Below are 543798 nucleotides of genomic sequence, written 5' to 3'. Positions count from 1 at the left end.
ATTGTTTTTGCAAAATTTTAAAATGTTATTGTTTTGGCAAGTTTAAATTAAAACTCTATGAAAACTTGTGTGATATTCCTTTAAAAAAACACCTAGTATAGGGGTGAAAATAGAACTTTAATCAAATAAAAAACTAAATGAATAAATTGTATTATTTACAAATTAGAATTGTAGTTCTCGTCATTTACCCATGGCTATAACTTTATTATGACTCTTATTTATTTTATAGTCTCAAGTATTCAGAAATCATGCAAAATAAATTAAGCAGTTTTACTATGATAAAACCATGGTTTATTTTTGTAAGGGTTGTGATATGCACATTTTTTGTTGAAGAAATTATAAAGCCTGTGTCATCTATAGCAACAAGGTGGCCAAAAATGAAAGATTAAGTGAATATTTGAATGAAATGTTTGGTCAGTAGCCTAAACAAGGATTTGATTGTCCTGTAAGTCTAACAGCTGCAATTACAAGGCATTTGGCTCCCTTTGCAGGCATTTGTAATAACACGTACATAAATTGTTTATTTTGTATTTGCCTACATTACATATTTTAACAGGAATGTGCCTGAAAGTGATAAACGGACCCTGTTTTTACCTAAATGTTTTATAATTTATTTTAATATATATTAAAAATGTATAAGGTGTATATTGTAGCTGACACCTAAATTAACACATTACAATTGTTTTATGACTGCAAGTCTTTCTCCTCAAATGCTATTGAGCTTCAAATTTGCGTTTGAGTCCATGTGAAAAAATGGAATAATTTCCATATGATTTACAGTTTATTTGAATAAATATCAAACATTAAATTCAATTGTGCATTATAGCTGACACCTAAACGAACAATTACAGTTGTTTTTGTGACTAAGTCATTCTCCTCAATCAATCAATCAATCACTTTTATTTATATAGTGCTTTAAACAAAATACATTGCGTCAAAGCACTGAACAACATTCATTAGGAAAACAGTGTGTCAATAATGTAAAATGACAGTTAAAGGCAGTTCATCATTGAATTCACTTATGTCATCTCTGTTCAGTTTAAATAGTGTCTGTGCATTTATTTGCAATCAAGTCAATGATACCAGGCTGCAGCAAAGTCAGATTGTGCAGAAGAATCATCTGTTTCCTGTGGTCTTGTCTTGGTGCTCCTCTGAGACAAGGTCTTTACAGGGGATCTGTATCTGGGGCTCTAGTTGTCCTGGTCTCCACTATCTTTCAGGGCAGTAGAGGTCCTTTCTAGGTGCTGATCCACCATCTGGTCTGGATACGTACTGGATCCGGGTGACTGCAGTGACCCTCTGATCTGGATACAGACTGGATCTGGTGGCTACGGTGACCTTCTTGACCCCCTCCTCTTCTCCATATACACTACATCACTGGGTCCTATCATACAGGCATGTGGCTTCTCCTATGATTGCTATGCTGATGACACACATCTCTCATTTCAATCAGATGATCCCACAGTACCTGCAAAGATCTCAGGCTGCCTGGCGGACATCTCGGCATAGATGAAAGAATATCACCTACAGCTCAACCTGTAAAAGACTGAGCTTCTTGTCTTCCCTGCCAGTCCAACTCTACAGTATGTTTCTCCTTCCTGTTCTTCTACAATTAACTCAACAAAAAACTGCACAGATACAGATATTCTAACAATCTGTTGATAAACACACACCTTGTGTCTTCTGTTTCTGTTTGAGTCCACTTGTTCTACTCCGCCACGGTCTGCGGATTAAAGATTAAAGCGACAGCTGAAAACTCTATTCTTTCAAAGCTACTTAACTTTATAAAAAACATTTATTTATTTATTTATCCCTTCTCTTTCTAACGTGTACTTATTTTGAACAATGTCTAAAACTTGTTATTACAAGCACTTCCTGCGTCTGTTTGGCTCTTTAAGAAGATTTGCTTTATGTATCCCCCACCTGTAAATTGCTTTAGATAAAAAGAGTCTGAAAAATTACTAAATGTAAGCCAGAGACAAGAGGTAAGTGATTAAACAGGTTTATTTATTGATGGAGCAGCTGAACAGATTGAGTAAGCAGAGAGCAGGGGAGTAAATTAACACGGATAACGGTTCTTGGGTTCTTATCTATGATGATTAAATCTATGTCCTTATGCAGGTAGATTGGAGATGAGCAGGAACGAAAGAGAGCATCGAGGAAACGTTGGAACAACTAAAGGAGAAAATAGACCGGTAAGTAGGCAGGTAATGTTCATCGAGGTGATATGCAGTCCAGACCCTCCTTCACTGGACCAGTCAGCATGGGACTGAGTCAATTACAGAGACATAGGGGGCTGGTGACTGGTTGCAGGTGGTCTGGTGTGTGTCAGGGCTGTTGATTGTGACTGTAGTGATTCCCTGACACTTCCTCGGTTTATATGTGCAAGCAAAAAAAATTTAATTGTGGTTTTCCTCCAATGTCTTTTGAGAACAGAAAAATGCTAAGAGGAATTTACCAAAACGAGAAGTAAAGAATAAAAGAGGCACTGTTCTTAGGTTGTAAACCTTTGATACTCCATTTAAACAGCCACACATTTCACGGTAAGTATTTCATATTTCATGGTAAATTGTCTTTAAAACATGTAGTCATATAAAATGAGCTGCTGTTTAGATTTTTGGTCTTCATGAGATTTCAAACTAGGATCATTTCATGTGAAATTCCTTATGATATTTTCAAAAAAAAAAAAATTAAATCTGAAATTAAGACGTTTAATTGTTTACAAATATTTCTAGATCTGTACAGAATGAGAATTTTACAGTAAAACAAATGTAAGTACTGTGATCATATTAACATCAATGTGTTAGTAATTATTGATTTTCTTTGCACAAATGGGAGAAGATAAGACACCAACAAGCTGATTGTCCAGATGCACTTACAAATTAATTGTTATAATACTTTGTTATAATTTTTATTGTACTGAACCTTATCTGTAACGGTTTTGTTTTGATAAAGGTTTTCATTTATTTTATTTTTCTTATCATCCTTATCATACTATTTTTTTTAGTTTATATTAGTGTTATTTAAAGCACATATCAGAAAATGAAGGTTTAAGTTTGATAAATATATTTTCTTATCTTCTATAATGTCAGTATGTGTATTATTATTATTATTTTTTGTAATCATTACTTCCTCTTTGTTTTGTTTGTCCTTGGATGAAATCATGTGAAACTGAATACAAAACTGAGTTCAGTCATATTTGTTTTCCATTTATGTACAAATTATGTCTGCAAAGACTAAAAACAAGAAATAGAACATAAATTTGAATATAAATGTCAAACACTTTCTTTCAGTATAAAGATTATACTACATTGAACTATAGATTTACTTTTTATTTTATGAGGAAAGTGAGTAGATCTCTCTCTTTTACTTCAAGGGTTTATTGTGTATTTTAGTAATTCATGTGTTAAAGCATTTAAAGGCACTACAGCATCCTTTAATGCATAAAACAACCTCTATTTTAGGAAATGAGAAATGGAGGATACTGCTTCTAAAATGAGTTCACCATCTCCTGAATCAAGTTGTGTGCCATTAAAGAGTGATCAGTCTTTGATGAATCATAATATTGAATTGAATGATACAATGGCCTCTGGTACCAGGTGAGACACTGTTTTGCATGCACACACTTTTATCTGAATAAACTACAGAAGTACAGTATCAACAATGGGTAAATGTATATACGTGGTGTATACTGAGTTTAGTTAATTCAGTAAAATGCCATTTTTGTCTTTTGTTGTTATCAGAAGGACACAGAGATCAGAGTCTCCAGAAGCCAGCTGTGTTTCTGTGAAGAGTAACGCATCCATGGATCACCCATTTGAATTTAGTGATGGACCAGTGACCTCTGACCTTCTGTTAGTATGAACATGAAGTTGCAAATTCACTATTGTTACAACCCACTCATATAAATTCTGCAACAAAAAAGAGGAATTAAACATTAACAACAAAAAAAAAAAAAAAACAATCAATGCAAAATATTTTTATTTAACTAATACAACAACAGTCAGTAATGATAATAAACGTTAGTCAAGTCACCTTTATTTATATAGCACTTTAAACAAAATACATTGCGTCAAAGCAACTGAACAACATTCATTAGGAAAACAGTGTGTCAATAATGCAAAATGATAGTTAAAGGCAGTTCATCATTGAATTCAGTGATGTCATCTCTGTTCAGTTGAAATAGTGTCTGTTTTTACTTGCAATCAAGTCAACGATATCGCTGTAGATGAAGTGACCCCAACTAAGCAAGCCAGAGGCGACAGCGGCAAGGAACCGAAACTCCATTGGTGACAGAATGGAGAAAAAAACCTTGGGAGAAACCAGGCTCAGTTGGGGGTCAGTTCTCCTCTGACCAGACGAAACCAGTAGTTCAATTCCAGGCTGCAGCAAAGTCAGATTGTGCAGAAGAATCATCTGTTTCCTGTGGTCTTGTCCTGGTGGTCCTCTGAGACAAGGTCTTTACAGGGGATCTGTATCTGGGGCTCTAGTTGTCCTGGTCTCCGCTGTCTTTCAGGGCAGTAGAGGTCCTTTCTAGGTGCTGATCCACCATCTGGTCTGGATACGTACTGGATCCGGGTGACTGCAGTGACCCTCTGATCTGGACACAGACTGGATCTGGTGGCCACGGTGACCTCGGAACAAGAGAGAAACAGACAAATATTAGCGTAGATGCCATTCTTCTAATGATGTAGCAAGTACATCGGATGTTATGGGAAGTGTTTCCGGTTCCGGTTTACCTAATTAATGCAGCCTAAAAATCCTTTAACGGATTTGGATATTAAAAGCATATTAGTATGTTATGTGTATGCCAGGTTAAAGAGATGGGTCTTTAATCTAGATTTAAAATGCAAGAGTGTGTCTGCCTCCCGAACAATGTTAGGTAGGTTATTCCAGAGTTTAGGCGCCAAATAGGAAAAGGATCTGCCGCCCGCAGTTGATTTTGATATTTTAGGTATTATCAAATTGCCTGAGTTTTGAGAACGTAGCGGACGTAGAGGATTATAATGTAAAAGGAGCTCATTCAAATACTGAGGTGCTAAACCATTCAGGGCTTTATAAGTAATAAGCAATATTTTAAAATCTATACGATGTTTGATAGGGAGCCAGTGCAGTGTTGACAGGACCGGGCTGATATGGTCACACTTCCTGGTTCTAGTAAGAACTCTTGCTGCTGCATTTTGGACTAGCTGTAGTTTGTTTACCAAGCGTGCAGAACAACCACCCAATAAAGCATTACAATAATCTAACCTTGAAGTCATAAATGCATGGATTAACATTTCTGCATTTGACATTGAGAGCATGGGCCGTAATTTAGATGTATTTTTGAGATGGAAAAATGCAGTATTACAAATGTCTAGGGATAATGAAGAAAAAAAGAAATATAACCTCAACAAAACTTTAATTATATGTTATAAGAAATGCCAAGGAAAAATACATGTCAACAAGATCCAGAGAAACCACCTCACAGAGAACCTATCCTATTTAACACAAAATACTCGTATATACTCTAAATAAACAATTAACATGGGGAAGACCAATCAGAAACAGACACACTCTACCCAATAGGATCCAGAAAATGTCAAAGGTTTCATATGGTCAGTGACTAAATAGACTCAATGAAGTAACATTAAATATACATTCATAATTGCATATGCTTTGAAGTCACATCTGGTAACGAATATTATTATTTTTTTCAATATAATATCATTGTAATCACTGTCATTGTTATTTTATTACTTTTATATTATTTAAACAGGAAAGAGATATATGAGCCAAGCCGATATTTTCCATCCTCTACATACCATTATCAGACTCATTTCAGAGAGAAAAGAAGTAACGAAATCCTGCAGACACAAATACTAGAGACTGGAGACCAGAAGACAGTCAAAGACCAGCACAAAATCAACATGAAAAAAAGGTATGAGAAATTAATTGAAGGAAGCAAACTCCAAGAGAAGGAAACCCTCCTGAACAGGATCTACACACAGCTCTACATCATAGAGGGAGAGAGAGAAGGAGTGAATGAAGAACATGAGGTTTTACAGATGGAGAAAACAGCCAGAACAAATCACTCACAAAACACTCAAATTGACTGCAATTACATCTTTAAAGCCTCCGCTGAAGCAGGATATGAGGAGAAAGAGCAGATCAAGACTGTTCTTACTAAAGGCATCGCTGGAATCGGAAAAACCGTCTCTGTGCAGAAGCTCATTCTGGACTGGGCCGAGGGAAAAGCCAATCAGGATGTAGATTTCATGTTTGTGCTTCCATTTCGAGAGCTGAACTTGATCCGAGATCATGAGTACAGTCTTCACAGACTTCTGCTGGACTTTCATCCTGAACTTCAAGATCTGGACTCACAGATTTATGAGGAGTGTAAAGTTGTGTTCATCTTTGATGGTCTGGATGAAAGCAGAATCACACTGATGTTTTCAGACGCTCAGAAAGTTTGTGATGTGACTGAGACTTCATCAGTGGCTGTGTTGATGTCAAACCTCATCAAAGGAGAGCTGCTTCCCTCTGCTCTCATCTGGATCACCTCCAGACCAGCAGCAGCCAATCAGATCTCCTCCGAATACATCCACCGTCTGACAGAAATTCAGGGATTCACTGAGCCTCAGAAGGAGGAATATTTCAGGAAGAGAATCAGTGATGAGCATCAAGCCAGCAGAATCATCTCACACATCAGAAGAGCAAGAAGCCTCCACATCATGTGCCACATCCCTGTCTTCTGCTGGATCTCATCCACTGTGCTTCAGAAGCTCCTGGAAGAAAATCTGAGAGCAGAAATCCCTCAAACTCTGACTGAAATGTACATCCACTTCCTGCTGATTCAGATCAACACTAGGAAGCAGAAGTATAAAGAGAGAGATTCAGATATACTCCTGCAGTCCAACAGAGAAGTGATTGTGAAACTTGCTGAAGTGGCTTTCAAACAGCTGATGAAGGGCAATGTGATGTTCTATGAGGAGGACCTGATTGAGAGCGCCATAGATGTCACTGACGTCTCAGTGTATTCTGGGATTTGCACTGAGATCTTTAAGCGGGAATCTGTGATTCATCAGAGGAAAGTCTACAGCTTTATTCATCTGAGTGTTCAGGAGTTTCTTGCTGCTTTCCATGTGTTTTACTACCACATAAGTAGCACTACACTAGCGTGTTTTGATTTACTGCACAAACTCCATGAAAGAGTAGTGGACAAAGCCATTGAGATTGAGAATGGACAGCTGGATTTGTTCCTACGGTTCCTGCTGGGCATCTCCCTGGAATCCAATCAGAGACTCTTACAGGATCTACTGACACAAACAGAGAACAGCTCAGAGAGCATCAGAGAAATCACACAGTACATTAAAGAGAAGATTAAAGATGGACATGGACTCTCCACTGAAAGATCCATCAGTTTGTTTCTCTGTCTGCTTGAAGTGAAAGATCAGACTCTGTCCAGAGAGATTCAGGAGTTTGTGAAATCAGACAAACACACAGAGAAGAAACTATCTCCTTCTCACTGCTCAACAATCGCCTACATGCTTCAGTTATCAGAAGAGGTGTTGGATGAGCTGGACCTTAAGAAATATAACACATCAAATGAGGGGAGAAGAAGACTGATACCAGCTGTGATCAACTGCAGAAAAGCTCTGTAAGTGTTTAGAGGTCTAAGGGTATTTTTGGGGCCTGGAAAGTTTTGTCATGCCCTGACATTTGTGCTTTGTTTCAGTTACTTATAAACATCTAATGACTAAATTCTAATATCACTGTAATCAGCGCAAATTTTCCTATAATAATTTGTGAGCAGCACGTATGTACATGATTGTGATTTTGAAAAGAAAACAAAAAAGTTATGCGTGGTTAGTGAAAACTAAAAACGTTAAATCACTTGAATAAGGCCATAAAACACATTGTGGTGGAGAGAGTGATCACACAGACAACAGTAATGCAATAAAGTCCCCAGAGGGGTGGTTTATTGAGCAAGGGTTGCAAGTAGACTGTGCAGTGCTCTGGTGCAGGAGTCCTGGTTGTGCAGCTAAAAGTACCCGTGGGTGCTGTGTGATGTGCTGTTCCTCAGACACCTGAATCTGAAAGAGAGCCAGAACACAGCGTTAATCTCATTCTGGAGTCGAAGCTCAACTTCCTCTCCTTTCCCTTTGCTTAAAAGTTGTTCTGCTGATGAGGTTCAGGTGTTGGTGACCACCATGCACTCCCAAGTGATTGCAGTGTGAGCGCTGTTTCCTGGACGACACTAATCCCTGGTTAGCTGGCTCGCCACACTATAGAGAACATTGGTTCCCGGGACTTTTGAGAACTGGAGCTTGTAGCCTAGAATTTTTCTTTCTAAACTATTTGAAAATCATCTTGTTTAATCCGTCTCAGAAAACAATATATTGATAAAAATATTCTAAGACACTTTATATTTGTAAAAGTCATATGTGAGTAGGCATCAACTATCGTGAATATCATTGGAATTACACCTTGGAAGACAAAGGCCTGCATAATGACATGCATAATGAGCATTTCAGTCAGGTGGGTCACAAAGAAGGAGGATTTACAAGAAAGAATATGAGAACAAAATAAATATATACTTTTGTGTTTGTAGTTTATTTATAATATTTTTAATTATCCCACAACATAGTTTAATATTCACATGCGAGTGCAGTTAAACAGTTTATTAAGAACAATCAAAGCTGACTTTCAAAGCTGAATTTTTTTGCATCATTGCTACAGTCACACAATCCTTCAGAATGCCTCAACCATGTGAAGGAAATGTTACGCCCCTTAAAACTGTAATGCAGTGTGTTCCTGACAGGTAGAATAAAATGTCAGGACGCCAGCGTGATGAGACAAAACCAATAAATCCCATTACAAATGAGGCATTTTTTGTATACAGTGGGGACATAATTACTGATTATAATAATAATAAAAAAGTAAGTTGTGTTGCATATCGCGCTGCATAAAAATAAAAACATGTCTGCATTTGTGATCGGAGAAATGGCAAGCAATAAGCTGTTCTCTACACTGCTCAAAACTGGCAATCGTCAGTGGCAAATTCATTACATATGAAAATGTACTTACAGACTGTGAGTCAGAAGCAGCAGCAAGAATATAAGTTTCGCCGCCTTTCTTTGGATGAACATTAAAGCAGCATAATGTTAATTTTGCCCACATCGTGACGTAAACATGTGACATTTTAGAGTGAGTCATTTTAGGTATGAGTGGTTGATAGTTAACTTTTCATAAATAAAATATCTTTGGATTTGAGACTTTACAGACCTTCTTTATGCACCAAGAGCTTGTGATACTCCATAATAAAAAATAAAAAAACACATCATATGACTCCTTTAATCAAAATTCCTTATGAAAGGAATTACAGTTTTTGTGCAGAGTAATACATCTTATGTCTATTTTCAGAATGTAGTGAATCTGATATTAGTCAAATAGTAGTTGTAGAAAGATAAGTATTTAATTATCATGCATTTTTCACTTTTTTTAGTCTTGCTGGCTGTAATCTCACTTCTCAGGATTGTGAAATTGTGTCATTATCCCTACAATCCTCCAACTCTGCCCTGAGAGAGCTGGATCTGAGTAACAATGTCTTACAAGATTCAGGAGTGAAGCTGCTCTCTGATGGACTGAAGAGTCCCAACTGTCAGCTGCAAATACTGAGGTATTAAGGGTAATGTATAGTTAGTCTGTCCTAATGTTGATGTGTGTTTGTAGATAATATGTCTGTAGATTATCTGAATGTGTGTGTCTGTAGGTTGTCAGGCTGTATGGTGACAGAGGAAGGCTGCGGTTATTTGTCTTCAGCTTTGAGGTCTAACCCCACACACCTGAGAGAGCTGGATCTGAGCTATAATCACCCAGGGCAATCAGGAGTCCAGCTGCTCAAACACAAACTGCAGGATCCAGACTACAAACTGCAGATACTTAAGTATGTTTATCAGTAAAAGTATTATCTGGTTTTACAGTAGATTCTTAAATAATATTAATCTTGGTTGATTAAAAAAAAGCTTGAACAAATGTGAATCATGACAACTTAGATGAAATGCCTAATTAAATTATTACCAAATACATAGTCCATGTAACTTCATGTTAATTTCTATGGAGTTTCATGTTTTAATTGACTTCGCAGTAATAAACATGTGTGTGCAAGTGTGACAAGGGTAATCTAATGCTGGGTTTAGACTTCCTAATATTTTTGTCACAGATGTGATTGATTATGGAGGATAAAAGAGCGTCACAGACACAGCAGTGATTGCCATCCACTGATATATTGTATATGATAAAGTGCTAATTTTTTTGCATTTCCCATCAACATCTCAGAATATTTATGAATTACCACAACACTCTACATCAAATGGATTGTGCCAAAATTGAAATTAAAAACAGATTTTTTTATAAGAGAAATGTTTAAAAAATTTTTTTGATCACTCATTATTTTAACGGTGCCACTACTTAACAAGATAGTAAAACTATTTCATTTCAGTTATCATTTTATTGATCATTTGTTATTTTTTGTGTTTGTCTCCATTTAGTTTGGACCATGGAGGACATTTCAGGGTCAGACCAGGACTGAGAAAATGTAAACCCTCACTCACAGACAAACACATACTTGTTGGTGGTGATGTCATTCATATTCTAATGAACCTCATCTCACATGCAGACATATACAAGTTATGACACACACATCCCATGTACACACATGCACACACTAAGCTAAAAAATGTCACTGTTATTATAATCTGCTGTCTTTGTGTCCAGATGCCTGTGATCTCACACTGAATCCAAACACAGCACATACTCAACTCATCCTGTCTGAAGATAAAAAAGAAATAAAGTGTGGAAAAGATCATCAGCCATATCCTGACCACCAAGACAGATTTAAGCTTTATGAACAGGTGCTGTGTGTTGAGAGTCTGGCAGGACGCTGTTACTGGGAGGCTGAATGGGAAGGGTCAGGTCATATAGCAGTGACATATAAGGGAATCAACAGGAAAGAAGGGAGTGACTGTCGGTTTGGACGCAATGAAATGTCCTGGAGTCTCTTCTTTTGTGATAAAATGTATACTTTTTGGAACAATAATAAGACCACGGACATTCCTACCCTTTTGCCCTCCTCTAATAAAATAGGAGTGTATCTGGACTGGTCAGCCGGCACTTTGTCCTTCTACAGTGTCTCTGACACACACACACTCACACACTTACACACATTCAAAACCACATTCACTGAACCTGTCCATGCTGGATTTACAGTTTATCCTGATTCATTAGTGTCTCTGAGTCAGATGAACAACAGAGTCTCATTTTAAAACCCATTTCCATCTTGTAAGAAATATAGATTGCATACAAACAAAATCACAAATAATTACAAATATTACAAACACCAGTCCAGAGTGCTTTCAGCATATTGTTGCATTTTAACATGAGCAGTGTTTGGGAGTAACACATTACTTAGTAGCACGTTATTGTAATTTGATTACTTTTTAGTAACATTGTAGACATTGCTGACAGAATGCAGTGTTTTACAATCTAGGGATTGTAAAAAGGATGTACAGTAGCACACACACTGTCAAGTCAAGTGCCATTGGATTAGAGACCTAATTATGCATATGTTGATTGTGTTATAAGAGAGTTTTGTGAGATTGCGATGAACTGAGATGTCTTTTAGAGATTATAAATGCAGCTCTCTTTGCTAACATTCTGCCAAACTATGCACACAGAAGCCACTTGCTTTAGTTAAAAATAACATTTGTTATAAAAGCATCAACATTCACAGAACACTATTTTTTTAGGAGCCTGTATGATGGGAGTAATCAGTTATCAGTAATTTGATTACATTTTCATGATGCAAAACTTTCACTTCTGATAGTTGAATGTTGCTGGAAATTGCAGAATATCACAGTGTAAACAGATATATAAGAAAATGTTTGGGCCCACTTACCACAGTTGCTTGTTGGCTGGTCTCAAGGTTACAAGCTTCTTAGCAGGTCCTTTGCCTACCTGTAAGTCAGTCCTGCCATCCTCTGCTATCAGTCAAAGGATTAGAAGCTTTAGCTCAGATAAGACTGTTTTCTCTGCTTTCTTTGATCACCTCATTTTTGATTCTCCTATGTTGGAAGCTTATTCTCAGTTCCCTTAATACATTGACCTGCTTGTTTGAATTTGTGTGTTTGTTTCCTTGACCAGCTGTAACAATTGTGACCAACCTCAAATTCAAAGTGTGGAGTCTGAAGTCACTCTTTGTGTGTTTGAGGAAAAGCAACAGACATTCATAATACCATAATGAATGCACAGACACTATTTAAACTGAACAGAGATGACATCACTGAATTCAATGATGAACTGCCTTTAACTGTCATTTTGCATTATTGACACAATGTTTTCCTAATGAATGTTGTTCAGTTACTTTGACGCAATGTATTTTGTTTAAAGCGCTAGATAAATAAAGGTGACTTGACATGACTTTAAATTTGCCCCGTTAGTGTCGTGAAGCTATTTTTATGTTGCTGTTCAATCAGTGGGATGATGTGGTTGATGCTCAGGAAATACTCCAGCACAGCCACCACATGTAACTTTTAACAAGATTCACTTGTTTAAAACACCCTAAATTGTATTAATATGTACTATATAACCATTATATTTGCTAGTTAACATCAAAATAAATACAATTCTTATTTATTATTGCCGCGAGCGATCACAGTTTGAGTATACTGTACACACCTCTTTTTTAGACCAGCACACCCATGTGCGCAAAAATGAGTGCAAATGCATATGCTAATTAAACGACGTGGTGCTGGACGAGAAAATCCGAAAGGCGCCGGACTGAAACTAGCAAACACTTGCCCTGTGCCTTGCGTTGCATTGCATTAGATGTATGATAGGGCCCACTGTATCTGTCACATGAGTCTTTTTTACGTGGACATGTAGTTTGTAGATCAGTTTGGTTCCTGTTTCCCACTGTCTTTTAGTTTGATTGTTTACACTTGACTTGTTAATCTTGTAAACCTCAGTGTATTTATGCCATTGTCTTTCCTGTGTTCATTGTCAGGTTTTGTCTAGTGATGGTTGTTTTGTTGTACTCAGTTTAGTCTCTTGTGTATCTAGATTTCATGGTGTCTTACTTTGTTTATTCCTTATTTATATTTGCTTTTATTTTTGTTTCAACACACTGCAGTTGGATCCAGTTATACCTCATTTCTTTGCACACTTAACAGTGTCTTCAACAAATCTTTTGCACTGACTCAGGTAAGTTGTGTTTACTTATAATATCAAGTATTTGCACCTTGACAGTTTTAGTAATTAGAACTTATAAACTTTAGTTGGAACAAATTTATGTAAGGTGACATTTTTCATATTAAAAGTTCATAATCATTTAATTTATCTTTGTGTGTAATATTTTTTAAATGGAATCAGTTAATTTGTATTTACTTTTATATGAAAAAAAGAACATTTTTGTTTCTGCACACCATGGATCAAGAAATATTGGGTCCTCTGTCATATTTCATGAGGTATCCATCAACCCATCCATGGGTATCACTGTGTCTGTGTCTGCTGCAACCATGACACCGGTACACTGTAGTGTAATATAAGTGTTTATATATATATATATATAAACATAAGCTGCCGCCACTGATACACAAGTGAGAGATCACTCCAGAAGACTGGATGCTAATGCTGTTCTCCGTGTTCCCTTGCAGAAAGCTCATGACCGATCAGCACCCCCACGCACGGACACGCCGCACCTGGGACACCACCACGACCTGGTGCAGCACTTCCTACTCCTGACCACGAAACTCTCACACCCAAATAAATCCACCACTCCATCCAACACTGTCTTGTCCCCCCGTCCGGAGTCTAAAGCTCGTCTGGCCATCACGTGTGTCCACCCAAGAGGTGGCGGCACGGCGGGTTACCATTTCGGCCGCCCCGGGATCCTGGCCGCTTGAGGTGGGGATCGTCACGGACCTTCCGGTGCCGATGCTCCTCAGAAGGGATTGGCCCGGATTCGACCGCCTCCTCCTCGCCGCCACCCAGCCTGTCAGCCCCTGTGGGAGTCACCAAAGACACCTCCGGAAGAAGGGGGACCGACGTCGTCCCGTGCTGCTGGCATCCGACAGCGCGAGAGAGGGTGAGTCCCCAAGTGTCCCTAACCTCTATCTTGATGTCTTCCAGCAGGTGTCGGGAGAGGGCAACTTCAGCAAGGCCCAGCACGAAGACGACCGGTTGAAGCACTGTTGAGCCCAGGTCTGGGTCATCGAGGGGAAGGAGGTCCGGCCAGGGCCCCATCCGGTCCCACACTTCATCATCACTTCATCGTCAAACGACATCGCCTCTTGGATGTCGCAAGAGAGGCGTGGGAGCAGCAGCCAGCCGGCCACCGGTCGTCAATCAAGCATATCCGTCTGATGCGGAAAAGGATAGACAGAGTGATGCCCTTGATCCGGGAACACCTCAGTCAAGCGCAGCGGGCCCAACAACGCCACTATGATCGGGCGGCGCAGCCACGGGAGTTCCAGCCCCGAGACCACATCCTGGTCCTGGTCCCCAATGCGGCTTGCAAGTTCTTGGCCACCTGGCAAGGGCCGTATACCGTGACCGAGAAGGTGGGCCCGGTCACCTACAGGGCGTGTCAACACAGGCGAAGATGGGAAAGCCAGTTGTGCCATATCAACCTGTTAGAAAAGTGGTTTGGAACCCAGACCCAGCTCTCCGCCCTTACCACCTCCTTTCCGTGGTTGTGGACATGCAGCCCCAACTGTCCACCACCCAGAAGACGGAGCTGCAGCACCTGGTCGGTCAGTTCCCCAATGTGTTCTGCCCCCTCCCTGGGCGGACCAACGTGGTACAGCACGACATCCGAACACCACCAGGACTCATCGTGAGGCAGCGGCCCTATCGTGTCCTGGAGGCTCGGCGACACGCCATCGAGGAGGAAGTTAAGGAGATGTTGAAGTTAGGGGGATCGAACCATCTCGGAGGCCCTGGTCCAGCCCAAACGTCCTGGTCCCGGTCCCGAAGCCTGATGGCACCCTCCGGTTCTGTAATGACTACCGCCGCCTGAATGAGATCTCGGAATTTGACGGCTATCCAATGCCCAGAGTGGACGAACTCCTCGACCGACTCGGGAGGGCCAACGCCCGGAAGTGCCACCTCGCCTGTACCGAGGCCAAGTATCTGGGGTTCTAGGTGGGCCGCGGCCTGATTAAACCCCAGCAGAAGAAGGTAACGGCTATCCTCTCCGCACCACGTCCCAGCTCCAAGATGCAGGTACGGGCTTTCCTGGGGTTGCCGGGGTATTACCGTTGCTTCATACAGACAGACAGCCCTCACGTCAGAACCAGTCCTGCGGGCCCCAGACTTTAACTGTCCCTTTCTGTTGCAGACAGACGCCTCGGACACAGGATTGGGAGCTGTCCTCTCCCAGGTACAGGACGGCCAGGAACATCCCATACTCTACATCAGCCGGAAGCTAACACCCATAGAACAGCGCTATGCCACGGTAGAGAGGGAGGCATTGGCCATCAAGTGGGCATTCCTGGAGCTGAGGTATTATCTATTGGGAAGGAAGTTTACCTTGATTACTGACCATGCCCCTTTGCAGTGGATGGCCTGGGAGAGATATATCGACCACACCCAGAAACACACGGGCGAAATGACGTCTTTAAAAAACCGCTAATTCAGCTTGAATGCGAGTGACCATTGGCTCGTTTTGTAACCACTCGAAGGTGATTGGGCTCTCGGGCGAGATACCATTTGTCAGTCTCTTTCGAACGTAGAACGTGATCGACTGAAAGGGAACATAGTATTCATTAATATAGTGTTTTGTTTTACTTTCTCAAGAATTATTATTTTTTGTTGTTGTGCTATTTAACTCATTTTTAATGGTTAACATCTCATTTCATTAATTCTAATGGATTCTTAAAATTCATACACACACACACAAACACACACACACACACACACACACACACACATATATATATATATATATATATATATATACAGGTTCTTCATACTGGTGGTCCGCTGCTATTTAACGCTGAAGCAAGCCAAAAATGGAATGAAGCACACACACACACTTTGTAATGTAAAATAAGATCTGAATGTTCTCAGAGCTGAAGAGGTTCTGGATGTAGTAAATTCCATAATTTTCATGGAATTTTAAATTCCATGATAAAAGGATCAACAAAAAGAATAACTGACAACACATGATTTTGTCAAGCATGCCAGTTGATAATATATTTTAAAATAATATTAATAATAATAATAATAATAATAAAAATAACATAGCATTTTATTCTGTTCTGCTTTCATATATCTGTTCATTGCCTTTGTGATTGCAACATCTCTGACAGTGACACTCACTCGAAGAACTATTAAAACAGCTATTGATAAACCCAACGTGAGATCCACTGAAATACCCAGGGTAAAACCTTATGATTATTGTTACCCACATGGAAAGAACCTGTATGTGGATATTTGTGCATATATGAAACCTATATGCAGTGTATATGCACATATATGCTGCATATATGCACATATATGATAATATATATGCTGCATATATGCGCATATATGCTACATATAGGCAAAATTGAGGTGCATATATGTGCATATACAGGAAATATAGGTCTTCTTCATATCCACGTATAAGCCCTATACATACAAGTCTTCTATTTACCTAATGGCAGGATCTGGTCATTTTGTAGCTCATATCCAATCTTTTACTGTCATACATGATGCCTAGCTCATATTTTCTATTATCAAGGCAAAAATTAAGAATTAACACACACAAAAAAATAATAATAAAATAATGCAAGAACTTATGTATGTGTGAACATGTGAAATTGGTATCACCTTTAATTGGCATGTTATGGAATTTAACTATGGCAATATATTAACATGATATACATAGCCGGACAGTAACTGAGTACATTTACTTGAGTACAGTACTTAAGTACAATTTTGAGGGATCTGTACTTTACTTGAGTATCATTTTACCATTAAAAAGGCCAAACTTGAAATGGAACTACTGGAGCATCACCTTAAGGTGAAAATCATATGTGAACATGAACTTTTTTTTTTTTTAAGTGTATAAAGCAATAATTCCAAATCTGTCATGTCGCTTTTATTTCAGGATATGAATAAATAGAACACATTAAATAAAGTGATTTTGACAAATTATGTCTCGAAGCATTCTGCCATCTCTGTGGTCTGCTAGATTCAATGGGTGTTCTGGGTCATCTCCATCAGGACATGGGGGGTGCCTCTCTCCTCTTATTGTGGCAATATTGTGAAGTACCACACAAGCAACTGTGATGTCACATGCTCTATTTGGAGTGACCCTGAGCCCACGCAGACACTGAAACCTATCCAGAATGCCTATCGTCCTCTCCACCTTGGCCTGTGTTCTGCTGTGAGACCGGTTGAAGCGTGTCTGTGGCCCGGGCTCAGGATCACGGTAGGCTGTAATCATCTAGGGGAGGCAAGGATATCCTCTGTCCCCCAGCAAGTAACCATTTAATGTTTGAGGTGTTTTGTAAATGTAATAAAGACTGCAAGCATTTGTCTAACAAAACGTACCCTGTTGAAATTTGTTGCACAGACATGACTCTCTAAATATTCTGGCATCATGTACAGACCCAGGCCATTTTGCCTCAACATTAGTGATGATGTGGGTTGCATCACATATTACCCCCGGTGTAGAGCAATAAGTTTATTATTTGTAAAACCAATCTTAAGGAGCCAAAATAGCTATTACCAGCACATTGATGATATGCACAGACTTCCTATTAACATAGTCTCCCTCATTGATAGATGGAGCTTTAATAGGAATGTGGGTGCCATCAATGCACCCAATCATATTTGGGAACCCTGAAATTAAGATTAATTATAAGTTTAAGAAGTCTGTGTATCCTTTACGTGTGTGTGCAGTCAAAATAAACGTATTAAGAAATGTATTTTAATTGAAGTAGATGACAGAATACCTGCCACCCTGTGGAATTCTTCTTTAATAAAGCGCACGTTTATGGCTTGGGAACTGTACAAAAGTGTGTAGAAACCGTTTCAGTGCAATGCATACTGTACGAACGGCTCTACACACTGTTGCCTTCCCCACATGTTCTGCATCGTCCACATTATAGAGAAATCTCCTAGTATCAAAAAAGCGCAGAGCAATACAAATAATTTGTTCGGCGCTAAGCGCTGACCTGCGGTTTGTCACGTTTGAGATGTGTGGTTTTAGTAGGTTTGTTAAATAAATTAACGACTCCCTAGAAAAACGATAGTGTTCCTCAACTTTATGATTAAAGAAGAGATTGAGCATTTGATCATGTTTTTGTTTTGTTCTCAACAAGAAAAAAAAGAAGTAACTTACTAATACACAGAGGCAAACTAAAGGGAAAATTACAACAGAATTATCAAAACTCTGTTTAATTGTTATTTTTTTAATTATGAAAATAACTGACTTATAATAAAGACACATAGCTGTTTTTAGAGTAGTTAAAGCATTTGTGTTGGAAGATATTGCAGATTGTATTTTATTTGCTGTTGATTTCTGTCTACCCATTTCATACTGCATTTTAAAAACCCAGTTAAGTTTCCAAGTTGTCACTGATCTAATTCACCTGATCTGTTTGACATGACATTGACATGAAATGACTTTTTTTTCATTCCCAGCAACAATGCATAGTATCTGTGAGAGGAACTTGAAAGAAGAACTAGGTTCAGCCGCTTGGAAGTAAATGTGCTGTAGTTTTTGGAAACTTGTATCCTCAAACCACAGTGTTGGCCAAATGTGTCAAACATGTCCATAAAAGTGAAGCCAAAACATTACAGTCCCCACCTGGTGGCTGGCTGCAGTATAGGTCACAAACCTCACCCTCTCCATGTAAACGAAGAGTTTTAAATAATCTAAATAATCAAACTCAGATATTTTCCAGCATTTTAGGTAGTTCTTGTCATGTTGATGTTCAAGTGTTCATCTTGATGATAATTTTGCCTTTAGTGAGTTATTTGAAGGTGTAGTGTCTTGATGGTGATCTTGTGAATTGGGTCTGCAGAAGTTTGGACCGGACTAGTGAACTCTTGATCACTACTGCTCAGACTGAGAGCCCGCAGAATGGGTATATAAGGAGCAGCGCGAGCCACTCGCATTCAAGCTGAATTAGCGTTTTTTTAAAGACGTCATTTCGCCCGTGTGACTGAGATGTTTTAGCTTCACTTTTTACAGTGGAAGTAGAGATGTCTTCAATCTTTCTATAGTCTATGACTGCGTTGACCAGGTGTGAATGTCTTTGTAACCTTTAGGCAAAGGTGGATAAAACTGATGCCAGAGAATGAATTACAGAACACATCAGACAAAGACCTGCAGAATGCAAAACCTGGTAAAGTACCAACAAAACTTTTTGTCTTTTTAACCCTTGAATGACCACTCCTGTGTATTGTGATGTAAGATGTGCCCACAAGGCTAATAATCTGACATAATACTACAGGTGTGTATATACCCATTGCATCTGAACTGTCACTTCTGATCTGCTTTCTTGTCTTGCAGTGAAGTGTTTTGCCACTCAAACAACACCATCTTGAAGGGAAATGACATTATAAGATTTCCACAACTTGCTGTAACCAGCTTTAACCCATTGAAGATCCAGAGCTATCCTAAACTTTGTTTGAATCTTGTAAAATATTCTAAGGTTCAGTTCAAATAATAAAATTTAATTTCAGGTTACAATCTCTCAAGCAGCAATGCTTCTACAGCAGAGAATACAATTTTGACATATCATCATATAATAGAGGCTTTCTGTACTGCTTATGGGAGACCCACACGGTGAAAACATTAAACATTAAAAATAAAGGCTTGGTCTTTTGTATCCTTAATATTAAAGCTACACAATTAAAAAAAAAAGTTCTGATAAAAGCATATGAAAAGCAGATCTTTCTATCTTTTTGTGAAGAGAATATGAACATTTGCACATCTAAATGGGGTGTATGCCCATTCCCTTTGAAAACAAGTTGTAATCTGAAGAGCAAACAGCAATTTCCATTCCATTTCTTTGTTTTTATTTCAACAAAGCCACACACACTACAGAGCAAGTTCTTGTAAACTCAGCACTGGAATCAAAAACCTCCCAAACATGAAAAAAGTAATAAAACACAGACACAGGGTGATGTCTCTGTAGGAACAAATAGTACCACACTTCTAGTGGATCATAAGAAATGACTAATAGAGATTATTATAAATAAAGCCTATTATAAATGTTATGAGGGATGAACTCAGAAAGAATGGGCAAGCTGGATCCAAATGCAGAGTGATATTTATTGAAAACTGGAGTCAAAATATTACAAAGCACCAAGGTACATAAGGAGCCAAACTGGACATAGGGAGCAGGAATCATAGGAATAAATATAATTTAATTATTACTATGGATTATTATAAACCAATATGTTTATTTATATAAAAACATCTCAAGTGCAGAACATTTGAAGTGACTTTGGCATCACCTGATCTAACTGAAGTAACATTTTACATTATTTTCTCGATCCTTTCACTGTTTCCATATGTATGCATCTTGTGAATCTTGTTTCACAGTTTATCCATAAAATTACCAAAGACAGCTTTGCAGACTACATCAGGAGTAAGATTAAAGATGACACCGAACAAGACAGTTATGATGAGCATAACTAACTTTAGGTTATTGAGTGGTGCTCCTTGATTTAGTTTTGGGCCTGTTACACTTGTCTATGTTTTGCACTGCTCCTGTTCTTCAGTGAGCACTTACGAACCAGGAATCTGGGAGACAAGTCAGAGGGAGTCATTCATTGTGTCAGACGTTTGTCTTTTACTGTATTTTAACCAAAACAAGTTCTCTAAAAATACCACCTTAATTAGTTTTACTAACAGAATGTTAATGTACTGTTTTGGTGTCTGTTGTTATGATACTCTTATTCTTGTTATTCTTCTTATGTTTATTTTTCATGTGTTTTCACAGTTTTGGCTCTAAAGTGGTCATGATCAACTGGCATTATATTTAATAACCAGATGCAAGATTTCACAGATTTTCATTTTGAAAAAAAAAAAAAGTGAATCTGATTAAACCAGGTATTTATATAAAAAAGGTCCAACAATAATAAATGACACCACATTTGAAATAAACATGCACATTTTATTATTATATTTTTATGTTTATCATTATTATTATTATTTTTAACAAAGTTAAAAGGCCACTTTCTTCAGTGTCTCCCACAATAATAATAATCAACCAACAAGTCAAAATGGTGGTTGGAGCTTCAGGTGGGAGACAAATCACATCTGCAGTTGCTCAGGTAAACAAAACAACAGATTTCAGAAGATTTGCTTTAAATGTCATAACAGATCTAGAGCACATTTCATTTGGCATTCACCTTGCTCAGTATGTACTTAACAATATATTTGTTGTGATATGAAATGCATGTGTTTGTTAAATTGTTTAAAAATGTTGCTTATATTTTTTTCCCTCATCTCAGGTGATCCTGAACTACATGTTATATGATGTTCAGAAAGCTGTTACAGAACCCAGAGCTCACAATCAGGTGTTTGCTGGTTTTACAGCTGCAAAGAAGACAACGTGCACCCCTCGTCTTTTTTGTGCCACTTGATTTTTAAAAATCCTTAAAGTGTCTATTTTCATAATCTGCCAGGGACCAAGCTGAAAATAATGTCCCAAAGGGTTCTTTTTTAACCCTTTGCACCAAACCCGAAAAATCTAAATATTATATAAAGTAGCATATGTTTTGATGTAAACAACTCACAGAGACAAATGGACACATTTTTCAATACAATTCTCACCCAAGAAATTGTTATTTGTCATTTGTCAAAAAGAGCAAAACAAGTTAATTTGACAGTGATTTTATTATACTACTAAACGATTTATTTTCCCTGTAAACCTTTTATAGCAGTATTGGTGATAGCCAATTGTATCCAAAGGACTCTAATATCAATGGAATCTGTTCACAAATATCCCTCATGTGGTATGGTGAACTGACTTCTTCACAGAGTCTGTGATACTTCTCGATACCGAAGGCCACCAACTGCCAACTGCAAATCCCCAAAATTCAAAAACTTACAGTTTATGCCCAGTCAGCTTTTTTTAACCTTTTTTTTCTTGTATTTTTTTTATTTGTTAAGTAAATTTGCTTTGTTTTGTTTACTTCAAAAGTAAAACTATTTTAAATATCTTCAGGTTCAGGATAGGTGAAGTAAAAGGTTAAAATAAACCACATTTCAGACTGCTAAGTATAATAAAAATGCTGTCAAATTAACTTGTTTTGCTCTTTTTGACCACAGATGGGCAAGATGTTGTAAAACATGACAAATAACAATTTCTGGGGTCAGAATTGTATTGAAAAATGTGTCCATTTGTCTCTGTGAGTTGTTTACATCAAAAGTTATGCCACTTTACATCATATTTAGATTTTTCGGGTTTGGTGCAAAGGGTTTAAAATTAAGCATTTTGGACATTATTTCAGCTTGGTACCCAATTTAACCCTAAAATAGACACTTGAATGATAAAGAAATAACAGGTTGTGGAAAAAAAAATCACCCTATGCGCTTGAGAGAACGAAAAAATATTTGATCGTCTACACATTTTTGGCCATTTCTTGCAATTTTCGTCTAAAAATAAGGTCAATATGTTGTCAAATGTCAAAAATAACCAATCCATTAAATTCCTGGGGTCAGAATTGTATGGGAAAATGTGTTCATTTGTTTCTGTATGTTGTTTACTTCTAATGTTATGCCACTTTCTATATCATTTTTTGATTTTTCTGGATCCGGTCGGGTGCAGCAAAGGGTTAAAAAGACCCCTTTGGGACATTATTTCAGATTGGTACGTGGCAGATTATGAAAATAGACAATTTAAGGATTTAAAAAAATCAGGTGGCACAAAAAAGCCGGGGGTTGTGCGTGGACACCTATTTCCATCTAGACTAAATAATACAAAATTGGTTTACTCTGCACTTGTGTGTTAAACATTTGGGATTCATAGCCTTCTTAAAAAGTAAATTCTGAATACACAACAGCACAAATAGACAAGGCTAAACCTAGTACCATAGATGCATGGCAATGTTTTTCTTCCAATATTTTGGACTATATGAAGGAATGACCATGAAAAGCTTCTTCTTCTTTCAGATTGTAAAAATTTTGATGTGTCTGTTACTCTCCTTTACCTGTTTTGTCTGTTTGAATTTATGTTTTATAAAAAAAAAAAAGAGTGCAAAACAAGCAGATACATAACAGATGACCTGATGTGATCTGTGATACGCGGTATTTTGCCCCAGTTAAGGCTTAGAAAAAACAATGAATAAAAAAATATATTTCCACATAGACTAATCTATATATCTATATCTATATCTATCTATCTATCTATCTATCTATCTATCTATCTATATATATATATATATATATATATATATATATATATATATATATATATATATATATAACTATATCTAGTGTGTATTTTCTGGTGGTAATGATTGTATAACACAACTGTGTAATAAATGTAGCCTATTGGTTTGAAATGAATGCGGATATAAAAGTGTGTAAATCCATTCTTCGCTCATAATAAGCAGGAGGGTCAATATTATTATTCTAAAACTAGAAAGTGACTGGGTTTATCTGGGCAGAGGGAGCCTTTATGATTTTACTATAGTAAAAGTGTAGTAATCATGTTTTTTGTCGTATCTATTGCCATTTTTATAACCATAGGTTTACTACAAATACCATGGTGAAACTATGGTTAGTGTCTCGTTTGTGATTACCATGGTTTTTTATTATAGTAAGCATGTCTGTTTTTTTCTTTTTTTGGGGGGGGGGTGTATTTGTATATATGTATTTGTTTATTTTAGGTTCTATTTGTAGAAAAACCAGGTGCAACGTGAACTACAGTATCTACTGTAAATGAGCATGTGTCATGTATTATTATTTAATCACACTATTTCAGTCAAATTAGATTTTAAACCTATTGGTACACAGAATTAAAAAAAAATTGCTCATATTTGCTTTTGTGATAAATGTGTTATTAATGGCCAGTTTGTGTCATGTAAATGTGATTTGTCTTTAAATGGCATGTTTTTACTTACCCACATGCATTGTAACAAAAAATATTGATATCATATTGAATTTCTTGTACTTAAGAGTTCATCTCATATCTGTTTGGATAATTACAGTCCTTTCTAACAAGCTCAAAATGTTCATGTTTTATAATGTGCAAATAACACATTTGCTTTGGGCTCAACATAATTTGATCTTTGATTTGCCTGCAGTCAGTGAACATGCATTAAAAATGGCTCTTCAAACCTACATTTTCATTTTTTTTTCTTCACGGGTGCTGAACATTATCTCTGTGTGCTGTTTAAACTTGCACCGTGCTTTAAGCAGGTTGCCTGCTTCCCAGTTCATCACAGGCATTTAAAGTCTGTTTACACTGACACCATATCATGTTTGGGTTGTTGTTTAGGAGTACAAAGGTCACCTGGATACAAGTATAATTTACAATTAAATGTGAATTTATTAACCGTGTTAAGCTACACACCTCTTCAGCAGCCGGCATATTGCTGAACACCCATGTTATTTGCATAATATGTATTGAAAGGTGCTATTGACCAATGAGAAAAAAACACATACTGCCTCTCACGTCTAATTTGGCTTACACGTCACAATACAAAACTCTCAACCCACTTGAAAAACCAGTTTCGGTTTTCAAGAATGTTCTAGTTTCGTTTAAAGTAAAGCTTTCCCAAGGATAAGTTTTTTTTGTTTAGTTTTTTTTTTTTTCAGAGCAAGTACAGAACAAGAAAGGTTTTTTTATGGTAAGTTAGCAAATACACGGTTCTCTAAGAATGTATCACTATAGTTTTTTTGCTCATTAATACACAAAAATGAAAGTACATACAGTTGTTTTACACAAATCAGCTTACTGTTACTGACTGCTTATTCTGCAGGAGTGAATCAGTGAGAGATGATGGCGTATGTTTCAGAGCAGCTTCTGGCTGTTCTGGATGATCTAGAAACAGAACAGTTGAAGAGGTTTAAATGGCACTTAAAGATTCAAAAGAGCCTTCCAGCTGCTGCTCTGGAGAAGGCAGACGCTCTTGACACAGTGGATCTACTGATTAAGAGCTCTGGACCAGAAGAAGCTGTGAAGATCACGGTGGACATCCTGAGGAAGATGAACCATAACAATCTGGCTAAAGAGTTAGAGAACAAACTAAATCAAGGTAATAGTTTAAAGTGAAACTGAACTTTAATGTGTCATTAATAATAATAATAATAATAATAATAATAATTTAACTAAACTAAAAAGTTGATATTTTCATATATTTGAAATATGAAAAAGGCCCTTTAAAACTATTTTAATATAATTAATGGTTTACAAAAATAAATGAATAACTGCTGTGTATAAGCTGAAGTTCTCCTCTTGCAGATGTGTTCATGTGGTTTAATGTCACTGTATCCTTCTGATCTGTTTCTCTCTCGCACAGTTCAGACTGAGAGCAACATTGAGGATCCTGTGCTTGTTGGACACGAATCAAAACTGATGAGAGGTAAATATCAACCCAAAATTTAAGTCAGTTCTCACAGATGTGGCCTTTAAGAATGCAAATTTTCTTTCGCACGTCATCACGGGTATATTTGGTAAAAAGTACTTGGAAAATCTGTTTGTAATACTGCCATTTATGTATCAAGGTATTTTACTATTATAATCATGTATTTGCCTGTGAAGCCTGCATGAGAATGGAACAGGAAGACATATGGTGAAGTTGCACATCCACTTTTGACATTAGACAAAATATACGATGAGGCCTCTTCCTTTCACAAAACATAAATTGAGGCTTCCTGTCTGCTACTATTTATGTATGAAATGTATAGAACATGCCTTGCGGAAAAACTGTATAAAAGAATGTGTAGTCACAGATTCTTTAGATTCTCTGCGAAGTGTCTCGGCTTCATTATCTCTGATAATATATTCTCTCTTCTGACATCAAGACCTCAAGACTTTGAAAGTGATTTCTCACAGAAACAACAACAATCAGCAATTCTTTACAGGCACAATAAGAAATGCAACATAACATAACTGATATTATAATAAAAACAAAGTCAATTGGGGAAGTCGTGGCCTAATGGTTAGAGGGTTTGGTTAGAGGGTTAGACTCCCAATCGAAGGGTTGTGAGTTCTAGTCTCGGGCCGGATGGAATTGTGGGTGGGGGTAGTGCATGAACAGTTCTCTCTCCACCTTCAATACCATGACTTAGGTGCTCTTGAGCAAGGCATCGAACCCCAACTGCTCCCTGGGCGCCGCAGCATAAATGGCTGCCCACTGCTCCGGGTGTGTGTTCACAGTGTGTGTGTGTGTGTTCACTGCTCTGTGTGTGTGCATTTCAGATGGGTTAAATGCAGAGCACAAATTCTGAGTATGGGTCACCATACTTGGCTGAATGTCACTTCACTTTCACTTTCAAAGTTGTGAGGCTGACATTGTCAAGTTGCAATTGCAAAGATACCACTAAAATAATAAGCTAAAAAAATATTTTAATAATGACCAATAAAAATTAAAAAAAGATTATCGTGAGTTCTAGGCACCTAGAAAATTGTGCTGTTTGTATAGAGTAAATAAATCAAAAGAAATAACAGGGGCTCTGCTTTTAACCCTTAAATACCTATAAAATATAATATCTGTTTTCCAATTTAATATAAGTAAAAAGCGTATAGAGTCGCTAGCGACACAAGGTAAGAAATAGATTAAGTATATTTTACCTGTTCAACAATTAAATATCTAATGACTCCATAAGTGCACTTCACCTTTATTCCTCAAGGCTACGATGACTGATACGCGATGATTATGATATAATCGTCACTGTCATTTGATGGGGGATGTTGCGAATAATCTGCCAGCAATCAAAATATTGTTTCTGGAGGCACTGAACAATTATAGTTTTGAGCATATGGTTGAGATTGTGAATATGATCCAGATGCTGAATGTACTGGGAAAAGCGCTCTGACGATGAAAGCGATGCTAAAGTAATCTGCTGTAATTAAACCCTTACAACTTTCCAAATATAATGAAATATGCTTTATTTTATTCTTTCGTAATTTTTATTTTTATTCTTTTGCATGTTATGGGCAGGGTTCCGTGCATATATTACAACTGCCCATGCATAAAAGTAATCCATATAACTTCAGTAATTTAACCCAAGTCTTCTGAAGCAATGGGATTTGTATGATGGACAGAATGAAACCTGAGTAATATTCTCTTATATCAAATCACATCTTTAATCAGTTCAGGTATACAGTAATGATTTGGGCTCCATAAACAGCAGAGCCATTTTTTCAAAATATCCTTTCTCTGTTGGAGAATTTTTATTGTGCTTTCATAAATGGTATATTTATGTAGAACATCACATTAGAAATGTATTGGGAATGGGTGCAGGGTTAATTTTCTCTTGCCATGAGATTAAACTCTGTTCATGTCTTGATTTCCACAGAAAACAACAGTGTTCCAAGGATCAGGGACGACTTCCTACAATGTAAGTCAGAAAGAAAACAATCAGTAAGTGGTTGTCTTCTTGTTCTGCCTGTGAAGATTAAAGAAAACATGACAAGAGTTTTAATTGATGCAGTAAATTATGATCGCCTGGGATTCCTGGTAATCTGGTGCTACACTGAACATGAGTTCAGCTGCATGAAATGATCGAACACATTCGTAATTCCTGATTCTGATGTGTTTGATCTCCATCAGATTCCCATCAGTTCACTCTGGATCCAAACACTGTGAATAAACGCCTACGTCTGTCTGAGAGCAACAGAGTGATTACACACACAGGCACAGAGCAGCCGTATCCTGATCATCCAGACAGATTTGATGATTGGGAGCAGGTGTTGTGTAGAGAGAGTGTGTCTGGACGCTGTTACTGGGAGACTGAATGGAGTGGACGTGTGTATATATCAGTCTCATATAAGAGCATCAACAGGAAGGGAGTCGTTGAGTGTGTGTTTGGACGTAATGATCAGTCCTGGAGTTTGTACTGCTCTCCCTCCAGTTACTCACTCAGACACAATAACATAGAAACTAAACTCCATGTAAAGCCCATCAGCAGGAGAATAGGAGTGTATGTGGATCACAGTGCAGGAACTCTGTCTTTCTACAGCGTCTCGGACACAATGAGCCTCATCCACACAGTCCAGACCGCATTCACTCAGCCACTCTATCCTGGGTTTACTGTTTATAAAGGATCAGTGAAACTGTGTTGATGAATCGCTATAGATTACACAGTCTCTTCTTTTCTCTTAATGACATTAATACTGCAGCTGAACCTCTGTCACTGAAACAACATGTCAGAATTAATGTGTGTAATAAATCTCCATTCTTTATTCATTCATTATTAGAAGAGTATCTATTGAACCAATAAGTTGTGTCAGTAACACCTTCAGGAAACCAAGCTTTTACACAAAATTGTAATTTTCCAATTCATGGGTAACACATGTAAACAAAATACATAAATAAATCAATAAAAAAAGTTGTTTTATTTAGTAAAATGTTCTTGTATTTCTGTTCATCTTTCTTAAGTTTCCTTTTAAGCTTAATTACTCACTCTTATTTTTTCCTTAGTTAATTATTGTTGTCACCTGTTGTCTCTTTTAGTTCCCCTTTTTGCTTTTTGTTTTTCAGTTCTTTCACGAGTTCACATTACATCTAATCTGAAGGCGAATAGTAGGCATATTTTGGCGTGCTGTCCTGGGGGAGGGGTCTGTGCCCGGAGCATAGCCCAAACCCAAATAACTCCCCAAAAGAAGCTTAAAGGGCATAGGACAGCAGCCATAGAGCTAAATTTAGTTGCCCCCCAAAATTTGCGTATTGGGAAGAAAAATGCAGAGTGACCGGGAGAGCCCGTGCAGTGTTCGACGAGAGCTGCGGCTCGCAATGTCTTACCGACGAGCCCTCCGAGCCGCTTATGAGAGGAGCACGATGCCGTATATCAAAAAATTAGGGACTCTTGCTGCCTCCGAAGGGAGCTGCGGCTCTGCTGCACTGGAAGAGGAGCCCTAGTCCGATGCTGAGAAGGCAAAGAAAAGCGACTGTTGGAGGGACTCCCGCCGCATCCGAAGGGAGCTGCGGCTCTGCTGCACCTGAAGGGAGAGCCCCGTCAGATGCTGAATAGGCAATGAGATTCGATCCACGGTTCGGTGCGTCGGATGAAGGGCTCCTAATGCAACCAAAGGGAGCCGGCGGCTGTACCCCATCGGGAGGGAGATCCCTATCCACCGTTGAGGCTGCAACATAACTCAAATGGGGGGTTCACACTGCGACCGAAGGGAGCTGTGGGTCTGCTGCACCGGAAGAGGAGCCCTAGTCCGATGCTGAGAAGGCAAAGAAACACGACTGTTGGAGGGACTCCCGCCGCATCCAAAGGCTCTGCTGCACCAGAAGGGGGAGTCCCCCATTGGCACGTTTTTTCACCTCGGAGGGTTCTCCCAGCCTCCGTAGGGTGTTCGCAACCCTGCAGCGGGAGTGCTGCTCCTGAGGGGAGAGCCCTGATTGACGCTAACTGGAATACGACTGTTGGAGGGACCCTTGCTGCATCCGAAGACTTGCTCTGCTGCACCGGAAAGGCGAGTCCCCCTTGCGATGCGAGGCATGGCTTGATGCAACTGATGGAGGACTCTCACTGCGACCGAAGGGAGCCAGCAGCTCTGTTCCACCGGGAGGGAGAACCCTGTCTGCCCTTGAGCATTTTTTTTTAAATGTCTGATGAACAACAACCGAGGGCCTCTATCGGATTATGTGAGAGGCCCCTTTTGAGCTGCTTACGTTTAGGGCTGAAACAATTCTAATTCCTCGAGTAACTCGATTACAAAAAAATTATGTAGGCAAATTCCTCTGCCTCGAAGCCTTTTTAAATTTATTCTAAATATCACATCATGTTCTTTCGCAATGATTATTATTATTTTTTTTAAAATGTGACAACGCATTTTTTGTTGGCGGAAGGAGACAATCGCTGCGTCCGAAATCGCGTACTGCAAGGAGTCAGCAGTGTTTTGATTTGAGGGCGTAAAGAGAACGTCGTGGCATGTGTCCATTGCAAGATAGAGCTGGCAAGATAGAGACTAGGGCCCTACAATTTCCGCGATGCAGAAAACGTGCAGGGAATCGCGGAATCAAGTCATAAAAACAGAATTTACAGTTGAACGCGGAATGGCACAGAACTTGCCAATCATTCATTTTTTTAAATTTTTTTATTGAATTAATCAAAATAAGTAATTGCACTTACATCAAATTCATGATGTGGACTAATATCTCTAAATATTAAGCCAGAACAGTCTATTTAAATGTAAATCCTGCATGTTCTGTGTGTCTCTGTTAATGAATGGAGCAGAAGCGCGACTTCCTTTATCACACACACTGAAGCGCACGTGACGCTTGCGGTAATTTCTGCGTCTACTGTCTCACTAAATAAGGACTTGAACACATGAACACCATCTCCAGAACTGCTCTGACAGTCAGTTCATGAGCATTTGATCATTTGATTTAAGTAAAACTAGCATCACATCACAAACACAGAACTGAAAAGGTACGTCAACCCATCAAAATAAAAGTCTGGTGTCCTGACATTTTATCCTACCCGTCAGATTTACTGTGCATGCGCACATCAATATAATTAAGCAAAAACACATTTTATCCTATTACTCGATTAATCGATGGAATTTTTTTTTTAGAATACTCGATTACTAATATTTTTTTACCAAAGTCGTTAATGAAGGGAGGATCCAGCACGAATTTAGATTGAGCATTCCGGAGTTGGACATAAAAGCGAGCCTGATGAGGTTGAATTGGATAATTTTTTTTTTGAGGCTCCTACGGGAGCGAGAACTGCTGCGGCAGTAGGGAAGGATGGAAAGGGCTCCTGCGGGAGCAGACACTGCTGTGTCAGTGAGGAATAAACAGAAAAGGCTCCTGCGGGAGCAGACAATGGTACGGCGGTGGGGAGATATAGAGAAGGCTCCTGCGGAAGGATGGGTGAAGTGAGGATTGACCGTTACAGATATATAGGGCATGTTAGGAGAGTTAACTATGGTATATAAGGAGTTTTAGTGAAGGGATGGACTGGCGTTAGAGGGGTTGGCTGAAGAGGGTGTGTGTGTTTTAATTTTTTTTTAAATTTTTTTTTTTATAAAATAAGGCAGCCTTATGCTAATGGCTGCTACGTGAGCTGGTTAGAAGTAACAGGATGGAAATACTGGGATGTGCAGGCCCATGTTGCAAGTAAAAGTAGCTTCGTGCTTGCTTCGGCTGCTGTAGTTGTTGGCTGATTTGACAATTGTTCAAACCTTGTCTGAATTAATACAATCCTGTTGGAAAAGCATCTTTTCCTCTTGTTTTGGCCTTCAGGCCCTTTTAAACGGCCTCCAGAGCAGATAAATTTGGGATGCTGTTTAACTCTTGTAATATGGACTGTGGAAATAGAGGCTTTTGAAACGATGTAGCATGTTTTATTTTTTTAAACCATTGTACCAACAGACATGTCTATAGCAGTAACGTTAATTGCAGTAATGTGATATTCAAATTCAAGCCGTTTCTAAAGATATTTACTTTGCATGATTTTCATATTACAGTCCTAAAAAGACAATACAAAATTTACTCACACTTGCTGTTCTGCAGCCAAACACGAGGCAGTTGTGTTTTTTTTTTTTTAATTCTGAGTAATCATGCCAGTAAATGGTGAAATATGTCCCTAAATTATTGATCCTGCCAGAATAATTGCATGAAACTTATGTCTGTATCATCTCAGTAAGGTTTAAACATGCATAGTAAAGCAAATGTAATGTCTTTAGACATTTCGGTGTGGATGACAACTCTGGAAAAATGCCTTTGCTTCGTGGTTAAAAAGTGGCATCGTCATCCGACAGAGTTAAGTCATAACGTCGTTTAACAAACTTTAGCGTCTTCATAATCGCATTCTGTATATGAAGTCTATTTAAATTGTTCAGATGAGCAAAGCTCGAGGTTTTCTTGAATAATTAGCATTTTAATTGTGTGGTCAGACAGTTCATATATTGGTCTATATATTCACGTTCATAAATCGGGGATTAAATGTGGAATTATGTTTTGTATGCTAAATATGTAAACAATCATATGTGCACAGTACCTATAACTGGGCTTTACATTTTGCAAGATTGACATGCTAAATGGCTAACTGACCCGGTTTACTCTCATTAATTTTATTAAAACAAGATATGTCAAATGTTTATTGCGTTTACGAACGACATGTATCCATTTAATCAACTCGACATGTATTACAATATAGACATATGAAACTCGCTCATTGTGGATGACAACTTTGGAAAATTCTTCATAAATGAGTGTAAACTGAGAACGATTAATTCGCCTATAAAAGATTTATTTAAAAAAAAAAAACGATTCTTTCACGAACGACATATCACTACAACGCACGGTCTTCGCCGCTAGTGGAGGCAGCATCGAACTGCGCCACGGCTGAAAAAGCGAGAGAGGCTTGCTGCGGTGAGAACTGGAGCACAGCTGCGATCCAGCATTATAAGAGAGCCCGGTCCTGGAGGGACAATCGTGTTGTCGAGTGAGGCGAGCTCGGGTGGTTGGTGTTCAGCGTATAGATATCTTCGTCGGAAGGAAGATTGGGCCTGTGATAAGATGACAGACAGAGCGAACCGAATGCTGACAAACCGTCCATGCCGAAAAACTGTTGTGGGACAGGAGGTATGAAGACTGGATATATATATGCTTGTGTGCTAGTTAAGATGATTAGCTAAACGAGATGCACAAGGTGCCAAGTGGGATGATTATCTGATCGTGCTCCTCCCGAACTTTGTTAATTAAACCACATTTGTCAGTTAAGTAGTAACATTTGTCAGTTAAATAGTAACCATTGTTACATTTTCTGTGTAGTCTTGTGAATATTCTTTGTGATTTATCATGCATCTTTTCAGTAATAGGATTTACATGACAGATGAACCAACCTAAATCTTAAACAAGAGATTTGAGTTTTGCTGAGATCATCAGAGATTCAGACATCTCATCTGGAGCGGGATGGAATGACAGCCTTGACCAGATGTTGCTGTTGGGGGAGGATCACTGTCCATGTGCTGAGTTTGCAGATTATACCCTATGATTGTGTGGATCCTCTCTTACCATGGGAGTCATTGATGATGACAACAACACCTTCTCTGACTCCTTGGGCCATTTTCCATCTCCAGCAGCCATCATTCTGCTCACTAAAGACAGGAATCGTCATCCCTGTCTGGAGTGTCCTAGAGAGCATGAGAGATCCTCCATTGTGAACCTGACTTCAACACCTGAGCCAATGCCCACCATAACATTTAGAATGTGGAATGCTACCAGGTCTACACTCAGTAGTGTCTAATGTTATCCTACTCAGAATATGTGCCATTCCACAGCTAAAATAATTTAGTTCAAAATCAGCCAAAAACTCAAGAAAAAAATATGTTTTTGGCCAAAAGGAGAGTGTGAAAGGATGTGGAAAAAGTATGAATATTTTACACTGACTGAACTGCTGTGAAGAGAGAGATGAACAACAAGCCGAGCCAGATAATGACTCATTCACGAGTCAAGAACCGGTTGCATCGGTTTTCGGATGACCAGTAGTTCTTTTTCTGACAGTTCAATTCTATAAACCGCTTGAAGAAAACGGTTCACCGGTTCTTTTGCGCTCGACATAATGGCGTCATTGGCATTGACTGCAAGCCTTCGGTTTACCTGGCCACATAACATTAGCATAGAATCAGTTCAGAATCAATCACCAAAATAATCAGTTCGGTTCAGACGCTCTTTGTGTCGGTCTGCTTCACGCTGAATCACACATGCGCAGTATCATCAGCTCCTCGGTTCTCGAATCGGACGCGTCCGACAGAAACGGTTCTTGACTCGAGAACGAGTCATTATCTGTCTCGGCCCGGTGTTAATCTTCAGTTCTCTCTTCACAGTAGTTCAGTCAGTGTACTGTTTGAGTAAATGAATTACTCCGGGATATTGGTTTGTTTGAACTCAGAGGGAGTGTCAGCCACATTAAAATAGTTAACAGCTTAAGTCATTTGTGGATTAATGCGTATTGGAGACGCGAACTGTTTCAAACAATTCAGTTCGATTTGGTGAACTGGTTGAAAAAGATCCGGTTACATCGAATGATTCGCTTGCGAACCGGATATCACAAACTGCTATGTTTTGAAGAAAGAACATTATTTAAAACAATAGCTTATTGCACTTTGGATATTCCAATAAATATGGAGAATCCAAAGAAACTGGACAATAAGAAAGAAGATGCTCAAGAAACGAGACTGTCATTATCGTACCCGCTGCCATGGTTCCATGAAGAAATTGAAAAAGGATTTCTCAGAGTTCAGGAATTGACTGATGCCTGAGTAAGTTCACATAATCCTAGGAGAAAATGGGTAATGAGCTACAATCAATAAATCTGAGACTTTTTGATGTAGAAACAAAGCAGTTGGAGATGGATTAAGGGAGGGGCGAGTGGTTTTTCTTTTGGATTAACATTTCTCAATTCTGTCAAGGGAATGTTGATTTTTTTTGTTGAATTGTTTACTAAAATAGAGCATCACAGTCCCGCCCACAGCCAAGATTTACAAAAAAGAGTTTTAGAGCATGTGTGAGGATAACCAGCTACGGCTGAACTCATAAGCATACAACATATCATTTTGAGTGAAAAAAATAATAGAAAATCCAAAAAAAGTCAAAGGTACAAGACAGTGTACATATTTTCATTTCGAGCGCAGGAACTACTCATCCCATAAACCACGGCGCCTAACTGAATTCAACTGAAGCCACAACTGAAGCCACAACCTTCGCGAACGAGCCTTTTGAGGGACTTCAAATATGACGACGGCTGCTCACGCAAAATTTTTCCTCCAGTGAATTTGATTTTTTATAGTGAATGTGCAGTAATAGCAGTTCTTTCAGTATTAATCGTGTAAATAAATAGTGTTATATATGTATTGTGTATTGATTTTTAGATTTATCATCGTGTATTTTATATTGTGTGCGTGTGAAAGTGGTTAACGATAACGTCAGCAACATGGTGCAGTGCTTTGTACCTGACTGCAATCACTGCTCAGTCGTCAACACACGTCGTTGCCATTACACAAATGTTCAGTAAATGCACAAAAAGGTATGCTTAGGCTAAATATTGTTTTGACAGTGGGATTATAAAATGCTTGATATGACTCATACCGTATGAAGGCTACAGTAGCCTAGCTAAAGTGGACGATAATGCTAACGTTACCAACCTCCCTGCAAAACTCTCATGGCAGCCAAGGAGCACATGATTGCAAGAAAGCTAATGATGATGAACCGACCTCTATCTTTGACCATTCATTGATTGCCTTATTTGTGACTTGAAGTTATGCCCAAAGTAATCGTGGTGTAACTAATTTTAGTAGCTGATGTAGTTACAAACTACTGTAAGTAGTAGTTACTAAGCCTCTAGTGTCGACTTTTAGATATAAATTACACAGAGCTGATGCAACCTCGTGCTGGTATGCTAACGTTAGCTACAGCAATGATCATCATCAAATCAAAAAAACATTTATAATCCTCTGCGATCACGACGATGTTTGACGATGTCGTTGGTGGGACAAAAGTAAGAAGGCTGCCGAACGACTCTTGCCAGAGAGGAAGTAGTATGACTCAAGTGACTTGAAGGCTTTCAGCTCCTGTGAAGTGTATTCGAATACTGTATGCACGAGATAGTTGTAAATATGCGGATAAATTACAGCTGGCAATAAGGACGGATCTTTACTTAAGGCTATTGGGTCTATTTGATATGGGTCCACACCAATCAAGCTTATCTTCTCTTTATATCGACGAGATGGAGCCATTAGGCTCCTACTCCCCTCAACTACAATCAGCAAGTGGCTAGGGGCAGGACAGATGTTATGTAATGTTATGGCCGCTGTTAGCTACTTCCGGTGTTTGCGAATAAGCCCTATATAATATGTTAGCTGGAATTTCAATAGGTTAAATCAAAGACTTAAAAGAAAAAAAGTAATTGTTGTTAGAGTATAAATAATATCTGTAAAATGCTAAAGCTCAAAGTTCACTGCCAAGCGAGATATTAGATTTAACAGAATTCGCCTACAAAAAACGACCCGTTTGGACTACATCCCTCTAGTTCCTGTAGTAATGACGTCACTAAAACAGTTTTTTTGACTAACCACCGCCCACATGAATTCACAAAAAGGGGGCGTGGTCTTGTTGCGCTCCGACGGAGAAGAAGGAAGAGCTGTTTGTGTTTGTCGCCATGTTGTTGAAACGCTGTTATTTTCATCTCTGAGTCCAATCACCTTTGTTTGGGCTTCCCAGGAACGCTGTACTTGGAGACTAATGGTTACAATTTATATTTAACTCGGTTCCTGAAAATTATAATGCACATGTAAAACTATGTGCAGCTCATTTTGCTGAGGACAGCTTGCTGTGGACAACTTTCTCAATCTCAATCAGTTTAATGCTGGATTTGCACAAAGATTATTCTTGAAAGATGGAGTAGTTCCCTATTTGTCTGGAGAAGGCGTTGTTTATGGACCACAACTGGTAAGTGTATTTTATTATTTAAGTTGGTGCGTTTAACAGTTTCTGTAACTTATTACACAAAGGGCAACGCTGTTTAGCTTTGTTAACTAGATGCTAGGGCTGTGCAAAAAAACAAATTTTTGTGACAGTGAAAACAGCGGTATACAGATAGGTGAATTGTGTGAAAAATACTGTGTTTTTTTACACGCGAAACATGAACACATGTTATATTGCACACTGTAAACACAATCAAAGCTACAAAAAAGCGCGTAAAACGGGACCTTTAACAGGAACTCATCTATGGAGGGGTATAAGAAACAAATTTAATGAAATACACTAGTTTAGGGTCAGTATGATTTTAAACATCTACACATTCAACATATATGAATCAGAAATGTTTTTTGAGCAGCAAATCAGTATATTATAATGATTACTGAAGATCATGTGACCCTGAAGACGAAGGAATGATGCTGAAAATGCAGCTTTGATCACTTTGATAAATAAATTAACTTTTGAGTAGTTCACGTTTATTGTAGGTTTTTTTTTTTTTTTTTTTTTTTTTTTTTGATGATGATGCTTCAGCTTTTTGTTTCTCCAGCTAGAAGTTAAATTGACTTTGTCTGTGGCAGCAGGGAAGATTTCCTTTTTCACAGTCATGTTCCTGTCATGAGATGGATAGAATCACATCTTCATATGTTCAAATAAGACTAATGGCTCACAAAAGTTTACAACAAACTACTTTCCCTCACATGGCTTTGCAGGTAGAGCTAAATGTGCGCCACCATGGGTCGCTCTCCTCTGTGCATGTCAAATTCTGGTCCATGTGTTTCTGAAGAGCAGAAAGCTATGGATTTACAACCAAATCATGAGTCTCTTGTTCTTGTTCACTCACAGTTCAGTAATTTACAGGAGTGACAACTGCATTCTACGCAGTGAGTACAGAACCGAACTAGTTGTTAATGATGTATTTAAATGCAGTCATATGTAAAATCTTAGTTTCTGTATGTGCGGTGCAAGAAATCAAAAGGTACATTCTGACTCAGTGTTGCCATACCTTAAAAAAATACAAATATGTTATCTTGGAAATAAGCCAAATAGCAAAACACAGTGACTGAAAAACAAAGCCCAAAGGTGCTTAATGAGTGTTGCTTTTAATAAGAAGACATGGGGAACTTTCACTTCCAAACATGAAAACATGATGGCGCTGTTGATAGCTAAAATCAACGAACATAATTAGGTTTTGGTCACCGTAATATTACTTTGGTTCAAAATAGTGAGATCAAAGACGCATGATGCCAAATGCTATGGTTAGCAAGGTAACAATCATGTCAGTTTCCAGGGCTATTTCTAGTGATAATGTAGGCGGGATACACTCCCATATTTAATGCATTTGTCACTCCAGAAACCTTACAGTGTGTACATGGCCATAGTCTCCTGGCAGACACATGGAATAACCAGATGTGAGATGAGGTCAGCTGGAACTGTGTTTAGTGTGTAAAAATAAATCTGACCTGTGCAAAATCATATGTCACGTCCTCACCAGCTTCTTAACACCAAGCTTTTATCTTCTCTTCAAACTCCTGTAAAATGAACAGAACTGGAAGTGACACACGGTGAAATAATCAGTTCACGACGAATAATTTAATAAAAAGGGAAGGTTGTATGTGAATTCATGACGGGATCAAACAGCTAACGTTAGTCCAGATACACCTACTGCAGCGGAGTTGTGTGTGATAGTTGATAGTTTTCACTGTTCAACCTGACAAACAAACCTCTTGTAAAACATTGGACGAACACCCCAAACATCTGCATGCAAAAACATATTTTTAATTCAACAATTACGTGTTTCTTTTAAGTGTTTCATATGACGCTAGTACGTACTATGGTAAGCACGCGTTGGTGGTATAGTGGTGAGCATAGCTGCCTTCCAAGCAGTTGACCCGGGTTCGATTCCCGGCCAACGCAGAAACCTTTTTGTGTTTTGAGCAACTTTGGACGATCATTAGGCTATAACGTTTTAATAATCGTCCTAATTCTAGGTTAATAGGACATTTCACACTACAGCTATAAGGACAACGACAGAGAAAAACAATACCGTTCTTTCATAGCAATTTTATTGTATTTTTTTTATGGCTGATGAACGAGAACAGATGCGGAATAAAGCGTTGCATCGATGTGAATGTATTACATTATTACAACGTTATTCCTGTGGGTTTGAGCAAAGAAATAGCGAAATGTATTAATAGCAAAACTTTAGTCAAACTTCAGTGATAATTAATGGAGAGAGTTTAACATCACAAATACTGTTATAAAAAGTAAAAGCTATTTTATAAAAATTCAAATCACCACCAATATTTTAGCAAATAAATACAAGCTTTGGCCTCAACATGTCACTGGAACAGAACTGGGGTGAACTCTTTTTTAGGCATTTTTCAAATGTGAGTTTGCACTGTAATGCTTTAATCGCTGCTGTCCTGAAAGTACAGATTCACATATTGTAAGATATGATCAACGGCTTTGAGCAGGAGAATGTCAGTGTTTTCGTCCAGATCCAGCGCGGAGCAGTAGTTCTTCACCGGGACGATGTAGGACGTGGCCATTCCCAGCAGCTCTCCGGCCTTCACCATCTAGACGGGTCAGGAGAGACACCGTGAATCAGGAGCCGTGAATCACGAGAACAGGACCAATCATCACACATCACATACCGCCTGCTGAACAGCCTGGCTCCTGTAAACCCTGGTGATGTCACTTCTGCTGGCGCTGCACACCTGGTCCACATGGGTCAGTACGGCCACCTGGTGCACCCCTGCAATTCAGAAGATATGAACCATGACTTAAGAAGCACTGAAGACCGTTCACGCCAAAAACAGCCAACAGCACTGTGTTTATTATGAGCCCGTTTCCACTGTGAGAAGGCTTTCTCTGGAAGCTAATGTTGCACGCATGAGTCATTCCTCAAACACAGCTCACCTAAGTTGCTGATGTGCTCTCTTAACTGCTGGAAGATTGCGCCAAAGCTTTTGGCGTATGAGCCGACCCTCGAGCCGTCTACCACGAACACCACACAGTGCACTTTCTCATTAGTGCTCGGTTTCCTTACGAAGCCCGCAGTCTCTGCTCCAATCGGCTGCTCAGGACTGAACTGTGTAAAGACGAGGTTTTACAGTAATAACAGTACGGTTAACTACACAGTCTGTCAACAGAGTTATGAGACGAGATCAGTGTAAAATACTTGTAATTTTAATATAAAAAGAATGTCATGTTCTACGGTAGGGTAAAAATGTTAACTGATAACTATATTATACGAAAAATCAAATCACATTTCAAAACTTAGTGAAATTTTTGTAAATGTAGTATTACAGCATTAATTTACCCAAGAAAATAAATGCAATTTCTACTCTCTAGAATTTGTAACACTTATGTTTATTCTGTAGAAACAGGAATTAAATAGTTACTTGGTATTTATTTATTAGTATTATTATTAGTTATGGGCACTGATATGTGCTATGTTACATTTAATGTTACTTCATGTGTTTTCAGATTGGGTTGAGTGTATTTTCTGTTCACACTGACGGAATTTATAAGCCTTTGCTTTCTTGCTCAGAAATCGAGATTCACTGCAGTTTTGTTTTCTCTTAATTTATTTTCTAAATATTAATAAAAAAAAATAAGTGTTCATCTCAGATAAGCTTTTAACTTAACAAAACCTAAATATTTTCCAGATACTATTTTAACAACTGATAATATAAAAGACAATTATTTAAATGTAGAACATTTATTATTATTTTATTTTTATTTATTTATTTTTTTGTAATATTATTACATTTTATATTTTTCTCCCAGCTGCCTTTACATTTTAACAAGAGAGTCCTTGCCAAAGCAATCAACATATTTTGAGGAGCCTAACATCAAAAAGTTTAAAAACCCTAATTTAGTTTATATTTCTTATAATTTAAATTTCATAGTCATAATGCGCTCTTTTATTTGTGCCATCTGTGTACAGAGCAGATTTAAATATGTAAAGTAGATTGGAATATGAATATTATACAGTTTAATAACATATACATTCATGAACTGTAAAATATACATGCCCTTCACACCGAAGACAATATTTATAATGAAAATGATATTGTCATCCACAACAATGTAAGACAACTTTTGTCGCCTGTCACTTTAAATCCCCAAACTCTATAGAAGTTGGTGGATTCTAATCAGCTGGAAAAATATCTTTCTGAAAGTGTTTGCAACAATATCGTTCATCTGTGTCCTTATTGTTATAGTTGGTGTAGACTTCATACAATCAGAATAATTCAAACGTAACCATTGTTTTTAATGCTATCCTGTAAATCCTGAAGTTTTGAGACTGTTTTTACTGTGTATTTAAATGCATGTATGCCTGTTATCCAGCTGAAGTGTACCTGGTGTCCCTCTGGAGCGTGTCCTTTAATGACAGACAGTGCATCGTGAAGAGTGAGTCCAGTGCCTTCTCCTTCACCTACACCCATCAGGTCACACAACACCAGAGCTGTGGGCTCGTCTGCTTTCTCTCCCGCTCCTCGGATGTTGTAAGAGCGAAGCTGAGAAACAGAACAAAACGAACTACTTCTTCCCATAAATAGACCGCAAAATATAGCTTGAACCTCTCAAAACACGAAGCGGAAATGACCTTCCAAAAATGCTGATCGTCAGCCTCAGATTCAGCTTGACCACAAAGCTTTTGCAAGTTCTAGTCACGTTTACCTTCTTGGTGAAGCTGGTGGAGTTTGAGGAGCCCACCATGGCCCTGTTGATGACCCGGCCAGAGAAGACGGACTGGACAGAGCTGATGAAGCTGGACTTGCCAGCTCCGACCGGACCGATCAGCAGAACCCTGGCCGTGCTAACAGTCTCACCGGCCGGATGAAACGACCTGACGCTCTCCATCAGTGTCTCTCTCACGCTGAACACACAGCTGAAGTCAAGGCCACTGGCACCTGGATGTCAGAAATACTCTGTTTCATAGTGCGGGCTCTACTTACTCTGCACCCCACTTCATTCTTCTCCAGTCATTTTCCAGCAAGAATGGAAAGTCTGCTAAAGTATAAAAACCGATAGTTATGTAGTGGGCAGTGTTTATTTAAAGTAGTGGTTGTTTAAATAATTCTATACCATACCTCCAAGAGAGAACTTGGGTTCTGTCCGTTTTTTATTCTTATCGCGATCAGATTTGGTGTCTGAGGATGTGGCTAGGATAGCAAACGTGGGTACAGCAGCTGTGGTGAATTTGGTGCCTGAAGCTGGGACTGAAGAAACAAGGGGCACTGCAGATGTGGTGCTGGATTTGGTGTCCGAAGATATGTATGTACCAAAAAATGACATCCTTGATCAGAGAAGGGGATGTCTGCAGATGTGCCTGGAATCACAGTCAGTGCAACAAAAGATAGTGAGTACACTCTTAAACCTGCCTGCACAGAACGGAACCGAGAAGATCTGTGGTTGCACTTATCTTATAAATGTTCAGAAGTGTTACTGTACAAATGATGATTATTATTATTATAGCGCGTTCCAGTCAAGCGTTGAAGGAGTAGAAAAAGCGGAAACTGACAGAGTTCTGACAATAAGATTTCACCACTGACATATTAAATGAAAAGCATATATCATATATATTTATCTTTTATAGTTCAGAGATTGAGCTGATGTTTTGTGAGGAACTTAAGTAGGCTAGGCGTTACTTAAATTAAAACAAAATAACATTGAACTTTTTTCTTTTTTTTTTTTTTATCATTAACATAACTTACCTCAGTAAAGTTGTTTTTAGGGAGTCGAGATGTAAGTAGTCAGAACCGTTCAGTGGTGCATTACCAGAGTTACAGCGAGGGTTACCGTGGTATTACTGTATTTTGAGGAACATAGGGACTCGGGTAACGTTAGGTGTCTGCACATGAAATTAAAACATACAAGAACAAAGTGAAAGAGAGCCGAGCAACTAAAGTGTTTCATTACTGAGAAAGCGAAAGTATTGTGTTGTGTGGTGTGTGTTTGACATCTGGCCAGTAGAGGGCTGTCATTTCATAATGATTGAACAAGGAAAAGCCAGTATTAGTCACCAACGCAATAAAATACTAAGGAAAAAAATATAGCATGTCTTTAAGACTTTATTGTATGACTAATTTCGCTAAAGACGCATATTGTTCCAGAAGATGATTCTACTGCGCGAGATGATATGTTAGGTGCTGAATAATATATTAAACACAACTGTACTGAGCAGATTTCATTCAGTTTCGCACAAACTTGAAACCTCAACTTGCACTAACACATTTCTGGTCTTTGATAAATATCTTTTCACTTAGGTCTTTATCTGGGTTTAAAAAAAGATTCTAACCAAATTATTATTCTTTTTCTCACATCTATATGGTTGTAGGCATCATACAAATGAACACAGACCTTGAAATGTGCAGTTTTCTTGAGCATTTTCAGAGTACTTACATCACTACAGAAAGACAACAACAACACAACTGTACTGTCATTCTTAATTTATCAATTTTATTTAACATTAGAAAATATGCTTACATTTTGGAATACAGTACTGAAACATAAGCTTGTTTTTTTGCTTGCTTCTCCTAAGGAAAATGTAAAAAAAAAAAAAAAAAAAAAAAAAAAAAAATCTGAAACAGTACTTGTACCTCAGAAAAAACAAAAACAAATATAGGCTCAGGAAAAAATAAAAATAATAATAATAATATATATATATATATATATATATATATATATATATATATATATATATATATATATAAAATAAAAGTGCAATTATGAAAAGGTAAAGCTTGAACTGTTCCATTAACTTTTTTTTTTTTTTTTTTTTTTTACGGTCCGAACAAATAAGAAAATGTTTTTATGGAAATATCTCCACCTAATCACAATTCAACAGTTTATTATTAAGTATAGCAGCCACTGCTGTGACAATGTACACATTGGTTGAGCTTGTCTCATGACATTCAATAAAAATCTGAAAAGCAAGGTGATCAACATAAAGTATTCATAACTCAAATTAATTGTCATGAACAACAGTCTGCTTTAGTGTTTGTCAATGATGGCAAGAACAAAAAGGCATTCAGCTTTGTACACATATAGGCCAAGTAAACGAGACACACACACACACACAAAGGCATAGACTAATATTCTCCACTCTCAATAAATGCAAAATCAAATTGTTGTCTTGGCTTTTACTATATATATTTTCACAAAAGTACTCACTTTGCTACATAGTGTTCACAGAAGTCATTTGATGCACTAAAATAATCTGACCATGCTTACATTTTGAAACCACACTTTCCGCTGTATGTTTTAATCTGAAAATCTAATGAAGTGTTTATCTAGCTGCTATAGCTCAGTTTCTGCTCATTTATTGACAAAGGTGGTTCAGTTCTGGCAAACAAAACATTACACTTTAATTGCCTTAATTTTCACCCTAAAAGAAAACAAACTTGCTGAAGGTGAAAGGAAAGAAAGAAAAACACTTCATGATTTAGTGCAGGATCTGTACAGTGAAACACTGGAATACAGACATCAAGTGTAACCCAGATGTCTATCTTTATTCTGCCATGGTTTTCTAAACTGTGCAAAATGTGTGTGTAGGACCATGAAGTATGGTAAATCGTTCAGTTGAGACATGCTAGATAATCAACAAAAATGCAATGAATAAAATAACACGAACAAATGTAAAACTGCTAAAAATAGGCATAAAAAAAGAAAGAAATGGCAACACTGTCAACCCTGTTCACACAGAATCCACCACATTTTAATAAGCAGCTAGCGAAGAAGTTAACATTACAGATGGTCCTGATCAATTCATCTGACATGCTTCATTCTGCTGCTCAAGGTAAAATGTGTGAAGAAAATGAGAGACAATGTTGTGAGAGTGAACAGAAGTGCTCTAGTGACAGGCAGAGGTGTGGTTCTTCAGGTGTCTTTAAAACTCCACTTTGCATGCTGGGAAGGTCTCGTCCTGCATGGCTACGGTGCTGTTGCTCCCAAGTACCGTGATCGCTAGATCTCTCTGTCGCTCGTGGGTCTCCTGGTACCAGCTGTGCATAGTCAGCGAATCAAAGGTGGGGATCAAAGTCACCTGCAGGTGAATAGAGAAGCTATTAAACAACGGTCGAGCTGTGCAGGGAGCTGACATGATGAGATGACCAGAACTTTCATTTAGGGGTGAACTATTCCTTTAAAACTTTCTCAGAAGGTTCTGCATTGGGCGTGTACTACTGTTATGTTCTGCTGTTGTACACCTAATGTAAAGCGCCCTGAGATTGGGAAAGGTGATGTTTAAATAAAACATCGGTTTACCTGCACATCTGGCCAGGATGCTTTGCCCTCTAGAAGAGAGTTGAGAATAGACCTCATGACTGTTTCCTTGTGCGGCTCATCTCCACTAATTATATAGCAGGACGAACGAAGGCGCCGGAAAAACTCCACATCGACAGTGGAAGCTGCTGAGCCAGAGGGCAAATATGCCAAGTCCAAATAGATGGGTACTGAACTTGAATTTGCACTGACAGAACCTGCAAAGGGAAGCAATAACATTATGCAGATTTGGACTTCAAAAGCACATTCACTGGTCTCCCTCCCTCTATATTCATATATTTCGATTTATATGAAAAGCTTTGGACCTCAGTTTTTCTGTTTTTGAACACTTCATGAAATGTAACGCTGTTATTTATGTGTAGCTGGTTTATATTCAATAAACACCAGAGTTACAAATGGACAATATATTCCCGGGGCTCAGGCCACTGGTTTAAATTGACCAGACTGATTTTCTTGAAAATAATTCCTGAAGGCAGTCATTGATGCGTTACCCAAGATGGGTAACACTTTATAATAACTGCATGCTATTAATCATTAGTTAAGCATTAGGAAACAGTTAATTCATCATTTATAAAGCATTAATAGACATTTATAAGCAGTTTATAAACACAGATATAAATGCTTTATACCTGATTTAAAAGCATATCTATAATGTATTTAATAATTGTTTTTTCATACTTTATTAATGATCAATTTATCATTTCTAAATTAAGTATAGCATTATTTACACACCAGTTATTAAGTAGTTGTCAGTGGTTCATAAGATCACTTAGAAATTGTAAGTAAATGATTAAAAACTATTTAAATGTGCATTCATACATCTTTTTATTCAGACATATAGTAATAGTTACTTTAGTGTTAATAAATGGTTTATTAACATGTATTTCTACTGTAATTCAGGGTTAATTCAGGTAGTTATAAAACATATGTAGTTATTAGTTAACTATTTTTGTAAGCTCATCTAAAGTGAGGACTATTTATGCCTTGTAAAGCTTTTACAAATGAGATTTAAAGGCTGTTAATATTTCTGTTCTGTATCACTGTGTTGTGTTTGTTTCTGTTTTTTGTTTAGAAGATAACTGAGCTTTTAAATATCCTTAATAAATGCTTTACAAGGCATAACTAGTCCTCACTTTAGATGAGCTCACATAAATAGTTAACTGACACTACTAAATGCTTTATAACTACCTGAATTTAATACATTTATTGTGATCTTATGAATCACTGGCAACTCCTAAATAACTGGTTTGTAAATAATGCTATATTTCATTGAGAAATGATAAATTGATCATGAATAAAGTATGAAATTACACATTATAGATATGCTTTTAAATCAGGAATAAAGCATTTATATCTGTATTTATAAACTGATTATTACTGTATATTAATGCTTTATAAATTATGAATTATCTGTTTACTAATGCTTAATTAATGATTAGTAGTGTGCAGTTATTATAAAGTGTTACCAATTTGGGACTTGTACAGACTGTAAGTCCAGTTCCAATTTTTGTGCATATGCGATTGGAATCCAATCATATTAAGCAAATGTGAATGGCAAAGAAACAACAACAACAACCTGAAATTCCCATTTTTACAAATCAATTTTAAGCTACATTCATATGTGGTTTGAAATACTATTCAAATCACATTTCTGGAAATCCAATTCAGTCAGATTTGTGCTCATCGAAGTTTGCATAGCTTTTATGGCTTTTTCACTTTTTAATGCAATTTAAAATGTAAACACATCAAATGCCTTTGTTTTTTTAAACATGCTGAATGTCCTTGCAGCAATAAGGTTTTGTGGTTTGGAAATTACAAATTATGATCTACACACTTATTTGAATAAAGCAGCAAATTCCACCTACGTACATTTCTCCCGATGCCTCAAGACATAATAATCCAGTGCAATAACGTGATAATGTAAGACAACATCTGTATCGCAAGCCCTGTTGCCGTTGTTTTATTTTTTACCATAGGCATACCAATCCACAATCATTGCCATTAAAACCAATGCAGATATTTTGTTAAACAAAAGAGCATCACAAGACACAAAAAATCAAATCTGATCTATCACTAATCTATCACTGATAAAGCCTATCGAATATCCTGACCAATCCCCGACAAATGTAAAATGTTTATTTTTCTGAAAAAAAGAACAATGAGCACTTACTGGATGAGGACTTTGAATGCACTAGTCTAGATCCGCTAACAGCATTGCGGGATGCAGGTCTGGTGTCCAGACTGGATGTTGGTCGAATAGTTCCACTGGTGGACACCTGAGCACCAGTCTTTGTCTTTCCACCCTGTGTTACAATGTTTGCAGATGAAGTCTTTGTGGACACAGGTGCTGTTTTTTTGGTCTTTGATATTACATTCTTGGAAGAGCTACCCTGACCATCAGCCTCTGGGTCAGCCATGCAGGCACCAGGCTGCGGTGGCAGTGGTGGTAAATCCTTCATTGGGGCAGGTGGAGGATCTTCAGAGACACGCTGGGAATTGTGGTGTACCGAATGACTGCTAGGATGGTCATGAGGATGATGTGGTGGAAAGATGTCACTAGGGTCCTCATCAGAGTCCAAGTCCTCAGTAATGGAGGGACACTCTTCAGTGGCTGGTGGCACATTAGAATCAGAAACCGAGATGAGAGAGACACTGACAGAGGACGTCGTCTCCTGACCTTCCAGAGACTGATGACCGCTACTACTGCACTGGTAGGGCTGTCTAACTGGCTCAGGAGAGTGGTCAGGACTTGGGGCAGCAACCTCCGAAGAGAGCCCCTGTTGGTCCTCTGGAGATTTGGAATGTTTAAACTCACAGGGAGAAACCAGACATAGATCAACATCATGTGGAAGGATGTCAATCTGTGGTCCAAAGAGGTGATTCTCTGATTCATCATATGCGTGGTGACTATTATGAGATGTTTTTAAAGGTAAAGACAGATCTGTTTTGGGGTCACGGTCTGCTAAATGCCCATTAGTGTATGCCAAGCTGCCCAACACATCCTGTGAAGGACAAGCAGGCACTTGTTCGAAGGAAACCGATAATGAATCATCTAATTCAGTGGAATGTGGAGAGCCAACTTCTGCAGGAAAGGAAGTGATGCTGGGAGTGTCTTTAAGAGAAATTGAGGAGAGAAAGCTTGATTGTCTATCTTGTGATGATATGGAGCCGTTTTCTATATTGCTTCTTGCCATTGAGTTCTTGCAGCTCCTGAGACCTAACTTGCAATCTTCTCCAGAGACTCGAGAAGAATTGTCAGGGGATTGTGGGTAATGGCCTGAACTGTTCTTCCCAGAGTCTGTGGGGGAAAATAACTCAAGGGTTTTTTCATCCGAGCTTGTACAGACATTGTCTTTGAGGCATCCATCAAGCTCCGTTGGTGTCATATCAAAATTAACACTTTTCTCACTCTTAAGAGACTTTGCAAGTGGGGAGGGAAGTCCAATACCACTGTTTGAGCCAGGGGCCTCATCCATACTGCGAAACTTCTCTGGACTTTCATCAGTACCTGTTGTAGAGTCATTTACCTGCTTGTCATTGTTCTCAGAGGTACATTGTGTTCTTGAGCTCACATGGTTGCCTTCAACATCCTCCAATGGCCCATGTTCATTCTCCATCCCCAACTTTTCCAACTGGGCAGTAATGTCCTCAGGTGTAGAGGTCTTTGACTGGACTGCACTTGAGGGTTTGTCAGGCTCCTTTTTGTCTGGCTTTGGCTTCCCTTTGGTCAAAGGATCCTTTTTAGGGAGCATCAAATCTTTCTTTAGTGAGCCAATCTTGCCCACTGTCTTTCTTGCCTCTACATTGCCTGGCAAATTTCCAGTGGCTTTCTTAACATCCTTGCCAAGAGTTTTGGTAGTTTTTTTGTCTTCTGGTTTGACCTCTTTCTTAATCTCCTTTTTCAAATCAGGTTTAATATCTTTCTTGGGCTTTGCACCAAGATCTTTTTTCAAGGGTTCTTTCTTTTTCTCTACATTCTCATCTTTCTTTGCTATACTTGATGGTGGCCTTTCCTCTTTCTTCCTAACTTCCTTTTTCTCATCTTTAGCAGGTTCTTTCATAGCCACTTGCTTTTCAGGCTTAGAAGTTCTTTCTTTCCCATCATCTTTTGGCTTTGCTTTTTCCTCACCCTCTTTCCCTTCTTTTGAAACCGTGTCATTAGTGGGTTTAATCTTTGTCTTAGTGTCTTGCCTTTTCAAATCTACTTTGCTTACCTTGTCTTTGAGTGAAGCACTACCAGATCGAGACTCTTTGGAAATACTCTTAAGGCTTTCCTTGCTTTCAGCACGCTTTGGCTGTTTATCCAGTTTTGATGCCTCAAGGTCTTTCAAACTAACTACCGGGTGTTTGAGGAACTCTAGATGCTTTAATTTCCCCAAACCCTCGAAGATCTTGGATTCTGGAGTGCACCCAGGAAACAGAACACGAATGATCTTTTCTTGAGGATTAGCTGGATGCCATACCAACAGTGCACAAATGGACACCATACACTCTAGAGGGATTTCTGAGGTCTTTATATTCTGAGTGCCAGCAGGCCAAGTCTGCAGGAAAGCCTCTAGTTCTTTGCTACCTTTGACTGGATTGAGTACATAAAGATCTAGTCGACCTACACCCATCTTCTGGAAAAGAGTTACCGGCTCGACAGCTGGCCCAGCAGAGCGACTGAGCCGTTTCGGAAAAATTGACAAGCTTTCTAAATGTTGTAATGTTAGGGAACCCTGATCAAAATTTCGAAGGACCCTGGAGTCACTCTGTAATGTTTTAAGTCTTTGTGAAGCATTGAAAAATACAACCCCTATTTCAGGAGATATCCGATTCCTCTGCCAGTCTTCATTGCTCTGTGATCCAGCGGACTCCTCTTCTTGTTGTTCAGCCACTTTTCTGTGAAGTAGGCTGTTTATACCAGGTAGATTATCCACACCGACATGGGTGAGCAATACTGAGTCCACTCGGTCTAGATGTCTCACCAGTTTCCAAAAACAAGACCGAGTATCAGACCCCCCATTGACTAAGACATTGAAACCATTCACAGCAAAGAAGGCACAGCCACCTCTTCCTCCAGGAAACACATAGCAGCAGGGACGGGACAGTTTTAGGAAGCCAACTGTACTAGGTGCCTCAAGCAAGTCAAAAGGCAGCTGAGGTTCAAGAGACTCTGACAAATACTCTGTAAACTCCTGAAGGCCCTCCATTTCTGGGAGCACTAACGGAGGGTTGGTTTTAATTTCAATATAATCTTGCAAATTATGTTTTTCTAACTGAGAACATTTCCACATCCCAGATTCGGGACAGATCAGAGTTAGGCTGGCTTTCTGAGAAGGGTCTGCAGAGGTGAGAAGATCTCCAATCTGTTTTGAGAACAAAACAATTACATTAGAATATTAATATAAATTAGTTGTTTTTGACTATTTAAATAGTAAAATTACAAAATAACCAACTTGTTTGACATGTTTGACTGACCTCTTCATCTGTAAATATGTGGATAAAGTCATTTAATGAAAAAGACCCTATTTGTAACACAAGGTCTCCAATGTCTTCAACACATCGGCCAGCAAGAATTAGCAGCTTGTGAAGAGACGTATCGGAAATGAGCCGACGAACCTATAAAAATAAAGATGAGCATTGAAATGTTCTTTGACTTTTTCAGTTAAATTTTGTAAGATAGCTCATAATAAACTGTACAAACAGTATTTAGAACACAAATTGAGATACAAAACAACATTTTAAGAACATTTAAAAGAGAACACTTGGTTGCTGCTCTGGACAGCGAATAAATATCAAGAGCAAATATAACCGAGCAAGGTACTTCAAGGAATGTGTCAACATTTTCCTGTATTTACACGGTCTAACGCTGAGTAAATACCAGTCAAATAGCTTTCATACATTTATTAGAGAAGAACTGCAGTGGGCAGAGAACAGTGAAGGAACTGCATGTGTGTGTAATCATACAGCAAAACCAATATTTAACAGTTTAAACAAAAGGGAATCAAGGTATTGAAATTACATCATAAACGCAAATGTTAATTTCACTTTGATTTAGGGTTGGGTGCAAGGAAAGCTAAGCAAAACATAGTTTAAAACATCGTTTAGAAGAGTGCAAACTAAAACGGGACAAGACTATAGAAAAAGTGAAAACAAAAAACATTTTTTTTAATTAACTTTATAAATATTTTAAGCTCTGATAAGGCTTAATTTATTAACATAAAACTATAATACTTGTGAATCCTTTCTAGTCTTCCAATTTGCAAAACTAGTCTAAAGGTGCAGTAACAATTTACCGTTGCTCTGTGAAATTACACAGGCAAATTCCATTCATAATAGGAATTCAAAAAGTTGTCTGCTCAATGCATAAATGTAAACTGCAAACTACACAAAGCACTTCAACACTCACCTCTGAACAAACCAAATCATGAGATGGGTTGACTATCACTTTGGTCTCAAGCACATCCCCACTGTGCTGCAGGGTCTTCTGTCCTGTGGATAGGGACATAGAGTGTGGTCTATTAAAAAGTGTGTGTATGACCATAAACAGTTATTATTTTAAGTTTTAGTATGTAAAAGCTGCATACAGTGGGTAGAGAACAAACATGGCAGCAAACAGGAAACCCCCCCCCCCACATTTGCTTTTCATGCTAACTTTCTAATGTGCCTTTCAATTAAAGGTGCAAAATGCAACAAATCAAACAAAAGATGCAAACATAGAAATTCAACATAAACATGCAGCAAGGACAGAGTTTGTGTTCACAATGATGCCTGCTGTGAAGTTATGTACCATTTACTGGATATATGGAGCATACTATAGAACCTGGAGTTAATGGCCCGAATGGTGCAAGGACCACAAGCCAGCCAGCATTTATGAATCGCAGTATGCTGCATCATGTGGGTAATGGTATATTGCTATAGTAAAAAGGTTTTATTTTACTTCCTCAAACAATCATCAATGATGAAAACAATTGTATTTATATGCAGTTGATTAGGAAGTACAGAGGTAACAAAATGGATTTTTGGCTGCATGACATTGTTCCTGTCTTTTCCACAAACAATGAGTAAACGTGAACTGCAGATAATTCTAGCTCTTCTCTGCACCATGACTAGTTGAAAACACATGGTAGGAAGCATCGCTTTCCTTCCTGTATGCAGGCGCAGCTCTATGACAACATCTTTACAGTCTCTAGTAGTCACAGATAAGTTGAGAAACAATATGTAGGGCTACAGACTAACATATTAGAGTGAAGCTGTACAGATTATGGCAGTGGGACCTTTAAATTAAACGTTAAAGGACACAAAAGCAATAATAGTCACATTAACCAGACAACATATATGCATCTGTTCATACAGGATATGACACTAACTATTTTAAGAATCAAAGAAACACAAAGCAATACAGAAAATTATATCGTAGCTAGTACCACTGTCTTAAGGACATCTAAAATTGTACATATTTTGATTACATTTTCCATGAAAAGACAAGATTTACGGTGGTAAAATACCATGTGGAGAAACGCTCCACAAACTAAGTATAACAGCTCGTGTTGTCAAATGAAGGGTGCCAGAAGAAAATTCCAAAAGAAGTAGGTTTAAATGATAACAAGGGCGAAGAACAAACACATACAGAACTTAGCTTTACTTTACGCTACAATACTTTAAGGAACGACAACAAGAACTTAACAGACAGTGTTTATAAACACAAGGAAAGTAATTAGAAGAACAGAAACGGGTGGGAGTAATCAATTAACTAAAAAAGAAAAGTGAAATGACCAAATAAGAAAAACTAAAGGAACAAGAGAACCGGAGTATATGACTGTGACATTTCTGCCCCCTCCCGGAAGGCTCGTCCAGAGCCGTAACACCTGGGAATGGGGGTGGGCGCCCTGGAGGTTGGTGCAGGACAGGAACAGGGTGGAGTTGAGGAGGACCTCCAGGGTGGATCTGGGGACTCGGGTGGCATTGGCAGATCTGGACACTTCTCTGGACACTTGGGAGGACATGGCGGAGTTGCCTCAGAGGCCGTTGACTCAACGCCTGCTTCAGCCTCTACGGCTGGATCTGGATCAGGAGCCCTACCTGGGCTTGATAGAGGATCGGGAGACTCGATCCTCGGGAGCCTCTTCTGTGCCGAACTGGGGATCGGGAGCCCATCTTGGGCTTAGGCTGGGCGGAACCAGCGGAGACACAGGAGACTTAGGGGTGAAGGAGGTTCAGGGAAGTGCTCTAGAGGGAAATCTGGGGAGAATGGGTGCAGAGAAATCTGGAGGTACTGCCATATCCATGTTACTATAGCTGGGGGCTGGTGATGGAGGGTTATCAGGAGGAGAGGGCAGGATCATGGATGGCGGCACTAGCATTGCTGAAAGCAGCGGCCTAGACATCACCACTGGCTGTAGCACTGACAGGCTGAGGGAGCTAGCTGAGCATGTGAGGCTACTGGGGTGGTTGGGTTTGGGCAGGCGGGAGGAGTGGTATGCAGAGGTTTCTGTCTCAGGGTGAGCAGGTGCAACACGGCTCGTTCCTGAGGGGACTGCCTTTTTGTAATGGGTTTTATTGGTTTTGTCTCATCTAGTGATGTCCGGATAGCGAATTAATCTTTCTATTTAACCTGATCTTCAAACTCAAACCAGTTCACCAAATCAAACTGAATAGTTTGAAATACGCACTAATCCACAGATTATTTCAGTTATTCGGTTTATAAACGTGCCTTACACTCCTCTGACGCAAAATAAACCAATCTCCCAAGTTATTCAGTTACTCCTAACAGTACATTGACTGAACTGAACCGATGATGGGATGTGCACGAACAGCACTGGATAGCTGTCCGATCAGAGCAAACCTCACTTATTTAAAATAATGAGCTTTGTAAAAATCGGTGAGTTTCAGAAAGGTAGGGCATAGAGGAGAAACTATAATGTACATTATATGGAAAATATTGTGTTTTTTAGCCTTACTGAGCACCACTAGTGCATAGTGCCAAAGCAAATACAATTCAGCTAGAAAACAATGCCATGAAAACAGAACCTGCAGAAATCGAATCTCAGCACTGTTGTTGTGTACCACCAGCATAATACCACTCCAATGAAGCTTTCCTGCGTCCCTCCACCATGACTCTGATCTTATCGAGCAGTAATTATGTGTGTGGAAGCCCTTTCTCTACCAGCCATTACAGACAACTGAAGCACAGACCATCACATCTGGACCAGCAACAGCTCTTCAGAACAGATACATGAGAACCATTACAGAAACATATGGGAATAACAGTGCACTATTCATGTTGTGTATGGGACACTGTCAAATGTATTGCAGGCTCTTGTACAAACACGCACCCGGCTGGTCCTGTTCTCTGCCATTAGTGTAAATAGGGGCGAGGGGTTTAATCTGATCTACAGTATCTGCAGCGTTCAGGACATTCTGCTGGGACCAGCTGCTCTGACAAACAGATCACAGCCTGCTCTGTGAAGCGCTGGGATATTCAGCTGAATCTCTACCTTGGCAGTAGTTCAACTAAAACTATGGGTTACTAGCAAAACTATCTAATTACACAGCAACTATATGAAGAGGGATATTGATATGTTTTTAAAAATTCTTAGAATTTATGCTTCTTTCTTGCACAAAAGCAGATCTCTATTTGCTTGACAGCATTACACTTAAACATGTATATCACTAAAACTAAAACTACACACAGAATCAACATACTTGTTTTTTTTTTTCAACTCAACAACGAAATACAAAAATTATCATCCCTTAATAGTGCTCTTTTAATGGACTGTCCAAACAAACAAATTTGCAAAATAAAAAAGACACAAGAAATCAGTTTAATTTTTCACAAGTTCCATTAAGATTTCCAGTTATTGTATATTTATGCTTAGTCAAAAAGGGTGTCAAATAAAGTGAATTAATAACATAAATTTTACCAAAAATACATATTATTATATTACTATTATGTTCTATTGTTCTTGAATTTGACCTTTTATTTTAAAGATTTAAAATTAAAAATTAAAGATTTTAATACCTATTTATTTCTAAAGCCCTGTGAGTTTGTGTGTATTTGACAGGTTAAATAAGCATCTCACTTCAAAGGAATTTCACAAATCTGTGAAATTCAACATTCTACAACTAATTCCATTTTTATTTGTCAGATTTTCCACAAAATGGAGATCACAAGGCCCTGAATGTTGTCAAACTACACCAAATGGAATTATATAACGGCAGCCTTTTCAAACTGGACGAGAGTTCAGTTAAAGGCTGCTTCAGGTCTGCTGGAACAGAGATGGATCTTTTCTCTAGTTTAAGATGGATACATTTAGCATCTTTGGAGCTTGAGCAAAAAAAGCTCACTACTCACAAAACGTACACAGACTCCATCATCTGTCGAACGGACAGCATCAGTGTGATCAGAGCGATCTGCTCCTGACATTCCTGAACAGCTGCTCAAAGATTAGTCAGCCTGGAAAGGACTGGGTCACTATACCTGTCACATTCAGCAGAAAACAAGCCTACATGAAAACACGGATCCACAGATGGCAAGAGAGCTGAGGTTAAAGACAGGCACAGTGACGGGGTAAAGACTAGACATGGTCGTGATGGTGGTAGGGCCCTTTGAATCTTTTCTTTTTATTTTTCATTTGATTTTCCTCAACTAAATTGCATTTTTTTCTATTTACATTTTAATAGTTTACGATCTAATGGCATAATTGTACAATTTTAGTAAAAAAATGCAGTAAACCAAAAATCATTTCTTATCAGTTGAATGCATAATATATCAGTTTAACAATTATTTTTCTACAACAATAAGGCCCTATGAATTTATTTTTCATTTATAAACTTTTACATTCTGAAATACTTATAGTAATTAAATTAAGGCTTAAAACATTATCAACTTAATTAATATTTTAAAATCTAACCAAGTGAAAAAATGAACGATTCCTTTTATTATTTAACAAAGTGCTGGACAACAGAGGTTATGTTGAAATTAAAACATGGAAGAAAAGCTTTATGGTAGTCCATAAAAAAAAAAATAATAAAATAAAAAAAAAGAATAATTGCATTATTATTATTTTGAAAAGTACATTCTGCTTTGTAGTAGTAATATCTCTGTCATGATTTCTTCAAGTTAAACCAAACTTTTATTTTGACGTGAAGACCATTGAGTTTCTTTATATATATGAAGTTTTTAAGTCTTTTAAGCATTTTTCAATATCCAACTAATCCATATGACTCTCAAATGTACATACCTTTTGATTTATAAATTCAAAAACTGTCAAAATGTCATGACATTCTGCGTTATATTGTAAATGTCACATATACAATTTGCGTAAATTTTATGGTTGATTTCCATGTTTCCCTGTGTGCAAAGCTGATAGCTTTTTGAACTTTTCCCCAATCATCACTGATCCTGCTGCTTCAGCACAGTGCCTTCATTGTACACAGCAAATCAAACACTGACAGTTTGAGCTCCCTGTGATTGAAAAAGCACACACATCAATTCTTAAACAACACACAGAAACATGAGTGCAGCAGTGAAAGGCAGTGTTGTCCTGGTCTATGACGGGACGCTCATGAAGAACGGTTTGAGCTCGAGGGGAAGACTTTCACAAGCACTGTTACAGGGTACGAGATATGAACTAATCTCATCTCAGTCTTATTTTACATAACACTTTATCATTCTGTGGTCGATTCTGCTAGAATTATATTCACTATCATTCTGTATCGAATTAAATGCACACTTAGTAAATAGTAATATACAATGAAACATGGTTAAAAACTACTTTTTCCCCCCCTACCATTTGCAATTAAAATATCTGACATTAGTTAATGCATTAGTTAAAATGAACTATATTATTAATCTTAGTTTAATGTTATTTTCTGCATGTTATAAAACAATTTATTTCCATGATTTTAAATGATACATTAACATTTGTTAATGCACTGTATTATGAACGCATTAAAAATGAACAACACTATATTTATAAAGTAACATATTTAGATTAATAAATGCTTCTAAATCTACTAACATCCACAAAGTGAATCTTATTGTACAGTGTTCCTAAAATATCTTCACCTTGAACTACATTTTGTCTTATGAACAAAGTGAGTTCACTTGATCAAAGAATCATCAGAATTATTAAATCCAGTCATTTTTGAGCTCGAAAGTCTTTTGAAAACAAATATTTTTCAATTTGTAATTAATTTTTTCTGAATCAGGCTTCACAGGTCAGCCTTGAGATTTCACAATTTCACAGAAAAACGGGACTTCTTGCCTTTATTTGGGCCTTCATTCAATTTAGACTAACTAAATATTATTTACACTTTTATATCCAGAACACTTCAACCCAAATATTTCAAAAATCGATGTGTTTCAGAAAGGAGGGTATAGATGAGAAACAATAATGTACGTTATGTGGAAAATGATATGTTTTTGAACCTTAAACCACATAAACACATTAACTGTAACCAGCTCAACACAGTATCTAGCCAGAACAGAGCCACTTTGAAACAATAATCAGCTGTTAATTACTCACAGCCAGGATGGCAGCAGAAGGATGCTAAAAAAAAAAACCCTGCTGATTTAACCCTCATTAAATACCCTCAATAATAAGTAAGAGATTTCAGTGGTGTCTCCCTTGGTGAAGTCAGTCAATGATCACTCACACACAGCATCAATACATCACTGATGCACAATCACATCTCCACGCCTCTGACAGAACTGATTCAGGGCCAAAGAAGATTCCTCTGGACAGCACAGGTTTAATATAAAGTGGTAAAGATGATTCAGGCCTGGAGAACGTCAGCTGCTCCATCAGCTGTTGGTCTTTTCTGCTCCGCTCCAGCCTGCAGACTGACCTGAAGGGACTTTCCCTTTCCCATGAAGGACATGTTTGTTTTCCCATTTCTTTGCTGATTCATGATATAAAGTTTCAGGCCAGCATATAGTCTGCACACATGGAATCACTCTTCACAAACTTTATTAACTCCTTGACTCTCGACCAAGAGTAAAGTACTATGTGAGGAACAATTACATTCATTAAAATCAGATTTAGAAATATTTCTATATATCACTCTTGCAAAACTTAGGCTTTAACTTTAAACTTTTGCATTTCCCTGCAAGACTTTGCATTCTCCCCAAAAAAACTTTGTTCACTCGCAAAAACTTGTGTGTTCCCCTAAAAAACTTAGCATTTGCAAAAAACTAAACTTGCATTAAATTTGCACAACTATCCTTACGTTTCTCTGAAAACTTTGCATCTGCTTGCAAAACCTTTGCATGAACTCAAGAAACGTTTGTGTTCACTCTCAAAGAATGCAAAGGTTTTGCTAGCAAACTCACCATTTCTTAATGAAACAAAACGTAGACTATAATTTCATCATCTCATATTCTTCCCCATCACTATGTCCCTTCAGGGCCTCCATATAAGACTCTGGGCTTATAGTTTTAATGAATCCAATACAAAATGCAAAAAACAGACAAGGGTAAAGGATGGATAGATTGTTTGATTCTTACCTTTGAGGTCTTCAGAGAAGGACGCCGAGTGTCTTGAAATAAAGAGTTTCAGCTGTTGGTCTATATTGCAGGCGGTCAAGTCGATGTCCCAGGAGCGAATACCTACACAGAAATGAATCCGCTCCAGTCAGACTGCAGTCATGACAAGCACAACTCAATTATCACTGTCCACTGAACAAACTGACTTTGTGCACTTTCTAGACACACTGACTGCATTTATGAACCACCTGGTCAGATGTTTATGCTGTGTCTTTGGTTAAAGAAATGCGTAGGTGAACTGAAGCTTTCAGGGTTTTTGTGAAAACATGAGATCAAGAACAGTTTTTCTTTAGATACATATTTTACAACCAAGCAAGAGGTCAGAGTCAAACTTGGTTTGAGTTCTTGCTCTCTGGACAGAAATAAAGAGAGAGAGAGCAGGAGAAGTTATACTCAATTCAACAGCAAACTGGAAAAAGCTTCTTTTTTTCCCCAAAATAAGATGACCTCTTTCTACCTCTGACTCACTTTAAAAGAACCCTACTACTGCAATGGAAGCATTTTTTCCTCGTATACTGCCCAAACTAAAATTTTAAGCAGTAGTGGAAGGCAGCAGTATGCTTTGACAGTAGTCTTTGTGTTTTCCAGTAGAGCAGCTGAGTAACAAGCCTCTGACTAATGATATAGTGTGACAAAACACACACGTGAACCACGGAAGCTCAGGAAATGATCACGATCTCATGGAATGTCTCTCTCAGGTGTCGCAATCAGAAGTTCAGTTTATTTTAGAAGATCACATGAATTCATGATTTGATCATGACATGATTTCCCCATTGAAATATTTAAGTTGTGATTTTATACATGGTGTGTTTTCTAGTTTAATTGTTGTATTTAGTATTTAAGTTATCTGTTCAAGCGTAATGATGTCTGCCTCAAGTCCTTTTATTTAAAAAAACAACAACAGTAAATAGTAAATAAAAATTAAATTAAAATAAAGAAAAAATAAAGCGGTTTAATACTATTTATTACATACATTTATAGTCCAATATATGTTAAAATATATTGCCCTTTAAATTAGCTAATTAGCTTTAAATTAACGGGTTTAAATGGGTTTCAAAGTGCGAGTTTTTGAAAATTATACCATTATCGTCTCCTTGTAGACTATAAAAACGTGAATTTGTTAAACCCGTGAACCATGCATATTTCGGGTTCACTCTGTAGCTTTGCGTGCAGACGCATGGTGTTACTCTATAGTGACATCGCCACCTACTGGCCTGACATGAATAATACAGCGTTTTTAGTTGTTTTAGGGAATCGCTTAGACAATGTTCTCATCTGTACACAAATTTTTTAATAAATTTCAATAAAACCCATTTCTGTTTCTAGTACAATTGTTGTCGCGTAAACGTATCCTTAGTAGCTACTTGGGAAGACAAGTACTATTTCCAAAAAAGGTCTGTTCTCATGCACTTTCAAACCAAACAGCTTTCTGTTGGTCAACATGGTGAATTCGTTTGACCAACTCAACCCGCGTGGGGACATATTACGCAATCAATGTGAAATTCCCAATCGCACGGATTCCTACTGAAATAACTGGAATTCGCTGTGAGAATATGCCAAACAATGGTGAACGTGAGCGCATCTTAACAACTTCAAATTACAAAGTAGCCTGTTTCTAAGTAGCTTTTTTTTTCTGTGGTTGCTAGCATATTGGTAGGGCGCTTCTCAAGAAGCCACACAACACACGTCGTCATTCATGCCTGTTGAACAAACGCTGCACACTTACGTTTGCACACTGTGGTGTGTTTCAGAAGGATAAAGAAGTGCGGGAGCTGAACGCGTTTTAAGGAATGTGGTGCAGACAGTTTTCGTGATTTACAAACCAATTGTGGTCACACTTTCAGTAGGGCTCAACAATGCCCGAAAAGATAAAAACAACAAGAATTCCTTCCTATTTAAAGTTGCTGACAGCATTTAAAGAAGAAAGCTTCTTCCTGTCAGACTAGTGAGGTGGATGCTGCAGCGTCTGACCTGGAAGAGAAGGAAACACTGGCCACAGTCACAAAGAGGATGTGTGTGTGTGTGTGTGTGTGTGTGTCAGTCACACGACACTTGTGTATAACCACAGAGGAAGAGACCGATGATTAAGCGGATGATAAGAGAAAAATAACTACAGTAATCCCAGCAGCACACCAACAATCATCTCTACCCAGCCTGGTCTCAAGTCTGACGGTGTAAAAGTCTATAAACCCCCTCTAAAAGCCAAGGGGTGGAAGACCAGGCAATTAGATGTCCCACACAACTTTGAAGCATCCAGCACAATGAGGAAGGACAGTCTGCAAACACAAGACTGGCTATATATAACTGCAAAAGAGCTGCTTCACTTTTCAGGGACATTCAACAGAGAAAACAAGCCCGTGACGCACACCAGCTGCTATATGAATGTGCTGATCTTTCTTTCATAAGAGGGAGTGTTCAGATTGGAGGATTGCGTTTAGACCGTCTGAACAGGGAAGTCACGTTGGCTCAACCATGCTGAAGTAAGTGAGCTGCATTATTGATGATCTGTTGAGCAGGCTGGCTCTGTTTGTGTGCTTTGGGATCCAGGGGCCAAGAATCTCTCACAGAATTGTAATTAAATTTATATGCATTTAGCAGACGCTTTCATCCAAAGCGATTTACAGTGCATTTAGGCTGTCAATTTTTACCTATCATGTGTTCCCGAGGAATCAAACCCCCAACCTTGCACTTGTTAACGCAATGCTCTACCACTTGAGCTACAGGAACACTTTTTACAGGAACAATTCACAGAAAAACCATGAAACACTGAAAAACAATAACATAATTTACACCTCAGAGATTACAGGAAACATCTCTCTTTGCAAACAGAGGCGAAGCTCTGAACGGACACGGATGGTAGACTCTGTCGTCTCTCTGGCACCGACCACCTTCAGAGTCAAACTTCTCGTGCTGATTTATGACCCTAATCTGGTTTAACGCCTTGCCTGGAAGCGGAGAGCCCTGCTCAACAGTTAATATGTGCATGAGCCCTCTGTGAGCATTCATCTCATTCCAGTTCCTACTCCGCTCACAAAATGAAAACGAGGCCAAGGTCACATGAACAAAAAAGTGACTCTCTGGAGTTGATATTTGGTTACATTCCTGCCATGTGACAGCTTTCAAGAGACTTTCAATGGTAATTCGACAACTCATCTACTCATCAACATCACTCAGGTTTTAATGTCTGACTATAAGCAATACAGTACTTAAAGTTAAAATACATCTAAACTAGTAATATACACTTTAAATTAAAAACAACTATGGCTCTTATTCTTTATATTTAAACATATCTGTGCAAACAATAATAATAATATTAATAATAACAACAACAATAATAATAATAATAAAGCTCTAGACACATGAGCGACAAAAAGAGACTGTCGTCATTTATCGAATTAATTTGTTACATTGTTTCACGCGGTTATTCTCTTCGTGACGTCAGCTCGGAGCGTGATGGGCGAGAGCGCGCTCTATCATCGTCCTACAGTAAGACTTTACCTCTGTCAATCTCTGACACCAGTAAATCCACAAACCGGGCCGGACCGGGCTGTCCCACAACGACCAGCAGAGAGTACTTGTCGCTGCAGAAGCCGGCTCGAGCGCTTCGGCTGGAGCTCTCCATGCTTGCCAACTCGCCGCTGTGCTCCGACGCCATGATGCAAAGTTTACACGGAGTCGCGAGCGGATGGACCGTTTGACTCGGTTCTCTCTGACGATTCGGTCGAACCGATTCTCTCTGGATCTTTTGCAGAGAACATGACGTGAGGGAGAAAATGGAGCAACAACATCACTGATCTCAGTGAACAACATATTTGACACATTATTATTATTATATTTAAAGATGTAAGGGTGTTAAACAATGATAGTTAGAGCGAATTAATTTTGTACGCGTACATTTACAGGGTACAGAATACGAGCGAATACATTAGCTTATATATCCATATCGATAATAATTCAATGGAAAACATGGTGATAACAGCCAAATATTAAATGTATGTCCAAAAACAATGAAAAGCAAAATTGCTGCTCGTGGACTTCTGGCAAACAATTTAGATTCGATTCGGTTCACTGAAATTAATCGTTCGAACGAACCGACCTCCTTAAATGAACTGGACATCCCAGCTCAAGGAAACACCCACAGTTTATATACAAGGGGGCGGGGAATAGTGGGTGACGTCATTTTCGTCCAATCAGTTGATAAAGAGATCGCAAACTGGCATTTAGGAAATATTTTAGAAAAAGATAACTGGGTCTAGGATAGAAGTTGGTGTGTTGGATGTGCTTTTTTTGTTTTCACAATGACCTCTATTTTATTAGGGAAATGCTAGAGAAGTCGGCTCTTCACAAACAAAGCTTCTACGTTTTATAAATGACTTTTTATGCACAAACATTTTGGAACTAAAAAGAAAAAGGAGCTGATATATGAAATTTTTTTAATAAATGTGCTCTACATGTCAGATTCAAGGAATGTGTGATGAATGTTTTATTGCTGGTCACAATTTCTTTCTTTCTTTCTTTTTTTAATGTTTGCTTCTAATGAATGGTAGTTTGCTGCAGTGTGGCAAATGATTTTACAAAGCAAGGATATTTCATGTAGACTCCTAACTGGTTATTATGAGGAACAAGTGCATGCCTAATAATGATAAAATGGTACTGATAGCATTCCACTGTCATGTCAAACACAGAGTCCTGTCTTTTTATGAAAATACATTTGAATATATTTGAATAAACTAATCCCTCAGTTTAACTTTTACTAGTCTAGTTAGACTAATGGGATAGCTCTGATATGACAGCAGTCCCTTGTTCATTAAGGTTTCATTTTCAGGGGCTGTTACTGATTGAATAAGCTTTGCACCTCCTAGTGCACGAACACGACATTACAAGATTTTAACAGTCAGTTTAGAATAACATGAAACATTTGTACCACCACATCGTTTCATAGAGCAATCAGGCTTTGAATAAAAAACAGAGATGTGTAGAAAAATGCATGCATTTATTTGATTCATAAAACATGTTACAGCAGTGATGGGGAAACAACACGCATCAGTACAGTAGAGTAAAAGGCAGGACTGTGCCAGTGAGGCATGTTTTCACAGACACTGGAGGATGGAGAAGCTACAGCTGGTTCCTCCTGGACAGCTGCACAGCTTCCCGAAGCGAGCGCCTTTACGAACCGCACACTGCTCACCCGCACCACACTAAACACACCAGTGCATCGCTTCTTTAATGGACAGATTTCATCTCACATCATTACATTAGGAAGCACAACCCCAATCCTTTTATTTTGAGGGGATTTTGCTGTGTATTTACTAAACACTGCAGAAATATGTGACAAACGGTTATAAATGTATCTATTAAGCAATATTTTTAGACATATAATCACAGTGTCCTTTCTCTGAACAGAGTGTTTCAACCAAAGCATGATTTCGCTGATACACAGCTCATATCCAGAGTTCAAAACGTCCTGCAGGATATCAGCGACATAGTTACAAGTGTATTATATTTATGTGTCAAATCTGTGACTTACCGAGGACACCCAGCCAAACCTCTTCTCCGCAGTGGGAATCTGTTTGTTCCTCAGCTTTATGAGAACTTCCTGAAGAGCTTCAATCTATAAAATATAAGGTTTGTTCCTAATGAATTAATCTGTCAGTGCTGTAATTTTGGACTGATTTCTAGTGTCTGAAGCGAGGTCTTACCAGCTCTTTCTCCTCCTGAGCCTTCATGTCATCGTCTGGGGAGCGGATCTGTAGGAAGTCATCACAACTGACCAGCAGCATTAAGACGGAGCAGGTTAGGGTTAGAAGAACGATCCGATCACTAACCATGGTGTCGAGGAACAGGACTTGATCTGAGACAGACGTCTTCTGGAGTAACAGAAGAAGGACCATCTCAAGCTCTTATAAGCTCAGTGTGCAATGACACAAATCAATCATAATGAGATGCTGTAGATGTCACGGGGTCATGACCCCACCGTCCAGCTGAGAGCGTCAGCGTGATGATTCATACGCCTGACCCGTGAACCTCAAACATCACACCACTCATGTACAGCTAACCTCATCTTCTTGATTTCCGGAGAAGATCATTTCATCACAAGAGAACCAGCTGCAAACGATTCCTTTAGCAAATCTGTTTGGGCTTTGTGTGTCATGTGGGTTAAGAGTGTAAATGAAACATGCATGTCACAGTGCTAAAGACAAAAAGATGTAAACGCCTCAGCATGAACAAATAACTATAATAAGTGAACAATTAGATCACCGTGACTTTAATACATTTCTCTGATAGTTCCACACCTGTTAAAACGATTCACGTTTAATGTAGTTCATCAGGTTTACTAAATATAATCTGGATGTATTTTTATAATAAATATTTGTACATAAAAATATGACTTATTTGATCATAATTATTTGATTATTAGTGTATATATCCATATATGTCACTGTTATGGGACTGGAAAAACACTGGAAATCTGCTCCCCAAAAGCCCAACGTTACAACATTAAAACATTTCCCTAAAAACAGACTAAACAGTCAAAAATGTAGAAAACCACCTACAACAACATTTAAAGGTGAAATAACTTATAACTGTAGTTTATAATTATATTAAAGCAATTATTTTAATAAATAAAAACACCAGTCAAAGACACTTACCTGCCCAAAAAACATTATTAACCAATATTCGTCATAATTTATTTATTTATATGTTAGTTCATTTGTTTTTTTGAGTGTAATAGGGCTTCCTCTTTTATAGCATTAGCTGAGGTAGATTTTCTATCCTTTGTAAAATGGTAAGTATAATTGAATTTATTTAAAGACAGAGCCACAAATCGTTCTGTAAGCCATTGTTCAGTAAAAATATAAAAAGTAGCAATTTAATGTTTGTTCCCCCTGCTGTACCAAACATGTATCCAATTTCAACCACCATCTTTGTGTTCCACACACCCCTAATTTTTTCATTAATATCATGTATATTATTAAGTATTATGTCTTGTTATTAGAGTAGCTAGTTTTCCTCAATTAAAAAGAGCTAGAGAGCAGCACTCATGTCAGAAGAAGAGAATGTGTGCAGTCATTAATTATATATGCTTAGTATTCAAATTATACATGATACTTACTAATTATGATATACTAATGTAACTAATTTTTTTCTTTTCATTTCCTTTCAGCCTGTGAGTGAGAAAGACTGGCGAGATTTACTAAAAGTATCAATTATTGTACATTCATTCACTCATCTGACATTTACATCACAGCACTCTTCTGTATTGTACTTCTGTTATTAAAATATATTCTGTGATTACATTTTTGTGTTTAAGATGATACAAGAATACCATATAATGTTCATAAATCAGCCTGTTTTATGATCTGGCTCACTTCAGGTTTGGGTTCAGTTCTGGCTAAAGACACTTTAGCTGTTGATTTGGGCCAGATCTGATCGAGCCGAAGGAAATTCGCTTGCACACAAAATTCCTGATCGCGTGAATTCATATTGAAATGTCTATTTCTCCAGCAGGAATTCAGTCAACAATGGTAGATGTGATCAATCTTTAACTCACAGTTTATGTCTTGACCAGCAGAGGGCCAAGTCCTCCATTTATATAGACATGCAACACAGTTCCACCAGTATCTTGGTCTTTATTGTTTAATATGAGACAGTGTACTGTGAATTAGTGTAGAATACACAAACAAATGAATGAAAAACATCATGAATGACATTCTAAGTAGGTATGTTTGTTGATTTTCCTTTGGTTCTTCTTCAGGTGATGTTTAAACACACACACAGGCTCAGTTCACTGCTGCGGTGGGGTCTGGCTGTGGAGACTCTGTAGTGTTGGGAGGAGCGATGCTGACAGCGAGAGGCTTGAACTCTTTCCAGGGTTTGCTGGGACAGTTGAGCGTTGAGCTGGGGCTGGGGCTCGTGCCGATGCTCTCCTTGGATTCCTCGGAGGATTCTTTGACTTGCGTCGGTGGACTCGGTTTTACGGTAGGCTGGATCCTAAGAGGAGACCAGCCTGGGGGACGTTTAAATCTAGCGACGCGCTAGAGACAGGATGATGGGCATGAATGGGTTTACTGAAAATCTCTAGCAATGATGTGAAAATGATCAATATCGTTTAATAAAAATAAGCCAGATGTAAAATAACTGATGGGGTCGTTCACCTTAACAAATGTTGCCTGACATCCAACATGCACTTCTGGGTCCTCGTGCCTCCAAGGAGCCACATCCACAGTCGAGTTACACTGCAAGACCTCCTAAACAACAGCCTGAGGTGAGAGACTACACGTACACTTCCACTGTTTTTACTTCTATCTTTCTATATAAGAATGTATTACGGTTTCAACAAAAATATGAAGAAGCAAACGGTTTTCAACATTGATAATAATCAGAAATGTTCCTTGAGCAGTAAATCAGTATATTATAACGATTTCTGAAGATCACTGAAGACTGGAGGAATGATGCTGGAAAATGTGATGCTGCGCATCAAAGGAATAAATAACATCTGAACAGATATTCACATATAAAACAGCTATTTAAATTGCAATACTATTTCCTAATATTACCGTATTAACTTTATTTTTGACCAAATAAATGTAGTCTTGGTGAGCAGAAGAGACTTCTTCCAAAAACATTTAAAAATATCATTCAGAAACTTTAACGTTTTGAATGATATTATTTTTTGGGATACAGCCAAGCCTGTAGAACAGCATGAGGAATTATAAAAATGGACATGTATATTTGTAATTAATATTTGAATTAAAGGTGCTGTATGTAAGTTTTTGACTCTTCTAAAGCATAAAAATACAAGAAACATGGTAAGTGAACACTTGTTTATCTGAAAAACAATGCTTCAGTTATTCTTCTATGAAAATGTGTGTTCCGGCCTACTATGTTGGTGTTTGTTTTGGTTTGGGCAGTTTACTCAATTGTATTTCAGCACTCCAGGTCGCCAGCTGTTGGAAACACAGCATATTTCATTTCATTCATCATCAAGTGCACTCGTTCCTGTTGGTGTCGTCAATCTGGCAACCTGCCTGTGTGTCAAGTCTGATGAGGAGGGGCCAGGTGAAAAAACCCTCTCCAATATTTTGAATTTAGACTGCAATACCTAGCTTAACCACTCGGTGTCAATCCTACACACAGCACCTTTAATCAAATCAGTTCATTTGCTAATAGAGAAAACAAGTTTTTACTGCTTTTTGACAGTACCGTATTTTCCTGCATTGGGTGGCACTCCTCAGTAACTACTTTGAATTCTGGTCTGGTGCAGTTGCTCTTCTCAACCTCAAACTGCAATTTATACCTGAATCCAGCAACCACCTGCACACAGAGAAGATTTATAACACCACAACATTACCCTCGATGGTCCTGAGGTCAGCCAGCCGCAGCCAACAGCCCAAGCCAACAAAAAAATCAGCCCCGTGGATTAAATGAGGTGATTTCACATCATTTTTGTCCATTTGGAAAACACCTGGTTTTATCCGTGAACACGTTCCCTGGGAATCATTCAGCTGAGCGGCAGAATCATGAAAAGAAATCATTTACCTGTTTTGTTGCTGATGTCAAGTCCTTAAAGATGAAGAAATGCATGTGATTGATCAGGCCGTTGGCCTTCGACAAAGAATGAATGAGCGGTCCCCTCAGTTCCTCGAGATGTAAATCGATCTTTTCAGGGCAGCCCAGACAAGGGGCGACTTCAGAGGAAACATGTGGCTCAGCTGTTGGAGAACGTTTAGGAAAGAGAGTGAATCAAATCTGATATATACTTCGATAGATGCTAGCCTTTAGCTTTCAAAACAAATAACTGACAAATTCCTGGTGAAGAACAGTACAAAAGGGAGATCCACCAATCGTAGTAGTCAGTATTGGAGATGGAAATCACACATTTAAACTACTGATACAAATGTCTGTTCTTGAATGTTTCATTTCATGACGGCAATACTAGAAATGAAAAAAGGGGTTCAAGGTTATCCTGAATCTGAGGGAATCTGAATCCTGTCACTGATCAATTTATTTCGTAGTTACAGCGGTTTGAATTTCTATAGGCGGAAAAGTGCAATTACTTTCTTTTTAAGAACTTTTACTATGGAAAAATGGCTAAGTGCACCTATAACGGTAAGGTATAAAAGGGATTAAACAGTCATAATATAACATGCGACATACCTGAACAGTCATGTGACAGTAACTCTTGATCTGCTTCTGTGAACTGGACTTTCGCATGACAGTTTCTGAGTGCCTGAGGAACCACAAAATATACATGGACTACAATCATTGCCAAAGGCTGCTGTTAGAGACTAATTACCTGTGTTGGGGTATAATGCATTACAAATAACTCAAGCAATGTAATCAGATTACTTTTTCAAGTAACTAGTAAAGTTGCGCATTACTTTTAAATTTACAAGAAAATATTGAGTATTTATATATATATATATATATATATATATATATATATATATATATATATATATATATATATATATATATATATAAGTATATATAGAGAGTAATGCCCATTATTTTGTGTTCAAATTGACTGACTTCGCTCCTGTACCCGTGTTGAGATAAATCAGCGTGATTGCAAAAGCAGAGGCGCTTCCTTCAGCCAGAGACTTAATTATTTCACTTTTGGTATGAAAAGCTTTACAGGTGCCAAATATGTGGTAACTTATGGGTTTTTTTGTTATTAGAAAACAACAACAACAACAACAACAAAAAAAAAAGATCTAAAAAAGATCTTACCTTATCTGCTTGTTGCAGATAGTCACACTCTTGCCAAACCTTGTCTCCTCCTGCTGGACAATCTGTCTCTCTGCTTGTGAACCGTACGAACACAACTTCTGCCGATCCATTCTGACCCTGTAAAAACCGTATTATGCTACACTCTTAACAATAAAGTCTCTTTATTGGCATTGATGGTTCCATGAAGAACCTTTAACATCCATGTAACCAGTAAAGTTTCTTAAAAGTGGGAAAAGGTTCTTTTAATTATTAAAATATTCCTCATACTAAGAAGAAAATGGTTCTTTTAAGAGCTGGTCACTGAAAGGTTCTTTGGGGAACCAGAAATGACTCTTCTGTTGCATTGCTACACTCTACACTTTCAAAAAAATCAAGATTTCCGCAGTGATGCCAAAGAAGAACCATTTTTTTCCCTAAAGAAACCTTTCAGTTCTTCAAAGAGCCATTTTGTCTTAGCATGAAGAATATTTGAACAATCTAAAGAACCTTTTGTAGATTGACAAGGTTCCATTGATGTTACAATTCTTCATCGAACCACCATTGCCAATAAAGACTCTTTATTTTTAAGAGTGGAGGAGAACCTACAGCTGCTTAGAGCTGAAATATTGTACAATGCAAAGAGCAAAACTACATCCTACCTTTATAGCCTCCAGGATTTCATAGAGAGCAAGTTGAGAACCTTCAGTTAATATCTTATTATGTGTGGAAAGAGTTAAATTCACAACATCCTCCACACGTTTATCATCACAGGGAATTTTAATGTCAGTTTGTCCATGTCCTCCAGAAGAATAAAGCCAAGCTAGCGCAAAAAGCGCCAAGATCTTGTCCTGCATCATTCTGAAAACCCAACAGTGGAGTGAGAGGGTTCAGAAGTGTCCGCGCTGGACTCTATCCGCCCCTGTAATGATTTACTCACTGTTAGAAAGCTCAGTTCTGTGTCTCTATCTCCAGCTGTCCAAATATGGTGCGACGGTATTCAGCAGATGTAATGCAAATGTTTACTCATCTGAGACACTCTCCACAACACACACAGTTCTCTGAATCACCGCTGCAAAACAATGATAAGAGACCCTCTCTGAGACCTTTAGATGATGGTGCACAAACTGACATTGAGACACATTTTTTTTAATTTTGGAAGAAAATCTGTTCCAAAAGATCAGTCCAAGCGTTTCTGACAAACACTGGCTATCAGGCCAAAAAAAAAAAAAAAGTGTTTGCAAGTCTGATTGTCTACAAATAGATTATTGATTATAGTGTTAATCGGTTTTTGGATTTATTTTACTGTTTTATCTAAACTTTTCATATTATTGAAGTTAAAGTTTATTTTTTAAAGAGCAGTCCAGTGCTTCAAAACAGAGACAAACACACAGCATTCAGCAGTGTTAGAATTCAAAGTTGAAAAGTTGGGTAAGTTGACAAAAACAGCAGTGTGTATTTAAGGCCATACTTTGTCCCCTCTACCTTTGACCCTTTGCTGTGTGTTTTCCTCTCATAGAATTAAAAACATTATCTCACACCAAATACAGAGTTAGTATTTAAACATACTGATTTTACAAACTGACTTTTATGAACAGTTCATTTTGAAAATGTTGTACTTTTAAAGAAAAACGATGTAAAATGCTACAGTAAACTTTACATTAGCGTATTGTTACAATACAGACTGGTCAAATACAGGTGAGTCAAACTGAAGTGGCAATCGTGAAGGGTTAGTGAAAGAGTGGTGATACTGTCCTTTGTCTTTTGCCAAAGTGAAGATCCAAGTGGCAGTGGAGAAGTTGAGATGTAGGAGGATGACGACACATACACACACATGAAGAACACATGAGGTAACTTGGGATCACTGGAGACAGTTAAGTATAACACTGGTAGTCCTTGAATTAACCATGTAGGTAAGTCCTAGTTGCGAACAAGACCAGACAGTGGTTGTGTGTGTGTGTCTTTTATGTGCCAGTTAAGGTGCTGATGAGGTGCAGGTGTGTGTGCTCAGTATTCAGGTGAGGGGGTGTGCTGTGATTGGATAGTGTTGGAGCCTGGCGTGTCTGTGACAGTACCCCCCCCCCCCCCCCTTCCACGGCCCGCTCCCGATGTCGTGGTGGTTTTCCTCTTCTCTGTGGGGCAGGACTGTTGGTATGAGCAGCATAGAAGGTGTCCAGCAGGTTCGGGTCGAGTATGTCATTGCGTGAAACCCATGAGCCTTCCTCGGGGCAATAACCTTCCCAGTCCACAAGGTACTCGAGCTGCCCACCACGGCACCGGGAATCCAAGATTTCATGAACCTCGTAGGCAGCACTGTTGTCCAGGAAGGGGGGTTTCGGCTGCAGCTATGCCAGGCTCTGTGGAGAGAGGAACAGAAGGATGGTGAGGTTTCAGGAGTGACACATGGAATGTAGGATGAATGCGATACTCAGGAGGGAGTTGAAGCTTGTAAGTGACCAGGTTGATCTGCTCCGTGATGGTGAATGGGCCAATGATCCTGGGACTCAGCTTACGACATGATAGACGCAGTCAGATGTCTCTGGTTGATAGCCAGACCTTCTGTCCTGGTTGATAGGCTGGAGCTTCAGAGCAGTCACGGTCTGCTGTTATCCTGCGTCTACGTAGAGCACGTTGTAGTTTGTGGTGGGCTGAGTCCCAGACCCTCTGGCTCTCTTGGAACTAGTAGTCATCAGATGGTATGTCTGGATAGTGGAGGTTGATAACCGAGTACGCACTGGAATTGAGTGAGTCCGGTAGATGGTTGGCACAGGGAGTTTTGTGCATACTTGGCCTAACACAGGTACTGGTTCCAAAAGTCCTGGTGGCCGTGACAGAAGGTATGGAGGAAGCGACCAATCTCTTGGATCTTCCTCTCGATCTGCCCGTTTAACTGCAGCTGGTATCCCGATGATAGGCTGATGGTCACACTTAGGATTGAGAGGAAGGCTCTCCAGACTCAAGAGATAAATTGAGGTCCTCTGTCTGATACAATGTTTTCTAGGATGCCAAAGTACCGGAATATGTGGTTGAACATGAGCTCCGCAGTCTCCATGGCTGTAGGCAGTCCCTTTAAAGGAATCAAATGACAGGATTTAGAAAATCTATCAAAAACCACAAAGATACAGGAACAGTCTTTCGAAGCTGGTAGGTCTGTGATGAAATCCACCCCTAGGTTTGACAATGGTCGGTTGGGAACGGGCAGGGGAAGGAGTTTGCCAGATGGTAGATGATGTGGACTCTTCAAGATTGCACATTCCTTACATCCTTGCACGAACTTCCTGACATCGGATGCGATGTTGGGCCACCAGAAGCGTTCCTTTAGCAATGAGAGGGTTTCATTGACCCCCGGGTGGCCAGTGCCTAATGAGGTGTGAGCAGAGTGAATGAGTGGAGAGAGTCGTGTCCTGTTGTTGCATTGCAAGCCTGGCGGGCAACCCGGCGGAGTATTGGCAGAGTTATTGGTGGAGGGTATGGTCTCCACTGACCAGGTGATTGGGCTGATGATGAGTTTCTCTGGGAGTACAGCTTCAGGCTCTTCAGAGCTTTCCTCAGGTGTGTAACAATGTGATAACGTGTCTGCCTTGACATTTTTGGTTCCGGGTTGATAGGAAATCATGAAATTAAAGCGGGTAAATGGGCTTGTCTGGGATTAAGTCTCTTAGCCACTCACAGATACTCCAGGTTCTTGTGGTCAGTCAAGTCAAGTCATCTTTATTTATATAGCGCTTTAAACAAAATACATTGGGTCAAAACAACTGAACAACATTTATTAGGAAAACATTGTATCAATAATGCAAAATGACAGTTAAAGGCAGTTCATCATTGAATTCAGTGATGTCATCTCTGTTCAGTTTAAATAGTGTCTGTGCATTAATTTGCAATCAAGTCAACGATATCGCTGTAGATGAAGTGACCCCAATTTAGCAAGCCAGAGGCGACAGCGCCAAAGAACCAAAACTCCATCGGTAACAGAATGGAGAAAAAACCTGGCTCATTGGGGGGCCAGTTCTCCTCTGACCAGACGAAACCAGCAGTTCAATTCCAGGCTGCAGCAAAGTCAAATTGTGCAGAAGAATCATCTGTTTCCTGAGGTCTTGTCCTGGTGGTCGTCTGAGACAAGGTCTTTACAGGGGATCTGTATCTGGGGCTCTAGTTGTCCTGGTCTCCGCTGTCTTTCAGGGCAGTAGAGGTCCTTTCTAGGTGCCGATCCACCATCTGGTCTGGATACGTACTGGATCCGGGTAACTGCAGTGACCCTCTGATCTGGATACAGACTGGATCTGGTGGCTACAGTAACCTTAGAATAAGAGAGAAACAGACTAATATTAGCGTAGATGCCATTCTTTTAATGATATAGCAAGTACATCGGGTGTTATAAGTGTTCCCGGTTCCGGTTTACCTAATTAATGCAGCCTAAAAATACTTGATTTGGATTTTAAAAGCATATTAGTATGTTATGTGTAAGCCAGGTTAAAGAGATGGGTCTTTAATCTAGATTTAAACTGCAAGAGTGTGTCTGCCTCTCGAAAAATGTTATGGTTATTCCAGAGTTTAGGCACCAAATAGGAAATGATCTGCCGCCCGCAGTAGGTTTTGACATTCTAGGTATTATCAAACTGCCTGAGTTTTGAGAACGTAGCGGATGTGGAGGATTATAATGTAATAAGAGCTCATTCAAATTCTGAGGTGCTAAACCATTTAGGGCTTTAGAAGTAATAAGCAATATTTTAAAATCTATACGATGTTTGATAGGGAGCCAGTGCAGTGTTGACAGGACTGGGCTAATATGGTCATACTTCCTGGTTTTAGTAAGAACTCTTGCTGCTGCATTTTGGACTAGCTGTAGTTTGATAACTAAGTGTTCAGAACATCCACCCAATAAAGCATTACTATAATCTAACCTTGAGGTCATAAATGCATGGATTAACATTTCTGCATTTGACATTGAGAGCAGAGGCCATAACTTAGATATATATTTGAGATGGAAAAAAATGCAGTTTTACAAATGCTAGAAACGTGGCTTTCTAACGAAAGATTGCTATCAAATAGCACATCTAGGTTCCTAACTGATGACAAAGAATTGGCAAGCAGCCATCAAGTCTTAGACAGTGTTCTAGGTTATTACAGGTTATTACTATAGGTTATTAGTATAATTAACACCTCTGTTTTTTCAGAATTTAGCAGTAAGAAATTATTCATCATCCAGTTTTTTATATTGACTATGCATTCCATTAGTTTTTCAAATTGGTGTGTTTCACAGGGCCGCGAAGAAATATAGAGCTGAGTAATATCAGCATAACAGTGAAAGCTAACTCCATGTTTCTTGATGATATCTCCCAAGGGTAACATATAAAACGTGAAGAGTAGCGGCCCTAATACTGAGCCTTGAGGTACTCCATACTGCACTTAACTCTAAGGAGAGTGCACTTAACTCTACGGTCTAAATCCTGACTGGGAATCCTCACAGTGTCACAGTGTCTGGGTTGTTGTTCCCCGGGGTTCCACTAGATGTCCTCCTTCTCACGGTGTCTGTCCCAGATCACTTCCTGTTCCCTTATATGGTCACCTTCCTCCTTGTTGCGTAATTGATTGTTCCCCCCACCTGTCTCCTGTTTCCAAATTATCCTTCTGTGTATAAATACCCAGTCTGTCTTAGTCTGTGTGACGGAGTCCTTGTTTAATGTTATGTATTATTCATGTCCGTCAACTCTCGTCTTGCCTTGCTCTGCCTTGCCTTGTGTTCGTGTCTTGTTGTATGTGGATTGATGTTTTGGTTTCGACCCCTGCCTGGACTGTTTTCCCCTCTGGATTATCCCTTGAATAAATCTGACTTACCTGCAATTGGTTCTCTCTCGTCATTTCCTGCAACGCGTAACGTGACAGAGACTGTCACAGTGTCTGGGTTGTTGTTCCCCGGGGTTCCACTAGATGTCCTCCTTCTCACGGTGTCTGTCCCAGATCACTTCCTGTTCCCTTATATGGTCACCTTCCTCCTTGTTGCGTAATTGATTGTTCCCCCCACCTGTCTCCTGTTTCCAAATTATCCTTCTGTGTATAAATACCCAGTCTGTCTTAGTCTGTGTGACGGAGTCCTTGTTTAATGTTATGTATTATTCATGTCCGTCAACTCTCGTCTTGCCTTGCTCTGCCTTGCCTTGTGTTCATGTCTTGTTGTATGTGGATTGATGTTTTGGTTTCGACCCCTGCCTGGACTGTTTACCCCTCTGGATTATCCCTTGAATAAATCTGACTTACCTGCAATTGGTTCTCTCTCGTCATTTCCTGCAACGCGTAACGTGACAGAGGGTGGACTCCGGCCTCAACCACGGGGGCGTGTGGGGCATCTGCTCCGCCTTGGGGGGCTCTCGTCCTGACCACATGGCTGTGGTGGTCTTCCACTTGGACCTGGGGGGCTTCCGCCCTGACCACAAAGCTGTGGTGGTCTTCCGCTCCGTCCTGGTGGACTCCGGCCTCGACCACAAAGACGTGGTGGTCATCCGCTCCACCCTGGGGGGTTTCCGCCCTGACCACAAAGCTGTGGTAGTCTTCTGCTCCGCCCTGGAGGGTTTTGACTTTGACCACAAGGCCGTGGTGGTCTTCCGCTCCACCCGGGTGGGCGCCTCAACAGGTCCTTCATGGATTTCTGTGTGTTGTTTTTGTTTCCTGTTATGTTTCTGTCTGTTCCCCTCAGTTAGTCTGGCCCTCCGTCCCTCCCCCTGTACCTCCTCCGGTCCTCCTCCCTCCTGGTCTCCCTGTTTTATGTTTACATTTCTGGTGTTTGTCCCCCATGTGTTCCTTTTCTGGCCCTCCGTCCCTCCCCCTGAGCCTCCACCTGTCCGCCTCCCTCCTGGTCTCCCTGTTTTATGTTTACATTTCTGGTGTTTGTCCCCCATGTGTTCCTTTTCTGGCCCTCCGTCCCTCCCCCTGAGCCTCCACCTGTCTGCCTCCCTCCTGGTCTCTGTGTTGTGTTTTGTCTTGGACCGTCTGGGAGCCGCTCCGTAGAGGGGGGGGTACTGTCACAGTGTCTCTCGTCATTTCCTGCAACGCGTAACGTGACACACAGATACCATTTTTCTCTATGGAATATAATTGTGAGGATACTACCTTTTCTAGTATCTTGGACAAAAAAGGGAGATTCGAGATTGGTCTATAATTAACTAGTTCTTTGGGGTCAAGTTGTGTTTTTTTGATGAGAGGCTTAATAACAGCCAGTTTGAAGGTTTTGGGGACATATCCTAATGTCAATGAGGAATTAATAATAGTCAGAAGAGGATCTATCCCTTCTGGAAGCACCCCTTTTAGGAGCTTAGATGGTATAGGGTCTAACATACATGTTGTTGGTTTAGATGATTTAACAAGTTTATACAATTCTTCCTCTCCTAAAGTAGAGAATGAGTGGAACTGTTCCTCAGGGGGTCTATAGTGCACCGTCTGATGTGATACTGTAGCTGACGGCTGAATGGTTAAAATTTTATCTCTAATAGTATCGATTTTAGAAGTAAAGTAGTTCATAAAGTCATTACTGTTGGGAAATGTCAACACTTGTTGAGCCTTTAATTTTTGTTAATTTAGCCACTGAATTGAATAAATACCTGGGTTTATGTTTGTTTTCTTCTAAAAGAGAAGAAAAGTAATCAGATCTAGCAGTTTTTAATGCTTTTCTGTAGGATAGGTTACTTTCCCGCCAAGCAATTCGAAATACCTCTAGTTTTGTTTTCCTCCAGCTGCGCTCCATTTTTTGGGCTGCTCTCTTTAGGGTGTGAGTATGCTCATTATACCATGGTGTCAGACTGGTTTCCTTAACCTTCCTTAAGCGTAAAGGAGCAACTGTATTTAAAATGCTAGAAAAGAGAGTATCCATAGTTTCTGTTACATCATGAAGTTGTTCTGAGGTTTTGGATATGCTAATGAATTTGGATACATTAGGAAGAAGTGATGGTCCTACCATACTTGTAACAAGTAACTTGTAACAACAATTTTGGCTATATAAAGTTTGCACAAAACTAAATAATGATCTGAGATATCATCACTTGGCTGCATAATTTCAACACTATCAGCATCAGTTCCATGTGACAGTATTAAATCTAGAGTATGATTTCGACAATGAGTAGGTCCTGAAACGTGTTGTCTCACCCCAATAGAGTTGTCTATAAATGTCTATAAATGCTGATCCCAATGCATCTTTTTCATTATCAACATGGATATTAAAATCACCAACCATTAAAACTTTATCTGCAGCCAGAACTAACTTGGATGTAAAAATCACCAAACTCTTTAATAAAGTCTGTATGGTGCCCTGGTGGCCTGTATACAGTAAACAGTACAAACATCGCATTTATCATTAACATTTGTTTCTCTGGATAATGCTATATGAAGCACCATTACTTCAAACGAGTTATACTTGAAGCCTGCCCTCTGAGAAATCCTGAAAACATTGTTATAAATTGAAGCAACACCTCCCCCTTTGCCTTTTAGACGCGGCTCATGTTTATAACAGTAATCTTAGGCGGTTGGACTCATTTAAAATAATGTAATCGTCAGGTTTTAGCCAGGTTTCTGTCAAACAGAGCACATCTAGATTATGATCAGTGATCATATTATTTACAAAAAGTGTTTTCGTACAAAGGGATCTGATATTCAATAAGCCAAGCTTTATCATTTGTTTATCCGTATTGCATCTGGTTTTTGTTTGTTGAATCTCAATTAAATTGTTACTCTTAACTTGGATTGGACGTTTTTTTTTATTTTCTAGTTCGGGGAACAGACACAGTCTCTATAGTGTGATATCTAGGTGAAAGAGTCTCTATGTGCTAAGAACTAACTGACCTCTGTGACGTGAGGCGGCTAGCAGACGATCTGTTTAGCCAGTTTGTCTGCTTCCTTACCTTGGCCCCAATAAGTCAAGTATCCACTTTAAGACTATTTGCCATATTTCTAGAGAAAAGAGCAGCGCCACCCCAGGAGGGATGAAGGCCATCTCTTTTCAACAGGTCAGGTCTTCCCCAAAAGCTCGTCCAATTGTCTATGAAACCTATGTTATTTCTGCGGGCACCACTTAGATATCCAGCCATTGAGTCATGAAAATCTGCTATGCATCTCACCACCACGGTGGGGGACCAGAGAATATTACAGTGTCTGACATCATGCTTGCAAGTCAGATAGTACCAGAAATGGATGTCTTGCTCCCTCCAGCCAATGCCTCCACTCTTTAAGTGCCAACTTGATGACCAGAAGTCTCCCGACGTCATAATTCACCTCCGCTGGGTAGAGCTTGTGGGAGAAGAAGGCACATGGAATGGAGCCTGCTGGGGTTTCCCTGCTGCTGTGAAAGTACCGCTCCTTCACCTGTGGTGGAGGTATCGACCTCCACGGTGAAAGGCTTGTCGAGGTTGGGATGGACCAGGGGAGGAGGGGTAGTGAAGGCTTCCTTAAGGGTGTTGAAGGCTTCTGTGGCAGCTGGGGTCCAGGACATAGACTTGGGCTTATGTCGGAGGAGGCTTGTAAGTGGACTGGTGATGGAGCTGTAATCCTGGATGAAGCGGCGGTAGAAATTGGTAAAACTGAGAAATCATTAAAGGTACCTTAATGGTAGTAGGTGTTGCCCAGTTCCTGATGGCATCCACCTTCCCCTCATCCATCCGGATACCATTGATGTCAATGTTATAGCCATAAGTGTGGTATACGTGCGGTTGCATCTCCAGGACCAGTGATCTTTGCAGAAGAAATCCACTGGATTCCTCCGCCGAACCAGAGAAGGATGCTGGTTTGGCCATGGGACTGGCATGCACTGAAGGCTAAGAAGTGGTGGCGTTGTTACCGGAAGTGTTAGCTGGTGGTGAAGGTGGTGTATTGATGGTTAGTGTTCGACGCAAGACGTCCATAAGGTCCGGAAATGGGTCTAGATGGATCATACTTGTGTCAGCCAGTTTTGGTCCCATCTTCTGTTACATCACAGACTGGTCGAGACGGGAGATCACAGGTAAGGTTGTTTATTGACACAAGCAGAGGAAATAGTGCACAAAGGTGAGTCAAACTGAAGTGGCAACCGTGAATAAGTGAAAGAGTGGTGATACTGTCCTTTGTCTTTTGGCAGAGTGAAGATCCAAGTGGCAGTGGATAAATTGAGATTTCATTAGGAATAATGCACATGACGAAACGAGGGAATAAGAAAGATAATATATATATATATATATATATATATATATATATATATATATATATATATATATATATATATATATATATATATATATATATATATATATATATATATATAATTTATTTTATGTAAAGCACTGTGCTATATAAATAAACTTGCCTTTCCTAAATTTGTTTTTAGTTATGTGCTTTGGAGAGTTTCTTATTTAATACATTATAAATTACCTTTAATACAGAAGCCTATATGACATGCCATACAATGCACACATACTGAATCTATATGAAAATTTTATTTATTCAAGTTATTGTTAACTGAAAGAAAAACACAATTTTTTAATTATCTAACATGAGCAGTGCTTGCTGTGACATTGAACCTTTTGAGGCATTAAATGCATTTTGCTCTAACGAAAAAGTGTGGTAAATATTAGTGACAACTGACCTGTTTGTGGCACTACATTTTGGGCAAGAGCCCAACCTGGCGCCATGAATGTCCAGACCCAAGTCTACCATCATGCCGCTTCTTTTTAATCGAAGAGCTGTCTAGATTGTTTAGAAATTCAATTTAGAAATACAAATCTTGATCTGAAATATGATCTATACCATTATATAGTTATCATACTTGTATCATTACTTGGTTTGCTAATCGTGGGCTTGGCTAAAGATGCTTCCTGATGTCAGTCAACTGCTGACAACATCAAAGCATAACTGTCCTCCTTCACAACCACATGTGCATTATTTTACCACGGCTTCAGAGATGATACCATAAGAGCAACTGACTTGAAACACAAGAGCCACTTTCTTAAAATGACTCGCACAAGTCGCCACATTGCTCTGCTTCTCTTGCTGTCCTCCATGCATTCGCTAGGTGAGCTGATTTGCCTTTTTATTTAAGTCAAAATAGTGTTTTTAATGGTAAATAATCATACAAACTTCGCATATATTCTAATATGATGATTGATAATGAGTTTTATAATTAGAAATGTAGATTTATAAATGGATTTTTAATAACTTAGAAAGTTCTAGTAGGCGTAATTTCTGAGAAACCAGAACAATGCAATACTGTGTCGATTTTACAACATCCATAATTGGTCCTGGTAGCTCTGTATTGGTTAACACTTCAGGAAATGGTGCTAAAGCCCCCCACTGTTTTGTGCTTACAGGAAGCTCTCTAGCCTCAAAGCCTCTTCACCTTTCAGCTTCAGCAGATCAAGTTCCTGTCATCATCAAAAGTGATCCTCCTATTACTAATCTGTCTCAGAGACCTGTTCTTCAGCCCCAAGAAACCGCACCACTTCAGTTTCCGTGCACCTTGAGAAACCCTCAGGGCACAGTGTGTGTGCGGGCCAATCTAGGAGTTGAGTACGTGGTGAGAGAGAACAATGTAAGCTTGTTATTTTCTCAGCATTTTTCTTCAACTTCTTAGCATGTTCTAGCAGGGGGTGAGAACTCACTTGGTTTACCACCAACATTGCCAGCAACTCACTGCACAGTCAGAATAACACCTTCAGAACTTGTATCTTTATGGTAAAAGGGCATCCTCAAGAGTACATGTCGCTAATACATTACATTGTTCATCTCATAACGGGACGAAATAGCTCATAATTAAGACATATTATATATATATATATATATATATATATATATATAATAAATAAATAAAAATACGAGACACACGCAGAGTTCAACAAACTACCAAAGTGATAAGGGAAGTAAGAAAAAGAAAGAAAGTGAACAGAGCACACAAAGTGCGAACAGACATGTTTTTGGTGATCTGTAATGTTCACACCTTTCAAAATGCAAAAAAATTATTGAAAAAATAAATAAATAATAACGACATTGCTCTGCTTCTCTTGCTGTCCTCCATGCATTCGCTAGGTGAGCTGATTTGCTTTTTTATTTAAGTCAAAATAGTGATTTTAATGGTAAATAATCATACAAACTTTGCATATATTCTAATATGACGATTGATAATGAGTTTTATAATTAGAAATGTAGATTTTTAAGACAAATTATACCGTGACAAACTTTGTTTTTAGAGAGTGATCCTTTGTATGAAAGAAGTGCACTTAATTGTATTGAATGTGCACTTACAGGGAACCTCAAATCTTAAGCTTATTTTTAAATCACTACTTGTAAATAATATAATATTAATGGACTAAAAAGCCACTTAAGTGAGTGTCACATCACTCACTCAAGAGTACTCTTTAAGTACACTTTCATGACTGTTTCTTAACACACTTTGGTGTTAACAAGTGCACTTTGTTGATGTCAAATGAAAGGTTTTACATAAAAGTGCATTTTGAATGCCATACAAAAGTACACTTATTCTGATTTGTCAACTAGAATACTTAAACAGACGTAGTCTTTATCAATATTACATTTAAAGTTAATATATCATGCATATATTTAACTACATTACATGCACGTTTCAATAGAAGTTTATTACATAAAATGCACTTAAATCCTTCTTAAGTGGGTAAGACAAAAACACCTAAATGTTTGGCTATGCTAATTTAATATAAATTAAACTATAACAAATGTTCATTTAATAGCAATTAACATGAACTTAAGTATCTGAAAACATTACATTAAGTTGCACTTACGTATAAAGTTTAAAGTATATTATTTATATAATATGCATATATTTAAAAAGTATGCTATACGTCTTTTTCATAATATAGACACCTTAATGTTCCTTCATGTGATGTTTGTCAAAACTATCCTCTCATAATCTCTAGCACAGCCAGTGCTTTAAAACGCCCCCAGTTTTTTTATGATTACTGTATCATCTTCACTGTGTGCATTCATTCAGTACACTCAAAGGGTACAATGTCAAACACAGGCTATGCCTACAAATTCTGTTCATCTTAGATCAACGAAGGGTTTTATATTGTCAATTTAACAGGATTTCCATAGTAATATGATGTTGGCCCAGTAATCACACTGCTTAACTTGTATTCCAGAAGAACTATTATTTCAACATGAATCCCAGCTCAACACGAGCCACGGGATTCTGTGGGAACCAAAAGGCTAATCTCTCCTTGGACTTTGATGGTGGTCATCTGGAGTTCACTTTCGTCAAGGTACCTACAGTAGTTTTTATCTCTTTGATAAGTTTTCTCTCTTGGGTTAAAAGTAAAAAACAAGCTGTCTAACATACAATGCAATATTTCTTTACACTCACAGGAAGGCAATCTCTCCTATGTGAGCACTATCAAAGGTTTTCTGAGACCTGCTCCTCTTTGCAAAAATTGCCAGGGTAAGTATAAATTACACTATTACCTTCGCAAATTCACTCATCACGCTGTCACGATTATTCTTATCCTTAAATTATCTTACTATTTTATCTAGGGCTTGACAATAAAAAGATAAAATGTGGAAAATCTTGAGTTTCACCTACAAGTCGAGAATAAACTTCAAGCACTCGGCGTCTCGATTGAAACCCAAATATTCCCTCACGTTCCTCCAACACAGCCAGTGTTTGCCTTGTTATACACCGCTGTCTGCTTCTGTGTATTTTGGCAAGTCTTCAGATGTATTTTTCCCATGTATAACATCAGCCACGTTTGCAAAAAACAGTTTCTGGCTCAGCCTGCTACAGTAGCCACGCCCCAATCTCTCACTATTGGCTGAGCTGAAAAGAGATGGACAGATTTGAGAATAATGCTCTAATGGTATGTTAACATGACAACAATGTACTAAAAACTGAAGTTTTTACATGGAGATGACAACGTTGCCAAAAAAAAATCCCATTTATAGGATCCACAAATATAATACTACTAACTAAAAATGCTTTATTTTTGGCGATGTCACTTTGTAAAGAAACACTACTTGTCTGCGCACATAGCTATAAACAAAATATGTAATATGCATGTGCATGACATCACCATTTTCAATAGGGATGCACCGATACCGATACTTTTATTTTTGGTACTTGCCGATACCAAGTAGAGATAACAATATTTTTATTGCATTTGTAAATTTTACACCAAAACAGTATTTATAATGTTAGCTGGTTAATTTATTAAATAGATACAGTCAAACCATTCAGACACCTTCAACATTTCACATCATCACAGTTTATTCTCTATAGTTTAGAAGATGTTAATAAAAATATGACAAGAACTCATAATTAAACTGTGTCAGAACAAATTCATCTTGATAATGTTAGATAACTTTGCTAGAAAGGTATGTAATGAATTACAATCAACCAAAAATGATTCAGACAGCTGTATGACAGTATTTACACAACTATCAATACTTAGGGCAATTCTTAGCCTCAATGACTGCCTGTAGTCTCATGGGCATGTTTTCATCCTGGTTCATGCAAACCTGAACTTTAATTTTTTCCGCCAGATTGGTCTGAAAAAATGTTGGTCCCAAATTTTTATCAGTTTACTGGTAGTCCGCTGTTTGAAGAATTTATGGGTATCATTTGTCACAGTGTATTTTATTTTGTTATCCTCACTTACATAAATGAACTATAGCGTCCCGCACAAAATAAACAAAATTAAATCTGGTCTCTGAATAATTTAGTTATATTCTTCGTTTTCACACTTAATAATACTAATAATACAAATAATGCTAATAATGCAAATAATTGATTTCTTTGTTCATTTTTTGGCATTATGGTTCATTTGTAATTTAATGGGATAAGAACTGCTCCATTGCAATGACTTTGTACTGTAATGACGCACTTTGCTGTAATAATGCAGGGAACCACTCATTATAAATCTCCTGTGATAGTTTTCACAAATATAGTTAAAAAAAAGGTATTATTTTATCTGAAATGTGCTGCCACTCATATAATGCAGAAACACTCAAGCCAGCAAAACACACATAAAGCGTGCATCCAAAATGCGAATGCATGTGCTAAGTGAGTGAACATCAAATATCACGTAACAGACGTCTCTCTCTCTCTCTCTCTCTCTCTCTCTACCGTTAAGTAGCTTGTGTATTGTTTTACTTACTTGTTTTGGACATATCCGAGCGAACTTTCCAGTGATGAAATGTATATTCACCCGACAAGCTCGCACATCTCTGCCACTGCGCTCAATCCACTCAGCGTGCTTTATCAGCTTGAAAATATTATAAAGAAAATATTAACATGTGACACATACAAAAGAAACACACTCAAAACTGACGGTGTGTGTTGATGCGGTCAGATTTCATGCATTCAGTTTATAAAGTTTTGGCATTGTGTGCCTTCCATAGTTTTCAAAGGGGTTGCATTTTCAGGTCATCAAAATGATTTTGACATTTAAATAAAAAGGCCAAAATACATAAAAAGTCTACTGTTTTTAGTTGACGTGTAAATGATGACTGAGGGGCTCACTGTTTATACTTTTGGAGGAGATTAACCCACGGATGTCATACTTACAGTATAGTAGTTAATGAACAACTGGGTTTAGAGAATGTAATTTGACAAAACTTCCCCTCTAAGTATTTTATTTATTTATTTATTTATTTATTTTTTCAAATTTAATCCACAGATAAAACCTATGAAGGAGTTATAAATAACGACAAGCTATTCAAAGCAAAAAATGGCCTTAGCTTCCAATGCAAGTCCCAGATGACTCTAATACTGGCGAGTCACTTCAGAGTCAGACTGGTGCCACTGCAGATTCAAGCCTTTGATCTGGCTAATGGAGCGTTTGGAAAAGGTACACACATTGTACACCGTAGAGATGCTATTTTTCATTATCTATATAAATGTGAACATATATATATTCTGTCAACCGGTTTACTTCAGAATAACATGATTTCTCATGTCTTGATTTCAGAGGTGGAGTGCTGGGAGGACTACAGCAAGCGCATGATCCCCATTATTCTGGGTGGTGTAGCTGCGGGAGTATGCCTCATTGCCATTCTGACGTATGTGCTTGTCCGAGAACACCGTGGCCGAGGTTATGAACAACTCTGAGACTCTACATGTGCATTGTGAAGATGAATCAAGAGATTTAATTGTGTGTTTTACATGTGTGCATATTGCTTTACAGTTAAAATCTCTGTAAACAATTAAAATATGGCTGACATGACATACCTTAGATATTGTGTTCATTGTAATATAAGTTATCATTTATAGTATGGAAGTTTTGGGTCTTGACAAGATATGTACATTCAAGGGAATGGTTATGATAAGTGCAAGTTTTACATATGATTATGAAACACTTGACATGGGAAAAAAATCCTGAACAGCATAGAGTATGACAACATGCTTCTTTGTCATTGCTTTTTCAATGTTAGGGTAGAGTGGGGGAAAAGCCCTCTTGGGGTAAAACGCTCCCTACTGTAATCCCTAAATAACCACTGGATAAAGTAAAGATATAAGTCCTTTTTTTGTTCTGACAAGAGTGATGTAGAAGTATTAATCATGAAGCTTGCACTGGTGATTTACTGGAGGATTTCAGTGATCAAATTTTCACCAGTAAGAAATAAAAGTGTTTTTTAAAGCTTGTTGTTTGGCTTGTTGGTGGCATGACTTCATTACTGTAGTTACACTATCCTGAACATCAAATCCTTTGTTTTTCCATTAAATGTACTCTATCTATATTTAAAAATGACCTCAAGTTAGCATCATGTAGCTAGTTAGCTAGCCAGTTAGAATAAGCTAACAATATTTTTCAAACAGGCTATTAAATTTTTTTAAATGAAGATTTTATTACTTTTAATTTGAAGCTTAAACTGCATGTACTCTGACTTTGCTGTAAATCTATGAAGCAAATTGCTTTGTAAGAACAGGGACATTTAACCCCACCTGTGACACTTATTGTTAAACATGTAAACTGTGATATTTTTTCATACTTGGTTTATAATTTAAGTCATTGTGTCACTATGACACCTATTCTGACACATATATAACTATGACACATCTTAAGACGTCTATCAGACGTTTGTACACAACAGTGTATGTCTTATCTTGGCCAATGGTGTAGTCGCACTGGGTTGTACATTATAATTAACTCAAATGATATATAGGGAATTTTAATAATTAATCAGGAATATGATTAATATATATATATATATATATCTCATATGACAGTTATATTAAAGTTATTGAAGATGAAAAATAGGTCAATTGCATATATCAATAACTCATTACAGGGCACTGTAATTTACTCATTAATATGTCAATATTCCATTCTTCATATCAATTACAGTGATATCTCTTACTGTGAATTACCGCAAATCAAACAGTGGTTTGTCCAGCAAATGGCCGTAAGATTAACTTATCGGGCCCTATTTTAACGATCTGAAACGCAAGTGTCAAAGCGTGAAGCGCAAGTAACTTTGTGGGTGGGTCTCGGCGCTGTTGCTATTTTCCCGGCGGGATAAATGGCTCTTGCACCCGGTGCAAATCTAAAATGGGTTGGTCTGAAGTAGTTTCATTATTCATAGGTGTGGTTTGGGCGTAACGTGAAATAAACCAATCAGAGTGTCATCCAACATTCCCTTTAAAAGCAGGTGCGCAAGTTCCATTACAGGAGCGGTTCACAGCCGAGGAGACTGATGTTCTTGTAAGAGCAGTGAAAGACAGAGAAGTTGTGTTGTATGGGGATGGGAGAATAATTAGCCTGAATAATTTGTAAGCTAGTTTTATGCCTATTTTTTTCACATCTTCGTGGCACACCACAATGATTTCCGTCATCTCATGTGTTAATATTTTTTTAGTGTAACAATTTATGATTTGCAAAAATAACTGTTGCATCTGTGTAGATTACATGAGCAAAGTGTATGCGCGTTGTGCACGCTATACATTATGGTCAAGCATGCGCCCTTAAAATAGCATAATGAACAACGCGCAACGCGCCACTGACTTTAGACTAGGTTTTTTCTGGTCAGTGGCGCAATTGTTTAATGGAACAGCAAAATAGCACCAGGGATCGTTTGCGCCGGAACACGCCTCCTTTTTTGCGCTGAACCGCCCAGGGAGTGCAAGTTCATTCACTAGTTTAGCGACGTGCTTCTGTGGAGGGAAAAGCGCGCTTTGCGCGGGTGCAAAATAGGAATGACACATGCGTCGATGTACAAAGTCAATTGCGCTGGGTGCAAGATAGGGCCCATCAACTTTCAATAAAGTTATCACTTCTTATAATTCAAGGAAAAATATTCTCTGGCCATGAAAACATTTTCCTATCATTATGAAATTTTGGTTACTGAAACATAACGAGCTTGTAGCTAAGATCAAACATTACATTGACTCGTGATGTGAGCGTTTTAGACAGAAGCAATCATGAATATATATTGGTTTTTAATAATTGAACTAATAATACATCAAACTACAAATCACACAGAGTAAATACGGATATGACAATACAGACAGTAAACTTTGTACAAGAAATAACGGAATCCAAATGAGGGAGAGAGAGAGAGAGAGAGAGAGAGAGAGAGAGAGAATGAGTGAGACAGGATGAGAGAGAGAGGTGAGAGAATAGGCGCGATCACAGAATAATCGCTCAGTTATGGCAAAATCATAGACAGTAACCCTTGAAAGACAACAACGAATCAAATCACCTTGAAAAGGTAATAGGCAAACTTTAAGCAGCATTTAAATCTCTCCAGAAAATAATACTTGCATGTGGTCTCTTAGTGATTGGGCATGTTCTCTCTTGTCTTTCAGGGCTGCTGTGGAATCGCGCGATATTTGATCGGTCCAACAAAGTAACGTTTCAAAGTTTGTCCCAAGAAATGCCACCTTGCCCTACCTGAAGCAAAATACCTCGGTTTCCGGGTGGGCTGATCTGATCCGCAGGAGGGAAAAGTGGTAGCCATTCTCTCGGCCCCAAGGCCCATCTCCAAGAAGCAAGTATGGGCCTTTTTGGGATTGGCTGGGTACTATAGGTGCTTCATTCCTAACTTCTCCTCCCTAGTGACAGCCCTGACAGACATCACCAAGAAGGGACAACCGGAGAAAGTGAGGTGGGGAACCCAAGAAGAAAAGGCGTTCAAGAGGATAAAAGCGACGCTCACGTCTGAGCCTGTATTGCACGCTCCCGACTTTAACGGTCCCTTCTTGTTGCAGACGGACGCATCCGACACCGGGTTGGGAGCCATGCTGTCCCAAGTACAAGACGGTGAGGAACACCCGGTGGTCTACATCAGCCGAAAGCTGTCCACATTGGAACAATGGTACGCGGCGGTGGAGAAGGAGGCACTGGCCGTCAAGTGGGCAGTCCTGGAGCTGAAGTACTATCTACTGGGATGGAAGTTCACCCTCATCACCGATCACGCCCCTTTGCAATGGATGGCCCGGGCTAAAGATACCAATGCCCGGGTGACGCTCCAGATGGTCCTCCCAGGTCTCCAAGTGGATGAGCTCCTGGGCGATGGCCTTGGAGGTAGCCTTGCGCAATGGAATGGCTTCGGGGTATCGGGTCACATAGTCCACGATGCCTAGTATATGTTCGTGTCCCCGGGCGGACTTTGGCAGCGGCCCTACTAAATCCATTCCTATTCGCTCAAAGGGCACCTCGATGATGGGCAGCGGAATTAGCGGAGCTGGGGGAGGGGTATGCGGCAACGTCCGTTGGCAGTCCGGACAAGCCTGACAGAATTGTTTGATCTCTGCTTCCATGCCGGGCCAGTGGAATCTGGAATGGGCGAGCTCAATGACCATCTGTGTCCTTGTATGTGGGACTACCAGCAGTTTCACCTCCTCCCCTCTCCGCTGCGCGGCACAGTACAGCAGGCCATTCTGGACCAACGAAGTGTGGGGTCGGGTGCGGTGGTGGCTGGACCTCTTTTCCCTCAACCACCCTTACTTGCTTCCAGCAGTGCTTCAGCTGATCATTCCCGAGTTGCTCCTTCACAAATTTTCCCCGCCCCCTAACCTGCTGGTAGACATCATAAAAAAGGTTAGAACTTTGGGGGGGGGGACTCAACATTTCGGGCGCTGTCCGATGCTAGGAGGGCAGGGCACCGTCGGGGAGCTCGGCGGAGGTCTTTTTTCTTCGGGCGGTTCCCGGCAGGGCTGGTAGGCTGAGTCTCTCCCCAGCAGCACGGGTACTTCATGCCGGCTGCCTGCCGAAGGGGCCGTGGCAGGACATGCAGATACCGGTCCATGACGACGCGTTCGGCCACTTGGGCAGCGCTGGGGTCCCCGGTGAGCAACCAGTGGTGGGCGAGGCATTTGAGTTCGGCGGCTTGGGCACGGGCTGGCAACCGACTGTTGTATTCCCATGTTCAGAACAATTGGGCCGCGGCGATGGGTGACAGACTTACACGGGCCAGGATTTCCTTCCGTAGTATGTCGTATGACTTCACGCTCCGTCTCTCCCTGTCGAGTAGCCATATGTTCGACAATTTGCTGCTGTCTAACACTGACCTCCGTCAGGTGTTTGAGGAGTTCCTCCATGGCTGGGGGGGGGGGAGTCACCGCCTGACGAAACACAGAGAAGGACAAAAAAACAAAACAAAAGAAATTGTGAGTTAATAGGGTCGTGGGGCCGGTGATTCTTCAGCAGTGTGCCCGCATTCTCGACCAGTGTTGCGGGCTGAAGAATCACATGGCAGGCTGCAGTGAAAGTTTAAAGTCCCAGAGGGTGTGTTTATTGGTGGTTGTGAACGTGAGGGTGCCAGAAGTGTCCGGTGCTCGTCCTCGGTGCTGCGTGATCCTGTTCGCTGGCCGGCTGAGTGTAAGGGGGAATCGGAGTCCGGTGCTCAGGTGGCGGGCTGGTCGGTCACTCGCTTTCTGGAGAGATAAGAGACACACCATTAACTGGCTGTCTTCTGGAGAACTTTCTCACCCGTGTCTTCTCGGGTGCAGCTTTTGTAGTCTTCTCTTCAGCGTCTTCAGCTGGGACCGATCAGCCCACGGTGATTGTGTGCAGGTGGATCTCTTCCATTGCCAGGGCGACGCTGATAGGTGCCCGGGACACGGCTCACAAAAGGTACTAGTGAGCTGGCTTTTTCCTGTCCTGTTTCCCAGTGGGATCATACAGTTTTATGAGCTGGTCAGGAGTAGGGTTACAGAATCATGACTCTTATTTGAGAACATTAAATTAGGAGAAGCATTTCCAATTTACAAGTCAGCAACTTATAATCCTCACATAACAGGATTAACCATTCTATGCAACACACAAACCTATAAAAAAAAAACATCTTATTAAGGACTTACATAAAGAGCGTAAAGAAAAGTTTGTGTGTGTGTTTAGGAATGTGAGTGTTTCATTTCTCCTTTGAGGTTGCTCACATGACTCTGGAATTTATCATCCAGAGTGTCGTAAATGATTCAAATCCAGCCAGGCTGGCGCCAGGCCAGGCATTTAGTTTAGAGAGAGTTGGGTTTATATGCCTGAATCCAAAATCTACAAGCTTTGGGGTTTGCATTGTTTTAAATTCAACAAACCGTGATTCATTAGTTCAGAACCAATTAACTGCTCATCCGTTACATCGGTTAGTGCGTACGTGTCACCGTCAGATCCATAAACAGAGAAAAGTAAAAGTTAGTTGTGACTACAAAGTACCCAGATAGCACACATACGTCTGCACGATATCTGTTAAAGATTGCTTCATCTGAAAAGCATCGGCTGTGTAAAAACATCTGATAGACGTCCTTAATATGTTAGTTTTACATACTGTAAATTCTAAGTCATAAAAATCTTGAAGACATCTTCTAAACATCTATTTGACATCTGATGGGTTTTATAGTCATACTGCAGATGGGCAAACACTATAAAATAGTTCTTGTAGATGTAGTGCAGAGGTCAAATAGACGCCTCCATGGTGTATGTGTGCTATCAGGAGAGTTTGTCACAACGAATGAGAAGAAATTACTTAAACGGAAAAACCTCCTGAGAATCACAGGTTGTAAAAACAAATAATCATACAAACAATAACAACAAAACTTTTTTTTTTTTTTAAATGTTTTGGTCCATTCGTTCAGATAAGATGTCCCTGAATCTGTGTAAACCAGCACATCCAATGCTGTTGTATTTTTCATCGATATACAGTATAGTGTCATTAAATCGGTGAATAAAATAAAATAAAAAATATTGTTTGGTTGACAAATATATTTAACATTTTGGTAACACTTTAGAATACTGTTTCTTACTTACTGCATAAGTAAGAAACAGTATTCTAAAGTGTTACCAACATTTTTAAAGTCTTAAAATGTAACCCTACTGAAACAGTTCATTTTAAGTGAAGACTCGCATATTTGGCCTATTATGTTAATGTAGATCATTAACATAATAGAGTCGTGAACGAGTCAGTCTATTGTTCGTTATCTGGCTCGGCTCGGTGTTCATCACAGCAGTTCAGTCAGTGTACTGTTTGAGTAAATGAATTACTCCGGGATATTGGTTTGTTTGAACTCAGAGGGAGTGTCAGACACATTAAAAAAGTTAACAGCTTAAGTCATTTGTGGATTAATGCATATTGGAGACACGAACCGTTTAAAACGATTCAGTTCGATTTGGTGAACTGGTTCAAGAAGATCCGGTTACATCGAATGATTCGTTCGCGAACCGGATATGACAAACTGCTTTGTTATGAACTCTCTCACAACAGACACGAAAGAGAAGACAATGCTGAATAAAGTCATAGTTTTTGCTATTTTTGGACCAAAATGTAGTTTTGACTCTTCAAAATATTCTAACTGACCCTCTGATGTCACATGGACTATTTTGATGATGTTTTTCTTACCTTTCTGGACATGGACAGTATACTGTACACACAGCTTCAATGGAGGCACTGAGAGCTCTCAGACTAAATCTAAAGTATCTAAAACTGTGTTCAGAAGATAAACAGAGGTCTTACAGGTTTGGAACGACATGAGGGTGAGTTATTAATGACCTAATTTTCTTTTTTGGGTGAACTATCCCTTTAAGTGTCAAGCTAGTTTATTATAAATCTAAAGAAAATATATAGGTGTACATTGGGTTTGGCTGTATAAGTTAAATCAGAACAGTGTGCACTAATATCAGTCGGTCTGTCAGAAATGACACTCAAACTTTGCTTGAAGTATCATATTTCTCTTTTAACTGAATGCATTGTACTGATATAAAGTTGGTTTGACGTTTAACATTTTGTCTGAGTTTCAACCTCAGAAATCTTCAATAATTCTAAAACAATTTAGCACAATGACAAGAAACATACTGTGTTATAATTGTTTTCAAATGGACACACATTGTGTTTTATTGGTTTAATCTGCCTTGAATTATAACTGATAGACCTTATAACGTAAAAGTGCATGATAGAGGAACAACCTAAATTAAATATTTTTATTTAGAAGACACACCTTTTGAAGTTGAACTTTATTGGTTTGAAAAGACTTTATAAGTTTGAATGTCAAACTCATTGCATCACTTTGCTCTAGGGGGCAGTAACACTGGAGACTCTATAGAAGGTTGCAAAAGCATCCTTTGTATTAAATATCATTTATTAAATCTGTAACAAGACACAGCCTTTGTAGCTGAGATAGAGGATTGTATTTATTTGAAACTAAATGATGTATTGGTTTCATTTTCAGTAGTGTGTGTTCTATTATAGTTCTGTGGCTAAAACCACCATCAAAATGTTCTTCTAGAAACCACTAGCAAGATCCCCCCCTTAGATATGAGAAAGAAAACTGCATGCATTTTTACACTAATTTATTACCAGATATGAATTTAGTTCAATAACATGTATCCTGAATAACAAATGAGAGTAAAACCTTAACGAAAATGTTCTTTTAGTCCCAGGTAACAAAGACACACTTTTTGAAGTTGAAACAGAAGACTTTACTGATTTGAAATGAATGTATTCATTTGAATGTCAAACACCTGCACTATCTTCCTCTAGGGGCAGTAATACTGGAGACTCTTTGGAAGCCTTCACATTTGATTTTTGAAGGTCAATAACATGACATCTGCATCACTTTTGACAATGAAAACTACTGCATAATGTTCCATGACAAACCTGTAACAAGACAGCATTTGTAGCTGAGATAGAAGATTGTATTTATTTGAAACTAACTAACTTTTATTTGTACTTTGTACTGGTTTGCACTCTATCTGCCATGTGCCTTTATTTAACTTTATTTGTATTATTATAATATTTTTTTTGCATGCCCCTATTTGTATAGTTGTATTTTATATTTTATATTTAATCTGTATCTATCTGTATTTTTTATGCTCTACAGTTAGTGTTAACTGTCTTATCAATTCTCTGTATGTATGTGCTGTACATGTGGAAGAACTGACAATAAAGCAGACTTGACTTGATTTGACTAAATTATGTATTCGTTTAATTTTCAATAGTGTGTGTTCTATTATAGTTCTGTGCCTTGTACTACCATCAAAATGTTCTTCTAGAAACCAGTAACAAGACACACCCTTTGGATTTGAGATGGAATACTGTATGTATAAAAAAAAATAAGTGTGTAAACAATTTCAAATTTAATTCAATAGTATGCATCCTGATTTACATATGATAGTAAAAGATGGTTGTAAATATTGTTCTTTAAACAAGTAATAATATACATCCCTTGACATATACATATCAAACTGTGCATTCTAAATTAATTAATTTAAACTTGAACGTCAAACTTGGTCAAGACAAGTGCAATATGTTCCTCTAGGGGGCAGTAAACTGCACAATCTTTGTAATGCTTTGCAAGCTTTTTCTCAATCGGTACATTTCAATATGTTTTGTTGTGCTAGAGTTCTGTGAATAAAACCAACATCTAGATGTTCTGTTATGAATGATATTCGGAAAGAGCAGTCAGAACTCCTTAAGAAGGACTTCGGCGAACTCTTTGAAACACTTCGAAGACTCAAAGTTCAGTCGTTCATAAGTGGACCACTCCCAGCAAGAGGAAATCTATAAAGACAGCCTTCATGCTTTTAATGTGAAACCTTATTAACAGTAACTTAAACAACTCTCGTACTCTTTTTGCCACTGTTGAGAGACTGACAAACCTGAATTAGATTCCCAGTAAAAATGCTCTCAGACAGCAAAGTTTGCTTCCTTCTTTTCTGAGAAGATCATCAATATCAGGAAGGCGATTAGCACATCCTCAAGTAATGCAGAAGTCAGACAGATTCGGCCACAATATCAAAAAGATACTAGGTCTTTTTTTTTTTAAGTGTATAGTCCAGATAATATACACTGAACAAAATTCTAAACGAAACACTTTTGTTTTTGCCCCCATTTTTCATGAGCTGAACTCAAAGATCTAAGACTTTTTTTTGTGTACACAAAATGCCTATTTCTCTCAAATATTGTTTACAAATCTGTATAAATCTGTGTTAGTGAGCACTTCTTCTTTGCCGAGTCATATCAAGATGCTGATTAGACAGCATGATTATGATTATGATTATTCAGTTTTACTGTATTGGGGGGGGGGGGGGGGGGGGGTCCGGAAACCAGTCAGTATCTGATGTGACCACTATTTGCCTCACGCAGTGCAACACATCTCCTTCTCATAGAGTTGATCAGGTTGTTGATTGTGGCCTGTGGGTTGTGTGTTGGTCCACGTGTTCGAAGGATTGAGCTGTTAGGGTTTTTCAACGAAGTACTATTTTTATTCAACAAATATTCATGAAATTGATCAAAAATGACAGTAAAGACATTCAAAATAGTATTTAAAACAAATGCTGTTTTTTTTTTTTTTTACTTTCTAGTCATAAAAAAAATTCTAAAAAGAAAAGTGTCATGATTCTGCTCTCGTGTCCTTGAATTTTTCCTAGTCTTGAGGCAAGATCATGACAGACCCGTGTTTTGTGTACAAGCACATGGCCTTGTCTTTGGTCCATGTGCTTGTGTTGTCCTGTTCCCTTGCCCCGCCCCGCCCCGCCCCGCCCCCCTTTTTATCCTAGTTTTGTCGTGATTGCCTTACCTCTGCCACCTGTTGTGTCTTGATTAGTCTTCTTATTTATATCCCCTAGTGTGCTCTGTCTTGTGCGGTTCATTGTGTTTCTACATGTTTCCTTGTGAGAATGTTATATTGTTACCCATTGAAGATATGTTGTCTAGCTTGTGATTGTTTATCTGTAGAGTTAGTGTTCTTGTGTTAAGAGTCTTTGTTTATCATGTCAACCTAGTCCTGTTAAGTTATTAGTCTCTGCCCTAGTTGTTGTTTTCCCCCTCGTGGGTTTTGTTTTTCCCTTTTGTGATGCCTGTCTGCGCCTGAGTTCCACCCTGACAAAAAGTAAGTCCATAAACATATTCGGCAGCACAACATTGCTAATAATCAGAAATGTTTCTTGAGCAATAAATCATCATTTTAGAATGATTTCTGAAGATCACGTGACACTGAGATTTTTACATATTCCTAAAGAAAAAACATCTGTTTTGAATTATTATATTTCACAATATTAATGATTTTACAGTATTTTTGATCAAATAAATGCAGCCTTGATGAGACTTTCAAAAACATGAAATATGTTTACTGACTCCACACTTTTGAATAGTAAAATGACCAAGTTTAATAGATACTAGATATTAATTTGATGATAAATCGTTTATAGTGTCTAATATTATTGATTTAGTAAATATAATTATTTAAAGTAAATCGACAAATATTAATAATTTTTTTTTCTGGTGAAACAGACATAGGGTCATTAGATAATTTCAGAATGTTAATTTCTTACTGCCCCATTGCTTTTCTTGCAGGTACTGTGGAGTTCATCATGGACGTGCAGCACAACTTTTACTTCATGGAGATGGACAAGTCTGCAGGGGAGCATCCTGTCTCGTCTCAGAGATGATCACGGGGGCAGATCTGTTGGTGTGGCAGTTCAGGGATCTCAAGTCAAGTCAGCTTTATTTTCAGAGGAACAAAATGCCCTGCTCACACATGAAAATATGGGCATGCACACAGAAAATAAAGAATAATCGAAACATATAACTTACACAAATGCATATAGAGCACATAATAATGAGAGGTGCAAATAATATGCCAGTAATAATGCCTATGTAATACAGTGGCTTTTGCAGATTTGTCCACAAGGGGTCGCAGCTTCTTTTTATCTGCTGTGGTGTTTTCATTAATCGGGTGGCAGTGGGGGAGAAGTTGCAATTCTTAGATCGTGTTGCACGGTCATTGTTTTGAAGCCAGAATATACACTGAAGACCCCAATAACTACACTTGTCCAAGCCACTGGGGGATCAGTGCATACACATAGAGAACTACTTCATAGATTAACCATGATTAAGTGTCTGCAGTCAGATTAATAACTGCTTTGATCAGATTCTTGACTAATAGTTCCAGAGGGTCAGTTTATATGAGTATTATTATGAATGCATGAATGATCAGTGTGCGGATTAATGGACGGCTCACCTGATTCTTCTACATATCACTATCAGATCACTATCAGATCATTCTCTTGAAATAGAAACGTCTGCATTATACATGAGCACTAAAGAGATGCCATGGATCATAATGTAGGATTTCAGCATAACAAGCCTCAAACAGAATCTGCACAGTAAGACCTGAATATGAGCGAAGCTCACCAAGAAATGTCTCCAAAAATAGTCAATTATTTTTCACTTGGCACCATTACGATGCATTGCTTCCTGAAAATGTTATTATTTAATAAATGATAAATATAATTTCTTTGCAGAAATGGCTGTCACGGTTGGTAAACCGTGAAAAACTCACACTTCTCTCTGGCAAGGCTGCCTTATGGGGGACGGCGGTGTGGGAAAATCAACACCCGTGTTGTGCCTCGTTCCACCTCCTGTCTGAAGAAATGAAGAGGGTCTTCGACCGGGCCGCAACCGGCAGGGAGGCCGCCCATCGCCTCTCGGAACTCCGGCAAGGATCTTCATCCGTCACCGAATACTCCATCGAGTTCCGCACCCTGGCGGCCGCGTGCCAGTGGAACGAGGCGGCGCAGTGGGATAGATTCCTGCATGGGTTATCCGACCGTGTTCAGCAGGAGATCTACCTCCTCGAGCTGCCCCCTACTCTCAACAAACTTATTGACCTGGCGTTGCGAGTAGACGCCAGGTTTAATCATCTGGGCCGCCAACACAGCCCTTCCAGGTCTCACATCTCTCCTGGTAGGGGGCGCTTGAGTCGAGAGAACACGGTCGGTTCTGTTGATGATCACGAGCCCATGCAGGTGGGTAGAGCTCGGCTGTCCCGGAGGGAGAGGGAACGGAGGAGGTCCCAGGGACTTTGTCTATACTGTGGAGGCTCTGATCATAACACCTACTCATGCCCGGTAAAAGAGCCAGCCCGATAGTAAAATCTGAGGCTACTATCGGGTGGGATCTCCGCTGAGAAGTCCTCACCTACATCATCGACCATCCTTCCGGTGAGACTGCGGTGGAGGAATCAACATCATGAATGTCAAGCCCTTCTGGACTCTGGAACCGAAGGAAATTTCATTGATTCCTCACTTGCACATCACCTGAACATTCCTGTCCTTCCTGTGTCTCTCCCCATCCATGTCACTGCACTCAATGGCCAGGAACTGCCTCACGTCACACACCATACAGAACCCATCACACTCATCACATCTGGAAACCATCAAGAAACCATATCCTTTTTTCTCATGGACTCCCCTGTTGCTCCCATTGTTTTAGGTCACCCCTGGTTGTTCAAACATAATCCACGAGTGGAATGGGGTTCCAACACTGTCACATTGTGCAGTTAAAGTTGTCATGAGTCTTGTCTGGTTTCTGCTTGTCCCGTTGTTCCTGTTTCTGTCTTTCAGAAGGAGACCATGGTTTTGTCCTTTGAAGGAAGTGTTCAGTAAGTCCCGAGCTGCTTCTCTTCCTCCGCATCGTCCCTACGACTGTGCCATAGACTTAGTGTCAGGTAAATCTCCGCCTAAAGGCAAGTTATACTCTCTTTCTATTCCTGAGAGGGAGGCCATGGAGAAATAAATTTCTGATTCCTTAGCCTCTGGCTTCATCTGTCCTTCCTCTTCTCCAGCGGGGGCGGGGTTCTTTTTTGTGGGTAAGTAGGATGGTTTGTTGCGACCATGTATTGATTACCGAGAGTTGAACAACATTACGATTAAGAACAGTTATCCTTTACCACTCATGTCTTCAGCTTTCAAGAGGTTGCAGGGAGCATCTATATTCACAAAATTGGATTTACGTAATGCTTATCATTTTGGTCCGCATCAGGAAGAGGGATGAATGGAAAACTGCCTTTAAAACCCCTAGAGGGCACTTTGAGTATTTGGTGATGCCGTTCGGGCTCTCCAACTCGTGAATGACGTGTGAGAGAAATGGTAGATCAGTTTATATATGTTTACCTGGATGACATACTGATTTTTTCTTCATCTCTTCAGGAACACGTTCAACACGTCAGACGAGTGCTCCAGAGGTTACTAGAGAATGGGCTTTTTGTCAAGGTGGAGAAGTGCGTATTTCATGCACAGTCGGTCCCCTTCCTAGGGTATATCGTTTCGTCTGAGGGAATACGTATGGACCCTGACAAAGTTAAGGCTGTGATAGATTGGCCATCTCCAGACTCCCGTAAGGAGGTTCGCCAATTTCTATCGTCGTTTCATCCGTAATTTCAGTCAACTAGCCTTACCTCTAACAGCCTTGACCTCTCCCAGTACTCCGTTCAGGTGGTCGGACGCAGCTGAGGCTGCATTCACTAACCTCAAGAACCGCTTAGTTTCGGCTCCCATCCTTGTGGCCCCTGATCCCACACAGCAGTTCGTGGTGGAGGCCGACGTGCTGCTTCAGACGATAAGGTACACCCTTGCGAGTTTTTTTCACATCGATTATCTCCTGCCGAACGTAATTATGACATTGGCAATAGAGAGTTGCTTATTTGTGCTGGAGGGCTTAAGGTCCGAAGTTGTCCAATGGGGTCATTGTTCTAACATGGCTTTTCACCCAGGGATAAGTAGAACTAATGGTTTGGTTAGACAACGATTCTGGTGGCCACGTATGGCTCGCGATTTCCGCGATTTTGTTTTGGCTTGCTCAGTTTGCGCCAGTGGTAAGTCATCTAACTGACCTCCTGATGGGCTTCTTCAACCGCTGTCTGTCCCTTCGAGACCCTGGTCCCATATCGCTCTAGATTTTGTTACCGCCCTCCCGCCCTCTAATAGCATGACGGTGGTTTTGACCGTAGTGGACCGGTTCTCGAAGGTGGCACATTTCATTCCCTTGCCCAAATTACAGACAGCCAAGGAGACAGTGGTTACTGTTTTAGATCACGTCTTTCAACTTCATGGCCTCCCGGTAGACGTGGTTTCAGACAGGGGATCTCAGTTTATATCCAAATTTTGGAAAGAGTTTTGCAAATTATTAGGAGCGAGCAATCTGAGCGAGCCAACCAAGATTTAGAGAGGACGTTGAGATATTTGGTTTCCAAGAATCCTTCTTCCTGGAGTCAACAACTCTCTATGGTGGAGTACACCCACAATTCGTTGCCAGTGTCAGCTACGGGCCTCTCTCCGTTTCAGTGTAGTGTAGGGTACCAGCCACCAGCGTTTCCCAGTCTGGAATCTGAAGTCGCGGTCCCCTCCGCTCACGCGTTTGTCCAGAGGTGCCACCGCACCTGGACCAGAGCCCGTGAGACTCTGCTCCGTGTGAGGGAGCGCACTAAGGCCAAGGCCGATCGCCACCGGTCAAAACCTCCCGTCTACGTCGTGGGTCAAAGAGTGTGGCTTTCTCCCAGTAACATTCCCTTGCGATCCGTTTCTAATAAATTAGCTCCTAAATGTATCGGCCCGTTCACTATCACCAAGATCATTAGTCCGGTGACAGTCTGCCTCAAACTACCTCCTGCGTACAAGAGGATACACCCCGCCTTTCATGTGTCCAAAATTAAACCCGTGTTTTATGCACGTATTAATCCGCCTACTCGGGTTCCCCCGCCGCCGCGTCTCGTAGATGGGGAACCGACATATTTGGTTAATCGTTTTCTGGACTCGGAGGGGAAGAGGATTACAGTATCTGGTGGACTGGGAAGGTTACGGTCCGGAGGAGAGGAGTTGGGTACCTGCTAGGGACATATTGGATCACTCCCTTATTGATGAATACAATCAGCAGGTAGGCCCTTCTGGGAACTCTGGGTACTGTCACGGTTGGTAAACCGTGATCTCGGGATGTTTACACTTTGTGGTGAATTCTGTGTGTTCCGTGTCTGCACTAATTAGTTGTGTGTGTCTCCGTTAATTGTATCAGCAACAGCTACCACTCATTACTCAGCCACTATATAATGGCTTGTCTCACGTCTTCTGTTTGTGAGATCCTTGTTTAATGTTGATGTGTTTACCCTGTTCGTATGGCTCTCCGTGTTGTTTGCGTTTGGATGTCTGTGTTTCCCTAGAACCTCATCACTCTTCGCACGTTCACTCAGCCACGGACACTTACCTTCGGCTCTATTCCCCACAGTTCCTATGCCACCTTCTCCTGCTGCCTCACGCCGTCGTCATTCGGATTACCCACCTTCTCTCCACCATCAGCTGGACTTCTCACCGCTTCACCATTCCCTCGGAGTATCGCTGTCTCATCGTCATTGTTTGTTTATGTACAGTATTGTTCAAAATAATAGCAGTACAATGTGACTAACCAGAATAATCAAGGTTTTTCGTATTTTTTTTATTGCTACGTGGCAAACAAGTTACCAGTAGGTTCAGTAGATTCTCAGAAAACAAATGAGACCCAGCATTCATGATATGCACGCTCTTAAGGCTGTGCAATTGGGCAATTAGTTGAATTAGTTGAAAGGGGTGTGTTCAAAAAAATAGCAGTGTGGCATTCAATCACTGAGGTCATCAATTTTGTGAAGAAACAGGTGTGAATCAGGTGGCCCCTATTTAAGGATTAAGCCAACACTTGTTGAACATGCATTTGAAAGCTGAGGAAAATGGGTCGTTCAAGACATTGTTCAGAAGAACAGCGTACTTTTATTAAAAAGTTGATTAGAGAGGGGAAAACCTATAAAGAGGTGCAAAAAATGATAGGCTGTTCAGCTAAAATGATCTCCAATGCCTTAAAATGGAGAGCAAAACCAGAGAGACGTGGAAGAAAACGGAAGACAACCATCAAAATGGATAGAAGAATAACCAGAATGGCAAAGGCTCAGCCAATGATCACCTCCAGGATGATCAAAGACAGTCTGGAGTTACCTGTAAGTACTGTGACAGTTAGAAGACGTCTGTGTGAAGCTAATCTATTTTCAAGAATCCCCCGCAAAGTCCCTCTGTTAAAAAAAAGGCATGTGCAGAAGAGGTTACAATTTGCCAAAGAACACATCAACTGGCCTAAAGAGAAATGGAGGAGCATTTTGTGGACTGATGAGAGTAAAATTGTTCTTTTTGGGTCCAAGGGCCACAGGCAGTTTGTGAGACGACCCCCAAACTCTGAATTCAAGCCACAGTACACAGTGAAGACAGTGAAGCATGGAGGTGCAAGCATCATGATATGGGCATGTTTCTCCTACTATGGTGTTGGGCCTATTTATCGCATACCAGGGATCATGGATCAGTTTGCATATGTTAAAATACTTGAAGAGGTCATGTTGCCCTATGCTGAAGAGGACATGCCCTTGAAATGGTTGTTTCAACAAGACAATGACCCAAAACACACTAGTAAACGGGCAAAGTTTTGGTTCCAAACCAACAGAATTAATGTTATGGAGTGGCCAGCCCAATCTCCAGACCTTAATCCAATTGAGAACTTGTGGGGTGATATCAAAAATGCTGTTTCTGAAGCAAAACCAAGAAATGTGAATGAATTGTGGAATGTTGTTAAAGAATCATGGAGTGGAATAACAGCTGAGAGGTGCCACAATTCGGTTGACTCCATGCCACACAGATGTCAAGCAGTTTTAAAAAACTGTGGTCATACAACTAAATATTAGTTTAGTGATTCACAGGATTGCTAAATCCCAGAAAAAAAAAATGTTTGTACAAAATAGTTTTGAGTTTGTACAGTCAAAGGTAGACACTGCTATTTTTTTGAACACACCCCTTTCAACTAATTGCCCAATTGCACAGCCTTAAGAGCGTGCATATCATGAATGCTGGGTCTTGTTTGTTTTCTGACAATCTACTGAACCTACTGGTAACTTGTTTGCCACGTAGCAATAAAAAATATACTAAAAACCTTGATTATTCTGGTTAGTCACATTGTACTGCTATTATTTTGAACAATACTGTACCAACGCTATATCTTCTCATTAAATCAGTAAACTTGCATCTGCTTCCAGACTGTCCTTTCACCACCCGTCACAATGGCCTTCTCTATTACTTACAATCCAGATGGGACATAAAGTATGGAGGTAAATCTTGTAAAATGCACACATGCACTGTCAAATCGAAAGTATAGCAGGATGGTTTGAGAGATTTCACATAATGAATTTTCACACGTCTTGGGATCATTTGTGGTTGCTAGACTGGAGGTCAGGTGTTTCATGTATCAGGAGAGCTGCAGATGGAGGGGGACGTGACCTACCTGTGGTGCTCTGTCAGTGGAGTGCTGTCCCGACCCAAACTAGTCATCCTGAACATCACCGTACACATCTTTTCAGAGGTGGGTTTCTTCGCACCTTCTATTACACTTCAGCATCAATGTCGAGAATATTCATGATCTTTTGTGTTTGTTTAGGAGGGAAGTGCTCAGGTTCCTAAGTTCCTGGCTGGTGTTAGTGGCTCCGGTGCACAGAGTGGCGCTGTTGCAAACATTGACAGGCACTATCGAAAAGGTATTTAAGGGATCTTATATATAATTTCCATTTGTCAGTCTATTGTTCATTATCTGGCTCGGCTCAGTGTTCATCACAGCAGTTCAGTCAATGTACTGTTTGAGTACATTAATTTCTCCGGGATATTGGTTTGTTTGAACTCAGAGGGAGTGTCAGCCACATTATAAAAGTTAACATCTTAAGTCATTTGTGAATTAATGCATATTATAGATGCGAACCGTTTAAAACGATTCAGTTCGATTTGGTGAACTGAATGATTCGTTCGCGAACCGGATATCCATACTGCTTTTATTTGAACTCTCTCTCACAACAGACACGGAAGAGAAGACAATGCTGTATTAAGTCGTCGTTTTTGCTATTTTTGGACCAAAATGTATTTTCGATGCTTCAAAAAATTCCAACGGACCCTCTGATGTCCACTGGACTACTTTGATGATGTTTTTCTTACCTTTCTGTACATGGACAGTATACCGTACACACAGCTTCAATGGAGGGACTGAGAGCTCTCTGACTAAATCTAAAATATCTTAAACTGTGCTCCGAAGATAAAAGGAGGCCTTACATGTTTGGAACAGCATAAGGGTGAGTTATTAATTATTAATAATTCATTTTTGGGCGAACTAACCCTTTAAGTTCGGTCATCCAACACACGTGAGTGACTGCTCGCTCGCACCAACAGGAGGAAAATGGGTAAGTGTTACTCTCTACACTGCTCTCAGCCTGAGGGATTCCTACTCTTTCAGTCATCGAGGAGACATGGAAAACAGTGCATACCGCAGGAACGGTATAATGGAAAATATTAGTGGTTTTGAAGCCGTGACATTTTCAAATTGAGGTGTACCTTGAAACCGGTAATCAGCCCATTACTACTTTAGAGTTAACTATCAATCAATCACCTTTATTTATATAGTGCTTTAAACAAAATACATTGCGTCAAAGCACTGAACAACATTCATTTGGAAAACAGTGTCTCAATAATGCAAAATGATAGTTACAGGCAGTTCATCATTGAATTCAGTTATGTCATCTCTGTTCAGTTGAAATAGTGTCTGTTTTTACTTGCAATCAAGTCAATGATATCGCTGTAGATGAAGTGACCCCAACTAAGCAAGCCAGAGGCGACAGCGGCAAGGAACCGAAACTCCATCGGTGACAGAATGGAGAAAAAAACCTTGGGAGAAACCAGGCTCAGTTGGGGGGTCAGTTCTCCTCTGACCAGACGAAAACCAGTAGTTCAATTCCAGGCTGCAGCAAAGTCAGATTGTGCAGAAGAATCATCTGTTTCCTGTGGTCTTGTCCCGGTGGTCGTCTGAGACAAGGTCTTTACAGGGGATCTGTATCTGGGGCTCTAGTTGTCCTGGTCTCCGATGTCTTTCAGGGCAGTAGAGGTCCTTTCTAGGTGCTGATCCACCATCTGGTCTGGATACGTACTGGATCCGGGTGACTGCAGTGACCCTCTGATCTGGACACAGACTGGATCTCGTGGCCACGGTGACCTCGGAACAAGAGAGAAACAGACAAATATTAGCGTAGATGCCATTCTTCTAATGATGTAGAAAGTATGGTGTTATGTGAAGTGTTTCCGGTTCCGGTTTACCTAATTAATGCAGCCTAAAAACCCTTTAACGGATTTGGATATTAAAAGCATATTAGTATGTTATGTGTATGCCAGGTTAAAGAGATGGGTCTTTAATCTAGATTTAAACTGCAAGAGTGTGTCTGCCTCCCGAACAATGTTAGGTAGGTTATTCCAGAGTTTAGGCGCCAAATAGGAAAAGGATCTGCCGCCCGCAGTTGATTTTGATATTCTAGGTATTATCAAATTGCCTGAGTTTTGAGAACGTAGCGGACGTAGAGGAGTATAATGTAAAAGGAGCTCATTCAAATACCTAGGTGCTAAACCATTCAGGGCTTTATAAGTAATAAGCAATATTTTAAAATCTATACGATGTTTGATAGGGAGTCAGTGCAGTGTGGACAGGACCGGGCTAATATGGTCATACTTCCTGGTTCTAGTAAGAACTCTTGCTGCTGCATTTTGGACTAGCTGTAGTTTGTTTACCAAGCGTGCAGAACAACCACCCAATAAAGCATTACAATAGTCTAACCTTGAAGTCATAAATGCATGGATTAACATTTCTGCATTTGACATTGAGAGCATAGGCCGTAATTTAGATATATTTCTGAGATGGAAAAATGCAGTTTTACAAATGCTAGAAACGTGGCTTTCTAAGGAAAGATTGCGATCAAGTAGCACACCTAGGTTCCTAACTGATGACGAAGAATTGACAGAGCAACCATCAAGTCTTAGACAGTGTTCTAGGTTATTACAAGCAGAGTTTTTAGGCCCTATAATTAACACCTCTGTTTTTTCTGAATTTAGCAGTAAGAAATTACTCGTCATCCAATTTTTTATATCGACTATGCATTCCATTCGTTTTTCAAATTGGTGTGTTTCACCAGGCTGCGAGGAAATATAGAGCTGAGTATCATCAGCATAACAGTGAAAGCTAACACCATGTTTCCTGATGATATCTCCCAAGGGTAACATATAAAGCGTGAAGAGTAGCGGCCCTAGTACTGAGCCTTGAGGTACTCCATACTGCACTTGTGATCGATATGATACATCTTCATTCACTGCTATGAACTGATGGCGGTCATATAAGTACGATTTAAACCATGCTAATGCACTTCCACTGATGCCAACAAAGTGTTCAAGTCTATGCAAAAGAATGTTGTGGTCAATTGTGTCAAACGCAGCACTAAGATCCAATAAAACTAATAGAGAGATACACCCACGATAAGAGCAGATCATTTGTAACTCTAAGGAGAACAGTCTCAGTACTATGATACGGTCTAAATCCTGACTGGAAATCCTCACATATACCATTATTCTCTAAGAAGGAATATAATTGTGAGGATACCACCTTTTCTAGTATCTTGGACAGAAAAGGGAGATTCGAGATTGGTCTATAATTAACAAGTTCTCTGGGGTCAAGTTGTGGCTTTTTTATGAGAGGCTTAATAACAGCCAGTTTGAAGGTTTTGGGGACATATCCTAATGACAATGAGGAATTAATAATAGTCAGAAGAGGACCTATGACTTCGGGAAGCACCTCTTTTAAGAGCTTAGATGGTATAGGGTCTAACATACATGTTGTTGGTTTAGATGATTTAACAAGTTTATACAATTCTTCCTCTCCTATAGTAGAGAATGAGTGGAACTGTTCCTCGGGGGGTCTATAGTGCACTGTCTGATATGATACGGTAGCTGACGGCTGAATGGTTGAAATTTTATCTCTAATAGTATCGATTTTAGAAGTAAAGTAGTTCATAAAGTCATTACTGTTGTGGTGTTGGGAAATGTCAACACTTGTTGAGGCTTTATTTTTCGTTAATTTAGCCACTGTATTGAATAAATACCTGGGGTTATGTTTGTTTTCTTCTAAAAGAGAAGAAAAGTAATCAGATCTAGCAGTTTTTAATGCTTTTCTATAGGATATGCTACTTTCCCGCCAAGCAATACGAAATACCTCTAGTTTTGTTTTCCTCCAGCTGCGCTCCATTTTTCGGGCTGCTCTCTTTAGGGTGCGAGTATGCTCATTATACCATGGTGTCAAACTGTTTTCCTTAACCTTCCTTAAGCGTAAAGGAGCAACTGTATTTAAAGTGCTAGAAAAGAGAGAGTCCATAGTTTCTGTTACATCATCAAGTTGTTCTGAGGTTTTGGATATGCTAAGGAATTCGGATACATCAGGAAGATAACTTAAAAAGCAGTCTTTTGTGGTAGAAGTGATGGTTCTTCGATACTTGTAACAAGAAGTAGAATTTACAATTTTGGCTATATGAAGTTTACACAGAACTAAATAATGATCTGAGATATCATTCATTTCAACACTATCAACATCAATTCCATGTGACAGTATTAAATCTAGAGTATGATTTCGACAATGAGTAGGTCCTGAAACATGTTGTCTAACACCAATAGAGTTCAGAATGTCTATAAATGCTGATCCCAATGCATCTTTTTCATTATCGACATAGATATTAAAATCACCAACTATTAAGACTTTATCTGCAGCCAGAACTAACTCGGATGTAAAATCACCAAACTCTTTAATAAAGTCTGTATGGTGCCCTGGTGGCCTGTATACAGTAGCCAGTACAAACATAACAGGGGATTTATCATTAACATTGGTTTCTCTGGATAATGTTATATGAAGCACCATTACTTCAACTAAATGTAAGACAATGTGCTTAGCTTTCAGGTTATTGTTTTTAGTACATTACATAGATGTTTTAAATGGTCTTCTGAATGTAACAAAGTGGTGCATAATAAAACCAAGCCTGACAGTTGTGGTCAGAGATCCTACAAAGACAAAACAACAGGAGTGTGTGGAGCCTTTTACTATAAATTACAGAGCAGGAAAACAACCTGCACAGAACCTTTCTGTAGCTGCCTGTTAAACATGCACAACTTTAAAAATTACTTTAGGAAAAATAGCCAAAAAAAAAAGTCTATTTTAACTTCTAACTTCTATTTTATTCTTCTATTTTTGTTATTTATGAAAAGTCACACTTAATCAATCACTGTATTAAACACAAATACACCTTTATAGTATTTTCATAAGGAAGTAATCACAAATGAACATATACGTTTACGAATCCAAGAGTGCTTATGTGTGCGAATGTGATTTCAAATGAATGATTTATCCACTGAGCGCCAATAAACATATCATTACATCATAATAAAAAAAAAAAAAAAAAAACTTTAAATACTATCAATACTTGCTGTTGTGTAATGATGGTATTTTTATCCAAATGTGTTAAGAACGCAAGTTTAACACGAGTAAAATCTGCATTTACTCATCACCTCAGTTCTCTCAAAATGGCGGATTTCCCTGATGAACCATCAGGTGACAAGGAAGTCGACCGGAAGTTGAAGTCGGCCGGGTGCCGCCATCTTGTAGCAGAACTTCACTTGCGTTAGCATCCCATTGACTCTTATTCATTTTGGCATCACTTTGACAGCGAATAACTTTACATCTGAGGCGTTTAAAGACTCCATTTGTCCATTATTTATTTTTAAAGATACCCGGCAATTTATAAAGGGCTCCATTACCTTCTATGTTACATTATGGCCCCGTAGAAACAGTTTTTGTAAAAATAGGCTAACGATTGCGTCATAACCACTCGACTCTCTGTCGCATTACCGTACAGACAGGAGGAGAAGCTCGCAGACAATTAACTTAATATGGCGTACTGGCGTTACATTTTAAAATACTATACAAAATAATTAATCAGAATACTTACTCCTGCTCACTCACGACAAAGAACTCCCCGCTCAAGCTCGCCGTCTCTGCAAGATTAACGACGGCAGTTTGCACGCACAGCTACTAGAAGATTTACATCTGTCAGACAGGTTGCTGAAGTCGCCAAGCTTCGTTTGAGTCTGCGCGTCAGAAACGGAAGTGCTAAAAAACGGGCTTCACTTGTCTCAATTGAGTTCCAATGGGGTCGCTGTGTCCATTTCTTTTACTGTCTATGTGAACCATCGACAGTAAAAGAAAGTGATGAACTGGCGTTAGCACCCTATTGTTAAGCCCCTCCCCTCGAATGCAGATGAGCCAATAGCAGTAGAGTATCAGTAGCGTGGGGAGCGAAATCAGACAGAGCAAATTGTCCCTAAGCATTCAAACCTGTTTTTATCATAGACAGTAAAAGAAATGGACACAGCGACCCCATTGGATTCAACGGAGACAAGTGAAGTCAATTAGAAGCACCCACTTCCTGGTGGTCGAGCGTACTGCGCAGATTCAAACTGAACTTGATGACATAAATGTCACGTGAGCAACCTGTAAGCCTTCTAATCGCTGTGCCAAGGGAAATCTGAATCACCCACCGAATCTTGCAGACGTGCATAATTGGTGCATGTTTGTCCCGTTGCTTTTATGTACTCTCTATGGGCTTCTCCCTTGACTTTATGCCTCCACATCCCCCTGATTGCCTCATAGACAGTAAAAGATTGCCTGCGAACTTCTCCTCCTGTCTGTACAGTAATTTCTCTACTGTGCAACAGGGAGTCGCTGGTTATGACGCAATTGTTAGCCTATTTTTACAAAAACTGCTTAACGTAATATAAAAGGTAATGGGGCCTTTTATACATTTTCGTGTTTCTATAGAAATAATGTATTTAGAATTTAAACGCCTCAGATGTAAAGTTATTCGCTGTCAAAGTGACACCAAAATGAATGGGAGTCATGCTAACTGCAGGTCGGGGTCCGCTAGCCAATGGCAGCGCCCAGGGGTGCTTCAATAAGGGGTGCTTCAGGGGTGCACCCCCCCCCCCCCCCCCCCCCCCCCCCCCCCCCGGTTTTTATACAGTCTATGATTCAAACCTCAAACCCATCAAATCTCACAAAATGATCAAATGTTTCTTCACACCACACGCTGGTGACGCCTGCTGGTCAGAACTGTGTAAATGCAGCCAAAGCTAAGGGTAAAACTTGCATAAAAACAGCTTTTACAAACCAAATGCAAATGCTTTCTTTTAAGTATATTAAATAATAAAACAATAATAAAAAACACATTAAAATGAAGTGTCTGTATTATGTGGGTCTTTAAAATAATTGTATTTACTTTTGTTTGTTTTATGGAGAGCTTGTATAAACAGGAGTGCATTTCCCAAAACCATGGTTGCTAAGTTAGCTACTTTGTTGGTTGCAATGCAATTTCCCATTGCCAACCATCTAAGTTGCTAACAGGTTAGCAACCATGGTTTTGGGAAACGCACCCCAGGCCAGTACTCATTAAGTATTGAGCAACTCTTTAAGGGTGGGTTTTGACACAAATTTCACGATTGGATTCGATTGTCATTCACCACCTTCCGATTCTTTTCGATTAAATATTGATTATTTTGGATATATATCAGGTAACTTACAGTGCTTGCCAAAATTTCTCAAGGAAACAAAAAACCCTCTCAACTAATGCTGTAAAATATTGATGAAAGTAATTTTTTGAAAAAAAAAAAAAAAAAAAAAACAGAACAGAACAGTAAAAATTATCATGAATATGTTATATAGTGCATATATATTTAGCAAAATACCCCTCTCAACAGTTAATTTTTCTGACTGGCTAAAGATTTCAGCATCACCAGAATATGTTTGTTTCTGAGGTAAATGTGACGTTATGTGTCATTGTTTACAAGTCTTTGCGCAGTTGAAACACTGATTGAGCGATTACATGAGACAGGATACGGATTGTAAAGTTGTACCCTTTCTTTTAACTTACCCTCAGTTGTTCAGTCATGTTTATTTCTGCAGGGGCTGGTGCCAGGAGTCAAGGCATGGCATGATGCATATTATATACCAGCAAGCAGATGCAATCAAAATTTGACCCCCATAAATTGCATAATCATTTTCCCATAAAGAAAACACATGAGGAGTGCCCAGCTGTCGATAGCCAATACTGTATATATATATATACACACACACCCACACACACACATACATACATACAATTTTTTCACGCTATGTTGCTGCCTTATGTTTTTATATAGGCTACATATAAAATACTTTTATTATATGCCCATATAATATATATATTATATGCCTATATATAGGGGTGTAACGATACGCGTATTCGTATTGAACCGTTCGGTACGACGCTTTCGGTTCGGTACGCATTATGTATACCGAACGGTTCGTTGGAGTATTTAATTATATTTGAAAAAAAAAAAAAAAAGAGAGAGAGAGAGAAATATAATGATATGCGTTCAACAAGGTAGCCCAATAACCCAAACAACGTAACAGGCAACGCCCCTGACACTCCCGAAGAAGAAAAAAACACCATCTTATATGTTTATGTTAGGCTACTCAGCAGGCGCTCGCTCACTCAGTACGCGCTGAAGGCTCGTTGCAAAATAGCCAATGCGTTTAACAGACTAGAAATGAGAAGATCCTCCAATAACCAACAGGTCTGGTGTTTGGGTGCACTTTGGATTCCCTTTAAGCTATAATGGTGATGGCAAGAGAGTGGTGGATAAAAAAACAACGGTATGTCGCATCTGCAACATGACAGGGTACACCAGCGGGAATACAAAAAAAAAATAAAAAAAAAATAAAAAAAATAAAAAAACACCAGCGGGAATATCTGGGATATATGCGTCAGTACTATCTGGGAAAAGACGAAAAAAAGGAGAAACATGCACGCAGCAAACTATCCCTGCAGCATTTAGACACTATAGCTTACAGGGAATCCAACCCAAACACCAGACCTGTTGGTTATTTTAGGATCTTATATTTCTGGTCTGTTAAATGCATTAGACATTTTGCAACGAGCCTTCAGCGCGTGCTGAGTGAGCGAGCGCCTTAGGGGCCGTTCACATATCGCTCCTAAAAACGCGTGGAAAACGCTAAGCACGTCTTTCTCCTCCTTTCCAAAGCGCTCGGGCAGAAGCGCTCATGAGGCGTCTGTCTTTGCTAAGCAACAATGACGTGCTCTCTCCATGAGACGCGGAAATTTCAGCGAAGGATAAATGGATTTGCAGCTCTAAAAATCGCTTGCAGTAGCTCTGCTACTAAATTTATTTCAAAATTGCAATCCATATACAACTATGATCAGCTGATCCTTCATCTTGGCTGAGCTCTCAACCTTGTTACGGGAAAGGATGAAGCTGATTGGTTGGTTCTTGTCACATGACCCGCGGTGCGCTTGCAGCATTCTGAAAAGTTGAGATATTTTTACATTTTGCTGTATCTAAAACGTATCGAACCGAACCGAACCGAACCGTGACATCAGTGTATCGTATCGAACCGAACCGTGAATTTTGTGAACCGTTACACCCCTAATATATATATATATATACACACACACACACACACGTACATACATACAATTTTTTCAAGCTATGTTACTGCTTTAGGTTTTTATATAGGCTACATATAAAATACTTTTATTATATGCCCATATAATATATATTATATGCCTATATACCTTTGTATACCTTTACTTACCACATCAATCTACACTCCATAATGGCAAGGCAAAAAAATAATCAAAAAAGCAAACAAACATTTTTTTTAACATCTTTGCAAATTTATTACAAATAAACACCTTTAATGATTCCATTGCATAAGTAATCATACCCTTATCTGGGACAGCTGAACTCTAGCTCAAGGACATACTTATTGTTTGTAGATGTTACAACACATCAGATGAAAAGTTAACCTGTGGCAAATTCAATTGAATGGGTATGATTTGGAAAGACACACACATCTTATTAAAAGGATTTAACAGCTGAAAATGCTTATCAGAGCAATAACCAAGCCCTGAGGTGAAAAACGTCCTGTAGAGCTCAGAAAAAGGTTTGCGTCAAGCCACACATCTGTAGAAGAAAAGCATTCAGAAAAGCATTCTGCTTCATTGAATGGTCACTGAAGCATGTAGTTTCTGTAACCTTTAACAGGAGAAGTTTGAATCCACCAGGACTCTTTCTAGAGCTGGCCTCAAACTGAGCTAGTGATGGAGAAGGGCTTTGGTTAGAGTGGTGAACAAGAACCCGATGGTCACTTTAGTTGAGCTCCATGATCATACGTGGAGATAGAAGGAGGAATCTACAGAAGGAGGAACATCACTGCAACAACCCACCGATCTGGGCTCTAAGGCATTGTGGCCAAATCAATCCTCTCCTAAGTGAAGACGTGAATTTACTAAAAAGCACCTAAAAGACCCTAAGACACCAAGAAACAAAATTCTTTGGTCTGATGAACCTCAATTCTAAGCATTATGTTTGAAGGAAACTAGCTCTGCTTATAATTTGCACAATAGCATCCCAAAAGTAAAGTGTGCTGTGGGGCTGCTTTTCAAAAGAGACCAATTCACCAAAATATTGATATAGTCTTAATGAAAACCCAGTCTCGAGCATTCAGAAGCTCAGAATGGGCAGAAGGTTCACCTTCCAACAGGACAGTGACCTAAACACACAGCAAGAGTAGCTTAGAAACAACTCTGTGAATTTCCTTGAGTGGCCCAGTCACAGGCTGGGGTTGAACTCAATTAAATATTTGTGGAGAAACCTGAAAATGTGTGTCTGCCCTCATCCCACCTTACAGAGCTTGAGAGGTGAGGAGAAGAATGGAAGGTAACTCCCAAATTCTGATGAGCAAAGCTTTTCGTATCATACCCAAAAAGACTTGAGACTGTAAAGGTGCTTCAGCTAAGGTTAAGGTTAAGTTAAGGGTGTGAATACTTATGTGCAAAGTATGCACATATTTCAGTTTTGTTATTTTTTAAGGTAATGTATGAAGTTGTGACAGTTCTCTGTTTTTGCTTTGGAGTGTAGATTGCAGGAACCTGACACTGCAGCTCGGGGACGAGAGTAAGTGTTCATGCACCGATGAACACATACACATTATTTTATAAGTACTTTAGTAACATAAAAAGGACATTATTATTTTGATAACTTTTACTGCTTTAAGATCCATTGAATGATTGTAAAACCAGCTGCTGTAATGGAACACAGGACCGCCATATGGCAATGAAGAGAACCGTGCAGAAAAGCTTCAAGTAATGAATCAATATGTGTATGTATTGAAGGCTTTTTTTCTTCATTGTCCAATAATAAATGTTTAAACTGTATATTCACTCAAAGGAATAGGTTGAAAATTGTCAAACTGTGAATGGCTCCTTTTTACCTTTTTATTTATATAGTGCTTTAAACAAAATACATTGCGTCAAAGCAACTGAACAACATTCATTTGGAAAACAGTGTGTCAATAATGCAAAATAACAGTTAAAGGCAGTTCATCATTTAATTCAGTGATGTCATCTCTGTTCAGTTAAATAGTGTCTGGGCATTTATTTGCAATCAAGTCAATGATATCGCTGTAGATGAAGTGACCCCAACTAAGCAAGCCAGAGGCGACAGCGGCAAGGAACCGAAACTCCATCGGTGACAGAATGGAGAAAAAAACCTTGGGAGAAACCAGGCTCAGTTGGGGGTCAGTTCTCCTCTGACCAGACGAAACCAGTAGTTCAATTCCAGGCTGCAGCAAAGTCAGATTGTGCAGATTTCCTCCTCCACAACAGCTCTAATCTCAATGATCCTTTTAATTGCTTTTACATATTCAAGATTAATCCATTGCTTTAGTAATATATTCACATAAATTAGAAGATTTTGTTAAGGTCAGTGGTCACCAATCTTGATTTAAGCTTTTGAGGTCATTAGCATCCTGTAATAATTGATTTGATAAGATTCTTGACTAAAGGTTAAACAAGAATATTATTATGAATGCTTATTATTAAATGGCTCACACAGTCATTCTTCAACATATGAGAACTACAAGAACATTCTCTTGAAATAGAAACAGTTTTTCTGCATTATATATGAGCACTAATGAGAAACCATTGATCATTGTGAAGGATGTCAGCATAACAATCCTTAAATAGATTCACACTGCAAGGCCTGCAGAGAGTCTCATGAAGAAATGTCACCCAGAGGAGATGCAGCACTTTATTATTTCTTTAGCTGAAGTGGCATATTAATTACAAATGAAGTATTAAGGTAATTAAGGTCTTTCGAGTTAAATCAAAAAGTATACAGTAGCATGGTTGTTTGAGATTTCACATGAACCATGCATTGAACTTTCATGAATGTCTGTTTTTTTTTTTTTTTTGTTAGCCCGTCAGCTGGAGCTACCTGTGGTGCTCTGTCAATGGAGTTCAGTCCCGACCCAATGCAGGATCTGGTGCATCCCAAATCCTAGGTCAGTGTCAAACGGCAATACCAAACCCTAATATACATTTAAGACAAATTAATGACAAGGTAGTGTTTTTTTGTTTTCATATTGTCCAAGTACATACATGTAAGTACTTATAATGCAAAGAGTTTTATTATATATAAGACAAATAATGATGGTTCAGGGTCAGTTTAAAACTGCTATTCTATCAGAAACTGATTGAAAATTCATTACTCATTACAAGATCTTAAGCATTACTAATTAATTTGGACTTGAGATTTCAGACTAAAATTTCTTGTAGTTTTGCCATTTGATTTGTGATGTTTTCTCTGAAATGAAACTTTATTGTTTATCTGAGTAAACAGTTATTTTCCACATTGAGTTACTGCTGTCACCTGTAACATTCAGTCCCTGTGGTTATTTTGCAGATTGTCATCGTTTGGAGGATGAAGATGGGTTTGTTGGCCCCATTTTCCATCTTATTTGCTGGGTTGATTTTCCGGGTTAACCTCTGGATGACTGTGGACTGGAGTGCATCTCCCATTAAACATATTTGCAAGTATTTGCATTTTAACAAAACCAAACCACTGAAGTATACAGAGAAAACAGTGATCACAAGTCGTTTTAAAGAGTAGCTGCAAACATTTGTTCTGCCAGAGCCACACTTGAATATAAAAAAAAAAAAAGCTATTGGGAATTACTGCTTAGCAGATTTGCCAATGGTTAACATTGGTCATAATTACACTTAAATAAAAATAAAAGAAAGAGAGTTGGTATGGGATTTACTTGTGAAAATAACTAGAAATTAACTTTTTTCAAAGTAACTCATTGAAGTTAACATGAAATTTGAAAGTAGAAAGACTGAAATAGTATTTTATTTTATTGAACCATACTCCATAAAATCTGACTCCTAACAGCCACCCGGGTCATGGCACCAGATTTCATCCGATACCTGTGAGATTGCTGATACCCTTGCAGCAACTGTACAAAAACTGAAATGTGGAATACCAGTAATCATAATAAAACACTAGATTTTATAAAGATATTTATTCTGCAAATAGAACTTTCATAAACATCAGCAATGAAACATATTCACTGTAAGGAGAGTACAATTAAAAGAACATGTTTACACAAAAAAGATGAAACCGCAACATGGATGACTGACATCACAGCTAGATCAGGTATTTCCAGTCTAGATTGAGTCTTATTGCTAATGTCTCTGAGTAACAAATGACATACTGCATTGCTATATAATTCAAGACAATACATTATACAGCAAAGCACCTCTGCCGTTCAACACAAGATATGAAATAGTAATGATCAGCGGTCAGGAGTCATTTTGGGTTTGAATTTTGATATGAAAAGAGTGATATACCAATAAAAAACTAGATAGAATAAGTACCAAAATAGAGGAAACCAAAATTCATAACGTAACCATACTTCATAAAAATAAAAAAATCGGACTTCCAACTTCCACAGGGTCACGGCACCAGATTCCAACTGATACCTGTGAGATCCAGGGCATCAAGGTCTTTGCATCAAAACTAAAGAAAAAACCCCAAGACTAGACTCCTCAAATCAGGAGCATTTAGGTCCAGTTGACGTAGTCCTCTTTTACACGGTTATTGAGACAGATTGACCCAAGTGTAGCATGCAGTCTGATATCATAAACTTCAATATAGTTGATCTAAGCAAGTTTAAAACGGTTGTCTCAATGCTCCGGCCTTACAATATCCCACGGCCCATGTAGGATGAATTTCATTCCTTTTACTCTGACTATACCCTCATACGTGATTAAATACACACACACGTCCACACGCAAATTAAAAAATAATCAAAACAAAACAGCTTTGACAAGTGGTTAGCAACACAAGCAGAAAAACACGGAACACAGCAACAATGATAAATTAACCGTTGACAATGGTTAGAGATGACAACATAGCATGTGCAAGACAGGAAAACAAGAAATTATATGCAGGCACATGGCAGATGGAGGTTAAAGTGATCGAGTTCAAGGATGATATGTGAGTTTTCAATCAAGTACTCCATCGCGACATTCTTGCATCATGATAATTCTGTACGAACCACAACTCAGGCTGGGTGTACAGGTAGGCATCTAAGGATAGGAGGCTACAGGTTTGTGAGCTAGCGCTACATGGCACTCACATTTAATACCTTGAAAATCAGGCAATTAAAAGGGAAAATTATGGCTTCAAAAAGACCCCCTCGTTTTCCTCAGGAAAGAAGGTGGTTCTTTGCGTACAGTTCCGTGGGTTTGCTAGCAGCAGAAACTCAAGACACACAAATCCTTTGGTTTTTGCTGGAGCCACTGCCTGTCCCTGGTTGCTGATCACATGTGACATGATGCTCTGATTAACAGAGAATCTAAAGTGTGACAGTCGGGCTGGTGACTGGGCACGGGCAGGGGGACGGGGTAAAGGTCAGACATCTCCACACTCTACGAGCGGATCCTTTTTGGGCTGGTGCATTAACAATGAGAGACCTCCATGGGCGAGAGCGTCAGGATGCTCCGGTCGTTGGAAAAGAAGGTGTCCGAGTCACTCAAAGATCTGGAAGGATCAAGGAAATTGCGAACAGTGAGGGGGACAGTGGGGACAGTTTGGAGGTGTCAATTCAAAGCTGCTCGACAATCTGACTGACTGAGAGGAACGTTCAGGACCAGTGTGGGACCTCAATACTAGGGATGCACTATATATATATCAGATTTTAGGGCTATCAGTTTGATTAATATGAATTTCTCCCCCCAAATTAAAACATTATGAAAGTAATATATAGTTTTTCTATTTAGATATATATATATATATATATATATATATATATATATATATATATATATATATATATATATATATATATATATATATATATATATATATATATATATATATATATATATATATATATTTGTAATTGTAAGTATAGATGGTATAAAACATCTGCTAATCATTAACTTGTACTATGACTATATCCATGCTTCAACCAAACATTTTATTTTGCGGATAAAACTGTGAATTTATTAAAAAATATATATATTTTTGGCTATTAATTCTTACTATATCTAATAACATATCCTTAAAAGGATAGTTCACCTGAGAATGAAAATTGTGTGATCACTTACTCACCCTCATGTCATTCCAAACCCATAAGACACAGATAAATATGTTTTAGTAAAATAATTTGGTCCTTCCATTCAAAGTCCATTACACCAAAATTTGAATGCTTCAAAAGTTTAAGACATAATCTAAAAACTGACCAAGACACATAAAGCACATCGAATATGGTAAACATCTTAAAGCTTAAACATGCTTATTTGAAGAGTGAGAACCAATGAGGTTTGTTCTCAAAGATGGCACAAGCACTGTTGAGATTTTGTTTGATTCACTTTTTGAAGCAACAACATTTTGGTTGAACATGCATTTAATGGAGTGTAAGAAATATCTCCAGTTTAAACAAAATCTTTACATTTGATTTGAATATGACCAAAAATATTTCTGGTTTGGATTAACATGAATAAAAAGGGTGAATAACTAATTACATTTTTCATTTTTGTCTGAACAATCCCTTTAATGGGCCTTAATGACTTCATTCTCCAGGAAGTGACATCATATATGTGGAAAAACTTCAGCACAAACCTCACTATTATCAACAGATTTGATAAACTATTGGTTGTGGCATTATTTGGCTTGTCTCACTTTAAAAATGTATTAATTCAAATATATAATTTCAAATAATGATTAAAAGAGATTAAAATGAACTTTAATTTGACACCTCACTAAGAAATATCTCATTTTAGCTCTTTATTTCCATCCTATAAGGTTCCATAATGTTAAAAGTCTTGGGATTGGGTTATTAATTATTGGGCTACCAGAGTATATTCCTGAATATCTGTGCATCCCTTATAAATCTCTCTTTAACTAACAAACTCTTTGTGTATGAAGATTAGCAAGCAGCAGTCAGAGTCAAAGCCAATGGAGAAATAGATGAGTGTGCATTAGTACAAGATGGGTTAATGTGCATGGTTGCAGAAAATAAACAAATACAAACACAACATCCTTCCACAGGCTTGACATTCACATAGACTACATTCGTATGAAAGTATTAACCTTTTCCTAGCCAGAATATGTTGGGTATGGCACCCTATATGTGAAAAAGATCATTTACGTATTAATTCGTAACATAAATCTATTGCTTGTAGAAAAATATGTGTATATAGGTTTATAAAATGTATATTATATTGGTAAACAGTGGAATTAAGCAGCCCTTGAGGATCTAAGCCGTTCCAAAGCTGTATTCCTCAAACGCCAGATCTGCTACTCTTGAACACCACAGGGCATTGTCTTCATCCAATGGACTAACCCATTAAAGTACAGCCATATTACAAATAGATCCATGCTATATATATATATATATACACACATATATATATATATATATATATAAGATAAAGAATACATTGATAGCTACAGTAATGCGACTATCTTTGGATATAAAGAAGTGGTAGAGGGCAAATGTAAATGTTAAAGATGAAGACAACCGTTTTAAGACCTTGAAGAGGTAAAAAGTTTAAATCAGAGTGTATATTTGCATTTATATGGTATATGCAGCTTACTGGCTTCATACGGTAATAAACAATCTCCTTCACTGTCTAAAGCAGTGGTTCTCAACTGGTTTTGCTTAGGGACCCGGATTTTGTTGTTGATATCACATGTGTTGCCCCAGTGTGCCAAGTGATCTAAGTGCACTGAAAAAAATGGTCAAGGTCAAAGAAAAACTAATACATTGTTTGTTTTTCTCACTGTTGGCATCTGCCTATTAAAAGATACTTGTGTGTTTTTTATGGCCCAAGCACCAAAGTACTACTTCGAACTCGTCTGATTTTAACTGAAATAGGCTTAGATAATCTTCAGACCATGCTGGCCAGCTTTTTGATAAAACTAACCATTCTACCTAAAGAAAAAATCTACCTAAACTGTTGGTTTGATTTACACCAAAACTGGCTAAGATCATCTTCCAACCAAGCCAGCAGAAATCGGCTCCAATTTGAGATGAGGATCTTTTGACCTATTTTTCAAATTTAAATGTAGCAACGTGATGTATTTTTGCCTCATTACCCACCAGCTGAGAACCACTGATCTGAAAACACATGGCAGAAAAACAGTACAGATCATTGATGAATGCAACAACATACATGTAATCGTTTAGATGCTTCATTTGAAATCGTAAAGACGGAGACAAAAAAATGGTAAATGAACAGCGATAAAGCGAGTAAGGTGTTTAGTAATACTCTGGGAGGACGCACACACTCTCTGGGATTTGCCCACCAGTTTAACACACTGAATATGAAACGCTGCCATCATGCTATTAGACAGACTGATTTTGACTTCCATGAGGCTCCAAGTTTAACGTAACCAAAAAAGATGAACGAAAACAATCAAGAATCCTCTTGGAGACTACAGTAAGACCCCTATGTGGTCCCCTGTTGAGTTTTTCTTTTTGATAAATGGGCCGATCACAGCTACCATCGGCCAGCCAAAGCAGAAGCCTTCTCTAGTACCCTGCGCTTCAATGGCAGTGTTCTAGCCATTAAACTGGAACAGGAGTCTTATATTTAGCGAGACCAGGTCTCCGTGTACTCATCTCAACACTGTGGAGTAGTTTTGGAAGCGCCCTGCTTCCCAAAGTGCGGATGCCAATAGTCAAAACGATTACGTGAAAACTAGGATTTACGTTAGGCTTAGGAGTGCATTACGGTCGCATGCCATCACAAACCCCTCCACAGAGAGGCACACACGCAAGGCAAAGACTAGGACGCAGATTCCAACACACACTTGAACAGGGATGCAACGTCTCAGAACACATAATGACAGGATGTTCCATGGATCAAGTCAGACAGTCCAACATTCCACGAGCAAATACTTGCATAAATTGGTGCTACAAACGTTTGCTTTGCTAATAACTGATGTCTGAGAATGAGGATGACAAGACACAGCTTCATCGATTATGGACTCATATGGAGGCACAAGATCTTCAGCAGAGAACATTAATCTGCCACATAGAGAAAAGACACGATAAGCGACACCAGCAAAGAAGGACGCACCTCGAAAGAAGGTGAAGACGATGAAAGACAAAGACAATGGGTTGGAAGGGTTGATTCAAAGTAACCTCATGGCATTGTTTTTTTTACACTTCCTTGTATACGTATGTGCCTGGAGCATCCCAGGTAATGAAGCTCACTTGAACTTCTAGCTAATCTTTGTAAAATTAAAGGCAAATGAATTCACCCGTTCCGGTCTTAAATTCTACATTGTAATCATTAGGGAATGCTTTGAGTGCACTGGCGGCCCTCACTCGTCCAGGGCCGCGGGCTCGTCGTGCTCCAGCTTGTAGGAGATGTGTTTACAGCAGAGGTTAGAGAGAGAGAGGTCACACCTGGTGGCCCGAGCGGGGTCACAGCGGGCCATCATTCGCTCCACCAGCCGGCCCAGCCGTGAGCAGACGTTCTGCCCCTCCGAGGAACAGCACATGGAGTCCACGCATCCGATGCCCTGGTAGTCCTCAATAAACTGGAAAAAGAAAGAGTGATGTCAGCCAGAGCACGAAAGAGATGAAACCAAACGGTTCCCAACAAACACCTTCAATCTTCACTGATTTGATGTCCATATTGGGCAATGACTAGATGTCTTAATACTTTGTCATATTGGATACTCTTTACATATCAACATTAATATGTATTATTCGTTCTGTATTTTACAAAAGCACTTCCACAAAAAGGGCACAAAATTGGGTTTGAAACTGAAGGGGTTTAAAAGGGCCTTGCTCTTTATTTTGTAATAAACATTTATTATTGTTTGAAGTCTCCAGTAGTTTGTCATTTCTCTTTTAACTGTGAAACAAAGGCACAGACCAGTATTGCCACCATGTAGACCATGTAATGAAAAGAAATCAAGGCACATGCACAAGCGCCTGCAGATTATGAGTGGACAGCTGAGCACGTACAGTATGCACCTATGGTAAAAACCAAAGTATACATTGGTAAGTGACGGTGAGGTGATTGGAAAGAGATTTCCATGCATAACGTACAGATTTCACTTAAAGAATGAAATTCGATGTAGATTATTTCCATTGCACATTGTTGTTTTATAGATATGTTGCTTCTGACCATATAAAAATAGATCATTCCACCACAATGGAGTTGCAGATTAGGCTTTATGAAGAGATCACACAGTGGCTACATAATTTGGTCTGTAGTTAGTGATAAGTAATAGTGCACCAATTTGTACCCAATTTGAGGAAAAGGCCACATGTTCAAATAAGATAAATGTTTAATAACACCTAAACAGTGTCTCAAACACAGGACATCTGGTCATACCAATAATGAGAGACATAGATTGAACTCAAATCATAAATGCAGTGCATGGTTTTACATATAAAAACAGTGGCAGAGCCAGAGGAGTCTCCACGGTGGCACTGGACATCCCTGACATCTGATTGGCCACCCCAAAATTGAATATGCCAATATTACATTTTCTTTGTTTAATTGTATTTAAAGAAGCATTTATTTTAGCCTCAAAGTCAAACTCAAGGATGTGCTGCATCATTACTTTTCTAACGATAGAGGTCCCTGTAGAGTTCAGTTTAGAAAAACTGAGGAAAATAACAAACTTAATGGCAGGCTTGTTAATTATTCCTGAATAATTCTCACTCCAGGTTGAACTCAGAAGTTGGCAGCCCTGTTTGAAGTAAGCTGAAGTTTTAGGTTTCCTGATCAAAATTATGCTAATTCACTGTATAAGTTAATTTTAGATCTTTTACTCCAACTGCTGATTGATCAGTTGATAGAAATAAGAGAAAGTTTCACTAGACTAACATTTATAGTTAGGTAGGAATGTATAGCTAATGTGGGGTTATGTGAAGTAATCCGCAATCGTATTACAATTAGGATTTATTCATGATCTTTAATGCCAGTTTGGAGTTATACACTGATTTTCTGTCATGGTCTATGGACCCCCTGAATTAGCCTTGGCCACCCATGTATACAACTCTAGCTCCGCCAATGTACAAAACATGAGATCCTGGATTGGAATGAGACAAGGAATGAGACAATGAATGACCATAACATGAATATATTAGAGTGATAAATGATGCTGGCTCTTCAGAACAACAGACATCCTTGAACTCCACAGAAATTACAGTTCCCTTTAACTCAATATCCAATTACTAAGACGACGCTAAAGACCTCCATGTTAAATTACAGCCCCAGTGCTACAACAAGACTTAGTTCAAATCAGATTCCCAATCAAATGCACTCAAAAACCAACCAAGGAGGAAAAACAGTGAATGCAGCCAGAATTAAGGAAGTCAATTCTTTGATCTCTCTCAGGCAACCTGACTAGGCATTATGCAAACTACCAATATTAACATGAAACCCCTCTGGACTCACTTCAGCATGCCTTGCAGAATCAGTCTTGAGACCGATGTGTTTGTTGACTAATGGATAAATGAGGACTTTAGGTGCACACTTCGTCCTAGCAATCTACAAAGATGCTTAACAAATGCACAACTAGCCTTCACAAATACTGTGAATTATATTAGCAGACTCTCTCCAACACTTCAGTCACACCACAAATACAGTCCATGTTTCCTTGATGTTTGGTTAACCCGAGTTCGACCATGTGCTGGGTTAATGATTTAGCTATTACGACATGGACCTTGGCAGTTCTGCTAAAAAAAAAAAAAAAAATCAATATTAGCAGGAACTTGCAGAAAGATGAAATGCTGCATGGCTTCAGTTGGGTCCTGTAACTGTAAATAAAGAGGCAGTTCAAGTTTAATGTGCCGTTCTAATCAACAGCAGAACTGTCCAGTAATTGCTAGAGGCATTGACTAATTAACCAAAGAAATAATCGACAGATCAATAGATTTTCCAAATAAGTGTTGGTTTGCAGCCCTGCACTGCTAGTTTGGTTTATGCATCATTAATTCAGTAAGTTCAGTTGTAGAATGCAGTTGCCACTTGTTCAATAAAAACCATACCCTGAAGAAAATAAAGTACTCAGGAGTGGAGTGACAACCATATTCGCCTGCAGTGTGTACACAGCCATAGTAAGAAAAAAACATCTTATTTTATAACCAATGACCTGCATCATAAGTGTTACTAGCAACCATTAGCGAATCACAGAGCTGTCAGTAACTGTTCATCATTTATGATGGAAAAAGAGCAGCTCATTCACCTGATGATTGATGAAAACACAAACAAATGTTTGTCACATTATACACAAACACAGGGACAGTGATGGAGATGATTGTGGGGAAAGAACAATAGATAAAGATGATTAAGATGACATGACATGCGACTGGATGGTCATGTAACGGACAAAGACTCATGCCACTCAGATCAGCCCTCGCTCCTGGTGACATCACGAGGAGAGCTAGTGTCACATGACAGGATGAGAGGGTCATGGCGGTCACGTACTGTACACAGCCTGATGGGGAAGAGCACTACCTAGGGGAAGGGTGGGGCTGCACCAGAGGTGGAGGAAAAGCAGCGATCAGTGGCCGATTGTCCTCCCCTCTGCTCCCGATTTCAGCAGTGTCATATTCTGAGCTGACTGAAACCTTATCCGCTTCCATCTGGAGGGACAAAACAGCGCGGTAAGTCTCCCAAACGGATGAAAACAGCAGAGAGGTGAACGAGCATGAAACTGGCCCATGTCCACTGCCAGAAAACACTTCTGAATCTGAAGGCTCTGTTCCAAAACCTAGTGAGCTGCCTACGTAGACAGCATTTTAAAACATTGTGGACATGCTGATGTGAAGTCTGTTCCAAAAGGTGAAGAAAGATTCGCAGAGCAAGCTAACTCCTGCAAGAAACGGTTATAATTATAAAAATAGATCGACTATGATTATAATGTACTATTTTAACCAATATTTGTTTGTGCTCCCTATATATTGAATGTGATGTCACATTTACCACTGCTCTGCAAAATTTTGCATATGACAATAAGCCGAAACGAAAGTGGAAAAATACAGTGCAAGATATGGGAATAATGACGATCAAATAAACATCCAAAGCTATTCAAACCAACCCTAAAGAACTGCTTGCCACACTGCCTATTTTTAAATGAATAATTTCATAACATAAATTATACAAAAATGGTTGGGTAGACACCAGCAGAATGAATGTCTTGTCCATTTTGGATCTTTGGTTTCCAAACTTGGGCTTTCAATAAGAGCCCTAGTGTGAAAATGTCCTGAAGTCTTAAAATGCTTTAAAGAAACCAACCAAATAAAACAAAAAGTCACAAGCATGAGGCCTCATGGGAAAAGAGTGGCAATCACATTTCTAAATCTCTACTGAATATACAGGACTCTTTCTTTCATTCACCATGGTTGACATAATAGCAATGTTTTGGCAGCTTGTGGCTGTAAAACAAACACATGGAGGCCAACCGTTGGCTAAAAAACCCTAAAACAACAATTCTTTCATTTGTATACTGCCTTAGAAGCTAGAGCAGGAAGTAGACAGGAAGACAGGTCAATAGGTTTTGGAACAAAGCGAATAGTTAAAAAAAAAAAAAATGTACAAGCCCAACATCAAAGATCTTTTTTCGTTTTTGATTTTAAAGCTGAATTTCCAGAAAGTCAAATTCAGATTTTAAGAAAGCCTTTTCACTGATGTCTGGCTGGAGCTGGACTGGAGATCATTTTCTCTGCTCGTCGGTGGAGACTACAAACAGTGGTTTTGGGAACATGCAGTCCGGATAAACATTTTCAGAAAAAGAAACTCATTAAAAGGCTTCCCAACGCTAGCTGTGAGCTCAAGCTCATGCTGTACGCCGTCTGCTTTAAATCTGACCTACACAATCATGCACTTGCAGGTACGGGTTACGCATGCAGGGTGGTCTGTTAAAGCACGTCAGCTGTTCTTCCTCCACATGCAGTGTGAGGGTGTCTCTCCTACTCTACCTAATCCTGCCCAGCTGATTCTTGGCTCTGGACAGAGGCTGAAGTGCGATGAAGTCATCACCTATAGCCACGCGGTTGATGTACATCTACAGAACACACAGAGAGTCAGTAAAGAGGAAGAGTCACATGTGCAGTTATACACACTCACGCAGTACACCACTATCCACTCACCACACACATTCAGACATGACAGAGACAGGAAACAGGAAACAAGCAGCAGACGCAGAGAGAATGCGCTTTGAAACTATCGGGTGTCATTCGCAGGGCAACGTGTGCTGACGCCACACAAGCGTACTGCATCAACTTCAGCTACCACCTCGCTTGGACATGCAGAAAAAGATGTGAATGTAAGGATTGAAAAGTAGAAAATAAGTGTTGTAATTCTCCTGTGAAGGGTTAGATGCGAATAAAGGGTGGAGCTGACAGCTTTATGTTCAAATCCCAGCTCATCGTCCTCTCTTTTTTGTGATGCTATGAACTATCCTATCCAAATAAAGGCAAAAATGGAGAGAATACACTGGAGGGAAAAACTGGAGAATACAAATTTGATATTTGGCTAAACTATATTCATATATACTCTCTCATTTGGCACAAAACCAAATATTTCAAATATGCAAAACCAATTATTAAGCTGACATTTGTTGGTTAACTATGATTTGTTTAATCAACAAAGCTTAGCATTTCACTCAACTTTTCATTTGCGAAAATGGCATTCAATGGCATTTTGGCATTCAATCCCCAATGGTACTCAGTCCTATGTAAGACAATAACCAAAAAATAAACTATAAAACTACCCACACCCCAAATTGTGAACTTATGAAATTATTTTTAAACTAGCTTAGCTTTTGGTGTTTGATTTTTCGCATCTCAACAGAAAGGCCAGCGCATAATTAAGAGCGTTTCTGGTTTTAAGTGCCTGACATAATTCAAGCAGAATGGAAGAACAAACAGGTGTAATAATCTGGACTGCTAAAACTAAATCCTGTATTATTCATGCCAGGCCAGCAGATGGCGATGGCACTTTGTAAATCAAGGGCCCTATCAGACACCCGGCGAATTGCGGCGACTGCACTATAGACCAACTCAAACCTAGTCTGGCGCAATATTTCTTTGATATTTAAAGAGCGTGTTAGTAATATGCACTTATAGGCGGGTGCACGACACCCGAACTGAACATGTGAAACGCACATTGTCCACATTTCCACAAATTCATGTTTTTTTTTTTTTTTCTAGTTTACACAGAGATGATAACAATATAATTTTCAAAAATGTGCACTTCAAAACCCGTTTTCAAAAGTTTGTATTTTCAGGCCATTGTGTAAATGATTGGGCAAAATGGCATTTTAAAAAACATCAAGCCGCCACTGGTTCATAATGATAGCATAATAGACGGGTGTGCTTTGGGGCTCCGGTTTCTTTTGTGGGTTAATTTAAGGTTAATTTCTCTCACTCAGTCCACTGAGATTAGACACAAGAACTGTAGAGCTGGTTCAAATATATCCAACATCCCTATGATCAGATGATTGGATCAAACTTTAATATTCCCCCGAGTGAAAAACTTAGTTAAAAGCATTCCAGGGCCTTTATAGTAGCACCAAACTAATTCAGTAGACTGGAACTCTGGGAGCTTACACGCCATTGTTTTTATTAACAATATAAATATTTAACTTTTTAAATAAATGTGCTCTACAGAACATTAAAGAATCATGAAATATCAGTGGAGTTGGTGAACTACAGAAAGTTTAGTACTAATCTAGTTTCGCGTAGCCAGATCTACAGACTGACGGCTGAACTTCTGGAATCCATAGCAGCTTTCTTTAGCCAAGCCCCGCCCACAAAGCGGTTTGACCGACACGTCAAACAACCAATCACAGTTCGTTTCAGTCTCCAGGACGTTTCGAGGAATGGAAATGTCGCCACAATAACGGTGTTAACACGTGTATGTAAAACTCTGACATATTTTAAAGATTCTGTGCCGCGAACTTAAAATATTTCACATACTTTTGAGAGTCTAGTGTTTTGATAAGCCCATATTCATCAGACATTTAGACAACGGTCCGTGGACATCACGTCTGAGGCTGAGACTAGTACTTATGTCACTTAGTTTACTTTAGTACCCTGTCAGAAACTACTTATTTCAAAATGTTCACACAAATACTTGTTTACATGGAGCAACGTCTAGGACAAGCAAGCAAGCATATCGCTACAACCTGCCATTGTTTGTCTGGATAATTCAACCAGACATAAGAGGTGTCAGCGTCAGAGGATTTGTAACAGTGCGATGAATGCTGGTGTTGTAGTGATGCAGTGAGTTTAAGTGAAGGCGAGCTGCTGGTGAGAATCATGCAGTGACGCGAGCCACATGCTGTTACTTCATCAGTGTCATCTTAGAAAGCATCAATCAAGTCTGACGCTCACCTGAGATTTCTGCGTGTTGGTGGGCTGCAGGTGCCTGTAAAAGACTTTCTTGATGACATCAGGAAACAGGCAGGTGATGACGATGATGAAGATGGCAAACCAGGCCGAGCCACTGGACAGCAGCTGAACAAAGACGAAGTACATGTCCTGCGTGTGAAGAAATGGCCTAACGGGGAGGAAAACTTCAATTAGACTCCAACAAGCGATTGATAATGCTGTCCGATATCCAACTAATGAGAGATCGGGCAACTGTTACAGAGCCAAGTACTGAGCGCAGCATCTCGACTGCATTCCAGAGTGTGTCGCCAAAGAGCGAACGCTTATCACCTGCAAACCAACAATTCAATAAAAACTATTTAGATAGGAAAATTACCAATTTAGACACTGTTCTCGACTTCCACTTTCTCACACAGGACACACAAAAACAAGCACTTTGACAATTAATCACTCTTTTTTTTTTTTTTTTCAGTGACAGCTTAAAATAAGGTGTCACCTTATTTTGTTATAAATTACAATCTAAGTATATCGATTTAGAAACTTACTGAAACGTTGAAAGTGGCATTGAAAAACCACTAAATTGAATATTGTAAAAGACGCTTCTTCTAAAACAGACCCATAATGCCGATGGATATGGGGTGGGAAAGCATGATTTCAATCAGAGTTCAAATGAATTCGTACAAAAATTGACAAACAAATGGCAATAGCGAATGTTATGCTTGGTTTTCAGAAGGCATGATGGGAAACGCAGGCAATACAGTACCAGATGATGCCGCCATAAAACAAGGAGAAGATGAAGTAGAAGGCGATGGAGCCCCATGTGACAAAGTGGTTCATCCACGTCCAGAAATGTGTCTCTAAGGCCAGCTGTGGAGAGAACGGTGCAAATGAAGCTCACGTCTCGTTTAAAAACCCACGTTTATGTTGCGTTCCCAGATGAACTCACTTTCAGCGTGACCGTAATAACCATCACCGTGAATACTAGAGTGCCAAACGTCCAGTTTCCAAACATCTGCAAGAAACAGACACATATTTAGCCCACTGTGGTTGTTAACATGTCACATGGGGAGGGGTTTCAATTCACCCAATATCAGTAAATCAAGAGAGATTCTGGCTTGTCGGAAGCCATTTGCTGTCATGTAAAGTGAGGGAGCGCTCTCAGATCTGGTCATAACTCAGCCCCATAACTGAGGACGGCAGAGTATCAACATAATACAGATCAGAGCAGCGAAACCAAACCAGAGACAGCTGCTCGTTAGAAAGGACTCATGCATCAACTCTTACCAGTTGCCTGTTAGCTCGCAAAATCTGAGAGCATGCACGGCAAGAAAGAGAAAGAGAGAGAATATGGATAAGTAGTAAAAGCCAACAGTACGGTACAGATGTGGCAGATAACGGTGTAATTAGTTGTACGATTGATGCTTCGTGTCTGTAAGCTGGAGTTAATCGATAGTCACCGAGGCTCAGTAACGGTTATTAATGTCTTACTAAGTGCATTCATTACCTTAAGCACTTCAGAGAGCATCTCTGAGATCTATACAGAAGACAACTGTCACGCTAGCAAAGTAATAGACCTGCCACAGACACACACGAGCGTGAATGAGAGAAGAGGAGAGGAGGAGGAGGAGGAGGAGGAGGTGACGGCGGACACACGCTGACCTGGCCGTTCCCCATCAGCGTGGTGTCTTCTCCCATCAGGATGTAGGAGCCGAAGAAGAAGACGAAGGCGTGGCAGAAGCCCAGGAAGGTCCAGTACAAGAAGGTCTTGAAGGACAGCAGGGAGTTTTTACTGATGTCTCTGATGAAGGGAAAGAACATCATTTAATCCTGATTTGTGGGGAAAATTAAACTAAACAGGCTCATATTCGCAGTACAGCAACACTGACACGATTTACTTTGGAAACAAAGAAAAGGTGCAGGTACGTTTTTTGTTGCTGTTGGTAACTGCTGACTTAAAGGCGCAATATGTAATTTTTCTGCTTTAAAAATAGCAGAAATCACTATATCTATGTTATATATATTTTTTAGTTGTGTACTTACATTATCCCGACAGTTTCCACGAACTTTCAAATCCGGAGAAAATTATAGTTTAATTAGAAGACACGGCACGTTTCTTTATTTACGTTTTATCGCCCGTCTATGGCGTCATATAAACTTTGACCCCTCTAGTTTATCTAACTTCCTGCTGAACTGCCAAATACAAAGATGAACGGAAGCAAAGACGAGACGAAGAATAAAAAGTAGTAGCTAGCCTTGATTGAGACAATTATATTTTATATTTATATTTGTTTATATTCGTATTTAAACCTCAATCAATAACTTAGTTATGGATCATGATTATGCTTTGCCTGCACGTTCTGTGAAGCGCAAACGCACGGGTGAAATAAATGACCCGAGACGGTTTTGGGACAAGAGAAGCAACAAGACACGGTAAATATTAGAGTTGCATTTCCAATATAGAGTTTCGTGACAAGCTGAAACTACAGAGAGATGCCGAACTCGCTTGCATTCTGATAAACAGGTATGCATCCATTCAGCTAACTGTATCTATCCATATATTTTGTGAAATGATGATGTCTTGTGTAAAACGCAGACGCACTAGCTCTCATGTATGGTATAATGTAAATCTACATTTGTTCTATATCTAGCTGGATAAAGTAGCTTCAAATGCAGTTCACTATCTTGTTCGATATCTTAGTATAAACTAGGGCTGAACGATATATCGTTATCGTATCTATATCTAGATATGAACTTTCAAGATATTACTATCGAAAAAAGCAACGATATATATTTCCCCTCTCCGCGCTCGCCCTGCATACAACTCTGGCAGTCACAACAAACACCAGTTTTACGAGTGCCCTTGACTGCACCGCTAAAGCTAGCGCGCACACACTAGGGACGTGGGAACTATATTGTCATTGCTTGTCACGTGACACACAACAGCAGCAACAGCGCTGAATGAATGATGATCTGCTTTTATGTCATTTTTTTCCTTTTTTGTTCAGAATATTCACAAATGTGAATGAAGATCTGATATTCCAATTGTCAAATACATGTAAGTGGAAGTATATTGTTGTTTAAACACCTAAACGATCGCGTTAGTTGATCTGTATGCGCGATGGGCGCCGCCGTGTGCTGCAGTCGCAGTTCAGAGAATCGGATCTGTTGGATTTACAACCTCTATGTTTACAACACATTCATCCACTTCTCCCGAAATACTTAAAAGTAAGTGGCTGGTGAACTGGGAATACATTAGAGTAAACATTGAAGTTACTTACACAATGTGTATCTGATATGAATAAAACGTGTCGAATTATAATGGAAAGGATTATTATTACCTCTTCCATAGACATCAGTGTGTATTTTACAAACTCTAAATGTATTGTTTTTTAGTACTTATGTGAATTTATATGTTTGAAATCTAAAATAAACAGTATGTGGTTAAAAACACTGAAAAGTTGTGATATATGACAGCTCTGAGCGCGCATGTCTCTGGCTAAATTCATCATCAGCCCCCCCCCCCATGCACACTGTACAGAGACAGCGGATAAATTAGAAATAAAGAAATGAGTGCGGGAGATAATGCGGCCGGTGGTGGCAGTGCAGAATCTGACTTGGTGCCAAAACATAAATCATCTTCCATAATTTGGAAGTATTTTGGATTCAGAAAAGACGATGTAAACCAGAGTGACGTGTTGTGCAGGTCGTGCTTAGCAAAATAACACATAGTCATATCGTATTGTATCGATATCAAGATATCTGGCATAAAAATCGAGATATGAATTTTTTTCCATATCGTTCAGCCCTAGAATAAACGTAATTATAATTATTAACGAAAGGCGACCATGTTTTTTTTAACATATATTACTACTAGCTAGAATATTGATTTGATAGGGGTTCTTATAATTCATATATCTCTCCGTTCGAAAAGACGTGATTGTCAAAATACTAAGTTAGAATGAGTGAGGAATGATAGGGAGCGACAGCGCGCGTGATCCAATGAACAACAACTCCCATGAGCCTTACGCTCTTTCCCGACGTCATCAAAGTACGTCTTATGTTATTATTTTGATTGAGTGACCCCTGGTGGCCAAAAATCCCATACTGTAACTATTAAAAATAGTAGAAAAATGTTGCATATAATAAAAGTAACACTGGACCTGTCCTGGTTTGATCATTTTATGCACTTAATTTTAAAACTACAGTATTTTTGCCATTTTTGTTGAACTAACGGCTATTTTGACTATTCTATTCCCCTAGATACATAACTCTGAACTCTGCAGATGTGGGTGTTATCAGCCCCAGTAGAGGAGGGCCCTGATGCTGTACCTGTAAAGCGCTGGTTTGCTCTGCAGAACGTCTGGATGCACCAGCTGCTCAAACAGACTGTACACCAGGATGGGCAGAGAGGTGAAGCAGATATTATACAGCGTCAGATACACGCTGTCATAAAGGGTCTGCCGAGCACAAGAGAGCATGTTAATCATCCACACTGACAACCAAACACCACTCCGATCAAACTGAAACCGCCAGACTTAAGTGACTTCGGCTGATTTCTGACAGGAAGCAACAGCACAGATGTGAATGGGGAACGTACCACACTGATATATGTCAGGGGGAGACACTTACTTGTTGTGAGAACAAACAGAAGAACTGGTATAAAAACTGTGGAGTGATAAAGCACACATTCTACAAGAAAACAAAACAGAGGGTGGTTAAAACACGCATCTCCAGCATCAATCATTCCCCAACAGCTCCCAACGTACCTTGTAGAAAAAGTACTGCACAAGGGTTGCTATTCTGATGTAGTAGAAATGGCCGTGCACAAGCAGCAGTTTGGCGAGGAACTTGAACCGGGCGATTGCATAGTCGCTGTTTCTGACGGCTTGTCTTCCTTCTTTGCCCATGATTCCTGTGAGGAGTTTCATTCAGTTAGCTCGACCTCGAATAGCACGCCACATCTTCTGAGCTCCTGTTGGCCACCTACCGATACCGACGTGAGCCTCTTGGATCATACTGACGTCGTTGGCTCCGTCTCCGATGGCTAACGTGATGGGCTTCTCAGGAGAAGTCTTCAAGAGTCTCACCACCTGATAAACACACCAGCGCTATGAGAACCGGTCAAGACTGTGTCCGACAGGAAAACAGTGTGAAAACAACGGTCTACTCAACAGAGACGGGGTCAGGAGGGGTCAGGTGACTCACCTTGGCTTTTTGGAGAGGTGCCATCCTGCAGCAGAGCACCGCCGAGCAGCTCTTACACACCTCCAGGAAGAGTTTCTCATGTTCCCGCAGAGTCAGGGAAAGGCTGACCCCGTCCACGACCAGCCCGTGCTGGATCACATGATCCTCTCGGATCCTGCACAGACACAGCACAGAAGAGAGATCTCTATGGTGCACTCTGGATGGAGGAGGTGTAAAGAGGAAGGTGTTGTACCTGCGGGCCAGTGTGCGGAGCTGCACGGCACACTCGCGGTCGGACTCCTGCTGCACCAGCTCCAGGATGTTCATGGTGCGATGGAAGTGACCACAAGAGAGGCTCACGCTGACCGCCGTCTCATGCTTGTCACCGGTCAACACCCACACCTTGATCCCAGCCAGTCGCAGAGATTCAATCGTCTCCTGGACCTTGTCCTGCAGCCTGCACACACACACACACACACCGGTCAGAGCATCTGGATCTCACAGCACACAGAAACAACACAAGCACAATCACACATAACAGATTCTGATGTATTGAAGACGTCATGTGATAATGACAGAGTGAATGCAAACTGCGTGACTAGTTTTGAATAAGGTGGTTTTTCTCATGTCAGCTGATAAAAAGTATTCATTTTACTTTTACAATGAATACAAAAAATATTTTCAATAACATATTTTTATTACTTTTATCATTGATATTAAATTTTACCATTGTTCTATTAAACTATTGATCTTATTTTTGTTAATATTTTTTAATAAAATTTTCATTCATTTTTAATTTTACATTTTCGGTTTTACTTTTAAATTTAATAAAAAAAAATATAAATTTTGTTGTGGTTTGACTTGTTTTTTTAAATAAGAAATTTTGCCTTAGCAACTAGCTAAAAAATATTCTATGTATAATAATAATAATAAATTCGAATGTATACATTTTTATATTTTATTTCACTCCAGTTCACATGCATTTTCTTTAGTTTTTTATGGTTTTCATTTAAAGTTAATGAGAATAATGCTGACACACACCACTGATTGGACTAAAACACATTTAATATATATATATATATATATATATATATATATATATATATATATATATATATATATATATATATTTATTTATTTATTTATATTTATAATAAAAACCTTTCACACAAACATTAAACAATGCATCATCAATGATGTTGTGTACATAACCAAATGGGTTTTATTTTTCTGAATTACCTCTTGCTGGAAAGTTGTTTTCTACTGTTTTGTGGTTGTTGTCTAGTATTTTCATCAAACAACATGAAATCAAGGCACTTTTTATCCATTAATTTGATCAAATTATACAATGACTTTATATTATTAAAGCTTTATTTTGTTGTTTATATTTTTGCATTAATGGCCTTCCATGTAAACAATTATAACGGTCAAGCATTCAATATGATTTTTGTTTTATGTTACTTAATAAAATGTATATTGTGGAATGGTTCCTTTATTATGGACTTGTCTGGACACAGTAAACTCAATACCAAATTAGAATAAGCTAAAAACAGTTCAGTAGTATGTTCTTTCGACCTGTTAAATGCATCTGTTCTCCTGGACTTCACACAGTCATAAACAGAGCACACTAGTGGCGTTTCCTCTGGAGACGGCAGAGAATGGCAAACACATGATTTCAGATGTAGTCAGGGCTCGTTGTGTCCCCGAGGCCCGATTAAATGTGCAGATTAACATCAGCTCTTCACACCTGACACACAGAAACAGCTCCCCATCACCAAAGCTAAACTCAGACCATCACGTTTCTCTGACTATTAAGGTACGATCAGTTTAACATTACGTGACACACCGGTTTCAGCAGGAATTCAGGTGCCCTGTCAGATATTAAAAGTTTTCTACACTTATAATACAATAAGCTTTGAAACATTAGAGAAAGGCTTTTATTAGTAACAGAAAGGCAGACGCCAGAGGCGAATACTTTCTCATCTACTGTCAGTTTTCAGCAAATATGCATTTATATCAGTTAAACATATATATATATTCATATCTAATAAACTTGCAAACCTGGTGGATCCGAATATTTATTTCCTGGCTGGATTTTCTGCTCAGTGTTCAGGTTTGGATATAGTTTTCCTGTTATTTTCATACTTGCTGTAGGTAATGACTGAAAAGTAATTTGACCAATAGTGTGCCAGCATTGTACAGTATTGACCAATCACGTCCGCAAGGGCACTATGATGTATTTGTGTCATACTTGTCATTGTATTCATGTTATATTATTGTTCTATTTATGAAAAATACTGTAACATGATTAAGTTGCCATCTAAAGAACATATTTATTCATTTTTTTTCCCCATTTAATTCATTTTCAAATGATTTATTATGATCTAAACGAGTAAATATCGAACATAAATTAAGTTTCAGCAATTATGCATGTTTATATTGTTTAAATGACTGTAGCTGTCTCAACCTCAGCATCAAATTAGAGTGTGTGTGTGTGTGTGTGTGTGTGTGTGTGTGTGTGACTCACTTGTCCTCCACGGCGGTCGCTCCCAGCAGCTCCAGGTCTTTCTCGATGAAGTTGAAGACCTCGACCAGTCGTTCCTCTCTCTGCTGCAGAGCCGTTCTGGCCTCATGGAGCCGCCGGTCCACTTCCTGATACTCATCTGCACTGAAGTGTCTGCAGGCCACCACCAACGTCCTCAAACCCTTCTACAAGAGAGAGACGGGACACACCAACATGACCCTGAGGAAGAAACTCCATTCTACTGATTCAAACCCAAATGAAGGAGTGGATTTGCTGTAGTATACTCAGAACGATGTAACACACAGATAGGTGTACAGGAAAACAGAGAATAAACTGCTGGCCAAGAAGCACAGACACAGAGAGCATTCAGTGTGTGGAGCGGCATTTCAATGTGGCTGCTGTGTCTGAAACATCCCATGAGTCTCAATACAATCCTCCGTGTGTGTGTGTGTGTGTGTGTGTCAGCTGATAATGAGGAGCTAATGAACTGCAGCGCTCTCATCAACCTCATCCAAATGAAAGAAGCTGAACTCAGACCAGACCTCGACATTTCAGCGAGACTTTTAGATGTCTGAAGAAGAAGTTCAGCAGGCGCTCGCACACCCAAATGTTTGAGTATGTGACCGAGCCTTCATAGGAGATCTAGTAACTCGAGTGAAGTCGTGAGCAAGCATGATGTAGAGAGCTCACCAGAGCAAACTCATCCACGTGGACTCTGGTTTTCTCCATCTCGCCGCTCGTGGCGTAGGGCAGAACGGCGGACTCGGCTCCTTTCGTGAATAGCACCTTCTCACCTGACGAGAGACAGAAGGTCATTAGATAACGGGTCAGGCTGCGCTTCAGTGATGCACCGCACGCGTGTGTTCAGAGGCACATGCCTGAGGGCTTCTGCAGAATCACACTCATCCTCCTGCGGTCCGCGTCAAACTCCAGAACGTGGAGCAGTTTGTACCTGCGGCCCGAAAGACAGCTGTTAAACAGACGACTCTGGCTCACATTTAGCGAGCTAAAATAAACAGGAGCGTGTGATGTACTTCTCTGCTTTTCCAAACGTTTTAATCTCCATGATTTCTCCATGGCTTCCCATAAACGTCACCCCCATCCTGCAGTCAAAAGATAGAGTCCACCATATGTGTTTTTCATGTTTTAACAGTCATGGTCAAAAGAAGATATCTGGCACATTGACATAAAAACACACATAAACACACACACACCTCTTGGTGGCTTCCACTAGTGCTTTCTCGTCAGGAGACGAGGCGTAATACTCCATCTGGGGCGAGAAGCCGTTGGCGTGTGAGAAGGGGTCTCCCGGCCCATCCGTCTGATCATAGCTGATCTGAACCGTGTGACACAGTGAGACGGCTTTCAGGAACAACTCCTCCTCCCTGCTCTGAAAGGTGCACACACACACACACACTTTATTGTATTTCATGATGCTATTTTATGTCTTTCTCATTCAATATTCATTAGAAGGCCAAGCAAAGTGTGTCAAAATAGCACGGTGCTACAACTCAAAATCTTTAATCAAGGCATAACTGTATGAACATTGGAAATAAGCTTCCTCTTTTCCTAACATTTCCTCTAAAATGATTTATAAAAAACATTGCCGCCAGCTGCCAATCATCTTTTATTGGCTAATAACGCCAAATCTGAATGGCCTAGTGTTACATACATTTATATATTCGTATGTTGTGTGAAAACAAGTTTGCTCCCCAAATTTTGTGTCCCCAAACTTAAGTCTACCCAAATAAGCTGATCATATCCGTCTTTTTCCAAGTTTTTCTTTCGTCAAACCTTGTCATCCCTGCAAAAAACATTTGCAAAACGTTTACCTTATGTGCGCTGAATATACGCGATGGCCGGATCAACATTCTGTCCAACGTTATAGAACCAATCCAGGGGTTTTTCTGCATTGATCTTTTTTTGGCGGCTGTCAAAGCCTTATTTGATCGGTGAGTGATGTAGAATAGAGTGTACGCGTCTGACAGGGCACGTACGAGAGAGAGCCCCGGCTGCGCGCGCACTCACAGTCTTCAAACAACACGAGCGCTTCTTGCTCTCTCTCTCCCTTGTGCATATTAATCAAAATCTTTAAACACGATAGAAAAAGGGCGAAACACCAAAGTTTCACGCGCGCTCGCGCACTCAAAGTCTTCAAACAACACGAGCGCTTCTTGCTCTCTCTCTCCCTCGTGCATATTAATCAAAATCTTTAAACATGATAGAAAAAGGGCGAAACACCAAAGTTTCACGCGCGCTCGCGCACTCAAAGTCTTCAAACAACACGAGCGCTTCTTGCTCTCTCTCTCCCTCGTGCATATTAATCAAAATAATTAAACACGATAGAAAAAGGGCGAAACACCAAAGTTTCACGCGCGTTAGCGCACTCACAGTCTTCAAACTACACGAGCGCTACAAGTTTCACGTGGAGCATTCGGAGATTTTTTTTTTCTCCATGACAGGCTGCTGGCTCCCACTGTTAATTTTTATTTATTTATTTTTTTGGAAAAGCACTCTCTGTATTAGCTTAAAGCCCTCAAGTTTACATTGGTTACTGTATTCTTTCAATTGCTTTAAACAAGTATTTTGGGTGACCTTTTTTATTGAATGCTAGACATCAAGTTGACATCAACTTTTTTTCAGTAAGCTAGGCATTATGTGTTCAGTAATGTGTTTTCAAGGCGTCAAGGTTTTATTGAATGCTATCTCTATACAAGTGCAAAGTAATGCATTCTTAGTCAGTCTTTTATTTAGTATAATAAAATAAACATATATTGCAATATTAAGGAATTCATGTTTTTTTCATTCAGATATTTAAAGCAACATGTACATGTTAGTAGTCAACTAATGGGGAGATGATCGAAATCAAATTGGTCTGGAAAAAATAATCGTTAGATTAATCGATGCATCGAAACAATAATCGCTAGACTAATAGTTTAAAAAATAATCGTTTATCCCAGCCCTACTCACACAACATAGAAATTCACTATTTTGACTCCGTTTTCCATTTGTAGTACAAACATCAAGTTTGGTGTCTCTGCACCACTATCCTCCCCAGCCGAGCGGTAAAACTGAAGCTTACCAAACAAGGCAGCGATCCGTCTGGAGAGTCTTCAGTCATTCCTTCAGGGACGAGCTTCCCGTTGATCTCCTGGTATTTGATCCCGTTGATAGAACACTCTCTGAACTGCATCTCGTTCTCCGTGAGAGTTCCTGTTTTATCTGTGAAAACATACTCCACCTGCGGGCGCAACATTAGTATGGTTATACTCCTCTCAGGCAGTGTTACAGATCTAATCACACACACACACACCTGGCCCAGCTCCTCGTTGAGGTCTGATGTGTTGACTTGGGCCTTCTGGTCGCTCTCTTCATGATACAGATCCAAGTCCCAGCCGATGAAGAAAGAGCCCAGAAACTTCTGCATCTCCACAGTCACGTACAGCGAGATGGGGATGATGAAGTTGTACAGCACCAGGAACGCCAGGAAGTCGGAAATAAACTTCAAGATCTGTGAGGAGAAAGTCTTAATGAAACCCGATCTGCCAGATATCAATCTAGACTGATATGAGCCTCATAAGCCGACCTGACTGCTGTTTCTCTCCTGGGCGGTCTTCTGGTTGTAAAACGGCTCGTCCCACTTGTTCTCCGCCTGCCAGGCGTACTTCAAAATAGTGCTGAGGATGGCTTCAAACAGCAGGATGCCCAAGTAGATGATGAGAAACGTGTTCATGGATCTGTTTGAGAGAGGCGAGACATGATGTGGTCGTAACGGAGCACTGACGTAAAGCAGAAATGACACACATACTTCTCCACCGCAGAGCGCTTCTGGGACTTGCACTTGTAGTTCAGAGCCATCTTGGACTCCATGCCTGTGTACACGGCCACACCTGCACGATTCAACCATACAGTTACGCTCTACATGTTTCAGAAAGATCCCAACTTTGATTAAAGATTACAAACACAAACTGTTTTCAGGAGTAAAGTGCAGTGATAAAATACGAAATAAGCTCCATTGTGAATCCATGCTGTTGGACCCTAATGGTGTGAATGCCGTACCAAAGATTTCTTTGGTGTTTTTTAATCTTGCTCCTCGAAGCAGGAGGTTCTCTGGTCCTAAAGGTCTGAAAGGAATAACCAAAATTATGAGTAAATGAACAACTGAAATACAATTCACACACATCAGAAGCGTATCGATCTCAGATCTGCAGCTGGTCTTACCGGACGATCTCCTCTCCTTGTTGGGTCACTGTTATTCTCCCGACGAACCTGAGAGGAGGAGAGCAGATGCTGTGTGAGGACTCCCGGGTCTGAGGAGGATTTGGGTGATCTGATGGTGTACCTGTATAAGTCTGCCTCGGGCTGCTGGCACTCCAACACGGCCTGCAGAGACTCCAGCCGCGACACCGACTGAGACACCGCTGTTTCTGGCACCGCATAGTGCGTCTGCACACCAGCACAGAGCTACAGTCATCTCACACATCTCACTTCTGACTTCACACACACACACGCACGCACTGTCAAACCCTAACATCTGGACATTAAACCATTTCTATCAAGACATCAGCCAGACGCAGACGGTGAATCTGTGATCGCTTTATTTGTGAAGTGGTTAAACATTGCAATACAATTTCATGGAAACCTGAAAAAAATGACAATTTCTAAAAGAAATTCAAGAATTGCGACTACTGTGTTTATTCAGAAACCTCTCTGAGAAATTGAGTGAGACGCTGTTGTACAAAGACAATATGTTCAGACCTTCAGGTTGGTCTCTCCGTCCAGGCTGGTGGTGGTGATGTGGCACGTCCCCTCGGCCCGATCCGATGACAAAAGCACCAGATCCGCAGGAAACGTCTCATCTTTGGCTACTCTCACAATATCACCTACCTAAGAGATCACAGGAGGAATATACACCAGCATGACATGACGTCTGAAGAAGCTGTTTATTAACACGACTGGGGGGACAAGGAGGTGTTTTGGGCTGAAACTCACTCGGATATTCTTAGATTTGGTTTGGACCAGACTGCCGCTGCGCACGACAAACACAGGTGCTCCGTTCACTTCATTGTCGGCTTTGTGCCTCAGCCAGTCTTCATATCCCTGTGTGTGAGAGCGAGATTACGAAGAACAGACACCTGACACTCTGGCACAACCCTGCACACACATCCTGATCCATGAACACACGCTCACACACTCACCTGCTTGATGGCAGTCACTGTGATGACAAAGAACAGGGGAAGTCCACTGGTTATAGGGGAAGTGGGTGTGTCTATCATTAACTGTAGAGCAGAGAGAGGATCGGGTTAGAAACTGTGTCATATACTGCCTTTGAGAAAACAAGAGACGTGCTTCATCTCAGAATTTATTTATTTATTTTAATATAAAAAGCTGCCACTGGGACAGTACCCTTTCAAACCCTAACCCTAACCCTTAACCCCAAAGAGGTGCATATAAGTACCTTAAATTTTAAAATGTAATGCCCCAGTGACAGCTTTTGTTCCTTTTTTCTTAAGAGTACTATCTATCATAAATCCAAATGATATTTGTGTTATTACTATGTTGGCAACATAACATATTGTTTATATTGCAATGAGTTTAAAGGTGTGGTCACATGTTCCTAGTTATGCTGATTTTCCCAGATAATATCCGGTCATTCCAGCAGGAATCCAGTCACCGAGTGAATTCAGAGCATAATATCAGCTGTGATTCACGCTCGATGACATGTCGAGAGTTTTGATTGCTGTCGTGTTGTACTTTAACACCACAGAGATGTTTGTAGTCAACATAATCTTTACCGACAGGAACTATATCCAGCACTGATGTCGCTGAACCTGTATTACTTTTTCAAGACACTAAAATAGCTTCAAAATGTATTTACTAAATATGAAAGTCATTTTGCTCTCGAGCTACAGCAGCTCTCCTGTGGGAAACACTGGTGACGAAGATCATCATCATCATCATCATCATCATCATCATCACACGACCTGGGCTTACCTGAACCAAGAAGATGATGAGAAAATAAAAATTGGCGATCCTTCTGAACTGCTCAAACAAATTCTTGGGGATGAAGTTCCATATGGTGTACTACAAAACGCAAACAAAACAGCATGGAGGATTTTACTGCCAAATTCTCAACGTGAGCAGGGAAACACATGCACACATGAGTCAAGGGATTGATGCCTTTTTTTTTTAAGAACCGTTGAGAGCAATCATGCGGTCTGCTCTTACCTTGGAGGAGATGATCCTGTTGTCTGCAAACCTGGGAGGAATATAATGGCCGTGCTGGGGGAACTTGTTTGCTATGTAGACTGTGCGTGTGTCACTCTGATGGGGAGGGTCGAAGCCCTGGGAGAGATGAAGAGAGATGGCTCGGTCAGTGCTGCTAAATATTTCACCTACAGCCACAGACACCAAACAGCCATTGGTGAAACCGTGACAGAAGGAGAACAGTGCACTGAAGAAGCCAAGAGTCTGATGGGAAGGCAAAGTCATTATTAATTCAGTTAGTGTGCAGCAAACAATTCATTACGGAGGCCCTTTCACAACACATGAGAGCTAAATCACTTACTATCGACCTCCTACTGCTCTCTGACGTTCTGTTGGTCTGCAGGCCAGACGCACATCTTCTACTGAGCATCGGAAGCCAGACTGACGCAGATGTGTTTAAGATTCTAAAGATTCATTAGTTCTGTGACAGTGTTCCAAATAGAACATTCTTAAATTCTCAAATAGGTCTAAATTCTTCAGAACATTTAAATGGTAATTTTGGTCTGATGCATTCACTTGCACTCTCTCTAGACTGAACACATTGTGTATGGGCGCTAATATACATATATCCTAAAACGCACAATCCTAAAACTCCAGTCATCTGAAGAGAAATCAACACAAGTGAAAGTATCACATGAAGGCAGGAAGGTTTCCCACACAGATTCCACTCACGTTCACGCTGAAATCAGACGCTTGCTTTGAGAAAGACTTCTGTGTGAACTGTGCTACTGACAATAGACTAAACAACCTGTTTTCTACACAAAATGTACCTGAAATTCTGCTAATGCGACTGCACCTTGAAGAAGTAGTAGTAGTGATGTTTTTAGGACTACTAAATATCATTAACTATTCTCAAGTTAAGAATAAAATACACTAGCCGTTTCATTCTTAAGAATCTTTTGTAAATCTAGTCCCAGATTCCAGGAAGGGTTGAATTTCCTCACACTTGACATCATGTAATGCTTTGGTTTGTGGAACATGTGACGGCTCTTTGCATAGACACAAACTCTCAGTCCACCTAGTGCTTTATGCAAATGTTTCTGCAGCAGCACACTGGAAATATTCCCTTCACTGCTGAACCTTGAGCCTCTGACAGACGGTGTCTGTGCTTCCAGGCTGGGAAATCTCCTCTGTTACACGGCCACGTCATCAGACCCCATCTGCAACACATGCGTTCAATTACAGCCTGAATCTTTTGACTAAACCCTTGTGTGTTTCCATTCCACTTCCCCTCTGCACTGTCCAAGAGTAAGACTCTGGAACGCATTCAGTGTCCCAACATGAACATCTTGTGCTGCTTTCTCAAAACTCATGCCACTGTTCTGTGATTAAGAATCAGTTAGCATGGATTCATAGATCTGTTAGAAGAATACTTAGAATAGATAGAAAAAAAAAAATTTGAGGCAAAAGCTGCATTACTGTCATCAATCTTAACTATGTAACTTTTATCATGATGCAGACCAAAACAATACCACAACTACAAGTATTGGGGTTAACTACAATTACAAAATATCACTTTAACAGTTTATCACAAAACATTCACATTTATACCAAAGCTTGTGCTATAAAGGCCACAATACATAGTTGAAGACCAATCGAACAGAACAAATGAGTAATACAATTTCAAACACAATCTGAAGATGCTCTGGAGTTATTTTGGTAGACTGAAACACCTCACCAAAGAAAACTTTCCTGAAAACTTTCCAACGTGAACTTCCCAGAAAACATCATGGCAGCTGTTAAACTCCTTCAATCTGCCACTGGTTCATGATCATTTCTGTTGTTGGTTGTGTTATCCCGAGAGCAGTGTACGTCACATACATAAAGTGGCAATGAAACAGAATTAGCGAGCTAGCTTTTCTCCTGCATTGGGACCCCATTGTAAAACACACATGGATAATTCATTCACAATAAGATCTGTAATTTTAGGGTGCGTTCACACTTGTAGTTTGGTTCACTTGGTTGATTTGGTCCGGACCAAAAAAAGAAAACAATACATTTGGTCCTGGTCCACTTGGCGTTCACACTGGCATTTTTGACTGTGAACCTAAAGATACTGAAACTAGAGGCATAGTGATACGATCACAACCTGATTTGTCCGGGTGAATGATGTATATTTCGTGACAGAGCTCAACGGACACCCCAAACTGAAGTGGCGCTGCACAGACCGATCAGTGTTTGACATCACAGTGCCGCTTTATTATCGTCTGCTGGACTGCGCGCTCATTGATGCGTGTACTTTTTATTTTATTTTCTCCACCGGCAAACTCACAAAGAGCTCATAAAAGGCACTTTACCTCCTCGTTGCTCAAAGTTTGCCCTCCACTCATTTTTGTTTTGGATACCCCGCTCATTCTACATCATCAAATCATGTTGCATAGCGTCACTGGGTTAATTTTGGTCATTACATTCTGGTTTGATTCGTTTAGAAGTATTTGGTCTGTGTTGTGTTCATATTTCATTCAAACCACACAAGAGTTATAGGAAATCAGGACTCGAGAAATTTGAGGATTTTGCGGTTTTAGCTTTTGAGTTATACATGTATAGTAGGGTTGCACAATTAGTTGAATTTCTAATCGCGATTACAATTATGGATGCCACAATTACGTAATTGTTCAAAACAACAATTGATCGTTCATAGTCCACTTATGTTATTCTGTGTGCTTAAGATTTTTTTCTTTCTACATGTTATCTTAAGGGGTTTTTTTCACATTATTTTAATTTAAACTTTAGTATAACATAATAATAATAATAATACCATTCATATTTTTACTTTTAATAATTTAAAGAAGAAACCAATTTGATGTATAGTTGACATTTGAGACTTTATACTATAGAAAAGCACTAAAAGTTTTTCAGTTAGATTGTTTCCAGCTTGTTTATTTTTTATATAAAAAATGGCATGCAGTTGCATCAAACAATGGTATAAATATCATTCAATGTAAATTGTGATAATTGTAATTAATCATCGCAATTACAATTTCAAGAGAATGTTTGAAAATTATGATTGTTGTCATAATCATGCAGTCCTAATATATATGGTACTATAATGAATCAGGAAACTAGATGAGTAAATGAATTAAATAAACCATACCAGTTGTCATTCTCTTGCTTTTAGGTGAAGGTGCAATAATTCAGATGAAATATAAAAAAAGACATTTCTCGAATGACATCAATCTGGATCAGAAACAACTGCAATTTTGAGCAAAATAATTGTTATTATCTGTTTAACTGGTTTAAACACGGAATTCTTCACTGATTTAAACTAAACTAAAATTCACAGACATTTCTTTAACTTGAACTTCACTAAACCAAAACTTAGGTTGACTAAATTATGATAAACCTAAAAAAAATACACAAAGACTAAACCAAAAAAGCAAATAAATTAACCGTACTTGTTGGGCAGTGCAAGTAACGGATTTGGAATTGAAATTATTTCAATATATTTTGACAACAAGTACAGCAAACAAAGCTGTAATGTATATTTTTAAAAAAATTAAAAAGAAAAAAAGAAACAATAAAGAGGGACATCTGACACATGACAGGGTTCGAAATTTCGACCGTTTTGGTCGCATATGCATCCCGAAATGTAATTTGTGTAACCCTAAAATATATTTGGGAGCATTTGTGTGAGTACACATAATTATTGGGGTCCGACCTGTCTTCATTTCTCTGCTAATGTTCCCAAATTACTCCACAGTATGTGGCTGCTGTGAGCCAATACAGTGACCGCTCCACCCTTTATCTGAAACTGCTCCTGTATGCAACATCTTTGTTTGGATCATCATTTAAATGCTGTGGTTGTCTCTCATGGCTACAGATACAGACTGTAATAGACCAAATAAACGTCTTGTTAATTTTTACTGTCTATCGCTTAAAAAAAAAAAAAAAAAAAAAGTAAGAAAAAGATATTGTAAAAATCGGCTATCAGAATAAGCTTAATCGCTTCTAAAACATGAGCAATCATAATGAACAATCACGAACAAGAAATGCCAAGTGTGTGACAAAGAACTCAGGATCAGGATCAACTGTTCAAGCTTTAAATCATCAGGGTGTTTCCAGTTCTTCCGCTCAATTGGCAGTTATGACACTCCTTAATATACAGTAGGTGCTCCTAAATTTTTGTTGGTGCTCCTAACTTCTTGAACTTGGAAGCACCCGTTCTGCCAAAACAAACAGCTTCAGTGCCACGTAACTCTGCACTTTCAATTGTGTTAATATCATTTTTTTCCTCATGTGCTAATGATCCACATTGCAGAGATAATGAAGCCCAAACTGTAATAATTCAGCACAACAGCAGAAAGAGGCAGCTAATCAAGTATATCAAATTAATTGGAGAGCAAGTGATGCCACATCTCTTCTCCCAAAGCAGAGGGACAAATAGACGTGAGGCACAGCTGTGACGCTTTCCTTTACTGCTCCATGAGTTTAATTCTAAGGCAGTTTGAGAGGACGCTCATCTAACAGTCTGTGACTTTCACTGTGAAGAATGAGTCTGCCGCTCCACTAAAGCACCTTTAATTAAACATTCATTTGGGAAGTTGCAGCTAATGAGAGGAGCAGTCAGGAAGGCCATCAGTGACTCACAGCTACTCCCAATCACTGAAAGCCAATGCACACGAGCTCCTAAACACACATCTCACACAGCTTGAGTTGTGTGAAACATCCGGCTAACTTGCTCCAAACACAAAGGACAAATAAAACAACTTAATGTCCAAAAGAGATCAGATACTAAGGATTTTAGATGACATTCTACTAGACTTGTGCCGTTTTTCAGTTGCGGGTGATGGCGATTTACCGCTAATCAGGGAACCGGCTTTACTGACGAAATGCGCGTGACAATCGCATGCGATATATCGCCCATCCCTAGCACTGATTAGAGAAACCGGCTTTACTGACGAGATGCACATTAATTATCGGCCAATATTTATCATGCACCCCAACATTCGCAATAAAAACAAATATTTGTGCTTAATATAAGCCTGAAGAAAACTAGAATGCCGCTTTCTGCCGTCTATTTCCTTGAACTGAAATGTATTAAGTAAAAATATATTTATCGTATAGCCTTTTTATTCATATATATATATATATATATATATATATATATATATATATATATATATATATATATATTGTCATGATTCTGCCCTCGTGTCCTTGATTTTTCCTAGTCTTGAGGCAGGATCATGACAGACCCGTGTTTTGTGTACAAGCGCATGGCCTTGTCTTTGGGCCATGTGCTTGTGTTGTTTCGTTCCCTTGCCCCGCCCCCCTTGTTAACCTAGTCGTGTCTTGATTGTCCCATCTGTGCCACCTGTCGTGTCTTGATTGTTCCCCCTATTTAGATCTCCTAGTGTGCTCTGTCTTGCGTCGGTTCATTGTTTCACATATGTATTCCTACTGGTCAGTCTTGTGAGAAGTTTACCCTTGTAACCCCCTTTGAGAAGTCTTTGTATTAACGTGAGTATTTGTTTGTAGTTAGTGTTTAAGAGTTTGTTTGCCTTGTTTATTGTGTTTTGCAGAATTATTTAGTGTCTTCCCTAGCCAGTGTTTTCCCCCTCGTGGGTTTTTGTTTTTCCCCTTTTTGTAAATAAACCTGTTTGTGTTGTAAATCCTGTCTGCACCTGAGTTCCTCCTTGCCAAGACCCTGACAGAATGAACCGACCAGAATGGAACTCAGCGGACAGGAGGCAATGCTGGATGCCCGTGCCAGCAGCGTCGAGAGCTGGCGTGCCCGTGCCAGCAGCGTCGAGAGCTGGCGTGCCCGTGCCAGCAGCGTCGAGAGCTGGCGTGCCCGTGCCAGCAGCGTCGAGAGCTGGCGTGCCCGTGCCAGCAGCGTCGAGAGCTGGCGTGCCCGTGCCAGCAGCGTCGAGAGCTGGCGTGCCCGTGCCAGCAGCGTTGAGAGCTGGCGTGCCCGTGCCAGCAGCGTTGAGAGCTGGCGTGCCCGAGCCAGCAGCGGTGGGCGTGCCCGAGCCAGCAGCGGTGAGCGTGCCCGAGCCAGCAGCGGTGAGCGTGCCCGAGCCAGCAGCGAGGAGCGCTGGCGTGCCCGAGCCGGCAAAGAAGAGAGCCGTATTCAAGTCTGCAGTCGTGAGAGCGGAGGAGAGAGCCGCGGCCGACTCTGCAGCAAAGACTTTAGTACAGTCTGTCTCATCTCATAAGGAGATGCCAATTGTCCTAGCTGCTAAGGCCTTTTCTGATTATTTGTCTAGTCTTGTCCGGATTCTAGAAGTCCCCGTCAGTCCTGTCTTGTCCCCAGACCCTGTCCCCAGAAATCCAGAGTGTCCTGCCGTTGTCTCCCCGTGTCCCGTAGATGTCGTCTCCCCGTGTCCCGTGAGTGTTGCCCCTTGTCCTGCCGATGTAGTCATGTGTCCTGTTGATGTGGCCCCGTGTCCCGTTGATGTGGCCCCGTGTCCAGTAGATGTTGTCCCCCCGTGTCCAGTAGATGTTGTTCCCCCGTGTCCAGCTGTCGTCTCCCCGCGTCCTGTAAGTCTTGCCCCACGTCCCGTAAGTGTTGCCCCGCGTCCCTTGTCTGCTCCTGTCATGTCCCCTGTCAGTTGTCCCGAGACCCCTCCCCGCCCCTCACCACCCAGACCTGCCCGTACCCCCCGTCGTCAGCCTTCGTCCTGTCCTCCTAAGATTCCTACCCCACCCACCCGCCCTGGTCTGTCCCCCATGAACTTTGTGGTCCCGCCCCCTCCCCTTCCCTGTTTGTTTTTTTTGATTTGTCACCCTAACCCTGCCGTCGTGTATTCATGTCTGCCTTTGTTATTATTTGTCATGTCTTGTTGGTTTGTGTCGGTGTCCCAGTCCGTCATGTCAGTCGTGTCTCGTGTTTGATGTTCCCTTGAGGAGCGTCTGGAAGCCGCTCCTTAAGGGAGGGGTTCTGTCATGATTCTGCCCTCGTGTCCTTGATTTTTCCTAGTCTTGAGGCAGGATCATGACAGACCCGTGTTTTGTGTACAAGCGCATGGCCTTGTCTTTGGGCCATGTGCTTGTGTTGTCTCGTTCCCTTGCCCCGCCCCCCTTGTTAACCTAGTCGTGTCTTGATTGTCCCATCTGTGCCACCTGTCGTGTCTTGATTGTTCCCCCTATTTAGATCTCCTAGTGTGCTCTGTCTTGCGTCGGTTCATTGTTTCACATATGTATTCCTACTGGTCAGTCTTGTGAGAAGTTTACCCTTGTAACCCCCTTTGAGAAGTCTTTGTATTAACGTGAGTGTTTGTTTGTAGTTAGTGTTTAAGAGTTTGTTTGCCTTGTTTATTGTGTTTTGCAGAATTATTTAGTGTCTTCCCTAGCCAGTGTTTTCCCCCTCGTGGGTTTTTGTTTTTCCCCTTTTTGTAAATAAACCTGTTTGTGTTGTAAAACCTGTCTGCACCTGAGTTCCTCCTTGCCAAGACCCTGACATATATATATATATATAATGCCTAGCTTTACTATGTTTTTCTCTGCTCACAGAAGCGCTGCAGGTGTGTGATTGTGATATGATGAACGTGAATCCTTACGTTCTGTCGTCTGCTGCTTTATTCACATGTAAAATTAATCCTTGGAAAACAATATTTCTAACGGGTCACAGACACTGATCCTTTCGAATTTAATTCAATTCTAATTTAAAATAATCTTGTCAGTTCACATTTAATAATCAGATATTTAGCGTCGGTTAGGAAAAATAACCGAAATGAACATGCCTAATATGTTCCCAGAAGCAATCACTTCTTGGCTATTATGTTAAGAAAGAGCTGTTTCCTTTGCTAATGAATGGTTGTGAGGTTACTCAGCACATTTCATTCACTCCGTCATGTGGAAATGCTCTGAAAATGGAAAAGTCATTTCTTGACAGTCCAACTGCTGTTAGACGCGATGCAGACCCAACCTTATGACACACAGCAGATGTCCTGCCTGTTCACATTTACATACCTACTTTGTTTGCACTGATACTTCACCAGACAAACACTCTGACCAAGAAGCATTATAGCTATTAATCAAATATAATACTAACTCAACAGCCAGAGCTACTAAATATCAAATTGAAAATGTATATACTATGCATGAAATATATATATTAAATACAAATGTATTGAGCTCTTATGAGTATTGTGATTGTGAGCTGGAAGCAGCTGGTATGGCAGCAGATGAGTTTGTGTAAGATGACGTTGGCAGCAGAAAAGCAAACAGAGTGAGATCACATCAGGCTTTAGTGCTCTGCCATAACAAAACACCTCCTATGATTCACTGGGGCATGAAGAAACATAAGCAGCCTTGTGTAAGTTAGGGTAGAAGAATGAAGGAATAAAACATTGTGAGAAAATATCCTTTAATAGGGCCTTTTGCACCGCTAAATGTAACTAAATGTACAGTACTAAAGTACTGGGATGATTTTGGGTGAACTTTTCCCCAGTACCATTTAAAGTGTTGCATTTGCACCAACAGTGTGTACTGGGGACGTGACGTAAGCCGGTCGACAGCGATATAAATTGACACAATATTTACAGTATGTTACACGCCGTTTTAAATCATGGCGGGTGAGGGCATTTCTGAACACAAGTTAGCACACTCCCACTAGTATTTGTAAATATTAAGCCGCAAAACGATTTATATTTAAATATGAATTCTGCGTGTCTCTGTGTCAATGAATGGCACAGACGTGCGGTTTTGTTTACTGACATGAGCATTTGACCATTTCATTTGAGTAAAACTATCCTCACATCATATACACACAGAAAGGTAAAGGTTTCACAGCAACCCGTCAAAATAAAAGTTTGGTTTAACTTTAAGGCATTGCAGCAGAAACAATCTATAATGAACTAACTGAGGCAATATACTAGCAAAGACCCCAAAGGTAGGCAAAGGTAAATAATGTTAAGCTGTTATTAATTGTTTTAAAACTAAAAAATATCCAGGAACTTTTTTTTTTTTTTTAACAAAAGACAAAAACTATTTACACTACTTATTGCAACTAGTGGCAGTTACCTGCACCTCAGTATTATAGTACATTATAAAACAGTATGCAGTAATAACATATTGCAGGGCTTTTTTTATAATTGCTAATGAAAGGGTGTTTCTAATGCAGTGTCTATGGGAGTGACCGTAAATTTGACATAGTTTTCAGTCTGACCGCCATTATCAGTCTCTCTCTATCATTTTTGTTTTGCTATTTGAGCAAATGGTAATGCAAAAAATATATATTTGTGGTAGTCTCCCATTTACTGCTACAGAGGTTTACCCAACTGTGAAGACTTCTGCTGCTGAGAAACCTGGAAATGTCAGGTTTATGTTCTGTTATTTTGACATGCTCTTCTATTTGCTTCACTTCCTGTATCAACGCCCTGTTTAATTTTGGTTTCTGTATAATGAATGTGTTACATTATAACAGACACACAAATATATATGGCAATAATACTGCATATTGCGCAATTGGGCCACTCAAAATTACCACAAGGGAAATTCCTTCAATGCAAAAGCCCTAGTTGTTTAGAGGCCCCAATCGACAGAGCCCACCAAACCTCTGTGACATACTAGATTTGACTCTGGTGCCACTTTCAAGTAAGTTAATGTACCTGTAATTTTCAGTGAATGCACTACTCTCCCTATTTATATTTCAAAATGTCATGGAATAATGCATAATGACATGATTTAGAACGCACCTATCCTTTTCTGTTCATCATGCAACGTCTCAATATATCAGTCAGCATTACAAACACAAGACCTCAGCCCAGACAAGCGAATACATGGATTTGTAACACGATGCCTGAAATGGAGATTCATAAATATAAATCTGCAAACAATGCCTAAAGCCAACATGATGAATCCTGTGATCATACAAAAGTGTCAGGGCACAATAACCAATTGAAAGGGGAGTTTGTTTCTTCATCAGATTTGACACATTGCACAAGGAGAACAAGACACAAAAGGTCATTGCAAAAGAGGCTGGCTGTTCACAGAGCTCTGTGTCCAAGCACATTAATAGAGAGGGGAAGGGAAGGAAAAGATGTGGTAGAAAAAAAGTGTACAAGCAATAGGGATAATCGCACCCTGGAGAGGATTGTGAAACAAAACCCATTCAAAAATGTGGGGGAGATTCACAAAGAGTGGACTGCAGCTGGAGTCAGTGCTTCAAGAACCACTACACACAGACGTATGCAAGACATGTTTCAGCTTCACATTCCTTGTGTCAAGAGACTCTTAAACAACAGACAGCATCAGAAGCGTCTCGCTTCAAAAAGGACTGGACTGCTGCTGAGTGCTCCAAAGTCATGTTCTCTGATGAAAGTAAATTTTGCATTTCCTTTGGAAATCAGGGTCCCAGAGTCTGGAGGAAGAGAGGAGCGGCACACAATCCATGTTGCTTGAGGTCCAGTGTAAAGTTTCCACAGTCAGTGATGGTTTGGGGGGCCATGTCGTCTGCTGGTGTTGGTCAGGCGGCAAAGAAGTTGACCGGAAGTTGAAGTCGGCTGCGTGCCGCCATCTTGTAGCAGAACTTCACTTGCGTTAGCATCCCATTGACTCCCATTCATTTTGGAGTCACTTTGACAGCGACTAACTTTACATCTGAGGTGTTAAAGAGTCCGTTTGTCCATTATTTATTTCTACAGATACACGACAATGTATAAAGGGCTCTATTACCTTCTATGTTACATTATGGCCCTGTCGAAACAGTTTTTGTAAAAATAGGCTAACGATTGCGTCATAACCACTCGACTCTCTGTCGCATTACCGTACAGACAGGAGGAGAAGCTCGCAGGCAATTAACTTAATATGGCGTATACGGGCGTTACATTTTAAAATACTATATGAAATAATTAATCAGAATACTTACTCCTGCTCACTCACGACAAAGAACTCCCCGCTCGAGCTCGCCGTCTCTGCAAGATTAACAATGACAGTTTGCACGCACAGCTACTAGAAGATTTACATCTGTCAGACAGGTTGCTGACGTCGTCAAGCTTCGTTTGAGTCTGCGCGTCAGAAACGGAAATGCTAAAAAACGCTAAAAACGTGCTTCATTTGTCTTAATTGAGTTCCAATGGGGTCGCTGTGTCCATTTCTTTTACTGTCTATGGTGTTGGTCCACTGTGTTTTCTGAGGTCAAAGGTCAAGACAGCTATATACCAGGAAGTTTTAGAGCACTTCATGCTTCCTGCTGCTGACCAACTTTATGGAGATGCAGATTTCATTTTCCAACAGGACTCTGCACCTGAACACAGTGCCAAAGCTACCAGCACCTGGTTTAAGGACCATGGTATCCCTGTTCTTAATCATCCAGCAAACTCCCCTGACCTTAACCCCTTAGAAAATCTATGAGGTATTGTGAAGAGGAAGATGCGATATGCCAGACCCAAGAATGCAGAAGAGCTGAAGGCCACTATCAGATCAACCTGGTCTCTCATAACACCTGAGCAGTGCCACAGACTGATCCACTCCAGGCCGCACTGCATAGCTGCAGTAATTCAGACAAAAGGAGCCACAACTAAGTATTGAGTGCTGTACATGCTCATACTTTACATGCTCATACTTTTCAGTTGGCCAAGATTTCTAAAAATCCTTTCTTCGTATTGGTCTTAAGTAATATTCAAATTTTCTGAGATACTAAATTTGGGATTTTCCTTAGTTGTCAGTTATAATCATCAAAATTAAAAGAAATAAACATTTGAAATATATCACTCTGTTTGTAATGTATGAATATAATATAAAAGTTTCACTTTTTGAATGGAATTAGTGAAACAAATCAACTTTTTGCTGACATTCTAATTATATGACCAGCACCTATATACATGTATATATATGTATATATACACATACACACACACACACACACACACACACACACAGACAAACTTGCTAATTATATCTTGACTACAGTTAGCAACAAATAAAAAAAATATAATAAACGACAGAAAAGTACCTGTATATAATGCTCAAGAAATATTTACATAATAAATGCTTGCTTTAACGACATTTTAAATCATATACGGCGATATTGTTTCATTAAAATCTTAAGTTAATTATATTAGACAACAAACAGAGATATCTGACAGCATAGCAGGCCTAACTTACTAATATATGATATGACAGATGAACAACAGATTAATTCACTAGAGGGGAATTCTGCCTTCAGACCTCGAGAAGTCAACAGGTCAGATCACAGTCCACGAGTGACTGTCAAACTTCTGCAGCGCGAGATCTGTTGCAGCTAACGCCTTACACAACTGTCAGAAAGGAGGAAACAAACTAAACAAACAAATACATCAGCAGACCATACAAACAAAAACAACCCGCAATCACGAGGAGCCGCAAAACGACTTTAAAACAGCGCCGTTCACGTTGAATTAACTCTTTATTCGATCTCTCGATAACGTCATCTGACAGATTACAAAACAAACCATGATTTAATTCAAGCGAAACTTTGACCCGCGGCTTTATTAAACGCACTTCAATTCGTCGCGAGATGATTTAAATAGCCAGACCTTCCACGCTAGCCTTTATAACGAGACTTACCAAAGCAGCAAAGCAGCAAAGTAAGGAAGTTAAGAGTTAAAGGGCTCGTACCAGCTGCTGTCGGATCCAGCGGATCATCCTGTCTGAGCGCGCTCCCGCGACACTGATCCCCGCAGAGGCGACACGAGCGCTCCGCTCCGCATCACAGGACAGACGAGCGAGCACCGCGCACGCAAAGACCCCGGTCCATCCCGCGGCTTGAACCCAACGCGTCGAAGTGGAAACACACACACACCGACTGCGATCGACGGAGACGACTTCTGTCTGACAACATCCCGGAAGTGACGTCACCGCGACCCGAGCGCGTCACACCTACCAAAGGAATTCGTTCTTGCAGTGTTAGTGCAAACCAGTGGGGTAATGTAATAAAGTAATAGTACTTCGTTACAGTACTCAAGTATTTTTGGGGAGAATCTGTACTTGAGTTCGAATATTTCTGTCAACTTTCACTAAAATTAACTATGGATTTATAAGAAACTCAATAGTGTAGTAACCTTTTTTTGGCCTATTGATTAGGCCTACTATTTGTATTACCAGTTTTACTACAGATTTACTACAAACACCATGGTTAAACTATGATTAGCATAGCAAATAATGGTAAATTGGTAGTTACCATTTATCTGTAGTAAAACCAAGTGTATAAAACTTATTAAAAATGGATACTTTTACTCCGATGCATTTCCCCGAAGTATATTCGTTTTAATGTTTTAAATAATTTCATATATCAGTATTAAACGTTTTGTTTGAAACCAAGCATTATCTATGCATTTGTAACTGCAAGAAAAATGCATCCATGTCCCCTCTGAGCTGCATTGAACTGTGTAAGTGAATCTAAATGACAGTTCAGATGCAGATTCCAGACAAGTTCTCTGATGTTGGAATGGAAGAGTCTTTATACCAGATAAAGTGGCTCTTAACACAAAACTGAACATAATCAAACTCTGTGTACGTGTATATATATTCTTTTCATACTTAAGTACAATAAATATCACATATTTTAAAACTTTTACTCAAGTAATATTCTAAATGATGACTTCATCTTCTACCAGATACATTTTCTAGTAACATATCTCTACTTTTACTTCCGTACTTCATCCACTACTGGTGTTAACTCACAAGAAAGAATCACATTTTTATTGACTGAAATACAGACTCTGACATTCCTGACACAGTCATCATCATGTAATTGTCATTTTAAGGGAACATTTCAGCCAAAAATGAAGATTATGTCATCATTTACTCAACCTCAGGTCCTTCCACTCCCATTTGCTCCCACAATAAGCTGGAAAAGGATATATATAAAACATTAACACATTACATATATAAAGTGAAAGAGTGAAGTGACATTCAGCCAAGTATGGTGACCCATACTCAGAATTTGTGCTCTGCATTTAACCCATCCGAAATGCACACACAAAGAGCAGTGAACACACACACACACTGTGAGCACACACCTGGAGCAGTGGGCAGCCATTTATGCTGCGGCGCCCAGGGAGCAGTTGGGGGTTCGATGCCTTGCTCAAGGACACCTAAGTCGTGGTATTGAAGGTGGAGAGAGAGCTGTTCATGCACTACCCCCACCCACAATTCCTGCCGGTAACAGGACTCGAACTCACAACCCTTCGATTGGGAGTCCAACCCTCTAACCATTAGGCCACGACTTCCCAGAAAGTGGGAACAAAACGGGGGGCTCAATATACAGTGGGGCTCAAACGTTTGGGCACCTGCAGGTAAATATTTGTATTAAATGTGCATAAAGAAAAATCTCCAAAAGGCATCAAAATACAGATTAGACATTCTTATAATATGTCAAAAAAAATTAGATTTTTTATTTCCATCATTTACACTTTCAGAATAACAGAAAACAAAAAATGGTGTCTGCAAAAGTTTGGGCACCCTGCAGAGTTTATAGCATGCACCGCCTCCTTTGGAAAGCTGAGACCTGACAGGGTCATTGATTGTTCTCAATCATCATCTTGAACGACCAGGTGATGTCAATCTCAAAGGTTTTAAATGCCCCAAATCATCTGACCTTGCCCCAACAATCAGCACCATGGGTTCTTTTGAGCAGTTGTCTAGAAAACTGAAACTGAAAAAGTTGACGCTCACAAAGCAGGAGAACGCTATAAGAAGAGAGCAAATTCTTTTCAGATGCCAATATCCTCTGTTCGGAATGTAATTAAGAAATGGCAGTCATCAGGAACTGTGGAAGTTAAAGCAAGATCTGGAAGACCAAGAAAAATATTAGAAAGAAATATCCCTCCAGAAAGATCTGGCAGAAAATCAAATTGAACAAAAATCAGTGTTTGAAGTTTGCAAACGAACACAAAGACAAGCCTGATGCATTTTGAAAACAAGTTCTGTGGACAGATGAGGTTTAAATATAACTTTTCGGCCAGAATGAGCAAAGGTACGTTTGGAGAAGAAAGGGCACAGAATTAAATGAAAAGAACCCCTGTCCAACTGTTAAGCAGGGGGGAGGATCAATCATGTTTTGGGGTTGTATTGCAGCCAGTGGCACAGGGAACATTTCACGAGTAGAAGGGAAAATGGATTCAAAAAAATTTCAGCACATTTTGGATGCTAACTTGATGATTGATCTGTGAAAAAGCTGAAGTTAAAGAGAGGATGGCTTCTACAAATGGATAATGATCCTAAACACACCTCAAAATCCACTGGATTACAACAAGAGGCATAAACTGAAGGATTTGCCATGGCCTTCATAATCTCCTGACCTCAACATAATTGAAAATCTATGGATAGACCTTAAAAGAGCAGTGCATGACAGACAGCCCAGAAATCTCAAAGAACTGGAAGACTTTTGGACCCACTTTATATTACGTGGCCTTAACTACTATGTACTTACATTTTAATTAATAATTTAGTACAATGTACTTATTGTGTACATACATGTTTTTACATTGTACTTATATTTAAAAAACAACAACATGCAATTACAACTGTATTTAATTTCTGTAATATCATTTATAATTACACGGTTGACCCATACTTCACACCTTAACCCACCCTTAAACTTAACCATACCTCCAACCCTCTCCCTAACCTTACCCCTATCCCACCTCAATAGCAGCAAAAGTCTTTTACAATACAATGTGAACACAGTAAGTACATTGTACTTATTTTTTTATGTAAGTGCATAGTAGTTAAGGCCACCTAATATAAAGTGGGACCTTTGTAAGGAATATTGGGCGAAGATACCTTAAACAAGAATTGAAAGACTCTTGGCTGGCTACAAAAAGCGTTTTCAAACTGTGATACTTCCCAAAGGGGGCAGTACAAGGTATAACAGTTTTTCTCAGTCACTTTGGTATAGGTGTCCAGTGATGGAGGTGGGGACGATGATCCGGGTCCCGGATGTCCCACAGGTCACCCCTTGTCAGGCTGGCGAGTACCAAATACCTGTGAGTATCAAGGGGAGTACATATCCGGCCTTGGTGGATTCAGGATGTAACCAAACCTCAATCCATCAAAGTCTGATTCAACCGGGGGCATTGGATACAAGCCACGTGATTAAGGTGTGGTGCGTACACGGGGATGTGGTGGAGTATCCGGTTGTCCCAATTATTATCCAATTCCGGGGACAAAAGCATAGTGTAGAGGTGGCGGTTAGTCCCCACCTCCGGTATCCGATAATTTTGGGAAAGGATTGGCCCGCGTTTATGATTTTATTGGGGTCGTTATGTGCGGATCCCTCTTGGGGAAATAAGGCACGGAAGGAGACCGTGCGGGTACAGGTGGGAGAAACTGAGCCAGGACCGTTGGGGTCTGCTTCAGGGGAACCGAACGAAATCGGGAGACTGATTCTCTCGGAGCGTGATGACTTTCCTCTGGAGCAGTCATTCATGACAACGTGCGCAGGTGGTGCGCGTCTTGTCCGGAATGTCAGTTGGTGAACCCACCGGCTGCCCCAAAAGCGCCTTTGTGCCCTCTTCCTTTAATGCAGATCCACTTTGAGAGAATTGGTATGGATCTCATCGGGCCATTAGAGCGATCGGCAAGAGGACATCGCTTTGCATTAGTCATAGTTGATTATGCAACACGATATCCTGAAGCGGTGGCCCTCCGCAACATTTCCGCTAAAAGTTTTGTGGATGCCATGTTTCGTCTTATCTCCCGGGTGGGGGTTCCAAAAGAAATTCTCACCGATCAGGGCACGGCGTTTATGTCACGTACGCTACGCGCACTGTACGGATTATTGGGCATTAAATTGATCCGAACTAGCGTCTATCACCCACAAACCGACGGCCTGGTCGAACGATTTAACTCCAAAACATTCAAAACTCCAAACATTTGGGCGGCTATCAATGGAGAATTTGTTGAGACCGAGCTGGGCGTGGTAGTTCGCAGCCGGCCATATCGCTTACCTGATCATAAGAAAAAAGTAGTTCAGACTGAATTAAACGCTATGCTCGACATGGGGGTAATAGAAGAATCCAATAGTAACTGGGCGAGCCTGATAGTTTTAGTTCCGAAAACGGACGGCTCAGTCCGGTTCTGTGTGGATTACCGCAAGGTGAATGTTGTGTTGAAATTCGACGCGTATCCAATGCCCCGGGTTGACGAGTTGCTTGACCGGCTAGGCATGGCTCGTTTTTATTCGACACTGGACTTAACAAAGGGCTATTGGCAGATCCCCTTGTCTCCATTGTCCAGAGAAAAGACAGCTTTCACAACGCCGTTTGGATTACACCAATATGTTACCCTTCCATTTGGCTTGTTCGGGGCACCAGCTACCTTTCAGCGTCTCATGGATAAGATTCTGCGGCCCCATGCTGCATATGCAGCTGCCTACCTGGATGATATCATTATATTTAGTAATGATTGGCAGCAGCATATGCAGCATCTGAGGGCTGTCCTGAGGTTGCTGAGGGGAGCGGGGCTCACGGCCAACCCAAAGAAATGTGCGATTGAGCGTGTGGAAGTAAGGTATCTGGGCTTCCACTTAGGGCACGGACAGGTGCGTCCCCAAATTGATAAGACAGCCGCTATTGCGACCTGCCCATGTCCCAAGACCAAAAATGAGGTAAGGCAGTTCTTGGGGCTGGCGGGATATTATAGACGGTTTATTCCTAATTATTCGGAACATACCAGCCCTTTGACTGACCTTACTAAAAAGGAGGTGCCAGATACGGTCCAGTGGACGGAGCCGTGTCAGCAGGCCTTTACCCAGGTCAAGGCTGCTCTGTGTGGCGGGCCGTTGTTACACTCTCCTGATTTTTCTCTCCCTTTTCTGTTGCAGACAGATGCGTCGGACAGGTGGCTGGGAGCAGTCCTGTCCCAGGAGATAGAGGGGGAGGAACGGCCGGTGCTGTACATTAGCCGGAAGCTCTCGAAGAGAGAGGCTAAGTACAGCACCATTGAAAAAGAGTGCCTTGCCATCAGATGGGCCGTCCTCACCAAAAGGCAAAAATTATCATCACCTGTTTCATGTTTCAGTAATTGGCGTGGAGAGAGTATAAAACGCAAGGAAAGACGGAAGCAAGAGAGAGAGAGAGACGGACTGCTGACCCGAACCGGAAACAGAAACCGGAAGGAGTAAACTGAAAGTGTTTGGCAAACGTGTCAGAATAGAAGTCACTACTTGGTGTTTGTAAAGTTTCATTATTTTTGTTAAATAAATACGTCAGCAGTCCAGCCGATCCCTTTGTCCTCTTCCTTTCCTCCAACGAACGTACTACATGTACCAAAGCAACTTTTTTGACATATTATAAGAATGTCTAATCTGTAACTTGATGCCTTTTGGAGATTTTTCCATCTTTTCTTGGCTTCTTAATTTTACCTGGATTGCCCAAACCTTCGAGCCCAACTGTGTATATATATTGTGACGGGCACTCCCAGAGGAATCAGCGTCGCCCTAGAAACCAAAGCAAAACACCTGCACATTCTCGTCACCGGCTGATCGGTCACAGCTGCTCCCCCTCAGCCAGCACATTTAAAAGGAGCACATGTTACACTCAGAAGAGGTTCTCGAACCGTATGCAACGCTGGTCTAACCCCTCTCTTCTACCTTCACAGAAAGCAGCGAGTGACCGACAGCCCACACACTTTGGAGCACATCAGGACACCCACTTTCCCCTTGATTGTCACAGAAGAGCACGGAGAGCACACGGGAAGCACCAACCAGTTGAAGGCGGATCAGGACACTTCACCAGACACCCTTCACTTTTCAATAAATCCACCCTCCGGGGCATTTAATTCACGCACCTCTTGTCAAGTGTTTCTTCACCCCGTGACAATATATATATATATATATATATATATATATATATATATATATATATATATATATTTCTTCCAAAAGGGTAAAAAACTCAATAGGTGTAACTCATTTGCTCTGCAATCAAAACTCTTTTGGATGAATTGCAGATTTCAAATGGCAAGAAGCAATTCAATTAATTAGATTGACCTTTTTTGGTTAGTAAATACTGACATCATTTTCGATTTTTGGTTAACTTTATTGGTAGTCTTGAAATAAGCGGAACAGAATACAGTTTTAATAAAGCAATAAACCTCTGCTATTGTTTTACTTTATCACATCCTTATCACTAAAATAAAGCATCAAAGCAGTACTGTGAAATATAGTAACCAAACACAGTCCTCATATCTGTATTACCTATATTTACCTAACCCTATTAAAAATAATGACAGTGGATAATGTTTGATTCTTAAAATAGTTACTAAGATACATAGTACCTAAAAGCAATACATATCTGAATAAATAGCATTAAAGGTCCTAAATAGTTAATCTATACTGAGAGAAAGATGCAATCATGATATTGTGATTCAGTTACTTTATGGGGAACAGATGCAAATGACCGCAGCAGTAGTTCACTGCACTGAAGTCTGTACATACAGTATTAACCTGTCAGAGAGGTCTATGTCATTTCAGCATCCAGCCAGAGACTCTCGATTAGCTTAAAAACATCACAGCTGTCTGAATTTCTGCCCCCAAAGATTATTGTTATAAACACGAGCCGCGTCTAAAAGGCAAAGGGGGAGGAGTTGCTTCAATTTATAACAACGTTTTCAGGATTTCTCAGAGGGCAGGCTTCAAGTATAACTCGTTTGAAGTAATGGTGCTTCATATAACATTATCCAGAGAAACCAATGTTAATGATAAATCCCCTGTTATGTTTGTACTGGCTACTGTATACAGGCCACCAGGGCACCATACAGACTTTATTAAAGAGTTTGGTGATTTTACATCCGAGTTAGTTCTGGCTGCAGATAAAGTCTTAATAGTTGGTGATTTTAATATCCATGTCGATAATGAAAAAGATGCATTGGGATCAGCATTTATAGACATTCTGAACTCTATTGGTGTCAGACAACATGTTTCAGGACCTACTCATTGTCGAAATCATACTCTAGATTTAATACTGTCACATGGAATTGATGTTGATAGTGTTGAAATTATTCAGCCAAGTGATGATATCTCAGATCATTATTTAGTTCTGTGTAAACTTCATATAGCCAAAATTGTAAATTCTACTTCTTGTTACAAGTATCGAAGAACCATCACTTCTACCACAAAAGACTGCTTTTTAAGTTATCTTCCTGATGTATCCGAATTCCTTAGCATATCCAAAACCTCAGAACAACTTGATGATGTAACAGAAACTATGGACTCTCTCTTTTCTAGCACTTTAAATACAGTTGCTCCTTTACGCTTAAGAAAGGTTAAGGAAAACAGTTTGACACCATGGTATAATGAGCATACTCGCACCCTAAAGAGAGCAGCCCGAAAAATGGAGCGCAGCTGGAGGAAAACAAAACTAGAGGTATTTCGTATTGCTTGGCGGGAAAGTAGCATATCCTACAGAAAAGCATTAAAAACTGCTAGATCTGATTACTTTTCTTCTCTTTTAGAAGAAAACAAACATAACCCCAGGTATTTATTCAATACAGTGGCTAAATTAACGAAAAATAAAGCCTCAACAAGTGTTGACATTTCCCAACACCACAGCAGTAATGACTTTATGAACTACTTTACTTCTAAAATCGATACTATTAGAGATAAAATTGCAACCATTCAGCCGTCAGCTACAGTATCACATCAGACAGTCCACTATAGACCCCCTGAGGAACAGTTCCACTCATTCTCTACTATAGGAGAGGAAGAATTGTATAAACTTGTTAAATCATCTAAACTTACAACATGTATGTTAGACCCTATACCATCTAAGCTCTTAAAAGAGGTGCTTCCAGAAGTCATAGGTCCTCTTCTGACTATTATTAATTCCTCATTGTCATTAGGATATGTCCCCAAAACCTTCAAACTGGCTGTTATTAAGCCTCTCATAAAAAAGCCACAACTTGACCCCAGAGAACTAGTTAATTAAAGACCAATCTCGAATCTCCCTTTTCTGTCCAAGATACTAGAAAAGGTGGTATCCTCACAATTATATTCCTTCTTAGAGAAAAATGGTATATGTGAGGATTTCCAGTCAGGATTTAGACCGTATCATAGTACTGAAACTGCTCTCCTTAGAGTTACAAATGATCTGCTCTTATCATCTGATCGTGGGTGTATCTCTCCATTAGTTTTATTGGATCTTAGTGCTGCGTTTGACACAATTGACCACAACATTCTTTTGCATAGACTTGAACACTTTGTTGGCATCAGTGGAAGTGCATTAGCATGGTTTAAATCGTACTTATATGATCGCCATCAGTTCGTAGCAGTGAATGAAGATGTATCATATCGATCACAAGTGCAGTATGGAGTACCTCAAGGCTCAGTTCTAGGGCCGCTACTCTTCACGCTTTATATGTTACCCTTGGGAGATATCATCAGGAAACATGGTGTTAGCTTTCACTGTTATGCTGATAATACGCAGCTCTATATTTCCTCGCAGCCCGGTGAAACACACCAATTTGAAAAACTAATGGAATGCATAGTCGATATAAAAAATTGGATGACGAGTAATTTCTTACTGCTAAATTCAGAAAAAACAGAGGTGTTAATCATAGGGCCTAAAAACTCTGCTTGTAATAACCTAGAACACTGTCTAAGACTTGATGGTTGCTCTGTCAATTCTTCGTCATCAGTTAGGAACCTAGGTGTGCTACTTGATCGCAATCTTTCCTTAGAAAGCCACGTTTCTAGCATTTGTAAAACTGCATTTTTCCATCTCAAAAATATATCTAAATTACGGCCTATGCTCTCAATGTCAAATGCAGAAATGTTAATCCATGCATTTATGACTTCAATGTTAGACTATTGTAATGCTTTATTGGGTGGTTGTTCTGCACGCTTAGTAAACAAACTACAGCTAGTCCAAAATGCAGCAGCAAGAGTTCTTACTAGAACCAGGAAGTATGACCATATTAGCCCGGTCCTGTCCACACTGCACTGGCTCCCTATCAAACATCGTATAGATTTTAAAATATTGCTTATTACTTATAAAGCCCTGAATGGTTTAGCACCTCAGTATTTGAATGAGCTCCTTTTACATTATACTCCTCTACGTCCGCTACGTTCTCAAAACTCAGGCAATTTGATAATACCTAGAATATCAAAATCAACTGCGGGCGGCAGATCCTTTTCCTATTTGGCGCCTAAACTCTGGAATAACCTACCTAACATTGTTCGGGAGGCAGACACACTCTTGCAGTTTAAATCTAGATTAAAGACCCATCTCTTTAACCTGGCATACACATAACATACTAATATGCTTTTAATATCCAAATCCGTTAAAGGATTTTTAGGCTGCATTAATTAGGTAAACTGGAACCGGAACACTTCACATAACACCGTACTTTCTACATCATTAGAAGAATGGCATCTACGCTAATATTTGTCTGTTTCTCTCTTGTTCCGAGGTCACCGTGGCCACCAGATCCAGTCTGTATCCAGATCAGATGGTCACTGCAGTCGCCCGGATCCAGTACGTATCCAGACCAGATGGTGGATCAGCACCTAGAAAGGACCTCTACTGCCCTGAAAGACAGCGGAGACCAGGACAACTAGAGCCCCAGATACAGATGCCCTGTAAAGACCTTCTCAGAGGAGCACCAGGACAAGACCACAGGAAACAGATGATTCTTCTACACAATCTGACTTTGCTGCAGCCTGGAATTGAACTACTGGTTTCGTCTGGTCAGAGGAGAACTGGCCCCCCAACTGAGCCTGGTTTCTCCCAAGGTTTTTTTCTCCATTCTGTCACAGATGGATTTTCGGTTCCTTGCCGCTGTCGCCTCTGGCTTGCTTAGTTGGGGTCACTTCATCTACAGCGATATCATTGACTTGATTGCAAATTAAAACAGACACTATTTCAACTGAACAGAGATGACATAACTGAATTCAATGATGAACTGTTTAAAGCACTATATAAATAAAGGTGATTGATTGATCATGTTTTTACATGTTCAGTTAATGGATGGGTAAACAGACAGACGGACAGATGATAAACAGACAGACAAACAGACAGACAGATAGATGATAGACAGACAGACATACAGATAGATGATAGACAGATAGACAGACAGACAGATGATAGACAGACAGACAGATAGATGATAGACAGATAGACAGACAGACAGATAGATGATAGACATACAGACAGATAGATGATAGACAGATAGACAGACAGATAGATGATAGACATACAGACAGATAAATGATAGACAGACAGACAGATAGATGATAGACAGACAGACAGATAGATGATAGATAGACAGATAGATGATAGACAGACAGATAGATATTGATCGACAGACAGACAGACAGACAGATAGATGATAGACAGACATATAGATGATAGACAGACAGACATATAGATGATAGAAAGACAGACAGATAGATGATAGACAGACCGATAGATTATAGACAGACAGACAGATGATAGACAGACATACAGACAGACAGACAGACAGATAGATAGATGATAGACAGACATACAGACAGAGAGAGAGATAGATGATAGACAGACAGATATACAGACAGACAGACAGATAGATAACAGAAAGAAAGACAGACAGACACATAGATGATAGACAGACAGACAGACAGACAGACAGAGAGATAGATGATAGACAGACAGACAGATAGATGACAGACAGATAGACAGACAGATAGATAGATAGATAGATAGATAGATAGATAGATAGATAGATAGATAGATAGATAGATAGAAAGACAGACAGATGATAGACAGACAGATAGATGATAGACAGACAGATAGATAAATAGATGATAGACAGACAGACAGATAGATGATAGAAAGACAGACAGATAGATTGATGATATACAGACAGATAGATAGATAGATGATAGACAGACAGACAGATGATAGACAGACAGACAGATAGATGATAGAAAGACAGACAGATAGATAGATAGATAGATAGATAGATAGATAGATAGATAGATAGATATATAGATAGATATATAGATAAATGATAGAAAGACAGACAGACAGATAGATAGATGGTAGACAGACAGATAGATAGATAGATAGATAGATAGATAGATAGATAGATAGATAGATAGATAGATAGATGATAGACAGACAGACAGATAGATAGATGATAGAAAGACAGATAGATAGATAGATGATAGACAGACAGACAGATAGATGGTAGATAGACAGATAGATAGATAGATGATAGACAGACAGACAGACAGATAGATAAATGATAGACAGACAGACAGACAGATGATAGACAGACAGACAGACAGACAGACAGACAGATAGATGGTAGATAGACAGATAGATAGATGATAGACAGACAGACGGATAGATGATAGACAGACAGATAGATGATAGACAGACAGACAGACAGACAGACAGACAGATAGATAGATAGATAGATAGATAGATAGATAGATAGATAGATAGATAGATAGATAGATAGATAGATAGATAGATAGATAGATAGATAGATAGATAGATAGATTTTCCTTTATTGTTTAACTTGGTATGATTATCACTCCATTCTCTGAAGGCCACTTCCGTCCAGGTGTCTTTTATAACTCAACAGCTCCAGCTTCAGGAATAAAAGAGAAATACACGAAGTGTCTTTTGATGATGTTCAAGTGCTCGTTTCATTTTTATTGGAGATATAGCTGTTCTGGATGAATGATGAGCGTCAAAAGTAATAATTTCTGTGAGTAACGTTTGTGAGGGACATGTGAAGAAAATGTTAATAAATTAATAAATATTAATACAAATATTTATTATCGAATGATATAATATTACTTGCTTGTAGGCTAAGTGTACGGAGCAGGAAAGAAACAGTAGGCTAAATCGTGCGCACGATTTACTAATTCGTTAAAACGATGTAATCGCACACGATTAATATTGCATTCCCTCGATTACATATAGTTAACTCGTTACACTCAATAGTTTGAAATACATATTAGTTTTAGTCGCTTTGTATTTATTTTATTTATTTATTTTACAACTGAGATGTACTGCATACAACCATTTACCTAAATAGATTTCTTAATTTTACAAGTTAGCTTATTATTTTATCACAATGAAATAATAAAATAATAATAAAAAAATAAAAAAAATCACATTAAACACTATTTCTGGTCTGAGTATTTCAAAAACTTCTTATCTACTGTTATTTTCATGCACAACCATCTCCAGGGTTTACAGACAATGGTCTGAAAAAGAGAAAATATCCAGTGAGCAGAAGTTGTGTGGACGCAAATGCCTTGTTGATGTTAGAGGTCAGAGGAGAATGGGCAGACTGGTTAGAGATAATAGAAAGTCAACAGTAACTCAAATAACCATTTGTTACAACCAAGATATGAAGAATACCAACTCTGAACACACAACACATCAAACCCTGAATCAGATGGTCTACAGCAGCAGAAGACCACACCGGGTGCTGCTCCTGGAAACAGAGACTCCAATTCACACAAGCTCAACAAAATTGGACAACAGAAGATTGGAAAAACATTGGCTGGTCTGATGAGTCATGATTTCTGCTGCAACATTCAGATGGTGGGGTCAGAATTTGGCGTAAAGAACATGAAAGCATGGATCCATTCTGCCTTGTCTCAATGGTTCAGGCTGGTGCTGGTAGTGTAATGGTATGAGGGATATTTTCTTGGCACCTTTGGGACCCTTAGTACCAACTGAGCATCATTTGCCAGAGCCTACCTGAGTATTGTTTCTGACCATGTCCATTCCTTTTTTTTTGACCACAATGTACCCATCCTCTGATGGACACTTCCAGCAGAATAATGCACCATGTCACAAAGCTTGAATCATCTCAGACTGGTTTCCTGAAGATGACAATGAGTTCACTTTACTCAAATGGGCTCCACAGTCACCGGATCTCAATCCAATAGAGCAGATTTGGGATGTGGAGAAACGGGAGATTCACATCATGGATGTGCAGCTGACTGCGTGATAATATGTCAATACTGACCAAAATCTGTTTCCAGCACCTTGTAGAATCTATGCCATGAAGAATTAAGGCAGTTCTTATGGCAAAAGTGGGTCCAACCTGGTACTAGCAAGATGTACCTGATAAAGTGGCCAGTGAGTTTATATGTATTTGGAAACCATTTATACACATTATTTATTAATTTATTTCTCAATAAACAAATTGTTTAAACTAAATTAAGCTCATTCAAACTGAGGTAGACAGATTTGTAATTTGAAATAATTGTTTTAGTCCTTGTGAGTGACAGTTCCCAAATGAAAAATGCCACCCATACTTTAAAACTCACAGGTTTCGTATGAAAAAATTATAATATTGAGAATAATGTTCTAATTTTTACAGCTTTTCCTTATATTTAATAACAGTTTACATGACAAAAAAAAAATTGCCATTAAAAAGAAAAGCACAAGATTAGCACAAGCATGCAAGTAGCAGCAATTAATCTTATTTATTGTTTTATGAAATCTGTTTTGTTTGTGTCATAAATTGATATTTTTCCAGTTCATGAATGCACCGTCTCCAGCTGTATTCATGTTACGTCATGTTGATTGTTTCATGTGGGTGTTGCCGCTGATCGTCTGATCTGCATTTCATTCCAACTGCCTATTTAACACCCTGTCTTTTGTCTCTTGTTTGTCAGATCGTTGTTTGAGGTCCTCCGTGTTAGATGTCTGTTTCTCATGTTCCTGCCTCGCTTTGTCTCCTGTTTCGGTTCGCTCTGGATTGTTACCTTCGCACACGGATTATCGTCACCTCACTCGGATCCACCACCACCGTCATCCTTACCAGCGCACTCAACTCACCTACTCACCAGTCTGTGCTGCCATCGAGGTTCCTGCGTCACTCTCCAACCTTCCATCATCACATCTTGTACAATAAACTCTGTTTACTCGCTTTTGCCTCCTGTCTCATTTACCAAGCGTCACAGAACGATCTGGACACTATGGAGGCAGCGAGTAGTCAACATTCCACCCTCGAAGAAATTCTCAGCGCCAGTGTTCAGAGGATGGACTCCCAGGAGAGGAGTCTTAATGACACTGGTCGCGCGGTTCAAGCCTTGGTGACGCAGGTGTCCGAGCTGACTCAACAGTTCCAGCTACTACGAGCTCCCACTGCGCCGCCCACACCGCCTGTTCTCCCAGTACCATCGGAAACCCCCTCCCAGCCGGAACTACGTCTCCCAATCCCAAAGACGTACTCGGGTGAGCCCAACTTCTGTAGAGCATTTCTAACCCGCTGTGACATTCACTTTTCCTTACAGCCCAGAACCTTTGCTAACGAAAGGGCCAAGGTGGCCTTCGTGTTGACGCTACTCTCTGGGAGGGTGGCATTATGGGGGACAGCGGTGTGGGAGAACCAGGATCCATGCTGGGCCTCGTTTCAGGCACTCTCCGCCGAGATGATACGGGTCTTCGATCGGGCCGTCGCAGGATGGGAGGCGGCCAGGAGGCTGGTGGAGTTACGCCAGCACGAGAGATCCGTCTCGGACTATTCTATCGAACTCCGGACTCTGGCAGTGGAGTGTCATTGGAACGAGGAGGCGCAGTGGGACATGTTCCTGCATGGACTGGTTGACCGCGTCCAGCAGGAGATCTACGCCATGGATCTCCCCACGTCCCTCAACGGACTCATCAAGCTGGCCTTGCAGGTAGACGCATGTCTGACACGGATGAAGAGGGGGAACTTACCTAGCACCACATCCAGGGGACCGGCAGACGTGCGATTTAGCGGTGGGTACGTGGCCAGCCCCTCCTACAATCACAAGCCCATGCAGGTAGGGCGAGCTCGGCTTTCCCGGGAGGAGAAGGAGAGGCGGAGGTCCCTTGGCCTGTGCCTCTACTGCGGGGGAGCCGGACATCAAGCCCACACCTGTCCATTAAAAGGGCCAGGCCCGGTAGTACATATGGGGCTACTATCGGGTGGGATCTCCCCCGAGAAGACCTCATCACCATCATCATCATCCTCTATGCTCCTCCAGGTAAGACTGAAGTGGTCAGCACAGACCCACCACTGTCAAGCACTACTGGACTCAGGGGCAGAGGGTAATTTCATGGACAGCTCATTGGCACACAAGCTCCACATTCCCCTCAGACCCTTTCCGCACAACATCATGGTTCACGCCCTCACTGGACAGCAACTCCCTACCATCTCATACATCACTGAAGACATCACACTCATCACATCTGGCAATCACTCTGAGACTATTTCCTTTCACATCCTTGACTCTCCCCTGGCACCCATTGCCCTCAGACACCCTTGGCTCCTCCTCCATAACCCCAAAAATAGACTGGTCCTCTAATTCCATTCTGTCCTGGTGTAAAAAGTGTCATGAGTCTTGTTTCGTGTCTGCCTGTCCATCTGTGTCTATGTCTGTGTTAAAGGAGGAGGCGGTGGATTTGTCTAACGTGCCCGCTGAGTACCTCCATCTGAAGGAAGTGTTCAGTAAGTCTCGTGCTGCTTCTCTTCCTCCGAACCGTCCATACGACTGTGCCATAGATTTATTGTCATGTAAGTCTCCGCCTAAAGGCAAACTTTATTCACTTTCTGTTCTGTTGATGTCTTCGGCCTTTGAGAGGTTGCAGGGAGCGTCAATTTTCACAAAACTGGACTTACACAATGCGTATTATTTGGTTCGGATCAGGGAGGGGGATGAATGGAAAACCACTTTTAACACCCCCAGAGGGCACTTTGAATATTTGGTTATGCCCTTCGGCCTTTCCAACTCCCCAGTGGTCTTCCAGGCACTCGTCAACAACGTGTCGACTGAGGGAATACGCATGGATCCCGAGAAAGTTAAGGCTGTGGTAGAGTGGCCAAGTGCAGATTCCCGTAAGGCCCTACAGAGGTTTCTGGGCTTCGCTAACTTCTACTGGTGTTTCATTCGCAACTTCAGCCAACTAGCCGCACCTCTGACTGCCTTGACCTCCGCCAAGACTGCGTTCAGGTGGTCAGACACAGCTGAGGCTGTGTTTGCCAAACTGAAGAGCTGTTTCATTTCAGCCCCTATTCTGATTATCCCTGACCCTACACGTCAGTTCGTGGTGGAGGTTGATGCGTCAGAGGTTGGGGTAGGAGCGGTGTTATCACAACGTTCTCCCTTAGATGACAAGGTCCATCCTTGCGCGTATTTTTCATATCGTTTATCTCCTGCAGAACAAAATTATGATATTGGTAACCGAGAATTGTTGCCAGTTAAGATGGCATTGGAGGAATGGCGACACTGGTTAGAAGGATCGGGGGTTCCTTTTATAGTATGGACTGACCACAAGAATTTAGAGTACATTAGCATCGGCAAAAGGTTGAACTCCAGGTAGGCTCGATGGGCACTTTTGTTCGGACGTTTTGACTTTACTATTTCGTACCGCCTGGGTTCCAAAAATATCAAACCCGATTCTTTGTCACGCATTTTTGACCATTCCGAACACCCGTCCACTCCCGAGTGTATTTTTCCTGAGACATTAGTGGTCTCCACTCTCACATGGGAGATCGAATCGAAGGTCAGAACGGCCTTAGAAGGGGTAACAGTGTATGATGTAGCTGTCCATCAGTGTAAACAATGTGCAAAGTAATTAAACCAAAAAGTACACGATTTATAAAGTTATTGGCTTCTAAAGTAAGGAGTCAACTCTGAATCGCTGAAACGAGTCGTTATAGATTTCAGATCTTTTGCCCATCTCTATGTACGTCACTAGGAACACTTTGCATAATAATCTCCGCCTACCGTCTTGGGAGAAATGGAACTCTGACCAGCCACATCACACTAGATTTTATTACCGCCCTCCCAGGGCAACATGGTTGTTTTAACCGGGGTGGACCGGTTCTCGAAGGCAACCCACTTTATTCCCTATTCCAAATTACCCTCAGCCAAGGAGACCGCGTTGACCGTCGTAGACCACGTCTTTCGTTTACATGGCCTCCCAATTGACGTGGTTTCCGACAGGGGACCCCAATTTCTGTCAAAATTTTGTTTGAGGTCCTCCGTGTTAGATGTCTGTTTCTCGTGTTCCTGCCTCGCTTTGTCTCCTGTTTCGGTTCGCTTTGGATTGTTACATTCGCACACAGATTATCGTCACCTCACTCGGATCCACCACCACCGTCATCCTTACCAGCGCACTCAACTCACCTACTCACCAGTCTGTGCTGCCATCGAGGTTCCTGCGTCACTCTCCAACCTTCCATCATCACATCTTGTACAATAAACTCTGTTTACTCGCTTTTGCCTCCTGTCTCATTTACCAAGCGTCACAGATATTGCATGTCATTGGAATGATTTGAAAATGACTTGACAATGGCAGAGTGGATGAGCAATGAGGTTTATGTTTGTAAATAAAACTAGATGTGTTGTGTGCTAATGTGCTGTTTTAGTGTGTTGCAAGACATTTAAGGAGGATGTTGTTTGTGCGCTGCCAGGGACTACTGGTTGCTAGGTGCTTACAGGACTTACAGGCCAAAGCAAAAGAGTCCTGTGTTCTCTAGATATGGAATTCTCCTGCAGGAGTCTGTTGGGATATGTCACTCATTTTAATGTCCCTCATGGTGATGATCAGAAACTGTTTTGAAGAATTTTGGTAACCAAATAGTTTCTGGTCCACATTTTTTTTTTTAATTTTGTTTTTTTTTATTATACATAAGGTAAACATAACACAACAACAGAACACAAAAAAAACAAACAAAAAAAACAAAACAACGACAAATAATAATAGTAATATGTAGAAGTATTAAATAGTATTTAAATAGTAAAAGCATGTATAATAATAATGATAATAATATTTAGTGGTGATGGTGATGTTGATATTGATAAAATCAATAATAACAATAATAATAATAACAACATTTATATCAATAATAATAGCAACAATAATAACAGTAATAATAGTAATAATAAATATGGCGATGATGATATTTTGTATTGAAAGTACAATTGCAATAGTTATATCAATATTAATATAATAACAACAACAATAGTAATGATAATAATAACAACAATAGTAATAAAAAAATGTAAATAAAAAAAATATACTAATAGTAATGCTAAGGATGGCGATTATGATAACACTTTTATCATACGGCAACAGTGATATCAATAATAATTATTGTAGTAATAATGATAATAATAATAATAATAATAATAATAATAATAATAATAATAATAATAATAATCATAATAATAACAGTACACACACGTGTGACATGCACCCACCACATACCACACCTCTCCTAGTCTTTTTTTTGTGTGTCAGTGTGCTTTTTATTTTTTTCCCTTCCTTCCCTTTATTCTTTTTCCCCTCTTTTTTCCTTTTTCTTTTCTCTTTCTTTTACAGTTAATATTTGTATGTATGCCTAAACTAAGGTGGTGCATTAAAAAGGTGAAGTGCATTATAATCAGCATTTGGTGCATTAAAATCATGTGTGGTATGTGTTAGATGTTGACTTGATTTGGTTATCAATATCATTATTATCATCATCATTTCCTTTAACCATTTATTTATTCATTTATTTATTTATTTTAATCATTTAATATATACGTTATACCATTACCACCCTTATATCAAGCAAATTATCATCACATCACCATCATTCCATCACTGTTAAATGTTTCTATGATATTTAAAATATTAATAACCATAATGTCAATAATAATTATAATAATGAAAATACTCACACTATTACTAAAACCTTGTATAAATGTATAATAATAAATAAATACATAATTAATCGGGATGAGTTTGTCAGATTTGTAATAGTTGGATTAGGTCTGATCTGGAGTGTTGAGGTTCCGATATACAGTTGTAATGAGGTGTAAAATATTCTAGGGAGATGTAGTCTATGAGCAAATTTTTCCAGTGTGTTATGTGAATAGTGCTTCGGAATTTCCAGTTCAAGAAGATAGTTTTCTTGGTGATGGCTAAGGCTACAAGGAGCATCCTTTTGTTTGTTATTTCCTGATTGAGAGCTGATAGATCACCTAGAAAACAGAGTAAGGGGGATAATGAGATGTGGGAGCCCAGGAGGCGGGACAGGGATTCAGTGACGTCTTTCCAAAAGTGTTTAATGGGTGGGCAGTGCCATGTGGCATGGATATATGTGTCCGGACAGTTTTGTGAGCAGTGTGAGCAAATTTCTGATGTGAATCCCATTTTAGCCAGCCTTTCCCCAGTGTAGTGTGTTCTATGAAGAGTCTTATACTGTATGAGCTGAAGGTTGGCGTTTTTAGTCATGGAGTAAATATTTTTACTAATTTGAGTCCAGAAGTCGGTTTTAGGAGCAATCGAAAGGTCTTCTTTCCGTTTGATTGTTGGTAAAGTTATATGGTTTTATTTGAATTAGCTATAATTTTGTATATTTTGGAAACAGTAGCATAGCCAGAAAAGAGATTTTGGGTGTGCATATGAAAATCTGGGTGTGCCACATTTATTGTCATATTACTGTGCAAAAGTATGGGATAGTATTTTTGTCGCACTGCTTCCGTCCAACCATACTCGTAGTGGTTATTTGCAGGTCGTGTCAACATGTAGTTAATTGTTCAATGTAATAATTTTCTTCCAAATTCGATAATTTTGAACTTCTGGTACGATACTTGGACATTTCCAATCTGGCAACACTGTCTGTTGATGTTGGGCCCGGGGAGGGAGAAACATCCTCATCAGGTGTAACGTTAATGCCTTGTGTCCGGCTGTCCATCAAGCCAAGGTTTTTTGCTAAAAAAATTAAGAAAGGAGCTCTGCGACATATTGCTAGCTAGCAATGTTCAATCAAAAATGATCTGTTTATATCATAGACTGCTGGGGTCACAGTCAGCTTGTCACGGTTTTCCGCTGCCTGAAGGAATACGGAGTCGAGGATAAACAGAATAAGGCTTTTAATATATCCAACACAGGGGATATCCAACATGGAGCACAGAGGTAGACACACGTAAGTAGCAAGTGTCACAAGTGAGCACAAGTGAGCACAAGTGAGAAGACCCGACAAAACAGAACTGAAGGGACACGGCTTAAGAACAACAGATAATTGGGGAAACACAGGTGGATGGAATCATTAAATTAACAGGGACATGGAACACATGAGGAAGATAATGGACACACCTGGGAACTAATCAAACACGGAAAGACAGAAACTGGGTCACGGGCAAAAACACACTAAATGAGTCCAGGTGTGTGACAGTACTCCCCCCTCCCGGTAGGTGCGTCCTCGCACCGTAGAAACAACAGGGGGAGGCGTGGGTGGGAACTTGGGAGGAGGTTCCGGTGGAGGACGGACTCCCAGGAGGGAGCCAGCAGACAGGGACCACAGAAGGAGGAGCCAGGGAGGAGACGACGGAGGGAGGAGCCAGGGAGGAGACAGGAGCAGGAGGAGCCAGATGGTCCACCAGAGACCAGCCAGGACGGAGATCCAAGGTGGGGTCGACGGCGGGAGGAGCCATGGTGAAGGAAGGGTCGACGACACCAGGGGGCCGACAGGCGGAGACTGCACCGGTGGGTGAGGAGCCAAAGATGGAGCAGCACAGCCGCAGAGCCAGGGTGACGTCGAGGATCCGGAGGGCCTAGGTGGAGCTGAAGGCTCAGGCGACCAAGGTGGAGGCGGGGTCCCGGCAGACCGCTGTGGAGCCGGAGTGACCGAGGATGGAGGTGGAACCGGAGGGAAGGAGGAGCCTGACAGAGCCGGAGGGATGGAGTGACGAGGTGGAACCAGAGGAGTGGAGTCCCGAGGCGGCGGATGGTCGACGACTGACCAAGGTGGAGCCGGAGGGACGAGGGAGCCCGGTGGAGCAGGTGGGATGACAGGCCACGGTGGAGACGAGGGAGCTAAGAGCCAAGGCGGAGCCGCTGGGTCGAAGGACCGAGGAGGAGTCCAGGGCTCGGAGGCTGGAGGCGGAGACAGGGCCTTAACACGCCAAGGCGGAGCTGGAGACTGGCAGTCCAGCGGCGAACCACCGCGCCCCGATGGCGCGGAATGAGGGTGAGCTGCGGGACTGACTGGCACCAGCAGGGATGACGAGGAACTGGCTGGTCTAGGAGGAGGAGAGAGGAGAAGGGTGGGAGGAAGGACAGGAGGATCAGGACTGGACGGAACCAGCGAAAGAGGAGTAGAGGGACCAGCAGGTTTGGGAGGAGGCGGGAGAGGGAGGCTGGGAGGGAATACAGGAGACACAGAAGATTCAGGGCTGGGCGGAACCAGCGGTGAAACAGAAAAATCATGGCTGGGCGGAACCAGCGGAGACACAGAAAATTCAGAGCTGGGCGGAACCAGCGGAGACACAGAAGATTCAGAGCTGGGCGGAACCAGCGGAGACACAGAAGATTCAGAGCTGGGTGGAACCAGCATAGACACAGAAGATTCAGAGCTGGGCGGAACCAGCGGAGACACAGAAGATTCAGAGCTGGGCGGAACCAGCGGAGACACAGAAGATTCAGAGCTGGGCGGAACCAGCGGAGAAACAGAAAACTCAGGGCTGGGCGTAACCAGCGGAGAAACAGAAAACTCAGGGCTGGGCGTAACCAGCGGAGAAACAGAAAACTCAGGGCTGGGCGGAACCAGCGGAGAAACAGAAGATTCAGAGCTGGGCGGAGCCAGCGGAGATACAGGAAACTCAGGGCCGGGCGGAACCAGCGGAAATGGAGCAGAGGAAATGACTGGAGGAGGTAGGAGTGGGAGACTGAGAGGGTATACAGGGGAATCAGGGCTGGACGGAACCAGCGGGGAAACAGGAATATTAGGGATTACCTCCGTAGACCAGTCCATCAGATCCAGAACTTGCTCCATATAACTTTCAGAGACTGTATACAGCTCACCCTCAGTTGCAGGAGTGTGGGCAGGGCTTTCCTCCATGCCCTCGATCTCCACGAGGACTCCCACGATGCACAGTGTTGCCGGCTCACACACCTGGTCAGTCGCGCTCTCGAGATCCGGCTCCCTGTCAGTGGATGGCTCGGACTCTGCGGCTGCGGTGGGCTCTGGCTCCGTGCGGCGTGATGGTGGCTGGCTGGTCTCTGGGTCGGGAGTGGGGCTGGCGAGGTCCTCTATGGGGCAGACGGTGAGAGGTGACCCATTTCTCGCCAGAGTCCACTCCACGTATGCGGCAAAATCCTCTCGAGGACCATCTTCGGACGACAACGCTCTGCATTTGGAGTTCAGGCTGGTGTTGTAGAAGGTGCAGAGCGCGCCGTCCGGGTAGCTGGTGGCATTAGCTAATAGGAAAAACTGTTTGGTATGGTCCTCGAGAGAACGTCCTTCCTGCTTCAGCAGGAGGATGAGGAATTCGGGACGATAGAGGGGATCCATAGACACTAAGAAACAAAAAGACTTTGAAAACACAAAAACAAAACGGAGGGAAAAAACACGCAGTTTTCTATTTTCTTTTTCTGGTCGGGTCTTCTGTCACGGTTTTCCGCTGCCTGAAGGAATACGGAGTCGAGGATAAACAGAATAAGGCTTTTAATATATCCAACACAGGGGATATCCAACATGGAGCACAGAGGTAGACACACGTAAGTAGCAAGTGTCACAAGTGAGCACAAGTGAGCACAAGTGAGAAGACCCGACAAAACAGAACTGAAGGGACACGGCTTAAGAACAACAGATAATTGGGGAAACACAGGTGGATGGAATCATTAAATTAACAGGGACATGGAACACATGAGGAAGATAATGGACACACCTGGGAACTAATCAAACACGGAAAGACAGAAACTGGGTCACGGGCAAAAACACACTAAATGAGTCCAGGTGTGTGACACAGCTGCTGTTTGCTGATTGGTTGGCAGTCCAAATGTCAGCGGATATATTTTAACAAAAATAATTTTAAATGTAAATTACATTTTAACATTTTGAGTATTATGGCACCATATATTAGATTCTTGTTTCTGTGCCCCTGAGAGTATGATTTAAAATGTTCAGTAGCGTCACAGACAGAACCGCCAGATTCAAACTGCTTTCACGCGTTGGCTGGCACTGAGCCAGAGACAGATGCGCTCAGCGCTTGTCATATATCAGTGTTTTCAACCACATAATGTTTGTTTTAGGTTTCATACATTTAAATATACACAATCACTAGTAAAAAAAAAATACATTGGTAGTTTGTAAAATACACACTGATGTCTATAGAAGCAGCAAAAACTATCTAATCAAAAGTAATTTGCAGACGTGTTTTATTCACATATCGACACACATAGCAGAAAAATAAAGTTTACTCTATTCTTCGTCCAGTTCAACAGCCACTTACTTTCATGTATTTCGGGAGAAACTGGGGAATTCAAGTGCTGTACGTTAAATCTGGCTGACAGGACTCTGAACTGCAGCGCTCATCTCGTTAATAGATCAAGACAATTTATAAAGGTTTTTAAACGAAGAATCGCAATATCAGATAGTTGAAACGGTAAGCAAGTTTGTGTATATATTTTAATAAAAAATGAAAAACTAAAAACGAATACCGATACATTTCGGGGAGGATATATTAATAAAATCTGCTAATGCAGTAGGAAGATGAGTGTTGATAGTTCTGTTGTTGATTTTGGATAATACAGCTGATTTGAGTTGCAGATACATCAAGAATTGATTGCTCCCGATACCGTACTCCAAAGTTGGACAAAGTTGTTAGACTGAAAAATGTGCTTTAAATGTGAGATGCCCTTTTGTGCCCATTTATGAAAATTTAGTGTTTTTTTGTTGCTTGTGAAATCAGGGTTATTCCAGAGTGGGGTGAGTTCAGATGGGGCCTGATTGGAGTTTGTGATGTGATGATATTTGCACCAGGCTGTCAGAGCAGAGGCTATTGTCAATGATTTGAAACATGGGTGGTGTTTAATGGACTGCTACCTTTGTATTTAACAGAACAAACTTATCGGTTTGGAATGACATGAGTAAATTTTTATATATATATATATATATATATATATATATATATATATATATATATACAGTATACAGTACAGACCAAAAGTTTGGACACACCTTCTCATTCAAAGAGTTTTCTTTATTTTCATGACTATGAAAATTGTAGAGTCACACTGAAGGCATCAAGGGCTATTTGAGCAAGAAGGAGAGTGATGGGGTGCTGCTCCAGATGACCTGGCCTCCACAGTCACCGGACCTGAACCCAATCCAGATGGTTTAGGGGTGAGCTGGACCACAGACAGAAGGTAAAAGGGCCAACAAGTGCTAGCACCTCTCGGGGAACTCCTTCAAGACTGTTGGAAGACGATTTCAGGTGACTACCTCTTGAAGCTCATCAAGAGAATGCCAAGAGTGTGCAAAGCAGTAATCAAAGCAAAAGGTGGCTTGAAGAACCTACAATATGAAATATTTTCATTTGTAACATTTTTCGATATTTTGTATGGTGTATTATTCACTTTCAATCCAATCTTTTCAGCAATAATATTTCTCCTCATGATAGTCTGCAGCTCCACCTGCTGGAATGTTTGGCCAATACATTATATATAAGTGCCCTAGCTAGTGGTCAGGGTTTGAAAAAAAAAAAGGCATTTTTCATTATATGTTGTTACATATCTTTTGTTTAATTTTTGTATACAGTATTTATAGTCCAGGGTTCTAGAAAAGATTTAGCTGGCAGTTGGTTGCCAAATTTGAAGGCATGAAAACTGAACTGAAGCCAGCACTCTTCTGTAAATACACCGACAGTTCTGGTTTCTGTTTGTTGCCGTCGTTAATCCTATTTAATGGAAGATACTTGTAATTGCCCACTTAGGATCCTTAAAGCTGGGTTCCTGTTGGTCTTGCTTGGTTGCACCTGGCAAGCTCTCTGTGCTTTAAGAGTATGTGGGATTGGGTTTCGTGAGGAACTAATCCTTCCTGCCTGCATCTCTAAAGCCCCTTTCACACTGCACGTCGGACCCGCAATATTCCCGTAACATTGCCTGGTCGCCTTCTGTGTGAAAGCAACCACGTCCCGGAATTGATTACCGAATCGAACCCGGGTCGGGGACATAGTAACATTGCGGTAATCGATCCGGAACGAGCGCTGTGTGAACAAAAGCCAGATCTAATTCCGTATCGAAGTGATGACGCGCGTTATCGCGCGACTCTTTTACTGGCTGTTTTGAAGGAAGATCAACATTCGCGACGAAAACATATGTGCAAACTGTAATGAAGCAGAGATCAGTTAGTTCCTCACTTTCCGCGCTGACGCAGAGATCGTTTGCTTGCTTCAGTGAAAGTATAACGTGCCAAGCTTTGTCGACTCGTACATTACACGTCACGCGCTGATGTCACGTGTCGTTACGGGATCTTCAAGGGTTGTGTGTGAAAGCACGCACATATACCGGGTCATCACTGGCAGTGTGAAAGTGCCAAATCTAGCGACCAGGGAACAATTACAGGAACACTTTACCCCTGTATTTGCCGGAATGGCAGTGTGAAAGGGGCTTAACAGCCACTGACCCACAGCGAGACGCAGTGGGCCTTTAAACACAGCCACATACTTCTCACGGCTGACCAAACACGGTTCGTTGTAGGTCTCTGTGAGTGCATGCATGCAAAGTCACCTACAAAGTGTGTATGCAAGGTTAAAAGTGTCATCAGTTTTGTATTTTTCACAGTAAGATGTATGTCACAATAAAAGATGGATAGCATTACCATTTGTCACGATTAGATGCATTGATAATTTAAGATCTGAATTATTGCTGACAGGTGATTTTGTGACACAGAGTGGTGTTGTTAAACCCAATTTACATCAAAGTCACCTAAATTTAGTTTTACGATTCAAGGCTTTACTTTGAAAGCCAGTCAGTAAATGGGAGGAATCATTGGAGGTATTGTGAACTGTTTGTTTATAGGGAGCACAAGTGTAGAGGTCTTGTCTGCCGGGATTTAGTCGACTGCAGCTTTGGACGTGCCTCATTTCCAGAAGGACCTGTCGTAGCTTGAGGAGATACCAAGCTGACAGGCCTCAAAACTCTGCGTGGCTATCACAACACACTAATGGTGTAAAGAGGGACGACTGATTACGGGGTTTGGCAGGCAGTCTGTCATACATGCTCTCATGTCATGGGAAGAATAGAGTGTGGTCTCCTCAGACAGTGCTGACGGTGTCAGAGTGATTGGCCCTTTCTCATCTTTAGCTATGCTGGTCGCCCCAAACTAGACGATGTGTTGATGAATGTGATTTCTTACCAGCATGTTTCATGATCTTTAGTATTCTACATGTGAAAGTAAATGATTTGTATCAGTGTGGTTAAGTAGATTGGTACCAGTGCAGTGGTTGCCTAGATTTTGTGTTTTGTTTATTTGAACCAACCAGGACTCATTGGAAATTTTTGCCTGTGGCCACATATCTGCAAAAATGAGCTTTTATATTTCATTTTGTGACACTTTCAAAGAGAAATATCCAGTGAGAGGTACTAAAAGTGCCTTAGGTTTTATCTTAAGCAGATGAACGTGAATATGGCAGCGTTTTATCTCGATGGTTGTTGAACGTATCGCAGCAGTTGTCCAGTGAGTGCCACTAAAAGGTTAATGGTCTCTTGTGTTTGGAAATAACATTAATACCAACACTACCCTGTTGACAAATCCAGCATATGCTTGTTAGGTATGTTTTTAAGCATGTCAGCGGGTTTGAGCTAGTCCTGAGCTGGTTCAAGATGGTCATGTGTTGGTCCTAAGCAACTGGTATCTTCGATGACATCAACACTTTTGACATAATGAAAACCTTAATAAAAAATAACTATACTGTGATACATATTGTTATTGTGAAATAACATTACTCATATCAAGAGTAAAATTACCAAATATGTGATATGACCAGACCTGATATGATGCGATGGCGATAGTTTCGGTGACTATAATTTCCGTAAAAAAAAGCCTGATTTTTAATCCTATGCTTCACTAATGGCTTTTATGTCATATTTGACAAAATTTAAAATCAATATATTGTAATTTTGCCTTCCAAACCTGCATGAAATGTAGTGCTATCAACTGATTAATTACAATTAATCGCATCCAAAATAAATACATATTTGTTTATATAATGTATGAATGTGTACCGTATATAGTTACTATAACTATACAAATACACACACATGCATGTATATATTAAAGAAAAATATGTTTTGTTTAAATCTAAACAAATTCTTATTTTGGATACGATTAATCGCAATTAATCACTTGACAGAACTAATGAAATGTAAAATAAAAACATAGTTTATACGAAAAGACCATTTCAGTGGCCATTTTTTTTTTCTTTCTGTGGGATGTGTCACTGGTAATAGTAGTGATAAGTTCTAGTGGCTGTAGTTTGTAGTCTTTCAGGATGACCTAACCCTAACCCTAACCCTAACCTCTACTCTAACCCTAACCCTAACCCTAACCCTGATATTACTATGTGTTTAGGGTGCTGTGGGTCTTAAGTCAAGTGTCTATGACATTCTGGGCTCTAGATATGTCTCAGGTTCCACCTTAAATCCATCCTCTTTGGTTTTTATCACCCTTTATTTGCCCTTAAGGACTTGCTTTAATGTCTAAACCTAGTATGAACAATAGTAATGATTAATAATGAGGAGATAACTGTTTAATATTGGGAAAATGCAATCCAACTTCTAGTGGTACTTTTTTCTTTTTTGTTTTATGAATGTTTTAGCAATGTACTTTGTTCTTTTTGTTAAAAAAGGGAAAATATGGTTGCAGATCATGGACCAGCATTTATTTTTAAGACTATTTGAACCTGAGCAGCTTTGAGTAGCTGTGTTTTTTTACATGATCAGTATGTGGGCGTCTGACGCCTTGAAGTGTCCAGGTGTTTCTGTGAATGTTATCACAAGACCTGGAACTGAACTCCACTCAAAGAGAGCATGTCAGAATCATGCCGCTTGAAGCCTTTTGTTTCTCCTCTCGTGCTGATAAACCTGCCCAAGTTCATTGCTTTAAGTCATATGTGGTGAACACAGGCTTTGCATGTGTGAGATAAGATAATACCGTAAGTTACCTGGAAATATGGCTGTTGAATGGATTGGTAATGGGAAAATAAGGATGTCCTATGTTCAACTTTACATCAAGCTGTTTTTGCAGAGATCTTTGGGTCACTACATTTTTTCCAGATTTATTAATTAATACAATAATTCATTACAAATGTGATGTTTTTCATTTTTGTTGTAGTTGTCAGATTTCAAGGTGAAACAACAGTTCTGATATCAGGAAGCAAACTGCCGCATTAAAAGAATGAAATTCTTATTAGTTCAGCAATTTAACAAAATATTACTGCTTTATTAATTAAACAACAAACATGCACCATGTGGTGCAACTAACTAAGTCATGTAGAAACCAAAATAACATAGGCTTTGTCCAGACTGCTGCCAAAAGTGACCCAAATCTGACTTTTTGCTTATATGTGACCATTTGAAACCAGAATTTATAGATTATGATTTATAGATTCTGTCATGTGCTACAAAATCAGATACAGGGTGATTGTTTTGCAATACAACCTCAGTCTGAACAGCCATTTCAGAACTCATGCCTCTTTTACGCCACTCTAGATCGACATTTGTGAAAATTCTGTGCTAATGAGAGTCACTCCAAAGATTTTTCATGATAATAGTTCTTTGGTCACTCGATACAACATAAAGGTTCAGTAAGTGATTACTTACATTTGAAATCACCGAAACAAACACGCCCCTACACAAAAGCATTACACCCCTATACCGACAGCTCCGCACCCAAATTGGCAACATGCTGTGTAAAACAAGCACCTCCCCCATCACGAGTGGACACGCCCCTTATTGGGGATTGGCTACAAATGTGTTTGGTGCTCGATCTGATCTACTTTCAACAGTGTTTCTCAGAAATTGCATATTGCACCTTTCCGTGGATGGACATTTAGGTGTAAGTGTTATGGTGACCGCTCTATACAAGCAAAACTGGAGGTAAAAGTAGAAAAGCATTGCTCTCTTAGTCTTCGTCCTCCTTATCCTCTGCGGACAAATTCACAGGCTTTCATAGCGCATCAGCTTATATAGTAGGGGAAATATTTATTTGATCCCTTGCTTATTTTGTAAGTTTGCCCACATATTTATAGAGAAATTAAGGTTTTGTAATTTTTATTGTAGGTTTATTTTAACGTACAGAGACAGAATATGTGATGCAGCGCTCAGGAACGGTTATAAAAAATAACATTGCAGAATGCCTCCTATGCCATCTTGCCGTAAAATAAAACCATTGCAATGCCAAATTGCTACTGTAATAAAAAGCTCACAACACAAGTTGTCCCGCCTCCGGGATCTTCTGATTGGTCCACTGCTTTGTAACTCTGGAATCTAGTCTAATGTTTTCGACTTAAAAACATGGCGCTTAAGTGCAAAGACATGAACGAGAGGGTCATACACGTCCATCTAGTGAGTTTACATAGAAAAACAATAGATAAGTAGCACACTTTAATGAAAAACATATCCTCTTCAATTACATTACTGAATGAAGTGGATTATTACAATATTTGCATTTGTTCGGAAATCTAAAATGAATATTTCCTACTACTACACTAAAGCTAAAGATATGTATGCCGCATTTAAATCCCTGATGTGTTTTTGAAGGTTTATACTTGTAGCATTAGTCATAGCACATATCATAAACCGCAGGGGGAATTTGCTTCTAATATGTGTGTCAGGTCTCTCATCTGTCTTGTCCTTGTTCGTTAAAATGCCTTGAAAGTGGCATGACATCATGCCGCTGCAGCTCCCGTCTTGAGTTAGCGTGAAGTGCCTTGTCAAATATCTTCTTGGGGCTGTTAGTACCTGCATGTGTCTTAATCCACTCAATTTCGCTTGTATTTTTCTGCCTAAATGGCAGAGAAGAATGCCTGAGGACTGTCAGCAAACACCTGCAGTCTGCGCTCCCCAGCCAGATCTCTTGGCCTCCAACGACGCTGGCGCAACACGAGAAAGATATTAGCGACTGTGAGAAATGTAACAAACAGTATCGCGGCGGCTCTCACACTTTCGGTTGGCCGGGGGCCAGAAGGGATAACAAGCCGGGGCAGAGAGAAACCCACAGAGACGGGCCCAAGTCTTCCAGACGGTGATGAAAGGCAGCTTCTCAATGCTCATCTCACCGCAGCCTCGGCTATGAGCTATACTTTTTTTTTTCTGAAAGCTGCCGTAATTGCATGTAAGCAAGGGTTAAACTTTGACTTTTACACCTGTAAAGTGAACAGCTGCAGATTTGTTGAGCTACAGCGATTCATAGCTGTCCATCACGGTTAATCCGGGTGTTTGTGCCGCTCAAGTGCACTGAGTTGCTTCCTGCTCGAGACCACCGGGTCTGAAGACCCATGACTGTATGTGTTCGGAAAAAAATGGTATTTATCAAATAAAGCAGTTATCTGTGTCTTTACATATATATATATTCAAACAATATATAAAAAGATAAATAAATAAAAATAAAAATAAGTGTGCTTAATTGTATTAAGACATCTCTCTCTCTCTCTCTCTCTCTATATATATATATATATGTATGTATATCTATTATATCTTTAAGTGCATACTATTAATGAAATAAAGAGCTTTGTGTCTTAAAGGGATAGTTCACCAAAAATGATAATTACCCCATGATTTACTTACACACATCTTGTTTAATATCAAAATATTTGTAATATTTGCATTAATCTATAATAGCAGATCAAAGAATGGTTAATTTTCCTTCTGAATAAGCTGAGATTTAAAGGGGACATAGGATGCAATTTAAAGTTTTCCTTTCTCTTTGGAGTGTTACAAGCTCTTGGTGCATAAAGAAGATCTGTGAAGTTACAAAGACTAAAGTCTCGAACCCAAAGAGTTATTCTTTATAAAAGTTAAGGCCAATCACAACGCACTGGACAGCTGGCCAATCAGAGCACACCTCGCTTTTCAGAACGATGAGCTTTGTAAAAATCAACGTTTCAGAAGGCGATACGATAAGGAGAAACACTAATGTACAGTATGTGGAAACCTTATAAACCATAACTGCATAAACACATTAAATTACAACAAATACACAAAATAATGGTATTTTTAGCAACGTCATATGACCCCTTCAAAATAAACAAATATTTATTCAGACTAAAGTGTATTTACTTTAATGTGATTAAAATGTTTTTAACACTAACAAACTGTTAACTACAAAATAAAAATATTTATTTATTTATTTATTCAAACTAAGATGTATTTTTTGTATCGAAATTTGTTTAACATATCAAAGAATACCTTACAATTAAGCTAAGCTACATATTATCATTATTATTATTAATATTATATATTTATTTATTTGTTCATTAAAAAGCTATTTTAGGCATTATTTAATGCTTTAAATATATACATCATATTTTTGGAAAAATACACTGGAGGTTCTTTAGTGTCTGTGACATTAAACACTATATAATGTCTTCTCTGAGGGTGAAGCAGCACACTGATGACTGTGACTGTAATCAGATGATAGGTCTCTCTCCAGCCAGATGATGGCACTGTGTACCCATCATGCACTGGGGCTAATGCTGTCTGAACCTGCAGGTGTTTGTCTTTTTTTTTTTTTTTTTTTTTGCTGTGCACTCAGTTACCCAACAAGTTTGAATAGATCTGAAGCATGGAGGTAAACAGGAGTAAACAAGGCACAATATGATTTACACTTTTATAGAAAAACACTCTATTTCTGTTCATTTAGCCCTAGAACCAAATAAAACGTGTGGTGTTTTTAAAAATTAACTACTCAATTATTCATTAAATGCATTTACTTTATTCAGTTTATATTTACAGAGACTGCCTTAATGTGTGTAATATTAATAAATAAGTACTAATAGATATATTTATGTAAAAAGGATTTTTTCATTAAAGGTAATTTTCGGATATGATGAAAGTAAAGGACACATGAAGGGAAAAATATATTTTTTATTGTTACTTCTTTTACTGTACTAGCAGCTATATTTCTTTCATTCAGAAAAATAAGTAAACTGAGCAACAGCTCTCTGGTTTATTTTTTTACAGTATGTGAATCATAACTTCATCCATTACATGTATATGTATATGTGAAGTTGTTTGATGCATCTTCTTTTTATTTGTTTTTTTATTTATTTATTCTTTTTATTTTTCAGGATGACAGTGATACGAGTTGTGACTAATGGCCAGTGAAACACAGCCGCTCACTGGCTCAGACATGACATAAATGGATAAGTAGCCATCATTACATGAAAGATTGTTTGTTCAGCTAAATTGATCCCTCTGTTTGCTGTGCTCTAGCTCTCCGATGCACAATGTGGGCTCGCCGCTGAGAAAAAGCCCGCCCGCCCGCCCACCCGCTCTATTAATCTGGACGGACCAACAGTACTTTCACACGCGCATTCAAATCCATCTCAAAAGTGCATGAGTCCACATAACCTCTGGCATACACTTCCAAGAGGCGAGGGTGTGCTCACAGCGGCGGGGTTGGGCCGAGATCAGAAGTAACATACAGGTGCACCATAACAATTGACTGCGGATTGATGTTGCCTACAGAGAAGCTGTGGTTTGGTACCTGCGTGACTGCAGCAGGTAACCCGGGGAAGGAGGAATGGGCGGCAGCTGTGTGTATGGAAATCCTTTTCTTGTTTGTTTGCTTTTGGACGGTGAGAGTACCACTGCGCTCTAATGACGCTAATCCCTCCTCAACGTCAGCGGAAACACTGAATGTTCACAAACCTCAAAACCTCAGTTAGATGCAAGACTATAAAGTATGTTTTGTTTGATATATCTGTAACTTATAATCAACTTGCTACCTTCTGCTAAGGTAAATATTGGTTTATGAGGCCTCAAGGCTTTCATGTTGACAATAGGCATCCGCTTAATCAACTACCGCAATAAGAAAGTCAAAGTCTTGGACAAAAAGACATTTGTATCTGGCTTGTCAGCTGAATAGTCTCGCACTTCAAGCACAAGCAGCTCCTTGAGGCGCGCAAACATTCACCCAGCTGCGAGGGATCACCGTTATAACTGTCTCGAGGGCACAGAGAAACAAAAGCCGTGCAAATGAAAGAGCTGTGAGTGTCCAGAAACAGGACGGGACACAAACAAGTAACAAATCAAAACCACTTGAAATGTTTAATCTGAAGGACTGATGTTTCGCCAGCACATCTGTCTCAGTGTCGGATGGAGGTTAAAGATGATAAACAGTCACATTCGAGGATGTAACGGATCAAATACATCACAGTTGAACTTGTACAGTACATGCTGCAACACACTCTCATGGCTATTTGTATGAATTTCATTCAAACATTTTCATATAAAGAGTTCAAAAAAAAAATGTCTATGTATTTTCATTCGTACTCGGTAGGAATTTAATTTGTACTGTTTTGTACGATCTGCTTATGTCTCACATACTGATATTTAAGTTTAAAGGTAGACCATCTCTCGTGTGTGTTTTTTTTTTTTTTTTTTTGTATGTTTCTGTAGAAATCAAATTCATATGAAAAATTACAAATACATACAAAATCTACAGTGGTGCAGTTATTTTTTCTTTTTTTTACGTTATCCATTGGTTTGTACACTAATATCATTATAATTGTTATCAACAGCCATTTAGAAAAAAACAAACAAACATGTCACACAGGTTAATTGTACTAGCTGCTAATATTATCATTACAGGTATTTTTATAGCTATAGTTCTTGGGGTGAACAGACCTTTAGAACAATTTTTTGCAGCTGATGAAACATTAATACATTGACATCCAATCAGAATCCACTCTCGACACTTTAAACAGTTCGAGGACTTCAAGAGACAGATGACAAAACTGCAGCACACAGTTAAGAATATATAACATTATCGTCCATTGGTTGTAAGCTAATATCATTATAGTTATCGTTCTTGGTCTGAACGTGTCTTTAGAACAATTTTTTTTCAGCTGATGAAAGATAAAATCACTGACAGCCAATCAGAATTAACTAACTTTAAAGAGCTCGAGCATTTCAAGCAACAGAGAACAAAACTGCAGCGTGCACTTGATAATAAACAATGCTATCATCTGTTGGTGTGGACGCTAATATACAGTATATGGTTATAATATATATATATATATATATCTTTATTGTTCTTGGTGTGAACTCTGTCGTTCATGAATAAAAACAACTTGGATGCTAAAGAGACCTTCTGTCAGGTGCAAAGTAAGCTAAGTGCATGTGCTGATGATGAAACTCAATATATGAAAATGCCACCAATTCTTGGCTCGGGTTTTTGACCATACGCTACGTGAAGCATTCATCTTCTTCAACAAGCTGCCACTGTTCGGCACGGCCCCCGAGGAGGGCCTGCCAAAATATGTGCACTTGCAGCGGCTCTAGTTGGGCGTGACTCAAGGTTCATCTCTTTATTCTTCAGGCAGGGCCTGTGGAGCCTGACCCCGAGGAGCTCCATGCATTAATCAGTGCTGGCCGGGACACTCGACAGGCCCGGGACATTCCTGGGACCACTCGCTGTGGGGCAGGTGAAATTCGGAGGCTGGCCTGTCTCCGCTGTGAAACCAAGGAAGGGGCCAGAGGCGTTGCTATGGGCCGATCCCTGCAGGGCGTTCGCCTCACGCTCTCCTCACAAGTAAATAGGATGAGTAATTAGATATAACAATGAAAGATTAATGGTGTCAAATTGATGGCTCACTCATGAAGGCTCGTCTCCTGGAGGTCCGCGATCTCTCGCAGTCTTGCACTGGTCATCGGGCCGCTCGCCCCTGCTGGAGTTTGCATTGTGATTGCTGTGTTTGTGTTTGTCCCTGTGTATAAGATCAAACCAACGGTTGATTGTTCTGCCAGAGAGCTTGGACTTGGGCCAGCACTGCACGCCTAGCAATGTGATTCATCATCATCATCATCATCACAGCCGTGCACTGAACAGGTTGTGCTGGCACCCTAACAGTGGACATATGTTCCCCACTTCACACATCCAAGCCATTTTGTTGTGTTTAAATGAACACGTCCAGGAAAGCTGAATCGTTTGTGAGGTGCAGATGTTCATTGGGTTAATGAATCATTAATGATACTTATCGTGTATCATGTAACCACAATTTAGCACCAATTTACAAACAAACAAACAAGTAAAACATGAAATAAATCATATGAATGGCAATAATAATAATAATAATAACAGTACTAATAAATAATAATGAATACATTGAAATAACGCCAAAATAATATGCAAATCAGTAATAACAACATGAAAAATAAAACAATTAAGTCATAAATTGTGAACTATATACATTGTATGAAATCCATCAATCGATATATAAATAATAATATGCAAATCAGTAAAATAAATAAATAAATTGTAATAATGGCAAAAATAACAGTAACATTCATATTAGTAATATACATTCATACAAAATAAATAAACAAACACAAAATAAATAAATTGTATTACTGGCGAAATAATATTAATATGCAAACCAGTAACAACAAAGAAATAAACAACCAAAGATAACAACAACAGTAATGGTAAATGATGGTAAAAGATGCAAAAAACTGTAAAAAGACCAACTGCTATTATTGTTGTTAAATAAATAAATTAATGAATTAATAATAAAAAAAAATCAATCAGATTTAGAATCAGGCAGGTGGTTTTCAGAATCTCTCTTACTGATTTGATGAAGTGTCTTACACTGTATTAACAGTATGCGTGCTTGAGCTCCGCTCCTTTGTTAGCTGATGTAACTGAACTCCAGTAGGTGCAGTATAGCGAGTGTACGGCATGACCTCAAATTCTGTGTTGTTCTACATTCTTTCTTAATTGATGATGACAGGTGCAATTACACATGATGGTCAGTCTAACTGAAGCTGACACTCATTTTTGTGAACACCTCCTCCTGAAACATGGGCTCATTGACCCTGGTGACCTGCTGTAGAGCAACTACATTGCATGAAAAAAAGTTTAGCCTTAGCCTGAGAATATTAATGTTGGACACGTATGTGTTGTTTAATGAGGGAAAAATGAAAGATGGTCTTGCTGCGTGAAAACATGCCTCATCTTCTGCCTGTTTCAATATATATATATTGCTTTTGTTTATTGTCTGCTTGTATGTGTTCCTAATAATTATAGAAAAATTTCACATCTTACAAAATAATTATAATAATAATAATAATAATAATAATATGAAGCATCACAACTTTTTTTCAACGTTGATTCAACTTTCAATTGTTAATGATGATGATAAACTTTATATCACATAAATAAATTGCATTTTACAATATGCTGATATACAATATTGTGTGTATATATACAGTGTTAAACAGGAAAATAGTGTGCCGATAATGCAAGAGGACAATAGAAAACACTAAATTTTTTAATTAAAGGCAGTTTATCGTTGATTTAGTGATGACATTGTCCCGCTCAGTTCAGTTTAAAGGGAAAAGTGGCAAGAAATGTCTCGGTTTCGTACGTAACCCTCGTTCCCTGATGGAGGGAACAGAGACGTTATGTTGAACGACATATGGGGTCTCACTTGGGAGGCCAATCTCTCTGAGTTTAAGAGAAAATGGGAATGAAAATTGGCTAGTGGATTTAACATACCTGAGCCACTCCCCGTGCTCACGGGTATAAATAGGTGGCAGGTGCATCAACTCACTAGGTTTTATGCTGAGGAGCCCAGAACATGTCCCGGCAACAGCGAATGGTTCAAGGTTGTGGCAGGGGGACATAACGTCTCCATTCCCTCCATCAGTGAATGAGGGTTACGTACGTAACTGAGATGTTCCCTATCTGTCGGTCACTACGAGTTATGTTGAACGACGATATGGGGTCCTATGGAAAACACCACAACCTGAACACCGTCACAACCCTGTGGTGCTGCAATTGTTGGCAAGCCGTGGCGTGCCACAAAAGCTACGTTTAAGGTCGTAACCTTCCCAAAGCCCCAGCGCAAATTAACTGACCTTGGTACCGAAGGGGCCAAAGGGTGAGTACATCACTGCTGGAGAACGGCACGCTACTGTTCCGCCAACACAGAGTTAGTGGAAGGGATTTCAATCTTCAGCTTGGCAAGATGATGAGGAAGCGAGCCTTAGGAAAAGGTCACTATGGAGACCACATCGTACCCTAAGGGAGGTGACATGTAGAGATACTGATATGGACTGAACTAGAGGGCAGTACTACATATGGAATGGGTCTCTAAGACAGGTCCTACCTTAGAGTAGGGATGGAACAGCTGACAGAAGAGACTGACAGAGCGGGCCTGAAGCTTCTGAAGCTCTGGGTGCAGTCCAGGTATATGCGAAGCACTCTTATGGGACACAGCAACGCCAAGGCTGGATCTGCCTTCTCCAGGGGCAGCACTTGCAGGTTCACCACCTGGTCTTGGAAGGGAGTGGTGGGAACCTTGTGCATGGATCCAGGCCGGGGTCTCAGGACAACATGAGAGTAGGCTGGCCCGAACACAAGGCACTCTTCACTTACCGAAAATGCTTGGAGGATCACGACCGTCTTGATGGAAGTGAGCGACACCAGGAGCGCTCTCTTGAAAGACAAGAACTTAAGCTCAACTGAATCCAGTGGCTCTAAGGGACCTCTCTGAAGTCCAGCCAGAACAATAGAGAGAGGTCCCAGGAGTGAATCAGGGATGCGCCAGGGAGGGGCTGTCATGAGGAGCACGAGTACCGAAAACCAGGTGAGTGTGGGCCAGTAAGGCACAACCAACAGGACCCGTTCCTCGTCCTCCCTGACCTTGCACAGTGTCTGTGCGAGCAGGCTCACTGGGGGAAACACATACTTGTGTAGAGCCCGGGGCCAGCTGTGTGCCAGTGCATTCGTGCCCAGGGCGGCCTGGGAAAGGGAATAGTACAGCTGGCAGTGGGAGGACTCATGAGAAGCAAACAGGTCTACCTGTGCTTACCCGAATCGACTCCAGATCAGCTGGAGTTGCCATTCCCCGGGGAAAGTGAGCTGTCGTAAGAGCGCGCCGTCTGCATGATTGAACTCCCCCGGGATGTGGATGGCGAGTAGCGACTTGAGCCATGTCTGACTCCAGAGGAGGAAATGGCGGGCGAGTTGAGACATGCGATGTGATCATAGACCGCCCTGTCGGTTGTTGTACTAAACAGCCGCAGTGTTGTCCGTGCGGACCAACACGTGCTTGTCTAGCAACAGCGGCAGGAATCGCCTTAAGGAATCGCCTGTATAGTTTACACAATGTGTACTGCGGTACCATGCCCATCTCGGGACCCGGGAGTGCAACCAGTGTTGAAGTTGCCTCATATGAAGCAACCTGGGTGGTGTGACTGTGGCTGCAGATACCATATGCCCCAGGCCACAACATTGTCACCTCTTCATGCAGCTCCGGGAAGAAAGGAACTGGAGAGAAACAAGATTGTGAGCCACGCTCTGCGCCGAGAAACCAATCTTCCAGCCACGAGGGCTTGTCACCTCTAGCCCGATACTCATTGCTTCCCGGGAAAGCATGGCCGACAACTCCAAGTCAGATTTGGCAGCAGCGACAACACCCAAGGGGGGCAGCCCCCCGATAACACATCCCCCAATGTAGCAATCACCATGTGATCCTCGGGCGGCGCACCGAAAAACACGCTGGGGCTGCCGTAGGATGGCCCAGCATAATCAATCGACAGCTACACAGGACATGCACTAAGGAAGGAGTGAGAGGTCCTTGGGGCGTGGCCCGGCGGAGAAGCTCTCACTGTAATCCTCAGATCTCCCAGAGTGCCAGCCGGCAGTCCCATGCTCAAGCCAGAGAGACTGAGACGGGTGGCGACAAAGGGGTCTGCTGCACTCCCCTTGAGGAGTGAGAGACACGATCGCAGCGCTGCCATGTTCATACCCCCACAATAGACACATGAATTATCCACGAGCGTAGCCTCAGCGTGTTGGATGCCCAGACACTGCAGACAACGCTTGTGACTGTCAACAGAAGACAGGAAACGACCACATCCAGAAGGACACGGACGAAACCGCATCTTGAAAAAGACGTGAATCATCTGTGAGCAGATCTACTCTGACCAGACGAAACCAGCATTGTGTGGTTTAATTACAGCCTTCTGACACAGGTCAGATTGAGCAGAGGACTTGTCTGGTTCCTGTGGTCTTGTGCCGATGGCCATCTAGGTGACAAGGTCTTCACAGGGGATCTGTCTCTAAGGCTCAAGCCTTTTTTATATACAGTACTGTGCAAAAGTCTTAGGCCACTAGTATTTTCACCAACAAAAAAATATTTTAAGTCAGCCATTTCTGTTTTGCTGTAGTGTGTCAATAGTAAATATCAGTTTACATTTCCAAACATTATTTTTGCCATTAAATTTAATATTCCAGTGAGAATTTTGTGTGCACAAGGAGTCTGACAACAGCCAGTGCTCCACACAGAGATCTGATCTCATCATCATCAGTCTGTCTGGAAAAACATGAAGAAACAGAACAAACTGAGACAGACTCAATCCAGAAGAACTGTAGCAATGTCTCCAAAACACTTCAAGAAACCTGCAGAGCAACAGTACTGTGCAATGTTTTAGGCACTTGTGTAAAAATGCTGTAAAGTTTGGATGCCATCAAAAATAATGGCATAAATAGATTTTATCAGTTAACTTATATTAACTTTACTAAATTAAATCAACATTTGATTTAACCACCAGTGTTACGGTTCATAAATTATCATTTTAAACACAACAAATCTCTCAGACTGTAAGGGAGATTTTCAGTCATGTGCTAGGTTTTTCCCAGCTTAGTACAGAGCGTTATGTCTTTCGAGTGTGTTTGTATATCATGATGTGTGTTTTGAACTGGTGTTTGCTTTAGCGCATATATTATGAGATGAAAGAGATATAGTTCTATGCCCTGCGGTGCTGCAGAATATGGAACACTCCTCGTTTGCTCACCTGGATCCGCAGTGAGTTCAGAAGCATTAGTAAACAAAAGGGCGGCTATTTGGCTGCGAGCATGTGCAACAGATGTTCACTACAGCTCTGTGTAACAACTGTCCTCACTGTCTGACTGCAGGCGGCACATTTCACCCCATCCCGACAGCACATTCATGTTTGGAGATTTAGATTGTGCCTTTCATGACTTTGTTTAAAGGGGGGGTGAAATGCTATTTCATGCATACTGAGTTTTTTACACTGTTAAAAAGTTGGATTCCCATGCTAAACATGGACAAAGTTTCAAAAGAGCGCGCGCTCCCGTATAGCAGAGCACTGAGAGTACAACAGACTTCACTGATCAGAGCGAGAGCGAGAGCGTCGCGAAATGTCACAAAAGGAGTATGTTTTTGGTTGCCAGGGCAAGACAACCCTGCACAGATTACCAAAAAAAACAGCATTAAGGGACCAGTGGATGGAGTTTATTTTTACAGAGCATCAACGGAGTTGTGCAAGTGTTTTTGTTTGTTCCCTGCATTTCGAAGATGCTTGTTTTACAAACAAGGCCCAGTTTGATGCCGGATTTGCGTATCGTTTATTTCTTAAGGATAATGCAGTCCCAACGAAAAAGGGTCACGATCGTGTGTTGGAACCGCATGCGGTGAGTAAACCTGCTTAAAATATCTCTGCCTCCTTGTTAGTGCGTCCGCCTCCCCTGCCGGAGATCCGGGTTCGAGCCCCGCTCGGAGCGAGTCGTTGCTGCTGCTGCTCTCGTTCAGTTTCAGCCTTCACAGCTGTCACAGCTTCCAAACGCTCTCAACGCAAAAGCCTACTGGCGCTCGTGATTCTTTAGCTCCGCCCACACGTCACGCCTCCAGGCGCTCGTGTTTTTCCGGGAAAAATCGGTACAGACTATCTTTCTCTTATAAATATAATAAAATGAAGGATGCAGTACTACTCTATAGGTACTCAAGATTAACAGGATATTGAGTGAAAACGAGCATTTCACCCCCCCTTAATCCAAATTAAAGGTAAATCGAAGTTATATTATCTGTGGAGGCAGATTTAAAAGCTGAACTTGTTTTCTTTGAGATTTAGCACAGATTTTTATTTGTTTTAAGAACCGACTGGTCATAGGCCTAATAGATCTGAGCTCTTACAGTACATAGTTTTGGATAAAAAATAAATAAAATAAAAATATAGTATTTCTTGATCATTTTGGCAATTCATTTGAAAACCGAGGTGAATAAGCTCAGATTAGTGAGGCTTGCTATTTGTCAGTTCCAAAATTGATTAAAATATTTGTTATTTAAAAGTTAATAATGAGACCAAATCAAAGTTCTGGTAATAATATAGCATAACATTTCAAGTGTTAAAAGGTGGGGGAAATCCCCAAAGATGTACTTTGTATGAGCTAAGTCAGTAAATTAGTTTGTCAGTATTAGCTTAGCAACATGCTAATGCCACACACTATTGAAATCAATTTAGTCAAGTGCTAGGGGCCATTTATACGTTTTATGCTCCACTGCTCTGTTAATATGACTGTTGTGCTCGTGTCATGCATCTTTTGCAGTGTCTCACAAAGGAGCACCATGTTTTTAAAACGGTGTTTCAAGCTATAATAAGTTCCAACTTTCTCATTAGAGTGCACTGCATCTCACATTAAAATGTTTTATGCTAATTACTTTTGAGCTGTGAGGGCTAGAAACTAAATTATCCACTGATTCTTCGGCTCAAGATTAACTTCTCATAGACCATTAGATTTTCATGAAAATGTAACGAGATCGTCTTCAGATCATTCTGATAAATAAATAAATAAAATAAAAAATCACAGAACTGAAGTTGATTAGTCAAACTGTTCTCGAATATCGTGGGAATGATTTTGCTAAAGAGGTCGCCAAAGTAGACATGAGGCTACAAAGTAAATAAAAGTAAACTGTACACCAAATTTGGAGTTTGTGTGCCTGAACCACCCCTTATGTTGCTGTAATGTCTTCTAATCATGTTACTTATGAAGTTTGAATTCAGTACATTGGGTTCTGGTTCATTTTGGCGGTAGATGGCAAGGTAATTCACAAGGTTTTGGATCAAAGCTAATGTCTCCTTAAATCCGGAATGGCTTTTGTTTTAGCATTGCCATGATCACATACGTAATATATTGCTTGTAAAAAGTTAAAGTAAAATTAATATAACCAAAAGCTTTTATGTTCGTCTAAATAAATAAAAAAAAATCACCTTGATGTATGAAAAAAGAATAGTAAAAAAACAAAAAAACAACAACAGTCAAATCAGCTGTCAGCTTGCACAAACACTTCTGAGTGTTATCAGGACAGAAACTGGCAACTAAGCTGGCATCAAATATATTGCTGCAGGCCACATCATAAATTGTAATACCATAAAAGCAGAGACATACTGTAATACATGTCAGTTTCTCCCAGATATGTGAAATAATATAAAGGAAAGACATTAAACAACATGGGATAGTCTAGTATTAGCTGATGGTGGGACATTCTGTTTCTGTGCAATGATACCAAACTGACAGGCTAAATTTCAGATTTGGTGTCTTTATAAGATGATTGTGGAAATCACTAAAAAGGCTAAACACTGACTAACCCTGTCTTGATCAGTATTATTTTAGTAACATTTAGATATTATTATATTTTATTACTTTGTTTTCATTGTAATTTTAGCTAAAGTTTTAGTAATTTTGTTGTTTTTAATAACATTTTTTTTCATAATATATTAATTTTAATAATATATTTTGTATTATTTTTGTTTTAGTTTGAGTTATTTTAACCCATTATATTTAAATTTAATAAAGTTAACATTTATTGTATTATTTTATTGTTTAAGTAACAAGTTTTTTAATGGTTTTAATTTACAATTTTAGTAAACTATCCTGGTTTAGATCCTCTTGTCAGGATAAGTACATCATGTATTGATGCATATCGGAAGTCTTAATATTGAAATGCATTAGAAAACTCAACCTAATTTTGTTGCAAAGATAAATGACCAATATCTTATGGAAAACAACGTAAGCATGATAATATCTTAACTACTTTTTTTTTTTCTCAATACAATACAACAATATTTATGACGAAACAAAAAAAAATACAAGTATTAAGAAACCAGTCCAATATGGCTTGTTTTGAATTACATACTTTTTCTTAAACTATTCTGTTAAAGGAAGCAACATGCATTTACTTTTTTTATATATTTAATTTATATATAGTAAATATATACAAATAAAGATTATCATTTAAATGAAGTCCCCCAAATAGTATTATTAATTATGATTTTGACACACAGAAACCAATCAACTGATCGTCAACAAGGGCATTGCCGAAACACTGGAATTGTTGCTGCTAGACATCAAGTTTACTCTGACAAATTACTCATCTAATTGAAATAATGTTATTTGCCAAAGCTTGTAATTAGTTGCAAATAATTAACCATGTGTTTGATTGAAGTGCCTTGATAGCAGTTAAATGGTACTAATCAAATAATTCAGGGCACCACAAATTGGAGCATTGGAAATGTCTTCATTATGAACTCAGCAAGTGATTTGTCTTGCCTGAAGATATTTAAAATGTTGAGGTGTTACTTTATTTGGCTTGGAGATCCTCAGATGTATCACCAGCACATGACAACACTGGTCCAAAGCCCACTGAGCTGCCTTAGTGTCATCTGTCTACACGGCACAATGCTCAAACAAGCATACAAATGAATAGCACACTAACCCTGGGTAAAATATTCAAGTCACTGATACCCAAAAGCATCTTGATAAAAAGTGCTGCCCACTAGTTTGCTAGTAACACTGAGCTAGCCTTTTAGCACATCAAAAAACAAACTTTATCTAACCCTGGTTTTACAGTAGCCAGTGTTTATGGCGATTATGTGAGTAAACGTCACAGACAAACTCAGAATGACGTGAATATAAAGGGTTTATCGAGGACCCCACCATCACCCTTAGTTAGGTTTTAATACTAGCTCATAAACTATTCTCTTGGGAGAAGTGTGAGACCGTAAGCAGTAGTCTTAATTGGATGTGAAGAGAAACATGGGTCCTTACAAGGTTATTCACACAGTTATCTACAAATGACCCCTTTGAGACTTGGGTTAAGCCTCCCTGCCACTCATAAAGACAAATCACGTGAGGAATTTCCTGTCTGAGTTCACTTTAACAGCTGGGAATAAAAGCTGGGGTACTTGTGAAAGAAAGCCCAGCGGGGAAGGGTTTATTATTATTTTTTAAGCTGATCTAAACACCTGCAGTCCTTTGCCCACCGTCTACCTCAGTGGACACTATTACTTTCAATGCAGCACAATTTGTCGACAAACTTTTAAACAAGTGCGCTGACATCAGGGAACAGCCTTGTTAGGAAACCCAGACAGAACCATGACATCATAGTGTTCCCAGTCGCATAATATGGCCGTGCCCCTCCTCTTCTGCTTGAAATCTCCTCCTCACAGTAATCCTGAGGAAACTGGCAAGAATTCTGCGAGGCCCAGGAACCAGAGAATTTCTCAAAACTCAAAACTAGATGCCTATACAGCATCCACATCATACATAGGAGTTGTTTATTTTATAATTTCTTGCTTTTGGCTACTTTTTCTGTATGTATAAGAACAGTTAGCGATAGGACAGGAAATAATGTAGGTAAGAGTTGGGGATGGGATTGTGAAATGTTGCAACCAAGAATCGAATTTGCATTGTCCACATGAGATCAACAGTTCAAAGTGTTCATTATGGCTCCAAAAAGCTATTTTTTCTTTGCAGTGGCAAAAAAGAACCATTTTCGTTCCCCAAAGTTCCCCCCAAAATCCTCTCTCTTTCACTAAATTTAAATAACCTTTTCTAGAATCGAGAGGTTGCATGGATGTTAAAGTGTATTCATGGAACCATAGATTCCAATTTAGAATCTTTAATTAAAAGAGTGTAGAGGGAAAAATCTTCCATACCGCTCCTTTTACTTAAGAAAATTAAAAGTTTGAAATGCTAAGTAGCAGGATCTTCCATCTGACATCTTTCACTTGTTTGAATCAACCGAACACAAAGAAATAGTCAAAAGTGATGTGTCCCGTTTCACTGAATCAAAACTCCCTCATTGCTATGCACCGCACGAACATCCCGGCGTATGTTGATCCACAGGGCTTGAGAGAAGGAAAGCTCTGGGTGGAGGGGTGTCTTCATTCATTCTAGCCTTTCATTTACATTGTAACAGCTCTGGCTATTTCTCTCACTACCCCCAAATATTAATACACTCTCCTCTCCCGCTAACACCCTCCACCAAATCTCAAACCTCCAGCAGTTTCTAGAGGAAAGCTCTTATTTCTTAAATCTGCACTCCAGACCTCCTCTCCAACCCCCTTTGCCAACATTCAGCCTCTTTGGTGTCTTATTTTCTCGTCTCCCACCCCCTTTCTCTCTCATCTAAAAGTCTTGGAAGATTTGCTATGAAAAAAATAAAAATGAAAAACTCCTTGTTTTAGACGGTGAGGTGACAATGGTCTGGTAACAAGCAGGTGCACTGGCCCCTAAGCAGCTGTTTTTGGTACTCAAGACAAGGTTTCCCGGCTTTTCTTAAGCACTTCATATAATCCTCTCATGCAATTCACACTGCAATTGCTGAGATACATGCCCTCCTCTTGTTCTCCAATGCCCACATCCACAGTAAACATTTGCAGCTAATGAGACACATGAACCTAGATGGACTGGATCAGGCAAGCCATTGTTCCTATTTTGCGTATAGCAGTGCATGTTGTCTGAAAGCGGCCACTGCTTGAATGTGTATGTACATCTTTTCCCTCATCAAATCCAAGGACGTTTAGGCTTTAATTCTATGAGTTCTGTGTTGCATGGTCAACAGCTCAAGTCTGGCATGTAGGCCGTCGGCTGCTAGTGCTGTCGGGTACAATAGCGCTCTTCCCTCCAAGGCCTTTGCTGATAAACTGATGACTAAACGAGGGGGGGTTAGACGTGTCTGTCACTAACAGTCTGTGTGAATGCTTTATCTTCACGACGAGGTCTCTCACTGGCTCTAAAAGACATATTCTTGGAGAGAAATATCTTGAGTAAGGGGTGTGTGTCACATTAATCCTTTTTGGAGCAATTACTTAAGGATGTATACCAAATTAACATGAGGCAATGATAATAGGTTGATTTCTCAAAAAAAAAAAAAAAAAATTACCAGCTTGACTCAGCAACCTTGACTTCACCAATAATTAAATTTGGGTGGGCCTGTTTATTTGATCTGGTGGGGAAGTGCACCAGATTATTTTTGAAGTTGGATTTGGGGACAAATTACACAGTCTTTTAATCACCTTTTGATTTAATTGAATTTAATATGTTTAGATCTAGCGTATGGAGAACCTAAAAACAGATTAGGTTTTCTTTAGTCAGTAAATGGAAAGTGCAGTGAATTTCAGGTAGCAATAAGTGAGCATAGTCTTAAATTTTAGGGGTAGCATCTCTTTATGGGGGCGTTGAGTGACTGGCTTGGTTAAGGAGCACTTCACTGAGATTGAATACCTCAGTCTAGTTTATTTATCCCACAGTTTCACTCCTGATTCCCAAAAGCTCTGGGTTACTTTCCATCATATTAAATGCCTTTTGGATTAAGCTCTGTCCCTCCCAAAACTGAAGGAATGCAGATGCGAAGGGCCAATGGATTTAAGGTCCCTAGCATTAAACTGAATTCTTGTACCCCGCTCAGGGTCCCCTTGCCCCTTCCAAAAGCCCCCAGGGATGACACAGCTCATTGATGCATCTCTCATTAGCATTTTACCAGCTCGCTTCACTAATTTCAGAGGCAATCCGTCATGAGAAAAACGGAAGAATGTTCTCTATTTGCATGATGCTGTGCCAGAACGCCACTTCTTTGCTGCCCCTCTCTCGCACGGTCATTTGGTAATATGCCCAAGACTGCTCCACTTTCCCAGGGAAAATCTTAAAAATCATACGAACAAGACTTCTTTTTGTGCCAGAGGAGAGAAATTGTTTGAAATAATCAAAGGCTTATATTCAGCTGAAGCATTTTTTTTTCTTGATTTACACTCTCAAAGGAAAGGTATAGAAACACCATTGCTGTCATATATTATAAAGGACAATGTCTAGGATATTTTGTAAACACAAGCAGAAATTAAGAGAACATTAAGAAATTAAGACAAATATCACTATTATTGTTTCTCACATTTAGGGTTAAGGATTTCCACAAACCCCAAACTAACCTATGAAACTTTAACAAGAAACTTTGCTAGAACGACCATACGTGCTCTTTTCACCGGACATGTCCTAGCCAGGATTTCTATATTGCCTAAAATATCCAGATTTTGGCTTTGTTTTCCTGTTTTTCATACTTGCTGAAGGTTATGATCGAAAAGTAGTTTGACCAACAACATATGGGCATTGTACATAATCAACCACTTGTGGCACATGAGAAGTTGGGAACAACAGAGAACTGCTAAAGTGATGTAAATATGCTCACATATTAGGTGTGTTCAGTTTGAGGCGGTATTGCACAGACTGCAAGAGCAATTCGAAAGCACGAGGAGAGTCACCTCTCTAGAGCTCTCGTAGTACTTTGATTAGTCTTTGATTAGTGCTTATACACAGATTAGCCTGCGCAGTGCAAACAAAGCCAAAACCTGGATATTTTAGGCAAGAAATCCCAGCAAGGAAAAATAGCACACGTTCACCCTAAACTTCTGGTGTGTATACTTGAATGAAACATCAAATTTTCTTTGACTTGTTGTAGAGAGGTGGTGTTCATTTTCTAAGCAATCACAGTTACCGTTTTCTCCTAGTGGATGATAAAACAGGGACTGAATCCATATCTAGAGGGTTGGGTTTTACCTAGAAACCTCCCAGAACCTCCTGGCAAATTATATTTATTAAACAAAAAATATTTTATACAGGAACATGAGATCTTGGATTATAAATGTTAAAATGCACAGTGTACAGACGGAAACTGAATGCTGATTACTCTAAGATATGAATTAGAATAAATAGAAAATAAATCCCAAAATAAGAATATTTTTTCTTCTTCAGTGGTGCAGCGTTTTTATTCTTCATATGTAGTCACCCAACTATAGATTTAGCGCCAAGATTGTGATTTCTTCTTATTACTCTGCTCATTATTATGGGAATTATCATCACCTTTGAGCTGAACAAGAACTGGAGGTTCATAATTTGTTCTTCCAAATGCCGGGTTGTACATGAGTGCTGTCTCATTAATTACTGGTAATTAATTTTACCTTTGCCAGAGGCTGAAAGCCCATCCTTCCCTATCCCACTAACACTCACCGCAGCCTGTTGTTTAACCTTCCGTCTAATCCGGCTCATCTTGAGCTGATGGGAACCACTTTTATCCCACCTCTTCTGGAGGTAAGAAGGAACAATCTTCTTATTCATGAGCATCACACACACATAGACACACACAGAGGGACAGTAAAAAACCCCGGCCCTGATTAATGGCTGCTAATTAGCAATGTTAATGACCAGGTGTCCGTAAACTGGCCAGATTCTCTCAGCATGGAGAGGCCGCTCATTGAGAGCTCCTCAAATTCATTCCCTGTGACCCATTCCCCTCAGCTGGCAGCTCCTGACGCTCCGATCTCTCTCATTACCCCAGAGAGATGTTCAGAGGGAGGCCGGTCCTGAGAGAAGGCCCTGTTCCCGTTTCCAGCCAGGCTTGTATTAATTAAGGTCAGGATTGGCCAAGACTGTGGGGTCCTCTCCGGGAGCACCGCGAAGGATGGCATGGATAAGTGGAGAAGAGGAGGAGTTTCCATTTCTCAGATGTCAAACACTGCCTTCTATCTATCATGAGCAGAAGTTAGCAATCACACCGAAGGCTTAATTTGTGTGAAAGCCAACTCTGTTTTTGGAAGTTAAACAAAAAAAGTATTTAGCACAGAACAGCCAAGCAATTAAAAGTTGTAATAATGCAGTTGAAATGAATTGTCCACTAACATCTGGATGTTCGCAAAGGAGACACAATGTTCTACCCACAAGCCCCTGCTAATCGTCTGGGATAATTGCATGCATTGAGGAGTTGAGGAGCTACGGTACTCAAGGCTACCAAGTAATTAAGGAGGTATTTTCTCGCCAAGCTTTAGCATCCTGGTTATGTTCTACTTCATTACCTTTTATGCTAAAACCTTGATTCATAAGAGGCAGGAAACCTTGTTGCAATTAGCAATGGGATATAGCTGGAACACTTGAGGTATGGGGAAGTGTTCTGCCGTGGGAGGGTTGACATTGAGAAGAGGCTGTTTGATTGGAAGCTTTTGTGTGGCCATATGCACAAAACTAGTCCTTTATGCCAGTTATCAGTTAATGGAATTATAAATATGTAAAATCAGCTTGTTCAATGTCCAAATCAAGAGAAGATTGGTCACCTTCACGAAGATGTCCCATGTGGTTAAATAAGGCAAGATCAGCCGCCGTGAAGGCAGGGGGAAATAAACAGTCAAACTACTGCCCCAGCCCCTCACATGCAGGTTGGATTTCGTGATAACTCGTGGCAGGGCTAGGACGGTTAGGTTAATTCTAGTCCATTCTCGGGCAGGGGAGTGGGAAAGCTGCATTTATCACACACTGTGCCACCGAGCTCTTGTTCCCACACACTCTGGTTACATCATTACGGGGTTTGCAAGCCAGCTGTCCAATGGTGCTCTGGGGCGCCGGTCAGCTGACCTGGGTATGAAAACATGGCGGAAACTCTATCCCGGCTATGGGGTTTCAGCCCAAACCCACTGATAGTCGCCTTCTCTCTCTGCACTGCAATTTTCAGATTCTGTTTCACCTTTGCTTTCATGCTAAACTGTCGGCTTCCCAAAGCTTGATGAGTGTGTCTGTGTGCGAGCTGAGCTAGACTGGGCTTTGTACCCAGGTGCTGTGGTGGAGCACCACCTAGCTGACATTACAACAGCTTTTCTAGAGTCTCAATGACACCGCTTTACAATCATGATTCCCTTTAGGTGCGATCACCCACATCTATCCCATTTTAACTACTGCCTGGTTCAGTTCAGGAGAGCTTTAAGGTTTTGATGTGTGGCAATAGCAATGACAAATGACAATGGACTTGCACCCTATTAACATGATGTAAACTTAAGGAATAGGTGCTTTTCATGAACAATTACAAAGGTTTTGCTTATGCTTTGAATATCTGTTTGGATTTATTTTGTTATCATATTATAGTTTGATCACTAGGGGGAGCCAAGAAACAAAATGAACATATTCCTTCCAAACTCTCACACAGGCTCCCCAGACTATATCCAGACCTGGGAAAAGTACTGTTGCTCATAATAAAGTTGAACAGAAAACCTGCGTTGTTTGTTCTATGTCTATAAATGATCATGCAGATTATTGGTAATTGTGCTTTTGATCCAAAGTAAAATTTGCACTAGCAAGTGAAAAACAGGTGAAAAAATAGATCATATGTTTGCATTAAAAAGTGGCCCAACTTGTTTTTAGAGATCAGAATATCATAGAGACTTGGGGTAAGCTCTTTTTAATTAGTCTGTGAACAACCATTGATAAGACCCAGAAAACTCTAGCAATTGCCTAGGAGTCACCCAGAACACTCTTATGATGCCTAGCAATACACTACAAGCAGCCAGAACAACCACTCAAACAACCTCACGGTTGTGTACAACACTTAGCAACTGTACAGCAACCGCCGGAAACACCTAGAGCATTGTGGTGGATTTGAATGAACCAGCACAAATAAACACAGGAAATAGGAAAAAAAACAAGTTTCTCAAATGTAAAATCAACTGATAATTAATTAAATAGAAAAAAGTAATGTGGCACTGTTTTCTCAAACAGCTTGGTCCCTGAATAAACAGCGATGCAATGACGTTCAGCCCATATCCAGACACAGTCATACAAGGACCCTTCTTGGGCCCTTCAGTTCGCAAACCACGCACATCCTGAACGCCTTTGACAATGCAAGTACAATATTAATAGGCTCTAATCTTCCCTGCTAATAATTCAGTGCTCTGGTGAGTTGACACATGGCATAATCAAAACAGTCTTTATCAAAGCCTAGCCAGGGATTATGCGACACGTCACTTAAGCAGATATTAGACAAAGGTCTGTTGTTGAATTATTATTATTAGCACCCAGACTGCGAGCGACCTGTCCTCTAGATCTCACTGCCTCCAGCGTAGCATGCTTGTTCCCATTTGATAGCTGGGAAAAGTTGGATGAGATTCATATATCATGGTGAAGTCCCTAAAATGGTGCATTTGAAATGATTTGGGATGCGCAGAGCTCGTGTCCCTCTATCTAGTGGTAAAAGTTGGTGACAAGCTTCCTAGTCATTCAAGGTGAAACCTGATCACAGATCTTTACCTTAAACCCTTGGTCAGTAAGTTCCCCTGAACTTGATTGTTAATTCTCAGGGCACTTTGACCCAGAGCGATACCAGATAGGATTCTGGATGCAGGGATCGAAGCTCTTCATGTGAAATCATTTGTATGTTGGTTCACACCAATTTTCTTATCTATATAATGGCTAAATAATGCATGCACTGCTACTTTTATAAAACTATCATCATATTTGTCTTCTCACCAGGTAAAATTAAATTGATAAGGTGGATTCTTGTACAAGACACATGCTTTCTTGAGGATGAATTGGATGACTGAAACCCAACATAACCGTATCCCAACCTTGACCTCTATAACTACAGTAAGTGTTTGTTCGCTCTGAACAAGAGAAAGTTAAGATATACAGATCAGACTTACATGCAGACCTTTAATTAACCAACCATGTAAAGAGAAGACAAACTCCACCCGAGTTGCTCGACAAGGACCTTGGCAACAAACCCCAAATGGAATTACTACTCTGCTTGGCAATTACACCACCTTGAGTAATGTGAACTCTTGTAAGTTCAACTCCAAGTTAAACATCCCTCTCTGCATGCCCAGCCTTCGACCTCTAACTGGAAGTCTACACCCGATTACTGTCTGCCAAGGTCAGCAGCTTCTTCATTTGCACCTATACCATCGATTTTAATACCATCCAAACATTTGCTAATGGAAATAGTTTCGCCAAGGTTTGTCAATTGTTCTTCCCTAGTTTTCCACTTTGCTCGGCTTCTAGCAGGTTCACCACGAAAAAGCTCATCAGATCAAGGTTTTTATTTCTTTCCAAACTTGTTCATTCGTTTAATTCAGAACAGCCATTTTCCCCATCTTTTCTTGTATAAATACCAGGTTTATTGTGAAACGGTTGGTCTACCTGACCAGTCACATTTGCGTTCTATCTGAATTAGCTACTTTTAGCCCTTTCATTACAAATCTGCTTTTGACACTTTGTAGAGTATGCTAATTTAATTGAGACCTTGCATACTGTACATATATCTGGTCTGTACTTACACCTTTTATTATTTCTACGGTAAGACACCGTAAGCCATAAGCCAGATCAATGTGGATACCCTCAAATTAGTTAAACTGAAGTGATTGTGAACTTTTCCACTGCGAAGATGAACAGGAAGTCTTTAATTTATTGTGGCCATTCATAAAATCCCAGTATTTGGCAGGGTTTTTAGCCTAGTTTGTACTCTGGTCTCCTGAGGCTGGGTGGCTCTGGGTTCTTCTGTTCAGTCTCAGGTTCCCAATGAGGTGATGATGTCCTGGCTCTCCTGCTGCGTCTACAGAGCTTAAGGGAACCTTTCTTGTCCCTCTGACCTATCTTAAAAATAAAACATAAAGCTTTTATTTTTTTGCATACCTCAATAAATGCTTGTAGAACTCATCTTTCAATAAGGATTTCCAAAAATCCTTGGTTTGATTTGAGGAGCATGCCTCGACAGACACTCTGGGTGTATAGATATCCCCACATCTGAATATACAGTACATACTTGCCTACTACATAGTGTGCAGAATGCAGTGCATCAAATCAGTGGTACAGTATGTCCAAATTCACAGTATCAATAAAACAAGTAGGCTAAAAACACCCTGATAGGGGAACTGATACCCAGAGTTATGGGTAGATTAGTCAAGAAAAGAAATTGGATTTTGCAATTTCTACACAAGCAAATGTGTAAGCATAACATTCAACACCTTTTCTCATCGCATTTTAATAACTTTGTTGTCTGTTTATGGAACATATCCATGTTATTTGGAAAATGTGTGGTGTGCAACTAAAAGGTTAATACTACACCAACAAATACCAATTTCTGCAATCCATTTTCACTTAAAATCTTATAAGTAGCTGGGGTCCAGGTGTGTTGGGCTCAGACAGCTACAGCTACCAAACACCTGCAATCAGAAGCTTTGTAAAAGCCAAATGTGACGGCGACAATTTTTTGTCATGTGGACAGGGGAAGAGGGGTTTGATTAATTTGCTGCGCCAGTAAACAGGCTGTGATAATGCCAACAAACTTTTGCACACATTCTGCTATGTACTCACGGGTGAATTTATTAATATTCACTCTTGCCTGGCTGCCGAGACTTTTAAGGAGATGTTAGACTGTACAATCAAATTAGTTTTATGTGCGGCACATTAATCCCACCACGAGCACGGAAGCAGTGCTTTCTGACAAGCTCTTTTCTGAAAAGTTGACACCAACAAGGAATTTTGAATTCTGTCCAATTGAGATAAGGCCATGTAGACACGCTGGTGGAAATGTGAATTGCTGTACCTGCCAAAGTGTGTGATATTTAAGAGATTTTAGGCTCCGGAGGGAGGGCCGTATTTACAAGCGCAAGTCAATGAATCTACGTGTCACACTAAATCCAATTCAGCAAAACAAAGCCAGATCGGGAAACAGGCGAACAGGCTGGCAAACTAAAGTGACATAAGCCGAAATCTACGACAGCTTCTTAGTAAAAACAGCACTACTTCAGAAGACAGGATGAGATCCTAAAAATGCTCTTACTTCAGAGCTTGTGTGTTTCGTGGCCGCCTCGCTCTCTGTCTGTCCATCTCCTCGGGGCAACAGGCATGAAAAATTGTTACCTGTCTCATTTACCTGATCACATGCCCCGATAATATGACAACGGCAAAGAAAAACAACTCCCTCGAGATTAAACGCAGCACAGCTGATGCTTTCTGATGACTCCGGGTGCTTGAGTCCCGGAGCAGAATGTGTTTTTTATCTCTCTGATCACCTCATAGTAGGAAAACATTTGTCGTTCCTATGAAAAAACTGCTAATCTACAACATCTACCTGTTCCTACAATGCTCACTGCAGGTCAGACAAAACAAAAACAGTGCAGCTAATTTGGGACTTTGTAATAAAGCTCTCCTAAAATAAGTCAGTGACTTTAGATTAGGGTTCAACCGGATCAAATAGTTTAAATTTAACCCTTTGCTGGTTAATGCAGTTGAAATGGCAATTTTATTTTGGCATTTGTTTGATATTTAAATGTGCCCTCAGGTGTATTTCGTTCTGTTGGTCTCTTTTACCTGTATACCCTCCATCAATAATTCACCGCACCATCTTTATGCAGGCAGAAACTCTTTCAACAGAAGAAACACCTAAATTATTCAACATAAACAGTCTGTGACACATAAATAATTTTCTGATGTGACATGTTACATTTTGTAGCTGATATTTTTTGCTTAAATGGAGTTCCTTATATTTCTTTATATATTTAGTTTGGCTTAAATAACAGGAAAAACAAGATTATATTACATATAAATTAAATATAATAAAAAATGTATTAACAGCTTAGGTTTTACGTTAGGTTAGGTTTTTTTTATATATACACACATACTGATTTTGTTATTCACATGAAAAACTGTACTGTAAAACTTCTGATTGGAATAATGTAATGTTTTAGTTTCATGATATATAATGTTTTTTTGTATACTATTGTTTACTATATATATATATATATATATATATATATATATATATATATATATATATATTTATTTATACCATTACTTTTGTACTATTTAGTTACAAACACATGAAAAAACGTAAATAATTGCAATCATTTTAACAAAAAAATTTTGTAAACTGCAGTGAATGAATGAATTTTAGTGAATTTTTATGTTGTTTGAAGTCACGTGTAGTTCATCACATTAAATATAGACAATGTTTTTATAATATTATATATATATATATATATATATATATATATATATATATATATATATATATAAACTGTGTCACAACACTATAATATTTTAATCACTACATTGTTTTATTATATAAAACCTACTTTTTTACGTTTTGTTTGAAAAGTCTGCTTGCTGTAAGTCTTGGGGAAAAAAAGAGACTTTTGTTGAAATTTGTGATATAAGAATAAATATAATAAGTAACTAAATATAAATTGAATTAATATCTAAAATATAAAAACAACTTAAGTCCCCCATATATATATATATATATATATATATATATATATATGTTCTCATTTACATCTATCAACTTTTTAGAAGATAAAAATGAGTTTGTCCCTCATCTCTGTCCTGACAGTCCATGATTTGGGCTGAAAGTGGAGGACAGGGGAGGGAACGGGACAGAAACTGACAGGATGATTGAAAATAATGCCAGTTCTGCTCTTCTCTTGAAAGAGCATCTTTTAGGTATCAGATAGCTAAAGTTGAGCTTCCTGGTCAACCGGACACCTCCCCTGGGATCCTGGTGGGCTGAGGGCTACCTCTACCTCGCTGGTGGAGATAGTCACCTGAACCAGGATCAAAGTGCTGCTTTTACCTGCTGGGACACACACACACACACACACACACACTCGCGGTGTCTCCATCAGGATGGAGGTGTGGTGAGGCCCATGGGACCCTGAGCTTAGAGCTCAAGAATCGACTCGCTGCCAACAAGGGGCTTATATGAAAGAGAGGTGATGATCAACACCCATCCAGCCATGCATGGCTGAATCTCACGAAAACATGCCCAGGCCCCATGTCAGAGATTAATGCAATAAATAAATACATTTAGTTCATCATAAATAGTTTATAATTATTTCAAATGTTATCTTATGCTCACCAATGTGAAAATGATCTACTCATTGTGAAATATCAATATAGTGAAATACTAGTTTTCTATGTGCATATACTGTAAAATGTAATTTATTGCTGTGATCAACGCTGAATTTTCCTCATCATTGCTCCAGTCTTCAGTGTGACATGATCCTTCAGAAATCAATCTAATATATCTAGACCAGGAAACACTATTCACTATTAACAAGGTGCTTATAAGCTTGCATATGACAAGCATACTGGCTGTTTATTAGTATTTAATTACTACAACAACTACTAACTATTAATAAGCAGCAAATGAGGAGCTAATTGATGGAAAACTCCTAGTTAATACTGAATATGTGTTCTCTAATCTGAAGTGTCACCACAAAATCTTAATTGTCCTAAATATAGACTCAGTTGTTGAAAATGTAACATTTGGATTTGGGCTGAAACATGACCCATACTTGTCGTTGGCAGGTTCTGTGAGATTCGAGGGGGGTGGAGGAAGTGTGGCGTTCCCCTTTTGTCCTGTAAGGATCACATTCAGAAACACTGATCTCAAAAAGGTGTTGTGTCTGATTTTTGTTAACGAGAAGCTAACACCGTTCTGCGTTTGTCTGGGCCATAATGGTCATTCATTTTCTTCTATTTACCCCTTTTGTCCTGTTAAAATACTACACACGTGTGATTCGATGTGGGCCTTTTGTATCTCCCTGGATGGAGCTCGTCTTGTTTAGATACTCAATCTCAATAACTGCAGCCAAACAGAAATGTTATAATAACCTCCTGAATGGACGTAACAATCTTGTTAGATCAGGACCATATGTATGGAGAATAAGCACAAATATAATGACAGCTTGTTTAGGCCAATTTGCCTTAATAGTGTTGTGAGAAACAACATCTCAGATCTGAATAGAGAAATAGAGATAGATTGATGTTTAATAATCGCAGAAATGCAATTTCATAAAGCTTAGATTACACTTTCAAAAATCTGTATAATTTAATATGATGTAGCATAAACACATTTTACCATATTACCATATTTTCCGTAAATTATTTGAGACTATTTATGTTCTTTATTTGTTGTTGGACTGTGGTTACAGTACGCTTTTAAAAGTCAGGACTTTGTCATACAAATGCAAACAGTGTCCTTTCTATGAAGATAATATGCACATTTATTATTAAATTAAATTAAATGTAAAGATTAAAAATGTATGCATTTAGCAGACGCTTTTATCCAAAGCGACTTACAGTAGTGCATTCAGGCTATCAATTTTTACCTATCATGTGTTCCCGGGGAATCAAACCCCCAACCTTGGGTTTCATAGTGTAATGCTCTACCAATTGAGCTACAGGAACATTATTAAGGGGGAATAGGAGGATTATCTCACCTCTGAAAGCGCACATAGGCACTTTGTATGCTTAACAACATGGTTAAAACAATTTGTTCTTCTTGACAGTTTCTTGTAAGATATAGTTAACATTAACTTAAACATGATTGATTGATTGAAGGATTATTGTATTTGATCAGTGGTGGATTATTGGTGGTGTTTGATATTGTTTAATGCCGCCTTCATGCTATTGAATTGTTCATATACAGGTTTTCGTAGTTGGAAATCGGACAGCCTCTCAAGTTGTGTTTACAACTGGAAAACGCAGGTGCAATTTTGAACTGAGTTTCCAAGTTGAACAAGTCATGATCGAGTAAAGCACTATTGCTGTGGTGTTTTTTATTTATTTTATTTATTGTTTTATCTCAATTAAATTTACATTGCTTTCTATGGCTGTTACATTCATGCATATTTATGTGTATAAATTGTCATTAGATGCATAAAGAATACATTTTACACAGTAAATTCTGAAGTGTCAGCAAGCTGTATTTCTAGATAGTGCTATTGTTCATGTCTTCTGCACTGGCAATCTTTAAATGGTTGCCAACGAATGAGAAGCTACATCTAGTTCAAAAATCGAATACTGATCAGTGGGTTTAAATATATTCTGTGCATTTTGACTTTAATACGATTTCCCCTAAAAATAGTCAAGAATGAGTCTGCAGTCCTCGATGATTCATATTCTTTCTGACAACAAAGCAGTTGAACACAACAAACTAGTTATGACTTTGGGATTTAGAAGCAGGACATTTCCGATACTTACTTCGCTAAGTATTCAAAGTATTCAGGCATGTTAAATGTCCTAAATTGTTTGTGATATGGACATAAGTTGAGGAGGTGGACTTTTTTGGCTTAAATCTGTAAGCGTTTACCTTGCAACCACCCAAAGCATCCTTTCATCCATCACAAAGAACACCTATAGCAGCGGTTTCTAGTCACATCCAGTACTTAAACATCATATTGCCTTGTTTTGGGACAGTTTTTAACTACAGTAGCAACTACGCACAACAACCTTCTTCGGAACATGTGAAATTGTAATTACTGTGTAACCACATTGTAACTACAGTATGGTAGCACACTGTGTAACATTACATAGTTATATTTATTGAAATAACCAAATGTTTGTTTAAATCAAAGTACTGTAATGTTGAAAGCTAGCTGCTGAAATGCTACGTCAGACAAGCCACAGTGCTCTCATGCCACACATCATTTTCTCATACAGTGAAAAATGCATCACGGAGAAAAGAGGAAACTGACAACACACTTACAGACAAGACAGAGCAGGTAACTTTAGATAGGAAACAAAGTCTTAGCTTAATAAAACGTATTTTTTAAAATAAATTTATACAATAAAATCTTTTAAAATTGGCAGTGGGCGGAGTCTCACAGATCAAAACAATAACAGACATTCCGACATGGAACACGCATTTCAAAAACAGAACAACAAACAATAGCATTAGCTCATTTCATGAAGCAAGTGTAGCTTGGTTTTTCGGAGAAACAAGTACTTGAAATTAGCATGTTTCCTAGATGTCTGCATACATATTATAATATTGGTACAGTCGGAAAAAAAATGACATACAGCACTTTTAATTCACATAGATTTAGCCAGGAGTTAATCAGATACTCTGATCAGATTTACCACGGTCCCATGTCATACACACCCGGACCAAAGTACGTACTTCCAACACAGGGTGGTATATTTGACCCGAACATACACTATATGAGCCGCAGAAAAAAAAACCTCCACCTGCAGCATGGATTACTCATTTTACCTGAATGTAACTCAAGAGGCCTCTGGTAGATCTAGGGCCTATCCATTTAATAGGAAGTATTAAATTAGCAGGGCTGACAGGGCAGACAGTGATGGGTGCGAACGGGCTTCCAGAGTGTCCCATGATGGCCACAAAGTGTGTCAGATACCGGGGGGATATGGGTGAACGGCATTCATGAGAACGGGGTTGCATTACTGGGTGGAGCTGCGCCCTGCCTTAAAAACATTTGAGAACTGAAATCTGGTCCCATCCGGGCATTAAAACACGACAGATCGAGAGAGAGAGGGAGTAAGTGAGACAGGACTTAAAAGTGACAAAGGGAATGAAAGGGAGCGATAAATGGAAGAAGACAGAAAGGGAGAGCAACCACAAACGGTAACTAGGCCCTCCAGCCAAACTCCTCTAAGCACCGCCCAGCACAGGGTCCCTGGGGTTGGTGTAAATGCCCAGGAGACGGTGCGTGTGTTTGCCCTGACATGAGCTACACCAGTGTCCAGATGAGAGACAGAGCCCTGAATCTTGAACGGCGCTCACACAGTACGCCATCAATCACCACATTCGGAAAATTAAAGCAATGTTTTTGGGTCGACAGAAATGAATTTCTATCGAGCTTTGTAGCATAAAATCAATTTCCATAAAACATAATTTTGTGCTGTATCTCTATTCTAGTATTTGATCTTGAAAAGTTTTGTGCTATTTGTGCTCAGTATTGCCTCAAGGGGCACTATAGTGTACATTTGCATAATCTTTTTTTTTTTTTTTACCATCAGTTTTATCATTGAGGTTGACTTCTTTCATGGCAGAGCAAAAGTGTGAAAGCAATCTTGGTAGTTTACCCTGTTCTCCCTGAAAGACAACACATCTAGTTCAATAGCACAGGCATTTGAAGGAAACGCCTGCATGTTTGTACTCCCACAAAAACATATATGCAAATGCTTGAAATGTGTTGGCCAAGTTTTGCATCTATGCAGTAATTATTAGCGTTAAAATGGTTAGTAAGCCCATAATGAAAATTCTGTCATCATTTACTTTCATCATCCTCATGTTGTTTCAAATGTGTGACTTTTCTTGTGCAGAACATAACAACACTGGACCACAAGTGGCTTTTACTGTATGGACGAAACACACAAAGTGAAAAACACAGAGGTACACACACACACACACACACAAGAAAAACACAACAAAACAAAACAAAACAAAGGACACAAAATGAACCAATATAGAAACATAAACAAAACTTAAAAACACAAAACAGAGCACAAACAAAATGAACAAAAATGCAACAAAACACTAAGCAAAAAATAAACAAAACACACACACACACAAAACAAAACAAAACAATGAGCTTTAAAACAACAGAAACACAAAATGAAACAAAGCAAAGCACAAAACAAATATTTTTCTAATATATATTGTTTGTATTCCATCGAAGAAAGAAAAGCCATATTTCATATTCAGTTTGGGATGACATGAGGTTAAGTATATGATGACAATTCATATTTGGCTGATCCGTTTAACTATAATGTCAGGTAATGGGCATTATCCCACAGAATGTTTTACTGAACCCAGTAATTCCAGAATTATTTTATTGGCTTTCTTAATTAAAAATCCCCAATATTTTGTGTTTTTTAAATTTATTTAAGAGCTAATCATTAGCAAATACCACTAAGTAAAAAGAAAATAACATTCTAAAAACAAGCAACATCTCGCATTTTGATTTCAAGTGATGGGTGCATTAAAAGGAATCTTCAAAAATGCAAGTAAAAACAGCTTTAAAATCAAACATAGAAAGGTCTTCATTAATGTTTCCTTGCTTGAAGGCACACATGATGGAGTAGAAAACTTTAAACCTGCCAAGATGTTGATATTAGCCAGGAGGGCTAACGGCGTAATTGGTCCATCTTACTTCCAAGCTGACAGGCCGTGTTTTAAACAGATGAGTGTACAGTTTCATTACATTAACAGCATCAGTCGCTGCTCTTTGAAGCTCTGCCCTGGCACTTAGTAATTTGGTAACAGGTTGGAAGTGGGCTATAGGGTAAAATGAGACTCTGTTGTCTTGGTAACAACCATCCACGTCTTATTTCTGAATCAGACACGGAGCAGAAGGTGACATATTATCACAGAGCAAGATTTGCCCTACTTTATCTGTACCGTATTCTGGGGAAACAACCCAAACACAGGCAAAGAGAGTTATAGTTACTGGCTTGTTTGTGAAGAAAAAGATGTCGATAATTTGTAAATAAATAACAAAAATAGTTTGGTTAAGTAATGTATATCAGATATTATGGCATTATCACATTAGAAATGTATTGCTCATGGCATTTATACATAGACAAGTAAGTCCTTTTATGACGATGATGAAAAATGAAAACACCTAGTTGAACCAAAACTAAATTTTGGTGTGACCATTGAGTAAAAGGTAATAACACCTTTATTAGACCTTTCTTTCTTTTTAAATGATTCATGTTTTGGATTATTAATATTATTTTCCAAACAAAAATAGCTTTACAAACTTTAAAAATAATAGTCAAAATAATTCTATGCCCAACTACTTAATAATGAATTCATCTTTTAATGAAACTTTTTAACCAGACGATTGAATTGTAAACACATTCAGCACAGAAGAGTTGCGTTCAGGTCATTGTCTGTATGAATTACATTTGAAATCAATAAATGACAAAACATTTGCATAACCCATCAATTTTGCTAATTTATTCGGTAACACTTTAGTGTAGGGTCCAATTCTCACTAATAACTAGTTGCTTATTAGCATGTCTATTATTAACATATTGGCTGTTTATTAGTGCTTACAAAGTACATATAATGCATGACATACATAATCCTACCCAATACCCTAAACTTAACACTACCTTATAAACTATTAATAAGCAGCAAATTATGAGTTAATTCAGGCACAAGTCATAGTTAATGGTTAGTTAATAAGTGATAATTGGACCCTAAAATAAAGTGTGACCATTTATTCTTACACGTGGTATGTAAATCTGTTATTTTGGAAAATGTATATTGAATGACCGTAATATAGTATACTGTTATTTAAAACCCTGAAGTGGTATGTTTTGTTTTTTGTCACATAAATTTTAAATTAACATAAATGTGAATTTATGTTAAAGTGTAATTATGCTCCGCTGTATTTTCAGCATCATTCCTCCAGTCTTCAGTGATCTTCAGAAATCATTATAATATACTGATTTACTGCTCAAGAAACAGTTCTGATTATTATATTACAGGAGGAGACAAAACCATTAAAAATATTGTAATTCTCCCCAGCTGTTTTGTGTGGTTGTTGTATTTGCAGGTATTCTGTAGTTCTGCTGTATTGTACAGTCCTTATCATCGCCCCAAAGAAAACTGTCATCTGGAAGACTGTCTCAGACACACAGTGTGATTTCTCTGTGCTCCTGATGAAAGGAGAAATGTTATCTCACACTCTTTCTAACAGATCCACCACATCACACCAGTGGCACACGGCCGCGTCAGATCAACCTAGCGCTCTTCTTATCATTCTCTCATCCTCAGCATGCTGGGAACACCAGGCATTTGCCAGTTTGAACAATTCATAAAGGTAAATAAAGTAGAAGTAGCAGGATCTGTCTGCAATAGTAATAGTGTTTTCCTGGACTGCACTGGTGGAGTCCAGTTTTGTTGTCTTTCAGCCCCTGATTGCTCTGCTGTAGGTTACTGTGCGTTCAGTGACGTTCGGATGGATTAGGCAAACATCAGAGGCGGTGGCCCGGGCGCAGAGGGGCATTGTGGGTAATCAGAGATGACTTACCTTGGACAGGTTTGTATCGTGACTGGAGGTCAGGAGCGGGTCAGTGCACATGGCAAACTGAAGCAGGCTGGAGACGAGCGGGTGACGTAAGAGAGCAGGAGCGGAGGACTGGAGCCAGAAACACATTAGACACCTTCAGACACTGACCCAGCTCTCAATCACAACAGGCCCAAACCGATCTAACTGCTTTAACGCAGGCTAGTCATTCATTGATATGTTATACATATTTGCACATACTGTAGAAAGTAAAACAAACAAAAAAATGCAGGTGTTAAGTTGCAGGAGGTAAAATAAGTCTTTTTCTAAAGTACTTTTATATGCTATATATATATATACATATCTACACTCCTACCTCATAATGACAAAGCAGAAATAAATATTAATAAAAAAAAAAAAACTTTGATTATTACTATATTATTATTTACATGTATGTATGCCATTTTTTTTTACAAAAATATATTAACATTTTTATCATATATTATGCTATATTTCCACACCGTGTATGTTTACTTACTATTGCTTTATTACTGGTTTTACTAATATACAGAGATTCTTTTAATATCAGAATCATCTCTAGCAGGTGGGTTTATCAGATCAAGCTAATCTCATCGTGAGAGAGCCGGCATGAAGAGTTTGATCGCTGTCATTTGATCAATCCCATGAACCATGTCGAGGGAAATACGAGAGCAAGGACTCAGGTTTCAGCGGAGTAATTAGGTTTCCCAGTCACTAATTACCTCCACGTATTACAAGGATGATTGACTGTCATTTACACATTTTAATCTGGATAATATTTTCAGGAATAGCAACTGTTTGTCAGAGAAATTAACATAAGTTTAAAAGCTGAGATGTGAGAAGAGCCCTACCGATCTTGATTTCCTGATTCACCCGTAATTTCATGCAGTTTTTGAGTTTTTTGGCTTTCAGTTTTAGTTTTTTCATCTCATCATGGACACAAAGCTGTTTACCCAAGTCTGCATGTGTAGAAAGTGTGTTCAGCCAGACTCTTCCAGCACTCTGCTGCTTTTACTACCACAAAAGACTTTAAAACTTAACCCTTATTATTTATTCATCCCGTCAAACACATCATCTAGTTACAGAAGAGGGGTTAATAGCAGGCTGACTCAGGTTTGTTGTCAAAAGTGGCTTTAACTGTCCATGAACTTGTTAGAAAGAAAGCGTGCAGAGAGCGCTTCGCCCATGTTAGTGACATTACGCTCTCTGTCAGTGGTAATCAAATACGGCTGAAGTTATTTCTCCTGTCAACAGAAGGATGAGTGGGTTTGGCCCCCCTCTCCACTCCATCTTTAAGCGTGGACTTACATTGCACTGTTAGAGACCTCTCCTTAAAACAACCCAGACTGTATTTGTATTGTACAAGTGCATGGATGAGAAATAATAACACTTTCAGACTGGAATATTTAGATCTGTAAATCGTATCATTATTATTAAAAGGATGAATAAACTTTACGTACAAATACTAATGAGATTCGTTGTAGATTTGGTTTTAAATCATTAATCGAATACAAAATAGATCTTCACCAGATGATTCTATGAAACTGAAACGGCTCGAAATCTGCTTCAGTCTGTGGTGAGAGATAACTGTATAATGATGGAGAAATGTTTGAGGCTCTCATATTTGTTCAAAACAATTGCACATCTATCCTTTCAATAATTCTCGTGTTTCGCAGGAAATGCTCTTGTAGATGTTCAAGATCTTTTACAGCAAGAGCTGATTTGTTTGAAATCCTAATTTTGTGCATTTCATTTACCTCTTAGTAGCATAAAGTTGCAGATAACAGCTGTGTTGTCAAGTACATTTGTAAAATGCACATTGTTTCTAAGCTTCTTTGGATAAAAAAATCTTAATTTCATGTCTTTAATAGCTCCTCATTTACCAGTATAAATAATCTAATAATAATATAACATTTGTGAAAAGAATGCATGTTATGTGTATATTATAAATAGTAGGATGTTTAAAATTTTGTGATTTACACAAAAAAAAACTATCATAAAAAAGTTATGTTAAGTTGTATATCCTTGAGTGCCATAGGAGAAACCCATAGTCCCAGACAAACCTTTTAAAATAATTTTTGCTACAACATTTGAGAACCTTTTAAGTTAATGTAATCATTAATGTATCATTTTGGGTTCCACAAAGAACCTGTTCTTAAATGAACCATTTTAATAACCTGAGCAACCCATTATAAATATACTTTTGTGTGATTAAAATGTACATCGGACATTAAAAGATTTTTATTGAACACACAGAACCAACACACACTCTTAGAAATCGAGGTTCCAAAAGGAAGTTTTAAATTAAATTTATGCATTTAGCAGACACTTTTATCCAAAGCATTCAGGCTATCAATTTTTACATATCATATGTTCCCGGGGAATCGAACCCACAACCTTGTGCGTGATAGAGCAATGCTCTACCAATTGAGCTACAGGAACACAAGTTTTCACAGCGATGCCACTGAAGAACCGTTCTTAAGGTCTTAACCATTTTTCTTCTCACAAAAATATTTTAATAATCTAAAGATCCCTTTTCCACTCTAAAGAAGCTACTGTTGAATGGAAAGGCTGCATGGAAGTTAAAGTTCTTCAAAGAACCATAAAATACTAAGTTCCGATTAAGCAAACAATTCTTTAGAACCACTGAAGTGTTTTATTCTGTTGGACGTCCTCCTGTTTCAAGATGTAGAGCCACCGTCTGATCATCTCATTAGCAACACGTCTCCTTCTGAAATTAGAGGTCATCCTCTGGTTTTGATCATATTTCTTCTGTGTATTGATAAGAGCGGGTTTGAGAGAGCAGACATGGGACCTGTGGTGGTATGCGCACGATTACGGCGGACTCCTCAGACACGCTCGGCGTTCTCGGCGCACAGATTTTTATTAATCTGTCCTTTGGGAGCTTTCCATGCTGCTCAATAACTGCCTTCAGATCCCACTAGACACTTGAGCGTGATAGAGAGCGCTTCTCTCTCAGATTAACCACACAATCCATTAATAACAATCTTCACCATACCCATCCCATCCCCCCCGACCCGGGCTCATTTTGAGCACTTTATTTCAAGTGGCATTAATTTTAACCGCAAATACATCGGGGGGTGTAATGACAGCACAGATATTAATTAATTGCATGTGTAATTGCAAAATTAAGTTTTGGAAAGTTGGTAATGATCTGTGGAATTACAAGATGTGCTCGCATTATGAGGGAAAAAGGGGCATTTTGTCTAGCGGCCGCCTCGTTTTCTGGATTCCCGCGTAATCCAGAACCGGTTTCTGGTGGCCGTTGGAGGTTTTGTATCCCTCTGTAATCTCCCTGTCATGCCCATCACTCACGTCTGACCATCAGTTTGCAGGAGAAATCCTCCATTGATTTCAAGTTTGCCACTTTAATTAACTTTGGCCTCAGATAATGGGGATCTAACGTCAACTCTGGGAAAGTTGGATGAACGTTGCTAATTTCTGGTTTTGTCAGACAGTGGGCTGAATTTGATGTCAATGCCTGGTTTGAACTGTTTATTGTCCTGAGTATTTGGGAGCAGATGTGTGGTGGTCCTGCTGTGGTCTGATAGGAGGACCGCCATTGTTCGGTGGAGGGGGAACTTCTGTGGGTAACAAGGACAGAAGAGTCATCAGTTCGTAATGGTTTATCGCAGACAGAGTCGTGTAATTCATGGCTTTGGGATGATTGTGGTGCCACAGGAAATGTACTTTCTCAAACGATTCAAAATGAAGAGTTACATTTGCCGAATCAATCCAATTTGAGTAAAATACATTACAACCAAAGTATGTCTTCTGTAGAAAAACCTTCTTTTGCATTAGCTCTATCAATGGTCAAACTTCTGTATGTGATCATTTTATTACCTCCCGATTAACTAAGTTCAAGTTGTGTTGATTTGTAAACTAGGACTAATTTCTGTTATTAATATGTACTGTTTAATATGTTGAAATAATGAATGCATTTTTTAATCGTCTATTTAAAAGCAAAAGTTCTAAGGTTGAACATGCTTTGTAATTGTTATAATCCATAAATAATTCATTTTATGGAGCTATCGGTATCAATATCCAAAATTCTGATCTTGATAGCACTTGGAAAGCCATTAAACAAATATCTATAATATATACTTAATTTTAGTTGAATCTACAATATAAACAACGATTCAGTGTGTAGATACTGTATTTTTATGATTACAAGCTTTAGTGTTAGGAAAAATTTAAATGAGTAATTATTCCACAGAAAACAAATAATTAGTTAATATTTGACAAATCATTTTAAAGAGTGCTTTGAAATTAATATTATGTCCTTTTCTCTTGATCCGATCTTGTTGTTGACCTAACTGGATGTCAAATATGATTTAAATAATTGTTAAATCTTTCCTTTTTTTGTATAGTGTGACTGAAGTACTGTATAGCATTAAAATATTTTTTTTATTAATTTATTTTACATAATAGCAATTATGCATCCACGTTGCATCCCACAGCTGTTCATAAATCAGCTGTTTCACATCTTGTGTTCAATCCTGTTACCGGAACCTATTTGCTTGTCAAAGGAAGTAGAAAAACAATCTATCACAATGAAATCAAACAGGAAATGACTTCATCAAGACTTTCGTTAACAGTATGGCCAGAACAAAAGTGAGGTCCGCCTTTTATTTTCCATGTTTTTTATCATCAGCATTGGTTGTCTTCATTAATCACAGAAAATGTCAATTAAACAAGTCAAAATTTCCACTAAGATCCAGCTTGATAAACTGAAATTCAGAGCAAAATAATAATAGTGAATTTTAGTAGGATGTTACTGAGTCTCTGAAGATTGTAATTTAGGATTGGTTCCATTGGGATTTTTATTCAGCTGTGTTTCTGCCTGCAGTAGTTCTCTCGTAACAGTTCACGTGTTGCATCTGTGTGGTAGAACCCGAGTTAAAGTCAAGTTATAGTTCCTACTTTATCTCTACAGCTGCGTTAGCTCTGACATGCTCTGCTGCCCCAGCCCTCAGGCAGTGAAAGGGTTAAGTGTGATGCTCCCGATAGTTTGTATGTTTCTCATGCAGTTCTGTTTACCCAGAGAGAAAGGCTTTTATTCAGGGGGGAGGCTCATCTGTTTGTTTCCCAGGAGTGTCCTCCTCTACAGGTACAAATGACTTGTTGTTCCCGCATCCCGTCTGCTTCCTTGGCGACGGATAGACGAGAAGTGCCGTGTGAGCGAGTGAGACTCGAATGTGATCTGGGTCAGGCCTGTGGCGGGCCGCGGGGACACGGACACACCTACACACACACATACACACTGGCCATGAAAAATCTGGTTCCCATCGTCCCGTTATGATGGGAGAGCAGGTGAACATGTCCCTTTGGTCCCACCACAGCTGCTCTTCACGTGTTACAGTATATGCAAAGTCTGTCCAATGAGAATGGAGAATGGACAGAGGATATACTGAACTAAAGACTAGATGAAAATCAAGAGCATGGGTCAGCTACTGTGCTACTGTTTGTAGCTCATCAGCACTACAGCAAAGCTAGAACATTCCTATTACAATCAATGGTAAGACTGCACCATGAACAGTGCAAAAATGCACAAAAAATTACCATTGTAACAAAACTAAAACACTCCCATTATAATCAATGGTACAACTGCACTGTGAGCGACGCAAAGCTAACAAATTATAACCAAAATGTACTGTTGTAACAAAACTATAAAAATGCCATTAAAATCAATGTCATACTGTGAGTAACGCAAAACTAACAAAAAAGTACCATTGTAACAAAACTATTAGACTCCCATTACAATAAACGGTATAACCGCACTTTGAGTGACGCAAAACTAAGAAAAATTTACCAAACAAAACAATACAAAACAATAACACTGCCATTAGAATCAGTAGCATAACTGTGCTTTAAGTGATGCAAAACTAACAAAAAAGAACTAAAAAGTACCAATATAACAAAACTATAACCTTCCCATTACAATCAATGGCACAACTGCACTTTGAGCGACGCAAAACTAATAAAAAAGTACCATTACAACAAAACTATAATTGTTCACATTAGAATCAACAGTATAAATATAAATGTAAGTGGGGCAAATCTAGTAAAAGAAAATACCAAAAAGTCCCACTGTAACTGTATCAGACTCAGATATTCCCACTGCCATCAGAGTCCTCCCTCCACCCCAGCACCACCTGTCTATATCTGATAAAGATAAATCCTTACTATACACCAATCTTAGCAATAAAATGCTGTTAAATCTATTCGGGAGTTATCATGTTTGAAATATGGTAATACTTCAGTACCATGATTGTATATCTACACTTCTTTACTAGTTTTGCTTCAGGCTCCATATTTTACACCGGACACCAAGTTGTGACTCAACATGGTATCAAGATTGATTACTGTTTAAAAAATCTAAAAAAACATTTTTGGATAAATCTGTCAAATGTGGCTATCAAATGCAGTTTAGAGACAATATGCACACATTTTAACTGAAATATTACATCATTTTGGTGTGTTACCACTGCACTGACTTACAAAGTTACAGTAAACATCCAGAACTCCTCTAAATATCCCGAACTCCTCCACCAGATCTAAAGAATCTGATGGGATGGACTATTGCATTTTATACGCAGTTTACACCTTTTTTTTTTCTTGATCTTTGAGCTATGTCGTGATCAGGTTTCCAGCAAAAGAAAAGCCAGAGGACAGAGGAGAGGAAAAAAACAGGGCTCTCTCAAAGTTGGTCGGGATTGAAAAGCGAGACCGGCGCTGACAGCTAAATGTGCTAATTTTCTTCTGGGAGCAGGGTTTGTCTTTCCAGTGTGGTGGGCAATCAGCAGATACTGTAGAGGCCTTGTACCCTGTCCAGGGGTGATGTCAAAGGAGCAGATGAGAGGACTGAAGCAGAGTAAAAGTTCAGCTATACCTTGAATATTGTTGATGGACGAAAATGACTTTGTGCTATGTGGAAGCTGGAGCTATAAGGCAATCATATTGGGTGACTTATAGTTATTTTGAGAGTTAACCACTGCATCTGAGGCGGGGAAAGTTTTTCACCACTATGACACCAGTAATTTAACGTAATTGTTGCCTATTACCAATATGAAGGCTAATACGTGTGTTTTCTACTTATAGGCTGAGAGAATACAATGGCCGTGCAATAATCATCCAGCAGTTTTTTTTTTTCTTCCCTCTTGTGTTAAAGCTGCATTAGAGTAGTGATTACCTATAATATAGGCTCTTATCTGCTCTGGGTACTGCTTCATTACACCCACTGTATTCCTTACAGTGCTATGAAACCTGAATCAAAGGCCCGTTTTAAATGTTAAGAGCTAGTTTGGATTCATTTGAACTTACGGACACGGGCACACAAAGCAGCATTCACTACTGCAAGCCCCAGTAGCGGCCAATCGCCAAATTGCCAAAATTATAAAAAATAAACATTAGTAATATATGGACAATAATAAAATGTATACAACATTATGTACTTCATTTAGGTTTTGCACATTTTCTGCTTTTATTTTATGACTCAAATTTTGTAAATAATAATAAAAAAAGAAGATTATAGATAAGTGGTTTGCTAACAATTTAATTTAGGGTCCAGATATCAATATCAATATCAATATATATATATATATATATATATATATATATATATATATATATATATATATATGTACGTAAACAAGCATGTAAACAAGCATGTAAACAAGAGTTTTAGAATAATAACTGACTCCTATTACACATCTAGTAAGTGTGTAGGGCGTTATTGTCCCTCAGTAGTGTATAACGTGTCACTAGGGGGCAGTGCCACTGCGTAGCCTTTAGTAGTGGACAAACTAATTGATCAAGGCTCACTCATCATAACTAACTCAGAGTTTGCTTAATTAACATAAGGTGCTTTTAAAAGATTGTTACAATTTAATAAGTGATACCTTTTGAGCTTATTTAGATATTATCATTGTGTACAAAAGCATTGAATGATACAAATACAACGTCAATTAATCTTTTTCCGCTAAAGTGATATGTCACAGCTAGTAATTTAATGACTAAAAATACAAAATAATACTAAGTTTTGAATCATCTACATCTAAATTATTTTGCAGGCCCTTACAAATCCCTTAAGTTTCGAACTAAAATGCGTCAGCTTCAAAAAGCAAGGTTTTCCAAACTTTCTCGGTGACATCATTCTAGTCACAGATGTTTTCTTCACTTTAAGGAGAGGACAAAACAGGGCCGTAAACCCGGGCCAGCTTGTGGTGAGGCCGTTACCCACAATTCACAGAGGCACCGGATGGTTCCCACTAGGTTCTGGTCGGCTTGGAAACGGCAACTTATTAATCTCGTGATGGAAGGCCAGCTGCAGCCGCGGCAGTTACCGTATTTCGCTTCTGCGAGCAGCTCTTTGGTGTTTAACTGAATTTCTTTCGTTTGTTCGCATTTGTTCGAAACAAAATATTGTGGAAATATTTCACTTGATAAAACCCAACCGACTGAGCAAGCCCCGACAGACTAGACCAACGGTGATTCAAGTGTGGTGTGTCATCCTTTCTTCGGCGTTCCCCCTCCCGTTCCCGCTCTTTAAAACCGTGCTGATTAGGTTTACTAATTCACAGAGACTGCTTAGTTTCCAACTTTAATGATATTCCCGCGGTTGCCTGGAGACCGGATTTGAGCTCGGCCCCTCATTCGTTTCCCACACATCAGAGCCCTGAAAAGCCATTTTTTCTCCTTGAGCTTTTGATGCAGGCTCCTCTGAAACCCTTCCCCCTGCTGTGTCAGTATGGGTGGGCAGAACGCGGGCAGAATGGGCCGGGAGGTGAAGGGGAGGCCTGTGGGTTGCTGGTCACACATCAAGGCCTGAAAACAAAGGCCCCGGGAGCCTTCCTTACAAACACAAATTCAGCTCTCGGAAAGTAAATGTGCAAGCCTCCGCTCCTTAAGGGTGCAGACATGGCCCTGCTTCAGCAGCAACAAGTCCTTTGGAAGTTGGGGCCTTAATAAAACTTTATGGATGTATTGAGGGAAAGTGTTCGCTTCCAATAAAATTTCATCACTACAAGGATTTATCAACAACGGAAAGTGAATTGTGTTTACTCTTTGTTTTTAGACAAAAATATCAGATTTGGAAATTGTGCTTCTACAAGAAATAGCACAAAATCCAGCCTTGATATATGGTTAAATTTTTGTAAGGTATTCAAATCAACTTTTACTACTTTTTGCATGTTTTTAGCGGTTAATGCTTGACTTGAAATTTTTAATACTCCAAAATAAATAAATTGATGTTAATTCCAAAACAAAATAACTAAAATAAAATAAATAAATAATTTCACAGACAGATTCCTTTCACTCTTCCATAATGCCTTTAACCATCAAAGTTTTGGAAACTTTCTAAGATGTGGCCTCGGTAGAGATTCAGTTGCCATTTCATTGAAGCAATGTTTTGCTTCACTCCATCATTTTCAAAAAAAGTGAAATGTTCAGAAATTAATTCTTGATCTGACATTTCTGCTACTGCAAAAAAAAAAAAAAAAAAAAAAAAAAACACTTTTCCAGGGTCAGATTCCTTTTCCTCCTTCACATTTTGTCCTGGTTTGTGAATGGAGCGTGAATTGTTGAGGATGTCCCTGCCACTCATACGAGAGCGTGGAAGGTTCATGTTGCGTGCCGAAAGAAAGGCTGGGTTTGTGCGCCTCTTATCGAGTCCCTCTCGTCATGTAGGCCACAAAAGTGATAAGAGCAGCCCCACCACAACAAGGAGGAGACTGTTTCTGCACATTTCCACCTCAAAATAAATTCCTCCTTCCTGGACTATTCATGTTTGCCATTTTACTGCTTTTGTGTGTCATGATCGCTTACATGAACACACAGAGATAACTGACAGCACTTGCATTAGGCACTCGGCCCCACAAAGATAACAGAGAAAGAAACGCTGGGATTTTTAATTGCATGCCTGTAAAATCTTCATCTTCAGTGTTTTCAATAATAAAAATCGATAATTGTTGCAAGTTTTTCAATTCTTTTAGAACCTCTCAAAAATAAATGTTTGAGATATTAAAAAATGTGTTGGTCGAAAGAGTGAATGAGAGCGTTTATGACCAATTACAATAGTGAGGAATGGTTCTTGTGAGCACTTCAAGTCCTCGGTGCTTGTAGTGTTGATGCTACATATCCTTCAGCGATTGAACACCAAACACTGGAGGACCCGGGCTAAGAACCTCCTCTAGATGCCTATAGGCTGATGTCAGACTCTCAAATGAGCTCATAGATTAGCCCAGTTGCCAAGCACTGGCCTCTCCAAATGCTTTCCACTCCAGTGCTCTGAAACGCTCTGAAAAGTTCCATTGGAAATTAATGAAACCCCTTTTTTTCTGCTAATTAGACTAGTTTCTTTGGGCTACACTTTCAAGACCAGTTTCCACTGTAAAATGATGAGAATTTTCTCTTTTTATTTTCATATTTAATAAAAATACATTTAATTATTTAAAGATAAAAGCCAGTTTCAAGGAAGTTGTTCATCAGTGCATTCATCAGCCATGTCAGATGCAAGATTCAGGGATTTTAAACATTTTTTAATGTAAGCATGTCATTTAAGTTTAGAATGATAAATTGCTACAGTAACAAATAAGAAAGTGTAGAAAAATATAATGTGAATCTAAAACTAAATATTTAGTAAATATGCTAGCATGTACTTTTATACATTTGGCAGATGATCTTATCCAAAGTCGATGCCTTTTGCATTCAAGGTTCACATTTAAATTTGATCAGTGCTTTGACAGGGAATCAAACCCATGACCTACTGTCTGAGCCACAAAAGGCTTACTCTCTCTCTTACGCACTGTCATTGTTCCCTACTATGTTAAAATAACTGAAATGTTACTTATTTATTTTTTTTCACTGAATAGTCTTGCAGTTCCTTGTAGGAGATTGTAAAATTATAAAACATTAAATATATGTAAAAAGTGTTTTAATGTTTTACACCAATGTAGATAAAATCCAATTGGATATTCATGTCAAAAATTATTACATTAATACATTAGGATTTTATTTTATTAATACATTTACATTTTAAAAGTGGAAATCAAATCCATGATCCACCGGGCTCTACTGTTTAGATTTAAGCTCAACTGTTTAATTAAAGATATGTGGATAACTATTCACTATTAACTAGTTGATTGCTAGCATGCATATTGCTATCATATTGACAGTTATTAGTACTTATAAAGCACAAAGTAATGCCTTATTCTGCCAGACCATTTTGTAGATCCATTATCCTTTTCCATACCTAAACATAACTACTACAACAACCAACTTCCTTACTATTATCAATAATCAGGGAAAACTCTTTAAAACAATTTATTAGTAAATATGGTTTTCCTAATCTTAAGTATTACCAATTCGTCCAAGACTTAGAAAACATCAAGAACTTCTGTTTTTAATGTGGATTAGAAGAGATTGACTGATCTGTCAGATGTTTCCTCTCCATCACTCTTTAATCACTGGATATGGGATTGTGTAGATGTAATGTGATGCCCTTTGGCTTCATGAACGGTCCGACACTTTTCTTCAAGAGTCTATAAACCCATCATGGGTTTTTGAGCTACATTGTGAAGACATTTGTGTAATCTATATCTGTGTTAAAACACGCCAGGCTAAATATGTTTAACAACATCACTTCTTTCATCATTGCATGTGGTTCTTATGATTTCTAAAAACCGATCGGAAATGGTTTGAAACCAATAACGTGAAACATAATTCAGAAACTGAGCATGTTTAATCAGAAACAATATTGAGATTAATCATGGTTAAATGTTTTATCCACTGACAGCCCTACTTAGATCATGTACGAGATTTCAGTTCATTTCTTGTTAGACAAAATTGTTGTTCACAGTTACATAAAAGAAAGCCAAACATGCTTGAAACTTTTGAAACATTTAGCCTGTTTTTCAACTGCTAGCCTTCTTTGAGATCTATCAGCCTCTCTTGCCTCCCTTGTTCAAGCTCTGGACTTTTCACAAGTTTGATTAATCAAGATAATTAATTTCTGCAGCAAATTACAGCATTCACTCCCAGCTTTTACACTGAGTGAGCGCTGTTTTGACAGTCATTCACATTGCTTGTCTTCAAGCATGATTCGCTGCTGTTTGATGACAAAGATATCATGTGGCGCATCTTCAAACATGACACTGACATGTGGTATTTAGTCAGTCATTTTGTAACAAGTAAAATTGCACTTTTATGACATTTGAGTGTTTCCTACGATGTAAACGTAGGCCACCGCTCATTAATAATGCATTTAGCCCCCCAAAAAAGAGAAGAAAAAGACAATTTTAGCGCGCTTTTGAAAGTCAAAAGCAACAAAAGAGACAAAGAACCATTGTGTATTTACAAAATGAAACAGTCCTGTCATTGTGGTGGAGTGAGTCATTTTCTGAAGGCAGAGAAGTCGTGTAAAGCAGCAATTTCATTCTAATTTAATTCCAATCCGTTTCTGAAACAATTGAAATAGGCATTTGATGTGTTTATCTCAATGTGTAATTGGGTATTGTTCATCTCTGAGAAGTTCCCATCAGCGGGGAAGGAGATGGTGAAGAGAGGGGTTTAACACTTCTCATTGCATTAGGAAACTACATCTTATAATTGACAGTTAAAGATGTTTCCAATTAATTTGAAAGTATTCTGGGTAGGCTTAGAGTAAGAGTTTATTTATCACTATTATTATTATTATATATATATTTTTTTAAATTTCTGATCAGATAATAATTTCATGTCTATTGTAATGACATTGAGACATTGCTAGTGAAATGACGTGTCCAAAATACGTAAGTGTTTATATTATAGTAGCACTTTCCTTTTTCAATTGATACAAAATTTGAACCAATTGATATACAGATTAAATATTTTTATGAACATTACATGAATATACAATATTTCTACACAAATGTGTAGAGTGGCCCCAAAACCCTTTCGGATTCTCAATTTCACTTAAATTTTGCTTATGTGAGCACTATGAGAATTGACTTTTAAAAGCGCTATACAAAATAAAGTTATTATTATTATTATTATAAAAAAGGCATTGCAGTAAAATTTCAAACCAGTTGGTATCTTATCACAGATTTATAACACACACACACACACACACACACACACATTTCTGGACACTTAATTTAACTTAAAATGACTGAATGTCATTGTAATAGACACAACATGTTAAAATAAATGGTATCTAATCACAGCATCTGATAAGAGATTTTTTTAAGAATATTAAAAGAAAGTGCACTATAACATTTATAAACACGTGTTGTGGCCCCAAAAAGTTACATTGAGCACTTCACTTTATCTAAAATGTCTAAATGTCATTGCAATAGATACATTTTTTTAAACCAATTGAGATCTGATCTAAATATTCTATTTATTTTTATGAATATCAAAGTAAAGTGTTACAATAATTGATATCTGATTTGTGTATTGCTGCTGTAAACTTTCTCAGAATGAACTATGTTTCTGAACAGTGTAGCAGTCTTTTAAGCAGCTGTTGTGGAAGCGATGTGTAGTAGATTCATAAAGGCACATTAAACAGAACAATGCAGAAGTAGAATATGTTGATCGCTCAGAGTCAGAGGCGGGATGCTTCTATTAGATGTCTCTTCTGAAACTGACAGATCAGGAATCAGAACTGGAACGCCACTGTTTGCTGTGTCAACAAAAGTCTCCTAGCAACTGAACTGTAAAGGAGAAATGATGCTGTGCAATGCTAGCGTTTGTTGTGCAGTGAGGATCGTTTACCGTGATTGACAAAACTGCCTCTGCCAAAGCCTGCTCAACAAGTCAGATTATCATTTAATGTCAAACTCTGACTCACTTATACAGTTTATTGATAAAAAATAAATAAAATAGTTTGTTTGTTTACATTTATTTATTCATTTATGCATTCTTTTTTTTCAAATATATTATTTATTTAAATGTATTTATTTATACGTTTTAAGAAAAATAGCTTTTTTTTCAATTTACATATTTTTCAATTATTTATTTATTTACATTTGTTTGTTCAATTGACATTCAGATATTAAGAGTAACGTAAGTGTCCAAAGTCTTTTTGGGATTACCACATAAACTAATTTCTCAAGTCTGTGGTATGAAGGAGGCCCGAAAACTTGAATCTCCACATCAACTGTTACATTTTAATTTTGGGAGATGATATAAACCATTTGACTATGGAAACGAAATGAAGATCCTTGAGGACTGTAAAAGCATTACGTAATATACTCAGAAGAGTTGCCTTCCTGTGTCTCCTTGAGCGCTCCGGATTGATTTCCATTTCACTTGAGCTCTTCTGGGATGGCATCAAACGTTTGTTTGTGTGTTTGTGTTGATGTGTGTTTTAGCGAGGGATCACAGCAGCGTTGACCCATCCACATCACCCTTCACAAATGTGTGGAGAGCACACACACACACACACACACACACACACACTGCTCACTCATGACAGCATCTTAAGCAAATGCAGCTTTGTGTACATTTCTCAAAGTAACTCTGGCTGGGCTGTGGGACGTCCCGTGGGGTTGGGGTCTCACTGAGCTGGATTAGGGGTTACATCCCTGGCGGCACATAGACAAATGGATCATTAACTCCTCCAAATCAGCTTGTGTTGTGAAGACACCATTCAAAACAACTCAAGTGACTTACAGTAGTTCTTCCAATTTCTGCCAGTCAAAATCACCTGCAAACAGACTGATCTTATTTGATATTACTTGAATTTGTATTTCATTATTAAAAACTATTAAAAAATGTAACTCAATTGAGAGTACATTGTAAAAAAAAATAATAAAAATAAAGCATGCACCCTCAGGAATCATAGGATTTGAAAAGTTTCAATAATGTATGCTTTGCTTAAAAAAAAAGAAAAGAAAAAAACTAGAAAAGAAAAGAAAAGGCCAAAAATAATCCTATTTTAATTTCAATGTGTATTATTTATTTCTTTATAATGGTAGTTTAAAATAAAGGTCAATAAATTATAGTATGTTTACTGAAATACAGTAAAAAAAAATAAGAATACAAAAAGCTTAATAATTTGTGAATAATTACACAAGAAAAAAGTCATGAAACAGTACAAAACAATCAATACAAAAGACAAAAGAAAAGCAAAAAAACAAAAAACAAAAAGCAAAACAAATAAAAACATGCAAATCACAAATAAATAAATAAAAATAAATTCCAAACGAATTACCAAACAAAAACAAAACAAGCAAAAACAAAACCCCACAAAAACACAAAGCAAACCTCAAAACAAACATGGCAAACTAACAACAAATTCAAAACTAAACTTATTGATCTTTAAAATAAGTTTACTTAATGCTAAATATTTCACATTTTCCTTTTTAATTCAAAGCTGACGTGTGATGTGTTTTGACGAGATTCGTCAATTTAGGCATATTCACAAGTTTTGGCTTAGAGAAATCTAGTGTCTTAATTATCCTACACTTTTAAAGGCCAGTTAGATGAGCTATCAGTTAAGGATTAATAAAGGATAATAAATAAATGTGACATGCCTGCTGTTGAAATGGTTTCAGATTAATGATCTATGAGGCTGGATAAGAGCTTAGTCCACAGGTGTGCTCTTCATTATGAAGCGTTAAAGAAGAAAATAATTAATGGAAGCTCAGCACTGAATTTCATCATGAGTTGCTACTGAAATAGGGGTTATTTTTGATTAGCACTTATCAATATCATTAAAAGGCCAAATTAAATTAGAGGAGCGGCAGTATTAGCGCTCATACAGGACTGTGGTCTCCATGGCAAACTAGCACTATCCTTTCTCTCCAAACGCTGGATTTCAAAGGAAGGGCAATTATTTGCTCAGTATGTGCTGCTAATCCTGCTTTATCTGCATGGACACCACCCGAAACACTTTGATCAGAGATAGCAGCGTTCAGCCCGTGTTTATCCACAGATGGAGGAGGGCTAGGGGAAGAAATACTCGCATTTAACTCCACCCATGCCATAAAAATGAGAAGATCCTTTTTAAGGTTGTTGATTAAGCCCTAATGTAATGAAATACATCTCTCCTCACTTACTCTCTCTTTTCCTGTGATGTTTTTCACAGCAGACTTGTGTTTGATTTCATTACAGGGGTTGATGTCATTACTCAGCATTAGCTAGCGTTTCTGCCTGGAGGCTGTTTGACATTTACCTGAGTGAGTCAGAGGTGATTCACTCGCCCCTGCAGGTGTGACACACACTGGAAGTAGGCCACACAGTATCACCAACATGACAGGCTCACTGTGCCACAGATATTAATAAACTACATATACTAATAACGAGTGGTGCTTTTGCTCATAGTTGGGGTTCAAGAAACATATAGCCCTAAGTATTAGTATTTGGTGTAGCCTAACTCATCCCGTCCCATACAAAAAATTTAAAAAATAAAATAAATAAAAAATAAAATAAAAATAAATAAAATAAAATAAAAATCCAACACACACACAAAAAAAAAAAGAAAAAAGAAAAAACTAAAAAGGAATAAAAAAAAAAAATAAAAAACACAAAATTAAATAAAAAACAAACAAACATAAAACTCTCTCCAAAAACAAGAACACAAAAAAACCAAGAAAAAACACACAAAACTTAAACCAAATAAAAGCACAAAACAAAACAAAAAAACACAAAATAAAAGGACAATAATAAATACAAATCAGAACAAAATAAAAACACAAAAACAAACGTGCACAAAAAAACAGAAACAAAATAAAAAACAAAAAAAGCACCAAACAAACAAAATTAACTAAACTAAACAAACTAAACTCAAATAAAATAAAATAAAACACATTTTATTTTCCATACATTTACCATCCTAGTGGGGACTCTCCATAGGTGTAATGGTTTTTCTACTAAAAAATAAAATCCTATCTAAAAACCTTTTTATTTTCTATCCTCGTCTACACATAAACTTACACCTCACTGGACACTTTCAGCATTTTTACATTCTCAAAAAACAAACAAACAAACACAAATTTATTTATAAGCTTGTTTCCCCATGGTGACCTCCATTTAGGTCAACACGGTCACATCCCAATGAGTCGGTTTGCATTCAGGTTTAAATCCCCACCGGGATAGAAAAACATGTACACGTGAATGTATGAATGTCTTTCCTGAGTAAAGTGTTTTACTGAAGTCGGGTTGAAAAATAGATCGAGTGATCGCATGAGACATCATACATTTCAGTAAGTTGTTATATGTTCATTCATGTTTATTTTTTAGTTGGTTTCTATAACATGTGAATACATCCTCTATTGTAAAACAATCAGAGCGCCTTGTTATCACTAGTTTTATTTTGATTTCCCGAGTCCACTATTAGCTTATAGCCCGTTAGCATCGCCAACATGGTTGCCGGTAATCCCGCGTACATTGCTAGTACTCTATTCACACACATTACCATTGCTTTACTCACTGTTACTTGCTTCAATGGTGAATGTATGTCTTCCTTTGATTGCAGGTGAGGACACGTTGGAGGAGCTGGAGCTGGAGGCCCTGGAGAAGCAGATTCGTGACCTGACGCTCACAGGTCCGGGGTAAGTATACAGCGTGCTACTAACAGTCCCACTACTTCTACTCTATGTGTTTCTCTGCACAGGCCTGATGCACCCAGGATGTGATCTTCCCAGATGTCCTTCATTCTGGCATTGGGACACCATGGACACTGGGTACATAATACTGTTCCTTCAACCAAGATAATCATATCGAATCTAATATTTTACTGCATTATATACAGAAATAATATATTTTGTGTTAGGTATATTACTATCTGCAGTGTGGTATAGTCTACAGCGAGCTTCAAGGTGAATATCTCTTGACTGATGCCTGCCCGTAGAGACCAAACATTACAGTTCACGTTTGCAGTAATATTTAATTCACACACATGAATCCAAAATATTAATAACATCCGAGCAAATCATGACTCTTCACTTTTCACCTACCTTTAACTAGGTGTAAGATTTAGTCTCAGATGTATCACTACGCCTAGATGTTGCAACAGGTAATGATTCTGTGCACGAATTAAAGCACATTTTACATCTAGCCTAGTCTTACTCTACAGACCAGAAATATGAGAGTGAGATCAAATCTTTTGACTTTGGCCTTTTAAGTAATATATTAATAACATACCAATAAATCATCAGGATGTCAGTTCCAGTACTGTGTAAAAAGTGTTGTGTTTGTGTTAAAAAACCCTATCATATCAGCATTATATTGGTAATCGGCCTGCCTGCTCTCAAGATATCAGCCAACAACTGCTAGTAACAGCACAAAACACCCTAGCAACCACCCAGAATACCCTAGCAACTGCACAACAACTCTATGGCAACCACACATTGTGGGAGTGAGTTTTTTTAGTTGTTGTAACTTAGTTGCTAAAATTGTTCAGTTGTTTAAAAGGCTTTACCTTTCGTTAAATCAGTGCAGACAAGTCCAAATCTAAACACAAATATTAGGAGTTCAAAAGTGCAGTATCTGTCATTTCAAAAGAAGACGTCTGAAAAGCTGAATTTTCCTGGTTAATAAATCACAAAGCGGCAGATAAAGACATTTACTTAGATATGAAAAGTGAATCACTGTTTTACCTGTACAGTGTGACACTGATGACCCTCATGAACTGTTTGGCTGCATTGGGTTTGACAGCCATGTTTACTATCCAGTGTGACTTTCAAAGCGTCCCAAGAGTCAAGACTAAACAATCTGTGTATGAAGTCAATCTCTTTCTTGTGTCAAACCCTGATTTTGTTCAACCTGTTTATGTGTGTTTATGACAATTTTAAGAACTCTATATGTATTTTGAAGGTTTAAATTGGCTTGGATCTGTTTATTTGAGCAGCAATGGCTCAACCAATGGTGTGAGTTTTAGGATGGGGCTCTCTGTTTGTCTAGCCAATGATAGATGGGGGGTGTGTGTGTGGGGGGGGGGGGTTCGACAAGTGTTTCCAAATATGTCATTAAGTGATTCTGTTTGGTGAAGCTAAAGAATAGTACAGTTACGTGTACCATTGTTTGGCAAATGTTTTAATAGGAATTCATGTGACCAGAAATGTGGGTGAAAGTTCTCCCTAAGTTCCCCATTCATGCAAACCATTGGTTCAAAACAGTTGATTCATTTAGAAATTAGCAAATTGCTTTCTTTATGAATGGGTCATTGAGTCACTGACTCAAAGTATTAATTTAAAAACAGATTCAGTCACGTGTGCTCTGCGACGCACAAATGTTCTGCATCATCTTTGTTTGGAGATCTTCAATAGCGAAACAGCAAAAACAAACAAAACGTAACTCACTCAATATTAACTTCTTGGTTTTTTAACTGTTGTATGAAGTTTGAACTTTATAGCTCACGCACTGATATTCAATAAAAGAGTCACTCTTTTGCTTGTGAGATATAACATAACTGTGTCATATCTTACAAATATAAATGATAAAAACCCACACAGGGATATTTTTTGCTTTCGTAACTTGAATTATAGCTGTATTCTAATACTCAATGTCAGCTCACATATTGTTAAACAACAATTAAATATCATCATAGACGAATAATGTGAAACTATTCACAATTCCAGTATTTAAATTAGTTTTATTTGTCTTTTTAAATATGTTGTGAAGTAGCTAAGAGATCAGAAGAAATATAACGATGATTAAGTAGGAAAAACTAAAAGAATCAAGGCACGTTTCTTCCCAAACCCAGCAAGCCCACGGAAGCTGCGGTAACGGCCTCAAACAAGGCGTCCTCTGTCAGCTTAAGCGTTTGTCCTGGAGCAAAACTGGCATTTCATCTGACGATTGGAAAGGATAGTCTAGCACTGAATGACATGTCTTTCTTCCTTCAAACCAAATGACATTTCCCCCTCTCCTCCAGACTTTAACCTCCCCAAACGCTCCTCCACGCCACTCGCTGGATCGGCTGTTTTGACATAGATTACAACTTTGCATCTTGGTTTGTGCATCACCACTTTCTGACAGCCAGATCGTATTTGGCTTCCCAAATTATTGAGAAAGGTGTCTTATTTCCTCCTATTGAGCTGTCTGTACCTCTCGCTCACAACTAGTTTCTTTTGTCCAGTTTTCAATCTCACGAACACATGCCTGAATTTGCGAAAAAGTTAAATATGAATTTCGAACACATTTCTGAATAGATGAAAATACAAAAGTTCAGCTATATGTGTTATTTTGTGAATTCTTTGCGTTTCTTAACTAGTTTTTCACGCACAGGCGATCAGTTTTATAACATGTCACATTAGCAAAACAGCTTTACTATTTTATATTCGTTGTCTCCTTTTACCATAATTCAAGCAATCAAAGTTCAGGGGTATACAAGAAATACATAACATTTTATTTATTTATTCATTCATTTATTTATTTTTATCACTGCTATGTTTTTGCGCTAAAGTGACATAAATGTTTATACAAATATAAACAGAATAGCTGCTGTTCAAATGTTAAGATAAACATTTTGGTTACCATTTACTTCAACTGTATGGAAACACACACACAATTTTTTTATTTGCTTCGACTCAACTGTTTTAAGGCAGTAATCTATTTAAATACAAAACTAAATCAGAGCAATAAAATAGCTGTAAAGCAAACAAAAGCTCCATATTTGTAAAGTAAGTTGATAATCTATTATGATTAATGTGCTTTTGAAAGTTAATCCTCACATAATTCACAACAGAGCTCTGTAGCTAAGTTGCTGTTAAAGTTTGGCCTTAATTTAAATTTTTTATCTATGTATGAATTTATTTTATTTTTTAATTATTTTTATTTTTAGTGGCTAACTGGATAGTAATTGGTTTGGTTATGTGCAAGCAATGACAGAAAGGACTGCTTAGACACTCATTCATCACATATTGCAATTCAATCTCAAGGCTGCCCTTACAAAAATAAGCATGCAACCAAGTTTGCTATACTGTAGTTGACAGATTATTGTTATTATTGTGAGTTTCATAATACATTCAAATGAGATCTTTTGTAAACACAGTAAGAAGGTTTCAGATATTCACCATTGCAAAACAAAGTGAGCTGCTTTTCCGTACAGTGTAGAGATAGACAGCTACCTTTTAGTGTCTTTACTAAAACCACAGAAGTGATTGATTTTTACCACTCTGTATCAGCAGAAACTATAACTGTAATATGACTTTTGACTCAAGACTCAGTGGTTTTCAAAAGTGTTTAGTGTTAGAGTTTGACATATATAATATGTAGGTTTTATGTTTTTTTTTAGTGACTTGCTTTAATGATTTTTGGTGAATTGCATGAAAACCAATACAGGGTCAAGTTTTGAAAAGTTTCTATTTGTTGAAACTTTGCATGCACATTCACGATCATAAAATAAAAAATAAAATACATTTTTGTTGTCCGATGAAGGCCTTTAGAATGGCCGAATCCTCAACAAGTCTTTTCTAGAGTGATTGTTTCACTTTCCATCCAAGGAAAGTCACAAATTTCAAGCAGAAATAAATAGTTTAACCAGTGTTATGTAATTTTTTATAATTAAGTTATGGTCAAAGTGAGCTGCAAAACAATTCAGTAATTAGTTACTTTAGCAGCAGTGCTTGGTAGATTACTTACAAACTGTAATCTTTTACCGATTCCAAATTACATGACAAAAATGGTAACACTTTATTTAAGGACCAATTCTAGCTATTAATCAGTTGCTTACTAGCATGTTGGCTGTTAATTAGTACTAATGAAGCGCACATTAATGCCTTATTCTGCATGACGTGTTTTAGATAACTTAATCCAACCCATACATAAACTCAACAACTACCTTATTAACTATTGATAAAAGTTTGTTCAGGGAAAAAAGGAGAATTAACGAAAATCAGTGAAGTATGAATAATTAGTTAATATTGTGTGAATAATATGTAATCTGTAACCAATAAAAAAATACCTGTAGTCTATTTACAAGTATTTAAAAATGTAATGTAATCTAATTACATATATACATAGATTGTTGGAATCTGATTACGTAATCCAGATTTCATGTAATCAGTTACTACCCAGCACTATTTGGCTCTGACTATGCGTGTGCATTTTTTTTGTTTTTGTTTTTTCATGACAGATATTTGGTGAATTGCATTGAAGCCAATGTGGCCTAACCCCAACATAACCAGTGTAACCAAAGTCAGCCTTTCCAAAACGCATCTATTTGTTAAAACTTTGCATGCACATTCACAAGAAGAAGTCACAAAAGGAAATCAAGTGTTAAAGTGTTACAAGCTATTTAAAAAGTGACTATATCATTTTGGCGGGAAACTATAGACACTGTATTTCGAAATATTTTCAGTTCTGATGTAAAGTAGTGCAGATATCTGAAATATATAATACTTAGACATACTGTTATCATCACCTATGTGTGTTTTTTTCTTTTTTAAATTCTGCCTGTTTAATTAAGGCATATTTCTTGAATATTGACTTATACAGGGCTAAAATGCCTTAGATAAGCGGTTCCCACTATGAAATTCAATGGGTTAAGGTTATGTTTTCAAGAACCTCTATGGGACCATATTTCTAAGATGCAATTAAACCATTCTCAAGGATTTGCAACGCTAGGAGAGTATTAGGCGATTAAAAATCCTAATATGCCGAAGAAATACTCCTCTTTGAACTAGGAATGCGTTTTTGCCTGGGAATATATGATTATATTGTTAGTGCAGCGATGGCACAAATCTTTAAAAATTGCAGCGCTCTTAGCCGCACGTAAACAAAAAATCCGTACTTTTAAGCAAAGCCCATCTCTCATCTATTTGGATTAGACGAAAAGAAAAGAATGTCAGCTAGCTTTTATGTCAGCCGAAGACTTCTCTTTTTTCATTTAGCCTTGCGCAACAAAATTACTACTTAATAAATGCAGCAAGTGAGTTTGTTACAGACATAATTGAAGCTTTTCTCGAATCTTCGCCGTGTTTAAAGTGCAAAGAAGGTGATACGAGTGGGTTTGAGGGCGGCTTGGCGTCTGGGTTGGGGGTTGCTCTCACCCTACCTGCATGACATCGGGGCTTTTTTCTTATGGAAATTGAGTTTGGTGTTTCAAATGAACGTTACGGGATGTGGAACGGGGGTCTGGATGTGTGTTTAATGAAGCAGCAGTTATCTCCAAAACCCTCCCAACCTGCACTGCTCTCCCTAATCCAGCTATTCACGCCTAATACACTGAGGAAAGCTTTTTGTCGCCAGTCATAATGGAAAATGTATATGTTTATAAATATCACACACTTGTTTGTTCACACAGAAATCCATCTCAGTCCTCACCGGCTCGATGAGCTGTTGCGTTTCCAGCTCCCCCCGCTGTATCCACACTGCCAGCTCGCAATTAATTTCCACTCTGTCCCCGCGTGGTTGTGCGTTTGAAGGCCGCGCAGTCCGTTTGAACTCCCATCAGGTGCTTTGATAAGGGCCTGTGCTGTTCATTTACCTACTCTGCAAATGCAAAGAGAGTTACACCCATTTTCCTTCAGCCCTTATCAACGGGCAATGCAAACAGGCATTTAAAAAAAAGAGACACTTCCAAAGATAAATGAGCTGATAGTGCTTGAGGGGGCGTGATGAAAAACACTAAGGAGTTATTATTTTCAGATTGAACAGATAGAAGCCAGGGCTCCATTCTAGGGCCACTCTTATTTACTCTATATATAAACGATTTTGTAAATTCATCGACATTATTCCATAAAAAACATCTTTGCAGACGATACAAATTTGTTTACATCACATCGTAATCCAATTATTTTACAAGATATAGTCAATTCAGAGTTGATAAAAGTTGAATCCTGGTTCAAATGTAATAAAATGTCATTAAATGTTAGCGAAACAAATTTTATTATATTCAAATCGACCAAGAAAAAATTACTTAAAAACACTGACCATTGCCTGATTAAAATGAATGACCAATTGATAGAAAGAGTGCATTCCACTATATTCCTGGGGGTCATCATTGACGAATCTCTAACCTTTAAATGTTGAGCATCTTGTAAACAAACTGTCAAAGTATGTTGGCTTGTTTTATAAGAATAGACATGTTCTTCCGTTATCTGCTCTACTCTTGTTGTATAAAACTCTCTTTGAACCACATCTTAATTACTGTAATGTGATATGGTGCAACACCTTCACAAGTCATATTAAAAACCTTGCATCTTTACAAACGAAAGCCATACAGGCTCTGTCCTGGTCCGAGATAAATTCTCCTACTCACCCTCTATTTTATCGCTATGAGTTACTAAGGCTAACTGAGCTAAATAAATATCATAATGCCTGTTTTATGTTTCAAATTGTTAATAATCTGAACTCTAGATTAAGTAGCCTTCTTCCTATCTCCAGCTCCCAGCACAGTTACCAAACAAGAACCAAATCACTAACATCTGGGAAATATCGCAGACGTGTTCGCGCCAGATTGAGCGTTGTCTGTAGGGGACGCAGATTTGGAATGGGATTGATGATGGCCTTAAGGTGCTGCCCTCTATCTCCAACTTTATGAGACAACTAAAAAAGCTTTATCTGTCAACCTATATTTAATATATAACTGTCTTTTCATGGTCTACTGGTATGTATGATTGTATGTGTATGTATTTTTATGTCTGTATTGGTATGCTCTCACATGCTTTCAGTTCATTTACCATGGTCTGGTTGCAGGTGGTAAATGTGTACTTTGTCTGTACCACTTATTCGTTTTTTTTAATTATTATTTTTTTTAATAATTATTATTATTTTTCTTTCATAAACTATGGGCCCCCACTTATAAGCTTTTTAGCTTCTTTGGGGGACCCATTTCACAATACCTAATTTGCATTTTCTATACCCCCGCTGTATCATCATAGAATTTGCTGGTATTTGTGAATAAACTTAAACTTGAAACTTGAAAAAAAAAAGCCATTTAGGAAGGACTGAGATTAATTTTTTTGAAGTCTTGATATGTAACATTGCGATGCAAACTCTTGCTATGTCATTTATTTGGCGCCAATGCGACCTTGTACAGTTGCAGTCGTGGAATCCATTCAGCTATGTGCTGTCATGTTTTACATCAGGCACTTTGCAGAAAAAATACAATATAAATACAAAATATGCTTCAAAGTCTTTTTTAAGTGTTAAATTATTTTCCTTATTAAAAAGGATGGGGGGGGGGGCAACCTTCATACTAAATAATATATTAGCTGTTATAGTTTACATTTGATATTTTATGAGGTGCATATTTTATTTTATTTTTCTGTTACCAAAATTGATAATAATCAATAATAAAATAAATAAATAAATAAATAAATAAATGAATAAACTGCTTTATATTAAGTATATTTAACAGAAGTACTAAATATTGTAGAAACTTTTTTTTGTAAAATTGCTTTACAACAATTTGTATCGTAAAAAGTGCTGTACAAACAAATTTGAATTGAATTGAAGATGTGCTAACACTGAAACTAGTCATTTTATACAGTGAGATTTGTAAATCAAAATCATTCATTCATTCATTTTTTTTTTTTTTTTTATCTATTGAACACTAAAGAAGATATTTTGAAGAGTGTTGGTTACCAAACAGTAGCTGGTAGCCATTGACTTCCATGTAAAAAATGGAAAAAGAAGAAGATTATTTTTTTCTCATTACTTGACTATATTAGATTATGTCACTGTTTCTAACTTAATTATTTAAGGTAATTTGTGGTAGAGGATAGTTTATTAACATATTCCAAGTTTTCACTTTGAAGAACTTGTGATTTGTGCCTTTATTGCTTTAAAATTAGTAATTGGACCCTCCCATCTTTGCTTAGTGTGTTCTTTTAGGCCTCGTAAAGCCAATTTCAAGTATTCAACAATTTTCTTCATTTCCTTTTAAAAAAACATTCACAAACACCGTCAGAAAGCCATTATCGTCCAAGTTGGGTCGTGATTATTTCTTAATTTGGTGATGACAAGGTTGTCTGTGCGGCTTCAGACAGAGGGCCACTAAGCTTTTAGGAAAGAGCTGGAATTCAAAGGGATAAGAGGAGATTGGAGATCTGTGAAGGCAAGTTTAATGTGCTTAAAGTGGAATGGAAAGTAGTTTTGAGGAGTCGAGTGTAAGAAGGTTTAAAAATATCTGGAGAGGATGAGACACGTTTAAGTATGTGAGAACCACACTGTGTCCTGGGATAGGCCGTGTCTGACAGCCAAATGAAAAGCAGCGCTGCCAGATAGGAGGACGATGGCACGACGGAAAGCTGGAGATAGTTAGACAGCAGGTGACCATTATACCTGCCCTAGGTAAGACACATCCTACACTGTACTGGGAACCTAAACGATGTACCGCAGGGTTGCCAGGGCTGTGAAACAAAACCAGCTTAATTGCTAATCAGGACAGGCCCAACCATGTTTTTTTCTGTGGTTTTCCCATTCGTCTGGGGGTCCACTGCATCCAACTTGGCAACCCTAGCACATGAAGACACAAGGACAGAGCGTTATCGTGAATTAATCGACACATCCACCAGCACCTCTATGTGACTGAAAGATGATTGTGAGGTGACAGAGTATTCGCACATAAATCTATGCTATAAAGTCAAGTTCATTAAGATGGAAACTAGTAGCAAACGAGTTTGAAAATCCATCTAGCAGCAACAGTGCTACAGTTAGACAAATATGAGGACAGCTGCCAGTAAGCAGAATCTCCCAAAAGCAGCTTAAATAGTGTCTCCTCTTTCTTTTGTTGATTCCTCTGTCTGTCCTCCAATTCCATTTTTTTTCTTCTTTTTTCAGCTAAATAGATTTTTTAATTACACATTGTTTTAGTGCTTGACTGACAGCGCCTGTTAATGAATCTTGGCCCAAATACTTGATTTTAAGGATAAAACTGAACTTCCTCTTAGTAATTAAAGAGATACACTTAAGACTTTGTTGGAAACATAATTAAATGTGATTAAGCTGTGCTCTTGCCGCTTTTCAGAAGTCAACGCTATTTATGTTTAATCTTGAGGGAACATTCCCATCATGCCATTGCAGTGTGACTGTAGTTTTGCTGTTGTTGAGGAATTGTCATTGATTGCCATTTACAACTCTGACCTGATTCCTTATGTACAGAAGCCTGATATATTGAATGGCAAACGCTTGGTCACGACAGCTTTGGACTGCATTTTGCCTCCTAATTATATTCATATCATGATATTTGTGATCCATTCCTTAGGCATATCTTGCTAACCGAGCGCTTATTTTGCTTTTGTCTTGGAGTAAGTGATTTGAAATACAGAGTTCTGGCATGAAACCCTGATGACGCCGTCGGATAGGCCTAACTCAGTCTGACGTAATGACATCATCACATGGCACAGCTGATTGGTTCTCTCCTGTATTGATAGCCAATAAGCTTGCTGTTTATTATTCTAATATATGACTAGACCTTGCTGTAGCAGTGAAGCTCACTTCAGAAACCCTCCACCTTCCCCAGCTCCACCTGTATACAGTAGATCTGCTACAAGGTGATTCATGTATGCCATGGGGTTATTTCATGTTATATTTGCAGCAGCAGTATTTCTTACATGCTCACAGCAGCATGTTGTAAATGTATTGACGGTAGCAAGTTTCGGTACTTGCTCTCCTGCACCTGCAGCGTAGCAGATCTATTCTTCTAAGACCAAATACATTAACATCGTCATGTACATTACCATGCCAATCCCTCTGAGAGTTGTCATGACAGAAATGCATTATTTTTATTTTTTATGAAGAAAGCTTTCAGTGTTTAAATGTTATTTATTTTTATTTGTATTGTTTTAAATACTGTTATGTTTATGATCATGACAGCACAAATGTTTATATTCAATATTTCTATGTAGCTTTCATTTAGTAAATTTAATACGTTAGCTTTTTTTAATATTTCATTTCATTAATGTTTAATTTCAAGTATTGAAACGGTTTTGTCCTGGTTTTATGTTTAGTTAACAACAATTGTGATGCTATTTTTAGTTTTATTTAAAAAAAAAAAAAAAATATATATATATATATATATATATATATATTATTATTATTATTTTTTTTTTTTATTAAAGCACAGTGCAATAATATTAGATATAATCTAAAAAATAAAAAATTAAACTAATTTTTTCAAATATTTATTTATTTGTTTGTTTGTATATTGATTTATAATATTTTTTTTGCCATTTTGTGTCATATCAAGCTGCTAAGATTTCATCCATCATGCAAATCCAAAGCTACTCATCAGCTCTGGTCATTGCAGTGTATTCTGGAATCAAGAGTCTGTTTGATCGGGTCACCAGGATGCACACATGCCCTTATCCCAACCTACATCCTGACACCCAGTCACACAGACACACACACACACACACACACACACAGCACCCTCCTGAAAGCTCATGGCACCCATATCTGTACAGTCCCGTGTGAATGTTTAAACGGCGTGTTTGAACAGCACCGAACAGCACCGATGCAGCAAGAGCTGTATCATAATAAGAGGCAATATGAAATTGTACATTTCAGTTCATATCCTGGGAAACTGGTTTGTTATTGTTTTTGTAATGCGTTATTTTTTTGTCACAATGAAATTACAATTTAAAGGATTAGTTCACTTTCAAATAAAAATTTCCTGATAATTGACTCACCTCATGTCATCCAAGATGTTTACGTCTTTCTTCAGTCTTAAAGAAATTAAGGTTTTTGATGAAAACATTCCAAGATTATTCTCCTTATAGTGGACTTCAACAGCTACCAAGTGGTTGAAGGTCAAAATTACAGTTTCACTGCAGCTTCGCAGGACTCTACACGATACCAGTTGAGGAATCTTGATTTATAAACATAAATGCTCTATTTGCATTGCTCTGCAATGTGTGCCCATGATTTCAAGTAACATGTAATCGAATCCAAAGGCCACACGTGACATAAGCCCAAGTACAGATTCAGTGATTAAAGTCGAACGCATAAAGACTAAGTCAAATGGCGTTTACAAAACAAAACAAAAAAAAAGTGAATATGTCATTGAACATACAACAACTCTTGAAGGGCTCTCCTTTTAAACATTTGTAAACACTGAGTCGGTACTTCCGCCGACATCATGTGTGACCTATTCAATGTGATTAAATATTATGTGAAGTCAGGAAAGCGCATCGCAGGGCAGTGCAATGCGAGCATTTATGTTTATGAAGCAGATAATTTCACACTTCACCGTGGGAGGAACTAGAGAAAAACATGGAGTACAAGCAAAAGTCTTTAATACAGGAATCACAGGGTTAATCCACAACACAGAACATCCAATAAGTATGGACGAAGTATACCAGACAGAAAAGATATGCAAAGACTGGAACACGGGCATGACATTACTCCCAGTAGGTGCGACCTCGCTCCATATAACAGAGAGGGGGATTGGTTGGGAACCAAGGAGGAGGCTCCGGTGGAGAACGTACACCCATGAGGGGGGCAGGCGTCCATGGAGGAGATGATGGAGGGAGGAGCCAAGGAGGAGACAGGAGGAGCTTGGAGCAGGAGGAGTCCAGCTGGACCCATGCCACAGCCATGATGTCGATCCACGGTGGAGCCGACGGAGGGAGGGGCCATGGAGGAGGAATTGCCACCAACTCCAGAGGGCCAACCAACGGCGGCGGAGCAGGTGGTGGATGAGCGTGAGGTGGAGATGGAGAGCAGAAGAGCCAGGCCGATGGGGAAGATCAGGGAGGCCACGGTGGAGCCAAAGCGACTGAGGTGGACTGAGGACCGGGTGGAGCCGAGGGGATGAAGGAGCCGGATGGAGCTGGCGGGATGGAGGGACGGAGGGACCAGGCGAAGCCAGAGGAGTGGAGTCCAGAGGCGCAGGATGATCGACGCCAGAGCAAGGCGGAGCCGGAGGGACGAAAGAGCCAGGCAGAGCTTGTGGACTGCTGGACCACGACGGACAGGAGGGAGCTAGGAGCCATGGTGGAGCCGATGGGTCAAGGGACCGAGGCGGAGTTCAGGACACAGAGGCTGGAGGCGGAGATGAGGGACACTACGACCACGGCAGCGCTGGAGTCCCCCGGGGCTTGCTCTGCAAGTGAATCTTTTTATGTTTTCTTCTTACATTAAAAATGGTTATTAAGAAATATAATTTTTAACTGTAAGTAACACATAAACATGAAATTATGAAGTGGAAACTCTGAAATTGATCTTTGTTTCATTTTGCTAAAAAATAAGAATACAATAAAAAATATATGTTTTTGTTTTGTTTTGTTTTGTTTTTTGAAAGCTTGTCTTGGACTTAGATGTACAAAGTCACAGATAGTTTAAGTAAAAAAATATGTGCTGGATGAAATAATATATAAGGATACAAATATATTTCTGTAACTTTGAGAGATTACGTTATCTGTTCACTAAGCCCCATTCATGTAATGCAAGTAGCACAAATTACTGTACAAATGTAAATGAACTCCACTGCAATGACTTGTGCTGCATTCAATATAATCACTGTAAGACTGTAGCACCATTGTTAAATGGTAACTCAAACACAATCATGCTTAAAGTAATAATTTAATTGAAAGCAACTTTCCATTCAGCATGTACATTCTTCAGAACTTCTCTCTTTGTGTCTTCCAAAAGTAAGATGGATGCAACAAGGGTGAGTCATTTCATTCTTATGAATTATTGGTTTAAATTAGATCAGATTTAAGGGTGACTTAGTATACTCTGTTGTCCGATCACCACGGGTGCGAAACAAACTCTACAGCTGATCATAATGGCAAGGGCAGAGAGGATCATGGGGGTTTTGTGAGAGGCGGCCATCACTGAACTTTCCACTTTTCCTTTCAGACTAACTCAGCTTTAACATTGCCCTATTGTCAGTGTCCCATTCATGGGGAGTCCCTCACTATCCATTAATTACCACTTCCTTCAGCGCATGTGGAGACTCCCCCATACCCCAACTCTTTTAGAAAGGCACACTTCCCTCCTCTGCTGCCATTCATGTGCGGGACGCTTCAGCACCCCTCCAGGGCCCAAGCCCTATGCGCTTTCTCACCATAAGGACATATTCATTAGAAAAGACAAAAGCAGATTTCCACAGCCTTCATGTGTGCTTTTCATTGGGGTCCAGCTGAATGTGTGTTTTAGCAGGTGTCCCTCCAGCAAACAACAGTGCAGGGGAGCAGAGATAGCGCACATCTAAACTGTTGTCTTTCGTGTGAAAAGAGGAAGAGACACAACACCGGATCTAACCAAGTGTTTACATTAGACGGCCAACAGAAGGCCTGATGGGTAGAAATGGTTAGAGACCTGAAAATAAACAGATCCTGGTTCCATGCAGTTTTCCACACATTCTGAAGTGGTCTGCTCAATGATTCTGTTCGGACTGTCATTGCATTTCATCAAGTGAAATTGTCCTAAACATTCCTGTTTTTTCACAGCTCCAATGGCGAGCACAAAAATGAACAGACAATGAGATAATCTCTCTCTATCTACCGTGAACTCTTTCATAAAGTTGAGGCTGATAGCACACGAAGGCTGAGTTTGCACCATTAAAGCTGGCTTATCTTTTCATATGTGCTCTACTCTCATATGTGCTCTACTCTAGTGCTGAAGTTGACTAGTCTCAACTGGACTTGTTTGCATACATTTGAAAGAGTCTGACATGAAACCGTCTGATCTTTTACCGCAAGGTTTAGGACTGTTTGCACGTGGTATTTCAAATACAGTCAGCTAGAAGGAAAACATGGACTCAGTTTGTCAAATACTCTTGACGCACCAGATTTTTATGTGCATTACAAATCTATGTTTCCATGTTCCTTTTATTTTCCATGGTTTAGTGTGTTGTGCTTATATTCACACACATACACACAGATGTCTGTTATGTGTGCGTTTGAGTGTGTCACACATCCACATCTACCTTTTTCACCACCGCACGCAAAGTTTTGAAAATGCTCCGTCAGAGCTTGTTCAGGACTGGCTTTTAAGATTCCACTGAGTGCTTGGGTCGAGCCAAGAGAGTGCAAAGAGGTTAGGACTGTCGTGTTTGCTTTGATTTTTGTTTTATTAATACGATTAGGTATCTTGGCATCAGTTTGCAGGCTCAGGCCCAACAAAACTACCTGAGCTGTCTGCTAGACGGCAATGCTTTCTTCACCCAAGAAGCTGGATAAGCACGATCCCTCACCGGATGAAACCCTCCCTGCTGAATGTTGTTTTTTTTGTTTTTTTATTTATTTATTTTTATCAGCCTTAAATGAGCCTTACATCTCATATGGGAAAACATGGAAGGAATATGTATTTTCTTATTTTAAAAATTCATGTTATTTTATTTTATTAAATTAATGTAGCTCTAACTTTTTTTTGCTAGTATAGTTAGTATTTTTAAATAAGATATTTTATTTTAAATAAACAAAATTTAAAATAAACAATTTTTATTTTATTTTAATGTATATTTTTGTTCGTTTTTTCTTTCTATTTTATATATATATAAAGAGATATTTTGTCATGGACAGCGAGCATATAAGCAAACTGTGGCAATTTATTTTTGATATTGAAATATTAATATTTCAATCTTCTAACCCTTACATGATCAACATGATTTTTGTCTTTAATGTCCACATTTTGAGCAATCAATATTTAAAATATGAATATTTAAAGAGTATTGTTCAGGAGTTCAGAAAATTGACCACTTCCATATTAAACCCCATTACACAAAATAACTGATAATAAAAGGGGACTAACATTGTTGAGCTCCATAAAGGACTAAAAACAACACGAAAATATAATAAAAGTATTATACAAACTGCAGATGTATAACTAACTATATTTATTTTTCAATAGTCATACTCTATTATTTTTTTTTTAATTCAACAGACCCAAATTTGATAAATTCTTACATATTCAAAGGTGAAATGCAATAATTAATGGCATCTGGTGTCACTGATGTCAAAATTTGGCATGATGTAATTTTGATATATTTAATATAATTTTTATGTTATTTAAATTTCATTACATTCTGTTCCCTGAAGAGCATTTTTTTTTAAATGTTGTTGACACATTATTTAACAATATATGACCCTTGTATATTTACACTTGGTTTTCTTATGGTTAAATCTTTAATTAGTTCTAAATTCACAATTACACAACTTGTACTAACAATTATAAAACAGAGTTGAACCTCTGAGATTTCTTAAATCTAAATCAGTGATGTTATTTAAGACAATATAACTGGATCTTCCATTATCAGAAACCTGTGTGCTTCTCTTTAAAAACCAACATTCAGCAGCTGTAACTGTTGTCGAATAACAGAAGCTGCTCTAAGTGTACAGTAAAAAAAAAAAAAAAGCAAATTTTCAACAGGCCTGAGGACAATTTATTTCCTCTTTGATTTTTTTTTTTCTCATACTATCGAATGTGTTTTATTTCACGAAGAGCAATTACATAGGTTGACTAAATATTGATTTACTGTTGGCACATTAAAGAGGGAAGAAATAATTGAAGAATGTATCTACAGGACATCCTAGAAGAGTGATGAATTGGATCCAAGACACAGTGGCTGCAAATTTCACAGCCTCACGATAGGAGGTTTGTCACTATTGTCACTATTACTAGGCTTTTGCCTAAAATTACAGAGTCCTCGCAGCACCAAGCGCCCTCTTCCATCTTAAACCAGTGATCTTCTCTCAAACACTGTTAGCTGAATGGCTTACTGATAAAAGTTTTTCTTTTTCTTTTCTTTCTTTTTCTTTATTTCCAGCATATCACCTGGAATTCTTTATGTGCAAGTCAGTGTTTTCTGTTTAGTGCTGCAATTTGAAAACACAGTTGAATAAAACAGTTTATCAAGACATGTTGATTGATTGATCCAGGTTCCTGAAGACAAGTATATCTTCTTACGGGTATCTGGAAACATTGACTGGTTGGCACTTGAAATGTGTCAGCTCCTCTAGTGCTGATCGGGAGCTACATTGTCCACCTGAGCTATGAGCTCCATTGGCTCGTATCACTAAAGCAATAGTCAGTCTCACCACACTCCACTGAGAACTTTGATTTCTGGGATACATTCCTCATTTAAGTAGCTTCATCATCATCATCATGGTCATCAGTGCAGAGGCTACAGCTGATTAACTCCAGGAGTTTCTGAAGCATGAGGGTTGAATGGGGAGAATGGCGAACAAGGTACTGTAGATAGAGTTTAAATACGAAGTACACTGTAGATGATAATGCAGAATGAATGAGTGCTGTGCCTTCAGTGCAGATCAGTAGTTTATACATGATTTTAATATATACGTATATCGCTGCATTGTGATTATTTGTGCATAGACTATTTGGTCAAAAGTATGTGAACCCCTTTCTTATATACACTTCCTAATGTTCCAATAAATTTAGTTCAAACAAATCTTGACACAACACTATATAAAGGCATTATATGGAATTATATAAGAGATACAGATAGATAGATAGATAGATAGATAGATAGATAGATAGATAGATAGATAGATAGATAGACAGACGAGTGTTGATTCAGCACCTCTGATCTCTCCCATTCATAGTCACAACATTCTCTCTCTCGTGACAATTTAGTACAGCATTTGTTTTGTCACGTCTTCACCCCCTGCCTCTTTTCCACACAGCTCCCCCCATTCAAGGTTGGAACACATTTTCTCAGTGGGGGAGCTCTTAATTTTTTCAAATTTTTCCCCTCTCCTGTGTCCCCGTTTATCTGTAATAGAGAGATCTCCTGGTGAGATGGGCTCATGGCTGCATGTGACAGTTCTCTGTCTGTGCAGCTTCCAAACACCAGGGGTCGGGGAAATTAATAACCATATCTGGCAATCCTCAAGGCTCTGGAGGAAATTGAATGGCGTTGTTTGCAAACGCCTGCATCTCGTAAGGAAGCAGAAATTATTCAGTGATTCAATTAGTGGGAGAGCGAATGGAGTGCTCATTCCTGATGGGAGTGATAATTGATAAACCTTTTAATCCAACACTGAAACAAGTCCAGAATCAGCAGTGATGAGGTTTATGCCGCACTGAAGCGGGCAGGAGAGAGATTAGATAGGAATATCAGGTGCAGAAGATTGTTATTTCCACTGGTTGCTTTAATCAAACGCATGTCTATAATTTATATTTAGTGGCAGCACTGTACTACTAAATATACAGTGTCATGGCAAAAGACATATGTTACCCTGGACCACAAAACCAGTCTTAAGTGTCAAATTGAGTTTTATATATCATCTGAAAGCTGAATAAATAATCTTTCCACAATAGGACAATATTTGTTCGAGATACAACTATTTGAAAATTTGGAATCTGAGGGTGAAAAAAAAAAAAAAAAATACATCAAAATATTGAGAACATAAATATATTCAAATTAAGTTCTTAGTAATGCATATTACTACTAATAAAAAAAATATTGTAATATATTTACAGTAAGATATTTACAAAACATCTTCATGGAACATGATCTCTACTTAATATCTTAAGTATTTATGGGATAAAAGAAAAATCAATCATTTTGACCCATACAATGTATTTTTGGCTATTGCTACAAATATACCCCAGTGACTTTTGTGGTCCAGGGTTACATATTATTTATGTTGAATTTACAATAAATGCTTAAATACTTGAATACAATAAATAATAAATACTTTATTTACATATATATATATATATATATATATATATATATATTTTTTTTTTTTTTATTATTATTATTATTATTTAGCATTATTTAGCATTTGTATTCATTCGTACAATCTTATTGATTGACAATGATTTACAAAATGTTTGTAGTGCAGAGTGAGTGAGGAACCATTCCATCATAATCTCAGTGCAATTTGTAACTATTTTACGAACTCGCATGCAAATTTGCATGCATTCATACAGTGTCATTTGTACATTTCAGTATAATATATGCCCCACTAAGTGTTATGTTTAGAGGTGGACCCTATAGAAAACTTTTTTCCCTAAAAATCGTAAATCAAATCAGTCGAATTCATACAAAATCACATACCATTTCGGTATAATGTAAAATATGCAAATAGATTGAAATAAAAGAAAGAAAGCTAATTCTTTTCTTGATATCAAGTTGAACTGTTCTAAAATGTCTCATTCTTCTGGCAAAAAAAGCAAACAAAAGTGGTTAAAAATTTTAAATTTAGATTATTTTTTTTTTTTAATCTTTTTTGACTTAATATGGACGAGTGCTTAAGCTTTTGAGCACTTAATTATCATAGTTAGAGACTGATTGTTCAGATGAAAAGATACACATTTAGAATAGTTTGGTGTATTCAATAGTGCTTAAAATTATTTAGTATTGTTTAATTATTATTTTTTTGTTTAGTCCAAATAGTAATCAGAATTGTGGATTGAAATCTAAAGCAGAAATCAGAATAGAACACTAACGAATCCCATCCCTAATCTAGAGTCTGGAAATAATGCTCTGTTTGGAGTATCAGTCCAGGCCTGAATATGTGCTTTTAAGCCAAGGTGCAGTCAGGATGAACAGCCTTGTGTCATTGTGTCTCACAGAGGAAGTAGTTTAAATCATTCCAAGTACTGCAAACAGAGGAAAGCAATGAAAGCTCTTAAAAAAAAAAAAAAAAAAAAAACACGTCCTGTCATTGGCATTAACATGAGGATTAGTGGTGACCAGCAGGTGACCCACAGGTCAGACATATAGAACAAAATGAGCAGGGCCCGCAGTGTAGTAATGCTTCAGCCTTTTCTTCAACCTAATTTAATCTCTCAACACTATCTTTATTAACTAACAGCATATGAATGATACCTTATCATACATATGCTAAGTAAAAGTAAAGTAGTGTTTGCTCATGAGGGTTAACGATTAAGTATTGGCATGTAATTTGCATTGCTTTTTGCTTATGGATGTTAATGATATCTGAATCTGAACCCATGCACCTTTTACACAATGTTGCACACTGTAACAACCATTTCAAACACCCTAGAAACCAGATAACAAAGTGCCTTAGTACCTTAGTTACACCTTGACAATGATCCAGAACACACCTCTTTCTTTCTTTCTTTCTTTCTTACTTACTTTCTTTCTTTCTTTCTTTCTTTCTTTTTTCAGAAAATATTAAACATCCCTTCCAAAGTATGCTAAAACTTTATTACTACTTTATTACATTATAATTACTACTCTATTACATGCTAATTACATTATTTTTTTGTTTTGTTTTGTTTTGCAAGTATATAACAAAATTCTATATGCATTTATTTCATAACAGGTTTTGGAGTAATGTAAAATGTAATATTGTCCAAACACAGACGTTACTGTAATGATTTATGCTTGATCTTCGACGTGTTCCAAGGAAACGAGACGTGGATTGAAATGGACTTGTATATCCACAAAGCCTAAAACAAAGCTCTATCTATATGACCATTTTCATGCTTCAACATCCAACACGATGGGTGGCAGCTGATAAAAAAGGGTTTCTGTTAAACGAGGAGGCTTTGAAATCCCTTTGGTCTTCAGGGCGCAACCCTTTAACTGGCCCAACTTAGCCTTTTGATCTAAATTTTGTACTGATATGCCATCCATTTAATCCTCTCAGCTCCCAGTCCCCAGAGAAAGAGTAATGCTCGTGTACTGAAGCCTGAGCAGCTCCTGCAATCCAGGGCCGGCCAAAACCCACATCCTTCTCCAAGAACCCGAACGCCTTTTCTTTCATAATAATGAGAAAACTCAGGAAGCAAATGGGCACTCTGGGGTGGAGAATGTATTATTCAATAGAAAGGCACTTGTGGTTCTGTTCAGGCAAATTGCACTTTTTTTCCCCCTGTTCTCGTCTTTTCATTGTGTTGGTTGTATTTACATGTGGTTGGGGGAGCCATTATCCCCCACCCGACACTTGCACGGTGCATGTAAAGGATGATGCACAAGAGTGGTGACAGCAGGTGGATATCAAAACAAAATTACAGACTGCAGAAGAGAAACAAAATACTCTGGTTTTGTTCTCAGGCACTCTGGAGCGAGACAGGTTATATATATATAAAGCATGCTTGGGGAGTAGAGAGAGTGGAGTTGTTAAAGTTGTCAAAGTTGGCTAACGATGCAAAACTAATAAATAAATAATAAGTATAAATAAGTAAATGCAAAATAAATATATATTTGAAATTATTTTCAGTTTTTTGGGACATATTTTGCTTAACTTTGCTTTTTTTCTTATTTTTGTTACTTGTTATTGTTGATGTGAAAAATCATTAACATGTGTGCTAATAATAACAAAATACTCTATTACAATAAAAAAATATTGCATTTAGAGTCAGCACTGAGAATAATAGAAATTACTAAAAACATCGAAATGCATTAATATAATGAAATTATATAAATTATACTATTCAAAAGCGTGATTTGTTTTATGTTTTTGGAAGAAGTCTCTTCTGCTCACCAAGGCTGCAAATATTTGATCAGAAATAGAGTAAAAGCAGTATCATTGTGAAATATGATTTCAATTTAATAGCTGGTTTCAATGTGATTATATAGTGAAATTTAATTTATTCATGTGATCAAAGCTGAATCTTCAGCATCATTACTCCAGTCTTCATTATCACATGATCCTTCAGAAATAAATGTACTATAAAAATAATATACAGTACATATTAGACAATACATAGCAGTAAGGACATTTTATGTGTCTTTTCTAAAACAAAAATTGCTTACCACTGCTTTAAAACAATGTTTTTTTTCTTCCCATATCTCACAGCCGTGAAAGCAAAACGTATTGTGTTAGTCATCCCTCATTGACATTCCTTGAGTGTCTTTTAGTTTCATATGTGTCCTCAGAGTTTGTCTCCTCCTTTAGCTCTGAAACGCTGTCTCTTTAATCTCCACTCCCATTCCAGTTGGTTCGTTCCCTGAGTGCATTCCCTCCTAAAGAGACAAAGTTATGAAGGGCAGGCGTGACATAAACAGCTTATTTCTTGGCCCTCTGTGGCAGAAGAGGCATAGTCTGCAAACAAGCCTGCACTGGCCTTTTACAGGCCCACTTAGGACTGCCAGTGGCTGCTGAGAATTTGCTCATTGGCAAAACATTGGCCCCTTAGCACTGGCCCTGCACGGACAGCCCTCACTTAGCCTCCAGGAAGCCTTAGCACTGTTTTATTTAAAATAATAAAGTTTAAAGTCACCATTATGGAGGTAAGTGCTTGCTTTAGTTGTGCTCTTGACCCTTGACTTCTTATTATTAACGTTTCTCTAGATGCTATAACTGTGTGTTTCTGAAGCACATTTGTTATAGCGAAAGATGTGAGAAGACAGACTGATCAGTTGGTGATGGATACTTACTGAGTCCTGTTTTGCTTATCACTGATAACATTATTTAGGTTTAATTGTTTGACTTTATAGTAGCCCTAAAACACCACTGCATTCAATTTTTCTCAATATGCAGAAATTATTTGGACAGGATCATATAGACTCACACAGATATCAATATTCAGTGTTTGAACCACCACAATGTTGATAATCAACTAAAAGCTTGTTTATTCATGTTCAATTTGATCTGAATATTTTGTTTACTGTCACCATTGTTGAGGTATATACGTCTGTGTTAGTCTACATGATCCTATCCAAATAAATTCAGCATAACAACTTAAAAAACATTCAAAATATTAAAGCAGGACAAAATGTCTTGCAGTTATATTCTAGGGTTACTATAATGTGAAACAATTAAATCTAAATAATGTCCTCCGAGATCAAACTCTGGGTGAGATCAGAGAAACTGGCCACTACGTGATGACTTTATCGTCAGATCAGACATTCTTCTTGCAACATTTGCTATGACAAATGTGCTTCAGAAACACAGTTAACTAAACCAAGCACTTACCTCCATAATGGTGACTTTAAACTTTATTATTTTAAATAAAACAGTGCTAAGGCTTCCTGGAGGCTAAGTGAGGACTGTCCGTGCAGGGCCAGTGCTAAGGGGCCAATGTTTTGCCAATGAGCAAATTCTCAGGGACCCTGCGCTGGGAGCCCTAAGTGTGCCCGTAAAGGCTTGTTTGCAGGGAACAGCTCTCTTCACGTAATGAGAGAATCCTGCAACAAAATCCCTTTCACAAAAAAAAAAACACATTTACTTGATAAACAGAAATGTGATCGTTTCTATATATTTTTACGAATAAAATACTTTGAATATGATTATATATATATATATATATATATGTCATGTTCAGGAATGTTTAGGAATTTTCACTGAAAACTGGTTAGAAAGCTTAGACTCATTGTGATTGTCACTTTTAAGTGTACTTTTAATCTTACTTGCATCCTGTTTACAAGCAAAATGCTAATGCAGCTATGTAATGATCTTGTGTCTGATTGAGCTAATATTTTTCAGCATGCAGTGTTGGATTAGTTGAATTCAAATGAAGGGTTTACGTTTCTGCTGTTCTGTTGTTTGACACGCTAGCCTGTTTAGTGCCATCCAGAAGCTGCCAGCGCTAACACTGACGGACAAACAGATCATAGCCTGCTAATACCATGCTTTAGTGGTAATAGGCTAACCTAAGCACAAGCTTATTACGAACCGGTGGGATGTTAACTAGTCACCTAGGTATTTAAAGACAGGCAGGAGAGGTAGCATGTGTGCTAATCAGTTTAGCACAGGCCGATGATATAAATAATCTAATTACGCTGTTGCGACACGCTGCGGGATCACCAGACTGCCAGTATTTCCACTGAGAGCGCAGTCATTACCACCTCCCAATTATTTGTTTGTTCACACACTCATTTTCAAAGGAACGGTTTGAAGTTTAGCAGCGCCCCAAATCAAACTGAACCTGTGAGACGTTAATATCCCAGCCTGAGCTTATGCTAATGCGGATTGTGTTCATTACAAGAATTTATGACTATTAGTAATGTACAGCGAATGCTTGTTTGCTCCCTCTTCATTGTATCTTTCTCAACAGACAAAAGAGTTAATAATTTCAGTTCATTGATATACACTACTGTTCAACAATTTCAAGACATGCATACTTTTAGTCACAAAGTATGTATTAAATTGACCAAAAATAGCATTAAACACTTTACATGGTAACAACAAATATATTGCAAATCATTTATTTTCTGAACTCTATTTATCCAAAAATCCTGGAAAAAAAATCAGTTTCCACAAAAATATTCAGCAGCACAACTGTTTTCAACATTGATAATAATCAGAAATGTTTCTTGAGCAGTAAATCAGTATATTGAAATGATTTCTGAAGATCATGTGACACTGAAGACTGGAGGAATGATGCTGAAAATGCAGCTTTGATCACAGGAATAAATTAAATTTTAACATAAATGCACATGGAAAACAGCTGTTTTATATTGTCATAATATTTATCTTTTTTCCTGCATTCTTACTGTATTTTTGATCAAAGAAATTGAGCCTCGGTTAGCAGAAAATACTTTTTTCAAAAACATTTTTCAAAAACCTTACTGGACCCAAACAGCTGTATAAGTCATAATTTATCCTGCAAAATATTAAATAGATTCAATTTTATTATTATTATTATTACTATTATTATTATTATAAATAATCACAATGAACTGAAGAAAGAGTTTTTAATTTATTTTTCAAAACTTCCAGATAATTTTCTCATGTTAACTGTCAGTTTGTTTGTTTGTTTGTTTGTTTGTTTACTTGTATTTACTTATTTTGACTTGTATTTATTGACTTTTACTTCTTTATTATGTTTTTAAGTTATCAAATTTAAAGGGTGGTACATGAATAACCCAGTACAAGATAGGAACACAGAGGGCCAGGGGTCAACTCAAATAGAGATCAGCTCCTTCTCAATTTGACTGAGCTTTCCACAAAGGATATGAGTGATATTTTTAGGTGAATTCACTCTTTGTGGGTTAGTTATGCTTTACAGAAAAGGCATTATGTGAAGGATATAGCTCTATTTCCTTCACAATACTTAACAATGGTATCAATGAGTAGAGTGCACATAAATTAGACCTTTTGTGGCATTTTCAAGCTGTTAGTTGTGCATTTTGTGCAATTTAATTATGAAATGCAGGGGTTATCAGAATTAGATCATACAAGATTAAATTATGTCATTTATGTCAAAAGTAACAGCAAATCTGTGGTAGATGTTGTTATAATGCATCAAATGAAATGAGATTTGCAAACCAAATAGAAAAAAGTTCCTGAATGGTATTAAAGGCTCATGGGTCATTAGAGGTGAATGCATATTTAATAAGATATTGAGAAGATTTTACCAGGTGTAAAATACAAATGGATGCAGTATTTGCTTATTATTTATATGTCTGTTTAATATTCATAACCCACATTATTATTTACTTTTTCTTTCATTTTTGCTAATAACAGTGTGAATATAGGCTTTTTTTCCCCCTGTGATTTTGTGAGTCATTCAGTCATTTGTAGCATCATATTTATGTCCTGTCACAAACAACAACAACAAAACTTTAAGTTATGATTTTGTTCCTCTTAAAGGAGTACTTCACCCAAAAAATTGAATATGCTGAAAATGTGCTCATCTTCAGGTCATCCAAGATGTAGATGAGTTTGTTTCTTCATCAGATCTGGAGAAATGTAGCATTACATCACTTGCTCACCAGTGGGTGCCGTCAGAATGAGAGTCCAAACAGCTGATAAAAACACCACAATAATCCACAAGTAATCCACAGCACTCCAGTCCATCAGTAAGTGTCTTATGAAGCAAAAGCAGTGTTTGTAAGAAACAATCAAACCCACTATTAAGATGTTTTAATGTGAGCCAGTTTTACATGCCTTTGGACTATAATTATAAACATCAAAATGTGCCAATTTACTACAGTTATTGTAACAGTAAACCTATTATCAGTCAACACTGCCTCAAAAAAAATAAAAAATAAAATAAAATAAAAAGGAATTCACCTGTTTACATTCACTAGCCAACTGTTTACATTAATACCTTGCCAAGACAGCATTTTAGCAATTTTCACAAATTATGAGTGCACAGAAAGCACATGCAGTCTTGCGACAGCAGCCTGCTGTTAGAAGACAGCTATCTTGGACAAAATTAAAGCAAGACACCCGCAAATCTATTGTTTTGTACAACTTTTTTTTTTTGGCTATAAAATTTCCATAAAATGTGTTCATTTAGACTTAATTAAAGACAATATCTAAGATACAAATTTAAGTGTTTATTTAACCCCTTAACTGTCACTCACATGACTTTATAGTGCATGGTCCAAACTTACATTTTTATAATTCACGACTGAAAACATTTTGCAAAATGATATTGATATACCATTTACATTGTAATGCAATGTCTGATTTTAAAATGGGTTTTAAAGGATGAATTTTGAGATTTTAAGCTTTCAGTCGATATATGATTTCTGATGATTTCTAAAATGTGATAGAGAAAAAAGGCAACGAGGAAGCCTTTTTTAACGAAGGTCAAAACTCCAGTTATAATGTAGATTTTTGAGGTTGCACTCTTGTCATAAAATAATCTATTACTTTTCCTACATAATTTTTAACAAAATAACATTGGTAAAATATATATTTGGGAGTCTTAGACCTTTCCAACGATATATAGTTTGTCAAGATTAGATTAGATTTGATTGTAATATAGTGAAGTAAATGTAGGCGTCCCGTATACGGGACGGGGTGACAGTAAATTAATCGCACATTATGTATTTGCCTCTGTAGATAATAATACATACATTACTCCTCTGATTTATATAATATTTTATTTTTAAAATATATATATAATATATGTATAATATATTATAATATAATTTATAAATCTGAATATACAATTATATATATATATATATACACATAGAGGCAAAAAAATACACAAAAAAAAAAAGAATGCAAGACTGTTGAATCTGGTTTTCTCCATTGTTCAGATTTCTGCTCTGGAAAGGTATGCAAATTAGTGCATATTTCATTAGATAATTCCTAATTTAACATTTAAACATCATAACATATTGCCTTAAATTAGTACTTTTACACTTTGTGTGTGTGTGTCTGTGTGTGTGTAAATTGTGGTTGTAGTGGTAAGTTTTTGAAAAGTTATTTTACTCTGTATGTAAATTGAAGTTGCTTTAAATTAAAAGCAATTTAGCTTATTGTTATTTCACAAAAAAGAAGAAAAAAAAAGGCTGCGACAGAAAAAACTGATTTGATGTGTGCCCATATGCCATTTCTGGGTTAAGTGAAAGCGGCGCAGTCCTTGCAGTCCCCAGCTGTTGTATCCTGGGTAATTACCAATGCTTAAGGTGGACCACACCTTAGATAAACCTGTAATGCTCCTGTCTTTCACAAACATTCCCCCTCCAGCAAGCTCCTGCTTGTTTGGCTCATGTGTTTGTGTGTTCTTGTTCTGCATCGGGCTCTGCTGTGGCTAGTCTGCTGTTGAGCCCAAGCAAACAAATCTCCATGTGTTGATCTTTCTGTGATACCTGGTGTTGAAGTTACATGAAGAAAACCTTTAGGAACCTAACCACGCAAAGACATATCATTTACACAGCTTAAGCTTCAGAAAGGAAGCAGAATGGCACGCCATTATCACAAACATGAGGAGGAACGTGAATAATTACAGGACACACAGACGAGTATGAGAACTTGTCTTCCTGTATCTCACTGCTGCTCTCTCTGAACAGGTGTGCTGGAGTTGTTCTGAAGGATAGCAAGTTAAGCCTTACATTGTGTGTTTTAAAGTCTCACCACTCCCCCCCGATGTCCTGAAAAGTGCATGTCTTAAGGTGCAGAGCAAATCGGATGCTAATGTTTTGACTGAGTGACAAATTCCAGACAGGAACTTCTTAAGCCTAACAAAAACGGTCAACATACTCTCTGCATTATAAACAGTTATGCACTAATTTGGTGTTTCCCAAGTATATTTGCCTTACAAACCCCACAGTACCATCGGTAAACTTCAGGACTCTTTGTTGACATCAATACATGATTTGGCTGTAAAAACTGTGATTCCTTAATTTACTTATAGTTCTCCCAAAACATTTATTTTAGTGTATCTGTTATCCCAAACCCATATGATTACACATTTTTTCATATCCCATATCACCATATGATTAGATATTATGCAGAATGTACTGGTCATGTTTTTCCATATACAGTTCATAGGGATTGGGACTGACAAGTTAAAGCCTACTGCAGGGTTATTATATCTATAACACAAAAATGTAAACACGGAAGTCCACCCCAAAACTAACCACCAATTAAGATGATGATGTAACGAAAATGTACATATGAGATCAACAAATTCATACAAATTAGTCACCAGTTTACCACAGCGTTAAATATTACGAATTGCCATGAAAATGTGAATCTGGATATTTTACCCATTAGTAATTTAGATATAGTTATATATTTAGGTCAAATCAGACCTGTGACTAAAATATTGAATATGTTAGCTGAGCGGGTTAGCAAAATGCTAGATCACAGAGGACATATTGCCCTGATTCAAAGGAGAAGGCAATACTGGGATTAGGGATTATAAATCAGTTGACAACACTGTTTACAGTACGAAGACACTTCCTTCAAACCGATTCTGTCCTGGAAGGGAGGAGACCCTTGTTTATTAAAGGATATTCCACATCCTCTCATTATGAATGCTCTTCATTCTCACAAAACACTTTCTGTCATGATGCCAGACAATACCTAACAATAATTGAACATTATAAGTGATGAAATGTGGTTTGTTCTAGCGCAGCAGTTGCCGCTCCCCTAGCTTGCAGCGCATTACAGCGTAGCCAGACAGGAAAGCCCACAGTCAACTGCAGTAAACACACAATACCCGTAGTGAGAGACGCAGCTTAAATCCTGGCGGTACCTTACCTCTATGCAGACTACCTGTTTGCTAGGCGGGTTCACCAAAAGAACATGAAAAGGAAGTGCGCTCTGTGAATCGACCCGAGTGAACAATTGCCAATCGATTCTGGTTTAATTTGTTTTTGTTGCATTAATCGTCGTCCTAATCCAAACAGAGGATCCAGACAAGGCCCACCCAGGTGAGAAGGGCAAAAGTTATAAAGGAAATAGATGCAGCTGCCTGCTGCTGGAAATGACAAAGATAACACAATAGGCATATGTGTACACTTTTACTTTAGGAATCCTTGCAGCTCAAAGCCCTGGGCTCCTTTGACAAATAGTTAGCTCGCTTGTGATTGTGTGTGAATGAGTGACATAGACACACAGGGGTGGAGACCGCGAGCGAGTTCTTGCTATTATCTGCTGCTATGCTATTTGATGTTTTGCCTTCCTTTGGCTTCCAGGCTTGTTATGTTGGCCTAGATGCAAGTTTGTTAACCACAGGTCTGCAATGGGCCTGCATGGGTCAGTGGACATATATATATAAAACATTGATTTTCTTTAAGAAATTCTATCAGGTATATAGGTATATTTTATATATATATATATATATATATATATATATATATATACAGTACAGTATCAAAAGTTTGGACACACCTTCTTATTCAAAGAGTTTTCTTTATTTTCATGACTATGAAAATTGTAGATTCACACTGAAGGCATCAAAACTATGTGGAACACATGTGGAATTATATATGGAGCTATATACATAACAAAAAAGCGTGAAACAACTGAAAATATGTAATATTCTTGGTTCTTCAAAGTAGCCACTTTTTGCTTTGATTACTGCTTTGCACACTCTTGGCTTTCTCTTGATGAGCTTCAAGAGGTAGTCACCTGAAATGGTCTTCCAACAGTCTTGAAGGAGTTCCCAGAGAGATGCTTAGCACTTGTTGGCCCTTTTGCCTTCTGTCTGCGGTCCAGCTCACCCCTAAACCATCTGGATTGGGTTCAGGTCCGGTGACTGTGGAGGCCAGGTCATCTGGAGCAGCACCCCATCACTCTCCTTCTTGCTCAAATAGCCCTTGATGCCTTCAGTGTGACTCTACAATTTTCATAGTCATGAAAATGAAGAAAACTCTTTGAATGAGAAGGTGTGTCCACACTTTTGGTCTATACTGTATATATAAACAAAATCAACTGCAATTGCATGTGATATTACTTTGTTTTTCATTGAGTGTTAACACAACTGAAAAACTGTAGTCGTACACCAATAGCTAGAAAATTACTGTCCATTGGAGCATTTAACACCTTTTCAACCTAACACAGATTCAACTCTGTTCAGCTCACTGTAAATCGCAGCTATTTGATAATCACATATAACATTCCACTCAAAACTGTGTAATGACTTTTGTTCCTGTCAATGATTTTTGGAGCTCTGTCTTGATTGCCACCTGTTTTGAGTGGCAGTCTTCATGAGAGAGGCCGATAAGCATCTGTTTTTATTCATTTGGTGCAGTGACTCTGAAGAAGGAAGGGGGGCGGTGAGGTGTTTGTTTGGGACATGCAGCCATGATACGGCACAGCCACCATACCTGAGATTCAAAGGTAGGGAGATCAAAGACCTCACATTTGCAGGGGACGTCTGAAGACGATAGAGCTGCTGGCATGCATGGGCTGACTTGCAGTAGCAGCATGGAACACCTGAGGAAACAACACGATTGTGTGATAAATGAGATGAAGACTGCAACTCTGCGTGTTGGTGTATATTAGAGAATTATGTTGGTTTGTGATGGCTATCACTGTTTGTAGGCTCTAATGGTTAGATTCGCAATCTATTACGCAAGGCAACCTTCTGCTTTTGCGCCCTTTTCAGCTACAGAGAATGATAAGACAAGTAGTTAAACCCTTGAAATTAGTATATATATATATATATATATATATATATATATATATATATATATATATATATATATTCTTTTTTACTTTTTAATTTTATTGTTAAGTTTGAATACTAATGAAAAATACATTATACATTCTCAGAGAAAAATGTGAAGAAAAAAAATACTTTAGGGTTACAACTGCTTGTCACTGGGGGAGTACCCTCAACGGGTGACCTTTGTATCTTCTTTACACCTAAAGGGTTCATAATACTACTATAAGGGTACATATTGCTACTCTAGGTACTAATATGCTCCATTTAGGGGTAAAGAAGGTACAAAGGTCACCCTTTGAGGTTACACCCCCAGTGAAAAGCTGTTGTATCCCAAAAGATAAGTTTTCTTTTCATTTTTTTCTGACAGTTTCTGACAGTGACTGTTCACCATGAAAATTGATTATGACCAAAACCAACTTGTTTCCGCCATGATTTTCAGAAAGAAAGAAAGTCTAGAGTTTCCCACTGTTAATTGCATTGTGGTGCCATTCATGTGGGCTCATCTTAAAACTATGATCGTTACAACATGACTCAAAGAGCTATGGTTGTATAGTTTGTGGTGTGTGGCTGTAAGGTTGGCACCTTTTCCCATGGAACAAGAGTCCCAATAAGTGTTTCTGCGTGTGTGGGTTGGTGAAGGTCTAGCTGGATTAGAGCTGCTATGCTCTGATTGCTCCCACCTGTCAACAGCGTAAACCTCCCGCTTCTGTTAGGTGCACTTAGCCATGCAAAAATCTCAGCTCTGACAGGCAAGCATTCATCGTTCTGCCCTACTCATACCCCAACCAGACCTACCCAAACTTGCCCCCAACAGTAGTCAGCCGCCAACCCTAGTCAGCAAACCCAAACACTACTTCTACCATTTCCACAGGCCTGGATACTATATCCACTAATGGAATTAAATAAATCTTGAGCTTCTTCAAAGGCATAAAACCTCTTGCAAATTCCAAGCATTAAATTGAGAAGACTAACATTTTTTGGCCTCAAAGATTAAATTCAGCCCACTCGTGGATTTACTACAGCCTGTGTAACTCCAAGTACCTTGAATTCTGAACTGTGCTAAAAGATACTGCCATTTGGTGGTATTTTTAGAAAGATACCATCTTTCCAAAGCAGTCCATACTTGAGTAGGCGACCTTATGTCAAATTTTGTCCTTTGATCCAGCAGCCACGATTCCGGGGGGATTTTCTTTTAAAGTAGCATGACTCTCTACTGTGTTGAGTAACACATGACAGCATTACCTCCCCTGCGTAAACCGTGCGTGTTATCGCTAGGTGTATTTATCTTCAAGTTAAACCTAGATCAGTAGAGGGATTGGGAAGGGAAACTAGATTGGCATCTCTCTGTGTGGTCCAGAGTGAGTCTCTGTGCAGCTGCCTGAGGGATCTGCACCTCTGCACGCTTCACTACCTCCACCCCCTCCTGTTCAGCCCCACATCCACCTGAACCAGCCCGTCAACAGGAAGCCAGTCTCACCTAAGCCTCTGAGGATGAGACAAGTTTTTGCAGTTCTCTTCTAAATGATTCTGCAATCAGAATAGGAATATGTTAGTCATTAGCTGTAGATAAGAATCCAGGAAAGATCAAGCTATCATTGATTCCCAGCCAGGTGTAAACCAGTTCCATTGGTTATTTGGATTGATTTTGACTTGGGTTTGCTAAACCTATTACTTATTTGTAACTACAAATAATGTCTATGCACCAATGTCAATGCTATATGCACCTTTCATAATGAGATTCTGGATTATAAACGGGCAATGTGACCCTACAATTATTCCCAGATCGTTAGATTTTGGTTCATTCACACTGCTAGTGATCTCCCAGAATCTGTGTGTGTGTTCGCACACAACCGGTAAAGGTCCCGTAATGAAATGTGACATCAGGATGTGACGTGTAATGTATGAGTCGAAAACACTAGGCACGTTAACTTTCACTTAAGCTGGTGAACGATCTCAGCTTCAGCGTGGATAGTGAGGAGCTAACTGATTTCTGCTTCATAAGAGTTTGCACTTATTTTTTCATCTCAAACGTTGATATGCCTTAAAAGCACCTGGTAAAAGAGTTGCACAATAACGTGCGTCATCAGGGCACACCCTTTACGGCACTGGTGCTGGCTTTTGTTCACACAGAGCTCGTTCTGGGACTGAACCCAGCAATGTTACCAGGTTCCCAACATGGGCTCGATCCCGGAATCAGTCCGGGGATGTGTTTGGGAGTTATGGGGGTACTCGTGGCAAAAACCTTTGCATAGAAAACACTGGGCTAACAGACTAATACTATTGGTTGCAGAGGTGAAAATTAAGGTATATGCATGGTAGCTTTGGTTTGCACAGTTTTGATAGCATTGCATAGCCACATTGCTTGCACTTTCCATGGGAAATTGAACTACACTGTATGACTTGCTTACTTGGAGTTGTCTCTGCACATTAAGCTGAGATATGAGAAACTATACTTGAACTTGATCAATTTCAGAAACCAACTGGTGCCAACTATAATTGCATGGGGAAAATGTATTAACAACATTTGTACATGGCATAGATTTTATGTCCATATTCTTTTATCTTTTTTATTTATTTCTACATGAGCAGCCACATGTCTTCTCACATTTTGTAATGGCAGGAGTAATTGGGTTCTTTGACAACTCAGACACAAGAGCAAATGTTAGCAAGGCCAAGTCCACCTGGCCAGCAGCTCACACTTTTCCGATAAGCAGGGAAACTATGGGATGAAATTGTATGTAGTGGGATTTTTAAGCACCTGAGCAATGCCAAGAAATGACTCACTCCTTGTCTTGGATTTGATCGGCGTAATGAGTTTTTGACCACCAGCTTAAGCCACTCAGATAGGGGACAATTTTTAACGTCTAATCTAATGCAACTGGCTGTGCTTTAGAGCCACAGCATTTTCATTTACATACCACTAAGCCTCTTTGAAAGCCCTGAGTGCAGCAGAAAATATATCTGACCTCTGGATGGGCCACAAAAATTGCATTGGCCTCCTCATAACATGGGGATTAATCACACATATGATTACACATTAAATTACCTGGACTGTATGCGTTTGTGCTTTGGTGTCAGCATGCTAAGGGTTTCCAAAAAAGTTCGTTGCAACCACTTCCAAAAAAAAAAATCCTTGTAACCAATTGGTTTTTTACTGATATAGACTGACATTCTGCCTGGTTTACCATTTTCTTTACAAAAAGGACAGATTAAGACAATCCGTTGCAAGCCACCTTGACTTTGCAAGGTGCTTTAGGACTAACAGCAAAGAGGATTTCTCTGGTGCTTCTGAAAGATGCTGAGGAATCTTGCAGCATTAGTTTTGCCCACCTGGAAGTGCACACCAGACCACACCAACCCTCCCCTTTGTTTACTAGCTTAGTGACCATCATCCCCAGCCTTGATAATAACAGCCCTGATATAGATATCACTTAGCAGCAGTATGTTTCTCTCTCTCTCCCTCTCTCGAACACACATGCACATTCATTTTTCGAGTAATGTGTAAGATTAGAGCCCACTTTTGGCCTTGTCCCTTGTCTCATAAGAAACCTACACTTGAGTCAGATGTCCCACATCAAAGAGCAAAAGCTTGCTGTGTCCCTCATGCAGGATCTAATCCAAAGATTGCAAAGAAAAAATGCAAACCCAAAGATTGAAGAAATCCCTCTCACCCTTATCAGCAGCACCTTCAACATGTAAACCCAACTTGTTTGGGTATTTACACGCACACATCATCCGACATTTAAGTCACATTCTTAGGTAAGCTGTTTTTTTGCTAAACTTGTAACTTTGTCACTGGATATCGGATGACGACATATCAGGCAGGTAACATGGATTTTAAAGTTAGGCAGGGATAAATAAATACATTAAGCTCTGATTATCATCACTGCATCTCAACAAACATATGTTCTGGACACTTGGTCTTCTGAATGTAGACTGCCATAGGGTTTATGACTGCGAGGAAGCGCCACTGGTGACATTAATGGGCAGTAGTATTGTTCGGCTGGCTTGAATTATTCCCTTTGGGCTAATGTTCTTGAGACAAGGCCTGCTGCTCCTTTCACTCGGCCTCTCAAGAACAAAGTGACAGCTGCAAGACTTGCCACGGCCTTCATTTCAACAGAACCTTCGATGGATGGTCCAAACACCAATTGCAATGACAAGCCATCCCAAAAAGAGGTTTTGTACAGTAATTACTTAACATAATCCAGACATTTTTGCAAATGAAGGTAATAGGGAATCATGTAACAGTGACAGTAAACGATCCTAAACAAGCACTTTCAATAATAAACCATAATTTAAGCCCCTTAACAACCCAAACTGTGCAGAAAGTGTCATGGAATAAGAGGAGAACCACATGGCCCCAGTCCAATCTGTCTTGGTGACCCGTGTGCCCACTGCCCCATGCCAGTTGTCCATTTACACCACACAGGCCCCGCACTCAATCACCAGATTATCTCACTCACTTACACCCGTCCAGGCAGATGGCACAGCCAGCTATGCCAGAAGAGCGAGCCAACCTTACACCAATAACCGGAATAGTAAATGAGTTAGTTGTGTGCACATGGCATTAGCGTCTACTTGACCTGTTTGGAAAGTTTCACGATAGTCTCATCAATAGAGCCAACTTTTGCCCACTGAGTAGGTGTTTATTGGAGCAGCTGGCCAGAGGGGAGCCCAACAAAGGGGATCTATAAATAAATATTCTTTAGAAGGAGTCAAAGCCCCTAAAATGGCTTTTGTTTCTAGAAGCAAAATGCCTCCCAAGCTGAGAATCGCTCAATACATTTTTTTTTTTTTTTTTTTTTAAGTGATGAAGATATTATTGCACGCCGGAAGGCAGGTACTTTGTGAATGATCGAGGAGGCCATATGTTAATTTGGATTCATTGTCTATAGCAGACCCTAAAATAAGAAAATATGAGTAAACCTCACATATGAACTACTGTTAAATGAAAGAATTATAGAATGATACTATTAAATTGTTTTGTCCAGCATCCCCATGCTAATATTTTAGCTTCTCCTGTTTAGATACCTGTACTACTTTTTGTCTCTGAGCACTCAATTCACCTGGGATGATTTTTGAACTCCTTTATTTATTAATTCATTAAATTTTACTAAAAAAATTATTTTTTCAGGAAACAATTAAGTAAGGTAAGGTAAGGTAATTTATTTATAAAGCACAATTAAAAACAACAGGTAGTTGACCAATGTGCTGTACAATTTGAAAACATCAAAAAGCAAATGTGCAAAACATTTTCACAATACTATACAAGTATCTAGCTACTCTCATAAAACAAACAATAAACTTACTCAGCTATTTGATTTAGACAGGAAAGCCAGAGAAAAAAAGATGAGTTTTTAAGAAAGATTTAAAAGATACCACTGTGGAGGCAGTTCTAATATGCGAAGGCAGACTATTCCAAAGTTTCGGTTCCAACACAGAAAAAGAACGATCTAGACCTTGCGTCTAGACCTTGGGACAATTAACATTTTCTGGTCAGAGGACCTAAGTGATTTTGATGGAGAGTATATCTGCAATAGATCTGAGAGATAAGGTGGTGCCAGACCATTTAGACATTTAAAAACAAACAACAAAATCTTAAAATCAATTCTATAGCGGATAGGCAACCAATGTAAAGAAAACAAAATCGGAGTGATATGGCTCTGCTTCTGAGATCCTGTCAGCAATGTAGCTGCGGCATTTTGAACAATTTGCAAGCGTCTCAAAGTCTACTGATTAATTCCTGCATACAAAGCATTACAGTAGTCTAAACGTGAGGTCACAAAAGCGTGCATTACTCTCTCCTCAAATGACAAAAATAACTTTTGTCAGGGTTCTTAATTGAAAGAAGCTTGATCGCACAACAGTGTTTACTTGTTTGTCAAATTTAGGGAGTTATCAAAAATTACCCCCAAGTTTTTCACCATGGATTCACAATAAATAGATAAAGAACCTAAATCAACCCAGGGTGACTCAGATACATTAGAGGGTGCAAACACAACAATCTCAGTTTTTCCTTCATTTAGATGCAGAAAATTTGCAGCCAGCCAAGTTTTCAAATCATTCAGACATGTTAAAAGAGGCCCTAATGAATGATTATCTTTCTTTTTTACAGACATATCTATCTGTGCATCATATGCCTAGCAGTGAAATTATATTTTGTGTTTTTGAAAAATAGCACTAATTGGAAGCATATATAATGAAAACAAAATGGGTCCCAAGATGGACCCTTGAGGTATCCCACATTTAAGAGGGTCAGACGAAGATGTAAATTCCCCCATGGTAACTGAGAAACTTTTGTTTGTTAAATATGATTTAAACCATTTTAAAACAACAAAAGAGTAGTCTTTTGTTTGTTTGTTTGTTTCTGAAACTATTTTTGAAGCATTTAATTAAGGATTTAAATCAAAAGGTAAATTTAAATTAAGGCAAGTCAAATTTATTTATATAGCACATTTCGTACCCAATGGTAATTCAAAGTGCTTTACATGAAAGAAAGTAAAAGAATCATGAAGAAAAAATATAACAAAAATAAAAAACAAGCCATTTTAAAACTTTGGAAATGATTAAAAAATGTACTTATTTAAAATGAATTTAAAAACAGTTAGAAATAGAAAATGATTTTGCATAAAAAAACTGTGAAAACTTAAAATACAGTGCAATCTGTTCGGACATCGCACAGTGCTCATTCAATAAATGCACAGCTAAACAGATGAGTTTTGAGTCTAGATTTAAATGTGACTAGTGTTTTAGCACATCTGATCTCTTCTGGAAGCTGATTCCAACTGTGGGCGGCATAGTAACTAAAGGCGGACTCCCCTTGTTTTGTGTGAACCCTTGGTATTTCTAACTGACTCGATCATAGTGATCTGAGTGCTCTGTTAGGTTTATATTCAGTGAGAATATCTGCAATGTGTTTTGGTCCTAGGTCATTGTAAATATTATAATGATACTTATAAACGAGTAAAGGTACTTTAAAATCAATACTAAATGTAATTGGAATTAAGTCAAATATGTCCAGACTTTTCACTGGTAGTGTAATTATATTTGAGTGCTTATTAGCTATCAATCTTTTAAGCCTTATCACATGCTTGAGTGATTTATTTCTGAATGTTATTACAATGCATTAAAAAATCAAACCTGGGAAAAAAATTATTTGGAAATCTGGAATTCAAGAGTTTAGTGTTGACCTTCCTTTATATAACGTGCTGGTGGAACTAAAGAAATGATTCAGAAACCAATTGCTGTGTCTCCTAGAACACACACATATGTCGGACAGGACAGAGACTTCCCTCAAACACAAACACACACATTTAAACTTCACCGTCTGTCAGGACAGAGATAGTTTGTGAGCACTTGGCTGAAGAGGTAATTACACTTATCTTTTGTCAGTCTTTGTCTCAGTGCAACCAAGTCTGCTTGAGGAACAGAGACACGGAGTCTTTGTGCTGGGAGAGGGACTTGGGGCCACTGCCCCACAGCACTCCACCTGCCAGCTGTTCCCCGCAGCCTGCAGGAGCCTGTCAGCACACTCGAACCTATCAGAGCCATCGCTCGCCGGCCCACACAATAGACCAGTTTACTAAAACTGAAGCCGTCTCCCCTCTTAAGTGACTATAGGAAGAAAGCTGTGGCTACTGTTCTGGTTCCTTATGGGTAATTTTTAAATGAACGTTTTTGCTTGGGGGAATTTACTATTAAATAACTATTTACACACACACACACACGCACGCACACAAACATATATATATAATTCATAATTTCAAAATAGTTTCATAATTCAATAAAACCTCAATCTGTGATCTATTCCTTGGTCAATAATGTCCAACAGACTTTACAATATGTGCATATACAGGCTTTCAAAAACAAACCAACCTTGAGAATTATTCCCTGGAGTAAAAAGTGAAACATTTCCTTTTTTCTTTTTCTTTTTTTTAAATTGATTGTTGTAATCATCTATGTTTCTGTGTTGATTCTTTTGAGCAGTATCTGTGTGAAAGCACAAGGTATTGCATTAAGGCTTTTGCTTTTCCCTTTACTGATGGAAAATAGTGGCTTTTGTTCCTGGCCATGCCTTGAAATTCACTGAATGGTTTCTGCTTAGGCCACTGATTAAAATACACAATCATCCATCTCTTTATTCATGGAATCAATTTCAGACCATTGTCACATTAGTTTCTACATCAATAACTGAAACAGACAGAGTAAACCCTCAGAATGAACATATCATTGTCTCTCTTTATCTTCTCATTATATATATATAAATAAAAAAATAATAATATGTTTTCATTGTAATTATCACATACATCCTCATATATTCTAAGAAAAATATGATAATAATTTCCTTTATATATTTAATGTACATCCATAATGTTTGTATAGCACACTTAATAGTCAGGGAAATGTTTTTTTTTTTTTTTTTTATAAATAATTTAAAGTTAATTTATAACATGTTATAATAAATATGTCCATGTATAAGCTGTAAATACCGATTCATGATATAAACGCATTAAATGTGTTGGTGATTGTGTTATAATGAATCATATATAGTTTAAATGTATGAACACCTTGAATAAACAAGAATTAAAATAAATGTTTGGATTGTATTGTAATTGTCAAGGATACCATGGATTGTAAGAAGTGTAATAAAACATTAATAATACCTTTATAATACTTTACACACACACATCTTTACACACACACACACATCTTTACACACACACATCTCAATGGACTTCAGGATGGAGCTACAGTAGATGAGAATGCTAGTGAAAATGCTTCAATTTTTTAAGAATAAAATAAAAATGCATTTCATTAGGTTTTGTTATGATGCGCTTTCTTTTCCAAATTTTATTCTTACTTATCTTGTGAATCTTAAAATTAGTACACCGAAAACAATTCGTTTTATTTGGAATATTTTTAGAAACTGCTAATAAACTTCACAAAAAAAAAAAGAAAGAAAAAGAAACTGCAAGTAACACATTATTATAGTAATATAATTGTTATAGTATGTTTTACAATATACATATATTTTTCACTTTAAAATGTCATTTTTTTATTCAGTGTATGATTTTGGTTCTAATGTTGCAGACTGACCGCTGTAGTTTTGTTTGTGCAGCTCTGCTGACTATGTGAGGTGCTTTACACTGCTCATTTCCTCTCATTCCCCCAGCTGCTCTGGCCCATCAATTATGCAAGAGGAACAAATTTTGAATTTGACACCGATTGAGTTCAAGTTTTCAAAATACATCCCAGTATGAATAATTGAGGGTGCAGGTTCAATATGTGAGTAGGCCATTCTGATAGACAAGTGTGTGTGTGTGTGTGTGTGTGTATATATATATATATATATGTATATATATATATATATATATATATATGTATATATATATATATATATATATATATATATATATATATATATATATATATATATATATATATATAGACACACACACACACACTTTTATATACATATATATATATATATATATATATATATATATATATATATATATATATATATATATACATATATATATATATATATATATATATATATATATATATATAGACACACACACACACACACTTTTATATACATATATATATATATATATATATATATATATATATATATATATATATATATATATATATATATATATATATATATATATACATATATATATATATACACACACACACACACACACAGTGATTTTATATATATATACATATTTATTATAACATATTATATATATATATATATATATATATATATATATATATATATATATATATATATATATAAAATATAATAATAATATGTTTTCATTGTAATTATCACATACATAAAGACCCATCTCTTTAACCTGGCATACACATAACATACTAATATGCTTTTAATATCCAAATCCGTTAAAGGATTTTTAGGCTGCATTTGTCACAGTGTGTCTGGTCTGTGTATCTCTGGGTGTCCACTAGAGGTCTCACTTCCCCTTATCGTCACTGTTCATTGTTTTAAGCTGTTTCCACTTTCATCGTTTGTACCTGTCTATAAATACCTGGTTTGTTTCTGTCTTTGTTACGGAGTCCGTGTTTATTGTCTGAGCGTTATATGTCCGTCAACTCTTGCCTTGTCTTGCCTTGCCCTGTGTTCGTGTCCTGTTTATGTTTGGTTTTGGATTTACTGGTTTTGACCCTGCTTGGCTTGTTTACCCGATTGGATTACCCATAATAAAGATACATACCTGCACATGGTTCTCTCACTTCATTCCTGCAACGCTGAACGTGACAGCATTAATTAGGTAAACCGGAACCGGAAACACTTCACAAAACACCCTATGTACTTGCTACATCATTAGAAGAATGGCATCTACGCTAATATTAGTCTGTTTCTCTCTTGTTCCGAGGTCACCGTAGCCACCAGATCCAGTCTGTATCCAGATCAGAGGGTCACTGCAGTTACCCGGATCCAGTACGTATCCAGACCAGATGGTAGCTCAGCACCTAGAAAGGACCTCTACTGCCCTGAAAGACAGCGGAGACCAGGACAACTAGAGCCCCAGATACAGATCCCCTGTAAAGACCTTGTCTCAGAGGAGCACCAGGACAAGACCACAGGAAACAGATGATTCTTCTGCACAATCTGACTTTGCTGCAGCCTGGAATTGAACTACTGGTTTCGTCTGGTCAGAGGAGAACTGGCCCCCCAACTGAGCCTGGTTTCTCCCAAGGTTTTTTTCTCCATTATGTCACCGATGGAGTTTCGGTTCCTTGCCGCTGTCGCCTCTGCCTTGCTTAGTTGGGGTCACTTCATCTACAGCGATATCATTGACTTGATTGCAAATAAATGCACAGACACTATTTAACTGAACAGAGATGACATCACTGAATTCAATGATGAACTGCCTTAACTATCATTTTGCATTATTGAGACACTGTTTTCCAAATGAATGTTGTTCAGTGCTTTGACACAATATATTTTGTTTAAAGCACTATATAAATAAAGGTGATTGATTGATATATATATATATATATATATATATATATATATATATATATTATACTTGGCTATTCATTGCTACAGCCTTACATTTCTTTTTTTGTAAATTCATAGCACAACATTTCTTATTATTTTTTGACTTATCACATTTCAGAAAAAATGTTTTAACTTCAAATACACATTATAATAAAATTGACAACAATAGATATACTGATATGATACTGTCAGGGAATCATCGCCTTCACAGCCACCTCTATCATCACTGTCACCTTGTCCCAATCACATCCAAACCCAGTTGTCAGAGTACTGATCCCCTGCACCTGCACTTGAGTGCACCTGCACTTAATAATCCTACCCAGTATAAAGCCACCTTCAGTACTTCGGCATCCGGTCTACCGTTCACTACCCTGAACAGTACCCAGACTCATATTTACTCTAACCTGTGTTGTGCTCTAATCTCCAGTACGCCAGATGATCCCTCCGTGTTTCTTCCTTGTTATCCTCCCAGTCTCCTGATCCCCCGTCTCTAGTTCTGGATACCCGTGCCATTTTTAAAAAAGCTACTGTATATGGACTGCCAACAGTGCCATAACTAACTCTTACTACTCTTTCACTAACACTTCAAGGAGGTGTTGGTTACTGCTACTGGAGAGCTCTCTGTTTCAAATCAGCTGCTGCGGCTGTGTCAAGAAGCCCTGACTACCAACGATTACATTGTGCAGTTCCGAACTCTGGTGGAGGCTACCGGATGTAATGATGCTGTTCTCCTCATTACCAACCAGCAGGGATTGAGTCCCTGTATCCGTGCTCAGATTGCAATCTACGATGATTCTGTTGGATTGGAGAGCTTCATGCTGAAGGCCAACTATGTGTCCCAACACCTAGCCATCTGCCATACTGCAATACCACTGAATCCACCCACCATTCTGTTCCCCCGCCAGCGGCTCTCAGGTACCAGAACCCATGCAAGTGGATTCAACCCGGCTATCTCAGGAGGAATGCACTTGCAGGTTTGCAGCCGGACTCTATCTCTATTGTGCTGCTGCTGATTATTTCATCTGAGCCTGTCCCGTCAAGGCCAAACGTCCTTTGGTGAGTACCATCCAGTATGACCCTGTTATCTCTTCACTCTCACTCATTTCAGTCCAGCTATTCACTCCCACCTGTTCTATTACAGTCTCAGCCCTGGTCACTTTTGCTCCTCAGGCAACTTCATCTAGCAAAGCCTCCTAAGTCGTCTTCAGTTGCCAAGCCACTGCCATGCCAAGGAGATCAGAATCAAGACAATCCAGGGAAAGCCTCTAGGACATGGGCACTTGAGATATCAACAATCCCCCCCCCCCCCCCCCCCCCCCCCCAAGTGAAAATCAAGATCGGGCTTCTTCATGAAAAGGAGATCAAGTTTCTGGTACTGGAGTGATATTGGTGTACCCCATGTATGGCCTTGCAAATGCCCCATCTGTCTTCCAGAGGTTCATGAATGAGGTGTTCAAGAAGTTCCTCCACAAGCCAGTGATCGTTTACATTGACGATATTCTCATCTAATGCCGGAACCTGGCCAACCATCGCCACCACATGAAACAGGTCCTCCACAAGCTCCACAGCTCAGTTCAGCTATACCTGAAACTGGAGAAGTGCGAGTTTCATCACCCCACTGTACAGTTCCTCGGCTACATCATCAACCAAGAGGGCATCCAAATGGACCAGGAGAAGGTATCTGCTGTCATGGAGTGACCTATTCCCAAGTCTGTAAAGGAGCTTCAGAGATTCTTAGGATTTGCCAATTTCTATTGATGTTTCATCAAGGATTTCAGTCGGCATATATTTCCCTTGACCACCATGCTCTGAGGAAAGCCAAAGTCCCTGTCCTGGAGCTCCAGTGCCCACAAGGCCTTCCAGAAGCTAAAACAGGCCTTTAGCATGGCTCCCATCCTGCGTCACCCAGATCCCAATGTCCCCTTCATAGTAAAAGTGGATGCCTCCACCACCGGAGTCAGAGCCGTGCTTTCTCAGTTGTATGGTGAGCCTTCATGCCTCCAGCCTTGTGCGTACTAGTCACGGAAACTGTTCCCAGCAGAGCGAAACTACGACATCAGAAACCATGAGTTACTTGCTATCAGACCGACTCTTAAAGAGTGGCAGCATTGACTGGAGGGAGCCAACCATCCTTTTACAGTCGTCACAGGGCACAACAACTTACAGTATCTCAGTGACACCAAGAGGCTCAATCCTGGCTCTTTTCTTCGCCCGGTTCAACTTCCCTACCGTCCTGGAAATTGGAACTGTAAGGCCGATGCCCTCTCCTGGTTTTTTTCATTGCTATAAACATCCCCAGGTCCCAACGGAGGTCCCTTCTGGGCTCAGTCCACAACATACCGAGCTCTGGACATCCAGGCAGCCAACGGACCCTCTCGCTCCTCCAAGCTTGGTACTGGTGGCCCAGTATGTCCCATGATGTCAACCGGTACATCCGCAGTTGCTCAGTCTGTGCAATGTCTTCCAGTCCTCTTTATCTTCCGGTGGGCAAACTCGTGCCCCTGCCCATTTGGCAGCCCTGGTCTCATATGGGGATTGACTTTGTGACGGACTTACCCGAAACCAAAGGAAACACCTGCATCCTAGTGGTAGTGGATAATTTCTCGAAAGCCTGCAAGTTACTTCCCTTACATGGCTTACCTACCTACCTATCTAATTATTCACTCATGTCTTCAGGAACTTACCCGAGGATATAGTGTCAGAACAAGGTCCTCAGTTTATCTCCCACATGTGGAAGGCCTTCTTCCAGCTGCTAGGGGTCACTGTGAGCCTATCCTCTGGATACCATCCCCAAACAAACAGCCAGACTGAGTGGAAGATCCAGGAACTCAGACACTACATCCGGGCATACTGCCTAGAAGACCAGCACAGCTGGAACCACTTCCTCCCTTGAGCCGAGTATGCACAGAACTCCCTCTGACAGAACACCATGGGCCTCATGCCATTCCAGTGCATACTCGGCTACCAACCTCTTTCTGTCTGCCCAGTAGGAAGCTGAGTCCCCCCTACATTGGTCCATTCATGATCGAGAGGCAGATCAATGAGGTCACTTATCAACTGCAACTGCAGTACCAATTCACCCCTCTTTTCGCATCTCACTCTTTAAACCATTTTCTCCTTCCACTCCAGACACCCCAGAACCCAAAGAACCCCCTCCTCCAGAGATCCTGGATCAACCCTCCGTCTATCAAATCAAGGACATCTTGGACTCGCGGCGACGGGGTGGCCGGCTCGAATACCTTATCGACTGGGAAGGTTACAGACCAGAAGAATGTTCCTGTGTGGCCTAGGATGACATCCTTGATCCTACGCTTCTGGAGATGTTTCATTGCGTCCATCCAAATTGTCTTGCACCCAGAGGCTGAAGTTGCCCCCGTCATCACATCAGGGCATCAGGAGCCGCCCAATAATCCTATCAAGTATAGAGCCACCTTCACTTCGGTATTTTGGCGTCTGGTCTACCGTTCATTACCCCGAACAGTACCCAGACTCATATTTACTCTAACCTGTGTTGTGCTCTAATCTCCAGTACCCCAGACTATCCTCACATGTTTCTCCCTTGTTGTCGTCAGTCTCCTAGTCCCCGTCTCTAGTTCCGGATACCCATGCCATTCTCCATCGCCAGTCAAAAAGTCTGATTTGTGACAGATACTTGTCTATTCATTGCTACAACTTTATTTATTCATTTATTTATTAACAAGATATTATTAATTATTTTTTAGATGGATTATAACATGTCATATTGTAGACTATATGTGGGGGTAAAAGAGAGAGAGAGAGAAAAATACTCCACATTTAAAAAAATAAATAAATAGAGACAGAGACACTATTTGGCTATTAATTGCAACAAGTAAAGTAAAAAAATAAATTTAAAGTAAAAATAAGTTAAATTAAGTTAAATAAAAAAACAATATTAAATAAAATGTTAAAAATCATTATTACTCATTAAATTTTGTGATATGTATTATGGCATGCCACATTGCAGAATATTAATGATATTTTTTGTGAGATGTATTCTAACATCACATTGTATTTTGTAAAAGAATAAATAAATGAATAAATAAATAAATAAATAAATATTTGTAATTAAATAATAATAATGATTTCAACTACACTTTTTGAGAAGAGTTGCAATCACAGATACAGTGTAATAGTTATAGTATCAAAATATTGTTTATGAAAGTTTGGATGTGTTCATGTGTTTTATTGTATTACATTAAGATTTTTTTTATTTGTTATATACATGATTTGTCTGTTATAAATGACTTTCAATGTTTAACTCAATATAATCAGGTTGATTTAGTTATTATAGTAATATGTTTAATTTCTTAAAAGTTTTAATCAGTGGAAATAAGTTAGTGGTCAAAAAAAGTTTGAATTTTTGCATTTTGCATTCGCATTACTTGAGTTGTCGAAAAATTTGAGTTGTAAAAGCAATAAAAAAATAAATAAAAAGCTGAAATCAAACCAAATCTGTAGCCTGTGGTTTCTCCCACTCCAGCTGATGTGTTGTTGTTCTGGGGCAGATAAAGCTGAGGTTGGGAGGGTGGGGCTAGTGTGGTGGGCGGGGCTTGATGAAGTCAAATGAGCCTGTGGGCGGGGGTGCGTGAGTTTGAAAGAGCATGCGGATTAACCATAATGGCTCCGACTCAAACTTCTCTCATCTTGGTCTTTTTAGCAGCTCTCGATGCGGATAACAAACATCCCCAGGGCGGACAGTGTGATTCATGCGCTGTCACCTTGTGTTCCCCGCTTTGGCACGCAGCCTAATCTTTTAATTGTGTATGAGTGAATTCCCTTACTGACAGAAGAATGAGGCATTTGGAGAGATATTAAAGTCGATTCAAACAATGTCGTTGTAGGCTGTCAATGAATGCTCAGGGTTACGCCGTGTGAAAAGGAATTGTCGTCTTCCTGTTTTGACATTTTGGAAGTGACAAAGTTGATGGATGGTGATTGAGATGTTATTGTGCGGTCTGAGTTTTTGCGTTTGTCGTGTGCTGCTCAAGGACACAAATAAATGGAACGCTAATGGAAGTCATTATATTTAGAGAAATGTAGAGCAACTGTGACCGTGCTGTTCTCTTCTGGTTTACAGTCTACCATTTGTGCAACTATACAGTTAACAGGTGTACAAATGACAAGTTTCCAGTGACAGCAGCCACAAAGCAAAACTGATGTGGAAAGTAGAAAAAATCACCAATATCACCAGTTTGTGGCTTGGTTATAATGAAGCCTCTCCACAGACTGTGATGACATGTTTGCACAGCTACTAATGTACATTTATAACAGCATACTTTGTGTTATATTACCTTGGTATTAAATTACAAGAGAACTAAGTTATACTGCATACCTGAACTTGGAAGCTAAGCGAGGTTTGGCCTGGTTAGTACTTGAATGGGAGCCCTGTGATGGATTGGTCATCTGTCCAGATTGTTTCCCTGTATACAGCCTCCACAAACCTATAAATAGGACAAGAGTTTTGGCAATAAAAACTCTTTCCTTTTTTGAAAAGTCATGGAAATGCTATAGTCGACATTTTCTTTTAAAATCCTTTTTATAAATTGAGGGGGTTGGAGGGGTTAAATGTCATTTTGTGAATATGTTGCTTACTATAATGGATGCTTCCCAACGTGTTATGATAGTCAGTATGTTTGATACATTCTATACGAGACTGCATAATTTGCTGTTAGATGTAAAGCTCCCTGCGAGTCCTGTCGATCGTTGCATGTAAGTTCTTGGGTTTCAGTGAGCTTCTCTTACAGGTGAGAGTGGTAGATTAAAGCTGGAGTCTGTCATTAGCACAATGGCTTTATCACCATGTGCACAGAGCTCTCTCATTACGCGGGCTGTCCATTTAGACAGATGTCTGTCATACACAGATCATCACTGTTGCTTTGGTTATGGACCTTACGACCACCATCTCCAGTTACTTTAACTGATCATGAATCAACTGCAGTAACGGCGCCAGCAAATGAAATGCCTCATTACTGGATGGATGTGCATTGTTGGTACAAGAGAAATGGTTGGTAGTTTGGGTTATGGTTGGCCCCCTAATGATGTTGCCCCATCTCGGAGGTTATGGCTCCATCTAGAACCCACAGTGGGGTTCCTGTCATTTTCATTTAGAGATGGATTGAGGTCCCCATGTAAACGAATGGGTCCAAATCAACACCAAACAGCAGTTATGCAAGATTCTCCAGAATGGGGTCATGGACGTCCTCCATATTTGCCTCCAAATCTTTCCTTCCATATCGTTTGTAGTTTTTTTAAAATAAAATACAATTATACACTGAAAAAAAACTTTTTTGTAGGGTTTATTTTTTCACTCATTAATTGTTAGTAAAATTTTACCAACAATTACACAGAAACAACAAGTAACACAATGAATTAAGCATGTGTAAGCAATTTTGAAGTAGAGGGTTTCTTTTGAAATGCACTCCAAAAATCTTCATATACAACTCTGAAATATATATTTTTTAAACACAAATAATTATATGTTATGTTTTTGCATGTTTGTAGTAATATTTATTGTGATTGTTCTTGATGTAATTAAATATTAATTTCACAGTCTTCATATAATTGTGAAATGTATCTTGATTTTTCTTGACACGTTTAAACATTATTTTCAAAATAATTGCAGTAATTACAATTTCAAAAGTTTTCAAATAATTGTAGTTAAATTTTTCTTGATTTTTTTCTTGACATAATTAAATTTTTCTTGAAACAAGCTTAAAACAATAAAGCAACCTGAGCTAAACCAAGTGTCAGTTTTGTCCTTAACCCTATTAACTGTAAACTGAAAATATGTTGTTTAGAGGATTAGTTTCAGTTTCTAGATTACTGGGTAAACATCAAACTCATTTGCAAATGTGCAAAGAATTTTATTTATTTATTTATTTATTTTATTTTTTTGTGACACACACACTAACCATGTTATATTTTATTATTATTTATTATAATATTTTTTTTGATAAAGCCACAAGGGTTCATGTTCTTTTTCAAGTTCTGATGCATTCCTTTGTCTGTTGTTATTCTGGGCATTAAGTGTCACAAGAGTTAACAAACGTGCAAAACACTAGTACTCTGACATTACAAATATGTATTAGACAGACTATTTTAGCCGTCAATAATTTTTTAGGGGTTATTGCCAACCCAAATCCTTATTAGTACCACAATGAAGATGATATATATATATATATATATATATATATATATATATATATATATATATATGTGTGTGTGTGTGTGTGTGTGTGTGTGTGTCTATAGTCCACCCCCCACCCCTCCATCTCTTGAATGACGTGCAGGACAACACTCCCTACATTGTTTCCACTCCCGGACCTCACGTCACAGGAATCAGAGCAGACTTGGCCCGGCCTCAGCAGAGAGTACGTCAATACATCCACAACCGTCCGTTTGTCGTGACCCACGGCCAACACCTCGCTCACCACCTGCCTTCTCCAGGTACACCCAAACTGGTTTTCTGTGTCTGGCTGCTGTTTGCTTCTCACTGACAATGAGAAATGCCCCTTCATCTTTAGCTTTTTATCAATAATGGCAGCTGTGCGTGAGAGACTGCCACCTAGTCATGCTGTATTTTGACTAATATGATTAATTCCCCCAGTTTTATTTGTGTCGATTCGACATGTGCATGTTCTCTGAGTCAGTGATTTCAAAATCTCATGTAAACACGATTTTCACGAAGTATTTTTTTTAATATATACACTTAAATAGAAATAGAAAATTATTTAAATTAAATGTAAATTTTAAATTACATTTTTATTTAAATGGTAATGATATTTGTAATAAAATTTTTTTTTAAAATACAGTATATTACAAAGCAATTTTGAAATCTCCTTAGGGGCTCCATACATTATCATTTCAAAATACAGTTCAGGTGATTCCTTATTTGTAAAGGCCATTTACCCATTGCTTACACTGTTTACCCAAAATCTTTTATGATTCAGATAGGGCTTGATTTGAAAACATCTTTAGCATTCTTTACTCCCTGTATCACAGAACGTTCTGCCAACTCCCTGAACAAACCTTCGCACAGGTGTGCATACAGCGAGTCAGGGAAACACACTCAACCGCACTGGCTGGGACTAAGGTTTCATCGGGATGCTAAATAACTATCTGAAATCCGAGGAACCTCTTGAACTTTTCTACTAATTCAATAATTACAGCTGTGGTTAAAGTGGGCCAACTTTGAGGCTGTTACGTAAGCTGGATTTTTAGGTGGAGAGTTTAACACCTGAGTTCAGGGTCTAATTAGCACGTATGGGTTACTTTTGTTAGCCTGGGATCTTACGAAGAGTTCCCAGAGTTTCACCTGACTTGTGCTGTTAGGTAGTGGCTCTCAAACTGGTTTTACTTTAGACACCACATTTGACATTGGAAGCCTGAATTAACCTCCTCAAAAAATACATGTCCAAAGCTACCCTAAACACTGTAGTGTACCCCTAAAACCAGACTGAAATTATTGGTTTGTCTACCATAACTAAAACGAATTCTTGGTTGTTCCACACTGTGAAAAATACTAAACTCTGCAGGACGGTGGCCCTCAAGGGTTTGAGTTCACACCTAGGTCTTCAACCCTGCTCCTGGGGACCCACTGTCCTGCAAAGTTTCCATCCTGCTTCAACACACCTGCCTGTGAGTTTCAAAGCAATCCTGAAGACCTTGATTAGCTACTTCAGGTGTGTTTAGCCCCTTTCACACTGCACATCGGTCAGGAAAATTGCCGGAGTGCCTTCTGTGTGAATGCTAACACATGCCGGATTGGGGACCTAGTAACATTGCCTGGTTCAGTCCCAGAACAAGCTCTTCGTGAACAAAAGCCAGAACCAAGCTATAAAGGGTGTGTCGTAATGATGACGCATGTTATCGTGGGACTCTTTTACCAGGTGTTTTGAAGGCAGATCAACGTTCGCAACAAGAAAAATAAGTGCAAACTGTAATGAAGTACTGTAATTCTGTGTGAAAGAGCCTTTGATTAGGGTCGGATCTCAGCTGTGCAGGAAAGTGTGTCTCCAGGATTAGGATTGAAGACTTCTTATCTACCTACCAAGGGTACAAATTTGCACCTTAAGGTAAACTATGACCCAGTGGGGATAACAGCAGTGGTTCTCTGAAGGCAGTTTTCCACAGACATGGTTTGGGTGCGGGTTCTGGTCTGGTCCCAATTCTTGAACCGTTAAGCAGGTTTTTCGTCCGGGAAGGTCTTAAATGTTAGGGTCACTCTAGAACTGTAAAAACCTAAATATAGGTGCCACACTACCTGTACAAACACAGGGACAAACAGTCTTTGTTTTTACATTGGTTATAGTCAGATAAACAACACAAAGCAGCATTACTTCATTGTTTGTTTCTCAAGTCAGTCAAGTCACTGTTTGTTTCTCAAGTTTGTTTCATATACAGTCAGTTTGCCTGGCCAAAAACAGGCTCTGGTACCAGAGTACAAAGAGGTATATATCATCCCAAATAGACACCCGACTGTACCCGAATTTGGTGGGATGTTGATCCAGGAATATATAAACCTCTAGTTTCACTTTCTCAAATCAATGTTCAATTTTGTGTAACAATGCTTAAGCTGCTTAACTGATGGACATTTGTTTTATTTGTTTCCGATGAGTTTTAGATGATTATATATTTTTTTACCCCATTATTTTTTGTTATTTTAAGGTTTCCTCCTAGGAGTGTTGTCAAAAGACACACCGTGTCCCCAAAAACAGGCAGATGTAGTCATTGTGGCAGCATGAATGGCAATCAAATAGGATACACAAGCAGCAGTGATGTGTAGCTCGTGGAAACCCAAACAGGAGATGTAGTATGATAAGAGATGATGCTGATTGTGTTTCTGAAACATCCATGTCTCCACAAACTGTGAACACACTGGTTTTTGCTCAGGCAAAGGGACAGACTGAGATGATTGTGCTTGTGGACTTTTAATTGTTTTTTTTTTTTTAATAATGAAGATTGTTGTGTGTTAAACTCAAAGAGGAGACATTTCACAAAAAAGCTGGCTTTTCAAGTCAATGTTTATTTATCAAATGCACACAAAATGTCATAATTAATGGCAATGAAATGTTGTAAGCTAAGATGATTTGTCTGTGCCTGAGCATGGATTTTTCTTGTTTATTTGAAATAAAAGTGTTGTAAGGAGATACGTTCAGAACACTGAACTTCCTCCAAGATCAACCCAGACCATTTTTTATGGGAGCTTTCTTTCTGTCTCAGAGTAAAAATGTAAAAAGATAATTATGTTGTAATTACAACTGCAAGTTATAAAGTAACATTGTGAAACAAAATCTCACTTACGGGAAACAAAGCTGTAATTGTGAGATATAAAGTCACTTTGGACAATACATGCAGCAGTTACGATACATAAACTTGCATTTGTGAGAATTAAAGTTGCAATTAAATGAAATAAAGTAGCAATTGCAAGTTTCAAAGTAACATTGTAAGACATAAAATCTTAATTATGAGAAAAAAAAATTTTAATTGCGAGATATGAATTAACTTTAGAAGATATGAAGCTGTAATTACATTACAAAGTGACCTCTGAAATAAAGTAATCTTTGCAAGATAATAAATAATTGTGTTAAATAAGGTCGCAATGACTTTATGCTTTTTTTTGTTGTTATAACCATGAACACTATGACACATAACTTTAACCACATTTACATGAACACCTATTCAGTATTAAGCAAATGATGACAAACACACTCAAGGTTAACCAATCATTTCAGAGGTAATTTAATTCTAGAAATCATAAATGTACAGTAACAAAAGTGTAAATCTTATCAGATGTAATTTACCTAGATAAGTCCTTGTCGTACAGTAATAAAGATTTAAATAATCTTAGAGATGATTAACATAAAGTCTTAAATGTACAGATTTATATATATATATATATATATATATATATATATATATATATATATATATATATATATATATATATATATATATATATATCTTTAAATCTGAGGGGCAGTGGATTTAGGTAAAGGTTTAAATCTAAGGGGCAGTGAGAAGATATAAAAAGTTTTTAGGAGCAAGAAAATCTCCAGAGCTCCGAGTGAAACGCAGTTTTTCATCCTAACCGCCTCTGCTTGCACCACTGACTGATGTAATCAGTTAAAGTGTAGTGTAAAGTGGTTCCTCGGATCCCCCAGAACCTCTGAGGAACATCTCCACCAGAACGTCCCTCTAACCGCCGCATCTCACGGTGTGTCTGGATACAGCTGCAGTAAGTGGATGGGACAAGAGGAGGGTGGGGGGCAGCTGCACCCCAGCAGAGAGCTGTCACTGGGCATCTGTGTGTGAGCGCTTCACCAGCACAGCCTGTCAGAAGCCCTCAGCCCTCTCAGTGTGCGCCGACATCTGCTCTGCCCATGACCACGCTGGTCACGTTACAGCTGGAATCACACGTCTGCGGACGCTCATTAAGCATCGGCTTGGCCGTCTACGCTGTGGGAAGTGTGCCACCATCAACTTGTTGATTCAGGAAGGAAGTTCAGTTTAACTTTTTGTTTTCTTTAGTTAAACTAATATTCAAATCTTTTTGCATGCTACATTTACTTTTGAGCAAAACACACACTATATAAGTAGGGGTGTAAAGTGCACCAGTATGAAAATGAAATGTAATGCATCTGCAATTATGCATTTAGCAGACACTTGTATCATCGCTGTTTTGTGGTCAAATGTTATGCCATTATTATAAGTGTTTACTGAGAAGACAATCTCACAATGCACTGTGATTAGCTCCAAAAATGAATCAAGATTAAAATGTTCATTATAAATTTAAATAGTGTCACTCAATACAGATATTAAAACAGTTTAACCTCACTCAGAAATGTTATGTTGTGGATATTGTGTGCTTTTTACCGTACCGCATTGTTAGCTTAGCAACATGCTAACATAAAACTTAATTGAGTCAAATCTCTGTTGCACTTTCTTATGCGCCACTGTAGTGTCAAAACTTCTAACATGTATGTTATGTATAATACAACATGAAGGTAAAGCGTGCAAGATGTAGGCAACTAGCATCATCAAAACTAGACATTGGCAAATTATTCCTCTAGTTATAATTAATATTTCTGAATCGTACCAAATTAAATGTTTAATTCCACAGACAAGATCAAGATTTCAAAAACTGCCAAATTACCTGTTCATACTTAATACAGGTTTTTGTTTCTGGCACTTGCATCAGACCATGTACCATGGTTTTACTACAAATAACCATCAAAATAACCTTGACTATATATATCCATGGTTTACTAAAAAAAAAAAAAAAAAAAAACCTTGGTTACTATGGTTAAACCATTGAAACCACCAATTATCCATGGTTTTGCTACATTAACAATAGTTTAGCCATGGTGTTTATAGTAAAACTGTGGTTATACAAATGCTAGCCAATACCCTAAAACTACAAACACCATTGTTGATTTTCATTAAGGGGTGGATTTAAAAGTTTAGTTGCATGATATAAAGTCACTTTGGAAGACATGAACATGGAATTACTGTTCAATATATAAAGTTGCAACTGCGAGAAATAGTCAAAATTATGTGAAATAAATTCACAATTGGAAGCTAAAAAGTCATGTTCCAAAATATACAATCATGATGTGAGAAAAATGTTATCCAAAATGTATGCATGCTGCATTTTTTTACAGTACCACATTGAGATTGTTAGCTTAGCAACATGCTAATATCAAACTCAAGTTGAATATGTCTTGTGTATTTGCGTGCCACTCCAGTGCCAAATTTAAAAAACGTTATGTTACAAATGTTATGTATAAAACAACTTAGCCTAAAGGCCAAATGTAGAGTTTGTAGGCTAACAGAATCAACAAACTAGCATCACTAAATAATTCCTCCAGCCACAATTGTGCCTTTGCCATAAAAAAAAAAAAAAAAAAAAAACCTTACCCATTTAAATGTTTAATCCCACAGATAAGATCAAGATTTCAGAAACACACACATTTCCTGTTCTTGTTTAATACTGTCTTGTGTTTCCTGCACATTTATGGGTAGATTTAGTTTCATCCTAACACGTCCAATACCTCCTGTCCAATTTCCAGCCAAGTAGGTAGCAGGACACATCCGTGTACATCTGACAGGGCCTGTCTAACAGATAAGATCTTCACCAGAATTAAGGCAAGGTGAAAGGTCAATCCCTTATGGTCATTTTACAGCGATTAACATCAAGATAATCATTACTTGTGTGACTGTGGGAAATGAGGCCAGAGTGACTGCCCCGAGGTTCAGATTTGTAACAACCAGTATGGACTTAAGCAACGCATTTGAAACATTATCACGATGTTATTCTTGTTTCTTATATATTATTTAGACGTGAGAAGAATCTTGGACTAAAACTACACATAAAATAAGTGTAAATGGCAGATAAGTGTCACAGCTGTCACACAACATGACAATGACTGTCAGTCTTCTGAAATGTAATAAATCACTTTTTAAATTCTGTCTGTCTGTGAGTGTGTCGCATGACGGGTTTTAAGCATTTGATTGGCACCTTTCATCACCTTATCAGTCATCTTCAACAGAGCTTTCTGCTCAGGATATTTTAAAGCCTTCAGTTCATGTGAACATGACATGAGGAGGCAGATACTGTACTGTCCCAAACCAAGTATACATTTAATAGGTGATTTCAACAATAAAAATCGAAGTTGCTGTAACCAGGAGCATGTAAAGTCAAGTCAAGTCACCTTTATTTATATAGCGCTTTATACAAAATATATTGCGTCAAAGCAACTGAACAACATTCATTTGGAAAACAGTGTCTCAATAATGCAAAATGATAGTTAAAGGCAGTTCATCACTGAATTCAGTGATGTCATCTCTGTTCAGTTAAATAGTGTCTGTGCATTTATTTGCAATCAAGTCAATGATATCGCTGTAGATGAAGTGACCCCAACTAAGCAAGCCAGAGGCGACAGCGGCAAGGAACCGAAACTCCATCGGTGACAGAATGGAGAAAAAAACCTTGGGAGAAACCAGGCTCAGTTGGGGGGCCAGTTCTCCTCTGACCAGACGAAACCAGTAGTTCAATTCCAGGCTGCAGCAAAGTCAGATTGTGCAGAAGAATCATCTGTTTCCTGTGGTCTTGTCCCGGTGGTCGTCTGAGACAAGGTCTTTACAGGGGATCTGTATCTGGGCTCTAGTTGTCCTGGTCTCCGCTGTCTTTCAGGGCAGTAGAGGTCCTTTCTAGGAGCTGATCCACCATCATGTCTGGATACGTACTGGATCCGGGTGACTGCAGTGACCCTCTGATCTGGATACAGACTGGATCTGGTGGCTACAGTGACCTAGGAACAAGAGAGAAACAGACAAATATTAGCGTAGATGCCATTCTTCTAATGATGTAGCAAGTACATATGGTGTTATGGGAAGTGTTTCCGGTTCCAGTTTACCTAATTAATGCAGCCTTAAAATCCTTTAACGTCTTTGGATATTAAAAGCATATTAGTATGTTATGTGTAAGCCAGGTTAAAGAGATGGGTCTTAAAAGGTCCCATTTTTCGCGCTTTTTTGAAGCTTTGATTGTGTTTACAGTGTGCAATATAACATGTGTTCATGTTTCGCGTTTAAAAAAACACATTATTTTTCACACAATTCACCTATCTGTATACCGCTGTTTTCACTGTCATAAAAACGGGCTGATGACTTCCTTGTTCTATAAAGCCCTTCCTTCAGAAATACGTAACGAGTTCTGATTGGGCCAGTGGTTCCTGTGTTGTGATTCGACAGCAGCTGAGCGCAGGCTGCCCTCCTGGAAACGCGATTGACTAGTTTTGAGAAGCAAGTGGGCAGGAGCATGTGCTGGAGATAATCACAGGAGCGTTTTTACTGACGAGATGCGCATGAACATCGCATTCGTTTTTTTGCACAGCCCTAACATCTAGTTAACAAAGCTAAACAGCGTTGCCCTTTGTGTAATAAGTTACAGAAACTGTTAAACGCACCAACTTAAATAATAAAATACACTTACCAGTTGTGGTCCATAAACAACGCCTTCTCCAGACAAAGAGGAAACTGCTCCATCTTTCAAGAATAATCTTTGTGCGAATCCGGCTTTAAACTGATTGAGATTGAGGAAGCTGTCCTCAGCAAAATGTTCTGCACATAGTTTTACATGTGGATTATAATTTTTTGGGAACCGAGTTAAACATAAATTGTAACCATTAATCTCCAAGTACAGCGTCCCTGGGAAGCCCAAACAAGGATGATTGGACTCAGAGATGAAAATAACAGCGTTTCAACGACATGGCGACAAACACAAACACAGCCTTTTTGTGAATTCATGTGGGCGGTGGTTAGTCAAAAAACTGTTTTAGTGACGTCATTACTGCAGGAACTAGAGGGATGTAGTCCAAACGGGTCGTTTTTTGTAGGCGAATTCTGTTAAATCAAATATCTCGCTTGGCAGTGAACTTTGAGCTTTAGAATTGTACAGATATTATTTATACTCTAACAACAACATTACACTCTAACTAAAGTTTAAAACATGGGATCACGAAGAAGGGGACCTTTAATCTAGATTTAAACTGCAAGAGTGTGTCTGCCTCCCGAACAATGTTAGGTAGGTTATTCCAGAGTTTAGGCGACAAATAAGAAAAGGAAAAAGGAAAGCATGTGGCTCTATTCCTGCACAATAAATTACCCAATAACATAAGCTGTCATGTTATCTTGCATTTGGTTACCCAATGTTCGGGAACAGAATCGTGTGAGGTAGATATGGGAGGTGATTATACCAAATCATTTCGATGACAGATTTGGCTCAGGCATTTCAAAATTATTACAGAAACGTTTGAGATGGTGTGCGATTAGATCTGTGTGCTGGTAAGTTCCTTTACTGAACTGAATTAAGGAATTATTTGGTGAATGCATTTCCATTGTAGTTTATTTGCTTGTTTTCTTATTGGGTAACATTTTTACATAGCCACAGTGTTTACCTAACATTTTTTTTCTTGGGATTCAGCCTATGAGTGTCTAACTTTTTATCGACTGACTTTTATTCAGTATTTTAAAATCCAAAAAATGACACGCATCAGCTTTATTCCTGAGAATTTCCATGCAGTCATGCAGTCCTCCCACATGCATCAAGCAGCATCTTGTCATTGGTTTGGCTTTCTGCACCTCCATCCAGCAAGCTGGTACTTAGATTGAAGCGATTGCATATGCAAAAACATTCCCGGTTGCCAAAGCATGTGATAAAAGGCTTGGAGTTAGTGGGTGTTCTCTTGTTTAGTCCTGGTCTGTTGGTAGCGCTAGAGTAGTTGACTGGCTCGACCAGTCGCTCCGCAGTCTGCAGCGCTGCCCTCCATGAGGGTGTTCGCAAGACAAGGGAAAAACATCCGATGGCTCACAAAACAGCAGCTGAAGATAAGGGACGGTTAGTGTATGTGTGCGTCTGCAGAGGAACAGATCCAGCTGCCTGCATCATAAAGCATAAAACAAATGGCAGAGGATATCCCTGTTCATGTTTTGACCTCAATTAAGCATTCGCTAAGTGATGTAGAAGGAATTCAGAAGAGCTCAGCTGCATTCTTTGGGGTGGCAACATGCTGGGAAACCACAGAGACTTTGCTATGTGCCCACACAGCAGTCCTGGGGCGTTACCTTTCCAGTCAACCATGTCCACCGCCCACAGGTGTATATGTGTGTGTGTGTGTGTGTGTGTGTGTACAAGCCTGGACAGACGTGGTCTCAGATGGAAGGTGAGGGGAGAACACACATGTAGACGTGTGTTTCTGCTGCAGGGGAGCAGATACCTGCACCTTTTGACCCCAGACACATTGCAAAGAATGCTGTTAGCTAATGCATTTCTCATTACCTCATATTTGAAGGTTTACTTAAAGGAATGTTCCGGGTTCAAGAGTTAAAGGGACGTCGTCTGTGGCGTAATGTCGGTTAACACACACAATATTTTTGATTTAATATGAAAGTTATGTGGCACGCATTCAAAAGTGGTTAAACGCAGAAATATATGTTTTTACATTTTTTTTTTCTTCATATGTATAGTGTGAAAGTTCCCTTGCAGACTTGATGTCTAGTTTGTAGATCTCTTGAGAAAAAGTAACAATTGCATGAGGTGGCAATTTAGAAATTGACAGATGGAAACGTAACAAAAAGAAGTAAACATTAAGCTTGAAGGTCCCCCCCTAAATTTAACTGTCAATGGTGTGTGAGTTGATGTTGTTCAGCCATGGGATAAAAATAAAAAAAAGCTAAATACTTTTTTTGACTTTGTATCAGAATTGTGAGAGATAAACTCCGAATTAGTACGTACTTATTTTCTCATAATTCAGTTTACATCTCATAATTCAGTGTTTTGTTCCCACCATTAAAAAAGGTGACTTTTATCTCACAGTTCTAACTTTATTTTTCTCGCAACTGCTTGTTTCTCACAATTTCTACTTTTCTTCTCAGAATTGTGAGTTTATATATTGTGAGTGTGAGAAAAACTTGGCAATTCTGAAGTTTATATCTTGCAATTCTGAATCGTGAACAACAACGACAAAAAAAGATTATATTTGAGTTATAAAGCCAGAATCAAAAGAAAAAAATTCTGAACTGTGAGAGAAAAGGTAAGGTTTTTTTTTTTCTCACACACACACACACACACACACACACACACAAAGATGGAACTGGAAGAACTCTAAATTCTGAGAAAAAAAACTGCCATGGCAGAAAAAAAGCTTCCACAATTGTCACTGTAACTTGAAGAAAAAAAGTAAATTTTCAGTTTGAATATTGTGTTAAATTAATGTAATGTAAACAAACTTTCAAAAATGAAGTTTTAAAAAGCTTAAATAAAAAAAAGTAACAAAATAAGCTTAATTGAAATGTCATAGTTATACTGTAAAGTCACTTCTGGTGTGCAATTCCCAAAACCATCGTCAGCTAACTTTGATTGTTAGTTCCATTGAACTTCATGGGTAACGACAAAACTTGCGAACATAGATGCTTTTGGGAAACGCACCCCTGTTTGGTTGCTTGTTTGATCATTTTGTTTCCAGTGATTCATCCATTAGCTTGAATTCTCTATTGACTCTTTGGGTTCATCACATTGTTTTCAAATTATCATTAAATTATCAGTAAGTTTAGATTTTTATTTTTTATTTAATTGTTCACACTGGTCTGCTCAAGAATTACTAGTCTCGGATCATTTGAGAGTCATTTTTTGCTCTCTTAAGTTTTGAAATACTCCACATGAAGTTCATAGATGTTGTCACAAAGTTAAAGCTCATGTGCCACAGCTGTGTAATTATAGCACACATCATTTATGAGGCTTGTATTATAACGCTTATTATTTAAGATGATAGCCGCTGATAAATAAACCCCTCTCTAAATATAAAGTTTGCGAATCACGGAATGTAAATATTCCGCCGAAATCCGTTTAAAGTAATCCACACCATGGCAAATGAAAAGATTCATTATAAAATCATCAGCTTGAGGATTTTTTGCTTACGCTGTAATTTGAGAGTATGTCAGCGTGTGCGACTTGTGTGTTATTTATGCTAATGTGCGTGTCTTTTTAGATTTTAGTAGAACTGACATCATTAATAAAGCGGTAATCCAGAAGAAAAATAAAATAAAATAAACAGAACTCCATTAAGAGTCTAAATTTGTATAATATGCCGGATGATCTATGTGAAGGTGGATGAAACGGATCCAAAATGTGGTGGAGAAACCGGGCAAAATGAAGGGAAAGGCAAGATAATTCTGTTAAGAACATATAATGACGTTTAGTTCTGAAGTAAAGTTGGAGGAGATGGCATGCATTTCAGTCTCGCAGTGTGTGTGTGTGTGTGTGTGTGTGTGTGTGTGTGTGCTGGGAGGCCTCGACCCAGGCCTTGTTTGAGGAAAGATTATCTTGACAAATTGGATAAACATCTTGTGCATGACAGGACGCTGACGGAAGATGAGCTCTATGCGTGCACACCTGGTGATAGTTTGCTCAGTGCGCAGCGGCAAACTCCCGCTCAGCCTGCCATGGGGTTTGTTTATCCCAAACAGGTAACAACAGGCATGAGAGGTCTAGAGCTTTCCAAAACACACCATGCAGGTTTTCAGGCGGCTTGGTCAGTCCTGCAGTGATGTTTATCAGACAGAAAGGTTTAGGCCAGGGTTCAGTGAGCATCTGAAAGAGAAAAGGTCCGAAATGGAATATACTGTATCAAATACAAGTACTAAGAAATGTACTCGAAAGTACATGAAAACGCATGTTAGTCCAACTAGTCGAACACAGCTGTCTGAACAAAGAATTTTAAATTGAAGATCCCAGCATGCATTGCAGCATGAATAAATTATGTGTTGCAGGATTATCTTTTCACTGTTTGACTTTTGTTCAGCTATCGTTGTTTTGTCGTTGTCGTTATTGTTATTTGTTGTGATGTGAATTTAAGAGCTCATATTTTTACATTTGTTGATGGTTGCCTTTCCTTGAGGTTTGTGTGTGTGTGTCAGGTGTTGAGCAATGCTGCTGATATTTCAGCTTTGCCTCACAGGAATGAATAACATTTTAAAATATATTAAAATAGAAAACTGTTCTTTGGAATTGTGATTATATTTCTCAATTTTAAGCAAAAAATAAAAAAGTCTTCGACTGGTAGTGACATAAAGCATAGCAGAGATTAATTAATAGTTTTACAAACGGGCAATTTGCTGAATACGAATATTGCTGAAATGTCAACTTTTTGTGAGTTCCCAGCATGCATTGCGGCACGAAGTTTCCTCTTTTAGGATGACTATTCATAGTCTGCTGACTTTCTTTGTTCTTTTGTCACTCTTGTTACTTATTTGCTGTGTTACGATGTTAAGAGCTCAACTTTTTACATTTGTTGACTGTCTGCCGGTCTTGAGATTTGTGCTGATATACTATATACTGTATGTAGCTTGCTGTTTTGTAAGAAATAGTATGTGAATCAGTTGATTTTGTTGTTTTAAATATAATTTTGTATACACATTTTATAATTAAAAAAAAGATGCTACATCTGGTTAAACACACTGCACAGCATTGTGGGATATAAAGTGTTCTGATTATTTTGATCTGTACATTTTGGTAAATGTAGGTCATCTGAGAATTCCATACGTGCACAAATAGTGCATTTCATGCACAGTATGAAGACTATATTCCGTAGAAATTGTACGAGGAGTATGTTGGTGTGTTATTCTGAACAGCCAGAGGCCAAGAGTGGGCGGCAGATGAAGTCAAACTCGTTAGGTGAGAGAACAGGTGAACAACCCCCCCCTCCCCCATGTCTCTCTCTCTCTCTCTCTCTCCATCTCTCTCTCTCTCCATCTCTCTCTATCTCTCTCTGGGCCTGTTTCCACACTTTTCCATCAGCACAGGTGAACAGGGTGAGCATGAAACACTATCGTGGGACTGACTGTGTTGAAAATCCAGCCACTTCCAGAGCTGAACAGAACACCTTTTCTCCTCCAGTTGACTGGGAAAAGCAGCAAAAGAAGAGTATGTATATAATAAGCTATATAAAACCGTTTAGGGTTACTGCCTAACTCTGCTCTCCGATCAAAGTAGTAAACACTTATTATATCGAAGACATCACTCAAAGTTGCGTAAAGGCAATCAGTCAATCATATTAGCAATCTACATTGAGAAAATGAGCACGCAATGATTTTTCACAGTCAGAGAATGAATTGTAGGCGTGCCGTCTGAGGCTTAAACTAGCCTAACCGCAATCATAATAACATCATAACAGACATACCACATAAAAAATATGCTTCTTGTGAGATCTGTCCTGATATGCTGAATTGATTGCTTTTATTCACATGCTGTTATTCTCTATTCACATCGATATTTTATAAAGCTAGGTATTGTGCAATATATAAACATGCAAATGCATACACTACCATTTCAAATGTGGGGGTCAGTAAGACTTGTTTGTTTTAATTAAAGCAAACAGTAATTTGATCAAAAGTTACAGTAAACACATTTACAAATGATGCTGAAAAATCACAGGGATAAATTACATTTTAAAATAGATTAAAATGGAAAATGGTTATTGTTAATTGTTAAATAGTGTTCTTTACAAATCCATGACCAAAATATGCAAATTAATTAATTAATAAACATAAAACTATTATATTTGTGTATTTATGGAGGAATGATAAGCAATAAATATTATTATTATTTTCATCCCAGAAGATTCCTTTACCATTTTCTATGTTGCATACTGTAGCTTTTGGGCGTAAAATCTGTCCTGTGCTCATACAGAATGTGTTCCCGTATCTCGATGACTGAGACAGGTGGATGGACCTTTGTATTCTGTCCTGAGGGAACTGTCTGTGTGTGACTGATCACATCCAGTGTCTCACCTAATATCATATCTCCTTCTTTGTAGTTGAGAAATCACTGGAAGGAGATTGTATTACCAGCATTCACTCATCGCTCTCAAACAATGAACCCTGTACAGTGAGCTTCACATGGACATGGCCGTCATGAGAAGGTTCATTTATTTAATACTACTAAAGGGATTCATTTTGAAAGGTCTGCTATTTTGGTCATTTTTTACACTGGATTAAGCAGTTTATTTCCAATTCTCTAGTGGGAGTAATTTGATCATACAGTACTTTACAGATTTAGAGTTGAGGTTTCTTAATTAACTATGTAACACTTGTGTACAGCCAGTCCACTGACATAGCTTTAAGGCTTAAAGATTTTCTTTGGTGGAATAAGGTTAAAGGGATAGTTCATGCAAAAACGAAATGTAAGATTTCCCATTAAGATTTCCATTATATGAAAAAGTATTGCTGCCCATACCAGTTGACATTGGTTTGAATCCCACTCAGAGCGGTGCAAGTAGGACCAGTAAAACTGGTGCCATGACCCAGATAGTAGTGAGGTTTAGAGGGCGGAGTGTAACCAAGACCAGCTAGTAAGAGATTTACAGGTAAACCTAGCACTTCTGCCCTCAAAAGGGGCACTAGCGACAGACAATAGAGGCTGCATTCTTGTTGCTCTCACCGATGGACTGCTCTCACCTCCATTGCAAGTTGGTGCTGGTTTGAATATCACTCTGAGCAGTAAAAGTTTGACCAATCAAACTGGTGCCGTGACCCAGATGGTAGTGAGTTTTAGTGGGGTGGTGGTAACAGATGCAAGCTTTTAAGAGCTGTGCAGGTAAACCTCACCCTCCTGCCCTTAAGAGGTGCACTGACACTAGAGGGTGCAATCTTTAGCTTCCTTGTTAGTGTGCCCTTCTTCCATAGAGGTTGATTCTGGTTTGAATCCCTCTCAGAATAGTATGAGTAGAATGAGTTACATTGGTACCGTGACCCAGATAATAGTGGGGTTTAGGGGGTTACCAAGGCCAACTAGTACGAGCTGTACAGGTAAGCCTCACTTTTCTACCCTCAAAAGGTTACATCCTTTTTACCATGCTTGGTAGGATTCCTAACAAGCTAAATCTAGTTTGAATCCCATTTGGAGCGGTTTGAATAGAACCATTTACACTAGAATTTTTAGTTTCTATCAAAAAATAGCCATTGTACTTTTTAGCAGTTTGGAGATGTATCATGACAAATATATTGTATTTTTTTCATTCAATGCTATTCTAAGTATGTTGGGGAAGCATGGCAATACCATGGTACATAGATTATAGACCTACAGGTTTTACAAACAGGTTTTGGCACATGCTTGTCGGTTTTCCTAAATAGTTTGACAGTATTCCAATACCCAGCCCAGTCCCCGTCGCATTTCAGGTCAACAAACCACTGCGCCACACAACAAACAATGCAGGCCGACTGGGCTTTACTAAAAATAATCCCCAAGCAAATTGTGCTCTTTTTCACATCTGAGAATGTGTGAGAGGATCCACTAATCAAGTCACAAAGCAGCTACAATACAAGTGTGGAGGAAACTAGGGCTGCAACTAACGATTATTTTGATAATCGATTAATCTGTTGATTATTTTTACGATTAATCGATTAATCGGTTCATGTACTTATATTTTAGTTTTTTCAATTTTTTCCCCAAGTAAATTATTAATAAAGGGTCTTTATCATTCAGCATAGATTTTTAAGAGATTTTAACCATTTTGCATTGTCATATCCTCATCAAAAATATACCTGGAGTTGTTTTATTATGTTAGTAATCCTTTGTCGAACTCTTCTGCAATCAAAACACTGATCCATACTCTAGCAAAATTCACAAGGAGATTTCAAATATTGTTTTCACCATGGCAGTCCTTAGAGCTCCTAAAGTAGTTTAACATCCCAAACAAAGCTTAAGGAATCTTTGAGAACATATTTTCACGAAGTATAAGGATAAAACAGAATAAAATTGCAGTGCATTGTATTTTATTATTTACTGGGAAAAAGCTTTATAGCTTATGCTGTGAAATTGTAAACAATCCTTCGAAAAAAAGTGCCAATGGCATGAAACCTGAATGGAACTCACAATTTAAAGTAAAATCCATCAGAAGGTTGTCCAGAAAAAAAAATTGGGACACACACAAAAAACCTGCTGTGTGAAAAAGAGCAGTGAATACTTAGAAAAGAAGTGCATTTTAAATATACTCAAACATTTACCTCTCTCATTCAGTCATAATTAGGCTGCAAGTCTGAATTATGAACTGGTAAACGACAAACTGATCACATAACATGTTTGTAAAGCTTTAAATGTTAACTGTTAAAAAGCAATGTTATCAGCTTTTACGACTAAACATTTGCAAACAACCTTGTACTGGAGAATCTGCACAAATAAAATTCTTAGGGGCCGTTCACATATCGCACCTAAAAACGCGTGGAAAACGATAGTCGCGCCGCTTTCTCCTTCTTTCCAAAGCACTCGGGCAGAAGCGCCCCTGAGGCGTCTGCCTTTGCTAAGCAACCATGACGTGCTCTCTCCATGACGTGCCCTCTCCATTCATTCCGAAGACCCGGAAATTTCAGCAAAGGATAAATGGATGCGGTGTGGACGCGCCTGGAAAAACGGGCGCATCGCACCGCGTGCGTGTCGCGACCGCGTCGCTTCCATTATGAGAGTGCATACTGCGCGCCTACATAGGAAATAACGAACTTGAGCACGCAAAAGACACGATATGTGAACGGCCCCTTAAACAGTTCAGTAGTGCAGAGTTTACAGGTTACTCTTCATTTTAAAGGCTCAAAGTAAAGTACTCCCACTTCCCGCTGAATGCTGCAGAGACGCTGTTCGGGAAGCACGTGACATAAAACGAGGCCAGCTATTGGCTATTCGCTACTTCACCTGCTGTACTGGCTGAGTAAAACCCCCGGTGGCTCATAACTGCCACACTTTGGTCACCGCAGATTTGAAATATGCACGAAATGAGCCGCTTATGGCAAATAAAATTTATTTAGCGACGAATCGATTACTAAATTAGTTGACAACTATTTTAAAAATCGATTTTAATCGATTAAATCGATTCGTTGTTTCAGCTCTAGAGGAAACACAAGGCAGGCTGAATAAAAGCCCTTTGAACGATGCCCTGTTTCTCTTCTTCTCTCTGAGTGTATCATAGCTGACATTTCCACTCTCATTAGAGAAATTCCATGAATGGGAGCTTAAGGATGGCGTGGGTGAATGACAGGCAAGGATGGTGAGTGTTGTTCCCCACATGGTTTATATCACAAGAACTCATAGCAACATTCTTCTCTAATGGACCTAAAAGTTCTGATTGGGGTCGAGTCGACCCAGTTTGACCATCAATGGTGCTTAATGCATGCAAGGCTTAAAACATGAAGATATCTTTGTCTTCTCACTCATGGTTCTTGTTCAATTATAAATGACAATTTTGTCTTTCTCTTGATTGAGAAATTTCATTTCTGGTGAACAAATAATCATGCATGGTACACCAAGGAAACTGATGCTAAAGCTACGTGTTAAACGTCTTGCAAAAAAAAAAAGTATTTAGTCAGAATTCACTACTTATCTTGAATTTTGGAAAACTCCAGATTAACTTCTAACTAGCCATGCTAAATAGACAAAAAAAGTTATAAAAAGCCATTTATGTTGTAATATCTAGATGATGTGATCATCTAATTCTTTAATGCTTCATTTATTTGTCTTCCTAAGGTCTACTGTACTTTCAGACTACAGGAGCAATTATTATGGATTATACAGTTTATGACTTACCATAACATTACACCTGCTGTTGGTTTTGGCACCAAGTCAGTGATCTAATTAAAGAGGTGCTTGCTAGAGGACTTAAAAGAAACTACTTTTTCCAATACATTTATTGTTGTTCCAAGAAAATATCCCAAGAGAATCTGGGATTGAATGGGATGAGATGTTGGGTATGGATGTGTGGCCATATGTTTGCTGAATAACTCCCTTGACTCTCTTTGAGATCTTGGCTTGATCACACTGAAGTCAATCCTTATTTTTCCAAAATGGGCAAACTTGGCTCTTGGCTTTTTCTCTGCATTTACAAAAATGGCTTTGACTCCATCTGGGAAATCAAACAGAAATATGAAGCCAACCCAGTCCTGGCTGTTACATGTAGAGGACCTTCCTCAAGGTGCTCAAAATACAGAGAAGACGCTTTATAATTGTGTTATAGCTTACTTGTAAACGCAGTTAGGTCTCTATAATCTGAAACATAACAACTCTAAAGAAAATAAATTGATTTTGTACATTTCTAATGGAGGTCAAGCCAGTTTAAGATTAAAAATGTATTCAGGTTTCCTCTTTGAATTAGACACATCAACTGACATGGTATCTTAAAAATGGAAATTTTACCATTTCACTCAAACATAAAAAAATTCACCTCAAAACCACAAGGGGAGGGGGGGGGGGGGAAATTAAGCAAATTCTCATTAAAGTAATCCATCTGGTTTAGTCTTTCTGAATCATTCTCACTGATTATTATTATAAAGAATATTCTCATTAAACTATTTACGGTAAAAAACAATAAATACTGAAATCAACAATGCAATTCAATACGTTCTAAATGCAGTACAGTAAGTATAAATACTTTAAAATATGATAGAATTATTGTTTTATTTCAATATGCATACAAGTTGAACTAACAATCAAAAATATAAATTATGAATTTTAATTCACATAATTTGTAAATATAAGTAAAAACAAATATATTTGACTAAAGATTGAACAATTATTAAAGTATAATTAGTTTTTATACAGTGACAGTGTAAAACCAATGATTTAGTCTTGCAATCGTACTATTTTTCATGTTACAGAATATATTGAGAATGAATAGTTTGTTACATTGAATCAGAATCATTTGGATGCTTTTCTCTGCAAATTTGATGTGTGCAATTCATTGAGATATTTAGCTAAAAAAATAAACCATAAATAACATTAAAAGGTTGTCTTAATTTGGGGACAACGTAACACCAAACATTTATTCTTGTAATCTAAAAACTTTTCATGTTACAGAATTTGTTGAGAAAAGTTTATTATACTGAATTATAATCATTTGGATGCTTTTCTTTGCAAATTTGATGTATGCAATTAAGTGCGATCAATTGATTGGCATATCATGTTTTAGTTAAAAGTCTGTCTACTTGTTACCGTCCTCCACAATTTCCAGGGGCATGGGCAGAGTTTCTGGATGACTTGTGGCTGTTGTCCATTTGGAGCTCAAATTACAGGATCAGAGTCCAAACATCCTCCATTCATACAGTTTGTATAGCCACGCCAGAAGGCAAGTAGTTCTCTGTTGCCCAGATATCATCTAGCGACGAGAAAGATTCCTGTGACATGACTCTCTCTAACTGACCGATTTAATCGTCTCCAGGGAGGACGACACAATGCCAATACCGAGAGAACGATCCCTTGACCTTCACCTCACATCATTTCTGTGAAATATCATTAACATTAAAACACAAACAATCGAAACTTTCCGTGTCCAGCACCGGAACCTAAAAGAGACATTCATTACTGTCAAAGGCAAAAGCATTACTGTTTCCGAACAACAAATCAAATCTCGGCTGGCAGTGATATTCCAGTTTGCTGCTGGGAGAGTTTTCTTAGCATGAACAATTCCTCAGTCAAGAGCAGACAGTCGTCTTGTGTGGGCTCGTATGAAGTCTGCACTGTTCATGTTGTCCTACCCAATGGTAGCCATAAGAATATGTCCAGTCATCAAGCCACTGAATCAGTTCATAGCGACCCCTCCGTGCCATTCAAATGTGACTGTCACCCAGTTTAAGGAGCTACTGCTGTGGGATGATGGGTTCGTCTGTCCTGCAATCAAGACAAATTAAAACATGATCAGTTATTCAGTCAGCCAGCTTCAGTGTTTCACTCATGTTATTGCCGGTTGCACTTTATTCTACAGTATGTGTACTTACAGTGTATTTATCTAAGAATGTTCTGGTAATACAAGGTAACTACATGGGGTAGGGTAGGGTTTAGGGTTAGTACCTAGTTAGTACATAGTTTTTGTAATTACTATAATAAGTATGTAGTAAGTACTTGAGGTACAGGACTGTAAAATAAAGTGCTACCGAAATGTGGGTTGCACTTTATTTTACAGTACGTGTACTAACATGTATTTATAGTGTACTTACAGTGTATTTATCTAAGAAAGTTCTGGTAACACAAGGTAACTACATGGGGTAGGGTTAGGTTTAGGGGTAGGTTCAGGGTTAGTACCTAGTTATTACATAGTTATTACATAGTTATTGTAATTACTATAATAAGTACATAGTATGTACATGAGGAACAGGACTGTAAAATAAAGTGCTACCGAAATGTGTGTGCTGTTCTTTGCTTGTTCCTACAAGGTTCTTTCCATCAAGCCTTCTTCGGGAGAAATAATATAATATAACAAAAACCCTGCCATCTTGTTGATGCTTTACAAAATAATAATGTTCCAATGGATCTTCAAAACTATCTGCTGTTCTGACATTGAAAGACTAGATGTCCCCCATCGCAGGCCTACAGCTCAGGGACTCCATCTATGGTTCAGTCCTCTTCTCATTTGTATAATGTCGGGTCACAGATGAAATTGAGTCTTACATGGGGGACTGAAGTTTTAATTCGGGCTCTGTGCTTTGGGGCTTCAGCCCGTCCTTTTTCACCCAATCAAAGAGACTCCTGTCTCCTGAAGTCTGCCTGTCACAACGGAGAACGTGTGCCGTCAGCTTCCAGCTGTTGTTTGCTTGTGTTTAAATATGGATGATATACCTGTGAAACACTGTAGATAACAAATACTAACAGTCACATCCCAGATGTATGCTAAGTAGGATTAGCAGCACAAATATCGTTTTGCATAACTGTCTGTCATCCACACAACATGTTTCTGTGGTATCTGTGGCCCAAGGCTACGGGATCAGATGTTTTTTCAACATACCGCAGTTGCACTGTGCATCTGTCTGGTGTATTAGCGTGCTAACCGCCTCTGACTATACCCCACATGCACCGGAGCGATTCGTGCCTCAGGTGACTCACGGTAAATGATGTCAGCAACTTTGAGGGAGTCGTTTAAAAAACAGCAACATACGGACAACATAAAGCCATCCTGATAGGTGGCCTGTGGCCGATATGTCATAGTGAACACGCTAAACTGTTCTTCTCAAGTCAAAGTGACTTTGACTTTGAGTAAATGTAGCTTTAGAAGTGATGATTCACTTGAAGGTGTCACAGACCCATTGCCATCTTCAATTTCACAGGAGGGAATGCCAACCTACACTAGGTTTATTGGAAAAACGTTACCTAGATTTTAGACAAATGTCTCTATATATACAATTCACTGCAGTTTCCAGCTGAAATGAACACTAGAAGCAGTAAAACACTAAAAACTTGTATTACTGTTTGAACAAATTATGATTACCGGGACTGGTTATTAATTAGTAAAAACATATTTTCACACAGTTATTTGCACAATACTGTGCTATGGCTAACTAGCTCCATTTGAATGGCTTTTCTGATGTAGTAAACATGCTAGGTAGCGCACCCGTTACAGCATCGCAATCCTGTGAGTCATGAAACTCAATAAAAGAGCTCAAAGACGAAATGTTGGAATGGTATAGTTGCTTCAGCAAATACATGTTTTTATCTCACATTTACTTTTGTTAACAGGATCGGGGTGCATTTCCCAAAAACAACTATGGTCGCAAGTTCCGTCATTACCAATAGATTTCAATGGAACTAACTACCACAGTTAGCAAACGACGCGTTAGGGAAATGCACCCCAGTGAGGTTTAATGTCAGTGGCACAGCATTACTGTTTATGCCACCCAACAGACATTTCAACCACAACCAACCTAATCAAGATTCAAGTTAATTTGCTTTGGATCAAATCAAATGCATTCATTTCTGAACTGTGGAAATACAACTTACCTAAAAAAAACTGTTGCCAGATTCATGTTCATTTACCATGGATAAAATCCAACGGCTTTTCAACATGAAATAATGAAATAAAATTTCAGACAAATCTGAATTTGCTTTTAGCATCACTCATCAGACATTTCACTTCCAAACTACCAGCATTTATGGACAATAACACAATACAATCCTGGCAGATTCACATTCATCTGCTCAGAATAAATCAGAATGTGCTTTTTTTTCTGACCTTCCAAAATACATTACAAACAATAGCTAACATAATAAAATGTTTTTGGGAAATATGCAAGAAGCAATGTATTATATATTTTTGCAGAAATGTCATCACAGTTACCTTTTCCAAAGAGCAAGATTTGGGGGATGGGCATGTTGTGGCCTGGACATCCCTTCCTGGTAAAGGCCATGCCTTTGTTTGGCAAGATCTTCTGCCGTCAGAAGTGGCCAGGAACTGGAAGGCAGTGTGTGTTTTGTGTGCGTGTGTTAGGAGGGCTGTTTGGCTGGCTTGTAACTATTTTTGACCCCTTGCAGGGGCATGGCTAATGCTAGTGTGGGCTAGTGAATGGACCGAGGTCAGCGCCCAGTGACACATGACCTGCCATGGTTAATTCCAGCCGAACAATGGATCCGGCCCTGCCGGGAGATCATCCCATTACACCTCCATGCCAAATTAATTGTTTGTTTTCATGGCCTGCTCTTGTGTTGACCCTGCGGTCAACTTGCTTTAATAACATTCGGTGTTAACCTGGGAAAAAGTCGAATGCAATCTGGTCCTTACATGCATGGAGCTTTGGTTTGTCTGGACCTTCTCCACTCCGTCGCAAATAGACTCTCAGTGCTTACTCAAAAACAATCACTTATGTGGGTTAATATTCTTTTTCACAAATAGTATTTGAGAAGTGACCGCGCACACCAGAATAAGCCCAAATATAACTGCAGGTAGAGGTGGAGAGCAGCGTGTCACAGCACTTTATGTTGAATACGGAGAGCACAGAGCTGGCCTGGGAGCTTCGAGAGCGAGAGAGACGGTAATGTGACAGAGTTTCAGCACCGCAGGGCTGCCACACTGATACTGCAGAAGAGCAGTTTCCTTACGCTATTATATTCCAACAGGACGCCCTACACTAAGATTAATTATGAATCATATAGTTGAATGAATTACATACAGTGCAACAGAAGGTAGAGGTGTAACGTGTTTAGGCGCATACACTTCCCCTGCATTATTCAGAAAAGTTGTCAATCAATTAAGGGTTTTAACGGCTTGAAAATAATCTAAAGATTCTGGTGGAGATGTATATATTTTTTTTAGTATTATTATTATTTTATGTTTTTATTAAAACATATACATAAAAAAAATGTGATTCATCCACATAATGACCTGGATACACCTTCATTAGTCTGTTTATTAATAATTGAAAACCTTTGTCTGCCAAATCAAAGTCATGTGGTGCAACCATCATGCAGAGACGTAGGGAAAAAATATAAAACTAAATTATGTTAACAAATCTCTCAAATGAACATATAATTTGGTATTTTTTTAGGAGAAGACAGGCTAGTTGAGGTTCTTAAATGTCATGAAGTGTGATTCCCAAAAATGTAATGGCATTTAGGATTTTATAGTTCATGACATTTGTTAAAACAAACAAACAAACAAACAAACAAACAAAAGGCTTACCTCGAAAAGTAGAAGTAAAATAAAGATGTGTACACTCACATGTATTTGGATGGGCTAATACAAATATAATACATTTTACTTAATAGTCATACCACATGACATTACATGACATTACATTTAAACAGTTCAAGTTTTCCAAAACCTTGTAAAAACCATCATATATACAAAGATTTTAAAAAATAATGCAAAGTAACAAAGCAAAATAATGGATTTTAATTTAATTACTTACTATCTAATAAATAATTGCATATATCAATATTTCTGTAACATGAATTTAATTAAAGTGAAGACAATTAAGAAAAAATATTGTTTCAATATTGTTTCAAGCGGAAGTTTTGAATAGACAAACAATGTACTGACAATTAATCTTTTGTTGTTTTTTAACACTGATATACAGCGATTAATTTTCCAAATGGGCATTACTAACAAATTAACAACTAATGTTTCAACCATTCATCACATAATTTTACACAAAAAGCTTCATAGCAGAATGAGAAAATCAAATACTCCTAAACTGGCTTACAAAAATTTGATTGATTTTAGTGAATCAGTTTGTTTGGTTGCTTTATTCCAAATAAATCAATTCAAATAAACAATTCATTGATTCATTTGAATCACTATAAATATCTTTGTTGTAGCAAAATATGTAGTGAAAACATGATGTATTAACACAGAACAGTACCATATTACAGAAATTACTATTCTTGTATTCAAATATTGTTATTAGGAATATAGATTTGGAGTTTATTTTGGTGAAATAAGTCATTAGCATTAGTAAATTCCATATGCACAACCATTTTAGCATGACTCTAAAGTATGCATTTACTGAGAGGTCAAAGTTGATGCTTCAAGTGTGCTGACACCGACGTCCCCAAATGTGCAGATCTGGTCCATCGCGAGACAACAGTCAGGTGAACTCAGTCCACGGGTCTGGACAGAACCTGCAAAAGCTAAAACAAATAGCATGATTAGGAATTGGAGCAGCTCGGAGAGTGATGGAGCTGCTATCTCTACCTATCACTCCAGTTATTTGCATTTAAAAGGCTATAGTTAAGACTGCAAACACTAGTTTGGGTCCAATCTTCCTGATGGGGGGTCAGTTTGTCAAAGTGACGGATGTTCTGTGTGTAAAGAACACAAAAACAAGCACGAATGATCACAAACACTCATCATTTATTCATTAATATGACATAAAGCAAGGAAAACAGTTCAACAAGGAGTTTATCTTTCCTCTCAAAAGACCCTCTCTAGAGTCAGTTCAGTAAATTACAGACCCTGGAATTTTCTCATAATTGGCCATTTTATCGTTTTGTTACAGGGAGCTTATTCTGAAGGGGCTCCAATATGATTTATGAAATACAATTAAGTGTGAATTCTTCAGCGCCTCATTGCTGATCTGCCACACTACACTGAAATAATATATAAATACCGTTAAGTAATTAGAAAAACAGTCATGAACGGGAAGAACATGTGACCGGGAGAGGAAAATTGTCAGTGGATTGTGGATTTATTCCCCCCTCCCAATAAATATTCCAGGGGCTTCCCTCCCATCATCTCTATTTTTAAAGAGGAGAGCGAAGCGGTCTCCAACTGATAGAGAAACTCATTTGGTAGAGCGTGTTCAAAGAGATACGCCTGCTGGGGAGATTGAACACTCTCCACGAGCCAGTTCCTCTTTGTCAAACAAGAGACGCTAATGACGTTGATCTCTTTCCAGGCCAAATTGCTTAGTTAAGATTACCACATTTTTGGTTGGTCAGAAAAGGACTGTTCATTTTAGTGTAGCTATAAACAGTATGATAATATTGCACACAAATAATCAGAAAGAACAAAATTTAATAGTTTCATGTGAATTAAATGACAGTCAAGCCATTTTTATTCTGTAATTAGTGGAGTTTGCTAAAGTATGCATTTTGCAATACATAACGGGTCAAGTAATACATTTTAACTTAACTTATTCTGCTGTAGACGTGAATTATACACCGAAACAATCAGCTTGTTGAATTAATTTTCATAAAACAGCTGAAGAATTCTATATCTAGAGACTTTGCTGTGGGTTATTTTGACTTGGGCTAATAAATAACTGCCTAAATATCCAAAACTAACCTGTCAAGCTCCTAGAAAGTACCCAAAAACATCCTAGCGACTGCATAGCAATGCACTAATAATCATTCGTAATACCTTAGTAACCACATAGGAATGACCTAGCAACCACCCACAACACCCTAGTATGACTGTAAGAAGTTTTATACGGCCTCACACTCACATTTACTTCAAATAATGTTACTTTTATAGTAATAGATGTAAATTTAAAATTTTTTAATTCAAATGAATGCTATTTTAGTATCAATAAGATAATATTTTACTTTTTATAAAACTGCATTTTTAAGAATTAAGTTTTGAAAAATATTTTTTAAATATTGTTTATTTTCATATTTTCGATTTTCATTTTAAAAAGTAAAAAAAAAATGACTTTTTAGAAATGTAGTTTAAAGTTTTAGTAATTTCTGTCATTTTTATTTATTAAAAATATGTCTATATTTTTATACATGTATCTGTATTTGAATTTATTTTAAATATATATTTAAATATATATTTGATATTTATATTTTATATTCATATTTGCTCACTTTTGCAAGTTTTAGTTTGGTAATTTAGAACATCAAATTAATTAAAATGAAAATTAGAAATGTTACTTTGCAAATAGCTGAAATAAAATGTTTAAGTTTTTATATTTATTTTAATTCAGTTAACATTCAATTTAGTTTACTATAATCCTGATCCTAATAATAAACAAACAATTTATAAAACTATATTTCTCTGTCTATTCATTAAAATATGACAAAACGCTGTTTACCATTATTCTTTAGGCTTTTAGCGCAAACTTACAACACAAAGAAACTCTCGGAAGTCTAGTGACAGTGTCGTACATGTTCATCAGCCGTCCAAAAGAGAGGACAGTTATAAACTACAGTTTTGCTCACTTTTCTCTCTCTCTTCCTGCTCTAGATATATGGAGGCAATGCCTTGAGGCTTCCCAGCCCCCATTGTGAGGACTGCCAGTTCTGTTTGGGTTCATTGTTCTCGTCTAATCAGCCATGGCAAATGTGAAGCCCTCCAGCTCATTACGTATTCGCACTCAGAAGTGACCATGGGAAGTTTTCGGAGGCCCAGCATGAGCTGATGAATTACCTGCCTAGACAACACCTAGTGAATCTGCACTGTTGCCGGGGCAGTGGTTTCTGACGGGACTGTCGACTCATCGTTCATCCTGGTGGTCAAAAAACCCCCCCACTTCTCCAACCAGCTTGAGTTGCACTATTGCCGTCTCGTCTTTCAGCACCTCTGCCCCCCTTCCACACACTCTGTGCTCTGTTTACAAACTTCTGCTAACGATGGCCGCCCTGACGAGCTTATACAAGGCCTGTTGGCAGTAGTTTCTGACATTTATCCTTCGTTTACCAGGACAAATGTGATATCAAACACTGAAAAATATAATATTCCTTAGACATTATTAACAGATAAAATTTACTCTTGCGTAAAAGCTCATCTACCATCTTCATCAGTGGATCTTAACTGGATAGTTGGGACCTCAAAATGGGTCACAAATGTGTTCTGATGGTAGACAGAAGAGGAAAAGGGTGTTAAATCAAATCATAAAATGCAGCTAACCCAATAATTGGGTGTAGTTAGGATAAATAAATAATTCTGGTCAGGGAAAACACTTTCCTAATCTTTTGATTCTGATGCAAATTTGTGAGGTTGTCGGGTCAGTAATGGATCAATGACATTGAGCAATGTCCATAAATGATAAATAAATGTTTTAAAAATCTAGTTAAAATGCATGTGGCAAGTTTTTGCATATGTATTCTATTTAAACCTAAATTCTAAAAATTTCTAGAAAATTTTACATTTGAATGACTAAAATGTAATGTAGTGTAACCATCAAATAAAAAGTAATAACATTTTATTTACACCTTAAATACATCTTAGTGTACAACATATTGGGCATTATTTTCAAAAAGGTGTTTTATTTTTATGAGTACAACAACTTCACTGATGAAGAGCCCTTTAAAAATACAACTTTGTACCCCGAAAATGTGCAGATTAGTTTTTGTTTATTTTAGAGTAGTAATATGTACTCTTAAAGTACCACTATAAACCTTAAAGGAGTAGATAAGGTACAAAGTTATCTCTTTAAGGGTAACTAGGACAAGGGACAAGCTGTTGTACCCCTTTATCAGAGAATGCAGAAATCAACAGCTTACTTTTGCACAATACACAATGTTGGAACTTTTTAGAACCACCTATTAAATGCACCAGCTTTAGAAAATCACCTGCATATTTGTGGCTCTAGAGGTTGTTCTGGAGTTGGACAGGTTCTGTGACCACTGGGACCTTATTTTAGTGAGTAGTAGGGGCGGCAGCTGGCAGTTGTATAGGTTAACATTACAATAATTTGAGTTGACTCACCCATCCCGTTCTCTAATCCCCTGGAAATACTGCACTCATACAGGTGTCCACACAATCCAATTATCACCGCCATGCTTGAGTAGAAAAAAATCTAGAAAAAAAGAGGAGGGAAAAAATCAAGTCAAACATCTACTGTCATTCAACTTTGCCAAGTATGCATGTACAGTAGTATTGCTGTAGACCGTAGAGGCATGTCGAATGTTGTTTTGAAATCTATTATTGCATATTTACATGCTTGCTGTAATTTATGAATGGGTAGTCTGGTAATTGAGTTGCAAGCAAAAAAAAAATTCTGATCTGTGCTTTGAGTAAACCATCTTCCATTTGAATACCACGCTTGTGGCACACTTTTGTGTACAGGTGAAACTGATACCAACTTCCCTTTCGTTTTATTGACTCATTTCCATTACTGAAATGTGACACTCAACAAAACACCACAACAATGCAGGGAGCCACAATCACAGGTGCATTCACGAACTCCGTGGTGTGAGCCAAGGAGAATCTCATCCGCCCATCTCGCGACTCACAAACTGTAGAGTATGTCTGAAAGCGACAGTGTCCCCCCACTGGTTTGGTAACCAAAGAATGGCAGTGGGCTGATTTTCAAGCATGTAATGTGCTTTCTTTCTCCTCCTGCTGTTGTTGAAGGAGGGGGCGGGTGCTTCCTTCCATGTAGGATCCCACTGTTTGGCCCCCAATAGGGACAAAGACCCTTAGATAGAGGCTATGCCTTTTGGTACACTCCCCCTTCAAGGATCATGTTAAGGACTGCAGGAGGAAGTGTGAGAGATAGCTTCCTGAACCAGCATCCAGCATGTAGGCTAAAGTCAACTGGAAGACCCTCTTTACAGATGGAGTCAATCCCATTCCCCTTTGGATTCAATAATCCAACTTTCTCCTAAAACTTTTCCCTCAAACTATTGCTTATAGTCCTCAATGGATCTTTGGATTTGATTCCGGAGTGAAGCTGCTCTCTTGTGTTGACTCTTATTCTGACCTTCTGAAGTCATTTGTCATTAGAGCTTTGTGTGTTTGAATTGTGGATTACTGTATATCTCGCCCATTCTTTTAGCCTTCTTACAGTCATATCCCCGTATAGTCCAAAGTATACCAAAGTATCATTAATTACTGGAATACAATGGGATGTATGGCCTCAATCACAATGGTCCTTGGAGAAACTTAACAACTGTATTAGCAAATATGACTCTTAATTGGTCTGCATTAAACTGCTATGAGCTCAGTTAATGACAGCAAATATCCTTATGGGAGTCCTGTGTGAGTCCCCACAATTTTGGTATAACTCCATCAGTTTAAAATGTTAGAAAAAGGAACTTTAAATTGTTCACAAGGACTTGCCACATTCCAAAAAGTTACTTCTTGCCTCGCTCAGACAGTTACTGGCAGGAAGTTGAGAAGCAGTCACAATGGCCCACCATGATCCAGCAAAGACACCCAAAACTGACAGGGTTCCTACAGCCGTCACCCTAGAAATGCATTCAAATGTCAGCATACTTGAGGACATGTGTTCCTCTTGAAGCACCTCTGGAATTCACTCAACTGTATGAAAAATTCACTAAATTGTTGAAAATTTTGGGATGAGGAATTGGACGGATTCTATTCATGGATTCCACAATGCATCTGGTTTGTGTGTCTCTAGAAGAGAGAATGTAAGAATTCAGTGATGAGGAGGACATTGCAATGGAAAGTGTGAATTGGATACGAGGACGGGAAAGTATTAACTATTTTAATAGGTTATGGGTAAATTAACCAGCTATGTCTACTGTAAAGTTTAGAAAGAAAGCTTTTCCATATTCACATATGGCTCATCAAATTGCTTCTATTGGTCATATATATACACAATTCCGAAGTATGGGCTCAATTAATATGTTATCCTGACAGTAAACAATAAAAACGACACATTTAAAATAACTATTTTCTGTGTGAATATATGAAAAAATATGAAAAAAATCTGTGATGCAAATCAGATTTTTCAGCATCATTTCTCCAGTCTTCAGTGTCACATGATCCTTCAGAAATCATTCTAATATTCAGATTTACTGCTCAAGAAACATGTATTATTATTATTATCATTGCTGTTGATGAAAAAAAATTCAGAACAACAGTATTTATTTTAAATACATTTGTGTAACATTATAAATGTTTTATAAATGTTTTTTTTTACCATAACTTGTGATCAATTTAATGCACCCTTGCTAAATGATTTTTCGCTATAAATCTTAGACCAGACTTGAATGTATTGTGAATGTGCAAAGAAAGTATTTGAGTGTATACATTACTTTTAAATATATAAACAAAAAAGGAAAGAAATCATTGTGGACAAGCTCCTTTATACGTTTGGTCAGCTTTATGACCAACTATTGCTGCGAATTATGCAGTATGGTTTTAGCAAAAAGTTAAGTATCACAAGAACTTGAATTGTTAGTTTTCCAGTTGACATAAATAAAACTTATCTAAAATAGAAGCAATGTCAGTTTTTGCTGTCCCTCTTGAACGCACTATTTTTCATTATTTAGTCAAAAGGAAGCCCTTGTTTGCTCCTCCAAGACAAACCTCTATTGGAATCCCTGTTGTATCACAGAGTGCTTGTCGGGCATTGGCAGCATGCACAATACCAGTCCTTCAGAGTCAGTTCATGCCATCTCTGACTGTGTTTTCTGGGTTTATTGAGGTACAGTAGCGTGAGGCTTCATCAAGGATGGGGTGAAACGTACAGAGGGATGCAAATAAACAAGTCAGAGTAGGGTTAAGCCCTTTACAAATGACATGAACGGAAACTGCACAGCCCTGGCACTCCTACAGCTGCCATCTCTTGTTTCTAATTGCTTAAAAAAAAATAAAAGGAATGAAATGCAACTGGTAAACAATGCAATGGCATGAGTCGGTCAGGTCTGGGAAGGTCTCCTGGTCTACAAGGTTGCTGCCGTGATATCGTTATACCTCAAGTATTATAATGCTTGCTATATTGTAAAGATGACCCCTTATTGTTATACAAATCTGCATTTAATTGCAAAAACAAATTATGCTATTATTTATCACCCTTCATGTCACTTCAATCCAGCATGCTGTTATTATGCAAGTGTGCAAGTTCATGACTATATCAAGCTCCAATAATGAAATACATAAGTAAATGAATAAAAAATAATTTTAAAAAATCACAAAAACTGCATAAAAGACCTTTTAATCTAAACATACATTGAGAAAATCTGGTAAATGTTTCATTCAATATTGCTAGCAAATATCACAAACAGTTTCTCAAAAATAGCATGTAACACATTGAATTAAACTTACGGTTTTAAAGTAGAAATACTGGAATAGTATTTTATTGTAAAATGTACTTCACTAACTTTTTTATTTACACACACACACACAGAGGCACACGCACACACACACACACACAAACATTAGGTTTCACTTTGTAACAATAGTCACTTAGAAATTGCTAGTAAATTTCACAAATACAAAGAAACAGCAACTAAGCACATTGAATAAAACTTTAAATTAGATTATCTAATGACTGAAACAACATTTTCATGTAAAATGTAGTCCACTAATCATTTATTTATTTATGTATGTATTTATCTATCTATCTATCTATTTTTTACAGAGTACAAGAAATGAAATGTCAGAGCTTTGCCTGAAAGGAAAGCAATTGTTCAACAAAAAAGAAAATAATAATAATAATAATAATAATAATAATAATAATAATAATAATAATAATTCATAATACAAAAATCTTTGTCATTCAAAGTAAACGTTAGACTTGTACTGATTATATTTTTGGTGTAGCATATTCAAAGAAACAAAAATTAGTATTTTGTAATTAAACATACTTCAATAATCTTCAAAAAATATTTTTTACAGTGTACTTTTAGTCACTACGAACTGTTTTTGCATGGAAAAGATGTGCATTATAAGTCTTCAAAAATTATATATTTTTTTTGCTTCAAATAGTAACCAAGCACAGGTTAGGGTGAGTAAATTTCCTTTTCATGCTTAACTATTCCTGTAAAGCAAACTTAATGGATCTGAGGAAACGTCCCTTTAAATCTGCCTCTAGTCTGGTGGCATATTAACGGTAATTTTGCCTTCTCACCATTAGAAATCTCCATTCAGTTTGTAATCCTGATTTGCAAGTAAAAACACGAGAGGCTTTGGTGTGTCAGCGCGGCAGTATTAGACAAACAAAGGTGTGTGTCACATCTGAATTCACAAATTCTGTTAACGTTTCAATCTGCGGATGAGAAATTAATAAAAGGCACGCATACCTGTCTACCATGACACCTGTGATTTTGATTTAGTTTTTATATTGTATTTTGAGAGGAATTAAAATAGTTTGTGATTAACAGGGAATCACAGGGTCATGGGGTCCCCCACCTCTCCCTCTTCCTAATTTGATCTCTGTTTATTTTTTGGAAAATTGCAACAACCTGCCGTTAAAGAGCTTAACCTAAAAAAAATTTTTGGGTTGGTTATTTACTTTGTTTTACTTTATTGATATAAACAACATTATATAGAGTAACATCTAAGCGTTATTGTATATTTTACAGTGTTCCATCAAGTTGTGATTTTGCATGTTTTGCACATAATTAATTTGCTATGAATTATTGCTGTCATAAATTATTACTCATATTATTACTTAGCTCACAATGTACAGTCATTGAACTGCTGCCTGCACATGAAAATACACATGGCTTTAGAAGAGAAAGTGTGTTGATGTTGCTGAGAGTGTGTGTGTGTGTGTGTGTGTGCGCGCGCTCTGGTATGTTTGTCCCAGTGAAAAGAGGGCCTGTGTTCAGCCCAGCCTGGGCCCCTGTAATGCTGCAAACAGCACAGATTTGGACTTGTCTTTTGTTGTCCTGTGTGCTGACATCACACACTGCTGATGGGCTAAAATCCCTCTTTCTCCAGCACCAGCACTTTTGAAACAAAACTGCCATGGCACTGATGAGTAATGCCAACTTGCCAAAAATACCTCATTAATCATCACACTAGCACACACACACACACACACACACACACACACACAAACAGCCCAATACAGCCAAAAGCGAATCCAAAAATCCAAAACCCATAGCCTTTACTAACAACACTCTGATTTAATATTATCAAATGAATAGACACATGCTAAAATACCCAATAGTATACACCTATGAGGCAGCTGTATATTTTATATATACTTTCATTTGGTGAAAAAATTATTGTGTTATTATTTTTTTTAGTTAATTGTTAAATGGTTACTTTTCTCTCTTTTTTTTTTAATCTACATTTATTCTTACCATATATATATATATATATAAAGCAACAAATTATAAAACTCTATCTTAATCTTTAAAAAAATACATTTTGCAACATTTTACCATCCACTTAATTCCTAGTGGATAAAGCCAAGTCTTAATATTGTCTTACACCAGAGTTTCACACTTTTTCAGACTTACTTTCCGAACTTCAGAAAACTTTTCCATCGCCGTTCACCTGAACTTAGATCAGTCATTATAGCTGTAAAAATGAAATCTTAGAGATATTAATGTTTGTAACATCAATAGCCATTGAGGTGTGAAAATGGAAGGCCACATTTCCATGTACTCTCAACCTTGGAGAAATGTTTACACAAACACTCTCACGCTGGAAATGTGCCGGCGAAGGCTACGGAGTGAAACTTGGGTTTTTCTCTATTGGCACGGCTAATGAATCTAAAAATGGGGGCAAAGGTGACATTATGCTGAAGTAAACAATCCTATATTCTCACACACAGCAAACCTTCTTTCACTCATTTCAGCCACGAGAACGTATGTAATAACAGCTTGAACTCCTAACAGGAGTAAAGACCATGAGTATATCACCGTTCACTTCTGTCATAACCACACCAACAATCACACACTCTGGGCTTTGAGTATTATCTCCGAAGAATAGCAGAAATGCCTTTTTCCCAAGAGTTTCCAAGAGGTGCAATATTTCAGAGCAGTGTTTTTCCAGTGTTGATGTGACACGAGTGGGATGATACCAGCTCTTATACCCATCATCGAAGCTGCACTCAAATGCAATCAAACACAATCAGCACCAATCTGGCAGGAGTTTACCGCACTGCTCACTCTCTCGCTGAGTGGCCAGCAGACAGCCTCAGTCTCTTAAACGTGACAGATGGATTCGGCCCCCGAGAGAAGAGCCCGGTCTCTGATCTGCGTGGTGAGTCAGTCCTTTGATCACACCGTCTCCCCTGTGACCGGCCCAAATCGTTTCAAATCACCCAACAGGTTGACTCGGACTGCCAAGGCCACATGTAGTTTGGCCTTGTTGAAAGTGAGTAGACGTGGGTCCTCCATCTCAATGTGAGATCATATTAGTTATGTTATGTTGAGCTGCGTTGTGTTTCGGTATGTTTCGCAATGGTATGTCGTCACTTTACAAACTCTGATGTTTTGAACCTTCTTACATAATAATAGATGCTAGTCAGGGCAGCCATTATTAATTTTTGGCGGGAATGAGAACGAGGCTGTGAGCGCTTGAAGTACGGCTGTTTAATAATGTATCGATTGTTCAGCTGACGAAACGTGAAAAACCTTCAGTATGATAAAAACTCAAATTAGTTTTGAAAGTTGCGAGTTGTAAAATTGACAGGATCTAGGATCTTTATACAGTTCATTCCTTTGTAAAGATTGTAAAGGGGCATTTACAAGACCATTTTCAAAAAAACAAAAAATTGACTTTTTATCTGTTTTGGCCGTTCATTTACATGACAATGGCTTTTTGGGGGCCTGAAAACTCAAACTTTTGAAAACATGTTACAAAGTGCAAGTTTATGAAAGCCATAGCATTATCAGCTCACAACAAAACATTAATTTGTGAAAACAGGGACGCCATTTGCATGCGTGTTATGTATTATTAGCGTTTTTTTACAAAGTGACATTGCCACCTACTGCCTGGCATGATTAATGCAGCGTTCTTAGTTATTTAATGGTGATCGCTTTGATAACATTTTCATCTGTAAGGAAAACTTTACATCATTGTCCAGTAAACATACCCTAAGTTTATCCCTCACAGCCGAGTTTTAATCCACCTTAAACTTAATATGGCATCAAATCCTGACTACGGTCTATTGCAAAAACTCTACACATTTCATAAAACCACTGAAAGTGGTCAAACATCATGTTAAATTGCGTTACACTACGCTGTGCTAAAACTTAAACATTGCAATCGCTCTACTGTTCAAATCGCTCTCATCATGTTTTTCCAAACCTCTCCAAGTCATTCACATACTTTTTAAAGTTTTAGACATTACATTGTCATGGCAGTAAAGTTTTTAAACTGGATGTATAACGTTACAAATAAAGGTAGTAAGTAGATAGTAAGTAGATAGTAAGTGGGTTTTTTCACATTAAAATAATGTTAACACATTGTGAAGCAGTCACAATGAAAGTTCAAAATATTCAATGATTTAAAAGCTGAAATGTGAAAACCTTTTTATGCATTTTTCTCTTATGCAGTCATTCTTGATTATTTTTTTTACAGTCGTTTTATACAGCGTTACGCTGTAATGGTAACAAAGTTGTAGGACTGGATATAAAGTCACACATAAAAGGTAAGTAAGCAGTTTTTCACCCTAAAATCATGTGAACCAACGCTATCTCACGACCAATTCGTACGTATTTTACGAGGTGGCTTATTCATACGAGTTTGTACGACCTCACTCGTACAATTTTAACGACCCCAGTGACAGTTAGGTTTAGGGGCGGGGTTAGGTGTAGGTCAATCGTACAAATTCATACAAATTGTGCAAATCATAAAATACATACGATTTGGCAACAATCGTATGAATTTGTATGAGTGTGGTCGTACGAATTCGTACGAATAAGCCACCTCTAAATGTTAAAAATGTAATGATCGGGTTGTGTGAACACATATATTGTTTATGTCTTGTGCTTATAATATTGAAACAGTGAGTATTTTAACATTAACAAACTGGCCCCTTGACTTTGATTGTAAGTGTCTCACTCTACCCAGATTTATTTATTTTTTTATCTGCCATTTAACTTGTATTGAACCCCAGATTATTCCTTTAAGTACTGCATTTTTAATTGGTGTAAAACCAGTTTCACCACCTCTCACAACAACGACTAAACAGAGACCCCAAAGTAACAGATGAAATATGTTGTAGTTGTTGAGCTATTCAGACCCAGACACTGAAGTTTCCTGACATTGTTCCCGAGTCAGTGAAGTTTGTGTGGCCGCAGACATGTTCAGCAGCTCTTCTCCGAACCGTTCCAACGTTTAATAAGGGTTTAATGACCACTTCTAAAGTGCAGCCCATCGCTGAAGAGATGCTCTCTCCAGCCGCCTCTTCTCTCTTTACTCTCAGAGCCTCAAATCTGTCAGGCCCAACTAAATTCTCATCCAGGATGTCAACCGTGCTTCTCCAAGACAGGGTCACGGGGTTAAAATCGATTTCACGGGCCACCTGGAGAGCCTAGGCCGCAAACTGACTCAAAAAATGTATATCAGTCTTAGATTTGCCTACCACCCAGGGTTAGGTTGAGCTAGCGCTCCCCCAAAACGTCCCAGGCTCAACAGAAGCTGGCACAGGCAGAGGCTGGGGTTGTTGACCCTGCAAGCTGACCTCTTCAAACTTCAACTGAATTGTTCTGGCAGTTTCCACGGTGAGCTGATCCTGCTTATGCTGAAAAGGGGCGCAAACTTTACTATAATCTGCCAAGCCATGATACAAAAGTACAGAAAAAGAGACTAAAAACAACAATGATTAAAAAACACTGTATTAATGAGAAACGAATTATTAAACAACACAAATCAGGTTTTTCCAAACCTCTCCATGTTTGGCTATTCCAAACTTGATGAAACATTCACCAAATATTGGGACTATTCAGATGATCAGATCATATTTCAGCTGTCGCAGTGAGCTTTATTTCAACCCTGGTCTCTTTTCCCAGCTTGAGAACTTTTATTCGGTCATGCACTTTTATTGAGAACTGAGACGTGAGATTAAGAAAAGCATTTGTACATTTCCTGTTTCATGCAATCTAACCCATGCATGGGCATTCATTAACCCTGCAACAAAGCCTTCATTAATGTCTCGCCTCTTAAGATGAACGGAACGTGGGTCTCATGAAATGGACCATGAATTAATCTAATCTACAGTTACACTGATTTCATGTTAAAGAGGAAACGACTCAAAATACACAATTATTGATCTTGCATTTTACAGCTGACATGTCATTTCACAAATGTGGAGTCATTATCTCTATATGATACAGTAAAAGTGTACAGCACAAGCTGTTATTACACCTGAAGCTTTAAGTTATGAACTTCATAATGTGTTGGCAGGTGCAATTTCAAAAGCTGCTAATTTGTGTCTTCTCAGGTTCAGTTTCCGTTAAGAAAGCAACAGAACGACTGACCCTGACACATAAATCAATACTACCTTATAATGCATTGTATGACCTAATGGATAATTATAACCACAGTTATGGTAAATCATAACACTTACCTATAAATTGTTACACCTTTAGAAAGTGTAATGCATTACAACAAATGAAAAACTAACCTTCAAATATTATTTGGTTACAATTAAGTATGAGAAGTTGTAATATATTGCAATGTACATTAAAAATGCCTCTATAATAAAGGCTTTAAATAAATTCTAAACAGAAAACTAGTTTCACCAAGAAAGAAAAATGGTAACATCTAAGTTAACCGATTTTATGCAAGTCAAAAATATGATTCAATATCAATAAATCAACTTAAATACATTAATGTATACCAACAAATCGAAATTTCATGGGTTAAATCAAGTAGAAGTATCTTTTTATGGTAACAAATTCAGTTCTTCACTTTTTACGAAGTGTTAACTTACAATGTTCATACTGGTGTAATTATAGATATAAATAGTGCGTATTAGGCTAAATTATACTAATAAGCAAACAACTTCTTATGTAATTATTTCTTGTTATTACACATTGTTATACTTATTGATAAAGTAATGAATTATACATAGTACATTAATTGAGTATAACATGCAAAGCGCTACCAATAAATCAATCGCAAATAAAGTGGTAATCCAGGCTTTGATTGGATCCAATCGTCAGGGGAACCCGGATAATGCCAGAACTGGCCACCAACTGTTGCGTGTTTTAACGGGACTCGCTGTGTTTCTTATGTTAATCAGAGACAGTGAAATCTCATCCTGAGACTAGACTGGCTTTTCAGAGGGAGATGTCATCTGACTGAGCTCTGATCTCCGAGATAGCGAGATAGATAGGCACCTGACTCAAATGCTTTGCCTGTTCTCCCTAGTCACTCGATCGGCGTGTGAACTCTCTCATTTACAATCAAACGGCCTGACCGAGCAGCACACACTTCAGCAGCTCCCCTATCACCCCATATGAGCAACAACACCCGCTTTTTTACATCACGCCACCTGATTGGTTGGATTTTTAGATGAAATCCACTGTGTGGAATTTTAAATGTTGAAAGTCAAGACACGTTCAGTAGGCCACCGGTCAGAACCGTTTCAAAGGTTTGATTTTATATTTTAGAAACATTAAATATAGTTACGACATGACTTTTTTCTTGTCTGCAAGTTCTTCAACAATGCATTATATAATAATAAAAAATAATAATAATAAACATGACAATAAATACACGTGTTCTCTATTGACTAACCATATTATAAACTAATTTCTAATTGTCAAGCTTCTTCTCAAAATCTTGATATATCCCGAGAGAGAGAGAGAGAGAGAGAGAGAGAGAGAGAGAGATAGCACGCAAAGTAACTTATTATATAAAATAAAAATAAAATAAAAAAAAATTATTAATTTAATGTGACATAACCAACATACAGGCAGCAATTTTATTATCGCTATCAGAGTAAAACAAACGCATTACTTGATATTGAACAATTATAATGTGTTTTTCAAAAATTATCTTGCAAGTGCATTTTTAAATATCATTTGAAAATAATTATCTGTCCGTGTATTATTTAGGCTATTCAAAGTGCAAAGAAAGTTTAGCTACCTTTTGATTGACGGTTACACCACTTGACAATTTTAGTCATTCAAATCAAATGTGTTTCGTTTAAACCCTTTTCAACAATGCAAGCAAGATTTCTCCTTTTTAAAATCTCGGACAACCTGACCAATATACAAATTACATTTCATATCTGTGTTTCTGGCAGCTCTGATCACGAGTATTCGTTTTAAGGAGTTTGAAATGAATGTAAATAATAATAATAATAATAATCAGCATAATCTGGAAGTGTCCTATGGTCGCAGTCCTTTAGTTTGCTAAAAACGTGTGTCCGGTTTAAAGCATTAGGCTACATTCCGTCACTTCCAAGGAACGCTCGAGTAGCTCTTTGAGTCTGAATGTAAGAAAAAGAAAGAAAAAAGCCCTTTATGTTCCAGCAGGGTCTCTGACGACAGCATAGGGGCCATTCAAAGATTTAGACCCACTAACTACACTTGAGAATTAATTAGACTCATGAGTGCAAGACAGGCATGTGGTGACCTAAATGCGAAGCTCGATTATTATCATTATTATTATTTTTTTTTAGGTCTGTATTGGCATCATATACACATTTGAGGACTGTGGCTCGTTGTAATGTCATGCATATTAAAACTAACAACCAATTAAAACGAAAAATTAAGAATACTATTATAGCAAAACGTATTTTTTCAGTTTCTTCTTAATAATAATTTGATTTAAAAGTAAACGGTGTAATCGCTATCAAACTACTACTACTGCTACTTTAATCATCATTAAAATATAAAGTTTAAAATCCGTTCTTTTTTTCCTTTTATTTTCTTTTTTTACGTTTAAACAATGGCATCCTTTGCCAAGTGTTCTTGATATTGGCCTAATTACGAATTCGAATAGAAAATATCCAGCCCGGGGTGCATTTCCCAAAAGCATAGTTGCTAACTAACTAAGTAAGCAACTTTGTTGGTTGCAATACAATTTCTCATTGCCAACCAAGTTGCTAACAGATTAGCAACTATGCTTTTGGGAAACGCACCCCTGTTCGATTCAACGGCTCGAAATAAAAGTGAAAGTCTTGGGGAGTCCAAGGCATGTAGATACCTTTAGGGCAGGAAGAGCCACAGAGATTTTGAGAAAATTAGTTGTCAACAAGCCCACGCGTTCCATTCAGATGACACGGGGGTGACCAGAGAAACATAATGGGCCGGTTGAGGGGCCATTCAACTTCCAGACAAACCCTTTCTTCTGAAAGCACACATACGTCTGGTTGATCCAAAACTGAGAAGAGAAATGAGCCCTGGGAATATTCCCAAATCATTTCTTTCCCTTGCCCAATCCATTAATTCATTTCATCAGTCCACATTAGATCCTCATTATCTTCAGCTTCTTAGAAATTCTGTCAGAATCAAGTCTTGGTCAACAAATACCAGATTTAAACAGTGTGACTGGCGACGAATATGAGTTGTTTTTAAGTATGGCCCAGTTGCTTTCAGTGTCATTAATCAACATAAAGGCCTATGCTATATGTATAAGTGAAGCTTGAAATTGTCGAAATGAAGAGAACAATGCCCTGCTGTTTGTGAGGTTCAGTCTCCTAGCAGCCCCCAAACCTAATGCTGGGAAACCAAAAAAAAAAAAAAAAAAAAAAAAAAAATTCACATGCTAAAATTGCATCACATATATATTTACCTGATGGCATTTCCTAGGAAAAGGGAAACATAACAAATAGGTTTTGAATATGTTAATGTGTTTGATGAGGACTGAATAAAAACTTGAGAGTTTATTTTACACTCTTTACACATTTTACACTTCCTTGCGTCGCTTTAAGTCTCAGCGCGATCCGCATTGCGTTTACATTAAAAACACCATGCGTTCCAGAGTTTAAAGTCAATCTTTGTTTTCGCAAAACTTCGATTTTTTTTCAATTTCCAAAACATTTAACCAAAAGTAAAGTACCTGTTTAAATTAAATGTGTTGCATGTTTATAGTTTTTTTTTTTTGCCGCTCCGAATAAAATAAAATAAACAGCTCTAAATATTTCAAATCCGATCGAACGAAAAGCGCTATTTAGAATTTTTAGAAAGCTATATTTAGAAGTCTATGCAATTTTAATAAGGCGTGCATGGTAGATAATCAGTATTTTATTGAAATCTATTTTGAACAAACACTCTCCTCCCATCTTCAACAGAGCGCAGTCTGAGACTCAGTGGGGCGTTAAAAGCGCTCTGGATCCGCATTGCTCTGATTGTTCCTCGCGTGGAACGAAATACTTGCACCTCAGCTTTGCATATGGTCAATCTTGTTGCTCCGCATAATGATACAGGACAGACACACATGATGGACGGGTGCCATTTGTTGCAGACTGACAGATGTGAGCTTCTTGCATAGATTGATCTGTATTGTCCGATTCGTTATGAACAATTAGAATAGAAAAGAAAATATAAGAAAAAAGCGCGCGCAAACTGTTTAATTATAACAGATCAGAATTGCTGAATTTGAATATTTGTAGAATTTAATTTGAAATCCACAAGTGAGCAAAATCATGTCAACTCAGAACAACTGAACACTGATCATAATACAAACTGTATGTTCTTACTCTAAATATCTGGCTTGCATTGTTCTGCATATGTCTGTCGGATCCAATCCAGAGTTATCAATAAAGATATTTCGAGAAAATAAAGATGAAATTCTCCACGGCTATACTGCCATTAATCGCGTGTGCTATCTCAAATTTATAACAAAACAGACGCCGTCAAAGTCGGTGTTTTTTTCGTTCAGGTTTGATAAACGTAGCAAAGCAAAGCAGCTGGTGTGTAAATAAGCACCAGACAATACAAACAAATACATGAACATATAATTGCATGCAAACAATAAAAACGTGTGTGCCCTTCACTAGTATCTTTGTACAGTATGTTATGGGATAAAGAAGAGTTTAATGGATATTACTGAGAGAAAGCAATCTTACATTTACGAACAAGAAGGATCTTACTAAAAAGTAACTTTGCACAACAAAGACTGACAAGAAGAAGAAGAGAAAAAAAAAAAGCACTGGCATGCGTGAATATGATGACAAGAAGCAGATGTCAGAATCTGGCTGAACTGGAGTCGAGTGCCAAATTCTTCAACGGGATCTTGGTTAGAATTATGACAGGCTGTATAGTGATCTGAAATAAGAGTTTTATTTTAATCCCTTCGTTTTCAAAACGACTACCAGACAATAGAAAAATGCAGACGCGCGCACACGCACACAAATATAGCTGCGTTATATCTAGCGTTGTTAAAATGCCTCGATTCAACCTAATCAATTAAATCAACACGAACAAGCCATGACGTCAGATGAAAACATCTGCTTTAACGCTTCATTTAAACGCACTTTTTGGCTTCCAGAAAATAAAGAACATTCATCTAAAAAAAAAAAAAAAAAAAAAAACGAAGTAAATAAAAAGAAGAAGAAAAAAAAAAAGAAAAACCCAGCGGTGTTTTGTCAGGCTCGGTTCGGACTGGCCGAGGCGCGAGACTGATGTGGTGCTGGCTGACAGTGTGTGGTCTTATTGAGACCCCCATCCCCCTGTTTCCCTGCACCTGCACTGGATCATTCACCCAATGAGAGACATCTCTGACAGTTCTCAATTCAGCCCCTCTCACAATGCTCGGTCCCCCCTCATCACTGACGCCCTCCCGAAAAAACCGCCACGAGAAACAACTTATTACTTTCTCCAAATAGTTTGCGCCTTTCTCCACCCATTTACTCCCAGAGCCAGCAAACAGCAAATTACAAACGGAGTCACATGCTATGCGTGGATGTTTACCGTTTAAGTACTTCATGTGTGTGATATATGTTCCGTGTAAAATTAAAATAATCTGACGCTATTAATTAGTAATGCTTATAAGTATTTGCTATTGCTAATATGATAATTATAGGCCTAATAATAATATCGTGAATATTAAGTGATGATTACATTTTAATAAAATCAATAATTATGATATATTTTACTAATAACAACAACAACAGCAAATCAATAGTATAACCACATTTATTTTCTTGTATAATTATTTGTTAGTAGTAGTTGTAATTGTTGTGTTTGAGGTTTATTCTTTGGTTGTTTCAAACAGTCACATATCTGTAATCCTCATTTCAATTTATATTTGCTCATATTATAATGAAATTGCCATTGTCGAGGCTTGCTTTCCCAAACCAGATGATTATAAATTACATATTGAAGAATGAGCTTTGGCGCTCTTTGAGGCCTAAATGAAAGAAGCACTCCGTGAGTATTTAGAGAAATGGCCCATGTTACTGTCATCAGGGATGAAATGATGAAATGTTCAGATTTCAGTCATAGATCTAATTTTAGCAGCTTTCTGTGGAAAAGAGGGTTTACCAACTGTTGCTCCACAGATATCTGTGCTCTACAACAGCAGATTCAGCGAGTCGGGCCATCCCGTATATTACAATAAAATACAATTCAACAACAAAAACACACGACTTTCTAACAACAACAACAACAACAAAAAAATGGTCCGTATAATAACCAAGCAATAGGCCTATATATCACACATGACAGCTAAAGCACATGCTTTAAACCAGATCAAACCAGTGATGTCATTATTAGTTCGTGCCATATTATTAATTATATCAAAATAATCCCAAACACCGCTTAACATTAAACACATTGTGTGTGTTTTTTTTCTAATCGCGCAAATGTTATTTTACAAAACTGTATTTTTAAATAGACCTACATAGCATTAAAAGTCCATGGTGAAACTTTTTGTAAAGCAGTATCTTTAAGCTATCACTCTAAATAAAATGACTAAACAGCGGCAGACTGTGGTTTGTTAATATTAAAATATACTTCTTTTTTTTTTTTTTTTTTTTTTTGGTAGCTACAGGTGTAAAGATCGTTAAACATGAACACAGCGAACATTTCAGCAAACATTTCTTTAGATCCTGAATTATTAGTAGCTACAGCCTCAGTCCACTCACATCCAGACTCAAACTCCCAGTTTATTAAACAGATCCAGCCATCACACCCCATTCCTCCGCGTGTATCAATACTGGATTGAAGCAGTGCTCCCTGACCCGTCGAGAGTCCGGCAGGGACACGTTTGTCGGAATGAGCCCTCGTCAAATATTCATTTAGCGCTTAGCCCTTCTCCCCCGAGACCCGCTGTAATAGATGCCTCAGCTCCTTGGCAAGAAACAGCACTAATCTACCAGCACAGAGCAGCAGAACATCCCAACACACTTCAGACTTTAAACCCCATGCATCCACAGTTCACCTTCATCATCTTATCTTCAGCTTGATTTCAGGTAAGCGACACTGGACAAACCCCAGCAGCATGTTCTCTGTGTCCAACACTACACCAGTGCTTTAATGCGTTCATCTTCATGTAAAGGCAAAACCTGGGAAGGGCATAAGTGATTGGAGCAACGCTTAATAGTTTACTGTTATTTGTTTTTCATTCTGCAGAACTCCAAATGTGATTATTATTATTTATTTATTTATTTTTTAGCGAGTGACATTACATTGCATTAACGGTACATTATTATTATTATTATTATTATTATTAAAATCAATATGCATTTAATGTTTGTTAATGTTTAAGAATATATATATATATATATATATATATATATATATATATATATATATATATACATATATATATATACATATATATATATATATATATATATATATATATATATATATATATATATATATATATATATATATATATTATGCAATATTATAGAAATATAGGCTATAATATCATATATATTTTACAGGTTAAAATATAACGAGGTTAGTGTTATTTATTATTTTATAATAAAATATAAGATGATATAAAATTACAGATAATTTAAAGAACTCTAAATAAATATATATTTTTAAATAATGAATCTTCAAAACAACTGACATTTAAAACTTGCACGCACAAGCAAACTAAATAAATAACTGAATGTGCATTATAAATGCATGCACTCATATAAAGACAGCTAATAAGAAATAAAGTTGAAGCAAGTGACTACCTTGACGTGCGTCTTCATTTCATTTGGGTCGTTTTTATCTCCCCAAGCAGAGCAGAGATTTACAGGCAAGAAACTTACACGCTGTGGTTGTCGCTCACAGTCCTCGTTTCCACTAAAAAATAGAAACGGTGTTAACTTAGTGCTTACTAAATTTAAGTAACATCTAACATTTCATTTGTTTGAAGCAAACACCAATAAGCACACCTTCACAATTCTGCACATGCGATTGAATTATACTTACTTTAGAAGAGAAGACCCTTGTGTCTGTGTGTCATCTTATTCAGACCAATTCATGCAATAATGCACTCTTTATGTCACATCTGTGCTTTGAGTTAGAGATTTTGAATGCATACTTAAGTATAAGTGACAATTAATTTGGAATCTATAAATAGGATAGTTAGACAAGAAAGCCTAAATATCCAAATCAAATCAAAACCAGAAACCATTTCAAATATCCAAATCTCAAAAATTTATTCATTTCAAACTGCATATTGAAAAAAAAAAAAAAAAAAAAAAAAAACTCAGATTGTAACTGTTATAATGATGTTATTAGATAAAATATATACATGGAGTGTTGGCCACATTTAACAACTACGAAAAATGAAAGTTTTTCAAATAAAAACTTAAAATATCACAGAAAATGTACAGAAAATTTACAAACCATGAGAAAATAAAGAACACAAACTTCATATGCCTAATAGATGAAGAATGGGGGAACGAAAATTATCAAATAAAATAAAATAAAGGTCGAACCTGCGAGAGTGCCACTGTTTGTTCTGTCATTTAGAACTCATAATAATAATAATAATAATAATAACGGTTTATTACTATGTACTTCATCGAGAAACTCTTTTTATCCCGTTCTTCCAGCGTTCGCAGAATTTTGAAGCATATACTGAAGTAAATCAGTTGTGCCATCTTGTTTGCCTTTTATAAAAAAACGTAACTTCCTGCTGTTGACAAACATTAAATCTGGTTGTTATTATGTGTCTTTGATAAATACTGTACACAAGTCAATTGCAATAATAAAACATTTGATTCACTCTCAATCGCTTAAGTTTTCCAAATCTCATACACCTTCTGCAATAAAAAAAAGAGAGAACAGAACAGAACAGAAAATAAAAAAGAACGACAGAACGAAAAACTGTGTGGAGTTCCTACCGTTCCATTTTAAATAGAAAGCAAACGTTTGTGTTCTTTCCTTGAGAGCTATACAACTTTTCCCTCCCCAAAGTGTCCTGTACAAAAATAGTCCAAATTGTAGAAAAGTCATTTACATGTGTGATAAGGGCATGGTGCCATTGATCGTCGTGCCGGGCACAGGCGCGCTCTGGTAGTGTTGGGACATGTGCAGTCTGCTCTGCGCGCTCTGGTCCTGCACCTCCGCGCCAGGCAGGTACATACTGATCATGTCCCGCAGGTCCCCCGTTTGACACTGTCCGGCCCGGCCGTGAGAGGACGACGTGACCACCGGCGGACTCGAGCTGGACTCGGACTTGACCACCGAGCCCATGGAGCCCAGCGTCATTCCCGGCGTGCTTTGCTGCGAATAGGACATGCTGTAGGTGGGCGATCCGTTCATGTAGGTCTGCGAGTTGCTCATGGAGTTGTACTGGAGCGCGCTCATGTCGTAGCGGTGCATGGGCTGCATCTGCGCCGTGTTGTGCGCGTTCAGTCCCGGGTGCTGCGGGTAACCCAGCTGCTCCTGCATCATGCCGTAGCCTCCGTTGGTCCAGCCGTTCATGTGGGCATAACTGTCCATCCTCTGGTTGACCCCAGAGCCCAAACCGGCCCCTACACCCACACCGGCGCCCATGCCGTTGCCGCCCGGCGCCAGAAGCCCGCCCGGCAGGGTGTACTTGTCCTTCTTCATGAGGGTCTTGGTTTTCCTCCGGGGTCTGTATTTGTAATCCGGGTGTTCCTTCATGTGGAGAGCCCGAAGGCGCTTGGCTTCGTCGATGAACGGCCGCTTCTCGCTCTCGGACAGAAGTTTCCACTCGGCCCCAAGGCGCTTGCTTATTTCCGAATTGTGCATTTTGGGGTTCTCCTGTGCCATTTTCCTCCTCTGGCCCCGCGACCACACCATGAAGGCGTTCATGGGTCTCTTGACCCGGTCCGGGCTGTTTTTCTGGTTGTTTCCTGAAGAGTTGGTGTTCCCCGTGCCCCCCGTGTTCTGCTGAGACACCGGGGGTTTCAGCTCGGTCTCCATCATGTTATACATTTAAAACGATTTCGTGAAAGTCTTCCCCACCAGAAGTAAAAACAAAAACAAAAAAACACGCAAAGAAGTCCAAAGTGCAGGCTGCTGAAGTTACCTTAGCAGTTGTGGGAACTTTGCTGAGGAGGTACGCGCTCTCGGGTCCTGTTGAGCCCACAAACTTATTTTTTTAGTCTTGAAGAATCAACACAAACTCGCTTTCCCTCCTCGCCTGAGCCCTTGTCAACTCCTGATACTTTTTGAACAAGTTAATAGACAACCATTCATAGAGCGACTGTCAGCGAATATAAATGGGTTTGTCGCTGACCAATCAGAGCGCGTCTGCTCTCTCAGCCAAGCCTGTGTGTCTCTAGGATTTGCATAAAGGGGCGGGGTTACTGGCGGTCAGCAGTGTAGCGCTGAGGCACAGGCAGCACTTCTCCACCAATGAACACTGCGAGTGTGTGTGTGTGTGTGTGTGTGTGTTATCAGAGCAATAACTTACTAAAGTGAGAGTATTTCACACAAATTACTCTCAAACCATACTATATTACAAGGACATGTGATTTTGAGATCCTAAACTAAAACATACAGTTCTGCCTTTGCTGTACAAAGCGTCCGGAATTGTATTTATTTATTTATTATTTTTTAGTAGCTACATGTATATGTTAACGTCTAATTTGCAAGTTTAAATGGACTGTTGAACACTGAAACATTGGACATTGAAAAATAAAATTAAAAACGAATTTTTTAGAAAAAGTCTCATAGTATTAGCCTGTAAGTTTCTGTTTGAATATTGCTCTTGGATAAAACCTTTAGGCCTACGGAAGTGTGTTAAACACAAATGTACAATATTTATTTTACTTATTAAAGTCATTATTAATTTTGTGATTACTCTCGGTTGTTATTTGTATTATTAGCAAATGTTAACATATGTAATAAACAATCACTGCTCGTGTGCTATTATGTATATATATATATATATATATATATATATATATACATAAAGTGTTATATTATTTATTCTTATTTCTGGAAACAATAAGAAGAATGTGTGGTAGGATTTCTGTATTCATACACTACACTTCAACGGCTCAGGCTGAATGTGAATTAGAAAACAGAGCCCCGTCAATCATCACAAATAGGTAGTTTTGTCTCGGCTCTTGTCATTACATCACTCTGAACAAAAGCACCACAGAAGCTGACTACACTGCCCATCTGAGATCTGAGGATTTCCTCCATGAAGACTGACAGGAAAGACGGTTTATTCCGCACAGCCTCCTTCAGAAAAACAGCTTTATAATCATGCAATCTGATCAAATCCAATTGTCAAAAACAACCATTGCGCTGTTTTATAATAACTAAAACACGCGGTGTCATTTTTGGTAAGAAGATCTGTTCTCCAAGAGTTACGATTTAAAGTTGATCATTCTTCTGCAGAAGTAGACATTAAACGACAAGACGACAGAAGTGGAACTAATATACAAACAGGCTTAATGTCAGGAAGAAGAAGAAGAAGAAGAAAAAAAATAAAAAAATTTCGACTATGCACGAAAGCAGATCTTTTAATGTTTCAAGAGCGTCCTCTTGTGGTGATAACAATAGAAGAAAAACTCAACGACTGGCCCTTTAAAATATTTCCCAACACGATTGATTTATCCATTTGTTTTATTTATAAATCAAAGTCCATAATGTGTAATACATTGTTACCATATACAAAATCAATTCTAAAGAGCAAACACAAATAAAAAATAAAGCTAGCCCACTGCATATTTGAAAATGTTTTAGATTTATTTTTGAAGGATGGATACCTGAATAAATAAACAAATAGTCGTGATGTCACTTTAAACTTCTATTAAGCGCCTGACAAATCCGCGGATTTGAGCACGAGGGCAGTGCAGCACGCGCTATTCTAATGCAGCTCTAAACTGCTCTCTCGATCTGCATTTGACTGCTTTAATCTGCTTATGGAAATGTGTAGAACAGCAGGGAATCTCTAACGTCCCAGAGAGGATCCTGCTTCGGCTAAATTGGCAATTGTCGCAGTTCTAAACAATAGTTAGCAGCTTGTGAAAAAAAAAAAAAAAAAAAAAAAACAAGTTTCTTAATATTAAGCGAATGAATACATTTTAATGATATCCCATGGTCCTGAAGACTGATGTGTTAGAAATAAAGAATTGCCTGACAGATGAAAATGAATAAACACAAAGAAACTAAAAAAAAAAAGAGATAAATAGAAAACACAAGTAAATCAATCAAACAAACGTAACATTTCCTACGAGAACCATTAAGCTGTTTGAAACCGTAAAAATAAATAAATAAACGGAAATAACTACCAGGCTAACTACACTTTCGTCGATATTTTTATTTATTTTGTTTATTTTTTTAATGTTTGCGCTCAATATCTCACAACTAATCCAGTGCATGCTAACAAATATGGGCCTATGTACACAGAAACGAATTCAACAATTACAGAAAACATTCTTTGAGAGTGAGAGTTTGGTAGGTGTGTGTGTGTGTGTGTGTGTGTGAGAGAGAGAGAGAGAGAGAGAGAGAGAGAGTGTGTGTGTGTGTGTGAGAGAGAATTTTGTCCACTAGGGGCCGTGCTGACTACAGATCAAAATATGACAAATAACTCTGCTTTATACATCTATAAACATGATAACGGTATCCAATTTATAGCTATAGGTGCTTAAAATAGTTCAGAAACATCAGCGACCAAAATTAACAAACTGAAGCATTTAAACAAAAGCTGAAAATTTGCAATACATCTTCAGATAGAAAGTTTGACATTAAATGTTTCATTCTGACATGACAGATTATCACAGTCATCTTTAGAATTATTTTGATAGTTTTCTTAAAAAAAAAGACGAAATTTTGAAGATTACAAACTAATTTTGATGTGTTAATTGTACTTTAATTTAACATACATTTTAAATATTAAAACAATTAAAAACACTTGTAACATTTTTGTAGTTTTCCAGACAGCCATGAAATGTCAAAAAGTAGACATCTACTGTACACGTATATATATAAAACGAACAAAATAGCTTGGAAAAATGCTGCCTCCTAAAAACGCATATTCATATTTTAAAATAACAAACATGTAACACGCTTTTTAAATCTCTAATTAATATCCTGTCCCAGCAGACAGACGCGCGCAGAAGCCGAGCATCAAACCAGAGTTACTTACACTCAGTTTGACTGACACATCAAGAGTTCCGTCTGCCTCTAGGGCGGATCCTCACATGCGCGCCCGGCGAGCAGGCGCTCTTTCCGGCCGCGCTTTCCTCCGGCGTCCGCTCTCATGATCCAGCAGCGTCCACTCGCTCCGTGTGCCCGCTCAAGAGTGCTCGCTGCGCGGCTGTGTTCGCCCGCCTCAGCTCATCTACAGTTACAAACCATCTGAAAAGGGGCCGATTGAAAAAGAAGAATGCATCAAGAACAACAAAAGTCACTTATAGCAAGTCTACAAAACCCCCCACCAAACATAATGAGAAAGGAGGAAGCTTTATATTTTTTTTCACTGGGTATTCAGAGATAATTTGAAGCCATTGTCTCTGACACAGATGGCTCTTTTTATTACAATAACACTGTGAGCTCCACCAACAATAAAAATCTAAAGCCTTCTTCTGAATAACAGTTTTTGTTCGCTCTTGTAAAGGGCCAACAAAAGCATTCGCGAGGTAATGGGCTGGCTTTTTCAAACGAAAAGAATGGCTATTTGATAAAGATTTTACTTCAGAAAATACACTGCCATGGCATGTACAGCCGGGGAGCATTCAGTGCTTCCATACATTTATCAGAATAATGTGAACAACAACAGCAAAAAGAAACCACTATATAATATGCATTTAAATAAAGGTATAGTAGTAGTAGTAGTAGAAGTAGTAGTAGTAGTAGTAGTAGTAGTAATAATAATAATAATAATAATAATAATAATAATAATAATAATAATAATAAAAGTTATGTCATGATATAATCACACACACAAAATGAATACAAATAAAATAAAAAAAGCAATGCCAGTTGTAAAACAATGACATTCACCAGTTTGTCAGGAGCTCTGCACATGACGTGCATGAAAAAAATAAAAATAAATGCACGTTTTACTTATTCGTTCCCTCGATGTAAAAGGTGCACACGATTACTATTCATTGCTCTCAATTTGCTATATCATGCACACGATTTACTAATAAGTTTATTTATAAATCGTGTGCACGATTTATTTTTATTATTTTCTTGCATGTCATTGCATGGCTCCTTAAATTCTTACATTTTATGTATATATTTAGTCCTAGTAGAATTAATACTAGTAGAAAATCAAGTTTGATTTGATTTGTACATAGTGACAAGTTTCATTACTGTGATCACACATTTCCTCCTGTTTGTCAGTACAGTTTGCATGTATTTAAATGCATAGCTGAATTTTCAACTGATCTGTCTAATTAATAAGCTCTAAAATATCTAACAACAGAAGCTTGAGTTGAATAAGATGCTTTGAAGCTAGGACCCGGTCTTATTCGGTGTGGGTTTCAGGCTTTGGCTCTGGTTGGGTCAGCGCTCTTATGGGTTCTGACAGGGCACTGGGGGTGATAGGAGCAGGGGGAGACAAAAGGCCTCAGAGGGAAAAGTTGTGTGTTTGTCTACCTTTCTATGGGAATTATGGGCCGCCTCGTCCTCCCTATACCTTCGTACTGACAGTAATCCACTGCACTGACTGTGAAGGCTTTGTCTACTCATACAACATGGTTCAGTGTTAATCTCAACGGTGCTGCTACAAAAGAAAAGCAATAATGACTTCAATCAAAATACTACCCTGACTAATGAGCTCGCAAAGATGCAGGCAAATAGAACACACCGTGTGTAGTACGTAGGCTAATAATAATAATAACCATCAAAAAGTGAAGTCAAAAATATTAATTAATGATTTGTCAAAAAGTAAATTTTACAATAAAAAAACATAATTTATTATTGTTAACAGGAGTAATAGATTTACTGTTAGTGTTGTGTTTTGCTGCAGAATAACTGCTCTTACAGCTCCAATCAAAGTGATGATGGGCTGATGCTTCAACAACCATTAAACGGTGACAAAACAATCGGTGAAAATGACAGAACTGCAGTCAGATCGGCTGCGGTTCACTTCTGCGTTGCAATGCGTCAGATACTAATGTGCTTCTGATGGAGTCGGCCTGCATCGCTGATATATGAATGAATGGCCATTCATTTCCATATGCATGAGAGTGTGTTCTGGCTGCTATTTTGTGTGCATTATGGTGACACAACCCCAGCTTAATGGGAGTATGACACTTTAGACCCCGCTGAATCTGTAATCAAGGGGAAGCGTTCCAGGGTTCGAGACCTGTCAGTCACAGCCTGAGTGAACCTCTGTGTGAACTTCTTCAATGGCTGAATGAACAGAGCTCCAGTGGGACAAGACGACGAGACACCCCCCATGTGTTATTAATGTGCCATAATAACATGTATGTTATTAAATCAGCTCAGTGTTGTGGCCATGTTACGTAAATTGCTTAATGTGAAAACCGAGAGAAGACCCAAGTTATATTCCCATGTATCGTTCATCGAGGCATAAAAGTGATCATTCATTCATAGTGTGCTTGGTGATAAAAACTTTTCCAGATTAGTTAGTTGAAACACTTGAAATGTTTCGTGTGGGTTGTTTTTAACATTAATATGACAGAAAATATAGGTCATGTCCTAAAATTATCCCTTCCCTGTGTCTGATCTACCTGCCACTTAGACTAAACATCCTGAAAACAATTTTAACAGAGCCAGAACACAGGATCAAAACCATTCCAACACTGCCTTTCTTTAAAGGCACGAGCCAGGACCAAGTGATGAAAGCCTTGCGATTCATATACGGTCAGGAGGAAATACAGGCGCAGTTATCTTCAGAGTTACATCACAGGCTATGCGTTCAGGCTATTAGAGTACAGAGAAATGCTTTTAAGCTATAAGTTCTTCTTAATTTTATTATATGTGTGTGCTCTAAGTGAAAAAAAAATCTATAACACCTTTATTAAAGAAGATCTCAAAGGTCAGATTCACAACACCACTGGAAAGACATTTCCAGAGAAGTGAATTGCAGGTCTGTGTGTGCATATTAATTGTCTAGGTATTCTGAGGTGTCTTAGGACCTCAAGGTCTTTCTACTTGTGAAAATATTGAATTAAATGACTTTGCCTCATCATCAGGAACATGAAATGAAAGAGGGAAAACAGTTGGAGCCCAACCTCCAGAACAACACAAAATACATTATTCGAAATCACCACCTACAGTAAATAAGGTGCAAAGGACATGTGGCTTATATTTGACTCCCATGTTGTCTCGCTCTAGTTGAATTAAATTAAAAGGTGTCTGACTTGGAAATATAAAGTGCAGTGGCACTAAGCTGACACACTCTGGTGCCTTAAAATACACCAACCAATCCAATCCATTATTGATTAGGCCACTGATACACAACCAAAGACTTCTTTGAGTGGCATCAACAACCCAACTCTTGTTAGTTGCTAGGGCATTAACTGGGTGTTTGCTAGTTGGTTTCATACTGGTCTACATCAAAAGAGAAACATTAAGGTGTGAATAACTGTCCCAATTGCTATCCATGGAACTTGCCACAATAATGTTAAGATGTTCTGGATGCTTGACGAGGCATTACTATACCATTGCAAGGGCATCTAGATGGTTGCTTGGGCATTTTCATGGTCTTCTGGGTGGTTTGTAGTCAGTTACATATTGGTGTACACCAAAAGAGCCACATTAATGTGTGAAAAACTTCCCCAACAGAAACCAATGGAAGTTGTTGCAATGATGCTAGGATGTGTGTAAATGGTACCCAGGGTATTGTTATGTGGTTGCTAGAGTGATCTTGATAGTTCCTGGGGCATTTTCAGAGATTTCTGGGTGGTTGCTAATTAGCTACCTATTGGTCTACATCAAGAGAGCCACATCAAGGTGCGTACAACTAACACAATGGAAACCAACTGAACTTGTTGCAGTAAGTGTTAATTTCATTAATGAAATCTATGACGAAAAATGTTCATCAACAAAGTTTTTCCCCTGATGAAAACAAGAAGATGACAAGACTATAATAAGGTAATTAAACGACAACTGAGAATAAATTATGAGACTAAAATGTAGTTTTAAAAAAAGAGCCAAAACATTTCAGACTACAGAGAAGAGTCGATATTCTATTGATTTGTGTTTATTGGTGAAAGAGCAACTTTTGAAATGTAAAAAAAAAAAAAAAAAATTCCCAAATGATAACAATAACTGCAAATAAAATTGATCAAAATAATAGTACACTTGACACAGGACTAAGAATAAATTAATCCTAGTTGCAATAAAGCTTAGTTTGTGGTTGTCATTTATGTTTAGGGTATTCTTGTTGATTGTTAAGACATTTTCAGGGTGTTTTAGATTGTTGCTATAGTTGATTTCATGCTGTTCTAAGTCAAAAAAGCCTACACTTAATCGCAGGTCCTCTTTCAGTGTCTGCCAGATGTGTTTTAAATCAAGATAAGTATGTTTTTTTAATAAGCCACATAAATCAGGGTATCATTTATGCCTTTCACACAAATTGAAGGGCAAGTTACTCCTTAAAGTTTAATATTGAGTTCTTGAGAATCCCTAACCCTTAATGTAAGTAATACTAGTAGCAATGCTAGCTTGCTAGTGTCAAGCACTAATGAATATTGTTGACTTAGTAGCTGTAAGAAATACATTTCAAGTAAATAAAAATTGCTAAAAAAGGCAAATGCTTCTTAAAAAGTCTCTATGAAACCACGTGTCTATTAATCAAAGTGCATTGAAAACAAGCACAAGAGACAGGTACTATCAAAAGCCAGATATGGGCTCTGTAGCGCAGAGGAATCGTACGTAAACAGAGCTCCAGCAACCCTCATATAATGAAGAGATAGATAACAGAACACTTGCTCACTGTAACGGCAATAATAGATCCATATAAATTGCATGGGTTTGCTGATGCATTGACACAGTGCTTACTAGACAGATACTCCAACAGCAGACATACCGATGGGTTTTGTTTACCGGCCAATTTGAATTCAAATAAAGCTTTGCTTTCGCTGACTGCACATCATTATCCATGAGACTATAATCCCACCAGCAAATCCTACAGCTTCCAGAGCCAGACCTTTTGTTTGGGATTACTGGAAGCTTAGCCTATAACAAAGAGAAATAGGGCATTTTCCTCATCCTCCGTAATTAAGTGTGAAGAGTTGTTTCAAATCCAGATGAGATACTGGACACACCACAGGATGATACCTCTTAAACTTTGGTGACATGGGCGACGGCAGGTGTCCCTCACATTTCTGCTTATGAGTGTCATAAGATATAGGCTTAGAAAACATACCCTTAACACAAAATCCAACATCATGGCCGAGAACACCTTGGCTTCTCTTAGTCCTTGATTATGTCTTTGATCATCTTGTTTCTTTGAACAGTAATGTTTCTATTAAAGATTTTCAAACAGTGAATTTGATTCCAGAAATAAAAAGGTAAATATTTCATTCTTCACTATTCAGCGTATGGTATATTAATAACTAAACATTTGGCTTCTTGGTTTCTTGAGTTGCTCAAGGTTCTTGAATTCCAATATCGTTATCTGAAGATTTAAAAAGCTCTTGCTGCACATGATGAGTTGTTCAGATTTAGAGTAATGCCTTTCTGATTCATAAATGCACCAGACATTTTTTTTTTTTTGAAGAACTAGTGAATCAAAAGTTATTTGTGGAACTTCTAATTGGAACATATATTTTTTACCAATGCTTCACTAAAACCTAACCACTACCTTACTAAAATTGCATTCTCCTACATCCCTTCAGACTGACACTGTTAGTTGGAGAGTTTCCACACATCATAACGGACTTGGGAAGCATGTGATTAGGTCAATCTCTGGCCTCACTGATGTGTTTGAATGGGCCGCTTGTTCCCAGTAGAGGAAGCGCATAGTGTTCCAGCACTGGCAGGTTGTGTGGAGATATCTGTACAGACACTGGCTCTGGACCACCATCTGAGATGAGCGGGGACTGGGTGTGATGGCTGTCCAGTGCTCAGATCAATATAGCTATCTTGTGGACTTTTTCTCAAGCCAAGGGAAATCCAGGAATAAATAAATACCAGGCTCTTGTGGATGAATAGAGGAAGATCAGTGTGGTTCACACCCCTTCCAGATCACAGACAAAAAGAGACAATGGCCAGTTTTTGGAGATGCTATTAGGAGGTTCTATATTACACTGTAAACTCAGTTTTGTTGGGGTGGTTAGATGAGATGACATCAGCATTTGAAAAATTTTCATACTTTCAGTCAACTGTATATATTACAAGTAATTTACTTATATATTTTCATTGAAAATGGAATAGAGGACCCATAGGATTTAAAAATAATAATAATAATTAAAGCACAATCTATATTTTAGAACAGTATCTCCAACTGTGCTTTGATTTATCAAGTTTGCAACAAAACACCAGATATTGTAATAAAGACTGGATTGAATGTTACATCAACATTTTTTTGTTAAAACCTCATAAGTTATAAATAGCGACCAATTAGAAATAAAAAATTCTAACCTGAGCATACTTAGAGATATTATAGAGACATATCTTGAAACTAAGGGAGATACATGTGATATTACTGGAAAATAGCAGGAGATTTAAAAGCAAAAGTCTACAGTAATCCCATTGCCTTCTTGGAGAAACAATTGAGATGTCCAAGAGGAATTGTATTTTTATGAAAAAAAAAATTCAGGTCTCCTCTCTGTAGTTTTATTTTATTCCTAAGGAATTTGAGGGAGAAAAAAATCATCTAAGACACTAAGAACTAAGAGGCTTGTGGGCAACCTTTGAGCAATAAATGCTCCTCTGGGGAGGTGTGTATTTAGTTACAGACACTAAGCTCACATGAAGTCTGTAATTATTATCATAAAATAAAATTACTTCAAAGCTTCACCCGTTTTTAAACACATTCAAAATATAGTTGCTTAAACTCAAAATAGTCTTTCCTAATGAACTCAAGCTCCTAATTGGATTTTTAAAAGTTTCATACAGAAGAAAAAAAAAACACAATTAACTCTGAGCATGGAGTCAGGCTTGAGCACCTCCTGCGAGTAAGATTCACTCATGTACACACACTTCATGACAGAACTGCAGGGAGGTCTCATGCTCAGAAGGACTCCGTGTGCATTTCTCCGTCCTGCACTTTTCTCCATCCTGCGCTTTTCTCCTCCCTTGTTTATACTGTAGTTATAGAATTTCACAACTAGCCCATAAATGCCACCAGTTCACGGGAAGATAAATCACAAGTGTTTGCCTGTGTGTGAAAAGCAAAGAAAACATGAGTTAAGGAGGCGTAGAAATGTCCCTTGCGCGGTGGGAAATGGCCTATGTTAAGACACTCTCCTTTAAATGGCATCATAAAGCACACACGTTTACACTTGCTGACAAGTGCACGCAACAGTTTGCAGCATCTGTGTGTGTGTGTGTGTGTGTGCTGTTCCATCACCTCCCACTGTTAACATCTGCTCCGTTTAACGCTGCCATGTAACTCTGCCACTCTGCTAATAGAATCAAATGAATCATGCTGCCAGCTCTTATCATGTTACATGCTCTGCTCATGTGCTGATAGATGGCATTAATACAGCTCCAGCAGAGAGGGAGAGCGCTGACATCAAGAGTTTACTCACAAAATCTAGTTTTAGTATAAAAAAAGATGTATTTATTTTTCTCTGTAAGATAGTCAAATGATGATGTTACTTACCATGTCTTTAGTGATGTAATTTTAACATACTCTGCTTCTATGACAGACAATTTTATTGCTCAAAAACCAAGACAGTTAAGTATCACCATTTTCTCCTGTTCCTCATGTACATACTATGTACTTATTAAAGTAATTACAATAACTATGTAATAACTAGGTACTAACCCTGAACCTACCCCTAAACCTAACCCTACCCCATGTAGTTACCTTGTATTACCAGAACTTTAAAATACACTGTAAGTACACTATAAGTGCATGTTAGTAAACGTACCGTAAAATAAAGTGCAACCAACATTTCTTACTAAATTCTTCCAAATTGTTAATCCAATCCATCTTTATACATTTATAGCTAAAAAAGAATGGTTCCAAAAGGGGGCTTTTAGAGCAACGCCATAGAAAGAACCATTTTGGGTTCTCCAAAAATATTAGATTTTTTTTTTAATCCATTTGAAGAACATTTTAATAATCTAAAGAATATTTTTCCAACATAAAGAACATTTTGTGAAATAAAAAGTTTCCATGAATGTTAAGGGTTCTTCGTGGAATCATAGATGGCAATAAAAATACTTTATTTTTAAGAGTGTAGGAAAACCTTTTTGGGTTACATAAAGAACCTTTCACTGAACATGTCTTAAAATAAAGTGTAAAGAATCCACTGTAAATCCAATAATTCTTCTATTTTTCCACTTTATAGAACATTTGTGCTATGGAAAGATTCCATGGATCTTAAAGTTTCTTTAATAGAACCATCAATACCAGTAAACAAACTTTTAAGATAGTATGACTTTCTAAAGATAGATCTCTAGTTTTAGACATATAAATCTGACACAAACGCACTTAAATCTACTGAGAACTCAGGAATCAAGAATTCTGAGCGATGAAATGTCCTGGTTGACGTCTTTAACAAGAGTGCAGTTTTAGACATTGTCAAGCTCTCTTTAGAATCTCAAGTTTTAAATTCTCAGGAAACTATCTAAACGTCTCCATTTTCTTTATTTAAACCTATTGTGGTCTATGAGAAGTAATGGTGATATTAAAAAAGACTTTCGAACCAAATGTGAGACATTTTCTACACAGCGTAAAGAAACATTATTTGTATATTATTGCAGCCAAGCCATGACTCTCAAGTCTGTTTTGGCAGCTCACTCAACAACAGAACTATTTGTCTTGCCGAAACTCAGTAACCAAAGAGCTGTTGTTGTTGTCCAGATGAGGAGATCTCAAGAATGAGAACGTCCATTGGCAGGAACAATGACAGCTGTCTGCATCTGACCCAGTATTGATGCAGCGGCATTCCTGACACACATCCAAGACACGAGGAGTGCTCGACCACCCCAGTCCTGCATTGATGTTTGTGCAAAATCAATAAAAATGATCTCGGGAGTCCATACACCATTTGGCAGCTCCATTTTGTGATGTCTTCTTAAAGAATATAGGAGACACACTGTACAATGGGCCAGTCGAGCGCATGTAATTTGTCAAGCTAATCTGCTGCAGTCTTACATTGATTTTTTTCCCCCTTTCTTTTCGGACTCCTTAGCCTCTGGTCATTACAGCACAAAAACTTACTTAATCATACAGTGTGTTAATGTACAGGTCACAATAACGTCCATTTTATTGCCCTCTGGTAATTTCTCGTCTTTCATCACCTTTGCTCAAGAATCTTTTCATGGGTCAGCGTCCCTCTGCAGCTAATGTTAGGAAGATGCTCGGGACGGGCCGAGCGGCCCAGTTTGGAACAAAAATTTGAGTGTGCATAGGAACATCTCAGTCTTTATGCTAATATTTGTAGTCTATTTAATAATAAAATAAAGATAATAAATGGAATAAAATACACATATTTTGATTATATATTGGGTGGAATTTCTGTTAGTGAACACATGCCGATGTGCTACATTAAATTGCATTCGACAATTTACGTAAAGATTGTATGTGAAGGAAATTAATTTAATGAATGACAACTTTATGAACATCTAAGTTAATGCTACTTAAAAAATTATAAAAAAATGGATAACTCTGACTCTAAATTAAGCGAATATTTAGGTTGCACTGTGAAAACATAATTTAAAAAATTCCATTAGACAAGATTTTAAAAAGCGAGTTTTGAAAATTCTATCCTATAACAGTGAGTAATTTAACGCCTACGATTGACTTCATCCACTTCTATTGTAAGTACCTCTGTTGTATTTTAAAAATGGTGTTATTAAGAAAGGGCCTTGTGTGATGGCTAAAAACATGCTTCACCTGTCTTGGCTAAGCACCTAATGTGGCGATACCGATCAGCAGTGCATTAAATGCATCTCTTAAGAGCGTGATGATGCAGCGAGACCCTAAACAGGGTGCAAAACATGGCATTACGCTTCTCCCGGCGTTTCCAAAATGGCACAAACAGATGGGGAATTGTTACTATCTGGCATCTTTTTAAATAATCTAGGTATATCCATTGCACTTGGATGTTGCCACATTTGAATCTATGTTTGTCCTGTTTGCCAGACCTATCATTTACACCAGGGCTCTTAAAAGAAGAAAAGCCCCCCTCTTATGGCATATGTGTCACCCTCTCTCTTTAAGGCTTTACCCCTTGTGCGCTTATCTGCTCCAGTCAAATGTATTTCTTATCGAGAGGGGGGAAAAAGTCTGTGAAGCTGCCTGACAATACGGCGTTATCAAATTTCCTCAGCCCAGTCGGCGTGTCATTCAGTCAGTCAGATGGTCTCGGGTTTGATTGATGGATGGGCTTCGTGACAAATAAAACCTGGATCAACAGCTTTGCACCTCTCTCCTCATCGGAGACCCGTGCAAAACATTCCCGCCATAACAAAGGCGGGATTACGGATGCATTAGCCCACCATCGACCACGGGCCTTCAAGTGCTGTCAATACTCTGCACATAATAACCTGGAGCCACGATAAGGAAACAAAAGGAGGAGAGATAGGAGCAGCGGAAAGGAAAAATAAATCAATGGCCGAGTGGGGGAAAGTTTTTTTTAAAGACACACATGCGCCGTCAGAGCTGTGGGACGAATTTTCCACCACTGCCAACGGATAATGGCCTCTGACACGAGGACAAAGAGCCCTGAGGGTCCATCGGCGGTCAGTCGAGCGGCCGCGATGGGCTCCGATAAGGGCCAGGACGAGCTTGTGCCACATTCAATTACACCATTAATCTCTGCATTAGGAGCCACTGCCTTGAGTGACTTTTACGCCAATATCATATGGATTGAATTATATCCTTTATGCTCGACGCCAGTGTACAACTCACTCCAAATCTTTCACACTTGTTCTGAAAGTCGTGACAGCCGCGGTCTCCCTGCGTGGCGTATCTGTAATGGCACTTCAAAGTACTTCTCAAATCGGCGAAGGCTTCAGCAAATGACTGACTGACTGGGGCCTGAGGATTGTTTCACCAATCCTAATTAATTAATTTCCTCCACCCTGTTTGCGCCGGCGTTCACATGCCGCCTCGGCAGGTAATAATAAATAAATAACTGAAGGCAGGCTCTGGAAAATTAATGAGAAAAGAGAAAAAAGGCCCTGCATGTTCTGTCTGCTGAGGACCGGCGCATAAAGACACAATAAACCGCCGAACAAACACTTCCTTGAAAAAATTGCCCAGGAACAGTGAGCAAATTCAATTACAGAAGTAATTAGAAGATATAGGGCGAGACTGCCTTTTGGGACTGTGCCAGGAAACATGAATTAATAAGACTGAATAGGAGGAGGCCGTTGTAGTAATTAAGAGGCAATCACCTATGTCAATGAATACCTAAAAACAGGATGGAAAACTATTAATTCAGTGATCAAAAATATTTTGAGGATGATTAATACAGCAAATTCATTTTAAAAGACTAATTTCTGGAAAGATAGCAAGACAATTGTACATAATGTGCTCTTTCTGGCATTTATATTGCTAATTAAATTTCGATCATTTGCTGAGGCATTTTCAAATCTGTAAAACAGCACAGACAGCGTTTGCCAAAAATTGAGACTTGCAGAAAGGGACATGGAAATACATTTTAAACCACTAAAGAAACTATTTCCACTTTAAATAGCATTTTGTGCATTGAAAGGTTCCATGGATTTGAAAGGTTCTTCATGGTACCATCAATGCCAATTTTTTTTTTTATTAATTTTATTTATTCATTTATTTTCAAGAGTGAACAATAAAAGAAAAAGAAGCAGGAAACAAATCACAGAAAAGAGGCCATGTAAAATAATATTTTAGATTAAGCACTGCATTAAAAAGGAATGTGTCTAAAATGAATCCATTTCAAAATATGATCAAAAACCAATATGACTCCGAGCCAGATGGTCTAATTTCGAGAGGAGATATTAAAGAAAATGCAATTTAGTCATATTCAAATTCCTCCATCTAAAGGACAAAATAGATGCTAAATATGAGGGCTGCTTTAATTTTACCTTAAAGATCTTTGGGAAGGATCAGTCATTCTTTCAGTAAAATGGCAGATTTCCCCATGCAATATTAACATATTCATATGTGTTAGCGGTTAAAGCTATTTTTGCAGATATGAGAGGCAAATTCCACTTAATATTATCAGAAGCCAAAATCTGACGCCATAAAAGACCAATTGCCTGAGGGGAAGGGATAACACTAATATGCTTTCAAATTTCTGCGCAGTATTTACACCGCGAGGTATATCATTTACTGCGGCGTGTTGGATGAACACGAAGGGCCGTGCGGTTTAGCGTCTGCTCCCAAAACTTCAATTATCGCTTAAATAGACGTAATATTGAAGATAAAAACCCACGAGTGTCGATTTGACTGAAGTCCAGAAGAGGCCTAATGCCCGGCCAGTCAGCAAAACAAACAGCCTTAGCCACGCGATTAGTGTCGAACGCCCTCGTATCAGCAACGATCAAACGCTCGCTCCACTTCCACCCAGTGATTCCAGACATGTTTATGTGCGCCGTGTCAAATCCTTAAATGATTTATCCTGATTCAAGCCTTATGCTGAGATGCTTAATTTTCTATTCAAAGCTAATGGAGACCCGTTTGTATAAATGAGAGTGATTAAAACCAAGATTGCAACAACATAAGTTGTAGCTCAAGAAGATTGGAGGGACATCTGGTGACACAGAGACCTGAGACGGTTTCCCTTCCCTCTTCACAGCCTGGCATCCAGTTGGCACGCGGCGCTCTGGTTGAATGCCAGCGAGGCTGCCATCTGTGTCCTTTAACCCTAAAGATGACAGATGTGGAGGCACAGAGTGATTTGAGATTCAGCTTCATAAACGAGAAGTGCTGCGACTCGCGAGCGTTTCCTGTCATTCACAACAAGCCTAAATGAGCGCCATCAATTAGAAAAGTGCTCAAATTAAACCCCTTTCTCTTCTCAATGCACAAGACATGAAATTGAAACTTGAGGGTAACAAATGACAGGCGACCTTTGATTAGAATTTCACAGGAAACTACAATATACAGATTCACTCACTTTCAGACATGTTTATAATATTTAACGTAAACTATATTGCTATTATTTTTTTCTTTTCTTTTTTTTTTATAATGTTTAATAAAGCCACTAATGATGTTGCTTATACTAACACAAATTAATCAAATATGAGTTTTCTGTTGGTGGACAGTATAATGGGTAAAGACATCCCGTAAAGCCAGGAAATACCAACCTAGATCACCCTAGCAACCGCATGGCCATGCCATAGCAACACACTTAAAAACTCAGAACACCCTAGCAACCGCATGGCCACGCCCTAGCAACACACTTAAACACTCAGAACACCCTAGCAACAGAATGGCCATGCCCTAGCAACACACTTAAACACTCAGAACACCCTAGCAACCGCGTGGCCATGCCCTAGCAACACACTATTTATATATATATATATATATATATATATATATATATATATAAATGACCTGTAATGATACAATAATGATAATAATAACAACTACCAGCACCATCATCATCAGTGTTATACCTTGTTCTTGTTATTATTAACAATGATAACAATTGTAATAATAATTATTAAAATTTATAATTCTTTAAAAATTATTCACCACAACAACAATAACTGATATTTCACAAGTGTAAGAATTATAATGCAATAAAAATAACAATAATAAAGATTCTAAGTTATTAAAATTATTATTTATAAAAATAATCTATAATACTAATAAAACAACAACAATAAAGATTATAATTATTAGAATGTCAATACTGTAAGAATGAGTTTAATATCACTAATCTAGATTAGTTTGCCAATTTAATCTCAATGAGTTTTCATCACACATTTTCAAAGATTGCATCAAATCAAACGACTCTTTTACTGTATACGCTGCTCTACCAGCCCTGAGCACCTCGGGACAAAGCGTGAGAAGGCCTTTGCCTTCTGATTACATTCACATCTGAGCTTCACCTGCACCTTAAAGTCCTGCCAGGTAAATTGCCCTCTCCCCCTTGACCCCCTCTTGTAACATCCAGCTCTGTATCCCAGCCCGTCTGCAGCTCTCGCTGGCTCATTCTTTATCCAAATGACAGTGTTTTTGGCCCAGTAATGGCTCTCATTTTCTCAGCGCTCAGCGGTATCCTCACTTTTCATCAAGCTGGATCACTACAGCAGGTCTAACTCTCAGTCGAGCACTAAAGAGCCCCCGACAAACAAATACATCATCTCCATCACAATCATCTCACCAGCATATAGACACAGACTCAACCGCAGGACTGACGACACTGACACCCGTGTGGGACAAGAAACACTTCTCACATTTAATCTTTTATGAAAATACATAAATAAATAATCAATAAATTCATGTGTAACAATTTCAAATAAGTAGATTATCATTATTGATATATATCTATATATCTATATCTATATATCTCTCTCTCTCTCTCTCTCTCTCTATATATATATATTTATTTTTTTACAGTGAATAATCTGTTCACTTTACTGTTTAAATAAATAATTCAACTCTTCACCCCAGGATACACATTGCAACCCGTTACTGATTTAATAATAATAATAGTAATAGTAATAGTAATAGTAATAGTAATAGTAATAATAATAATAATATACTAGTAATAATATGTTAATATCCAGCCCAGATCAGATGGATTCTTAAAACCTTTTTGTTATTATATATATATATATATATATATATATATATATATATATATATATATATATATATATATATATATATATATTAGATTTGAGTGACAATGAGTGAGATGTATATGAAAGACATTTAAGTTTGTAGTTTCTGTGCAATTCCATGCAAATAGGTGTAATATCGCAAAAAACGAATGCTATAAATCCTATTAAATTATCTTATCATAACATTAAAATTGCATATCAAATCAATTATATCCAACATAAAAGCAGTAAAAGACTAGACTAGGTATTTTCCTGAACAAAATTTCCACACACAATTTTATTTATTTTTTATTTTTTATTTTTTTGACTACTTGTTGAAAATGTGATTTCTTGCATTTTATAAAAGTCCGATTTACTGGTTCCGACTCTGGGAAAAGCTTGACCCTCTGGATATTCCCCAGAATGCCAACATGACATGAATCAAATCTATACATCTTGATTTGGGTGACAGGCCTTTGTGATTTGAAATTTGCAGTGGTTTCTTTTGCCTTTTGTGGAAGCTAAATTAAACAACTGTTGTTGATCCTCATTTTATGGGAACACGCAGCCAGTGAGCTGCGGCCGTTCCCTGGGGACACACCATCCTGACTGGTCTCCCCAGAGAGAGCGCCAGGAATCCTTGTAATCCCACAACACATACAACACACACACACACTCACACACTTACAAACCTCACCTAAAGTCTGCATGAAAACAAACACGTATCGATTACCACTGCTCAATGAAACTATTCCATTTCCATTTAAGCATATCAGAGTGACATAGCATGTCATAAAATCAGACTATAGATGTACAAAGAAAGCATTGCAATACATATCTGGTTAATTGATATTGATCATTTATTGCTTTTGTACTTTTTCTACATTCTGATTAGTAACTGAAAAAACAAAGTATCTTAAATATAATTATATCCAGCAACTTCTTAATAGTTTTTTGTTAGTATTATTATACTTATTTTACTTTAAATACATGAAACAAGAAAATTACTGATTTTGTTTTTTAATTCCCGATTGAGTGTTCATAACATTGTAATTGCATATATAACTACTGTGTTATAACTAATGAACAGCATATTACATATAAAATTATGTTCTATGTAGGAATATCATGCTTTCAGATGTGAGATGAAGTATCATCGTTTTAAAGAAAATTCAATCCTTAGATTAGTGATTATTACAATGTAATAACATATGTAAGTATTGTGTAACTAATGAACATCATGTACTTATATATAATTATGATCAGCAACTTCTAAATAGCTTTTGTTAGTGTTATTATAAAATTGAATGCACACTTACATCAAAATCATGAAACTTTTGCATGATACCCAATGAATAAATATTATATGTTGTAAATATTTTATTGTACACATAAATACACTATGTTAGTGCTATTATGAATGTAATCAGATTTTAAATACAATATGTGTAACATTAACATAAAATGTCAAGCACTCTAAAGGGATTTGATTCAAAGATAGAAGACAAAAACCCTGCATCCCAGGATTTCACTTCTGGAGTGTGCAGCTCTCAGTTTCTGATCCAACATTCTCTGAATAAAGATATTGTTGTTCAATTAACTGCTTATATGATTTTCACTCTAATCCTATTTCTCTCTATCCTCTGTTCATGAGGGATGGTCTGAAGTGCTGGATGGCCTGTACTCCTGTGGCGCTCTCTGATATGCAGCATTTGGCTGTGACATTCAAGCTCAGATCAGGTCTTAACACTGCATTGTGTTCAGTTGAAGCAGATCTGCTCTATTATATCAACAGCAGTGCCTTCCCATGATTCACAGCAAAGCGCTGAACGCAGTCCAAACAGGGTAACAGCCCGTAAGTACAGAAAAAAAAGTTTCAGTTTTGTTCAGATTTTGAAAGTTTTACTACTAACACTAACACATTTTTGTAATATTGAAAATAAATGTCCACAGGTAACATGTAAGCAGTATAATGTGCAAATATATATATATATATATATATATATATACGCACATTTTTTTATAAAGTAAAGAAATTGAAAACAAAACATTATTCTCAATAATAGTATTAGGGTGTTTGTCTGCATAAACTGTGAAAGGGTAATGGGAAGTCAAGCAGATGTCAGAGAAGAGGCGCATATGTTTCTGACACCCATTTAAGGCCTATAAAAAAAAAAAAAAAAAAAAAAAAAAATATATATATATATATATATATATATATATATATATATATATATATATATATATATATATATATTCTATGTGTATGATATGTGTTGTTATATTTTGAAATCTAGCATGTAAAGTCTAGATAAAAAAAGCCAAAGCGAAGCTTAAATGGAAAAACACAATTTTTCTTGTAAAACTGATGAACACGATATTCAAGAAAGTGTTTGATTTCACTAGCTTTAAAATAATTAATATGTTTTCTGAAGCCAAGTAATAAAGTGTTCATGTCAAAACAACCATTTTGAAGTTGCCTTACAACATAAATGTAATTCCTGTGATCAAAGTGAATTACAAAATTAAGCTGATCAGAAACCTCAATGAGATTAGGCATAAAATAAAACAACAAACAAAAGTAAACAGAGAGGAGCTTAATATTGCATTACAGCAAATGGTTCAATTTATGTTGTGAATTATATTTTGAAAGTGCATGCGACTTAAAACATCGTCATTTTGGCTTTTCTAATCATCAATCACTTCTATAATAACAAAACATAATCAGATTCTTTACAATGCTTCATGTTATTTCAGGCATTATTGCCTTTTAAATAAATCATGATTGTCTCAAACACAATGTACTCAAAACCACACTCAGATATTCAATTTCATTTAGTGGGTGTCTCTCAGACCACCTAGCTGCTTGGAGCTGTATTTTTTCCTCTTGTAAGCTCAAGGCCACATGTGCTCTTAGCCTGACTTAATGTCTACCTTTAAAACCAGGCATCCAAACAGAGCGCAATGATGCTTTATAGACCGCAACACTCGCAAAAACATAAAAGATGGTGCATTTACTGTCCGCCAGGCTTACCATCACTGTACTACATTAACATCTCTTCCCTTTTCAGAGATGTTGCTTCCTTGCACAGCCGACAACTTGCTCTTTTGTTGCGTTCACTCACTTAGAGTGCATGTAATGGCAGAAATGGGTAACGAAGAGGCAAGGGAGGCGAAAACACACACACAAAAGGAGATCTCAGAAAAGCAACCCCACCATGCGCTACTCTGCGTTCAGAGATGTGGGGCAGGAGGCAGCATCTTTAGGGTGTACCCAAGCAGCACTAAACTCCAATGTCCGTGGGCAATTAAGGCCATTTTTTTTAGCCGCTGGGGTCCGGCATCCCTGCCTTTACACTACAGTGGAAACCCTTTGTACTAATTGCTAGATTGTAGCTGATTTTCTAGTTCAGTTCCAGCCTATAATTGACTGACAATGATGGGAATGGGGGGGTGGGATTTCAGACTTGAAGGCACGGAAAGGGAGCTCAGACGTTAGGGTGAGTAGGTATCGAAGGGAAAGAGAGAGGACAGTAGTGGGGTAGTAAAGGGGGTGGTTAATGCTCTCATGTTGACTGCAAACACAAAAGTTTTCCAACCCCTGCAATGATTTATTCTTCCAGTGTGACCAACAAAATCCATCAGCAATTCAGATCTTCTCTACAACAAGTTTTGCTGCTCAACACAATCTTTAAAATCCATTGAGGAAACTCCATTGTATTCAGAATGGTTAGTTGCCTCTACCCACTTCGCCTAATCAAATGCAGTCAAACACACAAAAAAAATATATTCACAATGAGTTGCATCACAAAGGTCAGTGTGCAAAATTGCAGCATCTGTAACATAACTCAAGATAACACATTCCTAAATCCAACACAGCCCGCCCCCATCAGGCAACTTTCTCGTGCTGCATTCATTAATCCTTAAGGGATGATGGAAAGCACACATGATCCAGCCAAGAGAAACATATGGAGCATTCCTTTTAATTAACGCATGGGAGATATAACGTGCCATAGTCTTCGACCCGAAGCACCTGCACATCAAGTAGGGATAAAGGTACCAGCATGGATCTGTGTGTTTACAGGTGTTCACACCTCGCACACCGCCGTGGATTCACAGATACTTTCTAAGAGCCATTCGCAAGGGTCACGCATTCCTAATGGCGACTAGACTCACCACATCACAGGTTATACGCGATCAGTCTCCAACTCAAAACAACCAGCATACTCTTTTTGGCAGCTTTCACCAGCCGCCCAACATGTACCAGCTGGCACACACACAGCACATTAATATACCCAATCCCAACTGATCACAACGTTTCTGAACAAGGCCAAACATATTCCATAAGTTAAAAAGACTGACAGTAATTTTTGAGAGTCAGCTTACCTTGCCTTTCAGCTTTTCCCTGTCTGACTTTTGCTGCAGGCCCAAGACCCACAGATATCCAGCGTCCCAGCTGCTCGCAGAGGAGAGCCGATCCGAGACCCAGCATGTCTTCTCTCTGACTGTGTCTGTCTCTGTGTAAGAGGAGCTAGGAATGCACTGGCTATAGACTTTTGTCCAAGCTGTAGGTCTTTTTTAGTGAAGCAAGATTAGTTCATACAAAACTCAACAATACAGCACTGAAACCCATTGTTGATATTCAACATTTTTCACATAGCGGAACAGAATAGACAATACGGTAGCTAGGAAACCATGGGATGGATCACAAACTGATGAAATCGCATGATTTTCCGTGGCCTGTAATACTGTTCATTCAGTTTGTGGGAGATGCTAGATGTAAAGCAAGATCACTATCAGTGGAAGTGTAAGTGGATGAGAAGTGTGTAGTGGTGAACGGTAGTTTAGCCGGGGGCAGGTTGTTTTCACATTGTAGCAGACTACACAATAAATATTCTTTATTCTGCACGGTCTTCTTTGAAGGAAGAAATTCAAATAGACACCACAAATTCATGGCTCTGCAACTAATTCCTGAATAGATGTATAAGAGTTCAATAGTTCCCTCAGATCTCCTTTAAAAGTATGCCACTGAACAATCTCTAGACTACCTCAGCATGAACATAAAAATCTAGTCCTGTTTCAAACATCCCGAAGAGACTATTCAAAGGTAAAACCACACTAATTACAATTCAAGAAATGTCAAGTAAAGAATGCTGTAAACTGTGAAATTAATAAACAACACATTTAAGGCCAAAGGTGGTCGACTGAAATACAGTTAAAAAGATCCATCGGTTTAAATGTTTCAACAAATTAATCAATAATATCACTACGTTTACAGTCTTACCAGGTCTGTACCTGTGATCCTGTTCCACCACATCCAGCTGCCATATTTCCCCCCAGACTCCGAGTCCTCTAGGTAGCCAAAGAGGGGGAATTGTTCAAGCCCTTCCTTTTCATCACTTCAGCAATTGACCAATTGACAACTGATTGATGGTTATCCTTTCATACCTACAAAGGCAGAAATTACCATCACTAAATCGACGTACTGTAAAAGCTTCAAGAGTAAATTACATGTTGCTAAAATTCCCCTTCACTCAGTTCTATACAATAGCAAGCAAACAAAACAAAAAGAAGTCCTTTTTGCCAGTTCTGTGGCACTGTAGATTTGGCCTTCCCTGCCAAGTGCAGAAAGAACTTGACAGCTTCTTTAAATAGTGCGGCACAAAAGCTCTTGAATGAGGGATGGTACCCAGGCAGGACTGCCATTCTGCCATGACCATTATTTGCATTGAAAACAGAGAGGCTTGAGAAGAACAGATAAGACATGTGAGCTGGGACACTCCAACTAGCCTTGGTGGGGGTTCCTCTAGTCGAGCTTCTCAATGAAATTGATTACAAATAAGCAGTAAAGAAGCAAGAGGAAGAACTAGCCACTGGCTTACATGTTGTATCCCAATGGTGTTTATGTGACAGCGCTTTGTGAATAGATCGGTTTTCTGATTTCAAGGACTCGAGGGTTTGAGATTCACACAAACTCTATGGCCATCCATATGAATCTTCACACTCAAAAATTACCAATCACACAAAAAGCTCAGTTGAGGCCTTACTTGTAGACATCGAAAACATTTTTTATTCCTCCTTTTTCCTAAGCCTGCCTCCCTAAAAGGCCTGAGAAAGTAAGAATGGAATGGGAGGGGATGTCTAGGGCCTGTGTGTCTGCCCAGAGAACTCAGCTGCCAACAAGAGCCAGGGCTTTCTTTGGATATGGGAACAATCCAAACAGAAAACCCTTTTCAAGGCCTTTCAATCACAGCAGATGGGACCCAACCAAGAAGGCATCAACTTTGGAAAAGAGTAGTCTATTCACTAACGGGAGTGTAAGGGGGATACTATTCTCGCCATCCAGCATTTAAGCGCATTACTGAAACAGAGAAGCCAATGTGGCCAACATATTTAAAGCCTTTCAAAGTGACCTACACGTCTTGACGGACAGCAGAACAGACTATGGCTCAAAAAGAAGACTTTCTGAAGTCTTGTAGAACTGTCCCATCCCTTCTACCTCCCTCCAAAACCAACAAAAGCTACATTGCAAATGTCAGTGGTAACAAAATATGGTTTGGCATTGAATTGGAGGGTATAAATAATGCGGATATATAAAAAGTTAAGAGTACATAATTTCAAAGAAATTGCTTTAGGATTTTATTACAATTTTATCATTATTCTTATAAAGTCAACTTCCAAATCAAATAATTTGCCAAAATTTCAGATTTGAATTTTAAAAGAGCTGACAAAAGGCAAAAACACACTGAACATGATTAAAGATTAGATAATGTACTCTTCCTCCAAAACATCTTTGATATTTTTTTATCTTTTTTGCCAAAGGATGAGACATTTTTCCCTATGTTTTATTAATTGATCTCAGTGGGGGAGCACTCAAAATGGATATCAACAACTGGATAAGAGCAGAGGAGACGTCAGCAGTGTTGACACAAACCTCATGCTGGCTCCCACCTCTAATGTGCCAATATGTGCACTTTAATTGTTCATTCGATTAATGAATACATAAATAGGTCTCAGGATCTGGTCATGTTAATGAAGCTATTTTTAGACTCAAATAGCTGCTTCACATTTCCATGGAAATCTTACACCTTCCTCTTTTTACATACATATGCAATCAATCTTGTATATCTGAAAACACACATTTATTGGGTGCTTGAGCACCTGCCCCTTTGCCCCTTGGTACCCAAAGTGCCCTTTTGTCAAATCAAAATTTTCTCTAATTGTTATTATTTTTTTTGTCATAATGTACCCTTTTGTGAATGCCTGCCTATGCCCAATCTAAATATTAGTAAAATTTCTGAATAATAATTTAGCCGACAATAAGATGACCCACATGATGACCTTTCACCTGACGACGACCGGGAAGATTTGTCACGCCGCGCGCGCATTTTTTAATTGCCAGAGGATATTTTCAACACCGCGGAAGCTGGTAAGTGGTGTTTCATTCTCAGCGAAGTGATTTTTATTTTTATTTACTTATTATTATTTTACAAGAACGACGTGATGTGAGAACATGCAGATATGTTGTTTATATTGCAGTGTGTAGAATTGTATAAACTTGTTAAATCATCTAAACCAACAACATGTATGTTAGACCCTATACCATCTAAGCTCTTAAAAGAGGTGTTTCCAGAAGTCATAGGTCCTCTTCTGACTATTATTAATTCCTCATTGTCATTAGGATATGTCCCCAAAACCTTCAAACTGGCTGTTATTAAGCCTCTCATAAAAAAACACAACTTGACCCCAAAGAACTTGTTAATTATAGACCAATCTCGAATCTCCCTTTTCTGTCCAAGATACTAGAAAAGGTGGTATCCTCACAATTATATTCCTTCTTAGAGAAAAATGGTATATGTGAGGATTTCCAGTCAGGATTTAGACCGTACCATAGTACTGAGACTGCTCTCCTTAGAGTTACAAATGATCTGCTCTTATCATCTGATCGTGGGTGTATCTCACTATTAGTTTTATTGGATCTTAATGCTGCGTTTGACACAATTGACCACAACATTCTTTTGCATAGACTTGAACACTTTGTGTGTATCAGTGGAAGTGCATTAGCATGGTTTAAATCATACTTATATGACCGCCATCAGTTCGTAGCAGTGAAGGAAGAGGTATAATATCGATCACAAGTGCAGTATGGAGAACCTCAAGGCTCAGTACTAGGGCCGCTACTCTTCACGCTTTATATGTTACCCAGAGGTGTCAAGTAACGAAGTACAAATACTTCGTTACTGTACTTAAGTAGAAATTTGGGGTATCTATACTTTACTTGAGTGATTATTTTTCAGCCGACTTTTTACTTCTACTCCTTACATTTTCAGGCAAGTATCTGTACTTTCTACTCCTTACATTTTAAAAATAGCTTCGTTACTGATATTTCATTTCGGCTTGTTTTCATTCCGGCTTGTCATCATTCAAAAAAAAAAAAAAAAAAAAAAAAAAACCTATCCAGATAAATCGCGCAATCCGGATGGTGTGAATTTGATTGTGGTTGGATGATAAGTATAAACATATACCATTCCGACACCCTATTGGTCTGTACGCGATCCATCGCACCTGCACGTGACACAAATCACATCACAGTCCAGCCAGGACATAGACAGTTTTGGGTTCGTTTATCAAAAAATATATATCTTAAAAGTAGGGTTGGGTATGGAACCGGTATCCGATCGCCTCAGAGTCAGTCCCCTTAAATTTCACATGAAACCAGCGTCAGACCGTCTCCTCCCGTCTTTGAGCGCGCTCTTCAATCCGCAGAGGCGCAGACCGCGAACGGAGCAGCGCATGCGCACTTAAACAAACAGAGGACACAAGGTATTTGTTTATCGATAGATTGTTAGAATATCCATATCTGTGCAGTTCTTTGTCATAAATACAGTTTACAAAAGGTCACGAGGTAGCAGTCGGTTTCTCATCTGTAAAGTTTTCGCTCATCACACCACAGCCGGTTTCCTCCAGCGAAAATCTAGCCCTTAACACATATGAACGAACACATACTTTAATTAAACTTATTTAAATATACTTAATTTAATCATACGTACTTTATACTTATACTACTGTGCAAAAGTCTTAGACACGTTAGTATTTTCACTTAAAAGAATGGTGTTCGGACAGTTATTTATATATTTTGCTGTAGTGTGTCAGTATAAAATATCAGTTTACATTTCCAAACATTCATTTTGATGTTGTCAAACTGCTTGTGCATTCAAAATCGCACTAGATTATTATAAAAATTAATGGCAAACTGATATTTCCTACTGACACACTACAGATATAAATAACTGGCTTAAAACCCTTTTTGGGGAGAAAATACTATTTTTTCCATAAGACTTTTGCACAGTACTGTATTTTAAAAACGACATTGTTGCTACTTTATAAAGAATGCATTAATGACCATACAGTAATTCACAGAACTGATTTAAGACAGTGCCAGACAGTGCTGTTAACTAAATATCAGAGTGAGTGACAGAGATACAGTAGAAACATTATGTGTGGTTTTGTATTAAATAATGACCCAGATTGTGAAATACATTTATTAGCCTTAGATTAAGGGAAGCACAACTTGCACAACAAGCTATGGATTTATTTTAAATATTTGTAATGTTCTTTAAAGTTATCCATAGTTTTTTGTGGTTCTTTTTTTTAAAGTATCGGTTCAGGCACCGTTTGGGAGCCGGTACCGTTTTAAAAGTATTGAAAAGGCACTGGACCCTACTTAAAAGTTATTATTTCTCACTGGCTCATTTACCAAATGAGTGCTTTTTCTTCGTCCTCCACAAATTAAGCTAATGTACGTAGTTCGGTAGCGAGACGTTTTAATAAATTAGCGTTTTCGATTGACGATGTGATTGACAATGTTGTGATAAGTAGGCTATACCAACTTTGTAACTCGTTACCCCCCAAACACTGGACATAGCAGACGTATGTACCAAATACAAGAAGCTATCAATCAAGAAAGTATCAGGATTATGATTTCTTTTTCAGTTTTAGTTTTTGATTAATCACTTGGATTAATCATTCATTTTGACAGCACTATAATGTTTACTGTAAATAGACAACCATACAAGTGTAATTGTTACTAAGCCTGCACCAATGTTCTTGTCCATTGCCCTTGCAGATTCCTGCAGCTAATCATGGATGTACATAAACATTCCATTAAAAGTTATTGATGACAAGCCTCTGAAGTTTGACTTTTTGCACCATAACAATACTTATTGGCAACTAGTCATCATATCTCTAGTCCTTTAATGTATTTGCATTGTACTAAAGTGCGTTCATTTTAAATGGGCATATATGCGGCTGAGGAAGACCTGAAGGTCGAAACGTTGCTTGATTAAATTCCTCTGGAGCAGTAGTTTTCAGTGTTCAGACTTCACTTCTTTATTTGTCTATATCATTCAGTTGTCTCGCACCTGCGTCCTAATCGGATGTTTGGGATGTGCACACCATTTTTGTATTTTCATATATGCGGTTGAAACAGGAAGCCTAGTGCATCCCAAATTTTTCAACATGAACATTTTAATATAACATTATAGTCATTATGGCCTATGGCCTTTAGAAAAATGTTTTTTGAGGCGGTGGGGTAGTACACAATAGGCCCCTGTGGTGCGGCCTAAGCTTTTGTTCTTAATGGCATTTTTTTCCCCTTACATTACTTTTACTTTTATACTTTAAGTAGTTTTTTAAACCAGTACTTTTACACTTTTACTTTAGTAAAAATCTTGAGTTGATACTTCAACTTCTACAAAAGTCTTTTTAAACCCTAGTATGTATACTTCTACTTGAGTAATGAATGCCAGTACTTTTGACACCACTGATGTTACCCTTGGGAGATATCATCAGGAAACATGGTGTTACCTTTCACTGTTATGCTGATGATACTCAGCTCTATATTTCCTCGCAGCCCGGTGAAACACACCAATTTGAAAAACTAATGGAATGCATAGTCAATATAAAAAATTGGATGACGAGTAATTTCTTACTGCTAAATTCAGAAAAAAACAGAGGTGTTAATTATAGGGCCTAAAAACTCTGCTTGTAATAACCTAGAACACTGTCTAAGACTTGATGGTTGCTCTGTCAATTCTTCGTTCAATCAGTTAGGAACCTAGGTGTGCTACTTGATCGCAATCTTTCCTTAGAAAGCCACATTTCTAGCATTTGTAAAACTGCATTTTTCCATCTCAAAAATATATCTAAATTATGGCCTATGCTCTCAATGTCAAATGCAGAAATGTTAATCCATGCATTTATGACTTCAAGGTTAGACTATTGTAATGCTTTATTGGGTGGTTGTTCTGCACGCTTGGTAAACAAACTACAGCTAGTCCAAAATGCAGCAGCAAGAGTTCTTACTAGAACCAGGAAGTATGACCATATTAGCCCGGTCCTGTCAACACTGCACTGGCTCCCTATCAAACATCGAATAGATTTTAAAATATTGCTTATTACTTATAAAGCCCTGAATGGTTTAGCACTTCAGTATTTGAAAGACCTCCTTTTACATTATACTCCTCTATGCAGGGGCGTAGCAAGCTTTTCAAAAGTGTGGGGGATGGATGCGGTTTGTTTATAAACAATAAAAATGATGAACACATTGACAGAGGGGTACAAAATGCAGGGCTTAAAGTTCTCTGGCACTGTGCGGGATTTCTGGCTTGCAGCGTTTGGCTGGGAAAAAATAATCCTACATTAAAAAAAAAAAAATCAGAAAAGGGGAGAAAAAAACGCAAAATCAGAAAAGGGGAGAAAAAAAACGCAAAATCAGAAAAGGAGAGAAAAAACGCCCACACAAAGCTTTTTCTCTGGTGGTATAAATCATGTAACAATTTACTGTTTTTAAACATTAAAATAATATACACTTTAATTTCATAGTTCTTCAACAGGTATGCAAACAATATCCCAATAATAGCAATTAGCATTAGTCTAAAAAACGAAATATAATACCAAAAACACTCGACATGTCAACAAAACGATTAACAGAACATCTTCCCAAACACATATCAAGCTTATTTAAATACATCTAAAGCATAAACACTCATTCAAAGTACCTGGAAAAGGGAGATGTAAATAACCATAAGTTCCCGCCTCCTCAGCACGAGCTGACCGATAACACGCCAAGAGAGGCGGGACTTAAGGCAGAACAGCCAATCATCAGCCGATCACACTCAAAGCCGGTGTCAAGTTTGAGAGGGGGGAGGCAGCCGCGGCGAGCGCAGACACAGAGTGGCCAGAGAAACGGAGGAATGACTGTAGTAAGGCGTTTGTGCAAAACTGCGGAAAAACTGCAGAAAATGTGCGGGTGTCGAACCCTCTCACCGGGAAAAGTGTGGGTGTTAAAACCCCCACATCCCCCACGGGTGCGACGCCCCTGCCTCTATGTCCGCTAAGTTCTCAAACCTCAGGCAATTTGATAATACCTAGAATATCAAAATCAACTGCGGGCGGCAGATCCTTTTCCTATTTGGCGCCTAACTCTGGAATAACCTACCTAACATTGTTCGGGAGGCAGACACACTCTTGCAGTTTGAATCTAGATTAAAGACCCATCTCTTTAACCTGGCATACACATAACATACTAATATGCTTTTAATATCCAAATCCGTTAGAGGATTTTTAGGCTGCATTAATTAGGTAAACCGGAACAGGAAACACTTCACATAACACCGTACTTTCTACATCATTAGAAGAATGGCATCTACGCTAATATTTGTCTGTTTCTCTCTTGTTCCGAGGTCACCGTGGCCACCAGATCCAGTCTGTGTCCAGATCAGAGGGTCACTGCAGTCACCCGGATCCAGTACGTATCCAGACCAGATGGTGGATCAGCACCTAGAAAGGACCTCTACTGCCCAGAAAGACAGCGGAGACCAGGACAACTAGAGCCCCAGATACAGATCCCCTGTAAAGACCTTGTCTCAGAGGAGCACCAGGACAAGACCACAGGAAACAGATGATTCTTCTGCACAATCTGACTTTGCTGCAGCCTGGAATTGAACTACTGGTTTCGTCTGGTCAGAGGAGAACTGGCCCCCAACTGAGCCTGGTTTCTCCCAAGGTTTTTTTCTCCATTCTGTCACCGATGGAGTTTCGGTTCCTTCCCGCTGTCGCCTCTGGCTTGCTTAGTTGGGGTCACTTCATCTACAGCGATATCATTGACTTGATTGCAAATTAAAACAGACACTATTTCAACTGAACAGAGATGACATAACTGAATTCAATGATGAACTGCCTTTAACTATCATTTTGCATTATTGACACACTGTTTTCCTAATGAATGTTGTTCAGTGCTTTGACGCAATGTATTTTGTTTAAAGCACTATATAAATAAAGGTGATTGATTGATTGATTGATTGATTACTATTATTTAGTAGAATGTATGTGATACTGCTACTACTGTTGAAAAAATTAATAAAACTTTACACAACCACACAATATTTATTTCATGTTTAAATTTTAAAAGCAAATCCCTTTTATTTACCAAAAAATAAAATGTGTTTAAATTTCACTAATGAAAAGACTAATTAAATTTGGGTATCGGTACCGAATAGTGAAATTTTTGTACCGTGACAACACTAATTGACACACTATTTTCCTATTTAGTGCTGTTCAGTTACTTTGTTACAATCTGTATTGTTAAAATCACTAAATAAATAGAGGTGACTTGACTTGACATAGACATAAAAATATCTGCAAACTCAATATAGCTGTAAGTGTATCTGTGCATGATGAACAGGTTAGCTGGACAGGTTTGTTCTCTGTTTGTAGTGTGTGGGAGCTCCACAGGTCCAGGACAGGGGGATGTGATTATCTGTGTGTGAACGAGGCCCTGCTGCTCCAGAGGAAAGCTCCTTACAGTTGAGAGACACACTTTGACACCACTGGTCCAAACAAGCTGCTCGACAAGGTGAGGCAGGGGTTCTGCTTGTGTTTCACCCAGCAGGAATCTGAACATCATTCATCACTTACGTCAAGACTTACAGCACAGAAGCGTTGTGTGATTGGCATGTGGAGATCATTATCTCTCATAACATGGTGTGGTCAGGCAGCCGGTAGGTGCTCGGACTAATCAATTAATCAAAACTTTATCGAAACTTTATCTTTGTAGACAATCAAAATAAATGCCAATAGTAAATTATGATGCAAGATATACTTTTCAGCCAACTAACATGGAGGCTTCTGCAAGTGGCAAATTGAATTATTATTATTATCATTATTATTATTATTATTATTATTATTATTATTATTATTATTATTATTATTATTTGTAAACAGTAAGGTGGTGATTTTTTATTTTATTTAAAAAAATGTACTTTACACAACTGTCTTGCTGGTGTAACTATGAAAAGACCGAAAATAAAATTATAAATATACATACAATAGCATTCAAAAGTTTTTATTTGAAGTATCTTATGCTCACCAAGACTGCATTTAAAACAATAGTTTTATATATGTTTTCTCTTTTAATATATTTTAAAATGTAACTCATACCTGTGCCGGCAACATTTAATTTTTCAGCTTTTCAATTTTAGCGCTCAAGAACATTTATTTTTATCAATGTTAAAAACAGTCATGCTGTTTTATATTTTTGAGATGAACTTATAGTGAAGGGATCCTGATTTCAAACACTATATTATTAATCATCTACATCTACAGCAACTGTAACGTCATTATACTCTCTCTCTCTCTCTGTATCTCTCTCTCAGTAAACAGAGAGTCCTGCTGTGAAACAGTAGCTGTACCGTGTAGCTCTGCGAGTGTCTCTTCACACCCTGGTGAGTGAACAGCATCATAAAGCCTTCCCTGGGGAGGTGTGAGATCTCTCTCCGGCCTCAGCAGCGCTTGGAGGAAGGTGTAACTTTAATGAGGTGCTAATACTCACGCCCCCGGGGTGAGTGCATGACCCGGCGGTCATCCGGCTAAGTACACAACCATTAGATTGACTGAGGTCAATCTTAAAAACGCTGAAATCTATGTGTGCAATCATTTTAATAGCTTAAACTTGTTATCTTCTTTTTCTTGAACAGTATATCTGAGTGAAAAGCATTTGTTAGCTATAAATAAAACTATTAAAAACATTTACGTTAATTGAAATAAAGCTGAGATAACGTGGAAATACTATGTAAATGAAAATTGAAAATGAAAATGTTGAAATAAGTTGAAGAACCGAAATTGCTGAACTGGAAAATGGTAATAAATAAAATAACAAAATATAAAAATAATAATAATGTAGGCCTAAATATATTAATATAAAACAAGAATAAAATTTACAAAAGCACACAGAAAATTACTAAAGAAATTACCTAAATTGAAAGTGAAAACTGAAAATGTAAAAATCAAAGCTAATTCATGTTAATTAAAAGATATGATTGTATATAAATACTAAAATAACACGGGAAAGGATTAAACGTTCATAGTTTTCATCACTTATGTCACATAATATATACATTTATATGTAAAATAGTTCACACCACTTCTACACACAGATTTGCATATATTTGCCATTAAAATCTGGATTACGCTGTTTTAACCTTTAACTAATAAATATAATGCAATGAATATCTGTCAGTCATATACAAATTAAACAAGAATTGTATGTAATAGCACTAATAAACTGAATTTGTTTTAAATACACAATAACCAGGTTTATTTATATGACATTCAATCTATTAAAGCAATCTGGCATTTAAACTAATTGAATCTTGCTTGTTCTACAACACTATTTAAACAATGTTCATACTTTAAACTTAACTTAACTTGTCGTTTGGTGTGACTCACCAAAACTGCAATTTTGTTTTTCATAATATTTAGCTTTTTTTTTTCCTTCTTCTTTTCTTTTTATGTATGTAGTATTTAAGGTGTAAAAAAAAAAAAGAAAAAAAAAAAAAATTGAGGTTATCTCTAAGAAAATCTATGCAACTAACAAAGCACTATTCCTCTCTACCATCCCTTTCTTTTGCGTACACCATTGTTTCATTGTTAATTTCATCAGCATAGCCCAAATCAATAATAAAGTTAAGATGCTTAGCCAATCCCATTTTAGATTATTTTATTTTTTTTCTATGGATCCTAATTAGTACAAATTGTTGCAGCGCTAAATCACAGCAGAAACCGCCAAAGACTTCCTAATCTCCTTCGGAGGGAGAACCTGTCAAGCGATTAGCTGAATTACCCCCAAAGCTACAAGTTTAAAACAAAAGCAGTTTTTGCTGCAGGGCGGAGAGTAGCAGTTGTACGTAAATCTGCATGACAGTTCGGCCCACATTAGCACAGCAAAAAGGTCCATTACAGCCATTTTTGGGTCACACTGTGAGAGGAGCGTTGTGGAATGGTTGGCACCTCGGCTCAATATTCCTCAGCATTGCTGCATCACAAAGAGAGGTGTGTGTTTTACCTTCGGGGGCTAAAGAATTTAGCACATTTAAAGAGCCTGCTTCCTAACAATGGCACTCCTGGTGACATCAACGCCTTGAAAATCAGACTGCGAGCAGATAGAAAGGCCTTAATATTTCGGGAAGAACTAATAAGGTTTTACAAAAGAACTAAGGTCATAAATGGTGTAAGCTGATAGCAATATGGACAACAGATGCTGTTAAATAGTATTTTTGGAATCTTTCAGATGTTAAAAATAAAGAATTCGACACCAAGCAGTCAAATACGGCCTACTTTTGTGAATTTACTTTCCCTGTATGATGGGAATGATTAAGTTTCACACATTGCTACATGCTGCTTGAGTCTTGTGTAAAGATAGTGTGGGTCAATGTGATATGATGCTAATTTTTTGTCTGAAACTATTATATTATTTTAAATAATTCATATTCTGGAGGACATGAGGTCAAAAATGTCAGAGTGGTACAACTGTCTGAATATCATAATAAAGAAAGAAGCCTCATTAAAAGAAAAAATAAATAAATAATATATATATATTTGGTCATAATTACAATTCGTCATATAGCATCATATAGTATTTTGGTACACAGTAAAAGCCAGTGTGTTAAATTAAAGGGTTGGTTCACCCTAAAATAAAAATTATGTCATTAATAACCCACCCTCAAGTCGTTCCAAACCAGTAAGACCTCCGTTTATCTTTGGAACACAGTTTAAGATATTTTAGATTTAGTCCGAGAGCTCTCAGTCCCTCCATTGAAGCTGTGTGTACGGTCTACTGTCCATGTCCAGAAAGGTAAGAAAAACATCATCAAAGTAGTCCATGTGACATCAGAGGCTCAGTTGGAATTTTTTGAAGCATCGAAAATACATTTTGGTCCAAAAATGGCAAAAACGACGACTTCATTCAGCATTGTCTTCTCTTCCATGTCTGTTGTGAGAGAGAGTTCAAATAAAAGCAGCTGGATTTCCGGTTCGCGAACGAATCATTCAGTTCACCAAATCGAACTGAATCATTTTTAACGGTTTGCGTCTCTAATACGCATTAATCCACAAATGACTTAAGCTGTTAACTTTTTAATGTGGCTGACACTCCCTCTGAGTTCAAACAAACCGATATCCCGGAGTAATTCATTTACTCAAACAGTACATTGACTGAACTGCTGTGAAGAGAGAACTGAAGATGAACACCGAGCCGAGCCAGATAACGAACAATAGACTGACTCGTTCACGAGTGAAGAACCGGTTGCATCGTTGTTCGGATCCCCAGTAGTTCTTTCGGACAGTTCAATTCAATAAACAGGTTGAAGAAAACAGTTCACCGGTTCTTTTGCGCTCAACGTAATGGCGTCATTTGCAATGATTGCCCTTGTTTCAAGCCTTCTGTTCACCCGCGCACATAAAACTAGCACAGAATCAGTTCAGAATCAATCACCAAAAGAATCAGTTCAGACGCTCTGTGTGTCGGCTAAAGTATCTTAAACTGTGTTCTGAAGATAAACGGAGATCTTACTGGTTTGGAACGACTTGAGGGTGAATTATTAATGACATAATTTTCATTTTTGGGTGAAATAACACTTTAACACTGCTCAGAGCATATATGGTCCCACTCTAAAAGAGTGTTGAAGTAACACTGAAGCAGTGTCAATATTTATGGCATAATTATGTGATTAATTATTGTGATTAAAGTGCTGATTGATCATAAGTGATGAATACTGGATGTTAACAAGCAGAATCACCAAACGAGAAAATCACAATTTGTGTGTCACCATTATAGTGGTCAGTGTTTGCTTTAGTTGTGATCTTGACTTGTGACTTTTTAAATGTAAAATTTGTTTGGCAAGCCTAGAGCAAAAACCATCAGGTTATAATGATTATGTTTTAATGTAATCATTGTTTGACCTGATTCACTGAACTCATTTACAGTCTTTTCTCTAAGTAAAACTTCCATTATTGATTGTAACAGCTTTGATTCCACAATGAAAGATTCTGTGTTTTCTATACATTTTGTAGGTATCTCTTGCAAGTGATTCTGATTTTTTTTATTTTCTTTTTTATTAAGGAGTCTTGATTTTAGGCACACAAAGATAACAAGAATCAGGGTATGAATCTCAACAACGGTGACAAAGCATATTCAGATAAACAGATCTACTCTGAACATCACAAATCTAGATACTAAAAATTCACATAAAAAACAGCAAAAATAAAATATAGTTAGAATAAAAAGTTTAAAAGACAGTTCAGCTCATAATTTATTCATGCCGCAATGCATGATGGGAACCATGGATAAGTTTTTTTTTGTTGTTGATGGTAAAACGTTGTTGTGATCCTCATGCTGATTATTGATCTCTGTTTGTCTAAACTAAAGAACTCTTTCTTTATGTAGAACTAACTTTTAAAAACATGTTTTATTATGCTAAAAATGCTGGATCTCTTACGTTTTCTCACCTAATTTATATACGCAGTAAAGAAACCTGAACTCAGGCATTCAGGTCACTCCGTGACAATTAGTTCAAACCAATTATCAATACCACATGATTGGCTTAGCTCTGGTCTCTCTGTATGTTACAACTCAGTTACCACACCCTCACAAAATCCAAAGTTAATGACTGAAGGATCAAGATCCCAACTAAAGCAAACACTGATGACTATGATGGTGACACACCAATGGTGATTTTCTCGTTTGCTGATTCTCCTTGTTAACATCAGGTGTCTTCAATAATGGTCAATTATATCTCAATTAACTTCTTAATTATCTCATTAACTTCAACTCTGCTTCAGTGTTGCTTTTAACACTGCTTCAGAGTTTATATGAGTCCACACTCAGAGTGTTAAATTAACACTGGGGATTTTGCTGTGTAACATCTAAACCTCTATTAATTCATAATAATATTTTTTTAGACACATGAAATTCTAACTGGTTAGTATTTGCTCAAAATTGGTGATGCTGTTTGTGGAGATGATTTATCATGCTGCTGAGATCTTGAGCGATTTAATATATTTTAATATTTATATATATATATATATATATATATATATATATATATTGATGATATATATTTAATATATCTAAGGCTGTGGCTAAAGTCAGTAGTTCTTGTGTTTCTCTTTTTTCTTCAGTGATTATGCTTGTTAACATCCAGTGTTCATCACTTATGATCAATCAGCACTTAATTAATCACATAATTATCTCATGAATATTGACACTGCTTCACTGTTACTTTAACACTCTTTTAGAGTGGGACCATATATGCTCCGAGCAGTGTTAATTTAACACTCTGGCTTTTACTGTGTAATATCGCCCATTACTACTTCAAAGAATGACTTCAAATGACGGATCAAACTCCTCACTGTCGGCGGCTGCTGTGAACTGAAGTACAGGCATGTAGGAAATACCCCTGCTTACACAAAATACTTACAAAAATACAGTATCAAAGAGTTCCAATAAAACAAAGCATGCTATTTTGACTACATCCCTACACTTCCACACAGAGATCAGATGCCGCTGGTGACAGGTCATGGATGTACAATGCCACTGATTACAGCTGACAGATCTGATCAAAGACAAACGGTTACTGCAGCACAATCGAGTGAAAACAGGCCAGGAATCTGAACTAAAACCACAGCTGGGTCGCACGGCCCCTATGACACACACATCTCAGCTGTAACAAAATCAAGCCTGAATCCTAATATTGCCACAAAGAGTGAATGAGCCAGTGCTAAACATGAGGGCACTGATGAGAGGAAGAGCCTTTCAGAAAACAATCTGTGTTTTACTGCTGGAACCTTCCAGTTCCATCATTTGATGAGTTTATCCAGTCTATACTCTAATTAAACATTTTAATGATTATTATTATTATGGTTATTATTATTGTTATTACAAATATAATTTATTTCATTTATTCAATATTAATCATTTAATATTTCATTCCATAATTTTATTTAATGTCTATATTAAAGCTTTTGATTAGGCATTACACTCTTTTTTATTTGTTAAAAATTATTTTCATTCATTGAAATAATATTAGGAATAACTTGCACTTAATAACTTTAACAAAAATAGGAAATGTTGCCAACTGAAATACATATGTTTGAGTTTAATTATTAAATAATCATTACATAATTAAATAATAATAACTTTCTAATAAGTTAATAATAATAATAATAATATCTTACAAAATATGAATAAAATCCATAATAGAAGATAAATACTAGGGATGCACATTATTGGATTTTTCAATATATATATATATGATAAATGCAATGATAGTTTATAAATACTAAAATAACAAAGTCACTCTATATTCACAAGGCCTCATTGCTATGTTATGCATTTAGCAGACACTTTTATCCAAAGCCACTTACAGTTCAGTACATTCAGACTATACATTTTTTTACCACTATGTGTGTCCCCTGGGAATTGAACCCATGACCTTTTGTGCTGCTAACGCAATGCTCTACCACTGAGCCACTGGAACTACTTTTATATTATTGCTGTCTGGTGTATTTTAGCGGAGCTGATATTCAGCTTCAAGGAGCAAAAATATCAATTTTATAAACTTAATTGATCATTCCCATTATCTCTTCTTTTTTTTTTTTTTTTTGTTTTGTTTTTTTTTTAAAGCCCAGTCATGCAAAAGCGCTGCTAAATTGGCACCTAGCGTCACAATCCACAATGCTGTTGCACTCCTGGTTCCATGTCAAATAAGGCTCAATAATCAATTAAAGCATTGATCATCTCTAATGAAAGATCAATTGCGTTAGTTTCCCAGTCAAAAACTTCCACAGAACCAGAGACAAACACAGTCTTTGTATATGCTGTCACAATGAAGGTTATCTCTGCGGCCGATGGCAGCCCAGGTGACAGCTATTTCCCATGATGCAGCAGGATCAGTCAAGCTGTCCATCTATCAGTCAGCTGACCGCTGGTTCCCATGGTCCCCCCGCTGCCCCTCACCAGCGCTGAAAGCCTCTATTATCTGGCGGAGCTGGAGAGGAGCTGCTCGGGCTTTGATAAGTTATCACCGGTCCCAGGTGAGAGCCGGCTAACAGCACATCAGGACAAAACAACGCCTGGTGATGAAATAGGCCGTCTTTATCAGCCAGCGGCGCTCTGAGCCACTCTGGTTCATGCAGGTGCTCTTAACACATTTATATATGCGGATAATCTAAAAAGATCATTTATTGGAAATCCAAAAAAAAAAAAATCTAATTTCAGATTATTCAGACACATGTTCGGTTTATTTTTCAGTGTTTACTTTTAAACAGAGCTAGCTTTTTCCCAATTCTACACCAACACATGTATTCATTTATTGATAATATATATATAAAAATATATATATATATATATATCCTCTTTTATATACATTCTATACATACTGTACTATTTATTAATTTAATCTAATAGTATGAATCTAAAAACATACACACACATTAAAATACATTTATTTAATATCTTGTATTTAGTTGTAATACATTTTTATAATATGTTATTTTGTAAAGAAAGTAATATGTTTATTCAGCATAATTTTCATTATATATTATGTGTGTGAATATTAATAAATATTATATATATATATATATATATATATATATATATATATATATATATATATATATATATATATATATATATATTAATTAATATAAATTAGTTATGTTTTATAACATTTATAACATTTACATTTTTTTTTTTTCATCTAAGAATTCTGGGGAAAAAAATCATGAAACCTAAATTTAAATTCATGAAATTTAACTGCACAACTGTTTTCAACACTGATAATAATCAGACATGTTTCTTGAGCAGTAGATCATCATATCATAATAATTTCTGAAGATCATATGACACTGAAGACTGGAGGAACGATGCTGAAAATACAACTGCACATCACAGGAATAAATTATATATTGCGTATTATTTATTTATGTATATATTTTTTTACATTTAATCTCATCTGTCTCACTCTCCCTCTCTCTCTCTCTCCCTGTGCGTATGTAAGTATGTTTGTGTGTGTGTGTGTGTGTGTGAGAGAGAGTAGAGTAGCCTTTGTCTGAACTGTTCATTGGAATCTCTTGTGAACATGTGAATGAGATCAGCGCACTCTATAATGATTCCTCTCTCACTTCCTCCCAGTGCAGATCTGACAGGGAGTGACTGACTGTCATTCACTAACATGTGGCTGCCTGAAAACAAAACAAAAAACAAACAAAAAAACATTTCATTTGATTTTAATTAGTTGTATTCACGGCCCTCAATCCAGTAAAATGAGTGTAACTACACCACCTTGTGTACAAACATCTCCCTGCAGAGCATCATCCGGGAGAGAAACATGACGGCTAACAGCGTTAGCAGACGGCTGAGGTGAGTTTACCTCATTCAGAGCGCGACGTCAGGCTTCTGTGTCAAACCAAGCACTGCTTTCCTGACACACTAATAATCCGAAGGTTGGCAGAGTACACCGTTTCATTACCTGAGCCGCCCAACGCAGCACAAATGTCAGATGGTCTCAGTTCCACCAAGTATTCCACGTATTGTCATCCAGGTTTTCTAATTCATTTCCACAGTTTCGGTATTGTACCAGTTTCTGATCATTACAGAGTTGATTGCACTCATGGACGCAGCCATCCAGAACCCGCACGCTCTCGAGGAACAGATGAACATTAAACAATCTTTCGAACGAGTCAGGCGCGGGAAACGCCAACAAAGCGACATATCCCGCATTCAGCGCCAAATAATGCGCTTCCCGACGAATAATTGATTTCATTTCCTCGTTTTTCTCCAATGTGAAATCTCCTTCGGCTATTATCTAATCTCATATCTTCGCCGCGGTCTGAATTACACTCCTTCCACTCTGGTAAGGCGGCGAACGCTTGTTTGTTCTGCTAATTAACTTTATTACCCTGATAGCTCCCTACAGCCTTTGACGAAAACAATTACCATTCTTTATGTTTTTTTCTCTTCTCGCTGGCAGAAAGACTATTAATTAGAAACGGGCCCTGGTCTCTGCCATGTTCCCAAGCCCTCAAGCAGGATAGCATTACATTGTCAGTAGTAATTTAGCTCTCATCTGTCTCTGCTAATTATTGTCACATTCATCAAATTCATCAAGGAAAGTGCTCTCAGAAGGATTGCATATTTGCAGTTAATATAGCATAAACTGGTACCCATCACCACATTTGTGATGATGAGAGGGACACAACTTATTCAGCCCTAATTAGAGCAAGCTGGGTAATTAATTATGCATTCTGCCTTATTACTTCTGAGTCCCAGATATTGTTTGTGGAAAAGCTGGAGAGGGAGAGAGAGGAGAAAGCAGGGGAAGCCAAGATGCATGGCAAGGGGGGGTCAGGATTGGGGAGGCAATGTGTTTTGTCATGTGCGCCTCGCCGTAATTCCCACCTGACAAATGTTTGAGAATCGGGGGGAAATTGCAACTTGTCAGCCGCCGAATAACCTGCGTAATAACTGATTAATGAGCCGCACCTGTGACAGGTGCGCTTAGGGAGACCTGCCACGACGGAAACAACCCACAAACATCCCTAAAAAAGATGCTTTACTTGAATTAGCGCTTCGTAGGATTACACGTTTCACAAATCAAATGTTCACTGGAGGAAAAACGTGTGACAACTAGCCCCAGTGTCCTCCAAAACAGGACTGGGCTCAAAACAGAATGACACGCAAAACCATTCCAGTCCGTTTACTTGTTCCCAAACATATTTTACGTGACAAGCTCTAGTAACGGAGTGTCTCCTCTGATTTGGTGACACTGAGATGTGTGTGTGTGTGTGTGGGCCCTACAGGGACCTGGCATTGTCCTTCTTCCAAATCCCATCTGCACCTTTCCTGCAAGGCTTCTCACCGTGCTACAATTACACATGACACATTTAATCACATCACACAGTGTCGTCCTGGGACGTCTCTCATGGATCTGTGTTTACTCTTGAGGTCAAACCTGACCTGCTGACGGCTACTCTATCTGTCCTGAAAGGATGGAGGCTTTCAGGGAAGGTAACGGCACGGATAGAGGTATTAACCATCCCCATATCAGATAACCAGATGAGGAAATACTGTATATAATACACTATACACAAATGAGAATGGATATGTTGGCTTTAGGGCAAATGGCACAGATCCCTACTGCAGTTCAAGGAATGATAAATGATTATAGCCATAAGAACCTGTAAAACAACATAAACACTGACCTGTTATCAAACATAACCACGAAACTATTAAACTATGTCCACAACAACAATCTGGCAACATGGAAACAAACTTTAAAAACCCATTTTAAATTTCTATTGTCAAAATATACACTTCTCATAAATACAAACAAGGTCAAATATACAGTTGTTGCATAACATTAAAGTCTATTCTGTTGTGTTTAATTCTGTTCTCTTACCATGCTTCGTTACACTTTTGCATTATATTCTTTAGCGCCTATTTCTATTATGCTTTATTTTGCTTTATTCTGTTCTACCACATTCTATTCTATTCTATTCTACCCTGCTGTATTTTATTAATTGTATATCCTGTTCTATTCTATTCTATTCTATTCTATTCTATTCTATTCTATTCTATTATATTCTATTCTGTTCTACCATGCTGTATTTTATTAATTCTATATTTTGTCCTGTTCTATTCTATTCTATTATGTTCTGTTCTATTCTATTCTATTCTACCATGCTGTATTTTATTAATTCTATATTTTTCTCCTGTTCTATTCTGTTCTATTCTATTCTATTATGTTCTGTTCTGTTCTGTTTTATTCTATTCTATTCTATTCTGTTCTATTATGTTCTATTCTATTCTATTCTACTATGTTCTATTCTATTATATTTTATTATATTTTACCATGCTGTATTTTATTAATTGTATATTTTGTCCTATTCTATTCTATTCTATTCTATTCTATTCTATTGATTTTTATTCTAATCTGTACTGCTGTGCATTTGTTCAATTCTCTTTTGATACTTCTATGGTTTGTTCTACTATAATACTTTATTCTGCTTTGTGTATTTTGCTGTGCTTTATTTAATAATTTTCTTCTATGCACTAGTATATTTTATTCTATTGTGACCTACTCTTCTGTGAATATTTTTATACAGTTCCACTCTAGTCTACTGCACTTTTATTTCTATTCTGCTGTGATTTTATTTTCTGCTGCACATTATTATGTTTTATACTATTATTTTATTCTCCTTTGATACTATATTCTATTCTACCTCTATTCTCTAGTTCTTCTATTGTGTTCTATTTTGTTGTGATCTATCACATTCTTCAGTGTATTATTTTATTGAATCTAAATTTCATTCTGTTGTGCTTTATTTTATTCTGTTATGTTCTATCATGTGCTTTATTTTCTGCTGTGCATTATTCGGCGCTGCTATTTTATGCTATTCTAATCTATTTTGTTCTACACTGCTTTTGTTATGTTCAATACTTTCATATTCCATTCTACCTTCATAGCACTTCATTCAGTTTTGTTTTTCTGGGCTAATTTATATTCTGTTGAGTTCTATTTTGCTGTGGTTTATTCTATTCTGCTATGCATTACATCTTTCTACTGTGCATTAAACTATTCTACGCTTATCTACTATATTATTTAGTGTATTATTCTATTCAGTTCCACTTCCATTATCATGTTCTATGCTGATCTATATGTTTGAGTGTATCATTATATTCATGTTGTGCTGTATTCTGTTCTTTTCTATTCTATTCTGTTGTAGTCATCCTTTTGTACCTGGGATTTATTTTCGATACCTCCTAGTAACATGTTTTCTGTCAAACCCGTGGAAAATTAATATCCCAGAGATGACATGTTGGAAGTAGAAAGAACATCCCAGATTCAGGGGAGAAGAGACTTCCACATGCCATAAGACTGTCAGATTAAGCAAACATGTGCTAGTCGATCTCGCTACACAGTGACCACCATCACCTCTAAGGCGAAACTATTAAGTCCAACATCCCCCTGTAAGTGTTCATCTGAGGAGAGATACTTACATTTCCCCCGGAGCAGATATTGAAACTGATTGGACAATGGTGGAATACCAGACGGGCGTAGCCCAAGGCCAACCCCAGCAAATAGGACGAAAAAATCTTAATCTGCCACACAATGGCGCGCTCTTGAAACCCTATCATTTTCACTTCCTGTGAGTCGGCTGTCTGACTGTGAATGAAGTCAAAGGAGTGGATAGTGTCGAAAATTGGATCACAGCTAACATTCATTCATTTTTATCAGCAAAGGTCATCTGGCATAATAGCTGATGAATTTAAACCCCACGGATTTCATTTGCAATTTTCAATTTAGCGAGGCCTAACGGCGATAAGGGTTTCCACCTATCGTGGCCTGTCACAAACATCAAGCATCGTTGTGAACCCACAGGAAAAGAAGGAAGGAAGATAAGACCAGGGGGAAGACGGGTATCTTATGGAAAAGTTGGGGGTTCCCCGCGTAGTTAAGTTCAGAAAATTCAAATTTTTTTGACAAGCAATCATGGAGACCCACGGAGCGACAAATAAACTATTCTTCCAGCCATCTTACATCTAGTTTAGGGCCAGTACCAATGCTTTCTGATGATGGAAGATGACCAAGTGAACAGGAGCAAAGATGGTCCATCCAGCTCAAGATATATTTGTTGTGACATCATGAAACCCTAAATACATTTGTTAGACTGCAAGTAATAGTTCTCATTGGATTTCCCACAATTATTTCTGCCTCAGTAACCCTTAAACACCATCGCACACCTGTACTTAATATGCCACATCCTGGTTTGATGCATTATTGAGAATTATCATTCCATCCAGGCAGATTTAGAAGGCAATCCACAAAAAGGCTTCATCAAATTGAATTTAGTGCTGGTTAGGAACAGCTGACTATCATAGAAATAAGGCAATGATCCGACAGGAGGTTGGATGAATGGGAAGAGGCTCTCGAAGACACTTGGCAAGCCCTCCTGCGCCGGAGAAGGAATGGAAATCACAGTGAACAGCTGTGACTAATACCATCTTGTAAGTGCTAGACCCCAAAGAACATGTAGAGTGCTTCAGAACAATTCGCCGAGAGGTGGGAGGGGGACACGGGGGGAAAAGGAGATTTTCCTCAAAAGCGAAATGATGGACTGTGTCTTCATGGTAGGAGGTTTTACGATAATAGGCCTGATTGAGGCGAACTTGGAATTTAACGGCAAATAAACTGTGTGACGCAGAACAAATGAAGGACAGTCGCCATTAGGTGACGGATGTTGGAAATGCCAGATAACAGCGTGCTTGTAATTACCGACGTATCAAATAGGAACTAGTCTTCATTAGGCTCATACAATGCTGAATGCACAAAGTGATATTTTAGATCACGCAAGGCCATTAATGCAATACTCAATGGCTTCATTATTCATGAAATAAAGACCATCGGAAGACGGTCGCGTATAAAGATATCAAGACCTCAGAGTGGAGAAAAGGGGTCTGGGTAAAGATCATGCAAATGCATTTGTTTCTGATGCCTGGTTGAGTAAAAGACTACACTGTGTTCATGAAGGTGTGTGAGTGCACGCGTATCCTCAGAGAATGCCTCGTCTTCCACGGCCGGGAACAATGCAGATGGATGCAGCGGGACTCTGGGACGCATGACAAGTGTCTTCATCCTGCATTAATTGCTCAAATTGAAGTAGTGCCACATCTCTCCAAACTAGACGTTGCAGTGAGTTTCCTTTGATATGATAATGGCATGCTTCTTAGCGAAGGGAAATGCAAATTGCAGGCGGTAATTTGGTGGCATGCACCTGCCGATATGGCACTGTCTCTCTCTCTCTCTCTCTCTCGCCACAGCAGAAGCTTCATCCACGCACACAAAAGCGGCCCACTGGTGAAATTACTCTCGCGTGGCCCGCGTTACAGACAGATGCTCCCCTCTGTAGCCATTGTGTGACTGCTCTGATAGAAGCTGACAGTAGAGCACACACAGATTTAGCGGCATGCTAATAATCAGTCAACATTTTGCCTGGATAATTCTTGCATTTAAATGCATCCCCAAATGAGGCACGATAAGATTTAAGCTCGGCCGTCAAATCAAACAGGAGATTGGGAACGATAAACGCAACAGTCTTATAAGCACTTTATTTTTTATTTTTTGGCCTTTCGTGCAAGAAAAATGGCAGAAGAGTTCAGCCATGATCAATACAGGTTTGTAGTTAACAGGTAACTTCAATGAATTAATGAAATGGCATTCACAAGCCATTTTATTTTGATAGTTTGAATGATTGTGGTCAATGATGTAAAAGAGTGTCCAGTATAAAGTAAGGGAGAAAAAATATTTTACAAATCTACTTTAAAACATCTGCCAAGTTTTTACAAATGCACAAATTATGCTGGGTTATTGTATTAAAAGTTGAAATTTAATAACACTTTAACAAAAGTACAACCATAAAAAGTAATTACATTTTAAACATTGAATACTTTGAATTATCATTACTTTCAAAAATATTTGTTTAATATATTTTAAAGACAGATTTTTTTTTTTACAAAGATTATTCTTATTATTAATTAATAAATTGCATTACACTTTAGGGAGTTGCACCACATGACATTTCTCCTTGTTTAAAAAAGAAAGTGAAAGTGGAAAAAGTGAAATGATTTACCTAAACACACTTGAGGGTCTTCAGGTTTCCCCTATAGTATCATTTCCTGTTTTACATGTTGGTCGCACCATATGACATAAGACCCCCCCCCCCCCCCCCCACTCACAAGAAATAAAATAAAATAAAAGATAATAGCAAAACTATAATATGTAACATGGTTTTCTTTTCAAAAATAGTAAAAATTTCAAAAATTCATTTAATGAGGCTATCTTCGTTGTCTTCGTTGTGATATCTGGACAGTTGTTTCACCCTGACATTTTTTACTTTACACCCCATCAAAAATATCTTAATTAATTTAAATGGTCTTATATGTACAGGCACAGTTACTGGCTTTATGGACAGGTCATCAAATCCAATGCCCTTTACTGTCCTCACAGACTTAGTTGGGGGTCCCTTATATCAGAATAGCATTTCAGAGTGATCATTCAAAAACAACCCATGGGAACAGAGTAAAAGTAGCCCAATGCTGTGGTAGCATCCCTGATACCAGGTAATATAGCACTTTAGTGAGGTATATAACACTAGGTGAACCAGATTTTCCATCAGAGTGGCTTGACTCGCCAAACCATAACATAATGACTCAAGTAGCTTGGAGTAGCTGTTTGTCCAAACAATGAAAAACTGGGTGAGTGTTTTTGCAGTTATTTTACCAGAATGCACATATTTCACTTTTAATGTTATAACAAAGATGTGAGTTTATCTGTCAAACTGTACTTCAAATGCTTCATAAACTATTTTACTTACTAATTTTCTTTAAAGTAGTGTTTATTTTGTTTTTGTTTTTTAAATGTACAAGCAGATGATATAATGTTAATGAAGTGACTCAGAGAGACACTTTCATGACTGTTTTCTTGCACATTGTAATAATTTCAAATTATTAAAAAAAAAAAGTTTTACTTCAAAGTACATTTTAAATCATTGTTTAAATTATATTTTTCCATGCTTTAAAGAAGTACTCTTATTTTGATGTATTGAACATACTCAGAGATGTCTATTTGATTACAATTTAAATTGTTATTACGTTTAAAGTTAATACATTTTCAAATGTACTAAAATGTAACTTCCTCAATATTACACGTGTAGCTACAAATATATTTCAATACATTACATTCAAGTTTGCAGAGAAATGGCATTTAAGTATGTTTTAGTTTACCATAAATGCAGCAGTACAGTTTTAACACATTTCAAAAACTATTTAAGTTAGTCAAAAACACTCTAATGCTGATTTTTATTCATAATTCAAAGGATGCTCAAGTGTTCAGGATTCATACTCAGATTTCAGGTTATACAACACGGTTTTCTTTCTTCACAAAATAAAATCAATATTTAGTGCTCCAAACAGGACTTCAGTTTTACAGTAACTAGCACAGTACTAGCTGTAGCACTGAGTCTGAGCTGACCCTGTGTAACTCTAGACTCTGAGTCGAGTCTGGCGGATGAAGTAAGACTTTTGTGCTCTGATATCAATGCAGTGGTAACTCTCCTCATCACGAGGGGACGCTGTAAAAGGGTCCTCTGTCTGCCTCTGACTCACACCCGCCGGGCGCTGAACAAAAGCCCTGCTTCACCAGCGTCCGGCGGATCCGCTCAAAACCTCAGCGGTCAGGAATGATCTGGATCTGCCGAGCGTATGATGAGGAACGTGAAGGATGACGGGGCATTCGGGCCAGTCACTCACTAACAACTCTTCTCTGCTTGAGGCTTCTGGCATGTTTTCCCTTTTTTTGGCCGCTGATGGCAGTGAGGTCACTAGAAACTGAATCGGATGTGTTGATGGGAAGGAGACAAGTGGAACTTACTGGAAACGGTGAATCAGGGATGTGCTCTAGTGCCAATTCACTGACCTTACAACTCTACCCACATGACAGCAGTTACTCACCACTGAGATTCACGGCCAGTGCTCTATATGAGCGCCTTTCCAACTTTACTTTTACTTGTTTTTTTTTTTTGTTTTTTTTAACGGGTAAACTTGCCACCTTGATTTTTGTGGTTATGAGGCTATTTCTAGGTGTTTGCTGTATGTTCTGGTCGATTTCTGACTCAAACCCCACATTGTGATCTCTAGATATGGCATGGGTCAAGGGTCCCAAATAAATCAGTGCTCAAGGATGTGAAAGTGATAAAAAATAATATGCCTTCATAAAAGGAAAAAATTGCATTTAATTAATGACATTAGATGAACCATTTTCAAGAAAACAATTAATGAATTAATTAAAACACAATTTTGTGTATCATCATCATTATTAATAAAAAGTAGATTTTTATTTTTCTATCTATCTATCTATCTATCTATCTATCTATCTATCTATCTATCTATCTATCTATCTATCTATCTATCTATCTATCTATCTATCTATCTATCTATCTATCCCTCCATCCATCCATCCATCTATTCCAAACAATTTTCATTCAAAGTTCTCTCTCTGTTATTTATTTATTTTTTTGTATTGAAGTATAAAAGAGAAGTGCTCAGCAAATAAGCTGTTGTGTATTCACAAAAATTGATGTAATCTCATCTTGAAACCACAAACAAACTAGCTGGTTACTCTGAGCAGTTTAACCTTTAGTGGGTCACTGACTGAATCGCAGCCGTTGTCACAGACTATTAACAGTGGGCGGGATTAATGTGAGATTATGTCATCATGAGTCTGGTCTCAGGAATGACTTGAGCTCGAGCTGCTTCAGCACCACAACACTTTCCTCAAACCAACGCTAACAATGTCTGCCAGTGAGAACTCAAAGAGCGGGTCCTCTCAAACGGGACCCTCTATGAATATTAATGAGGGCTGAACTGTGTCATAGGTCACAGTAGTGTTTCAGATGATTATCTGAGCTGCTGCATACTGCCCTCTGTGGCCTCATTAGAGAAATGTTTGTCTCGCTAGTGGGCCACATCAACAAACGGACCTCTGTTTCCAGCCACTATGACCGCAGGAACCCAATGTATATTGTCTAAAGTACATCCTGACTGAAGAAACAGCTGAGCGGGATGTGTCCCAAAGAAACAACTATGAAAGTTTGGACTACGAAAAAAAAAGATTATTGTCCATTCAAATGCTCTGTAGAATAGACTAGCATAGACTGAACCAGCTTTCTATTCAATATGCCCCACCCAAACTTCCTGTTTCAACAGGAAACACGTCAGCACTGAAAGAAAACTACACTCGTCAGGTGACTTCATAGAGGATTAGAGGGGTTTTATTAGTACAACGCTAATGGAAGTTTAGTTTACATCTGTATCATTGACAGCTGTCGAGCAGTCCTGCAAATTATGTGAGATCATAGCAACTATATCAGCGCTTTTACAGTTTTTTAAAAATAAATACATTTTAAGAATGTTGCAAATGCTAATCACACACAAGTTTGTACTGTAACACAATGCAGCCACGCAAACATCTGCACATCGGTGAGGAAACCGTCAGTAAAAGCTCCTGTCATTGTTCCTAGCCACATGCCTGAAGGATAATTATGAACACCTACATGGATGTTATTCCCAACGTATGTCTCATGAGAAGAGTGGCATTGTGCGAGGTTCTTGCCTGAGCTATCTATAAAATGGACAAAAAATAACAGATCTGCAACAACAACAACAGGTTTAGTTTACAGCCCACTGAACAGTCCCCAATACAACAATACAAGGCCTTATGCTCAGCAGAACTCCCAACACTGCTACCTAAATTCATATTTCAAATGAGTGCGTAAACTCCAGAGCCGGAGGTTTCAGGACCTCATCCGATGGCGCATTTGGAGAACCTAGCAACAGCGACTGTTATTCAGGCGGCCACGGTTTGACATTAACCGAAGTCATGATGGGACTGAGGGATGTGAGTTGGTCGTAGACTATCGAGGCTGGCATTGTGCCCGTCTCCTGCCCACATATGCGAGAGGGTCATTCCTGTCCCACTAGTCTGAATGAAAGGACTCCTTTCACTTGACTGCAATGGCTGGCATGCTGCCCCTTTCAGAGCCTGAGCTGACAGTCACTTTGGACCAAACAAATTGGTACATTCTCAGAATAATAATTAGTGCAGCCATGAACATACTATTGTTTTCCACTGCATAATGAAGGAACTGCCTTCTGAGCACGCGATGACTGGCTCTTGCCTTGCCTTAACTGAAAAAAGAGACTGGCGGTTAGAAAAACTGAAATTCAGCTACAATAACAGGTCAGGAAGTAGGTCTAGTTTTAGTATGGTCAATGTACAATTACATTGCAACACACAGATTCGTGTGACGGTGAAATTTGTTCAATCTTGCTGCTTTTACACTTAAATTCTGTAAAAATTAATTAATTAAAAAAATGAGTTAAAGTTTTTAAGAGGAAGGATAAGACCTCAAATGTTGCATGCCCAATCAAATGGGATTTTAGTAGAAATTCATCTTTCACTCGCTGATGCTTGATCAAGTGTAAATTCTGGGTTCTGAAGCAAATTTTTGGAACCACTGCCATACAACATTATTTAATGTATTAACTTACGATACAATACCTTTCTCTATGTTGCCATACAGCATGATATAATGCAATAATATAATTTCGTTAAGTGCTTTTGTCATTTTTATTAGTTTTTTTATAGATGTTTATATAAATGTATTATCTTAATTAATTAATTAATTAATTAATTAATTAATAATGAAATCTATAACTGAAATAAACATTAATTAATTAATGTTTATTTCAGTTATAGATTTCATTAAGTGCAAAGGCAATATTTCAAATTTTTCGTGTAAGTTTTAATATTTTTTATTTATATAATTTATATGTTACTACAGTCTTTGTTAATATTTTGAATTAACTTTTATTTTTCATTTTAGTTTATGTTAAGTTTATGTGCTTATAGTAATTGTGTCTTTTTTTGTTTTAATTGAATAAATAATTTATTTATTTGTTTATTTAAATTTCAGTTTTTTTATCGTTTTCGCTAACAATAACCATATCGTCGTGGTAATACTATAATACTATACAAGTACTTTAATATCATATGATATTATAATATTATGGTATTATATGAACATATGATATATCAGTATTATATTGTATCATATGATCATACAATATGATACTAATATGATACAATATAATAATAATACAGTTGTGGTTCAAATATAAATAAATGAATAAATAAAGCGAATGGTAACAAGGGAAAGATGATGTTTAAGAAATCGAAATACAGGCCTTTCATTTTTGTGAAAATCTGTGAATGTCATTTAGAAGTTCATTTATTTATTTCCCAACATCTGAAGCATTTGAGCATTTGACCCTGTGGATCATAGCATACTTCTACAGAGACTGGAAAACTGGGTCAGGCTTTCTGGGATGGTACTCAAATGGTTCAGGTCATACTTAGAAGGGAGATGCTATTATGGGAGTCTAGGAGAGCATAAGTCTAAGTGGACGTCCATGACATGTGGAGTACCACAAGGCTCAATTCTTGCACCGCTCTTGTTTAGCCTGTATATGCTTCCACTAAGTCAGATAATGAGAAAGAACCAAATTGCCTATAACAGCTATGAAATTAACACTTTTACATGACAGAACTTTCTTCAGTTAAACAAGGAAAAACTGAAGTAATTGCATTTGGAAACACTGTTGAAGTTCTCTAGGTGAACGCATACATTGACTCTAGGGGACAAACAACTAAAAATCAATTCAGAAAACGTGTAATTCTGGAGACAGACCTTAGTTTCAGTAGTCATGTCAAAGCAGTAACTTAATCAGCATACTATCATTTAAAAAACATTTCACAGTTACATTTAGGATTGATTTTAAAGTACTTTTACTTGTTTATAAATCACTCAATGACCTAAGACTGAAATATATTGCAGCTATGCTCACTGAATATAAGCCTAACAGAGCACTCAGATCATTAGGATCAAGTCAGTTAGAAGTACCAAGGGTTCACACAAAACAAGGGGAGTCATCCTTTAGTTTCTATGCCGCCCGCAATTGGAATCAGCTTCCAGAAGAGATCAGATGTGCTAAAACACTAGTCACATTTAAATCTAGACTCAAAACTCATCTGTTTATTGAATGAGCACTGTACACTTTCTGAACTGATTGCAATGTGTTTTATGAATGTCACTGTATTTTATGCAACTCGAAATGATTGCACTGTTTAAATAAATTTTAAATCAATTTTTAAATAATTTTCTAAGTTTTTTAATTCCTTGTTTTATTTTTTGTGATTATTTAACTTTCTTTTATGTAAAGCACTTTGAACTACCATTATGTACGAAATGTGCTATATAAATAAACTTGCCTTGCCTTACCATATGTTTCTTGAATTCTATTGTCACATGAAAAAATGATCAATTGTGCTCCCATAAACATAATATTTAGCATCCATGAGGAAATATGATGCTTTATGTGACAATTCAATGCATCTAGTTGCACAACAAGAATGACAACCTTCAAAACCACATTAATATTTTGTGTTTGACAACACTGTCTTTCAACAAGACGAGTTTCTGTATTATTAATACACAGAATGTTCTAGTAGCTGCACATCAAATATGAAACTAAATTATCTATAAGAATGAGAATTACTGATTGTTACCCGCTGTATAAAACATATTTCATTTGGTGAACAGATCAAATTAACATTTTAATACTCTTAACCACATTAAATATCCACATAAACCAATGATAACAACAAAATGTGCAGTGATTCCTGTTGAGCTCTTTTACTCAAAATCAAAGCAGGAAACAAATAATCCCTGAGCGGTTTGAACTGACACAGATATCCAGCGATCATCCACTACTGAAATGTGTTTGGCTTCCTAATGGATAACTGAAGACAACAGCTGTAAGAGACATGTATCCGCACTCATCCCTTCCCCAAAGACAGACACCCACATCGTTTCCATGGTAATGCACTTCCTATTCTTTCTTTCTTTGAGACGCCTGGAGTTCTTGAACCCTGAGCACATTTCCCATCATGCTTTGTATTTCAAGACACACAAAAGGGAGTAAAATCAAATCAATCTCAAGAGCGTCCTTTAGAAATGTGTATTTTCTTCAAGGTAAAAGTAACGGATTGGTTTTCACAAACATATAGCTGTGTGTATGGATTATTAGATTGACACACGCTTTTTAATCATAGCGTTATTTTCTAATGAAAAATCAGTGGTGAATCGTAACTTACATCATTTCAACTGTCATTTTATTACAGGAGCTGCTGGCCAAATTGTATATGAGAAATTTTCAGAAGTCACATGCTGTCTCCTTCTCTCTTCATTATGAACTCGTGCCGGGTCTCAGAGGAGAAGGACTGTAGTCAACGGGTCAATGAGATCTGTATATCCACCATTACAATGACATCTGTGTTGTCATTAACAATGCTCTCTGGGAGAAATCCAGCTGACTGGAAGTCCGGGAGCAGCATACGCCCCCATCTGGTTCAAAGATAGAAAGCAACAGTTGAAACCTGTCAAGAACCGTCTTTGGTCATGTTTACCACAATAACTCAAATCAAAGAATAAAGAAAATAGAAACTAAAGGGTTATTCTGAGAGAAAATGAAGCCGTTTTTAGAAGCTTTAGCATTTATTTTTTTTCATTGTTACACATTATGTTCATAACATTTAAGCACAATTTCTCATTATTGTAATATGAGAATAAATGCTACAGTAAATGTTTTGCATTAGAGTAATGACAGTCATCTTTGGAAATACTTACAAGTAAGCATCTGGATGCACTGTCATAATGAAAACATAAGGGTGCAATGTGCTTGATATACATCATTTGTATTATAATTTGAACAGTAAATAAATATTGCATTATAATAATGACAACTATTTTTGGAATACTTACGGAATGCTTTGGAATACTTAAAAATATAAGTAAAACATTGCGATGCATCACAGTAGTTCAAATGTGAGGGAGAAATGTGTTTGACATTTTACAGTAATACAGTTAAAATATTAAATTACAGTAATGACAATCGTCTTTTGAATAAATAGAATTACAAAAAAAAAAACATATGGAAGTAATGTAATTAGAATGTGAGGGAGAAATGTGCTGAATCAGTATTTGCATTATTTTTTACTATAAAACAGTAAAATATTACAGTAAATATTGCATTATAGTAAAGACAATCATCTTTTGGAACAAACAGAATTATTAAAACATTTGGATGCACCGTGTTAATGAAAATGAGAGGGAGAAATGTGCTTAATATACATGCAAATAATGCTGCAATGTAAACTAAATTTTATCCAAAATATAATTTATTATTTTTACTGCTTATATTTTTTGGTGAGATTCACCATCACAATAATTTATCAATAAATCTAGACTGTAATAGATTGTAATACTAAACTACAGCATTATCAGAAAGCATCAGCTGTAGTTCATGGCATGAAATCAAGTTGTTAAACTCACAAAGGAGGAGGATTTCTGATAATCAGCTTATAAGAAGCCAATGTTGCCTGAGAGAGGAATTAAAACACTTCTCGCCTGCACTGAGGAAGGAGCGTGTCCCTCAGAGAGCAGTGGGTGGGGGGAAGGTGTGGGACGTTTATAATGCTTTTACGAGCATTGACTAATTAGTGTCATTTGAGCATGGCCTTGTTCTAACCTTATGATTCTTTCTCTCTCTGCATCTATAGATTATGAGACTTCATAATGGAAGCAAATACTGTCTCCCATGAGAGCGTCTCCTGCACAACCTCCCGTCACACTCTGTCAAAGACAACCAAGAGGTCTCCGGCGCCCACCTTTACAAAAAACACCCTCACAATAAAAGAAATTCAAGAGTTTATGGGGCAGAGATCAAAAATAAGTGATGCTCCGCGCCACGGCGAGTTTCTTTTTTTTTGGGGGGGGGCGTGATAATTTCACATTCTTTAATTTTCTGAGTAAAATGGACAGCCATTTCAGGTTGAATAATTGTTTGAACCAAGGATTTTATCATTAATCCAGAAGGGCTGGCGGATTCGGGGTCACGCTGGGGGTTGATTAGGTACGAGGAGCACAAAGCTCTCCTCAGTCGATGCCATTGAAAAGAAGCAACTAATTTAGATTCAGAATTGGTCTCGGGGCTGTGCAGCTCTCTCCATTACCAACCATTTTCAATTTCAACCTCACAATAAACATCAGCTTCGCCAAGGAAATTAGAGCATTTGGTAATGTGCTAGAAGAGATAGGTGAGCCTCGACAAGCTGACACAACCTCCTAAAGCCTGTCTGAAAGAAAATCCTTGAGATCGCACTCATATTTGACTTGTATGGACACTGTGTTCCTTGAGAGGCCTTGACTTTTCAATACAGCTCCTCAAATCAGGCAAAGAGACAAGATTATGAAAAATAGTCTCCATCGTATAAGGCTTCAAATATTTGATAAAAAAATGTTGATGATAAAAATCATCTTAGTTTTCTTTTATCATAGTATTTTCTTTCTTTCTCTAATCAAATTATTTCAATCCACGCAAATTTTCTAGTACATATTGTTTTGATTGGGAACCAATCGCCAGATTTTTCAATATAGTTTCCACCTTAACTAACAAAAGCCATTTCCTTTGTGACATCATCTTCCAGGAAGTGACATCATTTTGGTGGGAAAACAATAGCAAGAAACATTAATAAGCATTGGAAGTTTTGTGGTGCTTGTTTTTTCTTGTTCTAAAGTATTCCAATCTCTTCGATAAAACTGTAGAAAGCTACATCGAAATATGGTTAAACTTAGCAAAATATCTTAATAAACAAAGTTTAAACTGACAATGAAGTTTAAACTTAACTGGTTAAAGGAATGAACCAGTTATAATGCATATTAATTTTAATGCTAATTGTGTTGTTTACTGCTTCTTCGGACATAAAATGCTCAAATTAATTAATGCAGTACAACCTTCTCAATGGACTGTAATTCTATCCTTGCAAAAATGACATCATGAATAAAATCAAGACTAATTACAGTGTATTCAACACTGCAGCATCCAGTATCCACCAGCTCTTTTAGATGGCTACTAAGTTTCCAGGTTTCCCGAAGGTTAAGCTATTAGGCTGGTCTCTCGGAGCGGTCCTCCAAGGGTCTCCAAATAAACAGTAATAGGCTCGAAGATGCCTTCCTGGGAATTAAGTACATTATGCGAGTCATTCTATGAACAGAATCGAATCAGCAGGCGAATACTCTGAAGCGAGGGAGGGAACTCATTTTCTCTGGCATTTTTCCCTGCTTGAGGATCTGAAGAGAAAAGTGTCAGAGAAAAAACTGGGCTTAAATGAATATTATCAGCATGAAAACAAAGTGACTACCTGAACAAAATCCATTTTACACTCGGCACTTCAATAGAGTTCATCCATCATAAAAAAAAAAAGGCTGAGCTGCTCTGTAGAAAATAAGCCTCCACTTCTGGTGGAAATGTGAATAGAGAATCCTGTGGACCACACTCAAACTCACACACACACACACACACACATACACACACACACACACACACATCCCTGTTGAGGCTGAAATCAGACCCTGGGAATTACTTTCTTAATGAGAAACTTACTGATAGCAGATAAACACATGATGAATGTGTTACCATAATGCAATGTAACTAATTTACGTGGCATTGTTATTTCTGATGAATGTAACATGTTAGATGCTTTTGCATTAAAAAGTGATTTTATTGTCATCAGATGAAAAATCAATACAGTTTATCGTAATAACAATATGTTTTGCAGTTGAATTAAATACATATATATTACACACAAATCCATTTTGTAATTGTTTTTTATGTCGTTCCCAAAGACAAGGAATCTTTTTTAACCAGTGAAAAAATGAATGCAAATTGCAGGATGAAATGAAAAGTAGTACTCATATGATTTATCTAATAGTTTTAAAATAGTTTAATACAATCGAAATCTCCTAAGTAACCCAATATTTGTGTCATGTGTAGTTTTATCAAATTTTTCTAATATCGTGTTGTTAGCTTAGCAACATGCTAATATATCCTTAATGTTCTAAAGGCTGGGACTGTAATTGTCAAAACCTTTCCAAAACACACCAAAATCACAGGGGACCAAGTTTAATACCAAGATTGTAACTCAGCCACATATAAGTGCAGACAAAATCGCTTTCATTTGTTTATTTATTTATTTATTAATGTATTTTTTTATTAGAACATCATGTGTAAGCTTAGCAAAATGCTAATTGATTGTGCAGTAAAAGCAGCTAACCTCACACTTTTAAATAAAACCTTCTAAAAGCTGTCTGGGACTGGGATTAACATAATCAATGCTAAAAAAATAAAAATTTAAAAGTTTAAAAATTAATCACACAGCCACTGATGAACAAGTTCAATACTCATACATAACAAAACACAAAACATTTAGAGTTGCTATGTGGTTCTTCAGAGTAAGACTCTTCATCGCTGGTCCTACAAAATGACAATCCTGCAGCATTTAACCCTAATCAAAAACTACTGTATGTAAATTTCAAGTGATTCCTGAAAACTATTTTTCCAGGTTTATTTTATTAGTATTAGAGGTAAATGTAATGTAATGTTACTTAAAACAGTCATGGTTTACATTATGGTTTATTCGGGTTAACATATAGCTTTTTGGCTTCCTGAACGCACCAGAGATGGTTTTCTAAAATGCTACACCAAAAGGCCTCATTGAGTAGTGATTGCAGCTTTGAAACTTACTGCTGGATGCACACACACACACACACACACACACAAACACACAAATTGACTGTAAATATTTAATAGACCCCCTCCTTGTAATAACTAGTCAAGTCACATCAAATGAAGTTAAACACTTCATCTCCAAGTTAATAGGAAAGGCATCTTATTTAGGTTTGTACTGATCAAAACTAAATTCAAAAGACGTGTAGCACTGAATAGGGCCATTTGGTCAGAGAGGACAGAGGCAGTGCATCAGTTTGGGCATGAAGAGCTAATCAACACTTCAAACTTACTGCATGCTTGACCTTCAACTGTATCCGCTTCCACCTCCAAGCCCACACAATTCGCTGTGAAAAGTTAAAACCCTGAATGGTGTCCTTCGAGAATAGAAGCTAGTCAGTGCTTCCACTCCACTGCCTTCAATTTACCAAAGGTGCCCTACTCTGCAGATAGTGTCACCATCTAAATTATATGAACCAGTCAGTTTGGGGAAACACCAAATACCCTTTCTTATTTCTAGGCTGGAGATATGAAATTAATTATTGGCTTGATTAAGGTGTAGGATGTTAGGACTGATCTGGGGGCACCTGGACGCACCTAACATAGGGGCAGTGATGGAGAAAGTCATGCACAAGGCTTCACAGCTAGGCGATTTCCCATAGGGAGTGGGCTGTGGGCTGTGTTGGGATTTGGACACACCACAAAACCAGATTCCTTTAAATAAGACCCACTCTACCATATCCTCCAACAGTCCCAGGGAAAAGAGGTTGATTTTAGCACAGCTTAGACGCCTCTGTTATGACATTGGTTGTGTTCTATGACATACATTTCTTTCTCAGATGATGAATTTAGAGATCTTTAATGCAGGGCTTTCAAACTTGGTTAAATTTATGGTCCAAACAGCTGAATTCCACCATTTGGGACCCTTCTCATTCTGATGGAAATACTAGCAGCAGAACTTATTATTTACCACCCAAACTTTATTTGACTTGAGTTGTCAAAATACAAGATGCCATTTACTTGGAGGCAAGTAGGTTTGAGAAATGCTTATACTACAGCAAGGGTGGCCAATGTCGGTCCAGGAAAGTCACAGTCCTGCAGAGTTTTGCTCCAACCTTGATTAATACTCACTTGCCTGTAGCTTTCCAGTAACCCTTAGACTTTGAAAAGCTTGTTCAGGTGTATTTGGTTAGGGCTAGATCTGAACTCTGAAGGACTTTGTCTCTTCAGCACCAACACTGGCCACCCCTATAATACAGTAGGGCCTACAGTACAGTTTTTTGTTTGTTTGTTTGTTGTTGTTTTTTTGATTGAATCATTATCATTTCCACTTTTTTTATGAAACACAGCACTCATCAGTATCACTTTTCAGTCAGCCGTCCAATCACAGTGGAGGGGGTGGGGCAAATACCACAAAATGGGATTCCAGGACTACTACTACTATTGAAATTAAAATAATGCTTCAGCATTTTATTTGCGATGTGCCTGCCACTAGAGGTCTTCACGGGTCCAAAAATTCTTGCCCGAACCCGACAGAGACCCGTAATGTACTACACCGAACCGACCCGAACCCGTCTAATATTTCAAAAGCTGGACCCGGACCCGTGTAGATCCGGGAAATGTCTACCCGGACCCGACCCGGACCCGTATATTATTTGAAATCTGGACCCGAACCCGCCGGGACGACACAGACCCGACTGGACCCGACTGGACCCGACGTTCACATATTCCACCTTAAATTGCTATTACAAGTAAATAAACCTGTTGCGAAGAATACAGCTTTTTGTCTTACCTAATTTAAAGAGCCGTGGTCTCTCTTCCTTGTACCTGACTGCCTGTGATGCATTACAATCCTCCGTCAAGAAAGTTATTCATGTTATTCCTCTCGTTATTCCAAGTCCAAGCTGAATCCACTCATTATTTCAGCTTCAGAAGTCCACTTGATGTCACGGTGAAGGATAACAAATGCTACTGTGCACATGTACATTCTGACTCGAGTTAATTCGCTTAATAACTTAGACTGTTTGCCCTTTTTGAACTATAATAACGATCGCTTGTGCAATGCCATGGTCGCTGACGTTATTTATTTACTATCATCTGATCTCTGTCTGTGCTCTCTGCTCTGCATCGAGTCTGAATCTGAACCACTAAAACTTTAAGATTAAACGGTTCATTTATAATATTATAAATGGGAGAAAATGTAAAACGCGGTTTGGCGGTCGAAGTGTCCCTCACTGATTGCCATAGAAACATGAAATGCGCTTGAGACTGCACATGCGTGCTAGCTGTATCAACCTAAAATGCTTAACGCAATTTGAGCGTAATAGAAAACATTAATGTGACAGTTCACCTCAGATTGTGTTGCTGATTTGAAATATATTAAATGTGTGCGAGCGAGAGAGCGATTTTACAAGTTGCAAGTTACAAAAAACACAAGCAGTCTTTGATCACGCCCGGGTGTTCTTCGAGTCCGATGACTCCGATCGGCGATCGCACGGGTATTACACACAATGTTAAACAGACCCGGGACCCGAGGTAATAGATTCGGACCCGACCCGGACCCGGCTGATGATTTAAAATATAGACCCGAACCCGTACGGGTCCCGGGTCGGGTCCGGGGTCGACGGGTCTCGGGTGCACTGTGAAGACCTCTACCTGCCACATCACTTTCGTGCATATTTTTTATCATAGCAACCAAAGCATCTCAACTGAAAAAGCATTATGCCTCCAAAGCACTCGCAAACACTCACAGCAAGAAATTTTCAGAAGAGCACCTGGTGTTTTCAGCTGGCTATAAATGCTTTGGTGGACACATGGCCTAAAGGTTACAACCTTTAAAAAGGTCGGAAAAACGGTTGGTACGCCTGGGCGCAATGGTCTAAATGGGTTGTGCCTATACTCTTAATGAGTAATGGGTGTTTTTTGGGTGTAACGTGCAATAAACCAATCAGAGTCTCATCTTCCATTCCCTTTAAGAGCAATTATGACATGTAGGCATTTATATTTATATATATTAAATTAGCCTATAAAAAAAAATCTTATGCATTGCAATCCTTTAATCTGTAATATTTGGCATGTTTGTGTGCTGCTGTGCGTCCCTGTGTTTAATAAGCAGCGTGAATGCTCTTTATATAACAAAGAAAAAACATTGCACCGGACTTTAGACCAGGTTTGAGTTGGTCTATGGCGCAGTCTATTTTCAGCTCCTTAAAAGAGCAATGCGCCTGAACACACCTTTTTTTTTTAGTCCATGGGGGCACAGATAGGTACAAATGCATTTGCAAATTAAATGACGTGGCGCTGGACGGGAAAATGCGAACTACGCCAGTCTGACACAAGCAAACACACTTGTGCTGCGCCTTGCGTCCCATTGAGGCGGGTGTATGACAGGGCCCTTACTAATTTACATGAGAGTGTGTTAAATTGTACATTATCCACAAGTTAGTTTTAGACAAATTCGACCATATCGAAGTCCACATGAACCCAGACCACATTTTCAAAAGGACTTTGCTGCAAATCCGAGTTCAGAAAAACAATTTCACATAAACAAAATTCTGATGCCGAATAGACTGAACCAAAAGATGTAGTGTGAAAGCAAACAGCATAATATCTATAACTTTACCAACTCAACAAATAGTAATGATTTGGTTTCCAATGACAATATTGATTTAATCATAAAATTCGGATGTTTTATTCGAGGCATCGCTCTAACCAGAGAGTATCATTCTAATCAGTGTTGTTTTCCTGCAAGCAAAATAAATAAAGAACCAATGAAACATGCAATCAACTTTCCGCAAAAGCTTAAAATTTCTTTATACAGCAAGATTACTTTTGACTTTACATCATTACTTGTGAGAGTATGAAGTAATTATAGCTCATTTGCTGCTTTTGCATAAGTTCGCTAACTTCATGCAGAATCGGCCACTTCCAATATACCCTTAAGAAGAGCGAAAAGGGAAAATGTTTGACACTTTATGGAAACATACATATTTCATGAGAATCTCTAAAAAGAAGCTGGAAAGCCACAAAAGGACTTTCCTCAATAGAGGTAATGCATTCACCAGATGGCCTTTTTGTAGCAAAATTGTCTGTAATGGTTTCAATTCTCTCTCAGATTGCTTTGTTTCATTCTTGTTTTTTGCATCCTGCTAGATCCACATCTGTGTGATACTAACAGGTGTGATGTAAAATAGAGACATAATAAGGGAGGATTGGAACCCGGACTACAAAGCTGGCCATTGAGCGAATAAAAAAAAGAAAATGGCAGCATTCTGTGTCCACTCGAGGAGGAGATTATTCTTTAGTTGAGGCTTCTGTCTCCTAAGCAGTGTGCCAATGCCATCATCATATTCTCAGACACTTGTAAAAGTTCTGTACTGCCAGTACTTTCAGAATTTGGATACAGTGGCAGTCCTTTATCATTCAATGACACACAAGAGTGTCCATAATAAACTTTTTTTTTTACATGGTTTTGGAAAACTTTTATATATATTTTTTTAAAGAAACGTTTAAATTTAATAACGTCATATGATAATTATGAAAGTAATAACACACTATTCATAAATCATGACAAATATTAATAATTATAAAAAAATGCATTTGTCAAGGTAAAAAGTTTATTTATTTATTTATTTATTACTAATATTTTTAATTGTTAATGTATAAATATAATATTTTTTGGTAGTTTCACCACATTAACCTTTTTTATGTTAATATATATATATATATATATATATATATATATATATATATATATATATATATATATATATATATATATATATATATATATATATATATACATATATATATATATATATATTTTTTTTTTTTTTTTTTTTTTGCAAAAAAATTAATATATTTTGAAAAAAATAAAATAAAAAATAAAAATAACCTTAAATAGATTTTGCTTTAGATATTCCAAACATCATATGCTAGGTATATTCAAGTCAATATACAAAGTACATTTTTAATGTTATCTTTATAAATTAATATACACTGCAAAATATTTTGTAAGTTGCAAATAAAACAGGTTACTATAGTTATTATTATTATTATTATTATTATTATTATTAATTTATTTAATTTAATTTTTTTAGCTGTAAAAAATGTTTTGGAGTTTGTTTCATAAGATTTTTATTCGTGTCTTTCTGTTTCAAAAGTTTGCATTTAATGTGTGACTTCTTGTTTTGTTTTGTTGTTTTAGACTGCTAGCAGTGGAAAATTACTTTATGCCGTGGAAATTACGCTATGCTTTCCAGCATCTTAGGCTGTCAGAGATTGTGAGAACAGAGAAACTAAAAGGAAAGTCAAAGTTTGCTTTTAAAGTCAACTAGTCTGCTAAAGCACGGTCCCAATGGTGCCAATAGATAACCAGCAGAAGATAGGCTTAGCATCTGAGCACTGTCTCAGCTATGAGACAAACAAGCTGGTTGAAACTGAGATGTTTCAGTTTTTTATATTTTATCACGGCTCTGCAGACCAGCCAGCACCATTTCTTTCAGGCAAGTCCTGCAGACAATCTCAAGCTTCCACAAATCTTAGCTTTCACTGTCCCAAGATGCCCCCCCCCCCCCCCGCAACAACCCCCCAAACCACAACCAAAAAAGAAAAAAACAGGATATTTCCAATCTTGGCTTGATGGGCTGCACGGAATTAAAAAAGGCAATTACAGAGAGACGAAATCTTGTGTTTTCAATACGAATATGTACCGGGGGGGAGCAGATTAGGGGAAATCTGAATTGCTTGTGAATTTGCGGCTCCCTGAATGATCGAACTTGTTATTACTGAATGTAAACACTGCCAAGCTGATGATATTGTGGTAAAACACATCCCACATAAAACATCTCTGGACTTGTTCAATTACCCAGAGCACATTAATAACCTTATGAACAGCAGTCAAGATTTTTGGTTCTAATCTTCTTCGGACAAAAACGCCAGAAGAGGAGAAATCGGTCTAAGCGACTTTTAGTAAAGCCAAAGTGAGGCCGTTAATGAGCATTAACCACTTTCAAGAGTTCGAATGACAACGCCGAGATGCCTAATCACAGTCAATAAGATAAGTGTAGACATATCATAGACGACAGACGCGCTGGACAGCAACCAAACTGCAGTCTTACACAGCCCACATGACCATATTATCAACAATTACAAATGACCACGAAGCAGCTCTCTCGAACTCCAGAGTAAAATATCTGAAGGACTGTACGAGCAAGTTACGATATATGTGTAGCTAATATGGTAATGCATCATATTATTAAAGTATTTATTATATTTAATAACACTCAAGGTCTAACAATGGCCGGTTCAGTCATGTGGTTTGTGCTTATTTATCCTGCAATCTTTTCCCCCACTCATTTTCTTCAAATCCAGCACTAAATACTTTCTTTGGAGCAGGAACTCCATATTTTCATTATTCATAAGCACTGTCTCACCAATGCGGGTTACAGTAACTGTCTGCTGTGGCAGATTAACGCTACGAAACCTGTCATTATCGAGCCTCCAGCACCAATGTGTGCATTTCGGAGTGTGGATGTGCCAGAGATATTCCTGCTCGCCCCCCACCCCGACATATCAACCTGGAAGACCATTAAAGCCTAACCACGTGAACACCCCCTATTCACCGCAAACTCATTGTTCACAGCAAGGTAAGTGAGGAAACCTTTCAACTCTAATCACCACCGGAGCTGATTTCCAAACGCAGAAATTGGAAAAGCGAATGTTGAGGTACTCAGCTCCCGTGGCTTGTCAGATAGGGTGTGCAGAGGAGCAAGTCTAATTCTCTGGCCCTCCTTGTGATGCTAAATTAGAGAACCGTGCCAAGAAAAACATGGCACGCTATTGCCGTTTCAGGATGTATGTGTGCAGTCACAACATATGGTATTCGCCATTTAAGATGCCTGCTCCAGTCAATGAAACCTACAGGCTCTACAGGCTTTTTTTTTTTTTTTTTTAAAGCATAATGATAATCTTTACTAAGAAGAAAGGTTACATAATATTCAAATTTAAAAGATAAAAATGTTAAGTTAACAGTACTGTTCATGTGTCCCCATGACTTGATGAACGGCTTACTGAACTTTGTCAAAAAAAATTGGGATTTAGTGTACAATGCAAAAATTAAGTAATTAGTAAATTAGAGTTTAAGTAATTAGTAAACTAAGTTTCAAGTAAATTATTTAATACTTAAGCAAATTAACTAAATATTAATTAAAATAAAATGACACCTAAAATTAAAACATCTTTTTTTTTCTTTATCTGAATTTAAGCCAGTTTATATTCATGACAGAAACATTTTAATTTGTTATATAGAATAATTTAATGTAATATATTATACTTTTTTCTGTTACTGAAATTATAGGTCTTTCAATAAGCTTTTTAGTCTAAATTATGCAAATGCAGAATGCATTATATTTTTATGTTTTTTAAGAATATATTATTATTGGCAGAATTTTGGTAATTTCTGTAGCACTTTAATTTTGGTATTTTATATGCTAACCCAAGCCCTAAACCTAACCTTAACCTAATTTAAGTCCAAGTAGTTACTCTATATTACTCAGCACTTATTTGTGTAAATACACTGTAAATGCATGTACTGTGAAATAAAGTAAAACCATAAATTATTTTATTGACCTTCAACAGATCCCAACCCTACAAAACTAAAAAAATAAAATAAAATTATGATTCATTTATTACAATGATTCCAAATGTACTGTGACAGTATGACACAATGTAGCACTTTAAATCTACAATCAAAAACTACTGTGAATACTTTGCAAGACGGCAACTATATGTAGGGATGAGGATAAGAGTTTAAGAATCATCCTTTGAAAGATCCATATTTGCTGACCATTAATCTGAATATTGGATGAACATGTCCCCTATGGTTGTCCCTCAGTGTTTACGATGGTTATGGATGTGATATTTTAAGCCTGAGGTGCAAACATTACTTTTTGTTGTTTAACAACCTTTTCTAAAGAAAATGTCCAAATCCTGAAAATATCAGTCAGAGATATCACTGTTTTCTGAGAATAACCAACAAGCAAACTTCATAATCAGCAGAATACCCTAAAGAATGTATTTATGCATTAAAAACGTGGGAGGAAAATAGGAAATGTCCTGTAAAAAGGAGTGAACCTACTGGCAGTCAGGATGAACTCTTTTAAATAGTGATATGTATGAAGCTCTTTTCAGGATGGATGCGCAAACATTTGCAATGTCTGAATTACACTGGTCTGTTTCACAGCCATAAGCAGCTAATATGACCAACCTGTCTGCTTCGGCAAAGCCTGAGGCAAACGTCAGGGATAAATAACACGCTGTGCTTCACGGCCTTGACCTACATCAATTAATTGCTAACGTTATTCATAAGTGTCAAATTAGATTAGCGCTATCATGACTTCAGCATCCCTGAACCATATCGCTTCTTGAGGAAGAAGGAGATCCAAACTTACTATACTAATAGTATCTTTTCACCGTGTCGATGTTGGTGTGTTTTTTTTTACACAAGCAAAATTGTTTTTTGGTGTTTCTCAGGTGATAAATTATGTTCCGGCACTGGGGCGGAAATGAATAAAGTGCGAGTGAAGGCAAGATTAGCATATTCCCCAAATCCATTTTCAGAGTGCCACTGTTTTGGAGCAGGGCTTCCATTTCATCAGCTATTATTCTATCATTGATGCTTCATTTCACCAACCCCCACCTGCCTCGGACCCACTGAGCACCCCCCCCCCCCCCCCTTTCCCAACTGCCCCACCAAACCGCATTTAAAGCCTCGTGCTTATTTGACCAATATTTGAGTTGGATTAGGGTGTAACCTGAGGAGGGCCATAATTGGCCATCACATCAATGCTCATAAATGAAATGACAATTGAAGTGAAAACATATTAAAACTAAACCGCATATCACACTAAAGCCGTGTTCTATATGTATTTGTGAGCACCGATTAATCGAATGGATGACTTGGCATAATAGCTTAATAAAGTCGCCATCATGCCATATTAATTCAAGTCGCTTTTACTAAAATGCCAACTTTAGTTGATGAAAAGGTGCAAACCAAATATACACACATTTTAGATATTAATTTAAACATGTATCAACATTTAACAAATACGGGGTTTATGAACATTTAACCAGATGTTACCAAAATCCACTTTTGTTCTTCACCCCATTGAATTAAAAACATATGATAAGACATATCAATAATTAGATATAATAAAACATTCTGTGACATATCTGTAATTTTGAAGCAAGCAATATGCTTATTAATATAAAAAAGATATCGTAGTTTTATTTCTTTTGACAGAAATTCCCTTTAAGTTTACTCAATTGGCTAAATTAAGACATCTAATTTAGTTGACAAGAAGATTAAACCAAATAGTCAATATGATTACCTTTTAATTTATTAATTTAACGTATCGGCATTTAATAAAAGCGGTAAAACTGTCCTTGTTTTCAAAATTTGAGCCTCTGAAAAAATAAGAAATAAAATTGCTTAATTTTCAACATGATTGCGATGCAATTTACAAAGTCCAACACACCCATCAGAAATTTTGTCATTTATTTTGTTTATAAATGGAGCGTTTTTAAATGAATAAAAAAAAATGCATAGTTAACTAAAACAATTTATTACGCAAAAAGTGCTACATTAAAATAGTTGAATTTTCACCATGATGCAAATCATTTTCTTATTGTTTTCATTATCGTTGTCGGAATCAAACATTTAATTAGTAATTTTGTGGTCAAATGGAGAGTTGACTCTTACTGGTAGCTAAAAGCATAATCAATTTAATCAAATAACTTTAAACAGTGTTTGACTTATTTCCCACTTTATATGTGTTTGTTTAATTTCACACGAGTCTCCTGATGACCGAAATGCTCAAACAAACCGACCCGAGCTGGGAAAGTGATCTCTGGTGCTGCGTGGCTTAAAAGCAGGATATTCTTATTTCGAGCGAGAGTCAAAACTAATCAGCCACGTCCCCATGCCGCTCCCCTCTCGCGGCGGCCCAATGCCAGCCAAAACATATTTCCATTTTAACGCCTTGAGATGATCAAAGCATCAGCTTAATATAATCAGCTCAAACCCCATTTACCACGAGCCCCACCGCTGCGTCTGGGGAGCGCTTCTCTTCCCCGGCCTATCTATTCGGAAACAGGTGCTATAATAGTAAATTAATTAGACGGAAGCGATGCACCTTGTTCTTTGTGGGCGCCAGCCTCTTGTGGGTCACAGCCTCCAGGAAAATGCCATCTGGGCTTGAATTCCCCTTTGGGACAGGAAGGGAGAAGGGGGGCCGCCCCGGCCTGCAGTTGACCGTGGCACTTTTTACATAACAATTAACCCTATTAGCCTCTCGCTCGCCGTGTAGCCGATTTACTTTTTCCGGTCCTCTCGAGGTGCATGCACCTCAACGCAACGCCTTCTTCGAATGTTCAAGCTGTAGCTAAATGTCCAAAAAGGTGGAGGCGATCAGGAGGAGGTGAGTGACCTTAATCAAGATGTCTGGCATCAGTGCATGGCATCTGTGATTCGGATGGTTTATTCTCAGGCACACTGCAGAAACAATCGTCCAAGATAATACGGTACATGAGCAGCAAGTGGTGCGCGATCGGGAAGCACTTAGAGATGCTAAACACACAGGAGCACTTGTGCTTCCCAATGCCGCCTCCACTTTTTGACTTTTTAATTGCTTTGAAGGATGTTAAGCCTTTTAAGGTCACTAAGTCTCAAACGATGAGGTGAGAGCTTAAAAGCCTCGGTCCGTCTGATGCTAGCAAAGCTAATGGCACGTAGCAGGCGAAAATGTGCGGCGGAATTTGACTCCACGGCCTGAAATCTGAGCGTCAGTTTGTTTTCAAGCCTCCTTTCTCCATGAAATACAGATTACTGGAAGCGGCTTGTGCTTAGTGAGAGGAAAAAGCCGAAAATGTTATGCCTACTGGATTTTTTCAGCAAAACTTGTAATGTAATTAGCAAGCCAAAAAAGAAAGAGATGCAGAAGTGAACAATGAAGCACGCAAGAAAGAAGCTGGAGACGGTGTATTGTCATGATACTGCCGAGCCATTGAAGGCTTCACCCATGTGTTGTGGTGTTCTGGGAGCTCCTGTGTTTGCAACACAGATTAGGTGATTAATCAGCAGATTGGATCTGAGAGGAGAGGACTATAGGATCGCGGTCCTCTGAGGATCTGTGCAAACATCGGGATTTGATGCTAGTTGAGTGTTAAAGCCTGAGCAGATGGAGGAGGACGTCGAGTGATCCGGGGAAACAGATACTCTCCCGTTAAGTTGAAAGTAACTCTGGGACAGCAGTCAAGTGTTGGACTAACCTCCTGTGCCAAAAACAAATGGAGGTAAGCGGTCGATCGAGCCCTTTTCTGCTCCAGCGGGGAAAGGAGTGGCTCAGCCCCCATGATGTCCCAATAATGGGAGGAAATTACCCCTCTCAGATCCAGCCTAACGGGGCGGGGGTGTAAATGTGGAGGAAGGGGCTAACCTTATCTCCAACTGGTTTATGAAAATGAACGGATCACACACACACACACACGGCATGAGGTATAATATAGAGATGATTTGAAAAACCTTTTCTTAACCTTTCATTTTTTATTCTTGTTTATATTACTGCACTGAATTCAATGCAAAACTGACAGATACTTGGTTTAATTTACTAACAATTTACCAAATTTATGAAATTATGCCTATATCTATGTAAGAAAATGATCATTCTTGCTAAAAACACTAAAATGTGATTTAATGGCTACCTTTGACTTAATAAAGTCACCATTTATGATTAACATTTTCCATAGTATATTAGGGTAAAATATGTGGGATGGATTGAAACATGGAAAAATGTGTTTGATTTTTCAATTATGTTTAGTCATCGTTTTTGTCTTTTGAAGAAAATTATAAAATTGTCTAAATTATTGTGTAAATGTCTTGTTACGTCATATTCATTCAAGTCAGTTATACTAAAATGGCAACTGACTTTACTTGATGAAAAGTGCCAAGTGATTAAAAAAATCAATCATACAAACATTTTATATATTGGTTTAATATAGTATATTATATTATATTATATATTTATATATTGCTAATTTTACAAATACATTGTTTATTTTATCAAATTTTTACAAATAAACCTACTGTTCTACACCCGTTGTCTTAACAGTATATATCATTCATATCAATAACTTTGAAGCAAACAATGTGCTTACTAATATACAAAAAACACAAAAGATAACGTATATAAAATGTAAAATTATCAATCTAGTGTATTGTACAGTTTATGCTAAAAGCAATGCAACATTGTTTATAAATCTACCAGAATTCATTGAGTAATTCCAAACTCAAACTTATATTAAATTATATAGATAGGTAATGCGGTTAGGCTTTTGTGTTACAGTACTACGAGACGGCTGATTCTTTTCAAAGTGCTAAACTTGAGAGGTTGAATTCATGTCTCCTGTTACTCCATAAAACATCTGAAGATTACAGAGGAAAAGTTAGCCATTTCAAAAGCAGCTGTAATGAAACCCAGACTGTGAGCGCTAATATTCTTACAATATTACTGTTTTTAGCCATTGAGCAGCTCGGTAAATCTATTAAAAGCTTACCGTAATAAGTTACAGATATTATAGCAGTAAGAAAAATTCTGCAGAAGAAAATGCACAAAAATATCTAGCTTTAGTTGATGAAAATTAGATGACAGGAAGATGCAAAATTAAATCTAATATTGAAAATGTCACAAATAAATTACAATTTACTATATTTCACCAAAATATACCAGCCTTCTACGATCATTATCTTAAAAAACAGATGATGTCAATAATAAAATAGATATAAAAATAGAATAAAATGTGATTCTTGCATTTATTATTAATTCAATATTTAGATATTAGAATAAAAAAAAAATGTGGTATTATAATTTTTTATTAAATATTGGTAAGTTGTTATAAAGAAAATACCAAATTTGAAAAAAATTAATAAATAAAGTATTTTTATATTTATGTGTCAACATTTAACAAATAAATAACACATTTTCCATTCATATTTTACATAGATGTTGGTATGTTGTGTATTATTATGTGTAAAATAAATCTAAATGTTTAAACATTTTATATTTTTATGTATAAACATTTAACAAATAAATACAAAATGTTTTGTATTATAATTTAAAAAAAAAAAACATTTCTGTTTTTTTTATCAGAATCTAGTATCATTCTACATCCATTATCTTTATAGCAGAGGATGTCAAAAACAAAAAATAATTTATGCCATGCAATTATTGCATGTATTATTAGGTATAAAATTAATCCAAATATGTCATATATTAATGCATCCACATTTAATAAATAAATTGCATATTTTGATATTTAAATTTTTAATACATTTTGATACACCGTTTATTTGGTATCTTTATATCATTCTAAAACATTATACCAAATTTAATCAAAATATTCTATATTAAAATAACAACATTTAACTATTAAATTGCTATTTTAGTACTTCAATTTGTAATCAATTTAGGGATTTACCAAAATCTACTATCATTCTACGGTCATCATCCTTACAGCAGATGACTAAAAATGTCAGAAACTAAAACAATTCACGCCATGCGATTCTTGCATGACAACAAACAAACAAATCCCATAAAAATAAGACACATAACTGAACCATCCTCGAAATATTTCATCTTCCACGTCTTTGAAATGTCACTGCGCCGAGGGAAGTGAAGACAAGTGTGCGTTGCTGTTAAAATGTCATTCTGTCAAAGGCAAAATGTGTGTGTATTTCAGAAAACAGCACACACACACAGCAGCGGGGAGCGAGCGCTCGCTATCGAGAAACAGAGTTCAGGGCGAAAAGGGGCCGATCCCCAGCCCAGATAACAGATGGAAATTGCCACTGGAGAAAATTAGGGTTGTTCAGCAGCTCGCCGATAAGCACCTATTTGCTTTTGGTCATAGTGCTTCTCACACTTTATAAACCATCATTTAATTACAGTGACGAGGGCTGATTGTGACGAGGCAGAAGAGCAAGAGAGAGCGCTCGCAGGGGCCGAGAGCACAAAGAGGGGAATTATACGTGTCCTTGGCATTTCAATCACCAGCCCTAATGCATTAGAGTTCAATAACATTACACACTTCTGCAAACGAGAGAAAAGAGACAGATTAAAGACAAAAGGAGCTTTAGAAAAGAAAACATTTGGGAAGATAAATGCAGGCCATTTTGAGCGTTTCCCCATTCAAAAAACAAAATGATCTGCTTAATTGTGCATCGGTTATAATAAAATATTATTAGCATTTTTAATTAACTAATAGTTCTTAAAAATTTATTGAACTCTATTTGTAATCACTCTAAATAATTATTAATTATATTACTTTTTTGTTGTTTTACTGTATGTTTTTACTATTTGTAGCCAATTTACAAAGTGCATGATAAATCAAATGTATTATTATTTATTAATAAAAGCAAACAATTAGCAATCAAATCAAACATCAAGATAAGACCATAATCTGTGACAAAACTTTAGTATAACAGTCAAATATGAGCCAGCATTTTCATAACACAGGGTTTTTTAAGCACTAAGCACTTTTTCTTATTCGTTGATTGCTAATACTTCAGGTTTTTCTCAGGTAAGGATTATCACAAGATCAGTTTCAGCAGCGTTCCTCTAATGAGGCGCTTACGCTGAGGGGATTCTGTCGGATGTGATTACTGTAGGTAAGACATATATGATCGCTTCTGATGTAATTACTGTAGGTAAGACATGTATGATATATCAGCTTCTGATGTGTTGTGCAGAGAGCTTTAGGTTGAGTTGGAGTGCAGGCTAGTGTTGTGTTGCCATCTATTGGAGTAAAAGCACATCTTATCTGCAGCAGAAGAGTCACTGATGTGATGCGATTGTGAGGGAAACAGCTGTTTAGAAATAGAAATGAGTTGATCTTTTTGGATAAGTAGTTTATAATTAAGAGTTGTCTAAGAAAATGTATTTGTAAAACGCTACATTAGCAAATTCAGTTTTTCGACAGATACTTTTTAAGGATTGGAATTTAATGATAAAACATTTAACAGCTATTATATATGTTATAAAGTATGCTATAATGTAGATTTAGACTTATTGACATAAATCTAAATATAAAAATATGTCACTGGAGTATATTTAAGCACCTCAACCATCAAAAACATAACAAAAAATATAATTAAATAATAATAATACTACATTTTAAATACAGTAAATAACAATTAACTGAGCATCATTAATTTCAGAAATAGTTATCTTTAAACATATGGCTTGTGTATTCTAAATAAATGATAATAAAATCTGAACGTATTCTCTATGGTGTCAGATTTATATTGTTTACATGTATATGGCACACAATAAGCAAACAGCAACTTTCTTCATCTAGTCTATACGGTAGGGGGCACTGCCTCCATACTAATACGCATCATGACTAATTACCTCCCTTCATTAATTAGACTGAAGCTGGCAAGAGCTGTCAGACAACAGTCATGTGTCTGTGTCTGTACTGCGTATCGCTTACTGTATTTGACTGTCTGACAAAATATCACAATCAAAAAATGTACAATCATAAGATGGTAGAGGGGAAAAACAATAAGATGATTAATGTATGTAGAAACTGTATTTCATTTCAACCCACAATATTATGGGTTCCTTCCATTTCCAATGTGATGAATGAATGATAAGTAATATCATATATCAATGATGTGTAACTTCTCACCTGTGCTAATTGTTTAATCAGAAATAAATATTTACTCATATAACAATTATAAGCTATATAATAGTTAAAGCAAAACAGAATATATATATATAAAGGCTGTTTTCTTAAAATGAGTTTTTCTCTATTTTAGCAGAACTTACATACTTCACAGTTTTATTGCTAACTATATCTTATCCTATCTATATTCTGAAGGTTTTCACAGAGGGGTTTGTTCATGTGATCTTTGCCTGTTTTCATATAACATTTTGTTTCTAAAAAAAAAAAAAAAAAAAGGTGAAAATTATCTTCTGATGCATGGAGTAAATAAGAAAAAAAATCCCTCTGTGAATGCCTTTAAGTCTACACACACATTTTTAACCTGTTTTAATTTAAATTGTCAGATTACTGTTCTGAATGTTTATGCAAATTAGTGCATATTTAATGAGATACTTCCTCATTTGCATATTTAAAGAAAATATTTCAGAAACAACAGAACAAATCAATTGTCTAACTGTTTTAATCAACTGGAGAATGTATAGTGATATCTATTTATTAAAGTCTTATAGTCTATCTCCTTAAAATTTATGTATTTTTTTAAAGAACTTTTTAAGAAGACTTTTGAATGTTTACCATTACATGATGCATCTTTTCACACAGAAATAATGTATTTAGTCAGTAGTAAGAAAGGATTCGCAGCCGGAGAGAGAGATATCACAACCTGACACTTCCTCTCATCCGAGTGGCCAGTGGCTTGATTTGTAAATTGACTGGCGTGTGATTGGTGCAGTCCATTTAAAGGCACAACGGGCCGCCCAGATCAATCCCTCTCCCAGCGGCCTTTTATTTCAATCACACGCTGATAGAGGCCTGACATTAATTGGTGAAAGATGTGCAATTATCTATGTGTTTGGGGAGGGCAGTTCTGGCTGAAGAGTCCTTACAGCAGGGAAAATGGCTCTGAAAGAGGCCGGACACATAGACACCAAATTACCCATGAAGAGAAACAAGAGGACACTCTGAGTGGACTCTATATTGATGGCTACTTTACTACAGCTGTATTATAGGTATATTATTACACTCACAGACAGCATGAGATAGATGAAAAACATGAATAGTTCAACAACTGTCAGTGAGAGGTTTCTGGAGCGGCTCTGAAACATCTCCAAATCAGCTGGAGCATCTTGGGATGGAGTCTCCCTTCTCTTGGGCTTGTGACAGATCGTCTGTTGAGCAGTTCTGGAATGTGAATGGCACGAAGTGACCTCACATTCTTCTGACTCCAAAGGAGGAGGTTGAGGACGAGTTGTGATATGTGACGGGAATGTAGACCACCTTGTTGGTTGATGTAAACAATGGTCGCCGTGTTGTCAGTTCACAACCATCAGGTACTTGTCTTGTAAGTACCCTTTGAGACGATTCAAGGAAAGGTGTACTGCTTACAACTATAAGGAATTGACATGACAGTGCAGTTGGGGGCCTGTCCACACCCCTGACACTGCATGCCCATTGTACATGCCCCTGGTGGTGGAGGCATCCATGTAAACCACAACATGCCTGGAGACCTGTTCTAGGGGCACTTCAGCCCAGAGGAACGTAAGGTCTGACCACAGGGTGAAGGTTTGGTGACAGGCTGATGTAACTTGGTTACCTGGTAAGTGCAGCGCTACATAGCCCAACCCGGGACTCGGCCATGAAGCCAGTGCTGAATTGGTCTCATATGCCGCTGCAACTGCCATTTGCACCAGAAGCATCTGAAACTGTTTCAGTGTGACAGCTGTCTTGCCGTTCAATGAATTCAAGCAGTTCAATAAGAACTGTGCATGTTCCTCTGGGAGGCATGCTGTCTGTTCGACGGAATCAAACTCCAAACCGAGAAGAGAGATCCTCTGCATCAGGGACAATTTGCTCTTTTCCCAGTTTACCCGAAGACCAAATTGTCTGATGTGCCACAGCACCAGGTCCCTGTGCTCACACAACTGAACCAGAGATTGAGCTAGTATAAGCCAATCCTTGAGATAGTTGAGGATACGAACACCCTGCTCTTTTAGGGGAACAAGAGCCCCCTCTGTGACTTTTTTGAAGACAGGGGGAGACAGGGACAGCCCGAAGAGAAGGACCTTGTACTGATATGCACGTCCGTTGAACGCGAAAAGCAGAAATGGTTTGTGGCGCGGAAGGATTGACACATGAATATAAGTGTCCTTCAAATCGATCACTGCAAACCAATATCTCTGTTGACATCTTGAACACTTACCAGCGAAGGGCCCGGTTCAAGACATGCAGGTCCAAGATGATCCACAGAAGCCATTGAGACAGGCTGGGTAGCGCTAGCCAAGGCACCCATATACCGTGCCAGCGGGACCAGCAGGACCAATGACGTACCCATAGTGGGGCAGCGAGGTGGAACACAGGGACCCAACTTGGACGGCTTGTGAGCAGACCGAAGAGGGCTCTGAGTGTGTAGTGCAATGCTTACCTGCTTCCATAGGTTGGCAGAGGGTGCATAAGTAGGGCCTTTGTTGGCGCTCTCAAACCATCCGCTACTGCCTGCTGGTGATGGATGAAGATAAGTGTAGTCCGGTGTTGGTCTGTACACAACCGGGACCCAGGGACAGAGAAAACTTTTCTCTCATCAAGATTTTCCAGATTCTCCACCCGGCCCTTCTCCAGGGGAGGGAAAGGTGCCTTCACCATCCCCCAAAAACAGCTACCTCCCTCTCTCAGTTGCCCATCCCTGGGCCTCTCCAAAACTGCATTGCAACCGACCGCTCCACCAGGAGGAACCCCATATACCCCCTAGCTGCACCATCGTTGAGGGTGGTGAAGGAGGAGGAATCATCAAATACATGCTGTTTTGGTAAACATTACAAAAAAACACTGACCCCAAACCTGAGGTGCATATGCATTTGAATGACATTTCACATTACAGTACTAAGTAGCTGGGATGTAAAATACACTAAATGTCATGAAAATGAAATCTTATCCTCTATATAATATATATATTTGTAACCTTAGGTTACATTTTTGATAAGTGTATTTATATTCTAGCTTTGATTTTTCTTTGATTTCTGATTATCTGTGGATGACTGAAACACGACCAAAAATAAATAAATGAATAAAACTGGACCACTATGACAAATATGTGTTTGATACAAATATATACCAGACTGCAGAATGATGCACTTTTCGGACTATAAGTCGCACCTGAGTATAAGTTGCATCAGTCCAAAAATCAGTCATGATGAGGAAAAAAACATATATAAGTTGCACTGGACTATAAGTCGCATTTATTTAGAACCAAGAGAAAAACATTACCATCTACAGCTGCGAGAGGGCGCTGTATGTTTTCAGTGTAGACTACAGGAGCACTGAGGAGTATAGAGCACCCTCTAGACGGTAATGTTTTCTCTCGGTTCATGTCAAATTAATTTTGATAAATAAGTCGCACCTGACTATAAGTCGCAGGACCAGCCAAACTATGAAAAAAAGTGTGACTTATAGTCCGGAAAATACTGTAGATTATTCCAAGACCATTATGTAAGAAACGTTAATCTGATGGGCAAGCGGAATTTCAGAACACTGGCAAATGACTTCAGAGAGAAATCCATCATCACGTGTGCATCAAAATGATAACAACACTGGTGCAATTTAAAACTGTAAAAGAGCAGTCAAATACAGCAGTGGCACTTTATTTTAATTTGTAACTACTTGAGTAATACAAGATAGGTGCAGGTTCAAGGTTACCTAGTTATTACCCACTATTTACTATTAATTGCAATATAAGTATGTACACAGTCAGTACCATTGCAAGAGCTGAGCCAATTGTGCAACTTCACAGGGTCTCGCGCCTCTATGGGGCCTTGCTCCTGGTTTATTTTATGTTGTTTATGTCAATTTTTTTGTACTGTTTTTCCACCCATTTTCTTCTTTGAAAGACTTAAATAGTTATAGCTCATAGACAGTATAAGACTTTTTTACGCCGTTGGGGCCGAGCTTTGGCCTAATTTTCACGCCAAAGTTCACGCCGGGACTCAGGCCTGTTTTAGGCTTTTCCTTATTTTATATTTTAGACATCCATCAGTTAGAAATGAAAACAATTGCCGCACTGGTGGAAACACAAGACCGTGCTACTGCAACTGTCAAGAGTGGCTGGACTCCGTTTATTGTTTATTGTGCAGCTGAACAGTTCTACGTTCTAATACAAGCACTAGACTTAAGCTTGCCGCAAAGCATTTGCAAAAGTAATTACCATAAATGTGTCAGGGGAAAAGAGGAAGGTAATATTTAAATTATTTACTGATAAATAGTGTTTTCTGAGTCTGTGTTGCAACAATGAAGTTGCTGATCCTGACTGTCCATCTCTTCATTAGACACGCCTTTAGAGAGAAGTTCATCTTTACGGATTATGATTATAATGAAAGAGGTTTTGTTTTTGATCTGTTTTATTTCATTAAATAGTCATTTAAAGTTTTCTATAGATATATTTATCATGTCTTCGGGACATGTATTCACTGAGTTTCTGTTAATTTATGGGAATCGCTCCTGCTAAAGACGAGACGGCAGAAAGCGCATGTTTGTTTTCTTTATTTTATAAAAGCGCAACATTTTGTTGATATTGTGAGTGCCCAAAAATAAAAGTAGATGCTTTACAGTTATGAATGATGCATTGCTATTACCATTATGAGCAAAAATAATGGCATATCCACTGAAAAAAAAAAATGCTAGTGATTGCGCTGGTGCCTCCATGTCCTGTAAAGCGCGCATTAGCTTGCACTCCTCCTCCACCTGCTGGAGGGGGATGTACAATTGGCATGCAGTGTCAGGGGTGTGGACGGGCTCCATCTGCACTGTCATGTCAATTGCCTAGAGTTGTAAGCATTACGCCTTGCCTTGAACCGTCTCAAGGGGTGCTTACAAGGCAAGTACAGTCAGGTCCATAAATATTGGGACATCGGCACAATTCTAATCTTTTTGGCTCTATACACCACCACAATGGACTTGAAATTAAACGAACAAGATGTGCATTAACTGCAGACTTTCAGCTTTAATTTGAGGGTATTTACATCCAAATCAGGTGAACAGTGTAAGAATTACAACAGTTTGTATAAGTCTGGAGCGCATAGACATCACCAGTCGTTGGGTTTCATCCCTGGTGATGCTCTGCCAGGCCTCTACTGCAAAGGTCTTGAGTTCCTGCTTGTTCTTGGGGCATTTTCCCTTCAGTTTTGTCTTCAGCAAGTGAAATGCATGCTCAATCGGATTCAGGTCAGGTGATTGACTTGGCCATTGCCATTGGGGGCTGGGGGGGGGGGGGTTAACCTCTGGTCTCCACAGAACATCCCTATGTCAGAGAAAGTTTATTGTATTTCACACTGCAGTAAAATAACTGAAACTAAGCATAAGAGCATGAAAAAATAATCATTTTGGAATTAAATTTTGGATGGAACTCTTCATATATAACTACAAACCTAGAACTTTTAGCATTCTTATTTACTTAATTAATTGCTTTATTGTTGTTATTATTATTACACACACAAAATCGAAGGGCCTCGCACGTCAACTTTGCACAGAGCCTCACACCCCCCTTGTGATGGCCCTGTATACAGTACATGCAGACAGTACATGCAGTACATGCAGACTGTAAATAAATGCTACCAATATTGCAATCACTATTTTTAATATTCTATATGAAGCAGTGCATGTGTGTAATTTTACACATACAGTACACTGTCAAAAAAATTATAATTAATGCACAACTCCAACATATACATGTATACATTTGAAAAATGCTATTTTATTTATATGACATAAATAATATAAAATATGTTTACTACAATTGTAAAATATATTTTATAAACAATAATCCAGTAATGTTTTTTTGGTTATACCTATTATTATTTTTAGATGTTTTGTTTATATGTATCTGTTATGCTTGTTTAATTGTATCTTCTTTTTTTTTTATGTGGTCTCATTTATGATCCATTACCTGATCATTACCTGCTAAATATAAATACATACATATTTGTTAAATATGTCATGAATCTTTCAATTGAATTGTGAATGTATATGTGCACACTAAATCTGAGTGTACACAAAATGTTAGTGTGATCACATTGCAATGCTTCTTTAAAATGTCAGTTTAAAAATGTTGTATAAACATTTTACAACTACTGCAGTTATATCTCATCTATAAGTCTAACCATAAAGGTTGGAAAATCAATTATTATCTCACTAAAAACAACATTCCCTGAAAATGTTCCCTTGAGCCGATGTTTATTGCATATTTCTGGCTCTTATTTTGTGGCTGTCATCCAAAGAGCATGTCTACGACAGACAATTACCACATCTGTACTGAGCCAACCTATAATCAGCATTATTATTTAACAACTGCCACAATAAATGCACTTCTGTTGATCAGATATTTTGCTTTTAGACATGTTGTCTCGTGTCATCTAGGCTCTGCATGCTTCCGTTTAATGGGAGCAAAGTGCAATCAATAAAATTTAAAAAAAATAAATAAATGTTGCAAGGAAAAAGAAAGAAATAAAAATGTTTTGTGTGTCATTACTGCATAACATAACATTTCCCCCCCCACTAAAACAACTACAAATTAAGGTTTGTGAGTTTTCAGTGTGAGACTTTCACAAGTCTGTTTACTTAATAAGACATAATGTTAATAATTCAGTGAGGGACTGAAACCTTAAATAATAATAAATAAAATAAAAAAACGTTTAGTCATCGACTGAATCATTACATATCAAATTACTGGAGTTGAATTGGAGGGGTTGGAAAATAAAAGAGATTTGTGTTGTCAGAGATTCCTTCAGAGCCAGAGAAAGTCTTTTTTTTAATGCACACTGAAATATCATTGAAAATAAGACCAGGCACATACAGGAAGAGCATAAACAAGGTCAGTTTCACCACCAATCTCACAACGTTGCAGAAATAAAACCCGACCAGCTTTACTAGCATGTTCTAGTACTCATATTTCCTGACAAGAGCGGCCTTGAAAGTCCATTTGCAGTCACGCAGCTGAGACTTTAGCACATGTTAGGGTCAGTTAGCATGTCTTATGGTTCTGTTTGCAATTTTAGTCACTTAGTCGCAGCAAACTTGGTTAAAATCTTATTTCACTAATGAAACATCACAGCTGAAGAATTGAAATAGACCGTTTTTTTTGTGTCGAGGAAGATACATTTGAACTGCTAGCACCAGTAAATTTAATATTAAGCTGCCGTAGCAAACGTGTATTAGCCTACACATTAGCCTGCTAACTGCTCGCTATCACCGGTCCTGTATTTCCCGAATCAGGTGAACCTGAAAAAACCAAGACTGAGCTCCTAATTCTGCAGTGTCTCCTGGACGTCTGGTAATATCAGCGCTAAAGCCCTCATTTACATTTGAAGATAACGAGAGGTGAGACTTCAGTGGGTCTTTGGCCCTATTAATTACAGCTTTCCCGGTGGAAGCACTACTTCTGGGCTTAAATGTAGGGTTAGGGCCCTCTTTGCCGGGGTTTGTCTATAAATCATTTTAATTTCTGGTTTTAAGGCAAGTAGGTGCTCGAGACGCCGTGGCCGGAGAGCTCTGAGAGAGACAGAGTGCTCTCAGATTAGTCCTCCATCAGTGTTGCTGTATTTAAGTCTAATCGCACAGGCTCCTCTGATTGCTCCTGCTAACCCACACCAATCGTTTCGGTCCATTAGGTCTGTGTTTGATGAACTGAAGAACGCTAGCATACATGTTTTTATGCCAAAATTATATCGTGCTTTCCAAAAACTAAGCCTGCTTTTAGGATCAGTAACATTTTTGCATTGTGACATTGTTATAATGTAACTATATATATATATAAATAACCATACTTCCCCAATTGATTGATTACAGTAGAAATTTCATTTTTATTACAATTTTATTTTAAATCCTGAAAGCATCAACCTTTTGTTTCATGCTGTTGAAATAAAATAAAATTGTTTGCCTTTCTGTCTTTCTTTCTTTTCTTTCAAACGCCATACCAAATGTATTACTTTGCACTACATGAACATTCTAAACTTTAAATCACTGCTACAATGCAAAACTGACCCAAACCACCCTTTCAATCTACTATATTTGATATAGTTAACCCAATATTAGATTAACATACTTCATAGGAGAATCAGAATAAAGTGGCCTGGGGTCAGACGGTTGAACCCAATATGGACTGCGAGGCGCTGGCTCCTGTGTAAATAGACTGTGATCAGCAGCAGTTGACTGGCCGTGGCTCATTGGGCTGTAATTGGTGGTCAGCGCCGCCCACTCCCTCCTTTAGCAGCCCATTAAGGCATTGGCAATGACGCCCCTGAGGGGGATGCGTTCATGACACATGATTGAGACAGATTTATCCGATGAACCTCCACCGGGTGACACATGATTACACACGTTAAGGCATGCAGCACTCATTCATCAGATTGTATTAGTGTACTGATGAATCACATAGGGGGAATGCCTTCTCAGCAGCTGGAAATGAATGAAAAGCTTTTATGTCGAGAAGTGTGTTCAGCTGAAATGTAATTTATACGTACAAAAAATAATATCCCAGTTAAATATAAGTCTGTCAGTCACCATATACAGTAATTTTAACCCATAACTCAGTATGTAAAAAAAAAAAAAAAAAACACAACATTTAACAAATATGATTCATTTTTTAAACAGATATTTGAAACATTGTACAAAAGGAATATTCCAGTTAAATACATTGACTTCCATTGCAAGTGTATTTCAATGCACATGTTTGTTTTGAAATGTTTTAAGCATGAAATGAAGAGTAAAGGCATTGTAACCCTGTATCAATGCGGGTTGCATAATTCCTGCTATAATGCACACATGAATGATCCCAGAATGCATTCTGTACAGAATGAGCAGTAAATGATGCACTCCGCCTGACTGACTGAGTCTCCCATGGGCGGCCCGACGCGGAGACGCTCATGCTTGGGTGGCGGTAGAGAGTCGACTTATTTAATATAGTCTATTCAGACTCAGATTGAATTTTGCCCAGTTTTTGTTCCAGTGCAAATTCTGACATTTCAATATACAGTCTCATTTAAATATGCCGCAGTTTGTCTATTGTTAACAGAGGCGCCAGAACGAAACTACTGCTATGAAACTTAGCTAATAAAAATAAAAGTAAGTATAAGTGAAAACTTTTGCCAATGAAAAGGTGAATGATGCATGGTGTGCATATGCATTAAGCATTGTTCAGTGCCATTTAATGTTATAAATATGTAATAAGCTCTGTCAATCACAAACTCCCAAAGATGACTTGCTCATTGCAACAACAACAAAAAACTTTATAGTTAGAATTCAGGGTTATTTGGGAATTCATTCTCCAAATGAAACCGCTAAACCGAAAACAATAGTCCTACTTAATAACTAAACAAGAAATGTTTGATTTCCCAACAACCTGTGTGAACTTTCCAATACTAATTGTTAAGTATTTAGTGACTAATCTCAGTGAAGAAGACCGGTATGTTAACTTCAGTGAAACAATCAACATATTGATTTGTAATTTGACAGATTGTGGTAAAAGCCCTTGAAATAAGAGGTTACCCGCTCTGCCCTCTACAGCCATAAAAAACTCATTTACATGTTGGCGCGAACTGACAGGAATCATCAGGAGAAGAAATCCCGAGGGACTCACCTTCCGGGAATATTCCACCATGAAGCAGCAGGAGCAAAAAAAAGAAGTACAGCTCCCTCCGTAAGGCTCAAGTCCTCTTCTCTTAGATTCCCACATGTTTAATAGCGGTTTCCAGCTGAAAGCGTGCGTCCTCCTTCGCCGACTCGCCCTGCATCCGTACCGCGTTGAAGACTGGATCTGCTCTCCCCACAAAACAAACACACGCAGGTTTTTTAGCAGTGTAACCCTGAGTCAGGCCTGCCTTTGAAATGCTCTCTAGCCCACAACACAGACGGCTTTCATTATCTGCCGAGTCGCAGCGAGGCCTAGCTTTAAAAGCTACTGATTTCTTTTTTCCTTTAGCCTCCCACACAAAGGAAGGGCAGTTTGTAAATTACTTGCTCGTTTCAGCCCAACAAAAGGTACTTTCATTGAAACTCCCCCCTCCATTTGATTTTGCTCAAATTTGATTACAAGGATTGAAAACGTAGAGAAGAAAAAAGAGGAAATAGAAAGAAAAGAAAAAACAGATGGCATCTGCATTCAGCGCCTTGAATGGCTTTATCTGGGTGCCTTTTTAAACTGTGGCAATCCACAAGCATTTCGGTCGGCTTCAGAAAAGATCTTGACAAAAATGATCGGTTTGCCATTTCTCGTAAGGAAAAGTGCAAAGAAAAGCCTTTTCTCCCTCTTCCCTCCTTTTCTTCTACACTACAGCCCGGCTGGATCAAAATAATGGAGATTAGGTGTTTCATTAGAAATTATAGCTGGATATGGAGTAGGCTGTCATATTAATAGCAACCTGCCTGTGGCCCTTCACCATGTGCAATTCACCTAGACAATAGACTGAGGGAGACCATATATTGAACCTCTGATTCAAGCCTGATCAATTTTCCATCATCAAGACGTTTAACAAAGACGTCGCATGCGGCTGGCCCATCGAGAGCCCCCTCCTTGCCAAAATAGTTCAAACTAAACTAAACACACATTCTCCGCCACAAATAGAAGCATTCTTTCTGCAGAGAAAGGAAAGCGTCGCGGGCTATAATTCCATTTCTATGGCCCAACGGGCATTTGAGCATGCACTTGTTTTCAGCTGTAGATAATTACAGGCTGTGGCAGACGGGAAAAGAAGTGGGAACAAACAGAGCGCTGGGCTGTTATTCTGCATTTGTGTTGAGCAGAGGATGGTTGCACACTTGAATACGGAGGGCTGGTGGCTGCAAGACCGATGAAACGCACCACTGATAACAGGAATGTTCAAAACCATATTTGACAGGTGCTTTTATCTTATCAATATGTGTGGAATCCCCTGGAAATCAAACCCAAGATCTTGCAGTTGCAAGCACCAAGGAAACAGTTATTTGGTTACTTCAAGAGTAATTTCGTTGCAAATCATCTAAAACATTCAATCTTTACCAAGAGTTTGTTCATCTGTACTCACAACCAATGGGAAAACAAAGGGTGCTTTCACATCTCTAGTTCAGTTCATTTGGTCCGAAACAAGGGCAAACAATTATATATTGAAGCATTTTTCAGCTTTTTTGGTTCCTTTTCACTTCACGCCACATTGATTGCTTTGGACCGAACCAGTTGAAACTTACCAAAATGCAGTCACTACTGTTCGATTGGTCAGAATTTATGTGCGGGATAATTCTAACATAAGAGGAAAAGCCAGCAAACAACACGGAGACAACACAACTATGGAGAGATGATTGCGCGGGCTGGTTTTGTCCCTCCAAACAATACATATATTGCAAACAATACATTTCTATAATGAAGCATGGATGCGGCTTGAAAACAATGTTCTAATGCAAACGGTGAGCGGCCATCGCTCGTAACTTCAAGCGGAGGCGTGCATTAATTCTGCTTAACCCTGACATGCTCATGGTCATCTGACCAAATTTCTATGAGGCTCCGCACCTCCTCACTACTCCAAGTTTGTCCACGAGCTGCCATGCTAAAGTGCAAACTGTCAACAAACACTTCCTCGTCACATAATGCACAACTCAACTGACTACGGCAACTGGTTTAGTCCAAAAATTATCTGTACTTTTTGCAGTTGGGTCTATCCGCTCCAGAGTTCGTTTGAAAGCGTACCGAGACCACCTCTTCAAGCAGGTCTCGGTACGCTTGTTTGGTCCACTTTTTGTGCGCACCCAAGTGCAATTGCTGCTTTCACACCTGCCCAAACGAACCGAACCAAAGGGGGAAACGAACTCTGGTATGATTCAACCGAACTAAATGAGGCAGGTGTTAAAGCACCCTAAGAGTTTCCAAGTAAGTTTTACTTGCAGCATGTTTTGCAGAAACCAGCTGGAATGCTATTGATGTTTCTGATATAGTAGTTTTGGTGGCTTTATAGCAGGAATATACATGGTTACATGATGTTCTGAAGTAACAACAATAAAAATTAAATGGGTAATGCAAAAAGCAAATGAGATCATGGCACATATTAGGCTTTTGGTGGGGTGGGGTAATACTGATTATGGGGGAGGATAATTGCAACAGAATACGGTGTGAAATTTCCAACCCAGGCTCATTGGATATATGTGCATATGTTCCTTTGTGAAAAGGAATTAAAGTTGTTTGTTTTAATGCCTCTAGTGTTCATTTCAACTAACTGCAATGATTTATACGAATACAGTATACATTTTGGAGTTCTGCAGAAATCTAGGTAAAGGTACATATTTCCAATAAGCCTGGGTTGGAAATTTCACACCGGTTTAAGGGGGGAAATGAATGAAACTTACTTGACAATGACAACTCCTATTGTATATCATTATTTTAACTAAAGGATTAGTCTTACATAATGAATATTTGACAATATGCTGTGAGATTTTGAAAATATGCCACCTCCTATGTGGTAAACAATATGACATCTGTGAGTGAAAATATCTTGCATCTGATTTTACGATCGAAATTCATTTGATCTATTCATTTGAGTGAAAAGTGCTCATATAAATAAAAAAAATAAAACTGCAGCGGCTAGTCTTCCAAAGCATGGGAGTATGTTACATTAATGCTTCAAAGATGTGAGCATTTCACTTGTTTTAACAAGTGTTTAATTTCATGTGACTGTATAATTTCTGTATAATTACAGACTTTTGCCTTCGTCGCCATTCGCATGAGCTTTTGATAAGCTGAATGGAAAAAGGTCCAATTTCATTGGCAGGCATTCACATTTGGATTCTTTTCAAATCGTACGAGCCACAAATGTGTCATTCTAAGGAACAGCTGTTTGGATGTCATTCAGACATGTTCTAGCACGTTCTCACACACTAGGGAAAGCACTGACGGAGACTGTGACTGATACGACTCATGTATAAGGACTTGGAAAGAGTGGCTCCGTTTGAAAACTGATACAGTTCATCTTTTTCAGTGGAGTGGAACAATGTCAGTTTCAAAACAATGAACCAATCAGATGAGTCTGGGGGCGGGGCAAACATAATTGCACATGGATAAATGGTTTGAATGTTTATCTGCCTTATGCTCTGTTGAGCTCCATCTAATTGTTTTGGAGGTTCGCGTCCTGTATGAACGCCCCTCTGAGGTGTGGACCCACTCACCGACCCATTCTGTTTGGGAAATTTTTACTGGCAAATTCCAGTCGGGAAAATGTACACGTTTGGGACTTTTTGGATAAAGGCCTTTTTTGCCAGCTAAATTTTGGCGAAAATTCATAAATGTGTTCCAACCTCTAGACTGACGTAGATAGTTTCTTAAAAGTCTCACTAACTTGATCATGATGTCATTGTGTGAACTATAGGGGGTCTGAGGCTTAAACTTCCCCAATATAAGTCAAAATTAAAGTTTGAGAGGTACTTATTAAACAGTTTTAATTCTACACAACACATACACGTTTCACTATGTTTATGACATGTTTTACTAGTCATTCGTTGCACATGTTTTACAAATGCTGCTGTTGTTAATGGAAGTAGCCACTAAACAGTACCGTTTCCATTACGTTATCAGTATCTAGCTGTATTTTCTAAACATATGTACTGTCATTATTTAGCAATCTGTTGTAGGATTGCATATACTAACTTGGCTGTATTACAACTTAAAAAAAAAAAAAAAAAAAAAAAAAAAAAAAAAAAAAACATAATAATAATTTAACGCTTGTTTAACCTTTCTCATTTTGAGCCATTAACACAAAATTCAGTCGTCAGAAATACTGGTTAACCTAGAAATTATTTATTTATACTTTTGAGACAATTTTCTCCTTTAGGGTCATGAACATATGACCTATACATATTAATATATTTTCTTATCTCAGGTTCTCAACTACATTCTGACGGTACTTACATTTACAGGTATGCATTTAGCAATGCTTTTATCTGAAGATAAAATACAAATAAAAATTATAATAATATAAAAAGTTGCAATAATTTAATATAATTTAATTTAATTTAATTTTAAACCAAAAATGTTAAACAGTTTAAAAAATCAAATGGTCTCATATATATATATATATATATATATATATATATATATATATACATACATACATACATATTAAAAAGACCAAAAAAAAAAAAAAAATATATATATATATATATATATATATATATATATATATATATATATATATATATATATATATATATATATGTATGTACAGTATTGTTCAAAATAATAGCAGTACAATGTGACTAACCAGAATAATCAAGGTTTTTCGTATATTTTTTTATTGCTACGTGGCAAACAAGTTACCAGTAGGTTCAGTAGATTCTCAGAAAACAAATGAGACCCAGCATTCATGATATGCACGCTCTTAAGGCTGTGCAATTGGGCAATTAGTTGAATTAGTTGAAAGGGGTGTGTTCAAAAAAATAGCAGTGTGGCATTCAATCACTGAGGTCATCAATTTTGTGAAGAAACAGGTGTGAATCAGGTGGCCCCTATTTAAGGATGAAGCCAACACTTTTTGAACATGCATTTGAAAGCTGAGGAAAATGGGTCGTTCAAGACATTGTTCAGAAGAACAGCGTACTTTGATTAAAAAGTTGATTAGAGAGGGGAAAACCTATAAAGAGGTGCAAAAAATGATAGGCTGTTCAGCTAAAATGATCTCCAATGCCTTAAAATGGAGAGCAAAACCAGAGAGACGTGGAAGAAAACGGAAGACAACCATCAAAATGGATAGAAGAATAACCAGAATGGCAAAGGCTCAGCCAATGATCACCTCCAGGATGATCAAAGACAGTCTGGAGTTACCTGTAAGTACTGTGACAGTTAGAAGACGTCTGTATGAAGCTAATCTATTTTCAAGAATCCCCCGCAAAGTCCCTCTGTTAAAAAAAAGGCATGTGCAGAAGAGGTTACAATTTGCAAAAGAACACATCAACTGGCCTAAAGAGAAATGGAGGAACATTTTGTGGACTGATGAGAGTAAAATTGTTCTTTTTGGGTCCAAGGGCCACAGGCAGTTTGTGAGACGACCCCCAAACTCTGAATTCAAGCCACAGTACACAGTGAAGACAGTGAAGCATGGAGGTGCAAGCATCATGATGTTTCTCCTACTATGGTGTTGGGCCTATTTATCGCATACCAGGGATCATGGATCAGTTTGCATATGTTAAAATACTTGAAGAGGTCATGTTGCCCTATGCTGAAGAGGACATGCCCTTGAAATGGTTGTTTCAACAAGACAATGACCCAAAACACACTAGTAAACGGGCAAAGTCTTGGTTCCAAACCAACAAAATTAATGTTATGGAGTGGCCAGCCCAATCTCCAGACCTTAATCCAATTGAGAACTTGTGGGGTGATATCAAAAATGCTGTTTCTGAAGCAAAACCAAGAAATGTGAATGAATTGTGGAATGTTGTTAAAGAATCATGGAGTGGAATAACAGCTGAGAGGTGCCACAAGTTGGTTGACTCCATGCCACACAGATGTCAAGCAGTTTTAAAAAACTGTGGTCATACAACTAAATATTAGTTTAGTGATTCACAGGATTGCTAAATCCCAGAAAAAAAAAATGTTTGTACAAAATAGTTTTGAGTTTGTACAGTCAAAGGTAGACACTGCTATTTTTTTGAACACACCCCTTTCAACTAATTGCCCAATTGCACAGCCTTAAGAGCGTGCATATCATGAATGCTGGGTCTTGTTTGTTTTCTGACAATCTACTGAACCTACTGGTAACTTGTTTGCCACGTAGCAATAAAAAATATACTAAAAACCTTGATTATTCTGGTTAGTCACATTGTACTGCTATTATTTTGAACAATACTGTATATGTATGTATGTATGGTTATATGTATTTATCTTGTTATATGTTAAATTATTTGATAAATGTCCTATCTACTGACAAACTGTCTATTTTATAAGTCTGATATGAGGATATGAAGTTAATTTATAAACTTAATTTATAATTTTTATTTTATTTTGTTTTTATTTAACACAAACAGCATACATCTCATTATAATAACGTGCATGATTTAGCAGTTCTGAAACTGACAAGCTGAAACTCTCATTTTGAAGAGAGACCCTCACAAAATCTTGAAAAACTACATCAATATGTGAATTAAGTGTCACATGTTTGAAATCTCAGCCATTTTGTCTCTTTAGATTAAAAAAGCTGCACTTCTAATATAAATTTGACTAGGTGATAGAGCGACTTTAAATATAATTACATATCCTGTCAAGTCATTTTTTATTTTTTTTTTTTTTGTTCTGCCAGCTTCCAGTAAAGGCACTTAATCGTAGTGTTAGATAAAGGGATTATTAAAGCACATTACGCTTCTGCAGAGAAATCAGCAAATTTGATTCAAGATTTCCTGTTTCCTTTTGGCGCACGTGGCAGTAAAATTGAGCAGAATGTGAGCCTGATGTGTGTGTGAGAGTTTCTCATGACCTGAGGTTCAGCCATTATCTGTGTAAAGAGAGACTCTCCGATCTATAACTCTCACAAACACAGACAGCAGACGGTGACGTGCTGGACTCCGTCCTCCTCAGACCGGCTTCAGAACAATCACGGAAGTCACTTAGGATTAAAAAAAGATGACCTACACTTCACTACTTAATGTGATGTTCTGTGGCATTGCCAAAATGTGCAATCAGTTTATTTATTTATTTTTTATTATTTAATGTAGATAAAACAATATATTACACCCAACTTTTTTAAAGATGCAATCAATAATAATAATAAAACCACTTGTAAAAGTCACATATACTCATATATAAACTCATATATTCATAGCTCCATACTAATATATATTGTCAAAATATTTATAAAAATATCAAATTACATACATATATATATATATATATATATATATATATATATCCACATGCATATAGAGACAAGAGAAATAAAAATGTTTAGATAGATAGAGTTGAGCATTAGACATAACCCTTTAAACTAAATCAAGTTTAGTCTTTTGCATTCCTTGTGAAGCTGAAATATATATATATATATATATATATATATATATATATATATATATATATATATATATATATATATATATTCCTAACTGTGCACCCAAAACTGCCATTCTGTCCTTTTTAGTCAAATTACAGAACCAAATATACTGATACCTAACCCTCACTTTACTCCAAACCAGATCTAAATTCTGATCTGAATAACTGTCTGTGATTTGAGGGTTAATAAGCCCCGTCGCCAAACTTCCACAAGTAAACACGCGTGCAAACAGCAAGCCCTTAAAGATGTCCTCCGAAGCGAAAAGCATTTGCAGAAAAACTCCCCACAGCAAGAGCCTTGAGCAAACGGCGAATAAACACCTCGCGTCCCCATAGTCACATCCTCAAGCCCAGTTATCAAAGTGTGCATCATAAACAAGCCCAGAACTTTTGATTTGCACTCCATTCAGGTGGCTCCCGGCAGGAATAGCCTTTGATATTAAAGCAAATAATTATCCAAACAAACAACACACATACAAAAAAAAAAAAAGATCCCCAAATACCTTGAGATGCCTAAAGGAAGCCTGCGGCCGGAGAGAGATGGGGCGATACATTTCTTCCTCTCATTCTCAGCAGCTTCCTCTCTCTGCGGCAGAAAGCAAATGCTTTGAGACTCGGTGGCATATTTAATTAGAGGCACTATCAGTGTGAGGATCTACCTCGCCAATCTCTCCCGAGTCAATCTTCCCCATCTCTGATTTTCTTTTATATTTATGCTGGAATATTTAATTGTAGACAAAAGGTTACTCAGGCTGCATTCACTGCACACAGGCAGAATAATCTGCTTTAAAAGGCTTGACATTTCAGGCTTTTGAAAAAGGCTGAACAAAAAAAAATTATATCCCTGCTTTTGTTAATCAATGAAGTAGAACTCTCCTGAACAAAAGATTTAAATTGCTTGGTTGGTTTGATAAAACCAACAGAAATGGCTGCTTCCTCTGGGCTTTTTGTGTGGAGATGCAGTGCATGCACCCTCCACTGTAATTCCGTGTGATTTGGGGGCAAAACTCTCATTTTTCGCCCGCCGTTGGCTTTTGCGATCCCTTTGAAGCTCCAGCCGGCGTGCCAGGAGTTTGCAGGGGACGCGTTTGTCATTAGATGTGACTTTCGCCCCATCCACTACAATTTACAATTTCTATACTGTCCTTTGCTGGAGAATAAGCACTGTAATTATGCAAATGATGGGGGAAATAATTAAGACCTCCAACCGTTTATTTATTGCTGGAGTGAAATCCATCTCGATGGGAAGAACCCTCTGAGTTTTGTCTTGTGTTTACTGCGAGTTTCCTGGATAAACCTACAGTTGATCATTTCTAGGAACAATTTTAAATGAAATGATATTTTCTGTGGAAGCACGTTCCAACCACATTAAAGGGGGTAATAAATGGTTTGGTAAATTTGGTAAAGTTTGGTAAAGTTATGAGCCATGATTATGAGATAAAAAGTGAACACTATGACACACTAAGCCATAAATATGGCAAAAAAGTCTAAATTATGACAACAAGGAATGGGTTGTCACTTGTCTGAGGAATGGGTTTGAGGGTACCCACCTGGTAGTGTTCCGTGGAACCAGGGGAGGTCGCTCAGGAGGGAGTAGTCGAGAGGAGGTGAGGCAGCGATCTCCACTGTGCCCTCCCGTTGACCCGCCAGCCCAGCGCCAAAGCACAAGATGGCTGCCAAACCAGCTTCACGAGGCAGGATAAACGCCAGCACAGTGCCACAGCACAAAGTGGGCACCTGTCCAGCGCAAGGGTGCAAGATGGCCGCCAGCTCAGCGCTAACGCCCAAGATGGCCGCAGAGACATTTTTGGATTATTTCTCCATGCTGTCAAAGATCCTAGAGATTCCCAAAACTGTTCACGTCATGTCTGCTGAGCCAGCACCACAGTATAAGATTGCAACCATTCAGCCGTCAGCTACAGTTTCGCATCAGACAGTGCACTATAGACCCCCTGAGGAACAGTTCCACTCATTCTCTACTATAGGAGAGGAAGAATTGTATAAACTTGTTAAATCATCTAAACTTACAACATGTATGTTAGACCCTATACCATCTAAGCTCTTAAAAGAGGTGCTTCCAGAAGTCATAGGTCCTCTTCTGACTATTATTAATTCCTCATTGTTATTAGGACATGTCCCCAAAACCTTCAAACTGGCTGTTATTAAGCCTCTCATAAAAAAGCCACAACTTGACCCCAGAGAACTAGTTAATTATAGACCAATCTCGAATCTCCCTTTTCTGTCCAAGATACTTGAAAAGGTGGTATCCTCACAATTATATTCCTTCTTAGAGAAAAATGGTATATGTGAGGATTTCCAGTCAGGATTTAGACCGTATCATAGTACTGAAACTGCTCTCCTTAGAGTTACAAATGATCTGCTCTTATCATCTGATCGTGGGTGTATCTCTCTATTAGTTTTATTGGATCTTAGTGCTGCGTTTGACACAATTGACCACAACATTCTTTTGCATAGACTTGAACACTTTGTTGGCATCAGTGGAAGTGCATTAGCATGGTTTAAATCGTACTTATATGACCGCCATCAGTTCGTAGCAGTGAATGAAGATGTATCATATTGATCACAAGTGCAGTATGGAGTACCTCAAGGCTCAGTTCTAGGGCCGCTACTCTTCACGCTTTATATGTTACCCTTGGGAGATATCATCAGGAAACATGGTGTTAGCTTTCACTGTTATGCTGATGATACTCAGCTCTATATTTCCTCGCAGCCCGGTGAAACACACCAATTTGAAAAACTAATGGAATGCATAGTCGATATAAAAAATTGGATGACGAGTAATTTCTTACTGCTAAATTCAGAAAAAACAGAGGTGTTAATCATAGGGCCTAAAAACTCTACTTGTAATAACCTAGAACACTGTCTAAGACTTGATGGTTGCTCTGTCAATTCTTCGTCATCAGTTAGGAACCTTGGTGTGCTACTTGATCGCAATCTTTCCTTAGAAAGCCACGTTTCTAGCATTTGTAAAACTGCATTTTTCCATCTCAAAAATATATCTAAATTACGGCCTATGCTCTCAATGTCAAATGCAGAAATGTTAATCCATGCATTTATGACTTCAAGGTTAGATTATTGTAATGCTTTATTGGGTGGTTGTTCTGCACGCTTGGTAAACAAACTACAGCTAGTCCAAAATGCAGCAGCAAGAGTTCTTACTAGAACCAGGAAGTATGACCATATTAGCCCGGTCCTGTCCACACTGCACTGGCTCCCTATCAAACATCGTATAGATTTTAAAATATTGCTTATTACTTATAAAGCCCTGAATGGTTTAGCACCTCAGTATTTGAATGAGCTCCTTTTACATTATACTCCCCTACGTCCGCTACGTTCTCAAAACTCAGGCAATTTGATAATACCTAGAATATCAAAATCAACTGCAGGCGGCAGATCCTTTTCCTATTTGGCGCCTAAACTCTGGAATAACCTACCTAACATTGTTCGGGAGGCAGACACACTCTTGCAGTTTAAATCTAGATTAAAGACCCATCTCTTTAACCTGGCATACACATAACATACTAATATGCTTTTAATATCCAAATCCGTTAAAGGATTTTTAGGCTGCATTAATTAGGTAAACTGGAACCGGAACACTTCACATAACACCGTACTTTCTACATCATTAGAAGAATGGCATCTACGCTAATATTTGTCTGTTTCTCTCTTGTTCCGAGGTCACCGTGGCCACCAGATCCAGTCTGTGTCCAGATCAGAGGGTCACTGCAGTCACCCGGATCCAGTACGTATCCAGACCAGATGGTGGATCAGCACCTAGAAAGGACCTCTACTGCCCTGAAAGACAGCGGAGACCAGGACAACTAGAGCCCCAGATACAGATCCCCTGTAAAGACCTTGTCTCAGAGGAGCACCAGGACAAGACCACAGGAAACAGATGATTCTTCTGCACAATCTGACTTTGCTGCAGCCTGGAATTGAACTACTGGTTTCGTCTGGTCAGAGGAGAACTGGCCCCCCAACTGAGCCTGGTTTCTCCCAAGGTTTTTTTCTCCATTCTGTCACCGATGGAGTTTCGGTTCCTTGCCGCTGTCGCCTCTGGCTTGCTTAGTTGGGGTCACTTCATCTACAGCGATATCGTTGACTTGATTGCAAATTAAAACAGACACTATTTCAAAAGAACAGAGATGACATCAATGAATTCAATGATGAACTGCCTTTAACTATCATTTTGCATTATTGAGACACTGTTTTCCAAATGAATGTTGTTCAGTGCTTTGGCGCAATGTATTTTGTTTAAAGCACTATATAAATAAAGGTGATTGATTGATTGATTGATATAAGATGGCCACCAACCCAGCGCCGCTGCGCAACATGGGCGTCATTCCGGAGCCACTGCAGAGGATGGCAGTTACAGTGGGTTTTCCTGAATCGAGTCAGGTGCCCGTTGACTTTCCAGAGTTGAGTCAGGTTCCGGTTGACCCTCCAGAGTTGAGTCAGGTGTTCATGGACCCTCCAGAGTCAGGGTTAGTCACCGTCGACCTTCCAGAGTCAGGGTTAGTTACCGTTGACCTTCCAGAGTTAGGGCTAGTTCCTGTCGACCTTCCAGAGTCAAGTCAAATTCCAGTTGACTGTCCAGAGTCAAGTCAGGCACCTATTGACCATCCAGAGTCAAATCACGTTCCAGTTGATTCCCCAGAGTCAAGGCAGATTCCTGTTGACCTTCCAGAGTCGAGTCAGGTGCCCATTGACTTTCCAGAGTTGAGTCAGGTTCCGGTTGACCCTCCAGAGTCGAGTCAGGTGCTCGTGGACCCTCCAAAGTCGAGTCAGCTGCTCATGGACCCTCCAGAGTCAGGGTTAGTCACCGTCGACCTTCCAGAGTCAGGGTTAGTCACTATCAACCTTCCAGAGTCAGGTTTATTCATTGTTGACCTTCCAGAGTCAGGGTTCGTTCCTGTTGACCTTCCAGAATCGAGTCAGGTGACCGTTGAATTTTCAGAGTTGAGTCAGGTTCCGGTTGACCCTCCAGAGTCTAGTCAGGTGCTCATGGACCCTCTAGAGTCAGGGTTAGTCACTGTTGACCTTCCGGAGTCAGGGTTAGTCAGCGTTGACCTTCCGGAGTCAGGGTTAGTCACCTTTGACCTTCCAGAGACAGGACTAGTCACAATGGACTTTCCAGAGACAAGGCTAGTCACCGTTGACTCGTCAAGGACAGAGTCAAGTCACTGGTGATCTTCAAGGACAGAGTCAAGTCACTGGTGATCTTCAAGGACAGAGTCAAGTCACTGGTGATCTTCAAGGACAGAGTCAAGTCACTGGTGATCTTCAAGTGCTGAGTCAAGTCAACGGTGATCTTCAAGGACTGAGTCAAGGCACCGGTGATCTTCAAGGACTGAGTCACGGTGATCTTCAAGGACTGATTCAAGTCACCGGTGATCTTCAAGGACTGAGTCAAGGCACCGGTGATCTTCAAGGACTGAGTCACGGTGATCTTCAAGGACTGATTCAAGTCACCGGTGATCTTCAAGGATTGAGTCAAGTCAACGGGGATCTTCATGAACAAATCAAGTCATCAATAATCTTCATGAGCAGAGTCAAGTCAGCACCGATCCTCTGGAATCCAGTATAAACACCATGGCATTACCACAGTTTCGTCCTCCCATTGGTATGGCCGCACAGATGTGGTGGTCTTCTGCTCCACCCTGGGGTGCTTCCGCCCTCACCATACGGGTGTGGTGGTCTTCTGCTCTGCCTTAGGGGGCTTCTGCCTTAACCACAAGTATGTGGTTGTCTTCTGCTCCGCCCTGGGGGACTCTGGCCTCGACCACAAGGAGGTGGGGGTCTTCTGTTCCACCCTGGGGGGCATCCTTCCCGACCACACGGCTTTGGTGGTCTTCTGCTCTGCCCTGGGGGACTTCCACCCTGACCACACGGTTATGGTGGTCTTCTGCTCCACCCTGGGTAGCTTCCTCCTTGACCACATGGTGGTGGTCGTCTTCTGCTCCGTCCTGGGGGACTCCGGCCTCGACCACGAGGAAGTGGTGGTCTTCTGCTCTGCCCTGGGGGGCTTCAGCCCTGACCACACGGTTGTGGTGGTTTTCTGCTCCGCCCTGGTGGGCATCACGTGATGTCCTTCATGGACTTATATTTTTGTGTTTTTGTTTTCTTTTGTTTTTTTTTTTGTCTGTTTCCTCCTTTGGACCTGGCCCTCCGTTCCTCCCCCTGATCCTCCGCCGGTCCACCTCCCTCCTGGGTTTCTAGTCTATGTCTGTCATTCCGTTTCCCTCTAGGACCTGGCCCTCCATCCCTCCCCCTTATCCTCCGCCAGTTCACCTCCCTCCTGGACTCCTTGTTTTGTGTTGTCCTTCTCTTGTGTCTGTTTCCCCATTTTACCTGGTCCTCCTATCTCTGTGTACCATGTTATCTGTCCCTCCGTCCCTCCCCATAGTCCTCCGCCACTCCACCTCCCTCCTAGTTTCTTTGTCTGTTGCTTTCCCTTGGTTTCAGGTGGAGCATCTGGCAGCTGCTCATTGGAGGAAGGGGTAATGTCACGCTGTCAGTCTCTGTTTCCCTGGGTGTCCACTAGTGAGCTCACTTCTTCTTAGGCACTTCACCATAGGCACTATTATCCCTCTAGTCTGGTCCTGTCTTCACAGTAATTGCACTCCAGTTAATTGCACCAGGTGCAGGTGATCTATTGTCATTAGTCTCCTTATGAATACCTGTCTTTCCCTGTTGTTTGTATGGAGTCCTTACCCTTCGATGTTCCAGTCTTCTCGTTCCCCGAGATTCTCCATTCCTCACATTCTGAGTTCCCGTTCCGTCCCTTTTCCTGTTCCCTTATCTGTTTTGTTATTTTGTTTGTTTGGACTGCATTTCTGGTTTTGACCCTGCCTTGTCTGACAACGAATTTGGATATTCCTATTAAAGCATACCTGCGATTGGATCTCTCCCTGTGTTTTCACTGGTCGTCGAATCGTTACACACTGTTGACACTGTTAATGCTTTATTAGGTGGTTGTTCTGCACGCTTAGTAAACAAACTACAGCTAGTCCAAAATGCAGCAGCAAGAGTTCTTACTAGAACCAGGAAGTATGACCATATTAGCCCGGTCCTGTCAACACTGCACTGGCTCCGTATCAAACATTTTATAGATTTTAAAATATTGCTTATTACTTATAAAGCCCTGAATGGTTTAACACCTCAGTATTTGAATGAGCTCCTTTTACATTATAATCCTCTACGACTGCTACTTTCTCAAAACTCAGGCAATTTGATAATACCTAGAATATCAAAATCAACTGCGTGCGGCAGATCCTCTTCTTATTTGGCGCCTAAACTCTGGAATAACCTACCTAACATTGTTCGGGAGGCAGACACACTCTTGCAGTTTAAATCTAGATTAAAGACCCATCTCTTTAACCTGGCTTACACATAACATACTAATATGCTTTTAATATCCAAATCCATTAAAGGATTTTTAGGCTGCATTAATTAGGTAAACCGGAACCGGAAACACTTCCCATAACACCTTATGTACTTGCTACATCATTAGAAGAATGGCATCTACGCTAATATTTGTCTGTTTCTCTCTTATTCCAAGGTCACCGTAGCCACCAGATCCAGTCTGTATCCAGATCAGAGGATCACTGCAGACACCCGGATCCAGTACGTATCCAGACCAGATGGTGGATCAGCACCTAGAAAGGACCTCTACTGCCCTGAAAGATAGTGGAGACCAGGACAACTAGAGCTCCAGATACAGATCCCCTGTAAAGACCTTGTCTCAGAGGACCACCAGGACAAGACCACAGGAAACAGATGATTCTTCTGCACAATCTGACTTTGCTGCAGCCTGGAATTGAACTACTGGTTTCGTCTGGTCAGAGGAGAACTGGCCCCCCAACTGAGCCTGGTTTCTCCCAAGGTTTTTTTTCTCCATTCTGTCACCGATTGAGTTTCGGTTCCTTGCCGCTGTCGCCTCTGGCTTGCTTAGTTGGGGTCACTTCATCTACAGCGATATCATTGACTTGATTGCAAATAAATGCACAGACACTATTTAACTGAACAGAGATGACATAAGTGAATTCAATGATGAACTGCTTTTAACTATCATTTTGCATTATTGAGACACTGTTTTCCTAATGAATGTTGTTCAGTTGCTTTGACGCAATGTATTTTGTTTAAAGCGCTATATAAATAAAGGTGACTTGACTGTTACTATGGTTACCTGCTAGATATAACTCAAGTACACTGAAATCTTCTGTGTTCATAATGGCATACTACCACACAACTCCTACTATACTGAAGTACACTGTGAATAGTAAGTGAATGTTCTGTATGCATGTAATGCCCGGATTACCTAAATTTCCTGAAATTAGATGTAAAGTAGGCATCTGACACTGCATGGAATACTGCTTCCCAGAATGCAATGCGCTCCTCAATTGACGTTTGAGGAGATTAATTGTACTTTAATCTCTGCGGCACGTTTCCGATCAAGTCAGATTGACGTTTCCTTTATCATAGCGTTTTATACCGTACAGATTGTTTCAAAGACTTGAAATAATAATATTGCAGCAATATAATATATAAATATAATATATAAAAACAGAAATCGATTACACTGTCAAGCAGCTCTAAAAAGAAACGGCGTGTATTTACTTTAAGGTAAAAGACTCATTCGTCTTCTTTTCCCATCACTTAGCAGATCAGAAAGGCATTTATTTTCAATAAAAATTAAGTAAATATTTCAAAAGTGGCGATAAAATGCCTCATTAATAATACAGCATTATGTATGCTTAGCTGTAGTTAGGTTTTTGTCCAATTAACGTGGCATTTATCTAATAAAATGTTTGATTTCAGTATGTTATTGCGTAGCCTACTGTTTTATAATGCAGGCCTACTACAGTACTGAAGTATAAATATCTGCCTGTTGCTCTAGAAAATGCTGCTATAACAGAATGTATCAAGATTTGCAGTTAGTGTAGAATATATTACTTTTTCCACTGCCAAAAATATCATTGTTCTGTTAAAGAGAGCTCAGTTCTGTCCAATATGCAAATTTAATCAATTATGAAATGAGTTAAGTTGGGCAATGTGGCATTATTTGGTACTATGAAGCCTTATCAAGCCTTTGTGAAAAGAAGGGTCGGCAAATTTGTTTTTAAGATAATATTTCATGTGACAACACTTAAACATACTACTCTGAAACATCTGCTGCTTATTGTATACTGTTTGACACGCTTCCTTAAAAAATAGTAGGGCAGTGCACTGTGTACTTGGTAGAAAGTAAGTATGGCATTTCATACACAGCCCACAGCCATGCTTTTGCGCCTGACGATTAGACGTCAGTTCGGGCTTTGCGACGTACTGGCTCGTTTTGCGGCAGCAGGTCGCTCTCTGAAGTTCAGAAGTCACCATAACAACAACAACACGTGAGCCTGACATTTAGCATTCAGATATGAATAAAGTTATGATTATAGACGATTACAACACAGGATCTTAGCAGAGGAAAGCAGAGATAATGGTAAGTGTTTCCTCTTTTCACTTTAGCACTTTAATGTGACGCGATTTTTTAATGCTTTTATCAAGCAGTTTAAAAGCAAAAGGGACATAGCATTAGCATATTGCTAACTGATAGTGACATTCAGTGCTGTTTTAGATTGACACCCTGAGCAAATCATCCATGTTTATAGATATTTGACGTATGAATATATTCCACATCTGTTTATTAAACATAGTATATTTTTACACTATAGAACATAAATCTTCAAGTGAAACTTGTGCAATCTTAAATGGGTTAATATTGTATGCTACTGTGAGATATGATTATGATATATATATATATATATATATACAAACCCGATTCCAAAAAAGTTGGGACACTGTACAAATTGTGAGTAAAAAAGGAATGGAATAATTTACTTATCTCTTAAACTTATATTTTATTCACAATATAATATAGATAACATATCAAATGTTAAAAGTGAAACATTTTGAAATGTCATGCCAAATATTGGCTCATTTTGGATCTCATGAGAGCTACACATTACAAAAAAGTTGGGACAGGTAGCAATAAGAGGCCGGAAAAGTTAAATGTACATATAAGGAATAGCTGGAGGACCAATTTGCAACTTATTAGGTCAATTGGCAACATGATTGGGTATAAAAAGAGCCTCTCAGTGTTTCTCAGAAGTCAAGATGGGCAGAGGATCACCAATTCCCCCAATGCTGCGGCGAAAAATAGTGGAGCAATATCAGAAAGACGTTTCTCAGAGAACAATTGTTTGAAGTTATCATCATCTACAGTGCATAATATCATCCAAAGATTCAGAGAATCTGGAACAATCTCTGTGCGTAAGGGTCAAGGCCGGAAAACCATACTGGATGCCTGTGATCTACAGGCCCTTAGACGGCACTGCATCACATACAGGAATGCTACTGTAATGGAAATCACAACAAGGGCTCAGGGATACTTCCAGAAAACATTGTCGGTGAACACAATCCACCGTGCCATTCGCCTTTGCCGGCTAAAACTCTATAGGTAAAAAAAAGAAGCCATATCTAAACATGATCCAGAAGCACAGGTGTTTTATCTGGACCAAGGCTCTTTTAAAATGGTCTGTGGCAAAGTGGAAAAGTGTTCTGTGCTCAGACGAAACAAAATTAAGTTATTTTTGGAAAACTGGGATGCCATGTCATCCGGACTAAAGAGGACAAGGACAACCCAAGTTGTTATCGTTGCTCAGTTCAGAAGCCTGCATCTCTGATGGTATGGGGTTTCATGAGTGTGTGTGGCATGGGCAGCTTACACATCTGGAAAGATGAGCACCATCAATGCTGAAAGATATATCCAAGTTCTAGAACAACTTATGCTCCCATCCAGACGTCGTCTCTTTCAGGGAAGACCTTGCATTTTCCAACATGACAATGCCAGGCCACATACTGCATCAATTACAGCACCATGGCTGCGTAGAAGGAGGATCCAGTACTGAAATGGCCAGCCTGCAGTCCAGACCCATAGAAAACATTTGTCACATCATAAAGAGGAAGATGTGACAAAGACCTAAGACAGTTGAGCAACTAGAAGCCGGTTTTAGACAAGAATGGGACAACATTCCTATTCCTAAACTTGAGCAACTTGTCTCCTCAGTCCCCAGACGTTTGCAGACTGTTATAAAAAGAAGAGCGGATGCCACACAGTGGTAAACATGGCCTTGTCCCAACTTTTTTGAGATGTGATGATGCCATGAAATTTAAAATCAACTTATTTTTCCCTTAAAATGATACATTTTCTCAGTTTAAACATTTGATATGTCATCTATGTTGTATTCTGAATAAAATATTGACATTTGAAACGTCCGCATCATTGCATTCTGTTTTTATTCACAATTTGTACAGTGTCCCAACTTCTTTTGTAATCAATGCTGTTGATGAGAAATAGTCTGTATATAAGCGATGTGTTATGATTGACGTGTATGATGTGTGGTTGCGTTAAATAATGCAAATTGCCTCTCAATTAATGCAAATTGCACAATCAAGGGTTATTGTTTTGTGTATTTTAGGCCAGTACCATGGTGGCCGTGGGCATTACCCTAGCAGCAGCAGGGTTTGCAGGTAAGAATCCAGTACATTACGATAAATCTGCACAGGAACATGACACATTCCACATCTGCTGATTAATTATGCCTGATTGTTTTCTAATGGCCCATTTTTTTACAGGTCGCTATGCAATGCAAGCGATGAAACATATGGAGCCGCAAGTGAAACAAGCTCTGGAGGCATCCAAATCTGCAAGTTATATTCTTCCTATCATATAATCCATACTTTATCTTAATAAACTCAAGACGATTTTATTTTAACAGTTTACATGTGTGTGACAGGCATTTGGTAGCGGATACTACAGAGGTGGTTTTGAACCAAAGATGACCAGGAGAGAAGCTTCTCTTATTCTTGGTGTCAGGTAGTCTGTTTTCACAAATTATGTCTTTGTCAATGAAAAATAAATATCATGTTATACACTAAAACTGCTTATTTCAAGTGTACATATAGCCTTTATTTACACTAAATAATGCACTTATTTAATACATTATAATCACTATGTTATCAGAGGATACATGTGTATCCCTAGTACTGCTTTCCACCCCGTTAATATTATTTTACAACTTCTTAATTACCAAAATGTTATGTTCAACCCTTTTACACAACACTGAATATCTAAAATATATTATAGTGTGGTTGTTTTTTGTTCAGCCCTGTTATTCCGCATTTCATAATTTATATCTAAAACATGCTTACTCTTACTTTACATCATTTACATTTCCACCATGTTGGGTTCCATCCTGTTACACAACACTAAAATATATTACATTGCGGTTGTTTTTAACGACAGTAATTGTAATCAGGGAATAATGCACAACTGATAAAGTAGAATCTGAGTATTCAACTCTGTTATGTCACATTTCATCATTTATTTTCAAAAAAGCATTTACATTTCTACCATGTTATGCTCCACCCTGTTATATAATAGTGTACAGTATATTATGATGTAGTTGATTTTAACAGTCATTCGTTTGTATTCAAGGAATATGTCAAAATGTCAAAGTACAAACTTGGGTCTTGTTTCAACCCTGTTATTCTACATTTCATAATTAATATCTAAACTCTGCTTAATCTTTACATCATTTTCATTTAATTTCAGGTTCCATCCTGTCTCACAACAGTGTATATATTGTAATATCGTTGTTTTTAATAGCAGTCATTAATTTGTGTTCAAGGAATACGTACAGCTGTTGAAGAAGAAATGCAAATGTTTCTTCAACTCTGTTATTCCACTTTGTATGATTTATTTTTCAAATCTGCTTATTTTACATTACGCACCAGTTACATGACAGGGTAGAATATATTACAGAGTAGTTGCTCTTAATAATGGTTATCAATTTAAAATCAGATATGTAAAACTGACGGGGTATCAACTTGAGTATTCAGCCCTGTTACACCACATATTGTATGCACTTAAGTTCCATTTTAAGTTCCCTCCTGTTACACATATATGTAATTTAAAATCGGATAATATGTACATCTGACAATTTGAGTATTTATTAAATCCTTTTGTGCCACATTTTAGACTTTTCTAAAATCTGTTTAGGAGCCGTTCGCACAATGCAATTAATTTTTTTTTTCTGTTTACTATAAGATCATGTTGCAATGGTGGTCTGCCCTAATAACTATGGCAATAATGATAAAGTTTTAATCATTTAATTAATAATTTAGTCTATAATGTTTTAATCATTCTTATTCTTTGAGAATAGTGAAGTCCACACCGTAACTATAATGAAAATGAAACAAAGGAATGATATCAATGGAATCATTTTCAGAACTACATTTTTCACCAAGTGCTGAACACTTAAAAACACCGACAGCCAATTAGAATCCATCCTGATTTAAAGCGCTCAAACATTTAAAGCGGCAAACAACATCAATGCATCACATTTTTATAATAAAGAGAATGTTAAAAATCCATTGGTGTGGATGCTAATAGTTACCGTAATCTTTCTTTGTATGAACAGGTCTGTATGTTATGGCAGTAGTGAGGACCCCACTATTCTCATAACACTCATTTCATCACAATTTCACAGTACTTCTAGGATTATTAGAACTTTACATGTATTATTATAGTTAACATCTTTGGTGTGAATGAGCCTTTAATCTGCTTTCTGAGTTAGTAAAATGTTTACGTCAATGGTAATCTAAATCAGATTAAGTATCATAAGATTAAAGGGAATGTACAAAGTTTGACCCATGTGTATTTCTGAACAGTTTTCATTCTCTTTCGTTTAGTCCTACCGCTAACAAAAACAAGATCAGAGACGCACACAGACAACTGATGATATTAAACCATCCGGACCGAGGTGAGACCTCATGTTTCGTAAAAGGCATTACATACAAAACTCTTCAGGATCTGAGTTCCTCTGAGCTGTCGGTGTATCTGTGTTTCTTCGGCAGGCGGAGCCCCATATCTGGCGGCAAAAATCAATGAGGCTAAAGATTTACTTGACGGACAGATGAAGAAATAGATCTTCGTCACATGTTTGAACGAGCCCTGTCTGATGCACTTGAATTCTTACATGATCATTAAACACCATGTTGTCCTCTAGATCTGATCTCCTTAGTTTGAAAATGAATCGATGCTGAATGTGGCAAAAACTGATTTATTACCTTTTTATTGTTGAAAAATCTGCATTGGGAATGTCTTGCCCTCATGCAAAATTCTCAACCCCATTCAGATTCCCTAAATAATTTCAAAAGTTACCACACCTTTACACAAAGCTGAAATATTCAGGAGCCTTGTTTGACCAAGAAAGACAAAAACAACTGATACACCAACTTTGAAAATTTGGCTGGAAGATCAAATGTTTATTTATGAATTACCTGCATACAAAAAAAAACATATTGCACATCAAACAACCAGAATGATCTTAAAAAGAAAAAAACAAGGACCAAAGAAAGTAGTTTACAGAACAAAACATCTGGAAATTGATCTTTCAGTAGCCCAGATTTGTAATCTGTGCGCTAAGAAGTTTAAACAGGCAGTTTAGTGTTAAAAACCACTGCGTTGTTAACTTTAAATACTGTACATTTTAAAATAAATAAACCAAATAATTGGTTGCCACCATTACAACAACCCAACAGGCAAAAGATGAACCCAATGCAATCATTCAGGAAGTGTTGTACATACAGCATTTAAAATGGACAGTTGGCAGACCAGTTTCCAGACTAACATTATTCTAAAAGGTCAAGAAATTACTTCAGTGCAAAACCTCCTTTTTCCCCCATAACCCCTCTTGAAGAAGTGGTTGCATATTAAAAACGTAACAAAAAGCAGCTAAGAATGTCTGCAAATCTTTCTGTATTCAGACAAGTGTTTTTTTTGTTTGTTTGTTTGTTTGCTCTATAGCCAGCCAACAAAATGTTGAAACTATGCTCTGAAGGCACAACATACGATCAGGAATACAGGTTTATTTTTTTCATTGTAATTATCGGTTCCATAGTGAAGGAACTGAAGAGTGCAATCGAGAATGTGGAAGTCCGTACGTCTATCTTTGGCAAGCTTGTACAAGCACTATTGTAAAACTGCAGAGGTTATGAGTTTGGAGAAAAGAAGCGGACGGATTAGGAGACTCCGTTGACGACAGCTGGCTTGGCTTTGGGTGTCTTCTCAGCAGAAGCTCGTGGCATTTTGCTCTGATCGTCTGCTTTGGTTGGGCCATTGCTCACGGCTTCAGCGGGGCCGTGCTCCGATATGAGCTCCACTTGACCCTGTGGACCACACAAAACATCTCAACATGTTCTTCATTTGAAAACTAGTCACTTGAGATGCATAAAAGAAGAAATCTAGAGTCACCATGTCGTATTTGTTCTTCCTCAGATCTCTCGCGTTTCTCCGTCTGCTCTCAGATTCGGCTCGTGATATGTAGTCAGCCACAGTAACTGCAAAAGACATCAATAATTTCATTAACCAACGAGCTTTATAGTTCTATAATGAAATAGCTTTGCGTGAGGAACAGACTGTGTTAATTCCTACCGGAGCTCGGCTGTCTCTCCTCAGGAGGCTGGAGATGGCGGCGGCGGCGGCTACGATTGCGCCGCTGGGGTTTAGCTTCAGCATCATCTAACAAGAGACCAGTGAAAAGCCTGACCTTAAATACACAGTCGTTTTGGAAAAAGCCTAGAGTTAATTGCAATTTGTGGAATTGGTCATGTTATCAACTCCAACTATAAAGTCATATGAGAAAGTGTTAAGGAGCTAAATGTGTAAATAAGAGATTCATGGTGTATCACTGCAGGATTTTTAAGCTCAAATTTAAGAGTTTTTAAGATGAAATCAATACTATATTAACAGGGTAGGAAAATGTCTATCTTCACGTATTAAACTGTGAAATGACTTTGAGACGGTAAGCTGCAGTGAAGCTGGTCCTACCGAGGCCGTCCTCGCTGAGGGAGGCGCTGTCAGACTCGCTCATGCCGTCCATGACTGTGCTGTCTTCATCTGTGCGGCGGCGACGCGAGCGCCTGCGACGGCTGGGGTTCACCTGCGACTCACTGCCATCTGTGTCTGCCGTCTGATCCGTCTCCGTGTTGTCCAGCAGACTGTACGGGTTTCCATCTGGATCCTTCAGGACTGACCAGAAACACAACAACTACAATTAATACTTACTGTGCAATGCAACATGCAAGGACACAAACCTTTTTTTTTTCTTCTTCCATGTGATATATGTGGCTCTGCAGGGCTCCAAACTGCAACCATAAATATTAAAATGCGAGTGAAGTTTTTGCTGAGGTCGCCACAGGCGACTAGGCCTATGTATTTACATGTTATCTCTTAAAAAATTGCATGTAATGCCTTTTTTCCTGATTGTTTTGCATTCACATCTTTTGTTATGTCCGCGCATTGAGAGAATGCACATCGAAGTTTTAGAGTTTTAAACAGTCCTTATCTGCCACGCAGCAGCGCTGACACACACCTGATAAACACGCGAGAGAGAGAAATGATGGAGACTTGAAGAGAAACAGCGTCTATTTCGTTCATAACTTGAACAAACTACAACAAGTAAAGCTGTCATCTGTGTGGATATTGGCAATAACAGTTCTCGTTTATAATCATAAGGCTTCTTCTTAACAAGGTCTTAGTCCATGCTGTGTTCTGTTAATGCATGAACTTCATTATTTGAAGTGCACTTGCCATCCAGTAATCGCAAAAAGCTTTGTGCTTTGTTACTTTTTAATTTACAAAGTATCAACTTTAAAATTATTCCAAATTCATAACAAAATTCAAACAATAAATACAGTTTTGGTGCTCTTTAAGGGGCCGTTCACATATCGCGCCTAAAACTAGTCGTCTGTTGATGAGAGTCTTAAACGAGGAGTGGTGGGACGTGGTCGTGCTCCACTTCACATACGCCGAGTGAAAGGGGAGATTTATAATGACAGGACACTTATTTATGACTTTTATTCACTAGGAAGAACACCTCGTTCCGTGCATCATACGTCACTGTGCATACGCAGTACTTTCCAGTTTCGGTTTTCAATCCGATCAAGAGTTTACATGTCCTCTCGCTCAGATTATCCATGCGTTTTTTTCGTATTCGTGATCCGAAAAATTTGTCATGCAAAGAGACCTTGTACACTGAGTGCGATGCGTATTAATGAACACGTTCCAAAAAAAAAAAAACGCAAAACAATAAAAAATGTCGTCTTTAAGTATTGAGGATGAGTTTTTTTGTCCTCTCTCTTCTTAAAAAGAGAAAAGAAAGAGCATCCACTCCTGCGATTGTTTAGAAGAGTGGGATTATCCAGACCGATTAAAGCTTACTTTCCAATGTCAGTGGCTCAGTTTTATGTTTTGCTAGCGATACTGGAACCACATGTTAAAAAGACGACCACCAATTTCTGTCAATCAATTGATCCTAAACAGAGACTGGCAGTTTGTCTAAGGTACGAATTGTAGGAATCTGAGCACTGGCGATTCACCACCATTGCCAGCAGTTTTACAGTGGCTCCGAGTTGTCAAACGTCTCTCTCACAATGCATTTTTATACAGTCCATGGTTTTTATGGATGCGGAAAACGTAGTAAATCGAACCCGTTCCAAATGTATATTTTTTTGACGGACGAAAGTTTCGGAGGCAGTGTCCAAACGTGATTGACATAAAGTGAGGTCGAAATTATTTTTTGACGTGTGAAAATTTCACATGCGAACTTCGGTAAATTCTTAAATGTTAAAGTTGAATGAATATTCGATTAGACAGATAAATAGATTCCAGAAAAAATAAAAAATGAAATGAGAATGCAGAATTTGGGGAAACATGGAATATCGGACAAAACAAAGCTCTAGAATCTGTGCTGGTCAGAAAGGGGCCAGTATACCTGAGCTGATGGAGTTGGACGGCCCTCTTCCTGATCCGCGTCCCCTGCCCCCGGGTCCTCCGCGTCCCCGTCCCTCGCCTGGTCTCCTCCGGCTGTCCCTCTGCTGTCTGGGGATGTGCTCGGCCTCCTCTCCTGCCATGGACCAGTCTCTCATCTCCTCCCTGCGCTCAGAGTCCGTCTCCGAGGGGTACGAATGCTCGGAGTTAGTGCCTGCAAAACAGCTTTCACTGAATCTATGATTTCCTCTGAATGTGTGCTGAAGCATGACCTGGACGTGTATATTTCGAGAGGTTCCCCGTACCGTAGCCGGACGTGTGTGCGGGCCCCCGGCGGCCACGGCCCCTGCTGGAGTACGAGCGGCTCTCCTCAGTCGCGGGGCGGTTTGGGACAGGCCTGTAGCCCATCCCGATCTGACGCAGCTGCTCGTCGATCTGCAGCCGCTCCAGCCGCAGCTGCTCCACCTCCTGCACCACAGACAAGCTTCAGCTTCAGCTCCTCCAACACTTTCAGCACCGCGCCGACAGCCTTCTCATACTCACCTTCAGATAAGATATATGGTACTCCAGCAGGACCTGAACGTTGCTGATGCTCTCCTTCGTTCCAACAAATGTAAATGGCACCATTCCCTAAGAAAAAAAACACATTATTGAATGTATTTATATATAGATCTGGCTTCTTCTTCGTGCTACTGTCAGAGGTCTTACTTCCTGTCGGGGGAGTTTGTTGTCGTTGTCTCCTTCGATGCGTACTCTCACTACACCAGATTTATCCACAATCTCCTGGATAACCTTGCCACTTTTTCCAATAACCTTCCCTACAAAGAGAAGTGATTTGTCAGCATAATTTTGAAAGTTAAAGTTAACATGATAAAAAAATAAACTGACTCTATTTCAATGCTTTTGTGTTCTCTCACAAACCTTGAGAAACTTTGTGCTTCCTCACTAATCATTTACATTATCTTTTTTAAGATGATCACGTTCCCACCTCATATTAAAAAAAGTTACGATTTGCGAGTGAACTCCTGTGCAGAAATTAAACTTATTTTAGAAATTTAAACTTTAAATGAAACTTAAATAAGAATTTTTACCTTGAAAACTAACCAAAATAAATTTGTTGAAATACATATATAATATTAAAATAAAAGAATTAGGTTGCGAACAATTTCCCGTTGCACTAAAATGTTGTTACTGGTAAATAAAAAACAACTTTCAAAACATATTCTGTCATATAACTAAAGTACAATAGAGTTAAGTAAAGTATAAATTTCATGTGAAAAAAAAATAAAAAAAATAAATAAATAAAAAAATTCATAAATAAGAAACTATCTGAAAAAAGTTGATTGAAATTTTAAAATTACTAACCCTGAAATAAAAATAAATTAATGCCAAAAATCACATAAAATATCTAAAACTTAAAACTAGAATTAAACCAAAAACGGAAAAATATACAAAATAAAGCTAATTAAAAGCATTAATAAATACTACGTACTATATATAAATAATTCTAAAACAAGGGAAGTGCAGTCTAAATTATTTTACATTCATTTTAAACTTTGTACAATTTGATAAAAATAAAATAAGTGCATACCAACAAGATTGCGAGGAATCTGCACTGAATCTTCCAGAAACTCCAGATAATTCCTTGCTTTCTGTACCGCCTCAGCCGTCTGCAACGAGACATTCAAGAATGCATGGTATCCGTCACACAGCGTCTGTCTAGCGTGATGCGTGTGTGTGCCGGGGGCGGACGCACCTCTCCGTACACCCTGAAGGTGCGCGTGTCCTCGTCCAGCTCGATGGCGGTCACTCCCGGCACCTTTCTGGCCTGCTGAATGTTACTGCCGTGGCTCCCGATGGCCAGACCCATGAGGTCCTCTCTCACAGTGAACTCCTCCTGAAACGCCGACGCCAGCTGCTTCGTACTCTACAAACACAGAGGTGTTCACGTTTGAGAGAGTAAATCTAAGTAACATTAACTGACCAAATAAATAACCGAACAGTATCCACGTACCTCCAGATGTTTGGTGGCCTCCTGGTTGCGGGACATGAGCAGGAGTTTGGTGCGGATGCTGCGTAAGTGCATGTCACTCAGCAGAGAGACGCGCTTGACGGTGGCTTCGCTCAAGGACTACAGGTGTTTGGGGAACAGTGTTGGTTAAGCTTTAGTGAGGTTTACACCTGCTCTCAGAAGTGCCGAGGTTAACTGGGACTCACCAACACAACCAGTTCACTCTGCTCCGGGCTGTAGACGATCCGAATGGCTCCGACCGCCTTTTTGAAGTCCTTGTGGGCTTGTTCGTTCTCACATCTAACACGAGCCAAGAAGAAACCAGCTCATGGTTTTAATCAACACTCTCCCCATTATACATGTGTTACGATAAACACCAACATTTAATTTGAAAAAATGTTTACACAAAAGATAATTAAGCACATCTCACACCCAAATTGTCTTTGATATACAGTGGTGACCCTCATTACTGAAATAGTCTTTTTTTTGTGAATTTATTATTCTTATTATTATTATATTTATAATTTATGATCAAATGCATTTAAAATCCAATCAATTCTTATGATTAAATGTGTGAAATTGTGGTAAAATTATGCATGTGTACACACACACACATATATATATATATATATATATATATAATTTGTTATATATTTTATTAACTTTTTAATATTTATATATATATATTTTATTAACTTTCTTTTTAGGAAAACTTGAACAACTGGAAATTTAAAACAAATCTAATTCGAACATTTACAAATTTCTTGACAAATTCAAATAATTTGTTTTTAAATATTTATGTTACATTTCATTTTTATTTGAAAATATTTATTATTATTATTATTATCTTATTATTATATTATTATAGATTATTATAGTTTTATAATTTTTAAATACATTATTAACTTTTTAAAAATAAAACTGGAAAATAAATGGACATGAATTTTTTTTTTACGGAAATTAAAGCCAATTCAAAACTTTAAGTAAAAAAAAATAACAACATTTGAATAACAACAAAAAATAATAATCCAAAAGCTATGCGATTAAAAACAAAACAAAACAAAAAAACACACCAAATACAAATGCCAGCTTCTATTTTGTTTAGATAGTAATAGTAGTATTAGTAGTTATGTATTATTTACTTGTAATGACATGTCAGCATCTAACGCTATCTTCATGACAAAAACCGAATTGGTATAATACAAGAGTTTTTGTTTAGATATTAGGTAGATGCCAGTATCCCAGGATGCACCTCAGTAGGTATGATATGGTTGTGTGAATGATTGCAGTGATGTGTCCGTCCTGAGGCTGTACTCACGCTGCTCTGAGGTCATCCGGGACGGGGACGCTGCACTTGAAGAACGTGTTCTCCGTCACAGCTTTACTGCGGTTGACCGGGCGCAGGCGCTCGAACGTCACAATCTCGTTGTAGGTCGCGTCACACGCCGCGTACTCGATAACGTAGAACTGCAGGAAGCAGAAGCGAAAGTGAACTCGGAGCCCTTCAGAGGAGACGGAGAGTTTAGCGAGAGACACTCACGGCTCCTTTCATCATGCGCACTTTGGCCAGCCACCAGCCGCAGGGCTCCTGCTCGTTCGCTCGCGACAGGATCTGAACGCAGAACAACACGTGTTAAGAGCTTCGAGGCTGTACGGGGCTCTTACAGAAGCACGTCTGACTTCACCTCCACTTCCTCTCCTTCGCTGATCTCCTTCTTGCCGTCACCAGGAGGAGGTAACCGCACATCGCTGAAGGGAACTTGTCTTTCAGGCTGCCAGCTGAGAAAAACATTGATATAATGATGCTCGTCTACCAAAGCACATTACGAAAGCTACGTCATGATTGGAAACAATTAGCTTCTACTCACTTATTCTCAAACGAAACGGAGAGCGAGTCATCGTGAACGTCTTTGACAAAGCCCTGGAATAATGAGATTTATAGAAATTTATAATAATATATTTATATATATTAATAACTTATGTTTTTTGTTTTATTAAAAAGTGGATCTACTAATGCTATTATAAAAGTTGTGAATTTTGCAGTGCAAAACAGGGTTAAAATCGTTAACTGAAAAAAAGCGTTATTTGAATTAAAGCTCAATTCAAATAAAGTATACAAATTTGTCAGAAGAAAATAAATAAAGAAATGACCTGGTACCTAACTGAAAAAAAGTGTAAATATAAAATGTATTTAAAATAAAATGTATCTAAAAATCTAAAATAAAAATAAATTAAAAACATCAATAAAAACTATAATGGCATTTAAATAATAATAAAATAACAGCAAAAGACTAAGCTCTATTGAATAGAATTTGCTAATACTATTATATTATGAAATTGCGTTTTAACTAAAACTTCAAAATACTGTTAATAAAGCTGGAATAAATATTATTCTTTCACAAAATAAACAAATAAATGTTGACATGGCAGCTAACTGCAATTATGTTTAATTAAAAATTAAAAATCAAGTTTTCAAACTAATTCAAAATAACAATAAAAACTATATTTGAAAAATACTAAAATAGCACTTGTCCAAAAGTTAAGCGATTCAAAAGACTAAACACATTTTAAATGTTTAACAAATTTATAATACAAATAGCTAAAATGTATAAAACGAACAAACACTGTAAACTTTTCCAACACACACACATATATATATATATATATATATATTAAAAAAAATCTAATTGTGTTTTCCCAGCTGAAATCACACAATAACTTTTCAATGAATCAAATTATTTGAAGTGTGGTTAAACATACAACTCATTTTGTCATAATAGCAATAGTATCGCATAATAGTATTCTGATGAATAAAACATTAAAACAATGTTTCAAGAGGAGTGTTGTTTTGTTCGGTGGTATCGATCAAATATAAACTTAGTGTATGATATACAAATAAACGGATACTTCAATCCCAGCAGCCTTTCAATGCCAACTGACTCCAGAATCACAGCTGGTCTCCCTAAACCTCCTCTCAAAATAGAGCGGTGTTAAAATATCTGCTGATGGACAGAGAACAGCTGACATGAGCGGAGATAAACCTGAGCGAATAATTGAAGGATGAGATGGAGAGGGAATAACAACTTCAGTTAGACTCTCCAGAGCCACTAGTGTTTATTAATATAGAGATATACTCAAGACAGAAAGCTATAGACTCATGTATACAGTAAACTACACTAGAGACACACTGCTTGGATGTTTCTTGAGAGAAACTGGGAATACACGATCTGATCATTTCTGACCACACCTTAAATTGGCATCTTTTCTTTCAGCTGAACCCACACATCCATCTCATTTGTTCAGATAAACAGATTATGTTCATTATAAATGGCTCTGCATAGTTAATAGAGCATAATGTGCTTCACTATAATGATAGTGAAACCACCGAGAGCATCATTGAAATGAACAACAACGCCTAATTACTGATTTTTATATTAGTGTTTAAGTAGTATTGTCTTTTACCTAAGCATTCATTATGGTTTTGTTCATATAAATCGCTGAAAGACGATTATAACCGAGCGCCCGACTGAATAATATTCAACACTTTGTTAGCAGATAACCAAACTGAAACCAAAAGTCAGTTACTCTAACCTTGAAACTCAGTTTCTCCTAATGCAAACCACTTCTGTGTTTGAAGTCGAAGGTAAACAAACGTTAGCATTAGTCTTGTGTACTGTTTTTGTTATTTAAATACCATCCTCGCGCAGCTGCTAACCGGCTAACGGCTAACAGCCACCGAGTCGAGTACTGTTTATATGCGTCGAAAGTAACGCAAAGATGTAGCTCGATTTCCAATATTTTCTGCAAGGTTTTATCATCCTCGCTGTCTTAAGAGATGAATGCGTGTGCACTGTAAAAGAGAATGGAGTAAAGTATTTACCTTATAATAAGCTCCATTGGAGCCACGGACCTCCACCGTCAGTTCCTCCATGTTTATCGCGAAAAGAATGCTGGGTAAAGTTCTAGAACTCTACTGGGTTTAACAGTGAACCCTGCGGAACTCCTTCATACTAAATACAGTACTTTAACCTGAGATGATGTATTGCAAAGAACTATAAACAAACTTTTACTATATAAATGTATTTTCTTCTTTACTTAACTCAAATATAAATGTTTCTGTTGACTTTTACTTTTACTTTCACTACACAAACAGCTTTATGTGATTTGTTTTGTGAATCGCAAATCCGAATCCAAGACAACAGAGTTAAGGAGAATCCAAAACAAAATATACTTAAACTTTAGCCTGTGTTTTGTATATGTGTGTGTGTGTGTGTGTGTGTGTGTGTGTTTATAAATTATAATATTTATTGATTATATAATTATTTATTTTTTAAAAGCTTAAGCATTATACATTATGAAAAAGTTTTCATTGAACCTTTGAAAACTGTTCATATTTGTAATATTTAGCATTGTTTAGTGTTTTCATGGTGTTCTGGGTGGCTGCTATGGTATTACTAAACGTGTGTTAAGGTGTTCTCAGTGTTTTTAGTTCATTGTTATGTGGTTGCATTAATGTGATGACTCACATGCTGGAGTTTAACACTTATGGTCAGGCATTTGTTCAGATCACTAACCTCAGCTATCTGCATTAGTAATAGCGTTGCTTACCTTATCAAGCACTCCTAATTATAAATCCAGCAACTGCAATGCAAACTGGGAAAACATGCATCCTTCTGGACTTTACATATAAAATGAAGCAGAGGCATGCTACCATATTTTATTTACTTACTGAATCAGTTGGAGAGATATTGTGTATATTCTATTGTTTATGTCATTCACTTGTACCTTTGATACTTGGTACATTTAATATAATTTATTATTTTTAGCCAATTTTTTTTTTTTTTTTTCCATGGGCTACTTTAAATATATTCCCATTACTGTATCATTACATTTACTGGAACATATGAGTAATTAAAAGTCTATTATATACACTTTTTCACACATTTACATCATGCATTATATATTTACATACAAATTTTCTTAATATTGGTATTTTAATGATCAAATTGTATAATAAAGAGAATACCAGTAAAGCAACCAAATGCTTCAACCAAATATTCAGTTTCCTGAATATGACACATTTAAAGTTATTAAACATAACTTTGAATGGCACATTATTATATCAAAAAAATAAACACCATCCCTTCTTTCTACTTTTTATTTTGCTTTATTATTTCTTTAATTTATGTATTTTAAATTGTGGCTGGAACAAAACTGCTATGCTATGACAAAAACACCAATAAAAAGCTATACAAATTGCAAACCATGCATTCAAAATTTCAGAAATTCATGTTGACTTGTTTGTTAATTTAAAATAAAATAAAATAACTGTCTTTCACTAACAGAATGAGATCACAAATTAAATGCAAGAAGTTGAAAAAATGAGGCAAATCTGATACTGACATCTAGTGGTAAAATACCAATAATTTAATTTAGATATTCTCTCACTGTACACTGATTTCAGCCACTAATATTAGATAAAAATTAAATAAATAAATAAATAAAACCTTTTCAAGCAAAACAATGGCCTCTTAATATAATACTATATTAGTTGTTTAATAATATGTAGTTACATACATTTATTATGTATACATATTACATACATATATACATTTACATACATATATACATTTATACTTATTCTTACTGTATATTTTCTATAAAATATATTTAAATAATTATCATAAATATAAAAATAACATAAATCATAGTTATTCATTTAACATTAATAAAAATTAATAAAATGTAGTCTGTTCAAGCACTTGAAATGGCAAAGTCATATTAAACTAAAGTTAGCCGCATGTTTTATTTAAACAACACTCGTCCGTTATAGATTGATATTCATATTTAATATGCTTTAAGCATTTACATGCATTAACATGTTAGGGTGCCCAAAAGCTCAGGCAAATTTCTTCAGCAAATGTTATTCATCATGAGCACTTCATGTTTCTCTGGGAATAAATATTTGGGGCAAGGGTTCCTGCAATCGCTCTCACCCCACATGTGTAAATCTGCAGGCAATATAACCCACAGTGTGTGGCGCAGCAAATGTCTGACCGGCTATAAGCGTTTATGGTCTGACTGATAGTATAGCCCGTGTTCAGACTTAAACCAGTTTACCAATTCCATTATGCTAAGCCCGAGCACTCTCACCGCTGATGAATGATTATAAAAATACATAATCTCCAGAGGTACCATCATTGCACTACGACAGGGAAATTTCATTCATTCTATCCCATTTTTCCCTTATTTAAAAAAGAAATTACTGGCCCCCAGTAATCAGATATACAGGCGGGCTGTTTCTGGAGTTAAGCCCAACTTCTATTAGGATTTCGTCTTCTCTCATTTTTAGCAAACGCGTACACAACGAGATACTCCAGGGCTCATTTGGACAGGCCCCTTCCTTAGTTTCAATGTTTTTATTACTTTATAGTTGACAGAATTGCGCATATTTCAAAAGAAGGTTTCATTAACATTAGTTAACTATGAACTAAGAATGAACAAGCATTCATAAATCTTAGATAATGTTCATATTAACATTTTAACTGTTAATATTAATAACAGCAATGCACAGTGAACATGAACATTTTTTCTTAACTAACATCAATAAAGGTTAATACATTAACAAATGAGACCTTAATGTAATAATATATATATATATATATATATATATATATATATATATATATATATATATATATATATATATATATATATATATATATATATATATATGTGTGTGTGTGTGTGTGTGTGTGTGTATATATATATATATATATATATATATATATATATATATATATGGTTATTGCAATTAAATATCAGTTTATATAAAATGCAACTTAAGAGTTCTTTTTTGGCCCCACCGGATACCACTCATCTCCATTACAAATAGAAAAAAAGAGGCTACAATTTGCACGAGCTCACCAAAATTGGACAGTGGAAGACTGGAAAAATGTTGCCTGGTCTGATGAGTCTCTGATGATTTCTGTTGAGAAATTCACATGAGTCAGATTCAGAATATGGAGTAAACAGAATGAGAACGTGGATCCATCATGCCTTACCACTGTGCAGGCTGCTGCTGGTGGTGTAATGGTGTGAGGGATGTTTTCTTGGCACACTTTAGGCCCCTTAGCGCCAATTGGGCATTGTTTAAATGCCACGACCTACCTGAGCATTGTCTCTGACCATGTCCATCCCTTTATGACCACCATGCATACTTCCAGCAGGATAATGCACCATGTCACAAAGCTTGAATAATTTCAGATTGGTTTCTTGAATATGAAGATGAGATGACTTTACTCTTACGTCCCCCACAGTCACCAGATCTCAACCCAATAGAGCATCTTTGGGATGTGGTGGAACGGGAGCTTCATGTCCTGGATGTGCATCCCACAAATCTCCATCAACTGCAAGATGCGATCCTATCAATATGGGCCAACATTTCTAAAGAATGCTTTCAGCACCTTGTTGAATCAATGCCACGTAGAATTAAAGCAGTTCTGAAGGTGACAGGGGGTCAAACACAGTATTAGTATGGTGTTCCCAATAATCCTTTAGGTGAGTGTAGATATACTTTTAAGATTTCAAGTACATCACAAGTGCACGTTAAAGGGTTCATCTGCTCACTATCTGTCAGAAAGTTGGAGACTGTTTAATACAAATAAAAAAATGTCCTATCATTATGAAATAATCTCAGTTTATATTTTCTCAGATTTCCATTCTGTGGCACTCTGGTATGGTGTCATGAAGTTTGTAAAGATCAGTGTTTTGAGCTAGACCCATATAGTGCACGTAACTCTTCTAAAACCCTCCTGAATGAAAAATGATAACTATTTTCTCATAATCAGACAAAACTGAAGAGGCTGACACAGGAGCGAGTGTATCTATTAGTTTGCGCCCCGCATATGTCCAATTTCTCTTCATTCTGTGTTGCTTTTTAAAGCTATAATTGAAAATTAGCCATACATCTTTTTTTTTTGGAGAAGGGTAATTTATCACGGCCCATTGTTCCTCCATGACACTTACGCCCTGCCACTAACAAGGCTTCGGGAGACGAGCGATTCTGCTGTACGGATGCATTTTCACTGCTTTGTTGCTAATTGTGGCCTCCTTTCTATTGAATGGTGAGTCGAGTAAAAGAGCTTGTTGGCTCGATGCAGTGGAGCTCTCTGGTCCTCTCTGGCTATTATCACAGATACTCTTGATCTTTTCAAAAGCAGGAAATAGATTTTTTTCCCTCCTGTACAGGAAAAAAATGTAATTTGCAATGCATCCATTAGTTCTTCATTAAAGCAAGATTAAATTGCACTGCAAATCACATCTGCCTTTGGATGATTAAAGGGTGGCATTTTATAGGCCAAAACTAATTACTATGAGAGAAAAAAAAAACAGGCATGTTTTTACATTAGATAGTGTGGTTTGTAATTAGATTGAAGCTAATTCCACTATTTCATCTCTTTTAATGAGATGAGCCTGTCCTCATCTTTCCCCTCATTCTTGTCAACCGGCACTATAATGGCTCCAAATGTATAATTTCGATAATACAGAGAGTTTATAATAATGAAATTTCCAAGTAACCTGCTACAAGTGACTGTTCCATCCTGTATTAAATTATTATACAAGGAAAACGAGGAGGGACAGTTTAGAGGTGGTGAACTGATGTCTGAAAAGAACGATTTCTGAGTGCCAGTCTTCATCAGTCTTCATCAGTTTGTATGGAGTCGTGATATGTGCTTGTTATGATGCACTTGGGTGGTGCTAGGGCACTGATATTGGTTGATAAGGTGTTCAGAGTGGTTGCTAGGCCTTTGCTATGCTCATGCGTTGCTGCGTGGTTACTAAGGTGTTCTTTGTGGTTGCTAGGGTGTTGCTAAGTTTGTATGGTGTTCCGGGTGGTTGCTAGGCTGTTGTTATGCTCAAGTGTTTTTGAGTGGTTACTAAGGTGTTCTGCGTGATATTTTAGGGTGTTGCTAAGTGGTTGTTATTCTGTTCAGGGTGGTTGCTAGGACTTTCCTATATACAACAGTTGCCAAGGTGGTCTGTGTGGTTGCTAGGGAGTAGCTAAGTTGTTAGGGTGTTCCAGGTGGTTGTTAGGCTTTGCTGTGTGGTGTGTGTGGGTCACTTTTCTAGCAATGATAAGTGGTTGCTAGGATATTAGTAGATGGTTGTTATGGTGTTCAGAGTGGTTGCTAGGCTAAAGCTGTGCTAAAGTTCACAACACTGCAGTGACGCTGCTGGCGTGTTACCTCTGTTATTGGGCGCACCAGAAAACACATCAGCAGCATCACTGCGGAGTTGGAAGAGAAGACAATGCTGAATAAAGTCGTAGTTTCTGCTATTTTTGGACCAAAATGTATTTTTGATGCTTCAAACAATTCTAACGGACCCTCTGATGTCACATGGACTACTTTGATGATGTTTTTCTAACCTTTCTGGACATGGACAGTATACCGTACACACAGCTTCAATGGAGGGACTGAGAGCTCTCCGACTAAATCTAAAATATCTTAACCCTTAGGGGACTAAGCCCTTTTTGGTCCGTTTTCTCTATTTTTACATTTCGGCTTATAATGTAATGAGGATGGACCGCCATGTATTTGGTATCAATGGATTCATAAGAACCTAAGCTACCATAAGCATGCATGCAATATGTCTATAAAGGAAGTATGAGTGAAAAATTGTACAATAAACTAGAGAATTTCAAAAACGAAAATGAGATTTTTGTCATTTATTACTGAAAATCCTACCTCACACAACAATAGTTAAAAGTTTTTGACCCAAAAATATATTTTTCAAACTCTGTGCTTGACAGAAATGGGTTAATGTTCAATCAAATGTGTAAAGAACAATTAAATAATTAACTGTATTTACAAACAGTCCTAGGCGTTTTTTTTATTTTTGGGACTAATCCCTTTTTGGTCTGTTTTCTCTATTTTTAAATTTGGGCTTATAAATCATATTTAAAGGAGATGGAACACCCTGTGTTTGGTATCTATGGATTCAGAAGACCCTAAGCTACCATAAGCATGCATGCAATATGTTTATATAAAGGAAGTATGAGTGAAAAATTTTACAATAAACTAGAGAATTTCAAAAACGAAAATTAGATTTTTGTCACTTATTACTGAAAAACACACAATATAGAACAGTTTTTGAACAAAGAAAATGTATTTTGTCAAACTCTTTGCTTGACAGAAATGTGTTATTGTTTAATCAAATGTGTAAAGAACAATTAAATAATTGACTTTTTTTAAAAACAGTCCTAGGCATGCCAGTGAGCAAAGAAAGGCCTCTCCAGGCCTTTCCAGTAATTGTTCCAGCTTGTTCTGCCGTAAATCATTACTGCTTGCCATTTTGATAAAACAATTCTGTAATAATGCTGTATCTCTCTCGAATGTATCTCTTTGTGCTCGCTAACACTCCGATCGCTTTCTGCTTTCTCCACGTGATGCGGATTCTCCGATCGCTCGAATTTAGCTCTTTGTGCTCGCTAATACTCCGATCGCTCTCTGTAACACTCCGATCGCTTTCTGCTTTCTCCACCCAGATGCTGATTCTCTGAACGCTTATTGATTACATGTCTTTTACTATAGTCCAGCCAGCTTTTACAAGGCTACAGCAGAGCTACACAGTCCTCTGAAAGGCTAGAAGACATAACCTTCCTCTGATTGGGTTAGAAAAAGACTACTCCCAGCGGCGATTTTTCCATTGGCTGTTGCGTGTTGAATCTGCCTAACACAATCGTTTTCATTGGCCTGTTTACGCAGTGGTATTGCGCAATAAGGGAAGTGTTTAATATACAATATACTGGACACCGCTGTTTTCAGCGGAATCTGAGGAAGACGGCAAAATAACCGCATCTCTCTAGCATTAATAGTTTTTGAGATAACTACACATTTGTAAAAGTATGCCATTTTGGGCGGTACCGCCTAATCCGTCCCCAGAGGGTTAAACTGTGTTCTGAAAATAAATGGAGGTCTCACGGGTTTGGAACGACATGAGGGTGAGTTATTAATAACATAATTTTCATTTTTGGGTGAACTAACCCTTTATTTACTTTTTATGGAAAGAAATGCATTATGCTACTTCCAAGTTCCTTTATTAAATACGAGCAGGGCTTGATTGTTTTTAATATAAGAATTTCTATTTATAGTAAATGTAAAAGCCCTGTCATGCCAAAAAGTGTAATGAATAAACCTCAGGCTGAAGGAAAAGTAAATTCACATCTGTAGAGTAAAACACATGAGAAGAAGGTTCAACACTCTTCAGCCATAAAAACACTCAAAACACAAATACACACACACACACACACACACACACACACACACACACACACACACACACAAAAGTTGTTTTTGCTTATTAGTATGGTTGAACTGGATCATCAAAGGTCAGCCGCAAAGACATTAGTTAATAAAATGGGATTAGATACTTGTGTTATTTAACATATTTATTTATTGCAGGTCTGTGTCATATTCAGAGTTTTCACTTCATTGTTTTAATTCATTTTAATGAATTCTAAATCTGTTTATTTTATTATTTATTTATTTTTGTGAGTGGGTTGAATTAATGCACATTAACATTTAGTCTAGAACTACATCGTGTTCACACAACACACACAACACCTCTGTACTTCTGATTTCTCCCAACACTGCTGCTGCGTGATTACTAAGGTTTTCTGCGTGGTTGCTAGGAAGTCGCTAAGTGTAAGTTATGGTGTTTGAGGTGGTTGCTAAGGCATCCTGGTTGGTTGCTAAGGTAGTTATCAAGATATGCAGGGTGGTGTCTAGGGTGTTTTGCAATGCATTTGCTAAAGGGGTGTAGGTTAGGTCCTATAATGTGGCTAAGTAGTTGCTATGTTTGATAAGAGGTTGATATGGCATTTTTGGCTGCTAGTGCTTTGTTACTGGTCAAGTTGTTCTGATTGCTAGGGCAGTGCTGGATGGTTACTTGTTTTTTTGGAGGGGGGTGGAGTATCCTATTAAGTGTTTGATCAGATAAAACACCTAATACATAAAAATACTACTTTCTAACTTACAGTACCAGCACTAAATATTGATAACATAATCTACATTGATCTAATTGATTAATTTGCTATTTTTGTGGAATAAAAATTTACTAACTCATGCTAAATTCATCAAAGTAATGATTAAAAGAGTGGACTTTCCCCAAATGTATAAGCATGGCAGTTTCAGCAAGGTCCAGACTACCTTTCCTTGCAAAAAAAATATGCAGTAGCACTAATTTTTAGAGCCGGAATCAGCCCATTTCTGCTGAAGTGAGATTTTGTGCCACCGTCCGCAGTCGTTGCAGGAATTCAAACCTCATAAGGTTTCAGCAGGAGCTTATGCTAAGCTTGTTAGTGTTTCTGATGCCACGTGTGATAGCGCCACAGAATTACCATAAATCAGCAGAATTAAACTATGATCTTCAACAGCATGTTTCAACCTGGCCAACACAAGTTTGCAATATGCTGCACAGAATATTATGATAACAAACCATTCTAAATACCCATAATCTGCTTATGTCCCAGGTTCATATATATATATATATATATATATATATATATATATATATATATATATATATATATATATATATATATATATATATTCCGAATGAACACTTTTCTCCATCCCACACATGTTCCCGCACAACATCAACAGACGGAAACATTCGCATTTGATATAAAAACAAGTTTTTAGATGGCACAGTTTCAGTGTTGACACAGATGAGATAATGCATAATGTAATAGGAGTGTTTCTGTTGGCCGAGGTTCAAATTTGCATGTCATTTGGAGGCGGCGTTCAAATAATGATACAAAGGACATCCTGCATTTCATCAGATGTGAATCCTAATGTGGCTTTAACTCGGAGCAAATGATTCTGTGCTGTAATAAGAAGCTTTCAGAATTATGTTGGGGGGGCAGAAAATTGCAAGTGCCTGGCACTTTTATCTTTGAATTTCACTTGTGCACAAGCCAAAAAAAAAAAAAAAAAAACTTTCTTTGGTTACATTCCATCAGTATGAGGAATAACATTGTGAAAATTGTATGCATGCTAATGAAAAATAGAAATCCACCTACTTTACGATAAAATTAGTTTAATTTTCCCATGCCCAGTGCCTGGCTGGCCTTTCATAAATTACTTATGCACATCTATTATTAAAAAGGGGAAAGCAAATTAGAAAGTGTTCATATCTCTTCACTGGATTTAACCAAGGCCGGTCGCAGCAACCAGAGTCAGCACTTTTTCTCTATCCTGTCTCGAGAATTCTGCTCTCTTGAAATTCCCATCCGCGTGTTTGAGTATTTCTATAGTGCTGTTGTACACTCAGAGACTCTGTGTTTGCCAAATTAACCCAAATCTTTTCTAGGGTATGAGTGTAATGCAATTCACAGGCTTTTCTAAGCCTGTATATTCAAATGCGTTTGAATACATGGGAAGGCGCAGCACCTCTCAGAAAAGCGTGTTCGGCGCTAATCGTGTTGTATCATCAGTTATTGCCACAACAAGCCTGAAGACATGGCGCACAAGGATGGCACAATATCCACTCATTTCAATAGTGATTTGTTGCAAGTGAATTTGCTTACTGTAATTTTTCTTAAGTTTGATTGGATGTTTGTTTTTGTTTTTTTTTTGCATTGTTTAAACTAAAATGTCTGAACGTAGCCTACCTTTGAAAGTGCAGAGTAAAATAGTGTTTTGCTGATAAGAAGAAAAACATTTGAGCAAAAAGCAGGCTATAGACATCCTGTGAATGTGATTCTCACATATATATTTTTGTTCTTGATCTGATTAAAAAACAGCCAGACTAAAGTGAATGAACATGACATTCTTAAAAAGAATGTGCAGAGTTCGATAAAACAGTCTGTAAACAGATTTCATTTTTTTTTTTTTTTTCATTTAATTTTGTTATTTGGAGACTTTTAAATCACAACTGTATTGTTAAGTGTTGCTACTTTTCAAATGGTTTTTGAATGGCAAACAGCTTATGTGTGTGTGTGTGTGTGTGTGTGTGTGTGTGTGTGTGTGCGTGCGTATTATTATCTTAAACTATGAAAACGATTTAACCAAACTGGAAAGTTATTTTTTTAATTAATCAAATATTGAAATTGAAACATTATATATATATATAGAGAGAGAGAGAGAGAGAGAGAGAGAGAGAGAGAGAGAGAGAGTACAGACCAAAAGTTTGGACACACCTTCTCATTCAAAGAGTTTTCTTTATTTTCATGACTATGAAAATTGTAGAGTCACACTGAAGGCATCAAGGGCTATTTGAGCAAGAAGGAGAGTGATGGGGTGCTGCAGATGACCTGGCCTCCACAGTCACCGGACCTGAACCCAATCCAGATGGTTTAGGGGTGAGCTGGACCGCAGACAGAAGGCAAAAGGGCCAACAAGTGCTAAGCATCTCTCTGGGAACTCCTTCAAGACTGTTGGAAGACCGTTTCAGGTGACTACCTCTTGAAGCTCATCAAGAGAATGCCAAGAGTGTGCAAAGCAGTAATCAAAGCAAAAGGTGGCTACTTTGAAGAACCCAGAATATGACAAATTTTCAGTTGTTTCACACTTTTTTGTTATGTATATAATTCCAGATGTGTTAACTCATATTTGATGCCTTCAGTGTGAATCTACAATTTTCATAGTCATGAAAATAAAGAAAACTCTGAATGAGAAGGTGTGTCTAAACTTTTGGTTTGTACTGTATGTATTTATATATATATTTGTCTTCAAATGATAATGTACTTTGTTGTGGAGCATGACTTTGGTAATATAAATACTAGCCCTATGATGTGTTAAGAAAATAAAAAGAAATAAAGGTATCAGTAAGATCAATAAAGGTGTTGAAAAGATAAAGGTATAATTTGTTGAATTATTTCAGAATATATGAAAACATTATGTAATTGCGTGTATTTTGGATTTACGAAGTGCTAACAACATTATCTTTATGAAAACAAAATTGGCCATTTCATTTCCAAAATGAGCACCAAAGTCACTTCCACCACATCATTTTATTAAATACAACAGTCCTACATCGCTTGAGATGTTGTGGATAGACAGAATTTACTAGTTTCATAGTTATGTGTTGAAACATTTATTCCCGCCGCAATGCCTCGCCTCACAGGTTTACATTTAGGCCTACATTACTGTAAATATGTATTTTATTTTTTATTCTGCAGTCTTTGCATCACTGGAACATTAAGCTTACATTGTATTCAACCCAGAACATTTCTGTAAATAGCCTAAATAGTTTTTGTAAGGTGGGGCGGCAGTTACCGTTGCTGTTCGAAATTTCGCGGGCGATTTGAATTCCATTTATCATTTTGAATGGGAGTTTCGCGTGATTTCATTCATGTTATTGGTCACGCAAATCCGGGCTCTGACCAATTGAAAGCTGTTTCTTTGTTCTAAAAGTTACTTCTGTGCGATATGCTTCATTCATCGCTACACTAATGACAGTAGAATTTGGACAGGTTATTTATTAATTTATTTTTTGCGTTTTCGCGTTGGTAGGCCTATGTGTGATTGCACCTAGGTCACAGCCACATGTTCTTATGAAAATAAATGATTAAACAAAAATACAAACACACAAGGATTGGATGGGCTGGAAGATTAATATTATTTATAGCTATTCTAATGAAGGTATATTCCTTTGTCCAAGAAGTTTAAAGGGTATTACTTTCTAATTATTCAAAAACTTAAGGCACTGGTAGGACTTTATGTTCATTTTCCTTTCGAACATGAAGTCATGCTCCAAGAACTCAATACTTCCTTTAGCTCAACCAAAAGATGTATTTTTCCTGTTTCGGCTTGAATTGAAAGCCTCTTCGTAGTCAGCATGTTCCTCAGTCTGATTATCCCTTCAGAGAATAGCTTCGTACAAACCAAATTTCTCCCCTGAAAGAGCCTGGCCAGTTTTCCATCACTGAGTGGCACAGAGGGATGATGGGTAATTCCTGGCTGGAAAATCTGCCATTTCATCAAACGCAGTCATGTCTGTCCTAAGCCCACAGACATTATTACCACTTAGCCTACTCAAGGACTAGTGGACCTTCAGTGCCACACATCTTCATACATGTGTGCTTGTATTCATTATATATCATGTATAATTGAAAAAAAATATATATATATCTCTATAAACTTTAACCATATTTTAAAAACAACAAAATCATGTAATTACATATAAAGATTTACTAAAGTGGGTAAAACACGCTCTAAAGCCCATCAAACTGCTAGCATGGGTAGATTAGGCTACTTTAAAATTGTAGTCCATTACTGATTCCAAATTACATGATAACAAATTGTAGTGAGTAACATAATCCATTACAAATTTCAGGTTATGTAATCAGACTATTTTTAGATTACTTTTCACCTAACTCATTTACTACATACATTTGAAAAGGATACCATATCATGTACCATACTGATATAAAAATACAATTAGAATGAAAATATTCAATTTGATGTTAGTGACAACATGAAGTGCATTAAACATAAAGGCTTCCCAAACGGTTCATGAAGGAACTGCAGGGAGTTTGTGAGTTTAATGGAAATCTAACAATTAGCTAAAAAATAATTTAAAATTCAACGAAATCATTTTAAAATAACAATCAAAACAAAACACTTACTAAAAAGATGAAATATTTTAGTTGTTTATCTGCAGGTCATATGACCATTAACCAACACCAGAGAAGCGTGAACACAGATATGTTATTAATTTATTCCCTTAAAATCTCAGTACTTCAAGTAAATATATTGGGTGCTAGGTTCGACCGACAGAGTTTGGAATTCCCTGCTTTATGGAAATAAGAAATAGTCGTGCATTTAATGTGTTTCAGAGACAAAAGCCTTTCAAAGACAGAGACTTGATAGGTTAGATTAATTGGTTACTTTTGATAACATGATTATGATATGATTATAAGTATTTTATTTTGTCAATGAATAAAATCAAACTTTCTTGATAGTCTTTTTCTTTGTTTTTCGCTTCATTGAAAATGACCTGCATGTGTTGTATCTTGACCTTAATGGACTGTGTTTCAGATAATGTATTGAATTATTATAATATTATGAGGCAAAAGGACATTAAAAGTCCATTACAGAGGAAGCCCAGTGTTGTACTGCCCTCTGATGGACTGCACTCAATTTGAAAAAAAAAAGTGACTTTCCTATTAATATTCCTTATGTACAGTAGCAATATCAACCTAAAACAATTCAATAACTACATCAACTATATGAATATTCATAGTACTTCAAACTCTCCATCTTAAATGTTTTTAGATGTTTGTACGTGTTTTTTTTTTTTCACTCACAAGCATGGATTTTACTTTGAGTTATTTGTTTTTAATCATACTGTATTTTCAAATTTTTATAATCCATATACCATCAAAAAGAGCATTAAACTGAACTTTAAGTTGTCCAGCTTGACCAGAGCATATTTTGATGGTTTGGCTTTCTGAAACCCTGCTGGAAGACCACTTTGCATTCATAACCTTTAATACACAGGGTTTCAACAGACAAAGAGCAAACCATGACCATTACATTCATTTATTTGAACACTGACATTATACTGAATGCAGATTATAACACCGAGGCATCATCCACCTCACAGATTTTGGCTTTGCTTGGCAGTTTTTAAAGGCAGGCTCTCTCCCAAATTATGAAAATAAACCGTTCTGATCAACGTCATCATTCACTATCATATATATTTCAATCACTATACTTGAGGGCTAAACCTGCTAGTTCTAGTAATGAAAGCACTACTAGTGTTACTCCTCACAGCCACGAAGAGCGACTCTTACTTCTTCAGCTTTTTTTCCTTCTCAAATTCAGCAATTTGACTGAAAATGTTAAACAAGCCGGAAGGGACATCTTTTTTCAGGGTTGCACCTGAAGACTTCCCTTGGTCTTCTTGATCTCGACCCGTCTTGTCATTCCCGCCTCGTTCCGATTCACAACGTTTTCTGCCTTGCAAGGAAAATTCCTTGGAGTGTCGATCGGATTTGAGGGAGTATTCGGACTGGGTTGAGGAGGAGGAATCCCTCCGGCTTCGGTGTTGATCTGTAGCTTGGCCGTTCGCTTCGGGACGTCCCAGTCTAGACGCTTCCGGCTGGGCTCCATACTTGACGTTCTCCAGGCTTCGGTCCATAGCATCATCTAACCTACCTCTGCCGTCTTCGTTTCGGCTTTTGCCCCAAGACGGTTCTCCTTCGCTGATGAGTTTGCTGATGGATTGCTTCTGGTTGATGTATGAAGCGGACGTGTTAGCAGGAGCTGGAAACCAATCATCTTCCACTGTTTTATCGCTACATGACGACACTCTCCTCTTGTGTTTCTTACTGCTGTGAGATGAGCGCCGGCGTTTGTGTTTCCGTTTCTTCGATTTTTTGCGACTCGATGCGTGCGAGTCTTCGCTCGTAGTTGAGGACGTATCAGAGGATGTAGAGGAAGAGGTCGACCGCTTCCTTTTCTTCTTCATTCTAGATGGAAGCAAACATCACATTGAAACGAGCAGGACATTGTTAGCACCCATCAGAAAATGGGGCAGGATAAAACCGTAAAATAGAAGAGTTCTTACCTTGTTTTGATGGAAGAAATACTCTAGATTTCAGTGGTCACATACACACTGCAACGTTTGTGTGACTGATTTATAAATCAGGGCTAGGCAATATAGTTTAACACTTTCTGTGCTCTTTTCTTTTATGTAGAAGGCAGCCATATATGATTTTTTTCTTTTCTTTTTTTCATGAAAGTTGTACCCATATTCAAGTGTTGACACACTTGAAACACATTACAGAACAACTGTATTTAGCTGCAGTGTGTGTGGGACCACAGATGTGCTTAACAGGAATAAAAACATGTGAAGAAATCTGGTGCGGTTGACGTTACCTTCTCTCTTCTTTTAGGATCTTACGCAATTTCTCTGCGCTTGTTTCCACAGTCTTAGCTTTTTCCTGCTCTTTGGCAGCTTCCAGTTCTTTCAGTTTAAGCGATTTCTTTAAAGCAGTTCATTGACAGGGTAAAATTTGAATAATTTTCAGGAAAATCGAGCAAGCATGCACGCGTGCAAGGCATAAGCAATTGTGTTGCCGTTTTCACACCCCAGGCATCAGGATGTTAAAGCAATGGAAAAAAATGTGAGACAACATGTTATATTTAGCAATGATCATGAGATAAAATTACCGTTGTGCCAGGAACAGAATACAAACCAAAGGTGGAGGGGTTTTATTTCCACATGGGGCATTTTTGTCAACCCAGTGCAATGAGGGTTAAAGGTCCCATCAGTCAGGTTTCACAGATCCAAGATCAGATCGACACATAAATAACAAAAACACTTCATCAGTACTCCAAAAACTTGAGTTAAAACTGCAGACTTGATTTATGAACCGTGCACCAAAAATGAATCACTGCTGAATATTAACTCACCCTCAGGTCTTCCAAGATGTAGAGGAGTTTGTTTCTTCATCAGATTTGGAGAAATGTAGCATTATATCACTGGCTCACCAATGGGTGCCGTCAGAATGAGAGTCCAAACAGCGGATAAAAACACCACAATAATCCAAAAGTGATCCACACCACTCCAGTCCATAGGCTGATGTCTTCTGAAGACAATAGCTGCGTGTTTGTAGAAATCAAGTCCTTCATTAAGTCCATAATCCATAATAAAGCTTCCTCTAGTGAAAAATCTCCTGTTGTGTCTCGCATCAAAATCCAAACATCATATTTGTTCAGAGAGGTTTTGGATTGTAAACATTGCTTGATTTTTCTCCTGTTAATTGATGGACTGGAGTGGTGTGGATTCCTTGTTGATTGATGTTTTTATATCATTCTGACGGCACCCATTCACTGCAGTGGATCCATTGGTGAACAAAATATGCAATGCTACATTTCCCCAAATCTGATGAAGAAACAAAAGTCATCTTGGACAACTTGAGGGTGAGGAAGGACTCATTTTGAGCTAAATTGTTCCTTTAAAACATGACACATCTGTGTACATGAAACACTGAGGCTACTATTCTGACTAAATTCGCAGTAGCAGCCAACCATGTATTCATGACAGGCAGGTTTATCCAGCTCACCTGGATACGTAACTGAAGTTTCGCCAAGGCTTCGGAAGCCTCTTGAAACGTGTCGTCTAACACGGTGGCTCTTTTATAGAGACCCTCAGCAGTCACCAACTTTTCTTCCTCTTCAAGTCTAAGCAGAAAAAAAAAAAAAAACTGAGTTACAGGCATACCAAACTATTATAAAACGGCCAAATCACCTCTGCACAAGAGCTGAATTTGACATTAATGACTTCCTATCAATAAGATCTATTATATTGTATTGATATTCTTGAAGGTTCATGCATTACACGTGTTCCTGTTGTTACGACAATGCTAAATGGCTGGTATGGTCTTTTAGTAGCATTAATTTTGGATATGTATAGGTGATTTCAAGGGTGCTTTGGGCAGTTGCTTAAGTCAAATAGGTTCAAGTTTCTATGATGTGCTGGGCTCTAAAGCTGCACTTACATTGTAATGTTTAAAGGGGTCATATGTTGTGTTTTTGGTGTAATGAAATGTGTTTATGTGGTTTAAGGTTAAAAAAAGAACATTATTTTCCACATACTTAGGGGTGGAGATGGGTGGTTGAGGGGGACAAGGGTGGGATTAGGTGGGTTAAGGGGTTGAGACATGTGGGTTTACAGGTGGAGACGGGTGGGTTTAGGGGGAGAAGGCTGGTTTAGGGTAGCCTGACTACGTCAGACTTCCTACTTCCGCTCAATTTCATTTTGCTTCTGTACTCAGTCTGATACAGCGTCAGAGCTTTCAGTCTGCCACCGGTCTGGAAACAGCCGGGCCAATCAACGAACAGAGGGCGGGCTGAGAGCCGTGACGTAGATGCTAAGCGCCGAGTTTTACATTGTAGGTTAGAGAAATCGAAAACCGAAATGACCGTGGAAATGGGAAACGAGACACGGGATGCAATTCGCTCTGTTATGGAGAACATTCAACTCTTTTTCAAACTGAAGCCAGAACAAGAAGAGTGTTTGATAAACATTTTAAATGGAGGTGATGTTGTGGCCCTACTCCCGACTGGTTTTGGGAAAAGTTTAATTTATCAATTGTTACCGTTAGTTAGCGAGAAACTGGGGAGGCCAAAGGCCGGCAAGGCTATAGCTGTAATTGTGTCCCCCTTGGTTGCACTCATGGAGGATCAGATCAAGGAGGCAGAAAAACTTGGTCTGTGTGCTGCACAGCTTGCCATGCACAATGATCAAGATATAATGGCGGGGTATTACAGCCTTATTTTTGGTAGCCCCGAATCCTGGATTGTGTTTACAACAGGTTTACAGTTCAATCATAGATTTGAGTTCGATGCATGATGTCTGTGCTTTGATGCGGCTGTACAGGCGCATAACATGCGTCATAACTAAACGCATCTGATTGGCTTACGGGTAACCAATGATTTTAAACTTCAGACAAGCGCCCCCTAGCGAGAGAGAAAACACTTCTCTATTATGCCATTCCAGACTCTGTCTACGAAGCAAAGTGAAGTAGCAGAGTCTGGTATTACAAGGCTAGGTTTAGGGGTGGAGATGGGTGATTGAGGGGGAGAAGGGTGGGTTTAGGGTTGGACACAGGTGGGTTTAGGGATTGAGACGGGTGGGTTTATGGGTGGAGATGGGTGGGTTTTGGTGGGTTAATTGTAAATTGTAAATGCAGTGTAAATCGGGGGAAAGTCACTGCAATGCATAATTTCTTGTTGCCTTTTAGTGGAATTTACTTTTTTGTAGGGCTGGGAATCAATTCCAAAAAGAATCGATTGCGAGGCGTTGGGAATCGAGAGTCGCTTCCAAAGGTTGGAATCTGTTCCATCAAGGGCAATCGACTCCTCATTCAGAGTATTTTTCAGTTCAGCAAAGCTTATCTATGGGAGTCTCTCTAACGGAAGGCTACATCCGACAAAGGCTGCACACATTTAAATTCACGAAAACAAGCCGGCACTGATCATTTGAATTTTAGGACCACAATTCACCTAAGCCATAATTACAACAGTTGTGAGAAAAGATTATTAAAAATCATATATATATAATTGAAAATAATCTTTCAGAGGTTATTTTACGGTGGAACTGGCTTGTCTACAATTTTGAGCGCTGCATGAACGAATAGATCATGACGTCACTGAGGTTCTTGCTCTTATTACCATCTAATATATATATATATATATATATATATATATATATATATATATATATATATATATATATATATATATATTTTAACATTTCTATCTCCTGCTATCTATCTATTTCTCCTGCTGAGCTGGGCTATGACTAATTTCACGGGCAAAGCTGAAAAAAAAATTTTTTTTAAAAAAATTTCAGCTTCATATTATAGGAAGGATGCATTATACGACTTATCCTGCAGTCATCATGGTGAGATTAGGTTCCTTTTAATCTAAAAAAATTAATAAATAAAAAGAATTGGAAAAGAATCGAAAACAACAGTGAGGAATCGATTCCAAGAATTGTGGAATCGAACAGCCCTACTTTTTGGCACATGTAAGCATTAAATTAATTTCTACCGGAGAACCAGAAGAAGCAAAACTATTTCTAGATAACTTACTGTCCCCCTCTTTCCACCAGTGTCTGGCAGAGGTATTTCTTAGCATTCCTGTGTGTGGGGCAGTTCTCCAACGCCAGTTCAAAGTCATCGATAGCTTTTATCAAGCTTCCTTTGGTTGCATATCTACAAAAAAAATAAATAATTAAACCGCTTCAGTAATTATGTAACAAGCTAGAACAATAAACATGTAAATATTACTCGTGTATAATATATATGAACACGTTTTTATCATGACTCACAGAGCTCCACGTGCCACAAGAGCCTCCACATTGTTTGTGTCGATCTCTAAGGCCTTGTTGTACTCATTCATTGCATCTACATGACGACCCGATTTGAAATGGTCAACACCAGCTTTAACACTGTAATGAAATATGAAGAATTCATGAAGTCCCTATTAGTTTAATAGTGCTGGGAGCAATGCATTACAAGTAATGCAAGTTATGTAATCAGATTACTTTTTCAAGTAACGCATTAAACACATTCAAAAAAACACTTTGTACAATATTGTAATGCACTACTTTTAAAAGTAACTTTCCCCAACATGTTATCTTATAAAAGTGCTAGTTTATGATAGTTTGATAGTCATTTAGTGTATATGTAGCAGAAATATTTATAAAATGAGTTAGAACATCCAGAACATCCACAAAAAAGAAAAGGAACAATGTAAAAAATGTGAAGAAATGTAGTTGTTGGTTTTTCAAAAGCATTTTCAAGAAACATTTAATTTGAATAACTCTTAAATGTCAAATAACTTCCTAGCAGCTAAAAAGCATGAGTGCACACATCTTAATCATTCAAATTATTAATATTTATCCTCCTGACAAATTTGACTATGTAATTCAGAAATGAAAAACATGACATTAAAAACATCTGAATGCATTTTTTAATAAAACAATCATTAAAAAGTGTGTTGATTTAATAAAACACAAGGGAACATTTGCTAAATACAAACCATTTCAAGGCCCAGGACACAGACTGTTTCTTCCGAATAGCTGTTGCAAAATCATCTTCCTTGAAGCGTTTACTGTGTATACACACAAAAAAAATGCAATAAAAAAAAAAAAATAATAATAATAAAGCACCACCATGAAAACTGGGAAGGACATAAAAGCCACAGTACCTCTGCAAGCCCCTCATGAGTGAAGGAGTTTGTGTATCACTTATTCCCAGCTTCCCCAGGAGGAAGTGCACATTTAAAGGGTTGGACAGACCAAGAGAGCTCTCCAAGAGCTTCTCATACGTCTGGCTGCTGTCTGCGACCACCTTTTCCCCATGGCTGAACGAGCGGAGGAAATGATCAACAACAGGAAGTCTGAGACGAACCAGTCAATATTCATTTTCTCGTCTTTACGTACATATAATGAAGAGGAAGATCTTCTTTGCTTATGACTCCCAGCTTAACTTTATCCAAGTGAGGAGCCAGTGAGGATGGATACAGTGATAAAGTCAGCTTCTCGTGATAGCGGTCAATGTCCTTCAGCCCAGCTGTGCCACAAAACATCCCTTTATCAAATCTAATCACTTTAGGATCAATATATAGAGCTAAAAGGCGGCTCATACCTCGAATCAAATCCCCAATTTGGTAGTAAGACAGAGGATCATCGTGATTTCCAGTGGAAGGAACTTCTCTTAATGGACAGAGGGCCTTTAAATGGACAACATTTATTTTTATAATCTTAACGAAAATGAAAAGCATTTGAAAAATAGAGTTTAACATTTCTTTAAACGATCGTTTATCGTTATCATATGACTGAACGCACAATTAAAATACAAACAATAAAATAATTATGATAAAGGTCAAAGATGAAAATGGTTTTCAGGCTTCAAAACAATAGCAATATTTCATATAACAATAAATCTTTTCAGGCATATTTAGATCAAGAACCATTAGACGACACACATAATTACAATTCTGTTGTTGGTGCCATGACTGGTCTAGAAATACACACTTCGGAGGGAAATCAATAACTTGGATGCCACCTTTATCTCCAGATCCTCGATATCTCGCTCCAGTCCTCCAGCTGTGCAGAGAAGAGTTACGAACAAGCCGAAGTCTCGCACTGAATTGATTCTTCCGATAAGCATGTCTCCTCGCTCCACATCCCTGTAGAAGAGCTCACGTCTCTCCTCAAAACACACCTCCATGAACTGCTCCAGCGGAGGCATGACGGCGTACGCCTCTGAAACCACACATGCATTATTAGAAGAAGAGTTCATCGTCTGATCGCCCGCATGCCATTCCCATTCACTTTCAGGAAACAAGATGTTCTTCAAAAAAACCTTTTGTGATGGGTTTGGAGCAACATGATTGCATAACACCATAAGACTTTGAATTTCATGAGAAACTAATGAGGCAGTTCACCTCCAGGGTCCTCCTGCCATTCATCTGCTGGTGTAGAGGTTTTCCATGACGCTGCAAACAGAAGATCAGCTTTCCTTGCTATGAACTGCTCCAGAACAGGACTCACTTCTTCTTTATCCCTGTTTCAAACCAATGTCATAACACTCATTTACTGTCCATACTAGCGATGCACCATATATCGGCCACCATATCAATATCGGCCGATAAATGTACATTTTCCTTTTACCATTATCAAACCGATAAGAGAATTTGGCCGATATCTTAGAGCCGATAAATAATGCATTATTTCCCGCAGAGACACTTCAGATGCTCACGGTTCACCATGATGGTTTTTAATTGCTTGAAATATCATTGGAAACACTTCAAAAATGAAAAAAGGGGGAACTGCAACATGTGCAGGGCAAGTCTGTAATATTATAATGAGATTATTAGCTACTGTAAAATAATGTAATGTAATCTCTGTTCGCCCGTGTTTTAGTGTGCATCCACAACAGATCCTCACGATTAGCACAGTTAAGTCCGCTTGTGCATTTACAATCTTTTGAGCGATTGTACATTGAAATATTTTGTTTATTGTATGCATATAAATCAGGTTTTTCTCATATACAATGCGTTTGGTTAAGCTATAGCCTATAGAGCACTTCAGTTTGCTGGTGATCATCTTTAGCTCAGCGCACGCAGCTCAAACAGCTGCTTACAACATTAATAACTATGATTGAGATTGTCATATATATAACATTATAATGAGAACTAGGGATGTCAACGATTAATCGATGATCGATTAATTGTCGATAAGAGATGCAATCGATTAAGGCTATCGATGGTCGGTTAACCGATTCAATGTTGGGCTGCGTGCGGCTCATGCGCACTCAACACGTGCGAGCGGCTGTGAGTGACGGTGACGATATATAAAAGCATCATCATTCATTCACAATGTACAAATTAAGCTTTTAATGTGATTTAAACTTCAAAGTACATTAAAATAGAAACAACATAAAAGTTCTTCAACATTAAATGCAATAGAAATGTAGTTACTAATCATTTCATCAGATAACTGTTTTATATCGTGCGCTTTGCAGGGCTGCGGGTCACAGTGACAGGACAGGTAGTCTATTCATTCCTACAACTTGTTAATTCATTCCTACGAATTATTAATGTGGCAATTGTCCATGTTTCATTAATTGTGTTCCCTAAATAACCCATGATTTAAGTGAAATAAGGGAACAAATTAATAAATCGAACGAATTCTTAATTCATGAAATCTTTAATTTCCCTTCCCATGTTTACCACAGTAAGAGATGCGAAAACAGTTATTAAAAGCGAAAGATAATAAAATAAACCTGGGAAATTAGAGGGTTAGACTATGAAGATTTAGGAAAAGAAACGATGCCTAAATATACTGAATTTGTGGAAATTCGTGACCAACCGGCAAACCAGAACAAAGCCGCGTAAATGAAGACTATGGGGTCCAAAAGCATGGTCGCGATCTAACATTTTCCAGTTAACCTATTATTCCTCTAATAAACAAAGCTTTTATACCACACTTGTCATAATCAGATCTTATCATTTCTAAATAAATAATTGCTGGATTCAAAACAGCGATTAATAGGCGCTGTGACCGACACATTCCTGGAGCATTCACTGCTGTAACCGGTGACGCCGAGCATCGTTCACAAGTTTCTGCATGGACCTGACTATGGCACAGGTTCTAAGCCCTGGGACAAAATGGGATGCTTTAAGGAAAATTTATAGCCTACTAAGTAATAGGCCCAACATAAAAATAACAATTTGTTTTCATGTTTTTTTTTTTTTTTTTTTTTTTTAATAGGCTATGCGAAATATATCCGACTTAAATAGGCTAATTAAGATTAACGGATTTAAAACAGAAGTGTGGGCGCTCCATAAGTTCACAAAAAAAAAAAAAAAAAAAAAAGGATGACAACGCATTCTGTTTGTTTGCTTTATTTTACAAGAGCACAAATCTTCTGTTTTTATTGTGAGTGTGCACAAATGAAAGTAAACACTTTTGCGGAAAATATATATATATTTTTAATGTCTCAGCTGTTTCGATCGCCCCGGAGCCTGCTGCACACGTATATTCTAGCGATTCAAACTTAGCCTACATCGCAGTCTGTTCATTATCAAAATTAAATGTCAACTAAACATTAAAAGGTTACACTGGTCAGTTTAAATAGACCGTAGTATACCGGTCCACTCTGCTGTTATGCCAAGGACGTTTTTGCTCATATGAAGAGGATCATCTTTTCCGTCTATATGCGAATGCGTGTTAAGTACAAGCCTAGTTTACATTATAAATAATAGTTTAACATTCAAATACATTGCGAATATGGAAACATTTCGATTTGTGCCGAATGAGACATGAGCAATAACCTCCAAATAAATCTAGCCAAAGCCGCGCTCGCTCATCCTCGTGTGCACGCATGCACTGTCACGATCTAATGCGCTGTATGCCGGATTTTTAAAAATCTGACATTTTCTAGGACAGAATCCGGCAGGATCAAATTAATGTGAGCAACTGTGTTTTGGTGCAGCAGCGCCGATGTAGTTCACTTAATGTGCAGCGCAGTCACACGCGCTCCACATTTCGGATAATTTTATACAATAATGTCAGTTGAAAACATTGCAATTGTGCTTTAAAATACAACAACGAGCACCACAAAACCATTTAAAGAGGCTCGTTCAGCGTTCTCCGTGCGGGATTGGAAACTGTCAACAAAGTAAAATGACCTCAAAAGAATGGCGCGCTCTCTTCATTTTATCAAATGATCAAAATCGCATCTATTCATTTTATAATCCTGCTACTAGCATTTTATTCAGACTAAAACCTCTTTAATTCAAGTGAGAAAGCGTTTTGTGTGTGTGTGTGGCTTTTGCACATCCTGTCATACCGCTGACTGCGTGCCTGCAATAGATGCATTTTGCAGTATTATGGTTAACGATTAATCGATTAATTGATCGTTAATTTAAACGACGATCGATCATGGAAATAATCGAAATTTGACATCCCTAATGAGAACACTATTATAATAAAACGTTATGCATTCCCTTTGGTTTGGTGTCCGTGTTTCAGCGCACGATCAACAACAGAAGTTAAACATTCTGGTTAGCATGTAACTTAGTTTGAGTTCAGGTGTGCATTTGGTCTTTTTGTACATACAAGTTGTGATATTACATATTTATTTTGTATAAATATCTGAATATATGATGCATTTTCCTGTGTTAAATAAGCTGGCAGCACTTCAGTTTACCGGTGTTCAATTGGCTCTTCAGCTTCAGCTCACGCAGCTTGAACAGCAATGCACAACATTAATAACTATAATTGGGAATGTCATAAACATAATATCATAAAGAGAATATTCCCGTAATAAAAAAGTTGTGAATTATTTGGGTTTATTTGCCATGTTACAGCACGCTCAGAGCCCGAACATACTGAAAACAATGAGAAGAAACATTATTTGAGTTGAAAAGGTTGTTTTTGAAAGTCAGTGCATAAAATAAAGCTAAAGGCCTATAATTCATTGTAGCCTATAATAAACCTGTTTTCAAAGACATTTTTAATACATTTTCATTGAGGAGTATCCTAAGCTAATAGCCTGATTTTTTATTTTATCATGTCTGTTACGTGGTGATGCGCTATGAAATTGGTGCGAAGCAAATTAATTGTAATATAAATTTAATAATAAAAGTAACCTAATAATAATAGCCTAAAAAACAAGTATTCATTGGATTAATTTATACTCTTAATAATAAAATATTTAATGATTTAGGCAATATCTGGCTGAAGTCCATACATGCTGGTCCTCTTCCAACACCATCGTCTTAATCGCCTTAAATTTTTTAAATAAATAAGTATAGTAATGTTGTGCAGTAACTTGTTTCCATCAAAAGTATTATTGTATTTATTTGTAAGGCTGCTTTATGTTTGATTTATGCTGAAGTGTTTAATGCCTTTTAATGATGAGACTTTTTAGGTAATTGGGCTCTCAAAAATTATGTAAAAATGTGGACTTAGATTTATCGGCCAACATATCGGTTATCGGCTTTCATATTTAAAGAATTATCGTATCGGCCCGAAATGGTCATATCGGTGCATCCCTAATCAATATATTATCAAAATATGATATGAATAATATTCTCACTTGACAAAATGGTCTATGGAAGCCTTTTACCACTCCGGGATTAAGAAAATAACTAAAAATAACTTTTTATCTCACAATTCAGACTCTTTTCTCTCAGTTCTCATTTATAAACAGTGTATTGCAAGAAATGCACTCTATAAACACTTCTGAGAAGAACCGGTGTGGAAAAGAACAGCGCAAACATTCTGTTAAATATCTCCACAGACAAAGTCAGTCTCTAGCCACTTGCAGGCGAGTAATTCAAGCAAAAACTAATCAAATGAGTGTTGCTGGCTATTTAAAGGATATCTGTCAACACAAACATGACATGACGGATACAAACAATCGTGTGCGTGAAACTATTACCAGATCGTCTCTTACCTTTGACTGGTAGTTTTGGAGAGATCAGCAGCCACATTTTTAAAGTCTGGGTTCTCGCTTTGCTCGCACTTTAACAGTGAGAGCAGACTGTCCCCATGATAGGACACAGACTGTCGGAGAAGATCTCTCTCCATCATCAGTGTCTCCAACAACACATACTCACACTCGACGCGTGCAGGACGATACTACACCAGCACCGCACTCGATTCAAACAAGACGTGAAGTACCTGGTTAACTAGGTAACTAAATCATCAGCTAAGATCGCGGACATTCGCGGATACTCGAGAAGTTATAAAAGTGTGTGAAATTGAGCAGAAATGGCTGCAGCTGCAAACGTGCTCGTTCCAGAAGCGAGACGTGGAAACCGGAAGTGAACCGGAAGAACGACTTGACTCTAACCATTTTTGGGCATCCTTAAAAATTATGTGTGTTAAATTCGTCGACAATGCATTAACGCTGTTTGTTTTTATTTGAACGGAAGCATTCGTCAAACAAGAGGCGGTAGTTAACGTGAAACGTTTAGTTGCTGAACTCGGCGATTTAAAAAAATATTTAAAAAATTATTAAACATCAGGTCCGGTGGTTTTCAAAATAAAAGTCATCAACAAAATAGTTCACGCTTGCACACATACACACACACACCATACATCTTATCGTTGTGAGGAGGACATTGCATTGCCTCCAAAAGTGGATTTGGAGGTATTAAAATCCAAAATAGTAAATAATCAAGTTGATTTGGTGAGTGAATTTTATAGACATGGGAACCAAAAATCCGTTAATTTTAAGCAAGTTTTTACAGATGGACCTAAAGACCCGGTAACTCCCCGATAACAGGAGTTACAGGTGCTGCGATTGTAATTCCCAGCCAGAAGAGTGAGATGAGCAAAAGAACATCAGATCGGAATGGATAGAATACACTAAGTCAAACAGAACTTTAATTTGCAGCGACTCGTATCTGTCTCTGTATTACAGAGCCTCAAGGCAAAGAATCATCAGGAGGTTTTTTATGATATTATCAGTGTTGGGCAAGTTACTTTTAAAACGTAATTAGTTACAGTTACTAGTTACTTCTTCCAAAAAGTAACTAAATTAGTTACTCAGTTACAAATTTTAAAAGTAACTAGTTACTTAAGAAAGTAACTATTGCGTTACTTTCAAGTAAAATTAAATTTTAAATGCTCAAATGTGACCCCACCTCTACCCCTCTTTAAAGGAACTTAAAATACATGTGCATGTTCAATTATTTATGATAAATCTGAATAGTATAATGAAATGGACACTTAATACAATACATTATTAACAGAAACATGAAACATTGTACACACATCTGAAGTGAGACTAGCCTCCAATCAAATTCCATGTATGTAGATATTATGTTTATATAGTGGATCAATGCAAATAACACGATAGATTTTTGGGAACTTTTGATATTTCCTTTTATTGTTTCTTTAATTTCTTGAAGGAAAAAGTAATGTATACTTCTATTTAGAGAAGGCTACTGTTGGATTATTTGGGCTCGTCGCCATACCTGTCTCTCGTTGACTGACTGGCTTGTGTTGTTCCTTGTGTGTCCTGTCCTGTCCGATGATGGGTCGTTCGCGAATGAGCGTTAGTGATGATGGATCGACTCGTTCGCGAATGAGCTTTTGATGAGTCGTTCGCGATTCGCGAATGAGCCGACTCTAAGAGCCGGCTCTTTTAGTTGAACTTCGGGAGCTGGCTCGCATATCTGAAGAGCCGAACTCTATTTTTTCAAATTTAGCCTATAGAAATTAAATAATTATGTAATAAAAATTGAAATATTATAGTCAAAGTCATTTAAAGAGCCGTTTGTGAGCCAAAGAGCCGGCTCTTTTCAGTGAGCTGAGTCAAAAGAGCCGAATTCCCATCACTACTATGCGTGCTTTCGAACACCCGCCCAACTCTACCTCTGATTGGCTTACAATGAAATTTTACTCTACCTCAGCCAATCGTCAGCATTTATGGGCTTGTCTCGTGCTCTGCCCACTAACCAAGGAAGAACAGTAAAAAAAAAATATTTGCCTCTCGCTCAGAGATCTAGTTGGTCTGATGAAAAAAAAGAACAGCTTCATCATCTGTTATAGTAACGCGCCGCATTTTTTTGGCAGTAACGGTAACGGCGTTATTAAGATGAGAAGAGTAATCAATTAGATTACTCGTTACTGGAAAAAGTAATGCCGTTAGTAACGCCGTTATTTATAACGCCGTTATTCCCATCACTGGATATCAGGGCTCTCAAGTCTCACGCATTGGGCGTGAGACTCACGCATTTCAACCCGTTCACACGCTCACACGCCACACCTTGTATTTCTCACGCAGAGACATTACGAGGACAACGCCCACCAAGTTGCGGCGCTATTTTTTTAAACAGTGAAACAGGTAACGTAGAGGAATCAAGTGAGTTCCCCGAAGGCCCTGACACGCACCTGCTAATCGAATAAAAAAAATATAGCTACCGATCAGCCAATCAGAAAATAGCATTGCTGTATCCGGGTAAGATTTTTACAGGCTCGTGTGCAACACAGATCCAGACGCTCGCTGAAGTAGGTAACGTTACGGTTACAGACTTGTCAAGACAATGACACAGATTTTCACTATATGTTTTTTTTTATCAATATATTAATTTAACATTTTTTAAAAACAGTCTAAGATATGTTTTGGTCTGATGGTTATTATGACCCCGACACGCACGCAATTTTGGCCATTATACGTGGTCGGCCGTAGCTTTTGTGCCTATTATTAGCCCACTATTATTTTTTTATTGCCAAAGTTACACGTTGAAGAGGATGCGGGGCTACTCTGACAGTTTTATATAAGAGACTTCTATAATAGGCCTATCCATAATACTTGTATGGCAGTATCCATAATAGTTTAAAAAAAAAAAAAAATTTATTTCCTTTTATTTTTACTGCACCTCATCCTGGTCCCCATTTTCAAAACGTTTTGCCTAGGCTATTTCATTATATTTTATCCAATGTATAATATTGATTATTGCATTCGTCTATTTCAAAGATGTCAGGGAAGAGGCAAAGGAGCAATCTTTCATGCTTTGTTCTAAAAGATCTGGGCCCGTATTCATAAAGAATCTTAATGCAAAAAGTAGTTCCTAGTGACAAAATTCTAAGAAAATTCTTAGAAATGTGGGCGTTTACTTTTAAAATTAAAGAAAAAAATCCTAGTAAAGAAAAAAGTAACTCAGAAAGCATCTTATCCCTTAAAAGAGGTCTTAAGGTAAAATTTGTTATGAGCACAGACGAGGACTTTTAAGAGGCTTAAGAGTTTCTTTAGCAGAGGAGAAAATGGCAGAAAGATGAAGAGGCAGAAGAAATGTGTTGCAGACAATGGATGACAATGAGTTAATAAGACGGTATAGATTATATAATAATTTAATATAATATAATTTAATATATAAATTAAAGTAATCACTACATTACAATATTTGGCAACTGGGAACATGCAACAATGCAATAGTGATGATTTGGGTCTGTCACAACCTTCTGTAAGCAGAGTGATCACACAAACAATTACAGCACTTTCAGAACATCTTATTGTGTCGCAGTTCATTTCGTTTCCACTGGACATTCCCACCTTGCAAGCTCAAAAAACTGCATTTATGAATATAGCAGGCTTAGGTGCGCACAAGCAGGGGGAATGAACCGTTAATAGTTTGTCCCATGTCTGCTTCTTGTCCCTTGCTGTGTCTGAATTTTCCTTTAAGAATGGCCTTGTGTTCATCCATTAACTGGGCTAACAGTAAACAGTGTTCCTCTGTCCAGTTTGGCTTTCTCGCTCTTCTTGGCTTTGATTCCATGTTTGATACATTAAAACCAACACTCAAACCGCCACTTACATAGGACAGCAATCACTGTAACTGGAAAGAGTGGAACAATTTTTATCATTCTAAGCCAATCAAATACCTTATAGGAAATTAAAAGCATGGTAAATAAAAAAATAGAATTCATATACACACATATAATGTGTGTGTGTGTGTGTGTGTGTGTGTGTGTGTGTGTGTGTGTGTGTGTGTGTGTGTGAGAGAGAGAGAGAGAACGGTCAAATAGGAAAAATTACGCATGTAAATTCAAAGTGAGAATTAGAATAGACCCTATACTTAAAATCACTCTTTTTTTTCCTTCTTGGACAACCAGCCAATCAGAGTCTTCAAAAGATTGTGTCATACATAGCAACCGGTTCAACCCCGCCTCCTCACTAAGATAAACGTTTTTGTCTTTTCCTTACTCAGAGTTGCTCTCAGATCGGTCCCGAATCGCTTTTAAGCTAAGACTCCTACGTAAAAGTTTTTAAGCTAAATTAAGAGTTTTCTGAGAGGATTCTTAGAATCTTTATGAATGCGGGCCCAGCTCCCTAAAAAGGTGGCTAGGTCAGAGGAGGAGGCTGTGGAGAATACAGTAGGGTAGGGAGTTAGGGTGCCAGAAGAGGATGGGTGCATGGAAGAGACTGTGGAGGACCATAGAGGAAACAGTGGAGAACCCACTGGAAACAGGGAAAAAGAGAGGGTTATGTAGAGCAGCCACCTGTAGGTGTTCCTTTAAGAAGGAGTGGTCAACCCGATCACCATTCATCACAATGGGAACCACCAGCTCTTTTTACTGGTGCTTAGTCTGCAGCAGTGTTGCCAACTTAGCGGATTTGTCGCTAGATTTAGCGACTTTTCAAACCCCCATAGCGACTTTTTTCCAAAAAAGCGACTAGCGACAAATCTAGCGACTTTTTTTTGACAGACCTTATTTATTCTCTGAGACTCTCCAGTACTGCCGAACGAGCACAAGCGCTCTCTCTCTCTCTCTCTCTCTCTCTCTCTCTCTCTCTCCCCCCCCCCCACAGGCAGCGCGCGCACACGCATCTCTATCTGCCCTGTTCAGCGAGCAGAGAGGAGCAGCACTTTCAGTTAAAAAAAGATATTCTGTTGCTTCAAACTCTATTATACATACAAGTACAGTCGAAATCACAGTTCAACCATTGTCTTAATCTTATGTGTATGTTATTTCATAGTCGTGAATAGGATTTTAGTGCACAGATTAACATCTTTGAGAGCTGGTATGTAGTCTTAATGGACCGCGTTTCAGTCATTATAATATTAATTCCGTTGTCTGACAACAGAAACATTAAAATATAATAATAAAAAACGTTTTATTGAGAATTTTTGCAGCATTAAAATGCAGTACATGAGCACAGAAAGGGCGAGATAATATGACGCACCTACGTCATGAATATGGTAATTACCATATGACGTCATCTAGCGACATTTAGCGACTTTTCAGGCAGGGTTTAGCTACTTTCCATTGAAAGAAGTTGGCAACACTGGTCTGCAGACAAGATAACTCCTGTGTCCATCAAGGTGTGAGGGACATAAGCAGGGAGGCTTTCTAAAATAGCTGCATTAGTGTTAGTGCTTGCTCATTCAAATACCTATGCTGAGAGGGTTTTCTCCATGGTGGGATTAAACAAGACCTAAACCAGGAACAGTTTAGCACTTGATGGAACTGTGAAAAATGGCTGGCCTGGAACCACAGTGATTCAAATGGGAGCCACCAACCCCTGGCCTCAAAACCAGCTACCAACACCTACTATAAACAGCACTGACCATTTTTTCTCTCTCTCTCTCTCACACACACACACAAATAAATGCTGAATTAAATAAATATTATTTTATTTGTAAGAATATGTGTCATTTATGAGATCAGACACCCGTCCCCATCAAACCCCTGCCGCCATCGCGACCGCGGGCAAAATCTCACTCTGAACTCAGTTCAAAACTTGAGAGCCCTGGGATATTATGTCTACCTATTTAAGAATTAAAAATAAGGGACATATGTCCCAGCACATATGGGTATTATAGAAAATGAAAAGGTAGACAAAATAGCTAAGAAAGCACTTCAAAAAGAGAATATAGAAGCAGTTATCAGCCTTTTAAAGATCAGAAGGAAAGAGTATAGTGTGGGAAAAAATATTAAAGAATGGCAAGGTGGGATCAAGAACAAAAAGGAAGACATTTATACTCAATTTAAAAAAGAGTTGGTACTGTGGAAAATAAGGCAGGAAACAGAAGAGAAGAGACTATTGTAACCAGATTAAGAATAGGGCATAATAAATTAAATAGCACTCTTCATATCATGAGGAAATTTACTGGGTTTTGTGATCAGTGCCAAATACCTGAGACTGTAGAACATGTGCTTATTAATTGTTCAAAATATGGATTTTTGAGGGTAGATATGATAAAAGACATGGGTAAAATAGGACTAACAGGACGTGGAGTAACGATTATAATGGACTGCAGTAGGATTGAACAAGGAGTGAAATACTTGATTCGTTTTCTGACTAAAACAGGACTAATGACAAGAATATGACGACTAAAGTATATGGGAAAAAACTAGAACCAGAAGATGGCAGTAATGCAACGTCAAGGTAGTCCAAAATGTAGCAGCTAGAGTCCTTACGAGGTCAAGAAAATATGATCATTGTGGCGAGTGGGGCGGGGCCGAGAGGCGTGGGAACGAGGAGTGAGGCCAGGTGTAGTGATTGAAGATGAGCTACACCTGCGCCCCACCGCCGGTCTCGAGTCCCACGTAGGAGATGGAAGGATATAAAACTGGAGCGACTACAGTGAAGGACGAGAGAGGACCAGGCCTGGGACATTATTTTATGTTTTGGCTTTTATTTGTGCGCGTCAGTCGCCGTGAGGGGCTGATGCGCTGTTTTGTTTATTTTTGAATATTAAAGCGATTTTTGATTGTGCGCCGGTTCCCGCCTCCTTCTTCCCGATGAATAGGAAGTTTTTATCGTTACAATCATATTACCCCAATTTTACAGTCTCTGCACTGGCTACCTATTAAGTTCCGTATCAGTTACAAATGATCATTACTTACCTATAAGGCCCTAAATGGTTTAGCTCCTGCGTACCTAACTAGCCTTCTACCACGCTACAATCCATCACGCACCCTAAGGTCACAAAACGCTGGACTTTTGGTAGTTCCTAGGATAGCCAAGTCCACTAAAGGAGGTAGAGCTTTCTCACATTTGGCTCCCAAACTCTGGAATAGCCTTCCTGATAATGTTCGGGGTTCAGACACACTCTCTCTGTTTAAATCTAGAGTAAAAACACATCTCTTTCACCAAGCATTCGAATAATGTATCTTTTTAATTGTGAGTGCAGTTGCATCTGATCAAAGGTGCATTTTTATTCATTAGCTTGGGTTAAACTAATTTTACTTTGTTGGATCAGCAGCTATGCTAATGATGTCTCTATTTTGTTTCTATGTTTCGCCACGGGATTCACATCCCATGGTAACTAGGATTTACACAAGCTCCAGTCTGGATCCAGAACACCTGAGAAGAGATGATGCTGACCCTCAGAGGACCCCAGATGATGCTAACCCTGAATCAACAAACAGAACTAACAATTATCGCTACATGTGTGACTGCATCATATAATATCTTAATTAATAATATTGATAGTTCATCGTCTAGTTGACTACGTCTTGTATTATTATTATTTTTATTTTTTCTAAAATCCTGTCAAATGTGCACAAACTACTAGCTACTACTAAATATTGTAGAAACTTAATTTTCTGTAAAGTTGCTTTGTAACGATTTGTTTTGTAAAAAGCGCTATACAAATAAACTTGAATTGAATTGAATTGAATCAAGGATGCAAGCTGCCGTTAAAACCCAAAGAAGAAGAAGACATTGCATTGCATGACATTTATTGATTTTCTGAAACAGAAACAATATACCGGTATACATATTATTGTCTTCAAACACAATTAAGTATTTAGAAACTCTCTCTCTTTAAAAAAAAGAAAAAACAAAGTTAGAAAAAAAAGTTACTGGAAGAATGTTTTGTGGAGCGATGTGACCAAACTTCTGGACCCATGGATCTGCGTTATTGTCTGGTAAATTAACCTGTTAAATGTCACCCCGTCCCGTATACGGGACGCCTACGTTGACTATACTATATTACAATCAAATCTAATCTAATCTTGACAAACTATATATCGTTGGAAAGGTCTAAGACTCCCAAATACATATTGTAACAATATTTTTTTGTTAAAAATTATGTAGGAAAAGTAATAGATGAATTTATGACAAGAGTGCACCCTCAGAAATCTACATTACAAAAGGAGCTTTGACCTTTGTTTAAAAAAAAGACTTCCTCGTTGCCTTTTTCTCTATCACATTTTAGAAATAATCAGAAGATATATATCACTTGAAAACATAAAATCTCAAAATTCATCCTTCAAAACCCATTTTAAAATCAGACATTGCATTACCATGTAAATGGTACATCAAAATCATGTTACAAAATGTTTTCAGTCATGAATTATAAAAATGTATGTTTGTATCATGCACATTCATGCCTATCTTCAAAAACGTGAGTGACAGTTAACAGGTAAAGCTTATAAACAGGAGAACAGCATCCATGGTCAAACATTGAGGGGGCCCAGTCCATTTTAGGGGGTGTGTTTTACTGGTGCAGGACGTGGAAATCATGACTTTATGACCTTGTGGATTCTTTGAAGTTTCAGACCATTTGGACAAGTATTGTAATGCCTTTTGGTGCAAAGTACACATCCAAATCTACTTCTGCTTGGCTCAGGGATCAGCCATAGAAAGTACTCGAGTGCCCTGTTCAGTCTCCAGATTGAACTCTCATTGAAAACATTTGGTTGGATTTGAAAAAAGCAGTGGCAATATGAAAACCAAAGATTAAAAGCTTTTTCAGGTGAGGAATGGGCCAAAACTGCAGTAAAGAGGTGACCAAAGCTTCTGAGCACTTATAGTTTTAAGCAATAAAAGATTCTATACATATATATTCTGTATATCTATCTATATATCTATCTATATATATACACAGCAATTGTGATCAACTTAGTTTATAATACGCCAAATTCCATCTTCTAAGATCAAAGGTACTTGCTGGGAATCTGTAACAATGAAGAAGCTTGTTTATAACAGAAGACAATAGTCATCTGGCTCTCTGTGTTTGCAGAACAACATTGACAGAGTCTGGAATGCAGGATCCACCCGTGACCCAGAATCTCATTCATTCTATCAACAGAAACACAAAGAGCTGGTACATTTTTAATATTCACACAAACCAGGAAATAAAGTGGTTTCTCCACTCCTGAACAGGTTAACAACACTCTACAACAATTTTATATTTATTAGTACTGGTACATTATATACACACATACATACATACAAACAAACATATGTGTATATATAACTAATAAAAACTAGTTATTTGAAATGGTAATATGCATGGGCATCTCTGTTTGGGTTATGAGGGCACTTCTTTGTTCTTTGCCATAAAGGAGTGGTGATGTTGTTGTAATCAAGAGCAGTCAGAGAAATTGTTAAGCTGTATCAGGAAAATTAAGCATTACATTGGTGGGTGGAGATTAAAGGCAGTATATAAATCTTGCATTACTCAGGTCAGGTTATCTCTCAGAATACACTTTCCTGGCATTAGGTTTGGTAGCAAAAAAACTTGAAAGATGTTTGGATTTATTATATTTTTTGGATTGGCTTTACCGATTGGTAGATCAATACCAACAGGTAAGGCATCTATTTAAAGCAAAAATATTTGTATGCAAGTGATGTATATGTATGTGTAACATTTTATTTACCAAAGAATCTTGAAAAAAAAATATCGCAAAATGTATATGTATATATACATATATTTGAGAGCATAACTGTTGCCAACATTGATAATTCTAATAATAAATCAGCATATTAGAATGCCTTCTGAAGGAAATTTGAAACGTTATACTGACGTAATGATGCTAAATTTTTTTAGTATATGTTTATTCTGTATATTGCCAAACTGCACATATTTTTATACTTATTTAAATGAACAGTGAATTATAATTGCAAATGCTTGTGGTTTTTATTCAGTAAATTATGTGATGTTATGAGCCATAATAGATACAGCAACACATAATTATAATGTAGACAATTTGTGACTTATTTAAATGATATAAATCCCCTAAGATATAAGGCAATCGTGAGGAGTGATTTCTAAAACTTTTCTAGTTGTAAAATCTTTTCTGGATCTTAGATTTTCCATTTTCCTCAACCCTGGACCATCGAGATCCACTTTTCTGCAGAGTTTCGCTCCAACCCTAAGCAAACACACCTGAAACGGCTAATCAAGGTCTTCAGGATTACTACAAACAAAGCCACTAGAAGGAGAATGAAGGAGAGATTTCACTACGCTGAATAAACAACTTTTTAGAGGAAACAGCGTATAATTGGATGAATTGACAGCTAATCTTCAACATGTTATATACTAAACAATACTTTTGGATGAAACTATTTGTAGAGTTTACACTGAAAAACAAACTGTTTTATAAAAAAAGTCACTGACTTTTTGCGATAGGGGGGATTCAGCTTATGGCACTCATTCATGGTATCCATAAACGGCCACTGAGTGTCGCACAACTCTGACTGAAGCTCAGTGACATCAAGGCTGTAATGTGATTGGTTATTAAGGCACACATGATCTACGTTGGCCATTATGCTTTCTCAAATACTCTGATCTCGTAAGACAATCTCTGCTACAAAGTTGTAGGTACAGTAAGTGATTAATACAGGTTGCAGCTAAACTCTGCAGGAAAGTGAATCTCGGTGTCCAGAGCACCCCTGCCACAGACCATCTCTTGGGGTAATTTATTGGATGGTAAATAAATGTTTTCTGTGCCATCTTAATATCAAAGTCATGCGTGAGTAATGTATCTGTATGACTTCACCAAACAGAACACTTTGGCTTCATGCTTCTACCAGAGCATTGCTCCATTTGTTTGTGAATCTTGAACAGTCCATCACAGCAATATTGGCTTTAAAGTCCAAAAATAAGCCCATAAATTACTCACCCTCAAGGCATCCTAGTTGTATATTGCCATCTTATTTCAGATTAATCCAGTCAGAGTAATATTAAAAATCATCTTTTATCTTTCAAGCTGTTTCATGCCACTCAACGGGTGTTGCTTGCATCAGTCCAAAAGAAGTGAAATCAAGGGCATCCATCCATAAAAAAGGGGTGAACATATGCCCCATGTAGCAAATCGATGTGTTTTTGAAAGAAAACTATCCATATTCTAAATGTAATAATCACTTTAATCTAACTTGCGCTCACAGTTGTAAATGAGGCAGTTCCGGGGGAATGATGAATGAGGTCAGCTTTGCGCATCATGGGCACATTTTTATTCTTGAGTGAATTTTTTTTTTCACAATCACAATGTTTTGGTTTGTCTAACCAGAGGAGGGTTCTGGAAACCTGTTTGTCATTTTTTTCACAATTCTGCTTGATGCCACAGACTTCTCCTTTATAAGATAAAAGAAAGCATACCTAACAAAACATACGAGTGAAAGGGATTCAGTAGTGAAACTGCTCTTTGCTAAAGAAGGTGACCTTTTACTCTTATATTTCAGTTCTTGCTCTACAATTCCATAAATGCCTAATTGATTGTGTCTTACATTAGAAATCAAACCAAGTAAAGTCAAAGCAAAAATACTTTCCTACAAGTAAAAAACAAAACGTGCTATGCAGGTTATTTTGATGTCGGTGTCAAAGGAAGGAAAGCATTCAATAATAGAATTGAGTTTGTGGTTTTGTGCTGCATTCTTCCATTTTTGCTTTTTTTATACTATAGGTCACTCTTGCCTGCCATCTATAGATGCTTTTCTTCTGTCTCATCTACTGATGTTATTTTCTTCTACCTCACTAGCTGCAGAAACATCTACAGCTCTATCAGCAAATTCAACAGGCCCTGCACTAACATGCATAATAGCTACAGTGGCATCTATGGCTCGTTTAACAAAAACTCCTGCACCAACATGTATATCAGCTACAACAACATCCACAGCTCGATCATCAATAACAACCCTTGCCCCACTGTCTACATCTCGCTCAGCAGTCACTGAACCATCATCTACAACTCAATCAACACCACCTACACCAACTTTAGGTTCATCAGTACTAACATCAACCACTCTGTCATCAACAACGATTGCACCATCAACTGCATCAACATCGATATCAGCTGCATCAACATCTACTCGAATACCAACATCTTCTTCTCAAATGACTGCTCAACTTACATCTTCAACTCAACCAGCAAGTCAGTTTATATTTTCATCTCCAGATTCTGTCCCACAGAGTAAAAAAGCTATTTTATTTTGCCTGTTAATTCATTTTTATTAACCACCATTCAGATTTTGTTTTTAAAATGGACTTTTATTCACCTTATCTAATATGAATCTAATATGAGGTTTCATTTAACAGATAGGACAACATTAGCTCATGCAACTTTCAAATTGAGATGCTTTGTTGAGCTGAGCAATGAAGAAATCATTACATATATTGAAAAGGTGAGCTATTATTATTATTATTAAGGTGAGAAAGAGTTGGCTGACAGCAGAATAATTAGATATAGAAGCTGTTGTTTTATTATGGCTGTAAATTACCAGATGTTACCATACTTTTTTTTTTTCATTACAGTTTGTCAAGCACTTTCAATCAAGCATTAGTGGGACCATCAGGATTACTGTGAAGAAATCAAGAAAAATGTTGGCCTAAAGATCTTATGGAAAACTTGTGACCGACCACATGCCATCCTCCTGAACCAATGCGAGTGCCCTCTCAATGACTAGACCCGTGAGTTTTTGGACTTAGCGTACCATGCACAGTTTCTGGACATTTCACTCATTACCTTCTTCTGAACTGGACTCAATGAACCATTAAAAACACAACTACTCTTTTATGGTCCCAACCGCTCCTAAGCCTGGCATTCCTTTTTAATAGTCCCCTCTTTCCCATAATATTGGTTGCCATCTTGTGTCTGGACCATACACACTTCCCCCGAGGTGGTGGCAACCCCTACAAACTGCTGTTTTTGACTCCCTTTAATTATTGTCTTTGTATCTATTTTTTGTTTCCTCTGTATACTTGCAGTTTTACTGTTGTAATTAAATAATACTATACAATGAACACATATTATTGCTGTCAGTTTTCTTGCAAAGGTTCTGCACGATCCTCTTGTTTGGAAACATTCTCAGGGTCTGAATCTGGTAAAGAATTAATACCATTACCATTACCATTAATACCAGACAGTGCTCACTTAACACATCTGAGATGATTTGACAGATGCCAGATCTTTCAGTCATGATAACTGATCTCTGGCTAATTTGGTTCTTCAAACAAGCTAACACCAGATATATGGATACTTGAAACCATGAACAGTGCAGTGATTGGCTGGCAGCAAGACAGCAACGTAATGACATCAGACTATTAAAGGGTTAGTTCACCCAAAAATTAACTCTGTCATTAAATTCTCACACTCATGTAGTTTCAAACCCATAAGCCGTTTGTTCATCTTCGGAACACAGTTTAAGATAATTTTGACAGAATCTGAGAACTGTCCTACCATTCATAGACAGCAACGCAACTGAAATGTCCTCACATGTAGCAAGGAGATCTGTAAAATAATCCATGTGACATCAGTGGTTCATCCACAATTATTATTAATTAAAAAGCTACGAGAATACTTTTTGTGCGCAAAAAGAAAATAGTGACTGGAATATACTTTCAGTATTACCTTCACTTAAAATGATTTGGTCTAATCCTGTTTATGCTAAATATGCTGCTCCAGAGCAGGTTCAAATTTATGGACATGTTGCAATGACAACAACTCCAGTATGAGCTTCAGAGAACCTAACAATTTTGGATCATGTCAAATCACCAACAACAAAATCCAGCTAACTGTTTAATCCATGTATGGAGAACGGGCCCCAGGGTAGGTTCATAACAAATTGTAGTTCATTCCCGATTTAAAATTACATGATAAAAACTGTAATTCATAACGTAATTTATGGGTTATTCATTTCAGGTAATGCTTTCTGACTACTTTTTAGATTACTTTTTCTTAAACTTACCATTAAATGTACCATATTGATATCAACATCATAAAATGCATTACACATTTCATTACATCAGGGTTTTCCCAAACTGGGCTTAATGTAAGAACTGCAGTGGGTATATGAGTTGATAAAAAGCTAATAATTAATCAAATCATAAAAATGATTACATGTAAAAAAAAAAGGTACATGTAATCAGTTACTACACAGCACTGCTAAAAAATCAAAGCACACTGGAAGGTTTAATAAACAACAAATGGAATGAGTGAGCATTTCCGACATTACCAGAAGTGAACAATAAAAAACAAAACAAGCATGATAAATGGGAATATTCTCTAAAGATCCATTTCATCTTTTGTTTGGAATAAAACTATAACTGAAATAAGCAGCTTAATTGTAATGTGCATGTGAAGGTCAGGTGAAAGCATGGAAATTCCCACAGCTGAGTCACAGAGGGAGCTGCCTCTTTAAATGCATTCTTCTGACGCCTTGATGAACACAAAGGCCTTGTGGCATACATGAGGACTATAAATTGATAGTGCTGACAGACATGACTACATCTGGAAACAAAAAAGTTAATGTCTGAATTATATTTAAACTGGCAGGCACTTCACAAATTCAGTTGTTCAATTTTGGCAGAATATTCAGCATTGCACACCCAGGAAATGCAGGAGTATAAATGCATGATCTCCATCTGCTGTTAGTTGCTCACCAGCATGTGATGAAAACCAAAGAAGCATTTAGAGCAAGTCATTAATTCCCAAAGTGTGGAAAGCTGATTAAGATACTTTAGATATAAACTGAGAATTGCAAGAAATAAACTCAGTTCTGAAAAAGTATTGGAAAAGAATAGCGCAAACATTATTTTAAACTCACACTCACACCCCAAACAGTCTTATGTTGTTTTTTAGAAACATGTTTTCAAAAATAAACTTCCTCGACACAAACATTTTCATTTTGGTATTTTGGTATATTTCATTTGGGAAGTATTATATCTGATTGTGAGTGTAATTGCTGTGCAATGATAATATTCCATTCCATAATTTTGCAATCATTATGTGAATGTTACTTTTAAATGTTGAAATAATAAGTACTAAGTAGCAGCATTTAAAAAAAATAACAAAAACATTCGACTAACATCCTGCAAACATTCATTGAACAATGTATAAATAACATTGTTGTACTAACATTTTGATAACATCATTAAAGACCAGATCGCTTTATACAAAGGTTCTATTAATGTGAAAGAACGTTTGCTCAGAACTTTGAGACTATCTTGCCAGAATGTTAACAAAGTTCTAAACACATTTCCTTGTAGCTGGTAATAGTGTTTTTAAGGCGCTAGTCATCTTCATTTATAATACATCAAATTCCATCTTCTGAGAACAAAGCTACTTGCTGGGAATCTGTAACCATGAAGATGCTTTTTATAACACATTCTACACTTACAGAAAGCAATAGTCTGCTGGCTCTCTCACTCTCTGTCTCTGTAGAAAAGCGTGCACTATTGACATAGTTTGATCCTTTGTAAATTAATTTCAGGTTTGCTGGAATGCAGGATCCACCCGTGTCCCAGAATCTCTTTCATTCTATCAACAGAAACACAAAGCACTGCTATATTTTTAATATTCACACAAACCAGGAAATAAACGTCTCTAGGTTACGTATGTAACCCTAGTTCCTTGAGGGAACGAGACGCTGCGTCGAAAAACGCTTTGGGGAACGCGCTTAGCATGAGCGACTCTGAATATCGTGTGTAATCAGTCCAATGGAAGAGTGTGACGTCACAGGCGGGGTGACGTAAGCGACCAAGAAGCTATAAACGCACATGCCGCGCAGCTGGCATTAGCTTCGAGTACAAGCAAGCGCCGGCAGGGGTGCCGGGCGTATGGCTCCGAGACGCAGCATCTCGTTCCCTCGAGGAACTAGGGTTACATACGTAACCTACAGACGTTCCTCTTCAGGAACTCGAGCTGCGTCGAAAACGCTTTGGGGAACGAGTACCAACGCTGCCAGACTACCAAACCCCTGCCTAGTGTGTATCCGAAGAGCACAGCTTAGGACGAGAGGACAGAAGTGCCTGGAGTGACTGGCATGTCTAAGCCATAGAATTTTATGAAGGTAGAAGGCATGGACCACCCCACAGCATTGCAGATGTCCAGCATGGATACACCTGCTAGGAAGGCCTTGGAGCCCGCCATACCCCGAGTAGAGTGAGCCTTGGCTCCCGACAGCGGGGGACGACCAGAGGAGTCATAGGTGGCTTTGATAGCCTTGACTATCCAACGACTAGTAGTCTGCTTAGAAGCAGGAGAACCCCTCTTGGGGGGACCGTAGCATACAAGCAATTGGTCTGTTTTTCTCCACAGGGCAACTCTGTGGACTTATGCGTCCAGCGCTCGAACTGGACACATACAATTTAGCTTCGCTTGGTCGGGCTCCCGAAAGGGAGGAGGACAGAAGGCCTGCAGCACTACAGGTTGTGGTTTGACAGAGGGAACCTTTGGAACATATCCCCCTCGAGGGTATGTGAACGCTTTGGTCATGCCAGGTGCAAAATCCAGATCTCCTACTCTCCTCAGAGAGGTAATGGCCAACAGAATGGCTGTTTTAAGCATCAGATGTCTATCTGAGATATCTTGAATAGGTTCAAACGGAGGTTTGCACAATGCCTCTAACACCACAACCAAGTCCCACGGGGGAATACGGGACCGTACTGGAGTTCTCAGCCTCAGCGCACCACGGAGGAAACGTGTAACTAAGGGGTGTCTTCCCAAAGACTGGTCATCGAGTAGGACATGGTAGGCTGCAATGCCTGCCACGTAGACCTTCAACGTGAAGTGGATCAACCCTGCAGAGAGCCTGGCCTGTAGGAACTCCAGAACTGTACCAACTGGGCAGTTTGCTGGGTCTAGCTGGCAGTCTTTGCACCATGAGGTGAAGAGTTTCCACCTCAGGGCGTATAGTTTCATCGTAGAGGGAGCTCTGGATTGGAGGAGGGTCTCAACAACCTTGGTTGAGAGACCGGATGCTAATAACATCCACAGCTTCCACAACTCTGGGCAAGGGTGAATTATCATGCCCTGCGCCTGTGAGAGTAGGTCTGTCTTGATCAGTATTTCCCATGGAGAGCCGTCGAGGAGCGAGACCAGGTCTGCGAACCATACTCGGCCCGGCCAGAATAGGGCTACTAATAACAGACGGACCCCGTCCCGGTGTACTCTCGCCAGAACTCCCGGGAGCATTGCAATAGGGGGAAAGGCGTACAGACTAAGCCTCGGCCTGGTCTGTACCATAGCGTCTAGTTCCAGAGGAGCTGGATGAACTAGAGAGAACCGAAGGGGACATTGTGATGTCTCTTCAATCTCATAACTGATCGATTTAAGACCCGCAGATCTATGATCGGACGCAACCCCCCAACCTTCTTTGGAACTATGAAATACCGGCTATAAAACCAGGATTCCCTGTCTCGAGGAGGGACCATCTCGATGGCCTCCTTCTCTAATACGGTTTTCATTTCCTGTTCCATAACCAGACCCTGCTCGGGGCCGACTATCGTCGGAGTAACCCCGTTGAACATCGGCGTTGCAGAGCCGAACTGAATACGGTACCCTTTTTCTACTGTGTGCCGGACCCATTGAGATACATTTGGCAGTAGTTTCCACGCTGCTAAATAATCTACTAAGGGAATCAGTCTCTCGAGACTGACCTCTGGTGTAAGAGGGCCCAGCAGGGGGGACTAGGGACCGCTGTGCCCTGGAACATTAGCAGGGTTGGCAGATCGGCCCCCAGAGGGCGCTGAGGCGAGACGGGCACCGTGTAGTGCGGTGTACACCGCTCTACCCCAGCAGAGGCTGCCCTCTGAAGCCCTGGGCTTCTGACGTCAGGGCTTCTTGGCCGAGGACTTCTTAGCTTCAATAACTGCCCTTAAATCTTGTTTGGGCCTAGAAGACCTCGGCTGAGAGAGCTCTCTTTTTGGGCCTTGCGGTACGAGGAGCTAGGGTGCGACTGGGGCACCTCCGGCCCAGATGCCAGGAGAAAGCGACGAGGGAGGAACTTATGGAACGCCGGCGCTTGTTTGTGGGCCTCCTGAAACCTGTCGACGACAGTGCCGACTGCGTCGCCGAACAGGCCAGAAGGCTGAATAGGGGCGTCCATAAGGCAGACCCTGTCCTGCTCTTTCATATCGGACAGGCACAGCCATAAGTGTCTCTCCGCGGCCACCATAGCTGCCATGGACCGCAGAGGGAAAGATCATCGGTCCTTCTCAGTTCAGATATATCATGGGACTTTATCTCCTCACCCTCGTCTAGCTCTTTAAGCAGGTCGGCTTGGTACGCCTCTAACACCGCCATGGTGTGCAGACACGCACCAGCCTGGGCTGCTGCCGCATACCCTTTGTCCATCAAAGCCGAAGTTGTTCTAAGCGTGACGATGCAGCACCGGGGGACAGATAGCTCGTGAACATCTGTTCCACCCGAGGCATCGCTCTATAGCCGTGCTCTCCCATCCACACTACATTGCCATAGTAATCTGATGAGGTGATGTAGAGGGGGGCCGAGAATGTAGAGTTGGGGTACTCGAACTTGGACTTGGACTCGAGTCCGGACTCGAGTCCAATTTTGAATGAACTCGGACTTGTCACGCACTCGGGTGAATTTGTACTCGGACTTGACACGGACTTGAACATTTTGGACTCTGAAAATATTCCGAGTACAGTCGAGTCCACGTCATGTGTAACAATAAAACCAGCATAAAATTGAAATGATAAATTAATGAATGTCTCCCCTTCTGTCATTTTACTGCACCACACCGGCAGGCAGAACTCTCATGCTTGCAGAAAGACTATGCTAGAAACACACACACCACTCACTGGATATCATTGTGGATTAGTGATGGGAAGTTTGATTCTTTTCCGCGAACCGGTTCTTTCGGACGGTTTGATTCAATAAACCGGTTGAAAAAAAAAAACAGTTCACCGGATACATAATCCATTGCGATGTATTTGTTATTAAATGAATTTACGTTTCGTCAGATTGCCCTTCATTCAAGCCCTCGGTTTACCCGCACTCATTAAATTAGCACAAAATCAGTTCAGAATCAATCACCAAAAGAATCAGTTCGGTTCAGACGCGCTGTGAGTCATTCGGCTTCATGCTGAATCACGAATGCGCAGTATTAACCGTGGTTTTACTACAAATAAAACCAAAAAACCATGGTTACTATAGTTAAACCATGGTAACTTCAAATTAACCATGGTTTTGCTATATTAACCATAGTTTAACCATGGTATTTGTAGTAAATCTGTGGTTATACAAATGGAAGTCAACACGCCAAAAAACCATGGGTTACTACAGTTTTACTATAATAAAACCATGGTTATATTTCGTAAGGGATGCTGCAGTTCAGTATCATCAGCTGCTCTACTCGTGTTCATGTTCTGTTTACTACAAACTCAGTTTGTGAATCTGTCATCATTAACTATAAATACAGTACAGATATTTCATAAATCATCCCTTATTCAAGAGGAACGAGGCAGGGGATGAGGATATGACGGAGAGCCCCGCACGTCACCTGTAGGAGAAAATATATACATATTTTTTTTATAGTTTTATCACACTTTCCGATGTTTAATAAAATACTTGAAAAATTACACGCATGCGCAGTATCATCAGCAGGGTTCTAAATTAACACCCGCCAACCCGCCAAATGCGGGTTAAAATTCATTTTGGCGGGTGTTAATTAAAACTTACTAGCCAGTTTGGCTGGTGATGCATGACATGAGGCTCTGTTCTCGGTCATTTATCCCCCTGGCAGAACTTCCTACATTTCCCATGAACACTGTGCTGTAATGCTACGTGATGACGTTTCATATGCTCATTGGCTGCACGCAGTTTTCAGGGAAACCAGCGCGAAAAAACATGGAAACGAATAGCGTCCATCAGAAAACACAAGGAATGGAGCCAGAGCAGGGAGCATAGACTGAAAGAGGAGGGAGTTAGCTATTAAAGAAAAAAAATAAGATTAAACTAAATGCGGCGGTGGTTGGGACAGATTTCTGGGGGTGAAAAAGAGGAACGAGGCAGGGGATGAGGATATGACGGAGAGCCCCGCACGTCACTTGTAGGAGAAAAAAAAATCAATCTGTGACGACGGTTTTGCAATCCGTCCCCTCAGTTTATAAACCGTACTCACAAATTCACAAACTGTTCCCTCGGTTTAACAAATTGTACCCACGGATTAACAAACCGTGCCTACGAATTCCCAATCCGTGCGCTCAGATTTTGTAAACCGTACCCTCGGTTTTTGAATCTGTACCCACGAATTCATAATCCATGCGCACACTTTCACAATCCGTTCCCTCGGATTTGTATTTTGTAAACTGACACGCATTTGTAGCTCCGCCCCCACCAGCAGATTCAATTCTGTTTATTAAACCTTATTTTTCATAGTAACCAATGAGTCCACGATCAGCATTCACAAATAGTCTTCTTTTTAGCGTTTATTTTAATAGCGATTATTACATTAATCACCAATAGGATAAGACACAGCCGTCTGTGTTTTATGACCAAAAAAAATAAACGCTAAAAAGAAAAAGAAAATAAGGGTAAAAAGCAATACAAAACAAATAATATGCCGGTTATGTTTTCATTCCTTTTCTCTCTAACTGAATGCAATGTTATTTTCGGCCTCTTTATTTAATAATAACAACATTAACAGTGAAACATGCATCTAACTCCGGCAGGTGGGGTGGATGGAGCTTAGTATAATAAAATCAGAAAAATAAGTCTTCATGCATGTTAAGAAAGAATTGTACACAAGCATTTACAAAACTGTCAAAGTTTATTTAAAAATAAAGCAATTCATGAATTATTTTCTTGTACTAATTTATTAAGCTTACAAATTAAAATTATAAAAAATAACTTTATTTTTATCATTATTATATATTGTTATACAGGTTATGCATAATAATCTTTTATCCAAAACAATTTACAACAGAGGAAAAAATTACTCCAGAGTTAGTCACAATGCCAGGTTTATTGTACAATAATAATCAGTTGCTATTATAAGATTATTCCTTTATTATTATTAAACCTATTCCACATAATAATATTCAATAAAACTGTGTGTTAACAGGAGCTTGCTGCATGAATCTGTGAGTACGGTTTACAGATCCGTGGGATTGCGAAAGGGTGCGCATGGATTATGAATTTGTGGGTACGGATTCAAAAACCGAGGGTACAGTTTACAAAAACTGAGCGCACGGATTGGAAATTCAACTGCTCCCCGGGCGCCGCAGCATAAATGGCTGCCCACTGCTCCGGGTGTGTGTTCACAGTGTGTGTGTACACTGCTCTGTGTGTGTGCACTTCGGATGGGTTAAATGCAGAGCACAAATTCTGAGTATGGGTCACCATACTTGGCTGAATGTCACGTCACTTTCACTTTCACATATATAGATTCATATTTTATCCTGTGCATCTCTGTTTAGGTTAAGAGGACACTTTTTACAAACTATTTGTTCTTAACCATTAAGGAGTGGTCAGTGTACCTGTAACTAATAGGAAGTGTATCGATGCAGGATGTAAAAGAAAGTGTTCAACTATACCAGGACAATTATAAAAGGTTATTGTTAGCAGTTTGATATAACACTCTATATTTGATTGGGTGTCCCTGTCTAAAATATATCAGATATTTGTATTATTTGTAATAATAATAATAATAATAATAATAATAATAATAATAATAATAATAATAATAAATAATAATTATTATTTTGACATTGTTTTATCTATTTATTTATTTATTTTACACTAGTGACTCATTTTGAGAACCTGCTTTTCTGAAATTAGGTTTGGTAGCAAAAAACTTGAAAGATGTTTCAATTTATTATATTTACTGGATTGGCTTTACTGACTGGTAGATCAATACCAACTGGTAAATATTTTGATTATGTGATGTATGTGGTATCAGTGTAATAATAACTACTATAGTATTTGCTGCTGCACAAAAAGGATTTAATATATAGGTGTACATATAACTCAATTATTAATCTATGTGCATGCAAATAATTTACTGTATTTAAGTGTATTATATATGTTAAACTATAGGAATATACTGTGAGATAATAAGCTCTATTTAGAGATATATCAGTTTTCTATAGTTTTACCATTTCTGAATAATAAAATAATCTTAATAATTACAATTAGGTTGTCAGTTAAAAAGAAATGCAATGTGTAGGCTTAAATTGATCTTTGCTGAAGTTCGTTGATGAAAAGAACCAGTTTGAGTCAGAGGAAACTTGATGTGAAAAGGCTAGGCTGAAAGCCTGGCAAAAGCTTAGGTTGGGTTCTTGAGGACTCTTAACTCTGCATCTTTCCCTGGAGTTTTCTGCATCTAAAAAAAAAACCTTTTCTGATCTGGTGATCAGTGATCTATAAACGGTGACAATGTCACACCCTCAGGACTTGAGTGAGCCAGTGAGGAATGGTAGCTTTGGAGGGAAAGTTTATGACCCTTTGTCCTCAGGTATATGTTTTATGGACTTTGATTGGATGTTGATGAAGAAACTATTAAAGATTCTGGTAACACTATTACCTTCCATAGGTATCAACATATAATATAAGTGAACATTTAGACCATTAAGATACCAAACATCGCATACCCGGGACCTCTTTTAACAATAGTGTGCAATTCTAAAATGTTCATTTAAAAGGATTTCATATCAGTACATAAGCAAAACACTATAAGAGGAAAAATAATGAGATGGGGAAAATTGGGTACATGTCCCTAGTTCTCAAGTGGTTATATCTAGAAGGATATAGATAAAACTAGGTTGGACTGTATAGTACAAGGGTACATTTGTCTGTTTCAAAGTGAATTTAGAGTGAAAACTCTACATTGCTTTGAGTTGTAAAACAATTTTATCTTGATGTGTGATGGTCAGAGTATTGTTTGTAGAACAGTTCAAAGGATATGACGAGTGGAATAATCATAGTCTTTGCCTTTACAGGAGCTGGAATGCACACAGGAGGAGCACACACCACACCTCAGCTATCCAGGAACCAGGAGGAACAGAAGACAATTGGAGAAGAGGAGACACTAGGAGGAACACAGGAGGTAAGTAATGCAGGTATGTTTTCAAATGGAAGCTGTAGCAAAGTCAGAGAGTCCTCTAAATGTTTTACCAGATCAGAAAATGAGGGTGTCTCAGGTTTGTGCTTTTATACAGGCCTGTTGATGAATTGCTTGATTGGTGACAGGTGCAGATGCTCAGTTCTGGGGTGATATGGATTGCTGTGATTGGGTGGTGGTGGAGCCCGGCGCCCCCTCCCCCTCCTCCGTGGCCCGCTCCTGAGGGCCAAACACCCCAACGTCATGGTGGTCTACCTCTGCCTCGAGGTGCCGGATGATCAGGATGGTCTGCGTGGAACTCAGACATTAAGGTGGGGTCTAATATATCGGTACCCATGAGAATTCCTCTGGGATCCTCTGGATCCAAAAGTTTGGACACACTTTCTCATTCAAAGAGTTTTCTTTATTTGCATGACTATGAAAATTGTAGAGTCACACTGAAGGCATCAAGGGCTATTTGACCAAGAAGGAGAGTGATGGAGTGCTGCGCCAGTGTCACAGTGTCTGGTCTGTGTATCCCTGGGTGTCCACTAGAGGTCTCTCTTCCCCTTATCATCACTGTTCTCCACTTACATTGTTTGCACCTGTCTATAAATACCTGGTTTGTTCAGTCTGTGTTACGGAGTCCTTGTTTAATGTTTCAGTTATTTCATGTCCGTCATCCTTGCCTAGCCTAGTGTTCGTGTCTTGTTCATGTTATGTTTTGGATCTTCTGGTTTTGACTCTGCCTGGCTTGTTTACCCGTTTGGATTACCCTTAAATAAAGATTCATACCTGCACTTGGTTCACTCTCCTCGTTCCTGTATCACCGTACGTGACAGAAGGACTCCGTCACACGAGAACCAGCAGTATGTCTGCCCATATCTCATCCCCAGCCACAGAGCGGGAGAGAGGCAGTTTTGAGGGAACTCGCCTGGTGATTTTCCGGGGGACCAGGGGAGGTCGCCGAGGAGGGAGTGGTCGAGAGGAGATTCAGCATCGCTCTCAACCATGGCCTCCCTTTGACCCGGGGCTCCTGTGGAATGGGTCAGAGCCGCCGTATCACCATGGCGGACGGAGAGGTGAGAAGAAGCGCACGCCCGCCATGGTGGCGCCACTGCCCATGATGGCCGCTAGATCAGTGCTCGATGCTGTTCCGATGGCCGAGGTGGTGCCCGATGCCGAGGCGTTGCCTGAAGCCGTTCCCGAGGCCGCTCCCGATGCCATGACCAAGGCGGTGCCCGAGACCGTTCCAGAGGCAGTGCCCAAAGCCGAGGCGCCTCAGGTCTCCACAGACAGTACTGAATCGAGTCAGGTCCCCGTGAACTCTCCAGAGTCGAGTCTGATTCCCGTGGACTCTCTGGAGTCGAGTCATGTACCGGTGGACTCTCTGGAGTCAAGTCAGTTCCCGTAAACTCTCCGGAGTCAAGTCAGGTTCCCGTGGACTCTCCGGAGTCAAGTCAGGTACCAGTGGACTCTCCGGATTCGAGTCAGGTTCCGGTGGACTCTCCAGAGTCGAGTCAGGTTCCGGTGGACTCTCCGGAGTCTAGTCAGGTTCCGGTGGACTCTCAGGAGTCGAGTCAGGTTCCGGTGGACTCTCCGGAGTCGAGTCAGGTTCCGGTGGACTCTCAGGAGTTGAGTCAGGTTACGGTGAACTCTCCAGAGTCGAGTCATGTTCCCGTGAACTCTCCAGAGTCGAGGCAGATTCCCGTGGACTCTCTGGAGTCGAGTCAGGTTCCGGTAGACTCTCCAGAGTTGAGGCAGGTTCCACCGGACCCTCCGGAGTCGAGTCAGGTGCCAGTGGACCCTCCGGAGTCGAGTCAGGAGCCAGTGGACCCTCCAGAATCGAGTCAGGTGTTGGTGGACCCTCCAGAGCCAGTCACCGATGACCCTCCAGAGCCAAGGCCAGTCACCGATTACCCTCCAGAGCCAAGTCAAGTCACTGGGTGGTCTACTGCTCCGTCCTGGGGGACTCCGGCCTCAACCAAGGGGGAGTGTTGGTCATCTGCTCCACCCTGGGGGACTCTGACGTCGACCACGAGGACGTGGTGGTCATCCGCTCCACCCTGGGGGACTCTGGCGGCGACCACAAGGATGTGGTGGTCTTCCGCTCCGCCCTGGAGGGCTCTGGCTTTGACACATGGCTGTGTTGGGCTTCTGCTCCATCCTGGGTGGCTTCCGCCCTGACTACACGGCTGTGGTGGTCCTCTGCTCCGCCCTGGTGGGCGCCTCAACATGCCCTTCTTGGACTTCTGTTTTGTGTTCTTGGTTTCTGTTTTGTTTCTATCTGTTCTCCTCAGTTAGTCTTGCCCTCCATCCCTCCCCCTGAACCTCCTCTGGTCCTCATCCCTCCTGGTCTCCCTGTTTTGTGTTTACACTTCTGGTGTTTGTTCCCCAAGTTTTCTTTTCCGGCCCTCCGTCACTTCCCCTGAGCCTCCACCTGTCCGCCGCCCTCCTGGTCTTTTTGGTTTGTTTTTTGTGTCTGAGGAGCGTGGAGGGGGGGTGGCGGGGTGGGGGGTAATGTCACACTGGTCTGTGTATCCCAGGGTGTCCACTAGAGGTCTCACTTCCCCTTATCGTCACTGTTCATTGTATTCAGCTGTTTCCACTTACATTGTTTGCACCTGTCTATAAATACCTGGTTTGTTTCAGTCTGTTACGGAGTCCTTGTTTAATGTTACAGTTATTTCATGGTCATCATCCTTGACTTGCCTAGCCTAGTGTTCGTGTCTTGTTCATGTTATGTTTTGGATCTTTTGGTTTTGACCCTGCCTGGCTTGTTTACCCGTTTGGATTACCCTTAAATAAAGATTCATACCTGCACTTGTTCTCTCTCCTCGTTCCTGTATCACTGTACGTGACAGCCAGATGACCTGGCCTCCACATTCACTGGACCTGAACCCAATCAAGATGGTTTAGGGATGAGCTGGATCGCAGATAGGAGGCAAAAGGGCCAACAAGTGCTATCTCTCGGGGAACTCCTTCAAGACTGTTGGAAGACCATTTCAGGTGACTACCTCTTGAAGCTCATCAAGAGAATGACAAGTGTGTGCAAAGCAGTAATCAAAGCAAAAGGTGGCTACTTTGAAGAACCTAGAATATGAAAAATATTTGTTATGTATATAATTCCATATATAATTTCACATGTGTTAATTGATGCTTTCAGTGTGAATCTACAATTTCATACTGAAGGCATCAAACAGAAGCTCGAATGGTGTGGAGGCCTGGGGGACTTTCCGGATGCCGAAGAGGACGTACGGCAGCATTTGATCCCAATCCCGTCGGTTGTCTGCAGCCACGCGGCGGAGCATCTGCTTTAATGTTTGGTTAAACCTTTCGACCAGCCCATCGGTCTGAGGGTGGTACACGGTGGTCCGAAGCTACTTTACCTTAAGGAGGTGGCAGAGGTCAGCCATCGACCGGGGACATGAAGGGGGTGCCCTGGTCAGTCAGTATCTCCCGGGGTATGCCGACCCGGCTGTACAGCAGGAAGAGCTCCTGGGCGATGGCCTTGGATGTGGCTTTGTGCAGTGGAATGGCTTCGGGGTACCGGGTCGCATAATCCACGATGACTAATATGTGTCCCCGGGCGGACTTTGGCAGCGGCCCTACAAGGTCCATTCCTATCCGCTCAAAGGGCACCTCAATGATGGGCAGCAGGATTAGCGGGGCTGGGGGAGGAGTTTGTGGCAACGTCCGTTGGCAGTCCGGACAAGCCTGACAAAACCGCTTGATCTCCGCCTCCATGCCGGGCCAATGGAACAGTCTCGGATCCGTTGAGTGGTCAATCAATCAATCACCTTTATTTATATAGTGCTTTAAACAAAATACATTGCGCCAAAGCACTGAACAACATTCATTTGGAAAACAGTGTCTCAATAATGCAAAATGATAGTTAAAGGCAGTTCATCATTGAATTCAGTTATGTAATCTCTGTTCAGTTGAAATAGTGTTTAATTTAGTGTTTTAATTTGCAATCAAGTCAATGATATCGCTGTAGATGAAGTGACCCCAACTAAGCAAGCCAGAGGCGACAGCGGCAAGGAACTGAAACTCCATCGGTGACAGAATGGAGAAAAAAACCTTGGGAGAAAACAGGCTCCGTTTGGGGGGCCAGTTCTCCTCTGACCAGACGAAACCAGTAGTTCAATTCCAGGCTGCAGCAAAGTCAGATTGTGCAGAAGAATCATCTGTTTCCTGTGGTCTTGTCCTGGTGCTCCTCTGAGACAAGGTCTTTACAGGGGATCTGTATCTGGGGCTCTAGTTGTCCTGGTCTCCGCTGTCTTTCAGGGCAGTAGAGGTCCTTTCTAGGTGCTGATCCACCATCTGGTCTGGATACGTACTGGATCCGGGTGACTGCAGTGACCCTCTGATCTGGACACAGACTGGATCTGGTGGCCATGGTGACCTCGGAACAAGAGAGAAACAGACAAATATTAGCGTAGATGCCATTCTTCTAATGATGTAGAAAGTACGGTGTTATGTGAAGTGTTCCGGTTCCAGTTTACCTAATTAATGCAGCCTAAAAATCCTTTAACGGATTTGGATATTAAAAGCATATTAGTATGCTATGTGTATGCCAGGTTAAAGAGATGGGTCTTTAATCTAGATTTAAACTGCAAGAGTGTGTCTGCCTCCCGAACAATGTTAGGTAGGTTATTCCAGAGTTTAGGCGCCAAATAGGAAAAGGATCTGCCGCCCGCAGTTGATTTTGATATTCTAGGTATTATCAAATTGCCTGAGTTTTGAGAACGTAGCGGACGTAGAGGAGTATAATGTAAAAGGAGTCACTGGGTGGTCTACTGCTCCGTCCTGGGGGACTCCGGCCTCAACCAAGGGGGAGTGTTGGTCATCTGCTCCACCCTGGGGGACTCTGACGTCGACCACGAGGACGTGGTGGTCATCCGCTCCACCCTGGGGGACTCTGGCGGCGACCACAAGGATGTGGTGGTCTTCCGCTCCGCCCTGGAGGGCTCTGGCTTTGACACATGGCTGTGTTGGGCTTCTGCTCCATCCTGGGTGGCTTCCGCCCTGACTACACGGCTGTGGTGGTCCTCTGCTCCGCCCTGGTGGGCGCCTCAACATGCCCTTCTTGGACTTCTGTTTTGTGTTCTTGGTTTCTGTTTTGTTTCTATCTGTTCTCCTCAGTTAGTCTTGCCCTCCATCCCTCCCCCTGAACCTCCTCTGGTCCTCATCCCTCCTGGTCTCCCTGTTTTGTGTTTACACTTCTGGTGTTTGTTCCCCAAGTTTTCTTTTCCGGCCCTCCGTCACTTCCCCTGAGCCTCCACCTGTCCGCCGCCCTCCTGGTCTTTTTGGTTTGTTTTTTGTGTCTGAGGAGCGTGGAGGGGGGGGTGGCGGGGTGGGGGGTAATGTCACACTGGTCTGTGTATCCCAGGGTGTCCACTAGAGGTCTCACTTCCCCTTATCGTCACTGTTCATTGTATTCAGCTGTTTCCACTTACATTGTTTGCACCTGTCTATAAATACCTGGTTTGTTTCAGTCTGTTACGGAGTCCTTGTTTAATGTTACAGTTATTTCATGGTCATCATCCTTGACTTGCCTAGCCTAGTGTTCGTGTCTTGTTCATGTTATGTTTTGGATCTTTTGGTTTTGACCCTGCCTGGCTTGTTTACCCGTTTGGATTACCCTTAAATAAAGATTCATACCTGCACTTGTTCTCTCTCCTCGTTCCTGTATCACTGTACGTGACAGCCAGATGACCTGGCCTCCACATTCACTGGACCTGAACCCAATCAAGATGGTTTAGGGGTGAGCTGGATCGCAGATAGGAGGCAAAAGGGCCAACAAGTGCTATCTCTCGGGGAACTCCTTCAAGACTGTTGGAAGACCATTTCAGGTGACTACCTCTTGAAGCTCATCAAGAGAATGACAAGTGTGTGCAAAGCAGTAATCAAAGCAAAAGGTGGCTACTTTGAAGAACCTAGAATATGAAAAATATTTGTTATGTATATAATTCCATATATAATTTCACATGTGTTAATTGATGCCTTCAGTGTGAATCTACAATTTCATACTGAAGGCATCAAACAGAAGCTCGAATGGTGTGGAGGCCTGGGGGACTTTCCGGATGCCGAAGAGGACGTACGGCAGCATTTGATCCCAATCCCGTCGGTTGTCTGCAGCCACGCGGCGGAGCATCTGCTTTAATGTTTGGTTAAACCTTTCGACCAGCCCATCGGTCTGAGGGTGGTACACGGTGGTCCGAAGCTACTTTACCTTAAGGAGGTGGCAGAGGTCAGCCATCGACCGGGGACATGAAGGGGGTGCCCTGGTCAGTCAGTATCTCCCGGAGTATGCCGACCCGGCTGTACAGCAGGAAGAGCTCCTGGGCGATGGCCTTGGATGTGGCTTTGTGCAGTGGAATGGCTTCGGGGTACCGGGTCGCATAATCCACGATGACTAATATGTGTCCCCGGGCGGACTTTGGCAGCGGCCCTACAAGGTCCATTCCTATCCGCTCAAAGGGCACCTCAATGATGGGCAGCAGGATTAGCGGGGCTGGGGGAGGAGTTTGTGGCAACGTCCGTTGGCAGTCCGGACAAGCCTGACAAAACCGCTTGATCTCCGCCTCCATGCCGGGCCAATGGAACAGTCTCGGATCCGTTGAGTGGTCAATCAATCAATCACCTTTATTTATATAGTGCTTTAAACAAAATACATTGCGCCAAAGCACTGAACAACATTCATTTGGAAAACAGTGTCTCAATAATGCAAAATGATAGTTAAAGGCAGTTCATCATTGAATTCAGTTATGTAATCTCTGTTCAGTTGAAATAGTGTTTAATTTAGTGTTTTAATTTGCAATCAAGTCAATGATATCGCTGTAGATGAAGTGACCCCAACTAAGCAAGCCAGAGGCGACAGCGGCAAGGAACTGAAACTCCATCGGTGACAGAATGGAGAAAAAAACCTTGGGAGAAAACAGGCTCCGTTTGGGGGGCCAGTTCTCCTCTGACCAGACGAAACCAGTAGTTCAATTCCAGGCTGCAGCAAAGTCAGATTGTGCAGAAGAATCATCTGTTTCCTGTGGTCTTGTCCTGGTGCTCCTCTGAGACAAGGTCTTTACAGGGGATCTGTATCTGGGGCTCTAGTTGTCCTGGTCTCCGCTGTCTTTCAGGGCAGTAGAGGTCCTTTCTAGGTGCTGATCCACCATCTGGTCTGGATACGTACTGGATCCGGGTGACTGCAGTGACCCTCTGATCTGGACACAGACTGGATCTGGTGGCCATGGTGACCTCGGAACAAGAGAGAAACAGACAAATATTAGCGTAGATGCCATTCTTCTAATGATGTAGAAAGTACGGTGTTATGTGAAGTGTTCCGGTTCCAGTTTACCTAATTAATGCAGCCTAAAAATCCTTTAACGGATTTGGATATTAAAAGCATATTAGTATGCTATGTGTATGCCAGGTTAAAGAGATGGGTCTTTAATCTAGATTTAAACTGCAAGAGTGTGTCTGCCTCCCGAACAATGTTAGGTAGGTTATTCCAGAGTTTAGGCGCCAAATAGGAAAAGGATCTGCCGCCCGCAGTTGATTTTGATATTCTAGGTATTATCAAATTGCCTGAGTTTTGAGAACGTAGCGGACGTAGAGGAGTATAATGTAAAAGGAGCTCATTCAAATACTGAGGTGCTAAACCATTCAGGGCTTTATAAGTAATAAGCAATATTTTAAAATCTATACGATGTTTGATAGGGAGCCAGTGCAGTGTGGACAGGACCGGGCTAATATGGTCATACTTCCTGGTTCTAGTAAGAACTCTTGCTGCTGCATTTTGGACTAGCTGTAGTTTGTTTACCAAGTGTGCAGAACAACAACCCAATAAAGCATTACAATAGTCTAACCTTGAAGTCATAAATGCATGGATTAACATTTCTGCATTTGACATTGAGAGCATAGGCCGTAATTTAGATATATTTTTGAGATGGAAAAATGCAGTTTTTCAAATGCTAGAAACGTGGCTTTCTAAGGAAAGATTGCGATCAAGTAGCACACCTAGGTTCCTAACTGATGACGAAGAATTGAGTGGTGTTCTAAGCCCCTAGGTGGCCCACCATAGGATGGGAATGGGTGAGCTCGACGATTGTCTGTGTCTTCGTGCGTGGAACTACCAACAGCTTTACCTCCTCCCCTCTTCGCTGCGTGACACAGTACAGCAGGCCATTCTGGACCACAAAGTGTGGGGTTGGGTGTGGTGGTGGGGGGGACTCACCATCTCAGGCGCTGTCCGAAGCCAGGAGGACAGGGTGAAGTTCTTCCTCTTCTGGCAGTTCCCGGCAGGGCTGGTAGGCCAGGTGACTTGGGTGAGCAGTTGGTCAAAACCTGGCCAGTCTCTTCCCAACAGGACGGGCACGGGCAGGTCCCTGACTACGCCCACTTCCAGTGGCCAGGTGCCGGTCCTCGTGGAGAGAGTCACCCGCCGGGTGGGTACGTTCTGGGTGTCCCCATGGACGCAGGTGATGGAGAGGCGGGCTTTGGTTCCCATCCGTGGGGAAACAGGGAGGACTGGACCAGGCTTACCGCACTTCCAGAGTCCAACAGGGCTGTATACGGACAGCCGTTAATAAAAACCTCGGTCTGGGGCGCCTCTCGTGGTGGCTCCAAATGGACGGCACAGACTGTCAGCCAGGCGCGACTGGGCGAGGGCGGTGGCTACGTTGGCATTGGCTCGTCCTGTATGCCGGGAACCGCCGACCTGCTGACTGTGCGCTGGGTGCCCTCTGGCGTGCGTCGCTCCTGGTACACCCTCCGGGGAAATGGCGGTGCTCGCTCCCCAGCCTTTCGTAGCATCGTCATCTCCGCTAGCTCAACGGCCTCGACGAGCTCTCCCACGGTGTGTGGATTCCTCATTCTGGCCACCTTTTATGGTCCTCTTCTCATCCGCTTCAGCTGGGACCGATCAGCTGATATATATATATTTCTCTAGGCCACATGGGATGTGAACAGTGCCATAAATAACTCTTCTGAAGCTTTTACCACCCACTTAAAGGAAGTGTTCATCACATCAGCAGACGAGATCTCCATGGCAGATTAACTACTGCAGTTGCATCAGGGAGAAACAACGACCAGTGAATACACCATCCTGTTTCGAACATTGGTGGCGGCTAGCAGTTGGAATGAAGCAGCGCTTATAAGCACCTAGCATCAAGGTCTTAATCCACAGATCCGTGCTCACATGGCGATCTACATAGATTCCATCGGATTGGAGAACTTTATGCTGAAGGCCAATCATATCTCACAGCATCTAGCCGCCTGCCCAATTGTCGAAGTCACCCACCAGTCTGGTTCTCCCGCTAACAGCCCTCCAGTACCAGAACCCATGCCAGTGGAATCATAGTAAATCATACTTGAACATGGTAAATCATGGTATACTATAGTAAATAATGGTAAACTATGGTAAATCAAGGTAAATCATGGCAAACTATGGTAAATCATGCTAAACTATGGTAAATCATGCCAGAATCAGTAAATTATACTTGAACATGGCAAATCGTGGTATATTATAGTAAATCATGGTAAACTAAAGTAAATCGTGGTAAATCATGGTAAACTATGGTAAATCATGCTAGAATCAATAAATCATACTTGAACACAGTAAATTGTGGTATACTATAGTAAATCATGGTAAACTACGGTAAATTGTGGTAAATCATGGTAAACTATGCTAAATCATGCTAGAATCAGTAAATCATACTTGAACATGGTAAATCATGGTATACAATAGTAAATCATGGTAAACTATGGTAAATCATGGCAAACTATGGTAAATCTATCTATCTATCTGTCTATCTATCTATCTGTCCTTATAATATGCTAATCATGCTAGTATCATGCTAGCAACATGCTAATCGCATGCTAGTCATGCTAGTCGCATGCTATTCATGCTAGTCTCAGTCGCATGCTAATCATACTAGCAACATGCTAGTCGCATGCTAGTCATGCTAGAAGCGCAAATGGGAGTTTTACTTACTCAAACATGTTCTGAGGGCAGAATGGAAAATGATTGGTTTACAGATTCAACCAATGAAATTGAAGCAGAGGCGGAGTCAGGAAATTTGAACGTGTGGAAGGAATACTTCAGACAGATACATTACTGACGCTTCGTGGGAGGCATTTATTGCAAGGTAAGTTCATTTACCATATATTCTCATGAAAAAAATGAAAATCTCTAACATTTTAGATAATTAGACACAGCATTATTAACATAAAAGATAATTAGCAAACAAAGATACACAGAACAAATAATCATGCATTTTCACTTGACTGCCTCATCAGTTAATTGCAGCAAAGCTGGTTATGAGGTAACTGGAGTAAAACATGCTTTTCCAATGTTTCCACACTGTCTGTGAAACAGAAATGAGCGAAAAAAGTACTCATTTGTATCTCCTTGACATTACATCAGTCAGTTAGCGTTAGCATTAGCATTAGCACTGCTGTCAGGGCAGAAGTACTCGATATAACTGTTATTTTTAATGAACTGTGTGCTGCTTTTAGGGCAGGAAAACTCCATATTCATATTGCTAGTATTTTACTAAACTATGTGCTGTTTTCAGAGCAGGAGTATTCAATATTCATATTACTGTTATTTTTAGTGCATTTTGTGCTTCACTCAGGGCAGAAGTACTCAATATTCATATTAATATTGTTTTACTAAAATATGTGCTGCTCTCAGGGCACGAGTACTCAATATTCATATTACTGTTATGTTTAGTGTAAGGTACTGCTCTCAGGGTAGGAGTACTCAATATTCATATTACTATTATTTTACTAAACTATGTGCTGCTCTCAGGGCAGAAGTACTCAATATTGATATTATTATTATTTTACTAAAATATGTGCTACTCTCAGGGCACGAGTAATCAATATTCATATTACTGTTATTTTTAGTGTATTATGTGCTGCTTTCAGGGCAGGAGTACTCAATATTCATATTACTGTTATTTTTAATGCATTGTGTGCTGCACTCAGGGCAGAAGTACTCAATATTCATATTACTATTATTTTACTAAAATATGTGCTGCTCTCAGGGCACCAGTACTCAATATTCATATTGCTGTTATGTTTAGTGTAAGGTACTGCTCTCAGGGTAGGAGTACTCAATATTCATATTACTATTATTTTACTAAAATATGTGCTGCTCTCAGGGCACGAGTAATTAATATTCATATTACTGTTATTTTTGGTGTATTATGTTCTGCTCTCAGGGCAGAAGTACTCAATATTCATAATGCTGTTATTTTACTAAACTATGTGCTGCTCTCAGGGAACAAGTACTCAATATTCATATTACTGTTATTTTTACTGAACTATGAGCTGCTCTCAGGGCAGGAATACTCAGTATTCATATCACTGTTATTTTAATAAACGGTGCACTGTTCTCAGGGCAGGAGTACTTAATATTCATATTACAGTTATTTTTACTGATCACAGGGGAAGAGTACTCAATATTCATATTACAGTTATTTTTACTGTTCTATGAGCTGCTCTCAGCATAGGAGTACTCTATATTCATACTACTGTTATTTTTAGTGTATTATATTCTGCTCTGGGGCAGAAGTACTCAATATTCATATTACTGTTATTTTTACTGAACTATGAGCTGCTCTCAGGGCAGGAGTACGTGATATTCATAGTTTTAAGAATAATCAGTTTTTTTTATTTTTTATTATTACATTTATAAATCAATAGAAAATTTCTGCATTATTGAATGATCTTTTATTTTGTTTTCCAGTTACCTGGAGGAGCTGGCAGAAACAGGAAAAATCAAAGGAGCTAACACTGAAGAGGCATCTGATGCTGCTGGGTGCAAAATGGTGCAAAAATGGAGATGAATGAAAAATGGTGTGTGTTTGGTTCCACCTGATAAAAGCACATAATAGCCAAGGGTATTCGAAGGTTAGCTGGTTCTCATGGGGACGTTAGTGATTATCAACATTTACAGGGGTTAGTCTGTGATTTTATTGCCATCTGAATCCAGAATATCATAATTTTTTTCTCCCACAATCCCCATGAAAATCTCAAGCCGAATCCCAAAGGTCATGTGTTAATTTAATCGCTGTCCAAATCCACATCTCTGAGATTAAATAATTTCAAAATTATCAGTTTAAAACCGTTTTCACCACTGTTTAACACCATTTACTATATATATATATATATATATATATATATATATATATATATATATATATATATATATATATATATATATATATATATATATATATATATAATCACCGTTATTTTAATAAACGATGCACTGCTCTCAGGGCAGGAGTACTTAATATTCATTTTACAGTTATTTTTACTGATCTCAGTGCAGGAGTACTCAATATTCATATTACAGTTATGTTTACTGTTCTATGAGCTCTACTATTTTTGTTGAAATACTAAAATGTTTACGAGAATACTTTTTCAGAAATGCTCCATCACAGTGATTGGATGCTTATTAAGAACAAAAAGACCAGAAAAGCACGCAAACATTTGAAACGGGTCATTATTATGGCAGTAACAGGTATGCAACACAAATTTTAAATATTTATAGGCCTACAATTACATACTTAAAAATGCAAACCAAGTAGCTTTGTTTCCCTCGTGTAAATAAGATGTTGCATTTACTTATTAATGCTAATCTCCACATTTTTAATAACACCATCATTTTGAGAGATAAAATTTAAGAAAACCATTTCAGCTATATTGGGTCTATTTTCCTTTTAAACCAGAGATTTAAATAAATAATAAATATTATATTATTACATTTAAATCTATTATTCCAAAAGTATGACATTTTATTTAGAGCAGACAACCATGCAACTGGCAATGTCTGCAGTGCGTTCCTAGGTTCACACTTCTGTCTTCTCCTGTGTGAATAAATTATCAAATCCATGAGTTATCACTGAGGTGTCATGTAAATAATTATTTCTATGTGTTCATATGAATAACAATTGCCATCTGAATTGTGAGAAAAGTCCTGAGTTGAATTGGTGATACATAAATTTGATATCAAAAGTTCCGGGTGTCAATCTTTGTGCAACCACTTAATGTTCTCATAGGCTGTTGCAGAGAAATTAAGCCCTGTTATTCTAAAAATAACCAAAATGTATATGTATATATATATTGTGCTGTAAATGTTGTTTCATTCAATGTATGTTGTACAGATTATTTGTGTAAGAACAAAATTAAATGTTGATTGTAAATAATCGGTTTACAGGTCAAATATTACAATAAAATAATCAAATATAATTAAGACTTCTTTCCTTTTTTAAACAATTACAATTACAAACAAATCCAGTGAATTAAATGCATGTACAATACACAGGAAGATTTCGCTGCAAAAGGTAGGTGCATCATTAAACTGCTGTAGTTTGAACATACTCCCTTTAAACCGGGCCCTAGGTCGTCTTGCAAGATATCTTCTCAAAGCCAGTTTCAAGTCTCCAGAAGTGTTTGCAACGTCTTCCTGCATTTGAAATGCATAAAGAGTCTGGTTTCAATTTACACTGATGATTATGAAAAAATAAGTAAAATATAAAAACAAAAACATTATTTTACCCTACGTTTTAGTTTTGGACATTGAATGAACTTCATGAACATCCTCATTTTCATATATTTCCTGAACCAATTTCTTGTGTGGAGCAAACCAGGAACATTACATATACATATTACATTACATTACATTACATATATAGACTTCTGCCTTTTCCAAGAATGTTATTCTGCAAAGAGAAGACAAACGACACAGTCAAACGACACAGATGACAGTCACAGCTGTAATAAAAACAAATGTATGGGCCCTGAGTCCAGCACATAGTTTAGTAAAATAATAGGTATATGAATATTAAACAATCCCGCCCTGAGAGTAGGATATAATACAATAAAAATAACAGTAATATGAATATTGAGTATTCCTGCCCTGAGAGCTGCATATAGTTTAGTAAAAGAAAAAATAATATGAATATTGAGTACTCCTGCCCTGAGAGCAGGGCATAGATTATTCAAATAACAGTAATGTGAATATTGAGTACTCCTGACCTTAGAGCAGTGCATAGATAATTAAAATAATAGTAATATGAATATTGAGTATTCCTGCCCTGAGAGCAGCACATAGTTTAGTAAAATAATAGTAATATGAATATGGAGTACTCCTGCCCTGAGAGTAGCACATAGTTTAGTAAAATAACAGTCAAACGAATATAGAGTACTCCTGCCCTGAGAGCAGCACATAATACGATATTGAATACTCATGCCCTGAGAGCAGCTCATAGTTTAGTGAAATAATAGTAATATGAATATAGAGTACTCCTGCCCTGAGAGCAGCACATAATACAAAATTGAATACTCCTGCCCTGAGAGCAGCTCATAGTTTAGTAAAATAATAGTAATATGAATATTGAGTACTCCTGCCCTGAGAGCAGCACATAATTTATTAAAATAACAGTAATATGAATATTGAGTACTCCTACCCTGAGAGCAGCGCATGGATTATTAAAGTAATAGTAATATGAATATTGAGTACTCCTGCCCTGAGAGCAGCTCATAGAACAGTAAAAATAACAGCAATATGAATATTGAGTACTCCTGCCCTAAGAGCAGCTCATATTTTATGTAACAGAGGCCAGCGAGTAGTGCTGTGCAGGTAAACCTCACTCCCTGATCTCAAGAGACGCACTAGCAACAGACGCTAGTGGCTGTAGCCATTTAGCCTCCTTGTTAGTGCGTCCGCTTCCCATGCCGGAGACCCGCGTTCGAGCCCTGCTCGTCGCAAGTGCGAGGAGCGTCAGAGAGGACCCGGGAGAGAGGGGTTACATTTAGTAAAATAACAGTAATATGAATATAGAGTACTCCTGCCCTGAAAGCAGCACACAGTTTAGTAAAATAATAGTTATATGAATACTGAGTACTTCTGCCCTGAGAGCAGCACATAGTTTAGTAAAATAATAGTTATATGAATACTGAGTAATTCTGCCCTGAGAGCAGCACATAGTTTAGTAAAATAACAGTTTTATGAATATAGAGTACTCCTGCCCTGAAAGCAGCACATAGTTTAGTAAAATAATAGTTATATGAATACTGTGTATTTCTGCACTGAGAACAGCACATATTTTAGTAAAATAACAGTAATATAATATGAATATTGAGTACTCCTGCCCTGAGAGCAGCTCATAGTTTAGTAAAATAATAGTAATATGAATACTGAGTACTTCTGCCCTGAGAGCAGCACATAGTTTAGTAAAATAACAGTTTTATGAATATAGAGTACTCCTGCCCTGAAAGCAGCACATAGTTTAGTAAAATAATAGTTATATGAATACTGTGTATTTCTGCACTGAGAACAGCACATATTTTAGTAAAATAACAGTAATATAATATGAATATTGAGTACTCCTGCCCTGAGAGCAGCTCATAGTTTAGTAAAATAATAGTAATATGAATACTGAGTACTTCTGCCCTGAGATCAGCACATAGTTTAGTAAAATAACAGTAATATGAATATTGAGTACTCCTGCCCTGAGAGCAGCTCATAGTTTAGTAAAATAACAGTAATATGAATATTGAGTAATTCTGCCCTGAGGGCAGCACATAGTTTAGTAAAATAACAGTAATATGAATATAGAGTACTCCTGCCCTGAGAGCAGCACATAGTTTAGTAAATAACAGTAATATGAATATTGAGTACTCCTGCCCCGAGAGCAGCTCATAGTTGAGTAAAATAATAGTAATATGAATATTGAGAAATTCTGCCCTGAGGGCAGCACATAGTTTAGTAAAATAACAGTAATATGAATATAGAGTACTTCTGCCCTGAGAGCAGCACATAGTTTAGTAAAATAACAGTAATATAAATATTGAGTACTCTTGCCCCGAGAGCAGCTCATAGTTGAGTAAAATAATAGTAATATGAATATTGAGTACTTCTGCCCTGAGGGCAGCACATAGTTTAGTAAAATAACAGTTATATGAATATAGAGTACTCCTGCCCTGAGAGCAGCACATAATACAATATTGAATACTCCTGCCCTGAGAGCAGCTCATAGAACAGTAAAAATAACAGTAATATGAATATAGAGTACTCCTGCCTTGAAAGCAGCACAGTTTAGTAAAATAATAGTAATTTGAATAGCATAAAATAGTATACATTTAAATATTGAATACTCATGCCCTGTAAGCAGCACACAGTTCATTAAAAATAACAGTAATATCAATATTGAGTACTCCTGCCCTGAGAGCAGTGCTAAAGCTAATGTTAACGCTAACTGACTGATCTAATTTCAAGGAGAGTTCTTTTGTCGCTCATATCGGTTTCACAGACAGCGTGGAAGCATTGGAAAAGCTTTACTCCAGATATCTCATAACTAGCTTTGGTGTAATCAACTGATGAAGCAGTCAAGTGAAGATGCATACTATATAATATTTAGTCCATGATTACTTGTTCTGTGCATCTTTGTTTGCTAATTATCTTATTAAATGTTGAGATGTGATTTTTTTTTCATGAAAAAAATGGTAAATGAACTTACCTTGCAATAAATGCCTCCCACAAAGTGTCAGTAACGTATCTGTCTGAAGTATTCCTTCCACATGTTCAAATTTCCTGACTCCGCCTCTTCTTCAATTTCATTGGTTGAATCTGTAAACCAATCATTTTCCTTTCTGCCCTCAGAACATGTTTGTGTAAGTAAAACTCCCATCTGCGCTAGAAACATGCTAGTCGCATGCTAAAAACATGCTTGCAACATGCTAGTCGAAAGCTAGTCATGCTAGAAACATGCTAGCAAACATGTTAATCATGTTAAAATCATGCTAGCAACATGCTAATCAAACTAGCAACTTGCTAGTCGCATGCTAATCATGCTAGTCGCAGTCACATGCTAATCATGCTAGTCGCAGTCACATGCTAATCATGCTACCAACATGCTAGTCGCATGCTAATCATGCTAGAAACATGCTAGTCATGCTAGAAACATGCTAGCAACATGCTAATCATGCTAGAAACATCCTAGAAACATGCTAGTCGAATGCTAGTCATGTTAGAAACAATGCTAGCAAACATGTTAATCATGCTAAAATCATGCTAGCAACATGCTAATCAAACTAGCAACTTGCTATTCGCATGCTAATCATGCTAGTCGCAGTCGCATGCGAATAATGCTAGCAACATGCTAGTCGCATGCTAGTCATGCTAGAAACATGCTAGCAATCAATCAATCAATCACCTTTATTTATATAGTGCTTTAAACAAAATACATTGCGTCAAAGCACTGAACAACATTCATTTGGAAAACAGTGTCTCAATAATGCAAAATGATAGTTAAAGGCAGTTCATCATTGAATTCAGTTATGTCATCTCTGTTCAGTTGAAAATAGTGTCTGTTTTTATTTGCCATCAAGTCAATGATATCGCTGTAGATGAAGTGACCCCAACTAAGCAAGCCAGAGGCGACAGCGGCAAGGAACCGAAACTCCATCGGTGACAGAATGGAGAAAAAAACCTTGGGAGAAACCAGGCTCAGTTGGGGGGTCAGTTCTCCTCTGACCAGACGAAAACCAGTAGTTCAATTCCAGGCTGCAGCAAAGTCAGATTGTGCAGAAGAATCATCTGTTTCCTGTGGTCTTGTCCTGGTGGTCCTCTGAGACAAGGTCTTTACAGGGGATCTGTATCTGGAGCTCTAGTTGTCCTGGTCTCCGCTGTCTTTCAGGGCAATAGAGGTCCTTTCTAGGTGCTGATCCACCATCTGGTCTGGATACGTACTGGATCCGGGCGACTGCAGTGACCCTCTGATCTGGATACAGACTGGATCTCGTGGCCACGGTGACCTCGGAACAAGAGAGAAACAGACAAATATTAGCGTAGATGCCATTCTTCTAATGATGTAGAAAGTACGGTGTTATGTGAAGTGTTTCCGGTTCCAGTTTACCTAATTAATGCAGCCTAAAAATCCTTTAACGGATTTGGATATTAAAAGCATATTAGTATGTTATGTGTATGCCAGGTTAAAGAGATGGGTCTTTAATCTAGATTTAAACTGCAAGAGTGTGTCTGCCTCCCGAACAATGTTAGGTAGGTTATTCCAGAGTTTAGGCGCCAAATAGGAAAAGGATCTGCCGCCCGCAGTTCATTTTGATATTCTAGGTATTATCAAATTGCCTGAGTTTTGAGAACGTAGCGGACAAGAGGAGTATAATGTAAAAGGAGCTCATTCAAATACTGAGGTGCTAAACCATTCAGGCCTTTATAAGTAATAAGCAATATTTTAAAATCTATACAATGTTTGATAGGGAGCCAGTGCAGTGTGGACAGGACCGGGCTAATATGGTCATACTTCCTGGTTCTAGTAAGAACTCTTGCTGCTGCATTTTGGACTAGCTGTAGTTTGTTTACCAAGCGTGCAGAACAACCACCCAATAAAGCATTACAATAGTCTAACCTTGAAGTCATAAATGCATGGATTAACATTTCTGCATTTGACATTGAGAGCATAGGCCGTAATTTAGATATATTTTTGAGATGGAAAAATGCAGTTTTACAAATGCTAGAAACGTGGCTTTCTAAGGAAAGATTGCGATCAAGTAGCACACCTAGGTTCCTAACTGATGACGAAGAATTGACAGAGCAACCATCAAGTCTTAGACAGTGTTCTAGGTTATTACAAGCAGAGTTTTTAGGCCCTATGATTAACACCTCTGTTTTTTCTGAATTTAGCAGTAAGAAATTACTCGTCATCCAATTTTTTATATCGACTATGCATTCCATGAGTTTTTCAAATTGGTGTGTTTCACCGGGCTGCGAGGAAATATAGAGCTGCGTATCATCAGCATAACAGTGAAAGCTAACACCATGTTTCCTGATGATATCTCCCAAGGGTAACATATAAAGCGTGAAGAGTAGCGGCCCTAGTACTGAGCCTTGAGGTACTCCATACTGCACTTGTGATCGATATGACACATCTTCATTCACTGCTACGAACTGATGGCGGTCATATAAGTACGATTTAAACCATGCTAATGCACTTCCACTGATGCCAACAAAGTGTTCAAGTCTATGCAAAAGAATGTTGTGGTCAATTGTGTCAAACGCAGCACTAAGATCCAATAAAACTAATAGAGAGATACACCCACGATCAGATGATAAGAGCAGATCATTTGTAACTCTAAGGAGAGCAGTCTCAGTACTATGATACGGTCTAAATCCTGACTGGAAATCCTCACATATACCATTATTCTCTAAGAAGGAATATAATTGTGAGGATACCACCTTTTCTAGTATCTTGGACAGAAAAGGGAGATTCGAGATTGGTCTATAATTAACAAGTTCTCTGGGGTCAAGTTGTGGCTTTTTTATGAGAGGCTTAATAACAGCCAGTTTGAAGGTTTTGGGGACATATCCTAATGACAATGAGGAATTAATAATAGTCAGAAGAGGACCTATGACTTCTGGAAGCACCTCTTTTAAGAGCTTAGATGGTATAGGGTCTAACATACATGTTGTTGGTTTAGATGATTTAACAAGTTTATACAATTCTTCCTCTCCTATAGTAGAGAATGAGTGGAACTGTTCCTCAGGGGGTCTATAGTGCACTGTCTGATGTGATACGGTAGCTGACGGCTGAATGGTTGCAATTTTATCTCTAATAGTATCGATTTTAGAAGTAAAGTAGTTCATAAAGTCATTACTGTTGTGGTGTTGGGAAATGTCAACACTTGTTGAGGCTTTATTTTTCGTTAATTTAGCCACTGTATTGAATAAATACCTGGGGTTATGTTTGTTTTCTTCTAAAAGAGAAGAAAAGTAATCAGATCTAGCAGTTTTTAATGCTTTTCTATAGGATATGCTACTTTCCCGCCAAGCAATACAAAATACCTCTAGTTTTGTTTTCCTCCAGCTGCGCTCCATTTTTCGGGCTGCTCTCTTTAGGGTGTGAGTATGCTCATTATACCATGGTGTCAAACTGTTTTCCTTAACCTTCCTTAAGCATAAAGGAGCAACTGTATTTAAAGTGCTAGAAAATAGAGAGTCCATAGTTTCTGTTACATCATCAAGTTGTTCTGAGGTTTTGGATATGCTAAGGAATTCGGATACATCAGGAAGATAACTTAAAAAGCAGTCTTTTGTGGTAGAAGTGATGGTACTTCGATACTTGTAACAAGAAGTAGAATTTACAATTTTGGCTATATGAAGTTTACACAGAACTAAATAATGATCTGAGACATCATCACTTGGCTGAATAATTTCAACACTATCAACATCAATTCCATGTGACAGTATTAAATCTAGAGTATGATTTCGACAATGAGTAGGTCCTGAAACATGTTGTCTAACACCAATAGAGTTCAGAATGTCTATAAATGCTGATCCCAATGCATCTTTTTCATTATCGACATGGATATTAAAATCATCAACTATTAAGACTTTATCTGCAGCCAGAACTAACTCGGATGTAAAATCACCAAACTCTTTAATAAAGTCTGTATGGTGCCCTGGTGGCCTGTATACAGTAGCCAGTACAAACATAACGGGATTTATCATTAACATTGGTTTCTCTGGATAATGTTATATGAAGCACCATTACTTCAAACGAGTTATACTTGAAGCCTGCCCTCTGAGAAATCCTGAAAACGTTGTTATAAATTGAAGCAACTCCTCCCCCTTTGCCTTTTAGACGCGGCTCGTGTTTATAACAATAATCTTGGGGGGTGGACTCATTTAAAATAATGTAATCATCAGGTTTTAGCCAAGTTTCTGTCAAACAGAGCACATCTATATTATGATCAGTTATCATATTATTTACAAAAAGTGTTTTCGTAGAAATGGATCTGATATTCAATAAGCCAATCTTTATCATTTGTTTATCCATATTGCATTTGTTTTTTATTTGTTGAACCTCAATTAAATTGTTAACCTTAACTTGGTTTGGACGTTTTTTGTATTTTCTAGTTCGGGGAACAGACACAGTCTCTATAGTGTGATATCTAGGTGAAAGAGTCTCTATGTGCTGAGAATTAACTGACCTCTGTGACGGGAGGCAGCTAGCAGACGGTCGGTTTAGCCAGTCTGTCTGCTTCCTGACCTGGGCCCCAGTTAGTCAAGTATAAACACTAAGACTATGTGCCATATTTCTAGACAGAAGAGCAGCACCACCCCAGGAGGGATGAAGACCATCTCTTTTAAACAGCTCAGGTCTGCCCCAAAAGCTCGTCCAATTGTCTATGAAACCTATGTTATTCTGTGGGCACCACTTAGACATCCAGCCATTGAGTGATGACAATCTGCTATGCATCTCGTCACCACGGTAAGCAGGCAGGGGACCAGAGCATATTGCAGTGTCTGACATCGTGCTTGCAAGTTCACACACCTCTTTAAAGTTATTTTTAGTGATCTCCGACTGGCGAAGTCGAACATCATTAGCGCCGGCATGAATAACAATCTTACTGTATTTACGCTTAGCATTAGCCAGCACTTTTCAATTTGCCAAGATGTCAGGCGCTCTGGCTCCTGGTAAACATTTGACTATGGTGGCTGGTGTCTCTATATTCACGTTCCGTACAATAGAATCACCAATAACTAGAGCACTTTCATCAGGTTTCTCAGTGGGTGCATCACTGAGTGGGGAGAACCTGTTTAATGTTTTGATCGGTACAGAAGAGCGGTGTTTTGACCCACGACTACTCTGCCTCACCGTCACCCAGTTGCCCTGCTGCAGGGGCTCTGCTGGAACCGGACAATGTACAGGAATCCCTGAGCTAGACGCATCGAGTGCTAACGCTTTGCAGGTGTACTGCAGTCACGGAAGAGTGAACGATCAAAGTTAATCTGATAAGATTGATCGGTAATATCAGAAATATGGTGTGAATTAAGTTATATTTTACAATTTAAAAAAACAAACAAACAGACAGTGATAGTAAGAAAGATTATAGAGAAAAAAAATATAAAATAAAAACAGCTACACGGAGCTATGATTAGCTACAGAAGGCCAACAGGAAGTAGAGAAAACACTGTCCAACAGCGACACCAACAGCTAACACTAAAGCCAGACTGGGGTAACACAACTACATGAAACAACGATCTCACCCAACGACATGAAACAACTAGTCGCATGCTAGTCATGGTAGAAACATGCTAGCAACATGCTAATCATGCTAGAAACTATAAACTTCTAACTTCTTTAAACTTCTTCAAACTTTCTGGTCAGGCATTCTCAAGCCAACTTAAAGTTTGTCTCAACAAACATTTTTTCTAGTTTAAGTAAATGTTTATATCAGATCTTTAATATAGTAAACGGCAGGAACAGGTACAATAAAGAGGAATAAAACAAACTGACTTGGTTGCTTTTTAATTAAATCATAAATATCAAACATACAGGGAAAAAATATTTTCAAGGTTTAATGCATGTAATATAGTGCAATTATCACATATTCAGGAGTGATCTGTTAAATACTAATTTAATCTGTTGATCGGAAATAAGATCAGTATAGCATGCAAATGTGCTAAATAATTATGACATTATTTCATTAATTCTAATTAATAAAACATATACAAGCCCTAAATAATACATCTTGTAAAATCTTACATTTTCCATGGATCATTTCTTGTGGACTCGGGGTAATTTATTGAATAATAAATAATTTTTACACATGCTGCTGTATTTGGTCCCGCATAATCAGTTTTAAAAACAGTTCATATTTTTTTAGGATGCCTTTATGATAGCAGGTGAACTGGTTAGTGTTTTTACAGAGAAAAAAAGTAAATTTTTAAGTTAATATTTCAGCGTTACAGAAACTTTAAATCTACCAGGAAACAATGACGTCAATGGCTGCATGAACAACAAAACAAAACTCAATCACTCCCTTCATAATAAACATATTAACATTGAACTTGAACTTGAACCATGAACATGCAAGCACGATGTCAGACACTGTAATATGCTCTGGTCCCCTCCCTGCTTACCGTGGTGATGAGATGCATAGCAGATTGTCATCACTCAATGGCTGAATGTCTAAGCGGTGTCCGCAGAATAACATAGGTTTCATAGAAAATCGGACAGGCTTTTGGGACAGACTTGACCTGTTGAAAAGAGATGGTCTTCATCCCTCCTGGGGTGGTGCTGCTCTTCTCTCTAGAAATATGGTACATAGTCTTAGAGTTTGTACCTGACTAACTGGGGCCCAGATCAATTGCTTAATAGACTTAGTCACATTTTAGTCATATGAGTCTTATAGTTTTAGTCTAGTTTTAGTTGACAAAAACTTGAGTAAATAATGACAATTTTCATTTTTGGGTGAACTATCCCTTCAATAGAAGTGAAAGGGAACAAATTATAAAAAATTATAGTTGTTCATGTATATTTAATAATTTATATATATATTTTAATAAGATAATGCACAAATACGAAAGAGATACAAATTAAACTTTTTTTTTCAGTTTACTTATTTTTTTTTATATTTGTTGGTTCATATTAATGACAAGGATAGGTACTTTATTAGGAATGCTGTCCCTTTAAGAAGGCATGCATGTAATACTGACATGCGTTCAGTTTTTCACCCATCTGTTCACCTTCACTTACTCTAAGCTGTATTTACGTGAGATATTCTACACGATAGACATTTGGACTGCTATAGGTGTATTTGTGCGCGGAGAACTGATCGCGCGCTGTATATGAGAACTGAGGAAGTGGAGCGTGCGCGAGAGAGAGCACCGTCATCAGCGCGATTCCGCCTTTCCTGCCTTTACTAACTTTAAGTTAGTCAACAACGAATCGTGACTCCTGGGGAAAACGGGACATCTGCACACCTCATACCTACGCTTTTAGGTGCTAAGGCCATTGTTTCAGATCGCTAGTTTGCGTTTAGGTAGTCTTTCCATCCACTGCAGCTACCATACTGAGAATAGATATGTGAATGCCCTTATCCGACACACATTTTAAGGACAAGAGTCAAGACAGTAGTCTATGGGATGTATTTTGAATGTCCGGTAGTCCTCAAATAACATCATAGTCCCATCTTGTCTTATTAATGAAGATGCGGCATAAATTATAAACATAAGCCACATCCAAAAGGTAAAGGGAGAGGTGTTGTTTCAATTTAGAATGTTTTCAGGATTTCTCAGAGGGCAGGCTTCAAGTATAACTCGTTTGTAGTAATGTTGCTTCATATAACATTATCCAGAGAAACAAATGTTAATGATAAATCCCCTGTTATGTTTGTACTGGCTACTGTATACAGGCCACCAGGCCACCATACAGACTTTATTAAATAGTTTGGTGATTTTAATATCCATGTTGATAATGAAAAAGATGCATTGGGATCAGCATTTATAGACATTCTGAACTCTATTGGGGTTAGACAACACGTTTCAGGACCTACTCATTGTCAACATCATACTCTAGATTTAATACTGTCAAATGGAATTGATGTTGATAGTGTTAAGTTTATGCAGCCAAGCGATGATATAACTTACAATGATATGACAAACTTCATATAACTAAAACTGTAAATTCTACTTCTTGTAAAAAGTATGGTAGAGCATAATTTCTACCACAAAAGACTGCTTTGTAAGTTATCTTCCTGAAGTATTCGAATTCCTTAGCATATCCAAAACCTTAGAACAACTTGATGATATAACAGAAACTACGGACTCTCTCTTTTCTAGCATTTTAGATACATTTGATCCTTTACACTTAAGGAAGGTTAAGGAAACCAGTCTGACACCCTGGTATAATGAGCATACTCACACCCTAAAGAGAGCAGCCCGAAAAATGGAGCGCAGCTGGAGGAAAACAAAACTAGAGGTATTTCGCATTGCCTCAAGTAACCTATCCTACAGAAAAGCATTAAAAACTGCTAGATCCGATTACTTTTCTTCTCTTTTAGAAGAAAACAAACATAACCCCAGATATTTATTCAAAACAGTGGCTAACAAAAAATAAAGAATCAACTAGTGTTGACATTTCCCAAGATCACAGTATTAATAACTTTATGAATTACTTTACTTCCAAGATCGATACTATTAGAGATAAAATTGTAACCATTCAGCCATCAGCTACAGTATCGCATCAGACAGTGCACTATAGGCCCCCTGAGGAACAGTTCCACTCATTCTCTACTATAAGAGAGGAAGAATTATATAAAGTATAAACTTGTTAAATCATCTAAACCAACAACATGTACAGTATGTTAGACCCTATACCATCTAAGCTCCTAAAAGAGGTGCTTCCAGAAGTCATAGATCCTCTTCTGACCATTATTAATTCCTCATTGTCATTAGGATATGTCCCCAAAACCTTCAAACTGGCTGTTATTAAGACTTTCATCAAAAAACACAACTTGACCCCAAAGAACTAATTCATTAAGCACGGATCTCCCTTTTATGTCCAAGATACTAGAAAAGGTGGTATCCTCACAATTATATTCCTTCTTAGAGTAAAATGGTATCTGTGAGGATTTCCATTCATGACTTAGACCATATCATAGTCCTGAGACTGCTCTCCTTAGAATTACAAATGACTTGCTCTTATCATCTGATCTTGGTTATTTCTCTCTGCTATTGGATCTTAGTGCTGCGTTCCACACTATTGACCACAACATTCTATTGAATAGACTAGAAAACTTTGTTGGCATTAATGGAAGTGCATTAGCATGGTATAAAGTATGGAGTACCTCAAGACTCAGTGCTAGGGCCATTACACTTCACACTTTGTTATTCTTGGGAGATATCATCAGGAAACACGGTGTTAGCTAAACAAAAATACAGCAAGCAATTATGACGGGAATGTAATGTTCCCTATTGCAGGAAGACAAAAACTCTGTTTAGAATGTGACATTTAAGAAAGAGTTGGCTGACAGCAGAATAACCTTCAAGAGACAACCTTCAAAAGACAAGTTACATGTGTCTCTTGAAATCCTACGTACATCTTTGACAAACTATCAAAAAGCTGTGAAAGCAGCTAAATCTAAATATTTTTCAGACATTATATCGAGAAATCTTTTTTCCACTATACATTCTGTTATAAATCCATCTGTTGATTTTCACTTTCATGAACCTGCAATAGCCTGTGATAGCTTACTTAGATTTTTCAAAAATAAAATAAGTAATATCAGTTTAATAATCCTGCAGATTATGACCCCTCAGTCCCTCTAATTGTAGTTCATCTTTTAGTGAATTTGAACCAATCTCTTTAGATTCTCTTCGAGAAATTGCCAAGCAATTAAAAACCACTATGTCTTCTACTGATATTATTCCAACATGCTTATTTATTAAGATTTTGTATGCTGCTGGACCGTGTATCATTTCTATAATAAATGTGAGTTTCTCTGAAGGGACTGTCCCTGAATATTTCAAATGTGCAACAGTCAAACCACTCTTAAAAAAACCCACACAATATGGATATGACTGTGTTATCAAATTTTAGGCCCATTTCTAATCTATCTTTTATTTCTAAAATTTTGGAGAAAGTTGTTTTTAGTCAATTGCTAAGTTATTTAGATTCAAATAGTTTGTTTGAAACTTTTTAGTTGGGTTTTAGGGAACATCACACTACTGAGTCTGCCCTTTTAAAAGTATTAAATTATATCTTGCTATCAGTTGATACTGGTAACTGTGTAGTGCTTTTGGACCTAAGTGCAGCATTTGACATTGTAGACCACAGTATTCTTATTTCCCGTCTTGATCACTGTGTGGGTAATTAGGGGTTCTGTCCTGGAATGGTTCAAATCTTACTTGAATAATAAAACTTTCTCAGTTTGTGTGGATGGGTGCTCATGCTCTAAATCAATGTTGACTTGTGGAGTTCCTCAAGGTTCTATCCTAGCTCCAATTTTATTTTCATTGTATATGCTCCCATTGGGTTCCATTTTTAATAAGCACAAAGTGTTGTTTCATTGTTATGCTGATGACACGCAAATTTATGTGCCTTTTAAGAAAAATGACAACCAGAGCTTGAGTGCTTTAATTGCCTGCCTGTCTGATATTTAGGCCTGGATTTGTCTTAATTTTTTGAATCTCAATGAGAGTAAGACTGAGGCAATTATGCTCGGTTCTTTAGCTGTATCTGGCAACTGTAATGACGGTGAAGCCGAAGCTGTGTTAGAATCCATTTGCAGAAGTTTATTTAAAAAACAGTTCAACCATCCAAATCGTGAAGCAGAAATCAGAGTCGAGGTCACAGGCAAAGGGGTCAAAATCATAGAAAACAATCCAACCAGCAAACAAGCAAAAGGGGCAATCCAAAGGCAAAAATCCAGAGAAACAGGCAAAAAGTCAAACACAGTGTAATCAAATCAGACAATGGAAAATGCTTGGTAAGGCAGTAGAACTGGCAATACTTCGCAAATCATGTTTCGGCCTGGTCATGCTTAAATGGCTGCCAAACAGGAAGTGATAGTAGAAGCAGAGGGAGCGGCACCAGTCAATACTCAGGCGAGGGCTCCCTCTGCTGGCGTGGCGTTACAGCAACATATACAGCAAATTCTGGGTGATCTGGCTGCATATGTCAAGCCCTCTGTAAAAAATTTGGGTGTTATGTTCGATTCTGCTTTGACTTTTGATAAGCAAGTAAATACAGTAGTTAAATGAAGTTTTTTTTCAGCTCAGACTTCTTGCTAAGGTGAAGGGTTTTTTAACAAATAATTTGTATACATTTAGCCTGACTTTATGTAAATGTTGTATTAATTTACAATATTTACATGGCTCAGAATATTTGGCTAGTAAAAATAAGTAAATTGTTTATTGTGGGGTGAAGTAACAAATGCTACTACAGATTTAACTATATATTTTTTATTTTTTTTAAAGATTACAGTTAAGAATTGATCTGATTGAAAACTTATGTTTGACTGCAGCAGACTTTTTGCTAAATAATAACAATGATTTTATTTGTTTGCTTGTCTTGTTTTACTTATTTATATATCGAGTATTGCACTTTTTACAAATGTCAAATTATCATTTGTGTTGTGTAATATGCAATTTTGTGTGAATGTTTAATTTCTGCTTCCTTCAGTGTGATTCATTTATTGAACTCTCTCACCTATGTTTCAGAATGTTTCGCATTTGTTTTAGACTTGCTAGAGAAGACTTTCAAGACAGTAGGTGACATTTTTTATATATTTATAAACATTGATTTAACATTTAAAGCTGCAGTAGGTCACTTTTGTAAAAATATATTTTTTTTACATATTTGTTAAACCTGTCATTATGTCCTGACAGTAGAATATGAGACAGATAATCTGTGAAAAAATCAAGCTCCTCTGGCTCCTTTCCAGTGGTCCTATTGCCATCTGCAGAAATGCATCGCTCCCATTAAGAAACAACCAATCAGAGCTGCGGTCCGTAACTTTGTTTGTGTTCAAATGTAGAAAAATCTATATAATAAGCGAGTACACCATGAATCCATTTTCCAAACCGTGTTTTTGCTTGTCCTGAATCACTAGGGTACACCTCTAATAAGTGTTTATATTCAGACTTTTTTAGATTGCTTCGGGGGTACCGCGGCGGAGTAACCCAGTACCTTTGTGATTCTTCATAGACATAAACAGAGAGAAGTAGTTCCGGCTACGATGTTCTTCCGCAAGACGCAAGCAGTTATGTTTATTAACCACTAGAGCGTCAAAAGTTACCGACTGCAGCTTTAACTTTGTTGCTAATGTGCCTGTCTTTCCCTGCAATAATGGAAGGAATGACAAATAATAATCAAATGCATTTTGTAAATTCGATTCGTTCAGTTAAAGCCACATAATTCACATTATTAATTTGATTCTTAACATGCAATGAGAAAATATATTGCTGAATTATAGGTGATGTGGTACTTTTTAAATATTTTTATTTATTTATTTATTTTAACTCCAGCATCTTAATTATACATAACTCTAACATCTCAATTATTTTCTCTGATCAACATAGCAATGTTACTTATTTTATTGAGGTCAATCTTAATGGACAAATTCACCCATAACTCAAAATTTGCCTAAAATGTACTCATTCTTAGGCTATCCAAGATGTAGATGAGTTAGATTTTTTTCATCTGAACAGGCTTGTAGATATTTTGCATTACACCAGTTTTTGCTGTATTTGTCTGATAAGTGGTTTGGCTGGCTTGCCAATGCATTAGATTTCTCACATAATCTTTTAAGTTCATCACTTGATCTATAATCTGGACTGAGGGTGAGTTTTTATCATTTTGGGGTGAACTGGCTCTTTAATTGTGATCTTAATAAGCACATTTGTGAAGAATGCACATAATGACAGTGACAGAACAAAAACAGAAAAAAAAAACATGAACGTAAATAACAATAAACAAATGTACAATTGTATGTGCAGGTATATTCCAACAGACAGTTTTGTACATGTAAATGATAATGTTAAAGTGTTGACTAGTGTAGACAAGTGAAGTGTTGACTTTAAAAGATCATTGTTTAAATTCTTGTAGGAACTTGGCACTTGCCACAAAGATGCTCAGCCTCAGCCATGGGAAACTTTCAATTAACTCAAATAAACTCAATGTTCTACTATGAGAATTTATTTGGTAATTTTCTCTTCATATTTACTAGCATTTAAAGCCAATTTAATTCAAATAATTTGTTTGAATGGCCTGTTTTAGTTCACCAAAGATTCTTTGATTCTAATTGCAGTTAAGTAAACATTAGTACAAGAGATACTGTAATTTGTATCTCTTTTGTATTTGTCTTATTGTGCTTTTTCAAAATGTATAAATTAGATATATTATCTATATTGTATATGAACAACTATACATTTTATAAGTTGCTCCCTTTTCACTACTGTTAAAGGGATAGTGTGACGTTCGGAAACCCAGTGAAACACAAGGAAAGAGAGATCCAATTGCAGTAATGTTTATTTAGGGTAATCCAAATCGTAATCCAACAAGCCGGGGTCAAAACCAGAAAACAATCCAAATAAACAAACAAGGAAGGAACAGGAAGGGAACAGGAACGGAAACAGGAACAGGAACTCGGAATGCGAGGAACTTGGAAGACGAGAAGACTGGGTATGGAAGGAAACGGAAGGAAAGGACTCCATAAAGACAAATAGGAAAAGACTGGTTAATATAGGGAGGGGGTTAATATATAACTTATAATTACTAATAAGTGAAGGCACCTGGTGCAATTAACAGGAGTGCAATTACTGTGATGAAGGGACAAGGCTAGTGGGAATTGTAGTGTCTACGGTGAGGTGCCTAAGGGGAAGTGAGCCCACTAGTGGACACCCAGGGAAACAGAGATCAGACAGCGTGACAGATAGTTTACCCAAAAATGAAAATTGTCACCATTTATTCCAGTTTTTCCATATTCAATCCTTGATTCAAATTTCTCAAACTTAATTGATTTGGTCTAAAGAGAGAAGAATTAATGACTATTTTTGTTTGAAAGCTCCAAATAAAATAGATACCAAAATCATCAGAATGACGGAAATTGAAATAAATGAATCAATAAATTCTCACTGAACTCTGATGACTTAATATGAGAACCTGTTATATTAGTACAAATGTAAATGTGGGTGGAGTTTAAAGACAAGTTTTAGTTTGATCCCAAACACATCAGTCTTCAGTCATTGTCCATGCAGAAGAAGATTATTTATTCTTAAACTTGCATTAGTCGTGTTAGGTTGCTTCTCAGAAAGAATTTTTAATTAGGTTTAGTAGCTAATGCTGGGTACAAACCAAAATATTGTAAGACACAATAAGAACACAAATCAGCAAGCTGATCCTCCATATCTGCTGTCAATTTCACTGGGTTCTGCGTCATGACCATAGACATCATGTCTATGGTCATGACTGCTTCCGTCTTCCATCATCTCGCTTTCTGATTGGATATTGTTTCATTTCAAGTGATAATCTCCAGAGCATGGGCTCGTTTGTCCTCGGGGTTCCCCCCACACATCAGGATTTCTGATCGTAAATATTAAATATATATTTATATATAATAATAATAATACATTTTATTTGTAATGTGCTTTTCTTAAACCCAAAGCGCTACAGTAATAAAGTAATAAATAAAATAAAACAAAACACCGAAAGCAATACAACAATTCATTAGAGAAAGACAGTCTTGAATAGATGTGACTTAATCAACCTTTTAAAATCACCCAACGTTGGTGCATTTCTGACGTGCAGAGGAAGTACATTCCATAGCTTAGGGGCTTTATATGAAAAGGCTCTTTCCCCCATGGTCTTTAACTTACATGATGGCTGGTGAAGTGAAAGAGAGTTAGTAGAGCGAAGAGAGCGTGATGGAATATAAGGACTGATGAGATCACAAAGATACTCAGGTGCAGTCCCATGAAGTGCCTTAGAATTTTAAAATCAATTCTCACATTTACGGGAAGCCAGTGTAATTGTGAAAGAACCGGCGTAATGTGTTCACGAGGAGAAGTACAAGTGAGCACACGAGCAGCAGAATTTTGTATATACTGAAGCTTGCTCAACGATTTAGCTGGAAGGCGAGAGAACAAGGCATTACAATAATCTAATATAGTTGTTATGAAGGCATGTATAAGCCTTTCTGTGTCTGCAAAAGAGAGAAAAGGTCTAAGTCGAGCTATGTTATATATATATATATATATATATATATATATATATATATATATATATTACTAATTACTAATTTATAATTGAATATTTATGCATAAAATATATATATATATATATATATATATATATATATATATATATATATTTTATATAAGTGAATTATATATCAGTCACAATAATGTTTAAAAATATAAATATTTTGTGGGATATCCTGATATGATGTTTAATTTAGGAATATTAAATATCTGTGTTCTATACTTTTACCATTTCTGAATAATCCATGTATTTTTGTAAAACATAAAAAATAAAGTAAAAAAAATTACCATCACGTTGTGAGTGTCTCAGGGTTTTTCACTATGTGGGTGAAGTCTGTGTTACGCGTCAGCACTGATTGTTCTTGTGGGCGTCTCTGCTAATTGTCATCAGCAACAGCTGTCACTCATTACTCATCCCTATATATTGGCCTGTCTAGCGTCTTGTGTTTGTGAGACCGTTGTTTCATGTACCTCGTCTGATGTTTGCTTTCTTGTGTGTTTCTGTTTTGGATGTCCATGTCTCCCTGGAACCCCGTCCACTCTTCGCATATCACCATCATCATCATCACTTACCTTTGGCTCGCTTCCCCGCAGTTCCTGTGCCACCCTCTCCTGCTGCCAACTCATCTCCGCCATTCGGATCCTTCACTCACCTGCATCTTCCTGGACTGTGTATTCCGACTAAGTATCACCCGTGTTTCATCTATATGTACTGTGTCATTCATTTGATTAAATATTCATTACACACACTTGCTTCCTGCCACTCCTTTCACCCAGTCGTTACAGAATTCTCTCACCCAACATGGAAACAGCGAGCACCACTTCACTCTCAGAATTCATCCACCACAGCGTCCACTTAAGTCGAGAGAATATGGTCGGTCCCGTCTACGATCACGAATCCATGCAGGTGGGTAGAGCTCTGCTATCCCGGAAGGAGAGAGAGAGAGGCAGAGGTCCCAAGGACTATGTCAGTATTGCGGTGGCTCGGGGTCATTCCCTCCATTCATGCCCGGTAAAAGAGCCAGCCCGGTAGTAAGTTTGAGGCTACTATCGGGTGGGATTTCCGCCGGGAAGTCCTCAACTACATCTTCGACTCTTCTTCCGGTAAAACTTTGGTGGGAGAACTACACTCACGACTGTCACGCCATTCTGGAATCTGGAGCCGAAGGTAATTTCATTGACTCTCTCCTGGCACGTCACCTGAACCTTCCTGTCCTTCCTGTGTCTCGTCCCACCCATGTCACCGCACTCAATGGCCAGGAACTGCCACATGTCACTCACAACACTGAACCCATAACTCTGGTCACCTCAGGAAACCACATTGAAACTATATCCTTTTACTTCATGGACTCCCCTGTCGCTCCCATTGTTTTAGGTCACCCCTGGTTGGTCTAACACAGGGGTGCCCAACCCTGTTCCTGGCGATCGTCTATCCTGCAAAGTTTGGCTCCAACCCTAATCAAACACACCTGCCTTTAATTTTTAAGTGAGCCTGAAGACTTTAATTAGTTGCTTCAGGTGTGTTTGATTAGGGTTGGAGCAGAACTTTGCAGGATAGTCGATCGCCAGGAGCAGGGTTGGGCACCCCTGGTCTAACATAATCCACGAGTGGATTGGGGTTCCAACACAGTCACTTTGTGGAGTGAAAGTTGACATGAGTCTTGTCTGGTTTTTGCGTGTCCTGTTGTGCCTGTTTCTGTCTTTCAGGAGGAGACCATGGTGTTATCAAATGTGCCCGCAGAGTACTTGGACTTGAAGGAGATGTTCAGTAAGTCCCATGCTGCTTCTCTTCCTTCGCATCGTCCCTATGACTGTGCTATAGCTTAGTTCCAGGTAAGTCTCCATCTAAGGGCAAACTTCACTCTCTTTCTATTTCGGAGAGGGAGGCCATGGATAAATACATTTCTGATTCCTTGGCATCAAGGTTCATCCACCCTTCCTCTTCTCCAGCGGGGGCGGAATTCTTTTTTGTGGGTAAGAAGGAAGGTTCTCTGCGACCCTTGTATTGACTACCGAGAGCTGAACATCACGATAAAGAATACCTATCCTTTTGTAAATTTGATCAGAAACCACGTCTACTGGGAGGCCATGTAACCGAAAGACGTGATCAATAACAGTGACCTCTATCTCCTTGGCTGTAGGTAATTTGGGCAAGGGAATGAAATGTGCCGCCTTCGAGAACTGGTTCATTAAAGTCAAAATGACCGTCATGTCATTAGATGGAAGCCCATCCGGAGGTCGGTTAGACGACTTACCACTGGCGCAAACTGAGCAAGCCAAAATAAAATCATGAACATTGTGAGCCATCAGTGGCCACCAGAATCGTTGCTTTACTAAACCCTTGGTGCGTCTTATCCCTGGATGACAAGCTACATTAGAGCAGTGACCCCACTGAATAACGTCGGACCGTAACTCCTCTGGCACAAATAAACGATTCGGTGGGCACCCGGGCGGAGGCGTTACCCCTTTTAAGGCCGACTTGACCTTTGATTCGACCTCCCTTACGAGTGATGAGACGACTAGAAGGATCAAAAAGACGTGACAAAGAATTGGGTTTGACATTTTTGGAACCCGGACGGTACGACAGAAAAAAAAAAGTGCCCACCGAGCCTGCCTGGAATTGAGTCTTTTAGCAGTTCTAATGTATTCTAAGTTCTTATGACCAGTCCAAATGATGAAGGGTACCCCTGACCCCTCCAACCAGTGACGCCACTCCTCTAATGCTAATTTTACGGCCAACAATTCTCTGTTACCAATGTCTCTACCTACCTGCATGGCGCTGCATGGGTTCGTGATCGATGACGGGACTGACCATGTTCTCTCGACTCTAGTTACCACTCTCCAGAGAGTTGAGAAGGCGTGTGTGACTGGCCTGCACTCCCAGACGGTTAATCCGAGTGTCCACACGGAGCGCCAAGTCGGTGAGGCCGTTGAGACTGGTTGGCAACTCGAGGAGGTAGATCTACTTATGAACACGGTGGGCCAATGCGCGACTTGATGGAGTAGTCTGCTATGGAAAGATCCTCTTGTCTGAGATCCGCGAGCTGTCGAGCGGTTTCCTTGCCAGCTGCGGCCCGGTCGAAATCTCTCCTCACCTCCTCAGCTCGCTGCTTCTATAGTGGGTCAAAGTGTTCTGTAACGATTGGTCAAATGAGGAGGAGGAAGCAAGTGCGAGTTTATGATATTTAATAATAGAAAATAAACAATAAACACGAAGACTGGTAATACTGGGAATTTTGAAGGGAATGCAAAGTCCAGGAAGAGGCAGAGCTCACAGATGATCCGGGGTGCGATGGTGTGTTGGTAGCAGGAGAATGTGACACAGGAACTGTGGGGGAAGAGCCGTGAAGGTAAGTGATGCGATCCAGAGATGAGATGGAGTGGACGGGGTTCCAGGAAGACAGGACAATCGAACGACGAGAAACAAACACAAGGAAGGCATAAAATGAGACAATGAATGACTTACAACACTCTGACAAACACAAGACGCTAGACAGGGCAATATATAGGGAAGGGTAATGAGTGGCAGCTGGTGATGATGAACAATTAGCGGAGATGCCTACATGAAACAATCAGTGCTGACGCAAAACACACACACACTTCACCCACATAGTGCAAAACCCGAGATCATGGTTTCCCAACAGTGACAAGAACACTGTCTAAGACATGATGGCTGCTCTGTCAATTCTTCGTCATCAGTTAGGAACCTAGGTGTGCAATTTGATAGCAATCTTTACTTAGAAAGCCACGTTTCTAGCATTTGTAAAACTGCATTTTTCCATCTCAAAAATATATGTAAATTACGGCCTATGCTCTCAATGTCAAATGCAGAAATATTGATCCATGCATTTATGACCTCAATAGATTATTGTAATGCCTTATTGGGTGGTTGTTCTGCACGCTTAGTAAACATACTACAGCTAGTCCAAAATGCAGCAGCAAGAGTTCTTACTAGAACCAGGAAGTATGACCATATTAGCCTGGTCCTGTCAACACTGCACTGGCTCCGTATCAAACATCGTATAGATTTTAAAATATTGCTTATTACTTATGCCCTGAATGGTTTAGCACCTCAGTATTTGAATGAGCTCTTGTTACATTATAATCGTCCTAAAGTCTGCTGCGTTCTCAAAACTCAGGCAATTTTATAATACCTAGAATATCAAAATCAACTGCAGGCAGCAGACCCTTTTCCTATTTTTTGCCTAAGCTCTGGAATAACCTACCTAACATTGTTCAGGAGGCAGACACACTCTTGCAGTTTAAATCTAGATTAAAGATCAATCTCTTTACACATAACACGCTAATATGCTTTTAATATCCAAATCTGTTAAAGGATTTTTAGGCTGCATAAATTAGGTAACACTTCCCATAACAGGCTGCATTAAAATCTCCCATAACACCCGATGTACTTGATACATCATTAGAAGAATGGCATCTATGCTAATATTAGTCTGTCTCTCTCTTATTCCGAGGTCACCGTAGCCACCAGAACCAGTCTGTATCCAGATCAGAGGGTCACTGCAGTCACCCGGATCCGGAGTACGTATTCAGACCAGATGGTGGATCAGCACCTAGAATGGATCTCTACATCCCTGGAAGACAGCGGAGACCAGGACAACTAGAGCAACAGATACAGATCCCCTGTAAAGACCTTGTCTCAGATGACCACCGGGACAAGACCACAGGAAACAGATGATTCTTCTTCACAATCTGACTTTGCTGCAGCCTGGAATTGAACTGCAGGTTTCGTCTGGTCAGATGAGAACTGGCCCCCCAAATGAGCCTGGTTTCTCCCAAGGTTTTTTTCTCCATTCTGTCATCGATGGAGTTTTGGTTCCTTGCCGCTGCCGCCTCTGGCTTGCTTAGTTGGGGTCACTTCATTTACAGCGATATCGTTGACTTGATTGCAAATGAATGCACAGACACTATTTAAACTGAACAGAGATTACATCACTGAATTCAATGATGAACTGCCTTTAACTGTTATTTTGCATTATTGACCACTGTTTTCCTAATGAATGTTGTTCAGTTGCTTTGACGCAATGCATTTTGTTTAAAGCGCTATATAAATAAAAGTGACTTGACTTGTGTTATGACCTGTGAGGTCTGTGTGCGTGTTTTGTGTGTGTTGCTTCTGTCTCTATTCTACATGTGTCCCGTGTCTTGAGGTTGACAAAGTGAGAATCCCACAGCTGAAACTGATCAGTGGCAATTAGTAGGGGTTTATAAGTTGAGCCAGTGAAGTGCTCTCAAAGTTGTTTTGCCCTGGGCAGCTTGCATCAGACTGTGTGGACTGCTGTGTGAATTACTGTGTGGACTTCTGTGTGGATAAATATTTGGTTTACAGGGCGGTCTGCTGGGTGCTGATCTTAGTTTCTTCCTGTACCATCTGACAAGTGACTCTGTGGAGGCAGCTGTTGGACCGTGGTTTTCCAATCATCTGGAAGTCGGTATGGTGAGCGACGGGCAATCTCCACGTACGTTTCAGTAACGCGGTGGGAGCTGTGAAGACTGTCTATTGTGTTGTATGTTTTGTTTTTTGTAGTTTACTTTACGTGGGGTTGAAGTAAATTAATACATGAACTTGACACATGTTTTTAGTCATCCTTGGTTTTTTCCACCCTAGGTATATATGTTTGTTAGTCCCATACCCCCAGACAAAGCCGGGGACTTAACACTTGACTTGACATATATATGGTTACACTTTATTTTAAGGTGTCATTGTCACAGTGTAATTATATAATATTAATAGTAATATTAATTAACAACATGTACTTACTGTAGTACTTAAATACTGCATAATTTACTATTATTTCTATGGTAAGTACATGTAATGTAACAACACTGTAAAATAGTTTTACCACATATATATACACATACACATATACATATACACACACACATACATACACGTATATATGCATCATATATAGTTATATCATATAAATCACAAACTAAAATTAATTACTTAAACACACACACACACACACACACACACACACAAACATATATATAGGGTTTAAATCATACCTAGTGTAGAACCTAACATCATTGGAAGCATCAAATCGCCCCAAACAAAACCTTTGATTGACTGACAATTCCTCCACCTGTCTCCTTAGTCGGTCCACTTCTTTACGGAGATTCTCAGTTTGATTCAGTGCATTATCAACTGCCGTGGGTTCTGGAATTGAACAATATTCATGTTCCAGATGCTGGGCATCCATTGGCACAGGATCCTCATCCACTGGAGTTTAATCCTCCCTTCCTCAGCAAGTGGCGCCCTTTAGGGGTTGGTGGCTCGATCAGTTCATCACTTATAAAGTGACGACTGCAGACCCTTGTATGAGATGTGATGTTAAATCGCTCACGTCGAATGCTTTGAATCCACTTTCTGCGTGTTTCTTCATCAACAGGAAAAGTGTGGAAACTCAGTACAGTGTTGAACTTTGAGGAGGCCACTGTCACGGTTGGTTAACCGTGATCTCGAGGTGTTTGCACTTTTGTGAAGTCTGTGTGTTTCGCGTCTGCACTGATTAGTTTGTGGGCGTCTCCGCTAATTGTCATCAGCTACAGCTGTCACTCATTACTTATCCCCTATATATTGGCTTGTCTCACATCTTGTGTTTGTGAGATCATTGTTTAATGTCATGTATCCTGTTTGTCAGCTTCAGTGTCGTCTGTGTTGGATGTCTGTGTTTCCCCAGAACCTCATCCACTCTACACACTACCACTCAGCTACAAACACTTACATTTGGCTCTATTCCCCGCAGTTCCTTTGCCATCCTCCCCTGCTGCCTACTCACCGTCATCATCCGGATTCTTCACCTCCTCACCACCATATCGGAGTGTCGTCTTCTCAGTCATATTGTTCCCTTGTGTTTGTTTGTTTTATCCAGTTTCATTAAAAACTATTACTTGCATTTCCTTCCAGCATTTACTTCACCCCACCGTCACAGAAAGATCTCACCAACATGGAAGCAGCGAGCACCAACACCCTCACGGACTTCATGCACCACAGCGTTAATCGATTGGATCAGCAGCAGGAGAGCATCCCGAACACCGAACGTGCTGTCCAAGCGCTGGTGGCACAGGTGTCCAAGCTCACCCAGCAGATTCATCAGTGCACATCTCCCACTGCGCCCATCGCACTGCCCTGCACCGTCCGTCCCCCGGGAGACCTCCCAGGACCACTTCCGGACAGACTTCCGGCACCTGAGAACTATTTTGCAGAACTTTCCTAACCAAATGTTCTATGCATTTCACTTGACAACCCCGCACCTTCTCCACCGAGGAATCAAAGGTGGCATCCACCCTTACATTATTATCGGGCAAGGTTGCCTTATGGGGGACAGCGGTGTCGGAGAACCAATCTACATCCTCGAGCTGCCCCCCACACTCAATGGACTCATAAATTTGGCTCTACGAGTAGACGCACGGATTAACCGCCTGGGTCGCCGACCCAGTCCTACACGCCCTACCATCTCTCCTGCCAGGGGCGCTTGAGTCGAGAGAATGCGGTCAGTCCCGTCGATGAACACGAGCCCATGCAGGTGGGTAGAGCTCGGCTGTGTCGGAGGGAGAGGGAACGGTGGAGGTCCCAAGGACTGTGCTTATACTGCGGAGGGTCAGCTCATAACATCGACTCATGCCCGGTTAAAAGAGCCAGCCCGGTAGTAATCTTGAGGCTACTATCGGATGGGATCTCAGCTGGGAAGTCCTCAACTACATCATCGACCCTCCTTCCGGTGAAACTGCGGTGGAGGAATCAATCTGATGAATGTCACGCCCTTCTGGACTCCGGAGCCGAAGGTAATTTCATTGATTCTTCACTGGCACCTCACTTGAACATTCCTGTCCTTCCTGTGTCTCTCCCCATCCATGTCACCGCACTCAATGGCCAGGAACTGCCTCACGTCACTCACCATACTGAACCCATCACACTGCTCACGTCTGGAAACCATCGCAAAACCATATTGTTTTTTCTCATGGACTCCCCTGTTGCTCCCATTGTGCTAGGTCACCCCTGGTTAACCAAACATAATCCACGAGTGGAATGGGGTTCAAACACTGTCACATTGTGGAGTGAAATTTGTCATGACTCTTGTCTGGTTTCTGCTTGTCCTGTTGTCTCTGTTTCTGTCTTTCAGAAGGAGAACATGGTGTTGCCAAACGTGCCCGTAGAGTATCTGGACCTGAAGGAAGTGTTCAGTAAGTCCCGTGCTGCTTCTCTTCCTCCGCATCATCCCTACGACTGTACAATAGATTTAGTGTCAGGTAAGTCTCCGCCTAAGGGCAAGTCTGTCTATTCCTGAGAGGGAGGCCATGGATAAATACATTTCTGATTCCTTAGCCTCTGGGTTCATCCGTCCTTCCTCTTCTCCAGTGGGGGCGGGATTCTTTTTTGTGGGTAAGAAGGATGGTTCCCTGCGACCTTGCATTGATTACCAAGAGCTGAACAACATCACGATAAAGAACACCTATCCTTTATCACTCATGTCTTCAGCTTTCGAGAGGTTGCAGGGAGCATCCATATTCACAAAACTGGATTTACGTAACGCTTATCATTTGGTCCGCATCAGGAAGGGGGATGAATGGAAAACCGCCTTTAATACCCCTAGAGGGCACTTTGAATATTGGTGATGCCATTCGGGCTCTCCAACTCGCCCGGGGTTTTCCAAGCGCTTGTTAATGACGTGTTGGGAGATATGGTAGATCAGTTTATATATGTTTGCCTGGATGACATAATGATTTTTTCTTCATCTCTCCAGGAACACATTCAACAGATCAGACGAGTGCTCCAGAGGTTACTTGACAATGGGCTTTTTGTCAAGGCGGAGAAATGCGTATTCCATGCACAGTCTGTTCCCTTCCTAGGGTATATCGTCTCATCCAAGGGAATATGTATGGACCCTGACAAAGTTAAGGCTGTGATAGTAAGGCCCTATGGCGGTTTCTGGGGTTCGCCATTTTCTATCGGCGTTTCATTCGCAATTTCAGCCAACTAGCCTCACCCCTGACAGCCTTGACCTCCCCCAGTACTCCGTTCAGGTGGTCAGACGCAGCTGAGACTGCGTTCGCTAACCTCAAGAGCCGCTTTGTTTCAGCTCCCATCCTTGTGGCCCCCTGATCCTACATGGCAGTTCGTGGTGGAGGTTGACACATCAGAGGTGGGGGTAGGAGCAGTGTTGTCCCAACGTGCTGCTTCAGACGATAAGGAACGTAATTATGACATTGGCAATAGAGAGTTGTTGGCCATCAAATTAGCGTTAGAAGAGTGGCGTCACTGGCTGGAAGGTTCAGGGGTTCCTTTTATTGTTTGGACTGATCATAAGAATTTAGAGTACATTAGAACTACCAAAAGACTCAATTCCAGGCAGGCTCGGTGGGCCCTTTTTTTCGGTCGTTTTGAGTTTACTTTATCATACCGCCCGGGTTCCAAGAATGTCAAACCCGACTCTTTATCACACCTTTTTGATCCCTCCACCTGCCCGGTGACTCCCGAGTGTATTTTACCTGAGAAGTTAGTGGTCTCAGCACTCGTATGGGAGGTCGAAGGTCAAGACAACCTTACAAGGGGTAAGGCCTCCGTCCAGTTGTCCACCGAACCATTTATTTGTGCCGGAGGAGTTAAGGTCCGAGGTTGTCCAGTGGGGTCATTGTTCTAATGTAGCTTGTCACCCAGGGATAAGTAGAACTAATGGGTTGGTTAGACAACGATTCTGGTGTCCACGTATGGCTTGTGACGTCCGCGATTTTGTTTTGGCTTGCTCAGTTTGCACCAGTGGTAAGTCACCTAACCAACCTTCTGATGGGCTTCTTCAACTGCTGTCTGTCCCTTCGAGACCCTGGTCCACATTCGCTCTAGATTTTGTTACCGACCTCCCACCCTCTAATGGCATGACGGTCGTTTTGACCATAGTGGACCGGTTCTCGAAGGCGGCACATTTCATTCCCTTGCCCAAATTACCTACAACCAAGGAGACAGCGGTCACTGTTCTAGATCACATCTTTCGGCTTCATGGTCTCCTGGTAGACGTGGTTTCAGACAGGGGATCTCAGTTTATATCCAAATTTTGGAAAGAATTTAGCTAATTGTTAGGAGCGTCAGTTAGCTTGTCTTCTGGTTATCATCCCCAAAGTAACGGACAATCTGAGCAAGCCAACCAAGATTTAGAGAGGATGTTGCAATGTTTGGTCTCCAAGTATCCTTCTTCCTTGAGTCAACAACTCTCTATGGTGGAGTACAACCACAATTCCTTGCCAATGTCAGCTACGGGCCTTTCTCCGTTTCAGTGTAGTGTAGGTTACCAGCCACCAGTCTTTCCCAGTCTGGATAGAAGTTGCGGTTCCCTCCGTGAAGTCGCGAGACTCTGCTCCGGGTGAGCCAAGGCCGATCGCCACCGCTCAAAGCCTCCTGTTTACGTGGTGGGTCAAAAACTGTGGCTTTCTACTAGTAAGATTCCTCTGCATTCAGTTTCTAATAAATTAGCTCCCAAATTTATCGGCCCATTTACTGTCTCCAAGATCATTAGTCCGGCGACAGTCCGCCTCAAACTACCTCCTGCATACAAGAGGATACACCCCGCCTTTCATGTGTCCAAAATTAAACCCATGTTTTATGCACGTATTAATCTGCCTACTCCGGTTCCCCCGCCGCCGTGTCTCGTAGATGTGGAACCGACTTATTCGGTCAATTGTATTCTGGACTCGAGACGGAGGGGACGAGGATTCCAGTACCTGGTGGACTGGGAAGGTTACGGTCCGGAGGAGAGGAGTTGGGTGCCTGCTAGGGACATATTGGATCACTCCCTTATTGATGACTACAATCAGCAGGTAGGCCCTTCTGGGAACTCCAAGAGGAGTTCTTAGAGGGGGGGGGGTGTTTTTCGGGGGGTGTTTTTCGCGTCTGTACTGATTAGTTTGTGGGCGTCTCCGCTAATTGTCATCAGCTACAGCTGTCACTCATTACTCATCCCCTATATATTGGCTGGTCTCACGTTTTGTTTTTGTGAGATCGTTGTTTAATGTCATTTATCCTGTTTGTCAGCTTCAGTGTCGTCTGCGTTGGATGTCTGTGTCTCCCCAGAATCTCATCCACTCTACGCACTACCACTCAGCTACAAACACTTACCTTCGGCTCTATTCCCCGCAGATCCTGTGCCATCCTTTCCTGCTGCCTACTCACCGTCATCATCCGGATTCCTCACCTCCTCACCACCATCTCGGAGAGTCGTCTTCTCAGTCGTAATATTTCGTAATACTCAGTCGTAATACTTAAATCATAAATCGCTGTTTTATGAATGAGAAATTATCAATGAGTTTTTCCAGTAGTAGCTACACTTTGTTGTAGAATGCGCTAAGTGGAAGTAAAGACGCGGTCTGAGATTCTAACGGAAATACGTAAGCAGAGTTTGTGCATAGAGTGAATCGTTTGGTCTTGGGACGAGTAGTCGCATTCCAATTTCACGGTCACTCTCTTTGTCCGTTCTGGTCTCCAAATCCCTCCATTTCCTCCAATTTTCTTTCCAAAGCCATGAGCTTCTTCGTGATGTTATCTATATTCCATTTTAATAGTTTCAGTCTCAGTGCTGACTGCTCTGCCCACTGCTCCAATCATAACGGGCAGCCTTGTGAGGCTTTGGACAGCTGTTTCCATTTTCTGAATTCTTCAATTACCCAGGGCAAAGCCTAATCCAATCAGCAGAAACCTGTTATCATGGTTCCGAATAGGTAGATATCTTTAATGTCTTCCACAAACAGAGCTGCCAGACACACAACCCGCCTCCCACGTGTTCATCATGTAGCGAGCTTCGAACGTTCCCCTGAACCTAAGCTTCTCATTGAGAAGATGGTGTCAACTGTGTTGAGAGACTAGTAGATAAAATCCATGATTTTCAGTTTTGGAGAGCAGTGCAGAGAGAGTAAATTTCAATTTCAATTTAGGTGAGCTTTATTGGCATGACAATAACTGTGCATTTGTATTGCCGAAGCAGTTGCAGCTGGGCTGCTTACTAATAGTGCACATATGTATTAACAGAAAGAAAAAGAATAATTGTAATAATAAAAATATCTAAAAAGTATTAACCATATAGTGCAAAGTGAATTAGTGTATGTTAGTGTGTAAGTTAGAAAAAAAAAAAAATATGGTAGAATATGGTATTAGATTTACAGAGGCAAAATATACATCTAAGTAATACAATACAGTTATATGGCATAACATAATCTACAAGTGTTGGAAACATCAGATCAGGGCAGTGTTTTCCATAATATCATGACAGGCAGACACATATTAAGCAGCAAACACACAGCAGTTATTATGTTCTCCTCACAGATACAACAGTTTCTCATGGTTTGAGAGAGTTTAAATGTCTGATGGATCTGCTGTATTTTATCTTAGAACACTGTCCGCATGTCCGTGTATTTTGGGCATTCTGTTAGGAAGTGCAGTTCTGTTTCCATCTGATTCAGATCACAGTGTGAACACAGTCTCTGCTCCGCTGGCAGCCGTGTTTTTCTGTGTCTGCCCATCTCTATCATCAGCTTGTGTCCACTGAGTCTGTATCTGGTCAGTGTGCTTCTCAGTTTCTGATATGACACTGTGTACTGATACCCTGCCATACTGTACTCTCTCTTTAGAGCCAAATAGCATCGCATTTTACTCTGTTGTTCTGTTTGGGTTTTCCAGTGAGTGATGTAATACTGTTTGATTTGTGCAGTAATCTGATTGATTCTGATGAGATTCAGACCATCAGTAGATGTTAGTGAAGCATCAGGACTGAAGCTTTGGATCAGCTGAGGGAGGGGACTGCTTTCTTTGCTCATCTCTTGGTGTTGCAGCGCTTTATAATGATATTATTGGGGGTCACTGAGTTTCAGATGTTTCCAGAATTGAATTGCCCTTTTTTGTATCTTTATGATTAGAGGATATTTGCCTAATTCTGTCCTGCATGCGTTATTTGTTGTATGCCAGTGAACATGTAATATATTTTTACAGTTCGGCATGCAGGGTCTCAATTGGTTGTTTTTCCCATTTGGTGAAATCTTGATTTGGATTGGTCAGTGGACCCCACACCTCACTGCCATAGAGTGCAATTACTTATTCAAATATTTTCAGCCATATTCTAATAGGGATTTCTATAGGACATTGCTGTTTTATGGCATAGAAGGCCCTGCATGCTTTATCTCTCAGTTCATTCACAGCCTGATTAAAGTTTCCTGTGGATGTGATTTTAAAACCCAGGTAGTTGTAGTGTGATGTGTTATCGGGTATCAGAACCAGATCATCTGCATACAGCAGGCATTTGATCTGTGAGTTGTGAAGTGTAAGGTCAGGGGCTGCGGATGTCACAGTTCATGAATTCACTGTCTCACTTTTTCTGTGCATGCAGTCGTGTTGGAGACTGGTTACTGATTACCTATCACTCTGATCCGAGGTTCCGAGGTCACCGTGGCCACCAGATCCAGTCTTTTTCCAGATCAGAGGGTCACTGCAGTCGCCTGGATCCAGTACGTATCCAGACCAGATGGTGGATCAGCACCTAGAAAGGACCTCTGCTGCCCTGAAAGACAGCGGAGACCAGGACAACTGAAGCCCCAGATACAGATCCCCTGTAAAGACCTTGTCTCAGAGGACCACCAGGACAAGACCACAGGAAACAGATGATTCTTCTGCACAATCTGACTTTGCTGCAGCCTGGAATTTAACTACTGGTTTCGTCTGGTCAGAGGAGAACTGTCCCCCCAACTGAGCCTGGTTTCTCCCAAGGTTTTTTTCTCCATTCTGTCACCGATGGAGTTTCGGTTCCTTGCCGCTGTTGCCTCTGGCTTGCTTAGTTGGGGTCACTTCATCTACAGCGATATCATTGACTTGATTGCAAATAAATGCACAGACACTATTTAAACTGAACAGAGATGACATCACTGAATTCAATGATGAACTGCCTTTAACTATCAGTTTGCATTATTGAGACACTGTTTTCCAAATGAATGTTGTTCAGTTCTTTGACACAATGTATTTTGTTTAAAGCACTAAATAAATAAAGGTGATTGATTGATTGATTGATCACTGCTACCTGCTGCACTCATCACCGGGGCTATTTAAACTCTCACCCAGTTGTGTTGTCAGTTCGTTTCAGTGTGTTTGGGGTTCTGGCTGTTCATGTGCATCCTGGTCTACACTCTCCGTTTCGGAATTTCTGGATCCTGCCAGTTTGGTTCACCCATTGCTTCCCTGCGGCATTGTCCTGAGTGGTGGTATCCTCAGCCTGCCTGCTTGCCTCAGAGTTTGAGTATAATAAACCTCTGTCATTTACTCACTATTGGATTCTCTGCCTTTCTTTCCGCACCAGATGTAACAGAATTAACTGACCATTGATGGATACAGCGAGAATGGCAGAGCTTCAGGAATACCTCACGACCAGCAATCAACATCTGGATCGTCAGGAAGAACAGGTCTCCGCCACCACTCATGGAATACAAGCTCTAGTGACGCAGTTGTCCGAGCTCACTACCCAGATTAAACAGCTAAGATCACCCGCTGTGCCCACCCCACTGCCTGTTTCCCGCAACCCAATTAACCCTTTAGGCGCCAGAGGTTTTTTCCTAAAACGTTCGATTTTGACATCTTAATTTCAAAAGGCTATATCTTAAAATTTATAAAAGATAGAGACTTTCTGTAAATTATAAAAATATTAAGGATGACCCAATGTTTATGTAGGGATTTTATTTTCCCATCTAATTTGCATATTATGACGTCAAATGGGGTGGTCATCTTGAATTATAGAATTTTCATGAAAAGTCACATGTTTAAATGATAAAATGCATCACTTCTTTCCCCAAAAAAATGTCCCTCACCTTCTGTGTGCTATATTGCACAATACTGAATGCTCAGGTAAATAGTAAGTAGTAAAGAAACTGTGTAAATCATTACTAATAAATGGTAGAAACAAACCTAATGTATGTAGCGGTTGGGATTTTCAATTTACTACATGCAGCAGGCACTCTGATTCCATGTATGGGGCACATATATATTATTCATATGACACACAAACACAAGTAGACAAGACCTGTTTAGCTCAAAAGCTATGCCCCGTGTCACATCGCCTCTGCTTCTGTTATGAGCAGCGCGGCCAGATCTGCCTCGCGCACGCGCTGAGTGTGCACAGCTCACACTACTGTCATTGTCATTGGGACTCCCCACCTTGCCTCCTAACTGTCCTATGAATACTTCGACCTCGTCTAACATACCCAGTGGCATTAGACAAAGTCTCCACTACAATACTGTGTCCGCGATTGCGTAGAGGTGCGGTCAGAAGACAAATATACATGTCTAGCGCGGTAAAAATCTCCCGCCTCATCCCCGCAACAATAACACGCCTGCTAATTTCGCGATGAACACTCCGACCCCGGCAAACATTGTTCACACCTCTGACATTTGGCAAAGGACCATTTATTTACATTGGGCAATCCAAATGCTTGGTGGCTATACTTTCACTTTCAGTATCACCGTCATCTTCTGAATGCAGATATTTCCCTTCAGAATCAGTGTCCGCGAATAGAAGTCCCAACACCTCATTGGGGCTTTATTGAAGCTTTATTTATGCCATTAGATAATAATAATAAAGATAATAATAATAATAATCTAATGCCAATACTCGCTGACGTTGACAATATTGATCAGATAAAATGGCTCACTCTCACACAAGCTCCGCTTTTTTTCAATATTTTGATTCAATGCGCTCTAGCTCGAAGATTTTGTATATGTAACGAGGCTGCCTCAAGCTGGGATTGAACCCGGGTCTCTGGTGCTCTAAGAGGGTGAATTTACTCACTGAGCTACTCTCAGACTGTTAAACCCAAGAGCGGAAGAACGAAAGAGCAAAAAGGCCAAGGGGCTTGAATCTTCAAAAAGTAACAATAATCTTTACTTGAGAAAACAAAGTACAAGATAAACGTAGCAAACTTAGCTACCGTTAAACAGAAAAAGACACAAGGGTCCAAATATATGAGAACAATCAAACTTAACTTAGCAACTGGGTACAAAGGGAGCATAGGCTCAAGACTGAACATAATAGCAGGGAACAAACAGACTTATAAAGGGTCAAACACAGGTGTGAGGAATCAACACTGATGAGCAGAGCACTGAACATGGTACGGGGCGATGCCGCCCTCTGGAGGAGCGGAGAGACCATAGGGCCAGAGTTCATAGGACAAGAGCCATCTGCAGTTCTGGAGGTAACATGACTCCGTACTCGTTGATAGTGACTCCTGCAGGCCAGGATGAAAACTGCAATGCAGATACGAGCCCATTACAGGATCCCCTCTCCTAGGAACGGCTCCTGACGTTCCTTAGATTGGCTCCTTGGGCTTGGTGAAAGTCTGAGATGAGGGCCTTATCCAAGATATCCCGAGCTGGAACCCAGGTCCGCTCCTCTTGGCCATAACCCTCCCAGTCTACCAAGTACTGAGCCCCTCCACGTACCCGGCGGTAACCCAGCAGCCTGCGGACAGTGTAGACTGGCTGACCATCAATCATGCGAGGAGCTGGGGCAGATTTACTGGCTGGAGACAAAGTGGAACAAACAACAGGTTTTAATTGAGAAACATGGAAAGTAGGATGGATTTTCATGGACCTGGGTAGGAGAAGACGAAAGGAAACCGGATTAATCTTTCGGAGGATCTTGAAGGGGCCAATGTATCTTGGAGCCAGCTTACGAGATTCCACTCGCAAGGGAAGGTCTCGGGTAGAGAGCCACACTCTTTGTCCTGGACGAAATGAGGGTCCTGCTCTCCTCCTTAGGTTAGCCTGCCTCCGTTGGAGTCGGGCCGCCCTCACCAGGGCTGCACGAGCCCTCTTCCAGGAAAGTCGACAACGACGGACAAGCTGTGTGGCAGCTGGGGTGTCAACCTCTGGCTCCTGTCCAGGAAACACGGGTGGGGGGAATCCATAGAGACACTCAAAGGGGGACATGCCTAAAGAAGAATGGTACAGAGTGTTATGAGCGAATTCAGCCCAAATTAAACGAGAGCTCCAAGTGGATTGGTTGTCGGCCACCAGGCACCTCAGGGTCTTCTCAATGTCCTGATTTACCCTCTCAGTTTGTCCATTGGACTGGGGGTGGAAGCCAGAGGACATGCTGATGGAGGACCCAATGAGCCGGCCAAACGCCTTCCAAAACCGGGATGTAAACTGTGGCCCCCGATCAGAAACCATATCCTGGGGAAAGCCGTGGATTCTGAACACATGTTTCATCAGAAGTTCTGCAGTTTGGTTAGCTGTGGGGAGTT

The 543798-nt window shown here is 38.6% G+C and overlaps 13 protein-coding genes, 1 long non-coding RNA gene and 1 other non-coding gene across 26 annotated transcripts; 6 read left to right on the top strand and 9 right to left on the bottom strand.

The window, feature by feature from the left end:
• Nucleotides 1–3463: 3463 nt before the first annotated feature.
• On the top strand, nt 3464–11410 carry LOC127943334 (NLR family CARD domain-containing protein 3). Its single transcript, XM_052539707.1, has 7 exons — nt 3464–3599; nt 3744–3854; nt 5759–7639; nt 9488–9661; nt 9755–9928; nt 10533–10579; nt 10759–11410. Exons 1-7 carry the CDS (start codon nt 3475–3477, stop codon nt 11304–11306), a joined length of 3060 nt encoding a protein of 1019 aa, XP_052395667.1. The 5' UTR covers nt 3464–3474; the 3' UTR covers nt 11307–11410.
• Nucleotides 11411–24737: 13327 nt separating this feature from the next.
• LOC127943324 (tripartite motif-containing protein 16) lies at nt 24738–28545 on the top strand. The gene is made up of 5 exons (XM_052539697.1): nt 24738–24846; nt 24979–25254; nt 25519–25581; nt 27521–27562; nt 27775–28545. Exons 2-5 carry the CDS (start codon nt 24996–24998, stop codon nt 28284–28286), a joined length of 876 nt encoding a protein of 291 aa, XP_052395657.1. The 5' UTR covers nt 24738–24846; nt 24979–24995; the 3' UTR covers nt 28287–28545.
• Nucleotides 28546–38502: 9957 nt separating this feature from the next.
• trnag-ucc (transfer RNA glycine (anticodon UCC)) lies at nt 38503–38574 on the top strand. Its single transcript has one exon. It is a non-coding gene; the product is annotated as a tRNA-Gly (tRNA).
• Nucleotides 38575–38706: 132 nt separating this feature from the next.
• LOC127943320 (interferon-induced protein 44-like) lies at nt 38707–42595 on the bottom strand. Of its 4 annotated transcripts, none has more exons than XM_052539690.1 (8): nt 42387–42595; nt 41763–42001; nt 41628–41682; nt 41350–41548; nt 41028–41186; nt 39580–39751; nt 39315–39415; nt 38707–39236 (listed from the first exon to the last, which is right to left on the bottom strand). In XM_052539690.1, the coding sequence occupies exons 2-8, from the start codon at nt 41965–41967 to the stop codon at nt 39069–39071; spliced, it is 1059 nt and encodes a 352-aa protein (XP_052395650.1). In that variant the 5' UTR covers nt 41968–42001; nt 42387–42595; the 3' UTR covers nt 38707–39068. The 4 variants fall into 4 exon arrangements, with proteins under 4 accessions (XP_052395650.1, XP_052395651.1, XP_052395652.1 ...); XM_052539691.1 differs by having other exon boundaries at nt 41628–41679; XM_052539692.1 differs by lacking the exon at nt 41628–41682 and having other exon boundaries at nt 41350–41582.
• A 1184-nt stretch (nt 42596–43779) lies between these two features.
• LOC127943299 (microtubule-associated protein 1B) lies at nt 43780–62167 on the bottom strand. The gene is made up of 7 exons (XM_052539639.1): nt 61985–62167; nt 58448–58549; nt 51347–51429; nt 50416–50556; nt 47126–50303; nt 44938–45152; nt 43780–44716 (listed from the first exon to the last, which is right to left on the bottom strand). Exons 1-7 carry the CDS (start codon nt 62139–62141, stop codon nt 44561–44563), a joined length of 4032 nt encoding a protein of 1343 aa, XP_052395599.1. The 5' UTR covers nt 62142–62167; the 3' UTR covers nt 43780–44560.
• A 1293-nt stretch (nt 62168–63460) lies between these two features.
• Nucleotides 63461–65949, bottom strand: LOC127943333 (cocaine- and amphetamine-regulated transcript protein-like). Its single transcript, XM_052539706.1, has 3 exons — nt 64186–65949; nt 64014–64097; nt 63461–63684 (listed from the first exon to the last, which is right to left on the bottom strand). The coding sequence occupies exons 1-3, from the start codon at nt 64375–64377 to the stop codon at nt 63577–63579; spliced, it is 384 nt and encodes a 127-aa protein (XP_052395666.1). The 5' UTR covers nt 64378–65949; the 3' UTR covers nt 63461–63576.
• A 148-nt stretch (nt 65950–66097) lies between these two features.
• On the bottom strand, nt 66098–70121 carry LOC127943322 (kininogen). Its single transcript, XM_052539694.1, has 7 exons — nt 69859–70121; nt 69221–69337; nt 68645–68717; nt 68027–68199; nt 67691–67801; nt 66643–66735; nt 66098–66522 (listed from the first exon to the last, which is right to left on the bottom strand). The coding sequence occupies exons 1-7, from the start codon at nt 70054–70056 to the stop codon at nt 66268–66270; spliced, it is 1020 nt and encodes a 339-aa protein (XP_052395654.1). The 5' UTR covers nt 70057–70121; the 3' UTR covers nt 66098–66267.
• A 9358-nt stretch (nt 70122–79479) lies between these two features.
• LOC127943326 (lysosome-associated membrane glycoprotein 3) lies at nt 79480–85813 on the top strand. Its single transcript, XM_052539699.1, has 6 exons — nt 79480–80219; nt 80515–80735; nt 82318–82437; nt 82541–82613; nt 84847–85017; nt 85138–85813. Exons 1-6 carry the CDS (start codon nt 80159–80161, stop codon nt 85275–85277), a joined length of 786 nt encoding a protein of 261 aa, XP_052395659.1. The 5' UTR covers nt 79480–80158; the 3' UTR covers nt 85278–85813.
• Nucleotides 85814–115734: 29921 nt separating this feature from the next.
• Nucleotides 115735–154869, bottom strand: LOC127943300 (phospholipid-transporting ATPase IF). 9 transcript variants are annotated; one of them, XM_052539641.1, is made up of 32 exons: nt 154626–154838; nt 142044–142160; nt 141810–141899; nt 141014–141094; nt 140808–140915; nt 140574–140702; nt 140158–140261; nt 140037–140084; nt 139875–139939; nt 139624–139705; nt 139402–139552; nt 139129–139326; nt 138898–139056; nt 137030–137205; nt 136850–136918; nt 136694–136767; nt 136506–136609; nt 135819–136000; nt 133545–133748; nt 133313–133466; nt 133095–133197; nt 132874–133019; nt 132737–132796; nt 132437–132564; nt 129767–129905; nt 129392–129415; nt 129054–129119; nt 128871–128974; nt 128111–128276; nt 124230–124357; nt 121157–121290; nt 117261–117276 (listed from the first exon to the last, which is right to left on the bottom strand). In XM_052539641.1, exons 1-31 carry the CDS (start codon nt 154650–154652, stop codon nt 121188–121190), a joined length of 3489 nt encoding a protein of 1162 aa, XP_052395601.1. In that variant the 5' UTR covers nt 154653–154838; the 3' UTR covers nt 117261–117276; nt 121157–121187. The 9 variants fall into 9 exon arrangements, with proteins under 9 accessions (XP_052395608.1, XP_052395600.1, XP_052395604.1 ...); XM_052539649.1 differs by lacking the exon at nt 117261–117276 and adding an exon at nt 125693–125778 and having other exon boundaries at nt 154626–154837; XM_052539648.1 differs by lacking the exon at nt 124230–124357 and adding an exon at nt 125693–125778 and having other exon boundaries at nt 115735–121290; nt 154626–154837.
• Nucleotides 154870–161551: 6682 nt separating this feature from the next.
• On the top strand, nt 161552–530333 carry LOC127943318 (uncharacterized). Its single transcript, XM_052539688.1, has 2 exons — nt 161552–163658; nt 530221–530333. The coding sequence occupies exon 1, from the start codon at nt 161669–161671 to the stop codon at nt 162935–162937; it is 1269 nt and encodes a 422-aa protein (XP_052395648.1). The 5' UTR covers nt 161552–161668; the 3' UTR covers nt 162938–163658; nt 530221–530333.
• On the bottom strand, nt 308043–353502 carry LOC127943336 (uncharacterized). Its single transcript, XR_008149622.1, has 4 exons — nt 353389–353502; nt 334292–334503; nt 311861–311951; nt 308043–308337 (listed from the first exon to the last, which is right to left on the bottom strand). It is a non-coding gene; the product is annotated as an uncharacterized LOC127943336 (long non-coding RNA).
• On the bottom strand, nt 329412–331386 carry LOC127943323 (transcription factor Sox-2-like). Its single transcript, XM_052539695.1, has one exon. The coding sequence runs from the start codon at nt 331120–331122 to the stop codon at nt 330175–330177; it is 948 nt and encodes a 315-aa protein (XP_052395655.1). The 5' UTR covers nt 331123–331386; the 3' UTR covers nt 329412–330174.
• LOC127943335 (mitochondrial import inner membrane translocase subunit TIM14) lies at nt 431786–436581 on the top strand. Its single transcript, XM_052539708.1, has 6 exons — nt 431786–431952; nt 433991–434042; nt 434148–434218; nt 434309–434388; nt 436266–436336; nt 436431–436581. The coding sequence occupies exons 1-6, from the start codon at nt 431950–431952 to the stop codon at nt 436499–436501; spliced, it is 348 nt and encodes a 115-aa protein (XP_052395668.1). The 5' UTR covers nt 431786–431949; the 3' UTR covers nt 436502–436581.
• Nucleotides 436813–446351, bottom strand: LOC127943310 (RNA-binding protein FXR1). The gene is made up of 17 exons (XM_052539673.1): nt 446238–446351; nt 444226–444278; nt 444043–444136; nt 443898–443969; nt 443676–443824; nt 442564–442657; nt 442361–442477; nt 442103–442273; nt 441938–442016; nt 441055–441164; nt 440890–440976; nt 440652–440814; nt 440351–440560; nt 438406–438606; nt 438010–438096; nt 437830–437915; nt 436813–437744 (listed from the first exon to the last, which is right to left on the bottom strand). Exons 1-17 carry the CDS (start codon nt 446286–446288, stop codon nt 437598–437600), a joined length of 1971 nt encoding a protein of 656 aa, XP_052395633.1. The 5' UTR covers nt 446289–446351; the 3' UTR covers nt 436813–437597.
• Nucleotides 459894–472310, bottom strand: ttc14 (tetratricopeptide repeat domain 14). The gene is made up of 12 exons (XM_052539672.1): nt 471855–472310; nt 467335–467453; nt 466953–467152; nt 466533–466617; nt 466328–466457; nt 466093–466248; nt 465925–465996; nt 465212–465331; nt 464973–465095; nt 462441–462558; nt 461251–461357; nt 459894–460841 (listed from the first exon to the last, which is right to left on the bottom strand). The coding sequence occupies exons 1-12, from the start codon at nt 471989–471991 to the stop codon at nt 460160–460162; spliced, it is 2049 nt and encodes a 682-aa protein (XP_052395632.1). The 5' UTR covers nt 471992–472310; the 3' UTR covers nt 459894–460159.
• Nucleotides 530334–543798: the final 13465 nt, after the last annotated feature.

Source organism: Carassius gibelio, chromosome A22 (genome assembly GCF_023724105.1).
Source record: "Carassius gibelio isolate Cgi1373 ecotype wild population from Czech Republic chromosome A22, carGib1.2-hapl.c, whole genome shotgun sequence".
Lineage (NCBI taxonomy): Eukaryota > Metazoa > Chordata > Actinopteri > Cypriniformes > Cyprinidae > Carassius > Carassius gibelio.
This window is presented reverse-complemented; position numbering and strand designations above follow the sequence as displayed.

Excerpts from the sequence above, each read along its gene's own strand:
- LOC127943334 (XM_052539707.1), top strand. The coding sequence starts at position 3,475 with ATGGAGGATACTGCTTCTAAAATGAGTTCACCATCTCCTGAATCAAGT. Across the intron at positions 7,640-9,487 it reads ATCAACTGCAGAAAAGCTCT|TCTTGCTGGCTGTAATCTCA; the intron begins GTAAGTGTTTAG and ends CACTTTTTTTAG. Across the intron at positions 10,580-10,758 it reads CAGACCAGGACTGAGAAAAT|ATGCCTGTGATCTCACACTG; the intron begins GTAAACCCTCAC and ends CTTTGTGTCCAG.
- LOC127943324 (XM_052539697.1), top strand. The coding sequence starts at position 24,996 with ATGATGGCGTATGTTTCAGAGCAGCTTCTGGCTGTTCTGGATGATCTA. Across the intron at positions 25,582-27,520 it reads CGAATCAAAACTGATGAGAG|AAAACAACAGTGTTCCAAGG; the intron begins GTAAATATCAAC and ends TGATTTCCACAG. Across the intron at positions 27,563-27,774 it reads CAGGGACGACTTCCTACAAT|ATTCCCATCAGTTCACTCTG; the intron begins GTAAGTCAGAAA and ends GATCTCCATCAG.
- LOC127943320 (XM_052539690.1), bottom strand. The coding sequence starts at position 41,967 with ATGTCATTTTTTGGTACATACATATCTTCGGACACCAAATCCAGCACC. Across the intron at positions 41,683-41,762 it reads ACCCAAGTTCTCTCTTGGAG|CAGACTTTCCATTCTTGCTG; the intron begins GTATGGTATAGA and ends TTTATACTTTAG. Across the intron at positions 39,752-41,027 it reads ACGCTCCAGAGGGACACCAG|TTCAGTCCTGAGCAGCCGAT; the intron begins GTACACTTCAGC and ends GTCTTTACACAG.
- LOC127943299 (XM_052539639.1), bottom strand. The coding sequence starts at position 62,141 with ATGGCGTCGGAGCACAGCGGCGAGTTGGCAAGCATGGAGAGCTCCAGC. Across the intron at positions 51,430-58,447 it reads CTTCTCTGAAGACCTCAAAG|GACAGAAGACCCTGCAGCAC; the intron begins GTAAGAATCAAA and ends CCCTATCCACAG. Across the intron at positions 45,153-47,125 it reads GCATTCAAAGTCCTCATCCA|GTTCTGTCAGTGCAAATTCA; the intron begins GTAAGTGCTCAT and ends TTCCCTTTGCAG.
- LOC127943333 (XM_052539706.1), bottom strand. The coding sequence starts at position 64,377 with ATGGTCCTTCTTCTGTTACTCCAGAAGACGTCTGTCTCAGATCAAGTC. Across the intron at positions 64,098-64,185 it reads CTCAGGAGGAGAAAGAGCTG|ATTGAAGCTCTTCAGGAAGT; the intron begins GTAAGACCTCGC and ends TATATTTTATAG. Across the intron at positions 63,685-64,013 it reads GGTTTGGCTGGGTGTCCTCG|TGTGGTGCGGGTGAGCAGTG; the intron begins GTAAGTCACAGA and ends TGGTGTGTTTAG.
- LOC127943322 (XM_052539694.1), bottom strand. The coding sequence starts at position 70,056 with ATGATGCAGGACAAGATCTTGGCGCTTTTTGCGCTAGCTTGGCTTTAT. Across the intron at positions 69,338-69,858 it reads AAATCCTGGAGGCTATAAAG|GGTCAGAATGGATCGGCAGA; the intron begins GTAGGATGTAGT and ends CGGTTTTTACAG. Across the intron at positions 68,200-68,644 it reads ACTGTCACATGACTGTTCAG|CTGAGCCACATGTTTCCTCT; the intron begins GTATGTCGCATG and ends GTTCTCCAACAG.
- LOC127943326 (XM_052539699.1), top strand. The coding sequence starts at position 80,159 with ATGACTCGCACAAGTCGCCACATTGCTCTGCTTCTCTTGCTGTCCTCC. Across the intron at positions 82,614-84,846 it reads TCTTTGCAAAAATTGCCAGG|ATAAAACCTATGAAGGAGTT; the intron begins GTAAGTATAAAT and ends TTTAATCCACAG. Across the intron at positions 85,018-85,137 it reads TAATGGAGCGTTTGGAAAAG|AGGTGGAGTGCTGGGAGGAC; the intron begins GTACACACATTG and ends TCTTGATTTCAG.
- LOC127943300 (XM_052539641.1), bottom strand. The coding sequence starts at position 154,652 with ATGATCCGCTGGATCCGACAGCAGCTG. Across the intron at positions 139,706-139,874 it reads AAACACCAAAGAAATCTTTG|GTGTGGCCGTGTACACAGGC; the intron begins GTACGGCATTCA and ends TGAATCGTGCAG. Across the intron at positions 136,919-137,029 it reads CTAGTGGAAGCCACCAAGAG|GATGGGGGTGACGTTTATGG; the intron begins GTGTGTGTGTGT and ends TTTTGACTGCAG.
- LOC127943318 (XM_052539688.1), top strand. The coding sequence starts at position 161,669 with ATGGTGCTTCATATAACATTATCCAGAGAAACCAATGTTAATGATAAA.
- LOC127943323 (XM_052539695.1), bottom strand. The coding sequence starts at position 331,122 with ATGTATAACATGATGGAGACCGAGCTGAAACCCCCGGTGTCTCAGCAG.
- LOC127943335 (XM_052539708.1), top strand. Across the intron at positions 434,389-436,265 it reads TCTCTTATTCTTGGTGTCAG|TCCTACCGCTAACAAAAACA; the intron begins GTAGTCTGTTTT and ends TCTTTCGTTTAG. Across the intron at positions 436,337-436,430 it reads ATTAAACCATCCGGACCGAG|GCGGAGCCCCATATCTGGCG; the intron begins GTGAGACCTCAT and ends TTTCTTCGGCAG.
- LOC127943310 (XM_052539673.1), bottom strand. The coding sequence starts at position 446,288 with ATGGAGGAACTGACGGTGGAGGTCCGTGGCTCCAATGGAGCTTATTAT. Across the intron at positions 444,279-446,237 it reads CCAATGGAGCTTATTATAAG|GGCTTTGTCAAAGACGTTCA; the intron begins GTAAATACTTTA and ends TCATTATTCCAG. Across the intron at positions 437,916-438,009 it reads GGAGAGACAGCCGAGCTCCG|TTACTGTGGCTGACTACATA; the intron begins GTAGGAATTAAC and ends TGTCTTTTGCAG.
- ttc14 (XM_052539672.1), bottom strand. The coding sequence starts at position 471,991 with ATGATGGAGAGAGATCTTCTCCGACAGTCTGTGTCCTATCATGGGGAC. Across the intron at positions 462,559-464,972 it reads CTGGTGGAAAGAGGGGGACA|ACTTGAAGAGGAAGAAAAGT; the intron begins GTAAGTTATCTA and ends TTTTCTGCTTAG. Across the intron at positions 461,358-462,440 it reads AACTTCAGTTACGTATCCAG|AAATCGCTTAAACTGAAAGA; the intron begins GTGAGCTGGATA and ends ACTGCTTTAAAG.